Raw genomic sequence first — 480,121 nt, 5'->3', positions numbered from 1 at the left:
CCTGACGTGGAATTCGATCCCGGGTCTCCAGGATTGCGCCCTGGGCCAAAGGCAGGCACTAAACCGCTGCGCCACCCAGGGATCCCGCAACTTTATTTATCATAAACAATTTACATGTCCTTCAACTGGAGGACAGCTAATCTGCAGTCCATCTGTGTAAGAATGCTTACTACTCAGCCATTACAGGATATGGACTGGTGATAATACACATGACAAACTAGACGGACCTCAAGGGCAGTATGCTTAGTGAAAAAAAACTTCAATCTCAAAAGGTGGCATACTACTGTATGATTTCATGTATAGAACATTATCAAAATGATAAGACTGTAGAGTCAGAGAAAAACTTAGTAGACCAGGGACAGGGAGGCATGAAGTGAGAGTGAGTGTCCCTACAGAGAGGTAGAACTAGAGAATCTTTCCATGGTGAGGTCACAGTTACCTACCACGGCTGTGGTGGTAGATACACAGATCCATACACAAGATTAAGTGCATAGAACTATACACACATCCATGCACACAAATGAGTGCAGGTTATAAAATGGTGAATACAGAATAAGGTCTGCAGTGTGATTATCAGTAATGTACCAATGTCAGTGTTCTGATTTGGAGAGTTTCCTACAGCTCTTTTTAAGATGTCACCATTGCAGGAAGCTGGTTAAATGCTACACAAGACTCTAATTTTTTGCATCTTCCTGTGAGTCTATAATTATTTCAAACTAAAAATTAAGAAACAAAGTTCTGACAGTTGGGTAAAAAGTTACAAAAGACTTTTTTTTGAAATAGGGGATGTTTACAAATGGATGGGTAGTAGATGGCACTTGAGAATCCTTGTCAACTTGCTCAGTGGGATATGCTTACCAATTGTCTTCATTCTTAGGTAACACATGTTGAAGTTTTATAGGGGAAGTGTCAAGGTCTATAAAGTACTTTTGAATGGTTCCAAATATATGCCTATGTATAGACATCATTTTAAAATATAGCAAAATAGAAACAATTATTGAATTTAGGTAGTAGGTTTATAGGCGTTCACTGCATTATTCTTTTAACTTCATATTTGAACATTTTTGTAATAAAAATTTGAAAGAAAGGAAAAGGCATGAACTGCTGATATGTATAACAATAGGGATAAATCTCAAAACATCATGCTAAGTAAAGAAGCCAGATTCAAAAGGCTACATACTGAAAGATTCCATTTTGTAAAAGTCAAAATACAAGGATAGCCCTCAAATTAAAGGCTGCCAATGGCTGGAGATGGGGGGAGGGGCTGGCCACTAAAGAGTAACAAAATATTCAGGAGGTGATGAACATATTCTATATTTTGATTGTGATGATGGTTACATGACTGTGTTTGTCAAAACTCATAGAACTTTGCACTAAAAAAGGTGAATTTTAATGTGTGTAAGTTACACCAAAAAATAGGGGAAAAAAAGCAGAGGAAGTTATCACGTGCAGAACCATTAAAAAAGCAAGCTACATGAGGGCAAAGATCGTCTCCGTCCTAGGTTGTTCATTGTGCTTACACTTGGGATCTAATAAGCACTGAGTATTAGCTAGTATGTGCAGTAAGGGTTTTTTTTCCCCAATAGGGGAAACAGACCCTGTGCTGTGCAGTGTGGTGTGGTAGACTGGGCACAGAGCACCTGCTTGATGGGTAATTTGGCCTTATCTTACTCACATCGATTTGCTGTTTCCCTGCTGCATCATCTGGAACGGCGAGGTCCTGTAGTGTCCTGCATCCTGGTGCTGTCTGGCCAGGGAGACTCTGTGGCCCATCTCAGGGACCTGAGTGTCAGGAAGTGAACAAGCAACAGTGTCAGGAAGTGAAAACTGGCTGCTCCAACAGAAGTGGAAGTGAAGGAATTTCCCTTTCTCTGGAGACTTGTCAATCAAAACCAAACTTCTTTCTCTGAGGATTAGCTCCTTTTATTTTTTTATTTTTATTTTTTTGGATTAGCTCCTCTTAAAGAGAAGGAAGAACTTATAAATTCCCTTTGCAAGCCTAAAAATGCTAAATAAACATGACACTTCGTTTTTCCTACCTCATAATAACTACCATGTAGCTTTCTCAGCGCCGGGTCCCTCCATGGGGGCTGTGTTATTCTCATAGCAGTTGAATGTGGTGGCTCCTGTTAGGAGCCCATGGTACGGGTGAGGGAGCTGAGGCTCGCAGAGGGGAAGGGACTTGTCCTTGGCCACCCCTGGGGTGCTGTGCCAGCTAGCCCTGCACTTACCTGCTCTGCCACTTGGCCTTTCACAGAGCGCTCTCCCTTTTGAGCCACTAGCCCTACCTCTACCCAGGGGACAGCTTTTAGGTAGAGTCACCGTGGGTTTAGCAGCACCATGTGCAGGCGGAAGTCTCTCCCTCTGGCACAGAGTGGGATGATCTCCCTACCGTGGGGTGAGTGGTCGCATCGGGTCAAACATGGAAGGTAAGGGGAGGTGTGGGGGTGAAGGAAGTGGAGGGCAGGGAAGAACAGGTACAAAACAGCTAGAAGCTAGCTGAAGATGCTCTTTCTAGCTTTAAAAAAACACAGGCATTAGGGGATACAGATTTTTTAAAAAAGATTTTATTTATTTATTCATGAGAGACACAGGGAGAGAGGCAGAGACACAGGCAGAGGGAGAAGCAGGCTCCATGCAGGGAGCCCCATGGGGGACTCGATCCCAGGACCCCAGGATCATGACTTGAGCCAATGGCAGACTCTCAACCACTGAGCCACCCAGGTGCCCCAGGAACACAGATTTTTAACCCAGTTTATTAGAGGGGAGAAGGAGGGGGAAGCACAGCTTATGGAGTAAGAAAGAGCTTCTATTGGGACCTCAGAAGTGGACCCAGGGCTCAATGATAATGACAAGAAAGATAGTGCTAGGTGCTGAGCTAAATAAACACTCCACATGGATGACCTCAAGTAGCTTTTCTGTTATTTTCATTTCCATTTTCAGATTAGAAAATGGAGGCCCAGGGACGCCTGAGTGGCTCAGTGGTTGGGTGTCTGCCTTTTGCTCAGGTCAGGATTTCCATGTCCAGGGATCGAGTCTGCATTCAGCTCCCTGCATGGAGCCTGCTTCTCCCTCTGCCTGTGTCTCTGCTTCTCTCTCTCTGTGTCTCTCATGAATAAATAAATAAAATCTTAAGAAAGAAGAAGAAAGAAAGAGAAAGAAAGAAAGAAAGAAAGAAAGAAAGAAAGAAAGAAAGAAAGAAAGAAAAAAATAGAGGCCCAAAGAGTCCATACACCAACTCACACATTTTCCTATGTATAGATTCATAAAATACTTGGAGCAAGACTAGGAAGGACACTCATGAAACCAACAGTAGTTACCAGAGGAGGGCGGTGAGTGTGAAAAAGGGACAGCTTTTTATGGTATTGTGTAATATATTTTAAAAACATGTATTTATTCATTCACGAGACAGAGAGAGAGAGGCAGAGACACAGGCAGAGGCTCGGAGAAGCAGGCTCCCTGCAGGGAGCCAGTTGTAGGACTCGATCCCAGGACCCCGGGACCACACCCTGAGCTGAAGGCAGACGCTCAACCGCTGAGCCACCCGGCGCCTCTGTAATATATATATATATATATTTAACCATGGGAATGGCACCGTGGGTGTGTCCTCAACAACAGCAGAAAGGTAGGAGGTTGTAAAGTCGGCGCCCAAGGATCCCATGACTGACTTGGAGCAGCGTCTCAGATCGCAGCTCAGTCCTTACCCCGCCCCGCCCCGCCCCGCCCCGCCCCGCGCCACACCTTTCCGCGCGAGCCTGGTGCCGGCCCCGCACTCCCGGCCGTGCAGAGGGGGGAGGCTGAGGACTTCTGAGAGGAGGCGGCCTTCTCCGGGCTTCCTGGGGACAGTCGCGCACCTCGGCCTTGCGGGTCGCTCGGGTTCCAGCCCGGGGCGCGCCCCGTCGCGGAGCAGACGCCCGGCCAATCAGACCCGGGTGATGCCACGCCGGAGAGAAGTGGCAGGAAATCAAGGTCAAGGCCCCGGACACAATGGGGCCATTGTCGCCTCCAGTCAGTTGACTCTCAAGCCTCAGTTGCCCTTCCACCCTCGCTCTTTGTCAGCCGCGCGCCCCGCCAGGAGGCCACCCGGGCCCACCGCCTCTTTTTCGGCCTTCGCGGGAGGGAAGCCGCGCTCCGAAACCCGCCCCTGACGGGGGAGCCCGGTCGTCCCCGCAGGTCGGCTACGGCCACCAGGTGGCGACAGAGCACCACACTTCCGAGGGCGGGAGGGCGGGAGGGCGTGGGGGGCGGGGGTGCCAGCCTCGTCCGCTCCGCCCGGGGCTCGGGGCCCTTCCGTTGTAGCCACAGAAGTGAAGTTCTATTTTCCCTTCACCTTTTACTCTGGGGTCACCAGGATCTGGAAACTCAGGGGCTTTTTTCCTCCGCAAATGGCAAAATGGCCGTGGGCCGCAGCAGTTTTCTTTGATGGAGAGGAGAACGCGGGCGCCTGGGGGGCTCGGCTGTAGAGCCTCCGCCTTCGCTCAGGTCGTGATCCAGTCCCGCATCTGGCTCCCCGCAGGGGGCCTGCTTCTCCCTCTGCCTGTGTTTTTGCTTCTCTCTGTGTGTCTCTCTCATGAATAAATAACATCTTTAAAGAGAGAGAGAGAGAGAGAGAGAGAGAGAGAGGAGAAGGAAGGGAAACCTCTTAATACCTCGCAGGTGAAACCGACCACATCTGTCAATGGTGTCAGGGCATAACTGCCATCTCGGGGGGAGGACTCCCCGCTGTCTCTGTGATGTCCTCCTGTGTTGTTCTCCCTCGAAACCAACTTCAGTTTTCCTTCTGGGCACGTATCACAATTTGTAATTGGATACATATTTGTCTGATTCTTTTCCACCAGAATATATGCTCCATGAGAGCAGGGTCTGGGTCTGGTTTTGTTTTCCAGCGCATCCCTGGCTCCTAGTACAAGATCTGCCACATAGCAGGTGTTCAACAAATATTTATCAACATGGTAAATGAACGAGTGCCCTATTGAGCCCCAGGGGTGTGGGACAGAGAGGGCTGCAGGTTCCTGACAGTCCTGCAGGTGGAATGTAATGCCTGAGCCCACTGAGCAGGGGGGACAGGCCCCAGACTATCCAATTAGAGAGGCAGGCCCTGGAGGCAGAGAGAGCTTTAGGGTTAAGACTTCTGGTCCTGAACTCTGGTTTCCCAACCTTACCTCCACCCCTCATGTGCTGAGCCACTTTGCAGGAGTCACTTAACCTCTCTGAGTTTTCGTTTCCTCACCTGTAAGATAAAGGTGAAAAAGGCTCCTGTCTCTAGAGGTCACTTGGGGGATTCCGAGAGATAATCATGGAGGCCGCTTGGCCCAGGGCCCAGAACACAGTAACACTGACACTGGGTGAGTCTTAGGCAATATTATTACTGCTGGTGCTGTTGTTGGGAAAGGAAACTTCACAGAGGCTGAGGCCCGAGGGCTCAAGGCAGGTGCCAGCTGAGGCTGGCAGCCTTGGGCCAAGAGGGCCGTTCCACTGGGAACTGCCCTTGGCAGTTCTGGTCTGGTTCCTTCTGTGAACTGGCACAGGAAGTTGAGGGGGGGGGGGTGGGGGCCCATCCCTGTCTCCCACAGCAGGTCTTATCCTCTGATCAGGGTCAGACCTGTCTCTGCTGTGGTCACCACTGGGGACACCCTCATGCTGCCTCTCAGCCTCCCTGGGACACCGTGGGCCCAGACAGGCCTTTGTTTACCTTACACATGTCAGGTGCTAGGGTGCCAGGCCCTGGGGGCAGTGATGAGCAAAGTTACCTTGTCTCTGCCCTCAAGAAGCACCCAGTCCCGGAGGGGAGGGGAGATGGTGATTAAAATAACACTTAGCACTGTTGGTGCTAACTGGACAGGACAAGAGCTTGGCCTGAGCCATTCCCTGCAGGAAGTGATTTGTGGGTTGAGGGCTGAGAAATGGGAATGAGTAGGTATCCAAGAAAACCCCTCCCTTTAAACAGCCCCTCTGAGCTCTGCTTCCATCACTCAGTGGAACATCAGGCCCATCCTGGGCCAGGCAAGGGTCAAAAGGAGCAGTTTAAAAACAAGTGTACCCCAAGTATACAGGTTCCTCCTGAGATCTGCTGCCCTTCCCTTATGTCACCTGGCAACATGCCCATACCATGTTAGGTCCCCAGCCCCAGCCCTGAGAAAGGAGGAAGAGACTTGCCAGAAGGTGGTCAGGAAAGGCCTCCCACAGGATCAGAAGGGCCTATGTGGGGGGACCCCGGGGCAGCATGCTAGCTTGAGGTCAGCACCCCTGGCTGCTACAGAAAGTTTTGCAGCCTCTCTGCAAAGTGGCCTAGGGAGTGAGCTGGTGGCTCTGAGTGCCCTCACACACCAGCCACCAGCACAGCAGGGTAGCTGGGAGCATGGACTCTGGGGGCCAAGCCCACTGGCTTATCAGCTTTGGCAAATTACTTAAACCTCAGCCTCCTTGCCTGTAACGTGGGGGTGTTAAGAAGCACCAACCATCACAGGGTGGTTTTGAGGATTTGGTGATATAATACATGAGCTATCCTGGCACATAGTGGGCACTTCATAAACATAGGCACTATTGTTACACCTTCTTTCATGAACTCCTTTATCACAGGGCTCTGCCAGTCGGGAGCTCAGGAACCCATGATCCAGAGAGGCTAAGTAACTTGCTTAGAATCTCAGGATTCAAACCCAGGTTCCTTTCATTCCAAAGCCTGTGCTCTTGGGAGGTGAGGGAGGGGGGTCTCAGGTGCCCCAGGCATGGTGGGGTCAGAGCAGGAAGCAGTGGGGAGGCAGGGAGAGAACAGAAGGGTGCAGAGGCCACCTACAGGGCCCTGGCAAGCCTTCCTGCCAGCCCGAGCCGCAAATCTCTGCTCAACTCTGCCCCCAGGATTTTGTTGTGCCCCCTTCCACACCCACTTTGGCCTGTTGGCTGGGCCCCTTCCCTTTTTTCTTTTTTCCGGGCCAAGTGCAGTATCTTAACTAACAAAAGTGACCATGGCTACTCTGACGTGTGTGTGACGCTGATGCTGGCCAGATTGTGCTCAGTCACTGTGCCAAGCCGAGTTCAGGCCCCTTCCCACGTGCCAGTGTGCACCAACTCTGCCACTTGCTCCCCTCCCCATGAGATACCCCAGCAGCCCGTACTTTTGAGACATGCGCCAAGTGTGTTATAAGCACAATGAACAAGTCTAAGGCAGATAAGATCTTTGCATCCTGTGTGTTTTAAACAACTGCAGGGTTGGGGGCATTGAGGATGGAGGAGCATAGAACCTTCCTGAGTCCGTCCTGCTCTCTCCTCAGCTCTGGAAGAGTGGGCCAGAACCTGGGGCAGAACTGGGCAAGAAAAGCAGAGGTTAAAAACAAACAAGCAAGCAAGCAAGCAAACAAACAAACAAACAAAAACAATGAGCAGAGTTCAGACAGATGTACAGAAGACACTGCCCTGTAAGGCCTTGGCTTTGGGGGTGAGCTGGCGTGCTGGGGCAAGAGCAATGGTAGCCCAGCTAATCCACCTCCTATAGGCTCTGGAGGCAGTCAGACTAAGTATGAGTCCTGACACTGTCACTTAGAAACTGTGTGGCTTTGGGAGGTCACCGAAGTGCTCTGGGCCTCAGTTGCCTCATTTGTAAAATGGGTTCATTAAACTTCACAAGTTTGTGAGGATTTAAAAAGATAACAGATGGAAAGTGATGTGATGTTCTTTGCGTGGCTGCTGCGGTGGCTCCTGGCACTGTCATTAATGATGGCTTGGAGATAAGGCCACACAGAGTTGCATGGAGTTTGGCCAGCCCCCAGATGGGGGTCAGCCAGGTCAACTAGGGGAGGTTCCCTCCCTGCACCTGCTGATAATGACACTGGGTCCTTGGGCCCTGATACAGGAAGCTCAGAGGTCCTGCAGGGGAGAGTCACCCATGCTGAGCTCACTCCAGCATCCCACCTGCTTACCTGGCCAGCCTGTGACATGATGGGCACCTCTTCTCCTGAGGCCGCATAATCTCTTTTCTTCCCCCTCATGGCTTCTGTCTTTAACTTTTGCTAATGCCACAGCCCAGCTTCTAGGGGCCAGGGAGCCAGAGGGGAGAAGGAGGGAGCTGGGGGGAATGAGACAGAGGAGGCTCTTCAATTGCAAAGAGGGAAGGGGTCATCTTTGTCTTTTTAATCTCAGGCAGAAATGGGTGATATTTGCTAGTGGACTTAAGATACTGGTCCCCACACCCTGAAAGTGCTGCCCTTGAAGGCACAACACTGCTAATAAGAGAATGGACGCTTTCACAAAGAAATAAAAATTGTTAACTTAAACCAGAGTCTGCAGTTCGGGTGGCTGACAAGCACCCATTTCCAGGGCCAGGGGCTGTGCTTCTCTGTCCCCTCCCTTCCTTGTCCCCTGAGAGTGACCAGGGCTGGGCTGGGAGAGGGCAGTGGTGCTGACTGGGGCTCGGGTTGGGGCTGAAGTCCTGCCCCTCAGCGCTTTCTAGAAACATCAGCCTGAGCAGGGGCCTCTTGAGAACCTATCACTCCCAGGTCCTGTTCCACAGGCAGGATCTTTTGGGTGCAGGTGGGGCCTCTGACTCCATTTCTATTCCTCTCCCCTCCATCCCCATCCAGTTCTCCCACTCTGGGCCTCCAGCCTTCTGAGGGTCTGGAGGAGTGTCCTGGGACCTGGGGACCCCCACTCCAGCCCGGCTGGGCAAGGAACAAGCAAGCTTGGGGGGCATTTGGATGGGGGGTGGAGGGAAGTTGGCCCCAGTGCGTGCAGCCTCAGGGACTTGCCTATCTGAGCTTTGATTACACTGGAATGTTCCCGGTCCGGTTCACAGTGATGAACTCGGGGAGATTGTGGGAGAGTGTCTGGCTGTCCTAGGTTCCTCAGGCTTAGAAACCCACAAGCCCTGCCTTTAGGGTCTGTGATTTCTGGCCTGCCCACCCACAGCCCTCTCCTTTTGCCTCTGTCTGCCTCAACTGCAACTCTTAGCAGCCGCAAAGGACTTAGGCTTCTGGGGCTCTGCTCCCCCTCCTGTCCCCCGCCCCCACCGTTGCCACTTTTGTCTCACTCATTTAGCTCCTTCTCTTTCTTTAGAACTTCCCTCCAGGAAGCCTCGCTGACCCCTGCCTGTCCCAAGCTGCATGGGCTGGCTGTCCAGGCCATCTAGCGCTCCTGCTCTCTCCAGTGTAGGTGCTTTCTGAACTATCTGTCACCTCTCACCACTGCCACCTGCCTCAGGACAGGGCTGGTGCCATTGCTCGGGTCCTGGCGCTTGCATAGGACCTGCATGTGAAAGGTGAAGTGCTCCAGTGGACTTGGTGAATGAGTGGGGACCACCTCATTCATGGCTTTAGTAGTTCACAATTTATTGTGGGTGTGGGGGGTAAGAGTGGGGGTGACTCTGGTTTCTTCCCAAAATCCTGGTTGAGACCCCATTTCTCTTCCCCTTCATCCCAACCCCCTGTCACAAACCTAATAAGGGCTGTGGTACAGCAGAGGGGCTGACCATGGGGCCACATGCCCGCTTCGGGGACGCGCTGCAGCTTTCCTCGTCTGTAAAATAGATAATTACAGCACCTTCATTGTGTCGCTTTAAGGACTGAATGTAATAATCTCCAAAAAGACCCTCTTCTTTCCCCCTGGCTACTCTGGACAAGGGGTGATTGTCTTTCCCAAAGGTCTGTGATCTCCTCTGGTGAGGGGTGGGTGCTGGCGGGGCACCCTATTTGCAGTACTTCTGTACCCCCTCATTCCCACTATGCCCTCTGTAGGTTCACACCTTCCCACGGTGCAGAAGCCAGGGCAGTTCTGGGTCATGTGGCAGGGGTGCCTAGGTGGGCTCCTGGACACATGGCACAAACAAATGCCTGCAGTGGAAGGTCCTCTGCTCACTTTTATTTGGCTTTGGGCTCAGAGGGCACCTCTGACCTTCTGGGTGGGTCCTCAGTCTCATGACTACCTGCCTGCCAGGTGCCAGTGTCTGGAAAATCACCACCTAGGCCCAATGAGGGGTGGGGTGGGGGCAGCAGGGTCAGTTAGCCCAAGTGTCGGGGGAGCTCAGCCATCAGAAATATGGGCAAGCTGCTGTCACCTGGTCATGATATCTGGAGGCCTCATTGTCCACCCATCAGGCCACCATCTCCAAGACCAGAAAGACAATCTGTATGGAGGCAGGATGAATTTGACCAAGGGTGGAGGCCAGCATGGCACCAACCTCTTCTCTTCCTCCAGTGCCCTGGGGGATAGTAGGTAGGAAGGATGGAACGTATGAACCCTGGAGACAAATAGGCATCAATTTTAATCCTAACTAGCCATGTGTGACCTTGGGCTGGTAATTTCATTTCTCTGAGCCTCAGTTTCCTAAGCTATAAAATGGGGATAATGACAGCACATGTCTCTTAGAAAGTTGTAAGGATCGATTCTGAAAATTCACATAATTCACTGAGCTCAGAGTACATATCTTAAGAGAATAAAAAATGGTGATATTACTATTATTACTGTATCCCTAGCATCTACCCAGGATACTTTAATGCTGTCCAACCTAACAGAGTCAGAATTAGCTGAGCATTCATCATGCCTTAAAGAGGGGCTCAATTACCCGATGTGAAAAGAGAAGAAGGCCCACCAAGTGCTAAGGCAGAAGCCGCTCTTGTTTGCTCCCCACCCCTTGCCTGGAGCCCCAGGCGTGTGTGTGTGTGTGGGGGGGGGGGGGGGGGGGTGGGGGGGTGGATCCTGCTGCTATCTTTACCTCTTCCATGTTCAAAAGCTCAAGGGAGGACTTGCTGCATCTTCTGATGTGGGAAACTCAGACAAGTGGGCAGCTCTACTGCCCAAGAGCCAAGGGTCCAGGCCTGAAGGCCATGGGGGCACCCCAGCTCAAGAATGGAGTGAGATCCAAGCCCAACCAGAAAAGTGATAACAGGGATCACACCTTTGCTCAGTGCATCCTTCTGGCTTTGCACTGGGGATTCTCCAACTTTCCTCTCCATTTGTCCATGCCCCTTGGACAAAGACATCAGCAGCAGAAGAGGCCCCTCTGCCTGTGCTGGCGGCCTTCGGGGGCACCCAAATCCAGCTACAAAGCTTTGTAGCCACTGTGGAGGTGGAGTAGCTGGCAGCAGGGAGGCTGAGAGACCCACATCCCTCATAGCCTGCGCCACAAAGGAAAACCGGGACATCAAGCATTCCACCAGGTCCCAGGCTCTGGCTTCACAACGTGGAGGTTACACCTGCCCCCACGACACACACATCAGTCTCATCCACATCTGTAGAGACAAAAGGAAGCAACATGCAAAGGACACAACTTCCTGGGGTCTTGCCCACCTCATTTCCTCAAGGCTGCGTCTGGTTACTGTGTGGCTATGGCAAGGGCACCTGCATGTCAGTGGGTAGACCCTGACATTCCCAGGCAGGCCACCCTGCAGTTCCCTCTTGAGGAGACCAAGGAGGATGAGGGAAAGGCTATGCCCAAGGACATAGGTCACCTGGAAACCCTGGCCACGCTGTTGCCCCTTAAAGCTGAGGCCTAAGTCAAGCTCCCCACAGTGGACAGCACTCACCCCCACCCCCTCCAGCTACCAGCCATGGGTGGTACTGGACTCCCCACTGCCATTCAGAGGGAGTAGAGGGCTCCTCAGCCTTCTCTGAGCCAGTCCACAGGTGGGATGAGCCACGGAGGGGCTGCCTCTAGCCTCTTTGCTGTGGTCCCAGTGTTCCCAGGGGAGGGGAGAGCCCCCCTCCCCCAGCTATCTGGGCAGTGCAGTCCTTACCTGGAAGCAGGGTAGCCAGTCCCACCCAGACGCAGGCCAGAATGTGGGGTGAAAGAGGAACCAAAGCTAGGTGGTTCCAGGTGTCTAGAGTGGCTGTCGGATAAGTTCCAGGCCAGGGTCTTTGCTGGCCCTCTCCTGAGGGGTGAGGGTGGGGGATTTATCCTGGCCAGGTCTTGTGTAATGAGATGGTCAGAGAGACGATGGAGTGGCAGGAAGTGTGAATATGAAAGTGCCCCAGTTCTTTGTTCCTCTCCTAGAGGTTCTTTTGTTAAATGCCCCAATCCCAGCTCCTGGGATGGGGTTTGAGAGGCTGGGACACAGCAGGCCCCACTTCCTGAAGGCCCATCCACCTGCTGACCTGGGAACTTGAATCAGTGGCCATGAGGGGTACTGAGACCTCCTGACACCAATCAATAGGCACCAAGGAAAGGTGCCTGGCATCCCCAGAGACGGAACAATGTGGAGGGGCTGGCAGGTTTCCTGGGTGTGGGGGTGATGGTTAGGGTATAGGGAGGAGCATCCTGGAAGCTCTGGGGTCATGTTTTAGAAGAAAGGTAAGCACCATACCCAGACCCTCACCTCCCACTCAGACTTTCTCCCTAACCTTTTTACATGTGCTTAAAGGATCCTGTGACTCTCTTTATCATACTTGTAATTCTCTACTTGGTTTGATTAATTAGTCTGTCTCCCCTATGGGCCATGAGTCTAGGATGTGGTACTATTAGGATGGCTGGGGCTAGCTTTTCTTCTTCACTGATTCCCTTAGCACTTGGCATGGGCCCTGGCATATAGTTGGTGTTTAATACACATTTGGTAAAGGAATGAATTTCAGGGAGCATTCCTCCATCACACACCACAAGCTCTCCAAGGGCAGGGACCACTTCTGGTGATTTTGTATCCCTGACCCTGGTGCCTGGCACAAAGTAGGGACCCACTAAATTGCGTGGGATGGAAGACTCGCTGGGAGTGACAGTGAGGCAAGAGGAGCCTTTCCAGGGGTGTTAATGAGACTCGTGTCTTCCCTTCTCATCTTGAGAAGGCAGGGAGGACACAGCCTCCTCCTCTAGGTAAGTCTCCTGGTAACAAAGGGCTCCCCAGCAGGGCTGAGAACGGAGAGGGTAGTGCTGATTCAGAAGCAAAAGGGAGTTGAGCCTTGAAGCGGCTGAACTGGGGGTGCTCTTCCAGGCAGGTTGCTACATTTGGGTAAATGGGGAAGCTCTATGGGAGCCACATGTGAAGACCATTCACTAGTGGGAAAGCTAAAGGAAGAGCTGGGTAGCAGCACAGTAGGCATCTGGGCCAGGACCTGAGGCCATGTCAAGCAGGCTATTCAACAGACACTCCTAAGGTTGAGAACTTGGGGCCAGAGCCCTGACAAGTGCCACTCTTCCAGATCTGAGGGTCTTATGGTCACAGGAGATCTGGATTTCAGGCCATTCCTTGCCTTCACAGAGCCAGGAAGTCTCAGACACACATGGGGCAGAGGGCCAGGGGTGGGATGTCATGCTGGACATGCAGTGGATGCCCGAAACTCTCAGCAGAGTGTGAGCACTGTGTCCTGGGAGGTGAGGCACCCTCAGGGCTGCAGTCACCCAGAGTCTCTGATTTCTGAGCCTACCTTCCGTGTTCAGATAAACAGAGGAGAAGGAGGAGGGAAAGAGTTTCCTGGGACCCAGATCCTGGAGGCTAAACAGATTTGGAGTTGGCAGCCCAGCCCCACATCTCAGAGCTTAAAAGTGACTTGCCATTTAGTGATTACCCCTCGGAGCTGACAAACCAGTTTTATTTTTAGAAGAATGCACTAATTTGGGAACCTCTCCCCAAAGGTCTGTCTGAGCATCTCTCTGACCTACGTGAATCAGAATAAAGACTGATACGTACCTGCCCTTGTACTCCTACTGTGGAAATGTGTGCTGGATGATAGGATTTGAAACCAGAGCTTATGTGCAGATGGAGACATCATTTAACCTTTCATTCTTGCTCTGAGTTTTGCAAAAAACCTCAAATCAAACCAAACTGAACCTAAATGTGGGTGACTGACCAGCAGGCAACTAGATAGGTACTATTTCAGGGACACCTTAGTGGCTCAGTGGGTTAATCTACAGTCTCTTGGTTTCAGCTCAGGGTGGTGAGGTCCAGGTCTGTCCTCCCCAGCACTCGGTGCTGGGTGTGGAGTCTGCTTAAGATTCTCTGTGACTCTCTGCCCTTTGCCCTTTGCTCTCTCTCTCTCCTAAATAAATAGGAGGTACTGTTTCAAAGACTCCCTTTGAAATGAAACATAAACTTGACCTTCTTTTATTCAATGATAAAACTATATACCCAAAATAGATGCAGGCTAGTGAGTGGACACTGAGAGGATTACACACACACACACACACACACACACACACACACACATTCATCAACTCTGGCAGGCCTGACATGTTTTGATAAAGGCTGACTTGGACTTGAGTCCAAAGAATGGGCTCTTTTTCTATGTAAACAGCATCTCATCAAGAGGAGAGATCCTGGGGCATCTGGATGGCTCGGTCCGTGGAGCATCCCACTCGAGCTGGGGTTGTGAGTTCCGTCGCACACTGGGTGTAGAGATTACTTAAAACCTTTGGGGGAGGGGAACACCTAAAGATCCCCAGCAGCGCCAAGGCGGGAGGGCGAGGGCAAGTCTTCTTGAGCCGCGGAGCCCACAGGCGCACCAGAATAGGTCCTCACCACTAGCTGACCCAGAGGGGGAGTCGGTCGACGTGTGCGGCTGCAGGCCCACTTTTTGTTTTGTTTTCCTAAAGCCAAACGTGACCGCTTCAGTAGGTGACCGCAGCGGGGGTGGCGTGTGTCTTGGAGGCCCGCTCGGGGGAGCAGGGTGAGGCGGGCTCCGACAGGTGCAGGGGCGGGACGTGCGTGCCCGCCGGCCTCGCGCGGGGTCTCCCCAGGCGTGGGCACCCGGGCGGCCGGGGCCCCAGGGCGCGCCCGCGGCCGCCTCGGAGGGGTTGGGAGAAGGCGCGGGGCCGAGCTGCGTCCTCCCTCGCCCCGTCCTTCAATGCTAGCGTCCTCCATTTGCTGCGCCCGGGGTGCGGCCTACTCAGCCACCCGCAATCCGGGCGACCGCCTGAGCAGAGCCCGGGCTGCCGAGAGGGCGGCCGCAGGGGCGGGAAGGCCAGCAAGCCCGGTGCGCGCCGAGCCGGGCGCGCTGGCGGCTCCGCCACCTGTGAGGGCGCCCGGCGGCTGCGCCCCGCCAGGCCCGGGGCTCCTGGCCGAGCGGCGAGGCTGGACGCGGCGGCCCGGCCCGGCCCGGCCCGGCCCGGCCGCAGCGGCGGCGGCGAGAGCAGAGGAGCCGTGGCGGGCGCGCCTTCCCGGCCCGGCCTCCCGGAGCGCAGCGCCCGCGCGCCCGGCGTCCCAGGAGCTGGCGGGCACCCTCTTCGCCCCCTGGCGGCGCCGCGGACTCGCCGGGCGCCGCGGCCGCCGCAGCGGAATGAGCTGTCCACAGCAGCACCGGCGCCGCCGAGGTCCCGCCAGAATCTGTCCCGGGGCTGCGAAGCCCGAGGCAGGCCGCCCGCGCGGAATGGGGGAGCGGCGGGAGGCGACCCCTGTGAGGTTTGGGGGTTTCCCCTGGATCCGCGTCCTCCATGTCTCGCGTGGGCCTCTCCGCCAGCGTGATGACGGACGCCCGGGGACCTCGTCCCCTCCTGGTCCTCCCTCCTCTCACCCAGGCTCTCGGGAAGTAAAAGCCATTCTCTCGTTTTTATTTATTCTGGGCAGGGTCCCCACATCTCCCCTCCTTCTGCAGTGACCTGACAATGATAACTTTGGCCAACTTAGCCGCCGCAGGACCCGCCCCACCCAGACCGTGCGGCCGGCGGAGAGCTCTGAGGCCGTGCTAGGAGGTCATCCAAAGATCAGCATCCAACACGGTCCCCAGTGCCCCTTGGGAGCGCGGCACTGCCCCAGGGATAGTGGGAGATCGACGTTCTTGCCCTCTAGGTACTTCCAATCTCAGAAGGCAAGGACACTCAGGAGACTATTGGCACAGCAAGTGGCCTGGCAGCAGGAGCTCCAGGGGGAGGGCATGCTGGGGGTGGGCCGGAGAGCGAACACTGGAGCCATTCGAGTTTGCTGAATGGGCAAGATTTGGAAGAAGGAGGGAGGGAGAGAGGGAGGGAAGGAGGGAGGGAGGGAAGGAGGGGAGAAGACAGACAGTCCCGGTCCAATGTGGAGGGGAGGGCTGCTGTGGAAGAGTTGGGGTGGCCCATCCCAGAGGCTGCGTAAAGGTTGGCTTTTGCAGTGGGAAAGGCAGAGGGAGGAGAGCTGGAAGCTGGGAGCCCCCCTGGGAAACGGCAGCCAAGGCTTGCTCTGATGTGCAAGCCTCTCCTCTGGGTGAGGAGGGATGCCGCTTGCTGTCTAAGGGTGTGTATGCAGGTGGGAAAGCAAAAGGCAGTTGGGCCATACACTACAAAGCAAAGCAAAGCTTAGGTTAGATGCAGAGGTTTCTGTCGGGCGGAGGAAGCCCAGGTTATGGGAGGCAGACAGACAGCTGCGGCTAGGTCCGAAGGCGAAGAGATGAAAGAGTGAGGGGAAGCGCGCGGGTGAAGTAGCGCTGGGAGGGGAACCCGGCTAGGCTGCCTCGGCGGGGGGTGGGGGGGGGGGGGTGGGGGGGGGTGGGGGGGGCAGGCCCCGGCAGGCGCCATCTAAGGGCCAGCAGGGGGCGCAGGGCCCTCAGGACCTCACATCTATTCCTAGCGGGCCGCAGTGACAATCTGGCTGCCCTGATTTCTCCCTTTCCCCATTCCACTTTCTTACCGAATACATCTTAGGTAATTGGAAACCCCTCCCGCCCAGTCTTTGGTTCTGTACAGAAAATGTGGCAAACCTAGAATGAAACCTGCAGACCTCCCTGTGCCCTCCTGCCCAAATCTGTCCAGGTCTGAGGGCTTGCTGTTATCCTGCCTCATTTTTGACTTAGGCCACCTTTCTGGCGGCTGGAGACAGACTAACCACTGGGTCTTGTTTTAGTGGCATGACTTCCCACTTGGCCTTGGATTCCAGAAAGGCCTGCCCATACCTGGGGCTGCACTGTTTCATGGTGACCTCTCAACCTAACTCTGGGACAGGCTCTCATGGAGACATGGGGTCAAGCCTGGCAGACAGACTGAAGAGCCCAGACACTGGCTCTGCTGGCTGCTGGCACTTCCATGAGGAAGGCTGAGGTCGTTCAGGTGATGAGCCAGGAGAGTCAGGGGCTGGCTGGCCAGAGGGGTTTTGGGGGAATGGGACACCTTGCAGCTCAGAAGTAAGACAGGGCAGGCTGTGCACTGCTCGTCAGGCATGGCAGCCCAGGAGGAGGCAGAGGGAGAGGGCAAGCACTGTTACCAAATCCTGCCACGGTGATGGCTTTGTCAGGACGCTCCACGGGAGAGGGCCTGAGGAGGAAGCACCATCTGGAAGAAGGGCCAGAATCAGAAGTCATCTAAGAGTGGGATAGGGGTATGGTATGTGCAGAACTGGGCTGAGTAGGGGAAGGGTCTTGGCCTAGCATGGCCACACTGGTGCTCCTCTGCCAGTGCTCCTTTGCCCAGGCCAGGTTTCCTCACCTTTGCAGTCAAATCACAGCTAAAGGAGAGCTTCCGTTTATTCATGCTCTGCTTGCCTTCCTCCAGTGTCAGCCACCCCCCACTTTCTCCCTCTTCTATCAGAAGCCTGGTGGAACTAGGGAGACACCTGCCTACTTTGTTCATGAATGATGCTTATGTGCATGTGCAGGGGGCGTGCATCCCTTGTAGCATCTGCTGCCATTACCCGCTGCTCCGTAGGAATATATCCCATAGGGGCACATGGTCTCTCAGCCACCTTTCCCTGTGGCCCCCTTGTAAAATTTACAAACACAGCTATCAATCTCCATGTCCTTATTAGGTGCCACGTGCTGTGGTAGGTACATCAGGTGAATGACCTCATTTGTTCCTCTTAGGAGCTCAGGGGCTCATCATCCCTACTCTTTGCTTCCGGTTCCCAACCCCAGGCAGGCGCAAGGGGTTGAAGTCTGTTCCCTAAGCTGATATAGAGGACACAGTCCAGTCTTGGCGTCACTCACTGTGTGGTGGCTCAGTAAATATTAATTAACTCTGAGGACAAGCTGCACTTTGACTCATCTCTGGCTAATTAAATAAACCTGCCATGTAAATCAGCAGTGGGGACAAAGAGATATTGGGCTGTGCTGAAAAGAAATTGGGCTGAGGGTCAGGTGGCCTTCAGGCAGAAATCTACCTTGGCCTGCTCTGGCTCTCTTTGTGTTCTTTGAAGCTAGGGCCAGAATGGTGGGAATGAGGAGTAACCTACTTCTCAGAGAAAGCCTCAGCCCTGAAGTCCTGGAGAACAGGGACGAGGGAGGCACTATGCCCACTGTGTCGTGCAGGGCCACAACCATGTGGGAACCAAGACAGAGCTGCCTGGGCTTCCCTGCTCCTCGCCTACTATATCCCCATCCCTGAGGCATCCCATTCTGGAGGTTGTGGGTAAGCTGTGGGAGACCTGGGGCCCAGGAAAGACATGCTATGAGAGACCCTTCCCACAGTACCTGGAAGTTTGAGCCTGGCAGGGCTGGAGGGCACCTCACCAGGTTCTGCTTCCTTCTGCTCCTTCCCCAAGAAAATGAGCCACAGCAATGTCCCAGATTATCTGGAGGCCTGGCTCCCACTCTGACCAACCTAGGGCAGGCCTCTTCACCTCAGCAGGCCTGGACTCTACTTTGTCAAATAGGGAAATAGCAATGTCAACCCCACAGTGGGGGCTGTGCACAAAGGAAGGGCTCAGCGAGTGGTAGCTATTCGATGATGACAATAATGATTGTATCTGGTTCATAACAGCCAACTGTATCCCCCAGTGACATTGGGCTGTCTTGAGATACAGTCAGGGTAGCTACTGTGTTTAGCCTTAAGCTGTCACTTTGAAGGTGGCTATTCTTTATGTGGAAGAAGAGACAACATCATCTCAAAATAATGTCAGGATGTGAATATATAAGAATAAAATGAGATAAGGTCGGGGTGAGGGCAGGGGCACAGTGAGTGTGAGTTGCTGAGAGAGGATGTAACAGTATGCCCCTTACCCTCCCCTCATGTGGGAGCCCTCATCCCTCTGGGCTTGCCTGTCCCTTCCCTTGCCCTGGGCCTGAGTTCCCAGCACTAGCATGGCTCAGAAGGTTAAGGCCAACTCTGGGGGCCTGTGGTTCATTCAAGCAGATCCCCACACTGTCCTCTACTAGGGGGAGCCACACCCATCACCATGGTGGGCCACAGGAGTCCTACAGGGTCCACTAGAGCTGCCAGGCAGGTACAGGACAAACATTTGTATCCAATGCATTGGAACAGATCAAATGTGGTTCTCAAAAGTTCAGACTTGCAAGCTTTGGAGAAGGCCCAGGTTTGGCTCCTTTTAACTCCAAACAAATTCTTGTGGGATGTTGCAATTACTTGTGACAATCCCTCTCCCTGCCTGGGACTTTGATTTCAGATTTAGACATGTCAAACTGGGTGGCTGGCTGGGCCTTGAGCAGCTTGGGGGGTAGGGTAGGGGAGAGCCAGGGAAAAAATCTTTGCAGCATATTGTGTCTAAAAGAAAGATCTCAAGGAATCAGACACTGTAGCTCTGCTTGTGTTACCAGAACTTTTTCAGCCACTGCGGCAGATTTCCTGTCCCCAAAACTGGTTTACTATGCTGGAATGGCTCATCCTGTCCTTTGAAACACAAATGTCTAGAAATCATCTTCTGTAATAGTCTTATGTTAGAATAACTTTCCAATCACTGTTACAAATTCTGCAGTCCCAACCCTGAAATCTTGTCCTCCGGATAAGCAGCGGATGAAGATTTGTCAAGGCCAGGGGATGTTTTAGTGGTAACTTGTGCTGACCTGACCCCAAAGGAGTCCAGAAGCAGGAGGGGGTGATTCAGAGAGAGCCAAGTGGTCATAGAGACAAGAGAAGAGAATGGCTGGGCAAAGTGTGTCTGGGTGTCTGGGACCCTCTCTGGGTACTGAGTACATACGCAAGCACTCTGGGCAAACTGCCTATGTCTTTGTGTTGCTACTGTACCTGGCTTTAAAGCATAGCTATTTTGGGGATGAGGCAGGATCCCAAGTTGGGCTGCTCTTTTTCTACTTCCCAGCCACCTCCCTGGCCTGAGAGCCCACACAATCTTAGATCTGGCTCCTTTGGCTTTCAGAGTGGCAACAGAACTGCTGGATACTGCTGTCCCTGAAAGGGTTTTGAGTAGAAGGGCCTTCTTTGCTTCACCCCTAGGCTTTTGACAGTCAGCTGGACCTAAAGGCCTGCCTCCTGAGGCTGATGTATATGACAGAAATCAAGGATCATAAATGGCTAGGAATTACTAGACGCTCTGTGGCATCCAGGCTGATGTGAAGAGTCATAGGTTGCTACCTGTTGGCAGATCTGGAGTCATAAGCTCCTGCTTTTAGTGTGGGTATCTGGCATAGAATCACTAATACTTCTATTCCCTCAAATACCCTGTGAGTTCTTCTCTCCTTCCATCCATCTTGTTGGGACGAAGCTTAGAAATTACATGCAACAAGATGAGAAGAGAGGTCAGAATGAGGGGTTGTGTTTCAGACCAACCAGATTCCCCCCACCCCCACCCCGCCTGACTAAAGGAAACATCGAGCTGTCCTACTCTAGATTAGAAACATTGCAATTCCTGAGGGAGCAAGATGAGAAGGGAGATTCTGGGAAGGGGATGTAAAGGCAGGGAATAAAGGAGATAGGATAATCCCCTTGGAGTTCTTCTGAGTCTTAGAAAGATAAAGCTTGGAATGCCTGAGCAAAAGCAAATGCTCAGCTGCTTCACTCATATCTGAGTAGGAAGAGGGAGTGAATAAGCTAGAATCATAGGACATGGCAATAAGAGGATCTGGTGGCTCAGGGCACCAGCCAAGGGATGCTGAGGGGACTGCAAGCATCAGCAAAAGAGGGAATGTCTTCCCCAGAGGCCTTTAAGAACATAGCTGAGACATTCTGTTTCTGGATGAGAAGACTCAACATTATAAAGATATCCATTCTCTCCAACTTAATTTATATAATAAAATCAAATCCCAACCAAATTCCTAATAGGACTTGTTAAATGAAATTTGATAAGCTGATTAGAAAGTATATCTAGAAGGATAAAATATGTACAAATAATAAAACAACTTTGAGGGAAAAAACAAAGGAGAAAAATATATTGTATTAAAACATACTCTATTGAATTTACATTAAAAGAAAAAAGAAAAAAAATTCTCAAAAACTGCAACTGACACGGTGTGCTACTGGTCCAAGGACTATGAAACAGTTCAATGCCATGAAACTGAGAATCCAGAAACAGTCACATGTATTTATGGGAATTCTGAATATGATAGGAGTAGTATTTCAAGTCACTGGGAAATAGATGGCCTATAGAATAATTCTGGACAGCATGTGACCCTGTGGAACAAAAATGAGATTCCTAACTCACACCATATATAAAAACAAATTCCAGATGGATTAAAGAACTAACAAAGAAACACAACTATAAAAGAAATACAAGACAATATGGGAGAATATGTGTATTATCTAAGGATAGGGAAGCCTTATTTAAAGACCATAAAATACCAAGGCCTAAAGGAGAGGACTGATACATCTCATCAGAATAAAAAGCCTCCGTATCACCCAAGGAAGCCTTAAGGTTAGGAGGACTAGACAGCTGGACTGAGGGGTGGCTTGTTCTGCCTACGAGTGGACCGCGAGATCAGATGGCCTTTGAGGTCTATCTCTTCCCTCACAATTCCTTCTCAGAAGTCACGATTTGGGAGGAAGCAAATAAACACCAGAGGATGGCTTACTCCCCATTGTTTACCATCCCCAGGGCCCTATAATCAAGAGGCAATTCAGGTCATAGTTATTAAAAGCTAGCTTAAAATGAGTGGGTTAAGGGGATATCCAGTGACGATGGATATGTCTATGTCCTTGAATGAGTTGAGTGGCCTTGTGTGATCTGATGGCTTCAAGTCAGAGGCCTGTGTCCTGGAGACTTGACTATTTCATGTTTAGAGAACAAGGCCTCCCAAGCAAAGTGAAACTCTTGTCCTGTGGAGCCTTCTTCAGCCGATTCACTCTATGGGGATCAGGCTCTCCTCTTGGGGGAGCCCAGGGAACCACTGTGCTCTTGTCCTCTCAGTCTATACTACTCACTTATGACCTGACTCTGAGCTCAGAGCATGTCTGCCTGATTCGGGCAGGAGGACAGCCAGGTCTTGGGAAACCTCTGATTCATTCTGATGCCATCTGCTAAGCTGGGCTGAGCACATGGACCTGAGGTTTGAGAGGAGGATGGAAAGTCTCAGCAGGGCGGTAGATGCCATCTTTGAACATGAACAAGAAACTACAACAAAGAATGATGGGTATTGACAACAGCAGGATACAATATCAGGATTGCTTAGAATAGGAGCTTAGGCTCTGTGATGGAATCATATTCCAAAAAGCATCAGATAATCTCACAGGCCCCAAGTAGGCTTTCAGAGACACTGTTCAGAATTTGTAGGGTGAGAAATAAGGAGTAAGCAAGTACAGCTGGAAGTAAGACCAAGGCACCTGACCCTCCTCCCCAACCCTAAGAAAGAATGCCACAGGGGTAAGAAGAAGCCACCAGGCTCCAGGAAGTTAAAAAAAAATAGACTATGGACCTTAGATTTAATGTCTTCAAAGGAAAGGAAACAACTTGACATCAGGACACTATCTATGGCTGAGTAGTGACTATGTATCAAACTTTCAGATAGACCAAAACAACTTGAGAAGCACCCAACCCTATCTCCCGGTTCTGAGATGATGCCAGATCAGACCCTCATACTGTAGCACAATATATGACAGTTTAGAGTGCCTTAAAAGATTGTAGCCAAATTTAAGGGAAAAGAGTTATTTAGCTACCTCAAAACCACCAACTTCCCAAGTGGCTATGGCAGGCTCCAACCAGCCAACACACGTCCAACACGGAGGGCAGCTACTCTCTTTCCTCAGAGCCTCAGCAATCCTTTCAGCCCTTCTCACTAACAGTCCAGTCAATCAGTGGGCTGAAGCTTCTTAGAGACCCCTAGAGGAGGGTTCTCTTTCTACTCTCAGATCAGGACCAGAGATTCTGAATCTATTTGGGCCATGACTTCCCTTAAGAGTTTTGAAGAAAAATATGGATCCTCTTCTTAGAAAAATGTACATTGCACATGCAGGTGTAACTTTGTATAAATTTTCAGGAGCTTTATAGAACACCCCCCCCGCCCCCCACCCAGCACCCAAGCCCCAGTTTAAGAATTTGCCCCAAAGGTAAGTCACTCCTTTTCTTCTTACGCAAGAGCTGTTTCCCAGGGCTGATTAACTGCTATCTTAGATGTCCAACAGGTGAATTAATATTCAGCATTGACCTCTAGTCATCTTATACCCTTGGCAGATGGCAGAGTCTCTGCTGTTGCCTTTAGCCAGAAGGAAGCAGAGTCCCTAGACAGAGACCACATTTTGTTTTTCAAAAAAGCACTCATATTTACCACCACCAGAAAATCTCAGACACCCCAGGTCCAGAACAGAGACACAAAATAACAGACCAGGGGATCCCTGGGTGGCTCAGCGGTTTGGCGCCACCTTCAGCCCAGGGCTTGATCCTGGAGTCCCGGGATAGAGTCCCACGTCAGGCTCCCTGCATGGAGCCTGCTTCTCCCTCTGCCTGTGTGTCTCTGCCTCTGTGTGTGTGTGTGTGTGTGTGTGTGTGTGTGTGTGTGTGTCTCATGAATAAATAAATAAAATCTTAAAAAAAAAAACAGACCAAAATAAATCTGGTCCAGTATACAAGTAAGTCTGTGAAGTCAGAGCTACGGACTGATCCCCCCTGGACCGGCAGGAGAGAGGTATGAGGGTAGGCCTGTACCTAAGCTGGAATGGGAAGGGGTCAGAACAGCTTGCTTTCTCTTTAGCTAAATGCAGACTAGCTATTCATTCTAGAGCCATCTGCTCTTTGCATGGTTCCTCTACCTAGAATGCAGAGGCTGCTCGAAGCAGTGCTCCTATTGACTACTCCATTTCCACATTTCTCTCCCTTTTTCCAATAACAACCACAATAGCACAGTGACAACAAGGATGATGATAATGACTTATTGAACACGAGTCTGTGCCAAGAACTGTGCTATAAGCTCTTGACATAAATTACTTCATTTAATCTTCCCAACAATCAAATGAGGTAGGCACTCTTATTCTATTTACAGGTGAGGAAATTGAGACTAAGAGAGATAAGGTAGCATTGCTTAAGGCACAGAGCTAGTGAGTGACAGGACAGAACCTGGATTTGCACGTAGGTCTGATTTCAAACCTAATACCCTTTTTCTTTTAAAGTAGGCTCCATGCCCAGTGTGTAGCCCAGTGTGGGCCTGAATTTACAACCCTGAGATCAAGACCTGTCTGAGATCAAAAGTCAGATACTTAACCAACTGAGCCACCCAGGTGCCCCCCAGACCTAATACTTTTAATCCCTGCCTCCATCCTCCTTTCCAAAAGACTAGGACTCAGACAAAGACCTTGGAAACCCTCCAGAGTGAGAGTCTGGTCTCCCAAGTTCTTGCTCCTCACTCCCCCCTCCCCATCCTCTGCTCACCATGCAGCAGCCTGGTTCTCCTCAAGGACTCACTTTATGGAGAAGTGGTTAGAAACCCTCAAACTCTATATCCTCTGTCTGACTTAGCTATGACTGTATGACTCCATAGCCTGAAGCCGAAATTTATTTTAAACTCAGCTGAGCTCAGGAGCCTCATTTCCTCCTCAGGTTTAGAATCAAGGAGGAAGGCTCTTTTCTGTTTCTTCTCTGTAGAGTTGTTGTGGGGGAGGGGAGGTGTCACCACTCCCATCTTAAAGACTTGGGGGATGGCCAAGGAACAGAGAGTAGAAGATCTGGGATTCAGTGAAATGTCACCAATGATGCTGGTGCTCTGTGGAGGCCACACATTTCTGGATATCTCCTACCTCTCAGCATTTAGAAACAGGGCACATCACCTCTCGCTGATAGCTAGTCTCCTCCCTCCTCTCAATGAGTGAGTTACCGGCTCATCAAGTGAAAAGCCCAGGTGAATGTGGCCAAAGGGCCCCCAAATGCATGCTGAGTGGCTAGAGCCCCAGCTAATGATGCTCTGGGGGGCAGAGTGGACATTATCTGTTGAGTCTGGGGTTATTGTCCTTTCCCCAGAACCTCATCTAGAGACAAAATTGCTAGGGAGAGGAGATACTGAGCCCTATACAGAGGTGGGAGATAGAGGACGCTAAGGAAGGTTGGCAGCAGGCAAAGAAAATCATCTCATACCCAGGGCCCCTGTCCTATGTCACCTGTGGGCCAGTGGTGAGAGTAAAGAGTGACAATACTTGCATTCAAAGTGGATGAGGAATTTAGCCTCAGAGGCACAGCTGACTTTCAGAAATGGCCTGTACTTGCTGAAGTCCAGTCATTTAGGTAAGAGATGTTTACTGTCTGTCACGTGCCAGACTAATTCAGACACTGGGGATGTTTTAGTGAGTCCTGCCCTTGTGGCAATAGCCCATCAACAGAAAAAGAAAAGTCACTCTTGTACAGTGATAGGCACTAGGAAGAAAACTGAAATAGAGTAGTGAGGGAGAGTAATTGGAGGGACCATCACATAATTTGGGTCATCAGAGGAAGCCTCATTGAAGCAAGAACATGCAAGCTTAGGCCTGATTAGGACAAGGGCCAGCTGTGTGAGGATGTGGAGGGAAGTACTTTCCAGGCAGGAGGAAGACTTTAGATTTTTTTAAAATTTATTTATTCATAGAGATGCAGAGGGAGAAGAGAGCCCGACATGGGACTTGATCCAGGGTCTCCAGGATCACGCCTTGGGCTGCAGGCAGCACTAAACCGCTGCGCCACCGGGGCTGCCCCTAGGCAGGAGGAAGACTAAAGCCAAAGACTCTTAGGTGGCAAGGGGCTCCACGCACTCAAGGTACAGGAAGATTACCATATGACTTAAGAGAAGTGAACGGGGAGGTAAAAGGTAAGAGACAAAGATGGAGAGTTAGACAGGGGCTGGCTCAGAAGAACCTTGAAAGCATATTTACAAGCAGGCTGTCGTGTGGAGAATGGATTGCAGGGGGCAGTAAGGAGACCAGAGAGGAGGTAGTTAGGGAGAAAATGGGTGACCACGCAATCTGTTGTCCAAACCAGGACACTTGTGCAGGTGAATGGGGGGGATGTTACAAACTATCAGTTACAACTGGCAGAGCCAGGACTGGCCATTGACAGAACTCTACCTGCAATCAGCCAGCTCTAGCCAGGATTACCACAGGAAGTCTAGCAGTTTTTAACAGTTCTGCTCTGAAACACAGAGTTCCCAACCCTAGGAGAAAGAATCACTTTTCTATTTGGTCCCAGGCTCCTGGCCTGGTGCCCCATGCCTGAGCATTTGGTTTTTGTCTAGAGGCCATGGGTTACAGTTGCAGCACATACATGGAGCGTGCCCTTTTCCCTGTGCGCTCTGGTGCACTCTGGGCGACAACCAACAGTACACAGATGAAAGAACAAACAGAGGAGAGGGGCGGCTGGGTGGCTCAGTTGGTTAAATGTCCAACTCTTGATCTCAGGGTCGTGAGTACGGAGGATGAGGGCCCCACACTGGGCATGGAGACTACTTAAAACAAACGAAGATAAAAGAAAAACAGAAGAGAAGAAGAGAAGAGAGAAAGTTAGAAGAAAGAGAAGCTCCCCCTCTCTCTCTCTACGCCCCTACTACCGACACGAGTCCATAAAGAGAAGAGCAAATTGAGGACCAAGCCACGAGAGAGAGCAGCATAACACATTCCCCCGAGAAGACGAAAATATCTGACGACAGTCAAACGAAGACGAAGTAGCCAACGACACCAATCTCCAACGAGGGCTTCAACACCCCCACGAGAGAGTAACCCCCCAACCAAGCGCGAAGCACATGACGATCACCCGAACGAAGAACTCGTAACGCTGATCGAAGAAGAATAAGCTGAAGCAAGTGAGAAACTGAAGAATCCGTAAAGAGACAGGAACCAAAAACGAAAGAAGAGAGAACCCACCCTCCCTAGAGAACAAACGAGAAGAGGCTCACTGACAGACAAAAGACGAACACGATTCCGAACCGAACACCAGAACAAGAAGAACAGGACCGAACTGACCAGAGAAGAGAAATTGGACAAAGAGCACAAAAGAGAAGCCACATGAACCCCCAGTACCTTGCATCCCAAGAAACCTAAACACCCCATCCCCTCCTGAAGACTAGACTGAAATGTACAGATCACGACCTAGAAGCAGCAGAAAGAAGATAGAGAAGAAGAGGAAGAGAAAGAGACGAATAACATCGAATTCTTAGACCCCTGTAATTAGAGTAGACGAAGAACTCGGAGAATGAGAGTAGCAATCACAGGATTCCTTTTTTCCGGAACAGAGAATGAGGCAAAGAGAACTAGACAAACTGAATAACGCAGATCAACTTCGAGAAAGTACACATGAGCAATGAAGACGAACCGATAATGACGCAACCGAGTATAGACAGCGGAAGAAGGCTGAAGTTAGAAGGCCGAAGAAGAGAAGAAGGAGAACCTTAGAACCCAAATACTCAGCGCACGATGCGAGAACGAAAAGCAGAACGCGTAAGAGAATGAGAAGAGCAACCCATCGAGAAGCGATCCCGCCAAACGCAGACTAAGAGAAATTCTGAGCAACAGAAGATCACTATAGAAGAGAATTGCTACCAAGAGCAGAAGAGGCAATTACGCATATACCGAGCTCAGATGAAAGAATAGAGAAGAAAAGCAACCAGGAAGTCTCGAAGAGACACGATGTGCGAGGAGAGGCGAAAGCTACCTATGAGAAGGACCTGAGGTTAATAGAACAGAAGAAGAGAATTTGAATAGCGAGAAGTTCACTCATTCGTAGAAAGACCCTCAGTCGAAGCGGAGAAGAGAAGGAGCACAGAGAAAAGAGGGAATTCACTAGAGAAACAAGTATGAGCGAAGAGTTAAAGCACAGCTGAGAACCGAATCTCACGAGAAGAGAACACCAAACCACGAGATACTCCCCTGCCCCGAAAAGACTGCTGGCCGAGCGAACGAGAATAGAAGAGAACAGAAGCCTCAAAGAGAACAAGTTAGGACAACAAGCACGAAACCCCGCAGACAGGAGTAACGAGAACCGAGACATAGAAGAGAAAACCGAAGAGTACAAGAGAAGAGGGATCGAGAAGGGAAAATTAACGAGACAGACACTGGGGAAGGGTAATTTCACCAGAAAAGACCAAGACCCGGGAAGGAGAAGTTATGGAGAAGAAAACACTAGAAGTAGCGATTGAACGAAAACGAGAAGAGACAGATGCAAAGGGCCAGAGTAAAGACAGAGAGCACACCATGTCCCGCCGAGAAGGAGAAGAAGTAGAAGGCGAGAACGATGAAGAGAACTGAACGAGAAGAGGGGGGAGACCCCCACGCAAGGAGATGCGAAGAGAAAGACGAAAGAGAGTGGACCTTTCCAAGAGAAAATAAGAGCACATGAAGAGCAAGCGAGAAAGAGAAAGGAGAAAGAACGACGTAACACTCGACCCCAAAAATGGGCGAGAGGATAGCTAAAAAGAGAACGATAGAAGGGGCTCTAGAACACGAGAAGAGAAGCGAGTAGCAGCCCAAAAGAGACATGTGAAGAGGAAGAGAAGAGGGAAGGCGAAGGGCCTTCAACGAAGGGCGAAGGGAGGAAGTCTCATAAAGGGAAAAGCGTCCTAAAAAGGGAGGTGACCTAAGCGCCCCCCGAATTCCGGCCCGGTACTTACTCCTGACATAGGGAGGTGGTATCCAGGGGGTAGAAACCAGAGAGGGATGGGCAAACTCAAAGTCGCAGAACAGGGATTCTTAACTTGGCCCACAGGGGGATCTGTGAAGCAAGCGAGAGGGCCATAAGCTTTCACCCAGATTCTCAAACCTAAGACTCGAAAAGACATACAGAACCTTGCTTCAGAGAGCAGTGGCTCTCACGCTTCCACGCACGTGCCTTAGGGTCACCTGGCGGGCTTGTTACAACAGGGATAGCTGGGCCCTGAAGAGCAAGGTGGAGGTTCTGATTCAGTTCATTCCGGAGTTAGGCCCAGGAATTTGCATTCCTAACAATTTTTAAGGGAATGCTCAATGCTCTTGATCCAGGAGCCACATTCTAAGAATCACTGCTACAGAGGATACAAAACACATGAAGGGTTCCAGTTTAAATGATGAACTTCTCTTCAGACAAGAGTTCTAATACATGCCACAGCCATCTAAACCACCCCAAGTCCCTGGGAATTTCATATTTTATTTTTGGAAGAGGCCCTTGGAGAGTGACAGACTCTGGACCTCCCCTTGGAGGTCAGGAAGCATCTGGAAAATAGCATTTTTAGAGGATGCAGGAAAGTGCCTTCAGAAACATAAAAGCTCTAAGCGTAACTCTGAGCTAGAAACTACAGGACTAGGCCTGGCTGATCCAATTACTAGGCCAATACTGGTGAACAGTGAGGTTTTGGGAATCTGGGCAGACCCGGATCCTTTCCTAAAGGCTGCCTCCTGATCCTTTATGAGCCTATATCTCAACCCAGATGGGCCCAGATAGACAGTGTGCTGTGAGCAGGACAGGGTGTCTTTTGGGGGCCAGCCTCGGGGACATAGAAAGAAACCAACAACTCCATTAGACGGAATTCAGGGGCTCCATTCACAGAGCTCTTCGGTCAAGTCATTGTGGTGAGGGTGGCAAGAAGCAAGAGTAATATTTAGGGCTGTGCAAGAGCAGTGGAGAGGCCTGGAAGGGCTATTGCCAGCTTTCCTCAGCCCTGCTCTGAGTAAGTCACTCCCCCATAAAAGAAGACGGGGGTGGGGGGGGGGATAGGGGGTCGGACGGTGGATGGAAATGTGAATTCATTAATGAATCAACTGTCAGAACAGGAAGTGTGGCTTTTGAGCTCTATAGGGAACATAAGCTTTGCCATCCAGCTAAATACATCCTGAGGTGAGGCAATGTCAAAGTTAGGGGGACTCTACATGTTAGGAGAGGAGGCGGAACCTTATAGGGTAGACAACACGCCAGAATGACTGAGACCAAGGGTGTGCTCTGGCATCAGCCTGGCAGAATTTGTGACTTGAATTCTGACTGTGTGGCCCTGGGCATGTTACTTAATCTCTCTGTGCCCTCAGTTTCCCTCTTCTGTAAAATGGGGGTAAATAGTACCTATCGCATAGTGTTGTAGTAAGAATTAAATAAAATAGCCTTGATAAAACACTTGGTTTGGTGCCTTGCATATTTTAAGAATTCAATGTTAGTTTAAAAAATAAAAAACAGTAGTGGGCTTGGAACAATTTAAGATGGTAGCAGTAAAGACCCCACCCTTAGTGTCACTGCCAGGGACACAAAAAGTGGAAGTAGGTTAGACCCACTGCCAATCTTCCCAGGAGGATGACAAAGAAACTCTTGCTTCCTGGGGAAGGTATAAGGTACTAGCTGGGTATGCAAGGAGAATCCAGATTCCTAGGATAGTGGTAGGTTAAGAGACCCCTCAAGCTGTAAGGTGGGTCTAGCCTGCTCTTTTAAACACTGCAACATTCACTGACTCTGTTTTGTGACATTTCTTCACTGCCCACCTCTGTCAAATGGCCTGATTTGAACAAACCAAAATAAATAAAAATCAATGTTGATAAGGGACTGGAACAACATTACTAAAAACATTCTGGAGACTTGCAATATGAAGGGAGAATCCCCATTTTCAGGGGGAAAAAAAGTGGCTCCTCTTCCTCAAGTTCCAGAAGTGTGGGGGGATGGTGCTGAAGTGAAAGCAGTGGTGATGTGTCCTGGCCCTGAGGTTAGCTAGCAGTCAAACAGTGAAAAAGAGATCTCTTCTTTCCTCTGATCCTGAATGAGCAGAACCTCTTCCAAATCCTGTATGCTAAATCAAAAAGTCCTGTCTGCTTAAAAAGAAATTCTTACTGGAACTAGGAACAAAGAGATTTCTAAAAACCATGCAAAAGAGCCAAAGTAAATGACATACCACATGGTTAAATAAAAGTTAACATCTATTAGAGGTGGGGGTAGGAAGAGTTTGCCAATTACATCACTTTAGAAAACAAAGAGCTAAATAAGTATGACAAATAGTTCTGTTGAACCTGCTGGGCCTCTTTCTTGAGGGTCTCCTGTGGCACTATAAGCCTTGTCCTGTAGTTCGGCAATAGCAATCGTCACCTGTAGCCTTACAGAACTCCACTACTTGCTCTTTAAAATGACCACAGGTTATGTTTAATCATAGTCCCATTTGGAGTCTTTAAAAGAGTAATAAAGTCACAGATAGTGAGGAAGGGGCCTAGCTTCTGACTTTTCCTTCCCTTATACTTACCGCAAATGATGGCTATAGAGTTTCCACCTCAAGCTCCTATATCTAGAGAGCCCAGTTCTTCAAAAGGGACCCAAGAGTTTGTCTGGTTCCACCTTGAGCCCAGAAGGGAATCTGGTCTCCTTTTCAGGAAGTACTCACCTGTTCTGTGTGTGCTTCCCAAATTAAAAGCCCTGCAGAACTTAAGGAAAATTTTCTTCGCATCCCACCTATCTCCTCCAAACAGTAACAGCCTCAGCTTTAAGTTTTCATAAGCAAAGTTTCTGCATTATTTTTATTGGAATGGTGGTTGTCAGATGAAGAAGCTAGTCCAACAGCTAGTCCGCTGTTCTCTACGAGGGCAGGCCACTTGAGCAAGAAAAAAACCTATAACAGCAAGAGCAAAACTTTCTTGGGATTCGCCCAGGAAAGCCTGAAACTGTAATACTATGATCTTGAAATATTTTTATGGCCATGCATCAGTTTTTAAAAAATAACCAGTCACGTACATATAACACTGAAAAATTTTCTATGGCATGATTTTTGGCAGGTATTTTGTCCCTGCAACTGCAACCACTTGTTCCAAGCCTCCTTTTTTAAAATTTTTTTATTTTTTAAAATTTTTTTTCCAAGCCTCCTTATATCCAGCCTAAAGTAAGCGAAAGCATCAGCAAAGATAAAATGAGGAGAAAGCAGAAATAAAACTTGCAACTCTATTCTCAAGGTTGGGGAAAATGTGGGCACCTGGATAGCTCAGTCAGTTAAGCTGTTACTGGTCTGCCTTCGGATCAGGTAATGATCCCAGCCCCCATCAGGCTCCCTGCTCAATGGAGAGTCTGCTTCTCCCTCTCCCTCCCCCCCTTGCTTGTTCTCTTTCTCTCTCTCAAATAAATAAAATCTTAAAAACAAAAACCAAAACCACAGGTTGGGGAAAATGTCATACACCTAAGGCCTTCGGTGTTTTTTTTTTTTTTTTTTTTTTTTTTTTTAACTAGATGTCAAAACTGGGATTTTTTGGGTCCAATAATCTAATCTTCTATAAGAAAACCCCATTAAAACTATTCTGAAGGATCACATCTGAGCCACATTTTCATTGGTAACTTCATTCTCTACCACTCCACTCACTAGGAAAACAGTTTTGAAAGGATCTAAATCATAACCTCTAATTTCTGCAGAAGATTCTCTTCTCGTTTAGTCAAGTACTCTTTGGTAAGTCTTCCACTAACCTAAACCAACTTCAAATTTTTGTGATGGGCTAGAGAATTTTAAAAACTGACTCAAAAAAATAGGCAAGTCATTCACATAAAATCTTTAGAATAAATAAATGTGTTTTAAAATAAAATAGAAAGTAGAGTTTTCCACTGTGAGAGAGCACACTAAAGCTTGCAGCCAGTTAACGATCAAGCAAGTATGCCTGTTACTGAATCCTAAAAATGGTTTACATAAAAAAAAAAGCAAGAGCAACCAGATCCCCCCAAAGACACTGAAACAAAAGACTGATCTGTTTATATAGTCACATGAAAAATAAACATCTTTATTTTTTTGCCTACTTTATTTCATTTTTTTCAAATAAAATTTAAATCTGTACAAAGTATACTGTTACAGTATATATTTTGTAAGAATCAATGCCTAAAAGAATCACAATACTTCAATAAGCAGTACAGCAGACCTCGCTAGTTTCAGCTTTGATATTGAACAAACTCAAGCCGGCTGATGCACAACACATTTGCTTGGTTTCCACATGGTGAGTTCCCAGCACTGAGATGGGAGCACATGACAGCAAGTATGGTTATATTACAGCCCGACACACTGCGCTTCTTCATGTGATAATAACTGCACATATTTAATACAGAATGCTCAAATTTATTTTTTAAATTGCATTTGCTTACTTCTTAGTTGGCAAAATTCAGCATTCTTAATGGGGTCCTCAAACAGTGCAAATTAATGGTATTCTACTGTATAATTGGCACATCTCCAATAAGGATTAACTTGTAAACTCAAAGAATATCACAACTTTGGCCTAAATTTTAACTAATATACATCTGGTCCATTTAACCAAAGTCAGTTTGGAAAGATATTAAAGAACAATTCTATATTTGAAAGGATACTGTTTTGACCATTCTTTAGAGAAGTAAATTTTTAAATTGTCATTAAAATGTTTTACTATAAAAATTTTACAAACTTGATTAGAAATTTCAAGATTATGATTCACAGCAGACAAATACAAACTTTATATTCCAACAATACCTACTCTTAGACTTTCAAACAGTGCACAACCATGTCAGCTGTGTTAACTAAAATTCTGAACAGTGTACTAAATTTATAAGTGGTGCTGGGTCTAGCAAGTGTAAATACACAGTATATTTTAATGAAAAGAATTGTCTTCTTTATACTTTATTTGTTTTCCCATAAGGAAACATTAATGTTTACATTCTTTAATAAAGTTAATCTTACATCAGAATATAACTTAATACTGTCAGCAACAGGGACCACACACAGTAAATAAGAAGCACATTTAAAATAAGTCTGAATTCACATAGATTAACATTTGTTGGTTAATAAAATATTGACAGTATTACAATCTTACAATATTTACAGTAAGAAAAATCTAGAGCAATATATACCTTTCACAGCAGGATTCCTTTTTTTTTTTTTTTTTTTAATTATTTCTTCCAGTTTGGGATTGTGTATACATGAAAAGCTCAAATAAAGCAACTCTGCAATATAATCTTAAAATAATGGCTACCGGGGGGAAATTCTATCACAACCATTGAAAATAATGGTGACTTTTCACGGAGTCTGTGGCATCTGAGAACCCAGTTAATTAACCGAAGTCTTGCCCCAACCAGCCTCAGTTACCCAGATTAAAGCTGCAGAACTCCGGCCTTCCCTGACTGCTGAAAACCCAACAGATTTTTCTCAACATGCTGTAAGAAAAGAGGGAGATAGGTTTCAATTCACACCTCATGGTTGGAAGCCTCCGCCAGTGCATATTCCCCAACTTATGCTAAAAGGGCCCTGCTTCACCTCCAAAGCATCACAAGAGTTCCCCTCTCACTACAGGACACTTTGATTTGCTCACTCCTTCCTCAACTCCTGTGCATTAAGATAAGGCATGAACTTGGCCCATATAATACACACCAGCATCTTACTTGGGACCAGGGCAAAGAAACAGACTAATGCAGTTTGCACTGAGGTCAACAGGGAAAATGGGAAGCGATGCACATTTCCAATTAGAATGGCAAGAAGAAGACCCACATCCCTAAACTGGAATTTGGCCAGGGCCTCAGAGTTAGCACCCCCTCTCTGAGTACCACAAGCGACTAGGATGTATGCTCTGGGCTTCCTCCAAGAGAGAGCATCTACAGTAAGTAACACTATGTGGGACATTAGTTCAGTGATGACTCCCAAGAAAAGAGATACAATTCTTGAATCTGGGGCTGTCCACAGCACCTGAGGTCACTCATCTGAGCTGTGACCTGACCTGTCCCAACCCTGCTTTACTTTAAGAGATCTGATGGGCACAGAGCACTCCGGGATATGGCTGCTGGCTACTTTGGACTCTAGATCTCACAGGTAATCAACAGGTATCTGGGATTGAATTAGCAAACTGTACCATAGCTCCTTAAACAGACACTGTCAGGTTTGAAATCATGTCAAGCATGAATCTTCACTGTCAGGTCAGAAATCAAAGTGGGTATCTTCCCACATCAGCCAAGGTTATTTTGTCAAAACCTTAGAGGAGTTGGACAGTTTTTCATGTTCCAAGTGATTAGTTTACTTAGTCAAGCTGGATTGGCAAACCAGACTGATCTATTTAGCTAGTTTTGTGTTTTTTTGCTTTTTGTTTTTTTTATTCTTATGTATGTGTTAACCCAAAGCTGTTGTATTTGGGCTAAATACACTGACAGAGAAAATTCAAACAACAAAAGTTTTCAGCAAACTTCTGTGGTATTTTCTTTTTGGAAGTCAATGCAAGATCTAAAGGTATTTCTACCCAACAAAGTCTGTTTAAGTGTTTAATGTTATTTCCTTTTTGGTCCTATACAGAATGCTATGACTTCTATATAGGTCTGAATGCTGCTCCATGTAGATTCCTTCTGTATATCTAAAAATATATACTTTTCAGTAGTTCAATACATGGTTAATCTTCCCACAGAGGAAGATTTTTGTAATCACAAGTTGCAAAGTAGAAAAAAATCTCCTTTCTAAGAAAGGAAATACACTTTCCTATTATACACTTTTGAAGAAGCCCAAAGGCATGCACCAAAAATCATTATGAAAACTAATACATGCATTAAAATGGTGTAAAGTTAGACTTAAAGTGCTGTTTCTCAATTTTTAAATTTGGAGAAGACATTTTGTCAGTTGACTCAAAGATCTCCCCTCACGCGCCCGCCCCCCCAACTCCATGGCATTAAGAGAGAAAAGTAAAAAGTATGCATAAATCTTTAAACTATTCTTTACATAGGGGAAAGGACAGATACAACAACTATTCTATTTATAAACTGGATTCCCAGTTTTAAATAAAACCAATATTTACTGGCAAAAATTGTCAAAGCTAATACATCCAAACAAATGTTACTAGTAAATAATGTTCTACATAGAGAATAATTTACTTTGGTTTTATGTACCTTCTCACAAATAATACTGGTGTCCCGTACGTCACTGAACTGATGTGTTCCAGCAAAGTTGTAAGGCAAATCTTTTTTTTTTCCCAGTGACATCTTTTTTTCTAATAGACAAAACTAAAATCTTTTGGTGAGGAAGGGGTTAAGATAATGGTTAACCCCTTGGCATCCTGAGCATTGTGGTTTATCAAACTCTACCCTGCCAGAAGCTGTCAGGCACCCTGACCCCTGCCTTGAACCAGGAATGGCTCCCACATCTAGAGATGCCCTGACTCCTTATAAATAGCTCTCGAACATTGCTTCCTTTTTCCTTCTGTCTGGATGTCTAACAAAGCTGGTTGCAATGTCACATTTTGCTAGTAGGGGCCACCATCTCACAATAATTCCAATCTGAAATGTTTTAAGCCAATAGTTCTTAATTTCATTAATTAATTGAATTAATTTTTTTACTATAGAGTTGACTCAGAGCAGAGATCCTTAACTTGGGTTTCAGATGTGTGATGCCCCTGAGGTTGTATGGAAAATTATTGGTGTATGTGCATTTTTTTTTTCTGGGGAGAGGGTCCATCACTTTCATCAGATTATCAAAGGTATCTGTGATCTCAAAAAGGGGTTACAGGGACTTAGAGGGATACCCGTAATTCATTTTACACTAGGGCTGGGAAATGGGGGCAGAAAACTAAAAATGGCCTCAAAAAAAAGGGGCCAAATTACTGATCTTTTCCCTTTATTCAAATTTGGGAAATAAGTGCTTCAACCTAGGAAAAATAATTAATTAAGCTGATTAAACTCCATTAAATAAGCAAAGCCACTTTCTAAAATATTTTCATTTTGCACATATGGTAAGTTTAGTCTCCAAGAAAAGGTTTGGAGATTGAATTTTTCTCTTTTCCCTCAGGAAATTCATAAACATAATGCTGATCAACATCCACATTTAAAAGATCTGACAATCTAAAACTTAAGATAATTCTAATACAATAAGCCTTTAATTTACGATTTTGGGTAAAAGATTATCTAGAGTCAAATATACATTTGTCAATCATCATTCCCCAAAATTGGTCCATAGTTAGACAATTACCAGGCACAATTCCACTAGAGAAACCTAAAATTTGAACAAAGGAAGTTTAACTTTCTATCCCAATTCAACACAAAACCACAAGGTTCTACAATAAAGGCCAGCCACAAACATTCACACTATGTCATAGAGGACTTACTCATTTCAATACATCACTGAATTATCAACAGAATTTGCAAACATGAGATCCAGAATGACCACCAAAACATGCTGAGAAGAGCATGTCAAGAATTAAAACACCATCCTCTGCCCCCACCCCCCTCCCATTGAGAAACACACTCAGGCATTCCAAAAATAAACCAGATCTAAAGACAGGCCTCTCACTTGTTAGTTTTAAGTATGAAGAGCCCAAAAGGATATGGGAAAGGGAATATAAAATGAAATAATAACTTACAAAAATTAATTTTAACCAAAACGTATTTGTTCTATTGACAAAACTATTGACTTTTTTCTTTTTTTGCAATTTTGAACACTGTGTTATACAATCTCACTAAGACAAAAAATATGTTCACAGGTACACATTTTGTTCTCCTATTCTTCCTAGAGCACATCTTGAGGTTATAAGAATGCTTCTTAGTTAAAATAAAGTCTCTTATCCCTTGCCACCCTCCCCCCCTCAAAAAGTGAGTGAACCTTGAATTCCAAAAAGGAATATTCATTTAACGTAATTATTTCAATACCAGTTATATCACATAGACCATGATGAAACTCTATGAGCATTATGGAAAACTACATGAAAGAGGGAGCTGTCATTTGCCACCCACTTCACTTCCAGCTTTTTAAGCCAATACTCGGCTAGACTCAGAGCTCATTGACTTCAGTGACAACAAATCAACACTCCGAAACCAGGCCATCTCAGGCTGGAAGCTGGATCTCCAAGACATTGTTTCATATACACACACATATATATGTATTTTCTACCCTAAGCTTTCACTTTATCTATTCAAATAGTTTAATAAAGCTCACATTTATAAAGGATTATATTGGCAAATAAAGGCCCATATTAAAAACTTTATCAAAACAAATTTTTTGTTCTACATAGCTAACACTAAGAAATATTTTCTTGGACTTATAAAGCATATTTAATTGCATATAAGTTTTGCTTTGGGTGGGATATTGAAAACAATTCTGTAAGAAATTAGAAAAGACTAGAAACAAAAGTGAAAGTGACTAGTCTTAACTTTCAAAAAATCAAGTGCAAAGATAAATAGTGCAAATAATGAAAACTAGAAATTTTATAGGCAACTTTACATCTTTCCTGCTTTTGCACTTTTACATATTGATAACTTTATAAACCCTAACAACTGTATGCAGCATGGAAATGGGCTATCATTTATCTCCATTGACTAGACTCAAGGAAGCCTTTCAAAGGCAGTCATTTAAATCACTGGTTCTTGAGTAGGTTTGGGAATTCACTTTTTAAAAAACAGTTCCTAAGTGAGGGGCTATTTTAGAAGGCTTTACACAGACTTCAATAAGTTATAGAATGTAATTGTATCATAATTTAAAATTGGTAAGATGGGAAAAGCATACTAAGTGCTAACTCTAAAAAATAAATTATAATAAAAATAACTCTATTGTTAATGAACTTGACTTTGTAAAAAAAAAAAGTTACTTTCCAGATACAAAATCAAAACCTCTTTTTTTAGCTAAGAAATTTTATCACTAATGTATACGGATTTGGGTACAATGAAATAAATAATGTCAGAATCACTGAAAAGAAGTCCATATTAAACTAAAAAGGAGTCCAAATACACTTGAATTATATAATCTATAAAACAAAATATTACAGCAATTCTTTATCTTAAATAATTAAAAATGTTCCTGGGATACTGGGAACAGAAATCTAAATACTATCAGTTCATCCTACAAAGAACATAAGAACTTCCAAGATACACTAAATTATATTAAAATCATATGCCACCACTAAAAACACTGGGGAATTACATAATTTTAAAGTAACAGAGAAAGTGGAAATACAAACAGAAATTTGAGCTTAAGGGGGTACATTGTCTAAATTGAAAAATATAGTATTATAGAGGGTTTCATAAGGTCTACAGTCTTAAAACATGGGACTGCAAATGTAAAAGAAATGGAAAAGATACCTAAAATTGCAGTTTAGTGTTTTTACCTAGTTTACTCTTTTGTAAGAAATTAATATGGACCAAAGGCTCAAGGTTCTGTAAAATCAAGATAGGATATGGATCTTTGTGAACTGTAAAATCAAATGATTTACTCTAAGGACCCTTTTGAAAAGTAAAGCTAGACTACAGTATAACATGAGCCCAGGAAAATAGTCTGTATAATAAATATTTCTGATAATTTAAAAATTGTAACTGAAAAAGTTTGAAATTTTCTTCTTTCCCTTGAAATAGCAAGTCCCCAGTACCAACAAGCTTTGACCAGAGAAGCTGTCTTCCACAATTGTGCTATTTAATTTGTCCAGAAAAGCAAATATCCTACACCTGAAAGCAGATTTGTATAATGCATCATCATCATAACATCTAGCTACAGACCAACAGCTTTCTCATAACCAACAAGGGACCCATTTTCTCTGGCTTATTGAAACTTCATTAGTGAAGATCAACTTCATTGTCCTTAGCAAACAGCGCTCATTTAAGACTCCATTTTAGTATCTTTCCCTACCTCCAATAAAAATTTCTCCCACTTTACCTTCAAATCATTCCCTTATAGAACTCTCACACTCCCATTCATGAACACATTAAACAGTTCTTCCCTTTCTGCTCTCAAATTTCCAAACCAGTAAATATCAGCCCCCAGTAACTTACCTAAAATACACATACTTCTTACTCTCTTCAATACACAAATTTCTTAACAATTTCACCGCTCTTCTGATTGCCAACTTAAGACTATGGGGAAAATAGCAGTCAGAAAAACTGCCCAATTAGCTCATTATACAGAAATCTTTCTGAGATCGGTTAGCCATGTGCTAAGGCAGGAGCCAGCAATTTCTTCACTTTCCCTTTAAAGGGGTAAGTTTGAGTGTCACTGGCAGGCCTATGGCAAGAAGAATAAAGATGGAGAGAGAAACAAGGAAAAAGGAGGATGGGAGGGGAAAAAAAAAAGCCAAATGTATATGGTAGGAAGGTAGGTCAAATGCCACCAACAACTACCTACGCTGGAAACTGCCAATCCACTCCAGCTGAATGAGAGCTTGACCCAATACCAACATGTGTCCAATAATTCATTAGCTGATACTCCTAACTGGTTGAGCTAGTCAAGGTGAATACATTAAGTCATCTGTCCCATAAGTTTGCTACTTCACAATAAGGACATCTTAAGTCCTCTGAGGATCCTTCTGTTTTAATCCAGTTTAGACTAAAACAGATGTTAAAAAGAGTACTTCCATGATTCTCAAAACTCCAGAATATAAAGATTTGGTCCTTGAACTTGGAGGCCTCTTGAATTATTAAAGTGCACCCGAAATCAAGACAATTAAATTCTTAGCTAAAGTTTTCCCCATGAAATGCTATAAAATTTTAATCAATAAGAAAATTGTTAATAATCATCAAAACAAAGTATGCTTTCATGAAAAATTCAAAAATCTTGCAATTCCAAAATGAGTAAAATATATCTGGTCCTTAAAAATGAACTTTATTTTACATCGAAGATCACCACCATGTTTCTACCTATCAAACAAGACAATTTTCCACAAAAGCAAAGCACATCAGGGGAAAAAAGAAAAGAAAAATACAAATACCAAACGTAATGTAGGGACAAAATAAAAATACATGAGTAACTATGAAATTTTTTAAAGAAAAGGATTTCTAACAAATGACCATACTCAAGCTTTCCTAAAGACATAAATTACCTAGACCATTCAACATCAAAACTTGGTAGTCAATTTAGCAGCTGTAAGATGACAAATTGTTGGCTTAAAACCATTATCTTTTACTATTCTCTTGGCTGTTTTTCCATTATGAAATTCTACCTGACATGATAATGCTAGTTTAGATGATCTTCACTTAACCCATAATAAAGAAATTTCTCTTTGAAAAGAGTCTATCAAATGGCCTAGGCCTTAAATTTAGGTTTTTAGGATCAAATAACTCCCTAAATATTAAAATCAACTTTTCTTAAAAATATATTGCAAATTCTCTATGGTAATTAAAGCAGCTAGATGGAAACAGTAATTATAATAGCAGTGATCATTTTAGTTTAATAGTGTACCTTATTACAAATGGTTTAAATTCAGTTAATTTGCAATTAAAAACCCAGAAATATTATACATACATTATAATAATAATGTATGATTTAAACATGGATACATTTTAACAGAAAACTTTGCATAAATCAGTGAATTTTCTCACTTAAGTGATTCCAATAAATTCTTTCTTATTCATTCCACTCCCATGAAAAAGTATGTATCTCTCCAAATTATTAAAATATTCAAATTTAAGGATAACCAACTATAAAATTTATACTCAGAGTTATCACCAATTGTTCTATACCTAAGTTGCTAAAAATTCCCTTTTTTAGCATCCTTTTACGTAGAAAGCAGGATCTCATTCTGATATTGAAAAAACTCAGAAAAGGGAAAAAAAGTCATTAGATTTGGTATCTTATTTTTTTAATGGAGAAAAATATTAAAAGTATGTTCACATGTAAAATAAAATGAATTGTGGAGCTATGAAAACAACTACAGCAACAACTTCAGAAATCTCCATTCTAAAATCACCTGGAAGCGTGTGTGCATGCGTGTGAAATATGAAAAACTGAGTGGGAATATTGAAGAAGAAAGGGTGAACCATACATGGGAGATAGAAGTAATAATCATGCCCATGGTGAGCTCACCATGGCTGGCATATAACCCAAAATGTCATAAAAGAAAAATATGTTTAGAAAGCTTCAACAGTGCCCAATGCAAAATGTTAAAGCACAGAAACAATGAATGAGATAACCCTCACAAACATCAAATTCCGTATGAAAATAGGAAGTAAAAAAACTGACATGCATCTTTTCAATACCAAATCTTAACTGACTCAAAGATTATATAAAGTGTTTGGGGCCATGGTACCCACCCAGATTCTCATTATCAACGGACTTATCTTTTCCCCTCCCTTCCACCCAAATTTAGTACAGTGTTCCTGCAGAAAAAGTATAGCATTCCTATATTAATAAGAGTAAGAAATGAAAACAGTGAGTACAACTGATATAGATCCATTGACTTTTATTACAAATGTACTTGATCACTTGGCTTCAAAAAGTTTAAAATCAATACCCTATTTTCTGTATGCCAGTACAAAGCAAACTTTTACAAATTAAATACCTAAAAATTTGACAAAAATATTAAAATTTGATGAAAAACAATTATAAAAATCCTTAATCTTTCTCTCTTCAAAAAGGAGGCAGTCTTCCCAGTCCTATTATACAATATTAATAATATTCACCATTTTTAGAATAGGTAGCTAAATTATACTTTTCTGTTAGCATACAAAACTCTTAGACTAATAGATTTCATTTGTATATGCTCCAGTTAAGTTTGTGAATGCCATCTGATTGCAATATAATCAACTATCTTTAATTGAGTCCTAATTTACACTTATTTAATAATTTGCATAGTTTAAAAGGGATAAAGGTTATTCTACAACTAATTATCATAGGCTATTACAGTGCTATTTTTCAAGGCAATAAGTATTTGCTCCCAAATGAAATTATCTGTCTTCTTTAGGCAGGGGTTAAAATTACTAGCAGCTTTCTCCATTACCCGAAAAATCAAATTGGAATAGTTATCCTTCTCTAGATGTGAAGACCTAAAAAACAGATTGATATATTTTCCACTTTGAGTCAAATTTCAACCCCTGCATGGGACTAGAAAGTGAGACTTTCAAGGTTTTTATTTCCCTGTTGGTTTTGGTTTCTACTCTCCATGGCTTTTAGGAAGCTGGGAAAGTTTGTCTTTCCTGACTCACATTGTCTCTCCTTTCCATTTGGCAAATATTCATCTACCTTCAATCTGTATCTAGTAAAGGAAAAGCCGACATGGCTTTTCTTATGAACTTCCTTTGTTGTCAAAGGCATGTATGATTTCTACAGTTCTGGTTAGTTAACTTTAGCTCCCTCTGTGGCTGGATGACTGCTGCTTCTAACATCAGCATGATAAATAGGAGGCACAAATAAAAAGTAGCTTAAAAAAAAGATTTGGTGATTTAAAAAGAAAAAAAAAAAAAAGAACAACACCAAACACACACACATATATGGGCATTTCAAATCTGGTGGCTGATCTCTGGATTAAATTACTTGACAGTGTCTCTCATTGTAAAGAACGTCAATATTGCAATGCATTTCAAGTTTTCTGTTATACTTAGGCAAATAATATAGTTTAACCAAGCTCTTGGACCTTAATCGTAAGACAAAGCAGATCATTAAAAATAAGGCATACATATCAGGAATTAAGTTTTGTTTGCTTGTTTTTGGCACATTTGATCATACTGTCTTCTATGAATAACACATATGGTCAAATATACCGTTTCCTTTTTCATTTCAGCACAAACAGGGTTTTACCAACTAGTAAAATAAAAACAAGGAAAAACTCCAACATAAAACACTGATATAGAACCTTGGTAATGTACCGAGCACCTGGGAGGATGGGTAGGGAAAGGATGAAACAGTATAGGAAAGGGAAGGCTGGGAGGGTGCTTGGGGAGGTAAAGTGAGATGCAAAAAAGAGCATCTTTATACAGTCACTTAGTCTTTTCTAAGATCACCTCTTAAGTCTTAAAAGATTTGCATGTGGATTTCTTTTTAAACCCACTGACCATAAATCAGACACTGGTTCCAAAATCTTAGTAAGATTGTGTTTAACTGTTATAGTGTAAAGACAATTGCACAATACATGTGCTTATTGATCCGGTAGGATTCCAAGCAGAATCTGAAGTCTGTAGGTAAGAAAGGCTTCACTTTAGGTAACTATGACCCTAAAGAAAACCTCATGAAAGAACTCGCATCTCAAAGAAAGGACACTTTGCCTAAGTTTGCTGTGTTTTTGTTGACTTGCACTACTTATTGCTGGCTACTATGAAACACTGATCTAGGAGTACTCCAACAACCTGTAGTACAAGGCTTAACTTTAAGAAGCTATAGTAAACAAGAGACAAAATCAAAGCAATTCTCTTTCCTAACTAGTAACAGCACAGAGAATGCAGTCTTTTCCAAATCACAGTAAAAGTACAGTGAACAAAACAGCTCAACAAACCTTAAGACAAAAAAGTGCAGGTTATTAATGTTTACATGCAGTTGATAAGCATTCCAAATGTCACATTATGCACTGTAAAAGCTCAACTTTACTATATGGAAATAAGAAAAATGCACCTTGGGGGAAGGGGAAAAGCAATTTAATAATTTCCAGTGATTTTTGTAAGTAAAGAAATTCCTAACTATTGTACGGTCACCTCATATTTAACATTGTATGAATATTAAAAGCAAACAATTTAATGGGAAAATGCACAGTACAATGGAAATAGCTTGTTATTCAACACATACAGTAGATCTCAAAAACAAAGACAACACACTCAACCAGGGAGCTTAAAATATCAAATCAAAACCCAAAGAACCAGCAGAAGAAAAAAAAAAAAAATCCTTCAAAAAGACAACTCTTTCACCTTCCTAGGCCAATGCTTTACAATGTGAGAAGCACTGATACCTTCCAGCTCCTACAGGTGGTGTCTTCTACATACAGCAGTAAGATCTATATGGCTGGATTTGCCAAGAAACAATTCCATCCCCAGAACTCTCTATATCAGACAAGATCCTTTTTTTTTAACCAAAATATTTTCTACAGAATTCCAAACCAAAATGTACTGTTTAAGGCATCTTTTTTTTTATAACATTTTCTCTTCACTCAAAGATGATAGTCATGCAGCAGTTTAATGATAAAAATATATTAATATTTTACTATACAGCAGCAAGAAGTTAGTTGTCAATTAAAAGCACACGAACATCTTTAAATGAAAACCTGTAAAAGACTATCGTTACAAACAATTTCAGTTTGGAGGACACCAGCTTGGGAAAGTGCTCTCCTAAGCTTTGCATTTTCATACCCTACACCTTGAATATATGAGTTATAGAACACACTTTTGATAGAAGGCTTGTACACTTGGGGAACACAAATACACTTAGCATATAATGTAGCCAGTAATAACTAGCACCACAGCTACATGGAAATCCTTTACACATACCAACTTGGCTTTCACTTTTAAAATGAAACTCAGAATCCATGGCTCAGTAGGATAACTATAATTGTGTTGCTCTGCTTTTTAACAGGTCTACATAAGTTAATAGCACTGGCAAAAATCAAAGAATAGCTTCAGACCTCTTACTAGTTTAGGAGACAGTGCTAGTGACCACAAATAGACTCGCTACCTGATGTCCAAGTACAGGTTCACTGGAAATTGCTGCACGTTAGTTTTTAAAATCTTTCTACACATAATAAAAAAAATATATTATGAACGATACATCTCATATACACAATAATGACAAAACACCTACTCAGTCAAAGCAAACAGATGCAGAAAAATATCATGGGAGATTTCCTTTTTCTTTCTTTCTCTTTTTCCTTTTACTATTTGAATAACTTTGGTTCCAACCATAAAAATCACAACTTAGCAAATTTCATTTAAATGCCTTTTTTAATAATTTCTTCATGTTCACAGAAGTTTCACTGACCATTTTTATGTTTAAGGTCCAGATGCAATGCATATTGTATAAAAGAGAGCACTTATTGTTTACCTTGCATGAATTAAACCTACGTACCTTTAACTCTACAAACTTCTGCATAACATTTAGACAAAGCTCAGACACACAGCATGCCTAGCCCTCATATATATACACATCTCTAATCACAGGTATATAGGGTGTCAAATATACTATAATAACCTCCATGTAAGGTTTGAAATTTGGTAACAAAATGAGAAAAACTAAAAATATTATTTTACGTGTTCTAAAATATCTCTTTTTTTGTGCTAAAGTCAAATGTTAGCTCAACATGAAAAGGACTTTTATATAATTCAGCAATATTATAATCTTGACCATTTTGCAAACACTTTTAATAATAATAGCTTAAACGTGTACAAAAGTTCTTGGTTAATTAGGGAAATAAACACTCAGTTCTTTATATTTTTTAATCAAGTAGGAAACACAGTTCATATAATGTTATTACTTTTTGTATTTTTTTTGTTTTTTGTTTTTAGCAGCTGCTTACTGTTTTATATGGTGGATAAAGTGGACAACATCCAGCGATGGGTGGCAAGTCAAGAAGAGAAACTGTCAGTTGGTGGAGGTTCTGTGGGTGGTGCTCCCTTGGAGTTAACAGTTATTTCTTTTTTTTTTTTTTTAACTTTTTAACTTTTTATTTTCTCTCTTTCTTTACAGTATATTTTCTGTGTGTGGCTGTGTGTGTGTGTATGTGTGTGTGTATGCATGTGTGTGTGGGTTTTTTCCATTCAGTTTGATCAATCTTCTTCCCCTTCTTCCTCACCCTGCAGCAACAGGGTGGCAGCGGCGGTCTCCTCCTGCTGCTGCTGCTGCTGTTGGTGGAGCTGCTCACAGGCAGCTCGCTTCTCCCTCTGCTTCTCTTGAATCTTCTTCATCTCCTCCGAGTACTTGCAGAAGGTGTGTCCGAACTTGGCCCACACCTTGTAGGGCACGGTGATGGAGTTGCGGTAGGTGGGCTTCACCTCGCTCACTCGCATAAACACGCCGTACTTGTTGGAGCCCACATCGAAGAAGAAGCGCTTGTTGTCCACAGTCAAGGAGGTGCCCTCGGGCAGCTCGGCCGGCTCCTCCTCCACTCCGTAGTCATCGATGAGCTTGGCCAGAGCGTCGCGGAACTCGATGAGCCCCTGTGCGGGCAGCGCAATGGTCTGGCCCTGTGTGGAGCCCAGGCCGGGCCCCCGGTTGACCGTCTGGCGGATGCGCAGGAAGCGGCCGCGCTGGTTCTCCTTGAGATCCATGTAGTACTTGCGGTTCTCGCGCACCAGGAACTCGCTCTTGAGCGCCCGGCGCGGCTCGTCCTGCGCCTGGGCCAGGTCGGGAGGCTGGCTGGGGCCCAGCTGCGCGTAGTGCTCGATGAAGTCGCCCAGGTAGTCGCGGAACTCCACGGCCACTGACATGGAGAGAGTGAGGCGGCTCTTGTTGCCGCCCGCGCCCACCTCAGCGATCTTCAGGAAGCGGCCCTTGGCGTTCTGCTTCACGTCCAGGTAGAAGCGCTTGTTCTGGATGTCCACCCGCTTGGAGGCCAGCTCCTGCGTCTCGTGCTGCAGCCCCCCCGGGGCCCCGCCGCCGCCGCCGCCACTGCCGCCGCCGCCCCCGCCGCCACCACCGCCCCCGCCGGAGCCCGAGCCCGAGCCCGGGTGCCCCAGGGAGCCGCCCGAGCCCAGCGCCGCACCACCCTGCTCGCTGCCGCTGTCTCGGTCCGCCATGATGCTGCGCTCCGCCGCCGCGCCGCCGCCGCCGCCGCCTGCCGCTCCGCCCGCCGCCTCAGTCGCCTCAGCCGCCGCTGCTTTCCCTCCCCGGCTCCGCCTGCTGCCGCCGCAACCCCCACAGCCAGTCAGCCACTCTCGCGAGATCTGCGGGAGAGACGAGACCCGGTAACAGGGCACTGACTCCCCAGTACAGTAGCAGGGCGCCCTACTGTACGCGCCCACCCGCCCGCCGGCACGTGACATGCGCCCCCTCCCTGATGCCAGCCCCCTGCCCGCCCGCCCGCCAGGAGGCGCCCACCCGCCGGCCCTCACCCCACACCCCTGGTTGGGGGGGGGGGATGTTGTGGGACGCGCCGCGTCGCAGCTGCTGCCGCCACCACCACTGTGGCTGTCGCTGTTGGCCAGACCCTGGGCGGCCTCGGCCCAGGGAGTTGGGGGACCAGGGGTGAGAAGGGGACTGCCATACTAAGCACAGGGAGCAGGCCTGAGCCCTGCTTTTCAGCGACCCCAAAGAGAGGATGTAGGGGGAAGGGCCTGTGAAGCGCAACTGAGCTCACTGCAGACAGGGGACACCGAGTCAGGGCCACCCCCTTCCTTGTGGGGCCCAGCCAGACCCAAACCCAAACCCAGACAGGCCCACCCATTGCCCGACTGGGCTGTCTCCTACCGCAGAGCCCTGGCCGCAGAGGCGGGCAAGGAACAGGAGAGGTGGTGCGGCGGTAAACCTTAGCTGCAGAAGGGGCTGCCTGGGATGAGGACGGGGCGCCGGCAGCAGTGGCGCGGAGGAGCAGACACCTAGCCCGTCCCTCCCCTCGCTCCCGCCGCTCCCCCTCCCCGCGCAAGGCAGCGGCTCTGGCCTCAGATGATCCCGCTCCCCCCTCCCCCCAACCGCAGCCCCGCACAGTCGGGCGGGCGGCGGGCGGCGGGCGGGCGCACTCACCGGCGGGGGGGAGCTGAGCATAGGACAGCAGCCGCACCGGGGCCGGGGTGCCCGCAGTGCCTGTTCCCGTTGGCTCTGCCCTTCCCCCCAAGCAACAATCAAAAAGAAACCCCACACTCACCCAAAAACCTTCAACCAGCCCCCTATGGGACCACAAATGCCCGCCTTCCTCCCCCTCCTCCTTCGGAGATTTGGGGAAGGGGGGCACCCTGCTCAAGGCTGAGCCCAGCCTGGGTTGCCGGCCAGCTCTGCGGATGAACCAGGCCCTGCCGAGCTTTCAGCCCCCAACCCACTCTTCCCCTCTGGAAGGACCCAGAATGGAGGAGAAAACCAAGCAAGATTTAGGAAATTCACGAGCTAAAAATGTCAGGAATTTCCTGGGAAACGCAGTTCCTTACGGGTTTCATTAACACAGGTCGCTCTCCCCTTTCACCCCCCCTCCCAGAAACAACTAAGTGTCAAAGAGAGCTCCCACCCCTCAAAAAGTAAAACATTAAGTAAGTAATGGTTTTTAGGTGGACAGCTAGTTTACCAACCATGAATTAACCAATGAATCTTTGGATAGTGACAGCCAAAGGGGGTCCCTGGTCTCTCAAAGGGACTCGGAAATAAGTGAATTCTACCTTCCTAGATCTAAATCATCATCTCGGGCCTGTTTTCTTTCTCCTAGATATACAGCAAATGCTCATACTCCCTCCCTGCAGTCTATAGTTCTAACAGTTGAAGGAAAGCTAAGGCCTATCTCCAGGGGAACTCCTGCCAATCCCCCTACATTCTCCTTATCACCTTCCGTAAGGGGCTCAGGGGATACTCACAGCTTTACTACTGGCTTTCTCAAACAATGGATTGCTGCCTCTATCCTTAGAAAAATTTGTCCCATCTGTGGGCTCCATTCCCACTGAACATCCCTCAACCCCCAAAGTAAGGAGCCTTCCCTCCCTCTTTTAGCCCCAGAGACTGTTGAGTACATAGTTGTTCAGGCTTCCTGGAAAAGAAAGGGGTAGAGAGGACTAATGATCAAGAAACCTAGACTAGTCTAAGACATAAGCCTTTCAATGCCTGAGCCCTCAAAGCCCCCTAATATATCCTTTCATCACCTAGGCAAACCTGCCTGCTAAGTATTCACAGCTTCCTTCTTCTTTTAGCCAGGGCCCCGTTCTAGCCAGCAGAAGCTTCTTTGGATCTGGGCTGATGTTTGCTACTTCCCGCTAAAGAGCAAGAAACAGGGCAAAGCACGATGGCTACCAAAGAGTAAACTGGAGTGGTCCTGTGGGAACCAGCCCCAGAACCACCCACCCATCCAGTGGTCCTTGAAATGGTTCCCTGAAGAGGAGGCCCATTCTGAGAGAAAGAAATCCAGACTTTGGACCCCATAAAGAATTTCTCCTTAGTTGGGCAGGGGCATTCTCCAGCATTGCGTAGTACACTTTTAGTGCGGATTTTTCTGAACTCCCTCCCTTGTCCCCAAGTCTGCAGGGAAGGGAAGAGAAGACCTGTTGGTGAACTTCCCACCGGGCAAAATTTCAAGTGAGAAAAAGGCAGTGGCACCTCCAAGCTCACACAGTAGCAATCAGGACCCTGGATAGACCCTGGCCCCAAAATGGGACATAAAGGATGAGTGGCAGGGTCTCGGAACAGAGCTGAGTCGGGTATTATACTCCCAGCTGTAAAATGAGGCTAAGATCTGTTTAAGTCTGATATAGAAGAGCCGCTGTTCTTCTTCTCAGGTTTACCTTGCGCAGAACCAAGCTCTTGCCCCTTTAAGAGGGCTCACAGGAGCAAGAAGCCTAAAGAGATTGCGATGAGGGGGCACGCGCTTACGGTCCCTGCCATTCTTCTACGCTAATGACTGCTTTCTCCAGGACAGAAAACCAGGGTTTAAAACTCCCCACCTTCTTGGACCAACTTTAGAGTCTAAATTTCTTCACTGTCCCAAACGTTTACATCCAGGGTTCTGAAACAGTTTGAGTTTGGGAACACCCTGATTTTCTGAAAAAGTGTCTGTCACCAGAAACTGAGTTCTTAGTTCCCCAGCGCAAAGGCAAATGATGAAGTTTCTAGGCAAAACACAAGTTAAATATCATTTGCATGCTTACTCTGGGAATTTTAAGCTCAAATCAGCAAATAACTGAGACCTGGATCTCTCCACATAAATAGGCACTTATGTTATTCTATTTATTATATATATACAAAATTTCTGCCATTATATACCAGTTTCTCTATTTTACAAATGGTATCTAAAAGGTAAACAAGGTTAACAATGGCTTTTTCAAAACAATTCAATGATAAGTGGGATATTTAGCACATTTTCACTACTCAAAAAGTTAATTTCAGGATAAGCCTGTAAATGTGGGGCTTTGGTCAGACTGGGGAGGGGATGGTGGTGAAAGGCGGCTTTCCTTAGGTTAGATAATATAGTAGCCTTAAAAGGCAGCCTGGGAAGAATGAATATTGACTCGAAAGTCTTAAAAAGTTTAGAACCTTCAAAAGAATTTCAAAGTTAGATTTGCATCCTAACATTGAAACTCCATTAGAAAATTTGTAGATTTGAAAAGACTTCTAGCCACTTGTTAATTACCTAAATAATATACTTAGTAAATGAAAAGTCAGTTCCAGTGTCTGGCTTTTTGAATTTGTTATTTTGAAACAAACAGTTGTAAAATTAAATTGATAATTTCAATACAATATGGGAAAGGCAAAGGGGAAACGAAATATATCAATATGCAGCAAAATATCTGTGTTAATTAAAATTCGTCAAAAATATTCCCTTTCTACTCAAAGTTTGCTTACTTTAAAAAATCTGATGTGTTTATATTTCTTGTGCTCTTTTATTAATACTACACACACATTTTGAGAACAGAGATTGCTTTATTTTCAATCCCACTATCTCTGTCGTTAACAAACCCTTACTAACAAAAAATTGTTCACAAGTGAAACAAACATTAGACAGAACAAGAAGGAAAAAAGCTTCACTTTTCCTCAGCCTGAACCATGGGTGATTCTAAATAATTTAGTTTTGAAAAGTAAAAATTAACACACACATTTATAAAATAAACTGGGAAGGAGGGAATCTACTGGGTAATAAACCCTTTTGACTATATGGAGTTCCCAAAAGACAATATGCTGATTAATACCACAGATTACCAAAATAAAAGAGAAGCAAGAACATTAGAAATTGTTTTCAATTGCTACTTTAAATGCCTTTTTAAAACTAGACAATTATCTTCAATATCTAAATCATTAAAACTAAGTGGAATGTTGAATTCCAAGTGTTCATAGTGGAGGAATTACCCATTTCTTCTCATGGCTATCTTCCAGGAAAATGAAGGGTAAATGTTCACGTTTAACAACAAAGACTAATAGTAATAGTATTTCATCAATCATTTTTTAAATGCACATTGTCCTTCTATAGCTCACCTAATCTGTAAAATTATACCTCTCCAATGCTATTTTAATGTTTAAAGATATGAATTAAACATCCAAAATCTGAAGAGAACAATCCATGTGACAGAACCCTCGCATTTCACAAAATGTTTTCATTCTAAGCATTTGCAAAAGAGTTAAATAAACGTAGCACGCATTCTAAATTCGATCAAAGATTCCAAGAACCCGATATTTTATGTACCCAAAAGGCCCAAACAGAACCGATGCAAATGTCAATAGCTCATTCTCTTCCGGCTGATGCTTAAAAGGTTTTACTAGTACCCAAAGGAATGAAATCAGCAACTCTCCACACTCTAGTCAACACTCCAATTTTCAAAGCAGCAATTCGCAAACGTTAGTTTGGGCTGGAAGCAGTGGGGGGTCTTGAAGTAATAAAAAAAAAATTCCTTTTCTCCTCTGACAGTCTACCAAAAGAAGTCAAACCAAATTCCGTCTATTGTAAAGCACTGGGACCTCCCTTCCAAGGACACGGGAAACAAGCATAGACACCGCTGCCAAAAAGCTCTCCGAAAGCACCTGGCCCGACAGAACGAATTAGAACCCTCAAGAGGGTCCCTCACAGACAGCGGAAATGAAGGTGGCATTAATTCAGGGGCAGACAGCAACGAGCCAAAGAAAGTTGCCCTAGCCGGACTTGGGCCTTTCTCTACCCAAGTTCAGAATCAAGGCAGATATATTTGTGAGGGTCCCTTCTACAGACATATCAGCCGCCTCCGGAGCCCACTGTCGCTCAAAGGTAAGACCCCCAACTTCGCATCCGTTCCTTTTGCCCCCGAACAAAGGCAGACGAAGCTGTAGAGCTGACCTAGCTCCGTGGGGCTGCGAAAATGCCTTGTTCGGGCCACTCATCCTTGGGCCTGCCTTCATTTGCGATGTCAGTACCAATGTATTATTTTTTATTTTTACAACGCATCCTGGGCGGGTGTATGCGTTGCGGGGGTGGGGGTTGAACAGAGGAGAGGAGGGGTTGGTAGTGAAGCCTAGAACCCTCCTTCTTCTCCCCTCCTGCCAGGGCTGTTGTGCAGGGAGTGTCAGCCACGTTTGGCGCACTGTCCCAGGCCCGGGGCGAAGGTGGTCAGGAGAAATGGGGCTTAGGGATTGCTAAGCAAACGGCACCACTGGTGGTCTACAAGCGTCTGCGGAGGTAGGATTGTCTCTTTTTTTCTCCCCCTTTTTTTAAGTGGCGTGTGATTTTGTTCTTTTTTGGAGGTGGGAGTTCGTTCGTTCGTTCGTGCGCTACGGGGGGGGGGGGGGGGATGTTGCTGCACTGCCAGAGTCCCCGGAGGGAGGGTGCGAGGATGTCTACAATGGTACAGTAATTATTCCTGGGGCATAAGAGCGCAATTAGAGGGGACGGGGTGGGCGGCACCTCGAGTTGTGGCAGTGGCAGCACGGAAGGTCGCGAGGGGCTTACCCGGGCGGGCGGGCGCTGTCCTGCCGCAGGTGAGGGAGGGCGCGGGCTGGAGGGAGGGAGGGCGCGCGCGAGGCAGGCGCTAGGCTGGCGCGAGGAAAGGGGGAGGGGAGCAGGGAGAGGAGGACGCGCGCGCGCACACCTGTCCTGGACAGCGGCGCGAGCCGAGCGGCGCCTCACTCCGGCTCTGCCGGCTGAGGAGGAAGGAGGGCAGGCTGGCGGGCGGGGGCGGGACGCCGAGGGGAGGAGGAGGAGGCGGCTCGGACGGCTGGCTCGGCTCTCGCTCGTTCTCCCTCCCGCGGGCAAGTTCGGCTCACACCCTGCCTCTCCCGCTCACTCACAGCCCCCTTGACTCTCCCTCCTCCTCCTCCTTCCCCTGCGGGATCCGCTCGTCGCCGCCGCAGACGGCAAGTCGTGGCAGCCAGACGTCGGCGCGTAACCCGGCGCTCCGTGCGTGACTCCGAGCGACGTCAGCGCGCGTTCCGCGTTACCCACCATCTCTCCCCCATCCTCTCCCCGTGGCTCGCGCCCTCCGCCCTCGCGTCCCTCCGTTTCAGTTGCCGTGGCGGCGGGCGGCGGGCGGCGAGCGCGCTCCCGCCGCCTCCCTCTTGCGCGTGCGCGCGCCTTCTCCGCCGTTGGCGCGTCAGCAGCCGGCGGCCGAGGCCTTGAGGCGCGTCCGAGGAGGGGGCAGCCTGTGGCCTCTTCGCCCGCACTTCCTCCACTCACCGCCCGTGGCGCCCCTAGGAGGACTCAGTCCATCGTTGGGCTTTGAAGGCTGGAGCGAGGCTCAGGCGGGGCAAGAACCCCGTTGGGCCTGCATCAGCTCCAACTTAGGGCCCTAAGCGGCGTTACTGGTGCAGCTACCACCCTGTCGCCCTCTCCCCCCGCCCCCGTTCTGCCCGCACGTCTCGGGAGGCAATAGGCCTTTCATCTCCCGGGAGGGTCTCACCTTGGCCTTCAGTCGCCCGCCGAGAGGGCTAGAAGGGCAGAATTAGCATAAAAAAGAAAGCAGCGAGACCAGGTTCAGGCTCTAGCCCCAGGAATCCTTGACAGGAAGCGTGGGGCTGCTGCCCAGCCTCCCACGCAGTGTAGGTGAAGCTGGGCCCCTTTGAGGGACTGTGACTAAGGACAAAACCCTGATAAATATTATTTATGCGTCCTTGGGCTGAGAGGGAGAAAGTGGAAGAGACGAGTTATTTTTCATAAATTGCTACGCAAGAACGAAATGCAGAACTATTAAATGTCCTTTAAGAGTTTTCTTGAAATTTTACCAGTTTGACAGGATTTTTGGTGCATAGCAACTTTTTCCCCTCACTTTGTATGCTGTCACATCTCCCATCCTGTAACACCGCGTACGTGGAAGATGGATCAATTAAAGATTATCAGCTGCAAATAAATAGAAGGTGTCACTTATTTAAATAGGTCTCAAAGAAATTAGTCTGCACTTTAGGAAAATTTAGTCACTGGCCTAACTTATTTAACTGAGTATATTTTATTTCGAAGTTACCTTGCAATACACAGTAAAATATCCTTTTAATAGGCAGTATTAGACTTTTAAACTCATTTATTATAGGCCCAGACCTTTTTTAAAGGAAGCTTATCTAGTTAAGCCTCTGAGGCAAGTAGGAGTGAGATGAAATTAACCCCATTTTATAGATGAGAAAATCGAGTTACAAAAATGTAAGTCAGTTGTTCAGAGTTGCAAGGAGTCTGTCACCGATAGAGGGAAACACCTTAGGTCTTTTATTACCTACTTTATCCACTAAGCCAAAGATCCCTCAATTGTTTACTTCTAGGTGTCTTTGGATGTCCCTCTCCCCCTCCCCATGTATTATAAGCAGTGCTTAATTTGGTAGGTATTCCTGGAGACCCCAAATCCCAGAGGACTGGTTTGAGGTTGGAATTTTCTGCCATAGAAAACTATAGCTGAGCAATAAGTTATTGTGAAACAATTCGGATTCCATACTAACAGCAAAATGTTTATTAATCCCTAGTTAGGGGTAAAATTTTTTAGACAGGTTTAAGAATGATGGGTCATTTCTTTTGAATTGCTTCTTTATTCACCTCATCTTTAGGTGGCAGCACTACTATATAAATATCTTTAAAACTACAGTCTTCTGCAACTTGATATCCTAAAGAGTGTTTTGTCCTAAATACATCCAATTCTATTGTGGAGATTAGAAATATGAAATCATACCTGAGAATTAGAATACTTAAGAAGTTCTAGAGGAGGAAAAACAGAAAGGCTTTCAAAAGAGAAAGTAATACATGGAGTTACTGAAGGGAAAGATTTGAAGGTTTTTAAAAAGCTTTTTTTTTTTTTTAGCTGTATAAGGAGCAAGTAGCATCTTCACTCTAAGCCTGATCTTGTATTGAACCAGCACAAAATAACCTTTCAAAGCAAACCATAGTTTCTCAATACAGCATATTAAGAATTTTATAAGTTTAAACTTGCTAGTTGTATATTGCTAGTATTCTAACTACAATTTTATTTTTTAAGTAAGTGCTCTACCCAACGTTGCACTTGAACTCATGACCTCCAAATCAAGAGTCGCATGCTCTACCAACTGAGCCAGCCAGGCACCTGTACTTACAATTTTAGATTTGGGGTGCAATTTTCTTCATTAAACTGCATCAAGCTTGTGAGAATCCCAAATAGCACCTTATTGTTGACCCTTGTGGAAGAGAAGAACTCTTCTTGGCTCCTTTCTTTGCTTCCTAAATTGTTCATGTACAAACTAAACCACCATTACTCAAACTCAAAAAAGTGATAATTTCAGTTAAACTATATATAAACTGATAGCAACTCACAGATATCCTATATCTTATTGCTGCAGTGTTTGAGGGTAATAAATTGTGATGTATGGGGGCTATTTGGATAAAAAATTCTCTAAGTAGAACTTTATCATAATTTTGTGTATTTACAGTAGTTCTCTCTGTACCCCTTTGTCCAAGCTACCAAACAAAATTGAATTTACATGCGTTTCAAAATAGACTGCATTAGATTTATGGTATACACTGTGAAAGAATATAGAAGTATGACCATCAGGAGTGGGAGAGCACATTATTTCTGGGTAGAGGATCAAGGGTTAATAAAGTCTTTCTTGATGGCAGCTTCCATCTTTCTCAGGTTAAACTTGGAGAGAGTCTCAAGCAAACTGGTAGAGCCCAAACTCAGCAGTATTCTGTTAAGATTTTTAAGCTCTCTGGTGCCAGCAAATCATGCAGCCTGGGGGCCTTTGCTCCAAACTTCTGCCAACTCCATTTTGGCAGTAGGGTGTTCTGTTGAACAAAGTTTGCACGTGTTTGGGGTGTGAAGTGGTTCCTCAGGCATTTATCTGGTTTTATTCCAGTTTGGGGACTTGAAGACAAGAGTCAGAAGCACGAGACTTGTCTAGTTCATATGTGCCCTGACAGACTACGTTAGTTATCTTGAATTTCCACTTAAGCAAGGGCAGGTTTTTCTTTGTTGGTGTAGAATTTATTGAAGTGGACCGCTTACTTCTTAAATGCTGACATGATCTTGAACCAGTTCTCAAAAGCAGGTAAGCAGAACCCTCTCTTGTTGAGGGCACAGAGCTGTGGCAAATCACTCTTCATCCTCCTACCTACATTATCACCATATATCGCTTAAGAGCAAAAAGGCCAGTAATTATTTAGACTTGATCTCACTGTCATAATTATGAGCCTCTGATCTTTTTGGTATTGATTGTCTGGTTTCATCTTTTTTACCTACTTTTTCCCGTCCCAGAGCCATTGGTTAACACCACTTGACCCAGATATGTGTGCTAATTCGTGTTATTTCAGGGAGCCTCTCTTCCTGTGGGAAACATATACATTCACAATTTCCATTATTTGTTTCAAATAATCCTGATAGAAAATCCTTCCATAATCTGGGTTAACAGAGTTTGAAAGCCATTAAACTGCTATTGGATTTTTTTTTCTTTTTTGTTTTTGTCTTCCTGGTTTAAGAGTAATGGAAAGAAAAAAGTGCAAAAGTAGAGGTTACAGATAGATATTGGAATGATGCTATTACTTTTAACCATGATCAGTGGAATGTCAATTTGTAAGATATAGTATGGTAACTTGAAAATGGTTGTTATATTTGATACTTTTACCAAGAGTGTGGCCTAAATTCCAATTTGCACCTTTCCCAAGTCAAAACTGACCTATGGGAGAAGTTAGAAAGGAAAAGGAAACCTGGGCCTTTCCAAGGAGTGAATCTATCTGGAATGAAAGTACTATTGAATGTTATTGCACATTTTATGATGACCCCCAAATTCCTTTGTTTACTTTAAAATATAAATGAGCTGTTATTTTACTACCTGGAGCAGTGTCTACATACAACCAGATTACACTGCCCTCTGAAGCTAATTTAGATGATTTTTATAACCAAATGCAGTGGCACTTTGCAATTAGATAATCAGTTGGTTTCTTTCAGTGGTGAGTAAAATACATCAAGGGAAAAATCAAGATAATCCTCCCTGGGAAAAATACAAGGTAAGTTCTTTCTTTAATATTTTGTGCTCTAGTATTTTTATTTTTGAGTATATTTTTTCTTATCTACTTAGATACTCAAAATTAAGTATTAAATATAAATGGAATGTAAGTATATTGATTAGTTTTTTTACTTCCTAGCTAGTAAATCGATATTTACTTGATAAATATGTTTATAGAGAAGAAATCCTTTTATTAACCTTTAACGTTTCTTTTTTTTAGTAATCACTATACCCAAGGTGGGGCTCAAACTCACGACCTCGAGATCAAGAGTCACATGCTCTTCCGACTGACACAGCCAGGCACCCCGAGAAGAAATGTTATTAAATTACTATTCTGGAATTCTATTTATATGTATATATATATTCTATAAACATATTACAGGTGATGTTTAGATGGCATTTTATTTATTTATTTTTGCCTTGAATTTCCTTTTGGAAAGTATTACCTGCTATATGAAGACGAGTTCTCAGAACTCACCACTGTTTATCAGTCAGGCTTATTTTCTTAAATCATTTATTGAACAATATCTATCAACTGCCTGTTTGCCAGCCATCATAGCAGGTGCTTCAACATAACCAAATCCCTGTTCCTATAGAGTTTCCAGTTTAGTAAGACAGGTAATAAACAAATATATAATGCTGGATAGTGATAAGTACTAAAAAGAAAAGAAATGCAGTAAAGGGGCAAGAGTTCATTGTGTGATTGTTTGTGTGCATGCCTCCCACCTGATATTTTAAATAGCGTGATCAAGGAATCCTTGAGGAAGTAACATTGGGGCAGAGAGCTGAAATAGTCATGAGAATATCTAGGGAGATGTTCTAGACATAATGAAAAATTTATGCCTCATAAAGTCACCCAACTATAATCCAGGTAACAACCCATGTGGCAACTATGTATACATCTTTTTTTTTCTTGAGGGAGAAAAACTCTTCAAATTTCCTGTGTACACATTAGGTTTTCAGAAAAGTTTATCATTTAATATCATTATTGCTGCTCTGTATTTCCCATGGTTATTATTCCATTACTTAATACAGTAAGATTTATGATAGATAAAGCTTCACAATTCCTTATCTGCAATTCCAAATTCCAAAACATTTTTTTTTCTTAATTTTTTGGTGTAAAAACTGATCTGAACTGACATGACTCTATTTATAAAGTCTTCATTATTCCATTTGGTGTGATATTGATGCATTTCATTATGGAAACATGTGTTTGATTAGAGGCCACTGCCAGGACAACACAGGGTATGTAAAATATAGATAGCATAATATGTTACATTCCTAAAATATAAAAAAAAATTTAATTCAGAAACCTATCTGGCCCCAAGAATTTTGGATAAAGAATTGCATATCTACCAGATTTATTTTTGTTTCTCTCATTAAATATCACTATTGATGTTAATCTTTAGATATCTTTTATTCAAAGTATAATGTTTATATAGTGCTCTTATTATGTACATGGCACTATGTAAATATATTAGCTCATAAACTCCTCACAACAGCCTTATAAGTAAGTTTTACTTTCCTCATTTTACAAATGAGAAAACTAAGGTGCAGACAGATTAAGGAAACTGCCAAAATCACACAGTTACTAAGTGACAGAGCTAAGAATTGAACCTAGACAATTTTCCTTCCTAGCTTGCATTCTTTGCCAATAAACTAACTCTCCCTCTCCCTATCCCTTTCTCTCTCTCCTCTGCTTTGGAGAAGTTTAAATATCAGCCCTTTCTAAAAGCATGGGTTTTTTTACTATGAAATATCATACGTCAAAATTTTACATTTTCTTTACAAATATCCTTCAACATATTTTTTTTCATTTTATTTTATTTGGCCCTGGTGCAATTTCAGCCAATTTGTTTTCAATTGAGATCACAGATTTACTTATCCTCATTCTCAGTCTTATAGATTCTCATGTTAACCTCATCTTTAACCACCCTTTTCTTCACTGAATATCCTTGCATAATGATGAAACACCTCCTTTATTATTATGGCCTTGTCAGATGTCAGATCACATTTAAAAATTTGCATCTCGTTTAATGAGAAGTACCACCTGCTAAATAAAGCTCTGTCACTGATGTGTAGGTTTCTCTCACTCAATGGATTACATAACTGCTTCAGACAACTTTATTCTAGGCATATTAAACTCACATTTTTGAATTGAAACTGATTTGGTTTTCATTAGTTTGTCCTCAGGTAAGAATTCTCCACTACCTATTAGAAACTGAGATCATTTTTATATTGATTCATTGATTGATTGCAAGATTGAGTATATTTTATGAAGTTACCGAAAGACTATCATAACTGTGTAACACAGGGTCACTTTGAGTAAGTATATTATATTGAACTTTCCAAGTATCTATTCTTGATCATCCTAGAAATACATTGTGAGACATTAAACAAGTCACTTTAGTTCTCTGTGAAAATGAATGTGTTGCCCTTGAATACAAAGATGAAGGTTCTGACACACACACTCAGTAAAGCATTATCTTTTGTGTAATGTTGATAGACTTGTTCTGATCCAAACAATTTCTCAGGAGTCATTCAGCAGCTCGTGTTTGCCAAGTTTAGGGATGTAGTCAATGGCCACCAGAGCTAAAATGGAATCAAACCCATCAATTTTACCTCATTAGCATCATTTTGAACCAACGGAGCCAACAAGTCAGTTACTAAATTGCTGAGAAGGAAAATATATATGTGAATTGAGATTGGTGATAAAGTACATCGTTTATATAAAAAATTGAAGGCTTTACAAAGGATTACCTTGCGGACCTTTCTGCCTCTATCTCCTGAGGGAATCAAGAAGATGACCTTTTCTCCTAAGACCATGTTGAGGAGACATAGCTTGTCTCCAGCTAGTTCCTCTGAAATATTCTACATTGGTAGTATCCAACAAAATCTTTGAGGCACACCATATTTACCAAAGTGTAACAGTGTCTTGGAGGTGAAAATTTCATATTTATAGTTCATTCATCTCAACTGATTCTAAGCAATGACTTCAATGGATTCAAGTGATGAATAACAGCTCTTCTGTTTTTCCTAACCATTAGTTAAGAGATCCCTCCTCCATTCAGTGTGGTAGTCAAGAACATGGTTGGGGTAATCCAAGTTTTCTGATTCAAAACTCTGCTCTCAGATTCCTAACTATGTGATTTGGGGCAAATTACTTCATCTCTATAGGTCCATTTCCTCATGTGTTTGAAATGTGTTTGATTAGCGGTCACTCTAATACCAAATAAGGTATTACCTTATTCTTAATACCATAAGAAATACCAAATAAGGATGTTAATATCAACAGCCACATAGGTATAGTATGAGGATTGAATTAGTTAATTCATAAAAAGCATTTACAAGAGGATTTGGCACATAGTAAGTGCTCCATAAATGTGAACTCCCACCCTGTGGCACTAACTTTTCCTACCTCTCTCAAGATCCAAGCCAAGTTCTTGGTCTCTGTCTGTCTCTCTCTCTGTCTCTTTTCTTCATTCAAGTCACAGGCCTTGACCTGATTAAAACTCCTCTTCCTCATAACTAGATTAATCAACTGCATTGTTCTCAAAAACCTTCAAGTATTCTTTCCTTTTCTTGATTTTGGACCACTATACTTACTTCTGCTATCTGAATACCCCTTAATGGCTTCTCTAGGTAGTGTGTCTTCCATGTACACATTGAAAGGTTTTTCCTCATTACTACAGTATCAGTTCCTTGAGAGTAGGGACTGTATCTCAATTACTCTATTACTCCAGTGCCTCCCCTCCCTGCCGCACAGTTTATGTTAAAGAAAAGTTTGTTGAATAAATAAATTCATTTGGCCTTTGTATTTTCTGCCAATTTTGTCCTGGGTATTCTATTCTGAACCTCCAGTTTTCCTGAAAGTTCTCTTGTTCCTTTTACGTCTGGAAATTTTAAGTCACCTGGTAATGCTGAGATCCCATCCTGGATCATCACAGTTTTTTGCCTGACAGATATAAGAGGTTCATTTTGCCACACAATCCATTAATTTGTTAATGGAAAGAAATTTCTCATTTAATTCTCCTAGATTTTGAAATTAAATTACTTAATTAAATTAAATCACTTATAATCTCTTGGCTCCAGCTAGGACAATTATTCTCTTTAAAATCTATCATTATCTTTGAGAGAGGGATTCTATTTTGTAGAACTCTTCATCTGATTACTTATTTGAAGATATGGCCATACTACCTTCAGTTTCTTTACCTGCAGAATAAGCATCAACTTCAGGTGCCTGGCTGGCTCAGTTGTTGGAGCATGTGAACTCTTGATTTGGGGGTTGTGAATTCAAGTTCCACACTGGTTATGGAGATTACTACTAAAAAAGAAGCAGCAGAAACAGCAGCAGCAGCAGCAGCAGCAGCTCTCTCTCACGTGGAGTAGGTCAGGATGAACTAGATCAATCTCTTAACATTTTTCTTTTTAAGACATACAAAAGACCTATGTAACACATGTATTAGCTATAAAGCTTGATAATATATGATAATAAAAAGAACTATCCAATCAAGAACTAGGAACATTTCCTAATAACTTGCATCTACCTCCACCTGGGCTTCTCCTCTATCTCTTCCTTTGTCCTCAAGGGTGCCCAGTGTCCTGAATTTCATGCTTATCTTTCCATTGCTGTATTCTTTTTAAAATTTAGTTTTATGACAAGTGTACCTATGCTAAAACAATATTTTGTTTGACCCATATGTTTTTGAGCTTTAGAAAAATGCTCTCAGAATGGGAGAAGATATTTGCAAATGACACATCATAAAAAGAGCTAGATTCCAAAATCTATAAGAGTTTATTAACACCCAAAGAACAAATAATCCAATCAAGAAATGGAAGAAGACATGAACAGACATTTCTCCAAAGAAGACATACAAATGGCCAACAGACACATCAAAAATGCTCAACACCACTCGGCAATAGGGAATACAAATCAAACCCACAATGAGATGCCACCTCACAATGATCAGAATGGCTAAAATGAGCAACTCAAAAAATGATAGATGTTGGTGAGAATGCAGAGAAAGGGGAATGCTCTTACACTGTTGGTGAGAATGCAAGCTGGTACAGCCACTCTGGAAAACGGTATGGGGGTTCCTCAAAAAGTTAAAAATAGAGCTATCCTATGATCCAGCAATTGCACTACTAGGTGTTTACCCCAAAGATACAAATGTGGTGATCTAATGGGGTACTTGCACCCCAATGTTTATAGCAGCAATGTCCATGATAGCCAAACTATGGAAAGAGCCAAGATGTCCATTGACAGATGGATAGACAAAGAAGATATGATATATATATATTATATATATAAGATATATATATATAATATATATATATATCTTGCCATTGAAATCTTGCCATTTTCAACGATGTTGATGGGACTAGAGGTTATTATGCTAAGCAAAATAAGTAATTCAAAGAAAGACAAATACTGTATGATTTCACTCATGTGTGGAATTTAAGAAACAAAACAGAAGAGCATAGGGGAAAGGAAGGGAAAAAAAACAACACAAAATTAGAGAGGGAGACAAACCATAAGAGATTCTTAATCATAGGAAACACACTGAGGGTTGCTGGAGGGGAGGCGGATAGAGGGATGGGGTAACTAGATGATGGGCATTAAGGAGGGCATATGATGTAATGAACACTGGGTGTTATAGAAAACTGTTGAATCACTGACCTCTATCTCTGAAACTAATATATGTTAATTAATTGAATTTAAATTTAAAAAAAGAAAAATGCTGTCATCCAATATATAGTTTGCCCTTTTTACTCAACACTATGTTGCCAATATTCATTCATGTTGTATATAATGATTGTTGATTTTCAGTATCATCTTCAATATCATTCTATTATATGAATATATTGCAGTTTACTCTCCTATTGATAAAGAGTTGAGTTGTTTCTAGCCTTTTAAAAAATTATAAACATCATTGCTATAAAAATTCTTATGTATGCCTCCTGGTCATACATGTGAAGTGTTTCTCCTGGTTATATATCTAAGAGTAGGATTGCTGCGTTGGAGAGTATACAAATATTCAACTTTGTGAGATAAGTAATGCCAAATAGTTTTCAATTCTCTCACGGTTTACAAGAATCCTACTTTCTCCCAATATTTGGTATTGTTACATGTAACTTTTGCCAGTCTGGTGGGGGTGACATGTTATATATCTGCTTTTAATAGGATGGAAGAAGGAGTCCTCTTAAAGCTTTCTAAACTTCCTCTTTCTTTCTATATATTAAGAGCTTGCAGCCTCATTTGACATTACTGTGCTTGGGAGTTCCTTTGAGAGAAAGTATTTATTTGTCTGATAGTTTCTGCTAATGGTATAGAAACTGAGATGGGATGGAGTCTGCTAACTGGGTAGTTTACATGTTGTTTTTAAGTTGATCTTGCATACACATACTAAAATTTCTTGTTAATGCTCTACAGAAATGGAAATTACATTCTTTAATATTGGCCCATTAATTGGATCTTGAGTTTACTGCAAAACTATTTTAAATAAAAGCTTTTTTCAATCTGTTGATCTGGAATATTTCCACTGAATCAAATTTAGTAAATACATCTTTGTATATTTCTTTGTATTTTAGTTGTACCAAAGAGATCCAACTTACCTTCTTTTGATACAGTTACATTTACATGATGTGGCACAAATTGATCTCTATTTATATAGCTAAAGGAATTTCAAAACTCCAAATGATTATCTTACTCCTGTTACCCACTGAGCTGACCCATACATGTTAGCCAGGGAAATAACTCCAAACAGAGGGTGCTAATACACTGTGCCCTAAAATGTGTGGGGTTTTTTAATTGAAAAAGCCATCTTGTATATAAATAGTTTTCATCAATAACTAAAAACATATAGATATGAAAAGGAAGAATTCAAGACAAATGGCTATATATATATATATATATATATATATATAAGAACTTGTTTTTTAAAGCCCCTTGTGTTTATTGTCTTTAAAAACAAACACCAGTTTGTCATTTGTCTATTTTTTCTTGCCTTTGAATGAAAGATTTTTGAAGGGGGGGGCTGTGTATTTGTTTTATGTTTCTTATGTTTCTTTATTATATTGTTAAATATAGTATTATATCCCAAAAGGGAACTCAGAATATTAATTGAGTGCAAAAGTCCCCGCTGTACCATTAATATTTGTTGACTAACAAAATGACTGAGTGAATATTCATGACCAAACCATAAGAAAGTTGTAGCTACTTTCTTTCCTATGGTACAGCATTTATTATTGGAAACAATCATCCATCAGGGTGAATACATTTATGTCAGGTGAGTGTTTTTCAACTTTGTTTATATAGCTAACACTGTATTTAGTCAAGTTGCTATCAGCCATTGGTTTCTTTAAGTCCGAGTGTTAAGCTTCATTTCCTCATTCCTATGATGCCAGGTATTCACGTTCTGTATTGATCAAGGGACATCAGGTGCTTCTGTGACAAGACTGACTTCTTCCACAAGCTCCAAGTAATGCCTTTTCTTTGTATCATGCAGCATGTGAGAGATTTTTTGTTGTTTGTTTGCTTTTGGTATTTTGTAAGTGGTGATCTATAAGATGGGGCAAATCCAGAGGTTAAGTCTTTATTTCTCACATGAATTGCAACATGACAACATCCTTACCTGTAGTAGTCAGCCTGCAAGATGGCCCTCAGTGATTCCTACTTCCTGGTATTTACATTCTTGTGTGTTCCCCCTCCCCTATATTGTACATGGATTGGTCTGTATAACCAACAGAATGTGGCAGAAGTAGTGGTATGTCACTTGTAAGATTAGGTTATAAAAGACTGTAAGAACCCAGGGGCCACAGGCCAAATCAGAACCTCAGTTGGTTCTATAAGGTACTTTCTCTGAGACTGGGAAGTGCCAACCCAGATCCTGAGCTAAAAAGGCCCAAGTCTTTCTTGGACCTTGAAAAGTAAAAGACAGAAAAACTTGTATATGTAAATAGAAGTAAGTAGGAATTTTACTAAAAGATAGTGGGAAAAAGAGAGCACCTAATAAGAAATGAAATACTGACAGAGGCTAGCACATGGTTGAATCTTAAAAAAATCCTAAGGGAAAGAAGCCAGTCACAAAAGACCAGATATTGTATGATACTGTTTGTATGTAATGTCCAGAATATGTGAATTTATAGACACAGAAGATAGATTGCTAGTTGCCTAGAACTGCAGGGATGTGAGTAGGGGGAGCTTGGGGTATGATAGCTTAGTTCAGAGTTTCTTTTGGAAGTCATGAAAATGTTTAACATTGAGTGTGGTAATAACTGGAAAACTCTGTGAATATACTAAAGCTATTCACTTGTATATTTTGAATGGGTCAGTCATAGTATATGAATTATATCTCAATAAAGCTGTTAAAAAAAAGACTTTGGCTTCCATTTTGGGCTTTCTAGCTCTTCCATCACTTCCAACACTCTGGAGGAAGCCAGCTTCCATGTTTTGAGGACACTTAGACAACCCACTCATGGAAAGGCTTATGTAGTGAGGAAACTTGTGAATGATATTTGCTAGTTAGTTTGTAGTTTCCTATTATGAGTGATATTAGGCTATTCAATATGTTTATTTTTATTTATTTGAGAGAGAGAGCAGGAGGAGTGGCAGAAGGAGAGGGAGAGAGAGAATCCTCAAGCAGACTGCCTACTGAGGATGGAGCCGGTGGTGGGGCTCAATCCCAGGACCCCAAATTCATGACCTGAAATGAAATCAAGAGCTGGCAGCTTAGCTGACTGAGCCAACTAGGCACCTTAAGCCAAATTTAATATTTTTAAAGACATTTGTAGGAGGATAACAAGAAATATAAACATTAAATCCGTATTCCATGACATTAAGAGACATCTTTAACCCCAATGTATAGTACATGAAGGCCAAAAGTGATCGAGAAATGACAAATGACTTAACAAGCCAGAGAATGGTAAAACTTAGAGACTGCAGAGGAAAAAGACAACAGTAACAAGATGGATTTGTTCCATGGAACCTGAGAATGCCACAGGATTTGGAGGGGTGAAGAATATATGCAGGCATATTGTGGGTTTAGAAAGTATCCCAATACTTTCTTAACCAGTGCAAATAAAAGTTATGTTTATACTATTACTGTAAGTATGCAATAGCACTATGTCTAAAAAGCCAATGTACATACCTTAATTTAAAAATGCTTGATTGCTAAAAAATGCTAACCATAATCTGAGCTTTCAGTGGCTCATAATCACTGATTATAGAACACTGTAACAAATATAATAAGGAAAAAGTTTGAAATATCACAATAATTACCAAAATGTGGGGCATCTGGGTAGCTCAGTGGTTGAGTGTCTGCCTTTGGCTCAGGTCGTGATCCCGGGGTCCTGGGATTGAATCCTGCATTAGGCTACCCACGGGGAGCCTGCTTCTCCCTCTGCCTGTGTCTCTGCCTCTCTGTGTCTCTCATAAATATATAAATAAAATATTAAAAAAAAAAGAATTACCAAAGTGTAACACAGAGACATTAAGTGAGCAAATGCTGTTGGAAAAATGGTGCCGATAGGTTTGTTCAACACAGAGTTGCCACAAACCATTGATTTGTAAAAAACATTCTCTCAGCTAGCCCATTCATTTCCTTTAGATCTTGCTCAAAAGTAATCTTTTTTTTTAAGTTTTTATTTATTTATTCATGAGAGACACAGAGAGAGAGAGAAGCAGAGACATAGGCAGAGGGAGAAGCAGGCTCCACACAGGGAGCTCAATGTGGGACTCGAATCTAGATCCAGGGATCACACCCTTAGCCAAAGGCAGACACTCAACCACTGAGCCACCCAGGGGTCTTGCTCAAAAGTAATCTTAACAGAGGGACCTTCCATGGTCACCCTATATTAAATAGCATCCGTCATCATCATCTTCCTTAACTTGCTTTATTTGTGTCACAGCATATGGTTAGAGATGTTATATATTTACTTGCCTAATTATTATGTATCTACCTTGACTAAAACGTAAGCTGTTGCTGGCAAAGACTTTCTCTGTTTGTGCTCACTACTGTATCTTCAGCACCTCGTACAGCACCTGGTACACAGTAGATACATGATGAAAATTCGTTGGCTGAATGAATCAATCAATACTCAAAAGTGTTGATAATATGCTTTTTCTCTTTTAATTAGTTAATATGATTAGTTATCACAATAAATTCTCTGATCTCAAACTATTCTTGCATTCCTGATGTGATCCTACTCAGTCTGGTATTTAATTTTTAAAAAATGCTTCTGAATTTTATTTGCTAGTATTTTAGTTAATATTTTCTCAGTACCTTTTTAAAAATTGTGGCAGCTTTGTCAGATTTTGTTTTTGTATTTACTTTGGATTGAAACAAATGAATGTCTTTTTCTCCCCCCTCAAGGCAGCCTAGATTTATTTTGCTAACAGAAGAGAGATGAGTTTGCTCTATTTTGTATAACCAGGATTATTTCAGCCCATATTGTTCTTTATTGTCTGAGACTGAGTTTTCTCTCAACTTTTCTTTTATTATTTTTTTTCTTTATTTTTTATTTTTTTATTTTTTTTTTATTTTTTTTTTTATTGGTGTTCAATTTACTAACATACAGAATAACACCCAGTGCCCGTCACCCATTCACTCCCACCCCCCGCCCTCCTCCCCTTCTACCACCCCTAGTTCGTTTCCCAGAGTTAGCAGTCTTTACGTTCTGTCTCCCTTTCTGATATTTCCCACACATTTCTTCTCCCTTCCCTTATTTTCCCTTTCACTATTATTTATATTCCCCAAATGAATGAGAACATATAATGTTTGTCCTTCTCCGACTGACTTACTTCACTCAGCATAATACCCTCCAGTCAACTTTTCTTTTAAATGTATTTCTTTTGTAAAAAAAAGATTTTATTTATTTGTGTGTGTGTGTGTGAGAGAGAGAGAGAGAGAGAGAGAGAGCGCGTGAGCAGGGAGAAAGGCAGAGGAGGAGGAGGGGGAGGGAGAGAGAAAGGGAGAGAATCTCAAGCAGACTCCATGCAGAGCCCAACACGAGGCTGAATCTCACAACCCTGAGATCACAACCTGAGCCAAAACCAAGAGTCAGACACTTAACTGATTGTGCCACCCTCTCACCTCCAATATTTAACTGATATTTAATTGATGACTAAAGATAATTGTTAGGAATATCATTTCTATGTGTTGGCACAGTGATACCCTCATTGGCTGTTGGCAGTAAGTAGGTATGTTTACTGTGACCTGAAAGACACCCAGACTTGCTATGCATTTAAAATTTTGTCAGCATTCTCATTTTTTGCTGTTCCTTCTTGACTTTTCTCTCAGAAATCTGCATGTTTATTTGTTCCTTATCATCTCCCATGGGTTCTAAAAATAACCCACTTGTTAAAATTGCGCCTAAGATTAAAGTCAATAGGCTTTAGCCTGAAGGAATCCATTGTGGCAAAATGAAAGACATTAACAAGTTTTGACATCTTTTTTGGTTGTTTAGTTTTTTCCTGTATGCTTACTATTCTATTCTACATTACTATGCTATTAGATAGAATATAAGAAGAAAGGCAATACAGAGTTACCTGGGTTCAAATCATGGCTAGTTCTGGGCTTTTGGGCAAGAAGCATAAATTTTCTAAGCCTCAGCAAAATGGGGAGAATGATTATATTTACTACATATGGTTGTTATAAGGCATAAGTGGTTTAATACATGTAAAACACTTAGAATGGTGCCTAGAAGATAGCCCCCGAGTTTAACTTTTATTATTATTATTACTAGATTCCCAGAGTAGCTTTGCCTGGTATTCTTCAAGTGCCCGATGAACACAGATGAAGATGTTCAAGGCTCTATTGAAATGTTTTTGCATCTTAAGTTTGGTGTTATAATTTTACAGTATTAACAGCATCCTTATCATATTACCCTTAGCCCTCTATAAGACTCCACTCAGCTAGGCCAGTCTATTTATTTCTCCTAATCCATCATGCATATTTGCAACTTTCCTGCATTGGGGGATGTACTCTTATCCAACTTCTCTCCAAATGCTACCCATCCTTTGAATTCTTCATGGAATCTGTCCTGGATATATCAATCTTTCCCTTTTGAGAATTCATAACTAAACTTCTCAAGTAAGTATATATAAGGATGCAAATAAATGAAAATGATTTATCTAGGAATTACCTTCAATTCTGTGTGTGTGCAAGTATGTGTATGAAATAATGTGCAAACTCTGACATCTTAACTATCAGGGTGCACATTATTGTGACATGATGAACAATTTATAGTTACATACCATTGTACTGAGGCACCATCACTGAGATCTGCCAATCTAGGCAAATCATCTGGTCCTTGTCTTAGATCAGAGATCTTGTGCTGTGAACTTGTACTGTATTATTTTTTTCTAATGTATTAATTTTATATAATTTAAAAATAATCACAAGATTGGAAAGTGTGATTGAAAGTTTTACAGCTATAGAACTTAATCCCAACCAAGTGAGAAATTTCTTTCTCTGCATTAAGTAGGCAGTCAATAAATATTTATAAATGAAGGAATCAAAAGATAAACTAGTGATGGGGAAATACTATAAAAAATAGTTTCCAGATAATTATAGTGGAAATTTAACAGATCTATTAAGGAAAAAAAGAGCCTTCCTATTATTAAACTTGCCTCACTCTGGTATTCCCACAGTGTTTTATTCACATTTTTATTACTGCATTTACAGTGTTGGATTATAATTTATGTTTAAAAATAACTGTCTCCTTTTCTAAACTGTGAACAATTAGAGCACAGCATCTGGATCTTATTCCTTCTTATAATCCTGGGACACATTGTACGATCCAATTAATGTGTGGAAAGGATAAATGACAGTTGATTTTGAGATTAAAATATTATTTTTTTCTCTGATAAAAGGATGTATCTCCTTACTCCTTTGTTCTCAAATATATATATATATATATATATATATATATATATAAAGATTTTATTTATTCATTCATGAGAGACACACACACACAGAGAGGCAGAGACACAGGCAGAGGGAGAAGCAGGCTCCACGCAGGGAGCCCCACGTGGGACTCAGTCCCAGGTCTCCAGGATCACATCCTGGGCCGAAGGCAGGTGCCAAACCACTGAGCCACCCGGGCTGCCCTCTCAAATATATTTTAATTCAGTTTTCCTTCTCATTAATCTACAGTAGAAGCAGTGGGTAAAGCTGGCTGATTTTGATTTGATCAAAGAGGGGCACTTGGAGCACAATCCATTATCTGACTCTTGGTTTTTGGCTCAGGTATTGATCTCAGGGTCATGAGATCAAGCCACACATCAGGCTCTGTGCACAGTAGGGAGTCGGCTTGAGGATTCTCTCCTTCTGCCCCCCCTCCAATTTGTACTCACACTCTCTAAAGTAAATAAATAGATCTTTTTAAAAAATAGACAAAGAACTTGAATAGATATGTCTCCAAAGAATATATACAAATGGACAACAAGAACATGGCAAGATGCTCAACATCATTAGTCATTAGGGAAATGTGAATCAAAACCAAAATGAGATAATACTTCATTCACTAGGGTGATCAGTAAAAAACAACAATAATTTTTTTAAAAGGAGGGGGTGCCTGGCTGGCTCAGTCAGAAGAGTGTGCAACTCTTGATCTCAGGATCATGACTTTGAGCCCTGTGTTGGTATAGATTACTTAAATGAATTTTAAAAAAAAGAATTTAAAGCAACATCAACAGAAAATAACAAGTGTTAATGAAGATGTGAAGTAATTGGAAATCTCCTACATTGCTGATGGGAACGTAAGTGGATGAAGCCTACTGTGGAAAAGTTTGGCAGTTCCTGAAGAAGTTAAATATAGAATTACATATGATCTGATAATTCTACTTCTGGATATATATCCCAAAGAACAGAAAACAGATGTTCAAATAAAGACTTGTACATGAATATTCAAAGCAGCCAAAAGGTAGAGGCAACCCAAATATCCACCAACAGATGAACTGATAAACAAAATATGATATATCCATATGAAATTTTACTCAGTCATAACAAGGAATAAATACTAATATATGCTACAACCTGGATGAAGCTTGAAAACATTACACTTAGTGAAAGAAGCTAAGCACAAAGGTCAAATATTCTATTTATATGAAATACCTAAAATAGGCAAATCTGGATACTGATACAAGTCAGTTTCTATGGCCCAATGGAGACAGAGAGCAGATTAGTGGTGCCAGGGGCTAAGGGAAGGATGGAAGAGGAAATGACTGCTTAACGGGTACAAGATTTTTGTTGGGGATGATGAAAAAGTTCTGAAATTGGATGATGTTGACTGTTGTACAACATTGTAAATGTACTTAGTACTACTGAATCGTATACTTTAAAAAGTTAAATAGTAAACTGTATGTTATATATATTTTACCACAATAAAAAAAAGTAACACCTTACCCTTTGACCCAGGAATTTCAAATTTAGGAATCTACTAGGAGGAAATAATAGGATGGATAAAAAGATATAGCCCCCACTCCCCAAAAAAAAGCCCAACTGGGACAGTCCAGAATTAGAGTTGGCCAAGTAAATTATGATATCTCCATATTATGGAATACTGTGAAGTTATCAAAAATCATATTGGATAATATTTTATGTACCTGGAGGAATGTTCTGGATAATATGTCTAACAAACAGAGACATAGATCACAGAACAGATATAGTGATTATCTTTTTTTTTTTTAAGATTTTTTTGTTTAAGAGAGAGGGAGAGAGTGGGGAGAAGCAGAGGGGAAGGAAGAAGGACAAGCATATTCTGCACAGAGCCAGATGTGGGGCTGGATGTGGGGCTGGATGTGGGGCTGGATGTGGGGCTGGACGTGGGGCTTGATCCTAGGACCCTGAGGTCATGACCTGAACTGAAACCAGGAGTTGGATGCTTAACCAACTGAGCCACCGAAGAGCCCCTATAAGGATTACCTTTTTAACAAGATAAAAATTATTGTGAAGGGACCAGAAGGATATACACAAAAAAGTTAGCCATGGTTATTTTTGGTTGCTGAGGTTATTATAGGTGAGTTTTCATAGTGTTCCTTTAATTTTATGTGTATTTTCTAGGTTTGATACTTTGAAAATGAGTTACTTTTGTAACTTGAAAAGAATAAACAGGGGCTCCTGAGTGGCTCAGTCTGTTAAGCATCTGCTTTTGCTTCAGGTCATGGTCCCAGGATCCTGGGATGGAGTCCTGAGTCCTCCTGGCTCCCTGCTCCGTGGGGAGCCTGCTTCTCCATCTCCCTCTGCCTTTCCCCCTGCTTGTACTCTTCTGTGCTCTCTCTCTTGCAAATAAATAAGTAGTCTTTTTTAAAAAAAAGAATTAACCATGAGTTCTATTTACAGCAAGGAAGCTATCCCAGGATCATTATAAAAATCTAGAAAAATCATATTTATGGGAGAAAATAAAAAGCACTTAGCATCCAACTACTTAATGAGAAATACTGTAATTGGCATACTTTCTTTGTTTTCTTTTCTTTTCCTTTTTTAAAAGATTTTATTTATTTATTCATGAGAGACACAGAGAGGCAGAGACATAGGTAGAGAGAGAAGCAGGCTCCCTGCGTGGAGCCTGATGTGGAACTCAATCCCAGGACCCCAGGATCTTGCCCTGAGCCAAAGGCAGATGCTCAACCACTGAGCCACCTAGGCATCCCTGACATGTTTTCTTTCATATGCATTACTGCTTATACCTGCACTCACTTTGTGTGTGTGTGTGTGTGTGTGAGTTAGTAAATCGTATATAGAATATATTAATTACTTCAGTTACTATACATCAATCACTGTAAATTAATAATCAATATAAAAGGACTGCATGACCATCGTAAATGTGGTTACAGAAGTACTTTATAAAAGTCTACGGGTCCCACAATACTTCCTCAAGTCCATTCTAAACAAGTAACTAGGGCCTCCAACTCTATGGTCAACTAATATTTGACAAAGCAGAAAAGACTATCCACTGGAAAAAGGACAGTCTCTTCAATAAATGGTGCTGGGAAAAGTGGACAGCCACGTACAGAAGAATGAAACTAGACCATTCTTTTACACCATACACAAAGATAAACTCAAAATGGATGAAAGATCTAAATGTGAGACAAGAATCCATCAAAATCCTAGAGGAGAACAGGCAACATCCTTTTTGAACTTGGCCACAGCAACTTCTTGCAAGATACATCCATGAAGGCAAGGGAAAAAAAAGCAAAAATGAATTATTGGTACTTAATCAAGATAAATAGTTTCTGCACAGCAAAAGAAACAGTCAACAAAACTAAAAGACAACCTACAGAATGGGAGAAGATATTTGCAAATGACCTATCAGATAAAGGGCTAGTGTCAAAAATCTATAAAGAACTTATTAAACTCAACAGCAAAGAAACAAATAATCCAATCATGAAATGGGTAAAAGACATGAACAGAAACTTCACCAAAGAAGACATTACATGTGGCCAAGAAGCACATGAGAAAATGCTCCTCATCACTGGCCATCAGGGAAATACAAATCAAAACCACAATCACAATGAGATACCACCTCACACCAGTGAGAATGGGGCAAATTAACAAGGCAGGAAACAACAAATGTTGGAGAGGATGTGGAGAAAGGGGAACCCTCTTGCACTATTGGTGGGAATGTGAACTGGTGCAGCCACTCTGGAAAACTGCGTGGAGGTTCCTCAAAGAGTTAAAAATAGAGCTACCCCACGACCCAGCAGTTGCACTGCTGGGGATTTACCCCAAAGATACAGATGCAGTGAAACGGCAGGACACCTGCACCCCGATGTTTCTAGCAGCAATGTCCACAATAGCCAAACTGTGGAAGGAGCCTTGGTGTCCATCGAAAGATCACTGGATAAAGAAGATGTGGGGGATCCCTGGGTGGCGCAGCGGTTTGGCGCCTGCCTTTGGCTCAGGGCGCGATCCTGGAGACCGGGATCGAATCCCACATCGGGCTCCCGGTGCATGGAGCCTGCTTCTCTCTCTGCCTGTGTCTCTGCCTCTCTCTCTCTCTCTCTCTTTCAATCTGTGTGTGACTATCGTCAATAAATAAAAAATTTAAAAAAATAAAAAAGAAGATGTGGTCTATGTATACAATGGAATATTACTCAGCCATTAGAAACGACAAATAGCCACCATTTGCTTCGATGTGGATAGAACTGGAGGGTATTATGCTGAGTGAAGTAAGTCAACTGGAGAAGGACAAACATTATATGGTCTCATTCATTTGGGGAATATAAAAAAATAGTGAAAGGGAATAAAGGGGAAAGGAGAGAAAATGAGTGGGAAGTATCAGTGAGGTTGACAGAACATGAGAGACTCCTAACTCTGGGAAACGAACAAGGGGTAGTGGAAAGGGAGGTGGGCAGGGCGGGATGGGGTGACTGGGTGACAGGACTGAAGGGGGCACTTGATGGGATGAGAACTGCGTGTTATGCTATATGTTGGCAAGTCGAACTCCAAAAAATATATATATATACAAAATAATAAACAAGTGACTACTAATATTGATATTGTTTCAGAAAAATTTGATCATAAACAAATATCAGACACACACATATATGTATGTATACTTTGTTTTACCCAAATTGGATCATAATACTTATACTGTTCTGAAATGTAGATTATTTAATAATACATCTTAGAAATATTTCTATATTGTTACATAAAAATATATTTTACTCTCTTTAGTAGTGTCGTTGGAGTTTCACATAGTATGAATCTACCATAATATATTTGTTTATTTTCCATTTGAATATTTTTATTTTTTAAAATTTATTTAAATTCAATTAATTAACATATGATGTATTTTTGGTTTCAGAGGTGGAGATCAGTCATTCATCAGTCTTCTACAACACTCAGTGCTCATTACATCACGTGTCCTCCTTAATGCCGTCACCTAGTTGTCCCATTGCCCCACCCCTTCCTCTCCAGCAACCCTCAGCTTGTTTCCTATGATTAAGAGTCTCTTATGGTTTGTCTCCCTTTCTGATTCCATCTTGTTTTATTTTTTCCTTTCTTCCCCTATGATCCTGTTATCTTTCTTAAATTCCACATGAGTAAGATCAAATGATAATTGTCTTTCTCTGATTGACTTATTTCACTTAGCATAATACTATCTGTTCCATCCGTGTCATTGCAAATGGCAAGATTTAATTTTTTTGATGGCAGAGTAGAGTCCATTGTGTGTGTGTGTGTGTGTGTGTGTATCACATTTTCTTTATCCATTAATCTGTCAATGGATATACCATAATATATTTATCCAGTTTCCTAATGATTGACATTAGATTACTTCCAAGATTTTTCTGGTGCCTCTGAGAACAATGGTAAGAGAGCCTCTCTGCTCCTATATCTCTGCATTCTTGTCATAGTATTTCTCTAGATACACATGACATTTTAAAGGAAGAAATGATAAGGCTTAGTGACAGGTTGGCCAGAAGCTTGATTTGATCAATTCAACCAAGTGTTGAATTGAGCATCAATTTCTACTAACCAAATACACAAAGCCGAATTATCAACCAGGACCACTGCGTTAAATTATACAGAGGTGAATCTGTTTGAAAATAGAAATTCATTGTCCAGAGCACCCCTTTTCTTGGTTACAAATTATCCAATCACCAGAAAGTTGCTTCAAGAACTGGATATTTTAATTAAGGTTAAATGGACTAAGGGGATTTTTTTCAAGTTGAAAATGATTGAGTCACACTTCTTCACTGAACTCTCTACCTGTCACACAGATTGCAAGGCTCACACCCTCTGGTTCTCTTAGACAGTGCTGGAGGCATGTTGATGTATTTCGCCTTTTCTGCTCTACTCATTTAAGCAACTCAGTAATGAACTTGCCCTTATCTGTGATATCAATGTTCATCATTGTGAGCTCTATCATATTTTGTGCTGGCAGCACCCGGCCCACTGGTTTGTTTCTTTAGATGAAATTCTGTGTGGTGTTCATACCAGAATGCTCTTTTTCCTTTTCTGAGTTCTTTCAGCTCCCTCTCTGAGGGAGAATGGAAAGCAACAGTCCTTCCTTTCCTCCTTCCTAATCGGTTCTACATCCACTTCTCCCTAGATGGAGAAATCACTTAAGTACAACCGTCAGGCTTCCCACCCTCTAAGTGCTGACTTGTAGAAGGAAAAGTAGTTTTAGCTGCTAGGGGCTCTTGGCCCAAATTTCTACAAAAATGGTAGTGAAAGGGGGTGGCTATTTCAGTCATGAGTGATTTCTCCAAGGCTAAATCCATAAATATTAAACGCCAATTTTGTGGTGGTAAATGCCACCAAATTGGATTGCTTTTAAAACTATGCATAACCCTGGCAAATATAATTTCAGCTCCTTCTCACACTGTGGTCTCCTTTTACTTACACCATACTTTGACAGAGAAAGAATGGAACAAGCTTCATTTTGATTCATGAATGTTGTTTTTATTCTAAATGCCCCCTGTGAGGGGAATGCAAATGGACACAAGATATATGCAAATTTACTTGCATACCCAGAGAAGGCAAATGAGGCTTAGTTCTTAGATTCCTTGATCAGGCTCCCTGGGTGAGAAGGCTAAGGAAAGAGGTGTCTGTAACTGAATTACAGAGAACGTCATGTTTGAGAAGGGAGAGGAGAGATGTTGGCTGCCATACAGCTCCCAGCATTCCAGAACCTGCATATAAAAGTGAGTGCAGCTGCCAAGCCAAGGGAAGGAGCTCAATGAAAGAACGGCCTTCACTGGCATGAGGGTGCCCAGGGCACAGGATGCATACAGCAGGATAAAATGGAGTCTCCCACTTTTCTGCTTTAGGTCTTGACCCCAAATCCCTGCATAAGTTTTTGAACTACTATCTCTTCCCTGCCTCATCTCTCTTTTTTACAACCCGGACAGGACTAGGGTGTGGTGAGTGAAGCACAAAATTTAAGGGAAACTAAAAACCCCAGCAATCAAAATAATGTTTTAATGTAATATTCTTTAAAAAGTCAAAATCAGTGCAAAAAATCCATAACGAATACAATGTCAACATTGTTAGTAGAGACAGAATTCTTTCTGCCTTGCCGAATTCTATCCGGCCTCAGTCACTTCACCCTGAACCTGACCTGGTTCCAATAAAGCTTTATTTGCAAAGCTGGTGGCTGGCTGTGGTTTGCCAATTTGATTTTTTCAACTATTGCATTAAAATATTATTTATTTGATCGCTGAGTCTTGGAGGACACCTCTTAAATTTGGTGCCCAAAGAGGTTGTGTCACTCAGCTTACTCTAGCGCTGGCTCTGTTTTAGCCCCTCCTTTTCTTCTTTTTAACCTTATAACTATTCTATTTGTGAACAAGCTCCCTCCTGAACTTGGTTTTATGTGAGAAACAGGAATATGCAGGAATTATGGGGTTTTTACAGAAAGCTTTTCCCATCCCATCTTCTTTTTTGCCTTCTTTCTCTGAGATCAGTTCCCTGGCAAAACATTCTTAACTGTCCTTTTCTGTTCTCTTGCAGTTTTACTTTTCTTTTCCAGGCAGTGCTTCCTGAATTTCTCCATCCCGGCTAAGTTTTGTCATCTGTTGTCTCCAAAAGCCCTTGGATTCCTCTACTGATTTTAGACAGCTAGAGGAGACACTGATTTGCTCTGCTTATGACAGAGGTTCTTATGCCTGATCCATGTCCATGCCCACGGTGGGCTAAGGTGGCTGAGGGAAAATAGGCATTGTGTATATGCTGTGACAGAGACACGTCAACATATCCCTGAGGTACCTAATGCCCATGCTGTGTTTATAAAAAAGAATTTACTAATGTTCTTTACTTTGGGTTACCTTAGCATGTATGTTCTACTCTACGTTTGTATCACAATGGACTAACATCCAAAGTTTTTTTTTTTTTTTTTAATTTATTTATGATAGTCACAGAGAGAGAGAGAGAGAGAGAGAGAGGCGCAGAGACACAGGCAGAGGGAGAAGCAGGCTCCATGCACCGGGAGCCCGACGTGGGACTCGATCCGGGGTCTACCAGGATTGCGCCCTGGGCCAAAGGCAGGCGCCAAACCGCTGCGCCACCCAGGGATCGCCTAAGTTTTTTTTTTTTTTTTTTTAAAGATTTTATTGGGGAATCCCTGGGTGGCTCAGCAGTTTAGCGCCTGCCTTCGGCCCAAGGCATGATCCTGGAATCCCTGGATGGAGTCCCACGTTGGGCTCCCTGCATGGAGCCTGCTTCTCCCTCTGCCTGTGTCTCTGCCTCTGTGTGTGTGTGTGTGTGTGTGTCTTTCGTGAATAACTAAATAAAATCTTAAAAAAAAAAGATTTTATTTAGTTATTCACAAGAGACAGAGAGAGAGAGAGAGAGAGAGAGAGAGGCAGAGACACAGGCAGGGGGAGAAGCAGGCCCCATGCAGGAAGCCCGATGCGGGACTCGATCCTAGGACCCCGGGATTACGCCCTGAGCCGAAGGCAGATGCTCAACCACTGAGCCACCCAGGCGTTCCCATCCAAAGTTTTTAAAAATAATGTCCATCCAACTCTATATAACCGAAGAGAAGGAGGAAAGGAGAGAGATTTTAAGTTTTGGAGGGAACATTCCCCTGACAAGGGATACATCACAGAGTGAGCATGAGAAGGGAGATGTGAGCCTGTTGTGTTCTCAGAAAACCACGTCTATAGAACTGTACTTTAGGAGCAAGTTTCAGGAATTCTGGAGTAAACTGCCTAGTTTTTCCCTTACTTGTTGATTCAGGAACCACCCCCCATTAGATATTATTCCATTGTGTGTTAATGAATGATCGTGGCTATTGTGTTTTGTGAAAGTGTCTTCTGATTGTTTAGTGCATTTGAATTCTCTTCATTCAACTAAATTGACCTTTGAAAGAAAATGTGAGGTCATATCTATCACACAATGTTGCACTTAACCTTTTCTCCTCAGGGCTGTGGAGGGTGCTAGTTAGGATGGTGGACTCCAGAAGTAAACTGCCTAGGTTCCAGTTCTAGGTCTGCCCCTTGGCTGAGTGACCTTGGATGAGCTACTGAGCATCAGCTTTTTCTCATCCATAAGATGGGGATAATAATAAGGACCACACAGGGTTATTGAGGAGATTGGGAAAGAGTTCATGTAAACATGCTTACCCCACCACCTGCTGTTTAGTAGGTGTTCAGTACATATGAGCCCTGTTTGCAGTAGGTCTGCAGTGGCATGGCTGTGTGGTGAGCCTGCAGTTGAGGAGTTGCCACAAAAATAATGGCTTCTGACTATGATGGTAAGATCCAGTTAGGCTTCCTTCTAACAGATATCTGGTTAGCATGTGGCTCCAGTAAGGTGTGAGTTTTTTTCATAATAATGTGTTTGGTAGGGGCGCCTGGGTGGCTCAGTTGGTTAACCGTCTGTCTTTAGCTCAGGTCATGATCCCAGGGTCTTGGGGTGGAGTAGCACATATGGCTCCCTGCTCTGCAGGATGTCTGCTTCTTCTTCTTCCTCTGCTTGCGCTCTCTCTGTCTCTCAAATAAATTAATAAAATCTTTAAAAAAATAACCACACCTTAAAAATAATAATAACCACCATAATATGTTTGGTGAATCTACAGATCTGAACAATTTCTTTTTTTTTTTAAGATTTTTATTTTATTATTTATTCATGAGACACACACACACACACACACACAGAGGCAGAGATACAGGCAGAGGGAGAAGCAGGCTCCCTGCTGGGAGCCTGATGTGGGACTTGATCCCGAAGTCCTGGGATCATGCCCTGAGCCAAAAGCAGACACTCAACCACTGAGCCACCCAGGCATCCCAATCTGAATAATTTCTGACTTCTAAGGACCACAAAGAGAATATGATGCACTTAGAGCATAATGTTAAGAAATAGACTTAAGTGAAGTTTGGGTTGCTTTTTAATTTCCACTAATAGTCATCAGTCCCTTGTTCTTATTTCTAGGTGTTAATGGGAAATAATCTTCTTCCCACCCTAAATAACGGTGCTTTGCATGTTTAAAACACCAGCTCTGGAGGCGCCTGGGTGGCTCAGTTGGTTGAATGACTGCCTTAGGCTCAGGTCATGATCCCAGGGTCCTGGGATCCAGCCCTCTCCCCCCACCCAAATCCCCCCAAACCTCCCATCAGAGGGGAGCCTGCTTTTCCCCCTGCCTCTGCCCCTCCCCCTCAGCTCCTGTTCTCTCTCGCTCTCAAATAAATAAATAAAATCTTAAAAAATCAAACAACCCACCAGTTCTGGCACTGGTCTTCACGGGTTTTAGGAGATTGGCAAAACCCAGAAGAGCGGTTTTTACCTATTTTATGTTTGGTGCTCAGTTTTCATTCTATCAGATTTCTTGGGGGAAAAGTCTCATCATCTATGCAATTATTTTATTTCTCTACCCTCTTGGCAAAAACTAGCAGGGAAAGATAAAAGAGAATCATGATGACATTGTACACATAGCCTTTCCTAATAATGAGTTTCCCTGGTAGTTTGCTTTGCAATCTGAAGCTGAAAATTCCCCCAGCTTCTATCACTTCTTTCTAATCACTGCTTAATATCATTAAAATTGCTTTCTCTAGACCAGAGGTTGGCAAACTGTGGCCTACAGGCTTGCCACCTGTCTTTATAAATAAAGTTTTATTGGAACTCAGCTATATTCATTTGTTTACCTCTTGCACGTGGCTGCTTTCCTGCTACAGTGGCAAAGTTGGGTCATTGAGATGAAGATCATATGACCCAAAAGCTTAAAACATTCATTATCTAGCCCTATAAGAAAAAAGTTATGAGGGGGATCCCTGGGTGGCTCAGTGGTTTAGTGCCTGCCTTCCACCCAGGGCGTGATCCTGGAGTTCCGGGATCAAGTCCCACATTGGGCTTCCTGCATGGAGCCTGCTTCTCCCTCTGCCTATGTCTCTGCCTCTCTCTCTATGTCTCTCATGAATAAATAAATAAAATCTTTAAAAAAAGTTATGAACCCACTGCTCTACAGGACCTAAAGTTTTCAGCTTTGTATTAGTTATCTATTGCCGAATCACAAATTACCCTCAAATTTAATAGCTTAAAACAACATATTTAGTGTTTCACAGTTTTTGTGGGTCAATTCAGAAGTGGCTTAACGAGGTTGTTCTGATTCAGGGTCTCTCAGGATGTAGTCAAAACCTTGGCTAGGGCTCCAGTTATTTGAAGGCTTGACCAGAGCTAAGGGATAAACTTCCAAGATGGTTCTCTCACGTGGCTGTTAGTAAAAGGCATTATTTCCTTGTTAGCTGTTGGCAGGAAGTTTCAGTTCCTTGCCACACGGACCTCTCCACAGGACTATTTGAATGTCCTCACAACGTACCAACCGGCTTCCCCTCACCAAGTGATCCAAACAAGAGCAAAGAGAAGGCTGTAACATCTTATGAAGTAATCTCAGAAGTCATACACCCTTAATTATGCCATATTCTTTTTTTCTAGAAGGAAGTCACCAAGTTTTTGTCCACACTCAAAGAGAGGAGACTTAAGCTTCACCTTTTAAAGAAAAGTGTATGGAAAAATTTATGGATTTTAAAACCACCAAGCTTAATTTCAAACTATTTTTAAGGTTTATTTGTTTTGCTTTTAAGTCCTATAAGAGAAGTTGACGGACTTTTTCTGTAAAGGGACAGGTTAGTACATATTTTTGGCTTTGTGGAACATATGGTCTCTGTTGCAGGTACTCAACTCTGTATCAGGAAAGTAGCCATAGATAATTGGTAAATGAATGGGCATGGCTGGGTTCAAGTAAAATTTTATTTATGAAAATAGGCAAGGAGTTTGGATTATGCCCCACAAACTATAGTTTGCCAACCCTAGTCCACAAGATTCATTTTCTTTTTCTTATTCATTTTTTATTTTATTACTTTTTAATGATTCTATTTATTTATTCATGAGAGACACACAGAGAGAGGCAGAGACACAGGCAGAGGGAGAAGCAAGCTCCATGCAGGGAGCCCAATGTAAAACTCGATCCTGGGACTCCAGAATAATGATCTGAGCCAGTGGCAGATGCTCAACCACTGAGCCATCCAGGCATCCCTCTTATTCATTTTTTAAAAAGTAGGTTCCATGTCTGACATAGGGCTTGAACTCACAACCCTGAGATTAAGAGTTGCATGCTCTCCCAGGCAACCCCAGAAGATTATTTTCAAGAACACAAATCAAAGAATTGAGTCACACAGAGGACACAAAATTTAAAGCCGGAACATGTGCATCTTTGACCTTTCCCAACCAGGTAATATTCTCCTCCAGAAGACATGCTTTATACTTCTTTTTATTCTCTTTTATCATTTAATAAGATTATAAGCATGCAGTTGCTATTTAATTATTCATTGTTATTTATTTTTAAAGATTTACTTATTTATTTGGGGGGGCAGAGGAAGAGAATCTCAAGAAGACTCCCTTCTGAGTGCAAAGCTGGATGCAGGGCTTAATCTCATGATCCAGGAGATCATGACCCAAGCTGAAACCAAGAGTCAGATGCTTAACTGACTGAACCACCCAGGCACCCCAATTGTTTGTTATTTAAAGAGTTGATAACATTCCATCATATAACTATGCTATAATATTGAACCAATTGTTTCTAGTCTTTGTTAGTACAAATAAGCTGCAATGAGCATATATATAGAAACATGTATATACACACATACACACACACACGAGTATATTCTAGGACAGAGTCTTAGAAGTATAATAATAGTTAAAGATCATGTATACTTTGTGATGAAAAGGAATTTCAAAATGAAGTTAATTTATTTCACATAATATATGTACAATAGTTCAGAATAAAAAAGATATATAAGGTGCCATGAACTTTATTTACAGACTTGGAGCTGCTCTGTGATTTTTTAAAAATATTTTATTTATGTATTTATGTATGTATGTGTTTATTTATTTATTTATTTATTTATTTATTGAGAGTGAGCAGGGGGAGGGGCAAAGGGAGAGAGAGAGAGAGAATCTCGAGCAGACTCTGCACTGAGCCCAAATGTGGGGCTCGATCTTATGACCCTGAGATCATGACCCAACTGAAATCAAGAGTTGTATGCTCAACCAACTGAGCTACTCAGGTACCCTGCTGTGTGATTTTTTATAGAGCTCTGTATGCTCTTCCTATGTAAAGTAGTCCAATTGAAGGCTGAGATGTCCTTTGTACCTGTTGTTAAGGTTAGGTCACAGAGCAAGCAGACACTAAATAAGTCTCCTGTTGAAATGCCGTCAGGGACTTCTTGAGATGCTTCACAGAACTTTTACATTTCCTAGAGCATGCTACAGAAAGCACCACTAGCACTGCCCTTACACCAAAAATGCCCATCTTCAAAGTCCCTGTTAGAACACAAATATATTCAGGAGGCAGCCTATCCCCTTAGCTCACCAGAATGTCAGTGCATCCTATGGCAGGTGCCAAATGACTAGCCTTGTATCAGTGCATTAAGAAAGGGCAACATTTATTTTAAAGATTCTTTTTTTTTAAATTTAAGATTTTATCTATTCCTTTTTTAATTTTTTTTAATTTTTATTTATTTATGATAGTCACAGAGAGAGAAGGAGAGAGAGGCAGAGACATAGGCAGAGGGAGAAGCAGGCTCCATGCACCAGGAGCCCGATGTGGGATTCGATCCCGGGTCTCCAGGATCACGCCCTGGGCCAAAGGCAGGCGCCAAACCGCTGCGCCACCCAGGGATCCCGATTTTATCTATTTCTTAGAAAGAGAGCAAGGAAGGGAGAAAGAATCCCAAGCAGACTGTGCTGGTATACAGAGCCAGACATGGGACTCGATCTCACCACCCCAAGATCATGAACCTAGCCAAAATCAAGAGTCAGATTCTCAACCGACTGAGCCACCCAGGCACCCCAAAGAGTCATTCTTTATTAAAAGAATTATTGTGAGGGAGTGGCGCCTGGGTGGCTGGCTGGGTTGAGTGTCTTACTCTTCATTTCAACTTGGGTCATGGTCTTGGGGTAGGGAGATTGAGCTCCTCATCTGGCTCCATGCTCAGCAAGAAGTTTTCTTGAGATTCTCTGACTCTCCCTCTGCCCCTCACCCTGCTTGTGTGCTGTCTCTCTAAAATAAATAAATAAATGTTCAAAAAAAGAAAAGAAAAGAGGGATCCCTGGGTGGCGCAGCGGTTTGGCGCCTGCCTTTGGCCCAGGGCGCGATCCTGGAGACCCAGGATCGAATCCCACATCAGGCTCCCGGTGCATGGAGCCTGCTTCTCCCTCTGCCTATGTCTCTGCCTCTCTCTCTCTCTCTGTGACTATCATAAATAAATAAAAAAAATTAAAAAAAAATAAAAAAAAAAAAGAAAAGAAAAGAAAATTATTGTGGGCACGAGGGAAGAAAGGCACCAAAATGTATCAGGTACTTAATAAGTATCAGATTTTTTCCTCATGCTTCCTGCTCAAGTAGATGTTATTTTTTCTTTCACAGATGAGGAAACATGCTCAGAGGATTTATTGACTTTCTGGTCAAAAAGCTAGTAAGTCTTGATCAGAATTGATCTGAATTGGGGTTTTCCTAACTCCAGAGTGCTTTCTACTATGTGATGCTGCCTCCCAATGTGCTCTGAATGCATTGATATTCTCAAGATAGAAACATAGAAGGCTTTAGGGCACTGATTTCCCTAGACTGGCTTTGTGACACTAAGGAGTTTCAGGAGAATTTTCGTCATTGCTCTGTTTTGCTCTGTCCAAGAAAAAAGAAGTAGAGGCTGTCCATTAGAAAGCAGACTTTAGGTGGCTCTGTGGCGCAATGGATAGCGCATTGGACTTCTAGTGAAGAAAGCAGACTTTCCAGCAGGTGAAAGAAAGCTAGCAGAAGAGCTGGATGGGCTAACAAAAATAATAACTTTAGAGTTGAGAGAAACGGGGTGATTTAATTTAGTCACATTCTCTGGTCATTATGCTAATTAGAAGAGATAAAAAGGGAAAACAGAAAGAGAAGGCAAATGAAAGGAGAGGTATCTTTCCTATCCTTTCCTATCCTTTTCCCATAATAATTATGGGGATAACCAAGAAAAGTTAAACTAGTTGCTATTTATAGTCCCATTGAGGCAAAAATCAAAATTGAAATTTCTTTGCTGGGCATCCCTGGTGGCTCAGCAGTTTAGCGCCTCCTTCAGCCTTGGGTGTGATCCTGGAGATCTGGAATCGAGTCCCATGTCTGGCTCTCTGTATGGAGTCTGCTTCTCCCTCTGGCTGTGTCTCTGCCTCTCTTTCTGTGTGTGTCTGTCATGAAAGAATAAATAAAATCTTAAGAAAAAAAAAAGAAATTTCTTTGCTGTGCCCTCTTTATGACTTGTCTTTTGAGGAAAAATCTATTTGACTGTATTTGTTTCTCCACCCAAAAAATAATAGAAAAAACTTTGTGATTCTAATAACTACTTTTATCCCTGTCCTAGCAGATAGCCAGCCCCTGGATTATATTTCTTCTTAATCCACGGTATCATATAGATGAACATATATATTATAATGAAAAGCTAAGGTAAAGCTTCACTTATTTGGACTCTAGTAGTTCAAATTTATTTATTTATTTATTTATTTATTTATTTATTTATTTATAGATTTTATTTATTCATGAGAGACACAGAGAGAGAGGCAGCAGCATAGGCAGAGAGAAAAGCAGGCGCCCTCTGGGGAGTCTGATGGGGGACTCGATCCCAGGACCCCGGGATCATGACCTGAGCCAAAGCAGATGCTCAACCACTGAGCCACCCACATGCCTCCAAATTTAAAATAAAAAATCACTGTCATAGGTTGTGCTGAAATTTACATCACTGGGAATATGGATTCTAAAAAAAGACAATGAAGTCATTGAACAAACAAATAGAGATATTCAGCTCATGTAAGGGGATTATTACCTGTAAGCAATTTAACACGTATTTCATATTTATTACTTCAGTCTGAATTCAGAACAAAAAAGTTGACTTTATTCAGTAAATAAACTCTTGTTTACATTATATTAAATAACAATTGAAAAAATCCCTAAGGGAATACTATACAGCCTTCAAGCAGTTTTTTTGAAATACTGAAAGTAACAGGCTGAAAAGTAATTTCTGGAAGGAAGGATTTTGCCAAAATGACGCAGAGAATTAGGGTCTAGAAAATATTCCTGGAATTGACACGTAAGAAGTTTTTTGGTGACATCCAGAGGTTAGTTTTGGTAGTGTGGTATGAATGGAAGCAAAATTTCAGAGATTTAAAGATGAGGAAGTAGTAAGGAAATGAGGCTTCCAGAGAATATTTATTCCAAATATCTGTCAGAGAAATAAGGAGAAAACATATAGGAACAATAGGGGAAATGCAGTAGGTGCCAGCAAAAATTTTTGCTAAACAATGAGAGACTTCTGCATGACTGAATGCAGTGGAAGATGACCACGTTGGAAAGGGATGGGAAGGAATAGTATTAAAAGGCTGGGTAGAAAAAGAAAAAAATTAATAAATCAGGTTTTGCAAGATAAAAACAAATTCTGCTCTTTGAAAGACAAGCGGAGAGAAGGAAAAGACAAGCTGCCCACTGGGAAGAACCACTTTAAAAGCACATATCTGAGGGATGCCTGGGGGGGCACAGTCAGTTAAACAACCAACTCTTCCTCTCCATTTCGGCCATGATCTCAGAGTTGTGAGATTGAGACCCAAGTTGTGCTCTTGCTCAGCACAGAGTCCGCTTAAGAGTCTCTCTCCTTCTCCCTGTCTCCCTCCTCTCTCTCCCTAAAATAAATAAATAAATCTTAAAAACAAACAAACCCTATCTGATAAAGGATTGGTAACCGGAATATGTTAAGATTCCCTAAACTCAATAATACGCAAACAATTCAGGAAAGAAAAAATAGGCAAAACATCTGAACGGACACTTTATAAAAGAAAACAGATGACACTTAAGTACACAAAAAGATGCATGAACCATTTTAGTCATTGGGAAAGTGCAAGTTAAAATTACAATGACATACCCCTGCACACCTAGTAGAATGGCTTAAATTAATACAGCAGTAATTATAGCAACTGATAATGTCAAACGCTGGTGAGGATACAGAACAACTGGGATTCTTATATGTTGCTAGTGGGAATGCAGTGTGCTACAGCCACTTTGGGGAACAGTTTGGCAGTTTCCTTTAAAGTTAAACTTGCATTCGCTGTATGATGGAAAAATCTTACTCCTAGGTATTTACCCAAGAGAAATGAAGACCTGGAAAGTAATATTTGTAGCAGCTTTGTCCACATTTTCCACAAACTGGAAACAAATCACAGTACACCTATACAGTGGAATGTTCTGCAGTAAAAAGAATCAAACTACTGATACATGAAACAAGGTAAATCACTCTGAAAAGCATTATGTTCTGTGAAAGGAGCCAAATTCAAAAGACTACATACTATATGATTCTATTTATGTGATATTTGGAAAAGGAAAAACTATAGAGACAGAAATCTAATCAGCAGTTGCCAGAGGAACTTTGTAGGGTGATAGAAATACTGTACCTCTTGATTGTTGTAACGACTGTATGCTGTATAAGTTTGTCCATATTCATACACATTAAAAGGGTGAATTTCACTATATATAAATTATACCTCTATCAACTTAAAAAGTCTTTTTAAGGCTGGATAGAGAATATTTCCTTGACAAGAGTAGGACACTTGAGCATGTAGATTTTTTCTTGCTTTAAAGTTTTGCATACATACAGGGTTCCTCTACCAAGGAGTCTCCTTTTACCTTATTTCCCAAATAACTCCTTATTCTCCTTGGGATTTCAGGAAAGCATGACCTCCCCCTGGAATGCTTTCCCTGAATTCGCAAACTAGGTTAATTTTTTCTACTATGTGTTCCGAATAGCACCCTTATCTAATCTCTCTGGCTGGGTGGGTCACACTCTATTGTAACTGCTTATTGAATTGTCTTTTTCCCCCTCTATGCTGTAAGCTTCATGAGGGAAGAGCATCCTTCTTACTTAACTATTGTATCCTTACATTTAGCACAGAGCCAGGAAGAATATTTGTTGAATGAATGGGGACAAAGCAGAAGGTTTGAAATGGTTTGATGTGAAATTGAATATTAAATTGATAAGGGGTGATGGGGCACCTGGGTGGCTCAGTGGTTGAGTGTCTGCCTTCACACAGGGCATGATCCCGGGGTCCTGGGATCGAGTCTCGCATTGGGATCCCAGCAGGGACCCTGCTTCTCCCTCTGCCTGTGTCTCTGCCTCTCTCTGTCTCTCATGAATAAAAATAAAATCTTAAAAAAATTGATAAGGGATGAAAAAATGTGTAAGTTATCCCCCCAACTGCATCTCTGGTCCTGACCTTTAGCCTAATGTTCCACCAGCATAATGCTGATTGTCCTTGTGATATTTTCACATGGATGTCCTGCTGTTACTCTAGCCTTAATATTTCTAAGCAGAAGTAATTTTCCCCTTCCTCAATTTGATTCAAATGGAATTCTTTCCCTAATTATTCTATTTCTGAAAGTAGTATCTCTATTTTTATAGACTTTCAAAGGAGAATGTTAGAATTGCATTAAGTTGTCCTTCTATTTGCTATCTTATCTAATTTGATATAAAAATGTGTAATTCCTTCTTTTATTATTTTCAGTTTTTAAAGATTTTATTTATTTATTCATGAGAGACACAGGCAGAGGGAGAATCAGGCTCCCCATGAGGAACCCGATATGGGTCTTCATCCCAAGACCTCAGGATCATACCCTGAGCTGAAGGTTCAACTACCGAGCCACCCAGGCACCCCTAATTCCTTATTTTAAAATATTTTTCATTCTCGTTGGCTTTTCATTTCCAGTGATGTTCTTATAGAGCCCTGTCTGGGCAGAGAGGCAGGCACCAAACAAGGAAACACACATTCAAATATGGAATTATGACTTATGGTAAGTACATGGAGGAACAAACAGAGTGCTTTTATAGAATTATGGGATGGGAAGGACCTAATCTCCCACAAAGGGAAACTCTTGTCAGAAGATCATTTAAGATCATTACGCTTAGGCAAACAAGGAGAGAATGGGAAGAATAGAAATAACACTATACTGAATTGAAAGAGAATAATGTGCATAGAATTTGAGGTGGGAAAGAAATTGGTGTTCAGTTATAACCTGTTCCCAGAGCTGAAAGAAGACGATTGCTGGAAGGCAGTGAGCAGTGGGGAAGAGTGGCATGGCGGACGCTTGAAAAGCACTTGGGGACCAGAGCATGCTGACTATCATAGACTATGATACAGGACTTGTATGCTATCCTTTCTACTGTGAAGCTACCGAAAGATTTTAATCAAGGGAATAACATAATCCAAAAAGTAATGCTAAGCAAGGAAATCATTAAACACAGCAGCATCTCTTAATATGCATTGATTGTAAACAAGATTAACAGTGATATTAAAATCTAACTTCAGAAGATATGGAAACGAAAATACTAGATAACAGCAATGAACAAGATGAGCGGTAGGATGATTGGCTATAAAGCTTTCTAAGGCTCTTTTCTTTTTAAATTTTATGTATTTATTCATGAGAGACACACAGAGAAAGGCAGAGACATAGGCAGAGGGAGAAGCAGGCTCCCTGCGAGGAGCCCAATGTGTGACTGGATCCCAGGACCCCAGGATCATGCCCTGGGCCAAAGGCAGATGCTCAACCACTGAGCCATTCAGGTGCCTCTATTTTTAAAGATCTTATTTATTTATTTGAGAGAGAGAGAGAGAGAGAGAGAGAGAGAGAGAAGCAGACTCCCTACTGATTGGAAAGCCCCATGCAGGGCTTGATCCCAGAACCCTGAGATCATGACCTGAACCGAAGGCAGATGCTTAACCACTGAGCCACCCAGGCGCTCCAGCTGAGGCTCTTGGTTGTTCAAGGAAGAGTATAGATAAATTAACTTTAGACCTTCTAATAAACATGTTAAAAATGTAAGGAGAATTACCAAAAGGATAAAAATATAATATGAAGACTCTAAACCAATGAGGGTGAAGAAAAAGAATAGAGAAAACCAGATCAACCTGATGGAAGGAATACAAGGAGGGGGAAAAAAGAAGCCGAGAAATAGCACTGTCAATTAAAAAAAGTATCAGAATTGTTGTAATAACTCATGTCAGTAATTTCAATATATAAATAGATGAAAGTTGTCACTTAAAAATCAGAACTGCTCCTACTAGATAATAGTACAAAAATGTAGCTATATGCTGTTTACCACAGACACAGCTAGAACATAAACCAATGAATGGGAAAATATTACCTCAAAAGATGTTAGTATGGTAATATGAATGCCAGACAAAATAGCCTTTAAAGTGAAAAGTATTGCTCAGAATAAATATTTTCTAAAAATAAAAGGAATAATAAAACAATGAAAGACTAATTCACCAAGGAGCTATAGCAATTCTGAATCTGTATGTAACTCATAATATAAGGCAAAAATGTCATTGACAGCATTGCAAGAAATCAACAACTCTTCAACTACATGGGAGTTATTTTTTTAACCCCGTTTCCTACAGAAACAGAAAAACTGATGAAATACTAATAAGAATAAAGGAGATATGAACAACACAATTAATAAGCTTGATTTAATGGAGATAGCTAGAATACTTCACCGAAAAGACAGTACATGTATTTCTTAAGTATTTATAGAGTACTTATAAAATTTATAGAGTGCTTATGAAATTTTACTGCAAAGCCAGTCTCAAGAAGTAACAAAAGGGTTGATATCATACAGACTACTTTGTTTTTTTTTACTGTAATAGAACAAAACTAGAGATCAACAGCACAAAGCTCCATGCCACAATAGAAGGACTTTAGTTTCTGCCTTCAGCAGTTAGTTGGATGGTAGTGCTGTAGTGTCATTCGCTGAGATAGGAAGGTCTGAAGGAGGAAAAAGTTTCTAAGCTGGATGAAAATGAAGTTGGAGCAACGATGAGTAAGTTCAGGGATGTCTGGCCAACCTGATGAGCTATTGGGACAGATGTACCTCAACTGATTCACCAACCATAGATGTAATGTGTCTGCGGTGACCACACTTTTTTTCAAAGAGCCCTCTTTCTATTTTGGGATTTTGTAAATTGGAGTTTGAAAATCATCTATTTACATTAATATTACCAATTAGTTGGTTATGCTGCCACCTTGTGGTTAAATTTAGGATAGCAGCAGATGTCTTCTCATTAGATGAACTCCTGTACACTTGCTTTAAATCAAAGAAAGTAAAGATTGGAAAACCATAGGTGTCATTGTTCAGAATACCGTCAAAGCTTAATACACAAAAGTATACAAATATCCAATATCTATTGAATGCTTACTATGTGCTAGGCACAATTGTAAGTTCTTTACATGCACGACCCATTTAGTAGGACAACCCTGTAAAGACTGTTATGCCTACTTGAAGAGGTTGGAGCATAGAAAAATAAGTAATTGACTTAAGCTGACATAGACACTAAATAATAGAGTTGAGATTTCAAAATATATGGTAAAATTCTGCAACTCTTAAGCTTAAGTACAGTAAATATTGTTTAAATCAGGAAAAATTTTTTAAATAATCTAAATATTTAACAATAAGGAAATGGCCCACAAACTCTAGAGTGTAGTATGATAGAATGTTCACAGAGATTTTTAAAAATATTTTATTTATTCATTCATGAGAGACACACAGAGAGAGGCAGAATCACAGGCAGAGGGAGAAGCAGGCTCCACGCAGGGAGCCCCACGTGGGACTCAATCCTGGGACTCCAGGATGACGCCCTGGACTGAAGATGGCGCTAAACTGCTGAGCCACAGGGGCAGCCCTCTTCACAGACATTTTAAGTGATATTCAGAGACTATGTAAGAACATGGGAGAAATCCCTGGATGGCTCAGCGGTTTAGCACCTGCCTTTGGCCCAGGGCGCGATCCGGGACCGAGTCCCGCGTCAGGCTCCCGGCATGAAGCCTGCTTCTCCCTCTGCCTGTGTCTCTGCCTCTATCATGAATAAATAAATAAAATCTTAAAAAAAAAAAGGGGGGGAAACTATAATATGAAATACCCAGCCAATGTTATTCACACCATATTAGTTATAATCAATATGTGACACTCTAGCATGTTTTTTAATTTTTTAAGTTTTAAAAATTTACTTGGAAATAACTTCAAAATTACAGGGAGTAGCAAAAATAAATGTAGTACAAGGAACACTTGTATACCCTTCACAAAGATCTGCCTACTGTTATCATTCAATCCTATTTGCTTTATCATTCATTCATTCTCTCTCTCTCTCTCTCTCTCTCTCTCTCTCTGTCTCACCACACACACACATACACACACACACACAGTTTTTTTTTCTGAATCATTTGAGGGGTAAGTTATATACATTATAGTTTTTTGCCCCTAAATACTTCATTATGGATTTTTGAAGAACAGGCTTTGCTAAACAGTTGTTAACTTCATAAAGTCGTATGGGTATAGTACTTTTATCCAATTTATTGCCCATATTCCACATTTTTTTACTTGATCTAGTAATGTGCCTCATAGGTTATTCCCCTTCTAGAACAGGTTCAATTTTAGGGTCAGGTAGAGCATTTTTTAGTTGTCATATCTCCTAAATATGGAAGATTTCCCAGCCTTTGTCTTTTTTTTTTTGACATTGACATTTTTGAAGTTTGTAATATGTCTGCACCTCCCACCTTTTTAGAAAATAGAACACTTTGTTTATATTGATTATTAAGGAAACTACTTCTAGCAGGAATACTGCATAGATGCTGTTGTAGACTTCGCATGGTATTACATCTGGATGTATGTGGTGTTCATCTGTTCCTCGTAGGAGATATTAATTTTGATCACCCAGTCAAGGTGGTGCTTGACTTCCCCACTATATGATTAACTTTTCTTTTTCTTTCTTACAACTACTAAAAAGTTGGGGAAAGGTGGGTGAGATGGTTTAAGACATGCAAATATCCTATTCTTCATTCTTCACCAAAATTTCCTCTAGATTTAGCATCTTTTTTGTTTTTTTAAGGATTTATCCATTCACCCCAGGGAGAGAGAGACAGAGACAGAGTATGAATTGGGGGAGGGGCAAAGAGAGAGGGAGAGAAATCACCAAGCACACTCCCTGCTGAGTGAGGAGCTGGACATGGGGCTCCATCCAGGACCCTGAGATCATGACCTGAGCCCGAAATCAAGAGTCCATCACTCTTCTGACTGAGCCACCCAGGTACCTTTAGATGTAGCTTCTTTGATGGTTCTTCCTTTATCCAATATTTATTATGAAGTTTACAAAATGATGATTTTCCAATTTGCTCCCTGTCCACATATATCAGTTATCCCTCACAAGGCTTCTTTATGATTTTCATGAGCCCTATACTCTTTGTCTTCATGGGCCCCTTTCTCCATAAACATTTTTTTAAATTATATTTTATGACTGTGTTTGTATAAAGATGAAAATGATCCAGGCTGGATTAATTGTTACTACATTTAGTTTTCTTTTGATTTCGTTTGTTTGTTCATTTTGTTTTAAGTAGGCTCCACGCCCAGCACGCACCCCAAAGTAGGGCTTGAACTCATGACTCTGAGATCAGGACCTGAGTTGATATCAAGAGTTGGACGCTAAACCAACTGAGCCACCCATGCACCCCAGTCTTCTGATTCCTTTTAAAAGAAATAAAAATCAAAACACTTTCATGGGCCTTTAAAAGTATCTCCAGTCTTTGGGGCACCTGGCTGGTCTAGTCAGTACAGCATGCAACTCTTGATCTCTGAGTTTTGAGTTCAAACCCCATGTTGGGCCTGGAGCCAACTTAAAAAAAAAGTATCATGGGCTTTAGACACTGTGCATAATGGATAAGTTGGTTCTGGGCTCTCAGCATTCTGTTCTGAGTAAAAGACCTCCTTTCTCCTTCATTTATCTATTTATCATCTATCTCTTAGTGATATAGGTGTAGGCTCCTAGATTGCTATTTTTAAAAAGTTTCTAATTCATTTTTACTTAGTTTGGTGCTTAAATTGTCCCAGATTTGGCCACTGGTAGCTTCTTCAAATTAGTCCCCAAGTCCTTGCAACACATTCCCATAATCTCTTAGCACTTATTTTCTGGCATAATAAGATGTTCTGGGTTCCAATTGTACCTATCTTACCCAGCCCCAGAATTGGCCATTTTTTTAAGGAGTCCAGGTTCTCTTGAGTGGAGAATGGTATTGGAAACCAAGATCTGGGCACTAGGCATGCTCATTGCTATTGGGTTGTATTTGTTTTTTGAAACTTTGAATAGCCAGATCAGGGAGATACAGGCATGTAAATATACATGGGCACATACATAAACACATATATACACACACATATTCACATTTTAGAAATCATGAGTTCACATTAGTTTCCTTAAGTCCAGCCCATCTCCACAGGATTCTTTCTTGTCTTCCTCCATTCCATACTTCCATGCCCCTTCTACAGTGAGAAACTTGGCTCTCAAGAATAGCAACACATTTACTCATTTGCTCAATCCTAGGTTACGTCTAAAATAGTTTCAGAATGCTTTGCCCATAACAGGACAATGAACAGCCTTACTAAAGAGTTAAGGATTTGTTAGCACTTTTCTCTCTCCACCCTCTTCAAAACTGGGATATATTGTGTTCATAAGTTCCTTGGGTTAGTTCATTCTGCTCAATTTTTTTTTCCCCATTCACTGTGGTTATAGTAGTCATTGAAATAAATTGCCTCCGTTTGTTTCATTAGTTTTGCCTTCCATTCTTATTGATTTGATTTTTGAATATGTTAATATTTGATATTAACATACTTTAAAAGTCAAAACTATACAAAAAGTTACACTCAGAGAAGGATGACTCCCTTCTGTGTCCCTTCCATTCATTCTCCCACCCTTACTCCCTCTGGGAAACACACCTCATTGATTTCTAGTTTATTCTGCCTTTGTTTCTCTTTGTAATGGTAATGTGTATTTTTTTTTAAGATTTTATTTATTTATTCATGAGAGACACAGGGAGAGAGAGAGACAGAGACACAGGCAAAGGGAGAAGCAGGCTCCACAAAGGGAGCCCGACGTGGGACTTGATCCCAGGTCCCCAGGATCAGGCCCTGGGCTGAAGGCGGCGCTAAACCGCTGAGCCCCCCCGGCTGCCCGATAATGTGTATTTTCTTATTGTTCCTTTCTCCTTATACAAAAGGTAGCATATTATATATGCTCTTTTGCTTTCTTGAAAAGATGTTATTTATTTGTTTGTTTATTTAAGGGGTGGGGGAGGAGAAGGCGGGAAGAGGAGCAGAGGGCAAGGGGCAAGTAGGCTACATACCCAGCACAGAGCCCAACACAGAGCTAGATCTCACAACCATGAGATGATGACTGAGCAGAAACAAGAGTCAGACACTTACCTACTGAGCCTCCCAGGCACCTCTGCATGTTGCTTTTTGCACTTAATATGTCCTGGAAATCGGGCAGCCCGGGTGGCTCAGCGGTTTAGAGCCGCCTTCAGCCCAGGGCGTGATCCTAGAGACCTGGGATCAAGTCCCAAGTCGGGCTCGCTGCATGGAGCCTACTTCTCCCTCTGCCTGTGTCTCTGCCCCACCCCCACCCCCGTGACTCTCACGAATAAATAAATAAAATCTTAAAAATATATGTCCTGGAAATCATTCTAGATCAGTTCATGGAGATCGTCCTCCTCCTCCTTCTTCAGAGTTGTATAATACTCCAAAGAATGGATGTACTATCATTTTGAAATAACCTTTTTCACTTAGATATTTAGGTAATTTCCAATATTTTGAAATTACAAATAATGCTGCAATGTTCATGTGTGTTTTTGTGTTCTTGTTCATGGATATTTTTATATTATTGGAGTTGTAATTCAGGATAAATTTCTACAAGTGGGATTGCTGTGTTAGAGGGGAATTTTGTATATGGTTTTGCCACATTCCCCCAGTAATCTATGAGAACCTCTGTTTTCCTATATCTTTACCAACAGAGTGTATTGTCAAACTTTTAATTTTTTGGGGGGGCGGGGTACCTGGGTGGCTCAGGGCATGATCCTGGCCTCCCCCATGGGGAGCCTGCTTCTCCCTCTGCTTATGTCTCTGCCTCCCTGTGTGTGTGTCTCTTATGAATAAATAAATTTTTAAAAATCTTTTAATATTTTGCCAATCTAGTGAGTGAGAAATACTTCAATATGCTTTCATAATTTACATATCTTTTATGTATGAAGTTGAACATCTTTTTATATATTTAAAAACCATTTTTGTGTGTTTCTTTGTGAATTTTCTGTTCATGCCTCATGCCTCTTTTTCTCCATTTTAAGGAGTTTTTTTAAAAAGACTTTATTTATTCATGAGAGACACACCGAGAGAGGCAGAGACATAGGCAGAGGGAGAAGCAGGCTCCATACAGGGAGCCTGATGTGGGACTCGATCCCGGGACTCTAGGATCATGCCCTGGGCCAAAGGCAGGCGCTCAACCACTGAGCCACCCAGGCTTCTCATTAAGGAGGTTTTTAAAAAGTAAATTTAAAATCTTGGCCCTCTATTGGTAATACGTACTGTGATTATTATATCCCATCTTGTTATTTGTCTTTTGACTTTGCTTACTATGTTTTGTTGTACAAAACATTGTTATGTTTATGTGGTCAAATTTATTAATGTTTTATTTTTCTTGCCTCTATATTTAAAATTATAGTTAGAAAGCCTTTCCCTATACAGAATTTAAAGAGGAGTTCACCCAAATTTTCTTCTAGAACATGTATAGTATTTATTTATTTACAGTTAAAGCTCTGATCCACTTAGTGTTTATTCTTGTACATGGTGTGAAGAATGGATTTAATTTTACTTTTTTTTTTCAAATGGCTCTCTCTTTAAAATATTTTATTTATTTGTTTTTTGTTTGTTCATCTGAGAGAGAGAGAATGCACAGGGGGAGGGTCAGAGGGAGAGGTAGAGAGAGAATCCCAAGTGGACTCCATGTTGAGCACCGAGACTGTCCAGGAGCTCAATCCCACGACTCCAAGATCATGATCCAAGCTGAAAGCAAGAGTCAGTTGCTTAACCAACTAAGCCACCCAGATGCCCCATCAAATGGGTCTCATATTAAAAAACAAGCCACTTAGAAGATAATTCTTTGAAATATGAGCAATTGATTTTTTCTTTTCTCTTTTTCTCTATTTTCCAAGTTTTCATTAATAAACTTTCTCTTTTTCTAACAGAGGAGGAAAAACTTCTGAAGAATAATACAAAATTGTAACAAAGACATTGGCATTTTGGAGGTCATGAGTCCCACTAACTTTGCTTTCATCCTCAGAACATGGATAGTGCCTACAGTTTTTATGGCATAGCTCAGGACTTCATTTACACTTTCTTGCCTTATTTCTATGTGGATTTCTTGAGGTCAAAACTATTGATTAAGGTAACAGTGGCTGTTTATCTCATAAGTGCACATATACTTGCTGGGCAAAATTCTCCAATTTTTACTCGACTGTATATGGTAATTACTTTTACATGCCTTTGGACATTTCTGTTTATCTAACAGTGCCAAGTAAATAGTGGTATACTTATTAATTGATTCAGATGTTCCAACTTGGACCAGAGACAGTGGCAGTAGATTTAATTTTATTTCTTTTTCTCCTTTGCCTATGCTCCAAACAATATTTTTCATATGTATATATTACAGCCTTAATAGAAAGATTGCAATTAATTAACAGACTTTCACAGATGAGAGAACACAGAGACTTAGAAAGTGGAGGACATAGTTTTCAATGTGTTTTTTTTTTATTCATTTGAGTTATTGAGTTATTTGTGTTATTTTATTTATTTTATCTTGCTCAAAATGAAATTTAGAAGTTTATTTATTACACTTTTCTTTATGCAAGAGTGGGTTCTATAAAAGTTTTGTGTAGGTAATTTTTTAGTTAACTGTATCATAATCTCAATGTTGGTCAATTGGTGATAGACAAGAACATGCATGTGTGTATTGGTATATAGAAGTTCAAATACATACACACAACCCATCACCAAGACTAACTGGACTGCTTGTTCCTCTTCTGCAAACCAAATTTAAATTTTATGTTTCGTTTATACTTTTCCTCCATGGCTTTTGCTGCTATTTATTCAAAGGTGATGGTATCCACAAAAAATTTTAGGGAGGAGGACACACAGTATGATTTATCCAGGGACTGGCACCCTTTTAGGAATGCCACTTTATGGTTGTCTTTGCCTGATATACTTTTCTCCTCATCCTCCTGGTAAGATCCTGTTTATCCTTTAGAAACTCTCTTCCTCATCATCATCTTTGTGTTTCTTTTTTTTAAAGATTTTTAAAAATTTATTCATTTATGAAAGACAGAGAGAGAGAGAGAGAGAGAGAAAGACAAAGGCAGAGGGAGAAGCAGGCTCAATGCCGGGAGCCCAATGTGGGACTTGATCTCGGGTCTCCAGGATCACGCCCTGGGCCAAAGGCAGGCACTAAACCACTAAGCCACCCCGGGATCCCTCTCCTTTGTGTTTCTTGAGAGAATTAATTCATCCTCTGTACTGATGCCTGGGAAATACTAACAATTTGAGTTTGATCAGAAGAGGAGAGCCAGAAAGGAGACTTTAAGTGAAATGGTGTGGATAGAAACCCAGTGGGAGTGGGTTGGGGTCATAGTAGATGAAAAGTGGAGACAGTTGGGGCACCTGGGTGGCTCAGTCCGTTAAGCATCCAACTTTTAATTTCTGCTCAGGTCTTGATCGTGAGGTTATGGGATCGAGCCCCACATCATGCTCTATGCTCAGCAGGGAATCTGCTTGAGATTTTCTCTCTCTTTCTCCCTCTGCACCTCCCCCTACTCTCTCTCAAATAAAGAAATAAGTCATTAAAAAAAGAAAAAAGAAAGTGGAGATACTTAATTCAGGAAGTTTTGCTATGAATGGAAACAAGAAAAGGAGACAATAGGTGAAGGGAATATGAAGTCAAAGAAGTTTTTTTTTCTTTTAATAGATGATATAAAGGTATGTTTGTCTACTGATGGGAATGAGTCAAAAGATGGGAAAAAGTTGATGATGAAGCACCAGAAAAAGATAACTGAGTGGTGCTTGAAAAAGCAAGAAAAGAGAGGATCTGGAACACAACTGGCAATGTTGGCTTTTTTTTTTTAACTTTATTTATTTATGATAGGCACACAGTGAGAGAGAGAGGCAGAGACACAGGCAGAGGGAGAAGCAAGGCTTCATGCACCGGGAGCCTGACGTGGGATTCGATCCTGGGTCTCCAGGATCGCGCCCTGGGCCAAAGGCAGGCGCTAAACCGCTGCGCCACCCAGGGATCCCACAATGTTGGCTTTTGATAGGAACAGGAACAGTTGTTCCAATGTGAGAGAGGAAAGGCAGAGAGTGAGTCCAGGCACGGAAATGTTGGTGTGCTTCATAGTGGGAAGAAGGGGGAAGGCCAGTCAGTTTTCTTTCTTCAACCACAATGTAGTTGAGTTCATCAAAACAAACTATGTGCTTACCATTACCTGTAAGGTACACAAAGGAAGTAAACTACATAGTCTCTAGATAGTCTTGCCTAAGATACTGGTTTTTTTTTTTTTAAGATACTGTTTTAGTATCACTTGCCTTTTAACAAACTACTTCCAAATTTATGGGCTTAAAACAATTTATTATTTCTCACTATTCTGGAAATCGGGTGGTTCTTCTGTTTCATGTGGTTCGGCTGAGGTGCGGAGAATGGTGGAATGTCCCAGATGGCCTCACTCTCATGGCTGGCAGTTGGTGCTGGCTGCTAGTGGGAAGCTTAGCTGGGGCTGTCAGCCAGGGGCCCTGCTCTTCTGCATGTGGCTCTTTCCACACAGATGCTTGGGCTTCCTCACAGTATGGTGGCCTTAAGGGAAAAGGACATCTTACATGTCAAACTGCTTGGCTGTTTGGAAGGCATTCAATACTAGGGTAGTTTTCAGCTTTTGGGACCACATTTTAAAATTTACCCATAAAATCTATAGCTGGGAAGCCATATCCATAATTTGTCTTGTTAATTAAAACTGTCAGATAAGAATTCTTTTTTTAAAAAGATTTATTCATTTATTTTAGAGAGAGTGAGAGAAAGAGTGTATGGGTAGGGGGAGAGGCAGAGGGAGAGACTCTCCAAGCAGGATCTCCCAGGAGCATGGAGTGGATGCGAGGCTCCATCCCACTAACCATGAAGAGTCAGACGCTTAATGGACTGAGCCACCCAGGTGCCCCAAGTATTCTTTTTTTTAAATTTTTTAAAAATATTTTATTTATTTATTCATGAGAGACACAGAGAGAGAGAGAGGTAGAGACACAGGCAGAGGGAGAAGCAGGTTCCATGCAGGGAGCCCGACGTGGGACTTGATCCCGGGACTCCAGGATCATGCCCTGGGCCGAAAGTAGGCACTAAACCACTGAGCCACCCAGGGATCCCCTGCCCCAAGTATTCTTAACAATAGTAACAACAGCTGTGATTTTTCTCAGACCCAGAAAATAAGCAAAGCTTTATTTTTCCTTTGGTGACTTGCATCTCTTTTTCCAGGTAGATAAGTGCCACCTCGGGGTGTCTGGGTGCCTCAGTCAGTTAAACATCTGCCTTCAGCTCAGGTCATGATCCAGGAGTCCTGGGATCAAACCCTGTGTAGAGGGATACCTGGGTGGCTCAGTGGTTTAGTGCTTGCCTTTGGCCCAGGGCGCGATCCTGGAGTCCCGGGATCGAGTCCCACATCAGGCTCCCTGCATGGAGCCTGCTTCACCCTCTGCCTGTGTCTCTGCCTCTCTCTCTCTCTATCATGAATAAATAAAAAATTAAAAAAAAGAAAGACCTCTACATTTTTCCAAAAAAAAAAAAAAACCCTGTGTAGAGCTCCCTGCTCTGCAGGGAGTCAGCTTCTCCCTCTGCCACTCCCCCTACTCATGGTCTATCTCTTGCTCTCTCTCTCTCTCTCATAAATAAATAAATAAATAAATAAATAAATAAATAAATAAATAAAATCTTTTTTTTTAAAAATGCCACCTGTCACCAAGACTCCTCCTCTTTTTCTGTGCACATGGCAGATTTATCCTGACTACAAAATTTTAAAGCCTTATTTTTCCCCCAATACCAGTTATGGCATTTTTTGGATGTTTTTGTCATATAAAAAAAATAAGGGGAACATTGAAAAAACGATCACCCACAGGGGAAATGAAGAGCTCTTGCTTCTGAACTCCATGGATATAAACACAGTCAATGTGAAATTATACTCAAAGCTTTGTGTTCCTGAGAGAATGGTGAAAAGGAGAGCTGAAAAAAAAAAAAAATAAAAAAGAAAAGGAGAGCTGAAAAAGTTGTATGTTCCTGAGTAAGAAACAGTGGAGTCAGGAAAATATAAAAGAGAGTTAACTGATTGGTTAAAAAAAAAGTCCTCCCTCTGCCTGCGTCTCTGCCTCTCTCTATGTCTATCATGAATAAATAAATAAAATCTTTAAAAAAATAGAAAATAAATTTTAAAAAATGTAGTTTCTAGGAAGAGCCACTTAGCCTCTAGAGTTTTCCATTTCAAAAACACCTGAATTGTAAGCTTTATAATTCATTTTAAAGGGCATTCTGTTTTTCCCTGGATGTATATCACAAAATTGCATACTAAAAAATACCTGAGGGGTGCCTAGGTATCTCAGTCAGTTAAGCATCTGCCTTCAGCTCAGGTCAAGGTCTCCGGGGTCCTGGGATTGAGCCTCGAGCCTCGCATTGGGCTTCCTGCTCAGTGGGGAATTTGCTTCTCCCTCTCCCTCTGCTCCTCCCCTCGCTCTTGTGCTCTCTCACTCTCTCAAATGAATAAATAAAATATTTTTTAAAATACCTGAAATTGAATAGAAAGTTCCACTAAAAAAATGTCATTTTGGTCAGGAGGTGGTTGGTAGGGGAGACAGTCCGTGTGATACTGTAGACCTTGGAATATACCTGCATTGTTATGTTTACTAGAAATTATGGTTCTGACTTCGAAAACTTTATCTCTGCCACAGTTTCTGTATTGTATAACACTTTTCTACTTTATTTTTTAAAAAGAGGTTTTATTTATTTGCTCATGAGAGACACAGAGAGAGAGGCAGAGGCAGAGGCAGAGGGAGAAGCAGGCTCCCTGCGGGGAGACCAACTTGGGACTCCATCCCAGGACCCCAGGATCATGCCCTGAGCTGAAGGCAGATGCTCAACCACTGAACCACCCAAGTGCCCCACACTTTTCCTACTTTTGCCTGCAAAATCCCCTTTCCAGACCTTAGGATTTTCTTTCATATCTGAGGCCTCCTGCAGAGCATGTCTAATAAAACTTTCTAAAATGATGGAAATCTATATTTTCACTGTTTAATATAGTAACCTCTAGTCATATATATGGTGATTGAGCACTTGAAATGTGGCTAGTACAATGAGGAACAGAATTTAAAATTTCATTTAGTTTTAATTGCTTACAGTTAATTTTTGAATTGCAACATGTGGGTAATGGCTACCATATTGGACAGGACAGCCTGCTGTCTCACTTGTTGCTCACAAAATTCTGCTCACCTTTTTCTCTAGAATCTGAAAAAAAAACAACTGAGCTGCAATATCATGATTCAGTAATGGACATAGCCCTATCATAGCTTTTATTTGTAGTAATTTGATTAATGTCTCTATCCCTCATTGGATCACAAGCTTCTAGGGGCAAAGGCTAAGTTTGTTTTTTCTTACTTTTATGTTATGCTCAGCACCTAGTCCAGTAGCTGGAACACAATAGACGTTCAATAAATAAATCAGTACATGAATGAATTTAAAAATATCCATATACTTTTGGTATAAATGATGCCTCCACTATCTACTGTGTGTGTGTGTGAGAGAGAGAGAGACAGACAGACAGACAGAGAGACAGAGAGATAGAGAGAGGTTTCTAGAGAACGATCCAAAGATGCGGACAGGAAAGCAAGTCCAGGTTATTACAGAGCATTACAGTTGGCTACAGAGTACTTTGGAATCAGAAAATTGGCTTTATTAACAATAAGACTCTTCTTAAGCATTCACTATAGGCCAGACAATATCCAAAGTACTTTATGTGAAGTATCTTATATAATCCTCTTAAGATGACCCTCGGAATAAGTACTATTATTACCCCCATTCACAGATGGCTCAGAGGAAAAGAGGAGTCACTTACCAAGGTAAGTAGTAGAGGAAGCATTTAAATCCAAGCAATCTGACTTTGGAGCCTACCTTCTTCACCACAATGCTGTATTGCTTTCTGTTTGATTGTGTCCATATGGTGACAGAAGATTAGTGACCTCAAATGTCTGCATCAAGCTTTTGTCTACATTTAAGCCTCAGTAAGGCAGTGTCTCCTGGAGGTTTAGGCCTCTTTCCAGAGGTGCAGGGGGGAGGAGGTGGGAGCAGAAGAACTGAGAATGATAGGATATGAAAATCTGCATAGGATTTCTTTTCTAAGCAATCAAACAAATGTTTCTACTTTTAGGATTTTTTTTGCCTTATACATAATAAAGGGGAAATAAACTCCTTTCTTTAATAAAATGAAGGACAAAATAATCAACCCTCACTCCTCCAAATCTCTGTTCTAGTAAGAAAGGTCAATGAAAGCTTGAAACCTCGGAGTTACTTTAGCCTGATTGTCAATTCTAGTTTTATTTGGCTTTCTCTCCTCCCCTCCCCTCAACTCTATCACATACTTAGTGCTCCATACATAGTTGATAGTTGATATTTCTATTCAGTTGTTTAATTGTTTCATGTAAGTATATCTCCTCTTCTAGTGCTAATTATACTCAGTGTGCCACCATTTCCACATACCACCCCACCTCCCACCAGATTCACTCTCCACCCACCCAGTGCTGCTCTGAACCCTGGAGCACCAACCTCCGTGGGATATCACCTCTGGCTTCCATTGGGTTCAGCAGAATCTTGCATAGGGCTAGGAAGAAGAGGAAGAAAGATATTGGGGATTTCTTCTCTTCTTTCCCCCCTACTTTGGTGCCAGGTTCTTGTAGTGGCTGCCAACAACATCCCCCCACATTGTTCTAGCACTCACTGGGATCCTATAACTGCTTCCTCACCTTGCCCCTGCATGTCCAGGGAAGGGAAGGTTTTAACAAACTCTTCCCAGTCCCTGGGTGCCTCTACTTACCTTTTGTTTCTTTTAGATCTGCCCACATCCTTGTAAATAGTCACTTTAGTGAAGTATTTTCAGTAAATTGTTTCAAGTACAATTTTATTTCCTTGTTGAGATCCTGCTTGATATATTTCCCCCCTGGTAGTCTTTCAAATTTCTTAAATGCATGGAAGTCCTGGACTTCCAAATAGGTATAAGATTAAATAGGCTTCAGGTAGACTGTCCCACAGATTGCATCATGAAATTTTATCACTTTTTCCAATACCATTTGGAGAGAGAGAGACTCTGAATATGACAGACATGCATACCCTGTTATATGTATCAGAGATAGCTTATCTAGTGTTTTCACAGCTCGAAATGACCTCAGGATTATTCATTGCCTTGGGATTGATCATCAAGCAACCTTGTGACTACTAGATGGGTTTCCTAGGTAGTTTGATCCAGAGAAAGGAGTACTTTGGAGCTTGGACACCAACATTTCAGACCCCGAAAAAAGTACAGTCTTCTCTTATATTAATCAAATTGTTATTTTTAAAGAGAGAGAAAGAATACAGTTGTCCATCTTTCCCTTCCCACATACATACTACCTTTTTACTTTTTGGCTTGCATTTCTCAAATATGCATCTTTTGCTGTTGTTGTTTTGTTTTGCTTATGGCTTGAGCTTTATGTTAAGATGAAGATTTTTGTTACCCAAATCTATAAGCTAATCTGTTTCTTTACTTTGACATTGTATCTACATTCCTGTCTTCATTCCAGTTATAATAGAAGGATCACTTTTCATCTCAAAGAGCAGCCCCCTTCTCTGGGCTCTTGTGCTCATCTTCTCTTGTCTTCCAAAGAACCTCCCTCTTCAGTTATGCCCTTTCTCTCACAACAATTTCTTTCTCCTTATTGGAACATTCCCAACAGTGTAGAAGCATCCTTTACCATCTCCTGTTTTGGTAAGAACATTCCCTTGACTCTACATTCCCCTCCCAGCTAGTGCTTCATTTCTCTGCTTGTCTGCCCAGCAAAACTTTTTGAAAAGTTGTTTTTACTGGCTGTCACCACTTCCTTACCTGTCATTGACTCCATCCTGGCTTCCTGGAAGGAAGCCATCACTCCACTGAAAAAACTTTAGTCAAGGTCACAAATGAACTCCATGTTGGTAAATTCTATTGCTCTTTCTCATCCTCAGCCTCTTATAGACATTGGATACAGATGACTGGTTTGTCTTTAAAATAATACTTTCTTCTTGGCTTCCATTTGCTCAGTCTCCTTTCCTGGCTCATCCCCCTCTATTCAATCTCTAAATGTTGGGTTGCTCCGGGGCTAAGTTCTAGACTTGAGCCACCCACATGTGGCTAGTGTGAAATAAGATTTTCTTTAAGTATAAAATGTGCTCTGAATTTCAAAGGCTTAAATGTGAAAAAAAGCATATAAAATATCTCATTAAAATTTATTATATGAGTATCTATTGAAATAATACTTTGTGTATATTTGGGTTCTTTATTTTTAGAGAGGGAGAGCACAGGGAGAGGGGCAGAAGTAGAAGAAGAGAGAGAATCTTAAGCATGCTCCACACGTAGCATGGAGCCCCATGCAGGGCTTGATTCCATAACCCCAAGGTCATGACCCAAGCCAAAATCAAGAGTCACACCCAACTGACTGAGCCACTCAGGTGCCCCCTGGATATTTTGGGTTATTAAAATTCATTTCATTTGTTTCTTTTTACTTTTTAAATGAGGCTATAAGAAAATTCAAAATAGGGTCTCACATATATCTCTATTGGACAGTAGTTCTAGATCATTTTCTCTACTAAATTTCTCATTTCATCATTATTCAGTTCCATAGCTTTACATAACATCCATGTGTTGACTCCCTAGCTCAGACCTTGAACTCCGACCTCTCGCTTGAGCTTAATCTATGCAGCTGATATGTGAATTCCCACCCTCACGTCTAATAGGTATCTGAGATGTTAGCATGTCAAAACTGGAATTGTCTATTTCCTCCAACCCTTTTATGTTACTTGCTGAGTTTCCCATCCCGATCTGTCCAGTTACTCAAGCCAAAATTTGAGTCATCCTCAATTGCTTTATTTTCTGTACTCACTTCACCCAATCTTCTAGCAAGTCTTGTTGGTTCTACCTTTAAATTACATTTTGAATTCCATCCATTTTTCATCTCCTCTGCCACTACCTCAGTCTAAGCCACTGTCACCTCCTACCCACACTACTGTAACAGCTTCCTAACTGCTCTATTTGCTTCCACTCTTACAATCATTACAGTCTGCCCCATATTTAAGAGTGCATCTCTTTTGTACGTACACCAGACCATGTCTTTCCCCTCACTCAAGTCCCCCAATGACCTCCCATTGTACTTAGAATAAAATCCAAACCTACTGTAGTGTACAAGGCTCAGCCTAGTCTGATCCCTACTGATCACCCTAACCTCATTCCATGCCACGCTTTCCCCCTTACTATAACAATTTCCAACCTCACTGGCCTTCCTTCCGTACTTTGATCATGTTGAGTTTGTTATTGCCTCTTGTATGCTGTTCTTCCCTCTGCCTCAAACGCTCTGCCCCTGGAGTTTTGTGTGACAACTCCTCTTCCTCCTTCAGATCTTAGCTCAAATACTGCCTTTGTAGAGAGACCATCACCATCCCTGCAAGTGGCAGTCTGTCCAAGTCATGTCCAATCTAATCATACTCACAAAATATCTTTCTCTTTTCTTTGTCTTCCTAAAATGTTTGATGTCGTTGTTTCCTTTTTAGCATCTACCCCCTTTCAGAGTATAAGCACTTCAAGAGCAGAGATCTCACATGTCTTATTTGCACTTGTCTTCTCAGTATCTCATATAAAGCTTGGTCCAGAGTAGGCACTAAAAATAGTTTTGAGTGATAAATGCAAAATAAATATGAATCAAATGGATTTTTTAAAAGAAGGAATGAATGAAACCTTTTTGGGAATAAGTAACTTCATTTTTTTAAAATTTTTATTTATTTATGATAGTCACAGAGAGAGAGAGAGAGGCGCAGAGACACAGGCAGAGGGAGAAGCAGGCTCCATGCACCGGGAGCCCGATGTGGGATTCAATCCCAGGTCTCCAGGATCGCGCCCTGGGCCAAAGGCAGGCGCCAAACCGCTGCGCCACCCAGGGATCCCAGTAACTTCATTTTGGAATGAATAGTGTGGGATGTTTTAGAAATTAAGGCACAGCTTAAGGAGATAATGCATTAGGCCTTAATAGATATTAACTCCTTAGTGGAATTGAGCTTGTCATATTCTGCAAACATTGAGAACCTAGCATTTTCCCAGCAAACTCTTTCTGCCCTCATAATTGGGAGAGTTGAAAGAATGGAGGGTCACTGAGCCTGAGAGGCAAAGTGGGTGACATTACAGGAGAAATGTGTGTGTGTGTGTGTGTGTGTGTGTGTGTGTGTGTGTGTTGGCGGTGGGCAGGGAGAGGTCAAGAGCAAGTGCTACCTCTTGATTTTAATTTTGCCTAATTTTTAACTCTAGCTAACAGGAATCCTGACAATTATTTCTTTAGCATCAGTATGCATAGTAGGTTTTCAATAAATGCTTTCTGGTAGAATGAATAAATGAGCTTATAAATTGGAATGAAAATTCAAGAAAGGTGAAGTATTAACATTTTTGACCATTTATGAGGTAGAGACAAGGTTGAATTGGACACTCCAAGATACAGTAGCCCAAGGATTTGGGAATAAGAGAACACTTTCTTCTTCTTGGCCTGCTTCATGCCCCCAGAGCTGAATCAACCTCAGAGTTTCTGTTGACCTCAGGAGAGGATTCCAAATACACAAATCAGGAAAACAGAGGGAAGCAAAATCTCTGAATGTTAACCAGCAAAGACATCCAGCTTGAGGACATTTCATTTTTCCCCAGTACCAATTAGATATGCTCTGCCATGTAAAAGAAAACTAATGATGGTGTGAAGTGTGAACAGATTATCTGATCAGGTCTGATAATACAGACCAGATAATCTGTGTTCAGATTATACCTCTGCTGTGGTCTATTTTAGCGAGTTTCTGGATTTGAATCTAAAAGTGGTATCTGGAAAAGAGATAATAATTTGTGCTCATATAGCACTTTTCATCTAAAGGTCTCCAAGCACTTTATGAAGAAATAAGTACTATTATCCCAGATGGAAGAACTCAGACAGAGGGGTTGCTGCCCTTTTCAGGAAATTGGAGAGTAGAAGCCCTTGGACTCCTGACATAGCCCTAGGCTAGTAATTATTGAATCATGTCCTCTCTTCATTGGGAGCTGGGTCATTCAATGATGTGGCTTCTTACAATTGCATACATGCATACATGCATGCATATATCAAGTAGAACCTTAGGCTCTAAAGTTCTAAAATCTTAAGATTTTTAGCATGTGTTCAAAACATATGAAAATAGGGCAGCCCGGTGGCTCAGCGGTTTAGCGCTGCCTTTGGCCCAGGGCGTGATCCTGGAAACCCAGGATCAAGTCCCACATCAGGCTCCCTGCATGGAGCTTGCTTCTCCCTCTGGCTGTGTTTCTGCCCCTCTCTCTCTCTCTCTCTCTCTTCTTTGTCTTTCATGAATAAATAAATCATAAACAAAATCTTTTTAAAAATATGAAAATGGCTAGTTTTAAAATGTTCAGCTCAGGTAAAGTCCAGCTACTTAAAGTAAGAAAAGTGGTTAGTCTAGGCAGAGTAATAATAGCTAACATAGGCCAGGCATTATTTTAAGTAGGCTACATATATTATTATATTTAAGACTCATTATAATCATAGTGAGGTAGAACATGTTATCACCCTACCCAGTTTACAGTTGAGGCAACTGAGATGCAGAGAAGTGAAGTAACTAGGCCAGAATGTCAGTGAAGCAAGTGGCAGAGCTGGAATTCAGATGTAGACCATATGAGCCTGGGGCCCACATGCTAAGCCAGTTACTCTGTGCTGGATACTGTAAAGCTTGTTGCAGGGATTATCTCACTGAATCCTCAAAAACTCCTACATTGTACATTGTAGATACACTGTCACCTCAATATAATTGTGGGGAGGAAACGCAGGCTTAGAAAGGTGAAGTGACCTGCTCAAGCTCACATTCTGGTAGGGGTGGGGCCAGGATTTTGAACCGTGGACAAAATAGCAACAGGTAAGGAGTTGGGTTTTTAGAGCCGTCTTTGCCACTAACTAGGCTTTGTGACATTGAGCAAATCACCTCATCTCTATGGCCTCTGTCTACCTCCGTGAAAGAAGGCTATTGGGCTACATTGCCACTAAAGTCCTTCCCAGTGCTAATATTCTCGGATTCTCAGTATCTGTTTTCTATTCCGTCCCTTGTTTTAAAATCCTTGGAGGAAAAGAAATTAACCACACAGAACCCGAGAGTGACTCTGGAAGCCAAATTTAGAAAACAGATCTCAAAAGCAGAAAAATGAAGTTTACAAAATGCCTTTATTTAGAAAACGAGACTGTCCTGTAGTGTTTAGCTTGATAAGTGAGACTTGGTGACTACACAGAGACCATACACATCTCCTTGACAAGCCAGGTCTCCTGGTCAGAGCGACTCATATAACCTGGTCGAATGGCCATTTCTGGCCACTGAATCAACTAAAGCTGGAAGAAGCCCATCTTGTGTAGGAGGGACTGGAAGAAGAAGCCAAACTTTTCATGTGGGTGTTCTATCTTGAATTCAGAATGTCTATACCATTCTGTCTACTTCTGTTTTTATTCTCAGTGATTATTATATAGTGACACAGCCCACTGCTACCATGAACCAGTTTTTTCAGAACCTGGTGGGGAGCCATGGTGTAGTCAACAGGTCTGGCTTTCCATTTTTTCGTGTTATTCTTTTCAAAAGTGTAAGCTTGATCCAAAAGAAACAAATTTATTACCTTGAAGAGATATCTATACTCCCATGTTCATTGCAGTATTGTTCACAATAGCCACGGTATAGAAACCCAATGTACATCAATGAATGAATGGATAAAGATGTGATATATCTCTCTTTATAAAATTGTTATTCAGTCTTAAAAAAGAAGAAAATGCTGCCATTGGCAACACCATGAGTGAATCTAGAGTTCATTATGCTAGGTGAAATGAGCCAGACGGAAAGACAAATACTACATGGTATCATTTCTGTGTGGAATCTCAAAACAAAACAAACCAAGACAAAATAAAACAATGAGATAAAATGAATTGCAGGTCAGACTTATAGAAAGAATAGAATGATGGTTGCCTTGGGCTGAGGAGAGATTGGTAAATGGGTACAAACTCTCAGTTATAAAATGAATAAGCTCTTAGGATCTAATGTATACATGGTGACTATAGTTGATTACACTGTATTATATAACCAAAATTTATTAATGGAATTTAAATGTTCTTACCAAAAAAAAAAGTAAATATATGAGGTGATGGATGTGGCAATTAACTCAATTCTAGGAATCCTTCTACAACGTATATGTCTATCAAATCATTGCCTTGTACACTTTAAATATGTTACAGTTTTGTCAATTGTACCTCCATAAAGCTGAAAAAATAAAAAACAAATGAAAGAAAAAAAATAAAACTGACCAAGAAGCTCCCAAAAATGTGAGCTTGAGTTTGTGATAAATCTTGGCCCTATCCATGGCTTTGTGATCTTCAGAAAGTCACTTCAATTCTCAGTGTCTCAATCTTCCTCATCTTTTTTGTAAAGTGATACGTACAACCCTTGTTCTCTAGTGGTGTAAATTTTAAATAGTGTGTCACTGGTGGAAGTAGTTGGGAGAAATCAGAGACCTTTCAGACGACAATGCAGTGAGGCAGAGAGCCGTGGAGGTGGTGTGCACAAAGCAAGTGTTCTGGCAATGGACAAGCCTGGATGGGAATCCCAACTCTGCCTGTCATTTGGGCGAGTTATTAAACCTCTATAAGTCTCCTCAATTTGTAAAATGCAAAGCTGTTGAGTTATGGAAATATAAACATGAAGCTCCCAACAAACAATAGGCCATTAATAAATGTGGCTATTATTATTTTTACTATCAATTACTGAATTATGATGAATAGTTAGCAGGTTCAGAATATCAAGATTTATTTTCTAAAACATATGTACTAATTCACTTTGATCCCCAGGAAAGAGCCAATATAGAATTGGGCTGTCCTAGGAAACCAAATACTGTATTTTTCCACACAAAATGCTTGAGATTAATTCTGGAAGCTTATACTCATATACATCACACCCTGGGAGAAAGCCTGGACAGGTATTTCTCTTCTCCTTAGAAATCTTTGCCTAAGTCCCCCCTTCTGTGAGCACAGGAATTCTAGTAGTCTGTTGGGTTCTCAAAACTTAACTTGCATTCTAAAGAGGGTAAAATTTTAATACACTAATTCCCAACTCTTTTTAGCATGAGAATCTAATTTGAAGGCAAAAATAATTTCAAGGAATCCCATAAAATAACAGTTCTATTTTAAGTAGCTTAAAAAATTTTTTTTAAAGATTTTATTTATTTATTCACAAGAGACACAGAAAGAGAGGCAGAGGTAGGAACAGGAATTCTTTTTAAAAAATATTTATTTATTTATTCATGAGAGACACAGAGAGAGAGAGGCAGAGACACAGGCAGAGGGAAAAGCAGGCTCCACTCAGGGAGCCCAACGTGGGACTCAATCCCAGGTCTCCAGGATCAGGCCCTGGGCTGAAGGCGGCGCTAAACCGCTGAGCCACCCAGGCTGCCCCTTAAGTAGCTTTTGACTGACAACCTACATAGTAAAAATTTAGCAATGGTAAGAAGTTAGAGGATCCTCTCAAATATGTTTTTTGAGTAGGTAGTATAGTATAGTAGCCTGATAGAAAATTCACAAGGTACAAAAGGGAATAGAACTTGCACTCTACTCTGCCACGCAGTGCCCTTCCCAGAGCCAACTGTTGTTTCAATTTCTGCTGTGTCCTTTCAAAGGTAATCTATGCTTTATAAATACTTGCATATATGTCCTTTACCAAAAGACAAAACGATAGCAGATCTTTCCACTGTTCTTCATACTTAACAATGTCTTACACTTTCAACTGGATATGTGAAAAAAAGAGAGAATGGGTATTTTTATTCATCACAGTGCCATCTACTATTGAAAAGTTAGATTGTATTTATTAATATACAGAAAGTCCAAACATACATTAACTACATGTCGCTTAGAGATTCTCAATGCTAAGATGGGGAACCACTGGTAGAAGAAAGTTATCGGTGATATTCAACATTAATTTTGGCCCCTACTCTGTATCAAGCATCGTTCTAAGCACTTTATACTTGTAACCTCACATAATCTACACCCTTCAAATTCTTCTCAGCTCAGTTTTTTTTCTTTTTTAAAAAGATTTTATTTATTTATTAGAGACAGAGAGAGAGAGGGGCAGAGACACAGGCAGAGGGAGAAGCAGGCTCCACAAAGGGAGCCCGACCTGGGACTTGATCCCAGGTCCCCAGGATCAGGCCCTGGGCTGAAGGCGGCGCTAAACCGCTGAGCCACCCGGGCTGCCCTACTCTGTCCCTTTAAATATAAATTGCTCCCCAATTTTGGGGAGAAGTGAATGAGGAGATAGAAAAAACCTGGAAACTTCTTCCTATCTTTTTCTTTACTGCTGAGTGGACATTTTCTCCCTTCTTTGGAAATATGAAGAGAAAGGTAGAAGGACTCCCCTGAACACATCCCAGCTTTTTTGGATACAAGAGACACTATATGCAGAAGCACAGCACAAAACAGCACATTGTGCTGAATTTCTAGGGTAGAGGGTTGGCTCCCAGAGTACGGAGCTGGTTAGGTAGACGGAGCCCATGAAGAGTCATGCTGAAGAGTTTGGACTTGACTCCTGAGAGCAGTGGCATAGCCAACTCATATTTACATTTTATTTTTAGAAGGATGACTCTGACAGTGGTAGGACTGGAAGAGGCTGATGAGGCAGGCAGTGGGGGAACTAGTTAGGAGGCTTTGCAGTAGTCCAGGTGGGAGATGATGAACACTCAGACCTAAGGCATTCACAACAGAGTTGGAGAGGAGCTAGATATGCTGGAGACTTTTTAAAAGGTACAGCAGAGAGACTTGGTGATTGATTGGCTAAAACAGAATGAGAGGAGACTAAGAGACTTATTGGAATGGATCAGGTGGCCAAGTATCAAATGCTGCCATTAACAAGTATAGGACATTTGGAATGGGTGGGAGAAACGATGCTGTTGGCTTTGGATATTAAATTAAGTTTGAGGTGTCTCTTAGCCAGCAGAAAGGTCTAGCTGTGTCCTTCCTTTCCAGAATAGCGGTCTAAGCCTGAGCCAGACATCCCTGGGCCCATTTCCTGCAGGGCCCAGGCAGGGATAAAACTTTCCAAGACCTGAGTGGAATTCCTGAGCTCCACATCCTTCAAGGATATACTCTGGGAATTGAAAACTCCCTAGAGCTGACAGGAGGAGAATGGATGATGGATTTGCTTCTTAAAATCAGACGTTGGCTCCAGTGGATCAAACTTTCCTGCCCCTCGCAAGGACCAGACTTTTAAAAAGGCAACCATTTCCTACGGAGAAGCCTCTGGCCCTGACAGGCTCTGGCTCTGGAGTTGGCCCCCAAGAAGCCCCCACTTCCCATGGGAACAGCTTTTTAAAAGATGAGGTTGTACAGCATGTAGCCTGGTCCTGCCTGGCCGGTGCAGAAAGCCCAGAAGACTCTCAGGGACTGGACCCGCTGCAGCCACCACGCTCAGTTAGGTGTCCCCAATGCCGAGACAAGACTGCACGTCGCCCTAACTCTTTCCAAAATGACGGGACCGGAATCCTTCTTCACCTCCACTTGAATCCCTAGAGCTCACTAGGCGGTGGCAGGACCGAACACGTGGGCTCGATGAGGGGCGGGCCTCTGGGGTCCTCCCGGGTAAGGGGACAACCGAGGAGGTGGTAATCTCCCTGGCTGTTCCAGCCGCTGGCCGAAGGCAGGGGCACGCCCTGTGTCCCACTCCCACGTTCATAGGACAGTGCCAGAATTCTTTTTCTCTACTCCGCCCTCTCCCCACGTACTCTCCCACTGTCCTGCCCATAAATCGCAGGAGCAAAGGTAGAACGATCCCTCCCGCGCCCCTGCGGGCCGAGAAACCGGGCGCTAAAGCAGTGCAGTCTCGAGCTCCCCCTGCAGAAGCGGCGCTCCTCACTCGGTTCGGGGGTAGAGGGGGCGCGAGAGAGCAAGTGGGCGGGCGTCCTATTCTCCGCATCCTCCTCCAGGTCCTGGCGCGCAGGGTGGGAGCGTCGCGCGGCTCCGCGCTGCGCATCGCGGCCGGCTCGCCGCCTGTCCCCTGCCCTGGCTGGGCCGCCTCCCCCGGCTGCCGGCGGAGGGCTACGAGGCGCTAACGTTACGCTGTTTCCGGTTTTCTAGCGGGCTCTGTTTCCCCTCCCAAGGCGGCGGCGGCGGAGCGGCGGAGCCCCCCAAATGGCCTGGCCAGATGCGGCAGGTTTGCTGCTCAGCGCTGCCGCCGCCGCCACTGGAGAAGGCTCGGTGCAGCAGCTACAGCGACAGCAGCAGCAGCAGCGGCAGCAGCGAGAGGAGCAGCAGCAGCAGCAGCAGCAGCGAGAGGAGCAGCAGCAGCAGCAGCGGCGGCGGCGGCAGCAGCAGCAGGAGCAGCAGCAACAGCAGCATCTCCCGTCCCGCTGCGCCCCCAGAGCCGCGGCCGCCGCAGCAGCCGCAGCCCCGCAGCCCCGCAGCCCGGAGAGCCGCCGCCCGCTCTCGAGCCGCAGCCGCCGGCGGCATGAGGCACGACCCGGCCCCCGGCTTCTCCATGCTGCTCTTCGGTGTGTCGCTCGCTTGCTACTCGCCTAGCCTCAAGTCGGTGCAGGACCAGGCATACAAGGCGCCCGTGGTGGTGGAGGGCAAGGTACAGGGGCTGGCCCCGGCCGGCGGCTCCGGCTCCAACAGCACCCGCGAGCCGCCCGCCTCGGGTCGGGTGGCGCTGGTGAAGGTGCTGGACAAGTGGCCGCTCCGGAGCGGGGGGCTGCAGCGCGAGCAGGTGATCAGCGTGGGCTCCTGTGCGCCGCTCGAAAGGAACCAGCGCTACATCTTTTTCCTGGAGCCCACGGAGCAGCCCTTAGTCTTTAAGACGGCCTTTGCCCCCATCGACACGAACGGCAAAAACCTCAAGAAAGAGGTGGGCAAGATCCTGTGCACTGACTGCGGTGAGTCGCCCCCTCCCTCTGCTAGGGAAAGGGGGGAGGGGCGAGGTGGTGGAAAATGGGGGTGGGGCGGGGAGGTGCTGCAGGTGCCCAGGCCTGGCAGCGCCCGGCTGCTGGGGGGTGGGGCCGCCCCTGGGCAGGGCGCCTGGCCCGGGTGGGTGAGGGGGTTGGGGTCGGGGAGAAGGAGGATCAGGCTCAAAGTGTGCCAGGGGTGGGGGGCGGGGGAAGGCGCTGGCTTGTGCCAGCAGCGATCTGCGGCTGATGTATGGCATGTGGAGCTGGAAAGCTGCCATCATAGCCCAGTAGCGGCAGGAAAAACGGAGAAGTCCGGGTGGTGCTGGCCCGAGGCTCGGTGAGTCAGGAGTGACCCTCGGAGGCCTCGCCTGCCCAGCTCCCACGAGCCTGCCTCATTCCGGCTGGCCAGGGTCTGCAGGAGCAGCTGGCCAGACTCTCAGACGGTGAAGGCCTCCGCTCACAAGTTCTCCCAGGGAATGGTGCCCCCGCCCCCTCCTGCCTCTCCCGGGCTCCGGGTTCTGCTCATCCACACCGCTGGCGCAGGCAGAGTTGGACTTTTTCTGCTACTGTTTTCGTCCTCCGTGTGGCTCGGGGGTTTTCTTCACCGTGATTGCCTATCTGTGCGAGGCGGTGAGCACAGCCTTCTCTTAACCTCTAGGACAAGGGAGCAGACCCATCTTTCGGCTGTTTTCTGAGAGATTTTACTAGATCCGTTGATCGTGATGACAATGACATAGAGTAACAACTTCTGCTGAATGCTGTAAGTTCGAGCTCTGACATCTTACTGGCAGGATGTGTTGACTGCATCTCTCAGCCTTCTGATGTTGGGCGCAGCCCAGGAATGCAGGTGATCAGAAACAAAACACTGAAGTCCCTGGACCTCCGTAGTCAGGAGTGGAGGTCTCGCCTGTCCAAAGTCAAAGACATATCAGCTTACGGGCTTTTGTTTCTCATCTCTGAACCTAGTACTTATTTTTCAGTGAGAAATTTCAAACCACATCGTCCTCATACTGGAGTATTTGGTGCTAGCTTGTCTTGTGGCTATTCCTTTTGTCCCAACTAAGGCTGATTTTGGTGCTTGCTGTGTGACTCTGAGCTGTGTGGTCACTGAATTATGATAGATGTCCTGAACTGTTGTCGAAGTTGGCATGTTTACCAGTTTACCAAGGGGTTCTAGATAGGCTTTGAGAAGCAAAGAATGTGGAACAGCTCATAGGAAGTTTTGCTGCCCTCATCTTTTTAGATCAATGCCTTTGACTTTTTGAAGCTTTCCTCCTCTGACCCCATCCCCCGCCCCTGTCCTTCAAGAGACAAATTTTCAGGTAGTGGTGGCAGTGTATCTGGGCACTATGTTAAACTGTGGCCATTTCAATCAGAAGAATCGTGAAGTATCTTAATAAGGAGGGGAAAACTTTGGTGGTAACAGCAATTTCTCTCTCTGGCGTTGTTCTGAGGAATCCTGTTGACTGCTCTTTAATGTTGATTTCGTGCTCTTAAGTGTTTTCTGACAACAAGTCAGGACCAGTTAGGAATTTCTAATTTTTTATTTTGTAAAGGATTTTATCTGAGATCCTGAGGGGAGCTGTGGAACTGTATTGTGCAGTGGGCAATAGATAGTAAAAACATTTATTGAGCCTTGTCCAAGGACAGCTTCTGTTTTGGTTTTCAGTGTGTTGCTCCTGACTGAACATGCATGGTACACATCACCACATAATCCCTGGTCTGGTCCACTGAGACCCAATGGTCTTTGTCAGATAATCCCTTGTCTTCCTCCTCCTCCTTCTCCCCTTCCCTCTTTAGCAATTATACCTTGTTTGTTTTGGTGAGAGTTTGAGAGTTGAATGTAGAGATCATGAACAATTTGGAGGTCAGAAATACTGTTGTGTGCTTTCAGGTTACGATCACCGTATTTTATTGAAGTAGCATGTGTAGTAGCAGAGTTCTCGGCAAATACTGCAATCCCTGCTAAAGAGAAGGCCCTCCCACCCTGCAAATTGCCAAGGAGCAGGAGTGAGTCTTGAAGTAAACACTTGAGAATGCAAACAATTTGGGTTTGAGTTGATAGCATATAGATCTGTGTCAGTTTGGGAGGGGGCGTTTTATATAAGGGGATTAGAAATTAAAGGACATACTTGTAAGAGGAAATTTATGGAACTGGTGACTAGATGCCAGAGCATAAACTGCATTTTCTTATTTTTTACTATGGGGTTAAGGAAAATATGCACTGGTGATAGTATATTAAATAAGGAAACAAATCATCCTAACTAACCACAACACCTTCCTTGTGCTCAGCAGGAAATAACTAACAAATTCATTTTCTGTTTTCTATCTCTAAAGAAAGCCCTCTGGGCCACAGGGTCATTGGGAACATTTTCTCCTTGGAGCAGATTTGCCCATTGCAAAATAGGGAAACTGGCACTCAGAAACTGTCATCATGCCTGTTATATTGAGCAACTGTGGTTGAATTGTTACTTTGTTTAGCCAGTTTTAGCTCTGAATGTGTCTGAGCTGTGGTTCCTAGGGAGATCATCTAGAAAGGTGTGTATTTTGGTGGGCCAGGACTTTGGGCCAATGCATCATATGAAGGGATATTGAGCTTAAAAGTTAGCACATGCCTCAGTAGCATCAATGAAGGGTCATACCAGACCCTTTCTAGAAAGTCCTTATGAATGGCTAATTTCACTGCCACTGTGTAATATTGATTTGAAGCCTGTGAAGTCTGGCTGGAATAGCAATATCTGCCAGAGGGGTATTTTTATAGATCTCATGTGTATCATTCATCCAAAATTACTACCTCTGGTGGTAAAGAGTTGAGTAAAATCTTTGCATTTCTAAGAAGCTTGCATTCAGGGAGGTGTTTTATGTGCCTTCTGTAGCAGGGAGAGGAAAAAGAGTTAGAAAGGAGGCTTAGGGATTAGCAACTCGGTACAATGCTATAAAAGCATCCTGTTCTGCAAATAGTCCTGCATTTTTTTTTTTTTTTTTAGTCCTGCATTTTTAACAATGGTCGCATATATTTTGGTATAATCACACCCTATCTTGCTGCTTTCCTATATATATGGTTTTAAGCTGTCTCTTTGTTGCATAGACACAGCAGATAGCGTAAAAAAAAATCATTCTTCCTTTGGTACTTTCTGATTTCAGTTTTCTTCCAATGTATAGTATCCTTTGTTGTTAAAGATGGAAAAGGTGTATTCCAGGGGGACTTTACCTTCTTTAGGATAGTTTTTAATTAATTTGACAACTAGATTCACGTATTAGAGAAAGGTGGTTCACAAAAATTGAGTATAGCAAAAGCGACTGCATATTTTTAAAATGCTGTTTATTTAAAGAATCTTTTCTTCTCTAGTCAGCTGGAAACCCAGCTGTGCTGCAGCTTGAAGATGGGAAAGTGAAACTAGTCTAGAAACTGACCATTCCTAGTGGGGAGGACAAGCCTTGGTTATAGATTGAGGGGTAGAATTACCATCATAATGTCATTAGTAGCTGCTTTCCTCAGCAGATTGAAGTTCTTGGGGGGTGGAAACCATATCTTATCTTTGAGGTCCTTTTCCTACCTCTCCTGGCCCCTGATGTTGGTACTGTGCCTGGTGTATACAGAGACTCTCCTAAGTGTCTTTTGAGTGGATAAAGTAAAGTGAAGTTGAAAAAGCAAGGCTCCAGACTAATGCTAAAACAATCTTAACTCTTTCATCTGTGACACCAAGTCTTGTTCTGAAAAACTATTTGATGATTGCCTTTACCTGTCGCTATGGGAACCTTTTTTCCAAAGGATGGTTATCAACTAGAGTACTTAACCACAATGCGCTTCATCATTGTGCTGATTAGTGTTAATGGGATTTGAGTAGAGGAGAATAAAGGTCTTGCTGAAGAGGACCCACCCTTTTTTGTTTTTTGTTTTTTTTTGAGAGTAGATTACCCCTCCCTCACTCTCAAAACAAAAATAAAAATAAAACAACTATCAGTTTGAATTAACAAATATTTTGGGAGCTAGAGAGGGTGGTATATGAACTAAGTAGGTGACTAAGGTGACTAACTTCTTGGTCCCAATCCTATTTTCCATCTTTTATTATCTAGGACATTTTCATCTTATTTTCTCTTTTTTTTTTTTTTTTAAGATTTATTTATTTATTCATGAGAGACACACAGAGAGAGGCAGAGACATAGGCAGAGAGAGAGCAGGCTTCCTGCCATGAGCCAGATGTGGGACTTGATTCCGGATCCCGGGATCACGACCTGAGCCAAAGACTCAACCACTGAGCCACCCAGGGGCCCCTCGTCTTATTTCCCAATAGCAAATGCATTGTTTCTTCCCCCTTTATAAAATTATATTTATATACCTCAATCCAGAAAGTGCATATGAATATGTGGTCCAAAGTCTCCCTCTTAGCCCTGTCCTCAGCTATCTATCCCTAAGGCAATTGAAAAAGAACATATTCTTAAATGTGTACTTTTCTAAAAGCAAAATGTTTGTTAGAGTAGTCTTTATGTTTTTCTCTTAACAGATGGAAAATGTTAATTTTGCCACTAAGTCAATTTTATGGTAAATTCTTCCCAAGTAATATATATATATATATATATATATATACACACAATATATGTGTATATATTATATATAAAATATACACGTATATATTACATATATGTGTATGTTATATATATATAGAAATATATATATATAACATATATATATATATATACTTGATTTTTTAACCTAACTCAAGATCTTAATCACTACCCCCACTTCACAAATAGAACCCTAGGGTCAGGAATAAAAATACCAAGTTGTTTTCAGATACTTTGCCATTAAGAAGTTTTCTGTGACAGTGGATTTTGTGATGAGTCGTAACTGGAATCATTGAATAGATGGAAGGATTTGTCACTGAGCTTCAGGGCAGCAGATCTGCCCTTACAGCAATTCCTACTGTTTCACACTCTTGATAATCTCACAACAGAATCCACGTGAAAAATCATATGATTCCATATGTGGAAAGAGAAAACCCCACAGTGCGGGATTGCTTTGATTTTTCATTTAGAAGTCAAGACAAAGACTCCAGTTGCTGATGAAGAGTTTGATTTTGACCATATTCCTATACTGCTGGTACAATTCTAGGAGGAATTATCCACTTGAATACTACTTTGAAGTACCTTTAAGGTAACCGATTTGAAAGCGGTGTTAAAATTTCAGAGTATCAGGAAATTGCCACTTGAATACTTGGGAAAAAAAGCAAATATGGAAATGGAAATGGTGGAAGGTTCTAACCCTCTAAATCCTGGTGGCTTAGTGGCATCTGGCAATTTTGCACCTTGATTTGGAAAAGGAACGATGGTATCAATGTCCCCTGTGCTGTCTTTTAACCACTTGTTCTGGGGTCTTTTGAAGGTCTGAAGTGGTGGTAATATAATTTGAACCAAAAATAAAATAGTTTTCCCTCCAGGTTTTGAGTTTGGAAGGCATGTGTTTGAAATGGGGGATTTTTGTCTTACTTGTTTCTAGTAATTAACCTTCTCTTCCCACTCACTTATTGGAATTAGCACATAGAAATAAGGTCAGTTTATGAATTTCAAGAGACATATAGCGAACTCTTTAGAAAACTGGGGAAGGTAGGTGAATTGACTGTGGAAGTGCTAGCTTATGACAAGTTTGTGAAATTAGACTCCTTTTTTTAAAAAAGATTTTATTTATTTATTCATGAGAGACACAGAGAAAGAGAGAGGCAGAGACACAGGCAGAGGGAGAAGCAGGATCCATGCAGGGAGCCCGACGTGAGACTAGATCCCGGGACCCCAGGATCACATCCCCGGCTGAAGACAGGCGCTAAACCGCAGAGCCACCTAGGGATCCCCTAGACTCCTTTAAAAACAGCAATGCACCCAAGTGAATCTTGGTGTGCTTGGAGCTCCACGTGCTATATGGGACCTGTAGCAAACCTGGAGGATGATTACAAGGCATTACAATGACATGCAAGAGGACATCCTGTACTCGGCAAAGAGCTGCAAAGCTTTTGCAATCTGGGGTCAAAAGACCGAGATTCACATTGATGGAGAGCATCCACTGTTAATCAGCTGTAATATTTTTTGGTAATTATGAAACGGGGTTAAGTTAAAGAACCTTCTTTCTCTGGCTAGTTGAGTCTGGTCAAGTGTGGCATCTGAACTCCATTCTGCAGCAGCATTCCCTTCCCATTCTGTGCTTATAGTGAGATCCAAGTAGCCTCTCCAGGGACCTTCTCTGGGACAGAGCCTGTTACCTCCTCCCTTTGTCCCTGTTCAGGACCTGATTGTGCTGCTTGCCTCCTGGGGTGGGCTGGAGGTAGGTGGTTAATACTGCTTTTAGCCTTGTAGATCTCCAGAGTGGTGGGGAATCTATCCTAGAGGTTTCTATATTCTACTAGAAAACTCCCTCCCCCAAAATGTGATGTTCAGGTTGCTTTTTATTCTGTCTTCAGAAACAGAATCTTTAATGGTTCTCCTTTGCTTTTTCATAGATTTCCTGCCTTGTGCTGATGACATTGGCTTACCCCTCCTCTTCCCTCCCTGATCTGTTTATTCAGACTGAGGATCTATCTTTGTCCTTTGGGCTAGGATGTTTTACTTCGTCTCGATCTTGATATTGGTCCAACTAACAGAAGCCGAACTGAGCTAACAGTCCTCAGAAGTGAGTGAGAGGAGGGCAGCCCGGGTGGCTCAGCGGTTTAGCTCCTGCCTTCGGCCCAGGGCGTGATCCTGGAGATCCAGGATGGAGTCCCACATCAGGCTCCCTGCGTGGAGTCTGCTTCTCCCTCTGCCCGTGTCTCTGCCTTTCTCTCTCTCTCTCTCATTAATAAATAAATAAAATCTCAAAAAAATAAAGAACTAGGTACTTCAGGGTAGTTGTATCAGACACAATCCCTGTCATCAAGTGGTTTACAGTCTAGAAGGACGAAGATAGAGCAGCACTTTAGTCCAGAGTACAGTAAATGCCATAAGATATACTAGCATAGTGCTTTGGGGAGTAGAGGAATCATCTTAGCGAAAAAGAAGATCTTAGAGGAGTAAACAAAGTTTCTTGGAGAAGTAGTTTGAGATGGGATTCTAATATTCAGAGATAGTTGAGGTACAGATGGTATAGGGATAGACTGAGAGGGACTGATTAAATTAAAGGAGAGAGCAGCATTTTCTTTAGTAGAGGGGTATGCTTATAGTATACAAAATAACCAGAATGAAAGAAAGAACTGGATGAGGAGTCTGGAGAGGTCGGAGATGGTAATATTTTCAACTGTCATGAATGCTAGGCTGTTGACTTTATTTGTAATTATACAAGTAGTATTTGAAGGCTTATGTTAAAAAAGCTATTCAGTAATGTTTTGTAGTTATCAGTGAATGAGTCTTCCACATACTGTGTTAAATTTATCCCTAAGTATTTCATGTTTTCTGGATGCTACTGTTAAGGGTATTTTTTTTGTTTTCCAGTGATTAATTGCTAGCATATAGAAAGATAATTTGTAAAATATTGGCTTTGTATCCTGTGACCTTAATAAATTCGCTTATTAGTTCTAGTAATTTGCATAGGTTTCTTCGGATTCCTTTCTCTATGTACATGACTAAGTTGTCAGTGAAAAAAAGACAGTTTTACTTTTTCCTTTTTAATCTGTCTTTATTTCTTTTTCTTTCCTTATTGCACTGGCTAGGGCTGCCAGGGACAATGTTGAATAGAGCAATGAGGACAAACAACCTTGTTCTATCATGGTGGAAAGCATTTGGACTTTTGCTATTTTTTTATTATTTTTAAATTTATTTTTATCTATTTGTGAGAGACACAGAGAGAGAGACAGAGACATAGGCAGAGGGAGAAGCAGGCTTCCTGGGGGGTGCCCAATGCAGGACTCGATCCCAGGACCCCGGGATCACAACCTGAGCTGAAGGCAGATGTTCAACCACTGAGTTACCCAGGTGCCCCTCAGACTTTCACTATTAATTACAAAGTTAGCTGAAGATTTTTTGTATGGTGTAATGACTAAGAATTTGGGCTCCACAGCAATATGGACCTGAGTTTGGAAACCATCTTCTGCATTTTCTAGCCAGGTGATAATTGGGTCAATTATTGCTTGTGTCTTAGTTTCCTATAAAATGGGGATAATGATAGCACTTAATAGAATAGCTGTTAGTATTAAATGAGATAATACATGTAGAATGATTAACACGCACCCAGTAATAAATGTTTAAGAAAAGTTAATTATTAACAAAATCTTATTAGACCAATGTGAGCAGGAAGGCTAGTAAGTGAAGATTTTAAGTTCTAGAAGGGGACTATACAGGCAGGCAAAGGGGAAAATTTCACTAGCCACTATTTTTTATAAAAGATTTTATCTATTTATTCATAAGAGACAGAGAGAGAGAGAGAGAGAGGCAGAGACATAGGCAGAGGGAGAAGCCCAATGTGGGAGTCAATCTCAGGACTGTGGGATCACTCCCTGAGCCGAAGGCAGACGCTCAACCGCTGAACACCCCCCAGGTGTCCCCACCCACTATATTTTAACCCAGGTGTTCCTGTTTATTTCAGCTGAGAGTCCCTGACCTGGGCTGGCGGAGGTGGTGAGAAGAGAGTGGGTTATATATATAGATTCAGTGTAGGGAAGTTTATGTGAGTTCAGGGTATGAATGCTGATCCTGTGGAGGTCCCTAGTAGGCTGTCAGTCTTGATGTATCCATGGGTCTCTGTTTGTCAATATTCCAAGAATCTCACAGATAGGTACTGCTTTTCTCAGTTTCACAAATGGAAAGACTATGATCCATACTCCAAAGTGTCCCTTTTCCAAATCTCAGCATGCTTGTGGGGTCACTCAAGAGTCCAAGATCTGAAGTCCTGCCAGGCATGCTTTTTAACTATCACAGTCTCATCTGTTATTAGGAGGAGCTGCTCAAAGTCCCTGGAAATTGGTGGAAAGTGTCTTTTTCCTTACCTCCCCTCCCCCAAAGAAAGCAGGTTTCTGACTCATCCTGCTTTGATTTAGGGGTTTCCAGCGCTGGGGAGAGATTCACACTGCTTCATTCATACTCTTTCCTTGTTTCTATACTGGGTTGGTGTGGATCTAGTGGCTGAACAGGGTCAGAGGGGTAGAGGTGTGGGCATGTAACAGGTGGCCTTTTTGGAGTTTGTGGGGCTTAATTTTAATTGTACCTAATTGATTGACATGTGGAACCTGAAGAAAGTATGAATCTTTGCTCCTTAAATATTTGTGGGACTACTCCTCGCTTTGGCTTCTTCCTCTAAATATTTGTCAGGTATTGTTAACCCTCAGATCCTGGGCTGGCTGCATGTCCCTAAACTCATATTCTCCCATTATTTTCTTATTCTTACAGTTTTAGTATTTATGGCCTGTACCATGTATATGACACTTATTATTTAATGCCAAGCATTGTTAATTACCTTTTGATGGGTCAGTATCTTATTTCCTTCACCTGATAGTAAGATCTTTGGGGGCAGTATCTTAATATATGATAGAATAAATATTTGGTTGGTGGCTATTGCCAAGAAAGAAGGGGGTGAGTGGGTCCTTTTGCTTTTTCTACTGACCACTTTTGCCCTAGACTCAAGGTTCCTCAAATGACAGCCCAGACTAAGGGAATAGAGCAATCATAGAAAGTATCCTCAGACATTTTGAGAAAGGGCAGAATTTGGCTTCTCTGTTATGTTTTCGTTCAGTTTTTTTTTCCTTGATAGTTTGTAGCATTTTGCGGGTAACTCTTCTCAAGTTGTAGAATTATGATTAGGTGGTTTTCCTCACACATGTTAATATTTTGGCTTGTGTTTCCTTTCTGTCTTTTGGTTAGTTGGCAATCTGCAAAAAGTTCTCCAGTTTCACTTGCCAGAGGAGCTTTTTGGATGTTCCCCATTCGGGTTTTTCACTGAGGTGTCCACTTGGACTTGGTTACTTTACCTGTTCATGCTTCAGGCTGAATACCTTGAGAGGTAAGAGGTATGACCAGGTGTCATTTGTAGTAAGCTGAGGCCACCAATTAGCTGTTGTTGTATCTCTTTGCCCTAGTAGACAGCTTGGGGGCTTCTGGAGGCTAGGACTAGTTCTTATATCATATTTGTTTCCTAAAAGGGTAAGGAAAGAGGGAACCCAGTGTTTCTTCATGTCTCTCTTTGGCATTCATTCTTTACCATATCCTTAAAATGAGGCATTTTCTTTTATATCTGCTTGGCTAATGTATTAGGTAAGGGTTGGGGGTGGCTCTCAGGAGGAGTTTCTCTTCTAGCTCCGAGTGCCTAAGGACTACCAGCTGCCACTTTGCACAAGGCTGTGACACCCAGCTTCCTCGAGTCAATCCCTTCCACTGATGCCTGTGGCCATAAGTATAATCTCAGTACAGGTATCCCTCTACAGTTCCTTAGGCCAGTGATGAATTTTGCAAACACTGCTCAACTGATGACTCTGTTTTGGAGGAATTTTGTATGGTTTTGGAGAGGAAGGTTTATTTACCATTTGGGATGGAACAAGTAAATTAAGTAGATCTATCATGTATGGCTTCCTGTCTCTGAATGCAAAAAAGAACAGCAAGCCTGCATCCAGTGCAACTTTCCTAGTATTGTTATTGGTTGATTGGATTTCAGGGAACAAAATAATAAAAAGAAGAATTTTTTAAAAAGGAAGGAACAAGTCTCAGACCACAATGTGATCCAGCTATCATAGAGTAAAGCTAAGGCCCATAAGTGAAGAGTCTCTTTCAAAAGACACGGGGGCTTCCAAAGGCAGCCTGTGTGCTGCTTACTTAGTTGGTTTCTTTTTTTTTTTTTTTTTTAAAGATTTTATTTATTTATTAGCAACACAGAGAGAGAGAGAGAGGCAGAGAGACACAGGCAGAAGGAGAAGCAGGCTCCATGCAGGGAGCCCGACGTGGGACTCGATCCTGGGTCTCCAGGATCACACCCTGGGCTGCAGACGGCGCCAAACCGCTGCGCCACCGGGGCTGCCCTGGTTTCCTTTTCATAGTCTATTCATGTGGCTTTACGTTTGAGAACCTCTTACTTGGGGTTCCAACTCTCCAACCTTACCCCTCTGTACTCTCTACTTAGGTCTGCTGTTATACTTGCTTTTGTCATCATTGTAATAGCTGATCCTCAGCACCTATTCCCAAGAACAAGAGAAGTTTCCAGAAGTTTCTAGTGCAAACTTTCCAACTCTTTCTTGGACTTTAGGTCTGATGGACCTAGTGGAAAGATAATGAACAAGGCTTGTGAGAGGGACCTATGAGATTAGAGTGACATATGACAAATCTGGCCGAGTTCCTCTCAGGTCTAGTTCTGTTTTTTTTGTTTTTTTGTTTTTTTCCAAGAAAGCCTCTCCCATACTTACAGGTTTCATTTGCAAAAGGGAACACTTTCTCCAAAACAGCTAGTAACATTCACGGGGCCTCCTAGTGACATGTATGTGAAATTGTCTTGGCCAAGTACCAGTAGTAATCCTTTCAGATGGCACCTCCAAGGCTGGGCTACTGGGAAAGAATCTAACTTGTACATTGAAGGGAGGCACACAGATGGCCCCCAGATTAGGAGGGAGCTTCCTGTCTTTGTTTCTCATTATGCAAATTATCTGAGTAGGTTTCTACTGTGCATGGTCTGCGCTCATCTAACCGAGAGGGTGAATGCGAGCAGGAGCTGAGACTAGTTCCCTTGGGAATATTGCTTTTCCCGTCTGCCAGTTATTACCCCCCCCCCCCCGCCCCCACAACCCCTGCAGCTTCTACTTTGCCCCACACTGCATGTGGGCTCCTGGCTTCTTCTGTGTGATGTCACAGCCTCAGGGCCTCTGGGTGAATGAGCCTTAGGCCTGGAGCTTGTTGTACAGCATGAGGATTAAAGGCATTGTTTTAGATTCCTTATGTGAAGGAATCACATCAAGTGGATAAAAAGGTCATAGAGATTGATGGTCTTCAATAGGTCACGCTCCCAAACCATATTTTTTTAAACTGAGTATGCAAGCTTACTTTCCTCATCTCTCAAGTTAAATAATAGCCTAGTCATTTCAGAGGAGGGGTGCATGTCGTCATTGGTTTTTGTTTTTTTTTAAGATTTTATTTATTTGAGGGAGAGAGAGAGCAGGGGGAGGGGCAGAGGGAGAAGCAGACTCCCCGCTGAGCAGGGAGGCAGGGAGTCTCCCCACCCCATCCAAACTCGGGGCTCTATCCCGGACCCTGAGATCATGACCTGAGCCGAAGTCAGGGGAGTAACTGACTGAGCCCCCCAGACACTCTTAACGCCCCCAACACTCATGCCATCACTGTAAGAGGAAAGTAGAAATGGACAATAGTGCTGCTCGGGCCCCAGGTCTCTGAGGGCAATCCTCTGTGGGTACTACTCTCTATTCTATGGGTCAGAGATTCCTTTCTGTGGAAGGGTTTGTGACTGACACCTGTGAGTCTGGGGAACGGCTCATGGCTGGATGGCTGTGGACCCATTCACCCTTAAAGATGGAATCCGCTCTGTGGATCCTGCCATGGGTTTGTCCGGTGATGCTGTGAGTGCGGGGTTTGGTTCTTTCCTGTCGCACTTCCTTCTTCTGTCGTTCCATCATTAGCTCTTCTCTGGACCATCTTGGGAAGGGGTACAGTTCCTAAGGGGCTGTCCTTGGTTCTCAGTGAATGGTTTCTGTTCTGAAGTTTCAACTGCTTATTGCATCACAGTTAAGACAGCATGCTCCAGAGCCGACTTTGAATCCTGGCTCTGTGACTTACTAGCTGTATAACTTTGGGCAAATTAATTAACCTCTTTTTGGCTCCGGTTCCCCACCTATAAGATGGGGCTAATAATAGTACCTACCTCATGACACCAGGGTAAGCTTTCAGCGAGTTCCTCCTCCACATAAAGTGCTCCAAAAAGTACCTGCTTGGAGACAGCCTTCAATGCAGGCTAGCAGAAATTACTTTTATTGACATGTCTGTTGTTATAGAAAGAAAATGTTGGATTCAGGCTGATTTTTATTGAAATCTTGGCTATGTTCCCCTACCAGCTATGGGAACTTGGGAAAAGTTGCTTAATTTTTTGGAGTCCCTGTTTCCAATTGCCTGTGGCATATTGTTTTAGGCATCTGTTGCTGAGTAAAAAAAACTGCCCCAAAATGCAGTGGCTTCAAGCAGCAATACTTCTTTGTCATTATCTCTCATTGTCCTGGGGATTGACTGGGCTCAGCTAGGAGGTTAGTATCTTTCATGTAAATTTTGGTCACAGGGTGGCCAAGCAGTCAGTCAGTAGTGAGACTGCGTCACTTCAGAGTTTCCTCTGGCCATGTTTAGAAGTTATTGCTGGCTGTTCTCATCTGGGAGCTTAGTTGGAGTTCAGGGCAGGGGATTTTGCCTGGGAGCATCCCAAGAGAGAGCCAGGTAAAAGCAGAGTTGTGTTTTATAATCTAGCCTCAGAAGTCACTTCTACTATATTTTGTCTGTTAGAAGAGAGTTAGTGACTAAGCCCTGACTAGGTTCAAGGGGAGCAGAATTAGACTACTTCTTGGTGGAAGGATTGTCAAAGACTTCATGAATATGTTTTGAAACCGTTACAGTCTGCTTTCTTCTTTTCTTTTTAAAATTTATTTGAGAGAGAGAGAGAGAGAGAGAAAGGGAGAGGGAAGAGAGAATCCCAAGCAGATTCTGCACTGAGCGCAGAGCCAGACACAAGGCTTGATCTCACAACCTTGAGATCATGACCTGAGCTGAAACCAAGAGTTGACCGCTTAACTGATAGGTGCCCCTATGGTGTGCTTTCTGTTCACAAACTATTTTTTTTAAAGATTTTATTTATTTATTCATGAGAGACACAGAGAGAGAGAGAGAGAGAGAGGCAGAGACACAGGCAGAGGGAGAAGCAGGCTCCATGCAGGGAGCCCGACGTGGGACTTGATCCAGGGTCCCCAGGATCATGCCCTGGGCTGAAGGCAGTGCTAAACACCTAAGCCACCCGGGCTGCCCCTGTTCACAAACTATTGATGTGAAAAATACACTCGTCCTCACCTGAAATCGTCCTCCTTCAAAAAAGTCTCATCTATTATGGCAGCAGGCTCAAGCTTAGGGGCCAGGGTCTCATCCTCTAAGTCAGGTGTAGGTACAGATGAGGTTTTTCTAAGGCAGTTCCTTGGGTACAGCCACTTGAGTCTTGCTCCTCCTGACGTGAAGAGGTGAACTATAGAAACAAATTATCTGACTCCGCACTGCCAACCCTCCACTACCATATAATGCTGGAATAGATGTAGGGTGACTGCTATAGATGCAGGGTGACCACTATAGATGCCCCCTTTTAAAAATTGGTAATACTTAAACATTGACTTTTTCCTAGTCTGGGATCCAGTCTGGAATCTCCTATCACATTTAGCTGTCATGTCTCCTTGGCCTTCTCTCTGAGGTAGACATTTCCATTTAGAAAGGGGGAAGCAGCAGCCACTAGTGCATCAGCAGTTCTGAGATCCAGCCTGGCACATGAATAGGCTCAGTCCTACTGTCTGGGAATGATTCTCTACCATTCTTGGTTCTACCCTATGGGCTCCTGGTTTTGCCCCCCTAAATTATCCTTTTTTTTTCCCATAAAATATGGCTTGTGTCTGCAGCTAAGGACTTTTCTCAGTGTTCTGTGTTCTTTGAGGTGATGATCACTCAGGTGCAGCTCCAAGAGGAGACACAGGAAAGACAAAACACACTCAAGGGTTACTATACTCACAGATCCTAGATGGATCTGGATCAAGAGGAAGTACCACGTTTTGGGCAGGTAGGCAGAAGACAGAAAAGCACAGACCACAAGAGGCCAGAAACCTTACTGGGATTTCCTTGGGAATGAGAGAGCCAGGGCAGGGAGAATTGTTTCAGGCCAGTTTGAATAATTCTGGTGGACTCTAAGCTTTAAGAGTGGTGCCTGCTTGCCTGATCCCTGGTCCTAGGATGATTAAGGGGCAGATAGAGGAGGTATGGCTCTGAATTGGTTAGTTTGCATATCAAAGGCATGCTCCTGGTTGAATCCTTTGTTATCTCTAAGAGGTGGCTAGCCCTGATGGGGCAGCATCTCCAGACAGAAAGGGTTTTTAAGATGTCAAACCTTCATGTTATCTAGAAAACAAAAACTATATTATAGTAGCCTCAGCCTGCTTCCTACTTATAGATGTTTGGGGGCTCAAAGGCTTTTCATCTTGCAGTGCTGGGTCCCTTTTAGACCGTGTTCTGGCTAGTACACTTCTTTTTCAGAATGTGTGGTTTGCCTATGAATCTTATTAGGGTTCACAGCGTTAGACAAAAGCCATGCTCTCAGATCTTACCAAGATAAGCTCTTCTCTGCCTTGAGCTCCCTGTGGGCTGCTGTACGACAACACCCTTCAGATTAGTGTAATCCCTGTTCTTGAATGGAAAGGACCTGGGAGGCATGTCCTTAAGATCATTAGAGGGCCTCTTATCTGTCTCAAAGTTTCTTTAAGACATTGCTTTTTTAAACATTTTTCTGAGGTCTTAACAAAGAATGGACAAGGGATGAGGAGGCATTCAGAATGCCTCAAACTGAATTCATTATTCCCTTACCGCATCCTATGTTGTATAGGAGTGTCCATCTTAGGTAGTGACACTGATCTAGTCTTCAAGACCATCAGGAACCTCAAAATTGGTCATCTTTGCTTCCTTTCTTGCCTTCACCCCTGTGTCTAGTACATGGTCAAGTTCATGGCAATTTTTACTACTGCAGAGTGTCTTCAATCCAATTCTTTTCATTCATGATGCTCTAGTTGGGTAGTTGAATGTCACCTACCCTGTCATAGTAGCTGCTAAATGGAATTTCCCATTTTCAGAGTCTCCACTCTCTTCTATCATCTTGCCTGGAACGAGCTTTCTAAAGCAAAGTAATTATGGCTGCCCAACCCAGAAGTCTTCATTAGCTTCTTATTGCTTGTAGAATAAAGTGAAAATGTCTTCACATGACATGAAGGGCCTTCCACCGTTTGGCCCCCCACTACCTTTAAGCTTGGCAGCCTGCTTGGCCATCCTTATTCTTTGCTGTAGTCAGGATGTACTGTTTTGAAAATTTGGGAGACATTTTGCCTTTTTTCCTCCTTAGTGCTTTTGTGCATTCTGTTTCCTTGGCTTGGTATGCTTTTCCTTTCTTTCTCAGCTGCTAGCCTCCTCGTCCTTCAGAGTTCAGCTCAGATCCCACTTCTCAAAGCCTTTTCTGATCCCCTCAGTCTGAATGAATCACGGCTTCCTTTATGTTTCTGTAGCAGTTCATAGCCCTTCTGTAATCGTAGCAGTCTATTCTATCATTTAGCCTCATTAGAGAGGGAAGCAGGCATATGTGTCTGTGGTCTCTAGACTATGAGCTTCCTGTGTGTAAGACAGAACTGCAGCAAAGGGTGTATCAGACTTATTTTTTTGTGCCTTTGTAAAGTTAGATGGCTAACGACTGCTAGATGACCTGTAGAGAAAAGGACTTTTACTTTAGGATTAGAGCCGGCCATTAGACTAAGCATCTAGTTCATGGAAGGAGATTGGCTTAGGTGTATTACATGTTAGCAGGAATATATGAAAATGGTAAATTGAGGCAGCTATTTTAGATGAAAATAGGGGGTCGGTTTAGTTACAGAGTGCTATACCAGACTCTTCACTATTATTGCTGCTACTGTTTATAACAAGAAAAACCAAATCTCTCATGTGTGGACTAGAGACTGTATTTTATTAGCCTCTGAGGGGAATACCTTGATTATTCAGGGTACTAATTACTAAGCACCTAAGATGAGTCAGGGTTAGGAGAATTGAGCTGGTTTTCTTCTTTTTTTTCTTTTTTCTTTTTTTCAATAATTTTTAAAATTTATTTATTTATTTATTTATGATAGTCACACAGAGAGAGAGAGAGAGGCAGAGACATAGGCAGAGGGAGAAGCAGGCTCCATGCACTGGGAGCCCGATGTGGGATTCGATCCCGGGTCTCCAGGATCGCGCCCTGGGCCAAAGGCAGGCACCAAACCGCTGCGCCACCCAGGGATCCCTCTTTTTCTTTTTTTTTTAAAGATTTTATTTATTCATGAGAGACACAGAGAGAAAGGCAGAGATACAGGCAGAGGGACAAACAGGCTCCCTGTGAGGAGCCCGATGTGGGACTCAATCCCAGGACCCCGGGATCATGACCTGAGCCAAAGGCAGACGCTCAACCACTGAATCACCCAGGCGTCCTGAGAATTGAGCTGTTTTGTACACTGGTGTACGTCATGGTACTTAGCATATTAGAAGATCTCAATAGATACTACTGGAGGGAAGAAGGGTGAAGAAGTGATTTTTTTCCTCCTCTGTGACTCTCAGGTACCTACATGTGCCATTCCCAGGGATCACAGCTGGAGAGCCAGTTCAAAACCAGCCAAAGTTAAGAAAAGTCTTATTCATTGCAAGTAATTTATCCAGGATCCTCTTGATACTCAGAGCTTTCTGCGTTGCCACAGATGAGTGCAGGCCTCTAGGGTATTTGGATGTAGACATCATGATTGGTAGCAAGTGAGTGGCAGAATTACAATTGAAATCAGGCAGTCAGAAGTGACAGGAACTTCTTTTAGGTGGCCAGGAGGAGTCTGGGCCAAGTCCTAGTCAAGAAGAGGAGACTTTTCAGACATTGTCAGGTTTCTGATGGTTGTTTTGCTTCTCAATGACGAGAGCCCTTCCTGGAAATCAGTCTTCTCCATGCCCAGTCTCGGCCCACTGCTTTCTGTATGGCCTTATGCAGCCTGTACTCACACCCTGAGCTTTGTTTTCAGCTGACAAATGCTTGTTTCTTCTTCAGTCATGAGAATTGGGGAGGAGAGAGTGTTACAAGCCAACTAGGTAAGTGGCATGGCATCAAAATAGAGCCTGCATGGGTTTATAGCTTTTCTGTGAACATTTTAATAAAATCCCAGACTGAGGAACAATCTGGACGTCTGGAATGCTGAATTTCACTCTTGAAGCTGGACTTCCGAGTATTACAAACGTCCATGAGTTTGTGATTGTGATAATTAGATGGGAGAGGTTGGGGCAATTTAGGAAGATGATGGGGGCCCGACGGCTTCCTGCCTTTGAAATCCACAAAGGAAGTAAAATGGGGAAAATGATAAATAGTTGATCAGAAAATGGGGAGTGCCCCTCCTACATTAGGACAGCTGGCTCGTTGATAAAGATGTTTTACTGCTAATGGCCCTCAGGACCAGATGCTGTGAAAATGGAAGTTAAACTCTGATTTTGGACAGGTCTTTCCCTGCAGGGAGGGCAGTGTAGCCTCCTCTCTGCCATTGCCCAGCTGTGGATTCCTCTAAGAAGTCTCAAGGGTCTTGAGAAAAGAGACTCATTGGGCCCAGGTCACTGGATTCCAGGGGAGGGGTAGATGGCAGTTGGCAGGTGCCTCAGGGCACATGGGATTGCATCTGCTTGACCTTTGGCTTGTCCTTGGAGACTCTGCCTGCCTGTTTTTGGTAGGGCGAGTTCAAGGTGACCTCCCTCCATTCCACAGATAGGAGAGTTGGCCTGCTTGGTCTCTCCGTATCCCTGAGAAACCGATTTTGCTACAGAACTGGGTGAACCATATGGCAGCCTAGATTACAGTGATTGTTGGCGTTTGTCAACAGAGAGAACAGGCTTTTTGGCTATAGCAGATCCCCCAGGTAGGATTGCCACACCATCTGTGAACAGAGCATATAGAATCAGCTAGATGAGTATACGGTCCCGTTCTCATTCATTCCCTGCCTCCTAAACAAAGGGAGAGGTAAGTCTGTCATCAAATATTGGCTAATAGCTAATAGTACTTTAGTTCCTTTATTGTTCTTTTCTTTGAAGGACGCTAGAAAGGTCTGGTAGTCATGTATCTTACTCTTGAGGGTTTATAGTCTAGTTGAGGATATCAGGTCAACATGAACCAATAACACACGACGTAAAGCAAAAGATATATAGTAATTACAAAAAAGGAAAATAGACTGTAGAATTCAGAGATGAGGAGGATCGGTTGGGGCTGAAATTTTCCAGAACAGAGTTAGGACTGGAGGTTAGTCTTGAAGAATGAATAGGTTTTGGGGATTTAAGAGGATAAGAAAAAGGCTTCTAGGCCCGAAGAACAATATGAGCAGAGGTAGAGACAAGCAAGATGTCTTTACAGGACCATGAGGAGATTAGTGTGGTTGGGGTAGAGATACAGGGGAGATAAGATTAGGAAAGCAGGGCAGGACCAGATTAAAGACGGTCTCCAGAGACAGGCCAAGGAGCATGGACTTGGTTCTGGAGGTGATATGGCCTCATTGTAGGTACTGGTGCAGAGATATGATATGAAGAGAGGAATGTTTGCAAATACATTATATACACAATTCAGAGTGGACTGGAGTTGGGGAGAGATATATGTTTCAGAGATCAAGGAGGGAGTTATAAAGTCCTTGAAGCCATGGCAACTAGGTGAAGAGGCAGGGAAAGTATGCTGTTTCTTTCCAGAATCTGTAAGATTTGATCAGGAACTGGGTAGCAGCTGGGAAAGGGCTCATGAAGCGGAGAAAGGGGTCAAAGTTGAATCTTGGAAAGCTGATGAGAAAAAGGATAATGCCATTAGCAGAAATGGAGAAGTTATGAGGAAATGTGAATTTAAGTAGGAAAATGACGAGTTGGCTGTTATTCTATTTACTTAACAAACACTTATGTGACACTTCTTAGGAACCTGGCACTGTACTAACCACTTCATAATAATGTTCACTCATTCAGCTCTCATCATAAACATATAAAAGAAATACTTTGTTATCATCCTCTTGATCACAAAGGGGAAATCTCAAGCATGGAGAGGTTAAAGAATTTGCCCAGCATCAGGAAGCTATCAATAAATGGCAGAGCCAGCATTCTGAACCCAGGCCTTTACTCTAGCCTCCCCCTTATTAATGGGAGACCCATGTAGAAACTGTAATACGCCGTAAGACATCAAATATTTGTTAAATGCTTCTTTTGTGCAGAACTCTTTTCAGGAAATGTAATAATTGGCATGATATGGATATAACATTAAGGAGCCAGTACAGGTCTAGGGAGTGAAGAGTGATTGTCCAATTGTTAAGGGGCACTAAATTTTGTGCTATGAGAAGGTATCATATATAAAGAAGCAGGGGACAAATGCATACATATCTGGTTAGAGATATCAGAAAAGACTGAATAGGAAGGAGATGGGATTGTAGATCTACCTTGAAAGATAGGTCAAGTTGGACTTTGATAGTTGGTGGTAGGAGAAAGGGTCATTCTATATAGAGAGAAAAGCTTGAATAACATGATGGAAGAAAGTTCAAAACATATTTTGGGACCAACACAGGGCACCGTTTCTACCTCAGTAAATGTTTGCCTTGGAATGGGGAGTGGTTTTAGTGAGACTACAGTGTAGAATTGGACAGCAGGGAGAGGGGGCTTGCTCCCTGAAGAGACGGCTGGAGCCCATGAGAGGAGCATAATCATGATGTAGAATTACAAGTCCACAGCATACGAATGAGGAGGGGGTAGCTGATGCTATGAGGGCAGAGGACTCCTGGAGGGAAGCTGAGAGCTGAGGATGGAGCCTTTTTGTTTTATGCATGCTGATATGTAAGCTAGTCTGTCTTCTTTTGGGATGAGCCCAGTATTTTCTAAACTAAGGCCTGGTGGCTTGCTGGCTGTGGTGGTTTGTCTCCTAGATTGAGTGGAAGCCATTTCTGGCTTTCTGCCTCTGCTCTTCAGAGGTCTTTCACCACCTGGAGTAAGTGAATTTCTCATTGTCACTGTTCCCTAAGTAGATATAGACTGGACTCCTAGGCCCCTTCTGCCTGGACTGAAGAAGGAATTAAGATATGACACCATATGCATGTTACGGGTGCAGAGGTGATATTTCAGGGAACCCTGGGTTCCCTATGTGGTATGAAACCTTTGTGGTTGAGATTGCTCTCTCTGATGTCAAGGGCAGTTGACATCAAGAAGACTGGCAGAGCATGGTGTGTTCCAGTACTCCATAGCCCTTTAGGCCTTTAAGGATCATTCTAAGGAAAACAGTGTTGAGTAGGTAGGGATAGAACTTAAGAATACAGAGGCCAGGCATTACTTGTGAACTTCTTCAGTGGACATGCTGGAATGATCCTAATCTCATACTTCATCTCGTAAAACAGCACAGTGGTAGGAGAGAGAGAACGCTTTAAACTCCCAATTTGTCACTTACTAGCCCTGTGACCTTGGGACAACTGACCTTTGTGAGCCTTTCTCCTTCACTGGGAAATAGGGTTAATGGTATTTGCTTTTCTTTCCTAACAAAGGTATAAATAATGTCTGTGAAAGCGCTTTGAGATTGCAAAGTGCTCTATCAGAATGTGCTGTTATTATTACAACTACTAGCCAGTTTGCTCAGTCTTAAAGATTAATGTCCTGAGAGTGCCTTTTGCATAACCTCTTCATACTCCTTCTGCCAAGGACTTCTAGGGCAGGGCCACGGAGTGGGAGTTTGACTCATGGCACCGAGTATTTCCCTAGGCAGACCCATTGGCTGTGTGAAGCACTTTCCCTACCTTGAACACGAACATCTCAAATCGGGCCATGCCCGACAGTTGATGGCATGGTAGATATGATGAAATCAGCTAACTCTTTTCTTGGAACCAGGCAAGTCACATATACAAAACTCTCTTCTTTCTTCCTACATGAAAAGCTATTTTATCTCAACCTTTGCCAGAGAAGATCTTGCTGAAATGCATGGGGGCATTTTGCTGCCTCAGCGCTTGTAGGGCTTAGTCTGCCCTTGAACGTCTTGCCTTGTGTCATGGTTATCCTTTATAATGGCACCGACCTCTGTAAACAGGAACGTATCTGCCCTGATCTTGGGATGCATCCTGTTTCTTGATTGGGGAAAAAAAAAATCTCTGATGACCATTTTGTCATTGATTTCCTGGCTTTTCAAAAGTGGAAGGCAAGATGCATTTTGGTTAATGGGATAGTTTCTATTACCCTGGGTTTGACTGTATTGGGCTCTGGTGCATTAGAAGGTGAGGAGCTGGACCTCCTGTCTGTATCCTGCAAACCCCTAACATAAACCTTTCCAGCGCTGGGACAACCACTACACCCTCCTTGGAGCTTCTCTCTTCAGAATGAATCTGTTCTTGTTTTCTTTTACCTTTGGAAAGATCTTCAGATTCAACTGCAAATTCAGAGCTCTTTCTTAGTACCAATTCTTGTTGTTTCAGCGGTTTTTGTTTTGTTTTTTAAAGATTTTATTTATTTGTTTATTCATGGAAGGCACACAGAGAGAGGCAGGGACATATAGGCAGAGGGAGAAGCAGGCTCCCCACAGGGAGCCTGACTCGGGACTCGATCCCGCGACCCTGGAATCACGCACTGAGCTGAAGGCAGATGCTCAACCACTGAGCCACCCAGGTGCCCCTGTTTCAGTGTCTTTATTGACGATTTAGGGAAGGGCTTTTTTCCTTTCAATTGAATGGCAAGGAGACTCCTGAGCCACTGCCCCTCTTGTTGTCTGCCTTGTGCTCAGGGAATGCAGACCTTGTAGTTCCACATGTAAATGGTCAGAGGTAAAGATGGGTAAGAAAGAGGCGCTGACATTTGGTGAGCACGTACTCTTACAGACATTACTTCATTTGATTCTCACAACAGCCTAGGAAGGTGGCCTTCTCTTCCAGATGTTACATCCAGGAACCTGAGTCTCAACAATTCAGTGAGTTCCAAGCTGGCCACACTGGCTAGAAGTGATGGAACTCATCTGAAGCCATGCTTTCCAGGCAGGACCAGTCTGAAAACAAAGAGTGGCAATAAGGGGATTACTTGCACTTACTGATTACCTAGACATTCCCTTCTGGCTAATGTGGAGATGCAAGAGATGACTGGACAGGGTTCTTTGAAGAGTTCTGTGGGGTTTTTTCCCTGCTCAATTCTGGGAATGGGCTGGTGACCCTGGCTCTTGGCTGGAGCTCTCCCATGGCTCAGCCTCTGATTGGCCCTCTGGCCTCTGCTTCCAGAGCCTCCTGATTCAGGTCAGATGCCTCCTGGTGCCCTAGAAATAACAGGGTTTCTAGCCCAGCGTGCCTCCCTGGAGCCCCTCGGCCTGCTAGGCCAGCACTTGCAGCGCCTCTCCCCAAAGCTGTGTTTATTTCTATTATGTCATTTGCTTATTATAGGCTGTCTGCTAAGTGTCAGCTATCACTTCCCCGTGGTTCCCTGCCTTTTCTTCTCCCTGTCTTCCCCAGTGCTTTGGGGACTGTGGGCGACAGGGACCCAGGAGGAACATTCTAAATAGGTTCCTTGTACAGTTCTTCATTAGGAATTAAGCTTTTCTGTTGATTTTTCCCTAAGGGATGGGCTTTTGTTAGAAGTGCTGGCACCGTCAGTGAGTAGCTTCTCGGGTCCAGGGAAGGAGTGCCTCAAAGGATTGAAAAGAGAGCAAACCTTGAGGGTGGGTGGGGGGTGGGGGAGGGGTGGGTTTGGATCTGCCGAGGTCAAGTGCTGACCTGGGATTTGGCAGCTTCTGTGTTTTGGTCTTCTGCTTCCTGTGACCTTGGCAAGCACTTGTCCTCTTAAATCTTTGTGTCCTTGTGCTGTTTGTACACTTTGCACTAAGAGATGCTTACTGAATTCTGGTCCCAGAGTCAGAGCTGTAGTTAAAGACAGCAAAATGGAGAAATTGGCCCAGAATCCAGCTTGGGGAACTGGAGGTCAGGTGCATGGGGGAGGCATCATGCCCTAGACAGTTGCATGTAAAATAAGAGCTCGGTCTATTAGGTAGCCTCTGCCTCCTTCCAAAGTTACCTGTGGGAACAAGTGGGGCTGTTTCTCCCTCCCCACACTCCCACCTGACCCTCTGTCTGTGTGCTGGTGCTTTGTGACTTCTCTTCTACTCCATTGCCATCTGCAGTCATTTCCCCAGATTGGGCCTGGTTCCCTGGGGGCTGTCTCCCCGGGAGCCCTGGGCATCTCCTGAAGGCGGCTGGGCTGCAAGCAGCTCCCGTGTGGCCTCGTTCTGACTCGAGCCCAGGGCGGAGGAAGGGCATGTGTCTTGTACCGGGTGCCAAAATGGGACCTACAGAGGTTGTTGGCTTCCTGGGGTCTACATTGCTCACTAACAACCCATGACCCTATAACTTTGGGGGTTGGCTTGGGAAAGCATTAGCAGGGCTGACTTTAGGTCCGATGAACAAAAACGGACTGGCGTGCTCGCTCATTCTCACCTCCTCCCCACTGATGCAGAGGAGCTGCCCTTGTGCAAGGCCTGCCCCACCCTGTGGTCCATCCCTCCCACCTTCCTGGATCCGCACACTGCGACTGTCTCTTCCCTGTCTTTGTCTCTCTACATGTCCATGCACCGACATCTCTCCCATCTGTAGCTCCCATCCGGCTTTCTGTGCTCACTCCAGCCAGACTTCTGGAAGAACTGTTTGTACCCCTCATCCCTCTTACACCACCCCTGCTGGCCCCTGTTTGACGTCCTCCTCCCTTCCCCCTCCATCAGAGTGAACTCCCAAGTCCCTGAACACTCAGCCTGTCCCAGACTGAACTAATAATCTCACCCACTTCCCACACCTCTAACAGGGTCCCCTGGCTTAACCACGTTGGTTGTACTTTGTTACTTTCTTCTTTCTGCCTGAACAACACCCCTCCACCCACCCCTGCAGTGCATCATCTTGTTACTTTTCCCCCTAAATCTCTCTTGAATCTCTTTCTTCAGTGACAGCACCCATGTCAGATACTGATTGGCTTTCACCTGTTTTTTTTAGCGATTTGTGCTCCTTAGAGTCATCCTTCACATCGTGGGCTTTTAAAAACACACGTCCGGTCAGATTTCACTGGGCCACCCCTACTCTGCTCCAATCTCTTTCTTTAACCTTAACACATACTACCAGCGCATCCCTCTCATGTCCTGCAGGCCCTGTGTGGTCTCATCGGTGTCGACATCGCCAATATCATCTCCACCTCATGTTCTTCACTGGGTGCTTGGGTCACACTGGCTTTGATGAGACAGGGCTCCTGCCTCAGGGCATTTGTATGTGTTCATTCCTGTCTCTGAAATGCCCTTCCTTCCATCCTTCTGCACTCTGCTGAGATGTTACTTCCTTCCAGAAGGCTTTCTGAAACTCCAGACTAGGCGACAGGTATATGCTACATCTGCTCACACTGTGCCACCATCATTTCCTTATCTTTCTAGTACATATTCGGGGTAATAAACAGGACATTGTTTGACATTGGCTATCTAGCTCCCTGCTAGACCACAAACTTCTGAGAGCAGAGACTGTGTGTGTCACAAACAGTCCTAGCACAGTGCCTGACACATAGGGGGCATGAGGATTGTTCCTTATGAATGAATTACAGTTGAGCTGGGGAAGAGGGGATTGAGATGAGTTTGCAGGGAGGTGTATGCAGACAAGGTTGTCCTCCCAAACTGTCAAGTTCGAGAAGTCAATAATAGTTGAGTTTTCGAAGAATCACGTCGCTAGCTTATCTGGTTCAGAATTTTAGTTTTAAATACGAGAAGATGAAGGCTCAGAGAGGGAAGCCACTTGCTCAAGGTCAGAGAATGAGGTAGTAAGAGTTCAAACTCCTGCCTGACTTCCAGGTTGGCACTTGCTCTCTTCTGCACCACCCCCTCCCTGCCTCTCATACAGGTGACAGGCTCTACGTTCTCCAGTTCTGAGCAAGGCTCTGGAGTCAGGAAGGTGAGTTGCTTCCTCCCCACTGTGAGTGAGGGTGGCAGGTGTGAGCGGCCTATCCCACAGCTGTGGCTTCAGGAGCCATTGGCCTCCCCTCCCCTCCAGGGTTAGCAATGAGTGATGGGCTGCAAAGGCATCTAAGCCAACGCCAGCCTTACCTGGTGAGATGTGGAGCCCTGAAAGGAGAAACACAAGGGATGTGTTTGTTGAAGTAACTTGATTTTCCAGTTTCTAGGTTATCAGAATTTGAGGACTGGAAGCCTGACATTGGAGCTAAAGCTTCTGGGAGCCTGGATTGTGTCTGTTCCTTGTGGGCTCACTGTGCACCTGCCTGAGAACTCCACCTGTGTGGTCTGAGGGTGAAGCCTTCGTTGAAGCATACAGGGAAGGGCTTCTTCAGTAAGGCGTCCTTCCTCCGTCGGGTTTATGTCCTTCTCACTCAGAATTCCATCCTGTAAGATCTAGAAATGGAAGACTCCAGGCTGGGAGTGGCTGTGCAGGAAACAGGATATTTAGAATATAAACTATAGAATGCTGGCACCTCACATTTCCAGTGTCCCCTCACTCGTCTTCAGTTTTTTTCTTTATCTTTTCCCCCTTCTACTTAACCATTAAATCTCCGTGACTACCCTGGGAATGGAGGACATGGAGATGAGGAAGTCACATCTCTGCCCATGGGAAGCTCATAGCTTAGTGATAGACCACTCATTTCTTCATTCACTCATTCATACAATATTTAGTAGGCATTTATCATGTGCTAGGCATTATAATAGGCCTCTTCACTCATTCAGCATTATTTGAGTTCTTCCTGTAGATCAGAACTCCTTCCAGGTGATCGGAATATTGAGCAACAAAAATCTTTGCCTTCATGGAATTTACTTTCTAATGGGGAGAGACCAATAATATAGACTATACATAATAAATAAGTAAATTAGTGTTTTGAATAGGGTAAATACCATAAAAAGAAAAAAAAATGAATGGAAAGGAGTAAAGAGAGTGCACGGGTGGGTTGCAGTTTTAACTAGGGTGGATATGGTAGCCCTAACTTACAAAAGTGACGATAGAGTGGAGACTTGCAGGAGGCGAGGGAGTTAGACTTATGGATATCTTGGTGAAAGAAATATCAGGCAGAGGGAATTTGATCTAGGGTGGAAGCATGCCTGGCAAGTCCAGGGAACAGCAAAAACGTCCTTATATCTGGAGTGGAATGAGCTCAGTTTAGAGAGGCAATGGGTGCCAGATCATGCAGGGACTTGTAGGCCACTGTGAAGATTTGGGATTTTCTTTTTGTGAAAACCAGATCCACTGGAGGGTTTTGAGTACAGAATCTATTTGATCTGATGCACATTTGAAAGGAATCACAGAGTCTCCCATGTTGAGAATAGACTTTTGGGAGCAAGGGAGAAAACAGAGAAACCAGTTAGGAGGTCACTGCAAACATCTAGGAAGGAGATAGTGGTTTCTCTGTGTATTGTGGTAGCAAAGGAGGGGATGAGGAGAGGTTGGAAGCTAATAGAAGAAATGGAATCAGGAGGGTTTTAATTTTATTTTTTTATTATGGTAAAATATACATAAAATTTACTATTTTACCAATTAAAAAGCATATAATTCAGTGGCACTAAGTACATTCACATTTTTGGGCAACTGTTATCACCATCCATTTCCAGAACTTCTTCATCTTCCCAAACTGACAGTCTAATTTTTTTTTTTAAGATGAGAGAATTCATATCATGTTTCTGTGCTGGTGGGAATGATCCAGTTGAGAAGGGGAAGTTACTGATGTAGGAGGGCAAGTGGAGATTGTTGGACTGATTTCCTAGAGTAGGGGAGTGGTGAGATCTGGAGTACAAGCAGAGGGGTTGGCTCTGGCACCATGGATAGTTCATCTTAGTAATGAGAATGCAGGCAGGATTATGTGTACAGATGCTGATAGGTGCATAAATGTGTTGAGTCTATGAAAACTCATTGCTCATTTTCTCAGTGAAGGAGGAAACAAAGTCATTGGCTGAGAGATTGGGGTAGGAATGTTAGAGATTTGAGGAGGAAGAAGGTGTAAAGTAGTTAACTAGGTGAGTGAATAGAGTAAACTAGGGAATAAAAGTATCATTGTCAGGGCACACTTTTTTTTTTTTTTTAGATTTTATTTATTTATTTGATAGAGAGCACAAGCAGGGGGAGCAGGAGAAGGAGAAGCAGTCTCCCCACAGAGCAGGGAGCCGGGGCTTGGGGCTCAATCCCAGGATCCTGGGATCATGACCTGAGCCAAAGGCAGACACTTAACTGACTGAGCCACCCAGGCATCCCTGGAAGGGCCCATCTTTGGATCATGGTCATGAATTTAAAGTGAGATCAGTCTGTGTGTTTGTGGGCTTTTCTTCAGGTGCATTCAATTGCCTGAATGCAAATACTGGGTTGGATCTAACTAAGATTGTGGTTTAACAAAGTGAAGAAAAGGAATTATTATAAAGATTGATTTTGAGTGTAAGGTGGGAAGGAAGGGAAGAGGGACACAATATTCACTATGAGGACCCAGGAAAGATGGTTGCATCAATCGACTAGATAAAAGAATTGTTGGGGTCCCAACCCTAGAGGGACTGAGCTGGAAAGTGATTGGAGAGTGGGATGTTTACATTCACGATCATGGAGAGGTTGCAATTTCTAGTGATGACAAGGACTACAGTGGGTGAATGAGTCAGTGGCTAGAGAAGAGTGGAGCACAAGATTGCTAGAGAGAAAGAATGAAAGGAACCGAGAAGCCAAGATACTGGCAGGAATCACTTGATAAGTGTAATGACATTTCTAGAAGTTAAGATTGGACTAGTATATTACACATATGAATAACAGACATGTGTCCTGCCCTCAAAGAATGTGCATTTGAACCCAGGAGATAAGCAAGTCAAAAGCATTGACAGCATAATGTGGTAAGTGCTGTGATGGGAAAAGTGCAGGGGAGGGCAGCACAGATGGAGGACACCTGAGCCCAGCCCCGGGGGCTGCAAAGTCTTCCTGGAGCAAAGACATTTATGTGGGGACTTTTAAGAACAAATGGAAGGTAAAAAGAGGAAGAAGTACTCCAGAAAGGGGGAATGATATGTGCAAAGGGATAAACACAAGGCTGGGGCGTGCTAGAGTAACTGGAAGAACATCTTATTGCAGGTGCCACACACAGTGGTGCTAGAGGAGCTTAAGGTGAGGTGAGTGGGGTCATCGTGCTGGGCCTTGGGGCAGTATTAAGGAGTTACGCTTTATCCCATGAGCAGTGAGAGAGGTGTCGATGGACGGGGGGATAGAAGACAGTGTTGAGGACCGCTTAGTAGATGAGGGACATTCGACTGGGGCCCTTGTGTGAGCTGTCTATGGCTGCAAAACAAATTACCCTGAAACTTAGTGGCTTATAGCAACAAACATCTATTTTCTCGCAGTTTCTGTGGGTCAGGAATCCAGATGTGACTTGGCTAAATTTTCAGACCTAGGAATTTTACAAGACTACAGTTAAGGTGGCAGCTAGGGCTACAGTCATCTCAAGACAGAACGGGAGGCTTTCAGGCTCACTCACCTGGCCATCAGTAGGCTTCAGGCCATCAGGTCCTCCCTTACTGGCTACAGGCCACAGACATCAGTTCCTTGCTACATGGGTGGCATCATGACATGGCACCTGACTTCCTTCAGAGCAAGCAAGGGAGAGAGCACTAGACAGCAGGCAAGCTTCAAGTCAGTCTTTTTATGACCCAACTACAGAATTCACGTATCATCCCTTTCACTATATTCCATTTGGTAGAACCGAGTCTCTAGGTCCAGCCCTCACTCCAGGGGAGATGTTGCATAGGGCAGCAACATTAGGAGGCAGCAGCATTGGGGGCCAGCTCAGGTGCTGCAGTCATAAGCCTCAAGGAGGGCTAAGGAGTTTCCAGAGAGACAGATGAGGAACAACTAGGAAAAGATGGCACAGAAGAATTTTCAGGAAGAGGGAGTGACACCGGCAATGACATGTAGGCATGCAGTACATGAAGTGTCCAAAGTGGTGGAAGTTAGCTCCGTGAAGACCCATCGGAAAGGGTCTTGGTACTGTGCTGAGAAGTTTGGTCTTTACTCCTCATACCAGGAGAAAATCCCTTGAAGGCTTTTATGTAGGAGAGCGACCTAATTAGTTTTGGTCTCCGGCTGAGTGGGGACCTTTGGGAGTGGGAACGGTGGGTGACAGGGCGCCCTCCAGTGGATGAAGAAGAGGGCCTGAATCAAGTTAATGGCAGTAGGCATTGAGAAGGAGAGCAGATTCAAAGGATATTTAACCAATTAGGAACAAGTCTTGGAGGATTTCCTAGGAGAGCAAGGATGGATCAGAAGCTTTTGAAGTTCTCCACTTGGATCATAGAGGGTCCTGGCCGGAAGTGAAGGTACATAATCCAGCACGAGTAAGATGCTGTTCCTTGCAGATGGGACAGGGATGTGAACTAAGGTACACATGCCCAGTTCTGTTTGCTGACAGTAAAAAAATATTTAGTTGGAAGCCATTTAAAAAAATGTTATTTATTTATTCATGAGAGACACAGAGAGAGAAGCAGAGACATAGGCAGAGGGGGAAGCAGGCTCCCTGCAGGGAGCCCAATGCGGGACTTGATCCCAGCATCCTGGGATCATGCCCTGAGCCGAAGGCACACGCTCGACCACTGAGCCACCCAGGCGTCCCTGGAAGCAATTTTTTTGAAGCGCTTCCTGTGTATAGGACATCAGAGAGTTTGGGGGAATACAGAGTACAAGGTTCTACTCCTGAAGAGCCTTCAGCCTCTTTCCAGGCAGAAGTGATCAGGTTCGGATTTGGGACATTGTCACTGTGAGGCAGGGCAGATGAGAGACTCCACGTGCATCCACACCCCCGCAGCAGTGGCACCCCAGGATGCTGCTGGTTTCTCTGTGGGTCTTCAATGATGGGTGAGCCCTCATAGTATCAGAGGACTGTTGAGCTTCCACTTCTGTTGGTTTGGGAAGGCCTTTCATCCCCACCTTACCACATTCTGGAACAGCCTCCCAGTACTCCTGGGCCACTTAGTGTCACCCCAAGATAGCCCTGGGCTCACAGTTAGCATTTGGCTCCAGCAGGGTTCCTGGTGCCTGAGTGAGTGGAGCAACACAGTGGTGTTACTGCACACTGCAGTGAACTCTGCAGCATCAGGAAGTTTGTGTGCCATTTTGCTAGCATCTTCTGGGGATAGAGTAGGATCAGATTGGAGGGTGAGCTTTTCGTGGCTCCTAAGTGCCAGAGAGAATTGTTACCAAATATGTACCAGGGCTCTGTAATTGTTTGGAACACATTATCTCATTCAATCCTCACCACAATCCTAGGAAGTTGTACTATTGCTATTATCTTATGTTTATATCCTATATTTCCCCTACATAGGGAAGTGAGACTCAGAGATGTTAGTGACTCCCCTGAAAGCCACACAGCTAGTTAGAAGTACAGGCAGGCCTGTCTGCCTGCAGATCCCATATCCTAATCATATTACCATACTCTTCCTGTCCTCATGCTTTTATTTTTTTGAGTCTGTTGTTCTTGTCTCTGATCCTATCATTTGTCAGAAGATTATTTTCCCCCTGCTGCTGGGGTCCATAGGCTCTTCTTTTTCTTTGTAGGTTTTAATTTGGTATTGAGTGCTGACCCATCTGGAATTTATTGCAGTATATATAAATCTCATTTGGTTGTGCTTCCTTGGTCACAAACCAAACTTAGATTCTCTAAAGGTAGTTCAAGTAAAGATGAGCTTACCAGAGGGAACCCTGGGGTGCTGAGGAGTAAGGGATCTCAAAGCAATCCTTGAGTAGGGTTGACCTATAACAGGGCTGGACCTGGCAGAGACTAGATCAGACCTAAATAGTATGTGCCTAGCTCAGTTTCTGACATATCATAGGTGCTCAGTAAATATTTATTGAATAGGTACAGCAAACAGTCAAGTGGTACACTCTGCAGTGAAAGGGGCCTGTAGCAATGCCAGTGGGACCAGAGCCCTTTCGTTTCTGCTGAAATCAGGTTCACTAGGCTCCTTGAAGGATATGGCAGTAGCACCACTAGAGAGTCATACTTGTTGTGGGACACGTCTCTAATTTCCTCACACATCTTCTGGCTAGACTCTGAGCATGTCCTCACTGGCTGCAGCCAGATGGGAGACACAGATCGTCTGCCCATTGTGTCCACATTCCTGTGTGGATCCCTCCACACCAGTTCTCATGTGAGATGTCACTAGAGAGTAACAACATCCTCTGATGAGACTATTGTCCTACAGCAGTGGACTTCCTGGTAACTAGAAAAAAGGAAGGACTAGAGGGATGGGAGATCTGGGTTCAGGTATTGGCTCTGTTATAGCTGTGTGACTTGGACCTGATACTTAGCTTCTTTGGGACTTGGTTTCTTGATCTATAAAGGACAGAGTTTGGTTGAGATTCCTCCAAGCTCTTGAGTCCTTATGAGTTGCTAAGTTGGGCCCGAGGTCACAGGGAAGAAAATGCTGGCATCACATTCCTCTTCCCTGGAAACTCGTGAATAGGTCCAAGCAGATGGCCTCTTTGAAGGAGGACAGTTTCCAAAAGGGGGAAGAGTCTCTTTCAGGGTTTGGGTGGGACTCTCTCCTTTCCTATTACTCTAAAGATACTTGGAAGCTGAGTCTGGCATGGTCAGCTGGGACTCTTGAGGTGCCGGGAGTGAAGACGCAGAGGAATGACACGCACATAGGCCCCCACTGCTCGCTCTGGCAGCCTCGTGATCACAGTGTGCCACTTGCACTCCTGCCTTCTTCCCTGGGCTCATCTCCTCCGTTTGAGTTCTTGATCCCAAGCTATGTCCCACTGGCGTTCGTTGTGGCTCTGGAGTAAAATACAATTTATTTTTCTCTGGCTGGGAGTGGAAGGTTGCTTAATATTAGTAATAATGTCATTGGTGCTGTGCGCTCCAGGGCCTGTTAACTGCCAAGTCAAATCCCGTTGGAAGCAGAAGGCGCTACCGCTCGCCTAGGATGGGAAACGAGTTGGAGGTTCCTGATGTAGTTTTCAGTCACCTGAGCTTCTTATATTTAAAAAAAATTTTTAAAACATCTTATTTATTTATTCATAGAGACACAGAGAGAGAGAGAGAGAGGCAGAGACACAGGCAGAGGGAGAAGCAGGCTCCATGCAGGGAGCCTGATGTGGGACTCGATCCCAGATCTCTAGGATCACACCCTGGGCTGAAGCCGGTGCTAAACCCACTGAGCCACCAGGGCTGTCCCCCACCTGAGCTTTTTAAAGATGCAGTGGTGAGGGAATAAATCTGTGGTTCCCTCCTCTTAGTGCAGAGTTTTCAACAGTGGCACTGGCCTTTGGAGCCAAATAGTTCTTCATTGTGGGGGTTCTCTGTAGTGCATTGTAAGACGTTTAGCAGCAGTAGCACCCCTCCTCCTGCAGTTAGGACAACCAAAAATGTCTTCAGACAAGCCAACTGTCCCCAGGGGGCAAAATCGCCCCAGTTAAGAACCGCTGTCCTCAAGCTACTACTGCACACGTGCTGGTACCTTGTGACACAAGCAAAGCTTTTGAGAATCCCGGTCTTCGTTTTTGGTTTCACTTCTGACTCACTGAAGATCCTAAGGCGATGAGACTCTGTAACTCTGTTTATTCCCCTATCAAATGGGGCTATCCATTTTCCTTATTAAGATAGTAATTGATGTTTGTTGAAAACAAGTTAGAAGCAGCATTAAAGTATACAGAAGCAAATCTAAAGAGATTTGTCTTAGATTTGACTCTTTAGATTTGCTAGCATCTCAAATACCTAGAGATAACTATGATTAAGGTGTATTTTCTTCCTCCATTTTTAATTTGCATACCTCTCCCCTTCCACACCACCTAGAGACCAAATCAGGATCATATCAGAGTAGATGGCAAACCGTTCTTAGGAAATGTGATTTTTTTGGTGGACACATAGAAGGCCATCTTATGCAGGTCATGTATTTTATTTAATCAATTTTTGGTTGTTATGACATTGATTGTGTCAATTTCTTACTACAGGAGCTAATACTGGGAGAGCAACCTTGTGCATGAATCTTTGTGTGCAACTCTGTTTTCTTTAGGATAATTCCTAGAAGTGGAATTGCTGGGTCAGAGGGTGGAAACATTTTTACGGCTTCAGGTATATATTATCTGGTTGCCTTCTGTAATGGTTGTGCCATTTCATACCAGCAGTGTATGAGAGAACCAAATTGGGGCAATCTGTACTTTAAAAAAGCTTTCTTCAACACCTCGGGCTTCTGCTGAAGCTGAATAAATCCCCATTTTATTTGTAACATTGCACAAGAGCCCTAAAAGCACAGTGGTGGTCTGCTCTCATGGTGCAGCTGGGCTGAACATGTACTGACCAGGATCAGTGACAGATAGCATATTTTAGAATTATTGACAGAACTAAGACCCAAGACTAGAGAACCCATGGCAGATCATGCCATATGAGAATCCTGTCTTTTTGGCCTGGCCCCAGGATTGAGTGATGTGCACTAATGGCCCTACCTGACCAGTCTTCTGAAGGAGCCACTGATTTTCACAGCCTCTGACCCAGACATATGTGGCACGTAGTTTTCTAAAGTAGGAATCCAGTGGCCTACGTGGGAGGTGTAGAGAGAGTCACAGCTGAGGTGGAGCTGGCTAGAAGGAATTTTGCTAGTGTCAGCCTTCTCTCCCTGGCCCTGACCTGCACCCTACACTCTCCTATTCTTCCCCCCAGCCTCCTGGATGCATCCTGGGCACTCTTGGTGAAAGAACATGGAGTAGGTATAATTTCTAATTTTGACCCAGAGCCTACAATGTTTGAGGTGCTGCGGATAGACTTGGCAATGGGGTGGGCACAGGGCACCTGGGATATTGGACTTGACCTTGTCGGCCTTTCTGGTCTTGGCAACCCAAAGCACTCCTGCCATGGCTGTCTCTGTCTAAGTATGTAGTCACTGTGGGACTGGAAGATAAACAGAGTCAGGCCATAATGCAGTCAGAGAGAGAGAGAGAGAGAGACAGGTTTTGAGACCAAGCCTTTTCTCCTTTGTTATAGGGACAGATGCTTGGAGGAAGGCCAGTGTTGGCCCTGCCACATGGCTGGGGTGACCAAGTCTGGGCGAGCACCCACCTCTAGTCTCTGACCACCTCTATGGCTAGTGGAAGTGAAGGTGAAGTTCTCTGGTGAACTGTTAACCGGTGCTCGTGAATGACAATTTCACCTCTATCATCAGGTCCTTTGATGTTCACAGGAAGACCTCTCATCTGTGGAAAGAAGGATGTTTAAAGCTTGTGGAGGGGTCTTTCCTTTGAAATTCTTACTTCTGTGCTTGGGGAGCTGAAGATCTAAAGGATATTTTGTGGGGAGACCTACCCAATGCCACATTTCCTGAGACCATATCAGGTTCACCTTGTTCTGTAGTAAAACTGAGGGAAAGTTACCTGAAATTGTGGGATGGTATTTAATCAATGGTAAATCTAGAGATATAATCTATCTTTTTAAACTTTTTATCTTGGACTAATTTTAGACTCATAGAAAAGTTGCAAAAATAGTACAGAGAAATGCCGTACACCCCTCATCCAACTTCCCCTACTATTAACATCTTACGTAACCGTAGTAAAATGATCAAAACTGGGGAATTAACATCAGTGCGATGCTATCCACTGCAATATATGCCTTATTTAAATTTCCTCAGTTTTCCACTCATCCTTTTCCTGCTCCATGGGCCTCCCTATGACCCCACACGTTGCATTTAGTTCTTAACTCCTGTCTTCTTTAATTTTTTAAATTGCTTTTTGATCTCTCCTTGTTTTTTATGATCTTGACAATTTTGAAGAGTGTTGATGAGCTATTTTGAAGAATGTACCTCAGTTTAGATTGTCCTTTTTTCTCATCACTGAAGTTTTGCCTTTTTGATGAGATTACCACAGAAATGAGGCTGTGTCCTCAGTGTGTCCTACAGGTGATGGCAAACTGGATCGTTTGGTTAGGTGGTGTCTGCTGAATGTCTCCACTAAAGTTACTACTGTTTCCTTTATAGTCAATAAATATCTTGGAGGGCAGGCCCAGTGGCGCAGTGGTTTAGTGCTGCCTGCAGCCCAGGGCCTGATCCTGGAGACCCAGGATTGAGTCCCACGTCGGGCTCCCTGCGTGGAGCCTGCTTCTCCCTCTGCCTGTGTCTCTGCCTCTCTCTCTCTCTCTGTGTCTCTCATGAATAAATAAATAAAATCTTTAAAAAAAATAAATATCTTGGAGATATACTTTGAAACTATGCAAATTCTTTTGCTCTTCCAACTTTCGACTGCTAATCTTGGCATCTAATGGTGGATCCTCTTGGCAACAGTTGTTAGTGGTGTTTGCCTGATAATGCTTTTCTATTTCTGTATTTATGAACTATAGAATAGTATGTACTGTAGAGTAGAGCTAAAGACATAATCTTGACAGGATGGATTATTCCTTGATTAAGTCTTTATTCAAGAACAGTATTTCTTTCCAAAAATGTGATCTATTTCTCTTTATGCCCCTGTATATTAGTTTCCTGTTGGTATTCACAGAAAATGTGCAAAAATAGTACAGAAGGTTCCTGTACACCCCTCATCATCTTCCCCTAAGGTGAACATGTTATATAACCATAGTAGAATTAGCAAAAGTAGGAAATTACCTCGTTCATAGGAAGGCTATACAATCAAGCAAGAGATACTGGTGGGGTCTGGATATATTTTGAGGTAGGATGTAGAGGCTTTGTGAAAGGATTGGATGCGGACGGAGTATGAGAAGAGGAGGAGTGCACTTTGGCGCCAAGATGTTTGACCTGAAAAACTGGTCCTACCGTTTTTTGAATTGAAGAAGATTACAAGAGACAGCCAGGCAATTTTGCTCAGCAACTGACAAACTCCCCTTTTCTCATCACCTCCCCGATTATCCACTTGATCCAAGCTACCATTATTTCTTGCCTGGTTGTTTTAATAGTCTCCAAATTGGTCTCTCTGCTTCCACCCTTACCCCCTCTTCAGTCTGTTTTGAACACTGCCACAAAATTAACCAAAATATGAAAAATAAGTCAGTTCCTATGAGTCTTCTGCTCAGAGCCTCCTCTGGCTCTCTTTGTCACTAGAGCAAGGTGACCAAAGGCCCACTTGCATGGCTTGGTCTGTTGTCTCTGACCCCAGCATTGCTTTCTCCCCTCATTTCTCCATCTTTACTGCTCATGACTGTCCTTGTTATTTCCTGAATCTGCCAGGCTTCTTCCTGCCTCTGCACATCTGTGTTTGTTGTTTGCTCTGTTTTGTTATTGTATTCGCCGCTGTATGCTTTACCTAGAAATCTGCATGGGTTGTTCCCTTGCTTCCTTCACTCTTCAAATGTGACCTCCTTAACGAGCACTTCTCAGGCCATCCTATGTACAATCGTAACTCCTGTACCACTTCCTGTCCCTTTTTCTGTTTTATTTTTCACCTAGCTCTTGTCACTAACATCACTGGATGTTTTACTGATTCATTTTCTAAATGTTGTCTGTCTCCTTCCACTAAAATTGCGGACTCCAAGAGGACAAGGATTTTTGTCTTTTTTGTTCTCTGCCACATCTCTTGGGTGTAGAATAGTGCCTGGCAAATAGCAGGTGCTCAATAAATGCTTGTGGAAATGAATGAATATCTGCCTTTAGAGTCGGTCTATATATTTATCAATTGCTTTCTGAGGTATACAAGACATTAGGGTACATGTTTAAGCAGATAAAAAGAATTTTCAGATATGGCCTATATCTTCACACTGTGTGGAATTTGGTTGGGCATAAAATACCCAAGGTGTGAAAAGATGACTAATGGTATCATCGTAGGCTGTAAATGTATATTAAATCCTATAAAGTACAGGGCCCAGTGGTGGGTACAAGGGCAAACAAATATGTAAGACAGTTTCTTCCTTCAAGCTCTTCTAGCCCTAGTGGTGATGACCCAAAGAAAAGTAAGCTCTACCTAACTAGATGAGCCAAGTGACTACCATCTAGTATGGATGTCCCAGAAGAGCAGCTGTGCTGGGTGTGGGGGATGTCATCAGCAAGACCAGCAGTCTCAGGCTTCATGTAAGGTCTCACCTTAACACCTTGGCTCTAGAAAATCCAGGGGATCTGAGAGGTCCCATGTAGCCAGGACACAGGCCGTGTGGACGGGGAAAAGGCAGAAGATGAGGCTGGTAAAGTAGGTCACGGAGAGGTGGTGAAGGAAGGACCTTGAATGCTGTGTTCAGGAGTTTGAACTGCATTCTATAGGTGGTGAGGAGCCCCTCAAAAGTGTTGGAAGAGGAGATTAGCATGGTACCTTGTGATACGGGTGCATGTCTGATGATGGTTAGAAAAGGCTGAAGGTAGGGAGGGTGGTTCTGAAGCTCCTGCAGTAATCTGGAAAAGCTGGAAGCCCAGAGCACAACAGAAGGTGTCAAAAAGAAAGAAAGGAATGGATTGGAGAGCCAGTTTGAAGGGAGAATTGGTACACCTGGGTGAATAATTATTTGTGAGGTCAGGGAGGATCTGTTGAAGGTAATGCTGAGTCTTCTGACTTGGGTGACTGGATGGGTTAAAGAACACAGAAGGTAGGGCTGGAGGTTGGGAGTGCAGGAGTCAGGAGGGTAGAGGTGATGGGAGAGAGAAGGGGGTCCACGTCATAATCCTGGTTGGTCTGCTCTGACCTCACCGAGTTCCCTGATGTTTGGCTACCAAATCCATAAGGTTGCTGAGCCAGGGGAAAGTGCACCTGTCCCCAGGATGTCTCCATGAGCCCCCGGGTCAGAGCTGCTGATCTGTTCACTGCCTCCAGGTGTGAGGAGCAGCACAAATGAAGCCAATCCTGGCAGCAGGCAGGAGGAGGTGTGGCGCCTGGGGAGCATCTCTGGGACCTCGGAAGGGAGCCGACAGGGAGCAAGAAGGCTTACAGTGCCTGGGAGCCAGGTTCAGCTCAGCTCTATTTTGGGTGACAACATTTACAATGTTCCTTCACCCAGAATCATTCCGCCTGCCTGCCCGCCTTCAGCGTTTCCAGCTGATGGATTCTCACGCCTACTTCACAACTGGCTTGGATCAGGGGCTTTCTGTCTTCCTGATTGCTTCTCCTCGGACCCTCCTCACCATTCAGCAGGATGCCCAAGGCCCTGGGGTGGCCAGCATACCATGCTTGGTCGCTCCTGGCTCTTTAGCAGCAGCAGAATCAAAACAGAGGTGCAGAAGCTGGAGGTGAAGATGGGTGGGGTGAACGTCAAAGTTCAGACACAGAGGTATGTAGGCAGCTGACTTGTGTTTCTGTGCTTCACTTCCTCTAAGAGACCAAGTTACTGAGAGAGGAAATGCTTGATAAATGAGAATATTTTGTGTTTCCTCATCTCTTGTCTAAGAACCTCCTGGCACAAGATCTGGAGTCTACTGCTGTCCTAGATTATCCCCTTATCAAATCCATGGACATTTATAGGTCATGTTTTGGGCTTTGCAGATAGAGTGTGGAAGGGACAAAGGTCATTCTTTTAAAATTAAAAACTTATGGGAGTTCACACATTCATTATAGAAAATCCGTGAGAGTATTAAAAAAAGAATGAAAAAAAAAAAAAAAAGAATGACAGTGACCCATGATCCCATTACCTAGAGAACGATGGTTAGTTATTTTGATAACTGTCTTTTCCTGCACACCTGTGTGTGTATTTTCCTGTGTGTGTGTGTGTGTGTGTGTGTGTGTGTGTGGCACATGTACATGCCGTCTTTCCCTAGGTTTCCTTGAATGGGTACAGAATGGGACACATGCTCTCAGCACCAAAGTGTTCTCACCCAAAATGTATTTCGCATGTAGTTTGGGAGATTCCCTCCTACAACTCTCCTCCTTTTTCCAAAGTGAAATCATGCTCCTTGTAAAAGACTGTTGGTTCTTCCAGGAAGGGGTAAGTTTTGGCGGAGCTCAGCATGGGACGGTGTGCAGTGGGGAAGATGCAGTTGGGGTTGTATAATAATCTTGCTTCCTGAATAATGATTCCAGAGAGCCACAGAGCACCAGTCAGTGTTGCGTCCCTTCCCTCTGTCTCTGAACCTTGCTTGGGGCGGGGTGGTGGTGGTGGTGGTGGTGGTGGTGGTGGTGGTGGTGGTGGTAGTGGTGGTGGTGGTGGTGGTGTAGTGGTGGCTTTGCAGCCCAATGAGCTGGCTTCACCGTCCAGTTGAGTAACCAGACCTGGTGGTGAGCAGAGAATTACAGGAAGGCTTTTCAGAATAATGTGTCATCCCTTGAATAAAAGATGCCAAATCACCACAGAACTCTCTAACCAGCTTATAAGCACCAGATTCTCTGCTGATGTTTTTGATTTGGGTTCACCTGAAAGGCAGAATCTGAGGTGAGGACTTGGAAATGGATAGTTTTTTTGGAGAGGGAATCCCATGAAGCAGGAAGGAGGAAACAGCATGAGTCGGGGTCAAGGCAAGGGAGCAGAGAAGGCCAACACAAGGGTGTGGTACTCAGGGATCCTATCATGTGCAGCAGGGACTCAGTTCTTCCAGGACTTTCTGGAAATCACAGAATGCCTCCTGGAACCATCTGCTGGCAGGATGGGTGGCTGGAGCATTTGCCCGCTAGCTCCCATTCCCCACTGACTGAGCATTGTCCTACATGTCAACAAAGGCCTCAAGAGGCTATGTGCTTGAGGGGGAACCCTGTCCTTGGGAGGTAGATCTGAGCTCATGCAGAACAGTATGGAAATCGGGTGGGCCAAGGGAGTGTGACGGGCAGTTTGGGCGGCTTCTGATACAATTTAGAAATCTAGAAACCTTCTTGGTTTCACTGATTTGAGCAAGTTCCCTCAATGTTCCCCTGTCTTGTTTCCTCTTCCTATTTCCCTTGTTCCTGCGTTTCTCTGTTCTTACCCCATATTCCAAGTCACAGTATATTCCTTTGACTCTGGGCAGTGGATGGGGTTTGTTTGTTTTTCAGTAACTCTCAAATTCTGAAATCCTTAGCTGTGATTCTTATTCAGCCTTGTCCAAAGCAAGGGTTGGGTCTCCTGGGAATTGAGGTTCCCCACCGTAGGTGGGGTTCTTCTGCACTTCTTGCTGCATCCCCAGGAGACACCAGACTTGGAGGAAGATGGAGATGAGGAGAGTAGAGGGGGTAGACAAGTTATCTTGAGCTGCACCCCTCGGCTATGTAGGGCTCTGATGTGGCATTGGTCTGCCAGGAAACCCTACAAATCACTGAGTGTGTACCTGAGATGGAGCAGTGGCTGGCTTTGCAGGGCTTTCTTGGCTTCTGGTTTTGTTTAAATATGTAAGTATTAACCACAATGAAGACATTCCTGCAGCCCTCTGAGGCTTGTTTAGAACCATGTTCTGACCTGTTAGCTTTTTTTGTAGGCAGCATTAGTATTAGTGTGTCATTCTTTGAGTGTAGAAACCAGAAGCTAGAGAAGGTTAAGTGATTTACCCGAAGCTGTGTCATTTTTCACTGGTGGCAGAGAGCTCTAGAACGTGGGCCTCCTGACTTCCTCAAGTTCTTGGCTTTCTGTTACCCACCTGCACCCTGCCCCCTGCCCACCAACACAGCGTTTTATTCCTTGCTCTATCGCTAACTTCAGACCTCTTGATTGTAGCTCTAGAGGGACAGGGTTTGTGCTTTATTTCTCACATAACTCACTGCTTTCAGCCCAGGTCTAGGGCACTGCAGGCATTTCACAAAAACTTCCTGATGTCCCTGGACATACAATGTTCTGAGTAACTGAGCACCAAAAAGGAGGATTAACTTTGGCCCTTCACCGGTAGGATCTGGCCCACAGCTTCCCATAGGACCACTTAGAGGGAGCCCCACTGGGAAGTCTGCCTTCTTGCTAAACAGGATTCACCTGCTACCTTTTTCTGGCCATTTGCTTCATTCCAGGGTCTGTCGTGGGCCAAGTGAGGGCATCCTCACTGACCACCAAGCCATTGCTCCGGCGGGTGACTTCCATCTATTTCTGCTCTTTGGCCTTTGATGTCCAACATGGCAGAACGGCTCTGCTGTATCTGTCCTTCACCCAGGATTAGGCAGGGGTGTTATCCCTTAATCTCTGGAGCCAGTCTGCTTTGTTAACCTTTGTTGTCCTCCTTCCTTCACTAAAGAGCATGGAAAGTGCTGTTGGGGGTTGGAGGCGACTCACTGCTTAGACAGACACCTTCAGAGCAGTGCCCGCAAACCATGTGTTAGATGGTCTTTGTAAGATTATTCCATTTATTCCTGCTGGTTGTTGAGTTGTCATAGTTTTGAGTATTGAGGGCCCAGGAGGTGAGGAAGGGTATGGAGTTCTAGCAGTGCCTTTGGATGGGCAAAGGAAGGGTGGACTCTTAACCTTGTTCCTCATTCCCAATGATTACCCATAAGCCCTGATTAAAATTGAAGGAGATCCCGCCTCTACCTGCCACACCATTTCCCATCAGACCTTTAAATGAAATAACCTAACGAATATTATTGACTGCTAGTCACAGGTGCCATCATTTGGGGACTACAAAGAAGTATTCAGTGTGTTCTCTGCCTTCAGGCAGTGTCTGGTATAATTGGAGACACAAGGACACATGAGGAGGACCAGGCCAGGCAGGGTTTAAGTGCCCAAGGAAGGACACAACCACAGAGCAGGAGATCAGAGTACTTGGAAGGGAGAGGAAGCACTTTGGATGGATATGGACAAGAGAGGCCTTCCTGGCAGAAGTGAGATTTGAGTCAGGTCCCTGAAGTCACACACTGTTCTCAAAGTGAGTGTTGTAGGTATATCCCTTTGGAGTAGGACTTTATTGCACATTTTTAACACATTCAGCACCAGCAGCAACATTAGGATCCTAGGGGTGAGGTGATTGAGTTCCTAGATATTCACTCTACTATTATTTATGATAGCCAAAGATTGGGGACAACCTAAATATCGAACAAGGGGACATTGGTTAACTAGACTGTGGTCTCTAACATCTCCACATGTTGTGGAATACCAGGCAACCATCACACATCATTTTTGCAGAATTTTACTTACATCAAAAAAATGTTCACAGTAGGGGCACCTGGGTGGCTCAGTCAGTTAAGCACCTGCCTTCAGCTCAGGTCATGATCCCAGGGTCTGGGATTGAGCCCCACATCGGGCTACCTGCTCGGCAAGGAGGGAGCCTGTTTCTCCCTCTCCTCCCTGGCTCTTGCTCTCTGTCCCTATCTCTGTTGCTCTCTCGAGCAAATAAATAAAATCTTTAAAAAAAAAAATGTTCAGAGTAGATTGCCCCATGGAAAAAAATGGGTTCTAAAATAATATGTCCAATATGATTCTATTTATATTTGTTAACATAATAACATGCTAAAACATGACTGTTTCGTTAATCTTCTTTTTTCTTATCCATTTTCCGATTTTTGCTACATATGTGTTAACTTGCAAATAAAATAACTCTGATGTTTCCCCTTTTTTTAGGTAACATAGGTGGAATGCCCTATAGCAATTGTTGGGGGGACAGGTCCAGTGGGTCACATGTCCCTTTTTTCTGTGGGGACAGGCCCTTGACTCACTCTGGTCTTCAGTTCCTGAAAAGACAAGTTAGCTGGCTGGGGCTGGGGGCCACTGGGCAGCCTGCTTATTTCTGACTCAGAGAGCCAAGCCTCGCAGGAAGCTCTAAGTGTTCCTTCCTAGTTATGGAAACCCTAGGCACATGGCAGCTGAGGTTGGATTGTCCTGTCGGCATATTTGGGAGCCATATTTTTTAAATCCAGCCTTCTTCATACTTTGTATTTTAGTCAGGGAATCACTGCTGCCCACTGTCTAGCTAATTACAGTGCTGGGAAGAAAAAGGTGCTTTTGAGATTCTGAGCCAGTCTGGGAAAAAGTTATGAGACAAGAGTCACAGAATCCATCTCTTCGCAGTAGCGGTGGGGGCCAGGGTCTCTGTTCCCTGAAAAGCTCCTTCAGATGACCTATTTGGTCTAGACTCTGTCTGTCTCAGCAATAGCTGTCATCTGAATGTCATGTTAGGAGATTGGGTGCTTCCTTTTCCTTCACCATCAGCAGGTTTGAGATTAATGTATACATATTCTAATTTGAATGCTAATTAGTGTTTTTAAAATACCCCTTTATCACCTCATTTCCCAAAACTAAAACCTTCTATCTCTTCTTATTGCCTCTAGGCTCAAGTCCAGACTCCTCAGCCTGGCCTCCAAAGGCCTTCCACATTCCGACCCAACCCTCTATAGAAGAACCCTGCATACTCTTATTCCAACTACTGACCTTAAACCCTCTATAGTTCATTAGAGCCAACCCATTGATTCCCTGGGCCCCATTGGCCTCCTCTCTGAACTGTCCTTCATTTCATGGAATCCAGTTCTCCTCTTCTTTGTCAGGCCAACTGAAGTCCTTCCTTCCCAAGTCTTCCCAGACCCCTGGTGTTGCACACTGATCCCTCCTGGGTCAGACACTTTTAGCACTAGGGTCTCAGATGCTTTCTTTGCCGTATTTTTTAAAAATTGTGATAAAACCCAAAGAACGAAATTTACCCTCATAACCATTCCTACGTATAGTTCAGTCGTGTGAAGTCTGCTCACATCGTTATGCAACAGATCTCTAGAACTTTTTCATCATGCAAAATTAAAACTAGACCCATGACACACCAACTCTTCATCTTGCTTCATGTTTTATCAAGGACCATGTTGTAATATCAAAAATGCACAACTATTTATTCACCTAGCATTCAGTAGGTGCCAGTGTTCATGCAAATCCTTGGTAGGTTCTAGGAAGGATATGAAACTGGGTGAGACATAGCCACCAAATGTGAAGAGTTCACTTTATCATTAGTGTGTGTCTCCTCTCTCTTTGAATAGGTGATAAGAGAGGGATCTACCTTCTTATGAGCCACAACAATTCCTTTTATTGGAGCCAGTCAGAATATTGTGACTAAATAAATGCAGATGTAGTCTTTGGGCTCCTGTGATACCCAGGATAGGGCTGGGTGTACACTTACTGTGTGTTATTTGCCAATTGCAGAGGCTAATGCTGATTTTCGAGTATTCGAGGGGTCTTTATGTGCTTTTAACTAGACTGTGAATTCTTTAAAGGAGAATTTCATGCGTTCTTTCATCATAACAAGGTTACTTTTCTTATTTGTCTTCTCATAAACACAATAGGTGCTTGTCAAAGAAATTTTAAAAAACAGAGAATGCAGACAAGCAAAGAACATAAATACCAGGAATAGATAGTCTCACTCTTCCAGAGATGACTGCTACTAATTCTGTGCTGCTGTCCTTCCAGATGTTTCTTTTCAGATTCAGACACACATATAGATGATTTTTTTTTTTTTTAGCAAAAATCAAATCCTTTCATAGGTACATACTCCTTTGATCAGCTTAATGTGGCTTGACTATCTTTACCCATCAATAAATTCCTGTAATATGTCAGGTACCAGCTTAGACATTAGGAACAGAGCAATGAACAAAACTTGCTTAAAGCTTACATTGTGGGTTGAGATGGGGGGAGGGATGACAATAAAATGAACAAATGAACAGAATAATTCCAGGTACTGGAAGGGTTATTAAAAATATATGAGAGTGACAAGGGAGCTTCCTATGTAGAGATCAGAGGAAGAACATTCCAGAGAGAACAGCTAATATAAGGACCAAAGCTCAAGAGTAAACTTTGGCACATCTGAAGAACCATAACAAAGCCAGAATGGTTAAAACAGCGGGGAAGAGGGAATTTGTGTGTTAAGTCAGAGAGGTAGATGTAGATGGAGGCCCTCGTTGGGCCCTGTTAGCTATGGCCATGAGTTTGGATTTTATTCTAAGGTCATTGAGATACTGTTGGAGGGAAGGGGCACAATCTGATCTGTTTTAGGAATATTGCTTTCCATAAATTTAACTTAACTCATTAACAGATTAAAACCTCACATGACCATTTCATTAGATTTAAAGAAAACTTTTGATAAAAATCAATACCTAACAGAGGAAAACAACACATAATAAGTGATCTGGTGTCTTCACCAAGTAGATTGTGAGGGGATGGAGGAAAAGAATTCAAAAGACATATTTCAAAATTAAGTAAATGCACGTTACTGTGAAAGAACCCAATCTGAAAAGGCTACAAACTGCATGTTCCAACTATATGATATTTTGGAAAAGGCAAGACCATGGAAGCAATAAAAAGATCAGTGGTTGCCAGGGGTTGGGTGGGGGAAGGAATAAATAGGCAGAGCACAGAAGATTTTTAAGGCAGTGAAAATACTGTGTATGGTACCATAATGATGGATACGTATCATCATACATTTGTCCAAACTCATAGAATATACAACACCAAGAGTGAACCATAATGTAAACTACAGACTGTGAGTGATAATGATAATGTCAGTAGGTTTATCACTTTAACAAATGTACCACTCTGGTGGAGAATGGTGATAGTGGGGAAGGGGCAGGGAGCATGTGTGGGGGCAGGGAGCATATGGGAGGGAACCCTCTGTACCTTCCTCTCAATTTTGCTGTGAACCTAAAAACTGCTCTAAAAAAGTAGTCTTAATAAAAAAAATTAAAACTAAAAAAAGTTGAAAAAATTAGTCAAAACTAGGGGCACCTGGGTGGCCCAGTTGGTTGAGTGGCCAGCTCTTGGTTTTGACTCAGGTGGTGATCTCGGGGTCCTGGGATTGAGCCCTGCTATGGGCTCTGGCCTTAGTGGGAAGTCTTCTTGTGGTTTCTCTTCTGCCCTCTGCCTCCCCTGCTGCTAGTGCTTGCTCTCTCCAGCTTGCTCCCTCTCAAATAAATAAATAAACAAATCTTTAAAAAACTAGGCAAAACTAAACCATAGTGTTTAGAGATTCATGTTTTGGTAATAAATTACCCCTCAGAAAGTAAGGAGGTGATTACCAAAAAGTCAGAACAGTTACTCTTAGGTAGGAAGAGGGAAGGGCCTATAAATAGAGGAGAGACACATGGCGGGCTTTTGGGGTGGCTGGTTTGGTCTCCTTTCATGAATGGTGGTTACAAAAGTGTTAGTCTTTTTTAAAAAATATTTTATTTATTTATTCATGAGAGACACACAGAGAGAGGCAGAGACACAGGCAGAGGGAGAAGCAGGCTCCCTGCAGGGAGCCAGATATGGGACTCAATCCCAGGACTCCTGGATCATGCCAGAGACAGTCGCTCAACCACTGAGACACCCAGGCATCCCACAAAAGTGTTAGTCTTAAAATAATTAAGTTGTATATTTGTTTGGTGCTGTTTTCTATATTTGTGTTATTTTAGCTATAAAAAAAAGTTTTAAAAAACTCAACAGCCACTCATGATAAAATGGGATGAAAGAGAACTTTCATCCCACCAGATAAGAGTGACTATAAAAATACGAGAGTAAACATTTTCCTAAATGGGGAAATGTTGCAAATATTCACTTTAAAACCAGGGATGAAGCAAGTATGCTTATTATCACCAGTGCAAAAATTCAAGAAAAATCAGTGAGAGGCATAAGAATTAGAGAAGAGATAAAAGTCATGATTTGTATTGTGTCATTATTTGCATAGAAAACCCTGAACAATATACAAATTATTAGAAATAGAATTTGCCAAGTGAACTTGATACAAGATTAATATGTAAAAGTAATCTGCATTCTATATACCAACAACAAGCTAGAAAACGTAAAGAGAAGATGCATTAAAAACACTCTCAGAGAAGATCGAATACTTAAGAATAAATCTAACAGAAGGTGTACAAGTCATCCATGGGGGAAAAACGTGTGTAATTTCATTAAGAGGTCTTAAAAGGAGAATTAATAAATGAAGGAAGGTACTACACTCCTAGATGGGAAAACATAATGCCCTAAAGATTGCAGTTCTTCACTTTTCCTTTATTTGACCTACAGACTCCAGTGAAAACCCCAACAGGGTTTTGCCTGTTATTTGATAGAGATTCTGAAATTTTGAAGGCAAAGTAGAGAGAAGAGACTTGCTCTGCCACCCACCAGGACTCAGTAGGACACTAAGGTGATCAAGACCGTGTGGTCTTGGCATGAGACTAAACAAAACAAAAACACCAATAAAATGGATTATAGGGCTCACAGATAGGGAATTTTGATGTATGACAGAAGTAGAATGTCAAATCAGTAGGGAAATTTAAAAAACTATATGATAAATGGACTTGAAAAAATTCATATGCAAAAAGGTGAAATTGGATGCCTGCCTTACACCATATGCAAAACATCAACTCCAGATGGTTTGAGGATTGAAATACAAAAAACCCCCACAACTTTAAACCTTTTAGTAGGTAACGTAGGTGATTATCTTATAGAATTTGAGTAAGGAAGGATTTTTAAATAAGACCCAGAGGAATGCCTAGGTGGCTCAGTTGGTTAAGCGTCTGCCTTCACTTAGGTAATGGTCCCAGGAGTCTGCTTCTCCCTCTCCCTCTGCCCACCCCCTACCAACTCTTGTCCTCTCTCTCCGCCCCCCCCCAAATAAATAAAATAAAACAAAAAATAAAAGGACCCCTGGGAACATTTCTTGAGTAACCCAACTACTGTATTGCTATCCAATAGAACTGTCTATGATGAGGGAAATGTTCCAGATCCGTGTTGTTCAGTATGGTAGCCATTAGCCACATGTGGCTATTGAGCACTTGAAATGTTATCAGTGTAACCGAGGGACTGAATTTGAAATTTTTATTTATTTTTAATTAATTTAAATTGCCTCCTGTGGCTAGTGGCTACTATATTTGGATAGTGCAGCTCCAGATGCTCTGAGGGGACATGAACCTGAGCAATTAATTGATTAATTCTTTTATATGCCTGTTTAACCTTTACCCAAGTGATTCAGAAAAATTGCCAGGTTTGTTAGAAATCCCCAGGGCTTTTTGAGGTTTGGGGATAGGCAAAGTCTGAGTGGAAGACTCTAGGCATTAAAGAAGGGAAGAGTTCTCTTTGATCCATGTGTTAAGGAGCCTTTCCCAAGGAAGAGATTATGCCATCTCATATCCCAGACTATATGCTTTGGGGAAGGATCCCATACAGGAATTCAAAACTCTTAAGGATGCCCACTGGAGGAAGCAGGAGAAATGCTCTCTGAATGGTAAGGTTCCTGGCCAGAGGGAGACTGAACAATCGCAAAAATCATTCCAGAGGAAATTGCTAGAAAGATATATGTTCCCTCAACTGCCAATGAGACCACTCTGAATACAGAGCTCTGGATGGAGAAAAAAAAGAAGGAATAAACCTCCCTGATGGGCATGGCTTCATACTGCTAGTGGCAGGCAAAGCACTATAACCCTTCAAGAAGGTAATTTGAGGGACGCCTGGGTGGCTCAGTGGTTGAGCGTCTGCCTTCAGCTCAGGGCATGATCCCCGGTCCAGCGATCGAGTCCCACATTGGGCTCCCTGCGGGGAACCTGCTTCTCCCTCTGCCTATGTTTCTGCCTCTTTCTCTGTGTCTCTCATGAATAAATAAATAAAATCTTTTTTTTTTTAAAAAGGTAGTTTGATAATATGTATCATAAGCCATGTTAAATGCACATATCTTTGGTATGATAATTTCACTTCTGGAAGTTGCACTTAAGAAGTTAATTTAGAAAAAAAGTTAATTTAGATATATGAAGATTAAGGTACAAGGATACTCATTTTAGACCTTTTTATGGAGCAAAAAATATTGTGAGCAATTGAGATTACAAGAGCTGATTGTTAAATAAATTATAGTAGCTTCATCTAATAGAATATTCCTTACCTCCCACCTCTAAGCCATCAGAGCAAGTCCTCCATCACTTCCCAAATATATTCTGACTCTGTCCATTATTCTCCATCACAACTGCCACCATCTGGGTGCAAAGCGCCACCCAAGTACAAAGCACCAGCTGCCTCCTAGTTGGTCACCCTGCTTCTACCTTTACCCACTTCAACCCATTCTCCACGTAGCAGCCAGAGCTAGCTAGCTTGCCAACCAGCTACCTAGGTAACTGTTTTAACACAATAAGCCCTCATAAATCTACCACCTAAGTAAAGAGATAGCAACTTGACAGTCACCTACATCCAACCATTTAGCAACTCAGCCAACCCATGTCCTTATCTCCTTCCATGCCAGGCAGCCATCATCCTGAATTCTCATTCCCTTGCTTTCCTTTTTATGTAGTATTACTGCATCCACAAAAATTCCTAAGTACACATTTTTATTAAAGTTATTTATAATTTAATAAAAGGACATCATGTGGTATGCAATGTTTTTTGCCCTTACAGTATTCTGCTAACATTCATGCTTATTGTCACATATAACTATAGTTCATTCATTTACATTGCTGTCTAATATTCTGTTGTGTTTTTAGACCTAGTTTATCGAATCTCTCATTGATAGGCATGTAAGACTTTCTAGGTTGTTACTGGAAACAATACATTCTGGTCCATATCCTTTATTGCACATGTACAAGATTTCCTCTTGGATAGATTCCTAGGAGTGGAATATCTGCATTATAGGGTATGTGAATGTTAAAACATAACTGTTTAACAATTTACACTTCCATCAGCAGTTTTGAAGATCCGTGGCTGCAATTCCTTTCTGGCACCTGGTATTATAGGTATTATAAAACTTTCAGTTTTTGCCAATCAAATGGGTGCTAAAAATTTTCTAGTTGTTGTCTCAACTTATACCTCCCTTGTCACTAATGATATTGAACATCTCTTCCAATTTTTGTTGATCTTAAGTGTTTCCTGTTCTATGAAATGCTTGTTATGGCATTTTCCTATTTTAAAAAACTGGATCAAAAAAAATAAAAATAATAAAAATAAAAAACTGGATCATTTGGGCTTTTTTTTTTTTCCTTAAGTAGGCTCCATGCTGGGCATGGAGCCCAACATGGGACTTGAACTCATGTCCCTGAAATCAAGACCAGAGCTGAAATGAAGATTTGGGTACTTACCCAACAGAGTCACCCAGCTGCCCCAATTTGGGTTTTTCTTATTAATTTGTTGGAATAATTTTTGTGCATCTCTGACACTAATCCTTTGCTGGTTGTATGCAGCAAAGATCTTTTCCCAGTTTGTAACTTGCCTTTTCACTTTCTTTAAGGTGACTTTTGATATATAGAAATTCTTAATATTACTATGGCTAAAGTTGTCTAATTTTGTAGTCAATAGTTTCTGGGTCTTATTTTAAAAAAAATATTTTATTTATTTGGAAGAGAGAGTGAGAGAGAGCAGGAGCAGGAGGTGGGCAGGGAGGTAGGGTGAGGGAGAAGCAGGCTCCTCACTGAGCAGGGAGCCTGACTTGAAGCTCGATCCCAGGACCCCGGGACCATGACCTGAGCCGAAGGCAGACACTTAACCAACTGAGCCAACCAGGTGCTCCCAGGGGTCCTTTTAGATGTGGGATCAGAATGGTCATTGAGGGTGGGTGGAAGTTCTTGGTATCAATTGACATGACTTGCTAGATTGTTGCTGATCTGGAAATCAGTTTTAATTATATCTAGGTTCTTTTTACCTTTTCTTCTCTGGCCTTGAGCAGAGGACTCTAGTTCTATGACAGTTATATCTTAAGAACTATGTGTATGTATATTTTATAAGATAAACCTGATCACTAGTTCATGACATTGACTGACCTAGGCCAAAGCCATTTTCCTCTACTGCAAGGGCTGGACGGGAAATCCCAGGGGCCGCTCCTGATGTGCAGGCAGGCTGTGGTTTCGCTTAGGTTTGCAGTGGCTGAAGAGAAGAACATCACAGCGAAGCCAGGTACTCAGAGTTCTTCATTCCTTCCTGTCACCTCTGTTTCTTCTTGCAAGAATGAGGATGACACTGCTCCTAAGCCTTCTAGAATTGCGAGAAAGGGGTGCTTAAGGGTGATGATGTTCCAAATTGTTTTCTTCCTACCATCCTAGGGCCATGGTTAGTTAGCATCCGCCTATGTCCCTTCCCTGCATATGTCCAGACCCTGCCATGAGAAGCGCTCTTCCCAGTGACCTAAATATAGCTCTGGGAGCCCCAAATGCCATATTCTAGTCTTGGCTTGTGCACTGACTCATGGTATGAGTCTATGTAAGTCACTTCCCCTCTCCTCCCAATGGGTCATCAGGGGTGGAGGAGGGATAATGGCCCTGAGTCACCTCCCAGACAGGAGCTAATTAGGGCTCATGGAGGCAAAGAAATGGCAAGTTGAACGAGCAATGGGAGGAGCGGGACTCTAGGGGGGCGCTGAGGAGGGGCCTGGCTTTCACGCCGCCTGGGCACTCTGCCTGCTTAGACCCAGAAACCAAGATCATGGGTGGCCTCAGGTGGCCTCCTTAGACCTTCATGAATTACATACAAGAGTGTGTGGGTATCAGCCTGCATGCATTTTTCTGCAGGGGGCCCATAACTTTCATCAGATTCTCGGAGAGTTAAGTAACCCCAAAGAGGTTCAGGTTCTGAATCACTGCCTTAGGAGGTCCGACTTCTTGGCCCTCTTTGGCGCTGAAGAGAGGAGATGCATTCTTGCCTGGGGAGGGGAAGTGAAAGCCTGGAGGTCAGATGGCAGCTTCTCTGAGTGGAGCTCCTAGAACAACCTGTGCAGAAGGACCTGCTGACCAAGTACTTACTGAGCCCCTACCAACTGCCTAGCACCATGGCAGGCCCTTGAGGTGGAATCAAAATGCTTTTTGGCTCCCATGCACTACCCCTGAGGTCTGACCATCCCAGATTTCTGGCCCCTAGTGAGACTGGTGTCTGTGTGGGTACATTCCAGAAGACAAAAGTGGAGTGCATGTGCCCAAGAAAGGTGAGCTGTGCAAGTCTCCAGGCTGAAAGTAAAAGCCTGACTCAGTGATGGGAAAGTGGTGGTCTAGGGAGGCTTATAGTGCAGCAGAAGGCTTATAAGCTAGGCCTGAGGACACCTGGGTCTGGATCCTGATGTTGACCTTCAATCACTTTGTGACACTGGTTGTTGCTTAGCTTCTCATCGCTTATTATGCTTTTTGTAAAATGGGTTAACTTCCCCTGTCCTAGATACTGACAGTGGCTGTTATGGAAAATAAAAAAAGAATTTCGTGAAAATTAGCATTTGTTCTGTTTTCCTTTTTTTTTTTTAAGTATAAATGCCCATTATAGAAAATATTGAAAACCAAGAAACACATCATGAAAAAAGAAAAATGATTCACTGTTTTATCATGCCAAAATACATCCTCTTGTAAGTCTTGCTAATTTTCCTTCCAAACTATTTATCCTTGCATGTTTTTTTCTCCTTACTAGAGCTTAATGTTATAATTTTATATACTACTTTTTCTCGCCTATTATCACATAGTGACTATTTATTTACTCAGACCATTAATTGTTCCTTGGAAACCTGAATTTAATGGCTGATGTTCTATCATTTGAAAGAACCAAACTTTTTAAAAACAAATATCCAAGTGTAGACCATTTATAATGTACCACTCCAGCTATTTCCTTTTAATAAATAATACTTTGTTGAACAACTTTGTATATAAACTTTAGTATTAATTGCTTTCCTTATAATAACTTCTTAGAATTGAGGTTTCAGGGCCAAAATGTAAAGCTGGTCCAGTTAAACACACACACATACACACATACAAGTGCAAGGCATTGATGAGAATGATGAATTCATGTGGACTTAATATCCTTCTCTCCCTACTGCAGTCGAGGTATTTCTGAGTGTGTGAGGTAGATGTCTCCATGATCCTGGTGGAGATCTAGAAGTGGAGATATAATTTTACAACAGGATTAGTGCCTACTTCTCTTGTAGAATTGTCTAATGCTAGGAGAACAATTTATGGTAAGAAAGTTTTCAGAATGAGAGGGGAGGGAGTTTAGGCCACGTTTTTTCATAAAAAAAAAAAAAAAAAAAACTAAAACTAAATGTTTAAACTCTGGGGTCCAGTCAATACCCTATGTGACCTGTCAATGATATGAGCCAGTCACATTATTTCTCCGGTTTGGGGAGACTAATCTTTAACCTCCCTGACATGAAGGAATGCTGGGAACATGTAATGAAATTTTGTGTGTGTGTGTGTGTGTGTGTGTGTGTGTGTGAACTCATTGAACATATCACAATGTAGTAAAGGTTGTTCTTTTGCCTTTCTCATCACGAGACTGGAGGCTGACAGGAGAAACAGAGGTGATGAAAGCAAGTTGTCTGAGGCACAAGAGGGAAGTGAGGCTAGGAAACCTCATGAGGAGAGTCTGGGAAGCTCTACAGGGAAAAGTCTTCAAGAGGAGCAGCCCCAGGATGGGCCAGGCCTTTAGGCTGAGCCTTTGGCTGGACTCACTGTCTTGGGGACCATTCCCGGACTAAGACACTGATGCCTCCCAAGAAGCAGAGACCTTGTCATCTGACACTGGGTACCTTGGGATTCAACTCTCTGGAAGGCAGCTTTAGTGGTTTGTCTGGTCAAACTCACAGCCACCTTCTCTTTCAGATCTTAAGATAGGCTGGCTCCTGTCCTGTGGGAATGGGGAAAGAGGAAAGGAGGAGGCCACCCTGGCCCAGCTGCTTACCTTCAGCACAGAGACTGTGAGAATCATGACAGAACATTTTGCATGACATGGATCCTCCCTGTCCACAGGAATGTGCAACACTCCCCAGCCTGCAGCAGCCAGAGACCTAGTGTCATAAACAGAGGCTGTGGTACTGAGCAGTCGGGGCAAGTTAATCCCCCAGACGTCAGAGCCTGGCCTGGCAGAGATGGGAGCAGGGCTGATAAAGCCTGATGAAGGGGAGCTTGAGAGCAGAGGCGTGGCAAACAGGGTGCTATGCACCCCCCTTAAGGCAGTTTCTGACACAGGCAGATGATAAAAGCCCACCCGTGGACAAGACCTCTTCTCAGCCTGTTTAGAGTACTGTGCCAAGGGGCTGGTCTTCAGAGGAGATGGGACGATGGTACCTGAAACCCAAAAAAGAAATGATTATTGCAATTCCTGAGCCCACCCTGGACCAGGCAAGATATAGAACAGTTCCGATATGTCCCAGCTCCCAGAGAATTTGAACCTGGTCGTATGGTCCTCGTGGGCACTCTGCTGGTGCTTGTGCAACTCTCCTGTTCTAGCTGACTACAACTAGAAGGAAAGCAGCTAATGAGCAACGTGCGATGCTATAAATGGGCTTGGGCACGTGATGCAGGCTGGGAGCACTGTAGGAGTTCAGAAAAGGCAGAGATCAGTGTGGGTTGAAGCGATTAGAGCAGGCTTCACGGAGAACAGGCCAGGACCCAGTGCTGCTGTGAAGGGGGAGGAAGGAGGAAGGGAGCGCTTTTAGTGGGGAGGGGAGCAGGCCGGACAGCAGAGAGGCTGGCGCACTGGGTACCCAGGACGTGCAGGGATGCGTGGGTAGAGGAGTGGTGGGAGGGCGGGGAGGCAGGCAGATTGTAGACTGTTTTGAATTCCAGGCAGAGGACTTTCGTCTTGGTTCTATAGCAAATAGAGAGTAGAAAGAACCCGTAGTGTGAGGAAATGTAGGAAGCCTTGCCTTGCTGATTACTCCCACTGAATTAATTCCTTTTTGCCCTCCGTGAGGCCTGCTAACCCCTGAGCCTTGTAAGGTGGCTCCTGAGCCAAGCTGTGTGGCTCTGGCATGCTCTGTGGCTGCCTCGGCCTTGGAGTTAGCTGCACACCCTTGCTTCTCCTGCCACGCCACCAGATACTGCTCTGGTCCTTGTTTTTCTCCACACTGGTGTCTCCTCTAGGGCTGGCAGCTTGGGGCTTGTCAGCACTGGGGGCAGGAGAGAGGACAGACACACTGAGGACTTGCCCTAGGCTAGGGCTGGGGCATGGACATGAGTGGGACCCAGGCTCTGTCGTTGGAGCTCAGTTTGGTGGCACCAGATGAAGTACCATGTGGATGGAGAGTATGCCAGGCCGCTGGTTGTCTCCGATGCCAAACTGAGTCTTCCTCACAGCCTGTTGGAACCATGGAGCTCTCGATGGAGCCCTGGAAGTTCTGAGACCTTGACTACGTCCTTACTTCCTAGGCATCTAGGTAAAAACCAGAACTTCAGCCCAGCTCTGCAGACCACCTCGACTCTCTGGATTAGCACCCCAGTGTTGAGGGAAGGGGGAAGGGGGAAGGTGGCAGCGGCATGACTGATACCAGCCAGCGAGGTAGCTGAAGGTTCTAGAAGAGTCCCACTCAAGGGAGATCCAGAGCAGGGAGAGAAATGGTTGCTGGGAAGGCTGGCTGTCTCCTCCCCAGGGCTGTGAGGTTGGGTGAGCTACATTTTCCCACCTGCAAACTGTAGCCCTAGGTTTGGGAAGAAGGGTTTCAAGCTCCCTCTGAAAGAACTTTGGAGGAGCAGGGATGACCAGGGGGCAGGGCCCAGACCAAGATCAGTAGGCCTCTAGGGCTGGTGTGGGGCATGCACAGCTGCCAGGTGCTCAGCTGCAGCCCTCTCTGCTGGGGCCTGAGAGCACATGTAGCTAGCCCAGCCTGACTCCCACTGGCTCCCTTCTGGGCTTCCAGGTCTGGATCAGTCACCACAGGGAGCCCTTCCTGGGGAGCCACCACCACTATTGATGCCTCTGCCAACTCCTCACAGCCATGGCTGCGCCCCAGGAGCTGAGACTTAGCAGCTCCCTCCCTCTCCTGCCCCCTCCGAGAAGCATTTACAGAAACCTCTGCACAACCAGCTGCTGTTAGGTAGGGGGTAATCAGGTTGAGAGTTGTAGATTTTAGCCATTTGAGAAAGAAAAGTAGGAGGGAGATTCCCTAGGGAAAAGGGGCTGCCTAGAGTTTCCAGAAAGTCCGGGGTGCAGAGTGCTAGGGAGAAGAGACAGGGAAAAAAACTGGAAGAAAAATTCTGTACTGAAGCCAAGTGATTGTGGAAGTTGGTGCTGGCATTGTGTAGAGTCCTTCTGGTCTGAGGAGATGGTTTTCTCCCCTAAGTGGCCCCAACTCTTCAAAACCAGTCTTGCCCTACAGAACTCTTTGGAGCTGGAGGTGCCAGGCCATCAGAGAACTTGGACTTCTCTTGGAAGATGGATAGTCTCACAGCACCTCACTCTTCGAGAATACCTGTCTAGGAATAGTGGCCGTGGGAGTGGGGTAGTCCCACATGGGAGGGGACATACTACAACCAGCCTTGTGCTGGGGCAGAGCTTCTTTGCCTGAGCTTTATTCCTGTGGGTTTGAGGTTGGACTTCTCTGTAAAGAGGTTCTCTTTCTTTTGGAGACAACCTTGCGAAGAGCACGATAAGGTAGAAGGGAGATAGATTGGGGGCACCTGGGTGGCTTGGCCGGTGAAGCATCTGACGCTTGATCTCAGCTCAGGTCTGGATCTCAGGGTTGTGAGTTCGAGCCCTGTGTTGGGCTCTGTGCTGGGTATGGAGCCTACTTAATACAATTAATTAATTAACTTAAATTAATTTTTAAAAGAAGGAAGATTTTTTTTTTTAAGAAGGAAGATTAAACATTTGGGGGATGCAGTGAACATGCTGTGAATTAGACAGAGAAATCCACCCCCACCCCTACCCCGGCCAAATTGCTGGGGCTGAATGTCTTGGGAAAACTGTTTGGCTTGATCTGAAGCCAGGTACCCGCCTCAAGTAAGGGATAGCTAAGCTACCTCACCTGAGTCCTGGACCCCAGGATGGCTGAGTTCTTCCAGTGTGGGGAGAGTTCAGGGGCTACTGTCACCAAAGCCACCTGCCCCAGATGTTCAGGGAACAAGAGGAAGGAAGAGACAGTGATAGGCAGAAATGGCATGGGAGGTGGCTATGTGGAAGGGCTGTGATGGAATCTGATGGGTCTTAGGGTTTGGTTTTGTTCTGACTTCCCTAAGCTTCGTGGTTTTCCATAAAGTATTCTCTCAGATAATCTCTTATTAGTTATATAATACTGCACTGAAAATTGACCTCAAAACCTAGTGGGCCCAAACAGCAAAACTCACTTGTCATCTGGCTGTTTCTGTGCACCGAGAATCCAGGTACAACTCAGCCAGGTGCTTTTGGCTCGTGGTTTTCCAGGAGGTGGCAGCGCAGCCGGCTTCCAACACCATAGATGTCTCAAGGTCTAAGTGGGCCTGAGGGGTGGGCTTCGCAGCTCCCTCACATGTTGTTGGGAGGCTTTGGCAGATCTGCTTCTGAGCCTACCCAATGCAACTTCCCGTCGGGCTCCTTCACAACCTGGCAGCTAGCTGTCCCCAGCACAGAGAGCCCAGTCTTTCTATACCCTAATCTCAGACCTGACATCACATCACTGGCCAGTTTCTGTTTGTTAGTAGCAAGTCAGTAAGTCCAATGTACACCTACGGGGAGAAGATGACACAGAGTGTGATTGCCAAGAGGCGGGGATTCTTGGGGACATTTGAGAGGCTGCCTGCCACACTTCTCATTTCAGCCCCTTACACCTCTGCTCCAGACAGGGAGAAACGGTCTGCAGCTAAGGACGAAAGCAGCTTGATAAGGGAAGGTCTCTGCCCAGCACCATGGAGATACTAAATGGTAGATGATTAGAATTGGAACCTTGACCTTGGGGACTGTATGACTTCAGATTTAGTAATCTTCTCCTGAGCCCTGGATACCTGTCAATCTCATTGCCTATCAATATTCATGCTTGGGAATTGGAGCAGGCTTGAGCTGGCTGACTGAGTGTTCAGGGCTTGGACGCTGTGCGACTTGCCGCCTGATGCTTTCTGGCTCTTTCCAGAGTCTCAGGGACATGGCTCATAATCATTGCCTTCAATAACAAGCCCCATTTCTACTATGCTCCTTTCAATTTTTTTAAATAAACCCTTTTTGTGAGAAATTTTAGATTTACAGAAAAATTGTGAGGATAGTCCAGAGGGTCCCCATATATCCCAAACCAATTTACCCTGTTGTTAACCTCTTTCACTAGTGTGGTACATTTGTTACGATTACTGAAGCAGTATCAACACCTTATTAGCTAAAGTCCATCCTTTATTCATATTTTCTTCTTACCTCTTTGTAGTTGAGCCAAGCACTGGGCTAGACATTATTGTGCTGAATTCTTAGACCCGTCCTATAAGATTGGCACTATTATTATCTCTGTGTTGCCGAGGAAGGGAAGGGAGATACAAAGAGATGAAGTCACTTGGCGAGATCACAGAGCTGTGTGCAGAAGCAGAGTGAGCATTTGAACTGTGTTCTCTCTCGCTCCCATGTAAGTGCTCTTAACCATTTATACTGCTCTTCCTCTCTCTCATCCTCAGACTCCTGCTTCTACCAAAGGAATCGTACACATAAGCACTAACATCTGGCCCGACCCTTAGGGCCTAAGCTTCTGGAAAGATAAGAAGATGCCAGGAGAATGACAGCCTTTTAATGACCTCTTTCAGCCCTCAGCCTTCTCATCTGTGGAATGATAGGATTAGATGAATGACCCTGGGTCTCCTCTGCCTCTGACTTTTTGCAACCTTGTCAGTCTGTCCCAGAGCCTTTGGCTGGAGGCTTGGCAGGGGTAGGGGGTGCTGTCGGTTGGAAAACTGGGGAAAAATGGGCCCAGGCTGCCTCCCCAGGCCCCAAGCATCATTGGCACCTGGGGAATGAGCCTGAAGTTGGGTGGGATAGATTTGACTTTGCGGAGAATCAATCGCTTGGCTGCCCCACAAGGGAAGATCCTGAGGCTACGGCTCCATATTTGAGCTAACTCCCCTGAACTACTCCAAGAGCCTTCAGGGCTAAGGCCTCTAGAGAAACCACTCTGAGCAATAGTTTTTTTTCTCAAACATTAAAGAAACCCGCTCTTTGAGGAGCGTAAACTCTACACAAAAAAATTCATTTATTCATTAAAATCCTGACTGGTCAGGATCCTAGAGGCAGTGTCCTGGAGTGGTGAAGGACATGGACTTGAAAGTCCTGTAGACCCTCCAGCCTCTCACAGGCTGGTGACCTTGGACCATCTCTCAACCTCTCTGTGTGTCCATTTCCACATTTGTGACGTAAAGAAAATGTAAGGATAGCTACTTTGTGGACTCGTTCTTCAGATTTAATGTCATTTAAGTAAAATGCTTACTTAGGCCCATAAATGTTTAATAAGTGGCAGTTAGGGCATCTGAGTGGCTCGGTGGTTGAGTGTCTGCTCTTGGCTCAGTTTGTGATCCCGGAGTCCAGGGATTGAGTCCTGCATCAGGCAGGGAACCTGCTTCTCCCTCTGCCTGTGTCTCTGCCTTTCTCTCTCTGTCTCTCATGAATAAATAAATAATTTTTAAAAATAAGTGGCAGTTATTTTTAGGATTTGTTGGAATAGAACTATTTTGCTTGCAGCTCTAAAAAATATTCTTTTTTGACTCTGAGGTCTGTTGCCCTTTTGGAATTCCAAGCGGTTAGAAACACCAGTTGCTGAGAAGGACTTCAGTCCTGGGATACAGGGGCTTCACTCATATTACTGAGGTGGGGGTGGGGTGGGGATGGGGATCTACTAAATCTCACTGACTCTTTCCTTCTCCACCAGCTGCAAAGAAAGCCTGTCGCCTTGGCAGGACAGTCCCAGCCCAGTCCTGCCTGCCCCAGCCCACCTGCCTCAGTGCTGTCTGAAATTCTCCAGGGAGTTTCTGGGGAAATTCTCTGGGGCTCTGGAGGGCCACCCTCCCCTGTGTAATGAGGTGAACAGGACTGTCCACGGGGTTCCTCCTGCAGCGTACCTCCCGTACCTCCCGGACGTGGCACCTACTCTCTGTCAGCTGCTCGGGACTCGGCTCCAGTGCCCTCTACTGGCCTGGGGTCCCTGACATTGTGCTCAGGAGGCATAGTGAGAGCAGCCTCACCGTGATAGCAGAACCAGGGCCAGGGTGGAGGCCTGGGCCCAGCTGGGCCACACAGCAGGGTCAGCTCCCATAGCAGGAGGCTCCCATCTGTGCCTGTCAGACCCTGGGAGCTAGCAGAATAGGGACAGAGGGACCTCCCTATGAGTTCTTGCAGGGCTGGGAGAGGTGTTTTCCTCCTCCTCCTTCCTTTTTACCAGAAGATAGAGCATCAGAGAGGCTAGACTTGATTTTAATGCCAAGTTAAAGGCTGCTAGGGTTAGAATTGGCTGAGTGATTCCAAGAGATTTAAGAAGCAAGAGGTATAGGGACATTCCTTTGTTGCTGAGGGTGGCCTACACATTATACACATGTAGTGCATATCATAGACATTTGCAACACACACATGAGGTACTTGTGGATCAGCATTTTGAAGAAACCTCTTTTCCAGAGGCAGGTTGGCTGCCAGCCCACATAGGAGGCCCGTGGCCCACATACAGATCAGGAAATGGGTTTTCCACACCCAGGGAACATTTGCGGCATCTAAGGAGTCGATCTATGGGCCTGTCCCCCTCTGGGTTTAGGGCGGAAGTGATCTGGACCTGTGACCTGGCAGCAGAGGCCTCCTAAGGGCAGGGGCCCCTGGCCCGTTCCGTTTGGAGAGCTGCTGTCCCCAGGCTCAGTGCTGAGAACGTTGGTCCCGAGTTTGGGGTGGAGGATTAGGCCATTTCTGAGGCCTGTACCCCGTGTGGAGAAGATGTGGGGGATGGTAACAGCTGAGGTAGAGGAGCAGTTTGGAATTTAAAATTTTTAACAATTTAGATGTTGACTGGCAGGAAAAAACTATTGGTAAATTATTCTATTAAGAAATATATAATTATAACCCTAGCTGAAAGGATGATTGTCCTGCTTCTGCCCCCCTGCCCTCAGAGACCCCGCCTCCCTGCTATTTTATGGTCTAGGTGGCAGCTTACAATCCTCAGATTCACATGCAGCCAACTTAACCCAGATCCCCCTCTTTGCAGGCCCCGGGGCCTTCTCCCCATCTGGTTGGGTTGAAGCATTTTGGAGTACCCTGTTGCCTTCCACAGGCAATTTCATCCTCAGTTGGCTGGGGACAGGGGTACTCCCCTTGGGGATGGGGAAGGAGAAGAGGAAAGTGGGGGAACTGGAATCCATTTTGCATTATAACTTCTTGTGGCAGTTTTCTCAGTGAAGAGGGAGAACCCGAGTGAGGAAATGGAATGAAACTTTTTTGGGGTGGGGGCATATATTTCCAAGCCTTGGGATCATTTCTCCTTAATGAAACCATTTTATTCCCTAGACCAAACAGGGCCAGGGAGGACTATGTATCTGGGAATTGCCAGCTCATTTTTCTTTTCCTTTTTTTTTTTTTTTAAGATTTAATTTATTTATTCATGAAAGAGAGAGACACACACAGAGAGAGAGAGAGAGAGAGAGAGAGAGGCAGAGACACAGGCAGAGGGAGAAGCAGGCTCCATGCAGGGAGCCTGACGTGGGACTCAATTCTGGGTCTCCAGGATCAGGCCCCGGGCTGAAAGCGGCACTAAACTGCTGAGCCTCCTGGGCTGCCCATCTTTTCTTTTTTTTCTAATTTAAAAATTACACAAGAGGGATGCCTGGGTGGCTCAGTCAGTTGAGTGTCCGACTCTTGATCTCGGCTCAGGTCTTATCTCATGGTTGTTGAGATTGGCCCAGCATGGAGCCTACTGAAAAAAAATTAATTTAAAAATAAAAATAAATAAAAATAAAAATTACACAAGAAGTGTTTAATGTAGGTAAGTTAGAAAGTATGGAGAATATAACAAAAAAAAAAAAAAAAAAAAAACCCCAGAACATTCATCATTTCACCCAGCAGTAAAACTGGGAACATTTTGGAGTAAATTCCTCTAGAAATTTTGCACCTTTTGCTGCATATTAAAGACTTTTAAAAAATGGGACAATACTATACCTACTGTCTCATAACCTGTCCCTTTTTTTCATTTAAAAGTATGTAGGAACATCTTTCCTTGGCAACACTGTATTTTTATGCCGTTATTTTAAAAGGTTGCACAGTATTTCAGTCTGGAGACAACTATAATTTATTTTATCAATTATTTATTAGAAATGTAGTTAATTAAAAAATTTTTTTTTGCTATTCCATTTGTGTTTCTAGATGACTTTTTTTTTTTTTTTTACATATTCTTATTTCCTCCCCAGATGGAACCGTAGGGACTAAAGACACCTTTTAAGGCTTATGATACTTGTTGCTAAATTACAAATCAGAAAAAAATTGTACCAATTTATGCTTCACCACCAGTGTTGGTCTATTTGTGCACACCTTACTAATGTTATTTTTTACCTTTAATATATGATATGCAAAATGTTATTTCATTTTGATTTGCTTTGATTACTACTTAGGCTGAACATTTTAATGTGTTTAACAGTTTGTGTTTCTGTCTGAGCATTTTTCTCTTGAGGTATCTATCTTTTCCTACTGTTTTACAAGTTTGTATTCTTGCAAGAGCATTAGCCCATTTTGTTTGATAAATGTTGCAAACAGTAGTTTTTCTAGTTCATCTGCATTTGGTTTTGTGACTTTTTTGACATGAAGATTTTTAAAGTAGTAAACATCTTAGTATTTATTTTTGAGCTGCCTTTTGATCTATGCTTAAAGAGACTTTTCTACTTCTGTGTTACACAAACATGCACCTAAATGTTCTAGTGTTTTATTTAAAATTTAAATCTTTTAACTATCCACAATTTATTTTTTTGTGTTGTAAGAATGGTATTTTAAAAATTTTAGTTAACTTTTTATCCTAGCACCTTATTGGACAATCCATCTTTTCTCTCTTAATATGAAGTTTCATTTACATTCTATATGTATTTATAATATGACACTTAAAGATTTTACTTATTTACTTTAGAGAAAGCGGGGGCAGGGAGAGGGAGAGAGAGAAACTTGAGCATACTTTGCAGTGAGCTCTGAGCCCAACCTGGGGCTCAATCTCATGACCCTGATAACATGACCTGAGCTGAAACCAAAGATCAGACTCTTAACCAACTGAGCCACCTAGGTGCTCTTATAATATTACATTTTATATAAGCACTGGCACCCTTAATGAGAGCACAATTGTTTCTTGCCTTTAAAATATATTCTACTGATCAATGTATTCTGATGCCTTAGCCACACTCTTTAAAAAATTCCAGTTAACATACAGTGTAATATTAGTTTTAGGTGTACAATACAATGATTCAGCATTTCCACACATCAAAACAAGTGTACTCCTTAATCCGCATCACCTACTTCCCTCATCCTCTCACCCACCTCCCCTCTGTTAACCATCAGTTTGTTCTCTATAGTTAAAGAGTCTGTTTCTTGGTTTGTCTCTTTATCTCTGTTTCTCTTTGCTCATTTGTTCTGTTCCTTAAATTCCACATATGAGTGAAACATGATATTCATCTTTGACTGACTTATTTTGCTTAGCAGAATACTTTCTAGCTCCATCCATGTCTTTGCAAATGGAAAGGTTTCCTTCTTTTATGGCTGAGTAATATTCCATTGAGTGTGTATATACCACATCTTCTTTATCCACTCATCAATCGATGGACATTTAAGCTGTTTCTATAATTTGGCTGTAATAGATAATGCTGCTATAAACATCGGGGTGCAGGTATCCCTTCAAATTAGTGTGTTTGTGTCCTTTGGGTAAATATACAGTATTGCAGTTGCTGGATTGTAGGGTAGATCTATTTTTAGTTTTTGAGAAACTTCGGTACTGTTTCCTAGAGTGCCTGCCATGGTCCCCATTCCCACAGTGCACGAAGGTTCCCCTTTCCCCACATCCTCACCAACACTTGTTTCCTGTGTTGTTCATTTTAGCCATTCTGACAGGTGTGAGCTGGTGTCTCATTGTAGTTCTGATTTGCATTTCCCTGCCTCATCCACATTTTAAATTATTGTAGCTTTATAGTACCTCTTATTATCTGACAGTGCTAGTGCCCTTTTAATTTTTTTTCTTGGCTTTTCTCAAACGTTTATTCCTCCAGATGAGTTTGAGAATCAGTTATGCCCTTGGGATTTTGATTGGAACAGTGTTAAATTTAGAGGCTAACTTGGGAAGATTTACATCATCAAATACTACAGTTTTCGATGAATTCTTGTCTTTTTGTTTTTTTCCTTTAGCAGAGTTAGAGCATGGTTTTCTGTTAGTAGATCCTATACATTTCTGACTTACTCCCATCGTTTTATGTTTTTATTGACATTATTAATGGAACGGTTTTGTCATCCTATTTTCTGATTGATATTACTTATATACAGGAGGAATTTTGCTTTTGATACGTTGATTTTGTAACTGGAGGGGAAAATATGCTGTCTTCCGGTTTTGCCTTTGGTAGGTTTGTGCCAAAGGCGTGTTTGACCTAATTTGAGGCTATTTAATTTCCTTCTGGATCTGGGCCATAGCTCCTCCCGGTTATTCCCTGCGGTTGTAGCAGAGAGTTTGGGGAAGCAATGGCCAGCACAGTTGGCTCCTTGTCAGCTGCCTCCCGAGGCCAGGCGTGTTGTGAAACAGATGCCCAGCGCATTCTTTCCCTTCTCATGCTCCAGCCATTTGGATGCTGGGGAAGAAGCCACTCACCATCTAGTGAAAAATGGGTGCATGTACCAAAGCCAAGGCAAACATAGAGGCCCCAGAGGAGGGAGTATTTAAATTAAATTTGGTGCGAAGCCTCGGAGCTCTCAGAAAACCCTTGAAGGCCTATAAATGCCATTTGCTTGGCATCTGGGGTAGCCAAAGGCATCTGAGGTGGTTTTTACTGTGACTCAAAGGCAGGGTCAGATCAGCTCTTTTCCCTTCACGTTGGAGAAGCTGGGATCAGGCAGGCTGGATGGACTCCAAGAAGGTACTGTTGCAGCTCTGTGCTCCTTCTAAGAAGGACAGACACTTCATTAACGTTCGAGTCTCAAGGCAAAAAAAAAGGAACTTGCTTGTCTTCGTTTTTACGTCGGAAGCAAACACATCAGAGTGATTCTGTGGCTAGCATGAAGGAGTGTCAGCAGGTTTTACACATCCTAGTTCCGTTAAGTGTGGAGATTAATGATGCCATTTCTGTCTGATGTTACCACTTGGGATTATTTCCCAGGGATGAACCCCAATTCCACCCTCCTATCTTTGCACCCCCACCCCCACCCATGCCCTCCCTTCCTTGCTCTCTGGTCTTTCCTGCATAGGGCAGCATGCTGGAGGAGAAAGTAGCCCCCGAGATGCCCTGGAGAGGGTCAGCCAGTGGAGGGACACAGGGGCTAGAGTGGTTAGGGAAAGACCTGGAGGGATGGGGGGAGGGGAGTGTGGACCTGGAAGGCTAGAGTGCCCAGTGAAACAACCTTTATTTGGGGTGGGGCCCAAATAAGCCTTGCCTGCATTTTCTGGTGCCTGGCTCTGAGCGTCCCCCTAGTGGGAAGTGGGGACATTGCTCTAGTCCTGGTGGCCCCATAAAGGCCAGATGATAGGGAGTTTCAACATCGTGGCCTGAAAAGTCCAGTCACATGCCCAGACCTAGCCGCTGCCCAAACCACATCATTTTCTCTATGCCCTTCCTTTTACCACCAGAAGCCAATGGAAATCTATGTCGTTCTCCTAGTCTCCGGAAGAAGGAAACACCATCGCTTTGGTTGGTATTTTACTCTAGTGTTTTGAGCCGTCTTGTTCCCAGAATGTTCTATTTTGCAGCCAGCCCAGTCTTCTTGCAAAATAAAACTGTCATCCTGTGGCATGACTTAGACAATGTGGAGAGCAGCCACCTTTTTTTTTTTTTTTTTTTTTTTGTAGAACACTTTAGGGACTTAAAAGATTAAGTTTGTCTTTGAACTTTTGCTAGCACAATTAAGTAAAAATCATATTTGTTTTTTTTTTTTTTAATTTTTATTTATTTATGATAGTCACACAGAGAGAGAGAGAGGCAGAGACACAGGCAGAGGGAGAAGCAGGCTGCATGCACTGGGAGCCCAATGTGGGATTCGATCCTGGGTCTCCAGGATCGTGCCCTGGGCCAAAGGCAGGCGCTAAACCGCTGCGCCACCCAGGGATCCCTAAAAATCATATTTGTAAAGTGACAAGTACAATGCCTGGCATAGAGTGAAATCATGTTGGTTGTTTCTATTGCCATTATTTATACTATTATTTTTAGATCACGATGGAACACCCAGTTTAACAAATATAATTTGTGTGTCCACTGAAGGTAGAGAATTACTCCAATAATGCTAGAAAGGGAATGTATTTCCCTTGCCCTTCCTCTTTGAAAGGCAAAGGTAGTCTAAGCCAACGGCCATCATATATTATCTGGGGTGGGCCTCGAGGCTCACTACCCCCTCTAAACTCTAAAATCTTTCAGGGCAAGTGTAATGTCTTACTTTTGCAATCTCCATTATCTAGCCTAGGGCAGATTCAATAAATGTTTATAAAGAAAGATAGGAAGAGAAGAAAAGCTGTTGTGACATATCAGCTTTGGAAGGGACAGTAAGATCCCTGTACAGAAAAAATGGCCTTCTAGCTTCTCTGCCAACTAGTGATTCTGCCTTGCTTGAACACACCTACTGCCTGAAAGCTCACTCTTTTTGAAGACTGCCAGGGGGGTCAACTCTAATTACTAGGAATATTCCTTCTCTTGAGATAGAATCTGCTTCCCCTTAAATTTTACCTGTTAGTCTTCTATTGACCTATGAGAATACATTTTGTACATCCTTCATCTTCTAGCCTTGGACAGCCAGCAGCCAAGGGGCTGAGTGAGTCCCCGCGGTCAGCAACAGGGACGGATCCTATGTGAGCTCCAGAATCCTCCACCCCTGCTTTCCACCAGGTGGCAGGGCACTACCTGTGGGAGCCTCCTCTCCAGTACCTTCCTCTGCTCTCCACCAGGTGGCGGGGCAGGCTTTGTATCCTGTCTTGGACTGTCCTCTGGAAGGGGGCCCCTCCCTGGCAGAGGGGATAGGGAACCCTCCTAGAGGTCTCCTGCCTCCCTCCCCATGTAGGGCCAGCTGATCCCTCTGCTGCCCTGTGGGGAGCGATGGAGCAGGCTCTTCGTGGCCTTGCTCCCTGTGTACAGTGCAGCATGTCAGAGATTCACCATGTCGCTCATCAGAGTGGGGTCTAGAAGATAGCCTGATGGGGGCAGGCCCTTACTGCAGGTTAGCTGAATTGAGATCTCCTGGTGTGGCTGGTCAGCTGGTGCTCCAGCTGGAAAGCACTCCTCCTCCCTTTCCAGTCTTCCTTCCTCCTTCCAGATCTGAGTAGGTCTTGAAGGGAAGCTGCTGCTCTCTCTCTGGCCCTCCCTCCTCGGTGCTGATCTACCAGATTCCTGACTCCACACGACTGGGATTAAGGCCAGTCCTGAGGCTGACTTGCAGGACTGGACCCAAGACGAGTTCCCCTGGGCTGTTCCCCTGGGGAGAATATTCAAATCCCGGGCTGCTTGTAAACTCTTGGGGCTCCAGATCCCAGCTGCCCCCCAGAGCCAGCCCTCTCAGCTCAGGGACCAGGCCCACCGAGTCCCTTTCTTTTTGTATTTTGTCAACAGCTTGCTTCCATGCCCCTCTCCTAACTTTTTCCCCAGCAGTCTGATGGATGTGATCCTGGACCCAGCCTTGGTATTCCATCCAGGTGTGCCATCAGACTGGGAAGCCGTCCGAAGAGACTGTCAGCATCGACTAGGAAAGCAGAGGGATATCACTCAGTGGCCTGGGGGCGTCCACACAGCCTCCTCCCCACTGGATCCAAGCACTGGCAGGAAACAAGTGACCATGTAGTCCTGTCCTCCTTTTTCTTTTTTTTTTTTAAAGATATTATTTATTTATTCATGAGAGAGAGAGGCAGAGATATAGGCAGAGGGAGAAGCAGGCTCCTCGCAGGGAGCCCGATGTGGGACTTGATCCCAGGACCCCAGGATCATACTCTAAGCCGAAAGCAGATGCTCAACCACTGAGCCACCCAGGCACCCCTGTTCTCCTTTTATAAGTAAGAACATCAAGGACAGTTTTGAAGACTTTTCCAAAGCTCCATGAGAGGTTGGTGACTGATCTCTGGCTAGACCTTGGGCCTTCCTCATCTCTGACGGGGTCTTGCTTCTGCAGGACCCTAGGTTACCAGCCTCTCTTTGGAAGTGTCTCTGCTTTTCCTCGCATGGGGTCACCAGATGTCTCCAGGGCCCACATCATACATGGCAGCAGCGTTTTCGCCACTTCTGTTCTCTGAGCTGGTAGGAGGATGCCTTTGGCCATGGTGGCCTTTTTGAACTGTAGGATATGGAAGGAGGGGAAAGAGTCTTGCTTTTCATCTTCAGTAGAGAGTCTCTCCTGACAGAAGGGGAGTTATCTGGATTCTGAGCCTGCATGAATGTGCTTCTCTTCCTCTGCCCAGGAGCAACACTTCTTGGGCCTCTACATTGTGCCCAGGGCTGAGCAGGACAGGGACCAGTGACAGTGGTTCCTGGAGGTGCTTAGAACGGACAGAGGCAGCTGACTCTAAATAGCTACGATGGCTCCCGAGATTCTGGGCCCAGCACCACTCTGTGCTTCCTCCTCTCCTGGCACTGCCCTTCACCCTCTCCCCTGTGGAGAGTATGGAGTACGTACGGAGGCCCCTCTCACACTGCCCACGGGACTGACATCTCCAGTCTCCTGCCACCTTTGGGGGGTGATGTCTCAAAGCAGAAAGCAATGGATTATCTGTCTACCCAGAGCCACTGAGGCAGGTTGGGCACCCTGCACGACCCATCTCCCCTCAGGTCTCTTCCCCAAGCAGCTCCATACTGTCCTACCCTCCATAAGGATGGAGGGAGGGCCACTCGCTCTCTGCTGAGCAGCTGTGTGCTGCGCATCCATTCCTGAGTACTTAAGGAATTGTCTAACTCGCAGCTTCCATTCTTTCGCTTTTCTGCTCACAGCCCGCTCGGTGGCTCTCCACACCGTCCTCCAGGGCCTCCTGCTTGCCTTCCCAGGCCCTCCCAGGATCTCCCCATCTCACTGGCCACCCTGGATCTCTCTCCTTTCCCTACAGAGGCCACACAGCCTCTCACTTCTAGACTCTAGCATGTACCCATACCTCTTGATAAAATCTCCTCCTCCTCTTTGCTTCCCCCTACATTTGCTGGCTAATCCATACCACTCCTAGAGCTCACTTTGGAAATCCCTCTTCCAGGAGACCTTCTCAGCTCTCTCGGACAGGCCCAGGTCCTCTGTTCTTATCTCTGGTGGCACTTGTCAGACTGAGTTGTATCTGTTTGTTTCCTGATATGTCTTCCTTACCAAAGCACTATGTCCTTAAGGGAAGGGGCCAAGGTTTGGGGTTTTGTTTTTGAATTTTGTGGAGGTACCCTCAGCTCCAAGGGTCCCAAAATGGGTGCTCAGGATTGATTTGTGGGATATAGTAGGAGCTGACAGGTGGATGAGGAGCAGGTAGGACTTCTTTGGAAAACTTACTTGCATTCCTGTCCTAGATTATCTAGCTCTTTAGAAATATTTCTTTCCAATATTTTTGGATAGTGGAGGTTCTGTGGGCAGAAACCATTAATTCATCAATTCATTCAGTAAATATCATGAAACCCTTCCTATGCACCAAGCACCGTGCTGACATTGGGACACAACAGTAAAATAAGACATAGTCTTATTTTATAAGTTCCTAAACTCCTGGAACTTATATCCTAGTGGAAGAAACAATAAACAAGAAAATAGAAAGAAAACACAATTACATATGGTGATCAGTTCTAGAAAGGACTACCTCAGCTATTTTGGGTCCTGTGACAATCACAGGAGGGCTGGGCCTCCGAAGCTCTCTGCCCCGGGAGCTGGCACACCTGTTCCTCTGCAGAAGCCTTGAGCTCCTGCATTCACACCTTGGCTGGGTTTACCTCGGAGTCCTGTCCTCAGCAAGAGCATGCTGATGAGCATTCCTAGGAGCTTTCTCTTTTAGCACTGACTGCATTGGGGCTGATAGGCTCTCTGGGGTGGGAAGTTGTATCAGGGCAGAAAGGATAACCCCTTGCTTTGGTGTCGGAGGGTCTGGACTCAGCAGGGTCCTTCCATCGGGGGTCTGGTTGGGTGAAATGTTTGCTCCCTGATTGCACACTGGAGTAGGAGCAGGACTGGTGTGGGATGGCATGAGAGCCACAGCCTCCTGGTGGCACCTGGAGCTGCTGCCACTGCCAGCGCCACCCAGAAGCATCCTGTCACTGCTTTGGGCCAGGCTGGACTGGGAATGCAGTGCCTCCAGATCTGTTGGAAGCTCGGCTGGCTTGGGCTGCTTTCTCCTCTGAACAGCTGTTTGCCTTCTTGGAAAACTGGTGGCTTTTGTTTGGGTGAACACATGTGAGACAGTTGGGGTGTCCCTCTGGAGTGCTCTGTCCCCTGACCTGGAAATTAGTGAACTGTGTAGCCCTCTGAGTTACTTGGGGTCTTGGGGTCTTATCAGGGAGCACGTGCTAGCCTGTGTCCAGGGCAAAGGGAACTTGGCTTTGTGTAGGGGGGAGGTTGGAGGGGCAGCCTGACCATGTGGGGTTAATAAGGTGGTGGCAGAGTCCCTGCCCCAGGGCAGCGCTGACGTGTCTCCTGCCACCAACATCCATAGGGCCCTTTTGTTTCCCCTTTGGCTGGGAGAGTGGATGCCAGTTGCAGGTTAGAGGCTCCTGTTGGCCTGAGGCCAGAAACGCCACTCTCTCCCAGGGAGACACAGTGGCCTCTCTCTGACATTCAGACACAAACCATCCCTCCCGGCATGAGCTTGGCCTCTACTGGCTCAGGATAGATGGGCTATGCCAGAGGGCACAAGGGCCACAGGGCAAGTTGTAGAGGACCCTCGCCTCTCCCTGGTCTGGATGGGACTCAGCCAGTTCACTAACTTCAGAGACTGAATGGAGTGGAGGTTGAGAAATAGGGGTCCCATAGATTCTAGGGGTCCCCTGACCCTGATTCAAGGGTCTGGGTCCAGCCTCCTTTGTCCTTTGGTCCTGTCCACAAATGCCTATGCCCAGAGAGCTGGTCTGCACTCCCGGAGCATCCATGTGACAATGTTCGTGCCTGAGAGAAAGGGCATGTTTATGGTAGTGTTCGGAAACATGTGATTGTGAGTGCATGTGCTCATGATTATCTGTGTCTCAGCCTCAAGGGTATTTGTGTCCCTGGAGGCCCTGAGTGCCTCTGTGAATGAGACCAGGCTGGGATGTGTGTTTATGACAGGCTGCTATGGGCACCCACATGTGCATATCTTTGTTTCTGTGTGACTAACCACATGTTCTCTCTGGAGCTGCTTCCCCACACCGGGAAGGGGATACTTGGCAGAGTCCTAAGAGAGTAGGGTACACGGCAGAGGGCCCATTTGGGACTAGAACATGATATCATTTTCTAGTGCCTTTCTTTGATCTGCTTTTCTTCCCATCCTTCCTTAATCTCTCACCTTAGTCTTGGCCTGAGGTATATGGGGGAAGAGAAGACCCTAAAAAGGCTTTGGTCCTGCCAAATTTGGGGGCCAGGCATGGCTGGGCTTGTCCAAGAGTCAGAGAAGTGAGAAATTGAGCAGCACAGAGAGAGATATTATAGTTCCTGGAACAGAGCTCCTTTTTTTTTTTTAACTTGTTCTTTTTTCCTGGCTTGGAAATAATAGGTCTTCAATCTGAGATTAGGAGAAAAAGAAACAACCAGATAAGGAACTAGTTTGAACAAAGACAAGTTGCTGGATGTGGACAACACCCCCTGTTACGATGGTGGTTCTTCATGCTGGGGTGGAGGTTGAGGGAGCAGGGAGCAGTGCAGGGGCATTCACCTTTCCCTCCACCACCAGGCCTAGGGAGAGGTAGGACAGCAAGCGAGATAAGGGTTAGGCTCTGGAGGCAGGCAGACCTATGCTTTATCAGCCAGACTTCACCTCTCCAAGTCTTGGCTTCCTCTTCTGTGACCTATAGGGTGGTTGTGAAGACCAAATGCGAACATCCACATATGGTGTTTGGCACAGTGTCTATCACATTGTAAGCGTAAGTGATACATATATGGAGAGGGCTCAGTTCTTTTCATGTATCAGGATCATGGGCATGAAGATGAGGACAATTTTTAGGACATAGATCATAACAGTCTGCAGAAGTAACCTTCTAGATCAAAAGATACCAGAAAGGATGCCAACCTGGTTAAGAGAGGGATGGGTTTAGTCACAGGGGCTGGCACTTATGCTTTATTTGTACACACAAGCACATGCGTGTGTGCACACATGCATGTCGTAGGGTTTAGAAGGCGATGAGAAAACATATCGCCCCAGAGCAATAAACGCTCTGAAGACACAAAAGCACTAAGAAATTATAGCCCATGGTTTTTTGTTTGTTTGGCTTTTTTATTCTTTGGATACCTGTTTTTAAAGTAAGAATATGCTCTAAGAATATGTCCAGATAACCCTAAACAGTGGGTAGACATCGAGCCTGTCAGCTTATTACATGTGTTCATGTGTGTCGAGAGACTGCTATTGCATGGAGCTCCAAGTGTTGGGCTTGTCTGGAAACCAGTGGTTCGTTTGTTCATTCATTCACCCTCCTTTCATTGATTTGATAGCTCTGGAGCCCCTCATGTATGGGCCATGTTACTCACGGGAAGTGTGGACCTACAGAGAAAGAAACTGTTGACATCGAAATTAGAGAAAAGAAATTAGGGGGTTGGGAGCCAAAAATAACCTTCTGGTCCACAGAAGGCTTTTAGAGGACTCCATCTTGCCTATGAACTGGAGAAGTTGCATATTTAAACTGCAGCAGGTAGGATTCAGGCTAGACTTGAATTCAACAAAGACTTGGCACTGGTGGTAAAGAATAGCTTTCTGACATGGTCAGGCATAGTCAGATGCCCCATTTGTTGGGATCTGGCCTGCCTGGGGCAAAGCGGTGGACTAGGTGACCTCTTGAGGACCCCTCCACACCCGGGCGTCTAGAATATTCCACTAGCTTAGTTACTGACTTACTCTAAGACCTTGGACAGATGACTAAGCACTAATGAGCCTCAGTTTCCTTCTCTGTTAAATTGTGATGGGAGTATTTCCTTTCCGTTCCTCCCTGCCTCCCAGGGCTTGGGAAGGTCAAGGAGCTTACCTCTGCAAAACTGCTTAGATTTCTGAGGAAGGGGCCCCAATTTTTAGCTCTGAGGAGTCTCTGTGAACTGACTTCCCTAACCACCCCCATGGTGCATCCTGAATCCATGTGCTTCCCTTGCTGCCCAGGATCCCCAAAGCACTCTCCATCTCCCCTCAAGCCTGTGTGCCCCATAGGATCAGAATCTTCTGGCCATGCCAAGCGACCGCGACCCCTCTCCTCCATTTCTTACTGGTGCCATGACCCCTGCCCAGAATGCTCTCCTCCGTCTCCTCCTACAGTTTCCCATTCTGTCCTGACTGCTTCAAGCCTGCTGGGTTTTGGCCAGCCCTCTTCCCATTGGAGGTTCAGTGTTTCCCCCCTCCATCCTCCATAGATTGTCTCCAAAAGTGTTCCTCTTTTCACGCTTGCTTTAGCTATCCCCTGTTTTGGCACTTGTGTCTGCCTCATGACTTGCAATTAGGGTTTAGGAGCATTGAAGGAAGAAAGGACTCTTGGGAACTGGGCTTGTGCATAGTAGGAACTTGAGGTGGGTGGAGAGGTGGGAAGGGTCCCAGGAAGCCAAGGACTAATTCTGGGGACCAGACAGACAGGTAGATTGGGAGAGGCCTGCAGACCACCCTTGCCACCAGTGCCTCCTGCCATCTGGCTATCCAGCCACCCAGTGACCTGTTGTTCTTTGGGTTGGTTAGGAAAGCCAGAGCTCTGGTAAGGGGGATACACTTTGGGAAGCCAGCTGGCATTTGCCTAGGGCCGCCTTGACCCCAAGTCATCCTGGCATCTAGGAGGAGTTTGCACATCCCTAGGCCAGGGCTAAGGTGGGGACAGAAGCTATTGCAGAGGCTTCCTGGAAGTGGACTGAGCTGCCAAGGAAAGAGCCCTTATTACAGGAGGCCAGGGATATCAGCTGCTGTTTGGCTTCACCAGCCCCCCTTCTACCTCCAGTTCCCAGAGAGACTAAGAGGCCAATCCCAGTCTAGAAACTAAACTGGTGATACAAAACAGGAGTGGCCCAATAGGATCTCTGGAGGGGGGCTTACTTATGGAAAATTCCCTTCCCTGTGTAAGCATCCTATTAGAAGCTTCTTAGGGGGAGGGGCGACCTGCGGCATCTGACCAGATGTGGAGGTCACGGCGGGAGTCCAGCTGATGCTGACTGTTCCCTTCTGGGTCTCTGTCCCTGAGCTGGTGAGAGAGGGAGGACCCGGCCTTGGGGAATGTTTTATTCTTCTGGTTGCTGTAGCCCAAGACCACGGCTTCGTTTCTAAGCAGGCTTGACTGTCCTCTGGAGGGATGTGTCACACACATATCGGAGTCCTGGCAGAAGTGGGGGGCAGGGAGCTCCAGGGGTGGATCCAGGGGGCTGGGATTCTCAGGGTGACAGGGCAGTAGGGGTTCAACCCAGAGAGAGGACGCCCTGCAGGAAGCTTGGTCCCAGAAGATGCACTAGTATAGTAGGGCAGGTGAGGGCACCAGCCAGGGCTCCCTCTTCTCCCCAAAGCATGGATCCACTCAGCCCCACCCCCCACCCCCAGCTGGCAAGGCCTAGAACCGTAAACAGCTTGAGTCAGAGCTGGGCACCAGCTTACGAGCGTGTTGCTTCTGTCATTAGCTGTAATAGCAGCATCTCGGCCTGCTGCTGGTGCCTTTCATCCAAGCATCTCAAAGAACTTGACAGAACAGCAAAGGGTCCTATTATCTCCATATTACTAATGGAGAAACCGAGGCCCAGACGAGCCTGGCAACTTTTTGAGGCTTAAATGGAGGAGGTGGCAGGAGGCTATAAATGGGGAGGTTCTGTCCTGCTTAGGAAGTAGGTTCTGGGTTCTTTGGTATCCACTTGTTTATTCTTTCTTCCCTCAGTTGCTGATATTGATTAGGTAACAGCAGTAATGGTAGCGACAACTTACATAGTAGTCCTTCCTGTGAACCAGAGGGGAGAAGTGCTGGATTAATTATTTATTTCCATTTACAGATGAGGAAACTGAGGTTGGGTAACTTGCAGGGCAGACAGCTAGTAAGTGATAGCGTCAGGATCCAAACCCCAGAAGTCGGTGCCAGAATTTTGACTTCAAAATTACATTACCGCTCCGGACTGTGCCTAGGGCAGAGTTGTGCCAAGGCGGAACTCCATGCTCAGCTCCGTCCCCTTCTCTGCCTCCTTGGGGAGATTGGTCTAGGGAGTGACATCCCAGGAACCGTGGCTGCAACGGTGGTTACAGGGATGTTGTAGAGGAGGATCCTGGTTGGACCTTGTTTCTGGTGAATTAGAGCCTGGGACCTAGGGGAGGGGGTGAAGTATCACCCACCCCTATGCATTTTCCCTCAGTGCCAGCTGTCCAGGAGCTGGAGAGGGTGGGGGTTGGAGCTACCTGGGGCAGTGGCGGGTACAGTGAGTGCATTCTTTGATGAGATCCAGCCACTCTCTCCGTCTAAGACAGGGAAGGAGTCTTTGTCCCTGTGTCCAACCCTCGTCTCTCCAATACCTGCCTTATCCTCAGGGGTGTGCAAGGCCAGGCACAGCCCTGGATGGCTTCTTGTCCTGGCTTCCTGGAGGCCCAAACACTGTGCTCCAGTCTTCTCTGCAGCATTTCTGGGGAGGGGGTGACAGCGGGATAAAAGCCAACCTGGAGATCTGGTTCTGCCAGAGCTTGCTGTGGGGGCTAAGGCAAGTCATTTATGGCCTCCAACGGGCCTCGGTTTCCTCACTTGGAAAATGAGGATGTTAATCCAGTGCTGTGCCTAACTGCTTGGTTCTTGGATGTCTAGAAGAGAAAGTCTCTTGAGAGATGCCTGGGTACCTTGCAGGCACAGGCAGTGGGCAGAAGCAGGGGCAGGAAATATTGGGAAGTCGTGCTAGACAAGCCCACTGGCCATTTCTAGTGCATGCTTCTATTTCAGCTATTTGCAACTTTCTGAAAAGTTCATGGTTTGGGGATTTTTTTTTTTTTTTTGGTCATTTTTTCCATATTTGGTCATGGCCTGGAGCAACGATTTTTGGAAAGATAGAGTAAAAACCCCTTCAGCTGTTTGTGAGCATTGGAAACACCCACAAAAAAATATCCTTTTTCCATTTAGAAGAAACAACAACATAGTTCTGTTTTCTTTTTCAGCTCAAATAACTCTCAAACAACTCCAAAGACTTCAAACTTGGCTAGTAATTAATCCTTAATGAAGGGGACTGTACAGTGTGTGCTCTGCGGAGTTTGGAAAAGAGTGGTTTCAAATTCAGAAAATTGTTGATGCTTGAAAAAACTCTGCATTCTTTTCTTGCTTGCTGGCCCTCATGCCCTCTATGGCAGTCCCCTTGTCAATAAAGCCAGAGTGGACCCTGAATCTAGAACCGTAACTCCTGTGGGAGTGGTTGGGAAGGACGTGGCCACATCTCCTGCCTGAAGATGGCAGCCATATCCTATCCCACTCTGAATGGTGTTTGCCTGTCACCCCGCCTGACAGATTGACGCTGAGCAAAGGTGGAGTCAGGCCTTGCACTGCTTTGCAAGATGAAGTGAACTGGTCTTTAGAAAGCTTATGTTTGAGGTTCTTATCCCAGGAAGTTTCTGGGAGGCATCTTAGAGTCTAGAGTAGTCACTAGTTCCAAAGCCCTGGGACCAATGGTGGTGGTGGTGGTGGTGGTGGTGGTGGTGGTAGGGAATCCAGAAGGGCCGACCTCTGAGGAACCAAGTGACCATGGCTCACATGCCCAGAGGAAGTGGCAGGGGGGTGGGGTCTCCCCTGGGCTCCATCCCTTAGAAATTAGTGTTGGGGGCCTCTTTCCTCTCTGCTACCCCCTCCCCCAGTCCCTCTTCTTTCAGACACTCCCTAGCCCTGACTATTCCAGCTGGGAAGAGCACGTGCCATCTTCTGAATGCCCTTCCTCACTCTGACATCTGCACATGCGTACCTGCAGCTCATGGCAGTGAGCGCTTCTCCCCTAGGAGACGGGCTCTCTTCCCTCTGCAGATCAAGGCTGTGATTGGAGTGGGTGTTTTAGGGCCTGGAGTGGAGTGATGGAGGCAGCAGTGTGGTTGGAAGCCTGATGCCTGAGGCCTAAGTCTGCTAGATGCACCACTTGCCTCCTACCTGCCCCTGACAGACATCTCCTCTCCTTCTCGGCTGCCTTACCTGGATAGCATATGCGCAGGGCTGTGCCCACTCCACAGCCCCCTGCAGGCCCAGGGATTGGACTTTGCCTCATGCTCTCAAGGTTCTTCATGTGAATGTGCATGCACATATATGTGTATGTACATACACACACACACCAGATTTTTTTTCTTTTTTTTTTTCTTTTTTTTACCGATTTTGACATTTAGGCCATGGGGACCAGATAGTTCCTAACTCTGAGGAGCAAGAGAATAAACTGATTCTGGGGTGGGCCGCATCCAGATGTGAGGAGCCATTTGGCCAACCCTGAGGGTCCTGAGGAATAGGGGAGTTAAGCAGGCAGGGGCATGGATGGAAAGAACTTCAGAAGTTTCTGCCAGCTGGGAGGGTGGAGGATGGACCTTGAACTTTCCTACCAGCCGATGCCAGGATGTCATTTTCTCACATCTGGTTCCACATCTGGAACCAGCCAGATGTTCATTTCAAAGTGCTGATGAGGCCTGCCCTGATTGCCTCAGGGAGAAGGCCATTTGGTGACATGGTCTCCAGACCTTGTCATCTCCAGATGGTAGCCCATATTTCCACTGATTCTCTGGGCACACCCACTGGACCATGCAGCCCGGGAGAGGTCTGGGTTAGCTGCCTGGAGGGAGGCTTTGCCTTAGACCCCTTGTCAGGTACTAAAACCTGAAGTACACTTAAATTTCCTGCAAGGCAGCTTTTGGACTCCCTGCCTTGCCTCCTTGAACTTGCACATTCCGCCTGTTGCAATTTCAGCAGTTGTTGCCCAGCTGCTTTGACATCTGACAGCCACGTGACCATGGCTCCCAGTTTCTGACCCTTGACTGTTGAAAGCAGAGTAAGTGTCTATTAGAAGAGGCCACTTTTCTCCCCCTTCTCCATCTGTAGGACCCAACTCTGGCCCATCTGGACCCTCGGATCCTCTTCCTCAGCTTCAAAGAGGAAGGAGCAAGAGCCAGCAATCCTTTGAGAAGTCTGGGCTATGGATGGAGGAGAGGCAACAGATGGATCCTGTCCTCAAGGAGCTTGGAGTCTTGAGGATGAGAGGGGCCCTCTGAGCCCTTCCCTTAGAGGGAAGTCATAGTCATGTGTTTCATGAATGTTGATACCCAGAAGGTCAGAGAAGGGAGAGAACACTGTAAGTTGGGGGTCAGGGGAGGCTTCCTGGAGGAGGCACTAGTTAGTCTGGAGCCTTCTAACCTGACTTCTTCGGGTCCACAGTTACTGTAATATGTGTGAGGGCGAGGGTGACTGGGTAGTTTGCAGGGCAGATAGTGATTCCCTCAAGCTGGAGAGAGACAAGTGGACACAGAGAGCGCTATGGATGATGGGAGAATTGCTGAGTCGCATGCATTTGTTTCTTATTCTTCTTGGCTTAGGCTCCCTTCCCCAGCCTCCAGAACCAGCCCCGAAGTAGGGTCAGCACCCTCCTGTCTCAGCATCCACTTCCTCCTCTGCAGTACCTTTGCAGGGCTTTCCTTCGTCCTCCCATGTGTCGCCAGCAGGTTGACAGGTGGCACAATTCTGTTTGCAGGGGGAGAAACTGAGTGTCAGGGCATCTGAGTGCTTGTCCTCAGGCTGCCCGTGACCAGGTGCTGACCCAGGCTCCACTGCGCTCTCTAGAGCGCAGCATGCTTTGGTTATATCACCTGGCCCAAGACATTCGTGGGACCCCTGCTCCAGGCACAGCCTGGTGCGATCCCTGGTCTGCTCTAGGAGCATCTGATACCTACTTATTTATCAATTGAAAAAAAGCCATAGTAGAATATACCAGATTATAAAGCTGTGACTCAAGTCTGGCAGATGTGAAACAGTTAAAATAGTTCCAGGCACATGTGTTGACGGCCAAAATGAGCAGTGCAGCTCCTGCCATGATTCCCTGTTGTGCATGGGACTCAGCCCTAGCATCCCAGTCCAGTTTACGCAGCCCCTCCAGATCCCTCTCCTGCCAAATCTCTCTAGTCTCAGTGTTCCCCGGTCTTTCTCCCAATCATGACCCTACTGAACTCACTGTGGTTTCCAAATCCGTCATTCTTCCTCCCCTCACACTTGCACGTACCTTTTGCAACACCTCTCCCTCCATCCACCTGCTAACTCCTATTCAGCTTTCAGATGCCTGCTTATTTATCACCTCCTCCAAGAAGCCCTCCCAGATCCTCAGTGCTGATCTTACTCCTGCTCTAGTAGTGCTATGTGCATAGGTACCCTGAGCTTGGCTTCCGCACACCCCCTCATAACTGTCCTTTACTTGTTTGATTCTCTCCAGACTGTAAGCTCTTTGAGGATAAGACAGTAACTGTCTTATTCTCCATTTCACCCCTGCTGCCTACTGTGGTGCCTGGCATCGTGTAGAGTGCCCGACACATACTTTTGGAACAGAAGGACGTTGAACTGGTAAATACTCTGTGCCAGGCTTTGTTCCAGGCTCTTTCTAGTTTTGTCTTTACAGAAGCCCTATGAGATGGGCACTATCACACTCCAGTTTTAGTGATGAGTGGAATGTAAAAGAGGAATCGTCACGAGCTGGTGGAGACAAGAAGGCTTTTTATGTTACAAGAACTGCATGAGCAAAGGTAGAAAGGGACTTGGGTCAGATACACCACAGGCACCTTTGTGAAGAGTAGCTGGAGCAGAAGGCTTGGTCTAGGGACTGTGGTAGTGAGAATTGATGAGGCCCAGAGCAACTGAATCACAGAGAATCTTTACATTTGAGTTCAGAGGTTTATCCTGATTTAGGCCATGGAAAGCCACTGCCACTTTCTCAGCAGGAGATTGGTGGGGTAGGATTTGGCAATGATGTTGATGAATGAATGAGGAGGGAAAATAACAGGCAAGCCCTCCAGAAGGAGGGTGTTGGCATAACTCCCCTCTGATCCTGTTCCTCCAGCCATTTAGACTCTTCCCTCTCATCACTGCCCACTTCAGGCACTGACACAGGTCTCCCGCGGCCCCAGCCTGCCTCCCTCCTGGCTTGGCTGAGGCTGGCTGCTTAGGGCCGTGACCGTGACCCGGGCTGGGCTGGATTTCTCCTCCATGATCACTTCTGCTAATGAGAAGCAGTTGTGCTTGCCTCGAGCATGTAGGAGGTAGAGGGAGAGGATGGCCAGCCCAGCCCCTCGCTCACTTCTGTGTGTCTCCCACCCTTCTCTGGGTCTCATACATAAGCGGCTTCCAACTGGCTCCTCCTCTTCCCCCACCAGGTCAGCAGCCTGCCTGCCCTCAATGCTGACCCATCCTTCCATGCTCTCTTTGGGGTTTCAGAGCAGAGATGCTGCCTGGGGGTGAGGGTGAGGGTCGTGTTCCTTGAGTGACTGTAAGCCCATAGTCAGGGATCCCTTTCACAATTCTCTCCTGCTGTTTGCCTCTTTCTCCTCATTCTTTCTGTTGTCACATGAAGGGCTTGGGCCATGTGGGCTCTGAGGTCCTTCTGGTGCTCATGTGATTCTTCTCTGTTTTCCCCTCTCTACTGCAGCTTCTCAGGGGCCTGGGACCTCCTTAGCTGAAGAGGACATGTCTTGTCCTTTTTTCCTCATGTAGTCAAATTCCTCTTATCTTTTGGGACTCCTCCTCCAGGAAGCCTGCTGTGACCAGCCCACCTCATCAGTCTTCCAGAAAAAGCCCAAGCCCAAGACCCCAGGTGGGAAGGAGGTCCAGTCCCAATGTCTTGGCTTTGCATCTTTGTGGCTCCTCTGGACCTTTCTCTCAGGTTGAGGAGAGAGGGGAGAAGGGTGGGGTGCAGATGGGAGAGGGGATGGTAGAGAGGGGATTGAGTACACAGACATTCCAGTGCTTTCCCTGCTGGAAGCATCCAGAATACCCAGTTTCAGGAAGGCTGAAGAAGGAGGCCCAGAGTTATTCTCTGGCTCACTTCTAGCCCTTCCCAGACTCAGCCTCCCCCTTCCCCCAGATCCATTAACCCTTAAAGCTCATCACAAAGCCTTTTTTTGGGCTTTAGTAGCTCCTCTGCAGGGTGGGAGCCACACCTTGCAGCTCAGCCCCCCAGTCCTCAAAAGCATGTGCACTGCTAGGGCCCAGGGTTAAGTGCTAGCTAGCTCAGACCTTCTCCCCAGCTTGCCAGAAAGTGTGTCAGAGGCCTGCTGACACCTCTCAGGACCTTGCTCTTTTCTTCTCTCTTCACTGAGGCCTTTTTTTTCTCTTTTTATGGTGATGCTGTTGATGGTGCACATATTCCAGAGTAATATGTTCAGGATTAGGCTGCACAATGAGGTTATGACTCCCTCCTGTGCAGCCCCTACGCAGGGGAGCTTGCCCTCCATCTGGTCGGTGTACATCTGGCTCAGGCTTGCAGCTGGCCAGATGTTGCATCCCTCTGAACCCAGGCCCACAGCCTCCTCTGCTAGGGGCTGGAGCTGCACACACCCACAAACCCCCCACCCCCTTGTGTTCAGAGCACTGAAGCACTGAGGTCATCTAGCTCTCAGAGGGGAGCTTGGCCTTGGTGCAGTTATGCACCCTGCTGGCTCCACTCCATGGTAAGGCAGGCAGGCTTTTGGGACACAGCTGCGGAGGTCTGCACATATCAGGTTCCCTGCTTCTAGCCCAGACAGGCTAGTGGGGAGGACCTGCTTGAAACCAGGCTCTGAGTCTGGAGCCCACCCCTACCCCCTCCAGGGCCAGCTGCTCTCAGCAAGTTCTTGGCACGCTTATTTTGAGGCACTCAGGGCCCTAAGCCACATGAGCACCCCAGTCTCATATGGAGGCTCCCCTCTAACCTTCTGCTGCTCATCCACCTTCTTCCCACCCTTGTCTCCTTGTCCTCTCTCTCTCCCACCTTTTGTAGTCCACGGCTCATGCGGTTTAAAGGACAGAAAGTACAGAGACTGAGCGCCCTGGACTCTCAGGTAATTGAGAGGTGATCTGCCAAGTTTGTTTGCCCACCGGTGTTGGCAGAGACTGGGCAGGCAGATCTGGGGAGGCAAAGGAGACAGGCATTTACTGGGTGCCAACTGTGCATCAGACACTGATCTAGGTGCTTTAAATATATTCACTTAGTTAATCCTTGCAACCACCTTTGTTTTGCACCTATCTTTGTTTTACACATGAGGAAAGCATGGTTCAGAAAGGTTAAATCTCTTGCCCAAGGTGACATGGCTAGAAAGAGGTAGAGCCAGAATCCTAAACCTCGCCTCTTTGACTGCAGATCACACACCCTTGTGCCATGCTGTGTCCCTGGCAGCTTAGCTGCTGAGTGCCTCGACCCATCCGCGGGTCCTCCTTTTTAGCTGCTGCATCCTCTGGATCTTCCACAGAGGAGATCCTGAAGCTGTGAGCTTTGGCCTTCCTGCCAGGTCAGGCAGGGCTGCCAGGGTGAGCCGGGGTGGGCGGGGGGCGGGGTTGCAGAGCATGTAGCAGGGATGCTGGGCCACAGTTGTAGTGTTTGCAACCAGTGGGTTTTCTGCCTGGTTGGTCAAGGGCCTGGGGACCGAGGTTCCACAAACACAATTAGGAGTTGAGAAAACTGGGTGGTGTAGGATGAAAGGCAGGCAGATGGGCTGAGGAGGCATCTGTGGGGAACTTGGGAGTTTTCCATGGCTGTGGGGCAGAAGGCACCTCATTAGAGGGAAAGAAGGGAGCCACAGAGCCCAGGCTGCTATTGTCGCCTTATCATTCCATCAGCCCTCCAAAGGGCTCCCAGCAGATGGAACATTCCAGCAGCACCTCCCAGGGGCCCCTCTTCCTGACCGCAGAATGTGGCATCCTAGAGGGATGGTGGCTGGGGGGGGGGGGGACGGCGGTTGGCAGTGGGGTGGCAGCAAGCAGCCTCCAGCCTGACCATGACTGACTCTAGTCACTGATTCCAGGTACCATGGCAGCTCCAGTACTTGGTTGCCCTGGTCTTGGAGAGCAGGAACAGTGGCCTCACCCCTCCCTCACCTGATCCCAGTACATACCCCCCAACCACACACACACACACACACACACACAATTTCCCTCCTGACCCTACCTACAAATAAAACCACTGTTCTGCGTCTGTGCCTGCCTCAAACAGAACTGTCATTACAGAGATGAAGCTGAAGCACAGAGAAGGTAAGTGATTGTCCAAGGTCACACAGCCAGCAATTTCATCATCCTCTCAGTCTGCATCCAGAGCCCAGCCCAGCACAGGGAGGCATCATGAAGCAGTGGGGAATCATCCTGACCAGACTGAAAACCCAGCCCTGCCTCTTCTCTGTGCTGTGACTCAATATATTGGAGCCACAGTTTCCTCTTCCGTGACCTTGCACGTTTGCAGGGAGGAGTAGAGACAACGTAGCAGGTGCTCAATAAATCGGCAGCAGTGCCCAGGATGCTGGCTGGGTTAGTGCTTGGAATGCAGCTGAGATGGTGGCTGGAATGGTGGCAGGGATATTCAAAGTGCTGGTAACAAATGATATGTGGATTTCTGTTTGGGGGACCGGAGGGGTCCATTCAGGTGAGGTCTCTTAGGAGGTCCAGAGCTGACTTCTTCCCCGCCTCTACATGTGTTGGGATAAGGTAGCCCCAGGGCTGATGTGACCAGATGTCAGGTGTAGTGAAATGTTTGGACCCTCATTCTTTTCTAGCTGTGGAGGGTAATTTGCCCCAGGAAAGGAGGCAGCTGTGCTTGCAGGCATCTGCAGGAGGAATAGTCAGCCTGGGGATGTCCACAGCTACCCCCTCCCTGGTTTCCCAGCTTTGGGACACCATAACACAGTTTTGGGACCGGGACCTTTCTAAAGAGGTGGGAATGGGGAGGTGCTCTTAGGTTTCAATGAAAGGAAAGACTTCAGCACTCTCCACTTCGGGTATTTTCTGTTTGGGAAGAAGCTAAGGGTACTACAGAAGGCATATTATACCCGCGGGGTGTGAGAGAAGTATTGGTACCTCTAGGGGCTGCATTCCATCTCCCAGGGGTTGAGCAAACACTCCAGCAAACACCCTGGGGCCAGTAAAGAAGGTTCAGCCAGTCAGGGACAAGGCCAGCATTGACCATCTGTGTCCTGGCATTGAGAGTTTCATCTCTGGTGTGCAGCTCATTCCAGCTGACCTTTTGGGGGACATGTTAGAAGTGTTGAAACAGCCTGGCTCAAAGGCGGCTCTACCCTGGGGAGCCTGAAATTCTTTTTCTACTAATGATCCTTTGAAATAATCCTTTTAATCAGGTTTCCCCTAGGAAGAGTCTGGGACACCACTCTCTTAACAAATTTTCACTTGTCTCTCTGTCAAGATGGGCCGGTCCTAGCAACAATTTGCTGTTTAGACAGAGCAGGAGCCATGCAAAGAATGTAGCAACTCTAGCGGCCCTTTGGGAGACCTTCTGCACTGACCAGCCCGCTGCCCTAGCTTTGAGGGCGTCTGTCATTTCCTTTTCTTGTACTCTAAAACTGAGGTGGGCAGGGCTTTGTAGAGGGAGCTGGTAAATACAAACACACAGCCATGGCCAGATACCCAGCAGGACCTCATTTTGAAAAAATCACCTATGCTGGAAAACTGAGAGATGGGACTTTTGAGGGCTTGAGGAAAGCTGCACCAAATATTAGTCATATTGGATCATTCTTTAGCCGGAGATGCTCTTCTTAAGTAAAATGTAAATTCTCTAGTTAAAATAAAATAGAAGCACAGAAGAAAGAAATAGCATAGAAGTCTGGCAAGACAATGAGCAACACGTTTATAATGATTATCCTCAGGTGGTAGAAGTTCTAGTGATTTTTATGTCTTATTTGTATCTACCTGTGAATTACTTTTTAAAAAGATTTTATTATTTGAGAGAAAGCGAAAGAGAGAGCACAAGAGGGACAGAGGGAGAAGGAGAAACAGACTCTTTGCTGAGCAGGGAACTGGACCTGGGGCTTAATCCCAGGACCCTGGGATCATGACCTGAGCACAAAGGCAGATGCTTAACCAACTGAGCCACCCAGGCGCCAATGTGAATGACTTTTGAAATAAGAAAGGAATTTATTTCCAGTTTCCCTAAAGGACAATCACATGATGACATCATTCATTTGTGCTTCAGTAAAAGTTAGTTCTGGGTCTTTTCCTAAAAGCAGGATAAGCTAGAGGAATGAAAATCATTTCTGAATCCTTACACCTAATGTAGTATACCATACCTGGTAGATAACAGGACCAGCAAATGTCCATGGAATTAATTGATCAATGGATTTTTAAGGACTGATAAAGAAGTGGAAAGGATAGAAATTTGGTAGAGGTAAGACTGAGCCTCCAGGAGTTCCTTTGATATGCAGAGCAGAGGCTGTTTTCTCTGAAAGGAAAAGGGGAGACAGGACTTTTCTGGTGGTCAAATGAGTCCTATCAATTCCATTCTTCCTTGAAGTGCCTGCAGTATGGATCTTTGGGGAACCCTATCTGACAGACTTGAGTGGTCTGGTCTTGGGAGCCTCAGGGATATTAGGACACACATACTTTGATAGTTAGTGGGACATGGCTGCCCTTGACCACCTAAGTTGCCTGTGTTGGGAGAATCTGAAATCAAATTCTATAAAATCCACCTTCTGAGCATCCCTCCATTCTACCAGTTCTCTTCATCCTCACTGTCACTACCTTTATCTCACCTGGAATTACGGCAATAGCCTGCTAACTGGTCTAACTCCAGTCTTAGCATTTATTCTCCAAAGAGTAAATCTTAAGATGCAGAAATGATATTATCATTATACTGCTTAAAACAATTCAGGAGCTTCTCATAGCATTCAGGATAAAGTCCAGACTCCTAAGTGTGAGGGTCTCAATGAAGATTAGAGACTGCATCGCAGGTGCCCACTAAATGAGAGCTGCTCTTGGCAGCAGTGGCCAGGATGTTGGCTGAGCTAGTAGTCAGGACGTAGGCTGGGATAGGGGCTGAGATGATGCACTGGAATGGTGGCAGTGATCATTAAAGTGATGGTAACAGTGATTCGTGAAGTGACCTCTGGTTTGGGGTCAAGAGGAGTACATTCAGGTGATGAGGTCTCTCCGGACAGGCACAGGGGAACTTCTTCCCCACCACCAGAAGTGTTGATATGTGAGACTCTTGAGGTTGGATGTGACCAGATGTCAAGTGCAATGGGATTGTGTGGATCCTGGCTCAATTCTAGCTGTGGAGAGTATTAACCCCAGGAAAGGAGTCTGCTGTCTGTTTTGGAATGGCCCAGCAAGCTACATTTTTACATTGGGTAGAATAGAGAATAGCCTTATTGAGATATAATTCACATACTATGCAATTCACCCATTCAAAGGGTATGATTCATTGGTTTTTAATATATTCACAGAGTTGTGCAATCATCGCTACAATTAATTTTAGAGCATTTTCATCATTCCAAAGAGAAACCCATACTTTTTAGCTTTCTACCACCCCCCAGCCCTAGGCAACCACTAATTAGCTTTTTGTTGCTATAAATTTGTCTATTCTGGACATTCCATATAAATGGAATTATGCAATATGTAGTCTTTTGTGACTGGTTTCTTTCACTTAGCTTCATATTTTCAAAGTCATCCATGTTGTAATTTGTATCAATACTTTGTTCCTTTTTATTGCCATATTCCATTGTATGTCTATGTGTGTATATACACACATTTTGTCTATCCGTTCATCGGTAGATGGACGGTTGGGGTGTTTCTTCTTTTTCACTATTAGGAATAATCCTTCTTTGAACATTTGTGCATAAGTTTTTATAGGAATGTGTGTTTCCATTTCTCTTTAGTGCATACCCATCAGGGAGTGGGATTCCTCAGGCACATGGTAACTCTGTTTAACCTTTTGAGGAACTTCCAGGCAGTTTTCCAAAGCAGCTACTCCATTTTACACTCCCAGCAGTGATGTGTGAGGGTTCCAGTTTCTCCATATCTTCACCAATATTTGTTATCACCTGACTTTTTTATTCTAGTCATCCTGGTGGGTGTGAGATTTGCATTTCCCAATTGACTAATGATGTCGAGCATCTTTTCATATGCTTACTGGGCCTCCTTTATCTTCTTGGGTGAAATATTTACTCAAGTCCTTTGCTTAAATCAGGTTGTTTGTTTTTGCTGTTGTTGAGTTGCCTTTTGCCCATTCAAAAATTTTTAAATTTTGACCAATTCAAAATTGAGTTGTGTTTACCTTTTTAGTTTTGAATCACAAGCATTATGTGTACATTTGGGGAGTATTGCCATCTAAACAGTATTAAGACTTCTGATTTATGAGCATAGGATGTGTTTCCATTTAGTATTTAGATCTTTCATTTCTTTCTGCAATGTATTTTGTAATTTTGAGAGTTTAAGTTCTGCCCTTGATTTGTTACATTTATCCCTAGGTATTTTATTCTTTTTGATGCTATTATAAATGGAAGTATTTTCTTAATTTCACTTTTGGATTGTTCATTGCAAGTATATATTACATGTATAGAAATACAATTTATATATATATACATGTATATATATGTTATCAAATTATATATGTATATATATAAATATATACATATATGTATGTATATACATATACATACCTATGTGTATATACATACATATGTATGTATATACATATATTTATATGTGTGTATATATGTTAATAAATTTTTTATATATGTGTGTGTATATATATATAATTACAAATACAAGGAATCTGTATCTTATACCTTTAAACTTGCTGAACTTGTTCATTAGCCCTCAGAGTTTTTCTTACCGAACTCCATAGAGTTTTCTCTGCAAGTTTGTGCTATTTGTAAGTAGAGATAGGTTTTATCAAAATTTCTTACCTAGAGGCACCTGGATGGCTCAGTGGTTGAGCCAGGTCTGCCTTTGGCTCAAGTCATGATTGTGGGGTCCTGGGATCGAGCCCCACATCAGGCTCCCTGCAGGAAGCCTGCTTCTCCCTCTGCCTATGTCTTTGCCTCGCTCTGTGTTTCTCATGAATAAATAAATAAAATCTTAAAAAATTTCTTACCTATACATTTTTCATGGTTGAAAAACCTAAACATACTTTTGTGACTTGTGAAAATTTTATGAACTTTAAATTTTAGTACCCATAAATAAAGCTGTTTTGGAATGCATAGCCATGCTGTCCATTTGTTCACATATTTTCTGTGACTATTTTTGTCTTACAATAGCAGAGTTGAACCATTGCAATACAGATCATATATGATGCTGTTATCACTTTGCTTTGCTCCACTACAAACCAGTGATGCCCTTATAATTTGAGTGTTTCAAGTGAAATTCATAGCACTATTGTGTGGCACTCTATTTACTATTAACAGTACACAGTTATCCTGTCAAAACAAGAAAAAAAAAGAGAAAAGTGGACTTTGAATGTCATACTTTTGAGGCCACGGTGGACTGTGGATTATTTTGTTATCAAATTAAATGATGAAGAATATTTATTCTGCATTTATTATGCATTATAGCTATGCTATAAGAACACAAAGTACATCAGCACTACCAAACTAAATATTCCTCACAATCCCCAAGTCACAGGAAAACAATGGTTAGAAAAATTAGAACATTTAAAATGGACTATCACAGCAGAATTCTTCACAAAGATAAAAAATAAAAATCAAGCTGTAACCAAAGTAAGTTTCCAAGGGGCTCATTTGTCAGCAAAGCAAGGAAGGCTGTTTACAAATGGCAAGTTAATTAAATCATGTTTGATTGTAGCAACCAAAGAATATGTCCAGAGAAAATAAACACACATAAAGACTATAAGCCTTTGGGCAAGAATAGTTGTTCAAAGAGCTGAAGACATTGAGAACAACATAACTAGTAAACTAAGAGACAAGCAAATGATTTCAAGTGGTTTTCCTTGGCTCTGGATGAGTTGACAGATGTTAATGATACTGTACAGTTATTACTGTTTATTTAAGGAATCAAGGCCAAGTTTGAAGTAACTGGAGAATTGGCCCCAAAGAATAGTTTGCATAAAGCAATACAGGTGAGAACAGTTGAGAAAACACTAGTTTAGTACAACCTGAAGTGGAATCTGCTAAGATGTGTTGCAAGTAATAATGGCAAAAATATTCCAGAGAAGGAGCACCTGGGTAGCTTGGTCAGTTCAGTGTCTAGCTCTTGATCTCAGCCAGTCTTGATCTCACGGTCGTGAGCTCAAGTCCCATGTTCTACTCCACACTGGCTGCTTTAAAAATTTTTTTTTTAAATATATGTGTAGAGCATAAAGAGGCTTAGTTGGGTAAATTCACAAAACTTGTGAAAATGTAAAAGGTGTTTAAAGCGTATAGTTAGTCACTGTATTATTCACTGGCAAGCATTTGCGGAAACTATTTAATCTATCATGTGTTAATCAACCAGTAACATCAACAGTGGACTTCATATATATATTTATCTATATAAATATATCAATATCGATAGACTATATGTACTCTTGAGAATTTAACCATTGACAGTTCTGCAAATTTTAATCAGAAATAAGAGCTAAGGGCAGCCCCGGTGGCCCAGTGGTTTGGCGCCACCTTTGGTCCAGGGTGTGATCCTGGCAACCAGGATTGGGTCTCACGTCAGGCTCCCTGAATGGAACCTGCTTCTCCCTCTGCCTGTGTCTCTGCCTCTCTCTCTCTCTCTCTCTGTCATGAATAAATAAATAAAAATCTTTAAAAAAAAAAAGAAATAAGAGCCAAATCTATAACTTCTCCTATCATACAGCAGTTTGATGGCTTAACAATAGTAAAGCTTTGCTGTGATATTTTTGAGTTCAGAGCTGAGAGAAATTTTTTTGAATCAGAAAAATTGTCCCTGGCACTGTTATCAAACAGTGAATGGCTTCAGAATTTAGCTTTTGCTGAGGACTTGAAAATAGTTATTGATGAATCAAGCCTAGAATTACAAGACAAAACAATAGTTATGTGTGAAGTTTTTATTCTGGTAAAATAATCCCAACCACAACGAATGTTGTTTGAATCACAAGTAATGTCAAGCTGCTTTATGTGCTTCCCATGCTATCAGAAGTGGGCTATCTCCATTCCCACACAAGTTGCAGGGAGGTATTTTCTGAGCTCAAACTATAGTTCCATCTGTGTTTCTTCTAACATTGATGCAAACTCAAAGGAAATTTCCATATTTCAAAATTCATTTAACTGTGCAGTTGAGGAGCTTCCACCTAACCTTCAATTGGACGTGACTAATCTGCAATGTAATGATAGGCCAAGAGGCAAATAGCAAGAGAAGAACCTAATAGAATTCTATAAATACCTTCGAGGTGATGAATATGCTCAAGTAAAATCATATGTTCATGAACTGGTATCAGTATTCGGCAGTACTTATCTGTGTGAAAAGGCATTTTCAAAGATGGAATATGTAAAATCTCATTACAGATCAGTGTCACCAGGTGAATTTGCCGTCAGTTTCAAGGGTGGAACGCTCACTTTGTATCCCAATTAAGTGAAATGTTATCCCCTCCTCCGGCCCCAGGGAAGAATTCCATAATTCTCATCAGTGGACCTGTATTACAAAATACTGTACTCAAGTCTTATATTTCTAATTTTATCAATAAAACGTTGGAGGGGCACCTAGGTGGCCCATTCTGTTAAGCGTCAGACTCTTGATTTTGGCTCGGGTCATGATCTTAGAATCAGAGGATGGAGCCCCATGTTGGGCTGTGCGCTAGCAGGGATTATGCCGGACATTCTCTCCCTTTCTCTCTGCCACTCCTCCTGATCACATGCACGTGTGCTCTGTCTCTCACTCTCAAAAAATAAATCTTTTTTTTTTAAGTATGGAAATTCATCTTTTTCTCTTCTTATATAAATACCTAAAATATATCATTGATTTTGCCTCTGGGCCAACGAAGTCTAAAATATCTACTACCTGGCACTCTAGCTTGCAAGATGAAAACCGAGCCCTGATTTCCCAACCTCATCTTTGTCCCTTAACCTTGTAGCTCCACAGGACTACCTGTAGTTGCCTGATGCCACTTTTTTTTTTTTTTCCATGCCCAGTGTAGAGCCCAGGGCAGGGCTTGAACTCATGACCCTGAGATCAAGACCTGAGCTGAGATCAAGAGTCAGACACTTAAGTGACTGAGCCGCCCACATGCCCTGTTGCATTTTCTCTCTTGGGATCTTTGCACATGCTTGTTCCTTCTTCATGGAATGCTCGTCCACTTTTCCCCCACATCCATTGGTTGACTCTTTATTGTCCTTCAGGTCTTACCTTAGATACGACTTTTTCAAGAAAATATTTACTGATACCTCCCACCAACATGAGATCGATATTCCTCCTGTGAACGTCCACAGCATCCTCTATCTCCCCTATCTCAGTAATCTTTTTAAAAATGTGCATGGCAGAAAGTACAAGAATGCATGATGGAAAATAAAGTTTTCTGTCTGTTTCAGACTCCAGACACTGAATTCTTCTTCATAGAGGCTACCACTATGAAGGTAGTGGCTTCATAGAGGCTACCCACATTTTCTTGGGTATCCTTCTAGAGATTCTCAGCCTGTGTAGGGCATGCATATAGGTTCTCTCTCTCTCTTTCTCTTCCTTTCTTCTTAAAAATTTTATTTATTTATTTATTTATTTATTTATTTATTTATTTATTTATTTACAAGCAATACCATACTATACATATAGTCTGAATCTGGGTGTTTTGCCCTCTACCTACTATAAACTTAGAAGTTTATTCCATATATAGAACTGCATCAGCCTTTTAAAAAAATTAAAATACAAAAAATTTGCGCTAGCGTTTATATCCAATAAACACCAGTGGTAAATGCATGGTTCTATTAGTTTTGGCAAGTGTATACAGTCATGTGAAATGCTACTACAGTCATGTTATAGGACATTTCCATTACCCCAGAAAGTTCCCGCATGCCCCAGGCAATCACTGTCACTATAGCTTAAGTTTTTATTTCTAGAATTTCATTTCAGTGGAATCACCACGTATAGATTGTTTTGTGTCTGGTTTCTTGTGATAAGCATGTTTCTGAGATTCACCCATGTTATTATGTGTATTATGTTCCTTCCACTTTATTGCTAAGTAATATTTCATTGTATGGATGTGCCACAATGTGTTTATCCACTCACCTATTGGTGGACATTTTAATTGTTTCCAGTTTGGGGCAATTAAAGCTACTATGAACGTTTGTGTACATGTTTTATTTTTCTTGGATAAATATGGAGGAATGGCATGCCAGGGTGGTATGGTGGTAGTATTTAAATCTTTTAAGAAACTACCAAGCTGTACCATTTACTATTCCAGCAGTTTATGAGAATTACAATTATTGCACATCCTCCCCAATCTTTTCTGTGATCAATCTTCCTAATTTTGGCCATTGTGATATATATACAGTGTATTCTCACTGTGGTTTTTCATTTGCATTTCCCTGATAGAAAATGATGTTAGCCATCTTTCCATGTGCTTCTTTACCATTGGCATATCTTTTTTGGTAAAGTGTCTGCTCAAACCTTTTGCCCATTTTTAAATGGAGTTGTTTGTCTTTATATTACTTAGATATAACAATTTTTTATATTCTAAATATAGTCCCTTTGTCAGGTAGGTTTTATAGTTTTTCTCCCCAAGCTGTGGTTTGTCTGTTTATTTTCATAACATTGTCATTTGAAGAGCAGAAGTGTTTAATTTCAAAGTCCAAATTATTATCTTTTATTTTGCCTTTTGTATTTTTGAGTCCTGTTTAAGAAATCTTTGCCAGGGTCAGTTGGGTGGCTCAGTGGTTGAGCATCTGCCTTTGGCTCAGGTTGTGATCCCAGGTTTCTGGGATCGAGTCCCACATCAGACTCCCTGTGAGGAGCCTGCTTCTCCCTCTGTCTGTCGCTCTGCCTCTCTCTGTGTGTCTCTCATGAATAAATAAATAAATAATCTTTTAAAAAATCTTTCTCGGGGATCCCTGGGTGGCTCAGCGGTTTAGCGCCTGACTTTGGCCCAGGGTGCGATCCTGGAGTCCCGGAATCCAGTACCACGTCGGGCTCCCGGCATGGAGCCTGCTTCTCCCTCTGCCTGTGTTTCTGCCTCTCTCTCTCTCTATGTCTATCATGAATAAATAAATAAATAAATCTTTAAAAAAAAATCTTTCTCAAACCCAAGGTCACTAAGAATCTCCCCTATGCTTAAGTTTTTTAGTTTTAGCTCTTATACTTAGGTCTATGACCCATTTGAGTCACTTTCTCTATATGTAATGGGAGGTGAGAGTCAAGGTTTGTTTTTTTATATATGACTATCCAGTTGTTCCAGCACCATTTGTTGAAAAGGTTGTTCTATCCCCCCAAGAATTCCCTTGAATTGCCTTGGGACCTTTGTCAAAAATCTACTGATCATATGTGTGTGGATGTATTTCTGGATACTCCATTGTGTTTTACTGATCTTTATATCTATTTTCATGCCAGTATCACATTGTCTTGATTTTTATAGCTTCATAAGAAATCTCTGAGAAGTCAAGTAGTATAAATTTCCTAATATTTTTTTCTTTCTTTTTTTTTATTTTCTTTTTCAAATTTTGGCTTTGGCTCTCCTGGGTGCATTGCATTTTCCACATGCATCTTAGAATTAGCTTATCAATTTCTGCTAAAAAGTCTCCTTGAAGTTTGACTAGGATTTCATGGAATTAATAGATCAATTTAAAGAGGAATTACATTTTAACAATATTAAGTCTTCTGATCTCTGAGCACAATCTTTTTTTAAATTTTAATCCAGTATAGTTAACATACAGTGTTATATTAATTTCAGGTTTACAATATAGTAATTCAGCAATTCCACACATCACCCAGTGCTTCGTATACAAGTGCACTCCTTAATCCCCATCACCTATTTCCCCTTTTCCCCCACCCACCTCTCCTCTGGTAATAATCAGTTTGTTCTCTATAGTTAAGAGTCTGTTTCTTGGTTTGCCTCTCTCTCTTTCATATTTTTTTTTCTTTTTTAAGTAACTACACCCAATGTGGGGCTTGAACTTACAACTCCAAGATCAAGTCACTTGTGCCATCAACTGAGCCAGCCAGGCGCTCCTCCTTCTCTCTCATTTTTCTCTTTGCTTGTTTTGTTTCTTAAATTCCACATATGATTAAAATCATATGGTATTTGTCTTTCTCTGACTTATTTTGCTTAACATTTTACTCTCTAGCTCCATCCATATTGTTGCAAATGGCAAGATTTCATTCTTTTTATAGCTGAATAATATTCCATTGCATACATATACCACATCTTCTTTATCCATTCATCTATGGATGGTTTCTTGGGTTGCTTCCATAATTTGGCTATTGTAAATAATGCTGCTATAAACATAGAGGTGCACGTATCCCTTTGAATTAGTGGTTTGTATTTTTGTGGTAAATGGTAGTGCAATTGCTAGATTATAGGCAGTTCTATTTTTAATTTTTGAGGACCTCCCCATATTGTTTTCCACAGTGACTGCGACCACTTTACATTCCTACTGCAACAGTGCAAGAGGGTTCCTTTTTCTCTATATCCTCGCCAATATGTGGTGTTTCTTGTGTTTTTGATTTTAGCCATTCTGACAGGTGTGAGATGATATCTCATTGTAGTTTTCATTTGTATTTCCCTGATGATGAGTGATGTTGAGCTTCTTCTCTTGTGTCTGTTGGCCATCTGGACATCTTCTTTGGAAAAATGTCTGTTCATGTCTTCTGCCCATTTTTTAATTGGATTATTCAGTTTTGGGTGTGGGGTTGTATAAGATCTTTATGTATTCCTGATACTAACCCTTTATTGGATATGTTATTTGTAAATATCTTCTTCCATTCTGTATGCTACCTTTTAGTTTTGTTGATTGTTTCCTTTGCTGTGCAGAAGGTTTTTATTTGGAGGTAGTCCCAATAGTTTATTTTTGTTTTTATTTCCCTTGCCTCAGGAGACAGATCTAGAAAAATGTTGCTATGGCCAATGTCAGAGACGTCGCTGCTTATGGTCTCTTCTAGGATTTTTATGGTTTCAGGTCTCACGTTTAGATGTTCAATCTACTTTGAGTTTATTTTTGTGTATGGTGTAAGAAAGTAGTCTGGTTTCATTCTTCAGCATGAGGCTGACCAGTTTATGAACACAATCTTTATTATTTCCTTTTTTCTGGGCTTACCCTGCTATTTTTCTAGTTTCTTAAGGTGGGAGCTTAGATCATGGATGAGACCTTTCTTCTCTTCTCACATAAGGATTTAATTCCATAATTTTTTCTCTAAATACTGCTTAAGCCATATCCCACAAATTTTGATGTTATATTTTCATTTTCGTTTAATTCCAAATATTTTTTAATTTTCCTTGTGATTTCTTCTTTGATTCATGGGCTATTTAGAAGTGTATTGTTTAATTTATAAGTGTTTGAGGATTTTCCATATAACTTTCTGTTATTGGTTTCTAATTTAATTTTTTAATTGTATGATTTAAACCTCTGTATGATGTGAATCTTTTAAAAATTTATGAAGATTTGTATTATGACCCAGAATATGATCTAGCTTGGTAAATATTCTGTATGTGCTTGAAACAAGTATGTTCTATTATTGTTAGAGTGTTCCAAGTGGAGTGTTCCATGAATGTTAATTGGGACAATTGGGGTTTTGTTCTATTTTTTTTAAGATTATTTATTTATTTATTCAGAGAGACAGAGACAGAGACAGAGACACAGGCAGAGGGAGAAGCAGGCTCCATGCAGGGAGCCTGACATGGGACTCAATCCCAGGTCTCCAGGATCACACCCCGGGCTGCAGGCGGTGCTAAACTGCTGTGCCACCGGGGCTGCCCTTGTTCTATTTGATAGCTATTTCCAATCTTTTGCTATTAAAATATCAGTGACCATTATTAGTTCCTGTAAGTGAAAAGTGCTTGGTCAAATGGTATGTGCATTTAAAGTTTTTGTAGATATTACCAAATTTCCCTCCATATTGGTTATAGCCATCTACGTTTCGCCAGCAAGGTATGAGAACTATCATAGCACCTATTTCATGGCTTGCTTTACCCACTAGATTCATGGCTCATCACTATATTCCCAGCATGTGGCAAAGGCCTACACACCTTGTCTCCCCCTACTTTGTGCTTCTTCAAAATAACTCTGTTGTTCTTGGCCTTTTGGGCTCACTCTTTAAACTTGACCCCAGCATTTCCCTTATGGCCTGGGAAGAGGGGAAGGGTCTGCTCTCTACCTTTTGCCCTCATACCCTGTGTTCAAGAACCTACTCTCATCCCACCTTGGGCAGACTGACTTTCTGGATGACTGTAACCCCCAGAGATCTTATCTCTGAACTGCTGCATTCAATGTTGGGCCCTGCAACCTAGCACTCGGTCATATCCTGTTTGCTTGCTAATGTTCATGTAATTTGTATTTCCAGCTAGATTATAATAAACTCTTTGAGTATTTGTGATTATATATATATATATTTTTTTTTTTTTTTTTTCTCTAGACTATCAGCAAATTGGCTCCCTCTGTGTGACTGATCTTATCCTAGGGACTTGGTACTATCTTCACCATTGCTTTGTAAAGTATCATTTTCCTCATTTTACATATGAGGAACCTGAGGTTCAGCGAGGTTAGATGGTGAATCTTAAGTTATCAGCTAGTGAGATTGAATGATTAGGCCAGCATTCAAACTCAGGTCTATCTGACCCAAAGCTCTTGTGCCCTTAGCTTTTTGTTCTGGTTGGATTTGTAACCTCTTGTCCTTGCTGGCCACCAGTCTGGCACCCTGTGGGACAAGGCCAGATAAAATGGTTCTTTGGGTGGTGTCTGGTAGCCCAGAATTCTCTGCAAACCTCTTGTCACTGCAGATAGAAGCCCATGCCTACCTGTTGCTTTAGTCCAGACTACCTTTTCCCTCAGGACCCGCCTATGGGCTGCCCCCTCCATGAACCCCTACTTGGTAGCCCATATGGTCTTTGTAGGCCCCTGATGACTTGCCCCAGTCATTTTTGGCAAGTGGGGCCTTGAGCAGGGCCAGCAGCAGACAGAGAGTATCCTGGAGCCAGTGAGGCATGCACTTTATCATCAGAAGCACAAGTGTGATCTAGAGATGGAAAGCAGGCTTCCTGCCAGGAGAAGAAACAAACCAAAGAGAACCTGTCTAAAAGTTTGAACTGAACTCTGCTACTTTTCTGTCTTTGAGATCTGGAGGACTTTTGTTCTCTTGTTGAATCCTTTTCCAAACATACCATACACGTGGCTAAAACAGATAAAACATAAACTCTCTGCAGAGAGCTTCCTAAAGAATAAGAAACATCTTGCTTTCAGTGCTATGCACACGTGATCACTTCTTCGCTGCTTAGCCAAGTCCTTTGGTTTATGCCAGCAAACTGGGAGGAAAAAACGTTTTTTTGTTTTTTTGTTTTTAAGTCACTCACCTCCCTTCCCCCAGGGAAAGCATGAAACAGCAAATTTTGTAAAAACAGGCCAGTCATGCTTTGGGTTTAGGTTTGGGGGGGGGGGGGGGGAGCGGGGAAAGCCAGTCCTGACAAGGAGTAGGAGAGATTTAGGAAAAGAGAAAAGTGCTATGGGCAAGCACTCTATTCCTGGTTTGTTCCATAAACAATTCAGCATCTTAAAATCTTAAGCATCTTAAAATATCAGCACAGAAGCCCTCTCTGACACTAATGGGATATCTAGGGTTAAGAATTCTGTTTGTTGAAAGTATTCAACAAATGAGCAGTGAGTGTTTCAGTTAGTGATTCTCTTCCTTTGTCCCCAAGGTAGAGTCAGAATTGACTAGAATATGGAGACAACTCTTCTCACTGACAGTGACCTAGGAGAGGCTTATGAGGTACCATGCCCACCCAGAGGAAGGAGGCTGAGCATTGGGGGTATCCTCGAGAAGATATGGTACCCAATCTTTTGACAAGGAGGAGAAGCAATTCTGTAGTTGAAAACATTTTGAGAAAAACTTACAAGTAGCCTCCTGTGGGTACCATTTCCTTAGTACTCAGATGGAAGTGTGGCTTCTCTGCTTGGCAGACATTTCTGTACAACTGTGACCACTCTTCATACCTTCCTTCTGAAAAGCTTGGAGCCCACACCCAATCTCATGAATTCCCTTGCATTCCCTAGGAAACAGGAATTACAAATTCATTCATTTGATAAGCACCCCCTGTATGAATACTCCCCTGTATTAGGTGCTAGTAGTACAATGAGGAATGAGAAAAATTTTCTGTAAGTCCAAAATTATAGTCTACTTAGAGCAGTGAGGCCACAGGAATCATTGTAGTTGAAGGCAAGACATGCTTTGTTGGAGGGAAGATGCAGTTGATCTTGATCCTGTTTTTTTAGGGGTGAGTACATTTAGAAATAGCCAAGAGGGCCAGAGTAAGCAATGTTGGGAAGGCATAAGGCATGTTTGGAAACCATGTGGCCAGAACAATGAGAGAAGACACAGTATGGGCACCTTGAATGGCAAGTAATGGGATATAGACATAGGAGAACTGATTGAGCAATCAAAAATGCTATTGGGCAGAGAAATGACAAGATAAAAGCTTTTTAGGGCAGATTAACCCAGCTACTTTGTAGGGGACTTTTTGGACTGTAGTGGACTAGAGAGCCTGGATGAAGTGGGGAAGTCGGGAGACTCTGGAAGGCTTGATTGTGGTGGTTATGATGAGGTTAAGTAGAGAGGCAGGGGCAGATGTGCTAGAGGAATATCATGCTGGCAGGATTCACCAGACACAGCCAGTGACTAGATGTGATGACAAGCTGTCAGAGACAGCTCCTGATTTTCAGCTCCAATGGCCAAGAAGATGCTGAGGCAGGTAATAGAAGTCAGAGAGTCAAGAGTCAGAAGCTAGCAGGCTTTGGGAGAAGATGCTAGGTTCCATTTGTAGTGTCAGAGCTTCACCTTCCAGGGTCAGGTGCACAACTGGAGTTAAGAACACAAGATTGACCATTAAGAAAGGCCAGAGTGGGAGGTACACTTGGGTTGTCCTTGGAGAAGTGACGCTTATTGAGATGGAGTTGAGAAGTAAATAGCCAAAGCCCAGCCTAACACCTGGCCCAGAACAAGGCTGAAATGCTCATGGAAGGGAGGAAGAACTGAATGGGTGAATGAGCCAAGGGCAGAATCCTGAGAAGCACTTGCATGGACAGAGTGAGAGGAAAAGGAACAGTCTCTTAGAGAAGAAGAGAGAGAATATGTCTTCAAAAAGCTAATAGAAGGGCACCTGGTTGGCTCAGTGGTTGATTCAGTTCAGGGCGTGATCCCTGGGGTCCTGGGATCGAGTCCCACATTGGGCTCCCCACAGGAAGCCTGCTTCTCCCTCTGCCTATGTCTCTGCCTCTCTCTCTGTGTTTCTCATGAATAAATAAATAAAATTAAAAAAAAAAAAAAAAAGCTAGTAGGACCAGGAGAGTACTCTGGGACAAGAGGTTGTGGGAGGGAAAGTTTCAGAAAGGAGGTGGCCCACTGTGTTCATTGCTGCAGAAAAGTGAAAATCTTGGGAAGGCCGTCTGGGTAGCTGGCTTCGTTTCTGTGAATTGGGCAAGTCCCACAGCTTGCCTCAGGTTTGGGACTCAGGGCCTGGGCATTCGTACTCATCTTGTTATCTTTCTTGCTTTGACAAGATGGCTACCCCAGGCGCAAGAGTATTGCTAACTGATGGCCGGAGAACTCTTTGATGCCCCTTGCCTCTGCTAGTGGTGGAGGACTATAGGGCAAGCAGGGGTTGATAGTGTGAGGATGGGGATGGTTCCATTTTCAAACATAATAAGGCTTCTCCCAGGGCAAGGGGCAGAGAAGAGATATAGCCCCTATCTCTAAAAGTCCATATCTTGGCATCCCAGAGAAAGGATAGACAAAGCTGCAAGCTGGTAGTCATCCCATCCAAGACCAGTGAAGTCATTCTGGGGACGGTTTTCTCTGGACATGGGATATGGGGCAAGTGGGGCCAGAGAGTATTCAAAACTCATCTATAGGCTTTGCCAGATTTCTTTCTTATGATTTTTATTTTCCTGTCTTATGATTTTTATTTTCCTGTATTATATGTTCTTTGAGGAACAGTCCCATAGCCTCTAAGCAAGGAAGCAGAGAGCTTTAGGTACAGGAGGGAGATTAAAGGTGGGGTGAGGGGTTGGAGTGGGGAGAATAGTTGCCTGGAACTCACTGCAGTGAAGTTTCCAAATAGGATGGGGTAATAGGGCAGGGTTAAGGCATCTGGGCCCAGAGTGAGCCAAGAATAACCACAGTAGGGAGCAGGGCAGGGAGGAGAGACTGCTACTCCCACTCGTAAGTTCTCCCAGTATGGTCTCCCAGAGAGGCAGCTGTGACCCTTGCCAGGTACCACATCCTTTTATTAGGTTCTTCTAGGCCTCTTGGAAGAGCACTGTTTGAAAATTTGACTGCAGAGAAGAAATGAAGGTCAGGCTACAGGAGGGACATCGCAGCAGAGGAGTCCTGGTAGTGGGTGACTGGCACAAGGCCCTCCGCTCCATCCTCTCAGGAGCCAAGCAGCTTTTCTTCCTTCCATGGTCACAGAGGGTGCTACATCTGCCTGGTGGAAGGCCTGGATGGAATGTGCTTAGAATGGAAGGTGAGCTCAGGTCACCTAACGGATGGGGCCCATTGCATTCACTTTGGAATGGAAGTAGTTCTAGATAGTGACTTCAGACCTCCCAGAAGAGATGGAACAGGGGTTTCATCCCTGGAGGGGTTTACTGAGCAGTCACAGGTGGGCTAGCGGCAGCCTCGCCTGAGCATGGAGTCTGGAGGCTGATTGCTTCAAACATAAGAAAGTAGGGGATCCCTGGGTGGCTCAGCAGTTTGGCGCCTGCCTTCAGCCCAGGGCATGCTCCTGGAGACCCGGGATTGCTTCCCATATTAGGCTCCCTGCATGGGGCCTGCTTATCCTTCTGCCTGTGTCTCTGCCCCCCCACCTCTGTGTGTGTGTGTGTGTGTGTGTGTGTGTGTGTGTGTGTCTCATGAATAATAAATAAAATCTTAAGAAAAAAGAAAGTAAGAAAGTAGAACAGCACAGTTAGATTGCTTTCCTGCCCAGAGGTGTCCCTGAGCTCCTTTGAGTCCTGCTCATCCCTGCTCACATACACCTGGTGGAAGCCATGCCTGTGTCCTCTGTGTAGACCATACAGACAGGAGCTGCACTCCTGAGATAATAAGCATAGCACCATCACTCGCTGCAGCCAGCCAGTGATCTGAGAAGCAGGGAGAATCAGGAAGGGGTGGCTACCATGGAGGGCCATTGAGAGCCAGGCTTACATGGTCACACGTGACTGAGCAGAACCATGCTGCCCTGTATGAACGGCTCCCTGCAGAGGGCTCAATACGTGTTTTTCCTCCCCTGCTGCCTCTGTGGTGTCATCTTTCCTGGCTGACACCCATGGCGGCCTCAGCAAGTGGAGGGAAATGTGGAATGAGGAGTGAGATGCCCGTACCCATGCATACTGACCCTAGCGGAGGGGCCAGAGCATGGGTGACGTGGCACATTATCTCTTGGGGACCTGAAGAAGTAAATCTGTTGTGGGTGATAAAAGCTCCTTTACTCTCTTCCTGTGTCAGAGGAAGGCCTGGGCCCTCCACACACCCTGCTGCCATGTTAGCGGTGATGGGATGACTCAGCGGCTGCAGTGGCTGCATTTGCTGTACCTGCCCAGTGTGTGTGGCAGGGCGGGGGTGGGGGTGGGGGTGACTGAGGTGGAAGGAAACAGGGTGGAGGTGTCCTGGACAGCAGGAATGGGCCCTGCCAGCTGGCAGGAGCAGCCTGCCTACATCCGTGGATGGCTGTTTGGAAGACCTGGTGGAGTGGGCGAAGTGGTGGGGCCTGCTGGGCTAGGCTGGGGAATAGTGCCCTGCCACCTCCCTCAAGCTCTCCACTCCTGCAGGCCCTTGTGCGGCCCTCTGGAGCCTTGCTGCAGGCTTGGCCTGCCACCCCTGCCAACTCTGCCAGCCCGCTGCTACTTCCCTCAGCTGGGTTTGGCTGCCAGGCCTTGGCTTTTTCCCCTTGACTAGTTGGCGTAAGGGCTCCCTATTCTCAGAAGCCCCCCAACACATTCCAAGGGTCTACGCTATTAGCAGAGTAGAAGGACTTCTGAAGAGGCTTCTAGCCTAGATGGTGGTAGAAATCAAAGGAAATAATCCCCGGGAAGAGTGATTGCTTTTCCTGGCCACTGAGCTACAAGGTCCCCTCCCCATGACCTTCAGTGGGCCCCAGACCTCGGGATCTGGGGTCGTTAGTGCTTGAGGAGCATTGTCTCAGCCTCCCACCCGTGTAGAAACTTCTTGAAGGCAGAAGTGGGGTCTCCCCACCAAAACAGTGGCAAGAGCTGTGCTGAGTTTGTGTGGAACAGACAGGCACCCAGTAGATCCTTCAGTGCAGCATCATTTTGAACATAGGGCTTTCAGTCTGTAGGAATGGTTCTATCTTGACACTGGTGTTTAGTCAGGACTTAGCTCCTGACCAAGAAAACAAGAAAGAAGACAACCAGACACTGGAAGTTAGATGAACTGACGGACCACACTATCCCTGCTCGTTTGTGATCCCCCCCACTCTTACCCCACTGTGAGCCTTCCTTGACCTCTGGGCCATCCTCTCCATCCTGCCTCCTAGTGCCTTCCTCTGGGCCCTTCCTAGTCTTCACCACATATCCTCCGGTCACCGTGTCCTCTCAGGATCCCCACACCAGTGTCGTTTTCAGTCTTCTACCTGACCCTGCACCAAAGAAGGTGTGAGCAGCCTATGCTTTGCCTTCCTCCAAGGGGTGGACTCCAAGTGAACCATGGTCTTGGTCCCAGAAATAGCAACAAGGAGACACCAATGAGGCCCTGGAAAGGGGAGGTGGCTGATGGAAACCGTGCCAAGCCCCGGTGGCCCAGGGAAGCCTTACAGAAAGATTCTGGAGGAAAGAGGAGATTAGCTGAGCCTTCCCAAAGAAGACGAGTAAAGAAAACGGAGAAATATTTCCTTTAAAAGGGAGCAAGAGCAGATGGAAAGAGGGTTTATATTAATGAAATCTCCGGATATTAAGGATGAAATGAATGCCAGAGAAGGTTATTATCATTTCATTAGAACACAAAGGAAGAAACAAACACGTTATTATGTGAAACCAAGAAGTTATGAACAAGGGAATCCAGCAGGGAAGTTATTAGCTGGGTTAATTAAAACAGAACAAGCCGGTTGAGTAATTCCGTCTGTAGGACACAACAAGGAAGGCATAATTCATCGCCCTTAAGAAAAATATTCAGCGTTTTTTTCTTTTTCTCGTTTACCAGAAATTCTGTACTCTTGATATTGTCTCACAAACCAAAAAGATTTATTCTTGTCAAAACTTAATTGATTTAGCACCAGGATATTGTATGAAAGAAAGTTCGGTTCTGATCTGAAGAGATGGAAATCCACCAGAGGCTCTTGGGCCCAGACAGCCATGGCCCTTCCCCTCTCAAGGGGCACGGGCTGCTCAAAGATCCTTCCAGTGCCAGGCCTGCAGGGTGATGGGAGGTGGTGACAGAAGGTGCAGTGAGGCCTCCCTCACCCCATCCCAGTGATCCCAGGCAGAGCTGGACTGGGCCTGGTTTGCTTGCTGTCTTTTCTCTGCTTCCTCTCACCATGCTGCAGCTGGGAGTCCTTGGCACCACACATGCTCCCTGGAGCTGTCAGAGCCAGTCTTTCCAGCTAACCCTGCTGGCAGCCAGCTCAAAGGGGAAATGACCAACAGGACTGCTGTGGCAGCATTGAGGTATCTGCTTCAAGGGGTCTGGGATCCACTTGTTTGATCAGAGCTTATATATGTGAGCTGCTGCCACCTTCAAGGACCATAAAGGTCCCCAATGTGACAGTTCCTAGCAGACCAAAAGGATCCTATCAGCCCTTAGGGTTTTGCTGGTCTCCTGTTGGCCTTAGGAATTACAACTGGGTCTCTGGGTTTGGCTGAGCCCTTGGAGGTTGATCTCTAAGGTCTTTTTCTCAAATTAAGTACCAGAGAGCCAGAGCTCCCAAGATCTTTGGCACAGGTGTAGGACGTGAAAGCTGGAAGGGGCCCTCCTGAGGGCATAATCCATCTAAACTCTTTGTCGGGGAGGAAGTAACTGGGTCCCAGAGAGAGGGAAGGAGAGAGTGAGAAAGAGGGAAGGAGAATCTGAAATCTGTCTGAGGCCACAGAGCTAATTAGTGGTGGAGCAGGACTCGCACCGAGGTTTCTCAGCAAGTCCTGGTGGCTCACTTGAGCACTGTGTGCATGCTGTGTCCTATTTCAGGAATGTCCACCACAGACATGCTCAAAAGACCACTGGAGCATACAAGATACATTTTAAGGAGAGATAATGGGGTGTGAACATAATTGTTTCATAATTGTCATTTGCTGGAAGTCAATAAACTTTATTTTTTAGAGCAGTTTTAAGTGCATGCAAGTACAGAGATTTCCCTTCTGTCCCCTCCCCGCACATGCAGCGGCTCCTCCGCTAATGACATGCCCCACCACGGTGGTACGTTTGCTGCAGTTGATAAACCCACGCTGCACCGCATTATCACTCAAAGTCCATAGTTCACATCCAGTTTCATTCCTGGTGTTGCTCATTTTTGGGGTGTTAACAGAGGCATAGTGACGTGTAACTACCACTGTAGTACCACACACAACAGCTTCTCTGCCCCACATCCTCTGTACTCTGCCTATTCATCCCTTCCTCCTCTGGATCCCCTGGCAACTCTGATCTTTTTACTGTCTCCACCGTTTTGTCTTTTCCGGGAAGTCCTATACTTGGAATCATAGGTGTAGCCTTTTAAGATCGGCTACCTTGATTCAGCAATATGCATTTAAGCTTGCTCCATGTCTTTTTATGGCTTGATAGTTCATTTCTTTTTAGCGCTGAATAATGTTCCATTGTCTGGATCTCCCAGTTCATTTATTCATTCACCTACTGAAGGACATCTTGGTTGCTTCCAAGTTTTGGCAATTATGAATAAAACTGCTATGAACAACCCTATCCTGGTTTTTGTGTGAACATAAGTTTTGAATTCATTCCGGTAAATACCATGATTGCTGGATTATGTAATAAGAGTATATTCAGTTTTGTAAGAAACAGCTAAACTCTCTTTCCAAGTGGCTGTACCATTTTGCATCCCCACCAGCAATGAGTGAGAGTTCCTATTGCTCCACATCTTTGCCAGCATTTGGTGTTGTCAGTGTTCTGGATTTTGGCCATTCTAACAGGTGTGAAGTAGTGTTACATTGTGTGAATTTGTAATTACCTAATGACATATGATGTTTAAAATCTTTTCATATGCTTACTTGCCATCTCTATATCCCCTGTGGTGAGATATCTGTTCAGGTGTTTTGCTCATTTAAAAGTCTTTAAGAAAGAATAAATAAATAAAAATTTAAAAAAAATCTTTAAGAGTTCTTTGTATAGGGCAGCCCGGGTGGCTCAGCAGTTTGGTGCCTGCCTTGGGCCCAGGGCCTGATCCTGGAGTCCCGGGATCGAGTCCCACGTCAAGCTCCCTGAGTGGAGCCTGCTTCTCCCTCTGCCTGTGTCTCTGCCTCTCTCTCTGTGTGTGTCTCTCATGAATAAATAAATAATTTTTTTAAAAAAGAGTTCTTTGTACATTTTGCATAAAAGTGCTTATCACATCTGTCTTTTTTTTTTTTTTTCACATCTGTCTTTTGTAAATATTTTCTCCAGTTTGTGGCTTCTCTTCTCATTTTCTTGACATTTTCACAGAACAGAATTTTGTTTTTGCTTTTGTTTTATTAAGATATAAATTACATAACAGTGTGTAAGTTTAAGGTACTCAACATGTTGATTTGATACACATATATTGCGGTATGCTTACTCTGTAGCATTGGCTGATACATCCATCATGTCACATAATTATCATTTTTTATGATGAGAACATTTAGAAGTTTTTAATGTTAATGAACCCTAGCTTATCAATTCTTTCTCTTTTTTTAGCCATTTAAGGATTTTTTTAAAAATTGTATTTATTTATTCATGAGAGACAGAGAGAGAGAGAGAGGCAGAGACATAGGCAGAGGGAGAAGCAGGCTCCAAACAGGGAGCCCAATGCAAGGCTTGATCCTGGAACTCCAGGATCACGCCCTGAACCAAAGGGAGACACTCAACCACTGAACCACCCAGGAGTCCCTCAATCATTTCTTTCATGGATCATGCCTTCAGTGGTGTATCTAGAAAGTCATTGTCAAATCCAAGGTCATCTAGAATTTCTTCTGTATTATCTTCTAGAAATTTATAATTTTGCATTTTACATTTAAATATATCATCCATTTTGAGATAATTGTGATAGGTGTATGATCTATGCTTAGACTGATTTTTTTGCATGTGGATATTCCAGTACCATTTGTTGAAAAAACTATTGTTTTTCCATTGTAGCTTTATAGAAAGTCTTGATTTGAATAATGTCAGTCCTCTGAATTAGTTCTCTTTCAATGTTGAGTTGGCTATTGTGAGACTTTTGCCTCTCCATATAAACTTTAGATTCAGTTTGTCAATATCCACTAAATAACTTACTGGAATTTTTTGATTGGAATTGCATCAAATTGGGAAGAACAGACATCTTGACAAAACTGAATCTTCCTATCCATGAACATGGAATATTCCTCCATTTATTTAGTTCTTCAAATTCCACTTGTTCATTGGTAGTACATAGGAAAGTGACTACTTTTGCATATTAAGAACCCAGTTTTCCTGCAACCTGATTATAGTGTAATCACTTTGTCATTTGTTTTTAAAACAGAAACCTTCTCAGAGGATGGTAGCTAAACTTTTTTTTAGTTTTATGTACTTCTCTTTGGGCTTTCCTATATGCAGTGTCCTCTGCCTGGAACAATCTCCTTCTCCCTTCAATCTCCACTCCAGACATCCCCTTCTTCATACCTAATTAATGTCTTCAAGTCTTAAAGAAGCCATGTTTTATACCGAGAAGGTTTCCCTTACCTTGGTGAGTGTGGGTTAACTGATCACCCCCTGCTTCCTTCCTTTTCTGAAATATGGAATCCCTGCCCTCAACAGATTTACAGTTTACTTGGGAGACAAGCCACAAAGATGAAAATAATAATTATAAACATTTAGCACTAATCTAAAGACTTAGCCTGGATTAACTCAGTCCTCACAAAAGTGAGGTTTAATGAGAATCAGTATCCTCTTCAGCATATAAAATAAAATCCAGACAATTTAGGTTGGCACATAAGCCTTCACATCAGGATCCACGTCTTCTTTGCCAAGCTAAGCTGATTTTTCTCACTATATCACCTTGTTATAGTCTGCACATTCTTTTTTTTTTTTAAGTTTTTATTTATTTATGATAGTCACAGAGAGAGAGAGAGGCAGAGACACAGGCAGAGGGAGAAGCAGGCTCCATGCACCGGGAGCCCGATGTGGGATTCGATCCCGGGTCTCCAGGATCACACCCTGGGCCAAAGGCAGGCGCCAAACCGCTGCGCCACCCAGGGATCCCCCTGCACATTCTCATCTTTGAACACTTGTATATGCTGTTCTCCCTGTTTGAAATAGTCTCTACTCTCTTTGGTTTGGGTGAGATTTACCCATCCATCAGGACCCAGCCAGAGTCTCATTCTTTCTTTCATGACCACTCCATCCTCCATAGTTCTATAGTACTCATTTTCTAGACCACTCACTTTTATTATGAACCTAAGCCAGTTTGCAGGAAGAAAACTTATGGAACACCAAACATGTAAATCCTTACTACCCTCTACAGCCTCTCTGATTTTGGCTGAGAGCCTTGAATGGCTGTCTCTGGTGTGGTCTCTGCCTTTGTTCAGTTGCTGTATTTTATTTACATCTTGTACACCAACATAGTCAATATATTTGTCATTGAAGTGGTTACCTAATGTTCCATGCTTCTCTTTTTGAGCCCTGCAGTGTGTATTCTAATTCAATTTTGTTTTCACAAATATTTGCATGTCAAGTATGTGCAAGAGACCACTACTCTTGTCTGTTAGTATGACGATTACAAGAGCTTCAAGACCAGGCTTATCTTCAACATCACTGTATCCCCACTGTGCTCAGCTTGCATCTGCTGGGTGCTTGGAGAGCCCTGCTCATTTGAAGTAAACTATCAAAAGCCAGGCTTTTCACCATGCAACTTGCCCCCCCCCCACCTCTACCCTAACACAAACTAAACCCATAAGGGCTAAGATGTGGAATGAGAGAATATCCAGTACCCTTTTCCAGATGTCTGATGACTCTAACATTGCATCCCTCATCTTGTCACCTCCCATGGCTCTCCAACACCCCCCTGCCCCCGAGTATCATTTAGCTACAGGGATTCAGGAACCTTGAAGATCATTTTCTCAAGCAGCTAGTGCATACAAACTAAACATAAGGACCAGGTCCCTGGCAAGTGCTTCTGCTCTTAGTAAAACAGAGCCATATGGGCCCCAAGGGGTCATGGGGAAGGGAGAGTTAGTGAGCCCATACCTACCATTCCCCTGACTTTGAGTGTAAGCTCAAAAAACTCAGAATTGCCTGCTGGATCTGTACTCAGACTGCAGAAACGTGGCCTGGCCCCTCTGCCCTTGGGAGGGGAAGCATTTTGGAAACACACTGTGCTCTCTTTCACGGGCAGGCATGACTAGCTTTAAGCCAAAGTTTTACCTGAAAACTCATTTTGAGAGAAAGGAAAAGAGATATTTGAGAGCAATTACTTGCTTTACAAAACAATTCGAGAAGGGTTTCTTTCAAAGGAACATAGTCCCATCAGGCACTGAAGTGCGATCCAGGGGTCAACTCTTCAGGACAATGATTTGATATTCATTCCCAGCCCCCTCCTCCCACCCATCCCCCTTTGGAAGTTTTCACTCTTCTGGCTATTTATTCAGTGTTTGCTACTCGACCTACTGTATTCTCAGAGAATCCTTCTAGCTCTTTTCCCACCCACTGTTTTGATTCTTCCTGGCCTCTAAATATGGGCCTGCCTCAGCCTTCCTTTCTCTGTCTGCACTTTCTCCTAGGCAGGCTCGCTGGCCCCAGTCCCTTTAATGATGCTCCTCAGTAGCCACTTCTCAAACCTCATCAATCCCAACCTCTAGAGCCTACTCCAGTGCCATCTCTTCAGATGTCTGCTACACATGTCCTGCTGGCAGCCGAAACCACATCTTGGACCCTCACTTTTCTCGTCTGTTATATGGGGATAGTAATGCCCTCTCCACCTCAGTAAGAGGACTAAATGAGGCAAGGGATGTGGAAGCATGTTATAAGCAGTGGAAGGGCACACAGGAACGAGTGTAATCATGGTTTTATCATCTTTGGATTTTTATGGGTCACTATAACCACTCCATCATCTTCATCCTTCTATCTCTCATCCATCCTTTTATCTCACTTCTTGAGAGTACCACCTAGCTTAAGCCCTTTCTTGTACTGCTTAGCCTGGCTCTAGAGCCTCTAAGGCAGTGGTTCTCAGACCGCAATCTGCGTAAGAATCACTGAGAGGAACTGATGAGAAATGCAACTGCAGTATCTAACCATGGTGCAGGGACAACTGGATATCTGCACACAAAGGAATACCTCACGCTATATACAAAAATTAACATGAGCCAAAAATAAAAATGTGTGAGCTCAAAGTACAAGACTTATAGAAGGAAAAATAGGTAGGCATAAATCTTTATGACCCTGGATTAGATAATGGTTTCTAATATGTGACCCCTAAAGCACAAGCAACCAAAGAAAAAACATAAGGTATAGCCAGACCGTGGAATATTATTTAGCCGTGAAAAAGAGTGAAGTACTGACACATGCTACAACATGGATGAACCTTGAAAACAGTATTTTAAGTGAAAGGAGCCAGTCATGGAAGATGACATGTGATGTGATTGCATTCCTGTGAAATGTCCAAGAGAGGCAGATCTATAGAGACAGGAGGTTGATCTGTGGTCTCTTAGAACTGCAAGTAATGAGAGAAGAGAAATAACGAAATAGAGAGTTTCTTTTGGGAGTGATGAAAAAGATCCTAAAATTGAACGTAGTGATGGCTGTACATCTCTGTGAATATACCAGAAACAGTGAATTGTACACTTCACGTGGGTCACTTGTATGGTATGTACATTATATCTCAATTAACTTTAAAAATACAGTTATAAGTAGAAAAAAAATGGTGGGGAGAGGTTACAGAAAGCTTTAAATGCCAAGCTGAGCAGTGGGGACTGGATTATCTAAGGCCAGTTTTCTCCAAGTGTGCTTCACATACCATCTGCATCAGAATAGTTACAAATACCAAGTCTGGCCCCGCCCCAAAGACTGTGATTCAGAACATATTGTATAGGATCGATATTCCACATTTGCAGCAAGCAGCCCAGTGCAGCTGTAAAAGGTGGCTACCATTGTAAAAAATGTTGCACTGGTCAATCTTGCTGCTTCCAGACTCTTCCTGCTCCATCCTGCCCTGCACGTTGCTGCCAGAAGAGCTTCCAAGAGGATAACTTTGGTTGGGTCACCTCTTTGCTTCAAAACCATCTATGTTCTCTCATTTTCTTGGCATGAGCTCTAAGAGCTCCAAGCCATCTGGTCCCCATCTCTCTGCCCAGGCTTATCTCCCATGACTCCCTACATGAGTCTTTTATGGCAGTCAGACTGGAATGTTCATCATTCTGTGAACCCACTTTGCAGGTTCCCACTCTCAAGCCTTTGCCTAGGCTGTGCCATTTCCCAGGAAAGCATTTCCCACGCTCCCTTCTAATCTTTTGCAATGTGAATGTCACCATGATTCTTTCACTTTAGCTAGATGATCATCGGAAATTTACCACCCAGCCTTTCATAAACATTTAAGCTATGTAATTCTGCTTGTAAATTGGATAACAATACTCAGAGTTGTTACGAGAGAGCACATGTCGATCAGGGAGCCAGCGGGACACATGGTAGCACTTGAACAGGGCCTTTGGTGCAGAGGATGTAAGCAATGGTGGTAGCACTGGCATGCTGGGAGCCGAATGTGGGTGGCAGGGTCTCCCGAGGAGTTCAGTGTCCTCCCTGGGGACCCAGAGATCAGGGGTCCACCCCAGACACCACTGTAATGTGGGCAGGACCTGGGAGGCCCTGACCACCACCGAGCCTGTCAAGCCTTCATGGCTCGGCTGGCGCCGGCTCCTCACTGTAGCTGGAAATGGCTATGCAGAATCCTCATTTCCACTGGTGACCCCAAGCACAAAGATTCCCCACCCCATTGTCCACCAAATCACCCCGTCTCCACGGCGGGAGAGAAGACTGGAGAGTGAATTATAGCCCATTTGTTAACGAGCTCTTAAAAATAAAATGATGATTGTCAGATAATTATTTTACAGTGCAACAGGAGCCCCCTTGCAACCATTTCAGTAATTACATTAAGCCATTCTATTTGTAAGAAGCTAATAGGAAACAAACCATTAATTAGCATTTTGTCTTTCCTCCCACTGCCCCTTCCCCCTTGAATGAGAGAGAGCCAGGGTGCAGCCAGAGGGGTAGAAGAGACTAGGAGACACAAGAGCCAAGGCTCACTGAGAGGGAGAAATGAAGAGCTATGGCAGGGACCAGCAGTTTTGTGATTCCAGTGTGACCAGCCCCAGTGCCTACCATGGCTTAGGACCCAAGCAGTGGGTCCCTGGTATGGCCATGTCCACTCCTTTGGACCTGGAGTGGAACAGCCAGTAGCTGTAAAGCAAGCTGAACCTGACATGGGGCCTCGGAGCCTGTGGGTGGGGCAGGCGGGCACCTGGGCAAACAGAACTAAAGCAACGAACAGGAATGAATCAAAGACAGCTTAAATATGCAGAAATGCAGCTCATACCTCTGGGCAAAAATAATCCTGGAGTTATGTAATGGATGGGAGGGATAGAAGAGGAGTGTACACCAGTTTGAGTGAATGAGATGGTGAGGGACAGAGGGGAGAGGAGAGGATGGAGTGGGAGTATCCTAGGGGATTTGGCAGAGGAGCTCCTGAAGCTACTGTTTTAGGGTGGTTGTGCATGTGTGTCTGTGTGCAGATCAGGAAGCGGGTGTCACTCTCTGTGGAACCCCAGCACACAGCTAGAAGAAGGTAGCTCTAAGTGATGCTGAGTTCTATGCCGGGGTGCCCTTAAGGCTACTCCAAATGTATGGGCTCCCTGTTCCTGAGGCGGGAGGGATAGGGGCATGGCCCAAGGGCACAGGTGGGCATTCAAGGCAGCGGTTCCCCTGATAATTCAGTGCACCTCCCTCTGGACTTCCCGCTCCCACCCCCCTCCTCACATCTCACCACCAGCCCTTGCTGCCAAGTGGAATATCCCCCTTCTTTTCATAGGAAGCCCACTTTGACTGACCACCCCGTGTTATCTTAGCTCTCTCCCCAAGGACATTCCAGGGTATTTGGTCTCAACCGTTGGAAGGAAGTGGTCCATAAATTGCTGCTGCTGTCTGAGGCGGTGATTTTTGTTCATCTTTGAAAGTGTCATCTTCCCTCTAGATTGTGAGCTCCCAAGGACAGAATCTTTGTATCTCACAGTGCCAAGCACCTTGCCCATCACCTAGCAGGGGCTGAGCAAGCAACGTCAGAGCTCAGGGAACAAAGGCAAGGCAGAGGAGAGGTCACAGGGGCTCTGGTGGGGCTCCCCTCAGCTGGCTGTTGAAGCCAGTGGCTACCAGGTGAACCCCAGAGACTAGGGGGTGGGTGGGTGGTGTTGGAGCTGCCCACTGATTTTAAAAGGATAAAATCACATAAAGGAAGCACTTGGCTGGACATCAGTCAGAACCCCAGAACAATGTGCGTAATTAGACAAAAGCTTGTGGGAGACACTTCGCTGACCACAGTTTCCAGAACCCACAGCTCTGGAGTGGCTGGAAGAGGGAGTCAGAATCACCAGAAGACTGGGTATGACAGGGGCAGAGCATAGGAAACAGATTTAGGGGTGACTACGCATCCAAGAGGACCATCTAGGTCACCAGCCTTGTCATTCTCCTCTTCCTCCTCATCGCTGGTGATTTGATGCCGTAGCCTGGAGCCCTAGGAAGACTACAGGAATTCTGCAGTGTCCGATGGCCAAGTGCAGTGCTCAGAGCTCCTGAGGCCATGTGTGTGCATGCTGGTGCCCATGGCTCCCCCACATGCATCCACAGATTGGGTTTAGAAAAGTAGAGATTTCTGGAAACCAGTGGTTGACCTTCTAAAAGTAGGAAGGCAGTTTCTTTTTTTTTTTTTTTTTTTGAAGATTTATTTTTATTTATGATAGAGAGAGAGAGAGAGGCAGAGACACAGGCAGAGGGAGAAGCAGGCTCCATGCAGGGAGCCCGATGTGGGACTAGATCCCGGGACTCCAGGATCACGCCCTGGGCCAAAGGCAGGTGGGAAACCACTGAGCCACCCAGGGATCCCCAAGGAAGGCAGTTTCTAGAGGGCCAGCTACAAGAGCAGTAGCTTGTGGCAAGGGATGAGGTTCTCATAGTCCAGAACAGATCTGGAGCCTCAGAACTCTTCTTTGAAGGTTTATTGCTAGAACAGCCCCTTGGGGAGTATTTCAGTTTCCCTTGGTTCATTCACAGGTAAGTGCCACTGAGACCAGGGGAGAATAGTACTTCTCAGGAACCGCCAGCAAAATCTGACTGGGCCGAAAAGAGAACTCAGGTCTCCTGGCCCCATCTTGACAGCATACCTACTTGGAATTTGTATATCCTGTTCCTGGGTGAATTCTGCTATTCACAGCTCCGGGGCATTCCAAGATCCCACAGCCTAGACATCCTGGTGGTCTTGCTTTGTAATCAGTGTTAGAACTTTCATAAGCTGTGACCAGGATCTCTAAGGAAAAGGAGAGGGCTGATTTGGGGTAGTAAGAAAAAAGAGGAGAGAGCCAGAGTTGGGACGTCAGGCTCCTGGAGGCCAGACGTAGCCACTGGGAAGTTAGCATCTGTGAAGTTGTCCATTGGGAATTTCCAAGAGACCTACATGGGCACCGGCATCCAGGCCAAGCCAGGCAAGCTGGGCTGTGGTCCTAGGACCAGCCAAGCCTAGGGTGGCAGGGCTGAGCTGGGTAGGGCTAGGCTGGGAGAGAGAGGGCTGGGCTGAAAGAGAAGAGAATTTTTTGCCTCCAGGCTCATAAATGCCTATATTGGGCAAGGCCTCTTGTTTCCTTGGGCTGTGACCAGGAGTCTCTCCAAATCTGCCAGCCTGGCATAAATTCTCTCCCTCTGCCCAGAAAGGGACTGCAGCCTTCTAGAGGAGCCCTCTCAGTCCTCAAGTTGATGAGGTATGGGCATCGGTGCCTCCAGCCTTACCTCCTGAGCAGATGGAGAAATGTAAGCAAACTCCAAGTAAAAGGGCTGGCTCTTCATTCCCCTTGCTGTACCAGGACAGGACCCACAGGGCTGAGGACAACTGCTTCTGGAAAACACGGCTCCCATGAGGCACTGATCCATGCTGTCACTGTGTCCCCCAGGGTGGTAGCTAAGCCCTGGCACATGGTCCCCACAGCCCCCAGGCCAACAAACAGTCATTATGTCATTACATAAATAAATTACGTACTTAGGATTTGGTGTGTGAGCACCAGTTATTATTACTGCTGCGTAACTATACAGTTAACCTGAAGGGGAAGGCAGGCAGGAGGCCTGGGGGTGATCCCCAACCCTGGGAAAGTTCCGCAGGCTCCCACCTCGGGGGGATTGTGGCTCTGGGTTACACAAGATGAAGTGCTGGAGTCTCCCAGGTATCCCGATGAAGATGAGACAGCTTAGCCCAAGGCCGTCTCCTGGAAGAGGCTGGCAAGGCCTGATGCCGGGGGCTGTCTGCCAGCCCAGTCCATGCCCACAGCCTAACAGATGGGCTCGCAGACAGCCCAGTTCCGCCAGGCCAAGAGGCCATACAGGAAAGGGCTGAGGGAGAGCATGAGGTCCCAAGGGGAAGGGCCTGTGACCCAAGATTATCTCTTCCCCATCTTCAGGCCTGGGGACCACTCCCTCAGCTGCTCCCAGCCATCTCCCCTCTTGCTGGCAAGCTTGGAACCTCAGGAAGCTCAGATGGGGATCTCTGGAGGTCATCTAGTCCAACCTCGAACTTCCCAGAAAAGGAGGCTGGCCAGAGAGGGAAAGGGACTTGCCCAAGGGTCAAGGCTGCGGGACATGGCCGCAGTGCCCCAGCCTACCTCCTGCCTGCCTCTTTTCAACATCCCTCCTTTGTCTTCTCCCACTCCTGCCTCCTGCTCCTCCCTCATCATTGGGCTGCTCTACTTCCTCCCTTCCTCTCTCTCTCCTGCTTCCTGCCCTGCCCAGGCCTGCCTGTTGCCTCACCTCTCCCCTCCTTTACTCTCCCATTGCTGCCTGGGCTTTCTTCTCCCGGCCCCTGGAGCTACAGGAGGCTCCCCACTCTTTGGCCCATGCTTTCTGTTCTTTCCTGGTCCCTCCCCGGGCTCATCCCGGGATAGGCTAGCCTCTTCCCTTCCACCTCCTTCTCTCTTCTAAGAGGGTTCAAAATGAAGGAAAAAGAGACCAAACTCTCAAGCCAGGAGCAGGAATTCCCTTCTGGGTTTGGGGTGGGGCTGGGTGAGCCGAAGCACGAGGAGCCTCCTAAATGGTGAGAAAGAAGACAGAGGGGCCCACCAGCAGCAGCCCCCTCCCCCCACCCTCCACCCCTCCTACCCCTGCAACCTGGGCTCTGGACCAGCTGACCTGTGTCCCCTGGGAACAAAAGGAAAGGGGATGGAGGGCATCCATCAAAAGGGCATGTCAGGAAAGTGTGGCTCATTGCCTTAGCAGTGCTGGCATGGCTTCTGAGCCTAAGGAGCTAACCCAGGCCTGGCCTTGGCATTTCTGGAAGTCCAGAAATGACTTCCTTATCCACTTAGTGAAATCCCAATGGGAAAGTCCTGTGGGCACCCCCTTCTTTTTTTTTTTTTTTTAAAGGAGAAATCAAGTCTTGTTCAGACCATCACAGTTGAGGGGGGACTAGTTTGGAGCCCAGGTGGGTTGACTGATTTCCAGCTCTCTGCTGGCCTAAGGCTCAGTGAAGTTCATACACCAAGGTGTGCATGTAAGTGTACATGCTGAGCAGGTAGGCACAGTTCTGAAGGGAACATTCAGGGTGTACAGGTCTGTATTTTGGCTCCAAAGGTATTTGCATCTTGCAATCAAAGGCTTTTCTCCAAGGATCTTGAGCAGCCCCATTCTCTCACCCAGATTCTTGTGGCCTTCCCGGGCTGGTGGACAAAGGGATCCAGGGGCACTTCTCACTGTGTAGCCTAAGTCCCTATATGGAAAGTGATCTGTTCGGGTTAACCTCATTTCAGGGGCAAAACTGCATCCAAGCCCAGATGTCTCAGCATTTAACCCAGCCCTTCTGGTCCAGACCATGGAGCCCCTTTCTTTTGGGCTGCCCTGTTCTCTGCAAGCTGTGTGAGGGAGATAGAGGCAGGAGTGAACTTGCGTGAAGGAGAAGAAATCCATCAGGGATTTCTGAAGCTACAGGGATGCTGAAGCTATGGCCAGGGTGCAGCTTCAGCCAGAGGTGCTCTCCAGGTCTGGTGAGCTGGGACTGGCCCTCACTCCTTGCTCCCTGGGGCATGCCTGGCTCCAGCCAGGGTCCTGCTGAGTCCTAGTTGTGTCCTAGAGTCCCTGGCGGTGTGGGCTTCCCAGGCCTTGCATAATCCCCCAGGGAGCAGGGTTTTCTCTGGTCCTGCAGGGAGTGGCATATTGATCTATTTCCTCCTCTGGCAGCCTCGGCAGGCGGCGGGCAGTGGGGAATGACGAATGATGAAAGAGAGGAGACTTGTGACTTGGAGACACTGAGGTGGGGTGGCTGAGGGTGATGGTATCCTCATCCTCAAGGGCTTTTGACTCCTGGGCAAACATACTTGGTTCTGGGATACCTCAGGGATGACTTTTGCTGGGGCAAGATGTGGTCTTTAAAAGGACTGCTTCGGGCTTTCCCCAGCTTGACTTGCTTCTGGGGGATTCCCACTGGTCAGGGAGTCGAAAGGGAGGAGGCAAAGGCCAGCTTGGTTCCAAGACCCCTTTTCAGGAAAACTGATCCTCTCGGAGCCCTAAAGTCTCAGATGGGGGTAAGAGTAGTGTGGTTTTCTTTCCTCTTTTCACTCAAAGGCATTTTTGCACATGACTCAAACAAGTCTAAACTTTCCTAAACTTCAAAGTTTGCCCATGGCACAGCCTCAAAGTGGAGGAGAAAATGTTAGAAAGGAAAAAAAAAAAAAGTTTGTAAGCCAGTTAAACATTGTGTTTTTGCTCCTTAAAGTAATTGAATTAACTTGTTATGTTACTATTAGTGTCTCATTGTGAAACTAGGGTCGGAGAGAGGCTCCTTCTCTGGGTGATGTGGTCTCTAGGCCCATCCAGGCTTCAGTTCCCTCCCAAAGGAGGTTGTACAAGGCATTGCACAACCTGTGGTAATAGGAAGGGGTTCTTCTGGGGTCATTTTCAGGCTCCTGGCAGGAGCTCTGGTCCGGGCTGGGAGGGCTCCAAGTGCCTGCTGTTCTCCTTCACCCAAGCAGCCTCTGCTACAAGGGCAAGCCTGCCTCCTAGGACCGTGTGGCTCTTGCCACCTGCCTGTCACCTTAGCACTGAGCCTTGGTCACAGGTCCTCAGAGACTGTGCACGTCCTGAGGCCAGCAGTCAGTCTTGAAGAGGCCCTTTCGCTACTCTCCGTCCTTTTCCATATCTTCTTGAGCTACACCATGGACTGTGCTTAGGGGTATGGGCTCTGGGTACCTAAATGCATAGGCTCCTGATTCCATCCCACTGCTTACTAGTTGTTTGACTTGGACAAATAAAAATAACTTCAACTCTCTGCACCTGTTTCCTTATCTGCAAAATGGGGATACCAGTAGACTTACATCATAGCTCTATTGTGAGGAAGTGTAGACTAAGGATATAATGTTAGCTGCTCTTACTACTACTGTTTTCACTGCCTATCCCCTGGTTCAGGCCCTCCTTACCTGACTGACCCTCACAATGCTCATGGCCTGGTACAGAACTATTTAATGGTTGATCTGTTTAACTAGCTCTCTTGCCTCCACACTCTTCCCATGTATCCTGCACACTCCAGTCCGATTAATATTTTTAATGCATACATCCCTCCCTTGCTCAAAAAAATCATTAGTGAATTCCTAGTATTTCCTAATAGTCCAAAAGTGTCAGCCTGGCAGGCAGAGTATATATCTGGCTTGTGGACAAGCACTGTAGTGTAATGATGAACAGCATGGGCCCTAGTGAGGTGGCTACAGCGTGGGTCCTTGCTCTGCAGCTTTCTGGTCACACAACACTGAATGAATAATTTCATCATCCCCAGTCTGTTTCTTCTTCGTAAACCTACCACACAGGAGGGCTCTGGGGATTACAAGAACTAAAATGGATAGTATGCTTAGCACTCTGCTCTAAGCTCTGGCGTACACTAAATATCCAGAAAGTGTTTGCTATGTTAATTATTAGTAGTTCCCATAGTTTCCTAACATAAACCTGCTCTGCACATGGTCTCCTAAGCAAACCCCCAGGGCATGCATCCTCGGAGTCCTTGCCATAGCACATCCACTGGATAGCCCTCGCCTGCCCCCATCAAAATCCTCCTCATGTTTAAAGACTTTCTTCAAGCCACACCTCCCTCAGGACCGCACCAGGAAACGTCAGCCCAAGGAGACTGACTGCTTGTGCCCCTTTGAATTACCATGGGTTTTCTTTTTTCTTCTCCCCCTCTTTTTTTTCTTAAGATCTATTTATTTATTTGAGAGAGAGAGAGACAGAGAGACAGAAATGGAAGACGTGCCAGAGGAGCAGAGGGAGAGGGAGAGAGAATCTCAGCCACGTTCCATTCTGAGCACAGAGCCCATCATAAGGCTCCATCTCACAACCCTGAGATCATGACCCAGGCAGAAACCAAAAGTCAGATGCTTAACCAACTGTGCCACTCAGGCACCCCAAATTACCATGGCTTTTCTAATTCCTACCATGCACTGATACAAAGCCATGAGCTGTCTTGGACTGCCAAGCAAGCTCTACCCAGGAGAACCTATCTTCAGCTGGCCCACAGCCTTCCACTTGGGGCCATTTTGTCTTGCTTCCACCCTTGGCCATTCTTCACTAGCAGGATGGATCACTCATCCGGCTTCCAGGGAGGTCCAGACCACCTACCCTATGCCAGGTGCTGGGCTTTCAGCCCTATGGGGGCTTGACTCTAGTGGGAGACACACAGGTAATTAAAACCAATACAAAGTGATATGGTCTTATAAAGATACATGAAATTACTAAGGAAGCAGAAGACTTGATCACTGACCTCTCCCACCTTGCTCAAAAGCTCAAAAGACCATCCTGTGGTAGCACACCATTGCATGCTCAGGGTTTTTTTTTTTTTATGAGCCTACAATGTTCTATTTGCTCTAACCACTGCTTGCCTCCTCTCCAGGTTTCTTTTGCTCTATGTGACATCCCCCCCACCCACACACACCCTATTGACATACACGTATACCTTAAATGCAGAGACACACACCATGCACACATACCCTGTACACATGCACACACCCTTACACAATCATATACACATACACGCACACACCCCTCAGCACACCAACCACCTTTTTGTTTTACAAAGGCAAGAAGGTTCCTTCCTGCCCCACGGCCCTGGATGTGCTGTTACTTCTCCCAGGAATGCTCTTCCCCTCAGTCCAGCCAACTCCCAGTCATTCTTCAATTCCCAGTTTAAATCGAAGGGAAAGCCTTCCCTCACTGTACTGTTTCCTCTGTAGACCTGTAGGTCAAGATAAAGAAGCATTTGTTGAGTGAATATGTCCCCTTAATATTTATTTATTTTTTAAAAGATTTTATTTATTTATTCATGAGAGACACAGGGAGAGAGAGAGGCAGAGGCACAGGCAGAGGGAGAAGCAGGCTCCCTGCAGGGGGAGCCCGATATGGGACTCCATCTTGGGACCCCGGGATTACACCCTGGACTGAAGGCAGGTGCTAAACCGCTGAGCCACCCAGTCGTCCCTGTCCCCTTAGTATTTAACACAGAGTTTAATGGTTCGCTGTCTGTGTGATCAGTTGTTTGTCTATCCCCCCAAGACTGTCTGTAACCTTGCTCACTGCCAATCCCCAGCACCATGCCTGAGACCTAGTGAGGCTTACTAACATATTTGCTAAATGAAGGAATAGAGAGGTTGGCCAAGAAGGGGGAAGGCCATTCTGGGCAGAGAGAGGAGTATGTGCAAAGATAAGAGAGATGACAGTAGAGTGTGCGTGGCTTATAGGTAAATGTGGCTAAGGCACAGGATTCAGGGCTAGAAGGCTCTGAACTGAGGCAATGCAATAGGGCTCTGATTACCAGTGAGGCGTGTAGGTTGAACCTGCATGTGTTTTGGAAAGCTCTGTCTGAGGCCTTGAGGAGGTCAGAACTGAGGGGGCAAGACTTCAAGAAGATCAAATTGTGTAGGACAGGAGGAGGGAGTGAATGGAGGCAGTTGGTGGTTGGTGGGGGAGAAGTGGAAGCTGAATGGGCAGGAGGTTGGAGCAGGAGTGAAACCTGGGCTTGGCCTCCAGCTCTGGCTCTGCCCAGGACCCCTCATTGCCCACCTCACAGAGAACCATGCTCCATGAATCAAGCGGAGTGCTCACTTGGGGATGTGGGAAGGGGGATAGGGCTTATACTTGGTGTCTCCAGAACTGGCCCCCATGGGACAGGCTTGAGGCCCCAAGAGCACCAGAGATGAGCCCTCTGAATGGGCATTGCTTCCATCTCCTCCCTCTCTGTGTCTATTCGCTCATCCTCAGTGTGGCCTCAAGGTCTGGCCAGGCCCCCAGGCAGCCCTGGAGCCCCCCCAGTCCCTGGCCTTGACCCAGAGTCCTGGCTTCTCCAGGCTTTCCTAGGGAGGACACTCCAGAGAAGCCTTGGGACCCTGTCCTTATGAGGCAGAAGAGTGGCTGAGATGATCTTTGACTCTGATTCCAGTTGGGATGGCTGTAAGGGGACACCTCAGGCAGAGAGAGGCAGGCAAACCGCAGGCTCAGGCTTTCTGGGAGCCAGAAGAGGGAGAGCCTTTGCTGTGTAACCCTTTCAGCACCACACCCAGGCTGGAGCCGGGATGCTGTCCTTTCTGGCAGCTCTTGCCCAGTGGCTTGTGGGAGGTGGGGGGTGCCGGGTGGAGGGGTGTCAGTGTCTGAATTCACCTTCACAGGCCTTGAAGAGAGGAGCCAGCTGTGCCTGCAGCCTGGACTGTCAGAGTGTGTGTGGGAGGGGAGCTCCGAGCCACCTGGGGCACCCAGGTTGCTTCAGGCAGCAGCCTGCCTTGGCTGAGAGGGACTCGGGGCCACAGACTCCTGCCGCCAAGCACCAACGGTGGCTGCATAAAAAGTACTCCCCAGATGGTGGTATCCCTTGGGGTTGAGGCCAGAGGCCTTCAGAGAGGAGGAGGCACAAACAAACTGCTTGTATGACTCTGGGGGGCCCACAAAGCCGTGGAGAAAAACTGCAAGAATCAAGAGCATATCCTTCCCCACTGGGGTGGCCTGTGGGCTTCATTTCGGTCAGTCCCTTCCTGGCTGCTCTGGCTGTCTCCCCACCCCAATGCTGTCCTTAGCCTGGCCCTCGCTGGGGGCTCTCTACTCCCCCCTCCCCCATCATGGCTGGGTCCCCAGCCCAGCCAAGCCCCCTCTCCTGGTACGAGATCTGTGGCGCTCCGTCTGGGCACCGATCCTGCCCGGCTCGGTGGGCGGAGGAGGGGGTCCAGGGCCCGGACCCGGCGTCTGCAGCCCCCCAAGCAGCCTGCAGGGGTGGGGGGGGGGGCGAGGGCGGCGGGCGCGGGAGGGGAAGAGTTAAGGCTGGCTGCTCCCCTCCCCCGGAGGGTGTGACCGCCCTATAAGAAAGGCGCCGCGCTCGGGCACCGGGGCTGCAGGCTGCGGGGGCGCCGCGCGCCGGCGGAGAGCCGAGGCCGCCCCTGCTTCCCGCGCCTCGCGTGCGTCCCACCGCCTGGGACCCGGGCAGAATGTCGGAGTCCAGGAGGAGGGGCCGAGGCCGAGGCAAGAAGCACCGAGAGGGGAGGAAGCGGGAGCGGGAGCCCGAACCTGGGGAGAAAGGTAGGGCACCTCGGCGCACCCAGAAAGCCCGTTTCCCAGAGAGAAACCTGCCCCCCGCTCACGCGTCCCCAGGTCCGCGCTGGAGAGTCTGGAGCGCGCGAGCCGCCGCCCGGGTGACAGGCACCGGAGGGGCGTGGGTGCTTGCGGGAGAGCGGGGCTCCGGGGCCGGGGAGGCGTGGGACTGCGCGCCCCGAGTCCGTGGGGGGCTGTGCGCGCCCGGCCCCGGGGCCTGGCCTGTAGACGCGGAGCCCCGAGTGAGGGGAGGGATGGACCTGGCGTCACGGACCCAAAACGGACCGGTAGACGCGGGGCCGGGCCTGGCCTGGCTCGGAGCGCTCCCGGAGCTGTCACTGCCTCTGCCGCCGCCGAGTGTGCTCCAGGCGCACTCCCACCCGTGTGCCACACCCCCGGGAGTCCCGCTCAGCCATTGGAGCACGGGCAGAGGCGCCTGCCAGCTCCGGAGGCTCTGAGGGGATGCCCTGTTCAGGGGTAAGCGCTGGGGCCGTGGGGAGCCATGGCTTCTCCATGGATATTCCCCCCAGAATGGACCAGGCATCAGGCGTGGTGGCCCTCTGGCCTTCAGGAGTGATCCCTTGGACCCTTGGGGTCTGTGCCCAGGGAGGAGGCGGAGAAGGGTGAGCAGAGCCCTGTGCTGACACCCACTTGGGTGCCCTCCCTGAGCCGCCACAGAGTAGAGGAGGAAAGGCCCCACGGAGTGCTCTGGTCTGGGGCTTCTCAGGGTGAGTCTAGGGTGTGTGGGTCCTCCCTTGTAGAATGAGGCTTGAGTTATTGGGGCACAGTCAGGAAACCCTGGATTCTTACTTTTCTCTTCAGGCAAGTGTGTTATTAATGACTAATGTGTACTAGGCAGAGGGCTAGGCATGCTGCATTCCATTTTCCTCCTCATAACAACTCTGGGGGCAGGTGGTTCCTCACCCCATTTTACAGAGGAAACAACTGAGGCCTACTGAGGTTAAAGGCCCAAAGTACGTTCCAGACATAGGTCTGGAAGTTTCAGATCAGCATTCTCTGGATAGCGATGCCCATTTTGCTGGATTCCTGTCCCCTCACTAGAGTTCCTGCGAGAGCTACATTTTAAAAAGGGCTTCAAAAGAGCACTGGGTTGGGATTTGGGAGGCTTCAAGAGTGGTCGAGGATATGGCCAAATCTCTTTCCTTTTCTAAATTTCTATATAATGAGGGGGGAAGGGTAGTAAGGTAGTCTCTGAGGTCTCTCTGTTAGGGAAAGCCAGGACTCAAACGTTGCCTTCAGCCTGGTTGAAAGTAGGAGCTAGGGATAGTGAAAGGCCAGCACTATGTTGTCTTCTTTATAAGGATCGCCCCTTGGGGCCCCTAGGTGGCTCAGTCAGTTAAGGCTCCTACTCTTGATCTTGGCTTAGGTCATGGTTTTGAGGTCGTGGGATTGAGCCCCACATGGAGCCCCTCTGCATCAAGCCCCGTGTCATGCTCCATGCTCAGTGGGGAGTCTGCCTGGGATTCTCTCTCTCTCCCTCTGCTTCTACCTGCCCTCCATGCTCAACTCTCTCCTTCTCTCTGTCTCTCAAATGAATAAATAAATCTTAAAAAAAGAAAAAGAACGCCTCTTTGCCTATCTCTGCTAGGCAACCGTGTCTAGGAGTCCACCCTAAGGAAACAGACACTATGGTCTGCCCTGAGTAGTATGAGGGTCAGCAGAAGCTGGGCATGTATAGTGTAGGATTAGCTCCCAATCTGAGACCTGAAGAATTTCAGGGTGCCTATTGTCAGGGTCAGAATTTATGAATTTGGCTCAGTGATCTGCCCCTTTTCTCCCCCTCCCTACCCACTGCAAACACATCCAATCATGGGCACCTTGGAAGGCTGACTAGTTAAGGCTACCTTCCTCAATGTCAAGGGAGCCACTTGGTGGGCTTCAATGGGTGAGAATCAATAGTGCCAGGGAAATGAGAATGCCTACTGCCAAGGGTAGAGTATGCTTTAGGGCAGAGGTGGGACTAGACTATGAGTAGAAGAGTCCACAGGCCTCTCAACAATCTCTTCCAGAATCTTCTACTCCTGTGAGCAAGTATCATCGTGATATCTAACTGTAGTCTTTCCTGCTTTTTTCTTCTCTGCTTCATCTTATTCCCTGCTTCTGAGGGGAAAGCCAGCTCTTCAGAATGACTTCCTTAAGGGAGCTGGCTGGTGAGCAGACACCAAACAGACCCAAGGCCTGGGCTAGAGGAACTTTGGAGACCTGGAACTCTCTGGAATGGAGAAGTCATGGGGGAGGGTCATGTTCCAAAACAAGGTATCAAGAGAAAGTATCACGTCAGTGAGAGGCACCATTCTTAAGCTTATGATGTGACTAGGGGGTCTGATTTCAAACCCAGTAGAATCAGTGCTTAAGTCAACAGTGGCCTGGAGAGCTAGAGACCTTCCTCATAATTCCCCTCCAGGCCCACCTGAGGCTGCAGGGTCCTCTTATTACATGCTCAGAGCACCCCAATGGCAAAGAACATGGGCACTGGGCAGCTGCATGGGGCGGGGGGGAGGGGGGTCTTAGCCACATTTGGTTGAAAGACTAGGAGGTGCAGACACGGAGAGTTAGTTACCCACTAAAATCTTCAGCTTAGATGGCTGGGTGTGATGGGGTAGGATCTGGAAAGTGGGAGGGAGAAAGGAAGAAGGAGAAGGGGATATTAATGAGTTGGCTCCACACCCACCCACCACACATCCAGCAGACTCCATCTCCTCCTTGGCAAACAGCAGGAGAAGTACCCCAAACACACACACCCAGGCCACCCTGGGGAAATAGGCTTCTCTTCTGCCTCAGCACAGGAGTGCCAGGTGGGGCTGACTGCAGGTATGAGCTCCACTCCATGACTTAGTGAGAGTTAGTGGGGTTGAAGCCTGCTGTCCCTACCTGGGGCCAGTACCTCCCACCCCTCATTTCCCTTTATACCCGGGGACTGAGGAGGTAGGTAGCTGGCATGGCCTTGCCAGCAGTATTAAGAGGAGGTAATAAACTTACTCTTGTACCTGGGGTCTGCCTCTTTGTGACCCCAGGCACTACCCTCCCTCCATGGGCTCCTAGAAATGGGTTCTGCTCTCAACTCTTACGTTTTCCATGGCAAGGGCAGAGCCTCAGCCCACAGGCCCTGTGTCTCTGAGTATCCCAAAGTGAAGAGAGCTATGAGATTGGCGTTGTGGGGGAGGGAGCTGGCCCCAAAGAAACTGATAACCCCTGAAGGGGGCTATTATGGTTTTGAAGGACTTCAGAATTAGATTCTAAGTCACTGGCCTTTTCTGTGTACCCTCCTGAAAGACCAATCAGGGATGGATGGAAAAGGCCCCTCCGCTGGAACACCTTGTGAATTGGGAAGTTGCATCTGCCCACAGAAGAACAGGGGCCACGCTTTGGTCTTCAGCCCAGGTGTCCTGGAGTATGAAGGTGGATTAGCATCATCAGCTGAGAACTCTGGACACATCTCATTTGAATGGGCACAAAGAAATCCGTGCAAGTTCTTTCTCTCCCATCTTTCCCGTCTCCTGCCTCTGGTAAAAAGAGCACCCAGACTTCTAGGAAAAACTACTCTTTAGGCTGTCCTGGGTTGGGTCCGAGGTGGCTCTGTGCCCACATACACATGTCTGAGCCGCACCTGTCGGTTGTTTTGGCAGTCTCCAACTCTGGCCTTGGCTCCAAGCTGACCCTGCTGAGCTAGGCACCTAGAGAGGTCCTCCTGGCACTCTGGGGCTCAGCATGTGCCTCATGCTCTGCTCCAGCTCCCTGGCACCAGAGAGTTCGTTAGGATCAATACTAACAAGCAGAGAGTGACTTTGTACTTTTGCAGCAGTCTTTCATCCTGGCAGCTCAAAGCAGTTTATAGACCAGGACTCGTCGGCCCTCAGCCCGGGTCTCAGGCACCCAGCACGGGGGATGAGGGGACAGAGAGACTGGCACAGCAGTAAGGATGGGGTAGAGCAGTGAGTCACCTGGGGTGTGGTGGGGGAACTGGGTGGCCACTAGGTCTGGGATGGAAGTGAAATCAGACTGAGGGCTTCAAACTGCACACAGAGGGGATGTTCTGCCTTTAAAAAGTATGAGCTGGTACCTTCCTTCAGGCCTGCTGACCTGTGTGGACTCCATGAGCTAGCTGCTGGAGGAAGAAGCAGCAGCTTTGTGGGAAGCAGAGGTCTTCAGGCTCAAATACTGGCAGGAGTCCCCAGCTGACTCCTATTACTGCCTTCTGCCCTTGGTTCAGGAGCTCCACGGCCAAGTTAGGGCAGCCCTGACCTTAGAGTGGGCAAGCCCGAGCTCTGGCTAGGAGGTGGGCTTCCCAGTGTGGATGCCCATGCCTGGTCAGCCCCACTCCCCTTCCTGGCTTCCTCTGCTCTCCAGCCCACAAGGCTGACCTGAAAGGACAGCTGGCATAGAGAAGAGAGGGTTGGGGGTTTTTTGTGTGTTTTTTTATTTTAAAGCTAGCAAAGCATTGCCAAAACTTGAGGCCTGGAGCCCATCAGAATCACATTCCCATTGTACTTGCCCACCGTTTCTGAGCCTGTAGCACACCATTTAGAACTTAGCAGAGTCTAGTGCAGTGTGTCCTCCCTGTCTTCCTCCAATGCAGCCTTGGCGCAGCCATTTACAAAGACGTCCAGGTCCTGGCCATGTGGTAACCCTACAAACACAGGTGCTTTCACTCTTGTCAATTCACTTCTGCAAACTTCCACTGAGCTTCTGTTCCATGAACAAATCATAGCCCCTGCCCTCAGAAAGTTCAGAGAGATCTTTGCACAAATACCTGTGATTAGAACCAAGTGTAGGGACGCCCGAGTGGCTCAGTGGTTGAGCGCCTGCCTTCGGCCCAAGGGATGATCCTGGGGTCCCAGGATTGAGTCCTACATCAGATTCCCTGCATGGAGCCTGCTTCTCTCTCTGCCTTGTGTCTCTGCCTCTCTGTGTCTCTCATGAATAAATAAATAAAATCTTAAAAAAAAAAAAAAAGAACCAAGTGTAAAGCCAGAGAAGTGGACACTGTATGGTGAGGAGGAGAATTTGTTCTCCTGGGAAGGTGTCGAGAGGGCTTCACAGAAGAGGAGACATTTGAGTGGAATCCAGATTCCGGGCAAGAAAGGGCCTTCCTTCTAAGAGGTAGGATCATGTTCACGCCCAACCTGCTGTGGAGGTGAGGGAGAGCAGCTTTCCTTCACTGAGCACTTACTACCTGCCAGGACTGGTTCTAGGAAGCCTGGGTATTATTTTATCATCCCCACTTTATAGGCGAGAAAACAGAAGCAAGAAGAGTTCATGAGTTGCCCGTGATATGGCCATGAATTAGTGGAGGTGTCACCGGGCTCAGGTCTGCCCCCTGCCCTGCCTCACATGCACACATCACCTGTCTCTGGGCTCTTCCAGTTTGTGTCCCCCAAGAAAAACCAGTGAGGGACATAGGATGCTCTATTAGTCCATGTATAGGAGTGGGTCCTTCCTGTCACCTCAAGCCAGCCAGATAGTAAGTTCCTGGGCTCTTGGGCAGGGTAGGGGATACAGAATGAGCAGGTTGAGTCCTGGTGACTTGAGGAGCTTGCAGCGTGACAGTGGCAGTAAGGCGTGAACAGGAACCATGGAGCACTGACACGAGAGGGCAGCCCCAAGGCCTGAGGTTGCACCCACAGGCAAGTGTTCCTGGAAGACTGAGGTTTTAGGGTGAAGCTGCCAAGCCAAAACACAAGCACGTGGTCCGGAGGGTCCAGCTAGATCTGGCACAAGTTTGGGTGGTTTTCTGGTCCTATTGAGTCCTTTGTGCAAAGGGTCAATGTTCAAATCAGCAGGAGCCTGATTTAAGGCATAAACTGGGAACTTGCTAGAAATGCAAATTCTTGGGTCCTACCGCCGGCCAACAGAAACTGGTGCTGGGGCCACTCTGTATGTTGTAGCCAGTCCTCTAGTTGATTGTGATGGTGAAATATGGGAACTATTGGTGGAGCTGGGCAGCTAGCCTCCCAGACCAGAGCCCTGTAGGGAGCCTGTCAGGCTCACGGATATTGAACCAACCTCTCAGGGCCAGGCATGGTGCTTGGGGGCTACAGGCCATCATTGGGGAATGGGCTTGCCACCTGGTAGGACAAGATAGGCATAGTCAGACCTAACTGCAGTTGCAAGGCTGCCCCTGGCCAGGGCTGACACAGAATGGAGAGGAGAGACTCATTCCCATTGGAGAAATTTGGGAGGCTTCCTGGAGGAGATGGAGTTCCAATAGACCTTGGAGGATGGAAGGACTGTGGTGGAGGGCTCTGACGGGCTGGGCTAAGGAAAGCACTTGAACAAATGTGCATAACAGAGGATGCTGGGAAATAAGGTGCAGTCCTGAAACTATGCTGCCCTACACAGTGTGGGGGGTGGAGAGACCAACCAGGCCAAAAAGTGGGTTCGCTGAAGGTCAGGCTTGTGAGTTTAGACTTATCTGAAACAGCCTTATCTGCCATTTCTGGTGCAGTCAGGTGAGGCTGGATCTGAGCTCATGGTGCAGTCCCTTCACTGTACAGACAGGGAAACCGAGGCCCAGAGAAAGATATCCATACACCAACAAGGCAAAGGGTTTGGCAGTTCCAGGCCAAGAACAAGAGCAGCAGTTTTGGAGGCACTGCCCCCTCTCTGGTCCCCCGTAGCCTCATGTCTCCACCCTCACATACAGTGATCCAGTCAAGAATTTCTCAGAGTTCCTTGAGTGCACTGTGATCTCATGCCTCGGTCTCTTGAACCTATCATTCCCTTTGCCTGGAGCAATATTTCCCTTCTTTTGGCTAACTCCTGTCGTCCTTCTGACTCTGCTTCCTCCGCAAGGTGCATCCCGCCCCAGGATAAGGAGGGAGGGTCGGGGCATCTCTGTGCCCGCCCCCAGCACCTCCCCATCCCAGTGCCCATCCCACAGTATGTGCAACACCCTACTCAGCTAGAATCTCCACCAGGGCCAAAACCATGTCAGCTTGACCCTCAGCATCTGACATGTGCCGAGTGTCCAATTCGTACTTGAGTGCACAAATGAAGGAGAACATTTCCAAGCCCTTTCACTCCCATACACGGAGACCCTTCTGGCCTCTCTCTTAATTGAAGAGGGCAGTCTTGTGGAAAGAGGCTGCCCTGGCTGAGCTTCCCACTTGCGGCCAGGGGCCCCTTGGTGGTTGGGCAGTCTGGTAGACCAGGCAAGAGCAGTTCTTGGCAAAGTCCCTATTTTATTTTTTTTTAAGATTTTATTTATTTATTCATAGATACAGAGAGAGAGAGAGGCAGAGACACAGGCAGAGGGAGAAGCAGGCATCATATAGAGAGCCTGATATGGGACTTGATCCAGGGTCTCCAGGATCATGCCCTGGGCTGCAGGCGGCGCTAAACCACTGCGCCACCGGGGCTGCCCAAAGTCCCTATTTTATCACCTGCTTTGCTGTCCTGGGGGAGATGTCTGTCTGGACAAAGGAGGAAGGAGAGCACTGAGTCAGGAGGGAGCGTTGGGAGGGAAGGGTCTCTGAGATGAGCCATGGAGAGGCCCCACCCTCCCCTGAGTGCTTGCAGCCGTCTTTTTCTGGGCCCCTGTGAAGTACCACCAGTCACAATCCAGTCCTACATGATTAATTCATTTTTTGGCCAATGAGCAATGAAGAGTGAGCACCTACTCAGTGCCAGGTGCCAGGAATAGAATGATTCTCCAATGCATCCTATCCCCGAGGTCCCCACAGTCTAGATAGAAAGTCAAGAACTCAGTCTTCTCCAAGATAGGAAGCCCCAAATATAGGGCAGGGGAAATGCTCAGGGGGGTCTGTGTGAGGCGGAGTTTGCTCCTGGCTGGGTGGTCTGGAGAAGGGCATTGGCACCAGAGTTGATCCTGAGGCATCCTGAGGTGCCACCACTTATGGAACTCTCATTCCGGGTACTGTGCAGCTCTTGACAGACCTCACCCCCGTTTAATTCCAGCCACAATCATGAGGTGGGTGAGATTGTCCCTGTTTTACAGACAAGGAAATAAAGGCTCAGAAAAGTTAAGTAACTTTATTGGTTACACAAGACACTGGGCAGAGCCAGGATGCAACCCAAGAGCAGTTTGACCCCCACAGCCTGTGTGTGTGACCCTCTCAACTGTGCTTCTGTGTGGGGAATGGAGTGTCGGGAGAGCAGGAGCAGAGGTGCAGAGGCAGGCAGGATACAGAACAGGCAGAGTTGGGGGGCGGCCAGCGATTTGGTTTGCCTGGAATATACTATTCCTGAAGGCAAGTGATAGGGGGAAAAGCAGACAGGTGTGTAGGGGAAGGGGGCCAAGTCCCTGGCCCAGCAAGCTTCCCTCAAGGACCCGGCTCTCAGCCAGGACAGGCAGTGGCCTTTCTTCTGTAGACGTCATGGGGCCATGGGAAGTTTCAGAAGGATAGAGAGGCACTCAGGGGAGAATCTTCCCTATGTTCACAGCTAGTGGATTGGTAGTCGGGGTGCTGGGAGCAGTATGCCCTGGAGCAGGACCTGGCAGACTGGAAGGGTTAGGAAAATATGAGGCTTGGTGGAAGGTGAATGCTCTCGAACCCTGGAGAGAGTCAAGAGAGACACAGTTGTCACAGGTGACAAGGGGACTAGAAGGGGGGAACCCAGGAGAAAGGGTGGTCTTAAGCGAAATGGGGAACCTGGTTTCCCATATGTTCTGTTTGAGCCAGCAACTAAATATCTAAGCATTTGGGGTGAGTTCCTCCCACTACTCCCCTCACCCCACAACCCCCCACCCCGAGGCGCCATCTCTCCTTAGCCTGGACCACAAGGCCCGCATTTCAGCCCTCCAAGCCCGTAGAATGCCTATGCGGGCTCTCCATGCTTGTTGATGGGCTTGAAGGGGAGGAGGCTTGGCCTCTGGCAACCTGGGCCCCCTGCACGCACCGTGGTATCTGCATTCACTGAGCACATGGGCAAGTATCTTGCTTGTATGGTGCCTGCTAAGACCTACCCCCCCTCCCCGAAATCCAGTGTTTCTTGGAATTCTTTTATTTTTATCTTAAAAATCCCCATCGTATGTCTCTTTGCTTTAATACAAAGATGCCGCTTTTTCTTACTCGTGAGCTTGGCAGAGCCTGCCTAAAGCAGCCCTGAGATCATCCTGCGGCTTTGCGTGTACCCCAGACTGAAAAGCCGGTCTTGTCTGGTGTGTGAGGTGCTTCCCCTTTCTCCACCCCCACTCCATTTCCTCATGACCCAAAGCTTCAGAAATAACTTTCTTCAGCCAAGCCAAGGAGGTGGGAAGAGCAGCCCATCCTGAAGGGGACCGGGGCTCTGGGATCTCCTTGGCTCTCTCTCTGGGTTCCCTGAGCAAGGGGCGGCCCTCGTGCAGCAGCTGCAGGCGCCCCCCACCAAGGCTTCTCCGGGCCTGGACCCGAGACTTGGGCCTGGAGCCCAGCCTTCCCCAGTGGGGAGATTAAACAGCTTGGGCAAACGGTAAAGGCCTTCCAGTGCTGTCCTCTCTGCTCTGTCCACCCTTCCACCAGCAGTGGAAGGGGTGAGTGTGGTAAGAAGCCTTCCATCCCTCTGTATAGAGCTTTCTCTTCCTCCCTTCCTCTAAAGGAGGCAGAGAGCGGTTTACAGATGAGTCAGCTGAGGCCCAGAGAGGCCAAACCACTTACCTAAGAGCAGAAGCTGGGAAATCGGGAGATGGAGACAAAGAGCTAAACTGCAGTGTTCCCAGCTAGCTGCTCTTCCCTCTCCTGCCGTGCTGCTGCCGCTGTGCCTCATCTGTGCTAACTCTGGGTGTCTGTGCCCCAAGTACTGGGAGGAACCCAGGGAGACTGCGTGTCTGTGCTGAGTACCAACTGCTGCCCAGCAATGGGCACCTCTGCCCTGTGAACCGTGTCTCCCAGACGTAGGTGACATCTCTTGACACCCCCCCCCCAAAATCTCTGCTACTCATGTTCCCGCATCTCAGGCCCGAGCCCCCCCTGGAGGCCAAGCATCTCTGCTGTGGTGGAGCCCCAGGGAAGCCAGCGTTTCTGTCAGGGTGCCTGACTTCTGGTGGAGGGGGTAGAGGGGCCAGGGAGCCTGGTGGTCAGGCCAGGCATGTTTATGCTCTGCACATGTACCATAGGGTTGGTATAGGATGGGTGCTCCTAGATGAGCAGGAGAAGCTCTAAGGTGGGAGCGGTCTCTGGTGGTGTTGGAACTCCCAAGCTTTGTCTCCTCCTCCTCCCTCCCTCCTCCTCCCTCTGTACTGGCCCTTCTGGAACAGGCTCTGCCTCCCCTCTTAGCTCCCTTCCCCTGATGGCCCTGGCCCTGGTTCTCCACCTTGTACTGAGGTAGCTGGTGTAGAGCTGAAAGCCCATCAGGCCTGGGCTGGTTCTCACTGATACAAGGAAATGGTCCCCTGTGAGGCTCTGCTCCCTGCCAGTATCAGTGGAGCCCTAGGCAGGAGGCAGAGCCCGAGTCAAGGGCAGGAGCCATGTTGTGTGCCTCAGCACCATATCCCTGATGCCAGGTAGGTAGGTGCCTGATACATCAGAAGGATCATTAGAGGTGGGCATTTGTTGGATGGTTGTGAGAATAGGGCAGGGCAAGCCCAGGCACCAGGCTGGTTGGCTGAGGAGATGTGGCTCAGCCAAGAGGCCCAGCAGGGCACACACTCCCTTTGGAGGGCCTGGCCTGTGAGTATGAATGGCTCTTCTGCGGGCCACAGGGAGGATACCTGGCTACCTGTTTCACAGAGAAGGCTCTCTGTGCCCATTTAAACCAGCTGCATTTTTAGCTGCTCTTTTCTTTCTCATTTGAACTTGGAGTCTGTAATTAACCTCCAATAGGCTGCAGTCACTTTATGGATAGGAAAGGGGTGGGGAGGGGGCCAGCCCGCAGCCAACCAGCAGCGTGACAGTGGGAGACTTTGATGCCAGGCAGGCTGGCCGCATTGTCTCCAGGTGTTGCCCTGCAAAGGGGACTGCTCAGCCTTAGTCATGAGGTGAGGATCATTAACCCTTTTAAGAGTCCGCTCCCCCTGCCATCCCCCCCCCCCCCGCCCCAGTTGCTAGGAGGGAGGCTGGGTCAGGTCCTCCCCGGCTGGGCTGCCTGGCTCTGTCCTGGGCGTCTGTCTTGCCCTCAGATCTCAGCAGGCTCCGCACCCACCGCCCACTACCGAGAGGAATGAGGTCAAGCTGCTGGCAGCAGCGGTACCTCCTGGCCTCGGGGCTGGGATGTGGGAATAGAGCAGTCCTGACTGTTGTTGCTGTTGTTATCTTCAGTGTGACGCTTGGTAGGGATTCCCTCTTGAGCAGATACAGGCTGGATGCCCTGGCTTGGCATCAGGTGATAAGGAAGCAGAAGCCACCAGATACCCCATGTGTGGCCCAGCTTGTGGCAATTGTGATCTATCTTAAGGTTCTACTGGACCCATCCTCAAGGGAAATCTCTCTGTGGCAGTCTGGGTCATCCTTGAGAGATCTTCCTCTTGTTATTGTAAAGCTGCCAAAGGAGATGTTCCCATATCCCCACTCCAGAGAGCCCTAGTCCTGCTGCTTTGATGGGCACTGTGCCAGGAGGAAGGGAGCTGGCTGGCTGAGGAGCTCTCAGGGAGCATGGAAGCTCAGCAGAGAGGGCTGGGTCCGCAGAGGAGACCTCAAGGGAGGTAAAGGGAGGGCTGCTCAACATCCAAAGGCCACCTAGGCCATCAGCTTGCTGCCTGCCCTTCCACCTACGAGCAAGGAGCAGCCACAGGGAAGCAGGGTATCAGTGACCGTCTTGGGACCTCCTTTGTTGTACACACAGACCCCCCTCTTCTACCTGATGTCTCTCATCTGTGTGCCGGGGGGCCTTTGAGCATCCTTTCTCTATGTGGGGAAATGCAGACTCTCGGGACTGTGGCTCCTTCCTTTGGCTATAAAGCTGAATTTGCAGAGTTTATTATAGTATTGTTAACATTAGCAAAATGTTGGAGACAACCTAACCAATTCATCTGAACAATGAGACATTATATGACCATTAAAATGATTTAGATTTGTATTTCTAGATTTGGGAAAATGTTTTTACAATATATTTACTAAAGAGTCGGGTATAAAACATTTTAGAAAAGTCTTGCAGGAGGTACTTGAAAATGTTGACAGTGGTTTTTTCCCTGGTGGTAACTGAATGGGTTTAAAGTGCCTTTCTTTTCCCTTACTTGTATAATTTTCTACAATAAAAATGTATTTCTTATGTAACAAAACAATAACAGAGAGGGACAAACTAAACTCCTTGAGCGGTGGGAGGGGTTGCTTCTTACATGGCCAGATCATTTCTGTCCAGGACAAAGCACAGAAACTGGCCTACAGTAGGCACTCAGTAAACACACGTCAACTGACTTGGAGTGCGTGCCTGCCCACTGGGCTGCTCCAGCTCTTCCCCTGACAAATCCTATCCAAACCAGGAAGCCTATTCCTCTGCTTGTTTTAGCTCTGCCCCAAGACCTTCTTGGGACACAGTACCATGATCTCCGTATCTCACAACAGCTTTGCATTTTGGGTCCTCAGCCATATCACCATCAGACAATACTATATCAGCCATCAGACAATACTAGATCCAGCTCAGAAAGAGTGTCCAGGCAGGAGTCAGAGCTGACCCACTCATGTCTTAGGCCCCATAAGCACTACCTCCCAGTCCTCAAAAGTCTGCTGTGTGAACAGCCTCTTTCGCCTAGTCCTGGGTGTCTCAAGGGGCTGGTACTGGATTCAGAAGCTGGAAGCCACAGTGGAAGAAGCAGTGGTGGCTCAGTGTAAGAATGACCTTAAAATGTACAAAGTAAGATCAAGTTATTGCCTGACTTGTAAGCCTCTGATATTTTCCCATCGTATTTACCAAACAAATCTGGGCCATCTTGGAGAGCTTATCCATGCCTCTCACCATAGAAAGCCTAAGGAGGCTCTGGGCCCAGGAGTGAGAGTACAGGGGTCCTCTGGGTGTTGTTCTGAGTGCCACCTCAAGGGTCTTCTTTTTCCCGTCTCCTGAGCTCCTTCCCCTCCCCTCAAGGGACTTGCCTGATTGAAAAAAAAAAAATGCAGCCTGTTCTCAGGGTCCTATTCCCTTTCAAAAAGCACATCTTTGGCTTTCAGAGAGCTGTGAACTAATATTTCTGTGAACAGGGACCAGGACTAGACACCGTTAGAGCAGGGGGCATGGTTTTTAGTATCTCAGATGAGTCTTGTGAGGAACTGTTAATAGATGTGAAAGAAGACTCTTTGTAAAGAAGGTGGGGAAAAAAAAGAATGTGGCATGATTCAAGTGTATGGTTATTTTTATTTTACCATCCTTTAAACCAGTCCTGTTGAATAGGACTATAATGCAATCCAAATAGGCACATAAGAAGTAAAAAAAAAAAAGGGGGGGGGCAAAACAAATCCAGACTTCTTGGCTGGCTCATACAGCCTCACATCGGTCATGGGGTCTGCCTCTCTAGGGTCCTCTCTTACTACCCCTACCTTCCAGAATCTTCCAGCCACATGGGCCTCTTTTAGCCTTTGAACTCACCAAGCTCATTCCCACCTCGAGATCTTTATCCAGCTACTTATTACTGCCTCATGGTCCCTATTGATTATTTGCTGTTGTCTATCCTCCTCCCTAAAACTTGAGTTCTGCGGGGCAACCCAGGTGGCTTAGCGGTTTAGTGCCGCCTTCAGCCCAGGGCAGGATCCTAGAGACCCAGATCAAGTCCCATGTCAGGCTCCCTGCATGGAGCCTGCTTCTCCCTCTGCCTGTGTCTCTGCCTCTCTCTCTCTCTCTCTCTCTCTCTGTCTCTCATGAATAAATAAATAAAATCTTTAATTAAAAAAAAAAAAAAAACTTGAGTTCCCTAAGAGCAGGAATCTTACCTGTCTTGGTCACTACTGTATATTAGGACCCAGAACAGTGCCTGGCATGCAGTAAGTTGAATGAATGAACAAATGAGGAACAAGTGAACTAGATGGGGTTGTTCTGAAGTGAGTATACTATCAAGAAGTGGCTGTCAGGTCACAGAGGATTCTCACCAGACAGAGTAGGCTCCTTATGATCTGTAATGCGATCCTGGATTTTCTACTGGGGACAAGGAATGCCTTTGCAGCCCCCAGTTCCTCAGGCTCCCTAAAATGAGGTCATGCCTGCTGTTTCTGGGGTCAGTCTGTCACCATGCTCTCCCCATCACCACCACCATTAGCAATGGTCCCAAGCTCCATGCATAGTATTGTATCAGGACTCGTGTCAGGGGGATCCCTGGATGGCTCAGCGGTTTAGCGCCTGCCTTTGGCCCAAGGCGCGATCCTGGAGTGCCAGGATCGAGTCACACGTCAGGCTCCCGGCATGGAGCCTGCTTCTCCCTCCTCCTGTGTCTCTGCCTCTCTCTCTCTCTCTCTCTCTCTGTATATCATAAATAAATAAATCTTTAAAAAAAAAAAAAAGGACTCATGTCAGGAAACAAGGTAGTAGAGTGACTACCATTTCTTCCCACCATGTGGGTGGAAGACAGGAGGCCCCTTGTCTTAGAACTGCAAGAAAGGTCAGTACTCCCCATGCGGTGGGGGGAGGCACTCTAGAACTTGAGAGGAGCTCTCTATGTCCCCAGTTAATGAGAAGGAGGAGGAGACTAGTTGGAGGTCACTAGTTGATCAAAAGGTTGTTAGATCACCAGGTGTCAACCCAACTTTAGAGGAAAGCCACCCATGAAGATGTTTTTAGTTTGGCACCAGTCCTTGAACTGTATACTTACAATATGTGCACTTTCCTTTATGCTATATATCATATGTCTTTAAAACCCACACACCTGGACCTGCTTTCACGGGTTCTGCTTCAGAAGATCTAGGATATGTTCCAGGCACCTACATAATTCTTAAAGCTTCCTCTGTGGTTCTCAGTAGCATCTAAGGTTAAGAAGTATTGATAAGAAGTATAGGGATCCCAGAGAAAGCAGATGAAGGAGAGTGTGATGTACGTAGGGGGCAAGGATGCTGAGGCAGGACTTTAGTCACACTTAGAATAATGATATTCCAGAAAGTCCAACAGACTAATAGGTTGATCAACACATAAAACCTCTGGGTGTCCAAAAAAATACCCCAAAACCAGCATTAAAAATTGTAAGAAGCAGGTAATTAGGGAAAAAATATATATAGCAAAAGGTTAATAGCCTTGGTATTTATTTTAAAAACCTCTTACAGATCAATAAGATGAGCACCCAATAGAAAAACAGAGTACAGACATGAACAGGCAGTTCAAAAAGAAGAAATACAATGAGACAATACATTTATGAAAAGTGGTCAGCCTCACCAGGAATCAAATAAATGCAAACTACAACAACAAAGAGACGTTATCTTTTGCCTAGCTAATTGGCGAAGATTAACTATGTGATAATACCTCATGTTAGGGAGGGTGTGGAAAAAACAGGCACTGTCATTCACCAGTGGGAGTGCAAATTGGTGCAACCTTTCCAGAAGGCAATTTGGCAATGCTTAAAGCTGAGGAAGATCTCATACCCTTTTGATGCAGCAATTCCACTTTTAGGAAGATTGCCCTAGGAAATTATTGTAGATAGTAATAAGCAGTAATAGCTAACCTTTGTTAAATGCTCTGTGCAAGCCAAGCTTTATGTGCATTGTTTCAGACAATCCTTACAGCTGCCATCCCATGAGGTCAGAGCTGTGATGATTACCCGTATTTCACAGATGAGGAAACTGAGGCACAAAAGGATTAGGTCAGCGGCCTGAGGACAAAAAGCTAAGTAGCAAAGCCTGGTTTTGAATCTAGGCAGTCTGAGTCAAGAGCCGCACTGCCTGTCCAGCAGTACATGCTAGATGTGTGCGAAGGATGAACACTGTGTGTCCTAGCTGGGCACACTGAATATATGTACTGGATGAAGCTGGGCCTGTTTGTAATGAGGTGGCAGTGGGGAGAAAACATGCTGAATACTCCAGGAGAGGAACTGGTTACATCAATTATGGCACACCAATAAAGGAATATTATGCAACCATGAAAATGTTTAAAAATATGTGTGTGAATACTAGAGTTTTTTGTCTAGGCATAAAATGTCTCTGAAATGATATAAAAGCAACTGATAAAATTGATTGCCTTCTGCAAAGGCAACTGTGTGACTGTGGTCAGAAGTTAGAGGGAGACTTTGTTTTTTTTTTTTTTTTAAGATTTTATTTATTTATGAGAGACAGAGAGAGAGGCAGGCAGAGACACAGGCAGAGGGAGAAGCAGGCTCCATGCAGGGAGCCCGACGTGGGACTCGATCCCGGGTCTCCAGGATCACAGCCTGGCTGAAGGCGGCGCTAAACCGCTGAGCCACCCCGGCTGCCCAGAGACTTGTGTTTTAAGTCAGAAAGCCTTTTACACTTCTTGGATTTTGAATTATGTGAAGATATTATTAAAATATGTGTGGATAGATGATAGATACATAGATAGATAAAATGATAGATGATAGATAGATAGATAGATAGATAGATAGATAGATAGATAGATGATAGATAGACCAACGCCAGTTAGGTTATAGAGCTATTCCATTTAACTTTATTTCCTTGCAATTCTATAAGAGTTCTGAGAAAAAAAGTTGTGAGACCCTTTTTGGGAAATCATACCAAAGTCAGTGATGATACTTCGTTAACTCTCTTGACCTACCTGCTCCCCAAATTGGTTTGTTCATGGAACCCTTTTCTCAAGTAATGTCTATTTATTATCATCTCTCTGGATATTCACGTCCCATAGACATTAGTGTGGGAAATGCTGTTGCTAATAATCAAGGCCAAACTCAAAGGCTTACATTTCTTTCATTTAATGAAAGAAATGTGTTACTGATGCTGATCCCATTTATTTACAATGCACGTGTATGGGTGTGTATCTTACTTCTGGGTAAAATTGAGTATTTTTATTTTCTTTTATACATCTGTATTTTTTAATTTTCTAGAACGAACAAAGCATTTCATAAGCACTGTCGTTTTTTTAGTCTATGTAATATCATTTTTGAAGCTTCAGGAGCTCTTTCTCTTTCTGCTCTCTCCCCCCAGGCACCTTCTCCCATCTACTGCCTGCTTCTAAGCAGCCATGCAGGGGTAGGTTCTGTGAGGGAGCCCTGGCGATAGCCAGGCCCTCTTGGCTGCCTTCCTCCAGAGTCAGCCGAGACGGGACCGTTCATTCCCGAGACAATTCCCTGGCCCTAACAGACCCTCCCTTCTGCTGATGGAAGAATTTCAGTTATTTTCTCCATTCCCCCAAAAGAGACACAGGCTGTAAAAGCAGACACCAGCCTGCTACAGGCCCATTGTGTTGCAAACACAAATACCTGTGCTTTGGATCTGCTCTGTAGCTGCCTGGCTGCCTGGCTATGTGACCTTGGTCAAGTTTCTTAACCTCTCTGAGTCTCATCTTCCCCATCTATGTCGGCAATGACACTTGCCTCACAGAGCTCAGGGAGCAAACGAGAGCATGCATGAAAGCATTGTGTAACCTATAAAGGGCTGCCCAGTGGAAATTATTACATACCTCAGCAGGAAACATGGGCTTGCCCTTACCTTCCTGAGAACAGAGTACTTTTTCCTTTTTTTTTTTTTTTTTTGTTGTTGTTGTCAAGGGGAGGGCAGCAAAGAAATGAAGCATGGGAGACCTGGGCATGTGGAAATAGAATTCTGTGTAAGAAAAATAGGAGAAGGGCCACCTGGGTGGCTCAATGGTTGAGTGTCTGCCTTTGGCTCAGGTCGTGATCCCAGGGTCCTGGGATCGAGTTCCACATCAGGTTCCCCTCAAGAGCCTGCTTCTCCCTCTGCATGTCTCTGCCTCTCTCTCTCTCTCTCTGTCTTTCATGAACAAATAAATAAAAATCTTTAAAAAGAGAAGAGAGAGGAGAAGAGGAGAGAAGAGAGAGAAGAGAAGAGAAGAGAAGAGAAGAGAAGAGAAGAGAAGAGAAGAGAAGAGAAGAGAAGAGAAGAGAAGAGGAGAAGAGAAAGAAGAGAAGAAAAGAAAAATGGGAGAAGCTGCTGAGCCTAGCATTTGCCTGGAGCCCTAGTGGGGCCTGTGTCCCCCAGTATAGCCCCAGGCCTTGTCCTCCAGATGGCTGCTCCACCTGACCCATTCACATCAGCCTACCTCTCCAGACCATGTGATTCTCCTAAGCCACAATGCTGACTCTGCCTGGCTCACTCCCTTCCTGCCACTCCTAGGGTCTTAGCATCCCTTAGCTCTTGACTAAGTTAGCTCTTCCCCCAATCTGGATTGAGGTCCTTCCTCTGGTTTCAGCACCTCCAAGCCTCCAGGGGCCATGCTGTGATGCTAATGCCAGGTTACGGCCCTTCTGCCAGACCGACCTCCCTAAGGGCAGGAGCTGTGTCTGTCATCTTGGTCCTCCTGTGTCCTCTGGGCCCAGCCTAGGCCTGGGCATCTGGGACAGGAGTTAGATCATGAGCATCTGAGTCAAGGGGATCTGGGTTTGAATTCCCAGTTCACCTGGAGAAAGTGACTTCTGCATTCTTAGCCTCAGTTGTCCCCATCTGTAAAGGGGTTTCATCATTGCAGTGAACTCGTGGGTTTCTTTTCCTAAGCTAATGTATCGAAAGCCCCAAGTATCATTGCAAGTGTGAGGGAAGCTTCATAGGTAGTAGCTACATTGACACCACCGCGGACCCTCTGTGAACAGTAATTGAACTGAACTGGGAAATGACACCAGGAGGGTAGGCTCCCCAGGCCACCCTTCCACCTCCTGAAGACAGTGGCCTTCTTTCTGCTGCTTGTGCTTGGCACTGCACCCCTGCCCCTGTGCTCACCTCCCTGCCTTGTACCCCACAGCCACCCGGCCCAAGCTGAAGAAGATGAAGAGCCAGACCGGACAGGTGGGTGAGAAGCAGTCACTGAAGTGCGAGGCAGCAGCGGGCAATCCTCAGCCCTCCTACCGCTGGTTCAAGGATGGCAAGGAGCTCAACCGCAGCCGGGACATCCGCATCAAGTATGGCAACGGCAGGTAAGATGCTCCCCTCCCTCTCTCACCCCTCCCTCTGTCCACCAGGCTGCCCTCACCCTTCCTGAAAAGGGGGACCGGCTTCAGTCCTCCCTCCTGGCCCTGCCCCATTTCTCCTTGCGGTTCCAGGCCCCTCTGGCTTTGGTGGTCCGGTGTCTTGCTGACTGTGAATGTTTAATGAAGATCTTTGAAGGCAATTGGATTATCAAACTCAGCTTTACCTATGCAAGTCCCCTCTTGTCCCTAAAACTTCCCAAAGGATCTGCCCCAGTGTCTGAAAGCCCCCCGTTTGGCAACCTTTGGTGAAAGACAGACTCCAGGATGCATCTGGGCAGCCCTGAGTGATGACTTCCACCTCCCTCTCTCTCCACCACCAACTCTCTTCCATCACTTCCCTTCTCAAAGCTTTCCCTCCACCCCTGTGTGCCTGTCCCTCTTTCAGCTGCTGCCTGGCCCGCTTCTACCCTGCACCATCATCCAGGGTCAGTCCCGTGTCCACTGACTCCACCCTGTCGTCCTCCATGCCTCTCTGCCCTGCTGGAATCTGCCTTCTAAATACACTCCCATGCTACCTATGGCTGTGGCTCTTGAGAGCCCTGGTGACCTCAGAGCTCATGCCTCACTCTTGAGAGCCCTCAGACCTCAGACCCCATGCCTCACTGCAGCCACTGGCATGGGTGCCACTGGCTCTGTGGCCCCTGCGGCCCCCCTCCTGGTCCTCCTGTCCCTCTGACCACTTTCTCTCAGTCACCATCAGTACTGGAACTCTCCAGTGTTGGGGGCTCCCCTCCTCTCCTCTCCTCTCCACTTGTAGGTAATTTTACCCTTTCCTAGCTGATAACCTTGTCTCCAGTTTCATGACATTTTGTTTGTACCTGAGTTCCAGACCCATGCTGCTGGCTGAATATGGGATCCCACCCCTGGGATACCTACAGACAGTTCTAATCCTGTATGGCCCAAGTCTAGTGTCTCCCCCTCATCCCCTCTGGCCCTGCTGCACCCTTCTGTGCTCCCCTCTCAGCTGTGGCAGAACCAGACCTCCTGCTGCATGGCACCTGCTCCCATGCCATCCCTGCCCACAGGAAACACTGCTCTCTGCCCTGTGTGTTCTTATCTGCTCTCCTGCCTCCAGCTTCTTTCCCTCCCCTGGGCATCCCCACTTTTCCTGGGCCACAGACCCCTTTGTGAGTTCATCTCTGTATCTAACATGTACATATTGAATATCAATGGTGTGCCAGGCACTCTGCCAGAGGCTGGACGTACACCAGAAACTGAACCAGACATGGCCCCTCCCATCCTTCACAGAGCTTCCAGTCTAGCTTCCAGTACAGACTGTGGTAAAGGCCTTCACCCTTTTCTTCCAAAAAAATGTGCCTTATCTACCCAGTTTTGCTTATAGTTCTAGAGATCCACTGATCCCTGTGACTCTAGCAGGGGATGATCTTTCTAACAAGGACACATATCTGATAAGTCACTCACTTGACAGATTTTTTTTTTCTAGATTTTATTTGTTTATTCCTGAGAGACACAGAGAGAGAGGCCGAGATAGGCCGAGGGAGAAGCAGGCTCCCCATGGGAAGTCCCGATGTGGGACTTGATCCCAGGACCCCGGGATCACAACCTGAGGCAGATGCTCAACTGCTGAGCCACCCAGGTGCACCTTACTTGACACATTTTGAGCTACAGCCCAGGCCTCAGGCCCTTCCACCGCCCCTCTTCGTCACTGCCATGCTGTTCCCCAATACTGCACCACTCCTCATCCCTGTCTTTTCCTTTCCTGATCCCAGACTTGGGCCCAAGCTGTTCCCTGTGCTGGCAGCTCCCCCTTCCCCAACCTTGTTCCTGGCAAAGTTCTCCAGGCTCAGATTAAATGTCCTATCCTCTGGGACACCTTCCTGAACCCTCCAGGCAGCTCTTCTGGTCCCCTCAGGGGGTCTTAGACATGATTTCATTGCACCTCGGGGTGTTGTCTCTCCCTCTAATATGAGAGAGCTTTAGAGGTTAGATGCCGCCTGCATACGCCCTTCTGCCCTATATGGCCTGGCACAGATCTGCTTTCAGTATTGAATTAATTAGAATCTTGCAGGACGAGTACTCTTCTTCTGGGTACAAGTGACATTAGGACTGGACAGGGCACCCTTTGGGTTGACCTAGACTTTAAGCAAGTTACCATCCTGGTCAGGCTCATCTGACATGTGGGTTTTCCAGTCCAGAAACAGGGCCAGGGCAAGTCTTTCTGTTCTGGGTATTGGGGACCCCTAGGAGCCTGAAGTGTGCCCCTGCCCTCTTCCTGTCAGGGCCCTGTCCCATTTGCTGCACTCCTGAAACTTCCTCAATCCACCAGTCTGCCCCTGGGCTCCCAGCAGGAGTTGATGGGGTGGAATGAGCTCTGATAGAGAATTTATAATTTCCCTGCTGTGGCAAAGAGGGCTACCACCTGCACATAAGCACACACTTCCCCTGCATGGGGGCCAGGGACGTAAGCAGGCGTCTCCTCTCTGGCAGAATCTTCTCTTTCATTCTGCCCACACTGCAGCTTGCCCTTTGGCCATCCTAGCCCTCCACCGGCCAGGCCACCCTCCTTCCTGAAATGGCTCTTGGCCTGCAGAGGCCCTCTCTCCAGCTTGTACTGTCTCTGAGGCTGCCACATTGAGGTGTCTAACCCAGGCCTTCCTGTGCCAAAAGAAAACCAGCCCCCCAAGCCTTGAGCACAGGGCCCTCCCCTGCAGAACCACATGTTCCCTTATGTATGAGGGCAAGCTGGAACAGGCCCCTCAGGCAGGCAGCATGAGGTAGGCATTGAGGAAACTGTGTGGACGGGTGGAGGATACAGCCGCCCAGATCCCGTCCCTGCCAGCACAAAACTGGCTAAGAGAGGGGGGAGGGGCGTGCATTGCAGGGGCAGGCCCAGATCAGTGTGGCACACAGGCATCGGGCCTACCAGGAAGGTGGGACCGGGTCCTGAATCCTCAGGGTCTCTGCCTGGAGCTAGGAGTGATGAGAGAATGCAATGGCTCCTGCTCCTTCAGGGCTGAGGGACCCATAGAGCCCCTACCCTGCAGCTCTGACCTCAGGACCTTGTGTGCAAGTCTGGGGTCCCCTTCCTGGAACTGGCCAGATCATCACACAGCTGAGAAACTAAGGTGCCCCTTGCCATTTCCTCAGAGGAAAGGGCCTCTCCTCGAGCCCTGGACCAAGTTTCCACAGATCTCACCCGCCTCATGTGGGAAGGCCTTCCTGCCATTTCCAGTCTTTGTCCCCCAAGATATCTGTGAGCCTTACTCCACCTTCCCTGCTACACAGGATGTGGTATAAGGGGGGCTCCTTTGAATCCAGCTGTGGGTGACAGGGAGGTTCTAGCTCTGTGCCCCCTATAGCTTGACCCTGCGACCCTCAGGTAGTTACCTGCTCTGTTCCTCTAGTGTCAGGGAGTTGCTTGTGGCCCAGAAGTGAGAGAAGCCTGGTCCTGGGGCAGTTGGGCTTTGTGGCATCTAATTAGGCTGGAGCCAGGAAGGAGATTTTATTTTAGCCAGAGGGGCCTCCAGGGCTCTGTTTAATGAAGAGAACAAACTTGAATTGACAGAAGAGGATTGTAGGCAGACACCAGGCCAAGGAGACAGACTGGCTTGAGCTGGAAAGGGTTGGAGGGATAGGGTCACGGAGGAAGGGGGAGAGCCGGGGTGGGGAGTGTGAGGGGTCAGGCAGACAGCTGTCGCCTAAACATCAGCAAGGACATCACCACAGCAACAGGGCCTATTGACAAGACAACCTCATGGATCCTCGTTTAAAGGATCTTGGAGTGAGGAGGTCTGGGAAGAGGCCCTCCAGAGGCAGCCGTGAGCCTAGGACACAGGCTCCCAAAGCACAGCCCCAGGGTGACAGGTGTCAGTTTGCTGGCTCCCCTGCCCCTGCCGTGGCCCAGTGTCACCTCCCCATCCTTTCCCCAAGAGCGTCGTGGCTCTGATGTTCATCCCAGGGCTCAGGGCAGTGGTAGCTGTATTACCCCAGCTCCCATTCCACCACCCCTCCAACACACTACACATATTCTGGGAATCTGGCATTTTAATTTGGGACTAAAAAGTGGAGGAGGTTACATCATGTAAAGAAATTTTTATGCTACTTCTTGTTTCTCCCTGCGGGCCAGGCTGGGGTACTAGGCTTTATCCAGAGCTCAGATGGGCCCCTGAAGAGCACTGCGGCCCAGGGAGGGACAGGAGGTATGTACAGACCCTGCAGAGTCCAGGCACCCTGGGGCAGATGCAGAGAAACCACGGGAAAGGAGAGCTTTGGCAGGGTCTTCAGAAAGAAGAGGGGAACCAGAGCCTAGTACCCTGGAGTCACACACAGCACAACCCCTACTGCCCAGCCTGGCCCTACAACTTTCAGCATGCAGGGACTGGCTGCAAAGCCCTTTGCAGAGGGGGCTAGCCTCCCAGCCTCTGGCTCTAGGAAATAGTCCATGAGCCACTGAGGGGCCCGTGTCCTCACCAACTCCAGCTCCTCGTCCATCTCTGCTATTGCCTTGCCAGGTCCCTTTGGACAAATCCAGAGGCTCCTCTAGGGTTCAGTTTTCCCATCTGGACTGCCTGTCTCCCTCCAGGTTAGCCATGAGGGTCAAGTCAGGCCCTGAGGATCAGGATCTATTTGTTCCCTTGAGGTATCCAAGGTCCTACCACATAGAAGGCACTCAGTAACATTAATTACATGGATGGATGGATGGATGGATGGATGGATGGATGGATGGATGGATGAAACTAAAGCCCCTAGGAGAAGCCACAGAGTAACCTAATGGCAGGGCCAGGGTGAAGGCCAGGGAAGCCACTGGTTGGGACTGGGAGGCTGGGCACCCTTGCTATGAGAGCCTTTTAACCTGAGGGTCTGCAGGTACCTGGGAGCAGGCCTTCTGTATCTAGAGCGGCAGGCAGCCACTTCTAGGGCCAGGCAGAGGTAACTGGTGAGGCAGTGGCTGCCCTGTTTTGAAGAGTGGCGGGGGGGAGCCTGAAAAGAGAGAGGTAGCCATGTGACTTCCTTAGGAGACTCCACTTTCCTCCTCCAGAAAAAGGCTACAGAGAAGGTGCAGCCCTAGAGAAGTAGACATGAGGACACAGAGATTTAGAGACCTGTGTACAGCCACTGGCTCTACCCTGTGTTGTCCCCCAGGTCTCCCTGCAGCTTGGGGGACTCAGCATTGTACCCCGCATGTAATCGACTTCTCATCCACCCTGCGCAGCCACTGTGGCTCTGTGGGGAGAAATGATCGCGCAGTGACCACTGGGGACCACAGCTAGCCTGGGCCTTGGCTCACATCTCTCCCCTCTTATCACCCCCCCCCCCCCAACCAGAAAGAACTCTCGACTCCAGTTCAACAAGGTGAAGGTGGAGGATGCTGGGGAGTATGTCTGTGAGGCCGAGAACATCCTGGGGAAGGACACGGTCCGGGGCCGGCTCCACGTCAACAGCGGTAGGTGGTCCCCCAACAAAGGGAGGGTTCCTACAGGGGTCTGAGGGGCAGGCCAGTCACACCCTCAGCCCTCAGGAGGCCCACACATGATCCATCTTGCACTTGACTCCCCTCCCTCCTGCTGCTGCCATATCAAGCCCCAAGATCTGAGCCGATTCAGAGAAATGCAGTCAAAGCATAAATGTTTAGCTTTGTTATCTGGGCCTGGAAGAGCCGCCAGCTCTCATTTTAAATATCCTGAAAACTAAATATTTTGAAATCAAGAGGTGGGGGTGGGGGAAGGATATTTTTAGAAGGCAATTATGGGAGGCTGGGCTGCCAAGAGCGGGGCGTCAGGGAGAGGCAGGCCCCGGGCGTGTGGGAGCTGACTGCCTGTTGCTCTGCTGGGTACCTGGGTGCAGGCAGCCATCTCCCCGGGGCCACAGCCAGGGGGCTTGTGTGTGTTGGCCCCTGCGGGCAGCCTCTTTCCAGGGATGGCAGACCCTCCTCCCATAGGTGGACCTCTCCCTTAAAAACAGGCAGGGTCAAAACCCCACAGCACCCTCAGCTTTCCGCCTGCACCATGGCAGCTCTAGTGGCAGCTTGCAGGCAGCCTGGCTTCCCCTCACTGGGAAGTGGCCAGAGCTGCCTGTCTGTAGGCCGCATGCCTCCACTGGAGCCCGGGAACTCCAAATCCCACACGTGGCTTTCCTCCCCCCAACACCCACACTCTGAGCATTCCTTTGGCTACCTGGTTATTTGGGTTCCTTTCCAGTCCTGCCCCTGTAGGTCTAATATCTGCCTCTGCCTGCCTGTACTTTAACCAGGCAGCCCTCCAGTACTCCCTGAATCCAACATTATCTATGGAGAATGTGGAACGTTCCCTGCCCCAGGACCTTCGGAGAAAAACCTGGCACATACCCTGTCTGTCCTATATTGTGAGCCCTTGCCCCCCATTTTCCCAGCCCCTCAGCCTCCTTGTTTCCCTTACCACCGTATCTTAAAGGTCCAAGTCTCCAAGTCCTGGTCTGTCTCCTTTCTGGATCTTTCTCACGTCTGTACCTCCCACTCCAACCCTACCTCTGAGGCAACCCAGCCCAGGTTTCATCTCTATTCACCTAAACCAGAGCAACAGCCTCTAAAGATGCTTTCATCTTGTCTTGCCCCCACCTCGTGGTGCCACAGAACCAGGACTTTTTCCCACAGCCCAGCTCACACCAACCTGGCCTGAACCATCTTTCCAGGCCTCACTGTGTCAGTCCCTTACGGTCCATTCTTAGCCTTCCCCTCCTGCCCTCTCTCCCAGGCTACCATCCTCCCTGACCCCACCATCACACCACAGTGTCATTCCCAGCTCATGCCCCGCTCCCAGGCCACTTCTTGGCCAATTGTGGTCTTGTGTACTTCCTGAATCCTATTAGATCATTTTTCAAATCTCATACTGCTGCCAAACTTTCTATGCAAGCGTGACATCTGCAGTGGAATTGAGAGCCAGGAGTGGGGGAGCAGGGATGGTACCTTCTCCCCCAGAAGGGACAGGAAGAGCTACTGCTTCCTGAGAGCATGCTCCCTGCCACATTCCTTACTATCTCTTGAGCCCTGACAAACCCGCAGTGTAGCTCATAAGTTAATGAGACAAGCTCAAAGAGGCTAAATATTCTGCCACAAGTCTAACTGATGGTTAATGAGAGAGCTTGTGACATGACAATAGTTAGCAGACCCAGACTGGGAGCTCCGTGGGACTATGTCTTGCCAATTGCCACTCTAGTCCCCAGACTTTGCACAGTGCCTGGCTCTTAGTAGGCACCTGGTAAATAATATAGAAAAGGACTTATAACCTGCTAAAGGCCTTTCCTGATTCCCACATTGCCCCAGTGGAGGTACCCGGGCCCCCTGCTCTTCCCAACCTGTCCCAAGCCCAGGAAAGCGGACCATGCTAAGTGTCCAGCACCTGTTACCTCCAGCCAGAGCGTGCAGACATCTTTTTGGGGCAGATATTCATAGATCCACTTCAGACTTGATATTTCTTGTTTTATTATTCGACATTTACAAGCGGGTTGCCTAGCTGGCCATCAGGAGAGCACATAATTCTTGTTCTTGGGGTCCTGAGTTTGTTGGGTGGAGAGATCACTTAAATAATTTTTTAAAAAGTAACTGACAAGAACACAGCTTAACACTATCTTAAGAAACTTATTCATTGGTTTGTAAAACTGAAAAATCCAGAGGTAGAACCGGCCCCAAACCTAACAGAATCCAGAGTAGGGTTCAGGATGTCCTCTCCCACTGTGCGTTGTCTTCATTCTCTCCTACAATAGAATGGGCTTCTCCCAGGTTTGGAGACTAGAGAGGAAAGAAGAGGCCACAGCCTCAGACATCTCCAGGTTTACATCATCCCAGCCTCCCAGCTGGAGGAAAAAGAGATAGCTTTTCCTCTGTGTCACTCACGTGACTCCAGCGATGGATGCTGATTGATCTTGCTTCTTAGTTCATGTGCCCCGGGTGGCCCCTTCGCCATACTCAGGGGATACGGTGGCATCCTTGCCAGGCTGGTGCATGTGCAGAGGGCATTCTGAGAGGCAGGGTCATGGGGTGATGGCCCTGCCACAACTACACATGGGGCGCCTTCGTAGAGGGATGCTATGAGCAGAATACAAGGAAGGGGCTGCCATGCAGAACACCATAGTAGCAGCCTCTGTCCTGTGCTGGGCGTGGGCTCTGAAGCTGGAGACCCTTCAGAGGAGCTGCAGCCCTGTGCCACACCTGAGCTGCCATCAGCCCTCAGCAGCACATGCTCTGGTCAGTTAGGGAACCAGGCAGTAGAGGTTTAGGCTGGGCTCCGGGGGCTTCCCGAGGGGCTCCTTGCCTCCCCAGCCTGAGAGCAGCAGGGCAGAGCTGCAGAGAGTCCAGAGCTTCAGTCTCTTCCAAGCTCTGTCATCCTGGGAGAGTTACCCCACTTTGCTTGTCTTCCATTTCCCCATCTGAGGCTGAGCCCAGATATCTCTAGACTCTTCCCCTGCAAAATTCTAGGTTTCTGAGTTGAGGCAGAAATCCTGTACACGTAGCCCCCACAACACACATATACATCATCTGTTGCCCGGGTCAGTGCACGGCCGTCCCTACCCTTGACATGGGGCAGTAAACAGGGCCACTGCAGGGGATCAGGAGGCCACTATGGGGGGACATTTCCACAGGCAGAGATGCCCAGGCTCCTTGTTTACCCATGGAACCCAGGAGACCTGCAGCAACCACACCCTGGGGAGGAGGTGGAGGGCGGGTAGCGGGCAGCTATGCCTGCCCCCTATGACTCATCCTGAGGTGGGTTGGCTCGGCCCGCCCAGGCCCCAGGGAAGCCAAGGCTACAGTGGTGGGGTGGCCAGAAGAGAGCATGGGAGGGCTCAAGGAGCAGTGGCTGCCCATGAGGCATCGCTGTGACTCTTGACTGCCTACCTTGGCTCTGTTCCCTCAGAGCTTGATGCTCCTTCCCCAAATCAGAGCAGACCCTTCTTGCAGTCAGTCTCTGATAGCTCACAAGAGACTGCCTCCCTGGTTACCTGGGAGGAGGAGAAGTCAGCAAGAAGTTTGTGGTGCTTTTAATAAAACAATCAGCTTGGTCCAACCCACCTCTGAGTTAGAGAACCCAGCTGCCTCATCCCCAGCTGAAAGAGATCTTGGGAATGTCCCAAGGAGGCTGTACCAGTCCCAGGATATCAAGCTGGGCCTAGCTTTACCCCAGAGGGGAGGCAAATTTGACCTGGAGTGTCACAGGACCATGGACACCCTGGGCCTCTCCCTCACCTGGGGGCTTAGAAAGGCTAGCTGTTTAATCACACACACACACACACACACACCTGCTTTCTTGCTCACATGTTCAGCAAGACCCTCTTCTGAGCTCTGGAGAGTCATAGTCTTGGCTCCCAGCAAAGTCCCTCAAAGTTCCTGGCAGGAAGCCAAAACCCAAACTCAAAGCATCTGCCTATTCTAATATATGAAAGAGGATAGAGAGGCAACTTTACCCACAGGAAACAGGGCGTACTGGACAGGTGGGAGGGAGCCTTGATGAAGAAAGATTATTTGATCTGGGCCTTGAAAGAGAAGTGGAGGTTTCTCCATTGGTGATGGAGAAGAGCAGTTACAGTGGCCAGCAACAGGGAGAGAATATTGCCCATGAGCTCCCCTCCTGGCCCTTCCCTCTTCAAAGCCTCAAAAAGCTCACTCCCACCAAGACACTACTGGCTGATAGAGCCCTCCTGGGCTTACCTTCCAGGCACTTTTAATTTTAATTCCAATATAATGAATGTGCAGTATTGTATCAGTTTCAGGTGTACAATACAGTGATTCAACAATTCTTTACTTTACCCTGTGCCCACCTCAAATGTACTTCTCATCCTCATCACCTATTTCACCCATCCCTCCACCCACATCCCCCCTGGTCACCATCAGTTTGTTTGCTATAGTTAAGTCTGGTTTGTCTCTTTTTTCTTTGTTCTGTTGTTCTGTTTCTTAAGCCCCACATATGAGTGAAATCATGGCATTTGTCTTTCTCTGACCTATTTCACTTAGCATTGTACTTCTAGACCCATCTAAGTTGCAAATGACAAGATTTCATTCCTTTTTATGCCTGAATAATATTCCATTATATATCACATTTTCTTTATCTGTCCATCTATGGATGGACACTTGGGTTTCTTCCAGATCTTGGCTATTATAAATGCTGGAATAAACATAGGGGTGCACATATCTTTTTGAATTAGTGTTTTCATGTTCTTTAGGTAAATACCTCATAGTGGAATCACTGGATCATATGGTGATTCTAGTTTTAATATTTTCACACTATTTAACACAGCAGCTGCATCAATTTACATTCCCACCAACAGTGCATGAGGGTTCCTTTTTTTCTTCAACCTTGCCAACACATGTTGTTCCTTATGTTTTTGATTTTAGTCATTCTCCCAGGCATTTAAAAAAAATTTTTTTTTAGATTTTATTTATTTGACAGAAAGAGTGAGAGCAGGGGAAGAAGGAGAAGTAGGCTCTTTGCTGAGCAGGGAGCCCGATGTGGGGCTCAATCCCAGGATCCTGGGATCATGACCTCAGCCAAAGGCAGACAACTAAATAACTGAGACACCCAGGCACCCCCAGACATTTTTTTTAAATCAGATTTTTAAGGTATAATTTATAGACCATAAAATTCACCCTTTGTAAAGTATATAAGTCAGTGGTTTTTAGAATATTCACAAGGTTAAACAGCCATCACCATTAATTTCAAAACATTTTCATCACCTCAGAACAAACCCTATGCCGATTAGCATTCACTCCCTATTCCCCCATTCCCCTCCTGCTGACCACAAATCTATTTTCTGCTTCTACAGATTTACCTAATCTGGACATTTCATATAAATGGCCAAATATTGTAGGACTCTGGTTTCTTGCACTTACCATAATGTTTTTGAGGTTCATCCATATTGTAAAATATGTTAGTACTTCTTTCCTTTTCATGGCTGCATGATAGTCCATTTTATGGCTATACCGCATTTTGTTTATCACATTCAGCATTTTGGGTTATTGGGTCATCCAAGATGTTTCCCCATTTGGTCTTTCATAAATAATGCTGCTATAATATTCATTAGCAAGTTTTTGTGTGCACATAGTTCTCTTGGGTATATACCTAAGAGATACAGTGGAATTGCCTGGCCGTATGGTAACTCTGTATTTAATTTTTCAAGTGTTTCAAAGTGGCTGTACCATTTTACACTCCCCCCAGCAGGGTACGGGGATTCCAAATTCTCCACGTCTTCACTACCACTTGATAATCATCCATCTTCATGAATATAGCCATCCGAGGGGGTGTGAAGTGGTATCTCACTGTGGTTTTGATTTGCCTTTCCCCAGTGACCTTCCAGAAAGATTTGCATTTAATAGGAGACAATGCTTTAGTCTATGGAAAAGTTCTCATCATAAGGCCAAGTTGACCAGACCAGCTCCTGGGATGGTAGTAAGAAGGTACCTTACTCCGAAGAATCAGATGTTCACTTGCTCATTACAAATATTTGTATTTGTATTGTATTTGTATACAAATACTTGTTAGGCACCTGTTACATGTCACACACTACTCTAAACATTGGCGTTCATTGGTGAACAAGACAGACATGGACCCTGCCCAGATGAAGCTTACATTCTGGTGGAGGAGCTTGTCATTTAGTTAGGCTAGAATAAGTACTATAAGTATGAGTGTATGCAGCTAAGAGAAGAAGTAAGGGAAGAGCCTGAGCGGCCTCTCTGGGACACCGTTATTTTGAAAATCCTGGACAGGAAGACACCTGGCTTGTTAGAGGAACTGGACTAAGCTAGTACAGTCTGAAGATACTTCAAGAGAAGGACAGGACATGAAATGTGAAAGGTGGGATGCCCAGATTAGACCTGGGGAGGAGTTGGGGGACTTTATTCTGTGGGTAAATGGAAGCCACTGGAGGGTTTTGAAAATGGAAGGGATAGATCGCTTTTGCATGTTTTAAAGACCACTTTGACAGCAGTGAAGCAAAAAGGTGAGAGAGGAAGGCAAGAGTGAGGGCAGAAAGACCAGTGATGAGGCTGTTGTGGTCATCCAAGAAAGAGACCATGGAGACCTGGGCTGGGAAGTGGTAGGGACACATGGATGGAGCCTTGTGAGCAGGTAGAAAGGTGGATGGATGGATGGATGGATGGATGGATGGATGGATGGAGAAAACAACAGAGGAGAATAAATTAAAGGTGCCCTCCAGGTCTTTGGTTTGTGCTGCTCAGTCACTGTGATGAGTAAGCCTGGGGAAGCAAGTGGCCTGGCACATGATCAGGAGCCCTGCATGATGTGGGGAGACCAGGGGCCATCCCAGTGGGGGTGTCAAGGGAGCAGCCAGAGTCTCCAACTTGGAGTCTTTATGTCACCTTCACTTCCCCAAACACAAGAGAACACAGTGAAAAAATATAGATTTGCTGACAAGGAAGTGTAGAAGTGCTGCCTTGGGAGTCCACGTGTGCTGGAACAGTGTGAACTTCCATCTTCAGTTTGGAAGTCTCATTGGCGCGGGCCTTCACCACCAGCAGGGCTGGGCTCCAGTGACTTGGGAAGGCCCTGCTATCACAGGGGGTGGCCTCAAGGTACTTCTTTCTGAGCTGGGAAGACCTGTGGTCATTTCCTCTGACCCGTCTGTCACTGGCTCCCCCACCGTCCACACTTTTTGCCTTTCTGGGCCTGGGGCCCAGTCCTCATAATGACACGACTCTGAAAGCAGAGGCCGTGCATCCCAGCTGAGGCCCCATCTTCTTCCAAGAGTCATCCTCTGCCTCCTAAGGCCTCCATGAGCATAGATATGCATGTGGACAGGACCACGTATTATAGCCACAGCCCCCGCCACCATCGTCACTGCTGTCCCCTGCCCATTCGGCATAGCAGTGGGCAGTCTGCCCCCTACAACCACAGAGGTCATCAAGCTGGGCTGAGACTTCTCTGCCTCAGTCAGTGCCTACAAGAGGACCAAGCCTATGGTCCACATCACATTTTGCACCCGTCCACTTATGTCAGGCCTTGGTGCTGACTCGTTCTTCCTCCATGAGGGCCTAGCTGGCTGGTGAGAATGCTCAACCAGGCATCAGGAGTCCCAGGGGCTTGTTACAACACACCCTGTGACTCCGGCAGGCATTCCCTCTGCTCTTTTCCTTCACTCCTCCTCAGCAGTGTAACACAGGGCAGGGCAACCTCTGGTGTCCTCCTGAGCAAAGGATTTCACAACTCATAGACAAGGTCACCTCAGCTGTTTCTCTTCCCTGTCCCATTTCTGGTTCCCGGGGTCTTCTTGACCCAGAGCGGGCAGAGACCAGCAAAGGCCTCCTGTCCCAGCTGAGTGTGGGTTGCGCGTTGAGCGGAGACGTCCTCGGGGATGGGGCTTGGGGGTGCCAGAGCCGCAGCAGGCACGGCATGGAGGGAAAGTGGGAGCGGGCCCTGCCCACCAGGTTTTATCAGCGAGTTCTTCAGACATATACAGAGTGACGCTGTGTATACACTCCCAGCCCCGCGCTCCATCTGTCTCCCACATGTCTAAACACTGAGGGCGCCAAGTGCCTGCCCCCCTCCTCCTCTCAATCCCATCCCCACAGGGGGCCGGTAGGGACTCTGTACCCCCTGAAGAGATGGGAGCAACCCGGGCAGGGTGGCTCACCTCGGGCAGGAGGCCGCTGCCGGGTGGAAGCGGGGGATCCTCTGAGCCTCTGAGGGTCGAAGTGCTACCCAGCCTGAATACGCTGCCTCGGGAATTAGCTCACAAATGAAAACCAATACTGGGGCCCAGACTTTTTACTTGCTTTCTGGATGCCATCCCCTGGTGGTACAGAACTTGTGTTATTTTCATTCATCGAATGAATCTGATCCATTGGATGTGCAATCCAGGTCAGCAGCCTTAAAGCCCCAGCTCACTCTCACCCGGTGTCCACGTCCCAGCCACCCTGCAGGCCTCTTCCAAGCCCACCTCCTCTCCAGCAACCTGACCTCCTGGATTTATCGCCAGGGCTGTTGAGGCCTCGAGGCTCCCTTCAGATGCAGCAGCTGACTATGTGGGGGAGGATGGGGCTGCCTGATGAGGGCAGAGACAAAGAAAACTCTGGGTGCCCACGGAGAGGGGCAGAGTGGCCTTTGTAGCAGTCCCGAGAGGCTGGTCCTCTCTGGGACAAAGGAGGAAGACATGAAAGCCAAGATTCTCTCCCCCTCCCCTGTCCCCCACCCCCACCCCGTCTCTCTCTATCTTAGAGGATGAGTATCCAGAAGGTGGCATTCCCCTCAAAGCCCAGCTCGCTTCCAGCTACCTCCTGGACTACCTCGAGATCCCAAGAAGTGTAGAGGTCTCCTCCCTGCACCCCTGTGACTTTGTTCCCCACGGAAGACATGAGGTCTCATCCACCCATGGTGAAGCCCCTAGAAAGGCAAGCCAGACGTGGGCTCTTACCTGTTAGAAGAAGGACTTTTCTGCTAGGTCCTCATCCCCTCCCAAATAAAGAAAATCTTCCTACCCTTTAGAGGTGGGAAGACATTGGCCCAGAGTACAGGCGCCAAGTGTTGCTGGGCAAACAGTCAGAACTCCTGGTGGCCTCCGCTCTGCCTTGCTGGTGTCTGGTAGGAACCACCAGACCTTCCCTCTCCAGCTACTCCTGCAGTTCCTGATCTTCCAGCTTTGAGAGGGGCCATGAAGCACCGTGTGAAAGAGGTGGTTCCTGGGGCCCAGAGGTGGTCTCAGTGTGTCACTGGCATGTGTCTCTCATACCTCCAGTGAGTACCACTCTGTCATCCTGGTCGGGGCACGCCCGAAAGTGCAACGAGACAGCCAAGTCCTATTGTGTCAACGGAGGTGTCTGCTACTACATTGAGGGCATCAACCAGCTCTCCTGCAAGTAAGTGACCAGTGTGGGCAGCTCTGGGGGCAAGAGTAGCGTGAGGCTGGGCAGGAGCAGAGGGCTCTAGGAAAAGCGGGCTTCCAGCCATGGACAGGGGGTCCCCAAGGGGTTTAGACAGGGAGGTTTGCCCCTCTCCCTAGCCCTTTCCGGGAATATAGGGAGATGTAAACTCTCAAGTGCTCGGGGCTTCTGCAGTGCCAGTTTCTCAGGCCCCAACCCACTCCATCTCCCAGTGTCCACCCTTTCACCAACAACTTTTAGGGAGATGGGGATTCCAATCTATGCCCTAGGTACTGGGCTCTCTCTCTCTCTCTCTCTCTCTCTGTCCCCTCTCTCCCTCCCTCTCGCTGTCTCCCCCCCACCCCTGCCCCTTTCTCTCCCAGTCTCTCAGCAACTCTCCAAACTGTTCTGACAAACATTTCCCAGGGTGTGTCTCTCCCAGCAGTGAGGAGCTTGGCAGGGTCAGGCAAAGCACAATTCCCAGAGCCTCAGTTGTGGAGGGTCTGCTCTAAATAGCCTTGAGGGGAGACAAGGACCATCCAGTGCTTGCCTCAAGACCTGGCTGCTTTCCTTGCCTGGTGTCCAGATATGCCCTGGGTGCTGCTTATTCTGCTTCAGACCCCAGCCACTCTCTATGGGGAGAAAGGACACCACTCTGGTATGGCCTAAAATGGAGGAGGTCAGGATTGAGGAGAAGCTTGAGTTGGGGCTTCTCTTCCTCTAGCCAGGCAAGGCTACTCAGCAGGATCTCCATCCTGCTCCCCTTAGCAAACAGGGCAGGTGGGAGCACAGTAATCCAGGAGGGCTTGTTCAGGTCCAGCTTGGTCCTAGTCAAGCAACTGGGCCCCTAGGGCCCCCTGAGGGAGTCTCTGGTGGGTGAATACGGAGCCAAAGGGAGAGCTCAGTGAGGGCAGCACAGGTTCTGGCCGGATCCTGAGGAGGGGTGGGAGGCACTAGTTAACAACTTTGGGTTTTCAAAGCACCCCAAGCCTAGGGCCCAGGCAAGGTGCCAGAGTTGCCCCATTCACGAGGCATCTGGGCAAAGGCCACCACAGTGTTGGTGGAAATTCAGAGAGGGGGGCATTTGCTCTCCCCACAGACAAGGTCAGATTCAGCACTTCTCAGCTCTCCTGCCTCTGGGCTCCAGCTCCAGAGCTGCATCTCCCCATTGCCGAGGGCCTTAGCCCGAGTTCCCTCCACCTCACAGGGTGATAATGAGAGGCCGAGCCTTTTCCACATTCCCCTCAGTGTTAGGCGAGACGGCCCAGACAGCCAGGCAGATGGGTGCCTCTTGCCCCAGTTGGCCTCCTCCGCTGGCTTCCCCCAGCCCCACCCTTCACCTGCTGCCATCCCTCGGCTGGCCTCCCCATCCGGAATTGCCGGGGACTGTCCCAGCAGCAACAGCAGACCCCTCAGGGAAGTTCTCAGCCGGGACTCAGCAGCTCCTCATCCTTCCCCTTCTTCTGCCTCTCAGAGGGCTGCCACATTCATGCAACAGACCCCAGGGAACATTCTAGCCAGGAAAATGCTCTGAGCCCTCTGCAATAGATCTATAGAAACTCACAAGGGTTCTGGTGGACCTCACAGACTTCACCCAGCCCTGTAAGCCCCTCTTTTACCCCTCAACACACACATGCACACACACACACACACACACACAGACACCAGGCCTCTCCTTTTCCTTAGCCCCCCTGGACCCCAGAACTTTGAAAGAATCCAGCAGCCTCAAGTGAGATCAGCCCTGGCTCCAGGCAAGAGAGGTTTCAGCCACACAGGATGGGTGCCCGGGCCAAGGAAGGCCACGGGGGCCCAGGGCTCAGTGTGAGTGTACAGTGTGGAGTGAGATGCAATGAGCTAGGTGGGTTTGCACAGGGTCCTGCCAGCCAGGCCATACACCCCTAGGAGCCTCTAAGTCACACCTAGCTAAATCTGAGATTCTCTCAGAGGGCAGGAGCCTAAATCACTGTGAAGATGGGTCCTGTGGGCAACTGGGGTTCACCGCTTACAACGCGAAGTTAGTACCCAAAATCACTACCTCCCCATTTCAACCTGCCCTAGGTCAGCCCCAGCCAGGGCTCCTGGAACCAACTTCCCGGACTCCCTGAGCCCCCAGGGGAGAGGGGCGTCCCTGGTGAGGATCACTCTCAGGAGGGCAGGTCCTCAGAGCTGTGCTGGAGAAGGACAGGGGGGAGGGGGGCAGGGTGGAACCCAGAGGCCATTCTGGGGGCGGGGGAGCGGGGAGGGAGAGGGGGGCAGGCTTCTTGGGATTCCTGATGACACCTGAATGGAATAAAAAAGAAAGAATCTAGGCAATGGAACTCACGTCTTACCATTTGTGCTGTTTGTTTACTTTTTATTTTGATTTTTTTGCATTTCCGCTTAGCTTGGATAATGAAACTAGACTGGTCAGTTTCATTCCAGTTTCTATAAAAATCAGTTTTCCTTCCTGGTTTTCTGACACTTGTTGTTGTGTATTGGTTCAGAGCCCTGCAGGGAGTGTTGGAAAGCAGGCACACTCCGTCCCCTCCTGTTTTTCTGGAATTCAGAGCCAAAATAAACAGTGTCACAGATACTGGATTTTGTTTTTAGAAAACTTAGGAGGATTTGAAAATGGGGGTCCAAATCAAGGTGACTGTCTCCTGTCTGGGCCAGACAGAGGCCTCTGCACGTCTTGCTGCTTTCTCCTCTTCTCTCCATGTTTTTGTAGAGCACGGTTGGTGCGTGACTCTTGGGGACTGGTTCAGGGGATGATGACAGAACAAGACTCTCTTTCCAGCCCTGTGCACATACCAGCGGCATGCCTCCTTCTCCCATCAAGCTCATCCCCCGCCCCTCCTGCCCCCCACCCCCCCATGTTCAGATGGTTCTCCCATCCCATACCCATCTGCCTGCTCATCCTCTCCACATCTCCACCCCACTCTTCATGAGGCCAGAGACCCTTCACCCCCTCCAGTGCCCGGGGCACACCCTCATCCTTCATCCTCCCCCTCCCCCGGGTGAGGGCAGCACACATGGCATTATCCCCAGGCTACCAAAAGGAGAAACTGAGGCCCGGGACGTGGGTGAGAAACGGGGAGGCAAGAGTCCCAACCTCTCTGTCACCCCAGGTACAGCCCATGGGCTCTCCTCTCTGCCCATTTCACCTCTGCTCTTCTCCAGCCCTGGGCACAGACCCTCCCAAAGTCAGAGCTGATGACTTGGGGGAGGGCTGAGAAAGCTACGACCTGCCGCTCCTTCTAATTTGTCCCCTGTGCCCCTGAAACTCACAGGGCCCATCCCTGTTTTAGTGGGAACCTACCCACTACCAGGCAGCTCCCGACACGGGTCAGAACCCCCTCATTGTTGGTAGGTTTATTTAGCCCGTGCCCTGTTACTTGGTCCTGAGTGCAGGGTAGCAAGGCTCTAGGCCCAGCCTCAGAATCTTCCCCAGGGAAGCCCCGGGCTCCTGGACGTGGCCCATTCTCAATAAATAGGGGTAAGGAGGGTCCAGGAGCCTGCTAGAAAGATTTGGTACCCAAAGAACAGTATACAGTGTCAGTCCCCAAACTCCTGCGCTGTGCCCTTCCCCCAGCCTTTCCTTTTGTTCAGCCAGCAGGGAACACACTTTCCCAGGGCAGGAAGATTAAGACCATATTTCTCAACAACAGGGGGCACACTCATGTCATAGACTGAGCACCCAGAGCTGTACAACTCAGTGGCCATGAAAGATAGAATACAGTCGGTTTAGTCCAGGCTGGTGCAGGATCAGAGATGCAGGGATACACTTACTTATCGGTGTCCAAGAACCATAGGACAGCTTCCCTGACTGTCAGCAGTGGGAATAAATTTCTGCTTTGGCCCCCTCCTGTCCCTGCACTACCCCATTCTCTCTCTAAAACACACACACACACACACACACACACACACACACACACACACACACGAGCCAGGCTAATCTCAGACATTGGACACAGTCAAACCTATCTCTTTCTTATTCCTTTGCGGATTCCAAGAGTCATTTTGGCAACTTCCTGAGTCTTTATCCTCCTCTCCAAAGGTGCTGCTGCTTTAAAACTCACTTCTCCTCTCCAGCCCCCATCCCAAGTGGACATCAGTCTCTGAGAGCTGAGGAAGGAGAGCTGAGCCTGCCTGGAGCTGGTTGGGAAGCCTTAGCAAATACCTTCATTTTCCTGGGATGGGATGCTTAGATCAGAGAAGGATGATGCATTGACAGGATGGTAGCCTCCTCCTCCTCCTCCGAGCCACCCTGTTCAACAGGACGAGTGTGCATCAAGTTCCATTGTAAACTCCCCCACTCCCGCCACATTCTCCAGACACACTTCCCAGCCCTCCACCACTGCCCGCTGGCCAGGCGGGCCTCCACAGACACTGCCACCACTGCAAGGACCAGCCTCCTGCCTCCCCAGAGGGAAATGCCATCAAGGCCCAGAGAAGTTCCAGCTGTCTGCCCACCAACCATTCCCAGTCCCCCAGGCTAGATGGGGGCAACGGGATTTCTGTGAGTGTCCATCACAGCCAATGGCAACCGCCCCTATAAGCTCAAGGGGTCGCTGATGGTTGATATCCACGAGAATGCTAAGAGGTAGAGTACACTCACCTCTTGAAGTTTACTGATTCATGTTGAACAGTGACCTATTCTTGAGGGAACACCGGTGATGGGGTTACCTCATTTCCTAAAGAAGAAGAGGCAGAGGCAGCCCAAACCCATCTCTGAGTAGGGGCTGGGGGTGGGATGGTCAGTCTGGCCCTGTCTCTAAGCTTCCCTTAGGGTATCTGGCCTTGCTGGGGTTTGGAAGATACTACAGCGCTGGGCATGTATCTCGGAAATCTGCAAGATAGGGACCCCCTTGAGAGGAGAGTGGCAGCCAGAGAACAGAAGAAAATGGATCTTGAGGGTAGAGACATGGCCAGGGAGAGTGGGTGGTGCTCTGCAGCTACAGAGGACCCAACACGCGAGAACACACTCCCAGAGCCAGGCACTGATGGAGTAGCAGGTCGTGGGGGAAAGGACAGGCACCCCAGGGAGCCAGGAGACCCCTGACTGGAAGAGGTTTCAGGGTCCTCAGGGAGCCTGCTTCAGCCCTCCCCTCCACCCTGTGACGGTGGTTCTTGCCACCCCTACACCTGGCCTGGGCAGGCCAGCTTTGAACTGCTGGTAATTTCAGCTCCTCTTCAACCTCACCTGTTCACCACTAAGCCTTTTACCCCCATGTATTGCTCCAGGGCAGCCTTCCCCAAACCATGTTCATAAGGGTTCCTCAGGAAACATCTTCCATGGTCAAATAAATTTGGGACACACTGGAATATTTGGCTCTTTCCTCCTACAAAACTTCTCCTAGCCTTTCATATGCCAGCGTGCGCTGTAGCTCTACAAAGAAGCCTGGGAATGGATTTCCTAAATTTATTTGGCCACAGAACCCTCTTTGAGAGAACAGATGAAATATCTCCAAGGTCACTTTTGTCATGGGCACACAGTCTGGGAACAACATTCCCGAAGTTCTCCTTTGAGCTTTCTGGGGGCTGTTTCATGGATGAGAAAACCTGCCCAGGACCCTCGAGAGAAGCCGTTGGTAGGGCCTGGAAGGAGTGGCTTTGCAGAACTTGTTTTCTGGAAGGCTCCCAGCACCCTGCCTGACTGCCTGGCACCAAGGGGCTACCGTTCTTTTTGGGGTCCCAGGCAGGTCAGAAGGAAAGTCTCAACGGACCACAGGACAGTTAGGAATGAGGTTCCCAATTTCCCCACCCACTTCCCTAAATCATCCTCCTCTCTGCCCCACCCCTGCCCCCCACCACCCATGGAGCAACATCAATTAGAGAGATTTGGAAGACTGAGCCCTTCCCCCAGCCCCAACTCCAGCCCCTGCAGTGACGAGTGTGCCCCAGTGCCCAACTTGGTTTTCTCATTCATCACTGTGCACTTTGATTTCTAACCTGAGCCTCGTGGATGATGCCAGTTTGTTCTGTGATTTTTCCCCTTTTCCTTCTCCAGATGTCCAAACGGATTCTTCGGACAGAGATGTTTGGAGAAACTGCCTTTGCGATTGTACATGCCAGATCCTAAGCAAAGTATGTTTGAAGATACAAACACAAGTCCCTGCTCCTTAGAAAGCTTCCGGGTGCAGTCCCTTCCAATGTAGGGCATAGGGCCAGGGGTGTTGGTTGTTTTGATCTTTGGCTGTTTTGTTTTGTTTTGGTTTGGTTTTTCTGTTTTGTTTTGTTTTGTTTTGCTTTGTTTTTCATTTTTGGCCTAATCCTTGGGTTTAAAGTTCAGGGCTGCAGGTAAGGGGCAGAGTGGCCAGGCCAGTACAAGCGGTAACGGTGGCAAGGAACCCAGCTGGCATCGGCAGGAGCCCGTGCCGGGGTGTTGTGATGCCTGTGTCTTGCTATCCTGGCTCTCTCTTTCTGGTTTTCTTTCTTTTGGTAGGTGTCCTGTGGGATACACCGGGGACAGGTGTCAGCAGTTCGCAATGGTCAACTTCTCCAGTATGTCTCTTTCTTCTATTTCTTTCCTTCCCTGGTGACTGGCAATCTCCCCGTGCGGGAGGGCTGGGGCCTTGCTTAGCGAGACTAGGTGTGGGGGGGGGGGGACATGGGGGAGGAGGTATGGGGGGAGTGGTGGTGTCCCGGGCTCCTCTTAGTCTTCAGGGCTCACTAAAAGCCTATTCCGAGGAGACCGATGTGCCCCCTGCCACCCCCACCCCACTCCTCTCTCTTTGCTGGACAAAACAACTGCATCCTCTCTGCAGGCGACTGGAGCCACACTCAGGTCTCGGCAGCACCTCCCAGGTCAGGCAGCCTGACCAGCAGTGGGGGAGACATCAGGGCCCTCGCCGGCCTTTTAAGGCCTGTTTAAGGAGGTCACATACTGGTGGGGCCAGGCTGTGAATGTGCGCACGTTTGTGTGTGCCAGTATGTTTGAGAGAAATGGGCTCTCTGAAAGAGCCTATCTTCGGGTCTGGCCAGAGTTTGTTTGGTTTTGATTTGGGGTGATGGGGGAGAGTGGGGAACTGGGAATTGAGGAAGAACAAGCCCCAAGGCAGTGGTTCCCATGGAAGCCAGAGAGACCAGAGACCTCACTTCGGCTCCAGGACAGGGTGGTGTGGGGGTTTGCACTCTGCTGAAAGAGAGAGGGCATGAGGATTCAAGGGATAATTGGTGATTCTCTCCAGGTCCTCTCTGGTCTGAGTCCCCATCCAGGACTTCATTCCTTTCTTTTCTTCTACTTGAGGTTGAACCTTTCTGGTTTGCATAGTTAGCTGGAAAAAAAATATGAGCCCCGCAGCAGAAAGATGAGGCCATAACTGTGGAGCGTTTTGAGGCCGGGAGCAATTTCTTCAAGTGCCACCAGGTGGAGGTGGAGCAGAGCAAAAAGCCCCAGGCCAGACTCTGGACCTCCAGACTGTTTGGGGGCCCAGCAGTCAGCTAGCCTGCAAGCCAGGATGAGGTCAGCCATACTCCAGAGCAGTCTAAGCCCCAGCTCGGCCCACCCCCACATCCCCCTCTCCAAGGAGGACAGCTGGGTCCCATGAAGAATTAGAAGCCAAAGAGATGGTGCCTGGGCAGAGAGAGGTGGAGCTCCAGAAGAGGCCCAGAGAGCACAATGGGGGTTGGAGGGACGGCCGGGAAGCATTTAGGTGGCCCTTTGGAGTAAAAGGGTTTGTGGGTTTGGGACTCAGGGCAGAGTAATGAGTCTTCCCAATCCTCCTTAGGCCACATCACAAAAGCCTAGAAATCATTGCCTCCTTCTCCCTGCTAGAGCCTGGAAGCCAAGACTTAAAGAGGAAAGTAGAGGCCCCCAGGGAGGTGGGGGCTGGGCAGCCAGGATGGTCAGCTGTCTTCACAGAGTGTGGGAGGCAGCACTCGGCCCCTCGTAAGAGCGGAGCTGTGGACAGGGCATGTGGTCCAATAGAATGTTGCAAAGCCCAGGTTCCCGGAAGAATTGCAAAGTCAGATCCAGCCCCACTGCAGGACCATAGATCAGGAGGGGCCTCAGCAGGAAACAGAGCGGCCAGGCTGAGGCTAAGGAGCAGGGGAGAGAGGCGGTGGAGGGCCTGTTCCTTTCCCCTCTCAGTCCCAGAGCCTCCCTGGCTTATGGGACTGTTCTGGAAAGGGAGTCCCATCCCATCATGAATCAGAGGAGCAGAGCCTCCAGAATTCGGCCACTGGCCAAGCTTCTCTGCCAGCTGGGCTGCTTCAGCTTTCAGCTCAGAGCTGCTTAGAGGGTCAGCAGGACCTTGGCGGGGCGGGGGGGGGGGGGGGGGGGGGGGCGGTAAAGAAAAAGCCTAGAAATGCTGCCACAGGCCTTTCCGCCTAGTGTTATCAGGATCACGGCTGTTACCTTTTCATGGAGGATTTATGTTCTTCACATACTTTGCCCAGAGCACTTTCTATACTGTTCTATCACATACTTGAAAAGGTAGTTAAAAAAATGCAAGCTGAAGTGTTCATTCAGGCTTTGGATTCACACAGATCTGAATAAAGATGCCAGCTGCTGAGCTCACTAGTTTTGGGGCCTCATAGAACCTCTCTGAGTTTGTTTTCTCACCTGCAAAATGGGGATAGTAACATTTACACCTGGAGGGGTGCCAGTGAGGATGAAGTGCAGTGATACGTAAGGAGGCCTTATGGAGAGCCTGCTGCTGTAGTTGGAGGGCAGCTTAGCACCTCTCCCAGCTACTGCTGGTGTGGGGCAGGGGGCAGAAGGACCAGCTCTAGTGTCCTGGAGGCTGGCTCCCAGCAAGTCCTGAGCCAAGTGTCTGACATTGCCCCTCTGCCCAGACAGCCTAGACCAGATTACCTTTTGCAATGGCCATGGAAATGGAGCCTCTGGCCACAAGAGCTCTTTGAAGCTTCTCCTTCTTCCCCTGACAGCCCCTCCATTTCCCAAGAGTCAAACTTTGTGGATTTATATATCCCTCAAGTGAAAGAACACACACAGCTATGGACATCTACACAAACACATAAGCATATACTCACATGTGCAAACACATTCACACATACCCAAACACACAAGCATATGCCTGCATTCACATGCAAAACACACACATTTGCTCACCCCTGTACACACCTGTGCAGATGCATGAGCATGTGTTCTCATCAGGGGCCCCACATCATGGCCTCCTCAGCCAGGACCCTGTAAGTGTGTGTCACAGGACAGGTCCAGGATGATGACTTTGTATATTGTCCAATAACCTAGCCCTCTTGGGAGTCCAGCATCAGGTTGCCATGGTCATGGGTCAGTATGCCAATTTCTGCTGGTAAGACCTGTCTGTGATTCGGTGGTACCACTCCATACAGGCTGAGTGGCAGCCTATGAACATGATGAGTGGGAGACCTCTTTGACAGGAGCAGACTTAGCCACAGGCCCCTCAGACTGTATCCCTGGTGAGAGGGAAGTAGGGCTGCCTTCCTGGAGACTGAGCAAGCTCTCCATGACCTCACCTGTCCTGTTGGCCACCACTGGTCCCCCCCCCAAATGGGACCGGCCTTTGACTGAAAGGGAAGGTCACTGAGGAGGCCCAGAAGCTGCTGTCACTATTATTTGGTTCCCAGGGCAGGGAAGCAGAAGAAAAGTCCTCAATGGCTTTCAGCCTCATTCGCTTCTCCAGGTGGTCATTCTCATGACCAGCCAGTCAGACCCAGGGACTCAATCAGCAGGACTAGCACAGGACTTCCTGCTGATGGTTCCCATGCTCTCCTTCCTCTAGAGGAGATGAGAATGTCAGAACACAATCTTACCTCCTCCCTGGGTCTCATGAGCTGCCTGTATACGCAGGGAGGCCACAGACTGGGCTCCTGTATGTGCACTGAGTGGCTCGCTGTCTGGGCTTCTCGCATCTTCCTCTCACTGTGTACAGCCACTTTTGACAGATGAGGAAACAGAGACTAGACTTGCCCATAGGCACCACAGCAAGTTAGGGACAAACAAACTCAGAGCCGATGGATGGGTGCTGGCTACATGAGAATGGTAGGCGAACTTTTCAGAAACACTGTAGAGATTTCTGGGCTCCCCCCCCACGCCCTGATCCCATTGCCCTGGATGATTCTGAAGCAAGCCAGGTGGCAGAGCTCCCAGAGACCCAGTTTTAAGAGAGAAGAGATAAGAGGTGGAAAGGCTGGGTGCACTTGGAGACGCAGCGGGTCTGGGGCAGGGCTGGCCCTTGGGCAGGGGCCCTTTGATCTAACCCCTCTATGGCGTGGGTGCCCACTTCACAGGGCTCTGGAAGCACACACTTACAATATGATTCCACTTCAAAAAGCGCAACTGGTCCACCATCTGACACCCACATGTTCTACAGGTGAATGCACTGGGCTCTACCTACAAGTAGCAGTTTGCTTTTCTAAGTAGTGAAATCTGACTCAAACCCCAGGGCCTAGACCCTGTGGGCTTCTAGGGTGTTGCAAGTGTCATGTGGAGAAATGACCTGCTGCCTGGAGCTTCCTCCTCTCCCCATATACTCAAGCGTCTCCATGCCCAGGCTCCCTGTAGATGAGCAGGCCAACCACACCTCTGGAGGCAGGACGCAGCCAAGGGCCAGCCTGAGCAGCCCCATGCCCTTGTTCTGAACAGAGAAGAGGGCCTAATGAATGAGCTCAGCGCTGAGCAGGCAGTCTCCAGGCAGGGCATGAGAATATGGAAATCCTGGCACTGGAGCCAGGGTGAGGCAGGGAAATAGGGACTCCTCAGACCACCACCCCCACTCACCTCTCTTCCCTGGGACACCTGCCAACTGACTCTCACGCCTCTGCCTCCCCACCAGGTACTAACCCCACAACTCATCTCTAAAGAACCTGCCCTGCCTGCTGATCCTAACATTTCCTCTCTCCACCTTCCTTCAGGGGTCTTGGGGACTGAATGCCAGGGTGGGGGCTCAGGAGGCCGGGAGGGGACACCACTAACCTGCTTTCACCTCACAGGCTGGCTGCTGGTGTCTGAAGAGTCCTGACCAACGTTTCTCTCTCTCTCTCTCTCTCTCTCTCCCTCCCTCTCCCTCCTGCCCTCCCTCGCCCTCCCCACTCCTCCATCTCTCTCTGTATCTCTCCCTCCATCCTTTCCCCTCTGTGACCCTCTTCTCTTCTGCACTGCCAGAGCACCTTGGATTTGAACTAAAGGGTATGGAGCTCTATGTATCGGTCAGTGCCATCCACACCACTCCTCTCCGCAGCCTCTGACACCATGTGTGCTGGACGTTTAGTTTCCTTCCCCCAAAATGGAAAAGGGATGATTCCAAAAATCTCCTCTGGCCCCACCAAGATGTCCTATCATAAACTATATTGATCTGGGGGAGACAGGGAGCTCAGAAGAGCAGAGCACCCTAGGGTTCAGACTGTGTGCCCTGTGTACAGTGGCAGCCCCTTGCCTGAGGCTGGTCACTGGGAGGCCTCACAGGGGAGGAGCAGCCTGAGCTGTGCTACCCAGTAGGTTGGCCGGACAACAGTCGGGCCCCTGCAGAGCTGGTGTCCAGAAGCCACAGAATCCTGGCTTGGAGAGTTGTGCAGAGGGGCATCCTCTTCAGTTTAACTCTAATCTTCCTTTCTGTTCCCACTTCCATTTCCATGGCTTTCCATTTTGCACTGCGCTGGCAGCTGAGAACACCTTTGTGCCTCTGGCCCCTGCCCTGTGTCTGTCTACCAGGCTTTGCCATCTGCTTGAGGCTGTCACTCCCTCCATGAACTGTCTCCACAATGGCAGGCGTGTTCGCCTGTGGGCAAGACAAGCCAGGGTCTAGGGCAAGCCGGCCTTTGGTACTTGCCCTCCTGCTCCCTGGCTCAGAACCTCACTTCCCTCCCACTACTGCCCTCTGGGCCCTGGGAGACACCTTGAGTGGGAAGGGACCTGAAGGGGTCATCTGTCCTCTCTCTGTGCTGGGAGGCTCCACCCCAACCTCAAATGTCCAGACATGTTACAGCAGGAAAAATGTAGGGGCTCAGAAAGGTCGAGGCTTTGGTGGGGTCAGATGCAGTGCAGAACCTGCAGTATGAAAAGGCTGTTCTGGAGGCAGGTCTGGGGAGGCACTAGCTCCCTCACCACCTAGCCCCTATCAGCTGTTCTCAGAAGACAGAGCTCAAAGTCTATGCAAGAGTGTGTCTGTCTGCTGCCAGTGATGGGTTGGGAGGAGAAGGGCTGAGTCTGCGTGGTGTGTATGATCCTGGCAGGGGTATGTGAGGCAGACCTGCAGGGGTGTGTATGTTGTGGGGGGTGGAGATGTCACATACCCTGTGAGGCCTCCCAGTACAGGATGCTGAGTGCATGAAGGTGTGCAGCGGGACATCTTTGTGTTAAGGGCTGAGCATCGTGCAGGTGGCACTGTGAGGGTGTGAAGGTGAATGTGAGTGGGCTCAAATACGTCTGTGTTTGTAACGGTGGTCTGTATGTCCATTCCTGCACCAACTCAACAAGCATCTACTGAACCCCAGAATTTGCCAGACTGGTGATCTGGCATACAGAGTCCCTGCCCTCCCGGTGCTCAAATTCACAGGATGAGACAGACAACAAACAGGAAAGATATCAGGTGGTGGTAAGTGCCATGCCAAATAAAAGAAGGTGATGGGACGGTGCCTAGCTGGGGAGGGAGTTACCTTAGCTAAGTGGCCAGGAAAGGCTTCTGCGATGGCGTAACATGTGGGTTAAAGCCTGATGGAAAGTAGGCAACCCTGCAGACAGCGGGGGGAGTGTTTGAGGAGGGGACACGGCAAGTTAGGGATGGTGTGGTTGGACTGAGCTTGCCTTAATCAATGGGTAGAAGGAATGCCAGCAACTCTGGGCACAGCAGACATGAGGACTGGACCACCAATGGGACATAATAGGAAGTGTTTGGGTGATTGGGTTGGACTCAAGTTGCAGGGGGCAGCCATTGTGAGTTTTAAGAAAATAAGTAAATGGTCTGCTGGCTTTGGGGCAAAGAACAGACTGGGCTGAGGGACAGGCTGGGAGGAGTGGAGGCGGAGGTGACCAGCTATCCAGGTGAGAGTTGCCATCACCTTGGACTGAACTAGAAGTGGTGGAAGTGGTCCAAGCCAGACTCTACTTGGGAGGCAGAGCTGAGAAGCGCTGCTAAAGCACCAGGTATCAGAGCAGGTGGGAGAAAGGACTCATTGGCAGTGATTCCAAGGTCTGGGGCCAGAGTGACAAGAAAACAGGGGCTGCCACGGACAGGAGGAGAAGGGCAGGGAGCAGGTCTAGAAAGAAGCTGGGGAATCTGCACTTCTGTTTGGCCTTGGCCCTTGGGTAGAGGAGTCTGGAGCTCAGGGAGAAGTCAGGGCAGGAGATACAAATTTGAGAGTCACCTGCATACAGATAGTTTTCACGTGAGCTGCATGAGATCACGAGAGGAGAGAGGGCAGGTGGAGGGAAGAAAGCAGCCTGTGAGCTCTGGGCCCTTCCACCTCTGGGCCCACATAGAAAAGTAAGAAACAACTGAAGTAGGAATCAGCAACTGAACAGGTCAGCCAGTGGAGGAGGAGGACACCCAGGAGAGAAGAACCATCCAGGGGGAGTAGGCCCAACCGGGGGAGTCAGCTGTCGGGGAAGCAGATGACCCTGGGACTTTGCAGTAGGACATTGTCGGTGACCATGACCAGAGTGGTCTCAAAGGAGTGATGGAGACAGATATCCCCATTGGAGAGGACTGGGGCGGGGGGTGGGCAGAGATGAGAACTGGAGGCAGGACATGGACCACAGAGCCCAGAGAGGGGGGTCCAGGGTGGAGGGATGTTTAAGACTGCATGATGGCGTGTATGTATATGCTTCCCTAGACATGTATGAGAGAACTTTTGTGAAGGTGTCTGTGTACAGATAGGCAGAGTTCAAAGCTATGTGTGTCTGGAGGGTTTGGACTCCCAGTGTTTGCTAGTGGGTATACACTGGAGGTGCTGCAAACCCAAGGACTTAGGGACATTTCCCAGGGCTCCCTAGGTGTTGGGGTCTGGCCTCCATGTGTCCCTGTACTGGGGAGAGGGAGCTGTGAGAAGAGAAGGGGCCAGCTGGCAGGTGTAGGAAGGGGCAGGGAGTGTCTAGGCTCCTGCTGTCCCCTTTTTCCTTTTCTTCCTCCTTGTTTTCTCTGCTCTAGAAGGGCCGGAGTTGCCCCACCAAGAAATGGGAGGTGGAGGGGATAGTCGGTTCTTTGTGACGGCTTTGAAGCCCAGCCTAGCTCAGCTCCTCTGAAAGGGTGGGGGCTGCTCCATGAGCACAAGAACTGTTGTAGGCATCAGGGACCATGCTGCCACTCATGGGCTTCTCACAGCAAAGGGAAAGGCTGGAGTGGGCCAGGGCCATGTGCTTTCTAGGCCCAGGGGTAAACCAAGGTCTTTCTTTCCATGCCCCACTCTACGGGCCTGGTCTGCTCTGTCCCTGCTCCTGGCATCCCTCCTAGGTCCAACCTCTGGGTCTGTCACTGGCCCAGCACAAACTACACTCCACTTCTTGGCAAAGCTGACACGGCAAACCAGGCCTTTGCCCAGGGTCTACATGTTCACTGCCTTGAAGAATACCTGTGCCCAACCCATCCAGGCTCTCTGAGGCCATTGTAGAGTCGGTCAAGGTTGCTGGTCAAAATGGGTTGCCCCCACTATAGTCTTTGGAATTTCACCTCCATCCTACTCACTTCCATCCCCCTGCATTTTCCATTCACATGCTCTGGGCAGGGTGTACGGTTTGGGAAGGTGAATTCAGGGGTAGTCACTTGGGACCAGATCCATGGTGGGTAGATTTTGGGGCAACAGAAGGCAATCCAGGAGGGAGGGGCTAGCTGGGGAAGGAGATGCAAGGAGCTGGGAGGCCCTGAGCTGACAGGAGCCCGAAGCTTTGGGGGTGGGAAGGGGGACATCTTTGCATCACTGTCCCCATAGATCTGCCTCCTGCCGTGTTCCCTCATATTCTCTACCTCTGCCTCTGCAGAAGCCGAGGAGCTGTACCAGAAGAGGGTGCTGACTATTACTGGCATCTGTGTGGCACTGCTGGTGGTGGGCATTGTCTGCGTGGTCGCCTACTGCAAGACCAAGTAAGTGCCAGGCACCCGGGCCTGCGGGAGGCCAACTAGGGATGGGCCTCCAGGACTGCTAACCCCTCCACCCACCCCGATGTCTGGCCTAACCACCCCCCACCCTCCTGTGCCCCAACAGCCCCTGCAGAGTCCTCTGAGCTGGTACAAGGCCAAAGGGCTGGGCCAAGAAGCAGGAGCAGAGGGAAGAGAAGACAGGCCCCAGAGCAGTGAATAAGAATTGTCAAGAGCACAGGTGTTGGAAGAAGAAAGATCTGGGTTCAAATTCAGCTCTCCCATTTGCCATGACCCTGAGCAAATGGATAGACTTCTCAGAGTCCTCATCTGTAAAGTGGGAATGATCCTAGTATGTACCTCAGAGGACACTGTGTAGGAGCATCTGCCCTGTCAAATAGGCAGGCAGGCAGGCACACTGCAGCTGTGTTGGGGATGGGGAAGCACAGAAAGGCAGACTACCTTCCCAGGGGACAAAGAGGCCTCAGGAGGGACTGTGTAGTCCCACCCAGAAGAGAGCTAGGCCAGAACACAGCAAAGATGAGGCTAGGTCACATCTAGGCAGAGGAAAGATGAGGGAAGAACCTCGAGGCAAGGGGAAGAAGGGTGCAGAAAGGGGGTGCTGGGCAGTTCCTGTAGAATAGTGCAAGGCAACAGACAAATGCTAGAAAGGATCAGTTGTGTTCCAAGAGCATAAGCAGTCCAGACTAGTTGGAGCAAAGGCCCGGGGTCAAGAAGAAGAGAGATAGGACTCTAAGAAGACAGCTGGACGTACAAGGGCACGTAAGGGACCAGGGCATAGGGCATTGAATCCTAAGCTAGGGAGCCTGGATTCATCCTATAAATGATAGGGAGTCCATGATGGTTTTAGAGTGATGTAGTGCAGAAAAAGTGACAGGTCTGGGCCTAACCACTACTTAGGGGACTGAGTCCCTCAGTCTTGACTCTTGCTGTGCCTACCCATGGAATCTGAGGCCCTGCCAGTCTTGGGAGTTAGAGCGCAAGGAGCCCAGAGGAGACTGGGCCCAACAAGAAAAACTGAGGTCAAGAACTAGAAGAAAAGCAAACCCCTATTCTAAGCTCCAGTGCATTTATTCATTTAATGAAAAAACTTTCATTCATTGCCCTCCTGGATACCAGGCCCTCCACTAGGCACATGGCTGGTGCTCTAAGCAAGGTGTCCAGTGTAACGGGGTACATTTTGGGGGTGCCTAGTCTCAGCTGGAGGCCAAGAAGGGCTTCCCCGAGGAAGAAGCTTTTAGGCTGAGCTTGGAAGAAGAGTAGGAGTTAGCAGGTGAAGAGGCTGAGTGTGTTCCAGTGAGTGTAGTATTTCATGCAGAGCCGCAGAGACCAGAGGCGACCAGCACAGTGAAGGATCAGAACAGAGCCCTCAGAGGCCAGAGCAAGGGTGAGGAGAGGGCCGTGAGAGAGGGCCAGTGCAGGCCTTTCAAGGAGAGTGATGTAATGGATCATTACAGAACAAACATATTGGGTACTTAATATGGCCAAAGTAGAGTAGTCCCACAAGCATAGCTCACCATAGCTCCATGTTTTATTTTCCTCATTGCACTTTACCAAAAGTACCTTGTTCATTAATTTATATGGTTATTATCTGCCTTCCCTACTGGCCTGCAAGCTCCATGGGGGTAGGGATCATGTCTGTCACCTTCTCTGTTTTAAAACAGCATCTGGCACATGGTAAAAACCCAAGAAATAGCGAATGAATGAATGAATGAATGAATGAATGAACCACTGCTTGAGTATTTTATCTGCTCTTAATTCTCAGTGGACTGGGAATGGGAAAGTGGTCACCCACTTTAAGATGAGTAAAGTGAAACATGGAGAGTTTTAAGTAACTGGCCCAGGATTTCACAGCTAGGAATGGTGGAGTTCTAGTCTCTCAGCAGAGCCAAAGCTCAGAACCCATTCGCACAGGTCCTGCCAAATCCAAGCTGGTGGTGCGAGTGGAGGAGGTAGATCAGGAGTGGAGGAGGTAGATCTGCGAGCAGCCGGAGCGCAGGAAGAGCAGTAGCAGGAGAAGGCCCTGGCATCCAGGCAGAAGGAGAAGAGTTCCCCTGGAGGGATAGCTAGGGAACTTCATACACATGTGGGGGGTGGGTACCAGGCTAACACACCCTTCTCCTGTGCAGAAAACAGCGGAAGCAGATGCATAGTCACCTCCGGCAGAACATGTGCCCAGCCCACCAGAACCGGAGCTTGGCCAATGGCCCCAGCCACCCCCGGCTGGACCCTGAGGAGATCCAGATGGCAGATGTGAGTGGTGTTCCCAGAACCCCCTTGGAGCCTTCACTGGCTAGCCAGCCTCGTCGTGCCCCCTGCAAGGCCAGGCCACGGCAGAAGCCAGCCCATCTCATGTTCAGCCTTGCCTGCTAGCCTGGCCTCACCAGGATGACTGGCCTCACTCTACCTACTTCCTCAAGGGGTTGATTTGCTGGGGTCATCGCTGCCCTAACACCAAGTCACTTATCCAGTGGACAACTCCCCAACCTAGAGCTTAGCACTTTGCTTCTCCATCACCACCTGGAAAGAGGGCCAACTCCATCACCCAGCACTAACTCCTGTCCAACTGTGTCTGTTGCAGTATATCTCCAAGAACGTGCCAGCCACAGACCATGTCATCCGGAGGGAAACCGAGACCACCTTCTCTGGGAGCCACTCCTGTTCTCCTTCTCACCACTGTTCCACAGCCACACCCACCTCCAGCCACAGGTGGGCACCACCCTGGCCCACACAGATTTGCAGATTCCTCCACGCACACCCACAGGAAGCATGCACACATCTTCCTGGAGACATACAAAGAGAACCCCCCCCACACCCAGCCAGGCTAGGCTCTGTTTTGAGAGTCCCTGAGTCAGAGGAAGGAAATGGACCAGAACCCACCACTAAACGTTCATCTAGCTCCTCAGAGGGCCAGATTTCCTCTTTCAGTCTAAACCAGCCTCTGAGAAACAACAGCATCACTATGCTCCCACCTGACGTTTAGTATGGGCACCAAGTTATCGGCGTAAAGTGCCTCCTCATTCAAACACCCAGACCTATTTGATGCCCCCTCCTGCGTTGGCCCATATGAACCTAGTCCACCTTAGCTTCCCTTTCTTTAGAGGTGGGGAGGTCTGCCCCAGCACAAAGGTTCACAGAGCTCAAGCAATAACATGGTTGGCCCCCTTCTTCCCTGGGAAGTGGCATGGAATAGGCAGGGCCCCCATGTGTTGGCCACCAGGGCTGTGTTCTTGACACAGGTGAGTGAAAACCATAGGAGAGGAAGGGTCCCAGACAGGAGGCCCCAGGCCGAGGCCAGGGGGAGCTTGGCTGGTGGCACAGAGGAAAAGAGGCTTGTGCACATGGGAGCTCACCCCTCCACAGGACACTCAGCCCTCCTTCTTCCTACAAGATACAATACATTGGCTCAGAGTGAAAAAGGATAGTGCCTGAAATGAAATGAACCAGGGAGGGGATGGGCCTGGGACCCCACCTGCTGGGCTGTCCTGCCCCTTCCTGATCCCTCACCTTTCCTCCATCTGGCTTCTCCAGGCATGAGAGCCACACGTGGAGCCTGGAACGTTCTGAAAGCCTGACCTCCGACTCCCAGTCGGGCATTATGCTGTCATCAGTAGGCACCAGCAAGTGCAATAGCCCGGCGTGTGTGGAGGCCCGGGCGCGGCGGGCAGCAGCCTACAGCCTGGAAGAGCGGCGCAGGGCTGCTGGGCCACCTTACCACGACTCCATAGACTCCCTGCGTGACTCCCCACATAGCGAGAGGTCAGTTCCTGCCTTGTGACTCATGCCCCACCTTGGCCAGAGAATGGCACCGCTGACCCAGGGCTGTCCCTGAGGGCACCACAGAGACACTCTAGAGATTCTCATGCCTGTATTTCAGATTGGCCAGCAGGGTCCCTGAAAGGTTCAATCCTCGGCTCAAGGTCATCAGTATGGTCTTGACAGGCTGGGATTGCAGCCGGGCCACTGGACCCTGGTGCGGAGAGGCCATCTGATTTAATTATCCTACTTGGACACTCTTCAAAGTAGAAGGGGATGTTAATAATTGTACTAGAACATCAGGAACAAAGGGGCTGTTCCAGGCATACCAGAACATATGGTAGCCCTACCCTGGTGTCACCCAGAGGCCCCATGTCCTGGCAGGAACAGAAAGACACCAAGATCGAGCAGATTGGAGGGTGAGAGGGGAGGCTGTCTGCAAGGAGTGCTGGCTGGGCACGAGCTAAGAGTGACTTCAGGCCCTGGCAGTATCAGCAGCAAGACCCAAGGATCAAGACACCAGAGTTTCTGAGGAATGGATGGAGTGAGAACCAGGAAACTCCCCTTGTTCCCTGACTGCATGCCAGGAGTCACAGGAGGCCAGCCCTCCACCTTGCTTAGCCCTCGGCAAGTGGGGTCTGTGGGAGGACAGCAGAGAAAGGTGCATAGTACTGGCAACTCCAGGCAGGAGTAGAGAGAAAATGTTCTCCTGCTCTAACTTAGCCTACTCCGTGTCAGCCCTCCCTTAGCAGGCCTGCCTGGAGACCCAGAGATGGCCCACCTGGTTCTTGATCCCGAGGAGCTCTGAGCCACAGACACAAACCAGTGAAGCTTATAGCCACTTATGGAACATACTAGGCACAGGCCATTCTACCAGGGCGAGACCCAGTCTCTGACTACAGGCTCTAGAAAGTAGCCGGGTTTCAAGACCAACCTTTCAAAGCCCAACTCCATCACCTGCGTGGTTTGGAGCAGGTTGATCACCCCTGTGTTGTGTTTCCTCAGCTGTAGATCATGAAATACAGTACCTGTCACACATGGTTCTTTTGAAGGCCATCAGAGATCATGTGCATGTAGCTCTCCGACGCCTACCTACCTACACTAGGAGTAGCTATTGTTTTCAGTAGCAATAGGACTTCTTAGTGGTTGGGAGGTAGAGAGACAGGGAGAACACTCCAGGCAAGGGGAGCATCCTGAGTTGTTCCAGCAGAGGCGCTTGAGAACATGGCTAGTGAGTGAAGTGCCCTGAGCAGGGTGAGCTGTAGGGAAGCGGAGGTGGACCTGAACAGATAGGCCCGGGCCAGGTAGCTGTGGCTGATGGCCATGGGCTCTGCTTAGAATGTGGGCCCTGGATGGGTAAGCAGGAAGGATCCCTTAAGCAAAGTGTGATGTTAAAAGATTGCTCTGGAAACTGCATACAGTGGAGGAGAGGCCCTGGAGTGCATTAATGACTGGAGTGAACAACTAAGCCCAGAATGGAGTAGAGCTGGGTATGGTGTGTGTTTCAGGAGACAGGAACGGTAGCTAATTGGATGTGCATTTGAGAGAGGGAAGACAGGTGATTCTGAAAGAGTAATGGGGACTTTATTTTTTTTAAAGATGTATTTATTTATTTATGACAGACATAGAGATAGATAGAGAGAGAGAGAGGCAGAGACACTGGCAGAGGGAGAAGCAGGCTCCATGCACCGGGAGCCCGACGTGGGATTCGATCCCGGGTCTCCAGAATCGCGCCCTGGGCCAAAGGCAGGCGCTAAACCGCTGCGCCACCCAGGGATTCCCGTAATGGGGACTTTAGAAAGCAATGGGGTCTAAGTTCTGATTCCTGCCCGGCATTGGTTCAAATCCCCACTCCACCACTTCCTGGGGCTATGAACTTTGAGCAAGTCATTTAAATGTTCTGAGCCTGTTTCCTCGTGTGTAGTGTGGGGCTAACATAAGAGTCTTACGGAATTCCTGTATTAGATGGTACGCGTCCAATGCCCCAGCCCGAGCCTGACCTAAAGTAACCATTCCGAAATGGTGGTGACTGTGGGCATCCCCCACACCCAAGGCTCCTTCACGGAGCATCATCAGGCACTGGCACGTTCCGTTTGATTCGTTGAAGGGCTCATCCTAACAGCGCCAAGGAATGAGCACTGTGATGATCCCCGCTTAACAGATAAGGATCCCGAGCCTGGGAGAGGTTAAGGAAAGTGCTTCAGGTCAGCGAGGATTCTAGCAGGCGGGGCTCCCAGGCTAGACCACGGCTTCGCGTTGGGATCCACCCCCTCCACCGGGGCGCGGAGCCCCGGCCCACGCCTCTGCCTCTCCCCACAGGTACGTGTCAGCGCTGACCACGCCCGCGCGCCTCTCTCCCGTGGACTTCCACTACTCGCTGGCCACGCAGGTGCCGACTTTTGAGATCACGTCTCCCAACTCGGCGCACGCCGTGTCTCTACCGCCGGCCGCGCCCATCAGCTACCGCCTGGCGGAGCAGCAGCCGCTACTACGACAGCCGGCGCCCCCGGGCCCAGGGCCCGGGCCCGGCGCGGACATGCAGCGCAGCTACGACAGCTACTACTACCCTGCGGCGGGGCCCGGGCCGGGGCCGGGGCCGGGGCCGGGGCCGGGGCCGGGGCCGGGGCCGCGGCGTGGGGCCTGCGCACTGGGCGGCAGCCTAGGCAGCCTGCCCGCCAGCCCCTTCCGCATCCCGGAGGACGACGAGTACGAGACCACGCAGGAGTGCGCGCCCCCGCCCCCGCCCCCGCCCCCGCCGCGCCCGCGCGCCCGCGGCGCGTCCCGCAGGACGTCGGCGGGGCCCCGGCGCTGGCGCCGCTCGCGCCTCAACGGGCTGGCGGCGCAGCGCGCACGCGCGGCGCGGGACTCGCTGTCGCCGAGCAGCGGCTCGGGGGGCGGCTCAGCCTCCGCCTCGGACGACGACGCCGACGGGGCGCTGGCGGCCGAGAGCACGCCCTTTCTCGGCCTGCGCGCGGCGCACGACGCGCTGCGCTCGGACTCGCCGCCGCTCTGCCCCGCGGCCGACAGCAGGACTTACTACTCCCTGGACAGCCGCAGCACGCGGGCCAGCAGCAGACACAGCCGCGGGCCGCCCCCGCGGGGCAAGCAGGACTCGGCGCCCCTCTAGGGGCCCCGCCGCCCCTCCGCCTCGCCTGCCCCACTGTCTTTAGGGAGAACAGAGACCACCGCCTGGAGAGAGAGAGGAGGGAAAAAAGAAATAAAAATATTTTTATTTTCTATAAAAGATAAAAAGTATAACAAAATGTTTTATTTTCATTTTAGCAAAAATTGTCTTATAATACTAGCTAACGGAAAGACGTTTTTATAGGGAATCTATTTATATGTAACATCCTGATTTACAGCTTCAGGAAAAAAAAAAAGAAACAACAAAAAAAGACAGATGGGCCAATTTTTTGACTCTTTAATAGAAACCTATATTGTGGTGCCTTTTGCTGTACGCTAATCTGGAGCTCCTGGAGAGAAGTCGGGTTGTGGGGTGGAGTGCGGGGGGGGGGGGGGGGGGGGGGGGGTGAGGGAGATGTAGGATCTCAAGCTGGCAAGGATGAGAGGAAGCTGGCAAAGAAGAGGCCTGCTGGGTGCTGGTGGGGGCGGGCAGGGGATTGGCCCTGAGGAAGGAAGTGAGGCCAGGAGTAGCCTTGCCCCCAGGCAGGATCTTGAGTCCCAGACCCGTGAAGCTCCTAGGCTTGGAGCTGGAGTTGGGGTCAGGTGACATTCAGGGGGAGACTTGAGTCCCAGCGACAGCAACCAGGACAGGGGAGGGAGCCTCCCCGCTCCTTACAGCTAATAAGGGAGGGGGCACTGAGAAAGGTCTTCCCAACAGTCCCGGCGCCAGGGAGGGGGCAGCTCTGCCAGGGCCCCAAAGTTGCGGCTCCTCCTCACCTATGGCCTCCAGGATGCCCTTCCGTCCTCTGCAGCACCTTCGTTTACAGGTTGTCTTTTCTATTTTATGCCTGCATGTCCTTTGCATTTCAGATTCTTTAGATTGGATGCATGGTCACGCTGGGACCGAGAAGAGCCACTCCACAGTGTATTTGATTCCCCTTTTAGCAATAAAATAACACCAACTCTTCCAGACCCCAAGCCACCTATGACTTCCACTCCCTCTCCACCCCTGTCCTCCCCACCCCCACCCCCACCAAACTGGGTCCACTGCTAATTTGTCAAAAAAGGTAATTGTTTAAAAAAAAAAAAAAAAAAAAAAACAACCAAATGGGAACCCTGCCCTGAAATGTCCAAACACCTGACTGTTGACACTTGAACATTTTTATATTATAAATAAAATCAGAAATAACTCATGTTTGATTGTGTGTGCCTAGCCCCCAGATGAGGAGAGAAGACAGAATGAGGACCTGGGGTGGAGATGGATGGATGCTGGTGTGGAGACTGGAGAGGGCCAAGGTAGTGCCTAGGAGGAAGAGACCTCTAATCTCCCTGGCTCCAGCTCCCAGGACAGGCTGCAACCCTCCTCCTTCTTCCAAGAATATTCACAAGGTATCCCCCCTGGCTGCTGGGGAACCTGGCCAAGGGGTTGATGCATATTCCTCTGCTTTGAGCTCAGCCTCAGAAACCTGGCCCGTTTCCTGCCCTGGAGCTACTGGGGCTGCAGTGAGGCAACAATTTCCGGCCTACGTGGGTGAGGAGGGAAGGGTTGTGGGGTTGGCACTGGGGCAGCTGAGGCAAGATGACCCTTGGGGCCTCAGGCATGTCACAGGCAAGGCCTGGACATGCAAGATGGCATAATGGGTACCTTTGGCTGCCAGGAAGACCACAGCTGCTGCAGCTTGTAAGCCCACAGGGTGTTGTGCTATTCCCAAATTCATAGCCCCTCAGAGCCAGGGCCTGTCTAAACCTGCAGTCCCTGATGAGGGCATGGAGAAGACAGATGGAGGTCCAGGGTTAAGAAGCCTTTTCTCTCATTGATTCATTTATTAAACCAGTGCCCAGTGCCAGGAATCCTTATGTTCCAGCCAGACACAAGGGAGTCTTCTATCCAAAGGGCTCAGGTGGCTGACAAGTGCGCGTGCATGCGAAAATGTACCCAGAATTACTTCTGGCACATGATGCCTACTAATCGCTAATTTTATGATAATGATGATGATGGTGGTGGTGGTATCCTGTGCCTTGCATTCTTGAATCACACAGAGTGGCAAAAACTTGATGAAAGGGAGGTGATGGGGAAAAGTAAAGAAAGAACTAAAGTCATTGTGTTCACTCTGGGGGTGCTGGGGGGAAAAGCACTTGTTACAAAGAAACAGAGGAAATAATCAACTAAATGGTGTATAGACCTGCAAATCACTGACCTCTCCCAGGCCCCATCTGGTGATCTCATCCAAATCCCTTTGCTGGCTCTGAGTTTGCTGTTGGCTTTAAAATTTTCTGACAGCCACTAATTCTTCTATGTGACTTCTGACCTCTATGTGAATCCCAATAATTGTGAACGACCTCTTGGTGAATCCATAGGCCTTTCCACAACCCCTCAGTGTCAAATTTGACCCTTCCGAGTTGCTATTACCTTCTAAATTTTTAGTCAGAAACCACCTGTGACTCCAGTGAACCCCAGTAATCGTGACTGACTTCTTGGTGAACCCCCTGGCATTTTCCTGACCCCAGGTACTTGTGTCAAATAATTTGGTAGCTTGGTTATCTGCTGTGGACTCTAAAACACCTAGGAGAGTCAAGAGTTGAAGGCCAGAGCCTAATCGAATTCACCACCCATTCATTTCACAGTTGTGAATGGGACCTGGAAGCAGGTGTGTCTGGAGAGGCTCTTCTTCCATTCTGCCTCGGGGCATCTTTAGTATAGACCCATCAGGAAGAGGTATAGCCCTGTTTAGTGACTTCCCTACTACCACCTTGTCCGCCAGGAGCACTTAGGACATTCAGGCGGCTTCCTGAGTCACTGTCTTCTTCCTCACTCCTCCAGTTCTATCTTCTCTCTTCCAGGTCAGTTTTGGCTTTGTCCTCAGTGCTCCCAAGGTCCCAAATGGTAAAGTGACGGCCTGTCCTCCCCACTAGACTGTGAGCCCCATGTGGACAGGGAGCCCCTCAGTCCTTTCCTCCCCACAGTATCCTCAACACCCAGCACAGTGTGCAGCACTGGTGACTTTCAGTGAATGAGAAAATGAAGGTTCAACACTGTGGTCAAGGGTCAGCCCCCAGAAGTCCCTGAGCCCAAAGCCACTTCCCAGGACCACCAGGTGGCGCAAACCACTTGCTGCATCTCACCTGTAGTCCTCCAGCCCCTGGAATTGGACAGTCCTGGAAAATGGGCATATTAGGGGCAGAAATTGGGGGGGAATATGATGGCCCATTATAATGTAGGAAAGAAATATTAGAACTCTGATTTAGATTTATTTTCATCTCATCTTTTTAAATTTCTATTTTTGTGTATGTTTTATAATGTACATATTTTAGTACAGTAGTACATGTATATAATTTACAATAAATAATTATACAATTAAGAAAGTGACCAACAGATTTTTTTTACTGATGGGAGACATCACTAGTGCTCAGGGAAGCATATCTGTCTGCAGCAGACAGAAGGTTGCTCCTCTGCTTTCACTCATCCACCCTCATTAAGGTGGGAAGCTGACCCTCAAAATCAAAGACCTTAGAGCCAGAATGGAGAAAGTACAGAGAGCTCTTTTGTGTTACATTGCTCTTTCGATTTCATTTAAGTGAACATTTACTTCCCCTCAGCAAAATTAAGGGGCCAGATGGTTTGGTTATAAAATACACTTCAGTGGATCCAAATTAAATAATCTGGATTTAAATCACTACATATTTCCACAGACTCATACGTCATCCCTTGTATCAAATGTGAGCGTGCTTGTAAATGTTAGGTACTTAATAAGACAAGTCAACCTTGCAACTAACTAAATATGTTACCACTGAGGTCAAATTGCTGCCCAAACTAACCTATCTTTAAATATATAAGGATCTGCTCATCATAGCTCATTAAAGGAACCATCACCCCCACCACTTGTCAGTCTAAGGAATTCAGGGCTTACAGGATACTAGTTGGTGGTCATCACATGGCAAATTTTTCTCTCCTTCCCAGGCCTGTCCTTAGCTAGCATTCCTGGGTCACCAGAAGAGTGAAAGAAATGTCAACTTAAAAAACAATCAGCAACTTCTTACTCCACCATTTCCCAAGAGCAGAAATTAATGGCTTCCATAACCCTCCTCCACCAAACATCTTTGGGCTTGTTGACAAGTGGCTGTTTGCAAGGCAGAGTATCTTCTATTCCTGTAGCAGTAGATCTGTACAAGAAGCCACCTCTGGGGGATCCCTGGGTGGCGCAGCGGTTTGGCGCCTGCCTTTGGCCCAGGGCGCGATCTTGGAGATCCGGGATCGAATCCCACGTCGGGCTCTCAGTGCATAGAGCCTGCTTCTCCCTCTGCCTGTGTCTCTGCCTCTCTCTCTCTCTCTCTCTCTCTCTCTCTGTGACTATCATAAATAAATAAAAATTAAAAAAAAAAAAAAAGAAGCCACCTCTGGAATTCAGAGCACCAACATAAAGACCAAAATATAAACAGGGCCATGGTCCCACCCTACTCATACCCCAGAATGCCTGTGGAACAAGATGGGGTGGCATATGCACACACGGTCTATTCATTCCAAAGCATCAACTGGAAGAGCAGTGGAAGTCCCAGGTCAGCCGGAAGAGGGGAAATGGGGGGAGAAGAGGTCAGCACTATCTCCACCTTCCCTCCCAGAGTGTCTGGGCTACCAATAGCCCAGATGGCAGCCCTCCTTGCTAACAGGTGGAGTTCTCGTATAGGCTTTTCCTTCTTCTTTCATTTTGATATCAATTCCAAAATCATCTCTAAAGGAGCTCCATATATATATTCTTTTATATATATACATTTTTGTCCATATAAAAGAAAGCAGTAATGGCCTCTATAAATGGAAGGTGAGGTGAATGCACACACGAGTAGACAGCTTGACGTTGAGGAAGCAGGCCCAGGTCCTGGATTATTGCAAAGGGAGGCAGGAGAACAAGGCGTGGTTGCAGAAGCTACTGGGTGGAGGGAGGAGAGGATGGTACTGGTGGTCTGCCGACCTGCTGCTGGTCAAGTCTGAGGAGGGAAGAGGAGAACAGGTAGGGATCCAGACCTGCCCTTGGAATGGAAACAGGGAGATGACAGGAACTTGTGAGAAGGGGAGGGTCTGCAAAGTCAGCTGCCCTTCCTCCTTCTCCAGTGACATCGTGTCTAGAGCATGCACACAACTGGCCTACAAAATGAGGCTCCGTGGTGGAGAGGAACATGAGGGCTGAGGAGAAAGTATGAGGCCCAGATAAACCCCAGGATGCAAGAAGACCAACGCCATGAATAGCATCTCCGTCTCCTTGGCCCATGGGGCTCTCTGCACCCCTCTGGCTGCCTGTCAATTGCCTGGAGCTGGTACAAGTGGCCCCTGGCTGGAATTGTGCTCACTGACCCGTCTGGCAACACTTGCCTGCCTCTGAGGCCTGCCTATCAATGCCAGCTAAGTATCAGGCCCAGTGGTATCCTTTGTAGTTTTGCTGCCAGTCACAGTTCCGTGGCCCTGACTGAGGGCAGGGCTTGAGTGTGTCTTGCGGAGGGAAGGATCATCCCCTTCCAAGGTGGCCAGCCGGGCCTCAATCCGCTCCAGGTCATCTGAGCCCACTTTGATTTTCACTGCCAGGAGGTGGATATAGGTCTCATAACGGCTTTTCTGGAAAAAAAGAGAAAGGCCAAACAAAGTCAAAGGACAAACAACAAATGAAAAAAAAAAAAAAAAAAGTATTTGGATCTTAGGTGACAAAAGACCAATTTCCTTAATATTCAGAGAGCTCTCACTAATCAATAAAAAGAAGATAAACAATCCAATAAAAAAAACTAGGCAAGAGACATACACAGAAATCTTACTCATAATTTTAAAAATTCAAATTAGGGCAGCCCTGGTGGCTCAGCAGTTTAGCGCCGTCTTCAGCCCAGGATGTGATCCTGGAGACCCGGGATTGAGTCCCACCTCCGGCTCCTTGCATGGAGCCTGCTTCTCCCTCTGCCTGTGTCTCTGCCCCTCTCTCTCTCTCTCTCTGTCTCTCATGAATAAATAAAATCGTTTTTAAAAAATTCAAATTAATTGGCAATGATTTCTTGAGTATAACACCAAAAGTAAGGACAACCAAAATAAAAATTGACAAATAGGATTACAAAATTTAAAACTCATGTGTCTCAGGGGCGCCTGAAATATTTGCACATCCATATTCATAACAGCACTATTTGCAAAAGCCAAAAGGTGAAAGCAACCCAAATGCCCAGCAGCAGATGAAAAGATAAAGATGTGGTATCCACGTACAGCAGAATAGTATTCAGCCTTAAAAAGGAAGGAAATTCTAATGCATGTCACAACATGGATAAACTTGAGCAAAAGCCAGTCACAAAAACACAAAATCTGTTATTAATTCACTAATAGGCAGTAACTAGAGTAGTCAAAATCACAGAAACAGAAACAAGAACAGTAGTTGCCCCTGGGGGATGGGGGGGAGAGGTGGTGCAACAAGGGGAGGTGGGCAGGACTTGCTGTTTTATGGGTGTAGAGTTTCAGTTGGGAAGATGAAACGGTTCTGGAGATTGGTTAAACAACAATGTGAGTAGACTTAATGCTATTTAACTATCCACTTAGAAATGGTTAAGATGATAAATTTTATGCCATGCATATTGACCACAATTAAAATTTTTTAATTCAAATTAAAATGGCAATGAGATACCCCTTGTTAAACCTTAGATTGATGACAATTAAAACATCCAGTAGTGTCCAGTGTTGGTAAGAGCATGAATAGAGAAGTACATTCATAAGCTATTTAAAGTGTTATAAATGGGGGGAGGTGCAGTGCCTGAGTGGCCCACTCAGTTGAGTGTCTAACTCTTGGTTTCGGTTCAGGTCATTATCTCAGGGTCGTGAGATCGAGCCCTGCATCGGGCTCTGTGCTCAGCATAGGGTCTGCTTAAGACTCTCTCTCCCTCTGCCCATCTCTTCCCCTCTCCCTCTCTCAAGTAAATAAATTTAAAAATAAATAAAGTATTAGAAATTGGGGCACTTGGGTGGCTCAGTTGGTGAACCATCCAACTCTTGATTTTAGCTCAAGGTTGTGAGATTGAGTCCCATGTCAGGCTCCATGTTGGGTGTGGAGCCTGCTTAAGATTCTCTCTCTCCCAGGGAGGTAGGTAGGGGGAATGGGGGTAACTAAGTGACAGGCATTAGGAGGGCACCTGACATGATGAGCCCTGAGTGTTATATGCAACTGATGAATTACTGAATTCTACATCTGAAACTAATGATGTACTATATGTTGGCTAATTGATTTTTAATTTTTAAAAAATCTCTCCTTCTGCCCCTCTCCACTCTCTCACTCTTTAAAAAAAAAAAAAAATGTTACAAATTGGTAAACACTTAGGAGGGAAATTTGGTCACTATGTCTGAGGTCCTGACTTTGAGCTTCCAGCCGTCACCACAGTCAGGAGAGGCTGAGGTCCCAGAAGAAACAAAGAGTAAAGGTGCAGAGACACTGTTCTCATGCAGCTCTGTCACATGAGCAGAAAGACCCTTCACTGCTGGGCTTCACCTCCCCCAGTTAAGCCAGGGGCAAGTGAGAAAGACCAGAGTGCTGGAGTTACAATCACCTGGGATAGGATCCTGGCTCCTGCACTTTTTTTTTAAAGATTTTATTTATTTATTCTTTTTTTTTTAAGATTTTATTTATTTATTCATGAGAGACACAGAGAGAGAGAGAGAGAGGCAGAGACACAGGCAGAGGGAGAAGCAGGCTCCATGCAGGGAGCCTGACGTGGGACTCGATCCTGGGTCTCTAGGATCAGGCCCTAGGCTGAAGGCTGCACTAAACCACTGAGCCACCTGGGATGCCCTTATTTATTTATTCTTGAGACACACACCAGAGAGAGGCAGAGACATAGGCAGAGGGAGAAGCAGGCTCCATTCAGGGAACCCAATGTTGGACTCGATCCTGGGACCCCAAGATCAGGTCCTGAAGGCAGGCGCCCAACCGCTGAGCCACCCAGGCATCCCATGGCTCCTGCACTAACTGTCACCTCAGGCAAGTGATCTGCCCTCTCCAAGCCTCAATTTTCCCATCTGTAAAATGGGGATACTAAGAGAACCCATTTCACAGAGTTGACATGAGGATTAAAGCAATCAGTACAAGGGAGTGAAGGCACTCATGCCTGGCAGTTGGCTAGAGATCAGTCCACTGTAGCTTTTGCCATCCTTTTTTTATGTTGCAGAGAGAGTGGGTCTGAGAAGACTTTAAGAGTGGTACAGCTTTATGTTTTTCAAAAGGTCAGGATCTCTCCTGGGAATGCTCCTCTCTTTCTCACACAGTAAAAAATCAATGTAGAAATCCAGAGACTGAGATCAGTGACTTCCTGCCTTTCTTGCCCCAAAGGCTCAGACTCAGCCTCTGTATTGTCCGCCCCCATCAGCAAGTCAATACAAAGGCCAGTCCAAAAGGGACAAGTGGTTCCTGCCTCCCTTCCCCAAGCTGCCCCCCCTTCACCAGGTGAAGGCGATGTCAGCCCATTTACAGAGCATTGTGAGGCAGAATCAGGGCAGGAGGACAGAGAGACAAGATGGAGAGAAGGGAGAAGCTTGTTGCTGATAAACATCTGTGGAAGAGGAAAAGGAGACAAAAGCGGGGTAGGTCAGGCAGGTGGGCTTGGCACTGTCTATGGTTGAGCTGTGACAGCTTCCCGAGAGGCTGGGTCATGGGGGAAGCGCAGGTGAGGAGCGGCTGGGAGAAGAATGGTGCCCACCTCGTGCTCCTTGAGAGACACAAGTAAGGGCACATCTGTTTGATTAACAACTGGCAGCTGAACTGATCAGACTGGCCCACAGAAGGCCATGCATGGCTCATGATTGCCTCAGGGGAGCCCCCAAAGTGGAGACCCCCCAAACCAGGAGCCACTGGCTGCGGAATGATGCTGGTGACAGAGAGAAGAGCTGGCTTCCTCCTTCTGCCCCAGTGCCATCCTTAGCAATCGGCCCTAAGGAGAACGCACCTCGAAAGTGAGATAGTGTTCCTTCAGCCGGTTCTCCTCAGCCTCCTTGGACTTGACTCCCCTCTCAATGGGATGGCATTTGTGCTCAGCCAGCTCTGAAGTCACCTGCCTTAACTTATTCTCATGGGAACGCAGCTGCTCCTCCTGCAAAGACAAGTCCTAGACTTGAGGTCCCACTCTCAGGATGTCATGGGTGGGTCTAAACCTATTGCACTGGATCTGCTTCAGCAAAGGGAAACTGAGGCCTGCCCAGGGTCATCAAGTATGTGGAGCCCTGAGGGAGTGCCCTTCCTCCTCTTTCCTGCCTTGCTTTGATTGGCATCAACCCTCTGAGATAAAACCACAGCAGGCTTGGGAGATGACAGCCTCACACTAGAATGAGCACATAGATCATTCCCTGACATAGACACACAGTCACTCCAGACACCCCCACCCCTGCCAGTTCATATGGACGCTCACATACACACAAACCCAATGGACCAAGAGAGAGCCTGGCCTCAGCTATCCTTGGCGCCGTACACTGCACACATTCTCTCAGATTCGTGCCCAGACACATATAAAGGTCACAGACCCAGAATCACCCAGAGACACTGTTACTCACAGACAAGTGTGCACACACATCCCACCCACCGAAGTACAGCCAGACCACTTCGTGCTGGGTGGGCAATGAGCTGCATGTGTGTGCATATGTATGATGCATGTGTGCAGTGTGGGTGTGGGTGCACAGCACATGTGTATGCTCACATGCACATGTGTGTGCCTGTATGGTATATGTGTGCACAGGGTGTGGGGTGTGTGCTCCTAAGCTGCAGCCTAGAAGTGCAGTGAGAGACCCAGGACAAAGGCCCAGTGGGAAAGGGGCCCTGACAAAGACAGGAAGTATGGAGCTCCTCCTGCCCTCCTCCCAAGCAGTGGTCTACCATTTATCCTCTCTTCCCTAAAAAACTCAAGTATTGATGAGTAGTTTTTTTAGGATTACAAATAAAACACTTAAGGTAGGTAAGGACAGCAAAAGAGTACTGGATGCAGGGCCAGCCACATCTTGCCTGTCCCTAGCTCCCTGTGACACATGCATTCACTCACATTCATGCTCAGACACACACAATGGCCACAGATCCACAATGACATCCACAGGATGCATCGCCATTGGCAAAGAATGCAGGCCTCTGTGCGGTGCGTGGCTTCAGTCTTCCCATCTGTAAATGAGGGTGAGTGCAATGGGGATGGAGAAGATCTGCCTCTTCACCTTGTCTCTTAGCTCAAGACCAGGTACTATACAGGAGCTGGAGGAGGAGGCTGTTAGATGGAGACCTGGCTGGAGGCAGCCTGAGGAAGTAGCACTGGGGTCCTAGGAGCTCGTACCTGGCAGAGGCGAGTGGTGCAGGAGGGTAGCAGGGGCCGACAGAACTTCTTCATGGAGCTGACAGCAGCAGGGAAGGATGGGGCTGAGAAGATGGCAGCCACCAGGTTGATCCTAAGGATCCAGGACAGCATTTCTTCTTTGCTCCTGGGGACAGGAGGGGAGGAGAGAGGGCACCAGCTCCTCACAATAGGTCTCCCTGTCCCCCACCCAGCACACAGGACCCACCACCAGCCCGGCACAGGGAGAAAGCCTCTCCCTTCACAAAGAGTGAAGGAGGATGGCAGGATGGGGGCTGGGTGGGCCTGGTCCAGTCTGCATAGGGAGCTCCCCGCTGTCCCAGCTTCTAGGCAAGACCTGGATTTTCATATGAAAATAAAGCTGTCCAGATCCAGAGCTAATGGCCCTGGAGTAATGGGCTCTAGAGCCAGTGGGCCCAGGGTGAGCCCTGGATTAAGCAGTATCCCCATTAGGCCTCCTGTCCCTGCCCCACTACCTTGCCCAGCATGCTCACTCCCACCCTGAGAGGTCACCTACCAGCCTCCTGCCTTCTAAATTCACCTGACACATGAAACTCCAATCTCAAGTCACAGGACAGGGAGTGGACTAAAGGCCTTCCAGTGAATCTATAGGACGAGTCTTTCTAATCCCTTTCCCCACCCCGATTTACAGTGAAGGAGGATTCATTAAGACTCCATCTGCCCCAGATTTAGGGACCTCAGCCTGCGACAGAATCGCCTGGAAGGCTGATTAGAACATAACTGCTAGCCCAGGCCCAGAGTTCCTAATTCGGTAGGTCTAAGGTGGGGCCAGAGAAATTGCATTTCTAATACGTTTCCAGGAGATGCTGACAGGACCACACTGGAGGACCTCTACTTCAGGGGACCCAGGCTGTCGGTCTGTGCCAAGCAGACACACTCACTCTTGTGGATGATGTGCAGGCAAGCTTAGGGCACCTCACCTAAGGCAAATGAGGATTGGGGTGCAGTACAGGCTCCATGCCGCTGGCCCTGAGCCCAGGGTGGAGTGAGGGGGCTCCCACTCCTACTTACGGTGCCTGGAAGAGGAAGACCCTCCAGTCAGCCGTCTTCAGCTTGAGCACATTGGACTTCTTGCTGTAGTCAGAAGCCCTGGTAGCCAGAGCATGGTGCACACGAATGGCATTCTTCAAGTCGCCCTCAGACAGAGCTTTGTCAGGCCTGTACTCATCCTGGATATGTGAAGTGGGGACAGGCAAGCCTCTGTCATAACCAGGCTCTGGTATACTAACCTACACTTCCTCGACCCTCACCATCCCCCCTTATACTCTCCCCATCCTGTCCCCACACTCCCTCCATTCTTCAGCTCTTGCCATTCTGGTGCCATGCCCATCCTAACAAAGCACTCCAACCACTCCTCTCCCCACCCTGGTTTGTCCCAAGGCCCAAAAAGAGCTTCCAGTGTGTATCCTCTGAGCCCATGGGCATTTCAAAGATCCCTCTCTGAAAACCCAAAGCTCTGTGAGCCCCAGTCAGACTTTAATGAGGGAAGGATCCAGCATCTGCCTAAGCCCCAGGTCCTGCCAGGGACCCTCTGAGCACCTCAAGATGGGCCTGTTGGAGGTCGCACTGGCACTTCCGGAGTAAGGATTCTGGGGCCTCTCACCTTCTGCAGGTACAGGATGGTCCCTTTGAGCACCGCGTAGAATTTCTTCCAGCCACGCCTCCCACGGGGTGCTAGGGATGGGCATATGGGTAGTGTGGCCACAACCACACACCCCAATATCTCCTCTACTGCATCCCCCTACACATCTACCTGGATAAGCAACCCCAGAGGAGTAGTCACGGGATCCAGACCCTACCCCCTGCCAGACTAGCATCCCTCTCCCCCCAGACTAGCATCCCTCCCCGTGCCCTTTTCCCAGTCTGACACCCACTCCTCTTGCCATCCATGTCAGCGTGAGTCTTCCGAGTCAGCACACCATGCTTGTAGGTGGTAGCACTGAGAGCCTGCGGGACATCCAGGAAGGGGTTCCCACCATCCAGGATCCGTGTCACTTTCTTGGTGCCTGTCCCAAACTTGTCATCCACCAGCTCAGACAGTGATTTCCTCAGCTCATCCTCATCACTAGGAAAATACTAGGCCTGAGCACCATCTCCATGGAAGCCTTAGCCCCACATGGACATGTTCTCTCCCCATGAACCCTTCTCTGGGAAACAGGCAGAGGTGAAGAGCAGAGATAGGGAAGTTCCAATTCCAGATCACAGACCCAGATCTTTGACCCCTGCCTCTGTCTTCAATTCTGACCCCAGTCTTCAGAGCTGTGATTTTTGGCCTCCAAGCTCTAATCCTCACCACTGACCACAAAGTTGGAGACTTTACTAGTCTTATTCCTGGTCTTTCTTCTTCTCTCTCCAACCCTGAAAGCTCAGACTCAGGAAGCAGTGACCCATGGGCAGACTGAAGTGGCTGCCCAAGCTCCACAGACACGCTGGGCCAGTAGGTGAGCCCCCTAAAGTCTAGGCTCCCCTTTATTTAGAGCCCTGGTAGAAGAATGCCTGCTCTTCCCAGTGTTTCTGGAGTTCCTAACAATCCTTACCTGTGACCTCTACAAGGACCCAAAGGCCAAGGCTGCCCTGGGGAGCACAAAAGACAGGGGCATCCACTTTCCCCAGGAGCCTCTCAGTCTCCCCACCCAGCAAAGTGACCACATCTCTTTCCAGATGGCTGGGCACCTCCAGGACTCACTGCCTTTGCAGAAGAAGAATTTAGGGGGCAGTCACCCTTTGCACTGCCAAGAGCAGACGCTACCTAAACGTGGTAGTATTCTTGGTATTTTAGGGGGACTAATGCCTCCTGCCTGCCTACCTCCCAAAAGGGAAAGAGCCATCATCACTGGGAATAGCGGCAATATCCTCAGTAACAGAAAATAAGTTGTGGACATCATGAAACCAAAGTCACAGTTTAATCAATTCCATACCAGTTTAACATTGTACACTTTTTATCAATACAGAAAATGTACCCAAAGGGGAACTCATCATGTGGTGCGGGCCAGCTAGACAAGGGTCACCGGAGCTGTGGTTTACGAGAAATCAGCACCATGGAGAGTGACAGTAGGGCCTTCCCAGTACTATCAGCCACTCCCCCTTTTCCTTTAAGGTGATTCATTTTCCCCATACCTGAGCCCATGGGCACTACTCACATGGCCCATTCCAGCTTTTCATTCTTGATGGAGTTGTAAAGAGTCTAGGACAGGGGAAAAGAAAAAGAGAGGAGTTCAGATGAAGAATCAAAGAAATCGGGCAGCCAGGGTGGCTCAGCGGTTTAATGCCGCCTTCGTCCCAGGGCGTGATCCTGGAAACCCAGGATCAAGTCCTGCGTTGGGCTCTCTGCATGGAGCCTGCTTCTCCCTCTGCCTGCCTCTCTGCCTGTGTGTCTCTCATGAATAAATAAAATCTTACAAAAAAAAAAAAGGAATCAAAGAAATCTCCATCTACCTCTAGTAATGTGTATGCAGTGAGGAAGCACCTTTTCAGCCAGTGGGGCAAAATGAGTGTTTGATTCACAGTTGTTTGTTGGATGGGTGAATGAATAAGAGATGGGTAAGTATATGTTTAGATGAATGGATAGATAGATTTGAGGATGAGTTGGGTAGATAGGTTAGTGGGTAGGTGGCTGGGTGGGGAAATGAGTGGATGGGTGAGCGTTCAAGGGTGTAGAAGGTATATGTGTGGATGATGGGTGAATGGGTGGGTGTTGGGGCAGGGGAATGAGTTTCTGGGTAGGTGAATGGATAAAGGGATGGGTGCCATGGGAGCTCAATTAAATGGGTGGATGGGTAGATGGGGAGAAGTAGGTAGGTAGGTGTTGGGACTGGGATTATTTGATCTCACAAATACATTCTTAACAAGCCCTTGTTGATGGTGAAGAAGATAATTATGGTAAGAAGAGTAATAGAGACAATGTTCTATTTTTTTTTTTTACCTCCAGACTCACTATCCCACTGCCTACCTGGTATCACCATATCCTTCAAACCTACTATCTAAAATTAAACTCACTTTTGAGTAGCTCAATCTTAAGGTTAAGCGTTCTACTCTTGATTTCAGCTCAGATCATGATCTCAGGGTCTTGAGATTAAGCTCCACATTCGGCTCCACACTCAGCACAGATTCTCCCTCTCCCTCTGCCCTTCCCTCTCTGTCTGCCTGTCTCTCTCAAATAAATCTTTAAAAATAGTAAAACTGAACTCATCACTTACCCCCAAAAAAAACCTGCTCCTCTTCCTCCAAGGCAGAGAACTGACAAGGCTTAAAAGGCCTGAGTTCCCGCCTGGGCTTCAGCCTCAGGAGAAAACTAGAATCCCTTAATTCCTGATAATGTTGGAGAAATGGGTGGGTTTTTCTCTGTGGTGATGACAGTGACAGTTGTGGTGAAGGTGAAGGTACTGATAAGGTAATGGTGATGGCAGTGGCAGCTATGACAACTGTTGGTAGTTTTAAGGATCACTGTGACAGCAATGAAGATAATGGAGTGTTAAAAACAAATCTCATAAAGTCTACCCTTCTACATAACTCAGGGAATACATAGCAGTCAGTGTTTAACTGGATGGTCACTAACTCTGTCCCAAAGTCTGGTGGCTCTGACCCCAGTATTAAAAATATAGACTGTTGAAGGGGTGTGGATGGCTCAGTGACTAGAGTCTGGGACTCTTGATCTTGGAATCATGAGTTCGAGCCCCATGTTGGGTACGGAGATTATTTTTTCAAAGATTTATTTATTTATTTATTTGAGAGGGCGGGAGAGGCAAAGGGAGAGAGGGGGGGAGGTCTCAAAGAGACTCTCCTCTGAGTGCAGAGCCCAAAGTGGGGCTCAATCTCACAACCCTGAGATCATGACCTGAGCCAAAAATCAAGAGTCGGACACCTCACCAATTGAGCCACCCAGGCGCCCCTGGAATAGAGATTTTTTTTTCTAAATTTAGACTGTCAGGATTTAGTGAAGCAGAGACCTCTCTCCTCTGTACCCACTCCAGGTACAGCTGGGGATGTGGGAACCCTTAATAGGTTTTACCTTCAGCAGGTCTTTGGCAAAGTCCTGGCCATCATTCAGCTGGTCCAAGTTGGCAATGAACTGCTGGCAGGACATCTTCTTGCCAATGTTCTGTAATGGAGAAATGGTTCTGCCTGAGAGTAGGGATGGAGGCTGGTATAGTCCCCACACCCCGCCCTGCCCAGCCAGAAGGGACAAGGCAGCATCAAGGGCAGTAACAAGAAATACTGCCTAGTTCCCATTGTGTCCAAGAGTTTACAAGACTCTTTTTCACTTTCAAGATTCTATCTGATCCTCAAGCATCATGAGAAGCTGGAGTTTTCCTCAAGCCCAGATGGAGTCAGGTTGGATTAAATAACATAAAAACTGACATTTGCCAGGTCTCTAGTATGCTCTAGGTATTGTACTTAACATGCATTATTTTATTTCCTTCTCAAAACAAAGAGAAGGTGAGGTAGGTATTACTATTATCCCCATTTGACAGATAAGGAAACTGAGGAATAGGAAGGTGAAGTGACGTGCCCATGATCACACAGGAAGGAAGTGGAAGGGCTGAGTGTATCTGACACCAAAGCCCATGCTCTCACCCGCTACTCCATGGTTAACTCTCCCAAGGTCACACAGCACCAGGACTTGAACCCAGGCCTCTTGGCTGCTGAGCAGAAGCTCTGTGTATTCCGTCACAACTGTCTCACCCTCTCACCTGTACAGAGGGGCGGCAAGACCTCCAAGAGGTAGGTGAAGTGAGGGAGAGGTTGGTCTTAAGAGAATCAAAAATCAATTTCCACCAATACACATGGGTACCCCATGCTGAGCTGGGCTGGAATCAAGGGAACCCAAGCAGATGATCTCACTCCAGGAGGCACAAAGAGCTGGGAATGATTGTACCCCAAATTCTGCCTTTTTTAAACCACAGAAGAGCAGAGGGGCTCCAGCCCTCCAAACCCAACACCTGATGTGCACACTTTCGGATTCTTCTTGCAACATCCATGTCTGATGACACACTGGGTGGCACTTCACCTTTATGAAGACAAAGACCCTTGAATACCAGATACCTATTGGTGTAGGATTTTGTGGATTTAGGTCATCTATAAGACAGTGTTTACCAAGACTTACCTATGGATGGGAATAGGTATTGTCCCACAAAGATTTCATAATCAAATAAATTTACATGTTTCAGAGTCTTTAATATGCTTTTGTGTGTTGACAGTCTCCAAATGAAGGATCCCATGTACAGCTTCCCAAACTCATTGATCTTGTCACCATTTTAACAAGGATAATCTATTAATGTTAAATGGGACATTCACATACTACAGAAAATAATCCAGGAAACAAGGATATAGGGCTTTATAAGTAGCTGACAAGGGAGAATTTTCTACACCTTTCCAAAAGGTTAAGAAGACAGGATCTTACATGTGCCTTGATATAGTATGTTTCATATGTTTATGTGTATTTATGTTTCTACATATGCAGCCACTTATGTATTCATTCATTATAGCAGGATATAAGGCATTAATGTCTGGGTTCCACACACTGCACATTCCCCAGCCACTAATCAGGAGTCCAAAATCAAAAGATAACCAGGCAATAATTTCACTCCTAGAAATGACAGGCTATCTTGTTGCAAATTAATCTTCCTAACAAACAATTGCTGGTCAAAATATAAAAATATCTGTGTGGGTGGGTGGCTGGGTGGCTCAAGATGGTTAAGTGTCTGCCTTCAGTTCAGATCATGATCCCAGAATCCCAGGATTGAGCCCTACATTGGTCTTCCTGCTCAGCAGGGAGTCTGCTTCTCCCTCTGCCCCTCATTCCACTCATGCTGTCTTCCTCTCTAATAAATAAATAAATAAATAAATAAATAAATAAATAAACAATTTTTTAAAATTGAAAAATAAAACATTGTGTGAAGGCACTGGAAAATTTTAAGAGCAGTGAGGACTTCCAGGGTAAGGATTCTGTAAAAAGCATGGAGGCATGAGCCCAAGAAGGAGCAGCTTTCCTACTTAGAGCATTTGCCAGTTCACAAGCAGCAGCCCAAAGGCAGAGCAACTGAGCAGTCAGTAGGACTGGAGAACAAAAATTAGGCTCAGGGCCCATCAAGGACAACAGGTCCTGGGGAGACACCTCAGTCACACTTCAATACAAGTATTGAAATTAAGAAAGAAAATACTAAATGGACTTCTTCTGGCAGAAGGAAAATTATCCCAGATGGAAGTATGAAGAGGCAGAAAGGAATAAAGAGCACAAAAAGGATGGCTAAATCTAAATGAATATTGATTGTATAAAACAATGATAAAGTTTTCTGGGGAAGGGCACCTGCATAGCTCAATTGGTTGAGTGTCTAACTCTTGATCTCAGCTCAGGTCTTCATCTCATGGTTGTGAGTTCAAGGTCTCAAGGTTGTGCTGTGTTCCACACTGAGTGTGGAGGGGGAGGGGGAAGGAGGGAGGGAGAGAGGGAGGGAGGGAGGGAAGGAAGGAAGGAAGGAGGGAGGGAGGGAGGGAGGGAGGGAGGGAGGGAGGGAGGGAGGGAGGGAGGGAGGGAGGGAGGGAGAAAAGTAGGTTATTTAATTAGTTTTCTGGGCAATAAAGTATAGAGAAAGTCTAATAGTTTAAAAGATGATAACAGGGGCAGCCCCGGTGGCGCAGCAGTTTAGTGTGGCCTGCAGCCCAGGACGTGATCCTGGAGACCCTGGATTGAGTCCCACATCAGGCTCTCTGCATGGAGCCTGCTTCTCCCTCTGCCTGTGTCTCTGCCTCTCTCTCTGCGTCTTTATGAATAAATAAATAAAATCTAAAAAAAAAAAAGATGATAATGGTAATACATAAGCTGAGAGGGCAATAAATGGAGAAATGGAATTAAAGTGTTTTAAGGTACCCCAGGAACTGGAAAAGTACATTAATAAGTTAGGTTGCATACTGCAAATAACAAAAAGAATTCTGACAGAATGAACAACTAACAGGTTAATGGGATAAAAGGAAATTCTAAAAAAAAAAAAAAAATACTTGAATAATCCAAAAGTAGGCAAGAAAGGAGAAAAAAAGGAACATAGAGCTGATAAGCCAGAGAAAACAAATTATATCCTGGTATGTTTAAATTTAATTATATTAGTAATCCATTAAATGGTCAAATTAAGAGGCAAAGATTATCAGACTTGATTTTTTTAAGTATATCATAGAAGACATACCTCTTAAATAGAAGGGGACAGAAATCTTACAAAGGATGGAAAGAGATATACATGCAAACACTAACAAAAGAACTCCAGTATAACTCACTAATATCTGGCAAAATAGACTTGAAGACAAGTCTTACTAGAGAGAAGAAGAGAAATTTCATAGTAATATAAGGGCCAATCTACCAGATGATATAAACATCCTAAATGTGTATACACCTAATAACACAGTGACAAAAATTGTCAGAACCAAAAGGAGAAAGACACATTCACAATCTTGGTTGAAAATCTGAACACTGGGGCAGCCCAGGTGGCTCAGCGGTTTAGCGCCACCTTCAGCCCAGGGCCTGATCCTGGAGACCTGGGATTGAGTCCCACGTCAGGCTCCCTGCATGGAGCCTGCTTCTCCCTTTGCCTGTGTCTCTGCCTCTCATAAATAAATAAATAAATAAAATCTTTAAAAAAAAAAAAAAAAAAAAAAGGAAATTTGAACACTGCTCTCAGTAACAGAACAAATATACTAAACAATTCGTTAACAACAATCAGATAAAATAGACAAATTCCTAGAAACACACAGACTATTAAAAATGCTCAAACAGAAATAGGAAATCTGAATAGATGTATAAGAAGTAAAAAGATTGAACCAAGAATCAAAAACCTTACAAAAGAAATGCCCAAAGCAAGATGGCTTCAGTAGTAAACTTTACCAAACATTTAAAGAAAAATTAACACCAACATTCCTCAAACTCTTCCAAAAAAATTGACAAAGAGGGAAAACTTCCTAACTCATTCTATAAGGCCAGCATTACCTTAATAACAAAACCAGAAAAAGATGTCATAAGAAAACCACATAATAATATCCCTTGGGAATATAAATGCAAAAAAACCTCAACAAAATGCCAGCAAACAGAATCCAGCAGCATTTTGAAGGATTATATACCATGTCCAAATGGAATGTATCCCAGTAATGCAAGGGTGGTTGAACATACAGAATTCTAACAATGTAATACACCACATTAATAGAATAAAGGGAGAAAAAAAAAACCACATATTCATCCCAATTGATGCAGAAAAATCATTTCACAAAATTCAACACTTCCTTTCATGATAAAAAAAAAAAAACACTGAACAAACTAGGAATAAAAGAGAACTTCCTCAGTATGATAAAAGGCATTTATGAAAAACTCACAGTAACATCACACTCAATGGTGAAAGACTGAAAGCTTTCCTCTGGAGATTAGGAAAAGACAAGCATGCCACTTTCCCCATTTCTATTCCGAATTGTTCTGGAAGTTCTAGACAGAACAATTAGGCAAGCAAAAGCAGTAAAAGCCATCCAAATAAAAAGGAAGAAGTAAACCTCTCTAGTCACAAATGACATGACCTTGTGTATAGAAAATCCTAAAAGATACACCAAAAAATAAACACATTCAGCAAAGTTGCAGAATACAAGATAAGCAGGGATCCCTGTGTGGCTCAGTGGTTTAGCGCCTGCCTTTGGCCCAGGGCGTGATCCTGGAGTCCCGGAATCAAATCCCACATCGGGCTCCTGGCATGGAGCCTGCTTCTCCCTCTGCCTGTGTCTCTGCCTCTCTCTGTGTGTCTCTCATGAATAAATAAATAAAATATTTTTAAAAAAGAATACAAGCACATAAAAATCGATGTTAGTAAAGAATGATCATAAACTGAAATTAAGGAAACAATTTCAAATAGTGAAAGGGAATAGAGGGGAAGGGAGAAGAAATGGGTGGGAAATATCAGAAAGGAAGACAGAACATGGAAGACTCCTAACTCTGGGAAACGGGATCCCTGGGTGGCGCAGCGGTTTGGCGCCTGCCTTTGGCCCGGGGCGCGATCCTGGAGACTCGGGATCGAGTCCCACGTCGGGCTCCCGGTGCGTGGAGCCTGCTTCTCCCTCTGCCTGTGTCTCTGCCTCTCTCTCTCTCTATGTGTGTGACTATCATAAATAAAAAAAAAAAAAAAAAAAAAAAAAAAAAACTAACTCTGGGAAACGAACTAGGGGTGGGGGAAGGGGAGGAGGGCGGGGGGTGGGGGTGACTGGGTGGCTGGCACTGAGGGGGGCACTTGACGGGATGAGCACTGGGTGTTATTCTGTATGTTGGCAAATTGAACACCAATAAAAAATAAATTTATTATTAAAAAACAATTTCATTTACCAAATTTAATTTACAATAACATCAAAAAGAATAAAAAACTTGGAAATAAATCTAACCAAAGAGAGAAAAGGTTTGTATGCTGAAAACTACCGAAGATTGCTAAAAGAAATTAAAGACCTAAATAAATAGAAAGATATCTGGTGTTCATGGATTGGAAAACTTAATTTAGCTACAATGGTAATACTCCCAAACTGATCCATAGATTTAATGCAATCCCTATCAAAATCTCAATTGCCTTTTTTGTAGATGTGTAAAACCTTATACTCAAATTCATATATAATTGTAAGGGTTCCCGATACCCAAAACAACCTTGGAAAAGAACAAAGTTAGGGGATCCCTGGGTGGCGCAGCGGTTTAGCGCCTGCCTTTGGCCCAGGGCACGATCCTGGAGACCCGGGATCGAATCCCGCGTCGAGCTCCCTGCATGGAGCCTGCTTCTCCCTCTGCCTGTGTCTCTGCCTCTCTCTCTGTGTGTGTGACTATCATGAATAAATAAATAAAATCTTAAAAAAAAAAAAGAACAAAGTTAGAAGACTCACACTTCCTGATATCAAAACTTACTAAAGGCCTATATAACCAAGACAGAGAGGCACCAGGATAAGAATAAACATATAGATCAGTAGCACTAAATTAAGAATCCCTAAATCCATACATCTATGGACAATTGACTGGCTTTTACTGAAAAATTTGACAAATAACATTGCATCTGTTTAAGTAGTGTATATTACTATATTTACATATTGTAATATTATGAACAATTAATATGTCCAAGACCATCTAATGAGGAAAGAATAGTCTCTTTAACAAATGGTGTTCGGACAACTGTATATTCACAGCAAAGGAATGAAACTGGACACTTACGTCACTCCATATATAAAAATTAAAACAAGCCAAAGATCTAAATATAATAGCCAACACCATAAAACTCTTAGAAAACAAAATAAGGGATCCCTGGGTGGCGCAGCGGTTTGGCGCCTGCCTTTGGCCTAGGGCGCGATCCTGGAGACCCAGGATCGAATCCCACATCGGGCTCCCGGTGCATGGAGCCTGCTTCTCCCTCTGCCTGTGTCTCTGCCTCTCTCTCTCTCTGTGACTATCATAAATAAATAAAAATTTAAAAAAAAAAAAAAAAGAAAAGAAGAATAAATCTTCATAACCTTGGATTTAGCAATGGTTTCTTAAACGACACCAAAAGCACAAGCAAAAAGGGAGAAAAAAAGATAAATTGGACTTCATCAAAATTAACAACTTCTGTGTATCAAAAGATATATCAAGAGAGTAAAAAGATATCCCACAGAATGGGTAAAATTTCTACTAACCATGTATCTGATAAGGGTATAGTATCCAAAGTATATAAGCTCAACAACAAAACACAAACAATTCAATTAAAAATGAGCCAAGGACAGGCACCTGGCTGTCTCAGTTTGGAGCATGTGACTTTGGATCCCAGAGTTGTGAGTTCAAACCCATGATAGGTATGGAGATTACTTAAAAACAAAATCTTTAAGGGGTGCCTGGGTGGTTCAGCTGGTTAAGTATGGGACTCTTGATTTGGGCTCAGGTCATGTGTGATTGAGCCCCATGCTCAGTATGGAGTCTCCTTAAGATTCTCTCTCTCCCCCTACCTCCACCCCCAGTGCCCACCCCCCCACCGCACCATGCTGGTGCCAGCTCACATGCATGTGCTCTCTAAAAAGAAAAAAAAAACGATAATTTTTTTTTAATATTTGAAAAATAAAAATATAGAGGTGCCTGGGTGGCTCAGTACGTTAAGCATTTGCCTTGGGCTCAGGTCATAATCCCAGGGTCCTAGGATTGAGCCCCATGTCAGGTTCCTTGCTCAGTGGGGAGTCTGCTTCTTCTTTTCTCTCTGCCCCTCCCCCTGCTCATGCTCTCTCTTTCTCTCAAATAAATGAATAAAATATTAATAAAAAATTTTTAAAAATGAGCAAAGGAGTTAAGATTTTATTATTTATTTATTTGAGAAAGAGACAGAACATGGCGGGGGGCAGTGGGGAGGGGCAGAGGGAGAGAATCTCAAGCAGATTCCTGAGCACAAAGCTGTACAGGGCTCTATCTCACAACCCTGAGATCATGACCTGAGTAGAAACCAACAGTCAGAGGCTTAACCAACCAAACCATGCAGGTGCCTCAAAGGATTTAAATAGACATTTCTAAAAAAAATAAATAAATAAAATAAATAGACATTTCTCCAAAGATATACAAATGATCAAAAAGCACATGAAAAGACATTCAACATCACTAATCATTTGGGAAATGTAAATCAAAACCACAATGAGATATAACTCCACACTCATTAAGATGGCTACTATTAAAACACAGAAAACAAGTGCTGGCAAGGATGTGGAGAAATGAAAAATGTGTGCACTGCTGGTGGGAACATAAAAAGGGTTGGTGACTATGGAAGACAGTATGGCTGTTTTTCAGAAAGTGAAAAATTATATCACCATAGGATCCATCAATACCACTCCTGGGCATATACCCAAATGGAATTTAAAGCAGAGCCTCAAAGAAATATCTGCATATCCATAAGTCCATAGCAGTATTATTCACAAAAACCAAAAGGTAGAAACAATGCAAATGTCCATAAGCAGATGAAAGGATAAGGAAAATGTGATACATATAGGCAATGGAATACTATTCAGCCTTAAAAAGGAAAGAAATTCTGTCACATACTACAACATGGATGAACCATGAGGACGTTATGCTAAGTGGCATAAATCAGTCACAAATATATAAATTCTCTATTCTTGTCTAAGGAATCTAGAATAGTCAAATTCACAGAAGCATCAAGAGGAATGGCAGTTGCCCGAGACAAGGGGGAGGGGGGAGGGTATTGAGGAGCAGCTGTTTACTTTGTAAAGAGTTTCAGTTTGGGAAGATGAAAAAGTTCTGGAGCTTACTTGCACAGTAATGTGATACACTTAACACTATGGAACTAAACTATATAAGATGGTAACTTTTATGCTATATGTATTTTACCACAACTTAAAAGTTTGTTTACAACAACTGTTAAATAACTTTTTTAAATCAAAAAAAATGGGCCAAGTACTCAAATAGACATTTCTCCCAAGAAGATGTACAGATGGCTAACAAAAAACATGAGAAGATGCTCCAACATCACTAGTCATCAGGGAAATGCAGATTGAAACCACACAAGATACTGCCTCATACCCACTAGGACATTGATCATTAAAAAAGAAAAGAAAAAAAAAAGAAAGAAAAGAAGTATTAACGAGGTTGTGGAAAAAGTGAAACCCTCACACATTGGCAGTGGGAAAACATTTTCACCCTTCCTCAAAAAGTTAAGCTCAGAATCCGCATGTGATGGGACTAGTCCATTCCTAGGAATTGAAAAACAGGTGTTCAAACAAAAAAGTTTGCATAAATATTCACAGCAGCACGATTCACAATACCCAGGAGGTTGAACAACCCAAATATCCATCAACAGGTAACTGGATAAACAAAATGTGGTATATCCATGTAATGGAATGTTATCTGGTCCTAAAAAGGAATGAAGTAGGGGCAGCCTGCGTGGCTCAGCGGTTTAGCGCCACCTTCAGCCCAGGGCATGATCCTAGAGACCGGAGATCAAGTCCCACATCGGGCTCCCTGCAGGGAGCCTGCTTCTCCCTCTGCCTCTCTCTCTGAGTCTCTCATAAATAAATAAATAAAATCTTCAAAAAAAAAAAAAAAAGGAATGAAGTACTGACATATGCTAGAACATGGACAAACCTTGAAGACATATGCAAAGTCAAAGTAGCCACTAAAGGCCACAAATTATATGGCTGAATTCACATTCAATACACAGAAGAGGCAAACCCCCCAAAAAACAGAAAGCAAATTCATGGTTGCCAGAGGCTGGAGGAGGATGAGGCAGAGAATGGGGCAGGACTGCTAATGGGCACAGTGTTCCTTCTGGAGTGATGAAAAGGTTTTGGAAATACAGAGTGGCAATGATTGCACACCATGTGAATATCCTTAATTCCACTAAATTGCACACTTTAAAATGGTTTAAATGGTATGTGATGTGTATTTTACCACAATAAAAAAAATTAATAAGGATGTACAAGACTTGCATAACACAAAGAAAAGACTTGACCTTATCTACACATACAGAACATGACAAGCAACAACTACAGAATGGACTTTCTTTTCAAGCCCACATGAGACATCTACTAAAATTGTTCATCCGAAGAACATGTGCCCACCCCTCTGCCAGCCCCTTTACAGCCTCCCTCTCTGACCAGGGCTGTTCGTGGGGGCCCTAGCAGGCCCCACATTCCTGAGATGCCCACATCCACCTGGCACTCCTCTCAAAAGAGCAGCAGAGTGCAAGGGGAAAAGCACAGAGCCAGGCAAAGCTGCTCCCTTTGAGGGCCCTTGGAGAGCTCGCAGGAACTACAGCCAGGCCACGGGCTAAGCGCCATCTCCTTAAGTCACAGGAAGTGTATGATGCTGAACTTGAGAGTTAGTGAGGAGACCCTGACACTTAGTGTTGTATTAATTCTCTCAGTTCTCCCCAGGACACTTGTCAGAAAATCACTATACCCACCTCAAAGACACAGAACCTGATACCCAGAGAGTCCCAGCGTCTTGCCCAGCATCACAGAACTTCCACATGGAGGCAAAGATAGGATCTGAAGTTGGGTCTGTCCTAGCTCTTTCTTCACTCTATATGCCCTGAGCTTTTCCAGTTAACTCCAGAACCAGACTTGCTGGTCTGTTGTCCCCATGAGTTGATGAAAGATCCCCAACCCAGCAGAGGGGCTCTGGCCACCTCTAAGTCAGCAATGACAGGGCTGTGATGGGTAGGGAGGATGAGGTGATGGGAACACAGAGGGGGAACATGGAGATGGGGGTATCTAGGCTCACAGGGCATGCACACCACCAGCTACACTTACCACCTGAGGGAGGGCAAGGGAGCCCGAAGAGTGGGGGTCCCCGGAGCAGATGTAGGAAAGAAGAAGGGGTTACTGAATCACAAGCAATACTGAGAAAGCCCAGGGCTGAGACAGCATAGCCTCATAGCCTGGGGCTCACACTTGTCACTTCACTGTTTGCACGGTGGTGGGTAGGGGTGACAAGAATGCCTCTTGGGGGCGACCTACCATTCGTTGGGTAGGGGCTGCCTGGGGCAAGACATTATAGCAGTCCACATTGAGACTTGCAGGACAGGAGGAGGAAGAACAGGAGATCTTTTAGCAATGCCTGGAGTCGACACAGCTTGTGGGAGGAGGGGCACATCTTATTTAGCAAACCTTAATTGCCCTGTGCCTCAGCTGTTCTCACTGTACTGCTGCGGGTCTTAGGTAGATAAACTAAGATAGGTCCAAGTCTAGAAGCCAAGTTGCCCAACTCCCAAGTCTACTTAAGGAGCCATGGCCAGCAAGCAAGTGTCAGGAGAGGGGAGAAAGGGCAAGCCCCAGGACCAAATGCGGGGGATCAGTGAAAGCACATGCCCCTGTCCAGCCTCCCCAACTCACATGTCCGTGCAGGTCCGTGTTGAGCAGCATCAGAGCACAGGTGAGTGTGTGGATCCCATCTAAATCAGAGATGGTGGCACCCTCAGTGTGAGGACCCAGTCCTCCTCTAAACCCCACCACCCAACTGTCTCCTAACAGAGCCAACCCAGAGGTCTTGGAGATAGGAAGGGCCAGCCACCAGCCAAATGCACCTGGGGGCCCAGGACCTGTGAGAGGCTCACTGCCCCACCCTCAGCACCAGAGTCATTGCCTGTCCCTGGTCAGAACCAACCCCTCCTTCAGAGGGGACCTGAGCACCCTGGCCGTGCTATAGACCACACTCCTGCCTCCTGTGACCAGACTCATCTTGACACTCAGAACCGGGAGTGGCTCTGGGTCCTGGACTATGTCCCTACCATGGCCCATGTTTTCTCCAATAACTGGCCTCATCCCCCATGTCCTGGGACTTGGGTCCAGCCACAGCTAAAGTCCTGCCGCTAAATGGGCTAAGAGGCCTCCACCCAGATCTCCACACCAGGACTCTCACCTCACCAAAAATCAGCATTAGCAATGGGGACTGGGGAGAACAAAAGCGCAAAAGACTAAATCTAGGACAGAGGATTTCCAAGCACAAAGAATGACCACAGGCAAGACATTTGGAAGGACCTGGTCCAGCAAGCAGACCCCATTTCATGTGCCCTAGTTCCTGTACTCCGTGTTTACTGAGCAGGATAGAAGTGGTCATTGGTGGCGGGGTGAGGGGAGGGCGGCTAGGAGGAAGCTGGGGCCCCTCTGGAGCAGCAGGCAGGGCAGGCAGAGGGCGTACCTTCCGAGGTGCTGTCCTCTGGGTTGCATTGACAGTACCGGCGAGAGAAGTGGGTAAGGACCCGCTCACGCTCCTGTGTCTCCCCCATCAGTGGGAAGGCCTTCAGGAAGGTTCTGGAGGACAATTCAAGGATGGTGAAGACCTCCTAGAGTCCCTAAGTCAGTAATGATCCTCACCCAGGTCAGGAATCCTGCCACCCCTCACCCCAGCCTCAGGTACCACATAAACCCGCTGGAGTGGCCCAGGGCTCCATTGCCCCAGCATCTGGGCTGAGGAGGACACCCTGGCTGCCAGGACAGCTTCTAGAGGGTGGAGGCTAGGGGGCTTTAGAATTTCAGCCCTCAATGCCCTCCAAAACGTAGGCAGGGGACAGAGTGTGAAGAGTAAAGACAGATGAACACCTCGGCGAGGCCATCAGCTCTTGTTCAGGATAAATGCCCACTTCTCTCTCCCTCCTCTCTGGCCACACCTGCCCTTCAGGCTGTCCTCCTCAGTCACTGCTGCTCCTCACTGAATGTGCCACCAGCCGAGCCCCAGGCCCCCACTCCGGCCTCCCTAACTCTTCCCCCATCCCGAGTCTGAACTGTCAAAGTTTCAATGGCTTGTTCTTCACTCCTTATCTCAAACCCTCCTCTCCTCTGCCCTCATCATATACCTGGGACACTCACAGCAGCCTCCAGACAGGTGCACCACTGCACCTCCCCAGTACATCCTCCCTAAAGACACTAGGCGGCATTTCTGAACACACATGCAGTTGAGACTCACCCTTGCTTAAAACCGATCATTGGCTCCCCAGAGCACTCAGGATAACAGCCAAGAATCTCATGTTCTGGCCTTCCCAGAACATATTCCCACCTCCCTCCTGTCCCTCCAACCTCACCCCCACCTGCCTTCCACACCAGATTTACACCCTGTACAGGACAGGCACTTTCACTGTGCCATGCCCCTGGGCAAGCTCTGACCTCCTCTTCTGGCCCACTTCAAAAGCCACTGGCTCTCAGGGACTCTGGGAGTTGATCCCAAAACCACAGGGGCTGGAAGATGGGGCCTAGGCACACCTCTTCTTGGGAAGAAAACCTACAAACTGAGCAAATTTAAGTATCTATCTGTCCAAGGTACATGAGACTAGTTCATTCCTAATTTTGCTATGGTTCATTTGGTTTCTGGAAAGCCCACTTTATGTTCTCATGCTGCTCCTAAGGCACTCTGGGACCTGTGAACCCCTCTCGGCCAGCTCTTCCCTTCTGAGGCCTCCCAAGGCATCCAAAACTAAAGACCACGCTCTTCATCAATCCTAGACAGTCAACTGCTCATCAATCCTAGATAGTCAACTGCCACCCAAAAACACACCATCTGCCATCTAAGTTCCCCCTTTCCCTGCCCTGGTCTCTCCTGTTTCCTGTTCTCTTCCTCCAATCTGGCACCCAGCTCTGCACCTCCCTTCTCTAACCACACTCCATGAGGACTTTTAAAAATCCATCCCCCAAATAAATAAACAAACAAACAAAAATCCATCCCGCATCCCAGCCTTGACCTGTCCTACCTACAAGCCATCCATCCCAGCTCCCATTTCCCATTCCAAACACCCCTTTCCCCAGGGGTCCTCACCAATCCCCAATCCAACACACCCACCACCAAACTCTCAGCGGCCCCCAGAATCAGCCTCACCACCACCTACCCTCTACCCTGCACTTTGGTACCACCAATCCCTCTACCTAATCCTCTGGATGACCCCTCACATCAATTTTGCCTCTAGCCTCACTGCCCACCTCAGGGCTGTCCTCTCTCACCAAACCCTCTTCAGAAGCCTGCACATCTCCAGATCAAAGGCCATTAGCACTACCCCTCAAACTACTGCTTTATATCTAGCACCTTCTGTGGCTCCCCAGTGCCTGTACAGTTGAGCCTATCTACTAGGATGGCAAACAAGTCTCCAGCGTCATATCCAGGCCTCTGATCATGACCTGACTCACCGAACATCTCCAACCCATCCTCATCCCAATGCAAACTTCAGACCCAGCTCAGGATAGAGCATCTTGCAGCAGACCAACATTTACCCTGAGACTCTGAGATAAGCCCGACAGAATACAGTTCTCTGAAGCTTTCAGTAAGCCCCTGATGCCACAAAGACCACAGGGCCAGAATTGTTGAGAGGAGAGAGCTGAGGTGAGGGGTTCATCTACAGTTGCTTTTTCCTTGAGGGCACTGCTAATTTGGGGGAAAGGCAAGAGGCAGAACACTTGGTGGCTTCACAGAGCTGAAGACACAGACCTAGAGACCTGGGGAGCTATGGCTATACACCCAGTTTTCCCTTTGAGACATTGGCCAAATTCTGAAGATGTGAAGGGCAGGACGTAAAGAAGCTAAGTAAAAAGCCTCTGAGAAGTAGAGGGACTGGGGTTGTTGTGTTTTGTTTTATTGACACTCTTGCCAGATTGAGGAAATGCAATCAGGATTCAGGACCCACCAAAGGGAGAAGCCCCAGTGAACACACTAGGCTTCTAGCAGAAAACTGTGCAGGCCTCCACCCTGTGATGAGGGATCCCAGGAGTTTACCAAACTTTGGTGCAGCCTTTCCTCAGCTCAACTGTGGTCAGATTAGGAGTGCACCCCCTGCCCTCTTCTAACTGCCTAGCAAAGGACAAGGTAAACGCTCGCTGGAGGAATATATAATAATCTAGAACCTCTCTAATTCTATACAAAATGCACAGCATCCAATAAAAAAAAATTGGTAAGCATGCAGAGAGACAGGACAAGATATATGATGGAAAACCAAAAGAAGAACAAGAGACAAGAGAAACAGATACAGATGATTCAATGATCCAGACATTGGGATAACCAAGTTGGAAATAAGGACTTTGAAATAACTAGGATTAATATGTTCACAAAGAGAGGGGAAAGGTGGAGCAAACAAGTGAAAAGATGAGGAACTCCTCCAGAGAATTAGAATCATTTTTTTGTTTTTTTTTTTTAATTTAACAAAATGAAAATTCTAGAATGGAAAAATGTAATAATAAACAGTAAAAACTCAATAAGTGGATTTGACAGCATATTAGACACAGAAAACAAAGTAAGTGAACTAAAAGCTGGTCAAGAGAAAATATCCCAAGTGAAGTAAAGAAGAAAGAATGGAAATACATATTTTTAAAGTGTAAGAGAAGTGGGACACAATGAGATCTATCATTTGGGGACCACCCCCTACTTAGCTCAGAGATTGCTGTACCTCCACACCCCCAGGGCTGCAGCCTGCTGTGGGCCCTGCCTCCAAGGGCTGCTAGACACCAAGCTGCACTCCATTCTACACCCTCCACTCCCTGGGGCCTGTACCTGACCCTCTTGAAGACTACTGTCTGCTTCCAAACACCACAAGGACCTGAGATCAAATCCCAGTTTAGCCATCTCCTCCCTCAGTGACTGCAGGAAATCAATCACTTTACCCAATAGCTGGTTCCTTATCTGTGAGCAGCAATGCTGACACCTACCCTACAGGGGTATGGTTAGGATGAAGTCTGGCAGGGTGTGTAAAAACCTATTGCCTCTAGCAAACAGGCAGTGCTCAATACAAACCAGCCCTTGCTCTTCCCCTCCCAAAACTTCAAGACCACGTTCCCACTTTCATATCCTCAGCCCACCACATGGCCGGCACTCACTGAGTTGCTGGACCACTGCTGTGCTCATGCCCTTCTCCATAGCCTTCCCAGGGAGTGTTAAGAGACTTGCCCAAGGTTGCACAGCAAGCTTATGACAGAGCTGTCCTGAGAATCCAGATGTGTGGCCCGTACCACCTGTGGACACCGCCCCATCCCAGCCCCACTGACCTGAGCGCTCGGTCCAGAGTCAGGCCTGAGAAGTCGAAGAAGCTGAGATACTCCCCGGCCACCAGCCTGCTGAACTCATTGCTGTCAGGAGAGCAGGAGGTGTCCATCAGAAGCAGGCACAGCAAGCAACAGGAGGCACATAGGCAGTGACCCTGGGGCACTCTGACCTACCCACCCAACCTGCCCGGCCCTTAAGCTGCCTCCCTGTGTTGGTCAATTGGGCTCTGACAGTTCATCCTTGGGTTGGAGGATCAGGAAGTCTTCCTAAAGGAAATGACATCTCTGTGAACACCTAGAGGAAAGTAAGGGCCAGTGAGGTGATGGGAGTAGGTGGAGAGATGATGCAGTGTCCCCCGTAGAGGAAACTGTACAACATGTCCAAGCAGCTATCAGCAGAGCCATGTGGCCAGAGCAAGAGATGAGGTAGGGAGCAAGTCCTGAGGGCCAAGGGGGAAGGATCAGTAGTGCTCAGGAAGGGTGTGAAGTTGAGTGAGCCCGTCAGAACACCACCTGCTGAGGGGAGGCCCCTGGGGGCTGCAGCAGCTGTCCCAGGAGATGGAGAGTTTGGAAAGGAGAGAGATTTCGGAGACAGAATCCACAGCTGATGGAATGGTGCAGCACGTGACACAGGAGATGGGCCTGGGAGGAGGTGTCAGAGCCAGACATCAGGTGGTGCTGCATGTACCCACGGGAGAGACATCAGTTGGCTAATGACTTGGAGGAAGGGGAGGAGTCTAAGCAAGAGGAGGGTGCAGACCCAGGACAGAGATCAGAGGAAGCCCCCCCCCCCATTTTTTAAAAGATTTTATTTATTCATGAGAGATACAGGGAGAGAGGCAGAGACATAGACAGAGAAAGAAGCAGGCTCCGCACAGGGAGCCTGATGCAGGACTCCACCCCTAGACCAGGATCATGCCCTGAGCCGAAGGCAGATGCTCAACCACTGAGCCACCCAGGAGTCCCAGAGGAAGCCTCTCTTAAAGGCAGAAGCAAACTGAGGAAAGAGAAGGAGCCACTGAAGGAGTCTAAGAAACAGCAGCCAGAAAGAGCTGGGGGGGGGGTACAGTGTCCCAGAGGCCAAGACAGAGTGATTCAAGATGAGAGTTATGAATTCTTGTTCGAAAAGAGAAATTTCCCCCTGAACTGACCCAAGCCCCAAGCTCTCCCTCCCATTGACAGGAGACATGGGCCTGGAGAAATAGGGTAAGGGTGACATAACTCCATGGGGACACCAAATCCAAATCGTGGAAAATTCTTCCTGACAATCAGCTCTGTTTCTTCAACAGATATATGGCCTTAAGAAAAAGGAAGCAGTCTGGAAGACTATTAATTAAGAGACTTACAAAAAAAAAAAGAGAGACTCAAGAGACATATTGGCCAAATGTAAAGCATAGGCCTTGTATACATCTTGGTATGAAGAAGCATTTGAGACAGAAAATTAAACTTAAGACTAAATGTTAGGGCAGCCCCAGGGGCTTAGTGGTTTGGTGCTGCCTTCAGCCCAGGGCGTGATCCTGGAGACCGGGGATCGAGTCCCATGTCGGGCTCCCCGCGTGGATCCTGCTTCTCCCTCTGCCTGTGTCTCTGCCTCTCTCTCTCTCTCTCTCTCTCTCTCGCTCTCGCTCTCTGTGTGTTTCTCATGAATAAATAAATAAATAAAAATGTTTTTAAAAGACTAAATGTTAGAGATTCTATGGAATTTGGGCTAGTTCTGCTTAAAAAATTATAATGGAATTATGATTATATTTAAAAATCCTTATCAGGGGCACCTGGGTGACTCAAGTCAGTTAAGCATCTGACTTTGGCTCAAGTAATGATCTCAGGATCCTGGGATCGGCTGTATCAGGCTCCCTGCTCAGGAGGAAGCCTGCTTCTCCTTCTCCCTCTGTCTGCTACTCCCCCTGCTTGTGCACTCTCTCTCTCTAATAAATAAAATATTTGAAAAAATAAAAAAAATAAAAATCCTTATCAGTTAGAGACACATACTAAAGTATTTATGGATCAAATGATAGAATGCCTAAAATATGCCTTAAAATATTCCAGCAAAATGGGGGGGGTAGTGGATGTTGTTAACTTTGGAGCTAAGTAATGGGTACATGGAGGTTTAATATATTATTTTCTCTGGTTTTGTGTATGGTTGAAATTTGCATAATAAGATTTTTAATTAAGGGAAAAGAGAGGAGTAGGGTATGTCTACAATGTTGAAGACAGGTAAGTTGAGGTCTGGTGGCAGGCACCAGATTCAGAAGGCAGAGGATAGGGGAGAAGCTTGCCCCAGGCGGCTGAAGAGAATATGGAGAGGGGGACTGGACGAAGGCCACCCAAGGCAGAAAACATGAGAATTCTGGCTGCCAAGAGGCTGGGGGAAGAAGTGCAGCTGACGAAGAATTTCTGTTTGCATATGGGAGAGACTTAAGTGCAGTGAAGTGCTTGCAGACACTCTTGCAGAGAAGGAGGAAGGCTGGGAGGGTGCAGATGCACCCTAACCTGGGCACCCGGAGAACATCGTTAGGTTGGGGGTGGGGGGCGCACCCCAGTGGGAAAGGTCAGGCTTCCCAGTCAAGATGTGACATCTGCACTGGGGCCGGGAGGCTGGCCTCAGCAAGGTGGAGGCTGAGAAGGGTAGAGAAGGAAGGAGGGAGAGAAACTAGGGAAGGATCCCCAAGTGGAGCTGGCCTCAGCTTCTCAGTCAGCTCCAACCTGGAGCCGAGGGTCTGGATGGCCCCTTTGCCTCCAGATCTATGACTGCCTCCCCTTCTCAGAGCCTAAGCATGGGTATGGGAGGCCCTCTGGAGGAAGGGCTAAGGCAGGTGGCCATGCTGACAATCAGAAAGGCTCCCGGTGGGAGTGCCTGGGAAGCTCAGGTAGTTAAGCATCTGCCTTCTGCTCAGGTTATGGATGGAGCCTGCTCACCAGGAAGCCTGCTTCTCCTTCCTCTGCCCCTGCCCTTCTTCTCTCTCTCAAATAAATAAATAAAATCTTTTAAAAAATGCTCAGGGTGTGCCAGCTGATTCCCCCAGTCTGAGAGTCCCCGCCTGCCCCCTCCATCCACCCAGGACTCCCATCTGGCTAGTTCCCATTCCCTAGTCCCAAGGCCAGGGTTGCTTTGGTGGCTTCAGCGCTCTTAGCCAGTCCCAACAGACTGAGAGTGGGGCTTAATAAGGGCCAGGAACCCCTTCCCAGTGCCCGGTTCCCAGGCAGTACCAGTCCAGGCCCAGGGTCTCCTCTCCTTTCCCTGCCCCACTGCTCTGTCCTCACTGCCATCATCACGGTCCCATAACAACAAGCCACATTGTACTCCCCAGCCCCAAGGGATCATCCAGCCACCAGCTCCCCTCCCTGAGAGTATGGGCCTTCGCCCAGGCAGCCCAGAAAGGAAACAGATGTAGGGCAAGGCCAGGAATGAGGACAGTGGCAGGAGGAGGAGCTCTTGGGAACTACTGGCACCCCCCACCCCAAGCACCAGGCACCCTTGACAGTAGTCACCTACACCTTCCCTCAGGCTGAGGAAGACACTGGGTTTGCCTGGGGTGAGGGGTACATAAGACAACTCACTTCTTGCCTAGCTGCCGGGCGACGTCACAGCGCTGAAAGCCCTCAAGGTGGTAGAGGCGACGGGCCAGCCGGCGAGCAGCTTCACTGACCCCCTGGCACCCATTGGCCAGCGGGTCTGTGCTGCCAGGCTCCAGACCCTCCGAGCTGCTAAGTTCTGAGTCCGAGTCTGAAAAGCCATCCTTTAGGCTGGGGTCACTGCATAAGGAAGGTAGGGGTGGAGAGAAGGGGTCAGAGGCCCAGGAGGGAAAGTGGGAGGTCTCCCCAGGCCTCTGAAAACCTACCCAGGGGCCAGAGTAGGGGAAGAAGCTCCATTGCACCAAGTCAGACTTTTAGAGGAGCCCCTAAATGAGATCACTAGAAGCTACACAATCCACACAGCACAGCTCCCTGGCCCCACTAGGGTTGGAAAGGGCTGGAAGAGCAGAATGGAACCTCAGGACCAGGGTGGGAAATCTGGGTGCAGAGGCAGGACACAATGACCTTGCAGAGGGCTTGTTCACTTTGGGCACTGGGTTACCCTAACCTGCTTTGTCTCCTCTGGGTCTGTTTCCCCATCTGCTCAATGGTTCTCCTGGTTCCCAGCCTAGGCTCTGCTCACCTGGCTGAGTTCAGCAACTTGTCTGTGTCCTCCTCCTCCTCCTCCTCCTCCTCCTCCTCGTCCCCACCTGGACCCTGGGGTCCATCTTCATGGAAGCCATTGGGCACGGCTGTGAGAGACAGGCGGCTCAGAACATTCTCTGATCGGCTACTGGAGATGGAGCGCCGTAGGGGGCTGCCCAGCTCCCCATCACCACCAGCTGCTCCCATGTCCCCCTCAGGCCCCATTTCCCCAGTGCCCAAGCCAGCCCCTGGCTCAGGGCTATCGCGGGCCCGCTGCTGGATGAGAGGTGTCAGGGGGGCCTCGAAGCTGACGCAGCTGTCACTCTCATCCGTGAGGCTCAGCACGTCCAGGGAGTCAAGGCTGCTATACTGGGTGCCCCTCAGCAGCTCCGACTCCACAATCTTCTCAAACGTGGCACTGAAGCCATCCCGCACATCTGGCTCTCCGGGGCCACCCAGCCTGTGGAATGCAAGGACCAGTCACTATCCTGCCATGGGGACCCCTTTACGGTGGTAGGACTGCACCAATCCCATCTGGGAGCTCCATAGGGGCAGGAGCAGGCATGGATTGTGTCCTGTCTATTCTTTCAGCTAATACTTACTGAGCACTAGGTAGCAGGTGCTGGGCTGGGTACTAGGGTACAGCAATGACAAAGACAGGTGTGGTCCTACCCAGTGCCCACCCTATACTTGGCCCATAGTAGGCAGCATTCGTCTAAGTGAATGAATGGGAGGCGTCTTCCTCCACTGTGGCCCAGGGGCCACTGCCTCCAGGCTTCCCAGAGCCATGTAGATATCCCCGCATCACAACCACAGTAATGCTGAGTCAAAATTTTGCCATCCCCACAGCCTGAGAGGCTCTCAGCTTGGCCAACCACACCACGGCTCTCAGGCCTGGCCTTCACATCACCTTATCAGGGAACATGAGGAAGACAAGGGCACATCAGCTACCTTGCTAGCCCCCTCATTGTTCTCCATCCTCAGGTTATCTCCTCACTTCCTCCCAGCCCCCATCAGTGTATCATACTGTGTGTCCCCTGGTTTGCCATCTGTTCCCCAGTCCCACCCCCCACCCCCATCAAGGCCAGGGAACACCCAGCACACAGTGTTTAGTAAACTGTGCCGAATGGTGCATGAGGCGAACACACAGATGTCTGTCAGCCCCCTGGCGTACCACACTGCCAAGACCACAGCAAGGCCCTGTCCTGTTCCTGCAAGAGGCCTTTGAGCTGGCAGTTCCTGTGCCACAGTGCTCTTCCCCCAAGCTGAAGCTCTCTTTCCTCATCCCTTTCTTCCTGAGGTCTGCCCAGAACACCCTATTTATAACTGGGACCAGCCTCCAAACACCTCAGCCCTTTTTCCTACTTCATTTTTTCCAAAGCACTTACCCTCCTTCCCACATACTACATAATTATCACTTTTATGATTTATTATCTATCTCCCCTCTAGACCATAAGCTCCATGAGAGTAGGAATTTTTATGTATTCTGTTCACGGATATATCCATAGTACCTAGAATAAAGCATCACACAGAGATAAACCGAGGCAGCCCGGGAGGCTTCTTATGCACTGAGGAGATGGACAGGAAGCAGAGAAGACAGGTAAGGAGGAGGACACACTGAAACAGAGCAAGACCAAGAGAGATGGGGCAAAAGAGAGACAAGAAGAAAGGGAGGGAGGGGAAGAAAAATAAGACAAGAAATAGATGAGAAAAAGAAACAGAAAGGAAGAGAGACAGAGAGAGAGAGAGACAGAGACAGTGAGAGGAAGAGACACAAAGAAAGAAGCAGGGTGAGCCTCAGCCCACCCACTCTGGCTCATTTTGGATAAATCAAGGTCCACCATTTACAAAGATGTGCACCCCACTCTCCCACTGAGGATCAGAGACCCCCTGCTTCTCCTTAACCCCCATGGCCCAGGAGAGAGAGAGGTGTGTTTGGAGGACTGTGAAGTACCCCCTCCCCGCAAACACCTCCTTGGACCTCAGTCTAAGATGTGGTCCTAGTGTGTTCCCTGGAGAAGCATACTGACCTGAGAGAGATAAAGCTGGAGTCACAGCCAGCTGCCTTCTGCCCAGTTCCAGCAGGAGCTGAGACCACAGCCTCAGTAGGCCTTCTCTTGCTGGAGAAGGAAGTGGAAATGGGGGGGGAGGCAGGAATCTAAGTGGCAGGAAGCCTGGCAGTGTGCTGGGGTAGAGCTACCTCTGACCTCCAGGAAGAAGGCAGGGAAGAGAAGGGTCATTGTTCAAGTTACCAGAGCAGATGCCGAAATCTGCCCAGCAAAGGGACCTCTGTGAGGCCTGTGCTAGGTCTCAGAGACACCTGAATAATACTGATCTCTGCCCTTGGGGAGCTTTCATCTCATCCCCCCCCCCCATTATCTCCCACCCTGTCATGCACCTGAGCAGACCTGAGAGGTGGTTCTGAGAGGGGCTTGAAGACCATTAGCCCAATCTCCAAACTTCCATCTGCCCCTTCAGCCATCCCAAATAAACATGCCACCTAAACACAAACAGTATGCTCCAAGAAGCCCCAGACCTTTGTCTGCACCCCACTGCCAGCCCAGTGGCTGCCCTAGGACCTGTCTGGATGGAACACTCATGGCCATGGGATACGTGGTACACACAGGCACCGGACCTCACATACTCACATTCCTAGCCACAGAGCTAGCCACACTCAGCCCTAGACATGCAGACCCAAGTGTGTACCCATGAATGCACAAGCCAGGCACACACCACCCCTCCCACACACACACACAACCACACAGACCCATGCACATCAACATGTTCACACATTCCTATACCAAAACAATTCACAGGCCAGACATACGTATGCATGCCACTTAGATTTCTGCCCACCTCCCCACCCCACCCCCAACCATGCATGCCACCTATGCACACTTGCTTGTCCTGGCCAGGGCTTGCCACTGTACACACTAGAACTTTTATATACTTTCTTTTCTCAGTCCACCCTGAGGTCTTTTAGACATTCCCCTGTCCCATCTGTCCCCACCTTATCCAACTAGTACCTCCAAAACATCAGGTCTCTCTCCCTCCTGCTGAGGTTCATAGAAATGGCCCTGTAACTCCAGTAAATAGGACTGAAGTGAGATTCCTGGTAAGACCTCCAGAGGGCACTCAAGTGAGGGGTAGCTTGCAGGGATTAATTCACAAAGCCTACTCTTCTGAGGTCAGTTACTGAACTGGAAGATCTTCATCTCCATTGAAACAGAGAGATGGGCCAGATGACCTTCCACATCAAAGCATTTTGGAACTCTACTGCCCAATCTGGGATGGAGGGTATTTGGCCCTCCAACCACACACGGAAACAGCCCATGATGGTTTAGGGAGCTTTGGGGGGGGGTGTGGGGGCACAACAGTCCCACTAGCCTTTGAATTCTAATGGCTCTATCCTTCTAAAACACCCAGAAGCTGGGCAAAACAGGGACATGAAATTCTCAGGAGGAGAAAAACAAGAACCAAAGAGGCTACCTGGCTAGACCCAGGCCACATGGCATTGGAGCAGCCAAATGTAGTGAGCCCCTAACCCAAGACACCCACTTACCCCAGCTGAGGATCCTCAGTGTCCAGACAGAAATTCCTGGGAGCATTGTCCCCCTCTGCCAGCCCACCAACCCTCCAGGCCCTGGACTCTGCAGAATCTTCTAGAGTATTTGAGTCTGGCCCCAGGACTGGGCCATTGGTGAAGGAAAGGCCAAGGCTGAGGCCACGAAGGGCCATGTCTGGGCCCTGCATGGACTCCTCAGTGTCCACTAGAGTGCCCCTCATCTCATGCCCTGGGCTGTTATAGCTACTGTTCAGGTCCTGACTGTGTGTCATTCCATTCTGGACTCCAGGTTCTTCCTCAGGCTCCAGGCTGGGGTCCCAGGCAGTACCACCTTCCCCAGATGGAAGCTTATCCTCTTCCATGGCAGCCACTGCTTCCTCCCTGTGTTGAATGTTCCTAGGACTCCCCACGACCTGAAGGCAAATGAAGAGATGAAGAGGTGAGTAGGGCAGGTGCTGAGGGGTGGAAAGCCCAGCAGCACCAGTACCAGGCAGCCTGCCTGGGGACAGGAGGATGGCGGAGATAATCTTCTCAGGACCTCCTAGCTGGAATATGGGTTCAGGCTGTGGCATCCTCAGGCAGTGGCCCTGCTCAGGCCAGCCCCACTCACTTCTCCCCTGACCTGCAGTCACACTTGTGTGCCCCAGTCCTGCCTTCCTGTTACCCCTTAGGTGTCTCTGCTGTGCCTTCAAGAATCCACCAAAACCTTGTGATAAAAATCCAGGTTAGGAGGAACTAGGGAAGGGTCTAGGACCTCTCCAAACCCTGTCCCTTTCCTGCTGGTGTATGAGGTAGACAAAACTTCAGGCTGACAGCAGCCAGTCCCCTTGTCTCTTTCCATGTTCTCATCCTGACTCCAGGAGCCAGACAAGAATGAATCTGTGGGTAAATGGAGGGAAATGAGTGGGGGATGCCTTTAAAGGGAGATTTAAGAGAGGAGGCAAGGAAGCCAATGAAGTGCAGCCTCATCAAAACCAGACTCCAGCCCAGAGAAACCAACCTGCGGCCCCCGGGCCGCCATCCCCAGGCCCAGAGTGAGGCGCTGTCCAGGGTGCTAGGTGGGTGAGGTACCACCCTGGACCATCACCTAGAGTCAGCCTGCCTTAGCTGCCAGGCACCCAAAGTCCTGGCTTGGCAAGAACAGAGGAGGGAGCCTGGGGTTCTCCCCCTTAAGGGTGCCCCCGGAGCTTGCCCAGCCTTGAGGAGGGATGTCATGAAGCATTCTGGGGAGAGCACCGGAAGAGGAACTGGGCCCTGTTCTGCCCAACTCACTGTGTGACCCCATGTGGGTCCAGGTTGGGCCTCCTTGCCTCCCCTGCCAGACTACCCCCACTCCCTTCTGCACTGCTTTGGGTCTTTACCTCCTCTTAAAATGAGGAGATCCATTTTACCTGCCATCTCCACCCCTGCCCCCTTTTAAAACTGATCAAAACCAGCCCACATTTCTGAGAGGCTTCCTGCCTGATCTAATCCCAAATGAGAGGACAGGTGCAATGGGCTGCATTCTGGCTCCCCCCAACCTTCTCTCTTTCTCTCTGTCCCTGGCCCCACCCAGTGTAGGATATTTCTGCATCACTCCACCTCACCCATGACTTTTGTGACCAAGGATACAGACCAGCCCCTCCAAACAACTTCCTTCCTTCCTTTTTTGGGTCTCAGCTTCCCCTAAATCCCCCAGGCTCTTCTGAAGAAAGGGTCTGGAGGGTTCAGGAGAGTCTGGAGGAGAGGAACTGGTCAGCCTTCTGGGCTGCAGCAGAACAAGTTGCAAGCACAGCAATAAGAATTTAAGTGAGACCCATCCTACCTATTCTTGCTTGGTCTTAAGTGTTACCTGAGGGACTTGATAAAATAGATTATGAGGCCTTCCCCCAAAGCTCCTAAACCAGAGTCTACAGGGATCAGATATAGTAATCTGTTATTCTTTTTAAATGTTTGGGAAACAATGAGTTAGACTCCAAGAGGAACTTCCCATTTAGAGAAATGAGCCTGGATAGGAAGGTCAGTCTACCCTCTGGGGACTTCCAGGCCCTTGAGGGGAGATCTGCTAACACTGGACCACTTAAGATTCATTTAAACCTCAGTTTTCACATATGGAGAAAAGAGGGCAGGATAGACAGGGATCTGGGGCCTCAGTCCACCCACCCTGAGCATTAATCCTAGGGTTTTGAAGACTGCACGAGTATAAGATTTTACTTAAAAAACAACAAACAAAAACAAAACACAAGAAAACAATGACAACAAAAAACTTCTACAGATTAAAAAAAAATGTAAAGAACCAGTGAGAGAATATCTGGGCCTGGATCCTAGGACACCGGGGACCCCAAGGGGCTCAGCACTATGTGAGGGTTTCTTTCTGGTCTGCCCTAAATCCCTGCTGCTGCAGTTGCTATTTCAATCTGTTCCCTCCGGTTATGGACTCAGAGGGGGAAGAACAGGAGGTCATCTCCTCAATTGAGACTTCTTGGGGGTGGGGAGGAGCGTTTCTAAAGGAAAGAGGAGGGATGGGGATTTTTGGCTTGCTGCCTGAGTTCTAGTCCTCTGACCTGATTTCTAGTCCAGGGAACTGGATGCCCATTGGATCTGGGGCACAGGACTCCAACCCAACTCCACCAGGGTGCCTCAAGCTCCCACACCCACACATGGAAGCCAAGCCTGGCAGGACGGAGTGCCTCCCCCTTTGGTCAGGGCTCCGTCTGAGGTTACAGTGAAGCCTGAGATTTGAAAGCATAAGCGGGGGGGGTCCCTGGGTGGCTCAGTGGTTTGGCGCCTGCCTTTGGCCCAGGGCGCCGTCCTGGAGTCCCAGGATCGAGTCCCACGTCGAGCTCCCAGCATGGAGCCTGCTTCTCCCTCTGCCTGTGTCTCTGCCCCTCTCTCTCTCTCTCTCTCTGTCTATCATGAATAAATAAAATTTTTTTTAAAATAATGAAAGCATAAGCGGTTTCCCCATATGCTCATTCTACACCAACCCCAAACCAAGGTTATGAACAAATCAAGGACATCTTGGGAGGCCCCGACCTCATCCCTCAACTTCCAGCAGCTGCCTCGGGCTGGCTCCAGCCTTACCTGCCCTGCCTTGTCGTCCTGCAGCTGAGAATGGAATAGAGGTTCTGCCAACACCGGGCACTGGGTAGTGTCCTCAGTTTCTGGGGGTGGGCAGACAAGGGGCAGCATTGAGCTCCACTCTGGGCAGGGGGCCCAGAGTCCTTGCCTGGGCTGAGGGCCAGATGAGCCCAGTAATAGCTGAGCCAGGACACCCCCTCTCTTTCTGATCCCAAAAGAGAGATGCATAAAGGGGGGCTTCAGGTCAGAGGTATGAAACAATACCCTAAAATTCCACTCTGAACCATCATGGGCCCTGAGATGTATCACTGTCTTTGGCCTTTATGAACCCATCTGCACAATGGGAGCATCACCTCTGCTCTCCTTCTCCAGGGTTGGTAGGAGAACTTGAGGTCATGAATGTAAAGAAAGCAGAAGTCCAAGGAAGAACAAACTGGTAGAGATCAAGGGAAAAGGCACCTAAGGTCTACTCTTTCTACCACTACATTTGACAAATGGGGATACTGAGGTACAGAACCAGGAAAGGCTGTGCCCAAGGTCACACAGTTGAGGAGCTGGCTTCTAGAACTCAGGAACAGCTTCCTTCTGTACCTGGATGGACTGGAGGCACAGAATGAGGCCCCAGTTTCCCATGCCCTCTGTCAGGTCCTCCCATAAAATCAGGGGCTCAAATCTTCAACCAGGAGACTCTACCCAAAACAGTGACCCAGCCCCCTCCAGCCTTGGGGCAAGAGCAAGAGAGGAAGTACAGCTGGGCCACAGGGCACTGATCCTAAGAAGCCTACAAATGACAGGCTGGCACTGGTTAGATCCCCTGCATTCTCTCTCAGCATAAGCCAGGCCCTGCCCCATGCAGGGGCTCCTGCTACCCATTGCCCTTGAGAGGACCTTGGGCTCAGTGACATCTTTTTCAGCTCCAACTAAGGTACACCCGTGATGATGAATGGAAAACTGGCAGGGCTAGGGCTAAATGCCAAACTAGTCACTTTCCGGGTGTCAGCTCTTTCAAGACAACTTTGTCCCCCTCCTCACTCTCCCCATGGCAGCTAGTATGAACTGGGAACACACAAATCACATTAACTTTCTCTCACTCATAACTGTCCAATAGGTCCCACTGCCCTTCGATGATAATTCATTCTCCTTAGCATGGCCTAAAAAGGCCTTGTCTAAGCTGGTTCACTGCCCTCTCCCCATCCCCCACCCCATCAGCCACAATGGCCTTCTTTCTGCTCCCTGAGCTCATTCCCACCTCAGGGCCTTTGCACCAGCTGTACCCTTGGCCTAGAATGCTCTTTCCCTAGATCTCTAAATGACTGCCTCTCCTGTCAGGGCTCAACTCCAATGCCGCCTCCTCAGAGAGGCCCTCTCTCACCACCCTGCACTCTCACACTCCTCCACCGAGCATCGGACCTGCTAAGCATCACTTAGCAGAACTGAAACTCCCTTTTCTATTTGCTTCCTTATTTCCTGCCCATCTCCCTCAGTAGGATGTCAGTTCAGGAGGGTGAGGGCTAGGTCACATTCACCATCTCCCCCAGAGCCCAACACCAAGCCTGGCAAACAGTGGGCACTGTTTTAAATATTTGATGAATAACCTGGGGATTATTATCATCATCACTGTTGTAGGCAGGAGCCAAGCAAGATTGAGGAAGATGCTTAGGGTTGCAAGGCTGGAAAGTGGCAAGGCTGAGATTCTGCTTGGAACGACATTGGATTGTCATAGAAGTACCTTGTATGGTGACTTCCATGCAGAGATCCAAGCCAGGGACTGTGGGAAGCCCAAGGAAAGGTCTGGAGAAGGGGGCCCAGCAAGGAGGGTTCCAGGACCCGATATGCTCTATTAGAGGGGAGAGGGCATGGGTACTGATGCCTGTGTGCATGTCTGTGAGCAAGTATATGGTGCAGGCATTTCTGGGCACATACAACATGCATGCATGCACATGCACACACACACACAAAGGGAGCTGGGCAGCCACTCATGAGGCAGACCCCTAGGTGATGGAGTAGAGATGAGGAGCCTACAGGCCAAGGGGCAAGGTTCAGGCCAGATAGCCCGACATCAGTGAGGCGCTGGGATTAAAATCATTCTGCTTCAGAAGAAGCCAGGAGCAAGAAAGGGACAACTCAGTGCTCCACTGGGGAAGATAGGCACCCCCAGTCACCACAGCCACACCCGGTAGCATCAGATGGCCAGGTGGGTTTGGGAGGAGATGGGGGAATACAGGTCCACGTGGTGGAAATGGGGACACAGGATGCAGAGCTGAGATGGTGCTGGGTACTACCCAGGACAGGCAAAATCTAAGAGCCTGTGGGATGTCCAAGGGGGGGGCAGTGGGATCAGAGAAAAATCATTCTGGGTGTCATTATAGAGGCAAATCTGAGACTTGGGTTTAGCTTCCAATGTGCTAGCAGAGTTTGGACAAATGAAGCCCCTCTCTGGCCTCATTTCCCCATATCATATATGTTCGAGATTTCTAACTATTTCCAAGTCTTAGACTTTGGGCCTTTGATGGCGCTGCGGATCCCACCCAGACTCTCACATATGTGCACAACATTTTGAGTATTTTTGATAGGCTCAGGGACCCCTAAAGCCCATCCATATGCCTTGGGCATGAACTCCACAAATGGGACAGTCTTCAAAAGACCTCCCATGTCTGACACTGGACACTCGCAGAGAGTTCCATAAGGGCTTCTTGCAAGACAAAGAAAATGCTGGAAGCCTTTCATGGTCAGAGCTATTCCCTGCCCCTTGGGAGCCCATTCTGGACACCCTTGTCAATCCCACTGCCCTTCCCCAAATTCCTACTATGCAGACTTCCTTAGCACATGGGCTGGGATTATGACACACACATACACATACACAAATAGTTAAATAAGATGATCAGTGAAAAGAGCTGGCATGTAGTGAGTGCTCAGAATAGACTTGGGCCAGGTATACCCCACACCATTCGCAGGGCCCAGGTTAGGTTCCAGGACACTCCAGGAAAGTGCCAGACCACTGACATCAAGGACAGCAGGAAGTTCACAGGCAGACCCCTCGGTGGGACCCCGGCCCCCCATGCTCTCCATGCTCCCCCAAAGTCTATGCCAGCCAAGGAGCCTCGAGGTCAGAGCTCTAAGCACTGTCTCTAGGCTTAGACCAGTCGGGGTGCGTGTCTGCCTCTTCAATGTCCCCAACTACTCAGGGCAAAGGGTGTAACTGGGAGAATATGAAGGGGTTGTCTACCCAGGAGCCTTGGGAACTTCCCTGCCTCCATTCCCCAAGGTGACCCTAATCCCACCAAACCCACTTGGTCTTCCCAACTTGGAGCACCTCATACAGCAACCAGTGCCTCAAACTGGAGTCCAGGACAGTGAGTCAGGGTCCTAACTGTACAGTCAGAGAGGCTTGCCTTCATATCCCAGCTCTGCTACTCACCAGTTGTGTCACCTCAAGAAAGTTGCCTAAAGTTGGATTGAAGGAAGTGGTGTGGATGCAGTGCTCAGCCCAGAGCTGGGCACAGTGCTCAGGGAAGGGCAGCAGCTCTTGCTTCCCAGAACCCTTCTCAGGCCTGCAGGGGGAAGGGCTGGCTGCCACACTGGGGATGGAATGCACAGGAGAGAAGCACAGGACATTCAGTGGGCCCTGCAGACATTTGTCCATGGCAGGCTGTCAAGTGGCTTCTGAGGCAAGGGCTTCAGGGGCCCAGCCTGAGGATAGAAGAAGGAGAAAGGCACCCTTGGGGCCCAGAAGGTGGGCCAGAGAGAGTGCCCTACCCTTTCCTGAGGCAGATGGGGACCCTAACAGTCCTGACCCCACCAACACTCCCACTCCCACCGCAGGTCAGTCTCCCTCCTAGTTTCCATCTCAAGGGAGAAGAGAAACACTAGTTACAGGACAAGGGCCAGGGCCCTGGGCTTCCCTTCAAAAGTTCCTGAAGGCCCAAGCCCTTCAGGTGGTACCAAACCAGAGGCTAGTATGGAGCCCAGCATCACGCCGCTTTCTTATGCTCAGTTTGGCCCTTGGGGAACCAAGCTTTGCCTTGGGTCATAGGCATCTGGAAGGCCTTCTCTTTCTCACGGTTGAGGAGACAGAGGTCCCCAGGGCTGGGTGCATATTTGCATCTTCTCTGCATGTACTCTTCAGCCTGCTGGGACTTTCAGGGCCCCTGGGCCCAATTCTGCAAAGGTCATTCCTTGACATCTTCTGACTTGATTCTCTCCCTACCCCCCAGCACTTGGCACCTTCCTTTGCTTAGTATTTGCATACATGGGCATGCTGGTTTGGAGGGCTTTCAACACTGCTGAAACTCCTGTCTGCTGTCAAATCCCAAATCATGTTTATAGCTGGGGACTCTACCTCCAGCTGACTTCCCTACAGGGAAGCTATCTGGAACCACAAGGGAGTAGGCTGTTCTGGTTAAGTGACCATCCATTTCTCTGTCTTCCTGGAGCTTCATATGGTACCTGGGACTCATTCTGCTTCTTGAGCCCCATTTGACTCATGAGCTACCCTCCAGTCTGGCTCAACAGTCAAGAGAGACAAACCAAGAAATTTAATCCTCCCTTCTGCCTAAGTTTTACTTATCCCCTACTCCCAAGATCTTCACCTTCTCTGCCCCCGAACCCCCAAAACCCCTCTACCTTTCTGCATCCTCCCCTCTGACCTTTCCCCCAACCCCTCTCCAACCTCTTGATGCCATTGCTCTACTTAACCCCACCTCTGCAGGGTACTCCCTCATCCCCTTACTCCCCTCTCCCCCTGCTCACTCTTGTCTCTGCTTTAGGACTTCAGCAAAGGGTTGTGGTCTCCTTGAGGCTGGACAAAGCCAGCATGTGTGAGATAGGCTATAGTGAGCCATCCCCCTATTGCTACCCTGTCCCCATCTTTGAGGGAGTCCCTCCTAATCAGCCATAGCCCACTGACAGAAGATCTGGTGCCTGGTAAAAGCCTCATCCCTTGATGCACAGTATGCAGGGTAGGAGAGAAAGAGAGGAGTCAGGAATGACAACAGCATTTGGGCCCTGAGCACCTGGAAGGATGGAGCTGGCATTCCTGAGATGGGAAAAACCAGGTGGACCAGGTCTGGGGAGGAAGATCGGGAGCTCAGCTTTGGAAAAGTTGAGTTTGAAGTGTCTAGTAAGGCATGACAGTTGAGATGCTATAAAAAAGCTATTGAAGGGCAGCCAGGGTGGCTCAGCGGTTTAGCACTGCCTTCAGCCCAGGGCCTGATCCTGGAGACCCAGGATCGAGTCCCACATTGGGCTCCTGCATGGAGCCTGCTTCTCCCTCTGCCTCTCTCTCTCCCTCTCTGTGTCTCGAATGAATAAATAAATAAATAAAAATCTCTAAAAAAAAAAAAAAAAAGATACTGAAGCTCAGGACAGAGTTCAAAATTGGGGGTATAAATGTGGAAACTGACAGCATATAAGTAGGTGTACTTAAGCCAGAGGACTGGACAAGATGGGCACAGTAGTGAACGCAGTTGAGGAGGGCCAGCTGTACAAGGGCCGAGTCCTGGGACCAATGTTCAGAGATGGAGACAGGATGTGGATGGGGGCAGAAGAACACTGAGTAGGATCAACCACAAGGCCAGAGGAAAACAGAAGATGTCCTGCAAAGAGAGTATTTCAAAAATTGGGAGAAAATGAAGGTGTCAGGTGCTTCAGATGAGGACTGAGACTTGGCCCCTGAGTGTAGTAGCATGGAGGCCAGTGGGGACCTTGAGAAGAGCTGTTGGTGGAAGGGGGTGAAAGCCCAGCTGGAGTGCAGTCAAGAGAGAGGGGTAGAAGAGGACCAGGAGATGAGTCCAGACAACCCTTCTGGGGAGTTTTGCTATGAAGCAGAGCAGAGACTCAGTGGTAGCTAGATGGAGAACATAGGAGAGCCATCTTGTAAGACAGAAGCAATAGCAAGTATCTGCTGGTGGAACAATCTAAGTACAAGAGGAACTTATAAAGCAGGAGGGAACTAGCTAGAGCAACAGCTTCAAGCAGACCTAAAGGGACAGGATCTAGTGCACAAGTAGAGGGGTAGACTTAACCAGGAACAGGAACACTTCACCCCCAGCAACAGGAGAGAGGCAGAGCCGCAGGTGCTGGTAGATGGGTGAATGTAACACTGGGAATCTGAGAAAAGTCCTGACTGCTTCTATTTTCTCAAAAAAGTAGCAAGCAGTATTATCAGCTGAGACGCAGTGGGAAAGAGGGGCAAGGAACAAGGGTAGAAGACAAAGTGTGAACTAGCCAGTAGGGGAAAAAGAGATGGGACTCAGGACCCATGGTGGGGATGCAGGAGAGTACTAAGGACCCACATGAAGTTCACAGTTTTGAAGTTCAAGTGAGACCAATCAGGGTGGTGGTTTTGCTTAGCCCCATTCAGCTGCACAGGTACAGATGTGTGGGCTAGGTATTGTATCTAACCAGGGTCAGGTTTCCCCAAGCAAGTATGAAGAAGCAAATGAGGAAAGGGAGTTGGGTGTCTGCAAAGGAAGGATTATCCTGTTTTTTTTTTTATAGTGATTTTTTTTTAAGATTTTATTTATTTATTCATGAGAGACACAGAGAGAGAGAGAGAGAGAGAGAGAGAGAGGCAGAGGCACAGGCAGAGGGAGAAGCAGGCTCCATGCAGGGAGCCCGATGTGGGACTTGATCCAGGGTCTCCAGAATCAGGCCCTGGGCTGAAGGCGGCGCTAAACCACTGAGCCACCTGGGCTGCCCCTATCCTGGGTTTTATAGTGGTCCCCAGCCCATGCTCACACTCCCTTGCCCTGCTAGTGCCTGAAAGTTCACCACCTGTTCCCTGCTTTAAGTCACGAGTGGCCTTCCCTCTGCCCTCATCCCAAAGTGAACTTCTGAGAGGATGGCCACAGGTGGCCACTAACACCTGAGAAACGAGCTTCCTGCACACTGTTCCTCTAACCTGGAAAGTAACATGGATCTCACACACTCAAAACTGCATTCTCCATCACCCTTCCCAGGCCATTGCAAGATATCTCCCCACCTCTAGTTGGACACCAGTGCCTATCCATTCTGCCTCTTCCATCTTTATCCTCCTCTCCACCTGCCACCTACCACATCCTGGTGCCAGCAGGGCCACCACACCACTGACTCCATCTCCACTGTGCCTTCATTCCCTCTGCATGCCATATGTAGCAGCCCCAAATCCAGTGCCTGGCCTCTTGTATTGTGTCACATCATGGCAGCTGACCAATCCTTGTCCACCACACTGGCCCTCCATCCATCCTCCACAGCACACCATTTCCAACACACACACCTGTCCCATTACTCTCACCTCCAAGATCCTTGGTGGCTCCTAGTATCTTTGGAAAAGGGGCCAGTTCATCAGCCCATAGTCTGGGCCCTGCCCCCTTTCTTCCCATCTTGCCTCCCTCCATCCCCTCTATGCTTACTACTTTCTAACCCCAGGTGTGCCTCTCCCTACACCACCCCTGAGGTTGGGAGTTCCTTGAAGGCCTCATCAATGTCTGCTGAATCACCCTTCTCCAGTGTGTGGTCTCAGGTACGAGTTCAGTCAGTTTTGCTGACCTGGGCCATGTAGATGAAACTCTAGAAGTGGAAAGAGAAAGGAAGGGGGTGAAACAAAGGGATTCCTTAGCCACATGACCTAACTTGGCTGACTACCTACTATAGGACAAGCTGAGGACATCTGCCTCCTAATAAGAAACACTGAGAAGGAGGCAAACATTAGCTACAGGATATTCCAGGCCAAAAAATGTTTAAGGTGGGTCTACTCATGAGCAAGCAACAAAACAAATTCGAAACGCAGGACATTCTACAGGAAGACTGACCAAGGCTCTTTAAAATTGACAATGTTATGAAAGATTAAAAAAAAAAAAAAAAAGCAGGGCAACTGTTCCAGATTAAAGGAGACTAAGGAGACATAACTAAATGTGATGTGTGATCCTTGATCAAAACTTGTTTTTAAAACAGCTATAAGGGATATCACTGATACACCTAGAGAAATTTGAATATTGATTACATACTAGGTTAAACTGTCATTGTTAAACTTCTTGAGTATGACAATATATAGTCATTATGTAGAAAAATGTCCTCGTCTCAGAAAATTCATGCTGAATTATTCAGAGATAAGTGTCATAATGTCTGCAACTATTTTCAAAAGGTTCAGAGAGACCAAAACAAATGTGGGTAAAATGTCAATAATTGGCAAATCTAGGTCTCTGGGTGAAGGGTATATAGGTGGGTGTTCATTGTGGTATATAGGTGGTGTTCATTGTACTGCCAGGTGTGACAAGACAAAAAGTTAGTGGGGAGAAGAGTTGAGGGAGACACTCCAAAGAGGGGAGCTCAAGGCCCTGCTTGCCCGGGGAAGGAGGGAAGCAGTCCTGCTCTCCAACAGGCCACAGCTGGATGCTTGAGTCAGTCGGGGTCAGGCAGGCACAGCCCTGGGGTGGCTCACCACCTAAAAAGGATCAGATCCCAGGGAGGACTTACCTGGGAGCGAACCCACTTAGGACAAGGGTTCTGCAGAAAGCAGCCAGGTCCCCGGAAGGCCACTCCACCCTACCTCTGCCTGAGCTATGGCAAGAAGCCAGGTCCAGCCCAAGCTCACCGCTCCCTCCAAACACCCCTCAAGGGGCGACAGTCTGAGTGTGTGAGGAGCCAGGCTAAATATGGAGCCCCAGACATAAGATGCCGCTCAAAACAGATTTTCCTGGAAAAGACCATCTGGCAGAGGATGTCTAGAACATCTTCTGTCACGGGAGGCAGTGTCATTTTCCTGCAAGCAAAACGTCCTGAATGGGAATGCCTCCATCCCACCTCTCTAGGAGATCCTAGCTCAGTGCCTCGGTTTCCCCCAAGGTTACTCCCTTGCTCCAGATGGAAAGGCACGCAATCACCTCCCTCCTAACTTGCATCTCAGGGAAGAAGAGAATGAAACTGAGGACATAGGTCCAAGCAGCAAACAGCTCTGCCCAGGTACAAATCCTGACTCAACCACTTACCAAGTGACATGAAACAAGTAACTTCTCCCTGAGCCTCAGCATCCACCTCCACAAAACGGAAATAATAGTAGTATCTCCCTCTAAAGATGGTTGTGTGAGCTTACTTAGCCAGCGGTAGTACTTAATATATGGAAGCTCGATGAGGTAATGTTCACGTCCCCTGTCACCCTCCACCCCCGCCAGAGTCCCGCCTTCTCAGTCCTGTCGACATATTTCCCTATACACTGGGGAAGGGGGCTCTTGGGTGGGCAGGTCTCTCCTCCAGAGATAGGAGGTGAGTAGGGGAGCGCAGCTGGCCCATTTTACTGATTCAGAGATCCCAGGTCACAGAACTTAGAGCTTCCCTGGGAGGGACGGGACGGGGGTGGTAGAATGACTGTATTCATCCAGGGTTAGGGGTTGTTGGGCTTGGAGGTAGTCACAGTGCCTCTTACCCACTCTCCCTCAAACTACCTGCGTAACCCCCCATTAAGTAGCTCTTGTTTCCAGGGTCTGGAAGAAGGAGCTAGGGAACCTCCAAAAGTTCAAATGCCTCTCCCTAGACCCAAGCTACCCATCTGCCCTGGCCATCAGCCCTCCCCCTCCTCCCCATTCACCCACCCATCCAGCTCAGCCTGGCTTCTCCCGAGCTTGCCAGGAATTTCAGACCCCCTTCCACTGTGGCTAGTGTTTCTGTCCCTAGTTCCCTTCCAAGGTCCCCCCAGGATGGCCCCAAGACAAAAGGGTAGGCTGGGGCAGTGGCCCCCCCGGGGCCTGGATGGAGACAACGTCCCCAGTTCTGACTCAGGGAGTCCCCAGATCCACCAGGGACAGCAACTGTCAGAATACCTCCTCTTAGGAGGGAGCCAGCTGCGCAGGGTGGCCCCCACATCTGGATTCCCTGCCCCACCCCAGCCCCAGCAGGGGGCTCTAAGGACCCCTCCCTCCCTGCCGGTGGCCAGGCAGGCCGGCCATTATGTGCCTTCTCAGCCTTGCCCACTGTCTACCACGCCCCCGTGCAAGCCCCTGTTCCAGCAGCGGAGTCCAGAGCTGGGAAGGCCTGGCGGCCAAGCCAGGCTGTCAAAGTTAGGAAACTGGAAACAGAAATAAATCCTCAAAGCTGCTCCGTGGTAAAGGTAGCTGCCAGCAGGCCCCGGCAACCAACCCACACCCAGGTTCCCTGCCACCAAGCTGCCACTGGCACCCCATCAACACACACATGTACCTCAGATTATACAAAAGGGGGGATCAGGAGCAGAGCCCAGGAGGAAATCGGGCTGGCTGGCCCCAGCGGGCCCTGCAGGCTGGCCTGGGGTTCTCTGGTGGCGCCCCCACTCCCTGGCCCCGACCCGGCCATCCCAGGCTTCCTCTCACGGTCCCATCTCCATGACAACTGTATCCTTCGGATGCTCCGGCCGCCACGCAATTGATCTCAAAATGTAGCTTTGTTAGCAGACCCGGGCGGGCTTGGAGGGCGGAGGGCGGCGCCCTGCACTGTGTGCCCCCCACCCCCGCATCCCCTCCTGGCCCCCACCCCGACTTCGGGGACTAGAGGCGGGGCCCTGGTTCCCGGGGACTAGGTGGCCCCGCGGCCCCGCTCACCGCCCCACTCACCCGCTCCCAGTCCCAGGCGCCGGGTCCAGCCTCTCAGGGCGGCGGGGCCAGGCGGGGGCCTCCGCTGGGCCGACTCGGCCCGTCCCGCTCCGCCGCTGTCGGCTCCCCGCGCCCGCTTAGGTCCCTCCAGGTGTCAGAGCCGAGGCTGTGGGGAAGCTGAGCAGAGGTGGGGGGGACGGAAGGCAGGAGGGAGGGGGAAGGAGGGAGGGAGGGAGGGAAGGGCGGGGGACTGCAGGCGGGCGATAGAGGGACCGGCGGAGGCGAGGCGGCCACCGCGGCCACCCTAGAGGGCCCGCCCGCCACGCCTCCGCTCCCAGGTCCCCGCTGTGAGCCCAGACCCGCCGCCGAGGCTCCGGCCAGCCGCTTCCTGCACAGCCCGGCGCCCGGCCCTTTAAGAAAGTGGGGGAGGGGAGCGCCACGAGGTTCCGCCCCCTTCCTCGCCCAGCCGGGCCGCTGCTGTCCTCTCACCCGGGTCAGACCCAGCCACCGCCCCCCGCGGCAGGACCCTCAGTCTCACACCCTGAGTCCACCTCCAGGTAAAGGAGGGAACAGGTCCTTGCCCTGCTCCAAAGGTCTGTTCCTCCACTAACTCTTTGCCCTCCTCTCCCCACACAGAGACCTGCCCAGATGGTGGGGGACAAGAGGGACCATCTCAGAGATCGGTAAACAGAGCCTGCCCTACCTATCTACCTACCTACCTACCTAGCGAGACAGAGGGACAGACAGACCTGGGGTATGGGAAGAGCAGGGGACTCAGGACAGAGGTTCAGACAAAGGAGACACCCTGTGGGAGGAAGAGGGGAAGGGTGGGTCTAATCAAGAATGCACATCCCCAGTGCCAGGTCAGGGGGAGGCTGCCTAGGAAGAGAGATAAAGATGCTGTGAGCTGTGAAAACCATCTCCCAAGGGACCTGCGATGGTGGTCACCACCTTAAAGACCTACCCCCCAAGGACCCTAGCTCTGAAGAAGGGTGACAGTAATGTATCCTAAACTTCCTAGCTGTGCAGCTCCTGCAGGGCAAAATTCCACCCCTCAGACAGGTGAGAATGGGCACCCTGTGGGTGGGACCCATAGGGATCTACAGAAGCCAGAAGCTGGGGGAACAGCAGAGAGTGAACAGGTCCAGTTCTGCTAAAAAGGGAGAGCAGGGTAGAGTCAGCCCTACCTCCTTCCCACCTCCAAATCTTTGTAGGTGCTCCACCCTCTGCTTGGTCAGGCCTTGATCCTGCCATGCTTAATGAACTCCTACTCAGGTCCTCAAATCCCTGCTTAAATGCCCCTTCCTCCAAGAAGCTTTCTCTGACCTTCTTTCTTACTATAAACACACACACACACACACACACACACACACACACACACACACAGAGTTAGGGGCCCTCTTCCTAGGAAGCAGAGGGTGAGAGGATTTGCTGAACTATTAGAGGTATCTAAACTGTGCAGGATGGACTAATTAAAGATGCAAGGTCTGAGCCATGATTAGTCTCCTCCCTGTTCAAGCTGGGCCACAGCTGAAGCTGGGGTTTCATCAACCATGGTGACACTTTAATTGTTAACTGTACATCCACCATATGCCAGAGTTCATGTTACATGCCTTCCATGTGTTATATTTAACCCTCATAACAATCCTAAAATCTATTTTACAGATGAGAAAACTGAGGCCCAAGAGCACAGCTGGGCAGTTGAGACAGCACTCAGGCCACACCCCTGTATTGCCCATCAAACCTGGGGATTGTCCCACAGAGCCCAGAAACAAGGAGGCCACTCTACTACAAGTGCCCAGGACCTTCTTGGAGGGCACAGAGGAAACATGGCTTCCCTGCTGTCCTACCCTCTAACCTTCTGCTGTCTGCTACCTGTAGGCAGGGATGGTTGGCAACCAACAGGAGCTGTGGGCAAAGGAGAGGTGACAAGCCTTTGCTTCCACATTCCCCATGCTCAGGACCCAGGACCTCAAGTCACAGCTGAACAACCTTTCTGAGCCTCGACCTCCTCAACAACCCAATAAGGATGGTAATAGCCTCTCTCCCGCAGGGCTGGGGTGCGATGAAAGGAGCTGATGTGCTCAGGGCCTACCCACCCAAGAAGACCCTAGTACCCAGCTGCACCCAACAGGCTGTGGTTATCCCAGCTGTAATGAGGACTTACTCATGGAATGGATTATTTACCCTCTGTCCACCTAGATGAACTGTGAGCCCCCTGAAGGCAAGGTCTTTCTTGTTCACAACGGATGCCCAGGACCTAACACACTTAATAAATCCATGCAGAAGGAAAGACGAGACAGAGGGAGGGAGATACAGCTGTCTCTCCACTTAATCTGGCAGCCAGAACCTAGTCCCTGGCCTGGCACTGATCCCCATTATTGGCAGCTCTGGGAGCCTGTTGCACTGGGCATGAGCTAGCCAGGGCCTGAGGCCTGGGTTCTAATCTAACTGCCACTTCCCGGTGGTGCCACCACAAGCAGCTGTATCCCCTCCCTGAATCTCCCTTACCCATGTAAAGTGGCAGTAGCTCAAAGGGCTTGTCACAAGGCTACAGGTGGTCTCTGTGTGCCAGAGCGCTTTGGGCCACTAGACACAGGACAGAGTCACTGTCGTTATTCTGTGTAGCTACTTTTGCCTCTTGAAAGAATACAGGGTCAGCATCTGCCAGCAGCCACAATGTGCTACATTCTTCAGCATCTCTCCAAGGAAAAAAGAATCAGCAACTTCTGTGCCTTCCTCCAAAAGATTTCCCTTCCCCTCCCCCACCTCCCCACCTCCCCCCCCCAAACACACACACACACACACACACACACACGGCACCCACCTGAAGGTGAGTCTCAGGAAGGCAGGTGCTGGGGCCCGGTTCCCAGCCTACCTCACCCAGCACAGTCCCTGCCATGGTGAGGCCCTTACCTGACCTCCTGCCTCCCCAGACCCAAGCAGGGCCCCCTCCTCTTCCTCAGCCTGAGGAGTGTGACATCCAGGGAGGAGAGGGGCCAGGGCCTAAGACCCATCACCCAGAGGAAGGCACGTAGATCCCAAGAAGGCTTCGCCCAGTTAGCAGCTGAAACACCTAATGCTCCCATCTTCCAGCTGGTGGACTGAGGCCAGGGTAAGGAGGCTGTGGAAGGATGCCCCAGGCCAATCCCGAAGTACTCAGTGATCACCTAGTGTGTACCCAGCCATGCTCCAACCCTGCCCTTACCCCTTCACCCCTAACATAAAGGCCCCAACCCATGTGTCCAGTGTCCTCTCCTGACAACTCACACTTCAAATGTGATGTTCCAGGACCCCACCCACCCTTATACACCCCAACTATCCCTAATAACCTCACTCGACTTATGCTGGTCCTCTGCCTAGGATGCCTTCTCTTCACTCACTCTTGCTAATTCCTCTCAACCCCTAGCCCCCTCCAGCTATTGTGCCATTTCTTTTTCCCCATTATAGCAAATCTTGAAAAAAATTGTCCATACTCTCCAATTTCTCTCCCATTCTCTCTTGAACTCACTCCAACCTGACTCTCATTCCTTTACCTACACTTATTCAACTGACACTGCTCATCAAGGTCAGCGACAGAGATAATGAGTACAGATGTACAGACTGGGCACTGCATAAAGGCACCTGGAGCACACATGGAATGAAGAAGGTACTGAAATCCAGCTTGCTGCCCCCTCAGCATGCTGTGCCTGGTTCAAGGCTACACCAGGCTGGGGAGAGGGATGTATTCCATTACACTGAGGTATCTCCCTTCTGTGTGCCTGCACAATGGGTTGACCTAGAGGAGCTGCCTCTCTCCTATTTGTGCAAAGGGACTAGATAGACTGACAGGAGCCTGGTCCCTAGTGACCATTATGATGTCAAACCCAAAAGTCAATTCTCACACTTAATCTCACTTACTGGCAGCATATGACACACGTGATCACCTTCCTCCTTGAAGCAGTTCCTCCTGTTGGCTTCCAGGACTCACACTGCCCTCCTACATCCCTGGCTGCACCTTCCCACCCTGCCGCCCCCTTTCCTTCACCGACTGGTCAATGAGCCCTGAAGGCCCCAGCTGTCAGTCCTCTGCCTTATATTCCCCCTCCGTCTCCCATTGTGATCCCACCTGGCCTCAAAGCCCATTGAAACCCTAAGGATCCTCCTGTGTGACTCTCCAGCCCAAACCTCATCCCTCTCAGGTCAGACCCTCATACCTGACAGCTGGCCTGAGGTCTCCACTAGGATATGCAAGGAGCAGCTCCAAATCATCCCACACAAAACTGACTACTTCCCTGCCACAGTAGATGCCATCACCTTCCTTCGGTCAGCTTAGGCCTAAACGCAGGCCTTGTCAGCCCTTGTTGTTGCCTCTCACACCCCGCATGCAATCCCTCAATAAAACCTGTGGGATCTACTTTCAAAACACGTCTTCAATTGGCCACTGCTCATCAGCAACACTGCCACCACCTGGCTGGTGCACCATCACCTCCCACCTGGACTGTTACTGTGGCTTCCTCATTGTCCCCCTGCTTGCACCCAACCCCCCTGCCCACATTCCCAACACAGCAGCCAAAGGGATCCTGTTCAATGTCAGCCAGATCCTGTCACCTCTCTGCTCAAAATCTTCAAATGGAGCAGTCCGAGTGGCTCATCGGTTTAGCGCCGCCTTCAGCCCAGGGCCTGATCCTGGAGACCTGGAATCGAGTCCCACGTCAGGCTCCCTGCATGAAGACTGCTTCTCCCTCTGCCTGTGTCTCTGTCTCTCTCTCTCTCTCTCATGAATAAATAAAATCTTTAAAAAAAAAAAGATTATTAAAAAAAAAGATTATTAAAAAAATTTTTTTCAAATGGCTTTCAATGTCACTAAGAGTCAAAACAAAACCTTACCATGGCTACAAGTTCCTACGTGATGTGGGCTGTGCCACCTGTCCAACCTCACTCCTCTCCAGCCACAGGGGCCTCCTTGCTGATCCTCTAACATATCAGGCACATTCCCACCTCAGGGCCTTTGCACTTGCTACGCCCTCTGCCTGAAACACTCCTCCCCCAGGTGGCTGCATGGCCTTATCTCTTACCCCCTTCAGCTCTCTGCCTAAAATTCTACCAGTCTCCCCTTTGCCTGCTTGCTTCTCCTAACACATATTTATATACTACATGCCTACTTGCTTGTTCCGGTTATTGTCGGTCTTCCTACCACCACTATCATTACTGGACCATAAGCTCCAGGAGAGCTGGAAATTTGTTCTTTCACTTCTGTATGCCCAGGGCCTAGAACATTGCCTGATACATAGCAGGCATTCAGTAAAGCTCTCCAATAAAGAACACACCAACAGATACTGAAATGTACTCTGAAAAAAAATGGAGATGTGACAGCAGCACGTAGCTAGAAGAGTGGGAGCTCCTTCAGCCAGGTGGCCAGAGGAGGCCTCTCTGAGGAGGTGCCCCTAGGGGCACACCATCCCAGCTCACACAGCACCACAACTTTCCCCCATCACACTGTGCTGTTACTGTCTAGACCAGATAGTCCAGGAGGGCCAGGACCCTTCTCATTCTTCTCTGGGTCCCCATTTCTCCAGAGCCCAGGGCCAGCATACTGTAGGTACCCAAAAGGTAATATAGCCAAAGAATGGATGAATGAAAGGTCATGGGCAAATCCACACATGAGCCATAGGACTCTGACAGAGCCCCAGGTAGGTAAGCTGTGTCATGAGGAGCTAGGAAGGAAGCCACAGAGGCCTAGGAGGGACTCCTGGCAACCTCAAGGTCTCATCTATATAATCCCCAACATTACCTCTGAGTCCTATGTTAGACAAGAGGGAGTATGGGGAGGAAAAGCTATTCCCATTGGCCATCATGTGGCCATGAGGATGATTCATCCATTTGTTCCACATTTCCTGAGCAACTACTGCATGTCTATGTGCCAGGCCTGGGGAAGGAGGGTGGGCAGGGCCCACAGTCCCTCCTTCCACAGCTCATCACCTAGCAGATGATTTCCCGGAGGAAGCATCCCTAACAGTAGAGCTTCCTGGAGCAGGCAACTTATCTGCTTTACCCCAGTTATCACAAAATGAGATCAGTTTTTAAGTATGAATTTTGCTAGGCTCCTACCTACTACCCCCCTGGTCTGTGAACTCCAAAGAGGACAAGAACTGTGTCTTGTTATTGCTGGATCCCCGGTGATCTAGCAAGGGTCTGGAGCATCGTAGGAGCTCAATAAATACTTGCCGAGTATTATTGTAAATACATGGGTGAAGAAATGAGGGGTAGAGTATAGGCAAGATCTGAGGATGGCAAAGATGTAGGCTTGCAGCCAAGAGAAGGACAAGTGGGAAAGGCCACAGCTGAGCAGGCCTGAGATGCGGGAGGGTATCCTGGAAGAGAGCTAGGACACGGGCAGGAAAGAAAGGGGAGCTGCCTGTCCTACCCCCATCCCCCAGCAAACAGGGCCCTGCCAGCCCGGTCCAGGGCTAGTGGACAAAACCCCATAAGGAGTGCCAGGGACTTGGAGTGCCTAGAGCCAGCCGGCTGCGGGCCCAGAGCACAGGCAAAGCCCGGCCCAGAACTTTGTCTGAAGGCCTTTGTGGGCCTCTGGGAGCCTGCCCAGGCGGATGCTGGGAACTGGCTTGGGTGCTGCGGCGTGGCACTCCCCGGCTTCCGGAGGTCCACCTGACCCTCAGGCCTGGGTTATGGGGGTCAGAGGAAGGATCCTTAGCCTTGGGGAGGGAACACCGCCCTCCCCCAGGAAGCAGGGGCGCCTAGGATTAGAGCGGCCGCAGATCCCACCCAGGGAAGCCGCAGCTCCGCAAGAGGGTGCACAAACTCCGGATTGGGGCCGACTCTCCCCTCGCCCACGAGTTCCTCTCCCCCCGCCCGCCCTCAGAAAGCCCAGGGACAGAGGGGAGGGCGAGGGGAGAGACGCGGAACACGCGGACTCCCTCCCGGGAGGCGCCTGGAGCCGCGAGCTCCCACGTTCCCGGGAAGGCGGCTCGAGGCTGGCAGCGGAGCTCCGCGCAGCCCGGGAGGCCCTCTGCTGCCCTCTGCCGGCCGGCCCCAGCATCTCCAGCGCGGCCGCGCCACCAGGCCAGCCGGTCCCGGCTCCTCCGCGCCGCGCAGCTCCCCTCTTAACTTCTCACCCAGAAGGGAAGAGCCTAGAAGTCGTATGGCTCTTCCCCGGCCCCAGCACCAGGCCCCGCCGTGCGCCGAGGTCCAGCCACTGGCCCTTTCTAACCAGCCTCCGCGCTGGGATGCTCGCTCCTCTGGCAGCCCTTTACCTGGTCCAACCTGAGTATTTTCTCAACTTGACCCAGGCTGTCTCTGCAGGCCATGCTCTTCCAAAATACGGATGGAAAAACAGGCTCCACTGACTATCCCATGGTGACCAAGGCCCCCTCTTCTTTGGAACTGAGGGGAATGCAGATACCTCTCCCCGCCGGAGCCGGGAAGGCAGGAGTCTAGGGGGCCAAGCTCCGATAGGCCGCCCTGCCCAGCCCCTTCCGGAGCCCTTTTTAAAGCAGGCTGTCCAGGAATGAGCTCTTTTGGGGTCAGGGCGTCACCTGCTGGTGTCCACAAGAACTGCACCTGCAACACAGCAGGCATACTTCCCGGGCCAGGAAAGACCTCCGATAATAACCCCAGCAGCTGATTTTTATTAAGAGCGCTCCGTGAGCCAGGTTCATTCTGAGTTCTTGGCGTTATCTCATTTCACATATTATCTCGTTTCATCCACACAGGAACCCGATGAGGTGGACGGCATTCATTCCATTTGACCTATGAGGACACTGAAGCTGGGAAAGTTAAGTGTCCTACCCCAGAACACATCTCCAGGACGCGGCAAAGCCCGTGTGTGCTTCAGCTCGCCTCTTTCACGCGCGTTGGGGCGGGGAGTGGGGGGAATGGCAGAGCGGGAGGTAACTCAATGGGGAAGATCTCCCCCTTCCTACTCCCTTACCCAACCTTGGGCACAATCCATCTCAGCCTAGCTTGCAGCTGGCAGAGCAAGATCCCTCAATCTGCCATGCCCCCGTAGAGTCCATGCCCCTCTCTCCTTACAGATTGGGAGCTCCTCTAGGGCAGGGCCAAGGCAAATCTTTTCCCTGTTGCCTCCAGTTAGCGCTAACTGAATGCTCAGGCCCTCTCCCCTATACTGCCACCAGAGCCACCCACCCCACACACGCTACAGGCCCTACTCAGCCCCCTCCTCACTCCCCAGTTCATGAGCTCAGGCAGGTACCATGTAAGCAGCTGCAAGGGACAGAAACTCTGTTCAATGAAAAGAGGCTCGTGTAAATGAAAAGTCCGGGAGCAGATCCAGCTGTAGGTGGTATGCATCAAGGCTCCTAAATATCTTTCTCCACATCTGTAGCTCAGTAGTCCTTTGTGTTGACTCTGATCCCGGGCAGGCTCTTCCAACAAAGTAACAAAATTGGCAAGGCAGCTCTGAGCCCACATCTGCCTTTGCAGGAAGAAGCCTTACCCATCCCAAGAAGAGAAGTAAAATTCTCAATATGCAGTTTCATTGGCCCAGACAGTGAAATATGCCCAGTCCTGAACCAATCACTGTGGCCTGAAGAGTCTGCCCTGCCCCCTGCCCACCCCGGGAGTGGAGAGTGGAATCGGCCCAGGCTATCCATACCCACCAGACCCATGGTGGAAGCAGATCCATCCCAAAGGCAAATGCGGAGAGAGCTCCCAGGAGCAGTAGGATGACTGCTGCCCAGTGAACAGCAGTAAAGTCCACGACGCCTGGCCAGGCCCGAGGCCCACATTTTCTTGGCTTCAATGACTATTTTAGATTGCAGATCTCTTCCAAATTATCACAATTACTTTCTTCATTCATTCTTTCAACTAACTTTTACTGAGGCCCTATATGTACTAAGCACTATTCTAGGTTGAATCCTATCAGTAGACAAAAGAGAGGAAAATCCATGACCTCCAGAATCATTTCTAGTGGAGGTGAGAGTAAGATAATAAATTAATTAATTAAATACAATAAATTAGTAAAATTTATAAGAGCGACCACGACAAATACTACAAGGGGAAATGGGGCAGCGTAAAGGGGATAAGGAGGGCAGACAGGATGACAGGCATTGCAACTTCAAACAGAATACTGCCAAAAGACTGAGAATGTGAATCTGAGCAGAGACAAGAAAGCAGTAAAGGAATTTGTCATGTAGATATGGGAGGGGAGGGTGATTTCCAAAGTCCAGGAATAGCTAGCACAAAGGCTCTGAGCTGGGAGTGTGCCTGGCACGTTCCTGGAACAGCAAGGTGCAAAAAGAACAAGAAGGGAATGTAGAGGATAAGACACAGAGAGAGCAGGGGCCCAATGATGCAGAGCCTTGTAGGCTATGTAAGGGCTATGGCCTTACATAGTGACATGAGGAACCACTCAAAATCTGGGGCAAAGAATTGACCTGATTTGACTTGCATTTTTTAATTTATTTTAATATTTTATTTATTTATTTGACAGAGAGAGAGCTCAGGCACACAAGCCTGGTGGGCAAAGGGGGAAGGAGAAGCAGGCTCCCAGCAGGACAGGGAGCCATATGTGGGACTTGATCCCAGGACCCTGAGATCACGACTGTCCTGCATCAGGCTCCTGTTGCTTCTCCCTCTGCCTATGTCTCTGCCTCTCTGTCTGTGTCTCTCACAAATAAATAAATAATATATATATATATTTTTTTTTAAGTAGAGGAAAAGCAGGAAAATGTGGGAGCCTATAAGCTCAAGGCACAAATAATATCAAGGAGGAAAGATATGGACCTGATCAAATGGTCCTGATGGATTGAGTGAGATGAGAACTGAAAGATGACCAATGGATTTAGCAACATGGAAGTCACAGGGTCTGTACAAGAGCCACTCAAATGGAAAAGGTTGGGGGAAACCTGATTAGAAAGAGACTATGAAATAACAAGCTTCATAGTGGTGTTACACACAGCAGCCAAAAGGTGGAAGCAACTTATATGTCTGTTGACAGATGAATGGATAAACACATGTCTAATGCAATGGAATATTATTAAACCTTAAAAAGGAAGGAAATTCTGGATGTTAAGACACAGATGAACCTTGAAAGTATTAGGCAAAGTGAAAGAAGCCAGACACCAAAGGACAAATATTGTATGTTTCTAAGAAGTATCTAGAATAGGTAAATTCATAGAACCAGAAAGTAAAATAGAGGTTACCAGGAGCTGGGGGAGATGGAAAGGAAAGTTATTATCTAGTGGGTACTAAGTTCTTATTGGTATGATGAAAAAGTTCTAGAAATAGTGATCATGCCTGCATATTTTTAACACACCTAATGCCACTGAATTGCACACTTAAAAATGGTTAAAATATTAACTCTTATGCTACGTCTATTTTACCACAATAAAAAATAAGGTGGCCTTCAAAAAAAATAACCAAAAAGAATTTGTTGAGTACCTACTATACACTAGATACTGGGCCAAGACCTGGGAGCTATAGAGGGCCACTAGGTGCTCACATGGACTCAAACAAGTGCTACTCCAGTCCCATCTTCGTTTCCTTTGTTCTTTGGGCCCATGGGCAGATATCTGGGGACTGACTTGAAATGCTGATTGTGTGGGGATTCCAGAGAGCCATTTGATGAATGCTGTCCTGAGACCATAGTGGAAAACCACAGCTGGACCCAAGTTCCATGGCTTTGCAGCTGGTGGAGTAAATACCATCAAAGATTATGGCAAATAAAATAGGACAAGTACTAAAGGAGATCTTTAGAAGCATGCCACCACTCCTCACTTGGCCCCCGATTTACCTGGTCATAGGGGTTTTTGTTTTTGTTTTTTTAAGATTTTATTTATTTATTCATAGAGAGAGAGAGAGAGAGAGAGAGAGAGAGAGAGAAAGGCAGAGACACAAGCAGAGAGAGAAGCAGGCTCCATGCAGGGAGCCCAACGCGGGACTTGATCCCAGGTCTCCAGGATCACACCCTGGGCTGCAGGCGGTGCTAAACCACTCGCCACCGGGGCTGCTCTTGTTTTTGTTTTTTAATCAATCCCTGGGATTAAGACCTAGAGACATGCTCAGCATGTTTGCAGAAACTGGAAGATGGAGGGAAATGACATCAGAAGCCAGAAAGAGACAGCAGGTGAGTGGTTAAGATCATAATGTTGGGTGGGGGGCACCTGGGTGACTCAGTTAAACATCTGCCTTCCACTCAGGTCACAATTCCAGAGTCCCATGATTGAGCCCTACATCGGGCTTCCAGCTCAGCGGGGAGTCTGCTTCTCCCTCTCCCTCTACCTTTCCCCTGCTCATGCTCTCTCTCTCTCTCTAGCCCTCGTTCACACTCTCTTTCAAATAGATAAATAGAATCTTTTTTAAAAAAAGATCATAATGTCTGGATCCAAACTACCTGGGTTCTAATCCTAGTTCATTTAGGACTGTGCAGCTTGGGAAAGTCATTTACCTTCTCTGTGCTTCTATTTCCTCACCTCTAACATGGGGATAATAGAGCTCCCTGGTAGAATTGTTCTGAGAGAGGTCGCTGGCACAGGTCGGTCTATGTGAGTTCGCTACTCTCATCATTATCAGGACTAGCTGGAGGGGTAAGTCAAAAGTAACAAGATGGAATTTAATGTGGAAATTAGTGGAAACCCTGACATTCAGATTCCAACAAAGCCATTGTACAGTTTTAGGATCAAGAAGTCTTGGCATCCATCCACTCATCTGTGCATGAGAAACAGTCCAAGGTGTCCAGTGACTTCCAGGGCAACTGCAGCCAACCCTGTTATTATGACCTTCAGTGGTATTCACTGAAATATAGCATCCAAAACCAAGGAGGTGACAACTTCCTTGTATTATGAGCTTCAAACTCAACAATGGAAATCACCCTTTGTTGGTGGGAGTGTATAACCATTTTGTAAAAAGGTTGAACAGTTTCTTATAAAACTAAACATACAACTACCCTATGACCCAGCAAGTCCACTTCTATTTCAAGAGAAATGAAAACGTATGTTCACACAAAGACTTGTACAGGAATGTTCATAGCAGCTTTATTTACAATGGCCCCAAACTGAAACGAGCCCGAGTGTCCATCCAAGAGGCAAATGGGCTAACAAACTGTTATACATCCATACAATAGAATTCTACTCAACAATACAAAGGAGCAAACTACTGATATACACAATAACATGGATATATCTCCAAAACATCATGCTAAAAGAGTAAACCAGACACATAAAAAGTAGATACTGTATGATTCCATCTTTATGAAGTTCTAGCATGGGTAAAACTAAGCAGTTATGGAAAGAAATCAGAACAGTAGGGGTAGGGGTGAGCAGGAAACTTTCTGGAGTAATGGAAATGGTCTGTATCTTGGGATGCCTGGGTGGCACAGTCAGTTAAATGTCCAACTCTTGGTTTTGGCTCAGGTCTTGATCTCAGGATCATGAGATTGAACCCCACAGAAGTCTCTGCACTCAGAGTCTGCTTCAGACTCTGTCTCCCTCAATGCAAGCTGGTGCAGCCACTTGAGGAAACAGGATGGAGGTTCCTCAAAAAGGTGAAAATAGACCTGCCCTACAACCCAGAAGCTGTATTAGTGGGTATTTACCCCAAAGATACAAATGTAGCGATCCGAAGGGGTACCCACACCCCGATATTTATAAAAGCAATGTCCATAATAGCCAAACTATGGAAAGACCCCAGATGTACATCGACAAATGAATGCATAAAGAGGTGGTATGTATATACAATGGAATATTACTCAGCCATCAAAAAAAGAAATCTTACCATTTGCAATGACACGGATGGAACTAGAGGGTATTACACTAAGGGAAATAATTCAGAGACAGATGATCATTATATGATCTCATTCACATGTGGAATTTAAGAAACAAAACAGAGGATCATAGGGGAAGAGAGAAAGAAATAAACAAGACAAAATCATAGAGGGGGAGACAAAGCTATAAGAGACTCTTAAATCATAGGAAACAAGCTGAGGGTTGCTGGAGGGGAGGGGATGAGGTGATGGGACAACTGGGTGACGGGCATTAAGGAGGGCACGTGGAGATCCCTGGGTGGCTCAGCAGTTTAGCGCCTGCCTCGGGCCCAGGGCATGATCCTGAAGTCCCGCGATCGAGTCTCGCATCAGGCTACCTGCATGGAGCCCTCTTCTCCCTCTGCCTGTGTCTCTGTCTCTCTCTCTCTGTGTCTCTCATGAATAAATAAAATCTTTAAAAAAAAAAAAAAGGAGGGCACGTGATGTAATGAGCAGTGGGTGTTGTAGAAGACACTTATCTCCACCTCTGAAACCAATTTTACATACTATGTTAATTTAAATAAAATTTAAAAATTTAAATAAAATAAATTTAAATAAATTTAAATAAATTTAAATAAAATAAAAATATAAAAAAATTTAAAATAAAATTTAAATAAAATTTAAAAAGACTCTCCCTCTCCCTCTGCCCTTATCCCCCGAACACATGTTCTGTCTCTCTCCAAAATAAATAAATCTTTGGGACACCTGGGTGGCGCAGCGCTTGAGCATCTGCCTTTGGCTCAGGGTGTGATCCCGGGGTCCTGGATCAAGTCCTGCATTGGGCTCCTTGTGAGAAGCCTGCTTCTCCTCTGCCTGTGTCTCTGCCTCCCTCTGTGTGTCTCTCATAAATAAATAAATAAATAAATAAATAAGAAATATTCTGTATCTTGATAGGATGTGTGGTATACAAGTTTATGCATTTGTCAAAATGCAATGCAAGCAAGGATATACATAGGATGTGTGCATTTCGTTATATACAGGTTTTGTCTCAAAAAAGCCAACAACCATACACGAATAATATACTCTAATTAGTGATGCAATGTTGCAGTGTTTCAGACTAAGTGTACCTGATATCTGTAGCTTCCTTTGACATATAGGTGAAAGAGAGGATGAACTGAAGAAGGGAGAAGTGATACACAGATAGTGATAGAACAAACACAGCATGCAATGTAAACTGTCAAATCTGAGCAGTGTTAACTGTAAAATGTGTTCAACTTTTTCATATGTTTAAAGTTTTCATAAGGAAACTTGGGAAAAGAAAGCAACCTATGCCTAAGGTTGGGGGAACCGGCATACACTGTTTTTAGGAACCAAAAGTGGTGCCATCTTTTGGGAAGCAATCTATCAACATGTATCAAAGCCTTGAGGGCACCTGGGTGACTCAGCGGTTGAGCATCTGCCTTCGGCTCAGGGCATGATCCCAGGGTCTGGGATCGAGTCCCGCATCAGGCTCCCTGCGAGGAGCCTGCTTCCCCCTTTGTCTGTCTCTGCCTCTCTCTGTGTGTCTCTCATGAATAAATAAATAAAATCTTTAAAAAAGGGGATCCCTGGGTGGCGCAGTGGTTTAGCGCCTGCCTTTGGCCCAGGGCACGATCCTGGAGACCCAGGATCGAATCCCACGTCGGGCTCCCGGTGCATGGAGCCTGCTTCTCCCTCTACCTATGTCTCTGCCTCTCTCTCTCTCTCTCTCTCTGTGTGTGACTATCATAAATAAATAAAAATTTAAAAAAAATAAAAATAAAAAAATAAAATCTTAAAAAAAAAAAAAAGCCTGAAGGTTTCCTACTCTTCAATCCCACAGCTCCACTGCTCCAAATTTATCTTAAGAAAAGAAAGATAAGGGACGCCTAGGTGGTTCGGTGGTTGAGCGTCTGCCTTTAAAGGGCTCAGGGCGCGATCGAGTCCTGGAATCGAGTCCCACATCGGGCTCCCCACAGGAAGCCTGCTTCTCCCCCTGCCTGTATCTCTGCCTCCCTCTCTCTGTCTCTCATGAATAAATAAATAAAATCTTGTAAAAAAAAGAAAGATAAGTGTGGGTAAAGATGTAACTATAAGGATGTTCACTACAAAATCAGTTATAATGGTAAAAAGTTGTCAACAACTCCAGTGTCCTAAGATAGGGTGTTGATTAAAGAAATAAATGGTCGGGGGATCCCTGGGTGGCACAGCGGTTTGGCGCCTGCCTTTGGCCCAGGGCGCGATCCTGGAGACCCGGGATCGAATCCCATGTCGGGCTCCCGGTGCATGGAGCCTGCTTCTCCCTCTGCCTGTGTCTCTGCCTCTCTCTCTCTCACTGTGTGCCTATCATAAAAAAAATAAATTAATTTAAAAAAAATAAATAAATGGTCGGGCACCTGGGTGGCTCTGTCCATTAAGCATCTGCCTTCAGCTCGGGCTGTGATCTCAGGGTCTTGGGATTGAGTCCAGCATCAGGCTCCCTGTTCCGTGCTTCTCCTTCTGTCTCTGCCTGCCACCCCCCATCCCTAATGAATAAATAAATAAAATATTTAAAAATATATAAAAATAATAATGAAGAAATCATGGTGTCATTGTGCTCTGGAATATTATGCAGCAATTAAAATGGTACATCACATATCTTTTCTCAAATGGGAAGACATTCTCTGTACCTATATAGTTGAGAAGGAAAAGCAGATCCCTGGGGTCACCCTTCTCCATGCCCCATCCGGAGACATAGGATACTCGATGCCCCACCCCATCCTACTCCCTGGAGCTCTTGGGGGCTTAGTTTCTCGTCCTCACAGCTGTTTCCACCGCAATCTTTCCCCATCTGCCGCTCACCGCCCCACACACTGTCCCATTGCCCCTTGTGGTTCCCTGGGGATACACCCCCTTCTTGCACACCTCCACAAGGTGTAGCCAGATCTTGCAGGGCTCTTCCCTAGGGGTTCAGGATTGCAGACTTCATTTCCCCCATCCTGAAGGGGGTAGCCACCAACTGGAACCCGGGTTTGCTTTGCTCCCATGACACCTGCCCCCCAGATCCAGGAGGAGGAAGGTGACTGAAGGTGAAAGCAAAAGGCTGTTGGGAGCTAATGGGGAGGGCAGTGCTCCAGAAAAATTTCCCCACCCCTCTAGCACAGCCCTTGGAAACTTGAAATTCTTCTTTATTATCAGAATGATTTCATATTCTTTGTCCCTTCCCTTTGTCTTCCAGAGAAAAACTTGTCTTCACAACAAAACAACCCTTGAAGATGGCTTTTTTTTTAATATTTTAATTATTTATTCATGATAGACCAGAGAGAGAGAGAGAGAGAGGCAGAGACACAGGCAGAGGGAGCCCAATGCGGAACTCGATCGCGGGTCTCCAGGATCACGCCCTAGGCTGAAGGCAGGGCCAAACCGTTGAGAAACCAGGGCTGCCAGAGATGTTAAGTTAAACAAAAACTACCTTCCTCCCCTAAAAGGCCTCTTCCCACCAGCTTTTACCTCCCATTTTCTTAGCACACGCAGGCAGCAGCCTGGAAGCAGAGTCCAAGCTGCTAAAGGGGGCTGCCTTTGGGTGGTGGAATTGTCAGTAATTTTTCTAATTTCCCTATAACAAACACATGTTCTTTTCTGTACTGAGGAAGAAACAATCACCGCAGAATACCCACCTGGAGTACACCCAGGGGAGAGCTGCTCAGGGCATGCAGGCCTGGGAAAGGTGTTCCTGGGGGGCTGGGCCCATTTAAGCTAGAGAGAAAGCTAGTGTATGACTAAGCAGGTATAGGCCTCTCTGCAGCCAACCAGGGCTTGTAAGCAGCAAAGGTATATGCTCTGTGCTGCGCAGGGTGAGCTAGTTCCAACAGCTGCATAGCACAAGAAGGCCAGTTCTCACTGATAGGAGCTGTCCTACCATGAAATGGACTGCTTTTTAAGGCAGTGAGCTCCCTAGTATATAACGCATGCAAGCAAGATGGGCAGCCCTCAACAAGGAGAGCTCTAGAGGGTATTTCTAGGCTGACCAAGAGAATGGCCTAAGGGTCTCTGAGGTCCCTTAAAGCAACTCAGAAAAGCTTGTTGGCCACCCTGACAAGACAAAATATCAAGGGCACTCAGGCCATTTCTCATATCGGTGCCAGAGGAGGCAGTCAGGGTGGATTTTCTGGAGGAGAAGGTGTGGTCATTGTCCTGTTGGCCCCTCAATCTCCAACCTGTGGGTACATATTTTACTGACTCTCTTGTCTGAAGTCTTTTGGTCCTTTCTAGATAAAAATGAACAGGGCCTCAGCCTCTGCCTTGTTGCATGATCCTGGATGAGTGCCAGCCTCTATCTGGGCCTCAGTCTACCTCTCTATTCAATGGGCTCAGCTGAAACCATCCATGTTTTTTTCTCCAGGGATGGCCAAGCTGCTAGTCACACACTTATATGAGAGAAGGGGAGTGAGGGATTGGTGCTTTTTTTTTTAAGATTTAATTTATTTATTCATGAGAGACACACACAGAGAGAGAGGCAAAGACACAAGCAGAGGGAAAAGCAGGCTCCATGCAGGGAGCCTAATGTGGGACTCCATCCCAGGACTCCAGGGTCATGTCCTGAGCCAAAGGCAGACTCTCAACCGCTGAGCCACCCAGGCATCTCTGGTGCATTTTTTTAAAGAGAGATTTTAGAGAGAGAGTGCATGCCAGTGCCGGGGGGGGGGGGGGGGAGCAGAGAGAGAATAAGAGAGAGAGAACCCCAAGCAGAGCACAGAGCCCAGGATGGGGCTCAATATCATGACCTTGAGATCATGACCTGAGCCAAGATCAAGAGTTGGACACTTAAAAAAAAAAAAAAAAAAAAAAGAGTTGGACACTTAACCTGACTGAGGCATCCAGGTGCCCCTGGTTGGTGTATTTTTGAGGGGGTCTCTGGTTGTATCCCAGCTTACAGTCCTTGGGACTTGGGCCTCATGCTCAGGAGAATCAGCAGAGGTGGCGGGCCCACAGAGGCAGGCCAGGGGTTCAGCCAGGTTTTTGAGAACCTCCTCCCCAGACCAAAGCATAAGGGAAGGTTGGGAAGACAACTGATGTTATGATGCCATTGTTACCTTCGTGATGGGGCATCCATCTGAGCTCCTCCTAGAAGCGCCCCAATCCTTCTTCCCCAGGGACCTCAGGGAGGGGCCTTAAGACCCAGCCTCCTTCCCCAGCCTGCACAGCCCTGCCCAAAGCAGGAGGGTGCTCTGAAGAGGTAGGGAGTGGTGAGGGCCAGGCAAGGCCAGGAGACAGAAGAACAAACCGACGCCCATCTGCAGAGGAACTCATTCAGGGTGGGGCAGTGGTTAGAGCACTGGTGGTGCGGTCAGGCCGGCTCCGTCTGAATCCCCGCAACGAGAGACCTTGTGCAAGTGACTCCACTTCTCTGGACTTGTCAGGACAAAATGCAACGCCACCGGGACAGCGATGGGCTCCTGGCTTCATTTTATTCTCTCATGCCAACCACCTGGAAACAAGCCGCGAGCCCCCTCTGGCCCTGCCCTTCCTCCACAGCCCTACCCGCCCGCCCCTGTCCTCGGCTCGCGTCCTCGGCTGCCCCCGTGCGGCCCTTCGCGGAACTGCAGCCGCCCGCCTTGCCCGCCCAGCCCTAGGCCCGTGCGCCCGTCGCCGCCCAGCAAACGTGGGGCTTGGACGCGTCTCCTGGTCTCAGGCAGACTAGCCGTCGCCTTCCAGATTTCAAAGACTGGTAGCTATTCTCAGAGACGAGCCTCAACCCCTACGTATGGTCCCGCATCCTCCTCGCTGGTTCCAGGCCGGTGGTAGGAGCTTGGGAATCCACCCTGCGCCCCCCCCCGCCCCCCCTGGGGCGGCCTTTGTGGGCAGGAAAGAAGTGGACACGCACATTCTCGAGACAGATCACATAGTGATCGAAGCTTCTGGGGGTGTCCACACACACATACATCCACACACACATACCTCAGGCCTCCACGTGCATACGTGTGGAAGGGCACACAGCCACAAGCGCCAGGCAACCATGCACCACACTGTCTTCTGTGTGCACACAGCCACATCATCACACACACGGCCCCTGCCTTTCCGTCCATCTATCCCTCTGTGCCCTGTGTCTCTCCCCCTTCCCCATGACTTCGGGAAACCAATGCTTACCATAAATTGCAAATACGAACTCCTTTCCATGGCCTAAAGCCCTATCTACCCCTCAGACCACATCTCCCACCACCAACCCCTTGCCCATTATTTATTCACTATTTCTCTGGCAAAAATACACAGCACTCACTCACACTTCTGTTCCCTCTTCCTGAAATGTTCTTCCACCAGATCCTCCACTGGCTGCCTCCTTCCCTTCCTAAATACCACCTCCTTCCAGACCACCAGAGTTAAGAGGCTCCCTACCCTTCATTCTCTCAAAACATGTTTACTTCAAAATGTGCCTCCTAATCATTAGAGAAATGCAAATCAAAACCACAATGAGATACTACCTCACACCCATCAGGGTGTGACTACTATTAAAAAAAAGAAGAGGAAGAAAGAAAAAAACAAGTGTTGGCAAGGATGTGGAAAAAATAGAACCCTTGAGCACCATTGGGAGGAATGTAAAAGGGTGCAGCTGCTGTGGAAAACAGTATGGTGGGGATCCCTGGGTGGCTCAGCAGTTTAGCACTGCCTTTGGCCCAGGGTGTGATCCTGGAGTCCCAGGATCGAGTCCCACTTTGGGCTCCCTGCATGGAGCCTGCTTCTCCCTCTGCCTGTGTCTCTGCCTCTCTCTCTGTGTGTGTCTCTCATGAATAAAAAATTAAAATCTTAAAAAAAGAAAAAAGATCGAAAACAGTATGGTGGTTCCTCAAAAAGTTAAAAATAAAATTACAATAGGATCCAACAATCACTTCTGGGTTTATACACAAAAGCACTGAAAACAGGGTCTCGAAGAGATTTTTGTACTCCCACATTCATAGCAGCATTATTCCCAATGGCCAAGAGGTGGAAGCAACCCAAGTGTTCATTGATAGGTGAATGGATAAGCAAAATGGGGCATATACATAAAATGAATATATTATTCAGTCTTAAAAAGGAAGAGAATTCTGACACATGCTACAACATGGATGAACCTTGAGGATATTATGCCAAGTGAAATAAGCCAGTCAGAAATATAAATACTGTATAATTCCACTTATATGAACTATCTAGAAGAGTCAAACTTGGAGTGTCTGACATTTGATCTCAAGATTGTGGGTTTGAGCCCTGTATTTGGGTGTAGAGATTATTTAAAAATAAAATATTTTTTTAAAAATAGAATAATCAGGGGATCCCTGGGTGGCTCAGCGGTTTAGCCCCTGCCTTCGGCCCAGGGCATGATTCTGGAGTCTCGGGATCGAGTCCCACATCAGGCTCCCTGAATGGAGCCTGCTTCTCCCTCTGCCTGTGTCTCTGCCTCTCTATCACACATCTCTGTGTTTCTAATGAATAAATAAATAAAATCTTTTTAAAAAATAAATAAAATAAAAATAGAATAGTCAAACTCATAGAGACAAAAAGTAGAATGGTAGTTGCCAGGGACTGGGGAAGTGGAGGGAATGGGGAGTTACCATTTAAGAGGTACAGAGTTTTAATTTTGCAAAATGAAAAGTTCTGGGGATGGATGGTGGTGATGGTTGCATAACAATGAATGTACTTGGGCAGCCCCGGTAGTGCAGTGGTTTAGCGCCGCCTGCAGCCCGGGGTGTGATCCTGAGGACCAGGGATGGAGTCCCATGTTGGGCTCCCTGCGTGGAGCCTGCTTCTCCCTCTGCCTGTGTCTCTGCCTCTCTCTCTGTGTCTCTATGAATAAATAAGTAAAATCTTAAAAAAAAAAAACAATGAATGTACTTAATGCAGCTGAACTGTACACTGAAAACCGGTTAAGATAAAAAAAATTGTTAAGGATGGTCACTTTTTTTTCTAGATTTTATTTATTTACTTGAGAGAGAGCACACAAGCAGGGGGAGCAACAGAGAGAAAAGCAGAAGCAGACTCCCTACTGAACAGGGAGCCCGATGTGGGGCTCAATTCTAGGACCCCGGGATCATGACCTGAGTCGAAAGCAGACACTCAATCGACTAAGCTACTCAGGTGCCCCAAGACCAAATTTTTATGTTTTTTTTTTCCAAATGTTTGTTATATTATATCTTTCCACCATTAAAAATAACAAAAAATATGTAGTGGACATGTGTTTGCTTGTTCAATCCCACTTCACTCATGAAACTGTGAACTCCAAAAAAGTGGAGTTCTGTCTGTATGGCACACCTACCATGTGTTGCCACTCACTGAGGACATGAGGAACATGATGGACAAGGTGACAAGGTGAAGGCTGAAGTCTCATAGCCTTCGGGGAAGGGGAGAAAGACAGTGAACAAACAGGTAAGCAAAATGACCACCTCTCAAGTACCGTGAGGAAAACTGGAACAGTGAAATATCAGAGGCTTCATGAGACATGTCGGCTGGGCAGTGGGACACACCATCCTGCGGAAGGTGACATTTTGGCTAAGACTCAAGAAACAGTCAAGCCTGTGATGCCTGGGCAGCTCAGCAGTTGAGCTTCTGCCTTTGGCTCAGGGCATGATCCCGGGGTCCTGGGATCGAGTCCCACATCGGCTCCCCACAGGGAGCCTACTTCTCCCTCTGCTATGTCTCTACCTCTCTTTGTCTCTCATGAATAAATAATAAAATAAATAAAATAAAATAAAATAAATAAAATAAAATAAAATAAAAAAGAAACAGTCAAGTCGGTCATTAAGTATCTGGGAGACCATGGTTGCAGACAAAATATAAAGCAAGTGCAAAGACCCTGGCTCAGCATGAGCCTGGTGTGCTAGAGGAACAGCAGCAAGAGGAGGGGGGAAGAGAGTAGAGAGGAAAGAAGGAAGCCCTGAGCAAGGAAGAGGGGATGGAGGGCATTACTGGTGGCAGAGGAGGGAGGCCCCACCAGTTCACCAACCTCCTCCTCCTCAACCAATGAGCTTCTATGAGTGGCAACCTCTAAGTGCACTAAATGCCTTTTGCAGATCAGCTCAGAGGATGTTCACACCCGAAAGAGTCTGAACCACCCTGTGCTGCCCATTCCTCCCCTGCCTTCCTTGAGGACCCAGTCTGAGGAGTGTCCTGCTTCCCACCCAGCCCCCTCCCACCACACCACCCCCCACCCCCTGCCTCATCCGCAAGGGCCTGCCTCATCTGCAGGGGCCTGCTGCAGGCAGTGGGGGGGGTGCTAGCCAATCACTGCCAAGGGTTTTTGGGTCTTCCCTTCTCTGTCCCTCAAAAGCAAGCCAAGTAGAGGAAGCCCACCAGCTCTCCCTCACCCAGCTGGGGACCTGTGACAGGAGAAGGGAACCAGAAACCCATCTCCAGCCTCTTGTTTCAGAGGTCCATCTGCAAGCCCCATCCTTGGGGAGCCCCAACTTAAGGGGAGGGAACTAGGAACCCACGGGGCTTGCCAGGCTGGAGGGCAGCTTGGTAGTCAGTGAAGATGCCCTCAAAGGCCAGAGACGGCATCACCAGCAGGGCTGAGAGGGCTGGCTTCCCCCAAATGCCTTCAGTACCCCAAAACCTGGACCAGGACACACCAGGAGAGAGCAGGACCCCAGGAAGAGTTTAGGTCTTCACCAGCCAGGACGCATGTTACACAAAAGGAGGGCCGTCTATTCCAACCTACAGTCCTGGGCTCTGGGAGTTGAGGACCTGACCCAGGGGTGGGCAGTCCCGGGTCCCACCCTCACAGGTCCTCACCCAAAGGAAGACATGAGGGGTCTTCCACCTGGGACTGGAACATTGCAGGACCCAGCACTAAATATATGTAAAGCTTTTTCCTTTCCTTTGTAGTTTCTCAACTTGCCATGATGGGTTTCTGTATTTGCTATATAATGTCATTCTAAGTAAAAAAAAGTTAAAAATTTAAACTAGCCTGGATTTTTACCATTCATCTTTATATTGTGCAATGGCAGTTTTAAAATATAAATACAGGGATGCCTGGGTGGCTCAGTGGTTGAGTGCCTGTCCTTTGGCCCAGGGTGTGATCCTGGAGTCCCAGGATCAAGTCCCACATCAGGCTACCTGCATGGAACCTGTTTCTCCCTCTGCCTGTGTCTCTGCCTCTCTCTTTCTGTGACTCTCATGAATAAAATAAATAATCTTTTAAATAAATAAATACATACATACATACATACATAAAATACAAGGGCATTTCACTTATATGCCAAATCATCAAAATTATGCAGTTTGTATTTTGACGTTTATACATACATATATTTCATTCTTACCTGAGCAGTGGACACATGGAGCAAACTAACTCAATTATTTTTATTTCACTTGATTTGTGCATATTCTACTGACACTCTCTATCTCTGTCTGACTGGTAAGAAGGACTGGAAGGAAAGGGAACTGTGGGTTGCTTGATCTTTCCCTGTGCTGTGGTTTCATGGTCAGAGTAAGGTAGGTGTTGGCTTATCCGGGGATACAGTATCCAGGTGGGGGGGGGATCCATGGCAAAGAAGCAGGTAGGAAATCCTGAGGAACTACAGGAGTTACTAGAGGGCTATGATGCTCCAGCCTGCCTGCTCCCCATAAAGGAGCATGAGTGATGAGGGCACAGAGGTTCAGGTCACAGCATGGAGGCCCTGAATGCCCTCCATCTGGGCCTTGTTCCAACTCTAACCAGGCCATGTCTGCCTAGAACCTTCTGTGACTCCGCAATGCCCTCAGGATGAAATCCCCAGCCCTATTACTGAGTGCCACACATTCTGCTGCAGCCATAGCTCTGTTCTCCCTGAACCATGGGCTTGGGATCTGTCCTTCCCTCTACCTAGAATACTCTTCCCCACCATGCCCCTTCTTCTGGCTAATGCACACTCGTCCTTTGTCTAGACATGAATGTCACCTCCTCCAAGAAGCCTTCTCTCACCTCCCAGGCTGGGTCAGGCACCTCCCTGGCCTGTCACAGGCCCTGTGCTCCCCCCATCACTGCCTGGCATAACATCCCTTCCCTCACTACCAATGGGCTCTATAAGGGCAAGAACTGAGGTTAAAAAGGTTAAGAGCCCCAGACTCAACACATGTGGGTGTTCAGTAGTGGTTGTTGGGTGGATGCATGAATTCAGAGGCAGTGAAAGCCCTGGACTCTGAGCTATCCATCGGCTCACAGATCAGGCCACCAGGAAGGGCTGGAGGAGCTAGAAGACTTGAGGCACCTGCTCTGTTCCAGGCCCCACCTTCTTTACCCTCTGAGCTTATTGTTACTCCCATCCAGCCCAGGAAGGCATGTTCTTCTACCTGTTACATAGCTGGGGAGACTCAGCCTCTTTTCTCTTCTTGCCCCAGTATGTCCACATCCAAGGCCCAGCTGGAGTGAGCAGCCCAACAGCCTTAGCCAGGCCAATGCAGATGGCCTCTTTCCTTGGCCACTCTCAGAAAGAACTCACTCCCAGCTGGGGCCTGTCCCATTCTTTCTCCCTCCACTCCTTCCTCCCCCTCCCCACTTCCTTCCTTCCTGTTCTTGGATATTCCCTCTGCAGGAAAGGCCCCAGGTTCAGGGGCAAGGCCCCTAGGCCCAGCTGCCCAGGCCAGGACATATGCTTCTTCCATCAGCTAGCCCCCTCTGCCCTCCCAGGGGCCGGAAATCAGATCCAGGCCCAGGGAATATGTGCGGCACAGGAGACAGCCCAAGGTCATCTTGTCCCTCTCTCTGCATCCAGCCCAAGTAGTAGCAGAAGAGCTCTGAAGCTCATCCTGAGGCCAGGAGTCTGGCACCAAGCCTGTGAGGGGCTTTGTCACTCTACCTGTGAGCTTACGGACCTCTTCAGGAAGGCCCTGAGCCTTTGTCAACCTAGGCTTGGATCTCATGTGCTGGGTCACTGGCACCTGGCACAAGGTACTTCGGGCACCAGTGCCTATAACCATTATAATTCTCCCTGACATCATCATCATCAGATTCCTCACAACTATCCTGGGAAGTAGACAGAGTTTATCTATAAATGAGGAAACAGAGCTTAGAAAGAAGAGGAAGATCAAGCTCTTTCAGCAAGTAGCAGAATTGAGACCAAACCCAGACCAGGCCAGTGCTCTTCGTAACTATCAAACCACCCATTCTTGGTGATCCTGAAATAATTCTTTACTTCCCCAGTGCCTCAGTTTTCTCAATCATGTAATGAGGTGGAGGATGGAAGGAGGCATCCCCAAGGACTTCACTCACTAATCCATTAAGCAGAGGCTCACTGAGTGCTATCCTAAAGCCAGACCACAGATGGTCATGAGATTACAGACCTGACCCTGGATGGTCCTACAGGGCAAGGTCATCCCGATCCAGTACAGACTGCAGGAGTCTAACCTGGGTCCTTCCTGATACAGTTGCATCTCTTTCCTGCAATACATAGAAGAGAGGAAACCTCACGTTGTGGGAGGGGGAGAGGGCGCCCTCATCCCCCAGGACTGAGGAAGATTAGCGAAAAGCCCCAGACAGGTGGGCAGAGGCCATAATGGGATGTCTGGGAGTAGGTCAAAGTGCATGCCAATGCTAAGGATTTAGGTAGGACCAGGCAGGAGCTACCAGGCTTGGAACGGAGACACTGCACCCTACCATCACCACCACCCCCACCGCCTTATCATCTCCTCACCCTTCTGCATGCAGCACACAGGGACAAAAGCCCAAACTTCTTGATCCACGAGTGGAGATCTAGATTCGGTGCTACCACCCACACACACACACCCCACCGCACCCCCACCCCCGCCATCACCCGGTACCCTCAGTCCCTTGCTCCCTAGCCAATATTCTCCCTTCATCCAAGTCTCCAGTCCTTCTGTCTTGTCCCCAGAGAGGGGGCTCTATTGCCAACAACCCCAACACTCCGGTCCCTCCGCCAGCCCCCCCCCCCTCATGTACCAGCTCAAGGACGGGCCCCACAAACTAGGACACTAGGACGCGAGGACGCGGAAAGGGGAGGGAAGGAACGCATGCACCTCCCGGTCCTCGCGTAGCAGCCCGGAGAGCTGCGCCGCTTCGTGGCCACCAGAGGGCGCGCGCCCCCGCCCAGAGCCTAAGCCACGACGGCTGTGGCAGTGGACCCGGCGGGGCTAACAGAGGATGGTGGCGAGGCGGGGTGGGGCGGGGCGTCACTCTTGCCAGGACTCCCCCGAAATGCAGCCGCATCCTGGGCTTGGACTTGTCTCCGAAGGACAAGAGGCTCGGACGCAGCCCCTCGACCTCCACCCCGGCCGCGCCCAGCTTCCGTCTTGGCTGACCGCTCGTGCGCCCCCTCCTGGCGTCAGTGAGCACTGTGGTCTGGCGGAGCTGGGGCTGGGGGAGTGGGGGAACAGGAAGATAAGGGGAATTTACCGGGAAGCAGAGGGTGGGGAACGCGATGCGAGTGGGAGAATACTAGTCAGACTGAGGTTGTTGTGGCACTGGGTGAACAGGAGTACTGGGAAGGCCCTGGGATCTCCATTGGATGTGCAATGTGCTGGGTGAATAACGGAAGGGCACTAGGGGCTACTAGGCAGGCACCGGAGGCAGTGGGTCAACCCTGGGGAATCCTAAGGGGGCATCTAGCCAAACTGGAAGGAAAGCACTAAATGGTTACTAGATAGTCATTGGGGAGGGTGCTAAATGGATGGAAATACTAAGTAAGCATTAGGAGGGAGAGTAGATTACAATTAGATAGCAAGTGGGGGGAGGGGAATCCCTGGGTGGCTCAGCTATTTAAGGCCTGCCTTCAGCCCAGGGCATGATCCTGGAGTCCCGGGATCGAGTCCCAAGTCGGGATTCTGCATGGAGCCTGCTTCTCCCTCTGCCTGTCTCTCTCTCTCTCTCTCTCCTCTCTCTCTCTGTCTCTAATGAATAAATAAAAATCTTTAATTAACAAAAAAAAAAAGATAGCAAGGGGGTACTTGGAAGTACTTGGGAAGCACTGAAGAGATGTTGGGTGAGTACAAGAGGCACTGAATGGTAATTGGGGGTGTCACTGGGCCCACAGCAGGAAGGTTTGAGAGGGTTTGGAGATATGGCATGACTGAGAGAGTAAAGGGCCGTTAGGACAGTTCTTGGCAGGTACTGGGGACTTGGGCGTTATCGGTGAGAAGTGCTTCCACCATGGACCAGGATGGCACTCCCACAGCAGTACCTCAGTGCCCCCTCACAACAGCCCCTGGAGCCTGGATCATTGTGTCATTGTCACAGCCAGGACTTAGAACAGAGATGTCCCTGGCCCATTGACCAGGACCTGTTCCCGGTTTCCTGGCCGGGGATGGTGGGGAGGCAGTGGGGGTGCCACAAGTGAGCAGAAGACAGAGCCCTCCTACTATCTACCTCCCCCAGATGGAGAGGTGAGTCAAGACAGGTCAGTCCCTCGTCTCTAGAAAAATAAGGAGCCCCCTCCTCAGTCCCTCCCACCAGGCTTCGGCCTCGCGACCCAGCTCGCTGGCTGCTGGGCCGGGAGGGGCTGCCAGGCTCGGCCTCCTGCCCACAGCGGGGCGCCGGGGGAGGGCGGCGCGCGGCTCGAGATGCCGCGTTGCCATGGAGACGCTGCCGCATCCTGACTGCTCCTGGCAACGGGGTCCCGCAGCCAGGCAGGCGCTGGGCGGGGACCCCAGGGAGCGGGCGCGCCGGGCTGCCCGCGGCGCCGCCGGACCCCCGGGACGGGACCCGGATCCGGCCCCCCCAGACACCCCTCGCTCACGCTCCCACCGCGCACACATGTGCGCAGGCGCCCCAGCTGCAGCAGCCGGGCAGAACTGCAGCCCAAGCCCGCCCTGCAGCCCCCACTCATTAATTCAGCAAACATTTGCCGACCGTCTCAGTGCCAGGCGCGAGCTGGCCACTGCGGCTGCGGCGACGAGTCACACGGGGACGCAGCGCCACCACCCCCCATCTCACAGCCCACAGAGGAGACAGGCACAGATAACAGTACGATCAATACTGTGACCCACACACACACAGCGGCCCGCTGACTGCGTGCTAAGCCCTCCTCACCACAGGGCCTCACCAAAAGTATACGACCCTAGGGAAGGCCCTGCGAGAGCCCCTTTTTACAGATGAGAAAACTGAGGGCATAGGAGAGCCCATTTATTCACCAGAGGCCACATAGCATGAGGCGAGGCCGGCCTTCCAGTTTGGATCTTAACGGCTTTTCCCACACTACCCCTGCCAGAAGTGCTTCCAGTGAGGGCATGGATGAGGGAGGACCCAACTCAGCTGGGGAGGTAGCTGGGAGAATTTCAGAACTTGGGGCCTGGAAGAAAATGCAGGTCGGCCAGGCAGAGCAAGGGGAGGCATTCTCAACTGAAAGGGTGGTCCAGGCGAAGACCTGGAGAACGGAGAGTGGCCAGTGGGTGTGAGGGAGAGCAAGTGCAGATGTGGTTAGAGAGCTGCTTTGGGGGCCGAGCCAGCAAGCTCCGTAGGCAAGCCAAGGAGCCTGCACTCCATTCGTCAAGGAGTTTGGCATGTGAGCAAGAGAGGACATGTATGGACTGTCGCTCTGGCAATCGTGGGGAGGATAGCTGGGGGGCTGGAGAGCAGGCCGTGGTCACAGCCCAGGGAGGGACAAGTGGACCCAGCCCCAGTGGTGGGGTCCAGAGATGGGGGAGGACACCTTCTTCTTGCCTGCCCAAACAAAGAATCTTCTCTGCCTGAACCAGGAACCCTGGGCATGACACAACACGGACGCAGATGCACCATAAGGCATGGATTTGGGAGGGCAGCCAAGGGAACACACTTCAGAGTGACACAAGGAAAGACCAAAGCTAGACCCCAGGAAGAACTTCCAAGGTCCAGGAATAGGACTGAGTTTGCAAGAGAAAGACCAGGGAATCCTTGAGAAGAAAAAAGCCCCTCACACATCTCGGCATGGAGTCGCCAAGCTGTCCCTCCCAGACCCCTCCTGCCAACATGATTCCTTCCTGGCCCCTGTCCAGCAGATGGAGTCCAGGGCACCCCTCTGAGGAGGCACAGCATCCAGCCTTAACCACCACCCCCTCTCAAGGTTAGCCTAATTTTTTCCCTTCCATGGATTCAGGTCATTGCTCCCTGTCCTCTCTCCCAGGCGCTGTGGAATGTGACTAATTCCCTCCCTTCATTTACGGCTCCTGTTACCTGGGAGGTATTTATAGCACGACAGCCTCTCCCACCCTCCCCAGCGACTCAGCAGCTCTCCCCCCAGGCCAGCTCTCCCCCACTCAGCCAACCCTTGGCTCCCCTCTCTCCTGATGCAGCTCCACCACCTCCCACCGGCGCCTCCCCTCACTCGTCAGACCCCCAGGCAGCCGAGGTGGGAGGGGCTGACCCTGTGCGGCTGCAGGGGGATGCCTCTCCCCTCTTCAACTCCCCCAAAAGGCATCTTAGGGGCCATGCCAAGGGAGAGATCTGCCATCTCACCATGCAGTCTGATCCTTACACTACTAGGTAACAATTATTGAGTACTTAATGTGTGCCAGGTATTATTACTTCTGGTTTGCACATAAGGAAACTGAGGCTCAGAAAGGCTAAATGACCCCCCTCAGATCTTTACAGGGGAGGTGGGGTACTCCTGCACAACTACCCTCCGCAGCCCTGCTTGGTTTGTGGGAATACCCCCAAAGGCAATTTGGGTAGAGTAAGGACCACAGGATAGATACCTAGGGGGTGCCTGATTGAAATACCTCTCACAGAGCCAGAGGTGTACCTGCTGATGACAAGCCATGGCTGATCTGCCCAGACACTGACAGGGAATAGCATCAGATGGAGGCCTCTAGGTGCAAGACACCGTCCCACACATATCCCTTCCTCTGGCAGGGGTACTGAGGAACTGGAGTGAGAGGGCACAGCTGGAGCCAAAGACAGAGAAGGAAATTCTGTGACCACAGAGGACAACTGAAGGGAAATTGCAGCAAAAGAGAGGTAAGTTAGACTCTGTGAGGTATTTATATATGTGGAGGGCCAAGGCAGGGACCAGCTGCCCGTCCATATTCCCATCTCTCAACTACCCCAACCACCTCTTCACAGCTGGGCAGACAGACTCTGGCAAGTGAAGAGACTATGTCAGCTTTTCTTGATCTTCTGACCAGAAATTCTACAACACTGATGAAGTGGCTTTGTCAGGATTTCGAGGAGACAGGGAGGGATGGCACAGGAAACTGAGTTCAAATTCCAGCCTTATACTCATAAGCATGCTGACACACAAGGTAAGTGACTTTGCCTCCCTGAGACTTGGTTTCCCCATCTGTAAATGGGGCTGACATCACACATCACTCACAGGTGGTCATGAGAACTTGGAGCCATGAGAGTCCTGAGCATGGGGCCTGAAACATGGCAGGAGCTCTATAACCAGAGGCAGGTTTGTATTTTTCTCTGCTTCTTTCTTCTATCATCTGAGCAAAGGGGCCACACCTCTTCCCTGAGACTGGGGCATCCTGAGGATAAGGGCTTTGTTTCTACCATCAGCCTTTCATCAACTGTCCTTGGGACCAGAAGGTACCCGGGCAGGCTGCTGTCGGGAATGAACATTCACTGCCTTTATCAGTACTTTCATTATCATCAGTATATCACTCTCTGTGGCTGTAGCCCCAGCAGCACACACCCAGCTAGGCTCTCAGCTTTTGTTTAAAGAAGTCATCCCCCCCCCATCACATTGCCACAAAGGCACACCAAAGTTCCCACATGAGCCCCATCTCAGGGGGCCACACTGGGTCCAAGAGCTCCCATTGTATCCTTTTCACTGATACCCCCATCGAGGGGTGCCAGGAGCGGGCCTAGAAAAAGAAAGACACTGAGTCATTCTGATTCCTGCTTCAGGGAGCCAGAGCTGGCAGCAGCCCAGCTGGCCCCTCCAAGGGGGAACATCAGGGGCAGAGTTAGGCCCCTGGAGGTCCCCTGGCCGCCCCACCCAAGGGGTGACCATGGCAGCACCAGGAGCCAGATTTGGGAGGGTGGGTGGAGGGAGAAAATATAGGCTGCTAGTGGCTGGGCCCTGTCAGAACAGAAAGGGGACAGCAGGAAGCATCTGTGAGAACCCCTATGGATCTGGCATAGGGCCAGGTCTCTATCACCCTGGGAGAGAGAGAGCCCCACCCAATTCACAGATGAAGACTACACGCTGCCATAGAGAGGGCCCACCAACTGCCAGTGGTCACATAGCACCTGCTGATGGGGGCAGGCAACGCCTGCACAGGTGCCCACGACCCCCCTTCCTCATGTCCCGAGGGGACTAGCGGGCCCAGGGCTCCGCCAGGGGAATGGAAGCAGGCAGCATCCCTGTCTGTGCTGGCAGATGGGGGTTGGGTCCGGGTTTCACAGGAGACTGGGCACAGAGGTCAGGGAGTAGAGCAGTGGAGGGGAGGCACTCTGAGCCACTCTGCAGCAGGGCAGTGCCATGGGGCACAGTTTAAGACTAGACGTTGAGGCTTTAGCCTTCAGCCTGCACCCGGGAAGCTGCCAGTGGGACCCTGGGCAAGGCCTGGCCTCTCTCTGAGTCTCAGTTTCCCCAGTCACACTATCATAACTCTAAGCTCCAGTCGTCCTCCCTAGCGCTTCTGAGTCAGGCCTCCCCCTGCATGCCAGCAGGGCCAGGGGGCCGAGGGGCCAAAGAGGGGCCTGGGCCCAGGCGGCCGTCCCTCCCCACCCGCAGGCATGAGGGGTCCTTGCTGAAGAAACACGGTGTATACAAATAATTAAACAGAAGAATTGGAGTGATTAGGGCAGATGATTATTGTCAAATTATGATTTATCTTGTAGTGGAATTAGTATTCCCCCAAAGGGCCCGGCGTGGCGCGGCGCCCGCCACGGCCCGTGATTAATCGCCGTCTCCAGAAGGTCACCTCCAGCCACTGCAGATTAACTCAGTGGGGAAACTTCTTTCCGTAATTCAAGCTGTTGTTCCCACAACCTGTCATCCGCTGCTGCGGAAAAGGACGATTTCGTCAGGGAGCCCAGGGCGGGTGCCCGTCCGCTCCCCCGGCCCCTCCCGGCTGCGGACATGATCTATGGTGCGTCCCAACACTGGTGACCGCGAGGGGGGGCCGCGCCCAGCGTGGGGTGGGCGGCGGGAGGCAGGAGTAGGGGGAGCATGGGGGACCAGGCGCCGCCAAGCAGAAGTAGGCTGTGAGGGGAGACAGAGCGCGGGCGGTGGCAATTAGGAAGAAAATTGGATTTTTCAGCGTCCAGAAGCAGCTGGGATCTGCGGTGTGTGGCGCAGACACCACCCCCTTCCCCAACACACACAGGCACAGGGCTCCAGCCAGGCGGGGGTACTCCCCAAGAAGGATGGAGGATGGGGGACAACAGTCCTCCTTCAGGAAGGGAGGAGATGTAGGACCAACAGAAGGCAAAAGAACCTGGTCAGGTCTGAGGCGGCCCTGCGGAGCCTCCCAGTGAGAGGAGCTTTCCTGACCCAAGAGCCAGAACCAAGATCCCGTTTCCTCAGCGGTAGACACTGCCAAAGTCACATGCCCAAGTCACCTGGGGCCGCTAATCATGGCCACCTCCGTCTGGCAGTCTAGATCGGGTCTGAGAGGGGGCTCTGGAACCCTGGTTGTCTCCTTGCACAGGGAGAACTGCGGGGAAAGAGCCCCCCATCCCTGCCTCCTCATCCCACCCCCTGCACATCCCTTAGTTCCTTGAGTGGGAAGGGGATATGAAGGCACAAGTGCCTCCCCTTCCCTCTTTCATTTACCTTCCATCCAGGCCTTGGGGGAGTTGAGAGGGTGGGACAAGTGTCCTGTACCCACAGTACAGATGAAGAGGCTGACGTCAGGTGACTATCTGCACTGAAACTGACAGGGGTCCCCAGCACCCTCGGGATTACTGCCAACTTCCTTCAGGCTCTGCCCTGTCCAATTCAGCGACCCTGCTCATCCTCCCCACCTCCAGAAATACTCCCCATGCATTATTCTTTCAGGCCTCTAGGCTTAGCACATTCCCGAAATGTGCTTCCTGCCCCCAGCCCTCATCTGGCCAACTTCTATTCATTCTTCTCAATCCAACTATTTGTCCCTCTAGGAAAAGATGGTGCTCCCTTGTGCAGGAGCTGTGTTCTCACAGGCCTCTCCCACCAGAATGGGCACTCGCTGTGGGCCTTCTACATCTGTCTCCCCAGGGCCAGTGTATATCCTGCCCAAGCAGGTACTCAGGAAACTAATTTAGGAGGCACCAAGGAGGGGCGCCTGGGTGGCTCAGTCGCTGAAGCATCTGCCTTCCATTCAGGTCATGATCTCAGGGTCCTGGGATCAACCCCCTTGTTGGGCTCTCTGCTCAAGGGAGAGCCTGCTTCTCCCTCTTTTTCTCCCTCTGCCTGCTGCTCTACTTGTGCATGCTCTCTCTGTCAAATAAATAAATCTTGAAAAAGAAAGAAAGAAAGAAAGAAAGAAAGAAAGAAAGAAAGAAAGAAAGAAAGAAAGAAAGAAAGAAAGAAAGAAAGAAAGAAGAAAGAACGAACCAAGGATTCAGGGCCCTGACTTCCCACTCCCCACCCCCACCAGCCGCAATTCCCAATACCACTTACCAGACCCCAGATCTGAAGGTTGAGGGGCAGAGGGCAGAGGTGGAGATCCTTGCTGACTGGCACCCTCGAAATCCAGAGGCCTGTGTTTAGCTCAGAACAGAAGCATGTATTATGTATGCTGCGGTTTGCTCAGAACATTCTCAGGTCTGATATATACTTAGAGTTGTGAAGACCTAGTACTATTTGGGAGGGAAAAACCTCTCTCTCTGTGTCTCAGGTATGGTGGTAGGGGAACACCCTCTCCAAAACCAAGGACTAAACACTGGCATTTTCTTAGGGGGAGAAAGGGGCTTTCCATCCACCAAGGGACTGTTTGGCAGACACCCACCCTCCAAATCTTTGGCTGATGGTGATAATGAAAACCCTGATTTAGTCTGCATCTTACATTCAAAGCACCTTTTGCTGCATTCACTCACAGACTCCTCGGGGACAAAAAGAAATTCAATACCCCATTTTACAGATGAAGGGGATTTGGGGGAGGTAGCAAGTGACTTGCCCAAGGCCTGGGGCTGTAAGCAATGGAGATGGCTGTGAGTTTGCTGAGGATGATTCTGGTCCCACTGCTCACCCAGCCCACTGTGGAACCACTGTCTCCCCACACAGGTGGCGGGCGGCTCTAAAACCTTTGCCCCCATCCTTCCCCAAGGTCCTGGGGAAGACCCTCATCTTGTGAGCTATGGATCTATAAACCTGGTTCAAATCTCAACCATGGCCTCACCAGCTAGAGAACCTTGGGCAGGTCACTTCAGCTCTCTGAGCCTCAGTTTGCAGGCCTATAAAGTGAATTACAGCCTTGTAGGGCTGGTTATGCACATGAACCAAGATGGGCCTGGCCTGGCCAACGGTAAGAGCTCAGTAAATGTGAGTTGGGTTTGTTTTATCACATTCACCTTCTCACTAATCTCTCGTGGAAGAGGTGGAGGGAGCTGATAGCTTCCCCATTTCCCACAGGGAGAAACTGAGTGGGCAGAGCTTCCAGCGAGCAGAAGACATCATCAGATAAATTACCATGAAGGCCACCTGAGATTCGGTGCCTCCACACTCAAGCACCCTCCATCGCTCCGCGTCCGTGTAACACAGCACAAATGCGCTGCCTCCCCAGCCTTTGCCCAAACTGCCCCTCCCCCCACCCGCCCCTGCCTAGAATGCCACATCTCCACCAGTTCCTCAATTGTTCCCGAAATCTTCCAAGGCTCCGCCCAAAGGCCACGCCCTCCAGGGAGCCACCCGCACCCTGCAAGCACCCTGCAAGCACCCTGCAAGCACCCTGCAAACCCGGAGCCGCCCGGCGCCCCGCGGACCCCGCGACTGGTCCGGTGGGCTTGGGTCCCGCCACCCACGCGGTTTCCTGGGCCCTCTCGCAGGGTGGGCGGGGCCGCCTCGATCTGACCCCAGGCGCTGGGGCGGGACCCGCGGGGGATGCCGCGGCCCGCGGGGGGAGCACGGCCGGCCCCCTGCACCCCGCTCCCTCCAGCGCTGCGGCCCAGGCTTTGATCCGGCTGCCTCCGCGCCCCAAACCTGATTGGCATCAAATTACGCCGCGCGGCGGAGGGAGATAATGGCGGGAGGCGCGGCGGACATGAAAGGGGGGCGCAGCGGCAGCCCGGACCGTTGTTAATGACCCAATAAAAGGGAAGAGGGGGGAGAGATAACCCTCCCTTCCATCCCCGCCCCCAAGACAGCGGCCAGTGCACACAAAGCCGCCGCCGACTCGGAAATTACCGCGGCTCAGCCCAGCGCAGCGTGACTGGAGGGGGGTGGGCTCACCTGGCGGGGAGCGGGAGGGAGGACACGCCGGCCCCGCCACACGCGGTCACGCAGACGTGCACACATCCTGATCCTGTCTTTAATATTTTTCTGGTTTTTTTCATCGTGGGTTTTTTTGCATTAATTGTGATTTCTGAAAAATACTACACTGAAATCATTTTCTTGGTTCCAGAGAAATTTTGTGCGCGCCCTAGTCCCAGCTCTGAAACACAGTCACGGACAGGAGTGCTCAGTGACTCGCACACGCTGTGCCTCATACAGACACAGTTAAGACAGCCACACACAGAGATATACAGACACATGGACACACTGTCACACCTAAAGTCACTTGCTGAAACCAACACGGGACCACGTGGACACACACCCAGCAGGGCCTACAGACATGCTCACCTAGAGACATATCCAAAAGCTGGAACAGAGACAGACATACAAAGACAGACACACACACACACACACACACACTGAACAAATTAGGAGGAAACTCACAGAGATATACAAACACAAGACACAGCCATGCAGAGAGAGACACGCTGATATACACCGAGATCTACAGACAAATACAAACACGCATAGATAACACAGCTACACAGCATCCCAGACACACACACAAATAGACCTGGGTCACATTAAGCACACACAGTGACTCATACACCCAAGCACAAATCCCCAAGTCAACAGAGTCTCTGAGACACCCATGCCCTCAGGTCCACCCATTTCACACCTTTACTAACACATGTTCAGATGTGTTCAAGTGAGTTCAGGAGAGCCAGAGGCTGGGTTGACCCATAGCATAGACACAAATGAAGTGGGGTCACTGGGCCACAGAAGCCAGAGAACATGGCAGTGGGGGACGGGGTGGGGGTGCAGCTACCTTGAATCCATGAGGCTGGACAAATGGTTTAAACTATCAGAATATCAGTGTTATTCATTTCCAAAATGGGGTTCAACTCCTCTCCAAGGGATTGTGTGAGTCAATAAGCAATAGGAAAGTACTGAATGTTGAGCGCCATTGCCATGTGGACTCCCTTAGGGACAGCCCAGATGCTCCACTGCACATGTCCCCACAACACAACACACACACACACACACACACACACACACACGTGCGTGCACACACACACACACTCTCTTCTCTTGGTTCCTAATCACTTTACTGCTAGGGAGGTCCCTCTTAAATCTAATCCGAGTCCGTCATGCTTTATGCTGACTCCAATTCTGAGAATGGAAGAGGGCTGGCCCCTCCAAGAAGCCCCTCCTGCTCCAAAAGCCAGCACACTGAGCACCAGGACTCCTGGTGGGAGCCAGGTAGGGCTTTGTCATAAAGTCAGACTCTGAGTCAGGCATACTTTGCTCCATTGTCTGATTTCTTTTTTTTTTTTTTTTAAGATTTTATTTATTCATTCATGAGAGACACACACAGAGAGAGGCAGAGACACAGGCAGAGAGAAGAAGGCTCCATGCAGGGATCCCAATGTGAGACTTGATCCCAGAACCCTGGGATCATGCCCTAGCCAAAGGCAGACGGTTCAACCACTGAGCCACCCAGGCATCCCTTTGCTCTGTTGTCTTATTTCAAAGCCCAGTTCTACCATGAACCAGGTGTATAACTTGGTCAAGGATTTAGCCTCTTTGAGTCTTGGGTGCCATCACTGCTGAATGGGTTAACAGCATCAGCATCCAACACAGGAGACAGTGGGATGGTGAAATATCTCTCAGGCTGAGCTAATAGACCAAGGTAAAGCTGCTAGTCCATCTTGGGGTCAGAGGTGAGGGATCAGGGTTCATAGTTCCCTCCACACACCAGGACAAAGGCCTTCCCTGCAGTTTCTTCTTAGGTGGACATGGGGATTTTATGAGCCAAACCTCGAGGCCTAATTAATGCGATTAATCACAAGCCCAGCCGCACAGGCCATGGGGACAGCTGGGAGGGGGGTGACAGTCAGCTCAGTTACCCAAAAGGATGAGGAAACAGGATACAAGATTCTCAGTGGCTTCCCTCTCCTCCATCACCATGCTGACCAAAGCCCACCCCTATACCGGAGGGAAGTCCTTCTCATATCTAGATCCAGTTTCTCTTGCTGTAGCTCAGGAAGCACAACGGATCTGTAGTCAAGGTCCTGGCTGTCCCTAAACAGGCAGGTTAGAAAGGCTGTGGTCCGTCTCCTGGTAGATGGGTTTGGTGGTGGTGGTGGTGGTGGGCAAAGCCTCTCAGAGCCTAGTGCCTACCCTAGGAGTAATGCAAAGATAAAGAAAGGAGCTGGTGGCTAGAAGGGAAGGTCCCCTTCTCCCTCTAAGGGGCCTGTGTGTGTGACCCAGTGTGAGGAGGGTTGGGGGGGGATGGCCAAAGGCTCTGGCCAGGGCTGCAGCAGGAGGGGGCAACCCACTCGGGCAGGGACGCTGCCATGTTATAAATCACCCTCGACTCAATTAGAGCCTGTGAAAGGTTGTGCACACCCAGCAGAAAGCGCGGAGCTTGGCGGACAGCCAGCTTCCTGTGGGGGGTGGGGGTGAGAGAGCTGGTGTGTGCCTATGTGTGTGTGACAAACTGTGTAGACATGCTTGTGTGTCCTTGTGAGTGTGTCTCTGTGCACCTGTTTGTGCCTGTCTGTCCCACATATGCATGTGTGTGGTCATGAGCACATATGCCTGTGAATTCTTGTGTGTGCAATATGCTTGCATATCTTTGTGTGTTTGTCACGGAGAGTATCTGTACTGTGTGTACACCCGTGTGTGTGTATGTTAGGGCAGATGTTTGTGCCTATCTGTACTGTGTGTACACCTGTGTGTGTGTATGTTGGGGCAGATGCCCTCATGCCTGTGTGCACTCGAGTGCAAGTGGGTGCATGGTTGTGTCTCTCCACCGTTTTGCTGCTGTGCATGTCCCCATGCTTGTGTCCACCCGGGTATGAGTGCATATGTTTCTGACTGTCATGTGGTTGGCCTGGTGAGCTGAGCTGGACATGGGTGTGGGGGCGGAGGGATGTTCTTGTGTCAGGGAGAGCTCTAAGTTTCGTAGCGAGAGACACAGAGAGATGGAATTATGGGCAGGCAGAGAACAAGTGAGAGCCAGACCAGGCCAGCAGGAAGAAGCTGTGACAGATAGGAGAACCAAGCTTTCAGGAGAGTGGGGGTCTGTGCAGTTCAGACAGCCTGCCAAGACCAACAACCCCCAACCCTGAATAGAGAAGCTGGACACTAACCATGCCACAGAGGGGTTACCCTAATGTGGCCAAGGAGCAACCTGAAGTCCCCCCCACCCCATAATTACCAGTGATGAGCAGTCACCATGGGGCTAATCTCTGTGCTACAGCCTCCAGCCAGATAATCTCACCAAAACCTCACAGACACACTATGAAACATGGGCTATTAGAATTCCCAGTTTGCGGATGTGGAAACTGAGGCTCATTGACTTGTTCATTGGCTAATAAGTAGTAGGGCCAGACTCTGAACCTAGGTTTTTCTAATTCCAGTGGTCTCACCACATTCACTGTGGCCTCTCCCAGAGTTCTCAGTGGTCACACTCTGGGGAAAAGGGGGAGAAAAGTGTATAGGTGTGGGCAAATGAGTATGCCTCCCCATCTACCTGAATACTCTCTGAAGCCCAGGTTACTGTGCCCCCAGTGCTTAGCATGTATGTAACAAATGCCACAGCAATATGTATTTGTTGGAGGAAGCAGGGAGCCAAGACATCCTGTTCTGTTCTGAAGCTAAGAGTAGCAGACAGAAGTGTTGGTGGGGGTGTCTATGAACCACACCATGGACACTGGCCACCTCTGCCTCCCTCCCAGGGAGGAAGTATTGCCCTTGGCTCCAGAGAAGCTGAGGAGCAGGGGCTGAGGATTTCCCAGAGCCAAACTGGGCTCTGCCTCATCTCCACTCACACACAGAGATGGGACTACCTGGATGTCTTTCTAGATCAACACTATGTTTCACTTGTTTCTTCCCTACCCAACTAATGAACAAAGATTTTCATCCCCCTCCCCATTTCCCTAGGAACACTCGGGTCCCTGAATCAGGACGCCTATGGGAGAGGTCTGCACAGGCACCCTTAGCCAGGAGCCAGTTTGGGACCCCTGACTCAAAAAAGTTTCCCCCTTCTACAATGGCATTTCTCTGAGGAGTGATGGGGATCTAAACCATTAAGTCCTGGGCCTCCTTGTAGAGCTTGGAGAACCAGCCTTGGATACACCCCCCTCAGGGCCCCAGATTAACAGCCTGCCCCCCATGGAGAGGAGAATGCAAACTCACAATGGGTTCAGCTTCTCTCCTGCCCCAGCCTCCTGGGAGACTTCCTCCCTAAACCATGTTCTGCTCCCAGTTACTGACCAGGTGCCAAGAAAGGGAGGGAGATGGGCCTCCCTCAGAGCAGTCTCAGGAAGAAATCTAGCCATGTGCCAAACATCACCCTGTGTCTTCTGCAGGCCCCTGCAGGCCCCACATCTGGAACCATTTCAGGCAGGAGAAGCATAGGACTGAGCTGCCCCTCCTTTGATGCTGGGACTGTGGGGAAGGGTCATGCCCTCTGGGAGGTCGGGGGTCACAATGCATGGATGGCATACCTTCTGAGGATAGGAAAAAGTGGGGGTGAGGAGGGAGCAGGAATGGGCAGGATGGGGTTGAGGTATTTATGTCATGGTGCTCCTCCAACATGTAGCATCAGGGGGACTCCAGAAAGGATCTAGAAGATGATAAGCATTTTATTTATTTAATTAATTTATTTATTTTTAAAGTAAGCTTTATTCCCAATGTGGGGCTTGAACTCACCACCCTGAGATCAAGAATCACATGCTCTACTGACTGAGCCACCCAGGGGCCCCATGAACAGGGCCAAGTTTTACTCTAGCTAAGCGTCAGTTTTCCCATTGGTAAAATGGGAATATTACATACAGGATTCTGGGGAGGATCCATGGTGAAAGGATGTTTTAGCATGGGGCCAGCACATAAACAATGCTCAGGACAAGACAGTAGCAGCTCTTATTATTAACATTATTTTGTTTATTTTTAGTTTTTATTTTATTTTTATTTTTATTTATTTATTTATTTATTTTTTAAATGTTTTTTTTTTTAATTTTTTATTTATTTATGATAGTCACAGAGAGAGAGAGGCACAGAGACACAGGCAGAGGGAGAAGCAGGCTCCATGCACCGGGAGCCCGATGTGGGATTCGATCCCGGGTCTCCAGGATCGCGCCCTGGGCCAAAGGCAGGCGCCAAACCGCTGCGCCACCCAGGGATCCCTATTTATTTTGTTTAAAACATAGCTGCTGGGCAGCCCGGGTGGCTCAGCGGTTTAGTGCCGCCTTCAGCCCAAGGCACAATCCTGGAGACCCGGGATCGAGTACCGCGTTGGGCTGCCTGCATGGAGCCTGCTTCTTCCTCTGCCTGTCTCTCTCTCTCTTTCTCTACTCTCTGTGTCTCTCATGAATAAATAAATAAAAATATTAAATAAAAAAAATCTCTAAAGTAAAATAAAATAAAACATAGCTGCTTCCTACCAAAGCTCTCCATCCAGCCGAGGAGACCCAGTGAACACCCCAAATCAGTCAGTCAGGCTGTATGGAATCAGACACTGAGATATTAGGAGGGGAAGATTCTAGAGGGCTGGGCAGTCAGGAAAAACCTCCCAGAGGAAGTAGCATAGGGCTCATCCTTCAGAAATGGAAGATTCAGGCAAGCAGAAGTGGAAGGAAGAGGGCATCCCAGGGGGCAGAAAGGCTTCAACCAAGCCCTGGAGACAAGAGGGAGCGCTATAGGGCAAGTGGGTTGTGATTTTGTGAGAAGCAGAGACAGGCCAGATGGGGTGTGGTGGGCATGGGAGCTTGCCTGACTTACCCCGAGGAGAAGAATGAAGAGAGGGTCTAGTGCCCTATGCCACCTCTGTGGAAGGGTTCTTCCCTGAATCCTGTCTCATCCATACCTGCTCCCCATCCCAAGGAAGCCCTTAGGATCTGCAGGGAACCAGTGACACCCACCCCAAGGTATCCCCCCCCACCTCCCGACCCAGGGCTCTGAGAAATCAGGTGGCTGCCCTCTCCTCTGTTTATTTATTCCCCTGTGTTTTTTTTTTTTCCTCCCTTTTCAGGAGATGATAATTATTCAGATCATTGTGGTGATTTACTCGGCAATCAGAGCCGCTCGATGCAGTGGCCTCAGAGCTGAGACAGACGAAGCATCGAAGCATCCAGCATTGAGCATCGCCAAGGAGGAGGAGGCCAGGGGCTCAGCCCCCCTCCCTCCCACCCACCCGGCCTTTGTTCTCATTGAGGTCTGCACCCAAGCTGCCTGGCAGGCAGTGAAAGCACCCACCCTGCAGACACAGCAGCAAGTTTGAGGGGTCGTAGGAGCCAGTGTGCACATGTGTGTGTTCTGGGGAGGGGTGTGTGGGGGTTCATATGTCCCTTGGTACTGGCTGAGAATGGTGGAGCTCCTGTGTGCATATTCGCCTATGTGTGGTGGTTGGGGTGGGAGGGGAGGTTAGGGTTGTACCACGGCATGAGCATTGAGGTCAGGTATGTAATCAGAATGTATGCACCTGTGTGATTACCTGGACCCTGGGGTATACCTGTCTCTGCAGGCTTGTTCAGAAGTGCAATGGGCAGGTGCCCAAACGTTTGTATTCTGGTCACATAGCAGGAAGGGGAGGGGGTCTGGGGTTCCTATGCTGAAGCTGTGATCATGGATGGGACAGGGGACTAGGTTTCTGCTTGGTCTCCCTGACGGTGCTAGTGGGAGAAGGGGAGGGGGCAGCGATCAGCTCAAATCCAAATGCTGAGTTCTCCTGGGTCAGTGCTGGGGCCTCAGGGGTTATGTGGATACAGGTGTGGCTGTGTTCCCAGGCATGTGCACCCGCAGGCGCCCCACCCCCTGCGCCCGCAGGCTGGCGCGGTGACGGTGACCTCATTACTGCCTCCGCAAAGGCCCCTTGAAATCCCTGCGCCGTCGCATTTGGCTGCTCTAAGTGATGGGAACGGCCTGCGCTTCCTGATCAATCGCTTAAAATTCAGGGTCGGCTTGCTCGCAGGAGAGGGCTGCCTGCCAGCCCCACGCACCGCGCTCTGCCGCCTCCCCCTACACCCCCTCCTTGCTTTGGGGTGGGGGGGCTGCGATACTGCCGTATTGGAAAACATCCCCGCGCTGGCTGGGGGGCCCGGTGGGGCCAGCGCTGGAAGCCGTTCCACTCGAGCAGATGGCTGTGAAACTTTGGCGGCGAGATAAATTGGGTCTGACGGCGTGAGGCCGGCTCACAGATGGGCGGGATTCTCACGCCGGCCCCCACGTCCGGCCCGGCCGCGGGCAGGGCCCGCGCGGCTCAGAGCCGCCTTTGGGCATCTGCCCGGCCAGCAAAAGCATTGGGGAGGCCAGTCATCCGCCAATAGCCTCTCTATGCCGGAGACGCCCTCCATCACACTCCTTCCGGCCCTAGATCTCCCCAGAGAGGAGCCCAGAGGGAGGGGCAGTCCCCAGCCCCCTCCTGGTCACCTCCGCCAAGCTGGCAGCTGGGCTTTCCCCCTCCTCTGCCATCCGCAGAGGCCTGAAGCGTGAAGGTTAACAGCTGGGGGGGAGGCTGCGTCTCCCTCCCTCACCCCCTCTCTGCTGCAGCCCCGCCCACCTGCCAACCCCGGGGATGTCGTAAACGGGGCTGTGAGGTGTGTGTTGGTGGGGAGCGGGGGGCCTGAAGGGAGGGAGAAAAGACAGACAAAGAGAGAAAGCGAAAATGAACAAGATGCGAGAGAGACCTAAGCTGAGACCGAGGGACAGGCAGACAGGCAGAGAAGGGAATGGAGAGTGAGATGTAGAGATAGACAGAGACAGCCACAGAGAGAGAAGGGAGGGAGAGACCTCAGAGCCAGAGAGGAGGCACACAAAGAGACTGGGAGGAAGGCGAAGGACAGGACGAGGGGGCGAGATGCGGGCGGGGACCGCCTCCAGCCGTGGTCCCTGTGGGGGTAGGAGAAGAGCGGAGCTGGGGAGGAGGGCGCGGTTCCGGGCTAACTCCGCCCCCACTGGGAGGGTGGCGACCCAGAACGACAGTCGCTGCCCCAGGCCGCGCCCTCCATCCCAACACGCTTCCCCGCCTCGGTTTCCCCAAGAGTGCGGGTAAAGAGGGCGGCGGAAGGGGGAGGCCTGCACAGCCATCTCCGCCGCAGAGCCCACCCTGTCGAGCCAACTCCCCGGCGCGTCAGTCCAGCGGGCGGATATCGATCCGGTCCAGCCAAGCTCGATACCCGAGGCCTGCAGCCCGCTCTGCCGCGGTGCTCCGAAGAGGAGGGGGCCCGCTCCCCAGCCGCCCCCGCGGAGAGTCTGTGTCAGGATGAACCGCGAGAGGCCAGCTGGAGCGGCGCCCTCGCCTCCTCCTGTCCTCAGCGGCCCGACTTGGCGGGCCAGGCTGCCTGCAGCAGGGTGACGGCCCGGGTGACCACCCCCAGTCCCGCCTCCTGCGGGCCACCGGAGGCCAGAGGGAAAAAAATCTTCGCCGAGTTGATGAAGTTGAAGTTTCGTCAAGGGCGTGAAGGAGACAACCAATCAGCGAGCCTATATTTACATAGGCTCTCTGATTGGCTCTCACGGCGCCTCTTTAGAATGTTTCTTTGAAACCTTAAGAAAACGAAGAGAAAAATCCCACCGATGATAGGGGAAAGCTCAGACCCCTCAGGTCCATGCGGGCCCCCCAGGCCAAGCTCTAAGGAGAAATGGGGGGGTCTTAGACATGGCCCCGCCCAAACCTCACGAGCCATATAATCAACTCAAGGCTGTATGGTCAGATAGGTGGAGCTTGGCCTGAACTCAGGGCCTGGGTTCCACCAGGCAGCCTTCCCTATGCCCACCTCCAGATACCCAGATGTGTGGCCAGAGGTCATTTCAGACTGGAGGCAGGAAAGAGAAAGGCCTGGCTTGGTTTGGGAGCGGGAAGCCTGTGGTGCAGTCTTGTCTGTGACAGGAACAGGGTGCGTGGTATCACCAGGTTCTGCAGGTTCTCAAATAATGGAGCTTCAAAGGTAGGCAGAGTTGGTTTCCTGGCCGACACCCAGACCAGCCTGACCTTGAATCCTAGACAAGCACACATGAACACATGGGAGCCCAGTGACAGGCTGAAGCCTGGGAGGCCTAGAAGAGTGGGTTTGCTCTGTAGAGAGTGGGACCAGCCCCTCACCCCCCACCTCCACCCCCACCCCCGCAGCCTTACACTGCCCCCTAATCTACACTCCTGGGCCCAGCAGGTCCTGAGTCACCATGGGGGAGGGAAAAGAGGTCTGCCCTTTGGCAGCTAGGAGTGGAGAACCAGTTTCTGTCCTGAGGCCTCCGCTCTGCCCTCCCCCCTCCTGCCCATGCTGGGAAAAGGGTCCCCTGGGGTTACATGTGCAAATCCAGCCTGGCTTCATGGCCCACACCCCTTCCTGGGGCCCAGAACAGATGATTCAGACTGGGGGGAGAAGGAGGGGGTCTAAAAGAGGGTGGGGTGGCAGCACTTAATCCGCCAGTTGAAGCTGAAAAGAGAGCCCGTCCACTGTCTGCCTATGGCAAATTGGGGGACAGGTGAGAGAATTCACTCTGGTAGGGCTCTAGCCCTGCCCTAATTCTTTCCCAGTGACATATCCTGGAGACCCAGCCCTGTCACTCAACTCCAAACAGCCTTCACCAAAGCCTAAAGTATCTGTGAAGGGAGAGGCTCTGCGGAGTCCCCAGTGCAGCAGCCACTCCTGTGACAGGTTATGCACGCACGCACCCCTGTGGCACCTGGGCAGCAGTAAGTGCTGGTTTGCAGAAGACTCGGGGACCCAACAGCCAGTGCACAGACACCTGCCAAGCCCCAGAGCTCAGCTCGCTGATGTGCCAAACTTACTGTGTGACTTTGGGCATAGCTCACACATCTCTGAGCCTCGGCTTCTTTGTAAGTCTCTGCTTTCCACAACATACCATTCTCAGGGGAAGCAGTTGCAGAGAAACCCTGGAAGCAGGGGCAGAGTCCAGGAGGGGCCTGGGAGAGCCTGCTCAGAGGCTCTGCTTGTCCAGGAGTCAAGTGGGACAGGGACAAGATTGCCAAGTCCCATGGTTCTCAGCAGTTCTTGGAATTTCATCTCTCCTTCTATCTCCCTGCCTACCACATAAATATCAGGGGGCCTGGCTAGGTCTGGGCAGGAGTGGGGAACTGTATGTGATTGCATGCATTTGTGAGTGTGTATATTTACACACTTGGGGAGAGTGTGAGAGCCCCACACCCCCCAGCCACTGCAGCCATTGCACTCTGAGAAGCTGAGATAATCCCTCGCCATCTGTCTTGTGTTGCTAACCCGCTCAGCCCAGTGGACAGCTGCCTGGGCCACAGCTCTCGCAGAGGAGCAGGTGTGGGGTGCTAGGGGACCTAGCTAGTTCTCAGGACCTGGCAGTAGACATATTCGGTCTTCCTGCTCCACTCATTCTACTCATTCCACCTTACCTGCCCGACTCTAGAGAGGCAAGAAAGTGAAGCCAGAGAGGGGCCAGACAGGACTCACCCATTCCTGCTTCAGACCATGGGAAGAGAAGAGAAATAGAAAATACTCCCTAGGGCAGCCCAGGTGGCTCAGCGGTTTAGTGCCACCTTTAGTCCAGGGAATGATCCTGGAGACCCAGGATAGAGTCCCGCATCGGGCTCCCTGCATAGAGCCTGCTTCTCCCTCTGCCTGTGTGTCTCATAAATAAATAAATAAAATTAAAAAAAAATACTCCCTGGTCTGGGGGCTGGGGACTGACTCTCCCAAAATGCAGGGGGATGGACAGGGTGACCTGCTGCCTTGTGCTCGCATGAGCCCTCCATGAGTATACACACACACACACACACACACACACACACGTCCCTCTGATGGAAAGGGTGCAGTAGGGAAAAGTCAGGCCTTCTGGGCCTGGGGAAGGGGAGGAGCCATCTTCCCAGCCTTTGGCAGGCCAGTGTCCAGGCCTCCAACTAACTGACTTCCCAGAGCCAGAAGAAGAGAGGCTCATGGGATATTTGGTGGGTAATGCTTAGTGTGTGGGCCTTGTACCCCAAGGTCTCGTGACCACCAGAATCCCATTGTTTTCATGAGGAAATTGAGGCTCAGAGAAGGAAGCGAATTGCTCAACTCACTAAAGTGAGGGGAGAAGCTTGGACTCGCACCCAGGCATCAGGCTCCAGCAACCCTCCTCTGTACCCAGTTTTGTCCCCTGCAGCCATCACGTCTCCATGTGCCTCAACTCCTATGGCAAATTGGGGGACAGGTGAGACCTGTAGCCCTGTTCCCATGCAGCTCTGAGGTTCTTTCAACCCAAACCAGACAATCACACTCCTAGGCATAGGGTCCTGGCCAGTCAGACAGGATGTCAGGCCATGCCAACCAGGGGCAGAGGAATGATGAAAGCGTGGCCGCCCCCCAACCTGCCCCTCTCCCTGTCAATCGTCTCTCACCCCCTCTACGCACACGCATGCTCAAATATAGATGGCGCACACTCAGCCAGCCACACAAACAGGTACTCACACACAAATGAGTAAACATAAGCACAGTCACACATACAGTGTTTACACACATACAAACTCTCAGATACAAACACAAACTCAGACAGCCACCCACATCTTCACACCAACACACAGACCTCACCACTCATAGCCAAGCCCATACACAGACCACCCCTAACCTCCACACTGCAGGCACCTAGTTCCCCAATCCCACTCCAACCCCCCAGGTGCTTCATCTTGCCACACACCAGACAGTAACCTTCTAGGAAGGCCAGTGCATAGGTAGGAGTGAGGGTCAAGCAGATACAAGTCTAGATCTGTCTTTCCTGCCTAGGTGTGAGGGCCATCCAGCAAGAGTGTCAGTGGACACTTGCCCCCTCCCCAGCTCTCCTGAGACTTGGAGGGCTGCCATCTGGCCACAGGTCTAAGAGAACAGTCTCCCACCTCTCACCCGCAGGGGCTCTCATCTTCCCCTGACTCAGGGGAGGAAAGCAACAGCGAGAGGGAACTGCTTGTCCTCTAAGGGTCTCAAGTCATAAGGAAATGAGACACACCAGGGATAGTCTGGCAATGGTCTGAACCCCACAAGGTAGTGGACTCTAGGTACTATCCAAGATCCAACCTCTCCCAAACCTCTCCCCCATGTCCCTCAACCCTTAAGGGACTCTGGAAGTAGAGGGGAGTTGCCCCCTCCCTCACTAGGCTGGAATTTGACTCCCAGGTCACTGTGTGCTCTTAGCCAGAGGGACCCCAGCCCTGAGCCCGGCTTCCCTGAACCTAACTAAGGAGGGCCCAGGTTCCAGACACTGCCATCCTCACCCACACTGGGCGAATCACAACATACAGGTGCTCCTGCTCACACACTCACCCTCACATAGCCATGCTCACATACTTTCACACTCACACAAGTATACACCAAGCACTCCATCACACACTCACACCTGCATGCTTGCACACTCATATGCAACCACACATTCACTATCATTCTCTCATACTCAGCCACACTCATACTCTTGAACCCTATCACACTCACTGCCACACCTGAGCAAGCTGAAATTCTGGGGCCCTGAGTCAGCAGAGCTCTGTCAGGGACTCAGAGGCTGGGGCTGACAGCCTGGTGTGCAGGGGGAGAGGAGGGGCTGCCACAGAGGCCTGGAGGGTCCTGAATAATTCAAGGTGGTGGCTGCTATGGTGGCGGGAGCCATCAGCTGCAGGGAAATCTTGGTGGCTGGATTGTTCTGGGAAGGTGGCTCCTGGTGTTTTGAGGAGAATCAGTCCTGCTTGAAGTCTCACTGAGGTCACAAAGAATGTCTCATATCTGCTTTCACTTTTAATCATCCCTGGGATCCTGCACAGCACGTACCACAGCCCCATTTCACAGATGAAGAAACTGAGGTTCAGAGGGTAAAGAGATTGACAAAGGGTTATGAATCAGGGCTCTCTAGGCTCCCCCTTGCAACCCTCTCCCCCAGGTATACACACTCACGCACCCAGGAGAGTTTCCTTTGGTCATGATGCCCAGATGGAGAGGAGAGACTCCAACCATCCGAGGACATTCTGGAGTATGCTCCTGGGGTGTGAATCCAGGAAGCAATCTGGCTCAGGGCACAGCAGGTGCTCACTTGCTGCCTGCCAAAGGAGGGTACCATGCAGGGGTGGTACACTGTCACACAAGGTCTTGCCTCTGCCACTAGCGAAGACACATCTCAGAGCCTCGATGTCCTCATCTGCAAGATAGGCACTAAGTAGATGGACCTCATGAGATGTTGGTAAGAGCTGACTGGGAAAACTCACAGAAAGCAGTTAGCATGGGGTCAGACCCCCAGCAAGTGCACCGTGTTGCAGCTGAGATGTGCAAACCCTGCCACAGAGAAGCAGCCACAGAGTGGTGGTGGTCTGTGTGTTTGAGGTTCCCTCTGCCCAGGGCATCTTCCCCTCTCCCTTGCTGTCATGTTTCTCCTCTTCAAGGCTGAGCACACCTGTCACCTTTCTAGGACAAAAGTATGGTTTCCTGCCCTATCCTGCAGCCCCAGCTGACATCCCATCCCCATCGCGGGACCTCAGGTGGGTGGCTCTCTTTGCTAAGAGTGGGCCTGGCCTGCCCAAGCTGCCTGCCCCCACGCAGTAGGTGCTCAAATGCCCCCGCTGAGCCAACAGCCCAGCCTGTGGCAGCACGCATCAACCAACAGTTAGGGTACTTCCATGGTTAAAATAAACCTCTGAGGTCATGGGTCTGTTCTCTCTGTAAAAACAAAAATATCCAACTGCTCACGTCTGGTGAGACCCACAGCAAAAGCGCAGACGTGACTGCTTCACCACCACCCCCCCAAGGCCAAGCAGCAGGCTCCCAGTCAGGTCCCAGCATAAAGGGGCACCTGCCCGGCCCAGCCTACAGACCCCAACAGGCTGTGACTCCCGTGCCCAGTGGGAAAGGTGGGCACTCTCTGCCCAGGGCCCTGAGCTCCGAGGAGATTAGGGAGCATTCTCCATATTTGATTCAAAATAAAAACCACAGTAAACCATAGACCCAAAACTTATACGTCGGCTGAAATTAAAATAGATTCTTGCTACGTTTTCTGGTTTCAATATTCTGGATCAGCTCATGGAAGCTGAATCAGGCGATTTGTCTGTCCCTCCTGTTCTGTTTTTGCTGTCGCCCTTGCTTTCCTGGGATCTCGGCACAGGCTGTGTCTCCCCTCTGGAGCAGACCCCAGTGAGGTCCTGGGGTGCCCTGTCCCTGTACTCCTGAGGCTGACCCCCCCTCACCAGCCTGCCAGCGCCCCCTGGCCCCCCTCTTCCGGGGAACCTTGTGGCTGGGCCCGTGCCTGCGGCGAGTCTCACCCCAGTATTATTTTAGTCGCAGACAGACACGAGGCAGATGGTGACAACATCCCTTCCCCGCTCCCCACTGACGAGCTGTTGCAGCCCTGAAGCCTGAGGGTTCTTCTCCCTCAGGAATATTTCAATCCCCGACTCGGTGGCTAAATGTGGCTGCTCTTGTGAGCCGTGGGCACATCTGCTCCTCCTCCTCCCTACCCCCTACCCATTTCCTGGGACTGAGTAGAGGGCCTGGGGGAGGCCCTGCTAACTTCCAGCCCTGCCCAATCCCCCCAGCCGCCCTACTGTGCACCAGGGACCAGGAGCATTGTACCCCTGGGAGGGGCAATTACTATGCCCATTTCACAGATAAGGAAGCTGAGGCTCTGAGTGAAGCATCCCAGGTCACACAGCCAGCAAGGAAGTGTTCTCTTGGGTCCCAATGCATCCTAGAGGCACGAGGTCTACCCTCCACTCCCTTCCCACATCTAAATCTCTACCTGACCACCTTTATGCCCGGCCTTGAGGGACCACCCCAGGCAAACCACTTTCCCTGCAGAGCAACTTGAGAGCTTATTTAGTTGCTATACCCACTCTCCTGCATCAGCCAATATAGCCTGGAGCTCAAGGCTAGCTGAGCATCATCTGCCCACCCCCGCACCCTGCTGGTCCTAGCTCAATGGACGCAGAGACTGAAATTGTGAGAATCAAGGGCAGGCAGGGGGCTGCTCTGGCATGAGATAGGCCTGGTTTCAAATCTCAGCTTTGCTGTGATTTTGAGCAAATCACTTAACTTCTCAGGATCTGTTTCTCCATTTATGAGATACACAGCAGCAGTCTCTTCTCTCCCAGCTCACCCAGGGAGGTGACTGTTATATTCCCAACACCTAAAGCTAGACCCAAAACAGGCTGAATGAATGACACAGGTGATGAACTTAGCATCAAATCTGGCTGGGTGGGGCTGGTCCTCCCTGCAGCCCCAGCCCCAGGCCCAACAACGTCTGGGGCCAGCTTTGCCTCAGTGGTCCATTATAAGCTGGAGCTGGCCACAAGGGCCAAACTGAGTGTGTCTCTGGCCCCTGACCAACTCCCATAACACATGGTGCCTGGAGCCACAGGAGGGCAGGCCCAGGGCACTGGGCCACCACCACTAGGTTCAAGTGCCAGGTAAGGAGTGGGAGGTGGGCTGAGGTTGTTTTGGTTCCCCCGTGCCCCTTTTCTAGCCACCCATCCTGCCTGGACAGGGACTCTTTGAGGGCTTGCAATGCTCTCTGGGCTAGTGAGGACATGTTCATTCCCCATCAGACCTCCTGGCTGAGGGCTCCCTGTCCAGGCACAGTCCTCACTCCCAGCACTTCTGCAGGCCTTCTCCTGGGGCTGGGCCAAGATATACACTGACAAACCATCACACAAAAACACATACCCACCACAGTAACACTCACACCCCCAAAAGATATACAAAACTATATACACATACATGCCACCCAACGGAAGACACAAAAGCAAACACACACACGACTCAGTGTTCATGGCAGGGTGCGTAAGCTCACAAACATATGTGCTGCAGAGCACATCATGTGCCATAGTCACAAGCACACATAGCTCAAGACATGCTACACAGTCCCATGGCACAGCCACGAACACATGTGTGGCATACATGTGCAGGCCCAGGTACCCAGCCCGGGGCACAGACATGCACAGCAGGATATAGAGGCCTGTTCTGCAAGAAACTCAGGTCTGGCTCTTCACATCAGACCTGGTCAGAACCTGAGTTCCTGCAGCTCAGGGGGATGAGGTAAGGCAGGGACACAGGCCCACCGGAGGGGGAGAAGGGCAGGCCAGACCTGGACTGGACAGAGGAGGCGGTCCCTTGCTCAGGGTCAGCTCTGAAGACCCCACTCTCACGGCATTTGGGCCAAGGCCCTCATAACACACAGACGCACCCCCACTACCAATCCCTGCCTTCTGCTGCCTCCTCTGCCCAAGTCACCAACACACTTGTGTATGGCACAAGAAACAAGGTAAGGCCAGACACTCTTATCACAAAAGCCAATACAAAGGCAAAGAGAAGCTGACTGTCAGTGCAGAAACCCCTGGAGATGCTTTTCAGCAGGGAATTCTGGTCAGGAGACCACACTGCAGTTACATCATGAAAGGTAAGTCTATCTGCGTGGCCATATGTTAACCCTGCCCCAAGGACACAACCCTGGGGCCAGCTAGCTTGGAAAGGCCAGTTGGTGAGGACCTGGGCCCTCCTTATCTCTGGGCACATCTTGTTTGCCGCTTGGGCTGTCAACATGCTCTGTGCTGCCATTGCCTGGGGCTGGCATTCGAGGTCCTTGTTATCTGGCCTCATCCCTGTTCTTTTCCCCAGGCCTTTGCCAATGCTGTTCCTTTCACCAAAAATGCACTCCCAGGTGCCCCACCCCTCACCCCCTCACATTCTGGCATTCTGCCCATTCATCAGATCTATGCCATCTCCCTTGAGAAGCCTCCCCAGTGCCTGCGGGGGTGCAGAGGGGGGATTCTCACTCCAGTGCTGGAATGAGAGATGAGGACTCTTGTGGGGTTCTGCTGGGCCTCAGGATTCTAATCAGTGAAATATAGATGAGACATGCTCATCACCACTAAGGAGCAAGGTGAGGAAAAATACCCTAGTGCAGCAGTTCTCAAAGCAGGATCCACGGACCCCGGGAGTCTTGAAGATCATCTCAGGGGTAGGTGAAGTCAGAATTATTTTACTAATAATACTAAGACATTATTGGACCTTTCTGCCATATTGAGAGTTGTACTGATGGTGCAAAAGCAATGGTGGGTAAAATTGTTGGTTCCTTATCACAAATCAAGAGGGTAAACAGGGATCCCTGGGTGGCGCAGCGGTTTGGCGCCTGCCTTTGGCCCAGGGCGCGATCCTGGAGACCCGGGATCGAATCCCATGTCGGGCTCCCAGTGCATGGAGCCTGCTTCTCCCTCTGCCTATGGCTCTGCCTCTCTCTCTCTCTCTGTGTGACTATCATAAATAAATTAATTAATTAATAAAAAAAAAAGAGGGTAAACACCAGACTATACTTGGAGTCATCATATTCTCCAATGTTAGAAATATCCATTAAAGGGGATCCCTGAGTGGTGCAGCGGTTTAGCGCCTGCCTTTGCTCCAGGGCATGATCCTGGAGATCCGGGATCGAATCCCGCGTCAGGCTCCCGGTGCATGGAGCCTGCTTCTCCCTCTGCCTATGTCTCTGCCTCTCTCTCTCTCTGTGTGTGACTATAATAAATAAATAAATAAAAAGAAATATCCATTAAAAAAAAACCCAAACAATAGCTAGTTTCATTTAAAAATGTCCTTGTTGGGGCACCTGACTGGCTTAGTCCATAGAACATGCGGCTTTTGATCTTGGGGTCTTGAATATGAGCTCCATATTGGGCATGGAGCCTACTTAAAAAAAAGGGGGAGAAGGGAAGAAAAGAAGAAAGAAGAAAGAAAGAAAGAAAGAAAGAAAAGAAAGAAAAAGAAGAAAGGAAGAAAGGAAGAAGAAAGAAAGAAAGAAAGAAAGAAAGAAAGAAAGAAAGAAAGAAAGAAAGAAAGAAAGAAAGAAAGAATATCCTTGGGTAGCCCGGGTGGCTCAGCAGTTTAGCTTGCTGCCTTCAGCCCAGGGCCTGATCCTGGAGATCCGGAATCGAGTCCCACGTCAGGCTCCCTGCATGGAGCCTGCTTCTTCCTCTGTCTGTATCTCTGCCTCTCTCTCTCTCTCTCTCTCTCTCTCCTTCTCTGTGTGTGTGTGTGTGTCTCTCACAGAGAGAGAATAAATAAATAAAATCTTTTTAAAAAGAAAGAAAGAAAGAAAGAAAGAAAGAAAGAAAGAAAGAAAGAAAGAAAGAAGAAAGAAAGAAAGAGAAAGAAAGAAAGAAAGAAAGAAAGAAAGAAAGAAAGAAAGAAAGAAAGAAAGAAAGAAAGAAAATCCTTGTTGAAGTGAAGCAATAAAATTAGTAATTGTATTAAATCTCAACTCTTGTGTACAAATCTATTTAATATTGTGTGTGCAAAATTCATACAAAGTACTTCTGTAACATACCAAAGTATGGTTGTTGCCTCAAGGAAAAGCACTTGTGCAGTTGAGTTACAAGCTCAACTAGCTGCTTTTTTTTTTTTAATTTTTTTTTTTTTTTTTTTTATGATAGTCACAGAGAGAGAGAGAGAGGCAGAGACACAGGCAGAGGGAGAAGCAGGCTCCATGCACCCAGAGCCTGATGTGGGATTCGATCCCGGGTCTCCAGGATCGCGCCCTGGGCCAAAGGCAGGCGCTAAACCGCTGCGCCACCCAGGGATCCCAACTAGCTGCTTTTTTTATGGGACAGCAGAAAGACACACTTTAGACTTGGGTATTTGGCAGATATTCCCTCGAAAGTAATCAAGTGACCCTGTCACTTCAAAGAAAAAAACTACAGTATTTATTGCCAATGATAAAAATTCTATTTTTTTAAACAAAAATCTGAATTTTGGAATACTTGTATAGGACACCATAAGCTTGACAGCTTCCTGATACATTTCTAATGCAATTAGTGGTGGTATCAGTGGGTGTGATTATTAAATATTATATAATGAAACATGTTAACATTTGAGAGATTTGCATAACTCAGTGAACTAATGTTCTCTAAATGACCAGTATATGGTGTTATAAAATCATGCATGGGCAAGAGATCCATTTAAAGTGCAAGATAGGGATCCCTGGGAGGTGCAGTGGTCTAGCGCCTGCCTTTGGCCCAAGGCACGATCCTGGAGACCCGGGATCGAATCCCACGTCGGGCTCCTGGTGCATGGAGCCTGCTTCTCCCTCTGCCTATGTCTCTGCCTCTCTCTCTCTCTCTCTCTCTCTCTGTGACTATCATAAATAAATAAAAATTAAAAAAAATACAGTGCAAGATAAACAAATGGACCTTCATGTAACAGAATATGAAAAGTTCATTGATAGGGTTTCAGATTCTACAAGACAAGTAACCTTTAAGAAAGTGCCACTTGTCAAGTTTTGGTGTAGTATCAAATTATCTGAAAAGGCTATGAAAGTACTCCTCATTTTGCCAGCCAGAGATGTGTGTGAGAAGAGACTTTCTTCATATATTTCAAAAACAGAAAAACAAACATACCACAGTACATTGAAAGCACGAATAGATCCTAGAATCTAACCCCAAGGGGGCTGTTTATTCTATTAAGCCAGATATTAATGAGACTGCAAAAATGTAAAAACAATGTCACTAATTTTGTTTTGTTCTGTAAGATAAAGTTATTTTTCATGAAAGTATATTATTGATGTTAACATGTAATGAACAGCTACTGCTATTTTTAAATAAATGAATAGATACACATTCTTTAAATGTTCTCGGTTTTCACTTCTAATATGGTAAACCTTGATGGATACAACCCACAAAAACAAAAGCTCTTTCGGGTCCTCAATAATTATTAAGCCTATGAAGGAGTCCTAACAACAAAAAGGTTGACAACTGCTGGCCTAGTGCTTCCACAGCAGGAAAGACCAGGGGTAGGGCAGCCCAGGTGGCTCAGCTGTTTAGCGCCGCCTTCGGCCTGGGGTGTGATCCTGGAAACCGGGGATCTAGTCCCTCATCGGGCTCCCTGCATGGAGCCTGCTTGTGCCTTTGCCTCTCTCTCTCTCTCTCTCTCTCTCTATCTATCTTTCATGATTAAATAAATAAAATCTTTAAAAAAAAAAAAAAAGACTAGGGGCAGATGTGAAGAAACATCTAGATTAGCAGCTACCGGCAGTGAGTGAAAGGAGCTATCAGAGCTGGTTCCTTTGAAGAGGCTTTGAAGTCTGGGCATATGGGCAGGAAGGGCCTTGTGACTTCAGGGTGGGGGTTCTAGCAGAGGCTTCTGGGAGTCCCCACTCCTCTCTGCTGCCCCTAAGGGGTTATCAGTACGTAGAGGGAGGCCCCAAACACACAACAGACCTCCCTGCACGCAGGCTGAAACCCACCTAGAAGTTCCAGTCCTCCCCAGACGCCTCCATCCTCCTCTACCCCCCCACCCCCTCGAAAAGGATTGGGGCCTTAAAATTATCGTCGCCACCGCATAGCAGACAATACAGAGGGGACATTATGTGCCAAGAGAGAGGCTTCGTTGTTGCTGCTACAGAGAGACAGCAGTGCTCTGTTCTGAGCAGCTTGGGGGCTGCTCATGTGCCGCAGCCCAGACCCTCACACTCAGCACATCCTCACCCCAAGGTGCCCTCACAGACACCCTGGGGTACCCCTGGGGCACAGGCTGCAGTACATGGGAGCCTTCCCATGCCGCTTCTGGGCCTGTCCCCACCCACCCACCACCTGCTCTGGGTCCTCACTGCCAGCCCCCCACACACCCTGCATGCCATGGCACAGGTATCCTCCTCCCCCGGGGAGCCCTGGTTGGGGCACAGGGGACATAAGGCAACCACACTGGGCACCCTGAGGACTCCCTGCCCGCCCTGCCCTGCACCGCCTGGCCAGGATCACGGGGCACTGAAACCGGCAGCAGCCTAGGCCGGGCCAGACCTGCCCAGACCCACAGAGGGACACAAAGGCTGCCTTGTTGCTTTGCCAAACCCTCCTGGCTCTACAGTGGGAGGGAGGAACCCAGGCAACTGGCACCCCTACGCCCAGCTTCTGGGTTGGCCCTGGAACAAGGCTGGACTTTAACCTCTCAGGCCACCACCCATGCTGGGGCCAGAGGGCAAGGTGAGGACAATCCAAACCTCCTGATAAAACGGACCCAAAGAGGGCCCCTGGGGCCCAGAATTTAAACTCTACCGAAGTCTTCCTTTTTCTCCTCAGAGTGGAGATCTCTCCCTCCAGACGTCTGCTCAGACTGTTCCTTCTGCCTGGAATTCCCTCCCTCCTCCCCTGGTCTGGGGAACTTTTCATGTTCCTTTGGGGCATTGTTCAGGAAGCACCTCCCCCAAGCCCTCTTGCCCCCCTCCCCAGGGCTTCCCCACCAAACCAGGAGCTCCAGACCCCTACGAGGCAATGCCCAGCAGCGCCCAGCCAGGGTGGAGCCCATAGGTGGCCGCAGGGCAAGTGGAGGCATGGATGAGAAGGCATGGAGGGGCTATGGACTCAGCCACATCTCCGCATCTCCGCATCTCCGGCTGGCCCCAAGGCCACAGCACGGCAGAGAAGGGCACAGCCAGGCAATCAGCAGCCCAAGGTTTCAACCAGCCATCAGTCAGCCCCACCAGGTGACAGAACAGTGTTCCTTTGGGGAGCCTACTTTCTCACATCCAGGCCTTCATTCTCTTTGCCGAAGACACTCTTTCCCATATATTTGTTTGCCAAGTCCTACTCATCAAGTGGTAGCAGTTTTTATTTTTTACTGAACACTTACTGGGTGGCAGGCACTATTCTAAGGAATATTTACATGAATTAACTCATTAAATCCTCACAACAACCTTTTTAGGTAGGTACTATTATTATTTCCATTTTCTTTCTTTTTTTTAAGATTTTTTTATTTATTTGAGAGCGAGCACAAGAGAGCACAAGCAGGGGGAAGGGGAGAGGGAGAAGCAGACTCCCCGCTGAGCAGGGAGCCTGATGCCACGTGGAACTCGATCCCAGAACCCTGAGATCATGACCCGAGCCAAAGGCAGACGCTCAACCATCTGAGCCACCCAGGCACTGTGCCATTTTCTTTCTTTCTTTTTTTTAAGATTTTACTTTTAAGTAATCTCTACACCCAAGGTGGGGTTCCCTCCCACAACCGTAAGATCAAGGGCTGCATGCTCTACCGACTGAGCCACCCGGGCACCTCTCATTATTCCCATTTTAAAGATAAGTAAAGTAACACACAGAAAGGTTAAGGAACTCTATCAAGGTCACACAGCTAGTAAGTGGTGGTGCTAATAATAGGAACCCAGCAAGTCATTTCCAGGTAGTGGACCCTGGCTTCTGCATCAGATTAGGGGCCTTTGCTGTGAGCACCTCCAACCTCAGACTCATCTCTTGTGGGCAAGCCCTTTGATGGCATGATTTCATGAGGACATATTGGGGGGGGGGGGTCAAGGGGTCCAGCCCCTAGCACAATCCCTGGCCCATGGGAGATCTCAAGGAACACTGATGACTAAATACCTGAATACATGATAAGGATGGCTGGATTCCCAATGCCCAAGGACAGAGGAGGTAGAGGGTGCCCACAAAAGCTCAAGGAGCTCTCTCCCCTCCTGATACCACACACCATCTGCTTTGTCACTCCCTGCAAAGCCTCTGCTGTCCTGGGGTACATGGGGCTGTGGAACACTGGAGAGAGGAGGAAGGCTACCAGGCATATGGGGCCACCTGGAGGCCCAGCTGCTCCCAGGTCTCCATGTCCCTCCAGGCAAAGGGTCTCTTAAAATTCTCAAGCACCGGGGGCAGCCCCAGTGGCGCAGCGGTTTAGCGCCGCCTGCAGCCTAGGGTGTGATGCTGGAGACCCTGGATCGAGTCCCATGTCAGGCTCTCTGTATGATGCCTGCTTCTCCCTCTGCCTGTGCCTCTGCCTCTCTCTCTGTCTCTATGAATAAATAAATAAAATCTTTAAAATAAAATAAAATTCTCAGGCACCATGAACCAAAAAGAGGGGATCCACTGCCCCCTTTCTCTCATCTTAATCTGATTTTCAAAGCTATTAGAAAGCTATTTTCAAAACTACTAGAAAGCTATTTTCAAAACTACTAGAAAGCTATTTTCAAAACTATTAGAAAGCTCCTATCCAAAAACAAAAAAAAAAGAAAGAAAGAAAGAAAGAAAGAAAGAAAGAAAGAAAGAAAGAAAGAAAGAAAGAAAGCTCCTATCCAATGTTTACAAACTGATGCTCAGAGCCCAATCAGTAGAGAGGGACACCTTGGCACCCTGTGGACCCACCTATCTGCAGGAACCTCCAGGGCTGCCCTCTGGACGGAGCCTCCTCCTCTGAAAAGCTTCATTTCCATTGGTTGTGGCCCCCAAAGGAGACACAATCATGCCTCCCATTGGCTATCTCTGTATTTCTGAAGCAGGATCAATCCCCCTCCCTAGAGCAATAGCCCTGAGATGGGGACCACTGGCACTCAGTCTTCCCAGCTCTGAGAGTGAACTGACAGGGGCCCTGAAGAATGGGTAGGAAAGGTTGCGGGTCTTTAGGGAAGGAGACCCCATTGGTCTTCTAAGGAGAGCCCCCTCCCTCACCTCAAAGTAGATTTCCCAGGCTCCCCTGGGGTCAGCCCATCTTCCTGTTAATGCTATTGAGACTTGGTCTCCCCCCCGTGAAAGTGGCTAAAGACAAGGCTTCCTTCTGTGAAGAGCTAGGGTCTTCCCTCATTCCCACTCCCAGCTACTGAAAAGCAAAGTTGCCAGAGCATTTGTTTCATAACCAAGGGAGACCAGGGGAAGAAGCGTGGCTTGAGAGAGGGCACCCCCAGACTGCAACTTCGGAAGGAGTTTAGGCCATGGTCTGTTTGGAAGGAACTGGAGGCTCTGCTTGAAGCTGCATGTACATCTACCAACTGTACTTAAATACTAGGTTACAGATCAATAACAGCAAAGTTTTTCAAAACTGCTTTACATAAAATGAAGGAAATACTAGTTTCTCATATCAGAAAATTAATGATGGGGGGACACCTGCGTGGCTCAGCAGTTGAGCATCTGCCTTCAGTTCAGGGCATGATCCTGGAGTCCCGGGATTGAATCCCACATCGAGCTCCCCACCTGGAGCCTGCTTCTCCCTTTGCCTGTGTCTCTGCCTCTCTCTCTCTGTCTCTCTGTCTCTCATGAATAAATAAATAAAATCTTTAAAAAAAATGAATGACGACGACGACGACGATGATGATGATGATGGTAGAGATGTTGTAGGCACCAACTCATTTCCCTCTCTCCCACTAGGCTGGGGGTTACGGCTGCCTGGACTGAGGGAGGCCATATCCCTTGGAAATGGAAATCTACCACAATTTCTACTGAAAAAATATCCTTCAAGCCACAGAGCCCTGGGCTGCGCATGGGAGGGAAAGAGAGGTGATGACTCCCCAGAGCTGCCCTCTCTGGTTGGGCACCAACTGGCTGCAGGGCAGACACTCTGAATACCCTTTTATGACCACCTGGCAAGGGAGCATTGAATTATATTCAATGTATTGAATTGTATTTTCCCTCCTTCCCCCACTTTATAGATGAAGAAACTAAGGCTGGGAACAGCTGTGTAGCTATAATCACCATTTATTCAGGGCTCACCAGACCCTGTGCTGAATTTCTCACTCATCACCTGTCTGTCCCCCACTACAGCCCCGTTTTACTGATGAAGAGACTGAGGCTTAGGAACAGTGCTGCCCTCCCAAGACTGCAGAGCCAACCTGTGACAGAAATGAGATAAACTCTCAGTCCCGCACTGTTATTCCAACCCCCAGGCACACACACCCCGTGTGATCAGGGCCCAGAAAGGATCCCCAGTAGGACCATGGGACATGAGAGATAAAAGGCAGCCTCTGGGGCAGCCCAGGTGGCTCAGCGGTTTAGCGCCACCTCAGCCCAGGGCATGATCCTGGAGACTCAGGATCGAGTCCCTCGTGGAGCCTGCTTCTCCCTTTCCCTGTGTCTCTGCCTCTCTCTCTCTCTCCTCTCTGTCTGTGTTTCTCATGAATAAATAAATAAAATCTTAAAAAAAAAAAAAAAGGCAGCCTCTGTGCTTGTGAGACGTAACACATGACTTCACAGGGGAGGAAGAAGCAGAACGGAACTATGAAGAATGGTTAGGGTTTCACCAAAGAGATGGAGAGGGAAGGGACTCCAAGCCAAGGGAACAGCACATGCAAAGGTTCTAAAGTGGGAACCTGTGAAGCATGTCTGGGGGGCAGCAAGGGGCCGTGACTTTGAATCCTCCTGACTTTGCCACTGACCAGCTGAAAAAGTCCCTTCCATTGGAAAAGTCTCTTTCCTTCCCTGGGCTCAGTTTTCTTATCTCCAAAATGGAAATAATAAAAGTAGCCACTAAATAGCACTGTTCTGAGAATTCAGACAGACACTCTGCCCAGCCTGAGAACTGACAGCCGTCGTACTTGGTACTGTGTTATGGGTTGCCATTGAAGGCTCCTAAGAGAGAGGGGGGACTCACGTAAAGCTGGGCGAGGAAAGGACTGGCACCACCACTCATAATTTACCACAAATCAGCCCTGGTGCTCAAGAACAATGAAACCAGATCACTGGGCCCCGGCCAGCTGTCCCACCCAATGTTTCTTTGACATCTCCTCTTGCATCTTTGAAGAATCTTATGAATTTCCCTATGAGCAATCCAGGCTTGTTTCTAATAAAAATAATGTATTCAATTACTGAACTCTCCTCCTAGTAAGACAGACATTCCAGGAAGCAGAGCCATGTACGCTCCTGCCCCCCCAGCCACCGACACAACCAGGCCCCAGGCTGACCACGTGGTGGATGCAGTCCACAGCCAGCCCTCACAAGCAGAAGTGCTTGGTTGGAATATACCTTCCTTTACACGAGTTGGTTCCTTCCTCTGAGACATACTCTCCTTCTACTTCAGCCCCAGCTCCAGCCTCAGCCCCAGTAGGGCTAGATTTTGAGAAAATTTGCTTGGGACACCTGGGTGGCTCAGCGGTTGAGTGTCTGCCTTCAGGTCAGGTCATGACCCCAGGGTCCTGGGATTCAGTCCCACATTGAACTCCCCAAAGGGAGTCTGCTTCTCCCTCTTCCTGTGTCTCTGGCTCCCCTCTCTGTGTGTCTCATGAATAAATAAATAATATCTTAAAAAGAAAAGTAAATTGAATTTGCCTAACTAGTGGTGGGCTACCATCATCACCAAACTCCAGCATCAGCTCACCTAACTCTTCAGAGAGCTCCTCCCTGACCACTGGATCAGCTGGGTAAGCTGCTCACATCACCTTGTTTTAATGCTGGCCTAGCACATCCCCTTTATACTTTCTCAAGTGTCTGTTACCAGTATGTCTATCTTACCTAACCAGAATGTATGTCCCATGAAAGCAGGACTTTGACTGTCCTATGCATTATTCTGTTCCCACCATATTCTGTTCCCACATAGGAGGTACTCAATAAATACTTTTAGAAATTGAGAAGGGAGGCGCCTGGATGGTTCAGTTGGTTAAGCATCTGCCTTTGGCTCAGGTCATGATTCCTGGGTCCTGGGATTGAGCCCCATATTGGGCTCCCTGCTCAGCGGGGAGTCTGCTTCTCCCTCTCCCTCTGATCCTCCCCCTGCTTGTGCTCTTTCTCTGTCAAAAAATTAAAATAATCTTAAAGGGGGAAAAAAAAATAAAGAAGGGAAGAGGAGAGAAAGAACCAATAAAGAACAAAATCTGGGTTCTTGTTCCCAAGATAAGGAACCTCCTTTGAGGATTCAGTCACCCCTCTGTAGAATGGGCAGTGCCTCTAGCCCAGGCCACTGGTCACACCACCATGGCCACACCGCAGGATTCCATCCCTCCCTGCAGCGTCGTCACAGGCCTGCCTCTGGAGCTGCCCTTCCCTTCCCCACACCCCATCTCAGAGAAACAGAAATTAATTTCCCTTTGGCATAAACTGATTTTGATGAGCCCAGTCCCTGGCGATTCATCATAGACCTCTCGGGGAGCACTGCAGGGAACAGCGGGTGATGGCATGACTTATGGGCCTCGCAGCCCCAGACATCCAGCTGCTTCTGATGGCTCCGGACACCTCCAGCCCCCCTAAATCAACAGCAAGGGAGCGACCTGGAGAGCTGCCCAGCTTGTCCTCTGGCTTGGCTGGTGCCCCTGGCAGGCGCCTCCCAGGTCAGGGGGAGCAGGCTGCATGGAAGCGGGTGACTTCATGCAGGCTGACTCACTCGCCGCCAGCCACTGGGGATGGACTGCAAGAGGGAGGTGGCCGCAGTCCCCTCCAGCCTGGAACTTCAGGGGGAGGAATCCCCACCCTCCCTCTACAGCCCCAGGGCTTCCCCAAACCAGACTGTGTCCCTACCCTACCCACCAACCATCATCCCAGAATCCACACTGATGTCCTGTAAATAGTCTGGGCCCTCAGCTCAGTACCGGCCTGAAGATGTCTGGGACCCAGGCCCAGTGTCCCTCTATCAGCCTTGCCAGGTAAAATGGACCAATCCTTAACCTCCAAGATTCAGTTTCTTCATCTCAAAAATGGGCACAGTGACTCCTACTCCACCTGCCACTCAGAGTATTAGGCAGATCGACTGATGTGCCAGGGTCTCAGAATTAGGAAAGTAGCATGTGGAAGCAGGGATAGAAGCAAGATCAGGGGATTCCACACCACGGGGTGGAAACCAGACCCCTTACCCTGGCCTGTAGTACCCTGAATTGATTCAATGCCTTACCCTCCTGCCACCCTCTGCCACAGTTAGCCTCCTCAAGTTCATCAGCTAGGCTGTTCTCTTGCCCCCTCAGGTCTCTGGTTCCAGGCTGTTCTCTCAGCCTAGAACTCTTCCCCTCCCCCCAACCCTTTCTTGCCTGGCTAAATCCTATTACCTCTCAGTTCTCAGCTGAAATGTTCCTTCCTCTGGGAACCCTTTCCTAGCCCAAGTGTCTGTGTCCCCACGGTCTAGCTGTTCCCCTACATCATAACAGTGTCTCACATCTGCCTCCCAGATGTTGCCCTTATTCTTCCCTACATCCCTTGGGCCCGGCCCAGTGCCTGACTCATGGTAGGTGCTCACTAACATTGGCTTCTTTGAATTAAATTCCTGTGTCTACTCATCCTGGTTGGCAGTGGCTGCCTGAAGGATTCTGTTAAGAAGGATTCTGAGGCTGCAGAAACACATGCAGGCATCACACTTGACGCAAAGTGAGGTTCATTACATGTCAGCTTTTCATATGGGGGTCGCTATTGGGGGTTGGCTCCTGGGAACCCACAAGCTCTCCTTACCTGCCCCCTACCTCCAGTCACAGTCCCAGCAGCCCAGGGGTGGGGAAGAGAACCAAAGAGCACTGCTGTTCTGAAATGACCCAAAGACACTCTCCTGCCTCTAACAGAAAGACTATCCCCATGGAGTCAGGAGACCTGAGTCTGAGACCCACATACCCCTTCTGAGTTGCTCTGGAGACTGACTCCAACACTGCATCATCAACTGTAAAGAAGGACTAATTCCTACAGCGCTGCTGTGAGGACCAAGGTTAAGAGTGTGGAGTCAGGTACATGGTTCATCTTGACGAATGATACATATCTCTATCATTATGAACATGCCTCAGCCCCACCCCCACCCCTACCAAGGCGAAGTAGGGCTCAGAGAGTAGGGCCCAAAACCAGAACCATTACCAGCCAGGGTACAGTCTTACCCCCAGACCTTCCATCGGGGGACCCCCAACTTCCTGCAATTGCAGGACCTGCTGTGAAAGCATAAACGCAGGGTTGAACCTCTGCTCCCTCACCATGTGACCTTGGGCAAGTCTACCTCACTGAAATTTCAGGTGCTGTACTTAGCAAATGGCCAGGACAATGGCAGCTGCCTCCTGGACTTTTTGAAAGGATTAAATAAGATAATTAAGTAAAGACTGCAGTTAGCATTTAGCTTGAGGCCCCATCAGTGCTCACTGTCACCCATTACCATATCATCATCATTACCCCTCCCCCCAATACCGTAGCTATGCAGGGGGTAAGATGCCCATGTTAATCCTGGTCCTTCTGTACCACAGTAACTCCCAGAACCCTCACAGCAAACCAGACTGCTATCCTCCCTTCCAGGATGGGCAAACAGAGACTCAGAAAAAAACTAGGACTTTTCAGATTGAAAAATCCCTGAAAGGGACACCTGGGTGGCTCAGCAATTGAGCATCTGCCTTCAGCCCAAGGTGTGATCCTGGGATCCAGGATCAAGTCCCACATCCGGCTCTTCACAGGGAGCCTGCTTCTCCCTCTGCCTGTGTCTCTGCCTCTCTCTCTGTGTGTGTCTCTCATGAATAAATAAATAAAATCTTAAAAAACAAACACACAAACCTGAAGGCAGAGGCCACGTTCACCAAGTCTAGGGGCCCCTGTAGGATTGAGGCTACACCTCCCCCATCAGACTGGGGGCTTTCTCTCCCACCTTGACTCAAGAGCCAGGTTTCTTATTTGGCACCTCCAGCCAAACTCGGAGGAGTCAGAGGGGGTGAAGTCCAGCCCCCTTGCCTTCTTGCAGCACAAGGAAAGGTTTAGGCGTGGACAAAGGTCAGCACAGGGCCTGCCTGGTCCTGGCTGCCCCGCTGACGCAGGAGGGCCTCGTGACTGCCCCCTGCCCCCACCTTGGCTCCAGCTTCCCGCCTGAGCGGGCTGAGCGCTTCAAAGCCAACAGCCTCTGAAATGAGGCCACAGCATCTGAGAGGGCAGCTGGTAGGGGGAGCCAGGCCCCCTGTGCGCATCTCCAAGCACTCCTGTCAGTGTGGACATGTCGACATGTCCAGCAGCACTAGCCACTAGGGTCGGGGGCAGGGGTGGGGGGGCAGGTGGTGACTTTGGGTGCTATGTCATGGCCAAAGGGGCATTAAAGCTACCAGTGTGCTGGTGAGGCAGGGCCGTGTGCCAGTGAGATGGTAGGAGATGGAGAACTATAGAGAGTGACACTAGGACACACACACACACACACACACACACACACGCTCACACACTCACTCACTGCAGCCCAAAATAGGAGGTGACTGTGAGCTCTGGCATTCCATACCTGGGATCAAATCCTGCTTACTCTACTTCTTAGATATGTGACCTTAGGTAGAGTTATGGGTTGAACTGTATCCTCCCCAAAATTCATATGCTGATGTCCCTAACCCCTTGGTACCTCAGAATGTGACCTTATTTGGAGATAGAGCCCTTAGGGAGATAATCAAGGTAAAATGAGGTCATTGGGGTGGGTCCTCATCCAATACAACTGGTGTCTTTACAAGAAGGGGTAATTTGGCCACAGACAGGCATACAGGAAAGATGATATGAAGAGACAGAGCGAGGACACCCATCTACAAGTCAAGGACAGAGGACAGGAACAGACCCTTCCCTCACAGCCCTTAAAAGGAGTCTGCCAATACCGTGATCTGAACTTCCACTCTCCAGAACTGGTAGACAATGAACGTCTGTGGGTGAAGCCACCTGGTATGTGGTGCTTTGTCAGGGCACCCCGGGCCACCAATACAGGTAGTGACCATTTCTCGAAGCCTGCATCGCCACAGGCCTACACAGAGTTCATAACAGTACTTGCTTCCTAGGCTGCCACAAGGCTTAGGTGAGACGGTACCTGTGAAGCCAACACTTGGCCCAGGATTAGACACAAAGGACAGGCTTAGTAAATGGGGAGTACTTTTACTATCTGGTTCTTATTGACTCACACGTTCCAGTACACACGTATACATTTACTCGTCTATTCCAAAAAAAAACACTGCGTTAGGGATCCCTGGGTGGCGCAGTGGTTTAGCGCCTGCCTTTGGCCCAGGGCACGATCCTGGAGACCTGGGATCGAATCCCACGTCAGGCTCCCGGTGCATGGAGCCTGCTTCTCCCTCTGCCTGTGTCTCTGCCTCTCTCTCTCTCTCTCTCTCTGTGTGTGACTATCATAAATAAATAAAAATTAAAAAAAAAACACTGCGCTGTACACCTTCTGAGTACTAGGCACAGTTGAACAAATCTCTGTCCTCCGGGGTACTTGGCAATGAAGCGATCTCCTTGAGGGAAATAGACAATCCACATACACGCAAATTAGCTGATGAGAGAACAAATACCTCGGCATGTGCTCAGGTGTGCTCACGTGTCTGTACCTGGGTGTTAAGGTAGGCATGCGTGTGGACATAAGCACTGGTGTGTGCATGGGGACATCAGGATACCTACATGCACATTAGCTCCTGTGAGTCTGGGTACCCGAGTGCATACCTGTGTGTGTTCATGTACAGGTGTACATCCATGTGTCTCATGTGTGGTGCTTTAGCACGTGTGTGCACAGAAGTGAACATGGACGCAAGAGAACATAGGGGCTGGGGTGAATCTGAATGAGTACGGCTGAGCAAGGGTAGATGTGTGGGCAAGCGTGTGCAAGAATAGCAAGGCTCGGGGGATCTCTGGGTGGCGCAGTGGTTTAGCGCCTGCCTTTGGCCCAGGGCGCGATCCTGGAGACCCGGGATCGAATCCCACGTCGGGCTCCCGGTGCATGGAGCCTGCTTCTCCCTCTGCCTGTGTCTCTGCCTCTCTCTCTCTCTCTCTGTGTGACTATCATAAATAAATAAATAAAAATTAAAAAAAAAAAAAAAAAAGAATAGCAAGGCTCAAAGCTCTCTGTGGCCCAAGAAGGAGCTCTGAGAGGTCATCTCAGTCATGTACCAGCCTCAAGTATACACACACCCTTTCCCAAAGTCAGAATGGAATGTTCTTGTGTCCAGGGACCACCTAAGGACCCTCTCCAGGACACAGCCCTGGCTCATAGGAAGTACTGCCTGCATACTAACCATAATTACTCGGTGACACTTCAGAAACCAGTAGGCCCGAAGCCCCTGAATGAAGCAGACATTGGCTCTATGTTCCAGGCACGTTATGGTCCAACATCCTCATTCAGCTCCAAAGGGAGGTGGAATCTCATGTCCCCAGAGACCTCTCCAATTTGAGTATCTCCTTCCCATCCTGTTCCTGCCCCCCAAATGCCCTATGTCGACACTCCCTGTCCCACCACCATTCCTTGGGAGGTGGCTCAGCTACCTGGCCTTTCCCCAATCAGTACAGAATCTGATGCTTGACAAAAGAAGTATAGCGGGGAGGGAGTGGGGGTGCCTGGTTGGCCCAGCCAAAAGGAGCATGCGATCTTGGGGGCATAAGTTCAAGCCCCACAGTGGGTGTAGAGATTATTTAAGTAAGTAAATAAATAAATAAACTGAAGAAGAAGAAGAAGAAGAAGAAGAAGAAGAAGAAGAAGAAGAAGAAGAAGAAGCAGAAGCAGCAGCAGCAGGACCAAAGTCTAAGAGGGGCAAGGCTTCACTCACCAGGCCAGTGCCCGGTAGGCTGTATGAGGGAAAGATTTCTCAAGAGTAAGAAAGGATACCCATGTGTGCATGCACTAAGGCTTCAGGTGGCAGCAGCAGGGGCAGAGACCCACAGATGAGACCGCCCCCAGGGGGACTGCATCCTACCCCATACCCACTTTTCCCTGCCCAGGGCCTGGTGGAGTCCTCAAAGGACCAGACTTGGGGAACCAGAGACAGTTGGGCCGAGCTCTCTGCCTCCAACACTACTATCTGAACCACAGGTCTGAGTTCCAGTTCGGATTCCAACAGTGATCTAACAGTGATATCATCTAACGATGATGATCAAGGTTCACCTTTATCCTACAGTTACTAAATACCTGGACCCGCACTCAGTACTTTCCAAGCAATGCCCCACTGAAGCCTGCAGTGTTGTGGTGTATTATCTGCATTTTACAACTGAGGGAACCAAGGCATGGTCAATTTCGCTCACCTGCCCTTCAGGATGCAACTGACTAATGGCAGAGCCAAGAGAGCCCATACTCTTCACCATGAAGCCCCTACCTTATGGGGTGATCCTAGACAGTCCCTTTGCCTCCCTCAATCTCCCAGGCTGTGCAACAAAGACCTCTGTGGGACTCCCAGCTCTGGCTCCTGGGTGAAGTCATAGGGGTCAAGCCTCAAAGGGAGAGCCAAGGCCTCCTCTGGGTTCTTGTGAAGCAGCAACAGGAGCACCCCAGACCCAATGAATCAGACTCTCTACATACTCCCCCATCTGCCCACCCTCCCCGTATATATAAGCTCACAAGGTCAAGTGGTCTGCTGGGCACCAAGGCTTGAGAATCCCTGGGGTGGTGGGATCCCTTGGCTGGAAAGAAGGTAAAGGAACGTGGAAAGCACCCCTGCTTAGGCCCTGCTAGGGGAATTTCAGGTCACAAGTCTGAGGATGCTCTGAGGCCTGGCTAACACTTCCTTATCCAATGCACAAACCTCCTCCAATGGGGAGATGAGTGAATTCCAGAGGTGCTCCCCATCATGGGGATGATGGAGAGGGAGCAGTAAGTTCTGCCCCCCAATCATCTCTCCCCTCCATCCTGGAGCCAAACAGCCTCAAGGGTCTTAAAAGACACCCCCTTCCCCAAATAAACGTGAGCACAGCAGAGGGAGGGAAAGCCTCGAGATGCTGGAGAGGCAGGAAGGTGGGAACCCACACAAAGGCTGACCCCACCAGGCCAATTGGCCGGCGGGCCCACCCAACCCCCTGCAGCAGGCAGCCTGACGGGGCTGAGCGCCAGCTCCTAGAGCCAAACCGAGTTCCCACAGAGTGTGCTTAATGCAGCGGCGGCAGTGACATTTCTGCCATCAGAAGCAAAACCAGGAACCTGGCCATTTTGATGAAGGGTGCCCAGAGCTGGAGCTGCAGATGTAGGAGGGTGGGGTTCCCACTCCTGCGCCCGCTGCCCTAACCACTCACCCCCGCCTGGGCCCAGTGCCCAGGGCAGAGGGTCAAAAACGGGTCACCCGACAGGGAAACCGCTACAGAAGAACCCCCACCCTTTGGCATAAGTTGGGAAACTGTGGCCATAGTACTGACACTAGCCAGATCTAGAAGAGATAAAAAGAGGGATCGAGAAAAGCCCCGGGAAGGATGTCTTGAGGCATGTTCAGGTGGGGATGCCAGTCTCCACTGGGCCTACAACACCTGCCCCCCAAACCTGGCGCGCCCTCATGAGGGCGCTCGAGGCGCCTCTAATCTTCCAAGCAGCGAGAGGGTTAAGCATCCTCTCCGTACTTGCCGCAGTAAGTGGAAAGGAAAGAAGTGTCAACTCTGTTCTCACCACAGCGGGGCTGTCGGATGGCACCTCCCCCCGCCCCCCGCCCCCCGCCCGGCCTGCTCCCCCGCCCTCCCCTCGGAGCGCGCGCGCACACACCTCCCACCGCTTTGCCCAAATTATTTTCGATCCCGGGAGACTCCGGATGCCAGACGCGCTCCGCGGCGGCGGCGGCGGCCGCGCCTGATTCATTGCGCCAAAGCTGCAGATGCGACCTCCCGCCTGCGCCCCGTGCCCCGGCCCGCGCCGGGCTGCGTGCGCGCCTGGAGAGACGGGGGGGCGGGGGGGCGTGTGTGGCAATTTGTAGGCGCACCCCCTCCAAGAAGCGGGACCCGGCCCCCCGGGGCCAGGTCCCCAGTCCCCAGCTCCCCGGGCAGCGCTAATTAGCTTCCTCGGGGGGCGCCACGCGGCGTGAGGGGCGGCAATTTCCCGGCTGGGCTGCGGGGGAAGCGCTCCCACCGCCTGGGAAGGTGAAATGGGAAACTCGATTCAAAGAGAGCTTTCCTCCCCCCCTCCCGCCAAGCGCCGTAGAAAACGGGTTTGAAATTCCTCCTCTTTTTTTTTTTTTATTTATAGTGCACCGTCTCCATGGAAACCGCGGAGGAGGTCACGGTAGCTGGGCCCCCGCGCGTCACCCCGCGCCTCGCCGGCTGCAGGCGCCCGGATTGCGGCCTCCCAGGCACCGCGGCCCGCGTGGACTCCGCTCCGAGTTCCCCGCCCCCGCTCCAGTCAGCCGGCGGCCCAGGCCCTGTGACTCTGCCGGGTCCCAAACGGGAACGGCGCACCTAGGCACCGGCGCGCTGGGCTGCTGTGCCTCTGTCCCCGGCTCTAGCACGCGGGAATGCGCCAAGAAACACATGCCTAGCTCCAGGACAGGAACGTGTGCGGCAAGACGCCGCCGAGGGGCTCGCTGCTCTTGTGAATACCCTGGCGGTGTATCGACCTATATAGGGGCACAACTCCAAAGCGCTTGCTAAAATGAGACCACCCGTGGTTAACAACTCTGGAGTCAGCCCAGCGCCGCCCCCCCCCCCCCCCCCCCCCCCCCCCCCCCGGGTAACTTACTAGCTCTGTGACTTTGGGCAAGTCACAACCTCTCTGCCTCTCAGCCTGCTCATCAGCAAAATGGAACTGGGAGCCTTGAGACGAAGTACGTTAAACGCTGAACACTGTGTTTGGCAAGAGGTTCCGAAAAATGGTAGCTATGGTTGGTTTTTGGGGGGGTTTTTTGTTTGTTTTTTTCAGGCTCTGAAAGCCTGAGGCCCAAGAGGCTTTGCTCAAGGGCGCGGTCTGCCTGGAGGCCGGCAGTTATCCCTTGGAGCTCGCAGCCCCTCAGCCTAGACCCAGAAGGTGGGAGGTGAGGGGACGCGTGCAGGCTGCGCAGGGCCTGGGCCCGCCTAGGGCGCGGCGGGCGGGGTTGGAGTCTCCTAAGCTGGCCTCATCCGCACCCGGAACCCTGGAAACGGGGCTCCCCGCGGTGCCTCCCCCGTAGCAGCACCATTAGCAACAAGCCTGCCTGCCTGCCCTCCCTCCCAGGGCTAAGGCCGCACCTGCCCCACCGGATGGCCTCCCCGGGGCCAGGTCATGCCCTCCCACCGCGCACACTTCCTCCCGGACCCCCAGCGCCTAGTCGAGCGCGCTGGGGGAGGGGACCGGGCCGCCCCCGCCCCGCCGGCTTCCCACAGCCTGAGCTGCCCGGAGCCGGGGAGGCAGGAAGTCTCAGAGCCGGGGCGTGGAGGCGGGGTAGGGGCAGGAAGTTGGGGGTGACTCTCCCAGAGACCCCAGACGGGGCCCCGGCGTGGGAGCGGAGTGGGCGGGCGCGCAGGGATTAAAGGGCGCCCCCTTCCACTATGGCCTTAGGCCGTGTGACCCGGCCGGAGCGCCCCGCGGGGCGAGGGCGAAGGCCGCTACCTCTGGGACCCCCAGCAGCGCGCACGAGGAGGGAGGGGCCGCCTTTGTCTACTTTGCCGCAGAAGCAGCCCCCCGTAACCCCTCCCCACCGCGCCCCGCCGGGCCCTGCACAGCCCGGGTTTTCCATCCGGCCCGGCTCGGCTCGGCAGCTGTCAGGGGACCGAGCTGACCTTCGCGAGCAGGGAGTTTCAATTAGCCGCAGATCAGATAAGCGGGCGGGCCCGTCTCTCCGGGCACCGCGGGGGCGCAGCCCCGCCCCCGCCACGCCGCGCCAAACGCGCTCCAGATGGGAACAAAGATGAAGACGCAGCTCCACCTGCCTCCCCGGGGAGGGGGGAAAGAGGAGGCCCCGCCGGGAGGAGCTGCCCACCGAGGAAGGGGTTGTGCGCCCTCCCTGCCGGCCTAGGATCCCGGGCCGGGGCAGGGGGTCTAGCCAAGAGGATCTTTACGGCTCTGCTGGCCTCCTGCACAGCGGGGAAGTGCCCGCCGCGCTGACCTCATCCCTAGGCGGGCATCGTGCCCTCCCTCCCCGGGAGGGAGCCTTTTGCCATCTCTGATCTCATCTGCAGCACTCCTGGGGAGGCTGAGCCAAGGAGGCAGAACGCCACAGAAAAAGGAAACTGAGGTAGAGAGGGGCCGGAACCTCTTGAGCGGGACCATACATCCTTTCAGATGTTTTTTTTTTTTTTTTTTGAGTGCCTACTAAGTGCCTGGAAGTGTTTATTTATTTGCTTATTTTAAAGATTTTATTTATTTATTAATGAGAGAGAGAGAGAGACAGGCAGAGGGAGAAGAGGCTCCAAGCAGGGAGCCCGACCTGGGACTCGATCCTAAATCTCCAGGATCAGGCCCCTGGGCTGAAGGCGGTGCTAAACTGCTGAGCCACCCGGGCTGCCCCCTGGAAGTGTTTAGACTAGGGAGACACCAGAAGACAAATACTCTCATCCCCAGACTCACAGAACTTACATTCTAATTCAAGGAGACAGACCATAATCAGTAAACAAATAGTTGAAGATCATTTCAAAGAGTCCGAAGAGCCATGAAGATATTAAAATAGGTCATGTAAGCCTGACTTCAGGGAGGGGACCATATTAGCTACGGGAGTCAAAAGGACCTCTCTGAGGGGGTGACATCTGAACTGAGGCACAAATGATGGGGAGGAACCAGCTAGGCAAAGGAGAGGGTGTGGAACATATGTCCCCCTGGGCATGACCTTAGGCCCAAAGGGGAACCAAATGGAGCAGGATTGAGCAGTCCAGGTGAGAGGTCAGGGTTTATGCAAAGTATGGTGGGTGCCTTTGGTGGGTTCTAAACTGGGAGTGACCTGGCCTGACTTAAATTTTTATTTTTATTTTAAATTTTTTAAAAGATTCATTTATTTATGATAGACATAGAGAGAGAGAGGCAGAGACACAGGAGGAGGGAGAAGCAGGCTCCATGCCGGAGGCCCGATGTGGGACTCGATCCCCGGACTCCAGGATCGCACACTGGGCCAAAGGCAGGAGCCAAACCACCAAGCCACCCAGGGATCCCCTGACTTAAATCTTTAAAAGATCCCTCTGGGGCAGCCCAGGTGGCTCGGTGGTTTAGCTCCTGCCTTTGGCCTGATCCTGGAGACCCGGGATCGAGTCCCACATCGGGCTCCCTGCACAGAGCCTGCTTCACCCTCGCCTGTGTCTCTGCCTCTCTCTCTCTGTGTCTTTCATGAATAAATAAATAAAATCTTAAAAAAAAAATAGAGGGTAAGAATTTTAAAAATAAATAAATAAAAGATCCCTCTGGGGACACCTGGGTGGCTCAGTGGTTGAGCATCTGCCTTCAGCTCAGGGTGTGATCCTGGAGTCCTGAGATCGAGTCACATGTTGGGCTCCCCATAGGGAGCCTGCTTCTCCCTCTGCTTATGCCTCTCATGCATAAATAAATTAAAAAAAAAAAAAAAGATCCCTCTGGCTACTGTATAGATCAGAGGAAGGCAAAAGTAGACCAGGGAGGAAGAAAAGAGGATAGGGCTGGAGATGAGAAAAGGGGTGGAGGGCGGGTTATTGGATTAGTGATATGTGTTGGCAGTTGAAGGGGATGTGGGGATGAGTAGAGCAACAGAAGCTCTGTTGAGAGAAGTGTGAGGGAAAGAGGATTTGAGCCCAGGTCAGCCTTTAGGAGCATGAAGGAGGTGCTTAGTAGTGAACATTAAAGCTATGGAGAGAGAATGCCAGGGTTCAAATCCTGGAACTGATACTCACCAACTGAGTGACCTGGGGCAAGCATCTCTATCAATTTCCTCCAAGAATTGAAAAAGGGGATGGTAATGGAGATTGCTATCTTGAGATTTTGACTATGATACAACATAAACAGTATCCTGGAGCCTGGTAAAATGTTAGGTGCTCAAAAACTGTGGCTCTTATGCTCCAACTAGGGGTGCTGTCACCACTCCACCACCACCCTGAACACCCCCCCACCCTGCAACACACACATACATCTACCTCTTTGTACCAGAACCATCCCCCTGGCCTTCCACCCAACCTCTGACCTTGTTTTCATTTGCTGAGAGCAGAAGCTCCTCCTCCTCCAATCCGCCCCTGCCCCCCAACACCTTTGTAGGGAGGGAAGTTGAGGGGGTGGGGATCATTAGAAAGAAACTACTGTGACTGCTGGGATCCCATTTCATCCCAGGACCCCAAACCACTGCCCTGGGATGACCCTCTGGACCCCTCCATGGTCTCAATCCTGGTCTGCCCTCCCGGCCTGCCAGAGGAGTTGAGACCATTCGATTATCATTCATCCAGTCAGTTGAGTGACCCTCCAGGCAACGTCTGGCTGTGGATAGAGAAAAGCAAAACCCAGGGCCTGCCCCCAGATAGATGCTTGGTTATGGCATTTTGTGTGGTAGGAGCTCAGCAGGGCAGGAGAGGATGAAGGGCTCAGAGGCTCCCCTGGGGGAAGCAGTCCTATGATCACAACTCCCCTTCATGGAGACTTCACGGGGTAACATGGCCAGGCACCTTGCCCTACGTGTCCATACATGTCACTGAGTCCTTAGGACCACTCAATGAAGTCTGTACTATTACCGTTCTCAATTTCTGAGCAAATAAACAGAAATTTACAGAGGTAAAGCACCTTGCCTAAGATCACAGAGAAATTAAGTGGTGGAGCTGAGGGAATCAAACCCAGGTCTAGCTGAGGCCAGAACAGGAGACTTTAACCATTCTGCTATCTGGTCTCACATGCTATTAAATGCTAGGGATGTCTTGGGGCACCAGGGTGGCTCAGTTGACTGAGTGTCTGACTTGTGGTTTTGGCTCAGGTCGTGATCTCACGGTTGTGAGATTGAGCCCCGTGTTGAGCTCCATGTTGGGTGTGCAGCCTGCTTAAGTATCTCTCTCTCTCCCTCTGCCCCTCCCTCCTCTAAAGAATTATAAATAAATGCTAGCATGTCTGAAAGGCTGTCAATCAAGGTCCTATGGAGCTGGATTTTGTTCTCACTTCCCTAAACTTCCCTGCATGCCTTAGTCTTCATCTGAATCCTCAGGAGCCCAGTATACGATATGCCCTGGTGCCCGGTGTACAGTAGATGCTCGGGTACTGCTTGAACATAGCATGCTCTTGACAAAGCAGTGATGATGGCTGCCCTCACTTCCACACCTCCCCTTGGGTTCTGGGCCCCCTGTAGCCCATTTCAGAGCCTGTCAGAGCTGTTGACTAGAAAAAGAAAAGTTCTAGTTTGCATAATATTTGCATCTGCTTTGCATGCTGTTCACATTATATTAAAAGGCACAGAGGCCAGGCCCTGGTACCCTATTCCCCCTCTGGGCATCCCCCACCCCCCTACCTCTACCCCTCCCACGCCCCCCACCCCCGCACACACATACTCACTGATCCAGAATAGGGGGTGGGGGTTTGAGGGTTCCCATTTAGGGTCCACCTAAATTTGTCTCTTTCCAATGCTGTGGGAACAGAGATGGGAAGATCCTGCCTGCCCTCATCCCACCTCCCCTCCATCCCTTCCTGGGGAGGGTAGTACGGCAGGGCAGGGGACACCAGTGTGCATGCACGAGTGCAGGCACACATACAGAGAGCCATGCAGCAGGAAACATCTGGGGTCTGGGTGCCTGCCACGTGGTGACAGAGGTGGAAAAGAAGGGAAAGGAGGAGGCATCGCTGCAGTGCTGTTGTCGCTGCCCCCCAGTGGGATCCTCACACCCAGCCTCCCCTCACAGGGGGCCAGCCTGCCTCCCTGCCAGCTCACCTCACACCTATATACTTTCCTGACACGGCTACGTGGGCTGGAGACAGCTGATGCCAGGGACAGGAAGAAACAGATGCCAGGAATGGGACAGTTGCAAGGGCTGGACAGAAGAAAATGGTGGCTCTGATCATGGGGGAGAAGGGGAGAGTATGCACAGCCTGACCTCAGCCTGGACCTTTAGCCAGGGCAGGACCTCCTGAGGTCTTGACATGGAAACGAGGAGGAGGGAGCTGCTGTGGTTGGCTCCTGAGGCAGTAGGCATGTGAGTCAATAGAGGCCAATGGCCTGTCCTCATTGGACTCAGACATGATTGTAATGAGTGTCTTGGGGTCTGACTGGCTGTGCAGTGTCAGCAGTTGAGGATTGATCTGCAGAGACATCTTGCGGTCCACGTGTGTCCCTTCCCCCACTCTGGGTTGAGATTTCAGGCTTGGTGTCACCTAGAAGCTGAATAGGAACCAGAGACTGGGGATCTTAGAATGGTGGGCCCACCTGGGGTCCACGGATGGCAAGGAGGCAGCAGGATACTTACTGAGTGACCCTGTGCCAGCCATGTGATGGGTGCTGAGAGCCTGGTGGACATCAGCCTGACAGTCACCACTGCACAAACGCTCCTTGGGGAGCCCCTCCTGGAGAAGGTAGCACAGGGGCTGGGCTTTGAAAGATCAGTGGGGAAAGTGACGAGACATGTGACTAAAGGCAGATGGGCAGGGACTGCTACAAGGCGTCAGGGACAGCAGGGAAAAAGAAGGGAAAGGTAGGCAAGAGCCAGACGGTGCTAGGCCTTGAGTGCCAGACCCAGGAGCCAGCCCTCTGCCAGGCAGGAAAGGGCATAACAGGGAGGATGGGAGAAGAGACTTTGAGAAGCCTGGGCTGCCAGCCTACCTCGTGGCTTACACCTCACCTCACTTCCCTGCGCCCCAGGGCAGGGAAGTGGTAGTACCTTGACAAGGTCCCCCATGCACCACCAACTCCTTGTACCCACCTCATTGCACAGCATATTGGGCTCTACTTCTGTAATAGATTGAATGTGTATGTCCCCCCAAAGTGTGTATGTTGAAATCCTAGCCCTCAGTGTGATGCTATCAGGGAGCAGGGGCTTTGGGAGGTGTTTAGGTCATGAGGGTAGAGCCCTTATGACTGGGATTTGTGCTCTTATAAAAGAGATCCTCAGTAGACCCTAGTCCCCTTCGGCATGGGAGGACACGAGAAGACAGCCAGCTGTGAACTGAGAAGTGGTCTTCATGGGGCACTGAGCCTGCCACCACCTTGATCTCTTGGACTTCCTGGTCCCCCATAACTGTGAGGAATAAATATGTTGTCTCAGCCACCTGGTCTGTAGTATTTTTGTTGTGGCAGCCTGAATGGACTAAGCCCTCATGCCTGGGAGAGGTGCCCAAGGCTACCCTCATCAGAGCCCCCAGCAGAACTTTCCACGCTGGTGTGGTCTCCTGACCCCTGGAGGCTTCTCCTTGTACCCATCACTGGCCTCTGTTCAGCTGAGGGGCCCAGCTGGCAGAGCCCCTCCACATCTTCCCCACAGCCCTTACACCTCTCGGGTCCTGGGGCAACCCCCGTTATCAGAACTTACAGCCACAGAGTCTCTTTGAGCCTCAGTTTCCTCACCTCAGATGGAAATAATACTTTCTCTAAAATTCTTGTGAGAAGTAAGTTGAATGAAGTCCTTGATAAAATGCCTGAATGTCACTTACTTACTATCTATTGAGTGCCAGGCATTGTTTTTAGGCACTGGGGGTTCAGCAGTAAATTGCAGAGATCCCCGTGCTCAGAGGTTTCCATTTTAGAGAGGGAGAATGAATATAAACCACAAATACGTAAATGAGAAAATTTCACATCATGACAAATACTGTGAAAGTCTAAGTAGGATAATGTAATAGGATGACAGTGTAAAAGAAGATAGGGGAGGGTGGGTTTTAGATAAGGAGCTCAGGAACCTTGTCTCTGAGGTGTCATTTGAACCAAGGCCTAAATAATGAGGAGGAATCAGTCATGCTAAGAGGCAGAGGAAGGGCATTCCAAGGAGCAGAAACAGCAAGTGCAAAGGCCCTGAGGCAGGAAGCACTTGCCCTATGGGGAGGCTGTTGTGGCTAGAGAGGCAGCAGGGAGGACAGAGGCTTGGGTTTTGAGGTCCTCGAGGACCCTGGAAGGAGTCTGGCTTTAATTCCAAGGGCCATGGAAAACCATTGGAGGTTTTTGGCAGGCATGCTGGGAAGTGATTTACACAGTAATTGCTCAATAAAGGCTAGCTATTGTCATTATGAATAATAATAAGAGGAAGCCCAGAGAGGAATAGCAATATGCCCAAGGTCACAGAGTCCCTGTCCCACAGCCCCTTCCTCCTTTGATTGGCCTTCCCCTCCCCTAAAGAGCCCTGTGTATCAGCCCCAAGCCTGGCGGGAAGGAGGAGAGGGCAGCCTCCCTTTCCTCATTCCTACTCCTTCCCTCCGGCCATTTCCCGTGCTCCCAGCGCCTGCGCCCCAATTAGCCAGCAAGGCTGACGGCCACGGCTCCAAATGACAGACACCTCCTGTCACCCCCTGACAAGCAAGGAGATTAACTCTGAGCGACACTGGCTCCAAGGGACAACAGGGAGGGGAGATGAAGGGGGAGAGGATGACCAGGCCTCCCCCTGCCCAGGATCTCCAGTGCCCTGGAAGGAAGACCGACTGGAGTGAGAGGAGTGCTGTGCACAGAAAGAAGTGCCAGCCGGCCGCAGAGCGTGGCCCCCACTCTCCTGACTGGCACAGCCTCTGTCCTCAGGGGCTCTGAGTGCAAGGGAGCACACTGTCGCTGTGGGTGTTGCACATCGAACCCTCAGTTCTGGGCACAGTGGGTGTGCAGTAGACATTTCTGAACTGACTATGCTAAGTAATATTTTTTCATACAGACTCATTCAATCCTCACAACACCCCCATTTTATAGAACAGGAAAGTAAGGCACAGTGGTGGAGGGACTAGTTCAAAGATCACACAGATGGGCTAGAACTTGAACTGAGGCTGTCTGATTCCAAAGCCAAGGGTCTAACCACTGCACTCTACATCACTCCTCTCCCTAGGAATGCCATTTAGGAATTTACAGTCCATTCTGGGGCAATGACACAGAAGCCCTGGAAAAGGGAATTAGCAAAGCAATCACTATGAATAAGAAACAGCAGCAGAGACAAGTACACTGTACCGAAGTGGAGTGCCAGAGTGGAGCCGCAGCACAGGGCTAGGGGTCAGTTGCAGGTAACACTCCCAGGGGGGCAGGACCAGGAAAGATGGGTACAGAGTGGACATGAGTTGTCCAGAGAAAAAGAGGTGAGCTGGACTTTGACACACCGGCATGACTAGTTGGGAGAGGGCAAGAAGAAGGCATTCCAGGCAAAGAAATGCACAGGCAAAGACATCAAGGCAGAAATGGGCAGGGCATGTGCTAAAGTAAGGACTTCAGGTCACAAGTGCCAGAAACCCAACATACACTTGCTGAGGCAAAATTAGAACCTATTAATTCATTCTGAAGGGGAAAGTAGAAGCGTTTGGCTTCAAATATGAGGGTCAGTTTCCCTCTGCTGGATTCATTCATGGATAGCTCCAAGTGGTGGTGGCCTCAAATTCTCACACTACCAGATCAGACCCCCTTGCCCTGCAAAATAAGTCCAGCCAAAACCCTGGGATTCAACCTAATTGGCCAGGCCCAGGTCATGTGTCCATCCCTGAACTGACCACTGGGTGCTAGGGACAGGGACGTGTCTGCTGATTGGCCAGATTCCCGCAGTACCAGGTGGAATCCCTCTAGAGCCCTAAGGGTGGTGGAGAAGGGGAGATGGTTCTTGCTGGGGGCCTGTCAACACCAGGGCTCCCTGATTCCAGGGCTGGATTCTGGGCCTTGGATGACTCCTCCATGGACAGCCCAAGAAACTCTACTCTCCCCAATTCCAGGAGTTCCTACCAGTGTAGATGCCATCTACCGGCTGAGCTGTGGCCAGGTGAGAGGAGCTCCAAGAAGGCTCCTGCTCCTGGACAGGAGAGGCCTTGAGGATTTCTAGTGTCCAAGCTTGATCTGGTGCCTTTGATGTTTCCAGGGGCCAGCCTGATCTCTCCACTCATCCTTCCCCTTAGCCTAGCTGTGAATTTTCCCCAAAGTTGATTTCATGATCAGGGTTTTCAATTGTCTTTTACAAAGTCACCAGCTCTAACTGCCAAAAAGGGCAGTTTTGCAATAGTCAAGACTATGGTCTAGTGCCAGGAACGACTTCTACAGGGAGAGCGTTGCACCCTGTAGCCAGGGATGGGCATGGCTGTCAGTGTGAGGAAGCAGAAGTATGAGAAACAGTGGGGCTAGGCCCCAGGTGAGGGTAAAGGCTGTTTTAGCTTGTCCTAGAACTATGGACTCTGGAGATAATGAGCTTGCCTCACCAGGAGGAGCATGCTGTACTTTTGGCAGTTGTGCTCAGGATCTGGAGCATGGACTTGGAAGTCATACTGATAGAGATTTCAATTCTGGGTCAGCTGAGTGACCTTGGGCTTGCCCTCTCCAGCCTTAGTCTTTTCATCTATAAAATGGAATTAAGGCAAGGCCAACCTCAACAAGTAGCAAAGTTCAGATGAGATACTGTGTCCAGGTGTTGGCACCACTCCTGGCCCAGCAACCCTCCCATAAAGGGCAGCTGTTACTACTAATATTCTTCTAGCTCTGTCCAAGACTGGTCCTCAGCCTGGAGCTCCCAGCAGTCTTTCTGGATCTCAATTTCTCCATTTGTACTTCCAGTCATCTCAGTCCTAGGATGGGTGACTCGGAGGATCTCACTTATGGGAAGACCCCTCCCGCATCAGTCAACCCATGGGGGTGGAGAGGTGGGGTGGGGTGGGGTGGGGAGGGTAGGAAGACTGCAGGCCAATGCCCAACCAGCATTTTCACCAGGCTGGGCGGGCAGCGCCAGGCAGGCGGGAGCTGGTCAGGTTTTTAATTGAACGCGATGCAAATGAAATGTAAATACCATGCAAATAAGCTCTTGCCAGGAGGCGCTGGGTTGGGAGCAGAGGGAGCTGGGAGGGGACTGCTGAGCTGGGGTCCTCCCCTGTCCACATTTCTCTCTCTCCCTTGGCTGCCCACGCCTATGCCCACCCCCTGGTGCTGCCCACCCAGCCAGGCCATTACATTCTGGGAACAGCAGGTACTGCATCTCCCCAGAGCCCCCTTCCAGATCCACTTCCCTAACCCTGTGGCTCCTGGTGGTGGTGGCAGCAGTGGCAGTGGTGACAGGGTGCTCAAGGAAGAGCCAGGGAGCCTGTGGATGGGGCTAAGCTGACACAGACTCAGTCACATGGAAAGACCCACACAGAGACATAGAGGAGACACACAGATATAGACATGCAGAAACCCACATTTCCCCTCAAGCCACCTGCAACACTGAGATCCACACAGACAGTCTCACATAAATATACACAACTGCACATTGTCACAAATACACACAATGGCACAAATAGACCCGGTCACAGGGGCACACGCATGTACACACATACACACACAACATACACACACAGTCTGCCCTGCCATGAGGACTACAGACTGTAGTCCCTGTGCTGGCCTGAGGTCAGGGCTGGTGGGTGGGGGGACAGGCACCCTGTGTGGTCAGAGCCTGGTGGTCTGAGTGAGGCCAGATGGGCTGTGGAGGGTTGAAGGGATCCTTCCGGGTGGCCTGGGCCCTTTGCCCACCCCATCCCAAGGTACATCACCATATCCCAGGGCTCACAGCCACTAGACAATCCCGGGTGTTGGTCTAACCCCCAAGTCCTGGGGTCCTGGACCCCATCCTGGGATTTGGAATTCCCTTGTGGTTCCGTAGTGCCTGACCCTCCACCCCCTTCCTACTCCTTAAGGTGAGCTAAGGTCTGGGAGAGGTTGGCCCAGGTGACAGGGCCTGATGCACTGGGTCAGAAATCCATGTCCCATCTGCCAAGGAGTAGAGGGGTAAAGCACAGGGAAGCGAGGGAAAGGCTGAATGGTCTGGACAAACCTCCATTCCACCCCGGATCCACATCTGGGGGTGGTTCCAGTCCCCCCACCCCCACCCAGAGGTGACTCACACCCCACATTTAACTCTCATTAGCGCCTCTGAGCCCAGCTGGGAGGGACAACCGCCAACTTTCCCCAGCAGACAGGGAGCTCTGGGTGGGCCTCTCCACCCTCGCAGACTCAGTTTCCCCCAGGGGCCTGGCCCAGCGACAGGGACTGCGTGGGAGAGCAGTGGCTCACAGTCCCCTCCGTCTGAGCTAGGGCTGTCCCCCCCCCCCCCCCAGGAATGAGGGCCTGGGTGTGGCCTGTTTCAGGAACCCCAGCTCCAGTCCCGCCGGATGCACAGCAGCCTCAGATAGTAGTACCCCACCCCAGCCGGGGCCCAGAGGCTCAGGAAGGAGGGGAGGATGCAGAAGGCGTCCAATTGGAGGCTGCCGGACTTGGGGACGGTCCCGCCGCCCATCGGCCCGGGCGCCCTGCAGCGACGCTCTTTCTCCGCCGAGGGCCCTGCGCCGGGCGGGGGCGGGGGCCACGGCCCGTCCGCCCGCGCCTCCTTCCTTCCCCAGCTTCGCAGGCCCAGCCCTGCTCTTATTTGATCAAAAGCGCCCCATTCGTGGCACGCGGCGCGCAGGGTGCGCGGTGGGCGCAGCCCCCCCCCCCCCCCGCCCCGGGAGGCCAGCCCGGCCCCGCCCCAGCCCCCTGGGGAGAGGCCGGTTCCGCCAGCCGTCGCCGCACTCCCTCCCCCTTCCCCTCTCTGTGGGAAGGAGGCAGCTGGGGCGGGGGTGGCCGCGGGAGCGTCCCGCCCGTGTGATCGTGCCGAGAGCCGGGAATTCGGGGCCATGTGGGAAAGACATTAGTGCCGGCCGCCCTGCCAGCCAGGAATGCGCCCCCCGCTCCGCGGCAGCCGCCTGCCTGGCTCAGAAGCGGTGACTCACCCGCTCCGTGTTCCCACCCCCTCGTCGTGCACCCTCCACAGCCCACCACAGGCCTGGCAGCCACCTCTCCACCTCCCAGCCTCGGCTTGGGGCTGGTCCTGTTACCTGCTTTGCCCATCCTCCCGTCTCTCCCAGCCTCTTGAATCCTGAACCAGATTGCACCTCTGGGGGAGTCCTCAGACCCCCTTCCCAGGCCTGTGTGTTCTCTGGACTCATGCTCTGGTTAGGATACTCCTTTGGGATGTGGCCTCTCTGGCTCTCTTCCTCACTCCAGAGTGACTCCCCTCTGGCTGCACACCCAGCAAAGGGCCAGGAGTACAGGGCAGGTGCACACACAAAAAAGGAGTCGATGTAACCTGTTAAGTTTGGGAAGCAGAGCACTGTATGCAGAGCACTGTTCCTCAGATTCCTCTGTGACCTTTAAGTAATAAACAATGCCATTTGCCTCCTAGGATGTGTGACCCCATATTCCCCTGACCAAGCCTTGCTTTCCTCAACCAATACAATAAGGATATTGGTACCTCCCCGCCATGTGCTAACAGGGGCGGCCTGTGTAGAAGCTTTTGCCTGTAAAGTCCTCAGCTCAGGGCCTGTTGCTGGGAGGGACTCACTCACAGTGCTGGTAGTGATGGGATTCTCATAATCACAACTGTTCAGTGAACATCTACTACGTGCCAGGCTCCAGGCTGGGTACTCTCTAGATATTACCTCACAGCACCCCTGCTTCAGCCATGGAAGGTAGGCTCTGTTAGCCTTCTTTCACAGATGAGGAAACATTGAGGCTTGTTGAGGGGAAAGCATGGACCCAGATACCCACAATCTGTAGAACGTACTCCCACACCGGGGTTCTGGTCCCAGCACCCCCAGGGCTCTCCAGAGCCCATGCAGGACCATCCCCTAGGTCTGACTCTGCCAAAGACCAGAGGGCTCCGTTAGGCAATCCCTCGCAGCCCCATCCCTATCAGATGCCTCCCAGCAACCTCCCACTTCTCCCAGTCCATCTCCCATAACTTTTTTTTTTAAGATTTATTTATTTTTATCCATGATAGACACAGAGATTGAGAGAAAGAGAGAGGCAGAGACACAGGAGGAGGGAGAAGCAGGCTCCATGCCAGGATCCCGATGCGGGACTCGATCCCGGGACCCAGGATCGCGCTCCGGACCAAAGGCAGGCGCCAAACTGCTGAGCCACCCAGGGATCCCCTCTCATAACTTTTAATAAGAGGTAATAGTGTCAAGCAGCGGGCATCAGCTTCATTTTTAATTATCTAATTTACATTTAATTTTCCCCACCAATGTGATGCAGTTTATGGATGTTTTACTTAGAAGCATCCATTTATGGGCTGAGAATATATTCACAAAACTAGTGGATAATGCTTCTCTTTTGGAGGCCCCTAGTTCAGAGTGGGGAACCCTAGCTGGGGCCTTAAGCTCTGAAACTTAGCAACCAACATAGTTCTTGACACTGGAATAATTAATAAGCAAATGTCCCGGAAACTTTTCGGAGTGTGCATTTCCCTTTCTAGCCCCCAGAAAGAATGATTATTTAGTGCTCTACTCTGCTGGACAGGTTACAGAAATATCTCATTTAATCCTTGCAGCAAACCTTATGAATAGGTACTATAGATAGCTATTCGGGGCACCTGGGTGGCTCAGTTTTTTTTTTTTTTTTTTTTTTTTTTTAGATTTTTTTATTCATTTATTCATGAGACACAGAGAGAGAGTCAGAGACATACGCAGAGGCAGAAGCAGGCTCCATGCAGGGAGCCTGATGTGGGACTTGATCCCAGGGTCTCCAGGATCACACCCTGGGCTGAAGGTGGCGCTAATCCGCTGAGCCACTCAGGCATCCCAATCCGCTGAGCCACCCAGGCATTCCATGGCTCAGTCTGTTAAGCTTCTGACTCTTAATTTTGGTTCAGGTCATAATCTCAGAGTCCTGATATCGAACCTTGCATCAGGGTAGGCAATGGGCGTGGAGCCTGCTTGGGATTGTTTCTCTCCCTCTCCCTTTCCCTCCGTCCCTTCCCTCATTCATGCTGCCTCTCTTTCTCTGAAATAAATACATTTTTTTTTTTTTTTTAAAGAGAGAGAGAGGGACACCTGGGTGGCTCAGCAGTTGAGCGTCTGCCTTTGGCCCAGGGCGTGATCCTGGGGTCCCAGGATTGAGTCTCACATCAGGGGAGCTCCCTGCATGGAGCCTGCTTCTCCCTCTGCCTGTGTCTCTGCCCCTCTCTGTGTGTCTCTCATGAATAAATAAATAAAATCTTAAATAAAATAAAAATAGAGAGAGGGAGTAGGGGAAGGGCAGAGGGAGAGAGAAATAGATAATCCCAAGCCCTACACTGAGCCTGGAGCCCAAAGTAAAGCTCAATCTCATGCTGCTGAGATCATGACCTGAGCCAAAATCAAGAGAAGGACGCTTAACCAACTGAGCCACCCAGGTGCCCTTCTCACTCTTTTTCTTAGGGGGGGGAAAAAAAGGAAATAAAAATGCCTGTCCTGCAGATGGACAAAGAGACCCAGAAAGATGAAGTGTCCTGCCCAAAGGTCACACAGTCATTGAAGGAGAGAGCTGGCATTGCCAACTTAGACTGAATGACTCAAAGCCTACTCTGCACTGTGGGATTGAGTGGCCTTTCTTGCAGACACCAGCCCCAAACTTTGGGACCTTGGGTCTATGGGGAAGTGTGCCCTATGATTCTCAGGATGTCAGTAGAGTTGGGTGACAGGGTGAGAGGGAAGGAGCAGGATTCAGTGACTCAGGTTTCATAACAGTGGACCCCTATGGTTCCCTGAGAGCTGAGTTTGGTTCCCCGAGAGCTGAGTTTGGTTCCCCAGGTTTCTCAGAGCTCAGTGGCTATGACTTCCATGGTGGATCCCATGGGTTCCAGGAGGATCCTGAAAATAGCAGGGGCACCCATGTTTCTTTGGACCAATGGGGATTGGTCCACAGATGACATTGGGCTTCCTTTAAAGCAGAGGAGATGGGACGCCTGGGTGGCTCAGCAGTTGAGCCTGCCTTCAGCCCAGGGCGTGATCCTGGAGACCCGGGATCGAGTCCCGCATGGGCTCCCTGCATGGAACCTGCTTCTCCCTCTGCCGGTGTCTCTGCCTCTCTCCCTCTCTCTCTGTATCTCTCATGAATAAATAAATAAAATCTTTAAAAAAATTTTTAAAAAGAAATAAAGCAGAGGAGATGAGAAAAAACTCTGGTTTCCAGGAGGGAAGAGAGAGGCTGAAATCCCAAATGGAGTCTGAGCCCAAGGCTGATGGAAGAAGACATAGGCCCAGGGAAAATGGGCAGTGTGGATACTCATCTTGAACCCAGCTCCTTGTGGGTACTGGGGATCCTCAGCTTAGCCTCAGCCAAGCCCTGGCTGAGAGGTGGCAAGGACCCTCCTCCCAGCCTTGGTCGAACTCAAATGGGGGTGCACTGGATGGTGCCTCCATGCTTTAGCCAGGCCCTGAGCAAATGGACAATGTAGACATTCACCTGAACTTTGAGCACACCCTGGGTGGGCAGTGCAGATCCTCAACTCAAGCCTCACCCAGAGCCTGGGTGGAGGGCAGTGTGAACTCCTCCTTGGTCCAGATCATGCTCACAGAACGGGGAACTCTTGTGAGATTTGACAGAGCCAACCCCAATCCTACTGTGGGGACATAGACCTATTTTTCACCAAATGCCTGTGGACCCCAAGAGCTCTGCTTGCCACTGCAGGACAAGAGAGGGACCCCCTGGAACAGAAAGGGCCAGTTAGCACCCCTTGGATCAACCCTACTTCTCCAGCCTCTGTATACTTGTCTAGAAAAGAGATTATAACCCACTGCATACTTCCAGGAACTGCCAGGACTATTAAATGAGATGGGGGCAGACTCTCCTCCATTCCTGAGCATCTCCTCTTTTCCTGGTAGCCTCTTCATTACACAGAAAAGGAAACCGAGACCTGGAGAGGCCAAAAGACTACCCCAAGATCACACAGCAACTTGAGGTCAAAGGTGGAAGTGGAACCCAGTTCTGGGTCTCACACAGGAGCAGGACTTCAGTTAACTCCATGGACCATTGTGCTGTGTGAGTTAAGCTGCACCTTGGCACCTGGACCAGGCTGTGTGTGAGTGTGTGTGTGTTTTGCTGGGGGTGGGGTGGGGGTGCAGCGGACAGGGTGTCAGGGGAGCTGCTGCTGACGCCTCCCTGGTATTTTTAGCCTCAAGAATGAGCTGAGCTCAGGGCTCTGAACAACCATCAGCAGTGAGGGAAATGGGAAGGTCCCCGCCACCCCTCCCTACCACCGCCAGCCTGGAGCCAGGTTTGGGTAGGGGTGGGGGGTGGGGTTAGCCTCGAAAGGGGCAGAGACCCCAGGGAGTGGGAGCAGTCAGGCCCTGGGACCCTGCACCCCCTGATCCAGGTCATCTTTCCAATGCTGCCTTGCCGTGGGGGTGCATCAGAACCCAGCCAACCTGACAAGGATAGGCACCCCCCTCTCACCCCCTGCTACCCTTGGCTTCCCCTGCTAGGAGCTCCGGGCCAGCTTTCTCCTGCGCTGCCAGGTCAGAGCTGCGAGGTTCCCATGACAACGGATGACAGCAGCAGAGGCTGCTGGCCACAGGGTCAGGGGTGAGGGGGGTGTGGATGGCAGAGCAGAGGAAGGGAGGGGGCCTAGCACAACGATGGGGGAGGGGGCTGGAGCGAAGGACCCTGAAATTACAGCTCCCTCCTGAGGCCTAACACCCCAGGAAAGGCCTAGAACTTTGATTGATTGGGGGAAGGGACTCCATTGCCCTGACTGGGGGAAGCCAGGCAAAGAAAGGGTTGGCTAAGCATTTGGTCATGTGATCATGAAGCCAGCTAAGGGGTATGATTTGGATGGAAATCCTAGCCCCTTGTCTCCTAGCCTAGCACTCTGCTGTCTCAGGGTTTGGGGCATAAGAGGTGGGGTCCGGATGTCCCCCTATCCCCATCTCCAGGAAGTAAGAGGGTTCTATAGCCCTCCAACCAGCCTGGCTTGGATTCCTCATCCTCTAATGAGTGGTCAGGGCCCCAATACTGACAGATCACTTCTTGTCAAGCCTAGCCCCCCTCCCCAATTTTCTAGCACGGGTGTGTTTTAGTTTCCTTGGATGAGACCTCTGACAGGGATCCCAGCCTCCTGCTGACCCACCACCCCAGGTGCAGGGGCAGGGGATGGTCAGGCATTTATTGGCCTCACATACCCAGGTTGGCTGAAGATTTCACTCCAGACCCTTCAAAGGCTGCCCAGGTTCCAGAACTATCACTGGCTTCCACTGTCCCCTGGACAAAACACATATTCTCATCCTGGAGCTTGGGGTTGACTCTGCAGTCCCTGGGGCTGTCTCCTGTAGGGCCTCCTGCAGGCAAGGTTTTACTTACACTCCTCCAAGAAGCCTTCTTGACGCCTCCTGTCCACGCAGATCTCTTGCTCACCAAAGGGTACAAAAAAGGCTGGAGAGTTCACAAGGCCGGTGCATGCAGGATTTCTCATTCCACCCTCCAGCATCTTTAGGAAGGGATGTTACTTGCTGATGAGTAAACTGACACCTGGAGAAGAAACGTCTTAGGGAAGGTCACATAGCCCTGGCCAGAGGCCCTTTTTTCTCTTGGGGTCCCCTCTTGGACGTCCCCCACCTGTTGGCACCTCAGTTGGGATCCTCAGGCTTAGAGCCATCACCATCTTCTTCCTCCAGCTCCTTTAACACTGAGCCAACTCTTGTCCCCCAACCCATCCAGTTATTCAGCATTACTGAGCACCTAGCAGGTGCCAACAGGACAAGCCCTTCCCCACTGGAGCTTACCTTCTAGCTGGGAAAACCAACAAGCAAACAAGGGTGTTCACCCAGCGTGGTCCCAGCAGGGCTGTGACGGGGTCACCTGGGGCCATGGGTGCACAGAGGAGGGTCCTCCAGCCAGACCTGCAGAGTCCAGGCAGACTTCACCCACAGCTCTGCCTCCCTTGGGTCCTGCCTGCCCTGGGAACTTCCTCCCGGGCCTAACCTCTCAGTCCCACTAGCTGCGGCCCCAATATGTTTAAGAGGGTGACTGGTTGAGAAAGGCTAATGCCCAGGTCCCTGACCCCAGTGTTGTATCAACCAGCAGGCTTACTCCGTATCTGCCCAGGACCAATCAACCCACTGTCTCCACCATCTCCACAGACCCCTGGGATGGATAGAGGGGTAGGCCAGACAGCAGGCCCATTAGGCTAGAGCTGGGCTAGAGCTGGCAGGTCCCTGGCACTCCTCTTTGAGCCCAACCCACCCCCCTCCAGGTGGAACCAGCAGGAGAGCAGGAGGGAGGCAAGGGTCAAAGGCTCCCCCTTCCCAGGCTGCTGGGCCTAGCTGGGAACAGGAGAGAAAGAGGCCATAGGACTGTTGCTTAGTCCTCGGGGTTCCCAATGGCCACCAGGAAGGTAGGAGAAAATGAGAGAGGGTCTCAGTCTCAGCAACCAGAATCCTCCCACCAGTTGGACTGGGGGCTCAGAGCAGGGGTGGGGGTGAGGGGGTGTAGGAGGCAGGGCAGGCTCCTGACCCAGAGCCCAGTGCCCTTGCCAGGGATGGGGGTGGCGTCAGGGGCATGGGCACCCTCGTGATGAAGCTGGCTGCAGGGCGATTAATCTCATGAGGACTGTACATCAGCCCCCCACTCCATAGCCTCCCATGGTCAACCCCGCCTGTGCTGCCCCGGGAGTTAATCTCAGCTCCGGGGACTTCTCAGCTGCAATCACGGCTGCATTAATTCTGAGGCAGAGGGAGGCAGGAAAGAGGGAAAACAGATGGGGGGTGGATAGCCTCCTTGGGAAGGTTTCATGGTCAGCAGCTGGTGAGGAGGGGTCCCAAAAGATGGGGCCTCGGGCCCCTCCAAGGCCCTGCCCTGGATGAAGAGTGGGGGACATCCATGTCATCCCTGTCAGATCATCAGAACTCCTGAACCCCCAGCCCCTAGCCCTCGGCCACCAGCTGAGCCCCAAATGCAGTTTACAGTTTTGACAGCAGATGTCTCTGCTATTATGATTTATCAAAATGCTTAAGGTAAATAATGCACACATATTTATAGGAAAGGAAGCAGGCAGCAGAAGGTGGGAGGGATTTGAATGGGGTCAGGGGACTTCAGGGAAGAGGACTCAGAGCACCACTGCCTGTCCTCAGCCCTCCCTACTCAGACATGAGGCTTGATCCCAGCCGGGCCTCAGAGAGAACGGCAGGGGCGACATCAAGCCTGCCCAGCCTCCTGCCCCAGCCTGGTTCTTGGGGCGTCAAGGAGTGGATGGGCCCGTTTTGCTGGGCCTCTGCCAGGCCCAGGAGGCGGCCACCCGAGGGAAGCGCTGAGCCAGCCTCACACCTCAGCCACGTTTCCATGGCTTCACTGCGTCCTGGCTCCCGAGGGCTCTGTCGCCTTATCAACGGCGGGCACTGCCCTGGCCCTCACCCCGCAGTCACTCGCCCCGGGCTGCCTGTGGATCCTCCGCAGCAGAGCCACAATTTAGGCATGGCTGGTGCCCTGGGCAGGCCTCGGAGCTGGGTGAGGAGCTGGGAGCGTGGTGGGAAGTCGCCACGGAGGCAGAGGCCCCCCAATACCCAAATCCTGTCATTCTGGGGGAGGGGGCAGTGATCCTGGGCTACTCTCTCATCCTCCACACTCATTCTGCATAGGGCTGTTTCCAAATATTTCTGGGCTTAAGAACATTTGGTTAAAGAACTTGATTGGGTTTTCTGATTTGAAAAGCAATATGTATTTATTGCAACAAAAGAGTGAAAAAGCAAAGAGTCAGAAAGTGCAGAAAAGTTTAAGGAAGCAATGCTTGACCCTAATCCCACATCTGGGCATGATCACAGGAGCATGTGGGGTGGGGGTGGGCGGCTCCTTCCAGCCAAGGCCTGAAGTGTAACCAGGTGTTTAAGGGCCAGTGTCTGGAACTGGAGGAACCCAGCTGTGTGACATTGTGTGTCTCTCCCCTTCTGCCTCTCTGAACCTCAACTTTCTCATTTGCAAAATGGGGTAACTAATCAGTGCCCTCCTCACGGATGATCAGGAGGGTTAAGTGAGCTGCTAAACGCAACAGACTTGCTCAAGGCCTGGCACATGGGCCACAAGCTCTATGCCTTGAGAGGCTAGAGATGTCATTAGCACCTCTAACCAAGGGTAGAGATAAAGAGTATGAAGGCTCCAGGGGACTCTTTCTAGTAAGTCTCCCCCACCCGTGAACAGCACTCCAATTAGGGTTGAAAATGCACGAGAGGGGAAAAAAAATGCCCAGAAAAAGGAGATAATGTGTTTATGCAACCCACAGGAGGTTTTTCTGGTGCTGATGCCAGCCCTGCTGAACAGCTGGCCACAGCCCTGAAGCCAGGCGAAGCTACCCAGAGCCATTGGTGCAGTGATGGGGGTGGCGCAGGGACACGAAGCTTGGCCTGCTGGGGTGGGAGAGGCCATGAACGTAGTACCTGAAGAGGAGTCAGAAGGGAGAAGGCAACAGGAAACAGACATGCATCCGAACGATCGAACATCAGGACTCCGGTAGCTGGCCACCAGAGCCCCCCCAACCCCCACCGCAGCCCAGGCACTTTGCACCCAGGCCTGGAGCCCTGGAGGACCTGCACTCTCCTGTCCTGGGCCCGCCCCATTTTCACGCCCTGCTGCCTGGAATCTGAGGCAGGCCTTGTTCTCTGGCAGGAGGGGAATTTAATGCCTCTGAGGGATGGCAGGTCGATAGGGGAAGAGAGATGAAAGTGTCCGCTCTGGCAGCTGGGTCAGGGCCTCGAGGGGACAATCCTGAAGCCCCCCCCCAACCCTTCATCCCCAGCCATTCTCCAAGCTGTGTGGCAGGAAGAGCCCTTAAGGGGCCCTCAGGGAAGAGGTAGACCTCTGGGGATGGGAGTCCCTGCAGGACTGTGTGACCTTGGGAGCAGCTGGGCCTCTCTGTGCCCATTACCTGCCTGCAGGGTGCCGGGGCCAAGGTCTATATTATTAACGTGCTGGTGGCTGCCTGTCCCTCCCCCACCTTGGCTGTTGTCAGCATGGCCTGCCAGCATGGGGCCATGGATGGGCTGTAGGGGGCCAGGCTGGGCTGCACAATGACCTCCATCCATCCATCTCTGGCGTCTAGGAGGGAGTGGGAGCTGCAGCTGCAATCAGGACAGGTCTAGGCACCCTTGACTGCAGCCAGGCCAAGTGGTCATCACCACCTCCCTTGTGACTATACAGGGCTGAGTCAAGCCTGGGAATGGAGGTTAAGGCCCCCAGTCAGAACCTGGCCCCTGGCCAACAGCCCTGGGTCTCTGTTGGAGATGGTGTGTGTCTTGGCACTGGGAGGGGAACTTGTTGCTCTGCAAAGCACCCTGCCAGGTGCCCCACTCCACCTCGGCATCCCTGGTCATGTTGGCCTTCTTTCCTAGAAACTGAGAGGCAAGGGTGGTTGGCCAAGGTCATCCATCTCTCTCGCTCTCTCAATCTCTCTCTTTCTCTCTCTCTCTCTCACACACACACACACACACACACACACACACACACACGGTGACCGAGAAGTGAAGAGGACCCATGTGTTCAGACTCCCAGGTCCCCTTTCCTTTTCATGGAAGCAGACAGTCCTCCCAAAGCAGCCTGGTGCCAGGGGTGGAGGCCAGAAGCCCGAGCTTCTAATCAGACCCTTGCTACCATCTTGCTCTGTGACTTGGGCATGTCACATACTCCCTCTGGGCTTCATTTTTACATCTGTAAAATAGTAATAATTCCGATCCTGATGATTTTCTGAAATCAAAGAAGTGAACTTATGCAACAACCTGAAGTCACTCCAGGCTGAAGGCAACCTCCAGCTAGTCTTGGACCAAAGGCAAGTATCCATGCATAGAGTCTCGATCCTGGCCCACAAACACCTGGTACACTCCGAGAGCTGTGCTGCTTCCTCCTTCTGATACCACAAGACCACAGCAAGCTCAGAGCAGAGGGTCAAAGGCCCGTTTGGAGCGCTGAGTCAGGCTCAGGGCAGGAGACAGGGGCCCCGGGGCGGGTGGGGGTGTCCAGGCACTAAGGGACCAGGTCAGGCTGAGCCCTGCTGCTCTGGAGGGGAGGGGGCGCCTGGCAGGCGCTGGGCAGGCTGGGGTGGGGAGAGGCCTTTGGCGGCCACAGAGAACAAAGAGGCTGGGGTTGCCAGGATATTTTGTGGAGCTGAAGCTGGTGGTAGGGCTGGGAGAGGGGCCGTGGCAGCCGTGGGAACTGCGCCTGCTGCCCCCACGCCAGCTCCCACACCCAGACCAGGCCTCGGGACCAGGCTGCGGTTAAGGGGGACTGCCAGGGACCCCACTCTGTCCTTAAGAGTTGCATGCTGTCAGGGTAGAGACCCAGGAAAAGCTGCACACAGAGCCATACATGGCACATAGTGTCAGTATCACCAAGATGATTGCAGGGTTATGCTGACACACAATGTCACCAGCACATACCCAGGGTTGTGTGAGGGGTGTCACAGGGTCACAGAATGGTCACCAGCCGGCCTCATACACTCACACAGAATCCCTGGTGTCAGTCTCAGGGCCACACTCATGATGGTCACAATGTCACAAACCACACAGAAGCACCCAGTGTCTCTCACGGGGTCATGTGTGCCATACAACATGTGTGGCATCTCTAATGTCACACAGAGTTGCCCAATGTGACACATTCAGTTATACAACCTGGCCTCACACTGAGTCTGCTACAGGATTGCATAGCATCATAGGTTTACACGTGCAAGGTCACAGAATATCCCAAAGTATGGCTACCGACATCATACATTAACCTAGGGCCATAGGAGGTCTCTCACGTAGCCTACCACACAGTCATAGACCTATTTTCCTGTCACACATAGCCACACTGTTGCACAAGGCCTCATATTGTTGTCAGGGCCTTGAAATCGGTCTGTCTCTCATATCACACACACACACACACACACACACACACACACACACAGGGTGCTGCATGGAGGCTGGGTTTGTCTCCAGCCCTGTGTGTACCCCTAACCACCCCTACCATCCAGGTGAGGGAAAGGAGAGCCTCGGCTGAAGCTCTCAGGTCACCAGGAGGTCAGACTCCCAAATGTAGCAGAGGGGAACGGAGGGCGCCCGGAGGGAGGGGAATTGGGCATACAACTCTACAGGGAGCCTGCCTCTAAGTACTTCTCTGTCAGCAGGAGAGCAGCAGGGGAGCAGCAGGGGTGAGCTGGCAACAGAAGACACAGAGGTGCAGAATACAGGGAGAGACACAGAGATGCGAGAGATGCAGAGACTCAGAGATGTGGAAGGATGACAGGATACAGAGACACAGGAGACTCTGAGATCGATAGAGAACATTAAGAGAGAGATTCAGAGCCAGGGAGCCAGACAGAAATGGTTAGAGATAGACATGCTGGAGCAGGGCCTGGACAGGGCTGGAGCCTGCTCGGGGCTAGCCCACCGTAGGGGGAAGGGAGGGAAAGGTGAGGTGGCCAGGGCTTTAGGGAGGACCCATATCATGGGGAGAAGGTGCGGGACATCTTGGGGAGATTTAGGTGAACAGCTTTAAAATAGTAACAGCAGCTTGCCATTGGACCAAAGGCTTAGGGTGAACCAGGCCCTCCCCAGAATGATCTCATTTCATCCTCCAGCAACTTTATGGAAGATGATTATTGTGCCCGTTTCCCAGATGCGGTAACTGAGGTCTCATCACATGTTCAGCCCACAGCCATCTCCACCCCTGCTCTACCTGGACCGCCTCCAGGCAGAGGGGCTGGCCTACCATTTCCACAAGCAGAGTACAGAGGACAAATGGAAAGGGGTGAGGGGCTTCAAGCTTAGGGCTTCTGTGTTGAGGGATAGGCCCAGGAGCCATAGCTGGGCTGTGGGCTGGCACACTAAAAAGGTACAGGCTGGCTGAGTCACAGCAACCCCCTCCGGGCTGGCACTGGAGCCATCCACCCCACACCTGTAGGCATGCCAATGAGGGCTGGCCGAGGCCATCTGCAGCCTGTGTACTGCCAGCAGCAGCGTGGGGGCAGGCAGGGGCCTCCTGCCTGGGTGCCCCCTGCCGGCTGGGCTTGCCACCCTGATGCCCCCGAGGAGGTCTCTCCCTGCCCACTCAAGGATCTGAAGGGGCTGCAGTCTGCCTTGTGCAGGGGCTGAGGGTGCCCCTGGCTGCAACACCTCCCCCCACCCCCCACTGGACGCCCCCCTTCGGCAGAGCCGCCTGGAGAGATCACAGGCAGCCACATGAAAGGGAATTTTTCCCAGGCAGAGCTGGAGTTGAAAGCTGCCTCCCACCACCCCCGCCTGCCCCCGCTGTGCCAGGCCAGGCTGCTGAGCTCCTGGTGCTCTAAGGGAGCTTGTGACACCGGGAAGGGGCTGAGGGTCAGAGCCCCCACCTGATATGGGTTGCTTTTTCTCCTCCCCAGGAACAGTGGCAGAGGCAGCCCATCTTCCCCCAGCTCCTGCCCCTCATCGCCAAAGCCCTCACCCACCTGAATCGAGGCCCCAACACTGTCAGGAAGTCCTTCCTCAAGTCTAGCCTCCATTGCAGCCAGGCTCAAAGCAGCTGGGTGGGAAGAAAGTCTGGCGGGCAAGTGGATGATGGGTCTCATCCTGTAGGCCGGCCTCTGTGATGTGCATGGGTGGGGCCAAGCAGCTGTCACCCCTTCCTGTTCACGCCGCCTTGGTCCAGACCATGTGGCTATGTGGTGATTTCCCCAGACATCTGGCCTCTGAGGTCGCAGAGGAGCTTGCACTAACCAACCTTCTGGGGGTAGGAAAGGCCGCACGAGAACCAAAGCCACGGCTACCCTCTGGCTTCGGTCTAGCAGCTCTTAGGCCTGAAGAGGGGCATGTGGGGTATTTCTGTGTGCATTCTGGGCACAGGCGGGTCCCCACAAATCTGGGTTAGACCTGCTCCCTGGGGATCACCTCGGTGGTGGGGGAGCAAGGGATCCCTGCAAGCAAGCGAGCAAGAACAGGCAGCTCGGGTTCTACCTCAGGATGCCAGCTGCCCTGCACTGGCAGGGCGCTGACAAGGTAGCTCAACAGAGAAGGTGGCCCCAGGTGAGCAGAGGTCCCTGGAGGTCTGGGTTCTGAGGCAAAGGGTATACTTAGGCAGGCGAGAACGTTCCAGCACAGGATACTTCCACCATGTCATCCAGACTAGCTGTTCCCGCACGACCCCCTTCAGGAGCCATTGGCCTCACTCCCCAAGAGACTCCCTGCTCTCAATGTCCCCAGGCCGTCCTTCTTCCTCCCCAAGGGTGGCTCCACATATCCCCTGCCCAGAAATAGCCCCCAAGCCAGCCCCCAAACAGGAGAGCAAGAAGCCAGCAGAGCTTCGTGACACAAACATGCATTCGTTTTATTCACAAAACAGCCTGGTTTCCTAAAACAATACAAACAGCATGTTCATCAGCAGGAAGCTGGCCATGGGCAAGGGGGCCCAGGCCGCAGGGGCCCCCCCACCCTGGGCACCCACACCCACTGGCCGGGGGCCACGCAAAAAAGCCCTTTCTTCTGTTGCCATCAGCAAGGCCAGAAAAAAAGGACTTATTTTCTCTAAGGGAAGTAGCCAGGATCGGAAACATCGAGACACGGGCTCCCCAGATTTCAATGGATAAAGGAACAGAATTTTCATTTTTGCAAAATCATCATTGTCGGGGTGGGGGATCCCGTTCCGGGGACCGCAAGTGCAGTGCAGGCGGCCGGACCGGCCGGGGTGGGGGTGGGGGGCAGGCTGCTCCCTCCCCCTGTGAGCTCCTGGCAGCGGCCCTGCACGCGTGGATGGACACAGAGGGGCTTCGACGCAGCCATCAACATTCTCTTTATAAATGTGAGTGGATTCTCCAGGCAAACTATGCACTATTTCATGGTCGGAAAGAATCAAAGGAAGTTTAAATGAGGGTGGAGTTAAACTGTGCTAAATTACAGTAGTGCTTATTAGTAACTAGATTTCAAAAGGTTACAGAAAATTTACATTCTCTACACAAAAACTGCATCTCCTGCACAGACAACATCGACATCGACACAGGAAGGAAACTGATTGTCCATTCTTTGCCCAGGAAGTCTCAGTACTTTATAGATTCGTCTCTACCTCTGTTTTTGCTGTTGTTCTTCCGAAAAAGCAGTTAAAATTTTTTTCTTTTTCTTTTTATACTAGGGACGTGGAGATGTTAAAACGACAACAAAAAATATATATATAAAAACAGGAATGAAATCTGTGAGAGAATATTTTTGGTTCTAAAGACGGGTGCATCCGTTTGTCTTCGCCCGAATCCCTTGCTGGAGACCACACGAGCAGTGACATTGCACGGAGAGGGCAGCTTTGGGGTCCCGCCGGTCACTGAAACCACCGGAAGGCGGCTCCCGTCGGAAGCATCACCTTCTGGCGGGGGAGGGGGGGGGGGCGGGAGACAAAAACAAGGAGAGAATTCAGTCAGGGTCCGGCGGGGCCTGGTGCAAAGATGCTCCCCGTGGATGGCCTCGTGGCAGAGGGATGGGCGTGGAGTCAAGGCAGCCACCCCGTGGAGTTCCTGCCATCCTGACCAGGCCAGAGAAGAAGCTTTGACCCGCTGGGCCGCTGGAGGGCCCAGAGCACTCTAAGGCCCCCTGAGCCACTGTGTCCAGGCACCCTCCTTCCAAACAGGAAGACCCATTTCCCTGGTCCAGAGGCCACAAGCACCAGGTGGCTGCAGTGCATCTGGGGGCCGTGTGCATGTTTCTGTTGAATGAACACGTGAGCGCATGCACTGGATGCGTATATGGATGTGTGCCTTGGGCTAGGCCACAACATGTCGTGTGTGTGTGTGTGTGTGTGTGTGTGTGTGTGTGTGTGTATAGGAAGGGTACTGGCTGTGTTAAGAGGCTCAGTCTGGAGTAAGCCTGGGTACTGGGCAGGAAGGGCTGCGTGTATGTGTCTGTGTCTACATGAGCTGAGAGCGGGTGCCTCTGTGTGCACATAGGTGTGTTCTCTGAGCAGGAGAGCAGATACAGGAGGCTTGGGGCTTGTGGTGGGGAGTAGCCATGGCTGGGAAGTCATTATTATTTTCCAACCACTCGAACATTTGCGTCCAGCCCACTCACAGAGAGGTGGGGCTGGGGCCGGGACAGCAGGCTGAAAAGATGCTTTTGTACCCAGGCCTGGCACCACAGCTAGGCTGCCACGGCTGGGGGCACAGGGACAAGCTCTGCCATGAGGGTGGAGAAAGAGCAGTATGGGAACCCTTCTGTCTGCTGTAAGCCTTCCTGTTCAGGCCACCTTGGCCTAGACCATGTGGCTATGTGGTGATTTTCCCAGAAAGCCAATCATCCCAGAGTGGACAGGCTTTTCCTATACCCCAAGATCACAGCCACCTCCTCACCTGAGGCCTATACGATCCCTGGCCATTACCTACGAGGCCAGATTGACCTTGGGGCCCCAAGAAATCCCAAATCTGTTATTAGATGTCTAGATGCAGGGCTCTTCCAGGCCTCAGGGCAGGACAGTGAGCACTGGGGGTGGCCTTAGGGGAAAAGGATGGACTCTGAAGGGGCGAGTTAAGTAAGGGGCTTACCCTTTAATGCCACATGGTTCAAAGGACAGAACTCCTCAAGCGGGACATGGGAGAGCCCCAGAATCTTAGAGCATAGATTGGAAGCTACAAGATACGTCTAAAGTCAGAAACTTAGGACCTATCTGGAAACCCCACTAGTGGCCCAAACCTCCAGGGAAGGGTTTAGAATCCCTGGGCCTGGTCGGAAATGCTCAGCCCCTGCCTGGAACTCCATGCTTGCCTTGCAAACTACAACCTAATGAGATCTCAGGAGGTGGCTCTGGGTGGTGAACTAGTGTGTAACCAGGAACCCTGGAGCCCCGGGATCAGCTGAGCAGCCCCCAGACACTGGCCCGAGTAGGAAAAATAGGGTCGGGCGGGGTGGGAGTGGGTTTGGACTGCCAGCCAGACACAAAAGCCCACACACACACCTCCCTCTAAGGCGTTGTTACCTCCAGAGCAGCGGAAGGCTTCTTTTTGAGTTCCTCACATTTTCTGAATTTGCAAATCTGATGGCCAGTCTTTCGGTTCCTACAACTGCTGCACTGCTCGCAGTTGATGCGCCGCCGGCAGGGCGCGCACATGCCGCAGCGTTTCCGCTTCTTCTTGCCCGAGCTGATGGCCGAGGCCAGCTCTCCCTGCATAGGGTACTCGGCCAGGCCGGCCATGTGCAGCGCGCTCTCAGCCAGGAACACGCCCGCAGGGGTCATGATGAAGAGGCCTGGGTTGATGGGGAAGGCGCCCAGGTAGGGGAAGTCGGACTGCCCGTTGAGGGCCTCGGCACCCGCCACAGCCTCCATGTCGGGCAGGCCAGCGCCCGCCTCGCTCATCAGCGGCAGGTGCTCCTGCACCACGCGCTTCAGCATCTCCGTGGACTGCGCGAACTGCTGCAGCGTCAGCTGTCCCTCGGCTGCCAGCTCCGTGGCCCGCTCTGCCTTGCTCAGCAGGCTGGCCACAGCACCACTTTTGTGCTTTGAGGTAGGGTTGCTTTTGTCCGCGGCCATGGCCGCCGCCAGGTCGTGCCCATTGGCCAACAGGGAGGCGGCGGCGGCGGCGGCGGCGGCGGCAGCGGCCTTTTCGGCTGACTCGCTACCCATCATGCTGCCACCACCACTGCCCCCGCTGCCCCCAAAGGAAGAGTAGTGGGAGAGGGGGCGGGAGCGGCGCAGGCTCTTGTTGAGGGGTTCGCTGATGATGCCGCTCTTGTTCCGACGCTCGGGGGGCGGCGCGTCATCTGCCACCGAGGCTGGCGCGGCAGTGGCTACTGCCGTGCTCTTGTCGGCTACTCCTGCCTTGGGGCCGCTGCCACCAGTGTTGCCGCTGCTACTGCCACCACTGTCCTGGGGGCTACTGCCGAGGCTCGACATGGTGGGGCCAAGGCCCAGAGCCCACTGCTGGGGGCGGGGTGGGAGGGCTGCCGATTCCGGGGAGGTCCACAGACGAGCACTGCGCGGCTGCCCACGACAGAGATGCCTGGTGGGCCCCGCTGCTCAGGGCAGGCACATGGTCAGGTGTCCACCTGGAAGGGTCTTCACTCTGTTGGTACAAGAGAGTAGAGGGTCAGGGCGGTGGAAACATCTCCTTTCCTGACCTCACCATCACTCCCAACAACCCTATCACCATTGTTACAGCCGCAAGCCCTGCGGGGCATTTATTAAGTGCCAGGTCCAACATGGTCAAGTACTTTTTAGGTGCACTACTTTTTTTTTTTTAAGATTTTATTTATTTATTTCACAGATAGAGAATACACAAGGGGAGCGGCAGAGGGAGAGGGAGAAGCAGGTTCCCCACTAAGTTGGAAGCTTGACACAGGGCTCAATGTTACAAGCCTGGGATCGTGACCCGAGCTGAAGGCAGCCGCTCAACTGACTGAGCTACCCAGGCGCCCCTGGGTGTATACTTTTTAAAAAAACATTCTATTTATTTTAGAGAGTGCGGGAGACAGAGAACAGAGCAAGCGCAAGCGGGGAGGGGAGCAGAAAGAGAGGGACAAGCAGACTCTGCAACTCAGCACAAGCCTGATGCAGGGGCTCAACCCCACAACCCCAAGATCATGACCTGAGCCTAAATCAAGAGTTGAATACTTAAGCAACTGAGCCCCTATTTGTACTATTTCAGTTAAGACGCACAAGCACCCTTTGAAGTAGAGGCTCATAATCCTCATTTTATAGAGGAGGAATTCAAGATTTAGAAGAATTGACCACAGCTACTGAGTGTCATGGCAGAGGCTCAGCCTGGGTCTGTACAACTCAGGTGTCTGGCCAGTCCTTCCGGGGCTGGGAGTAGAAAGCACTGGAGTTGTTTATTAACCTCAGAGGGTTATAGAGTCATCTTCTGCTTCCTAATCTTCTTTCTCTGACCCATCTACAAAAGGGTTTGCTTTTTTTTTTTTTTAATTTTTATTTATTTATGATAGTCACAGAGAGAGAGAGAGAGAGAGAGAGAGGGGGGCAGAGACACAGGCAGAGGGAGAAGCAGGCTCCATGCACCGGGAGCCCGACGTGGGATTCAATCCCGGGTCTCCAGGATCGCGCCCTGGGCCAAAGGCAGGCGCCAAACCGCTGCGCCACCCAGGGATCCCTACAAAAGGATTTGGAACAGCCTCTGAAAAGCTTGAAGGTGTAGACCAGAAGTCTGAGAAGTTGGGGTGCCCAGGTGGCTCAGTTGGGGCATCCAATTCAATTTTGGCTCAGGTCAAGATCTCAAGATCATGGGATCCAGCCCTGTGTTGGGCTCCTCGCTCAGCAGGGAGTCTGCTCGAGTTTCTATCCCTCTGCCTGTGCTCCGGTGTGCATGCTCTCTCTAAATAAATAAATCTTAAAAAAAAAAAAAAGTCTGGGAAGCTGCTCCCAGACTCTCATTTGGCAATTCATAATACATATGGATTATCTCAAGGCTCTGACAAGTCCTGCAGGGAAAGGAAACTGACTTCAGAGGTTGCCAAATAGAGCACAGAATCCTTATTTCAAGGCGCATGTATCCTGCTAGAGGGCAAACAGCACGTGCCAGAGGATAAGGCTTCTCCTGCAAGAGTGGGGGGACACGCTGTGAACATATCAGCACATGCTTCCTCCTCACTCTCAAACCATAGTCATCATTACCTCAGACCCCACTCCTGTCTCTACTCAGGCCTCCCTGCTGTACTCCAGCCTGGCTCCCAGATGGGTCTGGGATGAGGTCCCAGTGAGAGCCTTGAGCTGGGGAAGGCTGTGGGCAGGAGGGGCCTCAGCTAGGGCATGCTGGGACTGAGCGTGGGTGTGACCCTCCAGGACCAGAGCCTCTTCTTTGGCCACATCCATGTTTCTGAGGTGCCTCTTCCTAGGACAAGAGCCTGCTCTGCTCAGGCCCCAGGATTAAGGAGCAGCCAGGCTCCTTGGCCAGGATCTCTGGAAGGAATTGTGCAAAGGAGTGGAGTGGCTGTCTCATTAGCCCTGGCTCTCTAGCATCGCATCCCTGCCTGCCTGCTTGCCGTGGCCCAGCAACCCCCAGGAGAGGGATAGGAGGGGAGGGCCCAGCCTGAGCAGCTGGCGGCTCAAGGGGGAGGTGCACATCTGGCTAGGCCTGTCCCGCCCCAGGCTTGGGGGCGGCACACATGCATCTTTGTCCCCAGGCAACCTCACCATCCCCCAGTCACAGGACTCTGCCGGTCCTGGTCCCAGGAGGTCATCTAGTCCAACCTTCTGCACTTACATAGGGGGAAATTGAGGCCCTGAGCCGGCAGGGCTCCCTGCTCCAGGACTGCTAAGGAGTGGCCACAAGGCAGAACGAGTGTAGGAAAGGGAATAGCCCTGTCTCTTGAGTGAGGCAAAAATGGCAGGCATCCACAGACAGCCAGGTGCTCCCTGCCTCTCCCCAGAGGGCAGCGGCCCACGTCCACTCTGCTTAGTGAAGGTAGATGGGTGGCAAGAGCTGGGAGAGCTGGCAGGTTCTAGCAGGACAAACCCAGGAGCGCCTGGCAGGGTGTTTAGGCTGGGCCGGGCTGGGGGTACCACAGAGGTCAGAGTTGTAAGAGGAAGGGGAGCTGGTAGGATGGCGGGGCTGTGTCCCACCTCTAAGGGCTAAGCCCAGGGTGGCTCTCAGGCCCTCCCTCAGAAATCAGTGGGCATCCAGGCATCAGCAACCCTGGCTCGGCATTGAGGACTAGGGCCATAGACTGTCACTCCAGGTTAACTGCCACTGCCCATCTGAGCTCAACTACCCCACCCCAGAGCACATAGTGCCCGGTAGGCCTGGACATGGTGTGGGGAGAAAAGGGGAGAAGGCAGGAGCCCTTGGGCTGCAGAGGCAGGGGAGAGGTGGGGAGGGGAGCGGCTTGCACCCTAGCCCCCCCTGTGTCCCCGCCTCTGCAGGCCTGCTGGCTGGTGGCAGGAATCGATAGCTACATTAACGCTGCTCCTGCACCCCCCCGCCCCCCCAGCTCCAGGATCTGGCTCTGTGTGCAGGGCGGCAGGTCAATTAGAAGTCAGCGCTCTCCAACACGGGCCTGCGTTCAGGGCTGGTGCTCTGGCTGACTCTCTCTGCTTTTGTCTCCATCCTGAGTCCCGTGGTAGGGACTAAACCTCATGCTCTGTTCATGTCTGGCCCCTTCCTTGCATCTCTCTGATCTTTCATCTTTCTGTTCTTCCTCAGGGACTACCCTCTCTCCCAACCCCCCAGGTCCTGGGACATACTGGGCCGTGGAGCAGAAGACGTGATATGTCATCAAACAGGTGCTGCGGGCAGAACGCTATTTCGTCAGCCACAGAAACTGAAGGTGGGGAGTACACAAGGGGGGACTGGCACCCAGGTAACTCCTCAGACCCCAGAGTGTGCAGATACTCACATCTAGTTAGTCTGCGAGGCCTAGTCTCTAAGCCAATTCCAAATCTGCCCCTAAACCTGACTCATCTCCTTTAGACCCTGAGAAAAGGTGATGCCCTGGTCCCAGAGGACCACTGACCACAGGACTTGTCTGCCCTCCTCATAGTAGGGGAGACATAAGACCTTCTCCCAGGCCCCTGCCCTTCACTGCAAGGCACACAGCAACCCCCTCCCAGGCCAGAAAAAGGCCTGGCAGTGCCCAGGCAGCAGGGGAGGAGCTGGGGCTGCGTTGAAGCGGAGCGGGAATGAGCGGGAGGGAAAGCTGGCGGGCAGGCGGGCGGCGGCGGGCGCATCCATCATCGGCCCTGCCAGGAACGCATCCAGCCCCCAAAAAGAAATACTGCGCCTGAGGAGGGACAACAAAGGGCTCCGTTTCATCAGCAATGCGGAGCCAGCGCCCCGCCGCCCCGCCAGCCGCGGTCAGCCCACAAAGGACCCCTTTGTCCATGCAGGAGCCGGGCGGCCGGGAGCTGGGACCATGGGCTGACGGGCGGGGACAGAGCCCAGAGGGAGGGAGTGTGGGGGGAACCGGTCATGGGGAGCTGGGGGGCAGAGAGGGGCAAGGGGGCAGAACAGAGACAGGTGGTGCAGAGAGAAGATTGAGACACAGAACCCAGGGGGCAGGTCAGAGAAAGAGGGGTTTGGAGAGGACAGGGCAAGGGGTCATGGTTGAGAAGAGAGCCTTATGGGAAGCCAATAATGAGGGACCGGGCTCGGAGAGATCGGAGGCTCCCAGCCCAGCCCAGACTTGAGGGTCCGACAGACATGGAAAGAGCCCTGAGGAAAATCCAAGACCTGGGGACCTGGGGACCAAGAGAAAGCAGCTGCACATGCCCACAGCTCTGAGAGGGAGGCAGGGGGTGGGTGGATCCCAGCCCAGTCTGGCCTACGGCCTGGGAAACATAGCTTGATAGGGATGAGGCGGAGAGTCACCGGGTTCTTGGCCTCAGGGCCTGGCCATGGGGCCCAAGCTCCTATGGGCTCTAGCTCACTGGCTAAGCTGGAAGTCAGAAAGTCAAAGCTGGAACCACTCTCCTGACACTGGGACCATGCGCTGCCTCCCAGGCTCTAGCCAGCCCCAGAAGACACAGACCCACCCCTCTCCAACCAGCTCCCAGCACCAAGTGACACTCAGTCCCCGCACTACCTAACCGTATCAGTTAGCATTTATTGAGCACCTACTGTATCAGGCCCCGTGCTCTCATGCTTTACCGGGAAATAGAGCCTAGTAAGCAGCTTCAGAGATGAGGAAATTGAGGCTGTTCAGACTGTCAGGCCAAGGTCATATGGCTGGTGCCCAGTCTGGTTCGAATTTGAACCCAGAGCCCAAATATTAGTCATCCTGCTGTGTGACACTTTTGCTCTGCCTGTGCAACTGACAAAGTAGTCCAGGGCAAGGTGACCCAGCTGTCCCCAGGCTGCCCCCACCCCCTGGGGTTGTTACCGTGCCTGTCATCTTTACGTGCATGGGGCGGGGGAGCGAGTTGTCACAGACCCCAGGGAGTGTCTTCACCCAGGGGGCTTGGAGATGCCCAGGCAGGAACCTGGAATGCTAGGCCAATGACATCATAATGCTAGCTGACAATGAGGTCATCAGAGGTAATGGTAATGCCCTCACTCAACCCTGAGCCCTTCCAGCTAGCCAGCAATGGAGGAAGGGGCCCAAGGGCAGGGATCGTGCTGTCTGCACATAGACATGCACACAGTCCCCCACCATTGACCCAACAACAGTCCCCTGCCTTGCGGTACTGGGGAGATCGTGCGGGAGAGGACTCCACGCCACCCTGGGGGAGTGCACAGGAGCTGGGCCAATGTGAAACGAGAGCAGGAAGGCGACCAAGTGGGGCACTGAGGGCCCTTCTAGAAGGAACTGCTAGACTGTGAGTGAGAGATGAGGCGAGGTTACCAAAGGGGCCATGAGCCTGAAACAGTTCTTAAGAAAAGGGGAAGAGGGGCGCCTGGCTGCCTCAGTCAGTAGAGCACGTGGTGGAGCATGCGACTCTTGATCTTAGGGTCGTCAGCTTGAGCCCCACGCCATGGGGAGAATTTAATTTTAAAAAAATGGGGAAGAGGGTGTGAGGTGCGGTTGTGAGGTTGGCAGGGTCCCAAATGTGCAGGGCACTGAGGCCAAGAGTAGGATTTTTTAAAACAGCTTTACTGAGGCATAGTTTACACATTATAAACTTTACCCATTTATAAGAGTACAATTCAATGATTTTTAGTAAGTTTACAGAGTTGTGCCATGCCACCCCACTTACAACGGCTGAATCTGACCAAGGCACCATCCCTCTCTCGCTCCTTTGCTGGCTAGATCAAACTTCCAGCCATCCTTCCTATTGAGGGAGGGTTTCCTGGAGGAGGCTGCATTCCAGCAGGGCCTTCAGGACCCAGAGACATGGGCCCAGCATTCCACCATCATCTGGGCAGGACTTGCACACTCTTGACCTCTTCACACTCTTTTCCACACTTCCACTTGCACTCTTGACATCTCTGGGGTAGCCTTGTTATGCTCCTCCACCCACTTCGGGCCTCTTGGCCTCCAAGGGAGGTAACATGGACAGACAAGAGTAATGGTGGGCAAGCCAGTGGTGGCGAAGAGAAAAGACCACAGGCTGTGGTGGCTGAACTGCGCTGTGGCTGAGCACACGGGGCAGGGGTGGGGGCATCGTCTCTGATTTCCATGATTCAGCCTAGGGAGTTTCCAGAAGGAAAAAAAGCTCTACTCAAGCCCAAGGCAATGCACATAGAGACACTGGTCTTGGAAGCTGGAAAAACGCAGCCCTGGCCCGAGCACACACACAGCACACAGCACACATCCAGCTACAGATGGACACACATACAAGCACAGTGACCACTGCTAGCACCCAGCAGAATGCCTGGGCCGGAAAGGCCCTTAGGACCACTAGAACCTCCCCAAGACTAACACCCCGAGACAAACTACCAAAGACAGAAGAGGGGACTAGAGTCCTGTTTCCCTGACTCCATACCCTTTTTCCTCTTGGACCCCTCCACCTACAGCAAGCACAGCCCGTAGCCCGAAAAATGAAATAGGCTGAAGAAAACCGCAGGAGTCCATGAGGCTCTATTCTCTCTTGCAGACCTCAGACTTAAAAAACAGGTGGAGGACAGGATCAGCCCATTTCATGGAAGGGAACACTGAGGCCCCAAGCAGGAGGTATGCCCTGACCTGGGGCTCTGGGGAGTGATCTGGGACCCCTCTATAAAGACAGAGGCTTCCTCGCCAAGCACCTTCTTCAGGCCAGATGTCCTCCTTCAAAGAAGAGTCCAAGGATCAGGAGGGCCCTTCCTCTCTGTGTGACCTTGGCATATGGCCTCTGAGTCTGTTTCTCTGTCTGTAACACGGAACCAGGAGGATAATAATTATGTTAAAAATGGAGGACGTCCTGTGTGCCAGACGCTACATACATGCCTTGTCTCACTGCCTCTTCCTACACACCTTCTGAAAGAAGAGGATTATTGGCCCATTTAGAACAAACAATTTGATAAGCAGGTTTGACCCAGAGAAAACTGATGCCCTTTCCATTTGGGATCCTCTGGATTTAGACTAACGTTTCCCAAAGTAACGTCTGAGCTGACATCAACCTGGGATCAGAGCCTACACACTTACTTAGGACCTCTCTCCCAGTGGACAATGGATAGAGGTGAGCTTAGAGATAACTGGGCCAAGAAGTTAGAGGAGGGGCATCTGTCCTTTTAGGGCTTGTGCGTGGGGAGCAAGGGTGTTAACAGAACCATCAGGGGACTAGAATCCTAAAATCTAGGTTTGTGGCTCCATCCTGTCTCTTCCTGTTGATTTGACTGAGCCTTTCCCCTACAGTGAGCCTCAGTTTCTTATTTGTAAAATGGAGATAGTTCTTACTCATCACCCCAAACTCTAAGAGTCATGATCCCTGAGAGGTCCGTGAGGAAAAAGGTCAAGAGACACACAAAAAAAGGGCTCTAGATAGTGACTCCCTCCCAGCCTCCAAATCCCAGAGGACCTGAATCTGCCCATGGTGTGATCTGCGAAGATAGAAACTGAAGTCTGGAGAGAAGGTGGAGACCAAACCCCACATGGGAAGCTTATGGGGAGAGGGGATCTAGCTCCTTCCCAATCTTATCTCCCCAGAGGACATGGTAATAGCAGACCCTAGTAACGCCTTCTCACTCTCCCAGGTATTGTGCTAAGCATCTTACATGCATTTTCTCATGGAGTTTTTTCTGTAATTCTTTAACTAGTATTATCAACCATTTACAGGTAAGGCCACTGAGACTCGGGGAAGTCAAGTCACCTCCCTCAGGTCACAAGACCAATAAGCAACAGAGCCAGGATTTGAAAACAGGTCTGTGGGACTCCAAAGCCTGGCTCTCCCAACACTGGCCAAGGGCTCCAAGGGCCAAGGAAGGAGGGATTATAGCAGCAGGACGAGGTCCAGTCCAGCCCAGCCTAGGGGAGCCCTCTAAGTTTCCCAAGCATCCTGGGTCGGGGGGGCAGCTCTCAGGCTCTGGGCAAAACACGTGAAGGCGCTGTTGCAGAGGACTCTGCAGCTGTACCCTGAGGCCCAGGAAAAGACAGGGGAAGGGGCTGCGGGTGGGCCGGACGGGCCAGGCTGGGCCAGAGCTCCGGGCATTCCGGCGGCCTCCGCAGGAAGCAGAATGGGACGGAAACCGGCTCCTGCCTCCTCCCCCAGAATCCTGTGGGCAGCCCAGCCAGGCCGCACAGAGGCCGTCTTTGTGCCTGCCCCAACCCGCCACCCGCGGCTGGCCCAGGGTTTTGAGTTTCCTGGGGGGTGGGGGCCCTGTCACCGCTAAACCTCCAGCTACCTCCTCCTCTCGAGGGTGGTCACAGCAGTCCACAGCTGGTGAAGGAAGTGTGTGGACGGCCAGGGCTACCCCAGAGACTCTGGGGGGCCTGCAGTCGGCCCACATCTCATACCCCCAACGTTTATATGCCCTAACTGGGGGGCTGGCAGTAGGCAAGGACCCAGAGAGAACCTGAGAAGGCCATCCCCCCTGAGCCTGCCCTCCCTGCCAGAAGCCACAAGTCCCACCCCAATGTACCGGAATCCCCCCATCTCACTCCATCTTGGTGTTACTGGGTCCAGGTTGACGTTCATAAAGAGGCTGGCCAGGATGGTGGGACAGTCTGTCTGTCAAGCACCATTTCCCACTCTCCAGGGGCTCCCTGGACACACAGAACACATCCAGGGGGAGGCCTCAAGCCCACTTCAGCATTTCAGGGACAGAAGCCTCTTGGGTGGTATAAATGTGCTCAAGGAACACTGGACCCCAGGGAGTGAGCTCTGGCTGGAGTGCATATAGCGAGGAGCAGCACTACAGACCAGTGTATCTGCCTACGTCCACCGAGAAGGTGTGTCAGATACCAGACATGCTGTGTGTGTGTGTGTGTGTGTGTGTGTGTGTGTGTGTGTCTTGGGGCCGGAGCTGTGGGTGAGCCGAGGGTTATGTGCACAGCCTCAGATGTCACCCTGTGGGTCTGAATGCTGGTGTATACACAGGGCTTATATACCAGTGTAGGTAAAGGTCTCTGTGTGACCTCCTTGTGTGTACAAATGGAGCGTATGCTATCTGTACCCCTGGATGTAAGCATGAGTGTCAAGCACACCATGCTTGAGTGTGCTTGTGTGTACAGTACAGTGGTTTACAGGAGGCTGGCTGATGTGTGTGGGTTCTTCTGGTCTGTGAGTGTTGATACATCATTACCATGTGTATACCAGTGTGTGCGTGTGTGTCTGTGCGTGCATGTGCACACACTGTCAGCTGTATCGGGGCTTCTGAGATGTGAGTGAAGAGACCAACTGGGATGTGGACGGTGCAGACAGGAACTGATGCCAGGTGCTGGGGCCCCTATGGAAACAGGAAGCTGCCCACAGGTGTGCTTGGGCTGTGGTGGGGGCTGGGCTCCACCCATGTTCAATTTGTACCCCTGAGAAACCAACCCAGGCCTCTACTAGCCCAAAGCCGGTCCCAGCCAGAGAGAGGCACCTTCCCTGCCTACCTCAAGACCTAACAACTCTGACCAGCGTCTACCCGCCTGCCTGGCCTGAGCATGGAAAAAACTGGAAAACAAAAGCCCCCAGACCGCAGGCCCTCCCTGCAGAGGCGTGGGGGAGGCAGGCAAGAGGCAGGAGGCTGAGGAGGAAGGAGGGAGGTGTCGCCGCAGCCCCGGAACACAAAAATAATGAGGCGAGAGGGGCCATGGGGCCTAGCCGGCTGGTTCCGGAGTCGCTATCTGACCTTGACAGATGCCACAGCTGGGCGCCTGGAGAGGAGCCGCCACAGTGCAGAACACCCCCCACCCCCGCCACCTCCCCCAGGCCAGGTCGATGGATGTCCAGGCAGGCCCCAGCCACAGGCAGCCACCCCACCAGGTGGAAGAAGGGAGTGCGTCCCAGTTGGGGGGGGTAGGGGGAGGGTATGAAGCAAGGCAGTGGGGGCAGGGCACTGCAGGGCCCAGGAGGCAGCAATGTGGTCTCCTGAGGGCACCCTGGCCCTCAGGTATGGTTCTGTGTGGAGAAACACAGAGCATGCTATTATTGTGCCTGTGTAGCTGTGAGCCTGAGTGTGTGTGGGGACGGGAAGCAGAGTGTGGCTGTGTGACAGAGACAAAGATCATATTTGTGTGTGTCCTTAGGGTCACACAAGGCTGGAGAGTCCAGCTAATGTCCCTGAAGTAGGTGTGGCCACATCACTCAGGGGTGGGCACTGATCACTCCCCTGCTCCCGCCCCCCTTCCAGAGCCACAGCTGTCCTGGAGGGTGCAAGCCACGCTGGGGCCAAAAGAGGGAAGGAGGACAAAGAGAGCCACAGCCCCCCCCCCCCCCCCCCATATCAGGCTCTGTCATGTGCAGTTGGAGCAGGGATGCCCCTGCAGCCCTTCCTGGTCTACTCCCTCCTTTACTGTGGTGGTGGTCCCAGGCCTTGGTGGTGGACCCCAGGCTGAGCACCAGGACTCCGGGGACACCAGTGAGGGGCCGGGTGTGAGCTGCAGGAGGGGATGCTGGGCTGGAGGCGGATTAACAATTCCGAGCACTGGCTGCATAATTAAAAAATCATTACAGGCGGGCGGGCAGAGTCGAGTGTGAGCTCACTCGCGCTCAGAGCAGGCGGGGACACTGCCATGGTGCTCCCCCTCCCACTGCTTCCCCGAGGAAAAATCCCACCTGCTAATATAATTATGGAAAAACACAAGCACAGAAATTTGGTTTCAGCAAACAACGTGCCCGAGTGCCCAAGGCCTGCCTGCCCCTGGGCTCCTGCGCAGGCAGGTCACTCGTGCCCATAGTTCGTGGCAGGCCGGCAGGCCCTGCTGGGTCCATACTCCAGATGCTGACCTCCGCCCTGTCCGGGCTCACAAGAGAGGGAGGCAGGGGCAGGGAGAGCCCAGTTCCTCAAACCCCCAATCCAGGAGAAAACGGGTCAGTTTATAAAGAGGGAAACTAAGGGCGAAGGACTGTGCAGAAGGGTCACCGCGCTGCCCGAGACAAAGCTGAGGAGGAGCGGCCGCTGTGGCTGTGCCCGTAGAACCCAACCCCTCGGAGCTCAGCACCCTCCACCCCGTCCCCGCCGCCCCCACCTCCCCGACCTCCCCAGCCGCTGCCACCAGCGTCTCTCTCTCTCTCTCTCTCTCTCTCTCTGACGCCACACGGGCCTGTCCAGCCAACCCTGCGCCCTAATGCCTCGCCCGGCCCAGCCGACCCGCCTGCACCCCACCGTGCGGGGCGCGGGGAGCCGCAGGTCCCAGCTCAGGGACGGGGCGTCCTGGGCTCGGCTGGGTTAAGCCAGACGAGCGGAGCTGGCTCCCGCCTCGAGAAACGCGGCCAGCGCTGGGGCACAGGCCCCAGAACGGCAGGAGCAGCCGCCATCACCTCGGGCCTGGCGCGGCGGCGGCGCGGGGAGGGAGCCGGGCCTAATTAGCCGGCCTGGGACCGGCGGCGGCGCGGGGGCGCGGGGGCGCGGGGGCGGCGGCGGCGGAGCCGTGTGGACGCGCCCGGGGCCCACCGGCCGAGGCGGGGCGGCGAGGCGGCGCGGAGCCGGGAGGACGCGGCGCCCTTGGCTGCTGTGGGACAGGCGGCCCGGGGAGGACCGGGCCAAGGAGATTCCGCACCGAGCGGGCCTGCCTCCCCTCCTGCCTCGGTGCCACCAGGCGCGGCAATTAGAGGCTTTCAAAGTTTGTCCTTAATTGGTTTCATTTTTGCCTCATAAATGATTCATGGCCCCGGAGGTCTGCCAGGCGGGGTGGTGGGGGTGGGGGTGGGGAGTGGCAGGGGAAATTTGGGGAGGCTTTTGCCTGGAGCAGGCCCCCTACCTGAGGCTGCAGAGGGGATGACAGGGGCCGGGGAAGCCTTGGGCAGGTGGGATCCTCCAGCAAAAATAAAAACCCAGGCCCTCTCCTTGGGGCACTAATTAGAAACTGTAACTCCTCTGCAGACCAAGCTGTGTGTCCAGGCCCAGAGCCACTGCAGCTGCTGGGGCCCTGGAAGCATGAATAATAATGTAATAATAACACAATAACTGTGTCAACAATAATAATAACCATGGCAGAACACTTAAGGAGTTCTTACCAAGTTCTAGGCATGGAGCTTAGAACCTGAGCATTACTTCTTTTAACTACTCTCTCACCCCCAAGCACCACTAGGGAGAAGTACCAAGACCCCCATTTTACAGAAGAAGAAGAAACAGGCTTGGAGAAATTAAAGTCTAGATGTCAGACACTCCTCACCCCCACTTGCAGGAGGAGCACGGGGCTCAAGGCTGGATAGTGGGACCACTGCCTGCCGGGTGGGTCTGGAGCTGCAGGCCCCAGGGAGGTCAGAGAAAGTACTGAGGCCTGCAGAAAGACGGCAGGAGGCATCAGCAGCCCCACACCCACCTGGGCCAGGTGGGCCCTGCCCCTCAAAAGGCTGTGTTGGCCTTGGCTGAACATCCTCAAAGGCCCATAACTGGTCTATCTGTAAAATAGGAAAATAGGAGCTCTCTGACCCTTGTTCTAGTGCTACCTCTGTAATAGGCATGGTGGGAAACACCGATGCCATGGACCCCACCCTCAGGGAGCTTCCAGTCTAGAGGATAAATGGACAGACACACACAGAAGGGTTTAACAGTTTGTGCAGAGAACCCTGAGTAGTCAGCCAATGGCCTAATGTGCTGGAGGGCAGTACCACAGAGCTTCTTGCAGGGAAGGTGGGCAGAAAAAGGTTCTCCCTTCTGATCCTATACCCAGCTTACACAGGAGGCTCAGGGAATGGGCATGGCCTGCTTAAACCCTAGCCTAGAGTCAGACCTGGAGGAAATTCAGAACTACAGACCACATCAGAGTGATGTGGGATGCAAAGTGCCCAGCTTCTCCTGAGCACAATTGTAACTTTTATTCTAAAATCTAGAGGCTAGGCCTACACAATTAACTGCAGGGCTCCACTTGGACCCTGGGGACGTCCTGAGGGAATGTGTTAAACCAATCTGGGAGTGAATGCCGGGAATGACTCCCCCTAGAGGGCCCCAGGGCTCTGGGCCGCTAGCTGTTGGCTCTTTGGTGCCTCGAAAGTATCACCTCCTCAGGTGGCCTCTAGCTCCCCTGCCCCCAAACACATGCACCAGATTCCCCTCCAAAAGCTTACTGGCCTTCAGAGGCCCTGGTCCCAGCACAGTCCTATTTGCTCCCTATTCTCCCACCCAGCCTGGTTACAAAGGACAGACACTTTAAGTGACTACACCTCCATGTACCTCACCACAGCCCTCCGAGTGGTTTGTGATCATCCCCATTGTCCAGATGAGGAAAACGTCTCACAAAAGCTAAGGAACCTCTCCAAGGCCACACAGCTTGGAGGAACCCGGGTCCAAACCTCTTGAAAGTCCATGTTCCTCACCTTGCTGGCCTCCTGCAGGTCAGCATCCCCAACCTGTCCTATGGGATCATGGGGCTTCCAGCCTCCTATTTTATAGATGGCCACCTCTTGCCCCAGCCCTGACCCTTCCTCAGTGTGGACAAAGCCTGTACAGAGCCCACACTCCTCTAGACACAAGAACTTGGTCAGGCTGTTGTGGTCAGGGGCCCTGCCAGGAGGTCTTAGGAATGGGGTCCCCTCTGTACCCAAGAGAGCCCTGGTCCATGGGGCATCCTGTCTCAGCCAATTGGGTATTCTTGAGGATTAGGCAGGGTGATGGAGGAAGCCCCTCCGTGAATACAGGGCAACACAAATGTCTGATGGTAAGGCTGGGGGAGAAGGCACAATGGTGCCAGGGGTGGGCTACTGGCCATGTTCTCTGGCCCTCTCTTTAGGGAACAGAGTCAACTTTAAGGTCCCTATCACCCACACTTGGGACGGGGCTGCCTGTGGGAACATTCCTCCCCTAGGAAGAAGCCTAAGCTTTATACACCCCCTATACTATCCTGCTGGGGGACAAAGCTGAAGAGGTAGGCAAGTCAATATCCTCTCCGGGCCTCAGTTGCTTCATCTGCACAATGGACATTATCCATAATGTCCCTTGAACCCTTTGGGTATAGATTTAAGGTTTTGAGAAAAGGATTTGTAAGAAGTGGACAAAACATTCAGCTGTCTATGCTAGCTGTGGGCACTTGACCCACTGGAGTTAGTATATAGAAGCTTGACAACGGCTTGTTGAACATGCTAACAAGTGGCTCAGTTCTCAGGATGCCCAAGTCCATCCAGAAGGCCTAGTCAAACATATTCCAGGTGCCTCCTCTGAGGCAGGATCCTAGTCTGCCTCTTCCTCCTCACTGTGCTTCTGCTTGCACCAGGACTGCCCAACCAGGTTGCTGAGGTCCCTCTCCCCAGCCTGCCCAGGAAGCTGTCTCAGGAGGGTCAGCACTGATGTCCTTAGGACTGGCTGGGCGTGGAGACTGCCACCTCTGGAACCACCAATTAATTAACTTTTTCAAATTAATTTCCCAAGCAAAATTCCATAATTACATCTATCTCCATCAACCTGAACTGGGCAGGCAAGAGGACCCCACAATAAGACTGAATGTGGGGTGAGGGATGACAACACCAGCCCCAGGACCACAGCAGGGAGGTCCTGGGAGTTGGGATTCACACCAGCAAAGCAATTGCCTGCTGTCCTTATGGATGCTGTCTGGAAGAGGAGGGAGCTGAGAAGCTAGAGGGCACCGCTCCCCCACCCCCAGCCCTGAGTCAGGAGGTGGAGGGGCTCAGGAAGACTCACGCCTGCCCAACTCATCCTGCTGCCCCCATCACCCCACCCTGTGCCCCCAAACCACGGTGGGTCTTGGCAGGGCCCAGTAGCAGCACAGGCACTGCAAGGCTGAGAAGGCTGAGGCTGCGGCGTTCTAATTTCCCAAAGGGGCTGAGATTAATTAGCTCACACACAGGCGCAGAGAGGGAGAGGAGAATGGGAGCAGGGGCGGGTAGCATTAGGTGAAGAACTGGCTGGTGTTCCTCCCTGCCCGGGCAGGCAGGCAGGGAGGCAGGCGGGCAGGTGGGCAAGCGGCCTTGACAGCCTGGGTGCTCTGAAGGTCAGTGGCCAAGCTGGCTGAGCCAGCAGACTGGCGCTGTCTCCTTCCCAGAATCCCTGAGGACCAAAGTTGGGGGAAGAGCAACCAAGAGGACAGCTCCGGGTTTATGTGGGGTGACCCACTGTCACCACCATCACAGAGTCTGTGCCCGGTGCTCTGGCCACACTATCTTGTTTTATCCCTATGGTAGCCCCAAGAGGTAACCACCATAGTCCACCCATTTCACAGATGAGGACACTGAGGCTCAGAGCCTAGTGGGGCAGTTAAGCGTGGATGGTGAATGTGAGACTACAATCCAGGCTGGTCCAACTCTACAGCCTGCCCTGCTCCCCCTGGATCCCGTGGACCAATGTGAGGGCCGCAGGAATCCTGTGCACGGGGGACCTGGGAACACCAGGTGAAGGCATGTGGAGGTGTGTCTAATTCGCCCCTGCCCCAGAGAACATGCATGGCAGACTCTAGGTCCTTTCACAGATGCAGAAACTGAGACCAGGAAGGGAAAATGACTTGCCACACAGCTCAGGACCCTAAGCCTAGAGACTTTGCCCCTCCACTTGAGGCCAGCACCAACCCCCAGAACATAAACCTGACTCTGTGCCTTTTGAGCCCTGACCCAGGGCCACACCGTGCCTGGCCCTGTGTATAGAAGATATTTCCAGCTCAAGGGCACTTTCTCAATTACTCTGTGCAGGGCTTCCTAGAGGGGAAAGGAGCCCCCAGGAAGGTGGGTGGTTGGGGGATAAGGGAGGTATATGACCCTGACCAGACCCCCAAGTGGCTCTCATAAGCCTAGCAACTGAGTTTCCCAGAACTTATCTGCAAGGAGATACCCCAAGGGATATCAATATGCTCCCTGGTGCATCCCCCGACTTCCTATCCCATTCCCAGTGAATCACTCCCTCTGAAGAAGCCAAGGCCAACAGGGCTCACCCCTTCCCAGGCCTAAGGAGTTGGCAGTCCCAAAGGCCTCGGGTCCAAACCTGGGGAGAGCCCTGAGCTAGCAGAGGTCCCTAGGATGGTCAGGGGCTGGGCAGAGGTGGGGAGGAGGCTGGCCCAACGGGGAACATAATTCATCATGCGTTTATGGAGGTGGGGGTAGGAGACCCCCTGCCCTGAAGTACAGGTTTGGGTCATGAAAGTGTCCAAGTGGGCTTTGGAATCAGGGTTCCTCTGCAGCCCCCAGCCTAGGTGACCTCAGAGAAGTTGCTTGACTTTGCTAAGCCCATTCCATGGTCTGTGAAATGCACACGAGGACAGTCCCACCCTCATCAGGGTCCTGCAGACCATGTAAGTTCTCAGTGCAGGGTGGCATACGGAAGGTGCTCAAGAAATGATAGCTGTATTATTTTTACTGCCATCGTCAGCTAGCAGGAGTGGCAAGGGCAGTTCAAGCCAGGAGTGCCGGGTAACCTAGGCTGTGGCCCCAGTTCTGTCACTGTTTGCCTTGGAGCCTGAGCCAATCCCTTGGGCTTCAGTTTCTCCAGGCCCATGGAGAGCATTCCTCCTCTGCCCTCTTACCTGCAGGAACATAGGGAGATGTGTGTATGGTAGAGGTCTGATGTCTGCAAAGAGGGCAGCGCTCAGCTGTCCAGGCTTGCACTGCCTTTTCTGGTGACAGGAAGAACCTACCTATACTTCCTGCCAAGACTTTCCTGGGCGCCTACAGGCCTGCTCTGTGTCAGCACTTCTTCCATCTACAATGGTCCCAACCGTGCTTTCACACAGGTGTGTGCCAAGCCCCTTACCACACTACAAAGAACTCATTTGCCACCCATAAGTCCCTACTGAGTCTAATTTGTGGCCTTGCTGTGTACTGAGGAGCCAAGGAACCGAGAATGTCTTAGATCCAAGGTTGGCTCCTTTTCCTCCCATATTATGAAGCCCCCAGGGATGTCCAAACACCCAAGGACTCCATATTCCTCTGCCTGGATCCAACCATGTAGCCCCAAGGTCAGCCTCTTCACTCCCCCACCTCAGCATTCCCCTCGGAGAACAGCCCTAAGAAGGCTGACAATCCAAGACAGTCTAATTAAGGAGTCCTTATTATGGGGTACCACTCCTAGGGAAATGCAAGCTTTGGTGGAGCAGTCAGGTCAGGAAGAGGTCAGGACTCACCTGGAGATCCAGGTGTGACACAGTGAGAACCACACCCCACCACCTACTTCAGGTCCCACAGCTTTGAGACAAGGCTCAGACCCATTTTATAGGTGGCAAAAGTGAGATCAGAGTGGCTCAGAATTGCAAAGCTGACAGTGACTGAGCCAAGTTTGGAGCCTAGGCCTGTCCAACCCCAGAGTCCAAGGCTCAGGGGATATCCAGGCCTCCTGACTGACCATAGCTATTATTTGTTTACTTCAGGATGCCTGGGCCCCTCTCCCCTCCTCGACCATGGTCTGTCTAGGCCTTTATGAGGCAGATATGTGTGGCCAAGAGGTGGGAGATAGCCTGGGCCTGAGTCCTTAAAGTCACCTGCCCTTGAACCTCCCTGGGCTCTCTCAATACTGTAGACCCAGAATGATCTGGGGTCTGGTTGTTAGTTGGCTGTGTCTAAAGCCCTTATGACCAGGAAGTCAGACCCACCAGACTCAATTCTCTCATCTGAAAACTGGTATTTTTCCAGTGTATGAAAAATAAGGTATGTCCCCAATTCTGCCCAGTTCAGGGAAGGCAGCCCTAAACCCAACGCACACTGCAGCTTACAGGCTCCCTGAGGGCGTCCCTCCAACCCCGCAGCCCACCCCTCCTTGTATTCAAGTCAGCTCTGTACCCATTTTGCAGACCAGTAGACCAAGAACCAGGAAATATGTCTGAATCCTAAGTCTCAGGGTACTGGTTGCGGGGGGCGGGGCGGGGATTAACGAGAAACCTGGGAGCCAAGGGAACTGAGGAAAGCAGGTGCCAGGGTGAGCAGGCAGGCTCCTGGGGCACAGCCCACTAGATCAAGGGAGTCTCTTCCCTAATTTCTGGCACGCCCCCCCATCTCCCAAGGAACTGCACCCCCAACACCCCACCCCACCCCACCCCCGCTGCCGAGTAGTGGCAACAGCTGGCTATTTGGCACTCCCAGGAAAATCGATTTTCCATGGCTTTTCTTGTCCAGGCCTTTCCTCTTCCCGGCTCCTCTGCACCTCTCCCCAGTTTACCCCCAACCCACTCTGTCCAGGTCAGAGTTCCCCATCCTGGAGGGCAGGGTGGTTTTAACACTTCCAAACCTGACACCTGGGCTACCTGGGCCTCCTCCCCAAAAGAAGGCCAAGCCAGCCTGAGGGATGGCAGCAAACAGTTCCCTCCCCACACCTACCCTGCAGAACTCAGCTGACTCTACATGGCCAAGGGTCGGGCCTCTTTTGTGTGACCCTAAAGGGGGATTTAGGTAGCGGAGCCCTAGCCGTGCTGTTCATGTGCATGTGTACATGTGCTTGCATTTGCCTGTGTACCCACGTGTGGGCACATACACTGGGCTGTTGTGTCCGGGCTCCTGGCCCAATTCTACGGAGCTGGGTGGTTGTGGGCTATGGCCTGAGGATAGAGCAGACATACAACTGCTTTATGGGTGCAGTATCTGGGGTCCTCCCGGGAGTTCGGCACGCCTGCCTGTGACTATGTACGCCCATCTGCCTATGTGGCAGCATGCATGTGTGCTGAGGCTGGGGTGGGTTTGAGAACGAGTGTGCTGCTGGAGTGTCCGCAGCTTATGTGACCAGGGCCGCGCTGCGTGTGTCAGTCGTGTGTGCTGGATCGTGTGGAAGTACGTGCGCTGAGTGAATGTGGCTGTCCCAAGTGTGTGCCATGTGGGGAGTGCGTGAGTGCACTCTGCCTGCGAGGCCACAGGGCCTCGCGGGGCTGCTAGGATGGGGTGACTCACTCTCCTGAGCTCACTCTGCTCAGGGCCGCCAGCAAGGGGGGCGCGATGGGGTGGGTGCAGACAGACCCAGTGGGGAGGTTGGCTTGATAAATAACCTGCTGCTTCCCCAGGCCTGGGAGAACTGGAGTATGCAACTCAGGGAGAAGGGGGGAGCAGGAGGAGGCAGCCCTGGCCCCCACAGCCCAGGCTGCGGCTCTGGTTCCTGTTTCATCGAAACCTGAGCTGGGAAAAGCCTATCGGGTCATCTTGCCTGTCCCGCCGGCCGCCAGGCCCAGGCAAGCTGCCCCTCAGGGGACAAGCCCGCAGCCTGGCCGCCCAGTCAGTGGGTGTGTGTGTGTGGCGGGGGGGAGCGGAGAGGATATTTCTGTCCAGACTAAATGCAGCTTCAGGCCTCTGTCTGCCCCCCCACTAACAGCTGCTCCCAGGGGCCCCCTGGCTCTGCAGGACTGACTAAATATAGCCCCCTCCACCCCAGCAAACCCCCAAAGTTCACCTCTTCCCACTGGCCCCACCCATGAGCATAGGGAGAAGGCTGGGGAGCCCACTGTGTGATTTTGGGACAGTGTCCCTCCTCTCTGGGCTCTCAGATATGAAACACAAGTGTTACTCAGCTCTAGGCCCTAACATGCCCAACAGGTACTGCTGGAGAGCACGCACAAAGGTGACTAAGTCAGGGTCTCTGTCCAGGGACACAAGGGGCAAGGTCCCCTCCTGCAAGTGACTTCAACCTGCTTCAGCAAAAGGTTGGGGGAGCCCCTCCCCAGCACTCCAAGTACCTGTGGGCTTATAAACATGGCCCCCTCCACCCAGCCCATTCCTTGTCCAGCCTGGGCAATACCAGGCTCCTCCAATCTGCCCCAGCCGGACCCTGGCCAGGAAACAAGTTGTGCCAGGCTTGGGCCGTGGGAGGAGGGGATGACACAGAAGCATGACAGCTGCTATTTCCTGGAGGCCATAGTCGGGCACAACCCGGATTCCTGCCTGGCTCCACACTCCCCCAGACAGCCTCTCCCCGGCTCCAGCCCTTGACACGGCACCCCCTCCGCCAGTATCAGCACCATATCAGACCCCAGCAAGGGTCACAGGCTCACTGTACTGGCACAGGCAGGGAGACAGCGCCAGCTGTACCTTCTGGTTTGGGTTGGGGAGAATGGTGGTCTCTGCAGGGTTCAACAGGCGAGGGAGACAGCCCCACCTTCCCTCCTCCTGCTTGCCTGCCCACCCGGCTGCTTCCCCCAGCCCCACACGCACCAAATTCCCCACATGCCTGTCTGTCTCTGACAGCTCGCGCAAATACTTGGCTGCACGGGCACCCGCTGTTCTGAGCCCGCTGCGCCTCCTCCCCTGCCTTCCCCGGGGGGCTCTGCAGACGCAGCCAGGGATGGGAGGGGGCCAGAGCCAAGAAGCTTGGTGGGCAGTGTGTGTGTGTGTGTGTGTGTGTGTGTGTGTATGAGCAAAGGCAGGAGGGACCTGCCTCAAGCACCACAACCCCCGGGCCCCAAGCCTGGGGTACTGAGGGACCTAGGAGGCCACTGTGAGCCAGCTCTGGCTGGGCGGCAGCTGCCAACACCCCACTGCCCCCCGGAACCTCCCAGGAGGACCTTCCGGAGGCCTCCCACTCGCCTCAGCCGATAAAACAGCATCTGCCACCCCCGCGGCGGAGCTCAGGACAGGGCGGAGGGCACCATGAGGCCCCTGGGGAAGGCTTTGAAATCTGGACTCTGGCCCGGCCCCTCCTGGCAGCCCTGGCCTCCCACCACAGGCCCAGCCTTAGAGCATGGTGGGGGGTGCGTTCCAGCCCTCCCGCAGTGTGAGGGGCACACCCGCCCAGCTGCCAGGCCTGGGACATCTCCACTTGGACTGGCCGGGAGACTTTGTTTGCCCTCGACTATGCTCCTTCCTGCTTGCCTTGCCTCCCTCCCAGGAGACCAGTGGAGGAAACACTTCCTGAGAATGGCTGGGATTTTCCGCTGGACATTGCCTTGCTGGCAGGCTCCTTATCTCTCTCCACCTCATCCCTTCTCCCAGAGCCGCCCCTTCAGCCAAATCACAGTTCCACCCTTGTCTGCAGCCACCGAGACCCCTTTCCTGCCCCACTGCTCTGCTCTTTCCTGGGCATCCCTAGTACCTCCATCAGCCAGCACATATCCAGGAAGAGTCAAAACTGTAAGAGACCTCAAGGAATAACACTCTCCATTTTGCAGATGGGTATACTGAGGTCAAGAGAGAGCCCAGTGACCTAGGTGCTGCTCTTCCTTTTACTACCACCACGCTTTCTGCCCCAGGAACCAATTCAGCACCCCCAGAGTGCTGGAGGCATTAGGGTAACTCCCAGCAGAATTGCTCAGTACTTTGAGTCCAAATGCCCAGCTGGCTATCCCCAGACCAGTCTCCCAACATTCTCAAAGCCTCACAGTGAGTCTGCAAAGAACCCCAAATATATCGTCTCTGTGACACTAGGTTTTGGGGTAGAGCCTCCTCTCCCCATTGCACAGATGGGGCTGCTGAGGCCCCCAGGGGAGGGGGGAGCTGCAGGCGGCCATGAATCAGAGGGGGAGCTGGGAAGCCGCCCGGCCCTGCCGGCTGTCGCTGGAAGCAACAGCCGGCATTTCCTCCTCACACTGGTGCCTCGGGAAGCGTGGGCAGCAGGCGGGTGGGCAGCGGGTGGGTGGGCACCGCCGTGAGGACCCCTTCTGTGCTTACAGGCCAGTCACATCCCCTTGCTCCCTGACTGGGCCCACAGAGCCCATTCCCCATGCCAGCCAGATCTCCAAAGCAGGGTAGACCAGAGGCAGAACTGCATTTCTGTCTCAGATATATACTCATGTCACTTGAGGGCACCACAGGGAAGTCCCTCCTCTCAGATCCTCAATGTCCCCTAGCGTCAAACAAGATTGAAACATGACCATTCACGCTTCCTTTACAGTAAAACTCATGGTTCTGTGATTCTAGAATCCCAACACGACAAGAATCCTGAAAAGAATCTCTCAGTTCCAAGCATTCTGATTCTAAATTCCTGTGACTAAAAATTCTAGGCCACCAAGATCTTAACATTCCCAGGAAGGAAGGGGGCCAAAGCCCACTCTCACCTGGAGCTATGGGCCAAACTAAACCAATTCCCCATCTAGCTTTGGAGAAGGTGGGTCAGGTAGGAGGAGGGCCTGCCTGGGTCTCTCCCATCAGGGTCAACAGGAACTAGATAATGAGGTTGGGGGGAGCCTATGGGCCTGGCAGTAGAGCTGGTCTAGTTCTGGAGGGCAGACCACCTCTTCGTGGCACACACAGCCACTGGATGCTGCCCATGTCAGGAAGACCAGCTCTTGCCAGAACAAGAGCAGGTCGCTAGGGGTTTGTGACCCTACACCTCCACCCCGCAGCTCAGAGGGAGGATGGGCGTCAGGTCAGGCTGGTCTCCCTGCTTCTCAGGTTCCAAGCCAAGCTCCACGCTTCATCTTCTTGCCTTCACCACCCACTGCTTCCTCTTTCCCACCACAGCTCCTTACCTCTCCAGCTCCCAGGCCAACCCACAGCAGGCCAGCTGACAGCCAGCCAGGACAAAGGCTCCCAAGCCCATTTGAGAGATGGAAAAACTGAGGCCCTGGGAGAAGACAGGACCTGCTTAAGGGCTAGGCCTGAGCAGCCTATTAGCCTCTGGCCACATCTCTCAGCCCCGCCCCCACCTCACTTAAGGGAACCCTCTACAGGCACAATGCATCCCCACTTACCAGTCTGACCACCTGCACAAGTACATCTACCCACTGTCCCTGGAGAGCACTCATTCCCACAGAATCTTCTGGTCATTCATTAATTCATTCTTTCATTCATCCGACTGGCCAGTCAGCCCACCCCACCTACCACATGCCTGGCCTCTTGCCAGGGACATGAGGGCCTCAAGGAGGAGAGAGCAAGGCTTCTAGTCGGCAAGCACAGGGGAGTGCCAACCTTGGCTGTTCTCATGGTGCTCACAGCCAGTCAAGGGCTCTACCAGGGCCCAATCCCACATGGCAAGTCCTGGGGCAAGTCACAGACTCTCCAGCCTCAGTTTCCTCATCTATATTCGGGGATGCTAATAGCATCCAACCACTGGGCTAACTAGGGGGATGAAGGAAAGTAAAGGCTAGAAAGCCACTAACATAGAGCTTGCCCCAGAGTAGGGGCTTAGGATGTTAGCCATTGCCATCATCATTTTGACAACATATTATTATTATTATTATGGCAATAATTGGAGGATAGCAATTGATTAGAGCAGCGGCTAAAGCTCTTCAAACACTCAGTTGGTGCCAGACATTGGGGTACAGGAAGGAATCATTGCCACATCCCATCGCAAGGCTGGCAAGGAGTGGGCTCACAAAACCCTATATGCATCTGATGAATGAGGAAATCAATGACAGGAGGCATGGCCATGTACCATGGACGGTACAATCCAGCATGTGTTCACATGTGTGGCACATGTATGTCTAAGCATGTATATGTGCACACCTATGTTGGTGTGAGGAACCACGGGGTCCAGCAGATGGCAATTACATGGAAGGGGGTGACTGGTGCAGGAAACGCAGCTGCACAAAGCTGCCCCTGGCCCCCAATTCACCCTGTCCCTGCCAGCAGAGCTGAGCTCCGAGCTGAGGGGACTTTGGCAAGAACAGGCACCAGGCCTGGCGGGGAGAGCTCCAGATAGATGCTTTGCATAGTTCTGGCCACCAGATTACAGGCCTGGGCTAGGCCTCTGGGTGGGGGTCTGGGGCTGCCAGGTGCTGCCCTACGGGAATCAGACCCCTGCGTCTGCAGCCTGCGCTCCTAACGGCATGGCACATTGCTGTTCCCGCCAGCAGGCCAGGCAAGTCCAAGGAGGTCAGGAGAGGCCACAGGAAGGGAGGGCGTCGTGGGCTCGAGGGCTCCATGGGGTCGGCTGGACAGAGTGGGGATGGTGGGTATAGGGCTCCCCCGGGGCCACCAGGCAGGCCTGGCTCTGCCCCGCTGGGGCAGGCAGCCGGGCGGGAGTAAATATAGCGCGGGGCGTCCCAGCCACATTCCTGGGAGGCCGCCTGCCCGCCCCTGTGCCTGGAGCGCAGCGGCCTGGACTCAGAACTGCCACTGCCTTCTTCCCAAACAAACAGAAAAATAAATAAAACCAGCTCTCACGCCCAGCACAGCCAGGGGGAGGGGGCAGGAAGAGGTGGACAGGGTAGCAGGCAGGCGGACCAGTTGCCACGGTTTCTGTTCCGCTGAGGAGGAGCAGGCCAACAAAGGAGGAAAATGGAGGAAAGGGCAAGAAGATAGTCAGAGATGTCAGAAAAGGGGAGAGAAGGCGTAGGAGAGATGGAAGGTGGGACAAGCAGAGGGGCGGGGGAGACAGGTCAGGAGGTTACTGAGAAGGTGTTAGGGCCCTCAGCCTCTTGGGGTCAGTAATTCAGCAATTCAGCGACAGGGATGGCCCAAGGGGGGCAGCAGACAGACAAAGGGGATGAGGACAGGGGGCTGGCTTGACGGCCCGTGAAATATTAAAGAGCCTAGACCACTGAGTGACAGAGGTCACAGAAATAAGGAGACTGGCCAGGGAACTACCGAGACCCTGCAGCAGAGGGCTCCTCACTCCCCACCCCCACCTCATCCCTCTCCACCACCTCCAGCAGAGCCCTCTCCCCAACTCTCCTGGTGTAGCTCCTTTCCGTCTTACCCTCCAAAGGGAACAGGTTGAGGGTGGGAGGGGCCATAGGATTAGCGATGGCATGGCACTTCTATGGGTCCCTCTTCCTGGCTGATCTGTGTGCAGTTGGCCTTCCTGAGCTGCCAGCTACCCTAGCAAGAAGGCCAGGAGGCCTGTCAGCACAGCCGCTGCCACGGATGCCTCCTGGGGAAGGAGGGGGTAGACATCCAGCTTCCCCTTTACAGAAAAAAATCAGCCAAGCCACCACTTTCCACAGAGACCAGCGGGGAGGGAAGTCCATGCCTCACAGCTCAGCTGAGCCAGCGAGTAAACCAGCAAGCCAGCCAGGCAGCAGGTCATCCCCTAGCCCTTCTACCCCACCCAGGCCCCATTACTGGCCTCATGACCTTGGCCAGTCCCCTTATCCCTGAGCCTCTGTCTTTGCCAGCCCTCACACCAGCCTAGGCTTGGTGTGAGGAAAGGAAAAAGAGGGCAAGAAGTATGTTGAAAACCCGCTAGGGCGGGCAGCTGGGGCCAAGCGTCTGCATGTGGGTAACCCTTCCGTGGGTCCTATGAAGTCAGGCCTATTATCAGTCCCATTTTACAGATGGGGAAGAGAAACCCAGAGAGGCAAAGTGATGTGCCCAACACCACACACCTGGTAATGAGCAGAATGGAGACAGAGATGCCAAGTGTGAGTCACATCTTCTTTTCTTCCTTTCCTTGAGGGGGACATGAAGTCCTAGTCACCACCAAAGCCAACTTCTAGTACATGCTGTGGGTCAGCCACTGGTGCTGCGCACTAAACAACCATCCCTGTGTCCACCCGAAAATGGCCTTTGTGAGGCAAGCACTCTTATTATCCCATCTCAGGGATAAGGAAACTGAGGGTCAGAGAGGCAATTCACCCAAAGATCATATATGCAGCTAGACAGTGGCATGGTCAGGATTTGGAGCCAGGTCTGGCTCCAGAGCCAGTGCTCTAACACACTTGTCTAGGTAAGGTCAAGGGAGGCAGTTAAGACGATACAGTAGAGAAGAGCTCAGTGGTCCTACTGACCCCCAGAACATACGCCATTAAAAGTTCAAAAACAAGGTTACAACTGCTGTGCCAGGGGGTGGCCACCAACTCCTCTGGAAATAGGGCATACGCAGAGCCTGTGGGGACTCCGGGTGAGGACACTGCCTGGGGGCCTGGCATAGAGGGATCCCTGGTCTACCCAGAGCCCAAGTACCAAACAACACAAGCCCCTCCCCCAGCATGAGGATACTGAGGCTAGTCCACAGGGAGCCACCAGAAGTCTGCCCTGTTGGCTCCCAGGGGTTCCAACCAACACCCCAAGGCCAGAGTGCCAGCAACTAATCACACCCCTGTAAGAGCCCCCAGTGCTGGCGGAAGGGGGGCAGGATCCCCTCCCTCTCTCCCAGGCCCTGTGAGCCCAGAGGGAGGCCAGCATCAGAGGCAGGAAATGAAGAAGAATTTGCGATCTAATTGAGCTGGTGGGGGATTAGGCGGCAGAATGCAATTACAGGGGCTGGAGCAGGGCCAGGGGCACTGACACCCCAAGATGTGGCCTGGCCCAGGTAACTGGGCCTAGCCAGTCTCTGGCAAAAGACACCCTACCGTGAAGGGAAGGTCAGATAAGCAAGGATTGGAGCCAGACGGCTCTTTGGGACACAGAGGACTATAAGGGTTCCAGCTCCATGTCACACCCAGAAGCAAGAAGTTTTCCTGGGATTCTTCCCCAGGGAACAGCCCTGTGGACTCTCATGCAGGGAGGCAGACAGAACACACGTAGAACATACACACTCACAGGCTCTGCTCACGTGTGTACACACATGTTCATGCTCCCGGGAAAGCGCCACATACCCATGCTTACTTGTATGGGGACAGACTCCCAACCTGCAGACACACAGCTCTGGCCCTTTGCTGCCACCAGCTCCACCAAAGGGGGGGAAAACAAAACAGAACAAAAAAAATACACCCATGACCTTAAAATCCTTTTATTCCCATAATCACAGGCTGCCATCGCCGTGGATACGCGCTGTCACCCCGGCCCCAGCCTGTCTCCCTCCACAGCTTCCAAAACTCCCAGCAGGCAGGCAGACGGGGAGGCTGCCCAGTTACTGCCAGGGAGGGCAGAGGAGGGGAAGGACGGGGTGGGAGAGGTTCAATGCTATACACACACACACACACACACACACACACTCTCTCTCTCTCTCTCTCTCTCTCTCTCTGGGCCTCAACCAGAGAGGGAGAGACTCAGAAAGACAGCCGGGCAGACAGATAAAGAGAAAGGAACGGTCACAGACCACTCACTGCCCACACAGCTCAGATATGCCCACTCCCAGATTCGCACACCACTTTCCCAATTCAGACACACTACTCAGGGAGTCAAGACTCTCCCAGATTTACAAGAATATACAAATAACACACATATACACAAATCACACGCACACGTTCCAAAATTCTAGCATACACAACTCAGAATATGCACATTCCCAGATTCACAAGGATAAATCCAACTTTCAGATATACACTCAGATTCACACACAAGTACAGATGCAATGCAGATCACACAACTCCTAGATCCACAGATATACAAGCCTTGATGCACAAATATACACACATGCAGACTCCCACCCCGCCCCCTCAAGACAGACAGACAAACAGACACATATTCAACACACAGATTCATAGATACCACATGCCCTGAGTCATAAGCACACACACCACCTAGCTTCCCACATCCCAGACCAACAGACTAGACCCATACAGCCTCATCTAGCAGCTGACACTGCCTTGGGCTTTAGTGGGCAGGTGGACTGGTTGGGGGGATTCCTGGGTCTTTGAGGGGGCCAGCCCTTTCTCATTGCCTGTAGCCTGGGAGGTGGGCTCAGAGTTGGGGGGAATGAAGGGGAAAGTAAGAGAAAGGGAAAAAAAAAAAAAACTTGAGTGGGATATTCTTGTTGGGCAGTAGCGCGTGAGTAACTGGGGAGGCTTTTTGTGGTCTGGTGAGTTCCAGCTATGAGTGAGAGTTTAACTATTAATACACTTAATCAAGGACACTTCACACACACAGGCACACATATACAGGCTAAGACAGCACCAGGTGGTGGGGATCAGGGAGGGAGAGCACCAGAATAAAGGGGGGGGAAAGCCCCAATTCGGGTCCCAGGGGGTGAGGAAAGAGGGAGGAGCTTCTGCTCTGGGCCTGCCTCCAGAGTAGGGGCAGAGTCAGTGATTCATTTTAGCAGCTCCAGAAAGGTGGCACTGGACACACAGTAGGTGCTCAAAAATACATACTGGGGCAATGAATGAATAAGTTATTTACATACGGGATGCCTGGGTGGCTCAGTGGTTAAGCAGCTGCCTTTGGCTCGGGGCGTGATCCCGGAGTTCTAGGATCAAGTCCCATATCGGGCTCCCTGTATGGAGCCTGCTTCTCCCTCTGCCTATGTCTTTGCCTCTCTCTCTCTGTCTCTCATGAATAAATAAATAATAAATAAATAAATAAATAAATAAATAAATAAATAAATAAATAAATAAATAAATAAATCTTTTAAAAAAAAAGGTGGGGGGAACCCCTGGGTGGCTCAGCTGTTCAGGGCATGATCCTAGAGTCCCACATCAGGCTCCCTGCATGGAGCGTGCTTCTCCCTCTGCCCGTGTCTCTGCCTCTCTCTCTCTCTCTCTCTCTCATGAATAAATAAAATCTTTTAAAAAAATAAACAAATTAAGTTATTTACATACAAAGAACAGACAGTAATAATAAGAGTAGTAACAATAAGTGAGCCCTGCCCCATTGCTGACCAGTAAGGCCATGCACCATGACTTGGGGAGTTAGCTCTGCCTTAATGGTCACCCCACCAAACAGGGGGCAGGCCTGAGTCTGGCTCATCCGGTACACCCTCTCATTCCTCCACCCTATCTTGCATCCTAAATCAGCTGATCTCAGCCCAGCCACATCCTTACCCCCTAAAGAGACCCCCATTTCCATTCTACTCTTCCATAAATAATCAGGTGGGGCCCTAAAGAAGGTGGGGTATTTAATTCACACAGACTTGGTTCTTTAACCAGATACAACCCTGCCTGCCACACTCCTATCAGCCTCAGATCCGTATTTGCCAAATGGGTAGAAGGCAGGGAAAAAGGGGAAAGGCATTAAGACTTGGGGCTCACAGTGGGAACCCATGGAACAGAGGCCTGGGCTGGCCAGGGCCCTGGATGCAGAATCCTCCCCTCCTTCTCCCTTCCCCCAGCCTGCCCAGCCCAGCCGGGTGGACATTCCAGGCCTCACGTGATAAAGACGAGGCCGCTGGCCCACGGGTAAGTCAACAGGCTCTGTCGGAGGAGAGATAGGAGGCCCAGGCCAGGGTCACCTGCTGAGCCGGGAAAACAGCCGGCCCAAATACACACATAAATAAGGCACCAACGGACAGCCAGACAAGGGTCTGTCTTCAGCAGAGGAACCTCTGCCCCCACCTTTTTTTTTTTTCTTCTGCCCCCACCTTGAAAAGGGAGGTGGCTTGGGACCAGGAGCCACAAGGCTGGCTAGGGGCTTCCCTGGGAGAGCCCCAACTCAGGCCAAGATGAGGTGGGGGTGCTCCTACCAACCTCCCCAGGGCTGACCCAGAACTCTAGAGGCCAACCTTTCCTCAGCTGTTCCCACTCCTTCCCAGGACAAAAATCACCCCCCCCCCCTTCCCAAGGAGAGAACGATTTCCGTTCTGGGAGGGGGGTGACAGCTGCAGAGCGGGCCACTACCCCCCCCCCCCCCCCCCCCCGCCCCAGCTCTTGCTTGAGTCTCATCCAGGGAAACTGCTAAATCAACACTACGCAGTAGTAGGTAGCACCGACTTCAGCTCCCCTCATCGCTCTCAAAAAGGGGCTTGGGAGGAGGCTTCGGGTACCAGTTCCTAGGCTGCCTGCGGCTGTTGGGGCCCAGAACTCGGGGTCTTTCGGGAGGGTCGCGTCACGCTTAGGCCACCACGGCCCGTAAAAAACGTCTAATTTAAATGCTCTTAGTTGCAAGGAAGAGCACCCCCGCCCCCGCGGGCCGGGGCAGCTGAGGTGGCGCCGGGCGTTCAAATAGCGCTCCAAGCCAGTCCGCGGCGCCCGCGCACGCAGCCCCCGCCAGGCGGCCCCAGCGGAAAACTTGAAAGGGACTCTGTTTGCCAGCCGCCCCGGGCGGCTCCGGCGGGGGAGAGGGCCGAACGGTCACACGAGCCCCCCTCCCCAGCGTTTCCTGAGCAAACGCGTGAGGGGGGGCTGGGCCCACCACAAACCCCGGGCTCCGAGCGGCGCCCGCTGCTCGGGGGAAGGCGGAGGTCAAGAGGCTGGCAGTGGGACCCCGGCTCCGCTCTCCCCCCAACCCGAAGATGCGACTCGAAGACCACCCAGGATCCGGGGGGCAAAGTAAGGCGCGGCTGCCAGCCCTTCGGACCCCCGCGTCAGGGGAAAAAGGAGGGCGTGGGTCTTTCCCGAGGAGTCTCTACGGAGCACCCCCGCCCCAAATCTGCGGCTGCCTCCTTGCAGCCCGTGGCACCAGCCCAACTCCGCGCACCCCTTCCGAGCGGGAAAAAAGAAAAAAGAAAAGCTATCTTGCTCCCTCATTGGTCGCTTCAGCTCTTCTGACAGGTCCCAGAGGCACCCCCCCTCCCCCATTTAAAAACTGGGGTCACTCACTTTCTGTCGATCCTACAAATAAACAAAGCCAGGCGCACCCCGCGCTCCCCGCCGGAAAGCAGCCCGTTCCGGGAGAGGACAACTTCCCCCAGCAAGAAAATTAACACATTCTTCTCGCGGCGGGTCAGCCCCTCGCTCTAGGGCAGCAAAGGGGAGGGAGGCTTGGGGCCGAACTTCGTGGGTGAATTTGGGGCCAGAGAGCGTCGAGGCAGGCGCCTGGGACACCCGCCTCCCACACTTGGCAGCTAGAGGAACACCCCCATCTCCCTCCTTGGCTCTGCACGCCTCTCGGCCACGCGGGGCTCGGAAGACAGCCCGAAAGGCTCCCCGAGGCTGGGGAGGACGGGAGGGGAGGCCGCGGGGAGCGGAGGTGGTGGTGGGGGTGAGACTTTGACGGAAAAAAAAAAAAAAAAAAAAAGGTCAAACTTGCTCAGCCCGCCAGGCACCCCGCGGGCAGCGGAGGCGAGGAACCCGAGGGGAAATGTAGAAGTGGCCGCCGCCCCCTCCAAGTGTGTGTGTGGGGGAGGACTCAGACACGCGTGGGCCAGGGCAGCAGCTACCGTAGCCCCAAAACACCGCGCTGCGGGGGTCTGCCGGGGGAGTGTGCGCCGCAGACCTCCAATCAGCCGCCCCCGCGGGCGGAGCGCCCGCCCGGCACCAAGAGGTGAGGACCCGGGCTCCCGCCGCCCCAGCGCCCTCAAGCTCGAGTGCTCGGGGAGGGGACGCTGCCCCGCAGGGAGAGCCTCGGCCCCAACGCACGGCGCCCAACCCGCAGTCCCCGACCCTAAAACCCCTCTTTTTGTCTGTACTCAGTGATCTGCGACCGCGCCGACTGCGGCTTGGGGAGGCTTGGGTACAGCAGCGGCCACCAAGCCATCCCCGGCGCCGGGGCTCCCAGGGTCCAGGGCTCCGTGGCTCCGGCTGCGGGCGCCCCCCGCCCCTCCCAGACACGGACCCCTCCTTCCCGGTCCCTGGCTCTCCGCACCTGAACTTCGGGGGAGCCCGCGCCGCCAAACTTTCCGCCGACTTGCAGCGAACTCCGGCCCCGGCCGCGCACCGGGCCCCGGGGGAGGAGAGGGAGGTAGGCGGGGAAGGGGAGGGGGCCGGCCTCGGGGGGGTCGGGGGAGGGCCGTGGCCCGACACCTACCGGCTCTCAGGAGTCCTCCGAGCCGCCACGGCCGCCGCCGCCGCGAGGCCGAGGGGGAGGGGTGGGGCGGGGAGCTGCGCTCCGCTCCGGGCACCACCGCCGCGGTGCGCTCCGCTCCAGCCGCGCCGCCTCCTTGCCCGGGTCCGGAGCCGGAGTCACGCCGCCGCGGCTGGCCCGAGGCGGGGAGGGGGGGGAGCCCGCAGCACCTGCCCCTCCTCCCCCTCCCCGCGGCCCAAATTAAAAAACAACAAAAAGCAACTAATCACCCCCGAGCGAAGCGCGGCGCGGCGGGCGGAGAGCGCAGCGTGAGGCGTCCGGACTCAGCAGGCGGCGCGCATGGCCGGGCGCGGGCTGGGCAGGGCTGGGACGCGGGCCCCGGCTTCGGGGGGCAAGGTTCGGCCGCTCCACTCGCTCGGCTCGGGCGCCTGCTCTCGCCGCCGCCGCCTCTGCCGCCGCCACCGCCGCCGCCTCTACATCGCCGCTCAGGCTCCGCCGCCTCTGCCGCCGCCGCCGCCGCGCGCCCGCCCGGGCAGGAGCTCTGAACGCTGCCCGGGGGCTGCCAGCAAAACCCGGACCGGACTCGGCGCTCCCTCCTCCCCCCCCCACCTCGGCTCCCCTCCCTCCTCCCTCCGCCTCCCTCCCAGCGCTGCTCTGGCCACTCGGACGCCGCAGGCTCTGAGGCCGGAGCCGCAGCCACTGCGCCTCGAGCTCCCCGCGCTCCGACGAGGTCGGCCCGGGCTCAGCTCCCCCAGCGCGCCCCGTCTTCGTCTCTTTTTTCCGCAACTTTACAAAAAATAAGAGGACCTTCCCCGTTTTGTGAGGGATGCGTGGGCTTGGCAGCCTACCTTACGGCGAAACCCGCCGTCTCTCTGCCCCTTCCCTTCCGCGGGCCGGAAGCGACAGGGACCGGGAGGGAGGGTTTGGCCGCGCCCCTCAGCTCAGGTGCGCGAAGGACCTGCAACTCCTAGCCTTGGGCACCTGGAGCGACGCTCGGTTCAAAGACCCCACCCTTCCCGAACGCTTTCCGGGACTCAGTGGGCTCTAGTGCTCCAGGAGAGAAGGGGCAGAGATACCTGCCCCCATTTTACAAATGAGAAAACCGATCTGAGACGGGACATTTTGTCTCCTACGCCCGCACCGGCCCAAGCCCTGACTCTTGGGGCTAAGGCAGCTACACTGTAGTTCCGTGAGACCGTGGCCTAGAGACTCGGCTCGGAGCCTGAAACAGTGCCTGGCACAGAGCAGCACTCAGTAGAAACTGATTGAAAGAGAACAAAAGCCCAGTGGGTACAGATTTGCGCCCGGATGTCCTTGCCCTCACTCACTATCCCCTCCATCTGCGCAGTTTGGGCTAATCCTAAAGCTGCAGATGTTTTCTCTTCACCTCAGGGACCCACAGAGCAAGCCCCGGGCTCATATAATCCCAAACTGCAGATAATCCCAAAGTGGGAAGTTTCTCTGATTCTGTGGAATCGGTAGGATGGGTTTATGTTTCCTCCAGGCAGAAGAAACAGACTGGAGACCCTAATGGGGGAGGAGCAGGGCGGCTGGGGAAGTCTGTCTAGGGTTAAATGTACAGTCCCAAATTGATTCTGGCCCAGAGAACAGGGAGTTAACTGCCTCTACTGGGTGCCTCCAGCCACAGGCACAGCCTTGGTGGGAGAACTGAAACCAGCTCCCACCTCACTGTTTCCTCTCTTCCTCTGTGTGGCCAGCCTGTCTCAAAGGCTGGAGAGGGCCTTTGGGGCCTGGGTCTTCTGGGAGCAGCCTCTGGTGCCCATTCTCCAAGCCTTCTAATGTAATGTGGTCTTGGGACCTTAAACTAGCCAGGCATAGGGGAGTTAGGGAGGTGTCAAAGGGCAGAGTTCATCTGAAATGTGTTGCTTCTCTACTCATCCTGACCTCCAAGCCACAGGCAGTGGCCTCTCTGCAGGCATCATGGACACCACCTCGCTTCCACAAATGCTGAGAAGTGTCCTCCCTTAACTAAATGCCAAGAATGGCTCCAAAGGGAGGTATTTAACCCCTCCTGTCTTCTCCTCTCCACTCCTCCCCCCTTTTTTCTCCAGCATCCTTCCTCAAAGCCACCCCAAATAAACATACCATGTGAGTAAAACCAAGGTACTTGCTATAGGAACCCAGTTTTAAGACAACTGAACACCTCCAGATTATCACCCATAAACTGCTTAAAGAAAGACATTCTGGGCCCCATGCTGAGTGTCAGGTACAGTATTGGGCATTGACCATATAAGGAAATAGAAGGCAGGGTCCCAGGTCTAGAGGCTCCAGGGTTTCCAAGTACTTAGCTCACCTCTACTACCTTTCTGGGGAAGCTGAGCACTAATTGTGAGGGGAGACCTATTCCCCAGGAGTTAGCAGCAGGCCTCAGAGGAGAAGGAGCAAAGAAATGAAACTCAATCCTGCAGGGCTTCTAGAGTGTAGGGTCAGTGCAGAATCAGGTTTTACACACCCCCAAAAAAGCCTTATGCTGGGATTCATGGGGGAGAGTGGGTAGTAGCTCTGCCAAAGGGAATTACTATCAATTATCTCCCTTTTTGGTGATTTTTTTTTTTTAGACATCTGCAGCCCCCTATCCCCCCGCCCCACCACCACCTCCCAAGCCAGGAGGGAAAGGGGCTGCAGGCTGCAATGGAGATGAGCCAAATGATCCCAATGGTGACCTTGGGCAAGGCATATGCCAGGCCCAGTTTAGAGATTGGATCTTGGAGCCTTCCCCTTCTCCTGGAAATTAACTACAGAGAGACCCTCACCTGTTCAACCCAGGTAGGAACCAGAAAGGAGAGGGGCAGAATTGTCCATACGGCAAATACAACATGAATAGGAAACACCACAGTGCGAGCCATCCACATAGAACTCTCTCCATAACAAATGAGACAAGTGGGGACATCCAGGAGAGATTGCTGGGAGGTCTGGCTTTGGGGGAGATCATCCTCACCCCAGACCCTTTCCACAAGAACTAAAGCCACTCTGGTTCACTATTCTTTCCTCTCATTGCCTCCAAAAAGGAATATCTACGTTTCACAATATTACTTGACCAATCAGCTTAGATTCAGCTATGAGATTTCTTAAATCTCCAGCAACTTGGCAGGGAGAGGGGCGCCCTGCACCCACCTTCCCTATATTCTGGGTAGAAGTGTGTCAGTCCAGGACCCTGGATTCTGCTCCCCTGGATCCTGGTTATAATATCTATACCTAGTGTTTATGAAGCCCTACCCTGAGCAGGGCATCAGGCTAAACAGCTAACGTAGATTAGGTCATTTCATCCTTAACCTCAGTCTCAGCAGTAGTACCATCCCCACTTGTCAGATGAGGAAATTTACAGGAGACTGGCACCGAAGTTGTTCTCCTAACCCCTGAGGAGATTTGCCCTCCTAGTAAAGCTTCTCACATATTAATCTGCCCTGGGAATTACCTGCATCATTCATTCCCAGTAGTGAATCCTCAGAACCCATAAGGCTCTGCTCCAGCCCTTTCCCCATCCCAGCCTGACTTCCTTAATCAGCCCTATTCCTGCCTGCAAACCCTGGGCCCTGCTGACCAACACCACCCAGCAACGGTAGAACTCCTCACTGAAGACCAAGAGCAGGTGTTACCTTCTACTTCTTTGACTTCCATTCCCAGCCTCAGTTTGGCCTGTATTGACAGGGCTACCACTAGCCTTTTTTGTTTTGTTTTGTTTTTTTTTTTTCATGATCTCTACACCCAGCACAGGGCTGGAACTCACAACTTGGCAATCAAGAGTAGCATGCTCTTTTGACCCAACCAGCAAGGTGCCCCATATTAGGTACACCCATTAGTAGCAGGTCATGGACTGTGCTTCAGAGACCTAACTCTGCCAGGTCCTTTCCTGCAGCGCATGTGCAGAATAGCTGTACTCTGTGGCCTGGCTTTGGAG

The 480,121-nt window shown here is 48.6% G+C and overlaps 5 protein-coding genes and 6 long non-coding RNA genes across 42 annotated transcripts; 5 read left to right on the top strand and 6 right to left on the bottom strand.

The window, feature by feature from the left end:
* Window positions 1-32,606: 32,606 nt before the first annotated feature.
* LOC119876067 (IgA-inducing protein) lies at window positions 32,607-32,960 on the bottom strand. Its single transcript, XM_038530318.1, has one exon. The coding sequence runs from the start codon at window positions 32,937-32,939 to the stop codon at window positions 32,778-32,780; it is 162 nt and encodes a 53-aa protein (XP_038386246.1). The 5' UTR covers window positions 32,940-32,960; the 3' UTR covers window positions 32,607-32,777.
* On the bottom strand, window positions 32,632-47,258 carry PURA (purine rich element binding protein A). Its single transcript, XM_038530317.1, has one exon. It carries the CDS (start codon window positions 47,241-47,243, stop codon window positions 46,275-46,277), a length of 969 nt encoding a protein of 322 aa, XP_038386245.1. The 5' UTR covers window positions 47,244-47,258; the 3' UTR covers window positions 32,632-46,274.
* A 306-nt stretch (window positions 47,259-47,564) lies between these two features.
* On the top strand, window positions 47,565-294,029 carry NRG2 (neuregulin 2). Of its 6 annotated transcripts, XM_038530311.1 has the most exons (13): window positions 47,565-52,366; window positions 52,643-52,774; window positions 114,884-115,677; window positions 256,830-257,001; window positions 262,341-262,459; window positions 271,732-271,852; window positions 278,280-278,338; window positions 282,945-282,968; window positions 286,752-286,854; window positions 288,999-289,122; window positions 289,451-289,578; window positions 290,401-290,628; window positions 292,945-293,752. In XM_038530311.1, exons 3-13 carry the CDS (start codon window positions 114,951-114,953, stop codon window positions 293,750-293,752), a joined length of 2,613 nt encoding a protein of 870 aa, XP_038386239.1. In that variant the 5' UTR covers window positions 47,565-52,366; window positions 52,643-52,774; window positions 114,884-114,950. The 6 variants fall into 6 exon arrangements, with proteins under 6 accessions (XP_038386239.1, XP_038386243.1, XP_038386244.1 ...); XM_038530315.1 differs by lacking the exon at window positions 282,945-282,968; XM_038530314.1 differs by lacking the exons at window positions 278,280-278,338; window positions 282,945-282,968 and adding an exon at window positions 277,845-277,921 and having other exon boundaries at window positions 47,566-52,366.
* Window positions 138,051-140,824, bottom strand: LOC111091855. Its single transcript, XR_005355432.1, has 3 exons — window positions 140,390-140,824; window positions 139,140-139,283; window positions 138,051-138,424 (listed from the first exon to the last, which is right to left on the bottom strand). It is a non-coding gene; the product is annotated as an uncharacterized LOC111091855 (long non-coding RNA).
* Window positions 274,192-290,478, bottom strand: LOC102153901. Of its 16 annotated transcripts, none has more exons than XR_005355423.1 (7): window positions 290,377-290,465; window positions 281,594-281,809; window positions 280,923-281,165; window positions 277,787-278,284; window positions 276,453-276,528; window positions 276,015-276,101; window positions 274,192-274,390 (listed from the first exon to the last, which is right to left on the bottom strand). It is a non-coding gene; the product is annotated as an uncharacterized LOC102153901 (long non-coding RNA). The 16 variants fall into 16 exon arrangements; XR_005355431.1 differs by having other exon boundaries at window positions 277,787-277,912; window positions 280,923-280,988; XR_005355421.1 differs by having other exon boundaries at window positions 280,923-280,988; window positions 290,377-290,464.
* A 2,948-nt stretch (window positions 294,030-296,977) lies between the features above and the next one.
* PSD2 (pleckstrin and Sec7 domain containing 2) lies at window positions 296,978-416,168 on the bottom strand. Of its 6 annotated transcripts, none has more exons than XM_038530310.1 (16): window positions 415,926-416,168; window positions 332,282-332,697; window positions 330,750-330,839; window positions 328,718-329,179; window positions 328,120-328,314; window positions 324,565-324,645; window positions 320,747-320,859; window positions 319,940-320,000; window positions 309,104-309,194; window positions 307,236-307,279; window positions 305,970-306,160; window positions 305,699-305,769; window positions 305,107-305,264; window positions 304,057-304,201; window positions 302,695-302,838; window positions 296,978-299,350 (listed from the first exon to the last, which is right to left on the bottom strand). In XM_038530310.1, exons 2-16 carry the CDS (start codon window positions 332,644-332,646, stop codon window positions 299,141-299,143), a joined length of 2,421 nt encoding a protein of 806 aa, XP_038386238.1. In that variant the 5' UTR covers window positions 332,647-332,697; window positions 415,926-416,168; the 3' UTR covers window positions 296,978-299,140. The 6 variants fall into 6 exon arrangements, with proteins under 6 accessions (XP_038386238.1, XP_038386235.1, XP_038386236.1 ...); XM_038530307.1 differs by lacking the exon at window positions 415,926-416,168 and adding an exon at window positions 353,136-353,364; XM_038530308.1 differs by lacking the exon at window positions 415,926-416,168 and adding an exon at window positions 345,904-346,074.
* LOC102153686 lies at window positions 346,177-348,617 on the top strand. The gene is made up of 4 exons (XR_005355412.1): window positions 346,177-346,439; window positions 346,519-346,565; window positions 346,740-346,944; window positions 347,548-348,617. It is a non-coding gene; the product is annotated as an uncharacterized LOC102153686 (long non-coding RNA).
* Window positions 373,326-387,181, top strand: LOC111091843. 3 transcript variants are annotated; one of them, XR_005355415.1, is made up of 5 exons: window positions 373,326-373,502; window positions 374,234-374,577; window positions 375,366-375,470; window positions 375,576-375,754; window positions 386,918-387,181. It is a non-coding gene; the product is annotated as an uncharacterized LOC111091843 (long non-coding RNA). The 3 variants fall into 3 exon arrangements; XR_005355414.1 differs by lacking the exon at window positions 386,918-387,181 and adding an exon at window positions 380,020-380,415; XR_005355413.1 differs by lacking the exon at window positions 386,918-387,181 and adding an exon at window positions 375,828-376,409.
* Window positions 416,169-441,290: 25,122 nt separating the features above from the next.
* CXXC5 (CXXC finger protein 5) lies at window positions 441,291-476,348 on the bottom strand. 5 transcript variants are annotated; one of them, XM_038530303.1, is made up of 3 exons: window positions 476,206-476,348; window positions 443,938-445,021; window positions 441,291-442,338 (listed from the first exon to the last, which is right to left on the bottom strand). In XM_038530303.1, the coding sequence occupies exons 2-3, from the start codon at window positions 444,850-444,852 to the stop codon at window positions 442,294-442,296; spliced, it is 960 nt and encodes a 319-aa protein (XP_038386231.1). In that variant the 5' UTR covers window positions 444,853-445,021; window positions 476,206-476,348; the 3' UTR covers window positions 441,291-442,293. The 5 variants fall into 5 exon arrangements, with proteins under 5 accessions (XP_038386231.1, XP_038386232.1, XP_038386228.1 ...); XM_038530304.1 differs by lacking the exon at window positions 476,206-476,348 and adding an exon at window positions 476,044-476,131; XM_038530300.1 differs by lacking the exon at window positions 476,206-476,348 and adding an exon at window positions 470,028-470,171.
* LOC111091842 lies at window positions 449,957-455,190 on the top strand. The gene is made up of 3 exons (XR_005355410.1): window positions 449,957-450,225; window positions 451,444-452,007; window positions 452,604-455,190. It is a non-coding gene; the product is annotated as an uncharacterized LOC111091842 (long non-coding RNA).
* Window positions 466,787-472,754, top strand: LOC119870187. Its single transcript, XR_005355411.1, has 3 exons — window positions 466,787-466,864; window positions 469,977-470,063; window positions 471,392-472,754. It is a non-coding gene; the product is annotated as an uncharacterized LOC119870187 (long non-coding RNA).
* Window positions 476,349-480,121: the final 3,773 nt, after the last annotated feature.

This window comes from Canis lupus, chromosome 2 (assembly GCF_011100685.1).
Source record: "Canis lupus familiaris isolate Mischka breed German Shepherd chromosome 2, alternate assembly UU_Cfam_GSD_1.0, whole genome shotgun sequence".
Lineage (NCBI taxonomy): Eukaryota > Metazoa > Chordata > Mammalia > Carnivora > Canidae > Canis > Canis lupus.
The sequence above is the reverse complement of the archived record's forward strand: the minus strand, read 5'-3'. Positions and strand labels throughout refer to the sequence as shown.

Coding starts and splice junctions, on each gene's coding strand:
- LOC119876067 (XM_038530318.1), bottom strand. CDS start 32,939: ATGTGCAGTTATTATCACATGAAGAAGCGCAGTGTGTCGGGCTGTAAT.
- PURA (XM_038530317.1), bottom strand. CDS start 47,243: ATGGCGGACCGAGACAGCGGCAGCGAGCAGGGTGGTGCGGCGCTGGGC.
- NRG2 (XM_038530313.1), top strand. CDS start 114,951: ATGCGGCAGGTTTGCTGCTCAGCGCTGCCGCCGCCGCCACTGGAGAAG. Junction 257,002..262,340: donor ATCAAGTATGGCAACGGCAG/GTAAGATGCTCC, acceptor CCCCCCAACCAG/AAAGAACTCTCGACTCCAGT. Junction 271,853..278,279: donor ATCAACCAGCTCTCCTGCAA/GTAAGTGACCAG, acceptor TTCTTTTGGTAG/GTGTCCTGTGGGATACACCG.
- PSD2 (XM_038530305.1), bottom strand. CDS start 338,987: ATGGACAAATGTCTGCAGGGCCCACTGAATGTCCTGTGCTTCTCTCCT. Junction 305,265..305,698: donor CCATCCTGTACCTGCAGAAG/GTGAGAGGCCCC, acceptor TCACATATCCAG/GATGAGTACAGGCCTGACAA. Junction 304,202..305,106: donor GTCTTCCTCTTCCAGGCACC/GTAAGTAGGAGT, acceptor TCCTGTCCCCAG/GAGCAAAGAAGAAATGCTGT.
- CXXC5 (XM_038530303.1), bottom strand. CDS start 444,852: ATGTCGAGCCTCGGCAGTAGCCCCCAGGACAGTGGTGGCAGTAGCAGC. Junction 442,339..443,937: donor AGCCTTCCGCTGCTCTGGAG/GTAACAACGCCT, acceptor CTCCCCCGCCAG/AAGGTGATGCTTCCGACGGG.